We start from the raw sequence: 570,902 nt of genomic DNA, 5'->3' as shown, positions 1-570,902 counted from the left end.
TTAAATGGGGAACTTGGTTATGGGCTGGCCTAGAAAGATTCCTTCTGCTTCTACTTATTGTCTTCCTTTTTACCATAATAAAATATTTTCTAGAAAGATAAAGGCAACTGATGCCCTACTCTCTGGAATCTCTTTTACTATTTGGGCCCCTCAAACAACTAAATAGTTAAGCTCAAAACTGATGTCAGGACACCAAGGAGTCAATTCAAATACTGGTTTATTTTGTTTTGTTTTTGAGAACTTGGCTAGGGACCAGGTCAGTTTTTCCTCTTAAGCATCCCTGAACCTTCAAATATTGGGCTTATAATTTCAATCTACTTGTGCACCCACCCTAATTGCCCAGGACTTGAGTGTCAGGTAGCTATGTACAGAACCTACTCCCCACAGCTTGTGAAATTATTCAAATTATGGGAGTCCACAGATCAGAAGTTAACTCACACGTTAGTAAAGAAAATCAAATATGGCATCGAAATTGTTCTTGTTTACAAGTTAAACAAAATAGTTAACAAAAATACTATATCTGTATGTATAGTATATAGTTCCATATGAGAAATAGTAGAATGCACAAGAGAGGGCAGCCCTAGTGGCTCAACGGTCTAGTGCTGCCTTCGGCCTAGGGTGTGATCCTGGGGTCCTGGGATCAAGTCCCACATTGGGATTCCTCCATGGAGTCTGCTTCTCCCTCTGCCTGTGTCTCTGCCTCTCTCTCTCTCTCTCTCTCTCTCTCTCTGTGTGTCTCTCATGAATAAATAAATAAAATCTTTAAAAAAAGAATGCGCAAGAGAGGAAGAAAGAATATATAAAACTAAAAAATATGAAACTACAGAATTATATCATCATTCTTTTCACTGTCTTAAAAAAGTAAATTGAACTTTTAACATTCATTTTTTAAGTTGACACTTAAAATAGGGTTTGCTTCCACTTTTAGAGAGACAGAGAGATGAGAGAAAACAGCTTAAATGCAGAGAGAAAGTCTCACCCTGTAAATACACACCACAAAATTGCTGCAAAGCCCTGAGAATTCTAGAGCTTTGGAGGGGCCCAGTATTCTGTGTAGTGGGTTTTAATAGACACCAATGAGACATTCCAGCAGAATGACAATTCCATCAGAATAGTGGCTAAAAAGCCTTCCACTTCCAGTAATATTTTATTTGTAAACTCCTGTCTTTCAGAGTTAAACAGATGCTGTTTTGTTTAAATTTGAGAATAATAAGCCAAAATTGAAATACAGAGATGTAGATTTTAACATGTACTATGTTACTTTCTTACAAGGAAACTAAAAAATATATCTGATCATTGCAGCATATGTTAAAAGTAAAGTTGGGTACTTTAGAAGGAAATTTTAAAAGAAGTAAACAGAAAGAAAGCATCAACTATTGCATCTGTATGCTGATTTAGTGTTCTGTTATGTCCAAAACAGTTTCCTTCATGCCAGTTGCAATGTGTTCTGTTACATCAGTGTCTTATTAATTTTTCTCTTGAAATATCTCTTTTCCTTCATTTGCTACACATGCCAGATATTTTTCAGTAACATGTACCTTTAAGTAAATGAATCTTATTTATATAAAAGTGATCTAAACCAGAAGAAGTAAGCAAACTACAGCTCTCATGCCAAATCTAGCCTGCTGCCGGGTTTTGTAAATAAAGTTTTATTGGAATACAGTCTTCCCCACTCATTTGTGAAATGTCTATAGCTGCTTTTGCACTCTAACCACAGAGCTGTATAGTTGCAACAGAGACTGGCTAGAAAAGACTAAATAAAATATTTACTCTGGTCCACTACAGAAAAAGTTTGCCAATCCCTAACCTAGACCAAGTTTGTTCAATAGAATGTTCTGTAATAATAGAAATTTTGTGTCTGTGCTGATCAAAAAAGTAGCTACTAGCTACTTGTAGTTATTTATATATATATATATATATATATATATATATATATATATAATAGATATTATTTATTTATTCACAGAAGCCACACAGAGAGAGGCAGAGACACAGGCAGAGGGAGAACCAGGCTCCATGCAGGGAGCCCGATGCGGGACTCAGTCTCGGGACTCTGGGATCATGCCCTGAGCCAAAGGTGGATACTCAACTGCTGAGCCACCCAGGAGTTCCAACTATGTGTAGTTATTGACCAAATATGGCCATCGTGATTTAGGAGCTTAACGGTTTTCATACATTTTTAATGCCCACATTTTATTTTGGTGAGTCAACCCTAGTGACTTTGAGATGTTTCTACCAGTGTAAACCTGTGCATAAATAACTTTCAGCAGTATTACTGAAAGGATTACTGGTGCTTTGATGGAAAGCATGTAATAATTGTATCTCTGCTTGTTAGTATTAGATTTCTCTAGTGAATTTTCTTTATTTCCCTTTCTGAAGACTAACTTACACCTTTCTCTTTCCTCAAACCTGCAAATTGCTGTTCCTTCCATCACCATATCTCAACTTCTGGCTCTCCTTTTAATTCATTGAGAAAATAAAAGGATGGAAGCATCACCATCTTCCACGATCAAATGTGCAAAACAAGTCATCTTTCTGCACTCAAATTTTTATATTCCTTCCTATTACGCTCTGTATCAGTTCATATAATTGTTCATTTATTTTAATCTCTCCAGGACACTCCTATAACAATACCACAATTTGTCCATTTTACTACTAGTATGCATTTGAATTTTTGTTGTACTAAGCTGTATACATTGAGTTAAGCTGACAAGAATTTCTCTAAGATACATTTCTAGAAGCAAGGTTTCTGTATTTAGACCCTTTTAATAAGGTTTAAATTTAGACCCTTTTAAGTTTACTTCATATTGCCAAAGTGGTCTCCAAAATGACTTCCTGTTTACATTTCTATCAGTAAACGAGAATTTTTCCCAAACCCTTGCAAAACTTGATATTGTGGCATTTTTAAATTTTTAACAAATTTCAAGGTATGAAATGCTACCTTAGTGTTGTCATTTGTTCCTATGTAGGAAACATCACTGCTGATATTGAAGACTAATTGCTCCACAGTTTTGCTAGATCTTGTCATTAAACTCCTCAGGGCTTTGTTTCCCGAAGTATCCATTTTTGTTTCTGCTTCATAATCAAACTTTCACTCTTCCCTGGATTACTTCCATCAGCATATAGGTACGTCTTGAAAAGCTTTCCTGGAACCCACATTCTCTAGTTACCACCCTCTATTGTACTTCTCTATAGCAACACTCTTAGAAGAAATTGTCAGTTCTCTTTGTCTTTCTCTCAGCTTTCATTCTTTTTTATCCTAATGACTGTACTATTAATCATTAAATTGCTAAGTTATCAGTCCTCATCTTAACTTCTCAGTAGCTATTAATTTCCTTGCATCTACCTTGAAATTCTTTCTCCAGTTGGTCCCTAAATTGCATTCCTACTTCATTAGTTATTTTTTTCGTGATATTTGTAGCTAACTTCTCTCTCCTATTTCTAGATCATCAAGTTCCTTAGAGCTCATCCTTGGCCTTTTCTTCTCTAATTTCACACAGTGCCTGCAACACCTTATCCAGTCTCATGATTTTAGATACCATCTCTCTATTTTTGACTTCTAAATATATATCCCCAGGCCTAGCTACTTTCTTGATTATGATGGCCACTAAATAACATATGGAATTATTGAATTATTATATTGTGTACCTGAAACTAATATAACACATAACTAACATAACATGTTAGTTATACTTGAATTAAAAAAATTAAGTAGAACTTCCTTCCCCACATATTACCCCAATTTGCTTTTTCTCCCCATCTCAGTGAAAGGCATCACCATTCTCTTATTGTGTTAGATCAAAGGCCTAGGAAATCATAATTAATTTCTCTTTTATTCAAATCCTATATGCCAGCAACAATTTTTAAAACTATTTAGTATGTAAAATGAGGTAGAAACTTTGGTCTATTTGCAAAAGCGAGAACAGTGGTTCATACACTATAGGTGCTCATCAGATATCTGTTGAATGATGAATGAATGCAGCAATAAAATTGTTTTTATATGAAATATGTAAATCTTTTTTTAAAACCATAGTTAGCTTTCAGAAAAAAAAAAAGGAATGCGATTTAGCATTGCTCTTATAGGCTTATGTAAAAAAATGCTCTAGGAGTAGTCAACTGAGATTGTGATTATTTATGTTTTAAATTGATAGTCCACTGGCCAAAGGTTACCTTCTCTACTTTTTCAGGTGTGTTGTTTTTGGCTTTCCTTCCTGGGTGGATTTCCTGATATTTTATGCTATTTCCACATCTTTCAATCTAAATATATAATTTAAGAAAAATTAGCCATTTGTGGAGAAAAGATAGTCCCTGGTGACATTCCCGGGTATCTAGCAAAAGAAAAAGGCAGATACAATTATCCAAGATGGATTTATAGTACTTCTGACAGCACAGGTTAAACAAATAGTTAACAAATTCAAAACAGAGCAATTCCAATTCTTCATTAGAACTCTTCAATTCTAATGATGAAACATTCAGTAGTAGTTCATTATTCGGATTTGGACTGTGAATTACTTTAAGCAATAGTAGAAATGAGAGGGAACTATCCTTTGTTATATGAAAAAAACTTGATGAGCCACAAGATCTTTCATATATTGAAGTTTGAACCTTTTAATTAATATACATTTGAGTAGTGTAGTGAATAACTATTATTTTTATATTGCTGGCATCCTTTTCTTTGCTTCTTTTCCTTTAAGAAGAGCAGCTCCTTCTTTCTCTGGGTGGAATCTGTACTCACCTGGCTTCACTTCCTCAATTTCATTGTACATATGAAAGAAAAAGATCCAATTTTCTTTTTAAATATTGATATAAATCTTGGGAAAGGGATGCTATGCACTTTCCTCTGGCATTGCTAAGTTTAAGTATAATCCAAACTATATCTGATGATGGCAGGGAGACAAACTACTTGAGCATGAAACCATCATAGAATAAAATTGAGCATAGAGAAGGACACAAAAAAGAGGCATATTTTACAATATTTGATTATATTATTATATTATTTGTATTCCTGGATCTAGCTATGCCTAAATGATCCCTGAATTTTTATGTTTCTGAGCCAATATATTCTAGTATTTATTGATTTTTTGGTCATTTTTAACCAAAAGTGTCCTTACAAGCACAAGATAGGGTTTCTATGTAAATATTTACATAATTATTTTTAATAATTTGTAATTAAAATGCATTAACGTTGTTTTCAAAGTACTCAGTATCACTAGAGACAGAAAAATATAAGCATTTAGATCATTTGAGTTTTACCTGAAATGGCAACATACCAGATTGTTTCCAAAAATTAAACAATAATGCACAACCTAACTGTAATTCTGACGTCGCTGATATGCTAAGTGCAGAATTGTATTAAATGATTGGATTATTGAATGCATGTGATTTTCTTTATTCTGCAGTCACTGTTACTTCTTAGCCTTCTTTCTGTATCCCTTTCTCTCAATTGCTTTTATTACTCTTTAAACTGTGTGTTACTTCATCCACCTATGGTTTCACCTCTGGCAAATATGCTGACTTCCAAATTTGTATCTTCCTGATTTTCACATTTCTGTATTCAACTGTTGCTGGATATCATTTTTTACAAAAAACAAGGGGGATAATTTATTTCTGTTATTTCTTCATCTCGTGCGAAATCATTATTAGTATTACTGGGTAAATATCAAGAAAGAGGAAATATGAGGAAGTAACAGCTTTAAAACTCATTAGTGTATAAAAAGATAGAGCTAAATAGCAAGTCAGAAGAGGCTGGGCACGTACCTTAACTCCTCCCCTGGGTCCCTTGCTGATCTACTTATGCTCAATAATTAAATCTAACACTAATGGAATGGGCCTTGGGTGGCAAGCCCAACTCATTTCCCACCTTCTCTTTTGAATGTTTTTCTAGACCTGTAGGGGCCACCTAAATTAACAACCACCATACTCAAATTCTGAGAATGGTTATTGAGAACTACCCAGACAGTTTCCCACTCCAGTGTTTCTCCAGTCATTTCTCTCATCTAAGGCCTGGATTCTACTATCCTCTTCATACTCTGTCTAACAGCTGTGGTAACCTCACATTGATTAAATAAGACTTTTTCCCAATACTTTCACTGAACTCTCCTTGGAGTAGGTTAGGAACCCCTACTATGTACTTTTCTAAATACCTGTATGTTTGGTATCATTACATTTAGCACGTATCACTGTACTTCTACTTTATGTGTTTGTCTGTTCCTCTAGATGAGGAGCAATTTCCCTTATTATTATTATCCAACATGGAAGAGTTCAGGGATCTTGAGTCCTTTCAAAGAATGGCAATAGCATTTACCAGATTTTATTTCAATTCTTATTTAAAGGTACAATTGCCTGGCAACTGACCAGTGAAAAGTCTAGGGAATTTATTTAAATGGTTAAAATTTTAGTGCATTTTCAGTGTTATGGCTAGGGTTAATAATTTGCTTCATGATCCTCAGCCTTTTATACATATTTGTCAACTGATGGCTACGTGTGATGATATTACTCAGATTTCTGTGACTTTGTAACATGCTTAAATGAAATTCCTTTTTAGCCTTATATAATTTCAGATTTTAGAACCTGAGTACAAGTTGAGATGTTCCCTTTGATGGAAATTCCTTTCCAATGTCTCCTTTTCCTCATTTCACTCTTTGCTCAAGCACATCTTCAGAAAGGCCTCCCTAGACCAGAATTGCAAAATAGCTGTCAGGAGGCTGGATGCCTCAGTCTGTTAGGCATCTGACTCTTGATTTTGGCTCAGGTCATGATCTCAGGGTCCTGGGATCAGCCACAGGATGGGTTCTATACTCAGTGCAGAGTCGGCTTGTCCTTTTCCTTCCCACTCTACACCTCCTCCTGCTCACACGTGTTTTTTCTCTCTCTCTCAAATAAATAAATAATCAAAAACAGTAGTTGCCGATGTTCTTTGCACTGAAAATCTGCAAATTGCTCTGTCTTCTTACCTTATTGTGTGTTCCTCAAAATACTAATTGTTAACTGATGTAATATGATTTTCTATTTGTTTATTTGCTTATTGCCTTTCTTACTAGCTCTTGTGATCACAAACTTCATTGAATTCTCCATTTTGTTTCTGGGGTCTAGAACACAATGTGGAATATAGTAGGGCTACCATAGCTATCTTTTTTAAAATGAAAAACTGGAGCATAAAATTATATTAGTTTCATTTCCCCCTCTATATTGTTCTTTAAGATACTGCATTTTTTTGTTTGCATTATTAATCATTAAAGCTATTTCTCCTTCCCAATTTCATCGGTATTATTGACATTACCATTTCTCTATTTAATAAAAGCTTGATATAAATATAATCATTTTGCCTTTTGCCCTACCATTTTGTTCCTCTTGCTTTTATCTTGACATCTTTGGTGATATCCTTCTCTACCAGTACATTAGTTAAGTATTCTTCCTTTACTTATTCATCTTTTTTGGGGATGCATTTAATTTTTATATATCTTTATTAAATTATCTCGTTTCTTATTTTATTTCTTGGCTAAACTGCAGAGGATATGAAAAAAACTATTTCCTAATTAGTTGTAAGAGTACCTTTGTATTTGGAAAAACTGTTCTCTGTTGGTTTCATCTCCTCAATTTAGTCCTATGGGGCAAAAAGGAAAAAGATGAACCATCAGTTTCACATCTTAAATTACACTAAGAATGACAAGTAAAAAAATACAGCAAAAGATTTGTATAATGGCTGTGGAAGGATGCTCACAGTTCATTCATTCCCAAACAAAAGCAAACTCTGTCTAGTGACTAAAATTGAACAGGGTACTTTCAAATTATTGGTTAACCACATTAAAGGTGATGAACTGTACAAAGGCAATCATCAGTATACCACAGTTTACATTGCGTGGACATTGCACTCATCAGTCACTCTTTATGACCCTTGTCATGCTTCCATTTTCTAAATCTCAGGGGACCTTGAGGCATAGGTGTTGGAAAAACAAGTAAACTCAGGAAACGTTTTCTGCTCAGCTTCTTGGTACTTGTCACACTGGGGTACTTTGATTCATGTCAAGATTCTAAAGTAAATCTTAAAATCTGCCAGCTATTTAATCTTTCTTGAACTATGATTTTTATCTTTGGGTTCATCTATTTCTTAACTGGTAGAAAAATACATATGCCCATTTTAGTATTTGGGAAGGAAAACATGAAGGTGCTTTGGTATTTGGAATGGATATTTTCCAAATTGGAATTTGACTCAAATTTGACTTGGTTTAATTCTCCCCCTCTGTCTGAATTTGTAATGAAGCTCTCTTGTAAATTAAGTATTTTTGAATATATAGTTATTCGAGGGCATGGATTCTAGAAATATATTGCCTGTGTAAAAGTCCTTTCTTTTGTACTACCTACTGGCTGCATGACCTTCAGCAAGCTATGTTGCCTCATTCTTTTTAACTATAAAATGATTCTAATATTGATATTAAATAATAATGTTGTTGAAGGATTTAAATACATTACGAGGTGAGAGTAGGGAATGACGTATGAGGTGCAATGCAAGTATTTGGTGTTATAATTACTTTTTAGATTGAAATTAGAAACTATTAGGTGTTATTTAGAACAAAATAAAAGCAAACCAAAGTATAGGTGTTATTTAGGAAAAAAATAAAAGCAAATCAAAATGTGCATAAAAGAAAATTAAATTACCCATTTAATATGGTCAATAATTGCATGGGTAAGGAAGTTTTTAAATTTATACCAGTTGAGGGGCACCTGGGTGGCTCAGTGTTTGAGAGTCTCAGGTCGTGATCCCTCCACCTATGTCTCTGCCTCTCTCTCTGTGTCTCTCATGAATGAATACATAAAATCTTTAAAAAAAAAAACACTTTATACCAATTGGAAGCCAAAATGAACTATAGGATATTAGACCTACTTATGGAATATGAATTTTATGTAATTTGTAGCATTTCAAATATTCCATACAGATTAAAATATTTATTCTACAGAAAACAGCATAATTAACATCTACATATTCTTGTATTCCTATTTCTCTGCAATTTGGAAGTTTGTCTAAAGTAGAGGTGAATGGCCAATTTTTAAAAATCTAATCAAGTAGGCCAAAGGGATACCAGCTAAGTTCAACTGTTTAAAGATTAGTGGCTTCCTATTTTGTAAATAAACTCAAAGTAATATTTGGTTTTGATAGTGGAGAAAATTTCTTGCCTTAATGTTAATTACTTAAATCAAATATTGATAATAATACTCAGGAACTGAAATTAAATTTTTTGAATCGTTTTTATTTAAAGTACTGAAATCAGTTAGTAGAAAGATTTCTGCTATCTAATATCTCAGGGTACTCTCCAATTCCTTTCTCAAATATATATCTTTAACCTAGTGTCTAATGATTTAATCGGGTAAATCTACAAAAAAATATATGTAGTTAGTGTTAGAGAATAAATTTGGGTCTCAAGAGAGGTTTATCCTAGGGACACAATGGAAGATATCTTGACTCTAGAAGTGCCTGGCAAATCTGGGGAGATTTTAAATATTTCCTTCAATAGTATTACTTTGAACAAAGGAAGGGATCCAAGTTCTGTGGAGCCTGAAGCCTAAATAACCTTGGGGGGTGGGGGGAAGCAAACAAGGACAAAATTTATAAATACAGCATTGAGTGGTAAGGGATATCTATTGGAGAGAAAAAATACAAAAAATATAAATATTTAAGTGCTTTAAGTCTATAAAGATCACATTCATTGTCACTAGAATTCATCAGTCAGTTATAATTTTTTTGCCATTAAAATAGAGATGTTTGTTTCAGCTCATTTTATTCAATGATGAGATGGTCTTCATGAGATTGTTTAGAGGTGAATGTAATAGTATCTTCATCAATATATTTTATATCTAATTGCTAATAAAATATTCTAAAGATATTTTTATGCATTTCACTCTTCATCATTAGATTATCAATAATCAAATAGCCAATAATCACTTTCTTTTTAAATGAATATCTTCTTAATGAATTGCTGCATCCAGTGTTATCTTTAAAAAGATACTTTTATCATTCATCTTTAGACCTTTACTTCATATCTCATTAATATTTCATCTACATTTTTCTCACTTCTTCAATGAATAAATTTCAAAATGACAAAAGAAGACAAACTACAAGAAAGAAAATGTGACACAAGTGACTAAAGTCTTATAGTTAAACTGGATCTTGTAAGTTTTCACAAAAACACTAATAATATGTGAACTATAAAACCAGTAATATAGGCTCCAACTGACCTCCATTTTTTAGAATCTAAATTTAAATGTTACTCATTCGTGAAGGTTTAGAATTAAGAACTGTTCATTTTAGAGTAATTGTATATTTATATGGGTTTGATGATACAATATTCAATATACTCAACTGTTTCATCCAAAAATTCCTTTTTTTCCTAAATGTTACTGAAATAAAAATATAATAAAACTCAGATAAAAAAGTAATGATGCAATGAAATAAATATTTAACCAGTGAGTAAACTTTGTGCAAAAATTCCAGGAAAACATAACAAAGTGGTTGCCTTGAAAAAAAAGGATTATCCTTATTAAATCTTAAAATGTACCTTAATTTGCAAGTTGAATAGTAAAGAACATTAGCATAGCACTGTGTCCTGTTTAGTTTAGTTTAACCTACATTATAACCTACATTAAAAGATTGGTTCTAATCTGAATAGGGAAGTGTTATTTTGAGATGAAGTTGAACATGTTGATAATCCCATTAAACTCAAATGATATAATTAACTTAAATTCAGAAAATTAAAAAGGTTTGTTGGCTTAGGGGAGTTGGTTTTTAAAAATCAGACCTTTCACCTCTAGGTTACCATTTTGAATCCAAACCAGATAAAAAGAGACTGAAAATTGTTAGCATATGATGTTATGCGGTGGCATATAGGAAATGGGTTGGTGGTCTCAACTTAATCCCATGGACAGGTATTCACATTCATTAGAAAGACCATCAGAGTTTGTAGTAATTTATCTCTTTACATCCAGGCTTAAAAGAAACAAAGGAATTAACTTGGAAAAAAAAATCTCTCAAGGACAAAAAGCAATTGGTTAAAATAGGTTCAGGAAAAAAACGGTTTCAAATTAAACTTTTTTTACAAAAGATATCTGAATCATAGATACTCTGAGATTAATAATTCAATTATTCTGATAAATAATCTGCACAGTTCAAAGCAGAAAATGATCCTTTAGATTTGTCAGTACTGGGGAACAATGAGGAAAAACAGAGCAAAAGATAATTTAACCAGAATTAGGACAAAAATCTGGTGTACGTGTGTGTGTCTGAGAATGAATAGATTTTCATAAAATGTTTTTAAATTTTCTCAAAATACCCAAAATAGAGTTAAACATAGTCATATATCTCTTAAATATAATAATTTTAAGTTCAAGAGAACTGTTTTATAATGTACATCTGTGTGATGAAAAGTTTCACATTCAGTAAACTGAACTTTGTTTCTATAAATTAAAATAGTCCTGAAATCCAATATAAAATGCACTTGAACTAGGATTTACTTTGAGTCAATTCAATTAAACTCAAACCACAGAAGTTGAAAATCTCGAACTAGAAACATCCTTCACTATTTCCTCATGCAACTTTCCTTTTTTCCCACTTAACATTTGAATTTTGTTCTTTAATTTCCCCTCTTTGATACATTTAGGGATGGATAAATTATTTTTCATAAAACATTCAGTTTCAGTCAGGGGTTGCTTGATTGAGATATTCTTAAATGTGTTGCATTGAAAATGTATATCCCAATCATATCCATCAGTAGGTTCTAATTTTGCCTTCTGTGGTGACATCTAAAAAGTATTTTGTTGGGACTCCTGGGTGGCTCAGCGGTTGAGCATCTGCCTTTGGCTCAAGGAGTGATTGCAGTCTGGGGATCGAGTCCCACATCAGGCTCCCTGCATGGAGCCTGCTTCTCCCTCTGCCTGTGTCTCTGCCTCTCTCTCTCTCTCTCTCTCTCTCTCTGTGTCTCTCACAAATAGATAAATAAAATCTTCAAAAAATATATTTTGTCTTTTCCCAGAAATGGTACTTCAAGTTGATCCTACCTTTCAGGCCTACTCAGTTATTGCCCAAGACTACAGAGCTAACAACAGTTAAAGTAGCAATAGACACTTTGGCTTGCCACCTTCACCAAGTCCTGCTTTTAACCATGATGATATACTGCTTTCACACTGCTGATGAGGAGGGGAGCAATGGTTTCATGAATGAGAAAGAAATAATTAAACTCATGTTGCATAAATACCACTCTGAAGACATTTGATAAAGTTTTAAGGGGACAGGCTTGGAAAAATGGCTGATTACAAAACTGCAGAATATTGGGCAGGACCAGGGATGAGTAATTTACAAGTTACATGACAGGTTGGACATCTCAGGGTCCAGGAGGGAGAGGAAGTTAAACAAACTCCAAAATTCTGCCTTTTTTATATTAGGAGCTGTGGCACAATCAGCCAAATTAGGTTCCCAAGAGGAAGTACAGATTGCCCATCTCGATGGAGTTAAGTTTTGCCTTCAGACTTCCATTACTTAAGATGGGGAGAGGGATGACTTTTTTTTTTTTTGCCAGCTTTATTGAGGTGTAACTAACCAACAAAGCTGTAAAATATTTAGAGAGTACAGAGTGATAATTGATATACACATATGCTGGGAAAAAATTCCCCTGACTGAGTACATTATCACATCCATCAACTTATATATTTACCCTCTGCTTTTTTTTTCTTCTTTTTTTTTTTTTGTGAGAACATTTATGTTCTACTCTCTTTGCAAATCTCAATAATATAACACAGTGTTATGTATTAGATCCTCAGACCTTATTCATCTTATAATTTACTGTTTGTACTCTTTTACCAGCCTCTCCTTATTTTCTCCCAGCCCTAGGCAGCCACTTTTCTACTCTGTTTCTGTGTTTGACTTTTCTGTTTTTCAGATTCACATATCGGTGAGGTATTAGACAGTGAGGTTGCATTTTAATAAATTAAAAATTTTAGATAATTGGAATAAGGATACTAAGATGAAATTCCAAGGGAAATTGAACATATTCTGGTGAACATGTATTTTTTAAAAAAGTAATTTAATATTCCACCTGGGAAACAACAGTGGATTCAACAGTTTTCAATTCTTTCACAATATTATTCTATTGTAAATATTTGAGTTGTAGCCAGGAATTGCTAATGTATTCATTATGGAGACTCAAGTTTTTAAAAGACATTAGTGGATCTTTAGAGATCAATTATGGAACTTTAAGATAATGTAAAAATTTAAGAAACTGAGGACCAAAGAGACTGATTTATCCACACACAATAGCTAATAAATGGAAACTCTAGAAATTAAATTCAAGAAAGATAAAATGGGTCAAATCTGAAACATTTTATACCAGTGGTTTTATGCCAGTAAGTCAGAGACCGCAGACGCTTGAGGTTTTCATATAAAACCTCATGTCTGTCAGAGGACTCTCACCCTGCTTTCCTTTGTAATAAATACCCTTAAAAAGATCAAAGCATTTTTGGTACCAAACAACATAATGTAATTGATGGTTTTCTTTATTGAACAAAAAGCCTATATCCATAGGGTCAAAGTTCTGCACTTTAGGAAAGCCTACAACCTGAGACATGTGTAACTACTGAGCAGGTCAGTTCATGTGGAAGTTATACTTGACAATAAACAGGATTCTACTATTGACGAATTTTTTTTTCAGTAGGATATAGGATTTAGAGCATAAAACCATTTGCATGACACATCAAAATATCATGCTTATTACAGATTATTTAAATGCATACCAGGAGCCAGCAGCTATCTCGGATGAGTGAAATGAGCTTGGTAGGTAATAGGGAGTGGTGAGGATTGTGGCAAACTAAAGGATTTACATCAGAACTCCATTTCAGCCATGTGGGAATAAAAACATAATGTTGCCAGATCTTTGGTTTTCTTTCAAGATCATTTGGAAATTCATGGTTTTTGGTTTGGGTTTTATTTTAGGTGCAGGGAGGTGAGATAGAAAACATACTGGCTTTGCATGTTAACATCAAATACACTTCAAAAAACATTTTATCAACCCAACAAAATACAACTCTAAATTGCATTTAACTTAGAGTTGTTTAATTCTCTTTCTCCATCTTAGCTCTATCAGGTATTTTTGAGATTATGGGAAATAATGACAATGAAAGAAAAATATGCAGATTTTTTCTCAGTAGCTTAAATTCTATGGAGAATTATGAAAAAACACTAAGAAACTACAAAAAAGTTTCTATATAAAGAAGGCATATTCAGATCTACCATATGAATATACCCAGTATATGTTATAAACTAATGAGATTGAGAAATATTGTGTTTAAAAATGCTTTATTTCCATCTATTTCATCGATATACAAGAACCTGTCAATAGTGGTTCATGTCACTAGCACAGCTGCCTGGGGCAAACTATCTTCTTGGATGAAATGTGGAGTCTGGGCACAGAGATCAGGAATGTGTGCTTCCAAACTGCTGGTGAACTGCTATGTCTTGGATAACTGGAGGTAGGTTAAGATCTGGAGACAGAAAAATAAAACTGAATTATCTGTCAGGAACAGGAGACAAGATGCCAGGCTGTGCTTGGAAACACAGAAATGAGGGCTATGTTGTGAAACAGATGCAGCAAAATGAAAGTGAGACTGAGGCCTAGTAGCTTGTGTCAGATTGCACAAGGCAGATGAGATATTGGGGAGGTCAGAGGGAGGAGGAAGGGCAGAAGAAACTTGGGCTGATGCTCAGAGACTGGAAGAATTTATAGGCAGATCATCAAAAGACAGCGGAGTATCTGGAAGGCTTGAATACCTGGCAGGACGTAGTGGTGAATCCCCCACCATGTCTGGTTCACATTAAGATGTGGGTTTCAACTTATGCACTTCCATCCTTGGCCAGGCAGGACAACCTGGACCAAGAATAGAGGTGAACACATGGCAGTATTTTTATACCTTCTCTTAATACTAGGTTCTGAAAAACAGACAACAAATCTACAAATAGCAGTTGAGGTCAGAGGCCAGGGACTGTTTTCTGTCTTTTCACTTTTAACTGTTCAGTCCACTTTATCGTCAGTATATTTGATCTCTAAGGATCCTTTTAAACGGACAACACATATCTTGGTTTTCGTTATGGCATTGACAAAAGATATGGTTGGAGTCCACTTGAACTGTTTCATGTGTCTTGGTTAAGGACCAATAACTATTTTGAAGGAAAACTTTTATTTAACAGAATGATCTGGTTAACATTCTACAATATTGTGGCAAATCTAGTTTTATCATTTTTTGAAGACATTTTATGAACATGTATTATGAGTTACGTATCATTTATCGTATGCTGAAGTGAAGAAGCTATCATGGTCCTAGCCCTCTGAGATTTCAGGTTCAAAGAGAAACATATGTGCAGACAAAATGATCATAATAGCATGATAAGACACTATTAACATAGATATTAACAAATGCTCTAGGGATACTGAAGAGTAAGCTGATATTTACCTAAGAAATCTTAGGGAAATACTTCACTGTAAAAAAATAATATTCCTTTGAAATATTTCTATGAATTTCTCTTTTTCTCTGCCCACCTGATTATTCAATATTGATGAATTAATTATCGATTGATACTGAATTTTCTTGCATTAATTTGTTGGGAAGTTCATAATATGGTATTACCAACTGAGTGGCTTCAACTCTGGAAATTTATTTTCATTGTCTCACAGTTCTAGAGGCTAGAAATCTGAGATCAGGGTTCCAGAGAGCCATGTTCCCTCTGAAGGTACTAGGGAAAGATCTGTTCTAGCCCTTTTTGCTAGATTTTGGTAGTTTCTTGGCTTGTGATAACATAACTCCAGTCTTTGCATGATGATCTTCTTGTATCTGTCACTCTCTGTCAATATTTCTCCTTTTTATGGAATACCAGTCATGTTGGATTAGGGGCCCACCATATTCTCTCTACGTGACCTCATCTTAACTAATTGCATCTGCAACAATCCTATATCCTTACAAAGTTACATTATGAAGTACTAGGCATTACAATTTCTGAATTTGAAGGGGTCAGTTCTACCCATAACATTTATCTAAAGCTTGTTTATTTGATAAGAGGCCTGAGTTCCCAAGGAAGGGATACTCTGAATCTGAACTTAGATACTAACATTATCAGAAGCATGCAGACTCAGGTGTGCTTTTTGTACACAGTGGGCACTTGGGAAATACTGATAAGGTCTGCAAGTGACCTGGCTATTTGAAGGATTAGTGTAAGAGAAATAGATGATTACAAAGTGTTCTAAGATCTAAGTTTAGAAAAAAATTTCAGTAGTAACAGCAAAGTATGTATTGGATTTATATATATATATATATATATATATATATATATATATATTATTTTTTTTTACAAAGTCACTTTCAGGTTTTTCTGGAAGATGTGTATGTTTTTCAGTTATAGCAGGAATTCAAGAGTTCTTCCATGGGTTTTTGCAAAAGAGAACCTGTGATAATACAAAACTATCTGGTTAGATGTATTCAGTCTGGAAGGAGCAAGAATAGGTTCACCACGCCTCGATTTGGCTTGTCTGCCACTAGGCGTTATATTGAAATGGTTAGAAAAGTGAGGGAGACAGATTGTTTTATTTATATAAAGAAGGATAAACTATAGTTACTATACATAAGTGTTGGTAGATTACCAAAGAGTGATTGGCATATGTTAATAAGAAACCTATGTTTCATTGTGATTGATTTACCATATTGAAATATAGGACATAAGCTTTGCATTACAGCAGGGGCCTGTTAGACAGAGGCTGGGAGGGGTCAGGGTTGATAGACAGGAAACTTGTAATTCTCACCACTTTGACACGAGTGACACATTTTAAGAGGTGGCATAACCAATACTGAGATTAGTATGTTGTTAAAAATTTAAGTCGTGAAGCTTGTTTCACTGTTGGATAATGAAGTTTGTTGTTGTTGTTTTATAAAAACAGTACTTGGGTTCAGGGTTGGTAAAGCTTCTGCCATTTCTGACTTGTTGGTCTGAGAGTAAAAGATGAGACACCTAAAATCAGCAGTAGCGATGACATAATCAAGTTTGACATTTTCATAGAGAACATTACATCAAAGGGACACCTGTGGATACTCAAATCTTTAAAAGAAAAATGTAAGAAAAAAAAAGGAGAGAGAGAGATTAGTCACAAGAGAAAAGGTGTAGATTAAAAAATCCAGAGAAACAGCATAGATCCTGCTTAAGGATACACTATTAGGAATTCATGAACACTTTAGGAAAGTAAACTAAAATGAAAGTAAGATGTTCGGGTTTGGGAAGGATGAAAGACAAGTGATAAAAGTCTGTAATGTTTGAAACCCCCCGAAAAAAATTCAAAGTGATTCCCAAATGCATAATAGAAGAATCCCCCTTGAGATCAGCATATCAGAATGCAAAATCCATTGGAGGTTGATTTGATCTATTAGACCACTTTGTTGAGAATGAAGCCATCCAAAGAAACTGCAAAGAATGCAAAGGAATTGAATGGGTGCTTTGTGCCTGGCCTTCCCTCCGGGATGATAAAGAAGTGTCTACCCTGGAGTTACTTTGTACAGAGGAGGAAGGTGAAGAACTGTCAGACAAATCAAAACAAAGACCTGATTGAAAAAATATGAGAAATTAAGTGGCCATAAATCACTAAGTTCAAATGGTCTTCATCTAAAACTTCTGAAGAAGTTAAAGAACAATGTAGCTAAGCTACCACCAAAAATGTATCAACACCTTCCATCAAAGAGGAGGGTGATGAATGCCCATCCATCCCTGAGAATAGTCCAGTGTTACTTGTAAGGTTAGGTTTTAATAAAAAACATGGTGTTGTCTAGAATTATTCATGCCTTAAAAAAAGAGTTTACTTCCCCCTGTGGAAAAAATATATTTTCACAATTAGTTTAGTGTTTTTGGAGGATATTTCCCCACACATAGGCTTTCTTCCGTTTTTGTTTGTGTGTGTGTGTGTGTGTGTGTGTGTGTGTGTTAGTGGTGGTGGTTTATTTCTGAGTGTGTTTCTGCACAAGTTTCCGACCTTGATCATTATTGAACATTACTTACTAAACACACATTGATGGGTTTCCAAAGAGAGGATTGTAACCCAGCCTGAAATAACTCATGGCAACATTTGTCGGTTGTCAGCTTGGTCTGGTTGATAAGCAATAACTTTATTGTTACAACATGTGGTGGGGTTTTAGATACTAAGCACCATGCTGAGAAGAGTACAATAAAACCTGCTTGGCAAACTTGATTACCCAAAGCAATGCATGCATCTGTTTTGCTTGAGATTTTTCTCACATATTGGGAGAATTGTTATGGTTAAGTTAGAGTAATTCCATAATGCCCAAACTAACTCTAATTAATAAATGGCTTATGGGCATGTCAGAGTTTTTCTGGTGACAAATTCGGGGCTTCCCTTGAAAGACCAGGAATTGATTGCACAAGAGACTGCAACTCTCTGTTTAATTCTTAGCAGGTGGGCACCAGCCAGGCCTTCCCATCTTGCATTGCCAGTGAACCTCGAACATGACCTCTCTAAGGGAGGGAGGGGAAGTCATTCGCCATGTTTACTTTATACTGAAACTCTTTTCAGATAAAGGCTCCTAACTGTGCAGAATTGTTCTTAGTTAAGAGTGTGAGATGTGTGGTATGACTGTGTTTTTGACAGTCTCAGGAACAATTCCAAAGCCTGATCACCATACCTAAAGAATAGGTTCAGGTGATAGACCTATGAAATCAAATGAGCTTCTTAATGGGTTTTCATAAAGGATGTGATATTTAGAAGCCAATGCATTTTGTTTTGTCAAAGGCTAAGAAGGGAAGAGATTCAAAGCACGCTCTCTTTACTGCCCCATTCTCGGAATTGCCAATATAAGCTTGGGTTATCTCTGTTTCAAAATTATGGCATAGTTCCTTAAAATATACATCTGTCCTCCAAAAGAAAAAAATTTACCAAGGATAGAATATTATATTAGGTGGTGGAAAGGAGCACTGGTTCAGAGGATAGTCAGGTATTTGAAGACAACATTGGATCTCAATCCTTTTTAGATTTGAGAGTCTAACAACAACAACAACAACAAAAATATGGACACAATCACCAGGAAAATGTACATGTAAACATCTAGTGATGCAGCTTCCAGTGGCTCATAGACCTCTAAAGCTATGTTCAGATTGAGGCCCTGGATGGCTGATACATTGAGTACAATGAACTACTACTTACGACCCTCATTCCGTACAGTGCCCTGCAGTCCTGCTCTTTGCTTCAGGGATGTTACAGGGATGTTACCTGGCCACACTGGACGTGTTGCCTTTTTCATCAAATGAAAGTAGAAGATGGTCTTCAGGAATGAAATGTAGTGGAACCATCATTATAGTGATCATTAGGAAAACCGAATCTAACTCCCGTTCTAATTATAATTGCCAGAAGGTACAGTTTTCTTAATTCTCTGAGCAATACTTTCTTTATCAATAAATTAAAGAGACTGGGTTAGGTTTTCTCTAAGGCCCATTCTCACTTGGAAATTATGTGACTACCTATAATTTGCAGGAAAAATTTCCTACACTATTGACTGCTTACTCAATAATAACAAGTCTTCTGTCAGTTGAGAAAAAAATCAGAAATGGTAGAATTATATGAAATTGAACATCTGGATGATTAAAAGGAAAATTTTTAAGCTGTTTTTAATTTATATTTTCACAAGTTTCTGGATACTTCTGTTTATGTTTGCCATTGGATTTTGACCCTTCATTTCACATATGTAATCACTACAACATATATATAGAAGGTTATTTTTGCATGCATTAATTCCTGAAATGTTCTGTATTACATGTATTACATGCTTAGTAGCGAACATAGAAAATGTATCTTGGAGACTGAGTAAATTCGTAAAATTTTATAATTGGATCTTTATGATTTTTAGGCAAAAATGAATGTCCTTCTTTTAAACTTATATTTAGTTAACAAAGCAGAACATCTGGACAGGAAGAGCCAAGCGTTGATTTAAACTTCCTAGTTCAAATCCCAACTCTGTCCTCACAAACTCCTATGGCCTCGAGCCTTCTGCCCTGTAAATTGGCACGGGTAATAATAGTGCCTACTTTATAGGGTGTTGGAAGAATTAGATGAGATATATACATCTTGGTAAAATCTTGGCTCACCAAATGTGGTCTATAAATGGTAACAAACAAACAAAAAGTTACAAAAAATAGAGAAAAAAATTGTTAACTGTTACCCGATTTTTTTGTTGTCTATTTACAAAAGATATTTTTAAATGGGGGTTGTAATTCTAAAACTGTATGCACTTTAAGTTTTTGGTTCCAAGCAATAGAAACACTCCAATATACACATTTACTTATCTATCCCAATACAGAAAATCCAAAATAGCTAATTCAGAGGTAGTATGACCTTCTGTGGGGTCAGGAATCTGGGCTTCTCTCTATGTTGCTCCCTAGCATTTCCAGCTTGCAGTTTTTACTGCATTGTCCAAGGAGATTACTCGAGCTCTGACCATGGTGTCTGTATTTCTGCCCCATGAAAGGAGGAAAGAATGGAGAAGGATACCTCGCTGTTCTTCAGGGACATTTCTCCTGCTTGTATCCTGTGGGCCACAACCTAATCACAGGCCAGTCTGAGCTGCAATTTTTATGCTAGGTGTTGCATGCCTATGTAAAAATTAGAGTTCCAGGGCGCCTGGGGGGCTCAGTCAGTTAAGTGCCCAACCCTTGGTTTCAGCGGAAGTCATGATCTCGAGGTCATGAGATTGAGCCTCATGTCAGGCACCCCACTTGGCCAGAGTCTGCTTGGGCTTCTTTCCCTCTTCCTCTCCCTCCTGCTTTGTCCCTCCTCCCTCCCTCCCTCCCTCTGCTCACAGGCATCTCTCCTAAATACATACATACATACATACATACATACATACATACATACTGGGTTTCCATTAATAAGGAAAAAGCCTGTATATTTGGAAATAATTTTTTTTTGCCACAAAAAACTAAAGTATTTTAAATAGCCAAGACTGAACTAAATCCATATAAAATAAAATGTAGTTACCTCAAGTTTTGGTGATACGTAAGAGCAGTCCTTAGTTTCCTCAACAGTCATTAATCCCTCTAATTATTTAATAACTTTGTACACTTTTTTATTACTCCTTCCCCATTATTCCCTGTATTTTTTGTATATAACTGAAATATTTCATGTCTTCAGGAAAATTTTCTTAAATCTCTTATTTAGATACTTCTCTGTAATTCAATACCTTCCACATCATGCTCTCATCTTAGCACTTATGACACTATAATCATTAGTTACATGCCTATATCCCTTATTAGAATATTCCTTGAGGGCAAACACTACATCTGACATGTTTTTGTAACCTCAGCCCCCAGCACATTCCTGAAACATAGTACATTCAATCACTGCTTGTTGAAAAAAATGAGTTGACTTCGTCAAGTAATTTATGTGCAGCCTCGTGGAGAACAGTAGTAATTGCTTGATGCACACAAACTAGAAATCAGCTATTAAGTATGCCTCATATATTTGCTTAAGCCACACTAGTAATGTAACTGGCCTTTGAATTATTTCTCTAAACTAATGTAACCAAAAAGATAAGCAGATTAATAATATCCCCTTTCCTTCTCTCCTCCTCTGCCTATCAGCCAGAAGAAAAGAAAATGAGAATCCAGAACCATGATTTCAGTTTACCTTGTGTGAAGAGTAATGTCAAAATTCTAGCCCCATCTTTTGAAGTTGAAACAGTGGACAAGAAAACCTCTCAGTTTTCAGCTTCTTTTTTATTCTGGACAGACCTGAGAAGTTCACTCTGAAATCATTGGCAAAGAGGTACTGCCACTCTTTTGACCTGACTTCCAAAGTGAAGCTCTGTCCCAGAGAAAGGAGCAGTTAAAAAATATTTGTTACTTTTCTGGGTTCAAATTGTACTATCTCTGAGAATAAATGTTTGTTTTTCGGAAGGCTGTGTGTGTGTGTGTGTGTGTGTGTGTGTGTGTGTGTGTGTTGGTTCTACCATTACTCCCTAGGCAAGTCTTTCCCTGGGTGCATGACATGAATTACCCATAGTGGACAAGAGAACTGAGTTGTGACATGGACTGAATATCAAGGTCAACTCACTAAACACTGAACACTTGACATTGACTGTTCAGTCTCAGGAAACAAATCACAGAAGGGTGGAAACTCATGCCGTGAAAACACCTTTCTCTACCCATTTACCCCATTCTTTCTGCTCTTTTGGAGACCTTGGGCTCACATTACAAGATTGTCCCTCTAACCTATCCCCAGTTCCCAGCTCTGGGTTAGCTCTTAGCAATCATCACTTGACCCTTCCTTCAATCTCCCCTAGATGTCAATACTCACCTTACACTACCTTTGTACTCCTTCCCTACACTACTGTGGTGTCAGGAAAGCCCCAGTTCTGTCACTGCCCTGGCTGCCACACTCTTTTTATTTTTCTTTTAGAAAAATACTTCCTCTTGAGGTCATGCTCCTTTCCTGTGTTGCAGCCCTACCTTACCCAAATTCCCTCATCTTCAAATTCCTAGTTCAGTTTTTGATGGCCTAACTATGGTCCAAGTTCTTGTCAATGATGTAGTCTCTCCTTTCAGGCAGGGTTACAGACATCCCAGGTCCCTCCACCATTCTTGTTGTCAGATTCCTGCAACCTGAGGTACCAGGCCCAGACCTACTATGGAGTTTCCAGTCTTCACCAGCTCATAATGGCCCTGATGCTTTTATAGCGAGATCTTCCATTTTCTTTTGTTTGTCTCCCTCCACCATCAAATTTATTTTAAAAGCAAACCTCTACAGCAATCTATACATTTTATGCAATCCCTATCAAAATACTGTCATTTTTTTTAAGGAGCTGGAACAAATAATCCTAAAATTTGTATGAAACCAGAAAAGACCCCAAATAACCAAAGGGATGCTGAAAAAGAAAACTAAAGCTGGTGGCATCACAATTCCAGATTTTAAGCTCTATTACAAAGCTGTACTCAAAACAGTATAGTAAAGGCACAAAAAAACAGACATAACAATCAATGGAACAGAACAGAGAACCCAGAAATGGACCCCAACTCTATGGTCAAGTAATCTTTGACAAAGTAGGAAAGAATATCCAATGGAAAAAGACAGTCTCTTCAACAAATGGTGTTGGGAACATTGGACAGCCACATGCAGAAGAATGAAACTGGACATTTTCTTACACCATATACAAAAACAGACTCAAAATGGATGCAAGGCCTAAATGTGAAACAGGAATCCATCAAAATCCTAGAGGAGAACATAAGCAGCAGCCTCTGTGACCTCAGCCACATCAACTTCTTAATAGACACATCTCCAAAGGCAAGGGAAACAAAGGCAAAAGTAAACTCTTGGGACCTCATCAAGATAAAACCTTTTGCACAGCAAAGGAAGTAGTCGACAAAACCAAAGGCAACTGACAGAATGGGAGAAGATATTTGCAAACCTCTTATCAGATAAAGGGCTAATATCCAAAATCTATAAAGAACTTATCAAAGTCAACAGCCAGAGAATAAATAATCCAGTCAAGAAATGGGCAGAAGGCATGAACAGACATTTCTCCAAAGAAGACATACATAGGCCAAGAGACACATGAAAAAATGTTCAACATCACTGGTCATCAGGGAAATTCAAATCAAAACCTCAACGAGATACCACCTCACACCAGTTAGAATGGGTATCATTATCTATTTTTTCCATGTAGAAATATGGAGCCCGGGTTTCTAGCTATTTTAATTTATTAGAAGACAGTAATCTAACTTTTTATATAAAATCTCCAAAATTTAATGATTTAGCAATAAATTTAAAAAAAAAATTTCTAACCATTCTGTTTGCCCCCAAAGTGCAGTTTGCAGGTCCTTTCCATAGATTGACATTTTCTGACCCCTCATCTGGACTTAATAATTAAAATATGGAGAAACACACCATTGGAGGAAGGGGAAAGGTCCTTAGTCAAAGTCAGTTTCTATGAAAAGGGATTAAATAATTCAATGGTGGGTAGAGATTTAAAACATGGAAATATGGAGAAGGGCATCCTTTGCAGTGGGGTACACAGACTTGAGACTAGAGAAGCTAAATTAGAAAATGCGGTATAATCATAAGAGACCAGATTCCTCTTTGACTTTAATTACTAGGCTATTCCCACCTGAACTATAGGAACAGACATTTTACATCAGCTGGACATTTTGCATTCTAAGTTATTATTCCTTTGTGTTACCTAAAGTCTGATCAACTCCTGTGGACCTGAGAGGTTGTGTGGAGAATAATTGAGCAGGGCAGCAGTAAGGAGAAATGTGGCCTGACCCATCATGATACCAGACTCTCACTGTGTGAGTCAAAAAAACATGGGAAGGGGTTCAGTAGAGACCAGCTCATGGCAAGCTGTGAGGGGTCCCTGCCAGAAGCTGAGCAACAGGGGCTTCCTGTGGGTCAAATAGGAAGGACATGAAATCAACCACTCCCAACAGTACCCTTGAAGAAATTGAACCCTGAAGGGCGTAGAAGGAGGGGGTTAAGACACCTGATACCAAATTAGTCAATTTTAAATTTTAGATGCCTCTAAAAATGATGAATTTTTATTAGTATGATCACACTATGCTTATTTCAACATAGTTTTGATTAACGTCCCAGAAAAATAATGTATTTCCTTCATCATGGTTTTCAACATACTGAAAGAGGTAATATTAGCCAATCTAGTTTGGAAAAATTAATAAATATATGCTAGTTTGAATGAAGGCTATATATTTTAGGTAAAATAAAAAAATTAGAGCCTATTGAGATAAATTCTAAAACTCTACTTTGTTTACACTGTCTTATGTTAAAGATAATTGATGTGAAGCAACAAATTATTCTTAATTATTAATAAGCTATTCTCATAATTACTGGATTGCTTTTCTCCATATCTGTATGAGGTAAAATACTGTATCTCTCTGGTCACTCTGATTCCAGCATCCAATACAACATATGACACAGAGCAGAAAAGAAGTCAACAAATATCTGTTGAATGAAGAAACAATTATTTGAATTATGAGAACATTGTCTTGATGTTTTTATATGAGGAAAATTTGTAATACAAAGAATTTCACATTTCAGAGTTTTCACTTCTGGTATGTAAAGCATGATTTTTAAAGACAAATGTAGATTCAAATACAGTTCAGGACTAGAGTTGTGTAAGTGTGGATGGATCACTCAAACTCTCAGAATTTAACTTTAGTCATCTAAGTTACGTTACTTTCCTTATTTAGTTTGCTAAAGCTTCACTAGGCATTACATTATCATTGTCAATTTTTTCCTAGGTAACCTGGTAACGAATTAAATCATGCACAGTATTGTGCATATTTATTAAAGACCAACTGTAAATGTAAGTTATCATGACCAAAACAGCTAAGGCCACTGCCTTCACTGAGTTTATAATTTAGTCAAAGTGAACTATGTTCAAAACAAAAATAAAATGCTGGTCTGGGAAAATGGTATTGCAAATACATGCTTTGAAGCTCACCCCATCCCACTTCAAAAGTAGAACTATGACAGGGCAGCCCAGGTGGCTCAGTGGTTGAGTGTCTGCGTTCAGCCCAGGGCCTGATCCTGGAGTCCCGGGATTGAGTCCCACGTTGGGCTCCCTGCAGGGAGCCTGCTTCTCCCTCTGTCTGTGTCTTTGTCTGTCTCTGTGTCTCTCATGAGTAAACAAATAAAATCTTAAAAAAAAAAAGATTAAGAGCTAATCAAGCACATGGATGTTTATTTAAAAAAAAAAGTATAACCATGACAGAGGAAATATAAATAGCAAATATTAAAAATCATCAAAAAATGATGAAAAAAGATAAATATCTCCAAGTTCAAGAAGTTGAAAAGAATTGAATAAAATAATCAGAACTGAAGCTGATGGCCATTTGGGATTCTAGATCTGGAAGCAGTCAGAAGCTGCTAGGAGTCTAACTTCTGTGGAGCAGAAAAGACTGAATGTATTGGGGGTAAATACTGGGAAAAGAGCCAAACTCAGCTGGAAACCAGTTGCCAGGGTGGGGCTTTCCATCTTGCACATAAAGGCGGTAAAAAATTCTGGTGCTGGGGCTCTGCGTAGCATGAAGCAATTTGCATGGGGAGGTAGGAGGATACAGAGCCAACCTCCAAACCAGAAACTGAGACTAACTCTTCATGCTTGGATTCCTGGATCTTGGAACTATTCCCATGGTGTAAATTCCTCAAACTTCTAAAATAAGACCTGATTATAGACCAGAGTCCCAGGGACCAGGTAGAAGCAATCCCAGTACCACTAAAAAATGAGAGGCAGGGAAACAGAGAAATAGACACAGAGTGTGTGTGAGAGTGCACCTGGAGCTTAAAGTATTGAAACACATGAACAAATATAATTCTACCAAAAATAAAATCTAAGAACAGCATAATCACAAGATTTCAGAGGAAATTAAAATGAAGCAAAATAAAACAAATGTAGGTGAATATAAACAATTTAGAAAGCTTGGTGAATAAAAAGAAATAGTAATATATAGAGTCGATAATGACCAGAGGTGTATAGCAAACTGTACATAGATTGTGCTGAGGAATTAATACAAAATGAAGTATAAAACAGGTAAAATATTAAAGAGTCATAAAAACAGATTAAGATGACTCAACATAAATTTAAAAGCAATTTAATAAAAGCAAATATGGGAAATGATTGAGAACAAATATATTTTATTTTATTTTTTTATATTTTTAAAAAGATTTTATTTATTTATTCATGAGAGACACAGAGAGAGAGAGGCAGAGACACAGGCAGAGGGAGAAGCAGGCCCCATGCAGGGAGCCCGATGTGGGACTTGATCCCGGGTCTCCAGGATCACGACCTGGGCCAAGGCAGACGCTCAACCGCTAAGCTACCCAGGGATCCCTGAGAACAAATATTTTAATAAGAAAACAGCTGAAAACTTTCCAAAACCAAACCGAACATAAACCCATTAGATTAAAAATGAACACCAAATATTGCTCAGAATAAATAAAAACAAATCCAAACTTAGAAAAACAAAATAACATCAAGGATAAAGGATAAATGTGGAATCTTCAGTTGTACCCTAAATAAAAGACAGTTTTTCCTCAGTGGTCTTAAAGCAGACTTCTTATCCATAGTAATGGCCAGACACAATGGAGTAATATACTAAAAATCCTAAGAGAAAGATAACTGCCAAAAAAAAAAGTTAAAAACAAAAACAAAGGAAAGATAACTGCCAATGAAAATTTTTTATATCCTGCTGAACAATTATCCAAATACAAACAAACAAATAAAAGCATTTCTAGACAATTAAGGAATAGGAGATTGTATCATCTTCAAATTATAATAGATGATAGAAGGAAAGTAAAATGAGAAGAAGTAAATGGGATGCAAAAGTAGTGGTAAAGCCCAAAATATTTTAACATGTATTGGCCTATTTCATTAACTACTTCTGCATATAAAATAATACAAAATTTTATTTTTTAGAATCTAGAACTCAATTCTAGAGAATTATGTCAAAGAAGATGGAAAAAATTTAGTGTGCTAATAAAGATGTAACCAAGCCTTATTTCGTATGGAGGAGTTGATAGAGATATTGAATGGTCTAAGACACTGCAAGAAAGACTCCTAGTCAGAGATTGAATAGATCAACAGACAGTAACCAGGACGTACTTTTCTGCAGCACCCAGCTGAGAATCAATTCACAACCTTTGCAAGCAGTTGGCCCAGAATTGTCATGACTTAATCAATGACTATGAGTTTCCTCTATTTTGCCCACCGAGTCAGGGATCCACCCACAAAAGCCAAATATGCCTTTCAAACCATTCCAATAACTCATTTCTAGTCAGACTTTCTTCTACCCCATGTCAGCAATCCCCAATCAGAGCATACCTGAAACCTTCCCAGTTTTCATTATAAAGCTTTTCCTCTCCAGTGCTTGGCTTTAAATCTTGGCCAAAAACAAATGATGGTGGCAATTCTCTTGATTAAACATGCTCTGAATGAGTAGCCTCTCTTTGTTATCATTTGTATTATTTTGTTCATCTTCCTGAAAGATAAATACGCATGCCTAAAATCATTAAGGATAGCTATTAAAATAATAGACATACAAATTATAGATGGTAAATAGTTAAAAAAAAAAAGAAAGAAAAAGAAGGAGAACATAGACATCTTTGTCAAGTTAACAAATGTTTAGAAAGGCTAAGTTGGTCCAAAAGAAAAAAAACAAATTTGAAAAGAGCACCAAATAAAATCTAACAAGTCAATCTAAATATATCAATAATGGGAGGATTAAATTCATCAATTAAAAGAAAACTAGATTGTATTAAATTGTATCCATGCAAAAGGCTATACCCAATATAAAAAGACATACATCTAATAAAGCTATCTAGAAAATTTGAAATGAATTTTCATGTAAAAGGTATATCAAACAAATGCTAAATATATGAAAACAGATAATATTTGTCTTATTCACAGAAAAATTTAAAATTAATCAAAAGCATTAATTGGAGTAGAAATAGGAATTTCCCAATAACAAAAGTAAAAATCTGCCAACATAACATAAAACTTATGACTGTCCATGCTTTAAATAAAATAACCTTGAAATATACAATGAAAAATTGATAGAAATCTAAAGAGAAATTAATAAAGAGACCATCATCATTAGATATTTGAATTATGGGTTGGTAATGGATTAGAGAAATAGAAATTGATGTATAAGACCAAAAAAAAAAAAAAAAAGTTTGGGTAAGTAAAGGAAATGGAATATTTGAACAAAACATCTAAAAGACTTGATGTAAAAGATACAGAACAATTAAATTATAATATAAATATTATATATAAATTATGATGTAACAACATAAAATAGAATTAACAAATTCAATACATTTAGAAATTTGAATCAAAAAGACAATGTTTTAAATTACATATTACTACTAAAATTGTCTCATGGTGAAAAATAAAACTTGCATAAGCCAGGGAGCTTTTTAAAAGTACAATAACTAGATAAATGTCTACCCTTCAAAACATATCTCAGGCACAGATGCTTTTAAAGAGTAATTTTTATTTTTTATTTATTTATTTATTTTTAAGATTTTATTTATTTATTCATGAGAGACACAGAGAGAGAGAGAGACAGAGAGAGAGAGGCAGAGACAAAGGCAGAGGAAGAAGCAGGCCCCATGCAGGGAGCCTGACTTGGGACTCGATCCCAAGACCCCAGGATCAGGCCCTGTGCTGAAGGTGGCGCTAACCCGCTGAGCCACCTGGGCTGCACAAGAGTAATTTTAAATGAAGAAATAAATAATGGCTAACCTCAAGAGACTATTTCAGATAATAGAAAAATAAGGAAATCTATTCTGAAAATTTCATTTAAATTGAATCCTACACTATTTGCTTTTTCGTGTCTGGCTTCCTTCATACAGCATAATGTTTTGAAGAATCATCCGTTATAGCGTGTAGCAGAACTTCATTTGTTTTCATGTCTGAGTAATATTTAATTGTATGAATATACTGCATTTTGTTTATCCGTTCATCAGTTGATGGATGTTTAGGTTGTTTCCTCATTTGGACAGCACAAGATGTTTATTAAGGCATTTACAAAGGTTATATAAGGAAATAATGTTATACACCTATCTTATTTACTATAAATAAAAAATTTTAATAAAAGAGTTTCAAATGAAATTCAGTAAGGCAATAAAAATATATCTTGATCATGTAGAACTTAATTGTAAAAATACACGCGTATACATCTACATTCCCCCCCCCTCATTAATATATACTGCATTAGAGAGAAAAGATGGTAATCTTCCGCAGCTCGCGTGGCTCAGCGGTTTAGCGCTGCCTTCAGCCCAGGGTGTGATCCCGGAGACCCTGGATCGAGTCCCGCGTCGGGCTCCCTGCATGGAGCCTGCTTCTCTCTGCCTGTGTCTCTGCCTCTCTCTCTCTCTCTCTCCGTGTCTCTCATGAATAAATGAATTAAAAAAAAAATCTTAAAAAAAAAAGATGGTAATCTCAACAATGCAAAGCCTATTCAATTCAGTCTTTTTGGCAAAGAAATAAGTGAAACAATGCTTTAGACTTGATAAAGGGTGCCTGCTAATAACATACAACAAACTTGATACTTAATATGAAGTATATAAATATCTCTATTAAATCATGCTTACTATTTGATCTTATCCTGGAGGTCTTACACAGTGCAGTATAATGAGGAAATAAGAAGTATGAAAATTGGAAAGAATAAAATACATTTGGTGTTTCTGTGCACATATTATTTTCTACCAAAAAATACTAAAATAATTTCACTATTTATAGCAAAATTACTAAGATTGATGAGAGAATTCAGTATGGCTTTAAAATATAAGGTTTGCAAACAAAATTCTGTATACCCCAAAATGTAATAAGTTAGTATACAATAGAGTATATACATATACATGCACATTGTACATATATGTAATGTATATTAGAGAATATACCATGACAATAGCAAAAAACAAAAATGAAACCAAAAAACTATAAAGACTAAAGCCATCTAAAGTTGTAAAAGGCTTTTATTAAATGCACTACATTATAAAACTTTATTGCTGTACATATAAACACTTTCTAAAATGGAGAAATATGTTTTTTTTAATGGAAAACCTTGATATTACCAGTAATCTTAATTTTTCTACAAATCTAGTATAGTTTTTGTCATAATCTTTTCTGGGGTTTGTATAGACCTTGGAATGACAGAATTTTTTTTTAAGATTTTATTTATTTATTCATAAGAGACACAGAGAGGCAGAGACATAGGCAGAAGGAGAAGCAGGATCCCTGTGGGACTCGATCCCAGGACCCCGGGATCACAACCCGAGCCCAGGCAGATGCTCAACCACTGAGCCATCTAAGTGCGTCAGAAACAACAGAATTTATATGGAAGACTAAATAATTAGGATATCAAATATAGGTTTAGACATAAGATCTAAAATGACAATAGATAAAAAAAGATTATTTTTAAAGACACTAAAACAATTTATAAATTTTTCAAAACTGATGATCTCATTTCACTAACATTGATCGTTTCTGTGAAACAAAAGACACTATAAAGCAAACTAAAAGTAAAGTGACTTTAAAACCACACAAAACCAGGAGAAATCATTTTCAAAACATATCACAAAGAATTAATATCCTGAACTTATAAAAACACTTCCCAGAAGTCAATAACAAAAAAAAAAAAAATGACCAAAAGCAACTCAAAAATAAAATTGATAAATGTCATGAAAGCAAGTCACAAAGGAAGAATAAGGACATCTTTGTGGGCAGTAAAAATGGGAAAACAGTTGCCTACGAAAGTAACAGTGGGTGGGAACAGGTTGCAGGAAAGAGACTCCCTACTGCCTGGTGCTCAGGAGCACCGGGAGAATGAAAGCGCCTCATGCCCTGTTAGATGGGTGAGAACAGGCCCGCTTCTCGGAGGGCAGACGTGGCAATATCCCTCTCCTCTCACAACATATTCAGGAAAATTGGGCAGAGTATTCTTGTTGACAGCAAGTGCTAATCAACTGTTGTGTCCTTTCTTATCTCTTGTATTTTTTTGGAGTTTGTTTGTTTTGACCAGTATCATTGTAAAAAAAATAATAAGAACAACAAAGCAACAAGTGCTAAAAAGAAAATGTCTCTATGAGACAGAGTTACAGAAAATATGTCATTCACCTTGTTTGGTTGGGACAGTCCTCTTGCAGGCCCTAGCATGTAAACTGAGGTTTAGAATTTAGTGATTTCCTGAGGCATGCTTAGGAGAAGAGCCGGCCAGATACAGAAAAGGGCAGATATTAAAGGTCTGAGAAAGGAGGGAGTTAAGATGTTTCTAGGGATACAAAGAACACCAGGTTGGCTTGAGTGAAGTAGGTGATGAAATGGACCCGTCTGAAGGTGATCCTGCAAGACTGTGTTCTTTAGGAGCAGGAGGGAGTCAATGGGAGGTCATTAAGCAGGGGCATCTTGCTATCAGTTCTGTTGTATGATTTGGCTCTATTATGGGAAGACTAGATTAGCAGGGTCCAAAAGAGACTAGGAAACACTAAACTGAAGATTGTTGCTATTGTCCAGGCAGGAAAGGATGGTGCTGTAGTCAGAGGGAATGGAACAATCCAAGAAATAGTCTGACCTGGAATCGGGGGGGACTTCAGGATAGACAGCGTGGGGTGGTGGTGGATTTTTTGAAGTATGCCTTTCAGATTTGCTCAGACCCGTACTGTGTGAACTACAAAAAAAGCAAAGGATTAGAGAAGGAACAGGTCAGAGCAAAGGGGAGGAAGAATAAAGAGCGATCAGGAATTTAGACACCGAAGTGGAGAGATTTTTAAATGCCCACAAGATACAAAACCAGGTGAGGATCAACCTGTATCTACCTGTTAGTCCAATAGAATATGCTGCTGACTTCCTTTTTTAGTACTCTTTACATTCGGTGTGTTTACTTCTTACTTTTCAAAATTGCTTCTTCCTTTTCAAAACCATCCTCTGAAAATATTTGAGTATTTTGTGTATGGAGTTTCAAATCATTTTGATTCTTTTTTAGTTGTAATTTTTTAGACATTCACCTATAGAAATTCTAATAATATGTATGTTACTGATTGGATTCCTGTAAGCTATTGTGAATTTGATCTTTTGGACGCATTAATAATTTGTTATTTATGATAATATACATCTTCATAGGGCTTTGAAAATTTTAAGATGTTTTTGTATAGAGAAAAGAAAAAGATTTACAATTAGATACATGGCAGCCAAGGGGATAAATATAATATTTAAAGACATTTAATCATATGTTTTTCATAACATTTCTACTTTACAATTGATTGATTTAAAATTCAATAATTTGCTCATGTAATGTTATGGCAAGGATTCTGAGCCCTAAAAAAAAAAATGGGTAAAAACAGTAACAACCTTAAAATTAGCTAACATTTCTTGAGGACTTACTAATGGGCCAGCCGTTTTACGAAGCAATTTATAACCCTCCCAATAATCCATATGCTAAGTATTATTTTCCCTTCTAGCAAATGAGAAAATAGAAGCAAAGTAGAAAAAATAACATACTTGGGGAATAAAAACTAAATATCTCTATTAGAATGAAATGATCTGTTTGTAGTTCTATAGGCCACACAGCCAGGTCTTTAATGAACCTCCAATTTGGAGGAAGAGTGTCAACTGAGGACATCTTCCAGACCTGAATTAGGAACTGATTATTATCTGGTTCCACATTATCATAAAGGAAATTTCATTTTATTGCCTATGGTTATTGAACAGTGCTTTTTGATTCAGGGGAAACAGTCTATATTTTAGGTGTCATCATGTCAGTTTAAGATAATCATATTTTTATTTCCAAAACCCAGACTATTGGTCTTAACTGAAGAGGGTGTTAACCATATTACAACAGATAAATGTTATTTCAGAATTTTTGCAAAAGAAAATGTGAGGGGAAATATTTAACAAGCCTCTTTTTCTAAAAGAAGGCTGGTTTGTATCTCTAGAAGATGCCACACCTTTCAGAGCAGTGTGTGTATAATTGCTGTACATTTTTAGCTAATACACTAAAATCAAACTAGGTATGTCCTTTTGTACAAGTCTGCTTCTATTCTATTCATATTAGATAGATACTGACAAAAATATCCAGAGGGGGGAAAATGGCAATTCTAGAATGAATAGTTAAAAACAAAAGAAAAATTAAATGGTGTATTAGTACTTTGGTCAATTACCAAATCTATTTCCATGGACTTTGTAATAAAAGAATACTGCACTACTTTATCATAGTAAAAGATTACAAGGTTTCATTTTCCATGGGATTTCACAACCTTTTTATTTCAAAGTTTATCCCATAGATTAGTGATTATTTATTTCCACTGCACAAAAATCTCCGTACACAGAGCACTGCACACAGCGAAGTCAGCATTTTTATCTTTTTTTTTTGTGTAAGATTCACTTCAGAATTTAAGTACATTTTTTTTCTGTCAGAGAAAGGTGTGCTCATAACTCCAGGATCCATCGAGTCCTGAATTCACCATAGTTGTTGCCTTTTTGTTTTTAGTCTAAGCTGTATTTTTACTTAAGAAACTACTGATTTAAAAAAAAAAAAAAAAAAAGAAACTACTGATTTACCTTATGTTCAGCAATGCTCAAATAATAAAAATGCTTCTTGTTATCTCGTTGTTTGACAACATTCACAAGCTTGATCAGTTTAAATGTGTTGTTGCATCACTATGTATATAAGATCCAACTGGTGTCCTAAGATGACAGTGCTAGGAGCAAAATCAGGTATTTCCATATGTAGAAATTATTTTTAAACCTCTCTCACCAATAGCATGAATTGAAAAGTTTGGTCATCATGAAACAGAGCCTCTGAGTTCCTTTTTAGTGGTAGGAACTTTCTACTGTTTTTCTTCCGTGTTTTTTTTCAGTCTTCCTTTTTACCTTGTTGGAATCCTGAGTAGTTTGGGATTTTTTTCCCTCTTTTGTTTTCTTTTGTTAGTTTTTACATCTAAATAATTTTTCATTTACACAAGAAGGGTCTAGAGACCACACAGAGCTAGCATATTTTTCTGCACTGGTATTCCTTTTCATCTTTACCTTGTAGCTCATATCAAAGCTGTAATTGTTTGCTAGCCAGCAAAATCTAATGGCTCCCTCTGGTCAAAAGCTGTCAACAGCAATCTATCCAGCAGTGGGGCATTGCCTGAAATAGAAAAGCATCGCATATGGTCGTATTCCTTAGTGAGCTACAAACAAGGCAGGGCTTAACATTTTCAAATACAAAACCATTACTGACTCTATGTAGTAAGACAAGGGTCCTAACATCATTAATAGAGTCTAGCATATCATTACTAGAGAATATCATTTCTTGATTCATTAATGCCCTATAGGTGAAAGATAAACTAGACATTTATTCTGCTTTTTTTCCACTTTGATTTAGCAATGTGGCAATAAGTCTGTTTCTTAGATGTTAGATCATGATTTATTAGGTGTCTAAAAGTAAACCCGTACTCCACAATGGATAAAGAAAACAGGCCTCAAATGATCAGTCCAGATTTCCTGCTAAGTATAAAGACTGCTAAATTCATTAGGGAATCCAACAAAGAAAAAAACACTACAATATTTAAAAAGCAAGCAAACAAAACAAAAACAAAAAAACCCACAACTCTCTAAAAGCTGAAAAGCACTGTTTAGGAAATTCTGAGATGGGTGATTTGTTTAACATTTGTGTTATCACAATGGCGTTGTGTAATCCTACCAACACAGTCCAGTATAATGACTCTAAACATCAAACCAACTATTTAGCCTCATGCTGGGTTTCCCATTCAGGCTAATTAGAATTCTTGTCTTCTTAAAACATTTGCACTCATGGCTTACCAATGGTTTTTCCACTTGTGGCCCAGGCTTTTGGATATTTCTAAATCAAAATGCGCTGCATGCTGCTAGCTTTTACTTGCCTCTTTATTCCTTCTGTCCTCTCACTGGATTGCCTGAATTCTGTTAGTAATTCCTCTGAAGAACCCCAAGAAAGAGTTTCTATTATCTCAGTTTAGAGGCATCCAAATTTAAGCAGACTAAAAGCAAAATATTCGTCAAGTAATTTTCAGATGTTCTGGAGTCCCCCCTCTCCCAACTAGCCTTATATGATGCATAATGTATGATGCAGTGTGTGGATTGTTCTCAAGTTAAAAGTAAAATTCCTCCTATACACATAAGCTATATAGGGCTTGATGTAGTGTTTGAAATATATGTCTAATCTTAATTCATCTGAAAGAATGACTATCTAGGTATAGGCTTTAGGTAACAAATTGACAGAGAAAATAGACTCTGGTCAGATAGAAGAGGAATTATTACTCATGTGTTCACATTTAGTATCATGAACAGCAGGGTGCTATGTAGGAGAGTAGCACAGCCCTATGGTCCATTATAAAGAATGTAATGATAAGGTTCTGAGATATCTATACCTATATCTCTCTGTCTCTCTGTCTCTCTGTCTCTCTATCTATCTAGTGTTTTTACTGAATTCTTTCTAATTAAAAAAAAAAAAACTTCCATGAATCACTGATAGGAAGTTCAACCTCCACTGTAAATTTTAGACAACTCATTAAGTGCCTGTCATTTTATGGAAATCTTCAAAAAAATTCATGCACATTTCTACTTCAGAGATCATTATAAGCAACTGATGGTAAGTCCTCCTGGAACCTGTCAGTGATTTAATGGCACTAATACATCCCACAGCTGAGCTAAAAAAAATGGAAGAAGTCTTCAGTCTAAATTCAAACACATGAGAATGGCTTTGGTTTAGTGAAAGCATGACAATATTTGGTATTTTGTCTACTTTCCTGACACATAACTCCAAGGTTCAGTGAACTGGTAGTATGTTTTGTTCATTATAACATCTTCAAGCATTTCTAAGATGTCTGGGGTTTGGCAAGCTCCAAAATTAACTTGCCAAGAACATTTTCCATTAGTATTTACACCCATACGTATTTTCAAGGAAACGGTCCGAGTGTTTCTGATTTAATAAGGGCTATTAAGTGTACAAATAGCCCCTTGAATACACTGTTATAAATAAAACTTATTTTTAAGGGAAAAATGAAAAATTAAAAAGAGTTCATAATTGCTAATGAGCCTCAATTTTAAAAGATTTGAATTTTGTCTAAAATTTAAATCAAAATATTCTTAAATCCTAGAATTGAATCAAAAAACCCTTGCTATCCATAACATCTATGCAATTTTCTATTCATTTTTCCATTTATGTTTAATTTATCATACCTCACCTAACACCAAGACATTTTAAATACTTTGACAAATATATGTCAGTTTATTCCCAGTGCTTTCCGGATTGCCTTTTATTTTAAGTAATCTAAGTCAGTAGTAATAGTAGTTGTTCATAGAGAAGAGCATAATTCAGCTTACTAAAACAAATAACAAAAATTAACTGGAACTGTGTACAGTCTTTTGCTAAGCACTAATGTATAACATGTTAAATAACATTAAATACAGTGCATAAAAATGTATAAATATGCATAAACATACTATTGTATTTTGAACACCATAATAAGGCACTAGTATCTAGTATATTAAGGCACTAATACCTACTATATTAATACTGAGGACAATATTACTGAACTTTATGTCATCTATCTCATGCTTCATCTATCTCATGCTTATCACTGTTGCGATAAGCTAAATGCCGGATCTCTGAAGTTTCTAACCTTTTAAACTTGAGAATCTTTTCATGTGGAAGGGCTGCTATTTGGATCGAACTATGTTCATCTGAGGAACAGCAGATTCCAGCTGACTCAATTTAGAGCTTTTCAACAAAGAGAACACACGGGCTTCCAGAAGATCAAGGAGAGAAATAAAGATAGACAATGTTGATATGTTACCAGCTTAATTAGTTTCTTGAAACTTTTTAGCATCTCTTCTATCAACTTATTCTTTATTTTATTTTATTTTATTTTATTTTATTTTATTTGCTTTGAGAAGCGCTGTGCATGATTTTTAAAATAACCTATGACAGTGCTCTTCATACTAAGAGGTATTTTCCCCTGGAGAACATACTTTTTGAGGGAGAAGCAAGTATGAACTCTATTAAGGAAGTCACTTTCCTGCTCCAATTCGCAACTTTCACAAATACTCTTTGCTAAAATGTATGTCTCTAAGAACACCCTTGCGGTCAAGATACTATGCTGTTTCCCTCCTTCTATTTTAATTGAAGTATAGTGGATATACAATATTATATTAGTGTCAGATGTACAGCATAGTGGTTCAATAATTGTATACATTATAAAATGCTCATGTGATAGACATAGCTAGCATCTGTCACCAAAGTTATTACACTATTCTTGACTATGTATTCCCTATGTGGTATACATCACCATGACTAACTTATTATATAACTGGAAGTTGGTACTTCTTAATCTTCTTCCCTCATTTTGCCTGTTCCCCACATTCTCCCTTCGAGCAACTACCAGTTTGTTTTCTATGATTCTGTTTCTGTTTGTTTGTTCATTTGTTTTATTTTTTAGACTCCACATATAAGTGAAATCATGTGGTATTTGTCTTTTTCTGACTAATTCCAATTGGCTTAATACCCTCTAGGTCCATCCATGTTGTTGAAAAAGGTAAGATCCCATTATTTTTTATGGCTGAGTAATATAAAATATTCTATGTGTTGTTATAGGCTTTATGTCTTGTGTGTGTATATGTTTGTTACATGTGTGGTATGTGTGGTTACATGTTGTGAGTGCTCTTATGTGTGTGATGTATGGATGATGTGTGTAGCATATATGTTTTGTGTGAGCTGTGTATGTGTAGTGTGTGTTTGGTGTATATGTGGTGTGTGTGTGTATGTGTGTGGTATAAGCTTGGTGTGTGTACTGTGTGGTGTGTGCATTTTGGTGAATGTGATTTATTTATGCTGTGTATGTATGTGATGTGTGTGGTCTGTGTGTGGTGTATGTCTGGTGTATGTGTATTATGTATGGTGTGTTTGCGTTGTTTAGAGGTATAGGTATGTTATGTGTGTGGCTTATATATGGTGTGGGGGTCAAGAAATATCTTCCTTTCATTAAGTTATAAGTGATTTTTAGTACATGTATTAATTTAATTAATTTAATACATGTACTTGGGAAAAGCCATATGCTTTCATCCATGAAAATATACTATGCTTAAAACATCCCTCAAATAACATCTTCCTTTCATCATAATAAAATTATTTTTATATTTATGTGTGTAAGCACTAGGGAAAATGATATGCTTAACTCCTTGCAATTATACTGTCCTTAAATTACACTGTTTTCTTTTCCCATTCATCTACTGATAGATACTTATATTGCTTCCATATCTTGGCTATTGTAAACAATGCTGCAATAAACATAGAGTTGTGTATGTCTTTCAATACGTGTATCCATATTCCTTGGGTAAATACCCACTAGTGGTATTATTAGATCATTTGGTATTTCTACTACTTTTCATAGTGGCAGCACCAATTTACACTCCCACCAATAGTGCATGAAGGTTCTCTTTTCTCTACATTTGCACCAACCCTTGTTATTTTTTATCATTTTAATACTAGCTACTTCGACTGGTGTGAATTGATATTTCACTGTAGTTTTGATTTGCATTTCCCTGATAATTAGTGATGTTGATCATCTTTTCATGTTCATCCATAAATTTCTTTGGAACTAGAAAAGACTCCAAATACTAAAAGAGTCCTGAGAAAGAACAAAGCTGGAAATATCCCAATCCCAGATTTCAAAATATATTACAAAGCCATAGTAATCCAAACAGTATGGTACTGGCACAAAAATAAATACATAGGTCAGTGGAATAGAATAGGGAGCCTAGAGATTAACCCATGCTTGTATGATCAATTAATCTATTTCAAATAAGGTAATAATACACAATGGAGAATAAACTGTCTCTTTAATAAACGGTGCTAAAAAAACTAGATTACATTAAAAAAAGAGATTGGATCACTTTGACACCACGCACAAAAGTAAACTCAAAACGGATTAAAGACCTAAATGTAGGACCTGAAGCCATAAAACTCCTAAAAGAAGATTCTTGGACATCAACTTCAGCAACATTTTTCTGGATCTGTCTCAGGCAAATAAAACAAAAGTAAAAATAAACAACTGAGAATGCTACTAGTTTGATAACTGAAAAGCTTATGCACAGTGAAGGAAACCATAAACAAAACAAAAGGCAACCTACTGAATAGGAGAATATATTTGCAAATAACCTGATAAGGAGTTAATATCGAAAATATATAAAGAACTCATAGAACTCAACACCAAAAAGTAAATAATCTAATTTTAAAATTGACAGAAGACTGGAATAGACATTGCCCAGTTGATTCTCTTTTTCTGACCCCATCTCCCCTTCCACTTATCCTCACACAACTTGGATCTGGCCATGGTGCATTTGACATTTTATGTTAAAATCCCCAGTATGCCAAACAAAGAAACAATTAAAAAACAAACAAACAAAAAAACGTTGCCTAAGAAACCTCCTTTAACTTCAAACACTCGTTTGAAAACTAAGAAACTTGAAAGGTCTTAGTATAGCCTGTTTTTAAACTTCTCAAAAGTTGAAGATGTATATGACTTTGATGACTGGGTAACAAATGTTTTTATAATTCAAGTGGTTACCAGTGTCTGCTTTCAACAAAATTAAAGGAGGACCTAATTGAGTTGTCAGCTAATAAATCATTAAACGTAATTTGCTTAAAAGATCACAATATAATTTTGGCATACAACACAAAAAGAGTTTAAATAATTAAGTGATATATCTCTGATAGAATAATTTTCATTTCCATTTACTTATTTTTTAAAATATGAAATATGTTGTTTACTACTAGCATTTATAACCATGAAAGGGAGTTGTAAATTTGAGGCTGAATCCTATATGGTTCTAGAAATAAGTTATATTAATCCATGTCTGCATAAAATAGAGTAAAAGCCCATTCATCTCATTAAAAATGAATAAAATTTGCTTAATAATTACCTGTCAAATATTGGCTATGTTTATTAATTGTATATTAGTAATAATTCTATAAAACTGAAAGCAAATAGTGCTTGCTTTGGTAGCATGTATACTAAAATTTGAACGATACAGAGAAAATTAGCATGGACTCAGCCAGGAAGGCATGCAAATTTATGAAGCATTTCATAAAAATAAACAAATAAAAAGAATTGTAAATAAATAATACATTTTTTAAAATCATAATTTTTCCCCAAATTGTTGTTGAATATGGATCTATTCTTTCACTTCCTTTCCTTGGAACTAGGTAATAAGTAAAAAGAGAAAATGTTTGAATGCCACATATGTCATTAAAACATCTACTGGTGAGGGGTGTGTGGGTGCTTCAGTCAGTTGAGCCACTGAGTCTTAATTTTGGCTCAGATCATGATCTCTCAGGGTCGTGAGATCTAGTCATGCATGGGGCTCTGCACTGGGCATGGAGACTGCTTAAGGTTCTCTCTTTCTTTCTCCCTCTGCCCCTCCCCCAGCTCCTTGCCTGCTCTCTCTCTCTAAAAACACAAACAAAACAGCAAAACAATAACAACAACAACAACAAAAAACAATTAAAATATCTACTGATGATACGATTTGGGTGAGATAGTTTAGACTCTTGTTTTAATAATGATGTAAGTAAGTCTTTAAAAGTAGAAATAAATGAAAATACGTTAAGGATAATTTTGCAAAGAAAATAACTATAACTCTAGCAACCTTAACAAACACATTTTCTTTTTTATTTTATTTTATTTATTTATTCATGATAGTCACACAGAGAGAGACAGAGAGGCAGAGACACAGGCAGAGGGAGAAGCAAGCTCCATGCTGGGAGCCCGACGAGGGATTGGATCCTGGGTCTCCAAGATCGCGCCCCGGGCCAAAGGCAGGCGCCAAACCGCTGCGCCACCCAGGGATCCCAACAAACACATTTTCAATTATTTTTTACCTCGAGTCTGTGTATTATCGTTTATAAAATATATCAAACTACTTTAAAGAAAATTAATCCTAATTTTTGCTATTAGAAATATCTCAAGGGAAAGTGTACAACAGAGAGATCATTTATGTTAACAAATGTGGTGAATAATTTTGGTATCATTGAGGGTAGGTCAACCAGATATTATGCAATTTCTGTTGTGATATAATATGACATATATAATTTCATGAATGATTATTCTAGTCAAAAGTGTCTCTTCTGAATCCATCAAGCTCTCACATTTAACCTACAATTTACTGAAAATATGGCAGAAATAGCAATAGCTAAAGGACATCAAAGCAAGCAGACAAAATCAGAAGGCAGGATGTTCTTTTGGACAACTGTCCCATTCACGTCAACAAATCAGTGTTAATTAAAAATATATCTCATTAATGAAAATCTGGAAATATCCCAAATTGAAAATGCAGAGTTGGTAAAAATGAAATCTCAAATCAGGGAGGAAAAGATACAACTTTGTAATAAGTAAGATTGACAGCTATGTAAAGAAAATAAATCATTGGGGTCCAGTCCTCCCATTATGTGCTGGATAGCTTCTAAGTGGGTTAGAGATTTTTTTTTTTAAATCTTATAAATACTAGAATAAAACATAGGTGTAAGTTTTAGTATAAATCTAGAATAGAAAAAATTGTCCATATTAGGACAAAATTTATAAACAAAATAATGGAAAAGAAATAATGGAAAATATCAGTGAACTGATAAATTCACCACTGAAACATGGATAATGACAAAGTAAAAAAAAAAAAAGTAATTTGTATAATAGCTAAGAATAATACATTAAATTAAATTAAAATTTTTTTCACATCTAAAAACAAAGAAAAGTCCCAGTGCTATAGAAAAATGAAAAAAATAATCAAGTAGCTAAAAGAGCATAGAAATCTACATGCTCTGAAAAATATGGAAAGATGTTCTGCTTTGCTCATAATAAGAAATTGCAAATTAAAAGCACCCTGAGATCCCATTTCTCACATATTGTATTGGCCAACATCCAAAAGTTTGGCAATACCCTCTGTGGATGAAAATGAATAAAACATTCTCCTATATTGGTAATGGAAATGCAAAATGTTAAAAACCACTTTGGAAGGAAATTTAGTAATTACTAGCCACATTTTTTGCATTTGTTTTGTGACCCAGTAATACTACTTTTAAGAACATATCCCAAAGATATACTGAGAAAAATATGAAAAATAAAATTATGTGTAAAAGGCTATTTATGGAAGCAATACCTGAAAAATAAAGCTTGGGGGGAAAAACCAAATGTACATCAATAAGGGACATGGGTTGGTTGAGTTCACACAGCAAAGTAAACCAATGGAGTTCTAGGCAGTACTAGTACTAACACCACAAGAGGAATATGTCCATAACCTGCTAAGGAGTTTTCTCTAGTATATATCGTTAAATAAAGAAAGCTAGATGGAGAAAGTGAGTATGAAATGCTATTGTGTACCTAGAAGGACACAGTATACACAACATGTTAAGTATAAATAGGAATAAATTAAATATAAGCAAACAGGGGTGTCTTGATGGCACATTGGTCAAGCCTATGAATTTGGCTTAGCTTGTGATTTCAGAGTTGTGAGATTGAACCCCGTGTAGGGCTCGGCTCAACACATAGTCTCCCTCTGCCCCTGCCTTTCTGTCTCTCTTCCCCTTTCTCTCTCAAATCAATCAATCAATCAATCTTTAAGCAAAACATATAACCCAACATATTAACTATTAATATGTACATATGCATATAGCTTACTGTAAGAGCTGAAAAAGTAATTTTGAAATTAGAAAACATAGATACTTTGGGAAATAAGAGAGAAGAGGATGAAGAGGACAAAAATAACAGGTAGGCTTCTTCAAATATAGTGTTTTGTAGGTTTATTTCCTAGAACCATGTAAGTACTCTGCATAATTATAAAATAAACTGTATTTACAAAGGGGAAAATAGCATTTCTAGAAACTGAAAGCAAATTGAAACAAATGAAACTATGTAATGAATTGATGATACAAACACCCAAAGTAAAATTAGACCAAGTGCCTTTAAAATACATTAATTTAACTGGACATCTCTATGCATATAGAGCAAGGACCAAACAACTTTAAAAATAGAACTGTTTCAGTATATATTTTGTTAGTAATTAATGATGCTATTAGTTTTAAACATAAATACATACAGTCATCATATTTTCCTATTTCATAAATGTTAGATGCTTTTGGTCATAAAAAGTTTTGAAACAGGTAGAGACATAGGCAAATGTGATAGATTAAGAAGTTTCAAGAACATCAGATAAAAATGAAAATAAATTTTAGGGACATCAAAGCCAAAAGCAATGCTTTATTGGAATTAGATACTGATTGGAACAACTATGGGTTTAATGAAGATAATTGAACTATAATCTGTGTGTTAAGGAGTCAAAAGTGCAATGGAAATAGAAGAAATGGAGACAAAGGTACAATACAGAAATGGGGAAATGAAGACAAATGCTGAAAACCAGATCACAAAAAAAAAAAAAAAAAGAAAAGAAAACCAGATCACAAAAAGAGCGTGTATTGCAAGATCACATCGCAGAACAAAAGGTATTTATAGTTAGAAAAAGATCGGAAGTCATTAGTTTAGTATATTTGGGGTTGAAAGAATGTTTATATTGTTCTTAGTCTTTTTATTTCCTAATTTTATACACCAGATATTTACTGCCTCAGTCAGAATAAGTTATTTCTACCCTTGAGCCAGTGATATATCTCTTTTAAATCTGAATGCAAAACACAATTATAATTCATTAAATTATTCCCCCTTTCTTTTGTTATATTTGAGAATGTTAATGCACTGTATGTTTTAAAAGAATCATTTAAATGGAACAATGTAAATCTCACTGAATTAACACTAAAGTCTTTATCATTTATTCCTTTACAAACTTAAAGATTTAACATTTTTCGAACCACTCCTTATGCAAAGGCTGTTTTTCCTGAGGTTTAGTTTTTCTTCTACCTCTTGCCACTTAAAAGCTATACTTGAGTTTAGTCATGTAAAGGTGTATACCTAGTGATTAAAATGGGATTTTATTTCTGCCTGTACTTTACCAAATAGAAAATGCATTTTTAATTTTTATGTCATTACTGAAAAGACCTCCATCATTGCTAATTGATTTCTTTTAAGTATTTTTATGCAACTCTTACTATAAAGACATATTCAGTGATCTAGACCGTTGTGCTATCTTACTAGCCCAGCCCCATCTGCAACCATAGTCTATACTGTATATTGTAAGCTAAATGACAAAGTGTGGGAATAATTGGTGGGAATAATACATGGTCCAGTGATGTATCAAAAAAATGTATGCTTCCTCTGCAGAGAGAGAGGGAGGGTATGCTTTTCTTTCCTGCAGTTCCTTCTTTCAGTATTTTTAAATTAACATTATTTACTAATTTGCATAATGCCTATAATTTTTAATGCTCTCTTTAATAGCCTGCTCCTTGAATCTTCCCTTCAAATTATAGCCAAAACTGAAAAAAAATAGATGTATTTATTATAGGTGATAGTTGCTTATATCCCCAGAAGTATAATTTTTAGAAGAATTTTAACTGCCATTCCTTTGGCAGACTGACAATACATCTTCAGTCAAAAAGAGAAATAATTCTTTTTTATCCCATGTCTCACTCTGGTAAACAACAGCTCTTGTTTTTTTTTTTTTTTTTTTTTTTTTTTTTAGGACTGGCAGGATTCATGGTCAGCAGTTGTAACTTCAGCATGTTACTGGAATGTCATTCTGCTTAGGGCTTCTGCATGTTTGGGAAACCATTAGGTTTGGGCATTGTGATTAAGATGAAGGTCAGTTTGGCCATAACTTTTTTTATGGAGACTTTGAGAGTCCAGGTTTACTACTTACTAAACTGTTCTAAAATGAAGTGTGTATCCTTTATAAGAATCATGTCTTAGAAAAAAGTGTGAGCCTTATAAAAAAAATGCAAGTGATTTTAAGAAAGGGTATACAAAAAAAGGGAAGCTATAACCTGCTCCCCCTTTTCACTCTGGCCCCATCTGTTGTAAATGAATAAAGGCACAAATTGGGTTTTATGCTGAACACTTTAAAGTCAGTAGTGGCTTAAGGTTATAAGCAAATGAAAACCAGAAGGAGACTTGGAAGTTCCATGAACCTATGTGCTTGAAGACACAAGTTTCTACCAGGTGACTATAGTGAGAAAAATGGTGAAGATAAAGCTGGCAAGTTTGAGAAAGGATACTCCCATATTCCCAATCACTTTGTACTCTGGAGTCAGTCTGTGAAAAAAATCTTTGTGTGTTTGGGCCAGATTAAAACTAAACGATGATAGGGGAAAATGTATAAAGCTAAATTATTTCACTCGGTGGCTTCATTCTTTTGTGAAATGATTATAGTTAGAGGTCATATTGCTGTTGTTTTTCTTTTTCTTTTTTATTTAATTATCCAAAATATATGTTCATAACTCTACAGATTAATAAAGACTTTTGAAATTGTACTGACAAGTGAAATAGAAAGGTAGGAGAACCACAGAATTGGTTCAACTTACATAAAATGCTTTATGCAACATGGCATCATCGTGTTCTGGCCTCTTTAACATACCCGGCTGAGGAAATAGACTAAGATATGAAATGTAAGGCATGAAAGAGTGGGTAGCTTAGCATTGAGAAACTCAAGAACAGTAAAGGAAATGTATGGTTCCTTCAGCCTGGAAGTTTCTACTTTATAAATCCCCACACTTTTGAAAGACCTTACTCATTCGATAATTTGTATCCTTTGTTAAGGCTGTTGGGCCACCCCCTTTTAGGCTCAGATCTACCTCTCTGTTTCACCAGAATATCTCCATAGGGAGCACATGCTCTTTAAAAACTGCTTGGCTCAAAATGGACATTTATCAACTCAAATCTTAGCTAAGCTGGACTGAGTTTATCTTATTTCTTTTCTTATTTGGCTTTTGATCACAATTACCATAGGTTTTTCCATTTGGGAAGAAGAAGCTGGTGCCATGTAGTCATTCTGGGCTTTCTTTGTTTGGCTTTTCTGCCAAGAGAGAAGCAAGGCCTCCAAGTTCAGAAGGTGAACTAGGATTGGGTTACTAAATTCTGACCTAATGCTTTTTTCCTACTGACTTGGGATAATGAAAAAAAATGCACTCACTCTGTATTATGAAGACTCATGCAGCATCCCAGCTCTTAAGGAAGCTCCTATCAAATACATTAAATGATTTTAACAACTAGATGGGGTGGTTCCGTGGTTGAGCGTCTGCCTTTGACTCAGGGCATGATCGCGGGTCCCTGCAGGGAGCCTGCTTCTCCCTCTGCCTATGTCTCTGCCTCTCTCTGTGGGTCTCTCATGAATAAATAAATAAATAAATCATTAAAAAATGATTTTAATAACTCTAGAGAGAGAAAGAGCGAGCGCACTGCAGGACAGAAAAAAGTATCACTTTAAGAACTGAATGGTGGATTCTTATGAGAATATGTTCTCACTGTTTAGCAAATTGCCCCAAGGTGTGGTGATAGAAGGGACATCTACAGAAATACTTCCATTTATGCAGAATTTGCATCCCAATAAAATAATTTTTGCCAAAACCTTTATTACTTGTAGTTCAAATAACACAGTGGTTAAGCTCTAAATAAGGTCCTTTTGGATTCTTGATATCTTCTTCCTCTCTAGCTCCAGGCCCTCAACCATGTTTGGTGGCCCTGCAACCTTGCTTGGATGCTTCCTCTTATCTGTGTCTAAGTCCAAGCAATACCTCTTGGAAGGTACAGAGGTTGAAGGTGCAACATGGTGGTTTCCTCATTTTTTTTAAGAAGATGCTCTTAGCTATGATTATCCAGCTCTGATAGGGTAAGACCTTATATTTTACTAATTACTAGAGAGACTTAGTAAAGGAATTTTATAAGCACATGAATTAATCAAGGAATTACCTGAATATATAGAATAATTTATCAAGTGGAATGAGAATCTATGTGGTATATTAGGGAAAACTTTCTGATTGAGATCAATTTTGGATTAGCACCAGAGTAATGTTGATACAGACTGGGAAAGTCTAGAACTTTGAGGGGTCAGAGCAACACTGGGGCAAGTCATCTGCACCAGGAATAGAGTAGGTATTTATGAAGAGCAAAGTGGGAACATAGTAGAGTCCATGCAGTGCTTCTCAGCATTCTCTAAATATAATGGCACATAGAAAATGATGTCTGTTGTTTGTACTACAACTGGGGCAAACAGAAGAGGATTGTCATGATGGTAAACACCCTCCTTAGACATCTAAGGTCTCCATTCAACAGCTCCAGACCTAAATGATGAATATTTGGATAATCTACAACCCACTTTTGGTATACGTCAGAAAAAAAGGGAATAAATTCCTTTGAGCAGTTTTAACAGACTTTCCAGGTTGACACATCTAGGGTTTCATTTCCTGGAGAAACCATATATCTACGTGCAGCATAGCCTAGAATTCCTTTTTTGGTCCTTAAGAAATGCCTTTCCCCAACAGCACAGACACACACTAATGAGTTGGTATTTAAAATCAGGACAGGAAGAATGCTCTTCTTAAAAAAAAGTTATTGCTTTTAGGTTAAATTTTTATGCTAAATTATTAACTTATTAATATAAGTTAAATTATCTCAACCCTATGAATACAGAAGCACCTGTTTTTGTGGTGCTGACAAACTATACATAAAATGATTTCTTAAGATGACCAATCCTTGGAAAAAAAGAAAGCAGAGCAAGGCATTTAGGTGTGCCTGGGTTGGGAGGTTGCTTCCTGTCGGAACATCGTGACAAGCCCACCGCAAGGTCAGCTCCCTCTCTGGGGAGGTAGTTACGTTCCAGCTCGGGACACGGCAAGCTCTGAAAGTGAGGATAAGCTCAGAATACTTGATGAACAGAAAGATCATATGACTGCAATTAGTGAGATGAGGAATGAAAGGCCTTTAAAAGACAAGGTGAGAAACATAGCTGGAAGCATATCACCTACAGTCATAGTAAAATCTTGAGTTTTATCCCCACGTTTGCAGGTTTGACATTGGTAAATCAGCATAATATGATTTACATTTTTTGTTTGCTTATTTGGTTTTTTTTTTAAGCTTTCATTTAAATTCTAGTTAGTTAACATACAGTGTAGTATTAGTTTCAGGGGCACAATGTAATGATTCAGCCCTTCCTTTCACCCAGGGGGTCATCACAATAGGTGTATACTTAATCCTCATCACATATTTAACTCATCCCCCCACCCGCCTCCTCTCTGGTAACTCTCTGTATGTTCTCTATAGTTAGGAGGGTTTCTTGGTTTCTCTTTTTACCCCCTTTGCTCATTTGTTTTGTTTCTTAAGTTTCAAGTATGAGGGAAATCATATGGTATTTGTCTTTCTCTGACTGACTTGTTTTGCTTAGCATAATACTTTCTGTTATGCACATTGCACATGATAAGATTTTATTCTTTTCTATGGCTGAATAATATTCCATTATATATATATATAAATGTATATACACAAACACATTTCTTTACCACTTCTTATCCATACATCAGTTGATGGACATTGGGGTTCTTTCCATGATTTAGCTATTGTAGATAGTGCTGTTATAGACATTGTGGTGCATATATCCCTTTGAATTGTTGTTTTTTATTCTTTAGCTAAATACCTAGTAGTGCACATGTTTGATTGTAGGATCATTCTTTTAACTTTTTGAAGAACCTCCACCTGTTTTCCAGAGTGGCTGCACCAGTTTACATTCCCACCAACAGTGCATGAGGGTTCCTTTTTCTTCACATCCTCCCTAAGACTTGCTGTTTCTTGCACTTAATTTGTTTAATATTTATTTATTTATTTATTTATTTATTTATTTATTTATTTATTTATTTTAGAGAGATAGCATGAGCGGGAGAGGAAGAGGGAGAAAGAGAGTGAATCTCAAGAGACTTTGTGCAGAGTGCAGAGCCCAACATGGGACTCAATCTCATGACCCTGAGATCAGCTGAGCCAGAACTAAGAGTCAAAGGCTTAATGGACTGTACCACCCAGGTGCCCCTCTTCAGTTGTTTCAAATTCAGTGGGCAGGGGGATCCCTGGGTGGCTCAGCAGTTAGGCGCCTGCCTTCGGCCAGGGCCTGATCCTAAAGACCGGGGATCGAGTTGGGCTCCCTGCGTGGAGCCTGCTTCTCCCTCTGCCTGTGTCCTGCCTCTGCCTCTCTCTCTCTCTCTCTCTCTGTGTCTCTCATGAATAAATGAATGGAATCTTAAAAAAAAAAATCAGTGGGCAGAACTCAGAATCTCTTGTCGGTGTCTTAAAGATGACTCTACATGTCAGTAGAGGAAATGTTGCTGGAACCAAGAGTGGTCATGTTAATGGAATAGAAATCAACAATTTGTAAATAACTATATTAGTTGCTTAGAGGTCAGGAAGTAATGTTTCAGGTATTGTATATCCTAACATGGTCGTATGCTTCTTAGACAAATGCTTTATTGTGTTGAAATTAAAAGGTATTGAATGAGAATTTTAGTTTTATCATGTATTTCATTAGAGTTTTCCAATTAAATAATAGAAAATGGATCCTGTAATAAGCAGAATAATATCCTCCAAATATATAAGGTTCTAATAGCTGGAACCTGTAAGTGCTACCTTACTTGTAAAAAAAAAAAAAAAAATATATATATATATATATATATATATATATATATATATATATTTTGCAAATGTATTAAGTCACAGATTTTGAGATGAGGAGATTATCCTGGATTATCTTGGTGGATCCTAATGAAATCACATTTATCCCTATAAAAAGGATACAGAAGGAAGTTAGACACACAAGAAAGAAAAATGTTATGAATGCTGACAAGCCCGAGAAGCCAGAAGAGGGAAGAAACAGATTCTCCCTAGAGTCTCTGGAGAGATTCAGACTCTGCCAACACCTTGTTTTGGGCCCCAAAATACTGATTTTAGGCTTCTGGCCTCCAGAAATGTGAGATAACAAATTCCATTGTTCCAAGCTACCCAGTTGGTGGTAATTTGTTATAGCAGCCACAGGAAACTAATACAGATCCCCAGTCAGTATTTTATAAAGAAACTGAATTTTCAGAAATGTATTTTTGATGTTAAGTAAATGATGTGATGTGTGCATTTCCCAGTTTCTTGGATGAAAGCCTACTTTTGAAACATATATACCTTCTATGTATCCCCTATCATGACGAACTTTAACCTCTTGCTTGCTCCACATCCAAACATGAACTGACACTATGCTCTCTCCTATTGTGACCATTTACTTAAACTTTGGATTCAATGTTTCTCCAAGTTTCTGTTTCTGCTCCTATCCCATTATCATCTATTACCTAAAACTATCTGGCTGGGGGTAGAGGATGTTGTATATGGAATGTCAGAGTTTTGAGATGCCAGGGTGGCTCAGGGTTTGAGCATCTGCTTTCGGCTCGAGTCATGATCCCGGGTTGGGGGATCAAGTCCCGCATCAGGCTCCTTGCGGGGAGCTTGCTTCTCCCTCTTTCTTTGTCTGAATAAATAAAATCTAAAAAAAAAAAAAAAAAAAAAAAAAGAGTTTTAAGCTATTTGAAAGAGAAATCTAGTCACAAATCACCTGTGCCTTAATACCAAAGCATTGGTGACAGAGAATGGTCCCATTTTGCTGAAATGTAGACGAAAAGTATAATTTTTAAAAAGTTAAAATTATGATTCTCATACAAATACAGAATGGACACATATCAAAATATTTTATTTGAGGAGCGCCTGGGTGGCTCAGTCGGTTAAGCATCCAGCTGTTGATTTCAGCTCAGATCATGATCTTAGGCTCATGGGATCAAGCACCACATCAGTGTCTGTGCTCAGCCTGGCATCTGCTTCTCTTTCTCTCTCCCTCTGTACCACCCCCACCTCCCACTCTGCATATGTGTCTGTCTCTGTCTCTCAAATAAATAAATAAGTTTTTAAAAAATTGTTATTTGAGTCTCATATTTCCTCATCAGCTCATGGCTGACTTGGGCCCTTGGCTTTTACTGGTTTGGAATAGTTCTGACACCCAGCTGTCTCCCATCTGGTTTGGGCCTGTCCACATGTAACCTCTGCTCCTCTCACTCTGTCGAAAACTGACGGAAATCTTGCTACATTCGGAGCTTTCTTTTCTACCTGGTAAAGATCAGCTGTAGCTCAAGTAAATAAATTCAGTTTGTGTTGCTATGGATAGGACTCATTTGCATTGCTTTCAGGTAAGAATCCTTTACAGCGCTATCAGTGTCCTGCCGTTAATCTCACCCTACAGAGCTGTTCAGTCAATACAAAGGCACACCCCTGGAAGGCCAACTAGACAACACTCAGCACTTGATGGAAAGGATCCTCGGTAATCTGTTTGGTAAATAGTCTCAAGCAGGATTGATTTATTGTGTTGATTTTGGTTATTACCACTCATTCCTATCACCACTCCTGGTCTATTTGTTTCTGGCTACTTATGCTGGTTACCCTCATTTTTGGAAGAGATCCAGGACTTGCTTACCTCAAAGTGTGAGCCCATCTAGAGTATAGCTGGATCCAGACAGAGTTTAACTCTCCTTAGCCCAAATCAGAGATCTATGGCTTTCCTGTATATACTGAACCTCTTCCCAAGATAATCGACAGCAGGCAAATCCCAGCCCCTGACATGATGATGTGGGCTTTCCCCGGGGAGTGGACAAGGCGGTCACCATTAGCGTGGTATTCTAGGTAGCATCAGCAGAGCAGCCCGGAGGTGTGTACAAGGCAGCTCCCTCTGCACTGTTGGCATGTGATGCAGTGACTAAAGAGCACTCCATTATCAAGGGAGCCCTTCTGAGTTCCATCTCCATTAGGAAGTGGCAGAAGGAGCTAAGGTTGATATTTTGGATGACAGGAGAGCAGCAGTAGACTCTCCTCAGGTCAGGGAGAAGGCTACATTGAAAGAGTATGGGTTAAAGGGAAAAAAGGTGATTTTGTTTCATGGTCGGGGTCTAATGAGGAGCAGGGTATATGCATGGGATATTCCCCTAATTCACAGAATAAAAAAAATAGTTGATATATCTTAATGAGTAACAATGTTAATATACAAATTGACATTGACCATTTACTTGCAAGGTGATATTAGGAAAGTTTTATATAATCTTTCTAAGCTCCAGTTGCTTAATCTTTAAAATGGGTGTGGAGTCATAGGACTAAATGGTACACATGAAGTGAATAGAACAAACCCCGGAATATTGCAAACGGTGTTAGTCACTGCTGCTGTTACTCCTGCTTCTCCTCCTACAACCACTATAACACATATTATATTATTTTATATTCCCATGGTGTTTAAGAGAGTCACACTTTCTGAAGTAATGGAATTAGTTGAAGAATGAAACTTACTTAAGCCAAGCCAAGCAATTAAAGCATATTTATCTTATCAAAAATAAGATATCAGATGGGATGCCTGTGTGGTGCTATTAGTTACGCATCTGATTCTTGGTTTGGTTCGGGTCAGGATCTCAGGGTCAAAAGATTGAGCCCCACATCGGACTCCCTGCTCAGCGCGGAGTCTGCTTAAGACTTTCTCTCCTTGTCCATCTGCCTCTCCCTGCCACTCACTCTCTTTCTCTAAAATAAATAAATAGGCCACTGAAAAAAAAATAATAAAGGGTCAGAGCTATTAAAAAATGGTAAGACTTCATTATACCATTAACAATTAAATGACAAAATTCTTAACATAAAATTTAGATTATAATAATGGAGTTGCTAAATAATTGATACTTTGGAGTATCTACTAGTATATCAACAAATAATTTATACTTTGGAGTATCTACTAGTATATCAACAAACAGCAATGTTAAGAAGTCTGGCGAAAACCATACTTGATCTTCTTCTACCATAAACACTTATAAGAAAGCACTTTTTCTTGCCTGAGGCACAATACGTAATAGATAGCTATAAACATAGTTATCTAATTTTTTAGAATGCCACAGAAAGAATGATTATTAATGAAAGAAAAATTATTTCATTTGTTTTTGATTTTTTAAAAATATCTTTGATGTATGTTCCAGTACTATTATGCGAGGCAGAAAAAAATGTGTCAAGGGAGAAAATAGATGTAAAAATTATTAAAGTAATTAGACCATTTAATAGTTTCAATTAATAATTATGTAGTATTTGAGATAATTCATCATCTGATTTCTAACCCATTAGTAATGACCTAGTTTTGTTACTCCCTCTTGCCCTTTTGTTTCATTCACGTTTTTTTCTCACACAGGCTTATGCTTACAACACTGACATAGTATCCTCCTTTCATAATTTTCATGCTACCTACATAAAAAAATTATCTGAATTTGAACACTGGTATTTGCCATATTTTGATGGTAAGTACGAAGTTACACCATTTAATTTTTTAAAGATTTCTTTCTTTTTCCTTTTTATTTTGCTCTTTCTTTCTTTCTTTCTTTCTTTCTTTCTTTCTTTCTTTCTTTCTTTCTTTCTTCTTTCTTTCCCTTTCTCTTTTTTCTTTCTTGTTTACCCTTTTGAAACTTTTCTGAGCTCCCACAACTGCCTCTGACTTGCATATGTGTCACTGATTTCATCATAGTAGTTTCACAATTTTGATTTTTACTCAAACACTGGAATAGGTAAAAACCAAGAATGAATACACAAATGTAATATGATTTCTTATGTTGATACAACTTTTAAGATTCAGTTTGAATTTGAATTCCAGTTGTGCTAACTACTTGCCATTTAAAATGATAGACTTGCTTTTTTTCTTTTACCAAGTTTCTAGCAATAAGTAGTAAGTGTGTACCATAACCCAATTGTACCATTCAGAACTTGACTAGAACAGATAATAATTGCTTTCTGTAAGAGATTTTATGATGACCTCCCCAGTAAGGGGGTCTAATTTGTAGTATTCATATAGCTAGGGACTATATATATAATTTTCATTTTTGAAGTAATTCTCTAAATTATATAACTCTGCTTATGTTAGAAATAAGTTATTTCATCGCTATGGCTAAATCTGAATTTAGAATCTGTGTTGGTTTCACTCCACCAAGATATTCCCTATCACGGAGTAAGGAATAAGGAAGTGCAAGTAGACCAAATAGGATATCTGTTGAAAGGGGGGAAAAAAAAGGAATATGTGGATACAGCAAAATACCTACTAGATGATAACTAGTATTATGATTATTATGATCCAGAAATCTGAATAAAATAAATTAATAAATAAATAAAATTTAAATAGAATGCCAAATCCCATCAATAATTCCCACCACATCTAACTAAAGCAGGACCAAGGACAAATATGTTACTTAAATCAAATGATACAGGAAGAGTTATATGTTTTATTTATTTATTTATTTATTTATTTATTTATTTATTTATTTATGTTTTCAATCTGTATAAAAACATCACATTATAAGCCTTAAAAAAACAGATAAATGGGAAGATCCAAATTTTCTTGAAAATCTCAAAAGGATTCGAAACATTCACATGGACCCATAATTGGTTATCGTTGATACTCAGATTTTCCCTGGGTATTTGAAACCTCATCTTTTTTCATATGCTATTGATATCCCCATTCCTGAGAAAAATTCAGAGCATCCATCCATTGAAGTTTCAGCTTCAGCATTATTGAATGAGTCGTACTTGCATGCTTTGGGTTACTATGAGTCAATAGTACTACTTGGTGACCTGCAAACTGTGTTTCCAAACTGCTATATTGAGAAGCAGGAATTTCATTTTGCTTTTGAACACTGTGCTCTTTTCAACTATTTTTCTACATTGTTTGGAGCTTTTCATTCGTTCATTAGATATATATGTTTATAATGACTTTATGACACACAAGGTCATTTATTGTTCTAATGTTTTAGATGCTGGCAAAGTGTTAAATACAAATTCTATTTCTCTTATTTACACAAGGAGTATATTTCTTAGATGTTTTAGTCCATATGCAAAATCACCTCAATCAAACTGAAGAAGAGGCTTGGGTGTGCATCTCATATGCAGTCACATGGGAAGGAAGTTACCAGACAACAGGCTTTGTATTGTACCATTGGACAATGTTGAATTGTACAGTGATGAGTATAATAAAATATACAGTAGAAATTGCATATTCAAGCAGGCATCATTGTAAGATAGAAATATGACAGACAATAGGAAAAGGCATAAGGGCAATAGCAACATAAAAGCATTTATCAGTTCACATTTAGAGGTGGAAATGTTTATACGCAGTTGTTTTGTTTTTTAATTTGTATATCATCCTGAGGGAAATCTGTAAAGCAATTTAATGGGAAAGACTTCCTCAATGATGTTCATGAGGGTATCCTCTAAATTTTCAAAGAATGTGATTTAAATAATTCGATCATACTGCAAGAAGGTTACAGCATCTGGTTTAAACTCATCTACCCTGCATAGTAACATGAATAAATGGAGACATTCATCACTATGCACACAACAGAAATTGTGTTCTCCTATTGATATAATTAAATACTCATAGAAGCCTAAATGCATAATAGCTTCCAGACCCTTTGTTTAATGCCAAAAATCAATGGCTCCGCTTCCAATGAACTCGATAGGCATATGTTCCTAGTCAGAACCATTGTGAACCCTCTCCAGTTTCTAAACATTTATTGCTGGTACTGTAATAATAAACATCTTGCATTTATAAATGTAATGTTGCCTAGAATTTTTCATTTTTCAAGAATGCCGAGCACACTATCTAATGGCTCTCATATGTCCAGTGTGCCCACGAACAATTTGTCTTCTGAATTCAGTGTTAATCTGACACCTCAAGGACAGACCTGTTTTCAGAGGGACTCAAAGAAAAGCTAGAAACATTCATAGGCTTAATAACTACTGAAAATCCTAGTGAACTATGGCTGGGATTACTCAGATTTCTGGATCGTATTACTTCCTCATGCCATATTTTGCTTAAATAAGAGTTATTAAAAATGCTAGGAGATTATTTTTTGACTTATTGCCAAATGTGTACACTAAACACACATTTAATATATGAGCATATATATAAAATCAAGCTAATGATGACATTTATGGTTCAATTGTTTTGTTTCTCATCTGGCTCAGAGATGGGTGTGTAACAGTAATGTGCTTTCCATTTGTTTAACCCAGTTGCATGTGATAACCCCACAGCAGTGATGAAGGAAGCAGATATATTCTTTGCTCATAAACACTGTGGGGCAGAGAAAAATCCCTCCTTTAAAGACACATCCAAGATTTTGATCTCAGGTCAAGGGTAGCACATTAAACATGAAGCTTTTCTCTGATTTTTTTTTTGTTTTTAATCTATTTCTCAAAAAAATGACAACATAAAAGATGGGGATTTATTAATAGTGCTATTCTGCTTGGAGGCAAAAATTAGGAACTCACATCACCATAAAATAATGGAATAAAACATTGCTTCCTGTTTAGAAAAACTGACAGAGAAGAAAAATACTGAACTAAAGCTAGAAACAAGGCTAAGATATTCACACCTGGATCCATAATGTTTGTTTCTCTTATTTGACGTGCATTATTAATCTTAACATTCCCTGGTGGCTTGACTGAGACTTGAATATTCACACCACTACCTTGAATTCAAACAATGTTTTTATACAGGTGTGAGGGTGAAATCAAATGGAAATGAGATCCATCAGGTCTATGTACAAATTTTGCTCATTTCTTTGTCATGCTTTGTATTTAAGAATAAGGTATTTCCCCACCAAAATTATCAACTTTGTGCCTTCACAGTAATTTTTAATGTACTCTCCATATTTCTTGTTCCAGGAAACACTTAACTTAAAGCTCTGAAAGTACAACTGCTCAAGTAAAATAAGCAACCATGCCCTTCATATATGTTGGTCACAACTGTTTCCATTACTGATCTCCTAGGTTGTTTTCCTTTTTCTGCCCACAACCATATAGGGAACAATTACAGCCTATATTTGATATTCAAAAGGCCAAAAGAATGCTTCAGGTAGAAAACATTTTTCATTTGAGCTCTGTATTTTAGACCGTTTTACTTTTTTACTTAGATTTTAGCTACTAATATTTCCACTTCGGTAAAATGATTCACCCAACTTCCCAAGTTCACCTCTCTGTTCAGACTCTAATATTGAGAGTTCAGTGTCCCTACTCTGTACGCTGGGAGTATCTCTAGAACAGAAATTTGGAGTTTGGCACAAGTTCAGTGGTCCCATGATGAGAACAACAATGCTGTCTCCTGACTCCTTTTTGAAAATTTTTATTGTAAGGAATTTTATTGAGATGTAATTGACATATAACATGGTACTAGTTTCAGGTGTACGGCATAATGATCAGTATTTCTGTATATTGTGAAATGATCACAGCAGTAAGTCTGGTTAACACCCATCACCACAAATAGATACAAATATTTTTTCTTGTCATAAGAACTTTTAAAACTTATTCTCTTAGTAACTCTCACATATACAGTATTATTAACTATGCTGTAGTTAATGACTTACTTGTTTTACAATTGGAAGTAGGTATCTTTTGATCATCTTCACCCATTGCACACTGCCACCACCCACCTTTCCTTTGACAATCACCAGTCTGTTCTCTGTGTCTGACTTCAGTTTTTGCTCATTTGTTTTTTAGATTCCACATATAAGTGAGATCATACAGTATTTGTTTTTCTCTAACTTATTTCACTTAGCAAAATGCCCTCTAGGTCCATCCATGTTGTCGCAAAACACATTTTTTCATAGTTTGCATGTTTAATCGCTTTAAAACCACTAACATTATCTCGCGTCTATTAAATAGAACCAACGATGTTGGGCCTGTTTAAAATACAAGGGGAGAAAAAGCACTGTGTGCGCCAACCCAGTGTCATACATCCACTACCAGCCGGCTGGCTGGCCACAGGGTGGAGGGGTGGGAGAGGAAGGGGCAGTCCTGGACAGGTGGCGAGGGGCTGGGGAGAAAGAAAAGAGGACAGGAGATGGGACCCCTGGGTGGTACAGCAGTTGAGCGCCTGCCTTTGGCCCAGGCCGTGATCCTGGAGACCCGGGATCGAGTCCCGCATCAGGTTCCCTGCGTGGAGCCTGCTTCTCCCTCTGCCTGTGTCTCTGCTTCTCTCTCTTTCTCTGTGTCTCTCGTGAATAAGTAAATAAAGACTTAAAAAAAAAAAGAAAAGAAAAGAGGATAGGAGGAAATGATTGTCCTAATGGAGGGGTACAAAAGGCACGTTAAGGGAAGGGGTTTAAGGATCAGGGCAGATCACTGCTCTCCTGACCAGGGCATAGTATTGGAGGGGCTGGGCACCCCTGAGTTTCCCAGGACCTGTCTTGTCTGCCTCCCTCTTCAGGACTTGGGGTTTAGATATTTCTCACAGTATACAGGAGAGGGGAATCTTCAACGGTTCATTTCCAGTTTTCTAAATCTTTCAAAAACATTTTCCCCCCAAACTAAATTTGATTGGCATTACAAAATTGAAGGCAACTCCAAACACAACTTCCTATGTTTAAAAAGGAAACCATGGTTAATGGAGCAAAACTGAGAAAGAGGTATTCTTTGAGCTAAATATAGCTTCAGCATTCTTCGCATAGTTTTTTTTTTTTTTTTTTTTTTTTTTTTTTAGGTCTTGGCAAAGAGTTTCCTAATCAAATGAACAAATCCAGAGTGAAGTAAATGAGCCCGTAAGAATAGATGTTTATTCTGAAGAAGTTTTCAGTGCTGTGTATGACCTCTCTGCTCAGTTTCTGATTTTATTTATTGCTCTTTACATGCCAAGAACTGCTTACTTAAAGCTACATTTATCTGCAATCTTTCTACTGGCGTCATGCAATCTTTTCCGTTAGTGAAGTGATAAAGGCTGTGGCTCGTGAACACGTATAAATGTTTTGTTAATTCAACCTTAACACTCAATAGAAGTTAAAACATTTCGCATTTAACTACCAGCATTCCTCCTCCAAAAAAAGAATTTAGGAAAGAGGTGAAACCCTTACACAATACCCTATACTTACGTCTTATGACTGAGGTGTTACCTCTAGTATAGATAGCTGACCATTACTTCTTTAAGTAACAGGTTTTATATCTTTCTAGAAATTCTTATATTCGTGTATATTTTATAAAATGTACAGTTGTACCCCACGTACTATTTTATAATGTTTTGTTTGATATCACAAGAACCTCTTTGCATGTAAATAAATACATACAACATCATTTAACATTAACAGTATTCCTGAGGCAGTGGAGTCTTCAAACTTCTAGATCCACTATTGAAACGTTGGTTTTTGTGGCCAAGATGGTAAACTTACAAGTTGTGAGAGAATCGAACAACCCAGGCTTAAATGAGAAATTAGAATCAAAGAACAAAACAAATTATAAGTTTGTTTCTTATAAACATGAAATGAATTCACTTCCTCTATGTGGTTTAATTTTCTTTCATTTGAACTGACTCCATTTTAATGGTGTTCAAATTAGCTAAACATTAGTCGTTATGTATCCTAACGTAGATTTAACCCTTTTCAGAAAGCTCTGTTTATTTTGCCCATAAAAGGTCTGCACGTAATTTAAAGGAAGGTGGAGAAGGCACATATCTCCATCATTTGTTCATGGCCTATGCTGATTATAATGCACAAAATATTATCTCTCCATGCAGAAGTATCCTAAATTATGTATCTAAAGTTTATCTTATTCAAAGACAGCTGTAAAAAGAGCTTTCTGAGCATTATATTCATTCTCGGGTGTGAAAATTCTGAGTCAAAGGGGAATACATACTTGGCCAATGTCCCTGGTAAATAGCATGCCAAGCTATGTACATATAAGTAGTGCGATGCAATTTTTTTTGGGAAAAAGGTTGTTCATAGTGTTGGAAAGTTAAGAGGAGTATATAAAATTTTATTATGATAAGGGCACCTGGGTGGCTCAGTTTATTAGGTGTTTGCCTTCAGCTCAGGTCATGGTTCCAGGGTCTTGGGATCAAGCCCCACATCAGGCTCCTGGTTCAGCAAGGGGTCTCCTTGTCCCTCTGCCCCTTCCTTCCACCCGTGCTCTTTCTTGCTCTCTCTCTCTCTCTCAAATAAATAAATAAAATATTTTAAAAATATATTATATTAAGTCATATTTGCTAGTATTGAGTTAAGTCTACAGTTACTTTTTTCCATATTAAATAACATTTAAATATTTATTTTTGTCTCGGTGTTCTTTCTCAATCTTCAGACTCTAGTTATAAACTTTATATTTAGGAGAGGATGAAAGAACTTCAGGGAATTGAAGCACATAAAACAAGTAGAGATACAAGAGGTTGGGTGCCCTTTAGTCAGCCACCTGCATGAAAGGGACACCTGAGCGGCTCTAACCACGCAGACTGAATTTCCACATCTTACCCTCAACAACGACGGGAAAGCTTACCCTAATTATGGATCCTTCAAAAGACTATGATACTTCTTTTCCAGAGCTAATACATAACATGTAAGATTAACTCCTAAAAATTTAATAATTCTGATGTAAGGCAATACCTCAAAAGTAATGCGAAGGAATCCTAATCTGTTTTTATAGCGGACTACTTTATGGAAGTCAATCTATGTTTTCCCTTTGCAGCCATTGTGTGTAAAAGAAACATTTTAAAAAGTGAGTATATTTAAAGTGGAAATGTGTCTCTCACCCCCCCAAAAATCATTCTTGCGGGACGCCTGCGGGGCTCAGCGGTTGAGCGCCCGCCTTCAGCTCAGGGCGTGACCCCGGGTCCTGGGGTGCAGCCCACCCTGGGCCCCCGCAGGGAGCCTGCCCCACCCCCACCCCCACCCCCACCCCCCGCCTGGGTCTCCGCCTTTCTGTCTGGTCTCTCATGAATAAGCAAAATCTTTAAAGAAAATCATTCTTGCAAGTTGTGTTGGAGTAAATGCCAGGGTCTGTGCCCTGCTGAATACACTTCCCTGTGCCCCCCGAGGAGCCTGGTAACCCCTCACTGCAGCCCGACGTCACCTATTCCGCTCCGGTGTCTTCCTATGGCTGGAGAAATGAAATAGTAACAGAACATACATAGTAGTGAAGCACCCTGAGGGCAGCAGGAAGTAAGGATGTCGGAGAAGCTGAGTCAAGGACAAGAAGCCGGGGCTCCTGACCTCGGGTCGCACAGGCGATGCTCCGCGTCGCCCACGTGTAGATAAGGAAGTTCCAGCTCCGCTTCCACACAGGCTGCCCCAAAGAGCATCCTGTCCCCTACGGTGCACTTACTAACTGTAGCTAAACATCATGAGGCCACGGTTCAAGGACACAATGTCTCAGATTGGGAAGGTGCTGGGAAGACTTTCCGTTCACTTCAGCAAGAATCGCCGGCGTAGCTCCAGGTCTCATGTCCCTCCTCCTAGATTTTTTTTTTTTTTTTTTCTTGCTAGTAAAGGAAGGAGATGGATTGCTGGAAAGAATTCTTGGCCTACGAATGTTTGGCAAACTCTCTAGTTCTTTCCCGTCTGTTTCTTTTCTGATTTTGTTGATTTGTTTTTAAGACCTCACTATCTATGTTCTGGCATTTGATTCAACAGGATGCCAAAACAGATATTGAAAATGACTCAGCAAAAAAAAAATTTAAAAAGAAAATGACTCAGCAAAATAGCAAATTTTCTCTAAATTACAATGTTCATGTAAGTCATTAATATTATCAACAGCCCAAATGAAGTGCATAGGTGACATAGCTAAGGAATTATTATTCATTTATTCATGGTTACACACATTAAGCTATGCGGTGTTTGACTATACAAGCATGTTTCTAATTGTGGCCTTAAAATAAGTTAAAAAAAGAAAGAGGTAAAGTCACTAATAAAGTCAGTATTTTGGGAACAAATACACATTATTCAGGGTTTTTTTCAAGATGTATTCACTTAATTAGTGGCTTAACCACATAAAAAGTCGCAACAAATATGATCCTGTTCTATCCAGGTAGTAACTACTAATACGAATGAAGAACTACTTTATAAAAAAATAAACAAAGAAGCTAAGAACAATATTGGACTTTTTTTACTGCATGTTCAATGCTTCATGAAATGTCATTATTTTTAATGATGTTGTTAAGCTGGTTTATTTATAAATATACTTTTCATTCCATTACATGTGCATTCAAAGCCTGTGCTTACCTATTAGACCGTTTATGTTGCCTAAATAGCAATTGTTCGATGCTTATTCATTTGGAACTATGATATTCTTCAAATAACTTACTTTTTAAAATATTGTGTTGAGAAAATAAGACTTTGAAAATTTATTGTACTGATATAATATGATTCACAATTAATTTTGTTTCAGTTCTATGATGATAAGCCATTATAAAGTAATTTAAAATAATACAATATGTGGTGATTATTAGGACTCACACTTAGTACTTTTATACCTTTTGCTTTAACTAGTAAGGGAAAAAAATCTTAAATACCGTAAAGTGACTCCAGGATAAATTAGTTTCATGATGAGTTCTTAAAGTCATTTGTATCTTCCTTATCAAGATAGAAAAAAAGGGAAAACATTAAAATTACGCATTTTCATTTTATGCCTGAGATGAATGTGATTATATTTTTCCCTATGATAACTTTATGGACAAAAAACTGTAACTGTGTTAGCAGGGAATCATGGCAGAAAAATAAAAGTTCGCAATTCCATCTAATAGTCACCTGTTATGAACCGGCCGTGCACCTACATGATGTCAGGCGGAATGGACCATTATAAAACATACATGATATGGCCCAGTTTTTAGTTTTATGGTTTCTGTGTGAGGGAAGAACTTCACACAAAACAAGGATAAAATAAAATAAAAAGTAATGACAGAAAGTTTAGCTACCATACCATATGTTTAATATTCTCAGGGAAGTATCCAAAATAAAAATGATAACATTTAGCATATGTGGAGGTTATGCACAAATTAAATTTTTTACATTCCTAATTCTTTAAAAGATTGTTTAATTCTTGCTTTCTCAATGAAAAATCAAAACATTTACAAGCTGAAATTTTGCACAAATATTCCAATGTATTGACTCGCTTCTGTAATAATAGGTTTTACTGCAGTTACAACCAGTTTCTCAAATGATTAATGACACCAACACACTAGTTTATTTTTTTGTTCCCATAATGATCTGAAATAGACATTCCTGGTTGGGTGGCTGTCTTTCATGTGGTGATGCAGTGACTTAGGCTCTGCCTTCCCCAGGACCTTGTCACCAGCCACCTTCCAAAGGTGGAAAATCAGACTGAAGGAGGCACATCTGCCCTTATTAGAAACCTAGACTTCTGTGCTTTGGGGAGAACTTAGTATAGTGGCCCCATCTACCCTGAATGAGACTGGGAAAGGTAGTCTATTCATACGTCTGGCTCTCATTCTTTGAGGAACGAAGGTAACAAATGGAATTTTTGTGGACAACTAATGGTATTTTTAGCTCTCATTAAAATGTTTGATGAAAACAAGAAGAGTACTGATTTTCTTGACTTTCAGTCTCTGATATTACTGGCATAGTTTTGTATATTCTTTTCATTCTATCTATAATGAATCCTACCACTCTTTTCAAGATCTGAGTGTAGCAAGGACTATGTGTTTAATAAAGTGAATAAAGGGGACGCCTGTGTGGCTCAGCGGTTTAGCATCTGCCTTTGGCTCAGGGCGTGACCGTGGGGTCCTGAGATTGAATCCCCCATCGGGGTCCCCTCTGCCTGTGTCTCTGCTTCTCTCTCTCATAAATAAATAAATAAAATCTTTAAAAATATAAGTGAATAAAGGATGTTATATATATTCCATAAATTAGTATTTGAATTATTTTTTCATAAATGCCTTGTTAATGAAAATTACACATAGGCATATAATATAAATCCTCTCTCCGGTTAACACTTTTCTGATAGAACACTACCTAGTTTTTAATATCAAAGGTTTTTAGAATATAACTATATCTCAATGATATACTTCTCTATTCTCTACTGATATTTATTGGGAAATTATATGTATATACTTTATGCACATTATGTATATAATGTTATATATTATATATATTATATATATAATATATACATCTCCAAAGTTAAAGATTTTTATAAAATTATACAGAAGGAAGATTTCATGTTACACTCCAAATACAACTGTAGCTTAGCAAAATCACAGAGATGTTTGTAAAGTATTTGAATGCTAATACAGGAGATATGACCATCAGATGTGGCCAGCATCGAGAGGATCATCCCAGGATCATACTTCATGTCCTTATTGCCTCTCCTTGTATAGATCTCCTAAACTTGCTTCCTTAATGTTGATTTTATACTTAGTCTTTGTTTTTGTCCTCATGTTATAAATTGTCTTCAAAAGTCTAAGAAAGCTTTAAAGAAAAGTGTGGTGAAGTAAATAAAACATATGAGAAGAGTATGTACAAGAGCAGAGAAAACAAAAATAATATTGTTTGATAACACAGAACCACCAAAGACTTCAAGTGCATACTGTGCATGTCGGTGAGCACTTGGTGTACCATAATAACAAGTAATGACAAAAATAAACAAAACATCATGAAGCATTTTGGTAGTAATATGTATAATGGGACAAAATATACAGCATCTTATTTTGGAAAAGCTTTGGATAAGCCTGGAAAAACGGATATTAAGCCAGAGTGATCAAGACACTCCATTCTGGATTATGTAGATTTAGGAGAAAGTGACAGTGAAGGCTATAATGGAGAATGGCAAGCTATTAAAGGGACAAACCCTGAATTTACATATATATATATAAATTTATAAATATAAATATATAAAATATATTTCATATATATATGAAAAAAAGATGATCCCACTGTTCAGTGTAAAAAAAAATTTTATTTTGGAGTGCATGCCTTCCTCAGCATTTATCTTGCTTTTGGTAAAAGAAGAAAGCATGTGATCATGAAGCCTTTGGAGGAGCCTGACTTAACTGCTGAGGTTCAAATTTAAACCCATTTTATTTTTTATTCTATCAACCTCTCTGCCCTCAAGAAATGCTAAGAACACCAGCTGTCTAATTTCCACATCCACTTTGACTAAGGAGAAGGTCTTTGTAAATTATATATGATTCTAATTGATGTGCTTTACAAAGGTGAATATGGCCAAATAAAATTTCCCTAAGAAGCCTTTACGTAGTACTGACAATGCTTGTGCACATCCACACAGTGTTCTAACATGGTGAGAACACTCAAGGGGTTTTCCTCCTTCTAAAGTTCACTGTTTCAACCCTTGGCATAGGTATTATTGCTTCTCGCATGGCTTGTTCTATTCATTTGCGTATGCAACATGCAGTCCAGGGTATGAATGCCAACCGAGCTTCACCAAAAGATCCTAGGAAAAACTTTTACATAAAATGGCTTTTAGAATTTATTGGCAAGTCACGGCAAAAAGCTTCTCTATAAATGGTGAACAGTATGTGGAAGAGATAAATTCTGCAACCTGCAGCCAACTTCAAAAGCAGAACACACAGTTGATGGGAAGGATGGAATTGCATTTGCAATAGCAACTGGCTTTAAGGTCAACGAAAAAGATATCAAGAGCTGTCAGATTTCACTCAGGGAAGTGAGTAGCAGTAGTAGTCTGAAGAAAACCACAATGATAAAAACTTGAAAGAGCAGTCAGTGAAACAAAAACATGGGACATCAACTTTAAAAAGTCCGGGTTGTACAAAAGTAGACATCGTGCTTAAATGTATGATGAGCAGCTTTTCTTAAAAAATGGTCTGGTGTATCTCAACCCACCATTCAAATGTCTTCTAACAAGGAAACAAAACAAATAAAACTAAGAGTGTGAGCAAAGTTCCATTTTGCATTGATTTTAAAAATCAAAAGCCTCTGCTAAATCCCCCCCCTCCCCAATTTTCAAAACTGGTAATGCCGACAGCAGCACAAAATTAATGAAAAATCTCTGATACCCTCTAATTGTTCACTTAAAATTGTCCCTCTATCAGTCCACTCATCCACACCATCATCTTCGATCCGCAGTGAAAATTACTCTTTTACCCCTCTTTCCCAACTAGAATAATAGGTTTTGTTTCCAGGAAATTGCTGTGGAAGAAATTTTGTCTGATAGCAAATACCTTAGAAAGTAAATATGTTCTCTGTTGCAATTACCTAATCCTGCCTGAGGCAGGGAAGCATTCCTGACAGTATGTAAATTAATGATTGAGGCCATGTTAAAATAAAGCTTTAACTTAAAAACTCTGGGAACAAGATGGGTTTTATCAAAAAGCTATACATTTGCCAGATTCTGTGATAGACAATATCCAAATATGATCCATATTAATTACTTCACTTCCTGTATGTGTATACGGCATCTGATACCAGGAAGTGGATTCTCCTTTAATTGGAGCTGGTTTTAGTAATTCACTTGTAGGTAAGAGAATACAACAGAAATAATGTTTTGGGATATCTGAGGCTGAATTATAACAGGCCCCACAGCTTCTTCCTGGGCCTTTTAGAATTCTTGCTCTTGTCATGTTTCATATCTGAAGTGAGCCACTCCGCCATGAGAAGTCCAAGGCTAGATCACAAGGAGGTGTTCCAGTAAACAGCTTCATTATGCCCTCCCCAGCAGTAGCATTAACTGCCTGCTATGTGCGTAAGTAATCTGGAAATCCGGGCCAGCTCAGCTTTTGATAACTCTAATGATAGCTGTCATTTAACTGCCATCATATGAGAAACCCTAAGCTAAAACTACCCAGCTGAACCCAATCAACTAACAGTATCATGATTGATAATAACATTATTGTTTTAAGCCATTTGTTAGGCTATAAGAAATAACCACAATAGTCATGTAGTTTCTTTCTTTAAATTGAAGTATTGTTGACACACCATATTACTTCAGTTTCAGATGTATAACATAGTGATTCCACGACCTTATATTTCATGTTATGTTATGCTCATCACAAGTGTAGTTATCATCTGTCACCATATGGTGCTGTTACAGTACCATGGACTATATTCTCTATGCTGTACCTTTCATCTCCATGATGTATTCATTTTGTAACTGGAAGCCTGTATACCCCACCCCTTTCACTCATTTCACCCATCCTCCTAAACCCTGCCCAATTTGTACCAATTACCACCAATTTGTACTCTGAATTTAAGCTCTGTTTCTTTATTTTTCTGTTTGTTCTTTTGTTTTTCAGATTCCACATATAAGTGAAATCATATAATATGTGACCCTCTCCATCTGACTTATTTCACATAGCATAATATAGTCTAGGTCCAGCCATATTGTCACAAATGGGAAGATCTCATTTTTTTATGCCTGAGTAATATTATATATAACATATATATATATCCATCCCAAAATGTTTCAAACCTTTTTGTTCAGTAATGCCAAGAGAAGCACAAAAATCATGAAAAATCTGTTATATCCTCTGAGTCTAATAGTTTTTTATCTATTCTCTTCTTTCAATATCTGGTAGAATTCACCTGTGAAGACGTTTGGGCCTGGACTTTTATTTGTTGGGAATATTTTTTTTTTAATTTTTACTTTTAAAGAGGGTTTTATTTATTCATGAGAGACACACAGAGAGAGGGGGAATATTTTTGATTACTGATTCAATTGCTGGTAATCAGCCTGTTCAAATATTCTATCATCCTGATTCAGTTTTGCAAGGTTATGTTTCTAGGAATTTATTCAATTTTCTAGGTTGTCCAATTTGTTGGCATATAATTTTTCATATTCCCTAATAATCCCTTGTATTTCTGTGGTGTATGTGGTTGTTTCTCCTCTTTAATATCTGATTTTATTTGATTCCTCTCTCTCTCTCTCTCTCTGTCTGTCTCATGAGTCTGCCTAAAGATTTTTTCTCTTTTTAAGTAGGCTCCATAGCCAGCATGGAGCTCAACATGGGACTTGAACTCAGAATACTGAGATCAAGACCTGAGCTGAGATCAAGAGTTGGAGGCTTGACTGACTGAACCACCCAGGTGCCCTAAAGGTTTGTCAATTTTGTTGATCTTTTCAAAGAACCAGATCCTGGTTTCATTGATTTGTTCTATTGTTTCTTTTTTGTATCTATTTTATTTCTTCTCGGATCATTGGTATTTCCTTCCTTCTACTGGTTTTGGGTTTTGTCTGTTCTTTTTCTAGCTCCCTTAGGTGTAAGATTAGCTTGTTTATTTGAGCTTTTTCTTGTGTCCTTAGGTAGGCCTCTATTAGTACAGTAGAGCTTTTTTGCATCTCAATAGTTTGGGACCATGGCATTTCATTTTCATTTGTCTCCACGAACTTTTTTTTAAAATTTCCTCCTCATTTTGTTGGTTGACCCATTCACTGTTTACTAGCATGTGATTTAAGCTCCATGTATTTGTGTTCCTTCTAGATTTTTTTCTTGTGCACTGATTTCTAGTTTCATAGTGTTGTAGTCAGAAAAAATCATGGTATGTCTTTGGTCTTTTTGAATCTGTTGAGACTTGTTTTGTAGCCTAATATGAGATCTATTCGGACAATGTTCCATTTGCACTTGAAACAATGTGTTTTCACCTGTTTTAGGGTGGAATGTTCTGAATATATCTATTAAATCCATCTGTTCTAGTGTGTCACTCAAAGCCACTGTTTCCTTGTTGATTTTCTTTTTTTTTTTTAAAGATTTTATTTATTTATTCATAGATACAGAGAGAGAGAGAGAGGCAGAGACACAGGCAGAGGGAGAAGCAGGCATCATACAGAGAGCCCGACGTGGGACTCGATCCAGGGTCTCCAGGATCACGCCCTGGGCTGCAGGCGGCGCTAAACCGCTGCGCCACCGGGGCTGCCCCTTGTTGATTTTCTATTTGTATGTTCAGTCCATTGATGTAAGTGGGGTGTTAAAGTCCCCTATAGTTATTGTATTATTAACTATTACTTCCTTTGTTTGTTAGTAGTTGCTTCATGTATTTGATTCATGTGTTACCATGTTGGGTGCATAAATGTTTACAATTGTTATATATTCCTGTTGGATCCCTCCCTTTATGATAATGTAATGTCCTCCTTTGTTCCTTATACAGTCTTTGTTTTATTTTTATTTTTTTTATTTTTTATTTTTTTAAAGATTATTTATTTATTCATGAGACAGAGAGAGAGAGGCAGAGACATAGGAGAAGCAGGCTCCATGCAGGGAGCCCGATGTGGGACTCGATCCTGGGTCTCCAGGATCAGGCCCTGGGCTGAAGGCGGCGCTAAACCGCTGAGCCACCCGGGCTGCCCCCAGTCTTTGTTTTAAAGTCTATTTTGTCCAATGTAAGTATTGCTACCTGGCTTTTTTTTCACTTCTATTTGTATGATAAATGCTTTTCCATCCCTTTTTCTTTCTCTTTCTTTCTTTCTTTCTTTCTTTCTTTCTTTCTTTCTTTCTTTCTTTCTTTCTTTCTTTCTTTCTTCTTTCTTTCTTTCTTTCTTTCTTTCTTTCTTTCTTTCTTTCTTTTTCTTTTTTTGTTATAGATTTTATTTATTTATTCATGAGAGAAACAGGGAGAGAGGAAGAGACATAGGCAGAGGGAGAAGCAGGCTCCATGCAGGGAGCCCAATGTGGGACTTAATCCCGGGACTCTGGGATCACACCCTGGGCCCAAGGCATATGCTCAACCTCTGAGCCACCCAGGTGTCCCCATCCCTTCGCTTTCAATCGGCATGTGTTTTAATTCTGTAATGAGTCCCTTCTAGGCAATATATAAATGAATCTAGCTTTTTTATTCATTCTGTCACCCTTTGTCTTTTGATTGGAGTGTTTAGACCATTTACATTAAAAGTAATTACTGATAGGTATGTATTTATTGTGATTTTTGTTACTTGCTTTGTGTTTGTTTTGTAGTTGGCTGTTCCTTTCACTCTTGCTTTCCTCTCTCATGGTTTTCTGTCTTTCTTTAGTGATAAACTTGGATTTTTTTCCTCTTTATTCTTTGCATATCTATGACCAATTTTTGTTTTCCAGTTACCATTAGGTTTATATATAACATCTTATGCATACAGAAGTCTATATTAAATTGATGATTGTTTAAGTTTGAACCCATTCTTTACTCTTCTCTCCCCAATGTTTTAAATCTACAATGTCATATTTTATATCTTTTCACTTTATGAATTCCTTGACTGATTTTTATAAATATCTTTAATTTTACTGCTTTTGTGCTTCTTTCTTTTCTTACTCCTACTTCTGATCTTTCCTGTCCAATCAAAGAGTTCCCTTTAACATTTCTTGTAGGGCTGGTTTAGTGGTGATGAATTTCTTGAACTTTTGTTTGTCTGGGAAATTCTTTCTCTTTCCTTCTATTCTGAATGATAGCTTTGCTGTTTAGAGTATTCTTGGAAGGAGGGGTTTTTTGTTTGTTTTTCTGTCAGCACTTAGAATATATCATGCCACTCCTTTCTGGCCTGCAAAGTTCCTGCTGAAAAATCAGCTGGTAGCTTTATGGAGTTTCCCTTGTAAGTAACTGTTTTGTTTTCTCTTGTGGCTTTTAAAATTCTCTCTTTATCACCACTTTTTGCTATTTTAATTACTGTGTGTCTTAGCAGTGATATCCTTGGATTGATTTTTGTTGGGGCCTCCCTGTGCCTCCTGGATCTGGATTTCTGTCTTCTTTCTCAGATTTGGGAAGTTTTCAGCTATTATGTATTCAAATACATTTTATCCCCCTTTTCTACCTTTTCTCCTTCCAGGATCCTTATAATGTGAATGGTATTATGCCTGATGGTGCCACTGAGTTCCCTAAGTCTAATTTCATTTATTATTATTATTATTTTCTCTCTCCTGTTCAGCTTGATTGCTTTCCATCACACTGTCCTCCAGGTCACTGATCTATCCTTTTACTTTCTCTAGTCTACTATTTATTTCACTTAGTGCTTTTTAATTTCAGTAGTTGATTAGTTCTTTTTAAAATGTTTTCCATCTCTTTGTTGAGAGTCTTACTGAGGTTCTCCTCCCTTTTCTCAAGCCCAGTGAGTACTGTGTGCCCCTATTTCAAATTCTATATTAAGCATATTACTTATCTCCATTTTGTTTAGCTCTCTTCCTGTGATTTTGTCCTGTTCTTTCGTTTGGGACATATATATGTGTCTCTTCATTTTGTCTAACTCTCTGTGTCTGTTTCTGTGCATTAGGAAAGTCAGCTACATCTCCTGCTCTTGAAAGTAGTGGCCTTTTGAAGAAGAGGTCCTATAGTGCTCTGCAGTGCAATGTCCTCTGTACATCAGAACTTGGTGCTTCAGGGATGTCTCCTATGAGTGTTGTGTGCAGCTGCTGTTGTGGCTGAGCAACATTTACTTTCAGTCTAATCATTTGCAATGATTGTCTTTGTTGTGTGCAGGATTTGGTCTCTGTGTTGTTAGTAGGCCAGTCTGGGACCACTGTAAGCTTGAGTTGAGTCAAGACAGGCATTTTCCAGAGCTTATATAGCACTGAACTTCTGGGTGCTCTCCCTGTTGTCCAGAAGTTTTTGTTGATTGGCAAATCCTGCAATCAAATCAGATGTCTGCTTCTGCCCACTGAAGCTGTGTGTGTGTGGTTATCTTCCTCTCTCTAGGGCAGGAGTCACTTTGGAGTGGTGCTGGCCCCTACTGAGGTTGCTTTCATGCTGCCAGACTTGTGGTAATCCTTTGGATGGACTCCTGCCAAAGACATGTTGGAGCATGGAGGTTTGAAGGAGAATGCAGGGGCGGGGCAAGTATGCCTGCACTGGGCTATGCTTGTCTGCTGGGGGAGGGGACATGCAGCTGCCAGGGAAAACTCCTGTTGAGAGTGTCTTGAAAGGGACAAGTCCAAGGAAAGGGGCAGGATATGCTGTTAGCCACCTAGGTGGAGAGTGTTGTTTCCCTCAGATGTCCTTGTATTTAGTCTGTAGGGTAGGATAGGGAAATGGTGCCTGCCAGTTCTTTCATTCTTGGAGAAGCCTCCCAAAGATCCCTGCTTCTCTAGCTCATGCTCTGAGATTAGTAAATAAATTCCTTCCTGTATACCTGAGGCATCTTTCAAACAACCACTTCTATGTTGTATTTTAGGATGTTTGTTGTGCTTTGAGGGCAGGGACTCAGTTTCTTATTGCTCTCTGACTTTCTGGGGGGTGAGCCCACTAATTTTTAAAGTTTCAGGTGTTAAGCCCCACTGATTATAAGAACTCACAGTTAGGCTAAGTGTCATGGGGATTCATCTTCCCTGTGAGGTTCTTCCATCCCTGGGGTGCTTGGCATGGGGTCTGCTCCACTTCCCTCCCCTTTCTATGCCAAGGCATCCCTTCCTCCTGGGAATAGTATCATAAGTCGCATTGGCTCCTGACCATATCTCCTCCTTCCTACCCTCTTGGATGTGGCCTCTTTTCTCTACATTGAGGTGTGGAGAGCCTGTTCTGCCAGTCTTTGGGTCATTTTCTGTGTTATTTATTCTGATGTAGGTGTGTTCATGGGACAAGGTGAGCATGGGACACATCTCTTGTCATGGGACAAGGATCCTCCTATTCCTTCATTTTCCTTGGCCATCTATCTCCTGACTTTTTGATACTAGCTACTTTAAAAGGTATGAAGTGATATCTCATTGTGCTTCTGATTTGAATTTCCCTGACGATGAGTGATGTTGAGCATCTTTTCATGTGTCTGTTAACCATCTCTTTGTCTTCTTTGGAAAGATGTGTATTCAGATCCTCTTCCCATTAGCACTTTATCAGATATATAAGTTACAAATATCTTCTCCTAATCAATAGGTTGTTTTTCAGTTTGTTGATGTTTCCCTTCACTGTGTCAAAGTTTTTTATTTTGATGTAGTTTCAATAGTTTATTTTTGCTTTTGTTACCCTTGCCTGAGGAGATATAGCTAGAAAAATGTTAAGTTTATTGTCAAAGAATTGCTACCTACATTTTCTTTTAGGATTGCTATGGTATCTGGTTTCACATGTAGGTCTTTAATCCATTTCTAGTTTATTTTATGTATGAAGTAAAGTAGTCCAGTTTCTTTCTTTTTCATATAGATGTCCAGTTTACCCAGCACCATTTATTGAGAAGATTGTTTTTCCCTATTGAATATTCTTACCTCCTTTTTCATGCAGTTTCTTTTTGTGTATTAACATCTACATTTTTTTCTAAATATATTTGGTACATTTGATAGGCCACATTTGATAGACTGAGTCATAACTGAATGCTTATTACAAGGAATGCAAGCAATATAGCATACTGCATTTACTGCTTAATTTTTAAACAACCCATGTCATTCTTTTGTTTTTCAGAAACTAATGTTTTAAAACATATCACATTCCTAACATGGTGTTCTCTTACTTAATATATAGTCATTTTAGAAAATCTGTTGAAGCTTTGAGGTCACTGTGTAAAACATCATAATTTATCCCATTGAAATAATAGGAAATGAGCTTCCAGTAATCATTGCACACAGAACTTTTGATTTGCCAAAATAAATTGGTGACTTTAATAGTGAGTGCCTAGATAGCATATTTAAGGATGTAACGTTGAGTGAGGCAAAGAATATTGAATTTGCTATTATTCGGTCTACTATAGATATGGCTTTGTTTAAATAGCCTACCATTTGATCTACGTGAATAGCTGTGTGAATGACTTCTGGTATGCTTCTGATGAAATTACATACAATATATTTGATTAAAAGTGTTTCTATTAGATTTGGGGTAAGAAGCTGTATATATTATGAATATGAGAAAAATCTTTATATCTAGTTTCTTTAGGCTTTTCATAATAAGTGACAAATTTAGGAAATATAATTTCCTGAAGTGGTTATTTACCTGTGTTAGGCTAAGGACATTATCTATCTATAATAGATAAAAAGCAATCTATAGTAGCTTTCTCTAAAAAGCTATCTACAGTTTTCTTCCTGTCAGTTCCTTTTGATCCCATAGCAGTGAAAAGAGAAATAAAACAAACAAGCAAAATCTTGTACATCACTTGGCTTTTAATGGGGGTTACATTGACCTAGGTTGCTCCCATGTTCATAGTTATTCAGATATAAAGATAAAGGCAAACATGTGGTTTACTAATAGTAATAATTAACACCCTGATCAAGAATAACACAAAATAAAATCTTGATATAGAGTCTAGAGTATCAGGTATAATACAGATTTAGTGAACACACTTGCTCTTCCCCTGAGCATTTCTTTGACTTAAATATGAACAACTTTCCTTACTCCATTCTAGAGTTATGAAAAAAAACATATGTCAAGGCTTGGCTTGTAAAATCAGTGGACACCTCTCTATGCTTGGTCCAAAAATCCCTGAAACAGATCCAGAGAAAGCAACAGTTCTGATGGGAGATTACAATATGTTTGACATTTTATATTTCACTGTATATAAAAAATCATTCAATTTACAAAAAAAAAAAAAAAAAAAGTGTACCTGGCTTGAAAAAGTTCAAACACCTAACAGAACAGATGTCATGTGTATTTGATACACTATAAACAAAAGAAAATACCCTAATATAGTAAAGACATAATTTAACATTATCACTAAAAAGTAAACAGACATTTACTATCACATGAGCTATCAAGCTTAATCATCAAGTAAAGTGACAAATACTATAACATATATTTAGATTGGCATATGTATAAAATATGGAGTAAAATTAAGCCACCTATCAGTTGAAAATATTGGAAGTGTTCTATCCTCAGACTCTATTATCACTGAACTTCACAGAGTGTATTTTGGCAGCATTATTGGATTGATGTCCCAAGGGTTGAATTAAAACAAGACTTGCACCATATGTAGACATACAAAATCTTGCTTGTTGGATATTGCCATAAACAATATGCTACAGGCCATCTCAATCTCTTGCTTCTTTCTCTGGGACTCCCAATGGTAGAACAAGTATTTTTCATAAAATAGATTTTTTTCCTAAGTGGCAAGACATAGGGAAGAAATAAATAGAACTGTGACAGAAGCAGATACCAAATCCCAGAAGCTATAAGAATGCTGGTGTGCCCAGAGCACTGAGGCAAAATTTAATTGGGGGAAACTTTAGGGGCAACGGGGAAAGGCCCTTTAAGACTACATCTATGTCTTATGGAATTTCCCTGAACAATATGATTCTAGGTGAATTCTTACTTCATACTTCATTGGTTCCATTTTTTGACAGAGAAAAGAGATAGACTGCAAAATTCTAAAATGACCATTTGATAAACTTTAAAAAATAAACTCAGACATCTGTTCACAGAAAAATATAAATTTAAGATGTAATTAGCTATCTGTATGTATTGTCATATAATGAAAAACATCTGGATTAGTTTAATTGTTGGTACAGTTGATGATTGAATTGTCAGAATTAATTAGCTAGTATACTATAGAGATTCATTGTGTTGTAAGGAATGAGGTTTGCTAGAGAGGAATTTATCTGGGTCTTATTGGTCTTATTTACAACGTCAAATATGTTCTTAAGCAGGAAACAGAAAGAAGACATTAAAAACACTCCTTCAACACTGAATATTATCCCCCTGAAACTTGTGTTTGACCACTAACTGATATGTTCTAAGTGAGAGGAAGGGCACAATAAAACTGTTTTGTTGCTCACAAAACAGATTATAGCACAAAAGCTAATTTCTTCATTTGAGGTCAGCTGGTATTTGTGATGGTATTTTCAAGATTCTGAATAAGTGATCTTTAACATTACTAGAAAGCATTTTCTCCCATTTCTGTTAGTTAATTTTCTCCCTATAGCACATGTATCAGATACAGACACATGAACATTCTGGATCAGATTATATATTTTTTATAAATTCTAGAGTATATTGACTAGAATTCTTGATATCCTATCTCCTCCCCATTTTTCCATTTTAAAACTGCTTACTTGATGTTTTATTTATTTTATACAGGTAAACATATTATTGAAAGATGCTCTATTTTAAAATAACAAAACATTCTTAGTTAATTTAGCTCAATTTGCAATAATTTTTCATTTTTGAAATAGAAAAAATAAAATCTAGATTAGAATTTTGAGGTCACATTGGTAAATACATTTTTTTTCTTTAAATGGGAAAGATGTACTAATTGATGTATCATTATCAGTTGAAGTTCACTTTTGAGGACTTTCAAACAGCTTGTATACACTTACATGTGGGAAGCTATAGCAACAGGGTAGTAAAATGTTACTGCAGATCACTTGAGATTTAGCAAGAGCCTTTTATAATATTAGGTAACCTCCTGGAAATGTGATTCTATCCTACCTTCACTGAGTCTAAGATATACTGCAAAGATTCAAGTCCCTGGAGATCTACGTGCTGCCATAAACAAAAACCACAATTGTTTTTTGAAACTTGTTCCACTATTCTTACAGAAAGAGGAAAGATTGTTTTTCCCCTGTATATATATTACTCTGTGTGTGCATATATATATGTATATTTTTCATGTAATGGAGTAACGTTTTTTGAATAATATTGGGAAATGTAGTGTTAAGGTACTACATGCAATATGAGTCTTTGTATATCACGTGAAAAATCAAAAGGATTTGCTTCAATTAAATGTGTTCTATGATAATTTATAACTCAAGTATTGATTCATGTTTTCAGAGAAAAGTACATAAAATATTTACAGAAAATTGCATTGATTAAAAAAAGCATTTGACTTTGGAATCAAACAAAAAAAATTCAATTTCTATCCTATTTTACTGGGGCAAGTTATTTAACTTCCCAGAGACTCGGTTATACTTATTTTTATTATGGAGATGATATATCATAGTGTTGTTTAACCTTTCAACAGGTTTTTTACTTAGTACCTACTATGGGTTCTGGCACTCAGCTAAGCTCAACACCACTTGACTGAAAAACAAGCAAATAAAAACATCGTCAGCAATGACACCCACAGACAAAGGAAATGCTGTCCTTAAGGACTCACAGAACATTATTCTTATCCAGAGAATAAGAGGGAAAATACTAAATAAATTAATATAAAATTGAATATATAATAATGCATTTTCATAAATATTTTTGAAACAGAAACAAGAGGATTCTCTGAAAGAAAAGACTGGCAAAAGAATGGAATGGGAGTCAAAGGCACCCCATTAGATACCACCCTGTTCCCCTCCATTACAGTCCTTGCTCAGTTGCCACGGTGGTATGGTTTAAATGTAAGTCAGAGCATTGGACTCAGAGCCAAGGCCGCGGTCTGCTCCCCAGTCACCTGTCTGACCATCCTAGTGATTGACCTTGCACAGCACGCTTCAGCCATTTGAACTTCCCTGCTGTTTCTTCCTCGAGGGCTTTGGAATACCCCCTCAGCCCGTTGTACTCTAAATTTTCACATGGCTCATTCTTTCACATTCTTTAGGTCTTCACTCAGATACTATTTCCCACAGGCTTTCCCTAAAACATTTTTAAATTTGCAACCTCCCCAAGTCCAAACTCACCTGTCCTTCTTACCTTCCTTCCCTTTCTGATTTTTCCCTACAGCTCTGGTCCTCTCAGATAACATGAGCTTCCTTCTTACTTTACTGTCTGTCTTCCCACCTATTTGCAAACTCCATGAGGGCAAAGGTTTTTGTCCATTTCTCTCACTGCCATAGTCCCATTGCCTAAGACGAGGTCTGTAGTATAGTAAGTAATCCATAAATATTTCTTGATCATGGTCTAGTCAAGGAAGATCTGTCTAAAGAAGTGATATTTAAGTGGAGAAATAAATAATGACTAGAAGTAACAAACTCTAGAAGATATTCAAAGAGGAGGGCATTGGGAAAGGATAACTCTTGGAGCCAAGAGAATCTGGGTCTAGAGAGGAACTGAAAGAAGGCTCTAGTGGCTGCAGATTAAGGGAGAGTGACCTTAGATGCAGCAGGAGAGGCAGAAGAGAGCTAGCCCACACATTAGGCTCTCTTCCACTTAGTAAGAGGAAAGGAAGGAAAAGAGGAAAAGAAGGAAAGGAAAAGAAGGAAGGGAAGGGCAAGGAATGAAAAGGGAAGGGAGGAAGAGGGGAAGGGAAGGGAGTGGGAAAGGAGGGAAGTAGTGGGACTGGAGGGTGGGGGGGAGGGAGGGGGGAGGGAGGCGGGCGGGAGGGAGGAGGGAGGTAGGGAGGATCTGACCAGCTTAGGTGAGGGACGGCCGGATGGCGTGCTTTTTCTTTTTCTTTTGGCGGGATTGTCGTTTTTTTTCTTCTTCTTTTCTTCTTTCTTATTTCTTCTGCTTTCTCTCTATCTTCTCTTTCTTCTTTCTTTCTTTCTTTCTTTCTTTCTTTCTTTCTTTTTCTTCCTTTTCTTCCTTCCTTTCCTCTTTCTTTCTTTCCTTTTTTTTTAAAGAAACAACTAACTTAAAATTTGGAAGAAAAGAAAAAGAAACGTAAAAATATTTTATTTTAGCCAAATGAAACAAAGAGAGAGCAAGTAGGGCAGCAGAAGGTTGGAGGAGAGGAAGAAAGAAGATGGGAATAAACACTTGTGAGCTCACATTTTTGAAAGCAACATTTCTACAATAGTGGATTTCATGAAGGAAAAGCAGGAGATAAAGAACAAGAAATAAGGAGAAATAAAGGAAAAGCAGGAAATAAAGAGAAAGAAATGGACAAAGAATGAAACCCACATTCTGTGCTTACATTTTCTTATTCCCCCTTTTTTTTTAAAAAAAAAAAGATTTTATTTATTTATTCATGAGAGACACAGAGAGGAGGCAGAGACTAGGCAGAAGGAAGCCTGATGCAGGACTCCATCCCAGGACCCCAGGATCACAACCTGAGCCACAGGCGGATGCTCAACTACTGAGCCACCCAGACATCCCTCCTTATTCCCTTCTGTTTCCATTCTATTGCCATGACATTTCTTTTAAATTTCTTTTTACATGTTGCAATTTGCTTGCTTTCTCTAATACTGACTTGACATAGCCTTTCATTTCCTTTCCCTCATGGTACCATCATGAACCTAGGCCCCTGCTCTGTTACTCCAAACACCTCTCTCTGACAGTTCCAACAACTTCTAGCTCTCCCCAACTTTTAGCTCCAATGTCTGTCTTTGACCCTAATGTCATCTATATGGCTCATTCTTCGGATACACTAACCTAGAACACTCCCCAGTCCCTCATCCCTTCACCCAACTCTGATTCTAAAACTAAGCGGCAGCTGCTTCACCACTAAATTCATGTTTTATATTTTTATTTGCAAAATATCTCTTGGTAGCATGAGCACATAATTTATTATACTATCCAAAGGCCAACAACAGAATGGGACACTGACTGGAACAACAGGCATGGGCAGAGAATGTCCTGTGTCACACTTACCTTTAGGGAACATATCCTGGTTAACTGCTTGCTATTGCTATCTCTGTTCCATGGGAGTATCATCTCAGGGTTGAAATAGGGATTTCTAAACAGAGTCCTTGGAGCAGCACCAGCAACAGCAGCAGCAGAGGCTAACACTTATTGGAGCAAGGATTACTTGTCACACACTGTGCTAAGCACTTGGCTTTAGTCTCATACATGTGCGTAATTGTATTTGTTGATTTCAAGGCCATGGTAGAGAAAGCCAACTGAAACTTCACTTTACATTTATGTAATGACAGAAAAAATAAACCAACTGCTATCTATAATCTAAGTTTCTCAATTACTGGTTGAAATGTGTGTGTGTGTGTGTGTGTGTGTGTATACACACACACACATTCATATATACACACACACATACATATACATATATACATATATATATAATTTGAAAAAGAAATTACTTTTTTCCCCTAAAGAAGCTCTGCCAATGTTTTATACAACTATAGGAAAAGCTTCCTTATAGTAAACAAAACTGTCTCATGATGTAATTTAGCGCAGCCTGCCTGAGACATACGATCAATTCTCGTTATCCATGGTAGTTACACAGTCACTGCAAATACTCAATTAATGAATACTGAACCTAGAGGAAATACAGGGTTAGGTGCCTATTAACTTCTGGTCACAAAATTGTCATCAACTGATCAATACATAATCTTGTTTTAGGTGCATTTCTGTTAAAGACACCTTATATATTTTGTCAATTCATTACCATTGAACTCACAGCAAACAGCGCTCTAACTTCTTGAACAGAGCTTAACTAACACACATAGCTTCTTAGCCCTGAGCCACAAATTCATTTATCCAAGTCAGGACTGGAAATCTTGATTCAGCTTCCTAAGGAGACACTTAACCTAACAGACCCACAGCAGAACCCATGACACTGCCTCCCAGTTCTACTCCTCCTTCACCACCAGTCATGAGAGGCTCTGGACCCCTCAGCCATGCACCTCAACCATCCTTCTGGCGCTTATTTGTGCCAGCCTTATTTCGACCTCTGAGACCTGGCATTGTTTTGTCCTCAGGTAAGAACTCTCCCAGCCTTCTCAAGGCTGTCTCCCTCTTTACATTGGATCAAATGCCACATATTCACTGACCCTTTCCATGACTACCCTTCCCTCCAGATCATTCCATCATATCAACTTGGTTATTTTCTTGGTAGCACTCGTCACTCTCTGGAATGTATATATATATATATATATATATATATATATATATATATATATATTTAATATGTATATTAAATATATATATATATATTTAAACTGCCTCATTGCAATGGAATCTATTACCCTATGGGTTAGTGCATTTTTATCCTTTACCATCTCATTTCTCTTATTTAATTTTCTTTTTTTTAAAGATTTTATTCATTAGAGACGGGAGAGAGAGAGAGAGAGGCAGAGACACAGGCAGAGGGAGAAGCAGGCTCCCCACAGTGAGCCTGACGTCGGACTTGATCCTGGGTCTCCTGGATCACGCACTGGGTCACAGGCAGCACTAAACTGCTGAGCCACCGAGGCTGCCCTCATTTCTCTTCATTCAGAACAGGCCAGGTACACAGTAGGCTGTCTGGTGTGTGTTGCTGCCAGGTCGTCTTCAAGGGGATTACCTGCGTGAACACTCCGTTGCCCCAGAGACATTGCTGGCACTTCCTAGGTATGGACAGGCCAACCATGAATCACTCCTCAGATCTCATCTGAAAATTTCACTCTCTCCATGAAACCTTCCCAAACAATCCATTCTAAAGAGTCTTCTTGGAGAAGGAGGGAAAAAAGAGGGAGGTATGCAAAACATAAGAGATTCTTATATATAAAGAACAAACAGAGTTGCTGGAAGGGAGGTGGGTGGGGATGGGGCAAATGGGTGATGAGTATTAAGGAGCACATGTGATGAGCACTGGGTGGTATATGCAAGTGATGAATCACTAAATTCTCCTCCTGAAACCAATTTTATACTATATGTTAACTAGAATTTAAATTAAAACATGAAACCAAAAAATAATAAATAATACATTTAAAAATAAAGTAGTCCTCCTGCTTACCTCTGGGTGTTGTGTTGCTTGGCATCTTATTTGTATTTGTATCATATTTTTACTTTTTAGCATCTGTTTTATCCACTAGCATGGGGGTTGGCAAATTATGGCCCATGGTTCAACTCACTGCTTGTTTTTGTACATAAACCTTTATGGGAACGTAGCTACCCTTGCTTGTTTATGTGTTAGCTATGGCTGCTCTTGTGCTACCGTGGCAGAGTTAAGGCATTGCACCAGAGACCACAGGATATTTAAAGCCTGTGCTATTTAGTATCTGGGTCTTCCCAGAAAATTTGCTGACTTCTGCCTTATATTACAGGCTTCTTAAGGCCAATCAATGATTCTCTTTTAGACGCCACTGCATTCCAGATACCTAACATATACCATGCATAGCTGGTACTTAGCTTTTATTTCTTGAATGAATGTTGAATGCTTTAGTGTTGGAAATAATGTGATTCAAAACTTTTTTCATATTAAAAAATAAACAAAGTCTTTCTTTTTCAAGATTGATTTATTTGAGAGAGAGAGAACACACGTGTGCTTCCATGCATGCACATAAGGTTGGAAGAGGGGCAGAGGGAGAGGGAGGCAAGCAAACTCCCTGGTAAGTGCAGAGGGCCCTGAGGGGCTCATCCCAGGACCCTGAGATCATGATCTGAGCTGAATTCAAGAGTCACCTGTTCAACACACTGAGCCAGCCAGGTGCCCCTAAACAGTCTTTGTTTGTAAGTATAGTTGTTTTTCTTCTACTCTAAATTGTTTGATTTTATTATTTGAATTAAACTAATTTTCCATTACTTCCATTTGTTAGACAACATTGAAACAACACAGAGAATTCTATCTAGTAAATCTATATTGCTGAAGTAATAAAAAAAATTGTGTATATTAAGTTCACAGAAAAATCTTAGGATGTGTTGAGTTTGGTTCTCCTGTGTCCTGATGGCATACAAGATCGTTTCTATCTTTTTTTTTTGGCATGGCGCTACTTTAGAGAGTATTTCCAATATGATTCCAAATCACCTTTCCTCCCATTGTTATAGATACAGTTTTGTCTGTCCTCTGAGGTTGGATTTTCGTTTTCCATTGTACTACCTTGAATGTGACCCACTTGAACTCTGTTCAGTTCATTTCTCACTGCTTCTCTAATTTGCCAAGTTCATTTTGAATACTGAATCTATCTTCCATGAGTAGCCCTGTCTTTATTCTCTTCAGAAGATTGAACTCATCTACAAATTTGATGAGCCTATTCTCGATTCCATTTTCCAGGTCATTGAAAAAACACTTAAGCATCTCTGGAACCAAAGGTGACCCCTTCAAAACATCACTTGTTATGTCTCCCCAAGCTCACACTTATTCATCAGTAATCTTTCTCTGGGTATGGACAGGCATTCGGTCTACTGACTGCTGTTGGCGCAAAGTAACGTAGCAGCAAAAAGTGTTCAGGAAAAGTATTTTGCTATTGACTTCACTAAAATCATGCAGAAAAGTGGATGATGTTGTTTAGAAGTTGAAATTCTTTTACACATGGGGAATTCTTTTTCTCATTTGTATAGTCAACTTTGCAATGTGGCCTTTCATAAACACTGTGATTAGACAGTTGTTTTGTACAGAAGTCATTTTTTTTCAAGTCTCCTTTATATGTGTATTCTTTGTCCTCTGTGTTTGAGTAATTACCAAGTTCCATTTATCACACTCTTTCTTGCAATTTTTCTTTGCTCTGTTGTTTCGATTAGAGCCTCAGCTGAAGCCATCACTACCTCTAACCAACTTACTGGGAAAAAATTCTTAACTGATGATAATCTTACTTCTTAACTCTTGTTATAGTCTCAGAGGGAAATATTTTATCAAAGATTATGTCTTTTCATGATTCCCATTCTGAGGAATTAAAAGTGGTTTCTAATTGTCCCCCCGAATAAAATAAACCTCCTAATAGGACATTCAGAACCCTTTTTCTCCTTGTTAGCTTTGACTTTCCAGCACTTTAATAAAAACTCATGCTTAGTGTCCTGCTAAGCAAGCAATAAAATTACCAACATTATTTTATAATCACATTTGCTGGTAACAGAATATGCTTTTATTAGCGGCATTTTTATTTTACAAATCTGTTCATCTTTACCAATGTAATATTCTCATTTACTGCCTTTTAAAAGTATTTCTATGAAGAGCAATCTTATTGGCAATTGCAACTGGCTATATATGTTCTTCTTAATATTATAATCATCTCTTGATATTTACTACTGATGAATTGTGCTTTTGTCTCTGATTTCTTATTAACCTTTTTGGATCCTTTGGAACAACCCATTAAGCCAAAAACAGAGCCTTGAATACAACATATAATTATAATTATATATTGGCTTTACTAACTAAAAATTTAAAAAGAAGTCTTACAATTAGCATCATTAATAATCAACCACTAAAAGAAAAGGAAAGGATACTTAAAGATATTACCTAATATACTTACAAATTCAGAAAATCAATTAGCTAAAGAACAATTTTTTTAAACTACTAAATGCTTAAGTGCAACTTACTTGTCTTTTAAGAATAGCATTAATAATGTTCAACTAAGGGACACCTGGGTGGCTCAGCGGTAAGCACCCGCCTTTGGCTCAGAGCATGTTCCTGGAGTCCCGGGATCCTGTCCCACATCAGGCTCCCTGTATGGGGCCTGCCTCTCCCTCTGCCTATGTCTCTGTCTCTCTCTGTGTGTCTCTCATGAATAAATAAATAATACTTAAAATAATGTTCAACTGATATTTATCTTACTGCATGTAGTAGACTTGAATATACTAGATACTCAATAAAAATCTGTTAACTAGAGAACTATTTGTCAGCATAAGTGTATAAAGATATGCATTTCTGACTCTACTTTGCAAAATTATGTGTGTGTGCAGGGAACTGAGTGAGGAGAGAGAACAAGGGATACTTAAAACAATGCCGTATTTACAAAGCACCCATTAAATTACCGAACTTTGGCAACAAAGCGGTGGTTTTTAATTTTAGTTCATGATAATACTTGTTAGTGCCAAGATTTATTAATGAGGGAAAGTAGGATACAGAAAAGTATGTGTAGTGATTTTTAAGGTTGAAAAACCCATTTTGTTGGAAAAAGTTACTTTTATTTCCTAACCAACAACAGAATACAAGGTAAAATTTACATGGACGTTGATGCTAAAATAGTTAGCATATACTCAATATGCTGTCAGTGTTTAAAAGTGCTGAAAATGATAAGAAATGGAATTATGAGTAAAGACTTTGCAAAAGAAAATGAAAAAGATAAAAAAGAAGAAACTCATATTATAGGTAATCTAAGGTGTTGACAAACAATTGATTTTTTAATAACCATGTTATTGGTAAAATAAAGACATGAGGAAATGGATGAGTTTCCTAAAAGTCTTACTAGAAAGAGTTAACTAATTTATGATTGGATCAAAATACACATTATAATAGAGGTTCGTTCTTGATTATTGCTCCACAAAAATCTGGATTTACTAAATAGGTTGTACTGCCTGTACTTTTCCATCACATAAATAAAACGACATATGTAACATGCCACTGTGAAATGTTAAAGTATTGTAGAATGATTATTTGAACAATGAAAACCAGCTTTCACTCTTCTGATACTTCCTGCCTAAAGGATTTTTAGCATTTGCTTTAGTTGTTTTTTTTTTTTCAGATTCCTTCAGTGTTCTTTAAAAAGCAATGTCTAAATATGTATAATCAAAATGTGCTGTAGTAAACTTCCACTCAATTATGTGACAAGTTTTAAATCTTGGTGAGAGAAAAATAGTTTCTTTTATATAAGCTTGTGGAAACATTTCTGAAGTCTGGCAGTATAGTTAGCCATCTTTTTCTAATATGAATAAGGTAAAAAAAAAAGTAAAGAGTTAGCAATCATTCTTGGTAGTCATTTCTGGCAAGTCAAGCTAGGATGCATCTTAATGTGTATAATTACTAAATTAGCCCAGATAAGGAGGCAATGTAACATGTTTCTAATGACTTGGAATGTTACCATGTATGTCTAACCCTACCAATTCTGGGACTTTTGGTAAATTATTTAATGTCTTGTAGCCTCAGTTTCCTTATTTATAAGATTGAGTAAGAGTAGTAACTAATCCATAGAGTTGTTATAAAGAATAAATGAGTAAATACTTGTGAAGTAATGCATTCGTTTCCTAGGGCTGCTATAACAAGTTATGATAATCTTGGTGGCTAAAAAAATTAAAAAACAATGTTCCCACAGTTGTGAGATATTGTGTATATTCTCACAATTTGTTAGCCAGAAGCCTGAAAGTAAGGTGTCAGGAGGACTGTTTCCTTTTGGAAGCTCTGAAGGAGAATCTGTTCCATACCTATCTCCTAGGTTCTGGTGGTTTCAGTTTAATTTACAATAGCATCAAAATAATAAAATACTTGAGAATACGATTAAGCAAGAAGGCAAAAGATTTGTACACTGAAAACTATAATACATTGCCGAAAAAAATTAGACACCAATAAATGTAAGGATATCCCATGTTTGTAGATTGGAAGATTTAGTATTGTTAATATCTAAATACTACTCAATGACATCTACAGATCTAATGTGATCTCTATCAAAATTCTAATGATGTCTTTTGCAGAACTAGAAAAATCAATCCCATGCCTCATATGGACTCTCAAGGGGTTCCAGATAACCAAAACAATCTTGCAAAAGAACAAAGTTGGTGATTTCACACTTCCTGCCTTGAAAACTTACTACAAAGCCCCAGTAAACAAAACAGTGTCTAAGAGTGTAACAACAGACATATAGACCAGTAGCCCAGAAATAATCCCTTACATATATCAAATGATTTCAACAAGGGTGCCAAAATCCTTATTCAATGGGAAAAGTGTAGTGTTTTAGTAAATGGCACTGGGAAAACTATTTATTGTAAAGGAATGAAGTTGTATCTTTACCTAACGCAATATCCAAAAATTAACCCAAAATGGATCAAAAACCTACCGTAAAAGCTAAATCTATAAAACTCCTACAAGAAAACATAGGAGAAAAGCTTTTTGACATTGGATTTGGCATTGATTTGTTGGCTATGGCACCAAAAGCACAGGCAAGAAGAGGAAAACAGTAGATAATTGAACTAAATTAAAATGCAAAACTTGTATGCGTCAAGGACACAATCATTAGAATAAAAAGATGACCCACAGAATAGAAGAAAGTATTTGCAAGTCATATAAATACAACCATTCAGCTCTCTCCTATGTGACAAAAATACTTGAGTGAAGCATCTTAACAAAGTAATTTGGTAAATATTATATTCTTCAAAAATAGATGTCAGGTTGTCTAATATAATTTTTTTAACTTTGCTTTGATAGACTTGATCAATACAGTCAAATGAGTATCATCATATAGATGACTTTTGACAGAATCCTAAATTTTAAAAAATTTAGTCTGATCTAGCTTTGTTTTAATGACAGGCAAATACATACATGTATCTATAAGTACATGTCTACATGTGTTTCTATATATTAAGACATATCTGATTATTTGAAAGATTTCATTTAATTTCTGGATAGTATTATTGAAAAAAATAGGTCTAAATTGACTTTGGAAGTTTAATAAATTGACTGAAATACTTTTATTGATTAAATGCTCCTAATTTGCTTTATTACTTGCTCACTGCATAGATCAGCATCACTTATTTCTTTCAGCCACGTCATGGACATAACATCCTAATCTTTTTAAAGATTTTATTTATTTATTCATGAGAGACACAGAGATAGAGAGGCAAAGACACAGGCAGAGGGAGAAGCAGGCTCCTTGCAGGGAGCCAGATGCAGTACCCGAACCCCAGACCCGGGATGACGACCTAAGCCAAAGGCAGACGCTCAACCACTGAGCCACCCAGGAGCCCCTAGCATCCTAACTTTAATTCATCATTCATTTATTCATTCATCTTTAAAGTTAATACTTTATAGCATCCACCTTAATTTTTTTTAACTTAAGTATTTCTATTTCTTCAAAATATCATTATTTAATTAAGTTAGTAAGGAAGAGACTTTTAGTTTCCTATCCAAAGCATTCACCTGTCTTTTCAGTAATAAACTCTTGATTTATATTCTACATAGTTCAAATGACTTCATTAACCTTCCTCACAGTTGTGAAGCCAGTGTATAAGCAAGATTGCCATATAAACCCTTTTGGATTTACCCTTTAAGACGGGCTGAACAACTGGTATCAGATCCTTTTACCATTCCAATCTTTCTTCTGGTCATTGCAAAAACAATGACCAGAATTCCACCAACAATTTTGAAACTTAAAGATGACATCTATTATTAGCCGAAAATGGCGCAGCAGAAAGAAAAAAGCTAGATCTCTCTTTGAAAAATGATTCCATATCACACTTGGAAAGCTGTTTCTGGATTTCTCTTAGTTGGACAAAGAGGAAACATTGAATCTATATTGATCTGACTTTTAACCTATTAGTGGAGTTTTTTTTTTTTCCTGTTACTTGTAGAGTTGATTTTCATTCAACCTTCTCATTCATCTCTAATTACTATGAAGTCTTGTTGCTTCTAACTTTGATATTTCTTTTGAATCCAAAGTTTTGTTTGTTTGTTTAGTACTATTATCATTAACAATCCATCTGGCCATCCGAAAGAATTAAATCCAGTAAGTTTTCTGTGTTTTTGATAAATATTTCAAGAAATATTAAGATATACAAACATTTTTAAATGTTTATGACATCTGAACTAGAATATAATCATGAAGTTGGGTATTAGGGATACAGAGAAGGACGTTGATTATCCAACCACAAGCTTATTATGTTCATCCCATTGTATGAGATTCCAGTTCAGTGATCTCATCACACATAAACTTCACAAATACAGATTGGAATCCTATTTTTAAAAATTGAGATTTGCAGAAGTTTAATTACTATTAAGTGATGGAATAAGGATTTAAATCAAAGGCTTTTAAAATCTCACACTTTCCACTGAACCACAAGCACATGGCATGAACATGGGGTTAGAAATGGGAATGGAATTTAAGGAAGACTTAGGGTATGTACATCTAGGGGGATAGTCATAAGCAGAGCAAAAACTGATGAACAAATGAGAAATGCAAGGCAGTGCCTGAGTTATTGCAGCGACTCAAAGGCTGTCTTGCCTTTTTCTAATCCCTTCCAATTAATCTTTCCAAAATATATTTATCATGCCTGACACTTACCAGAAAACTTCCAACAATGTTTCTTTGTTCTACATAATCTTTCCCCTCCCAGACTTTCTCCATGATTTCCCTATTCAGACCCTATATTTGATATAGTCTGTTTTTGTCATCATTCCTGAACCACACGATGTCCTTGCGTACCTCTGAATTCATGCAACCCACATTGATCTCTCATTTCTCCTACCTCTTATTAAATTTATTGTCCATATCATTCTTTCTGATCATAAAATATCATTTAATTTATTATATGTGTGTATTTTCATCTCAAATAGTTTGTAAAATGTCTTGGGGTCAGACATTAGGTCTTGCTTTGCTTCTTTATGAAGTCTACATCAGTGATAGCTTATAAGTAGCTATTATTAGTTGAGCTGAATTAAAAATTGCCTGACATATTTTGAAGGATGGTGAAAATAATATATTTTTTATTTATTATTTTTAGCATTTGGATTAATTGGCTCACAAATATTAATTTGCATATTTTCTAGGATTGGCCTAAGTAAAATTCTAAAGTTGGTAGAAATAATTTTTAGATCTCCTCCTTTCATTCAAATCATTCTGTATTCCCTACCTCTAACCTTTGCCTAATTTTTCCCTCACACAAATCTATCTTTTTCCAGGGCATATCCTTCCCTGGCTTCACCTCTCATGGGGATTCATGCTATTAAGACTCTCTCATCCAACCTGGAGCCTTTTTGATGGTGCACGTTCCATTTTTGACACGCCTGTTTATATTCCCCAAGAAAACTCTTCTGTAATACAGCTGGTCCTTTGAAAAGCATAGTACATTAGCCTTCCAGTGACCACTAGCTAATGTTTTAAACTAATCCAGAGGATAAAGAACAATTTAACAAGATATTCTAGGTAGCATCTTTTGTCCTCCTAGATCATTAACACTTTTGCCACAGCAAAAATTTTGGTAAGGATGTTCTTGACCTTGGACAGAAGGGCATTTTAAAGAAAATATTTAAGGCCTAATAAGAGTAAGAAGTTGACTAGGACTGGAAATATTTTGTGTCATAGAACTCTATCATGCCTGGTTTCATGAAAAATATTGTTCCTAAGTATTTGTTAAATTCTTGATTATTCACACTCAATTGACAAACCTCTGTATACAATTTTTTCAGACCTACTCATAGAAATATTTCCTCTGCTCTAATTCTATGCATCCCTTCTTATTGATATTTTATCCTGTACTATTAAAGCAATATGATCAAGTTAATGAAATGCTAATGGTTTGGGGTGCACACTTTTTTCTTCTGCCAGTGCAAGGTGCGTTTTAGAACTGATGAGCCAACAACCAAAGAATAACACTTTTCCCATCTTCTAGGAATAGGTGAATTAGCAGAAACACAACTTTCTGTTTCATCTTCACCTTACGTATAATTGCACCCACCTAAACCACACTAGATAAAAACACTTCTGTGTAGAAGATACAGTTGATCCTATGCTTTAATAAGCTCGGTGTGTTTTATTTATTACATTAACAAGGTCCAGTATTGAAATCATGGGGCAGAAAAATGGAAAGATATGGAGTATTTTTTAAGATAGCCATATAAAGCGTATTTATAGTTAAAAGGTTTTTTGTTTTGTTTTGTTTTTCTGTTTTTTCAGAAACGCTGACTTGCCACCAGGGATCAGCACAGGTGTTTGTTTGTTTTGAGATTTTATTTATTTATTTGAGAGAGACAGAGAGGGAGGAGGGGACGGAGCAGGAGGAGAAGAGGGAGAGGAGAAGCAGACTTCCCACTGACCAGGGAGCCTGACATGGGGCTTGATCCCAGGATTCCAGAATCATGACCCTGAGCAAAGGCAGCTGCTTAACCGACTGAGCCACCAGGTGCCCCAGCACAAGGTTTTGTTTTTTTTTTTTTTTTATTGCCTTAAACTCAAAAGTAAGCAGTTTGAAACTCAAATTATTCAACACTTGAGCTTTAAAATCTTGGCCCAAGTGAAACACATGTTTTAAAAAAAGAATCAAATCTTGAACCAGATAATTTAAAAACATCATGAATTTTGGTTTCAATTACATAATATCTTAAATATTTGAGCAAATACATAAGACAAATATTTGTAAATTGTTTTTTAACAAAATATTTTGATGATGAATTGAAAATAGCGTATCACATTTGGAATTTATTGAAACAATTTGATTAATAACATATCACATCCACATATCATAGCCACAGTGACCGTAGTCACTATCAGTAAAACTAATGGGGATGTTGTGTGTATATATGATGGTGATAAACCCAGTGGAAAGCAGTAGAAATCAGCAACAGCGTGGTTTGTTGTTGGGAAAATTCTGATTTTTACCTTCCTAAAGAAAAAAGAAAATAGCAAGCCTTAGGCCATTAGTTCATAAATTAGATAACATTTGGTTTTAAAGACTCTCTTGAGGATAGGCTTATATGATTGGTTGTGAATAAATCTACAAATAAATCATAGTAAAGTTTGTATGGTTCTCCAAATCTTACCCAAACTTTGGTATATAAGTTAGACTGGAAACTCTCCAGGACATTGTTTCTTGGGATGTTTCCAATATGTCCCATTTTTAGCCAACATAAAAAAAAAATCAACAATGGAAGTATTCATGGCATTTTATGTAAAACCATGAAAATGTAGAAGTTTTGGGTTTTTTCCCAATGAAAATTTTTGAAATCTGAAAATGCCAATGCTTGGCTGAAGTTCTTAATAAAAGATTTCAGATAAGTCACAGATAAGCTTTAACCTAATGTACTTAAATCCAATTAAAGAAGGTGAAGATTAATTACTCTCCTGTACAGTATCTCTACAGGTACTTCTGTAATTCTCTCAGTAGCATATTTTCTATAACTTGGATAGCAGTGTGTGCTTACAACGTCTTTAGGATATCCAAACCCTCACACATACAAACACGCATTCTAAAATAACCAGACATTATTTCAAAGGCCCTCTCCTTAATGTACAAACAGTAGTTGTTAACCATTTAGGTCTCTTCAAGTCACATTGGCCCCTTGGGTTACATTTAAATCACAACCTGCTTTTTCTCTACTCCTTGTTCCTGTCTTTTTCTTGGTACTCTCTCCCCATTCTTGATACCTTATATTTATTTTTCTTCATCATCTTTTAAAACTGTCCTTAGGGTTTTTTTGCATGTTAAAGCATATTTATTCTCATTCTCTTATTTTGAGTAGAAATATAGAAAGGACATTTTTGCTAAAGCATTATTATTATCAACTCCCAAAGTCAGAAGACTATAAATGTGTATGTTAGTGCTCTGGCGTATAGCATAAGACCATGCTGCTATTCAAGACCAGAGTTTTATTTTTGTTTATCTTAGGCAAAAAGTTTAAATATATGTGAGATTCTTATTATTTAAATAAAATTTTCATGGAAGCATAACTTACTTCATTTTCAGATTTATTTTCTCTTTTTGTCTCTAGAATTAAATAACAGTTTCTTTTACCCTTTTTGTCATACATTAATATGATTTTACTGCTGAGTAAAAACAAACTATTAGAGGAAGTAAAACATTTATTCACAGGAAAATGATAAAATATAAAAGGGAGAATGATAAATTACTACTCAAACAATAGATTTGGACTGACTTAGGTAAAGCTGTTAAATGAATTAAAAATTAAGAATTTATTTATTTATCCTTAGTTTTCAATTCTATTCTTCCTTCTTCCATTGATTTGCTGCAAACCAGTTAGAGATACAAAGAAACATTTGCTGAAATGATTTAATTATAAGAAATTGTGCCAATGAATTATTTTAAAATTTATGGCCTTAGGCATTTTTACCCACATTGATTCTTAGAGCCCTTAATGGGACTTTTATCAGTGGGATGGACAATATTTCTATTACCTGTTTGGATGCATAAAGCTAGAGTATTTGACTACTTAGAACTACTCAAAGAAATAAAAGAGGAAATCATTCCCAATTTTTCTAGAAATCAATGATAATCATTTTTTAAAGATTTTATTTATTTATTCATGAGAGACACACAGAGACAGGTGCAGAAACATAGGCAGAGGGAATAGAAGGGTCCCTGCAGGGAGCCTGTTGCAGGACTTGATCCCAGGACCCCGGTATCACACCCTGACCCAAAGGCAGATGCTCAACCACTGAGCCAACCAGGTGCCCCATCAATATTAATCATTTTATCTTGTGCAGGATAAAAATTATTTTGCATGGAGACTGTTGACATGATTCTAGAAGAGTGAAGATTCTAGAGTCAGGTCCAATGGAACTGTGCTACCAAATCATAACAAATATGTGAGCAACTCCAGCTTTCCCTCAGATGGAAACAAAAAGTGACAACTATAATAACATTGACCTTACAGCGTCCTTGTAAGACTCAAAAGAGATAACACACTTAGAGCTCTTTGCTCTGGCATGTAGCAACTGTTCAGTTATCATCATTTTTTTTAAAGATTTTATTTATTTATTCATGAGAATACACAGAGAGGAGAGAGAGAGAGAGGCAGAGACACAGGCAGAAGGAGAAGCAGGTTCCACGCAGGGAGCCCGACGTGGGACTCGATCCCGGGTCCCCAGGATCACGACCTTGGCTGAAGGCGGCGCTAAACCGCTGAGCCACCCGGGCTGCCCTGTTATCATCATTATTAATTATGGTAGTTACACATTATTTAACAAAGGAAAGTAGCTCTCAACAACATAGAAACATAGACTGAACAGTTCCGATCTGTCAAAGTTACTTATATTCATTGTGATTACTTATATATTTTTGATTGTCAGAGTGGTAACATAGAAAGCGGTAAAATTTCTGTGTGTTAAGGTGCTTGAGATCACGTGTGGTACGCAGAAATAACTACAAGAAGATTCTTTTTCAATCACATCTTTTAAAAAAAATGTCCAATTGCAGAATGTCAATCTCCCTGACAGTGTAAATCTCCTTAAAGCAATTTAATTCAGATTAAAAAGATAAGCATGGCTTCTATAGCAGAATGGGAGATCTGTTTCAAATCCATCACATTAACACTATCAGTAACCCACGATGACCCATGATTGAGTAGTTTTAATTAAGTTCAATTGGAGTACTGGGGGAAAGGTGCTTCATTTAATCCTTCATTAATAGTTAAAGTGAATATTATAAATATCTCTATAACTTTTGTAGCTTGAACATCTTTCTTTTTTATTGAATTTATTGGGTTTTTTTTTCCTGTAGAGTAGTACCATTTGGGGAACTCCGATTCCCAGGAGCTTTAATGCTACCCCACTTCTGGCACTATAAAACAGAGGCCTGCTGTTTTAATCACGCCTCTCTCTCTCTCAATGTTGTTTGCGCCCTGGTACAACCCATCTGCCTCGAATCTAGGGCTCCGCTGGGGCTGCGCACATCTGCCAGCCAGACTACCTTCGTACACAATTACTCAATCCACCGTAAGGCTCTTTAATAGGAAACAAGTGTGACAACGGCAAGCCTCTTTTTTTTTTTTTTTTTTTTTTCCCTCCTCCCTCTTAAACCACAGAGTCAAATAGCTCTAATAGAGATGAAGCCTGATAGATCCGCCCAGGTGTAGGTGAAGCGGCGGAGCCCGGGGACAGATGCTGCGCTCCCCGCCGCAAGTCCGGGCAGCCCCGCCGCGGGCCGCTCCTCGCGCGGTCACAGGCAGCAGCTCGGGCCGCTCGCGCTGGCGCCGGGTCCCAGGGCGACCTGGAGCTAGGTGAGAGCAGCGGGCAGCCTTCAGGCCAGCGGGGACGAAGGACAGCAAACGCAGTAAGTGGAAAATTCATTCTCCCTTCTTTTACTTGGGAATTAATTAAGGATGTTTACTCTCGGGGAATCCTCCAAAGGCTGCAAAAGTGAACCAGCGAAAAGCCTGTGTTCAGAACCCTGTGGGTTTCCTCCGGTTTCGCTTTGCACGGGGCCCTGGCGCTGTCACTGAAGCTGACACACTCTGCGAGGGACTTCCTCACTCACAAGGTCTCAGAACTAAAATGTGCTGCTAATAACATTGCTAATTCAGTCCTGCAGCCTGGCAGATTACTCACTATTTCTGAGCGAAACCTCCTTTATTGCTGTCAGAAATGGTGGTAGCAAGTGTTTTGTCACAGTTCTGAGGATAAAAAAAAATATGTGCAAAGTACATACTTGGCTTGAAAATAGAATTCAACTTTTACGCATAACTGGATTGTTCCATCACCGTTCATTAGTGTGCAGAATTTGCTTGCGATTTTTGCGTACCAAATCCATTCTACAGCTCAGTCTCTTACCAAAGAAAGGATGCTGAAAACTAAAAGCGGTATTAAGTTGTAGCAGTAATGACAATGATAATGAATTTTTAAACAAACAAGACAAAACAAAAGGTCATTTGTCTAATAGCATAGGAAAAGATATTAAAGCCAGATGTAGGAAATCTCAACTTTGACTTTTTGGTCTTTCATGCTTGGTTTAAAGCAGCCTTCACTTTACGTTTACTTTGCATTTACAACTTCAGATTCACCATTAAACTGCATTTGAGCTCCAAGTTCAGATTTGATCTAAATACAGCCCTGTTCCTTGAGCCCCCTACTCTGATTTTTACTTGGCTATGGGGAGTCTTTTTACTACTTATACCATATATCCTGAATTGTGTTAACAAGCTAACTGTGGTGGACTTTTTCAGGTGGAATGTCAGCCAATGTGAAAGAATGTGTTTGCTGTTCAAATGTATGATGTTCTTTGTAAGAAATAAACACATGAGACATATGCCCTGACAAAGATTCCAGTTATGATTGCTAAATACAATCCATCAAATATTGCCCAGAGATAATCGTATTAAAAAGGATGTGGTTAAAGACTGTCAGCATGTCATAATATCTATTTACAGTCCTTTGAGTTTTTTTTTTTTTAATTTTGGTTTTTTTTTTTTAATTAGTCTAGAAAGTTTTGTTGTCTCAAAAGACAATGCACATATATAGGGTACATAGACAGGTGAAATAAGATAAAACACTGTTGCATTGTTTAAATAATTCCCTACCGGCCAGTGTTTTGTTTTTGTTTGCTAACTACTATAGATGGACATCATTGAAATTGATGGGTTAAAAGCCATGACGGTGGAATCCTGATGACTCCTTTGTGTATATTCAGAAATGATTTAGCTTGGATAAAGTTGCTGCTATGAAAGGTTTAATTAATTACTTCTAGTTAAATATATTTCTTTAAGAATTGCATTTGACATTACTGATGGTGGAGTACATACAGTTTAAAAGTCATTCTTCATGATATACTTTAACCGACAATTGTTGGCATTGAATAGCGGTCAATGTCTACCCCCTACAGGGAGAGAATCTAATTTCACTACGCCTTCCCCAGTACATGAATACCACGAGTACAGTTCACACATATGAATGCTGTAACCGTGTCAATGACTCCAACAAGTGCCCCTTAATGAAAAGGTCAGGGCTGTGATTAATAGGAAGCCTTTTTCAAAGGCTGGACTTCACTTCAGCACTGCCATTAGATTTGTTTCGTCTTGATTTACTTCGTTTGCCTTTCAAAGTATAATAAAAATCAAGTGGTCCTATGCTGCACTTTTTAAATAGTTTGTGGTTAGTTTTATGTGATGATAGCACAGTGGTTAGTATATTTGGTTCGGTTAAAAAAAAAGTAAAAAAAAAATCATTCAAGCCAATTATTGAGGGCATAGGCTGATGGATGAGAATTTTATACTTTATCCAAATAGTTAGAATATATAGCCTTTGACTAAGTTTGAACTAATTAATAAACTTTAAGAGGTGTTGTGGGGATAAAGATGGAGTGACAGAGGAAGGGTTTGGTATTTTACATAAGATTTATTATGTTTAAATGGTAGCTATTTGTCAGCAAGTAAATATACACAACTCATGCAAATAATGATTTTTCACTAATGGAGAAATTCATTTAAGGCTATATAGCTAAGTGGAGATAAAGACAGTAATTATATCTAGTGATATCCTTAAAGAAGCAATTTAGGCATCTATAATATAATGGTGGTTTTGTTACAATCATCCCAGTTAAAACTTATGCTGGAAGCATTAAGTCCAATTTAAAAATTAAAAAAAAACTTTTTAACTGGAATTATATTCTGCTAATAAATATATTAAAATTTAAGCAATTTACAAATTACATGGTCCTTAAATAAATTCCTTTGTTCTTTCATTCATGCAAGTGTCCTGTGTCTCTCTGGCTTTATCTGTACATGTTTTCAAATAAGATTGCAATAAAAGCAATTAAGTAATACAAATAATATAAGTACATGTAAAATATATGTGCTACATTTATTCATGCAAATTCTCATATGCTTGGAGGAAATTTTTTTAGAAATCACAGGATATATTGACTTATTTCGAGAGATATTCTCTCTTAAATAATTTATAATTTTTAACACTAAGTCAACCCTAAAAGTATTTAATAACTCCATTTTCACTTATAACAAAGAAACTACGTTATATATCAAGATAGTAAGTATAGGTAAAAATATAGTTGAATTTCAATGGCCGCTCAAGGAGGAGACAACGTAGTCTACTGTACGATGGGCATAGTGCATTCCAGATGTGCTCCCTCCTTATCAGTGTCCAACAGCTGTGTTTTCCAGGTACTCTTCTATTCACAGTTCCATTTTTGCTCTAAATTGGAAGCCGGCTACTTCCGGGTAGGGTGCTAATGTACTACATTAGTTGGGCACTTGCAAGGAACCAAACACTGCCCTGAGCATTTTTTGTATCCATGATTTATTTAGTCCTTAGGGCCCAGTGAAGTAGGTACTGCTTCTATTCCCATTTATAAAGGTAAAAACAGAGTAGTTGAGAACTTGACCAGTGTTGCAGAGGTAATGAGTAGTGGAACTTGGACTCAAAATAACTTTACTTGAAAGTAGATAAATCTTCCAAACACTGGAAGCACAGTTTCCTTAACAGGTGACTTTATTATCAATCAAAGTTGACTTTATTTCTGATCACTTTATCATAACTACCTGAATTCTGAAAGAGATTCATAAATAGAAATAGAATGCCCAATCAAAGCAGTTTGTTTGAGAATGATTTAGTTAAATGCGAAGGATTATGACCACACTTCAAGTTATATCATCATTTAGCATTTATAGATTCTACTACTTTCAGAAGTTTTAGTACAGGTACAGGAGGAGTTACAGTTATATGGCAGATATTTGGAGAAGAACTGGTCCTTCTACCCTCACTCGATTGCTAAATTTCCATTCCTATTAAGTCTCTGAGAAGAGTTTGTCATCTGAGGGTATTTCCAATCAAGCTGCTGGTGAAGTTAACGGGGGTGACGCTAATCACGATGGCTTCTCAATGAGTGTCCCCTCAACACATTCCCACCACTAATCAGTGAAGAAAATTAGCTGTCAGTCATTTACTCTTAAAGATTTTCAGGCCTCAATTATACAGTAGGATCATCTGGATTTTTTTTTTAATAGAATACTAATTGAATTTTCCATTTCTCTGTGGATATTTTTGTCATGTAGGCATGGCCTGGAAAACACCCACTTGAATCATTTCATTTCAAATACAGACTTTCCTAGGAACTGTATCTCTGTATCTGTGGTATATTTATCTGCTGGAACACTTTCACCCCAAGACATTTATCCATATAATTGAGAATGTTCTTTGTGGAGAAGTCAAAAACAAAATATTTATGATAAAAAAACCCTTTGATTTCATGATACAACTTTTATCATTGTGGGCTTGTGTATCTTCTCCAAGATAGAGACAGAATATTCAGTTTAAAGGGAGGTGTTTCTTTTTCAATTTCTAAAAGTGCATATTACCATAATTGTTAAGTCAAGACATCCAGTTACTTTTATACAAACAGGCAGATTTATGGATGGCAAGTGTAATGAGCACATGGAAATTACTTCAAATTTTTAGCAACCGCAACTCACTTTTTTTCAAGTGGATAAATGTAAATGTTACTTTAATTCTCATATATCCTTTTGTGTTGACAAAAGCTATCTGATGAAGGTACCTAAGTGTGGTTGGCATTCATAAAACCAGAAACTATTTTATGCAAAAGAAGACAGAGAAGAAAACAATTTTTTCAAACTAATCTGGAAGAATTAATCTATAGTGACAGGATCTGAAAGCTCTAAATACCTTGAGGATTGATGATTAGTTAAAAAACTTTGGTGAAAGACTTCCTCTATCACCATCATTACTCAAAGAGATCAACAGTCTAGCTTCTTGAAGTTAATCTTATCCTCGTAAATCCTTTTTGAATTATCCAGAAAATGCTTTATTTTCATTTGCAGGTGCATCTTCAGTGGGAGAGTCCCCTCCCTCCCCCCCTTTTTTTTACCTGACTCATCCCAAGCCTTCCACCGGGGCCCCAGTCTACAATTCGTTCTGATGTTGGCTCTTGCTGGCTGGCTTACTACTGGCTCAAGTTCCAGGGAAACATTGAGAACACTGTAAGCTTAGCTGTTGTGCTGATGGACAGCTAGTTCCATTCATGTCTGGTGGTCAGAACTTCCACGGTCGCATACACCCTGAAGTCCAAACCAGCAGTCAACCGCAACTCAACTCCTGGTCCTTCCTTTGTATGGAACACTCTTGGTCCCACTTTCCCTACACAAATCAGACTTCTAACTACTTTGGGTATATTTCTGCAACCAATATCCAAAAGTTATTTTCTTATACCCCTGCTTAATATTAAATATTATCTTCATTTCAGGCTTATTGACACCAATAGCCTGCTTTGAGCATGATATGAATTTTTAATTTTCTTGTGAAGTACACTTTATCATTGCTGTGTGTTCAGAGTTAAAGTTGGCAGGTGTGACAAACTCAAGGTTTCAAAGAGGCATCTAATTAGCAGTCAACTTCATTTTGTTTTATTCCTTAATATTGCACATTCAAATTTAGATGAATAGCAGAGAAGGATGATTAGTGTTCTATTTGTACTTTCATTAAGTTTGAGGTTTTGACCTTGTTTCTGGCCAGATGTGCTGGTAAGTATGAATTCCACATGCTACATAATTATTTTCCTGATAAACTGCATTTTCAGTACTCAAATTTATTTTCCCTAGATAAACCATATACTATTAATTATGTACATACCTGTTTAGCATTTTTGCTTGTAGTTGACTGAATTACAAATCTAAAATTCTCCATACCAGGACATAAAACACCAGGGGCCAGGTCCTCTCTTTTGACAATTATTAGTTCATTTTCAAAATCTACAGAATATCCACCATGCAACATTTTTGTGATTTATTTGCACATGAAAGAATTATGCAAAGCTCTTTCTAAAGTTACCAAGGAAAAATTGTGAGAAATTATCATAAGATGTAAAAGGACATGAAAGTGCATAAGCACTGAATGATATTTTATTCAGAATTTTCCAGACTTTTAAAGGGTTCTTTCTGTATGTAGTATGGGACAATATGTTTGATATAATTTATGTTATATAAAGCATAACACCTGCTTTCTCCCCTATATTAAAATATGGTTCAAATGATCCTTTATCAAAAAACTGTTGCCTAAGCCTGAGTTTCACTTAACAAAATAATGAGTTCAAGTAAAAAATTCTTTCTTGGACTGAACAAACACTTCTCAAACCTTTTCCTGATTTAGGGAAACTTAATGAAGGATTCATATTTGATTTTTCCATTTCTTGGTGGGTCTCTTTCTGCCCTGTTTTGAACAATTTAAGAAATGAAACAAAGTTAACAATGGAAGCCAAAAACCTTTACCATTTGAAAGGGAGTGACCAATACTGAATGCTTGAATTAAGCTTGGTCTCCCTACAATCACAGCTGACAATTGCTGGACATACGGTAAAGAGGAATATTGTTTTTGTTTTTTTTTTTAAGATTTTTAAAATTCATTTATTCATGAGAGACACAGAGAGAGGCAGAGACACAGGCAGAGGAAGAAGCAGGCTCCATGCAGGGAGCTTGATGTGGGATCACGCCCTGGGCCGAAGGCAGGCGCTCAACCACTGAGCCACCCAGGCATCCCAAGAAGAGGAATATTGTTAGGACTAGCAAAAATGTCTTAATATTCACATAGAACATTGATGTATATTGTCATATTTGCTTCAGCTACCCTATAACACCATTTTTTCACTTCTTAAATAATGTTAGAAGTATGTTTTAAAATGACCAATTTCGTGAGCAAGTATTTAACTTATGTGACATGAAAATTTGAGTAAGAGTGGTTTATGTGCAAGCACTTTCATTCCCTTTAAGATAGAAAAGCAAATATATGTGGGTGAATATGGAGAAGCATAAAGTAACTACTATATCGCTTGTGGTTTACGTTCTCTCTTTTAATCTTCATATTGGTAGGCAAAAGATATTTGTCATTTCCATTTGACAGGTGAGCAATGTGTTTTACTTCCTCAAGTTTATGAATAACATTAAACTAATAAAAAATATTTTCACGTGACTGATACGATATTTGAAAGCAGTAAATGTGCACAAACATGCCAAGATGCCCAATATGCAGGTTAAGTTGGGACAGAAACTGTTTTTATTATAGTTTGACTGGAATTTAGAGACTCAAACTACTTCAGTACATAATGAATCTCAAGGATGCACAATACACTGTATAGACGGTAAGAGTCATGTCTGACAAAAGCCATAGTATTGCCATTACATTTTGATTTGAGAAAATACAAGAAATGAGTATGATATCAATGCCACGTCTTTCAAGAAGATGTTTTACGTTGGTACCTTTAGGAGAATACAAATGTTGTAGATGATTTTATCATGTAAAAAATGATGTCTATTTTATATCAGACCTTGTCTTTACATCATATTTTAGGCATATTCATTAATTTGTGTTACAGTAATGTGATAAATAACTTGCTCTCTGTGTGTATGTAGTTTATGTGTGAAAGCAAATATAGGCATGTATGAATACACCCTCTATTAGCATGATTTCTATTATAAATTCCACGGTAATAACTTGATTAAATAAAAATGATTATTTTGTTTAAAGAATTATAGTCCCTAGTTTAAAAACCAAATTTCATCACAAACTCCTGTGTATACCAACAGGAAAAAAAAATCTATCATTTAAAATATTTGTTTCCTAGCTCACCAAGCTGTTTTAGAGTTTTGAATATTTACAGTAATCATTTGCTACTCTAAACTGCTATGTAAACCCTGTATTTTTAAATTTAATGTATTACTTTAAACAATGACTGTGGCTACCAACAGCATTACACAGAGGTCTTGTAAATGGACTCTAAGTTTTTAAAGTATTATTAACTTCTTTTTATTCATTTTGGAAATTGTCAACTTTGCTTTTTTATTATGACAAGACCCAAAAGTTTATTTTATTAATATTACTTGTCATGTATTTCCCATTTGGAGTCTTTTTAGACTCTCCCAAACAACTAGATCCACAAACCTAACATTGGCTAAAGCTGACACTTTAGCTCCTTCTAAGGAGACAGGAGAAGAAGACACAAAAGACTGCTGGCAGGGCAGCTTCAGGGGCTCCACTTGGCTGAGGCACAGCAGAGAAGCTCAAAATGATGCAGGTGGAGAAGACACCAGCTTAAAGCCTTCCCTGTGGAACCAGTATCTCTGTTACAGGAGGGGCACGGCTTCTGAGGTTCCTGCAGGTGGTCTGCCCAGTGGATGTAGTTGCCATACTCAGGGAAACCTGACATTAGGCTTCCCGTCAGGTATTTACGTTTCTCTCAGTCCCAGTTCAGGATAGCAGTCAAGGTCATTTTTGCCACAGGTAAATTTTCCTAGGCATGCCATTGGCATTCTAATTTTTATCGTATTTCCAGGGAAAGAGAGTTAACCAGTTAATAAAAGATCAAATTGTCATGACAAAAGGGCAAGTATGTTGTAGTTCTCCACCCACAGGCAGTTAACATGAAGTTTCAGAAGATTCCTTTGAAGGGCTGGCATAGCATGTTTCCATTCTGTCCTCAAAAGCAGACTGCACCTACATTTACAGTTACGCTATTGCACAGAGACCTGCTGTCATTTGTTGTTTTGATGTGGCTTCCACAATAGTTTTAAGGATTTCTGCCCCTCTGTAAACTTTAAAAACTATACATACCTACACACTGACATTACGAAGGGCTGAAAGAGATGTAGATCCGTGAATTAAAATCCCCAAGAGAATTTTGTCCCCTTTATTTGAGGCTAGCCTAAGGTATATGAGATTTTTCTAAGACTAAAGCTCAGAATCATTTATGTAACTGCTTAAATGAATAAGACTTCACATAAGATAAGCCTGGAATTGCTTCCAAAGCTCAGGATGCTATTTCCGGAAGACCCCCTTTGGCATGGAACAGGCTAATAGGACCCATCCATTGAGTATCAGGTGTGGCCACAGCAATAATGTTACACATCAGCATGTTTTAGGGGAAGAAAGTGAATGTGGCAGGAACTCTGGCTTTTCTGGAGGGAAATAGTGTCATGGGCAGATGATACTTGTGGGCTCCTACAACTGTGACCACCCAAGTTTAAGGATTGACTTAAAGTATTTTTTTCAGAAAGGACTAAGGGCTGGGCAGGTTAAAAGCATTTTGAGTGCATTTATTATTGTGGTTGCCAGTCCTAACGACTAGATTTGAAAAGCACTGCTAAGAAGTTATAATAGTGGTATTTCAATAGGTGCCCCCTGAGAAACTATATGCAGCTCAGGTGGACTCTACTGGTTTCCTCTCTACGATTAGGTATTAGCTATACAATAATTATAAAATGTATGTGCCCTTATGCACATAGTCTTATAATGAGTAGGGAATTTACCAAAGGTTCAAAGATTATACTTGCATAAGGTCAAAATCAGCAGTATGACTATGGACAGGTCATTTAATAACACTACCTCAGTATTTTTACCTGAGAAGTTTTAAATAGATAGTGCATATAGTTTCTTTTATTTTTAATTTAAAATATATGTATGCATATTATTTCATTTGTGATAGTATTAGTGAATAGCAGTATATAAAACAATTTAAAAATAAACTTTGGGGATAATAAAGATGTCTTACTCTTTTAAAAATGTGTGCTGATATTTTTAAAAAAATTTTAATGATACATTTAAATGACTTAGAGTAATCTTGACTGATTAATAAACTCTTGAGTAATTAAATATCTTCAAGTTATTTGAATATTGAAAAATGAGGACATTGATTCTTTTAGTTAATTTTGCTGGCTTCTGTTAAGTGCTTATCATGAATTACGGAATTAAAAAGCATTTCTTAAAAAAAATAAAAAAATAAAAAATAAAAAGCATTTCTTATACTTTAAATAGATAATAATTTACCATTTTTCTACTCTAGATAATTTTTTATTCTGTCAAACTATAGATACCATAATGAAATGGAAGTGGTGCAATGTAATTAGCTGAAAATAGTGAATTTAATTTATCTTAAATTATGTGTAATAAAAGAAAAAATACGAAAGCATATGAAGAATGATATTACTTAAATAGAAAAACCTATTGCAATTATTTCATATTCCATCCTGAAATTAGAGCTATAAATCTTTGGAAAAATTGTCAGAGTTCTATGAAGTTTCTATTAGATCTTTCTGTTGTTGTTGTCACACACTGCATTTAATATATATATCATCAGCTGTGGCTGGCTCTCTTGCTTTGGATGAACAATATACTTAAAGCATCTTTAAAATTTATTTCTTTTAGGGATCCCTGGGTGGCGCAGCGGTTTGGCGCCTGCCTTTGGCCCAGGGCGCGATCCTGGAGACCCGGGATCAAATCCCACGTCGGGCTCCCGGTGCATGGAGCCCGCTTCTCCCTCTGCCTGTGTCTCTGCCTCTCTCTCTCTCTCTCTCTCTCTGTGACTATCATGAATGAATAAATTAAAAAAAAATCTTTAAAAAAAAATAAAATTTATTTCTTTTAACAGAGATTTGTCGAAGTTACAAGAGCTTTGAAATACTGTATGTTTTAGATTTAATCCCAACCTGTGCAGTACAAGCCATTAATAATTAAGACGTGCAAAAGAATATGGAGGTATGAGTATTTGAAAGACTGGGTCACTGTGGACTTAGGCCAGCCCTCGGAGGTTTCCACTGGGCAACCCTGCAGTTAAAGTGCACCTTTCTCTACTAAGCATAGAGAACTAGGAAATAGAACAGGACTGACCTTTAGCAAATTCTGAGTGTTAAGAGCTTGAGCTCAGATGCTCTTCCATTCTTTTCATAACTTTTTCAATTCAGGGAGTAATTTCTCTTGTGTTCTCTCAGCGATGGAGTCGCCCTCATCGACTCCTCATGCTCATGGACTTCATACCGACTTCTGATTACCCCCAAACCTGAACTTGGGCCGACAGCTGCAGTGTTCTCAGTTTCGAAAGCTCCATGCCCTGAAATGGTCTTTATTCTTCGGCATCGTCACTCTCTTCCCCACTGATTCCTAAATCAACACATTCATTCTATGGGTGTAGGAACTACTGCTCGGTCCTGGATGGGAAGCCAGTTCAGCCAAGAGACAGCATGTGGAAAAACACAGTTTGCTCTTACAGTATCTTTTAATTACTACAATTTTTTTAACCCCTTGGGGAGTGTTTATATTTTAGGAAGGACAGTCTTTTGATTCAAAAGGAGTTTCTAATGTTACAAGCTTCAGAAAAATGTAATAGAGATGAGTTTCAGGCCAAGGGCTGAGCTCGCTTCCTGTCCACCCCTGGGCTGTGATCCACCTGTGGCCAGCTCTGGCCCAGGAAGTGCTCCCTGGCCCACACTCTGTCAGGAGATGAGGATCTATTTCAACTCAGGGTCAATTTCTGCTGTCCAGTCACTTTTGCCAACCAGCCCATGGAAGAACCTTGCTGAAAATAATCTTTAAGAAAAGTTTGAAATTTACTTTTAACGATGATGTGTTCTGAGCCTATTTTTCACCTTCTCAACCATTCTAGGTGTTCCTCTTTTGCCCCTAACCCCCCATGGCCTCCATCCCTAGCAAACCTTCCTTCTGAAATCAGTTGGAAATTCAGAGGGAATGACAAAAGGAAAAGAGAGAGAGAGGAAAAAAAAAAGTTGCCTGAATGTTACTAATTGAGGGAAAGTGAGGCTGCTGCATGTCTTAAGTCGTGTTCCCAGTGGTTGCTGCTGAGGTGAACATTAATCTTGTTTTAGTAAACTTCATTTATATAATTAATCATGTTGTCATTGGAGGGTTAGTGATGCAGTTGGCTTTGGATAACCGCAGGATACCTAAGACCTTTGCGCTAGCCTAAACTTATCTGACTTGCCTAATCGAAGTCAGTTTACACTGGATTCAGAGCTGGTGGGCTAATGTCATTTTGCTCTAGCTGTTTTTGTTGTTATCATTGCCCCTGTTTTAAATCAATCTTGAGATTTTACCTGTGAAAAAGAAGAGTGATTGAATGTTCCTGACCATTGAACTTCTTAGTGATATTATTGATAAGCCGTGGATGCAGTCTGAATGGGTAAACCATGGCAGAGCAATATGGATAGCACCTGGTGTCACTGGCTTAGGTTCACATTGTTTGAGGTTGTACACTTTTTCAAAGAATGAAGTATAGCTCTTTGAAAACCATTAATTTTAGGGCATAATTTAAACAACCTTTCTTCTTCTATGAAATCTTGAGCTAGGTAGTATCTTTCCTGCTCTGAATTGTATAACGTGTATTACCTGTGTCATTTATTTGCTGGCTGCCTCTTTTGAGGCATTTCCATCACCTGCTAGATGCTAAGCTTCTTGGAAAACAGAGACCAGGGCTTCCACTTCTTTGTGTGCAACATTGGCACGACAGACTAGGTGTTCAATAAATACCTCTTGATGGAGAATTGACAATCCTACTCAGTATATGCAGATGGAGGGGTCTTTACCTTCTATCTCTATACCCCATTTGCTATTTAATTGGCTATTAGCTGGAGCTGATTGATAGACATGAACACTTTTTTTTTTAAGAGAATTGGCAGCTATGTAAATACAGCACTTAACCTTAAGCACTCAGCCATTAACCTTAATCACTGTCCATTAACCTTAAAACACCCCAGGTTTCTCCCCTTACAATCCCCCAAAGCGGACCCCACGGAATGCATTCTCCAGCCTGAAAAAAGAATCTTAGTAGAATGTTTTTATTGTTCTGTGAGTGGCTATAAAAATGTAATTTGAAAGGGAACATTTGAATTCTATTCTTTATGTAGATACTAATTAATTTTCCAGGTGTTCAAAGCAAGATACAGAATTGGAACAATTATTTTGAAGAGCAGGTTAGGATATATTTGGTAAGGAAAATACTGAACAATGCTTTTTCAAACTGCCATTTATAACGTTGATAATCACGAGTGTATCACTTATCTTTCTAATTAACTGCATAAATATATGAAAAATAAATAACCTTTTCCTCTACCTGCTGCTAGTCATATTTAATATTAAATCCAGATTTGCAGGAACAACTGCTTACTTTAAGAATAGTGACTTCCTGAAATATTTTCTAATGTCAGAAAATCACAAAGAGAAGAATAAAAGAAGTGTCGTTTTTTTAAAACACAACACTTTAGATTTACTCTGAGTATTCTCCCCATGGGTATAACCCATTTCATTGAAATAAGAGCACTTATTTTCATAATCCTTTGTAGTCTACAAAATCTATAATTTCTATATTCGGTGTTTCATAAAACCTATATAATGAAAGATACAAAATGTCAGATATTAGTTAATGCCTTCCAATTAATCGTGTATGTTTTATATCATAGTTTTGTTTTTACCAAGGTCTACATTCACAATCTATAGTTACAGTAAAATAATGTTACAAAGTTGCAAAAAGCTTTGTGTGTAATTTTTACATGCAATTATGATTTACAACCTCAGTCTTTGGGGGAAGAGCAGTAAGTCAATGAAGTTCCCATTGTATTTTGAACATAATACATCTTCGGGTGAGGTGGAAAAGAATGTGGAGGATGGCTGGGTTTGGGGGAGGCAGAAGGAGCACCTTGCTGTATTCAAGAAAGCAATTTGATCCTAATGGACTGATTATTTTTAGATTTGCCACAGTGCTCAGTTTTGCTCCAAATCCCAGAAGGAACTGACACTAGAAGGTGTGAGCAACTGAGGGCAGGGGAAGGTCCCCCTTACAACTGCATTTCATGCTATATTTTAACAAATGTGAACTCTCACTGGAAAAACAAACCAGTGTAAGGCGATGACTTCAACTCCAGAAAGATGTTACCTCAGCGTTGGCTGGTTAGCTGTTCCCTTGAAGGTTTCATTTACCTAAGAAGGAAGGAGATCATGAGAGAGGGACTCGACAAAAGAAGAGTTCAGGCCGAAGGAGCTCCACAAAGGCGTCAGGTCCAATACTGACCTTTTGTTTGGACAATGAATTACTAACTTTCAGGGCAGTTGCTCTCCATGAGCTAGCTGAGTCCCTAAGCACTTCTGTCGTTCCTTCATTCATGGCCCAGGTTGCTCTTGAAGGTACAAAGATACTAAGACCAAACTGATTACCTGTTTCACTTTTTATTTATACATTCCATGCCCTCACGCCACTATATATACAGATAAATAGCTCAGATCTAACCATATACACTGACATTCCTCACACAAGGTGAGGGAAAACAAATGCAACCTTAACTCAGGATTTGAACAAATAAATGGACGTAAGTTTCTACCTTTCATCTTTGTAAAATGTCTTCTGCAATATATACATTTATGCATATGAGTAATGCTTAAGGAACCATGTCACTCCAAGAGTACTTTACATCATTGCTGCTGTTGAAATGGTGATGTAAACATAGAAAAGCTGTATTTTTGAATTATTATTTTCTTTTAAAAACACATGGCAGGTACTCTTCTATCATACTTTTTTTCTTGCAAAGGAACAACTAGGAATAGGACAAGTTTTTTTCCCTAAATATGACTGTTAAGTGCTCTTATAGAGATCGGGTAATGGAAAGATGATTAAAATGTTATCTTGATTTTTTTGTTTGTTTGTTTACAGATTTGACTAAGAATAATTAGTAATTGAAGCTATATTGCCAAGTTACAAGAGATGATTAATTTAATGATAACACAATCAAGAGCAAATTAAACCATATTGATAGTATACAAGTTAGTGGCTTACATAAGATTCTTAAAGCAATTTCATGAGTTTGGACAACATAAAATTATTTTTTGAGTCCGTTTTTTCCATTTTTACGCCATCAGTTTTTTGTTATTTGCCAGTTTGAATGTTTATGTATGAAAAACACAAGATCCTAATAACTTACTTTATTAAATACTTACATAGCAAAATATACTCAGTACTAGTAAAAGTGGACTTTTATATTTTTTTCAGTATTTTCCTTTTTCTTTTCACTTGGTCACCTGAATACCTAGCATATATTAGACATTCATGTTATTTATTGAATGAAATTATTTAATTCACCAAATTAAGCACTGTCAGTCTAATTTAATAAAACTAACTTCAAATTCTACCACTCTACTGCATTATTTTGCAGACTCCCACCTGGTTGTTGGCTTTATATTTGGATGGCTGAGATATCTTTAAAAGATTTTTAAACTAACTTTCTTCCCCTTATTCGTAGATTCTAAAGAAAAAAAAAACTCATGGGAATCAAAAAATTGCTACCATGAATATTGTTTCAAGTGAGAGCAAGAATGGGTTAAGTAGGAGTTTAGATTAAGTAGGAGTTTTATAAGTAAATCCCATGCACATTCCCTATCTGTTAACAAAATATTTGCTTAGCACTAATTACTTTAAAAAGATTGGGGAAAACGTAAAGAAGAAGCCTCCTACTTCCCCCCAAAAAGCATTTTATGAGAACTTCTTTCTTAAAGACTGTTCTTGAAATTCATTTCGATCTTGTTTCATCTGTAAAAGAGAGTTAGGTTAGAGTGTCCAACCCAACCCAATAAAAGCTCCAACATCTGTATGACTGCATTTTCTCACTTGATCTTTTTTTTAAACATTAAGTAGAAAGGAATTTAAGAAAATGATATCTGTTTCAAATGTGTTTTTCAACCTTAAAACAGCAAGTCAGCATGCCACAAGTACCCCAAAACCAGCACAAGAAACAGCTAACCACTCATCACATTCACACACGCTGTCACACCATATGAACAAACAAACACATAAGCAGACATAAAAAACAAACCAACTACAAAACCAGAGTCGGCCTCTTAACATTTCATCATTGCAAGGACATTTCAGACTGAATGTGTAGAGTAAAATACACTTTCACCAGGGAATGTGAGGGGGGCTGTTCCTGCCTCTTCCAGCCCCAGCCGCAGGCCTCCTGGGACCCAGCACCCTGGGGGCGGGGGTGAGAACTCTGGCGCCTGTAGCCCATCTGAGGCCTTCTGGAAGGAAAATGATGTCACAGATGTTTCACTGTTTCTTCCTCATCCTCTATTTCCTTTTCTTTTCTTGTACCTTTAAAGATTTTCTCCTCTTTCCAATCTCTCTTCCCTTTGTAAAACTTCTGTCGTTTGTCCAGTGCTCTCATGCCCCTTAACTACAGGGACAATTTTTCTGACCAAATATAAATATTCATTCCCACTGGCCCTTTGTATATTATCTCTCAATTTTTACTCTGGATGGAGCTTCTTTTTTCCCAGGGTAGAAGTGAGGGTGTGAGGATCCTCACCTGCATTTGCCCTCTCTAGGGATGCATTGAAGAATACTGGCTATTAATTAACGTTTTATGATGTGCTTCATACCCTTCAGAGGAAATACACTAAATAAATGACAAAGAGTAATAGTTCAGTTCTCCCCTCCTTTGGGTTCTGGAGGCACCAGCTCTCAGCCTCCTAAGTGGGGGAAAAGAGTCCTATTCCTTACTATGTCTACCTAAAGGATGAAGTGTCAGAAGAATGTACAAGGGGAAACAGTTGTACTCCTCTCAAAATGTTTCTCTGAAAGAGAGAGAGAGAGAGGAGTCCTCAGCATCACTATTGGATGAGAAAACCCACTCCTGTGGAATCCCACACAGTATAAACCGGGGGCAGAGTTTCCCCCCTGTGATTCCTGTAGTCCTTTCACTGGGGAACAACCTGCCTTTTTGAGAGGAACAAGGTTTGGGTTCACTTGTCTCAAAGACCACCTTCACTACCCAGGAAGGTCCTATTTGGGATGAGGTTTCTGTGTGCTGCTATTTTTGGCTTACACACAATTGTGTCTCTCATGCATTTTTTTTTCTTTTCTTTTCACTTAAAGTATGGGAAGACCATTTCCTCTAGCAAGGAAATTTCAGGGTTAGTTCATTTATATTCTCTAATGATACCATTTGTAATATTATATTAGAGTCACAGAAATCAGAACGAAACTGCCTTTTTTCCCAAGGCCAGGAGATAGGAAAGTGAAAGGGTAAGGAGTCTTGCACCCTTAGCAGCTAGGACAGAGCCCTGGGTGTCGCCGTGCAGAGCGCACACAGCCATGGCCCGTGGGCATCTCAGGTGTCTGGGTTCTCCCATGCTGAAGGTGTGGAAACTGTGATCCACTCCTGCCTCAGTTTCGTGGTATTAATTATATTTGTCTTTGTATTTTTTCCTTTTAATGTATAGGTTTCCACTTTGAGCCAATGTTTAAAACAATTCTTACAGTTTGGGGATTCTTATTAATGATTAGAAATTCTCTTCTTGGTTTCTGATCTGTCTGAATGATCAGATATTTTTATTCAACTATTCTCCTAGTAATTAAAACATGTATTACATTTGACTTAAATACGGAATCCTAAGATGTATCCATGGATAGCATTTTAATCTTTTTCACTTCTTATATCCTTATAATCATATTCATTTTTAAGTTAAAATTATAGAAGATAATAAAGTGATTAAACACAAAGATTAATGTGAAAACTTCAAAGGGAATAAGAGGAAGGAAACTAGTATTTAATAAGTACTTAGGTTTCAGCTGCTTTGCCTAACTATGTATATCTGTGTGCGTGTGTGTGTGCACGCACGCATGTGGTTTCTTTTTTTCCCATTAAACCCAAATATACCTCTATGAAGAAAGCATAAATGTGGCTCAAAGAGATCAAGTTGTTGAGGATCATATCTAGAGTTGGGGAAGAGCTGTGATTCAGACTGAGAGCAGCCTAAATCCAGTTTGTAACCCCAAATACCCTTGTTACTGCCTCTCACCATTATTGGAAGTGTTACCAATGGTCACTACGTCACTCTAGACTCATGGTAATATTAAAAGCTATTGTTAATTAATTACATCATTTGCCATTTTGCAGAGAGAGTGTTTTACTTCTTGAATGTCAATATGTCATTATGTTTGAGATTTTCCTTTTTTCCGTTGGTAAAACCTACTGATACGGCTTGATCTGTACGTAGCCTTGGTTTAGTGGGCCTGTGTTCCTCTGAAATAATATCACAAAGTGTGTCATGGTAAAAGTTTAAGACCAGAAAATTGATTTCTGACTGAGTTTACCTCTTACTATACTATATGATTTGTCTGTCATATGAATTTTTTTAAAAGAAGATTTTACTTAGCTCTAAAATACGTAAAAGCATTTTGTAATTTGAACGTCTGAATATCTTATCTGCTACAAGTAGGGGGGGAATGTTTTATCTGAAAAAGTCTGAAGAGTTTGATGGGAAAGAAGATATGAATTAAAAGAAAAAATAGAATTAAAAGCTTCATGACTAGTAAAACTGCAAAGCACTAATAAGTTTTAAACTATTCTTTGAATAATTAAGGTGTTGAGTAAGCTCTCCTTGCCTTTAAAGGTCTAAATATTTACTTTACCCTCCTCTTTATCCCAAATCCATATTCCTTCAAAGTCCAAAGCCTTCTTCAGCATGTCTGTAATTCCTCAAACATGTGTTGGAGTGGGGAAATGGGACAATGCAACTCATGTCTTTCTTTGTAGGCTGTGACTTTAACCCAACTCTCTTGCAATTCTGAAAAAAAAATGCCATTTCTCTTGAATTTACTTATATGGACATATAAGCATGCATATATATTCATATATGCTTTCCTTTCTATTACAGCCATATATATTAATATTTTATTAGACTGGGCACTCAATTTGAGGTTAAGTAATCCCCAGAGCTATCTACTACTGTTCATTGAGCTAGTCTCTTAAAACTCTATTAAATTTAGTTAGCAATCAGTGTCAAGTCGTGCAGTTAATAATAATCCTGAGCATTCACCTAAGCTACTAAGGGAGAAAAAAATCTGAGAGTCAGGTGATTTGGAGGGCCACTATTCCTAGTGTGTTGTGCACAATTTTTATTGGAGTCTAAAAAAGGATTTCCCAAGTCAGCCTTAGGTATAAAAGCATGTTTCCCTAGAAACCAGGGGAAAAAAACATGCATAGAAGTATGGATGGTTGAGACGGTCTTTTTGCGGCTGGGGGAATTGGGGGTTTCGTTGCACTCTGGCAATTCCAGGTCTAGATTTCATAACGCGTTGGTTCCTTCTCCCTCCCATGAGGATAGAAAGCCATTGGGATAGGTTGCTAACACAGTTTCTATTTTTATCCCTCAAAAGACTGGAGTTATTGTCCTACAAATCTAAGCTTTGCTTTTTTAACATCGCTGTGGATTTCAAGGTCTTTTGATTCTTCCTACATATGTTTTTTCCTTTGTGCCATGGAAAAATGAGATATGTTGACATTAAGCAAATTTCCAACATTTATTAAAAACATCATACTGAAAAAAATACCTAAACTTCCTCCTTGAGGGATTTTCTTGTATCTCTTTAAAGCTTTTGATATCTGTTTAATAAGGGAGGTATAAAGGCGATGAGTCTGAAAAATGTTAGCTTCTTAGAATGCTATTGTGTTGAGCAGTGCCTCTGATCGCTAAAAAGAAATACTGTTGGGCAAAAAAAGCACAGTTTAATATCAGTTCCTCTACAAGGCCACGCATAAGCATTAATAGTTTATGGCTCAGGACAAAAAGGAAACCTCCCAAAAGATAAGGAAAATGATTGAATCCCAGTGTTCATCTGGCTTAAAAAAATGCTTCTTTCACATGTATTGCTGGCTATGAAATTCATAGTTTTTGCTGGAATACAGGATTAAAATATCATAATTCCCCAATTCATTCCTCCTATTTGCTCATTGGAAGGCTTGTTACAGGTCTGTCTTTCTTTCTTTCTTTCTCTCTCTCTCTCTTTCTCTCTCTTTCTTTCTTTCTTTCTCTTTCTTTCTTTCTCTCTCTCTCTCTTTCTCTCTTTCTTTCTCTCTTTCTTTCTTTCTTCTTTCTTTCTTTCTTTCTTTCTCTTTCTTTCTTTCTTTCTTTCTTTCTTTCTTTCTTTCTTTCTTTCTTTCTTTCTTTCTTTCTTTCTTTCTCTTTCTCACCTCTCAACGTTTTCATCTTCACTGTTTGCTAGCCAGTAGAGAATCATAATCCATTTTTTTCCTCTGACCCCAGTAATTTTATATGTAAAATCCAATTAGGACAAAAGGTGTCAAGTGCAGTCTTGAAGGAGAAAGAATTCAAACCTCAGGCAGCCAAATGGGTGAATGGGAACAAGATTGAGCCTACTTTTATTCTATGGCACTCTTTTTAGAGTTCACACTGAGGACTATTGCTAAATAAGAAATGTTAAAAAATTGAAAGATAATTGGAAAAGGAGTTCTGGGATTTCTGTGTATAAACCTTGCTATATAACATCTATAAGTCATAGCTGTTACCTAATATGTAAGTCTCAGGCTTTTGGCATCAACTGATAAGAATCTTCATCTCAAATACATCGTATACTTTGCCCTTAAGTCGCTGGATCTCAGCATGGTGAGACTCACCCACTAAGGCCCAGACTATATATTCTCATGTTCTCACCTTCCAAAGTATTTTTTAAAATTTTAAAAATAATCTATTTATTTATTTTAGCTTAAACAATAGAAATTTATTTGTCATAGTTGTAGCACCTGGAAAGTCCAAGATCAAAGTCCAGCAGGATTTTGTTTCTAGCCAGTACTCACTTTCTGGTTTGTAGATGCCCACAGTGTCCTCACCTGGACTTTCCCTTTTTTTAAAAAATTTAAATTCAATTAGCCAACATATAGTACATCATTAATTTCAGCTGGGGTTTTCAATAATTCATTAGTTGGGTATAATACCCAGTGCTCATCACATCCCGTGTTTTCCTTAATGCCCGTCACCCTGCTACCCCATTCCCCCACGAACCTCCCCCTTTTTTTTTTTTTTAATTTTTATTTATTTATGATAGTCTCACAGAGAGAGAGAGAGGCAGAGACACAGGCAGAGGGAGAAGCAGGCTCCATGCACCGGGAGCCCGACGTGGGATTCCATCCCGGGTCTTCCAGGATCGCGCCCTGGGCCAAAGGCAGGCGCCAAAGCGCTGCGCCACCCAGGGATCCCAACCTCCCCTTAATCAACCCTCAGTTTGTTTCCTAGAGTTAAGAGTCTCTTATGGTTTGTCTTCCTCTCTGATTTTTTTCCCATTCGGTTTTCCCTCCTTTCCCTTATGGTCTTCTACACTATTTCTTATATTCTGCATATGACTTTTAATAATATTTCACAGCTGAAAACAAACAGTATTTCACAACTGTAACTCTCTTCCACTCTGCACAGGATAATCTATCTGTGTCTCCTACACAGCCTACTTCTAATCTAAAATAAAGTGTATTTTTTATTATGAAAATACATTTGACCAAATTAGGAAAAATAAAAATGAGGTTTTTTAAGGACATTATTTGCAAGGAAAACACTTTTCCTTATTTAACTTTAAAACTTCTGATGATAGAAACAATAGAGGATTTATGAACTCTTTATGAAGTATAACAAGTACTTATGGAATCCTGTAATGATTTTTTTTTCTCTCCTTCCCATTCTTCATGAGATTTTCTAGTGGTAAATTTAGTAAGAAAAGCTTTTCTACTTTAATTTTTGGTTAGCATATCAAATATGTTAACTTATACTCCTTTTTTCATTAATAATTTTTAAAGAAACTAATAGCACAGGTAACCATTACTTCAGATTACACTTAAGCCCATATTTTTCTAAAGTCTGTATTCTTCCTGAATAGAACAAATGATCAGCATGGCTGGGAAACAAAATTAATTACTGTGATTATGAGAAAGAACTCCCTACCTCTTGGTGGTAACAACAGATTTATCACTAAGACACCTCATTTTACGTAAGTAATTTCACCATTTTGTAGGAGGAATCAACTATATGTAAGAAGCTAGTCAAATTGACCCGAGTTACAGTCCTATTTATTAGAAGAATGCTTTCACTTTTTTTTATTTTTTCAAAAGCACTTTTCACATATACCCCAGTTAGCACATATGGGCAATTATTTAGGGTATCCAAAAATATAGAAGAAAAAGAAAAAGAAAAAAAAAAGGAATTCTTAATGATCATCAGTTACCATGTAAAAGCACAAAGACTTTCCTTATGTTTTGGAACACAAAAGAAGGAAGTAACACAACCTGTACTTTATTATTTTGTATCAGATGCAAAGCTTTTTCTAAACTTGAAATCCAACTGAAAGCAGCTGCTGGAAAAATATCATTACACTGTACCTTAAGCTACAAAACCCAATTTAATGGTGACATTTTATTTTGTTCAGATGGTCTGCTCTTTTCTTCTGTTTAAACCAGTAAAGCCTATGGAAACTGTATCTGGATGAAATCACTCGGAGGTGAGGGCCCATGACCAAAAACATTCTTTAAAGATTACAGGGTTATAGTCAAACAGGATAGCAGCACTAACAAGATCGAAGGTCTCCCAAAGACAGGAAGTAATATTACATCACTCATATACATAACCACACTTTCCCTTTTTGAGAGAAGGATAGAAAGTTTATTACTCAAAAATATCAATACATAAAACATGGGTTATTCTTAAAACACATGTGGTATGCCTTTCAGGTCTGCCTATTTCTGTTGTTGTTGTTGTTGTTGTTTTAAGATATAATCTCTTCTGTGACCTTGCTGGGTTAGAAATTTTTCATAAAAATTATTCCTTGAATGCTGACATTTTATTTATTTGTCCTGCAGTGAACTGTAAAAAAGAGTGAATGACCTCTGTTTTTGTTACATATCAGTATTATCACAAACAAAACCTGAAAAGTATGCAAAACTTGACTAAGACTGGCCTAGCTTTTTCAAAAATAGAAGCTTTTACTGCAGAGAGATAGATTTTAAAACAAGAAAACAAAAACTACTCTTGATATGAATCCAGTCCTCATAAATCTTTATTAGAAAAACCTTGGAACCAGATTGTTTAATCTAGCGCCAACCTCTGCTGAACGTGAAGGTAAGAAATCTCTCTGGCTCTCTCACTAATTTTTACCTTTAAATTATTCTTAACCAATAACATGCTTTTTGTCCATTCATTCACTCATTCATAATTTATACCTTATCTCTGAAAAGGACTTAAAATAAAAGCTACAGATAGCAGAAAACCATTGACTTAAATAGTTGATAAAAACAAAGAGAGGGAGCCATATAAGCTAACAGTGTTACTGTGACATGAGCTTCATGGCATCTAAGAACCTAGCAAAGTGCCTTTGTAAATGACCTTAAATGCTATAAACTAAAGCACCTGCTGTAGATTGTAGTTATAACCTTTACATAAGTGAAGCAAGTCTTGCCACTTAGGAATGACTCCCAGGTGGTCCTGGCACAGCCTGGTCACATCTGCTAGGTCTTAGAGAGATGGGAATGGAGGATCTGCATGTTGGCATTGTGCCACATGACCTTGCTGAAAGTTCTGTACAAATAAGGACTGCAAAAACTCCCAAGATGTGGAGAAAGAGAATTCCAAATTAAAGTACAATATTGGGTACCTCTGATAAGTTACTTTCCCTCTGCTGCTCTAAATTTCCCTCTCAAATGAGTTCATTGGACCACATTATTTCCGAGGATTTGCTCTTCTCTCCAGAATTCAAAACAACTATTTCATCTCACCAGTGGTAGCCTACACAGAGTCTGTCATTTATTCTTTCAGCAAACATTTGCCTTCGGTTTTGATGAATAGAATATAGTCTCAATATGCCTTAGGCTCAGTTTCAACAGGAGACACAGAAATGTAAACAGATCATTAGAATAAGAAATAAGAAAAAATGTTATAATTACACTGTTATTTCTAGGCGTGTTGAAGGAAATGCCTTCTGGTGAGGTCAAGAAAGCTGTCTTGAATAAGAGTTCAGTAGATAATCACTGTCAAAGAAAGAAAACAGGAGGCTTTTTCTGTTAAAGAAAATGGTCTGCATAAAGGTGGAAGGTGAAAAAAAGTGGGTAAAGGAAAAGAAGGTCAGTGATGTTGGAATGCACTGAAAATGGAAAAGTGACTTTAAAAAGTAGATAGAGGCCAGATCATAGTAAGTCAGTGTCTAAGGTCATGGACCCAGAGTCCAGTGACTGAAATGGATTTCTGACTTAGTCATTTATGTAGTCTACAACTTAAATATTTTTTTCCAAAGGTTTTTAATTTATTTATTCATGAGAGGTACACAGAGAGAGGCAGAGACACAGGCAGAGGGAGAAGCAGGCTCCATGCAGGGAGCCCAGTGCAGGACTAGATCCCATGACCCTGGGATAGCGATCTGAGCCAAAGGCAGATACTCACCACTGAGCCACCCAGCTGCCACTTTAACAAGTCTTATTTAACTCCCCTTAACCTCAGTGTCCACAAAGGCCATTAGATTCCTCCTTTATAGAATTATGCTAAGAAGTAAATTAAATAATGCAAACGATAATTGAAACTTCAACAAGACACCAAAACCTTGAAAATGCAAAATTGAACATAGAGGTGCTGGATCACCACATGCAGAGTTTTGAAGGATATTTCTGAAAACTGGTAATCCTCTGAAACAGTTTATAAGCTGAGAGCGAAGAGAGGGGGAAGGGGCTTTGAAGACATTGTATGAAGGAGAGTAGTTGTCAACTAGTGGACATCCATTCTCCTAGGAGAAAGGGGTAAAGTGGTGCCACTTCCATCACCTCAAGTGTAGAGAGGAGAACGTCAGGGGAGAGGGTCCCAGCTGAGGACATCTGGGTCACTCATCAAAGCGCTCCAGTGAAAACAGCTTCTAGCATCTTTCAGATCCAAAGGGCCAACTAGCCCTCCAGTCTGAGGCTGACCTGAGCGGACAGTGGAAGATTTGTTGCTAAGTCGAGTTCATCTTAATTCTAAGCTGAGACTATGTTTTATGGCTTAAGTGGTCAAAGAGCTATCTTTTACCTACACAAGGATAGAAAATTCATAGGATGGTCAGAATTCTCTTCCATAAGTAGAGAAATGTAAACTGCAGGAAAAATGTTTTTGAAAGATGGTGGGAGGCAACAATGAAGTTTTAGTTGGATTGTGTCACAGACTAACTTGCTCCATGTACCATTTTAACATTAAAGCACCAAAAAGAGTGATTGGTTCTTAGTGACTAATTTTCATAGTGTTAGAAGCTATGTCAAGCTATGAAGTATGTCCTGCTTAAATCGAAACCCATCATACAGGGAGAAAAATGATCAGGTTTACATAGCAGAAGATAGTTTTGAAAGCTGAGACTTGGACAAGTGTGTTGGGTAAGAGGAGGAAATTAGAGGAGGCTATTTAGGAAGCTACTTAATATCCTCCAAAAGGAATGGCAGTGCTTGTAATGAGAGTGGGTGGAGTAGATTTGATAGACATTTAGGAGGTAGGATGTAGAGACCAAGGGATGTGTACTGTGATGAAAAATATAGGATGTGTTTTTCTGATATTCTTGTTTGGTCAATAAGAAATAAATGGAGAAGAATCAAGTATTTTACTTGCAGTATGTTGAATTTGAGATCTTTCTGAGTGTTCCAACGAAATGTGTGCAGTTGGAAATAATCGTCCCTGCTCAAGAGTCAAGGTCATATTAGAAATTTCTAAAAATTGATAATTATATTTACTTATGTAGGAATGGAATGAATAGGAAGCCCTGTAAATATTACCTATGAAAAGGAGAGAGAAAATCAATGATCTCATGATAAACCTGAGTGGCCTCATAGGTTAGTAATGATTTTCAATAATTTTTAGCTTAAATAAATGTAATATTATGAATCTGACATGTAAAATGGAAAAAAAATTGAGGCATTTAGTTGGGGAAAGAGACATTAGAAGGTCCTTACCTGTATAGTCAACTTTCATCTGTTTTGAAGATGCCTACATTCCTACAGAACACAGAAGACTCCTAGGAATAATTTGAAAATTGCAGACCTCGGATTAATCTTCCTGTATTTTATTTGTTTTATTGAAGCATAATTGATACACAAAAATTGGACATATTTAATTTGATTAGTTACAATTTGATTAGTTTGTAGTATGCATACACCCATGAAACTATCATTATAATCAAGGTAACAAGCATATTCATCATCTCCAAAAGTTTCCTCCTGCCTCCTCTTGTTGGTTTTGTGGTAAGAGCACTTAACATGAGATCTACCCTTTTAACAAATTGTTAAATGTATAGTACTGAGTTGTTAACTGTTGGCACTATGTTTTAGCAGCAGATATCTAGAACTTATAAATCTTGCATAACTTAACCCTTACATCCTTTAAATAATAACCCCCACCCCATTTCTCATTCTCTCACCCCATATTCTTCCCATTTAATATACAAGGAAATAGTAATAGGAAAATGTAGGCAATTAGTTTAAATGTGTACACAATCTTGATACATTTATTTATGATTATAGAAATCAACAATAGTAGTATCAAAACTTAGAGCCATGTAGTAAATATTTTTTACATGAGACAAGCTCAGCTCTCTATGCTTACTCCTAACATAACTCAGGTCCCTGGTAAGACGTAAGAAAAAAACTATTATCAGATAGACTTGAAACAACTCCTACTGCTTCAATCCTCTTTTTCTTTATCTTGCTAAGAATACATGCTCTTGCTTCAAAAAGGAAAAAAAGATGATTACATTATAAAAAGTCTTACTCATACCTCTATGCTCCAAAAGCAACTAAATATGCCTTTCTCGTGTATCGTTTTTGTGTAACATTCGCTGTCTCTGATATCTGTTGTCTCTAGTTTAATCTCCATGCATCAAATGCAATGAACTTTATAAAATGAACAGATTGTATCACTGCTCCACTGACAACCTTTTTATGTATTACTGTGACAATTAGGGGGAAAATGCAAATTTTTTATTGTATATTTTAAGATGCAAATAACCTATGCCTCGCCTACCACTCTAACTTTATCACACTCCATGAGACCCTTTGCTCACTACCTTTGTTCTTAAACCAATCAGACATGTCAATGAGTTCAGCCATTGTACTGGTCCTCCTTTCTTTCTAGAATGTTCTTTCCCTGTCTTCTCATGGCAGGCTCTTCATCCTTCAGCCATCAGCAGAAACATCAACTCTTTAGAGCAACCTTCTTTTCTATCTTTCCTCCACTATAGCTTCAGTACACAACTTACAAAGATTGATGTTCTCTTCTGTACTTTGCCCCTCACTTGCTGTGTGACCTCAGGTCCATGACTTTTACAGATTTTTTTTTTTAAGTTGACAAATAGGGATAGCATTGCTTTATTGTCAGGCTTGTTGTGAGAACTTGATAAGTAGAAACTGTTATGTGTGTTCACTTCTGTCTCCTCTTAGCTCAAAAAATAGTAAGTTGGATTTCTTTTTAAAATTAGTTTTTTAAAAGATTTTTATTTATTCATGAGAGACAGAGAGAGAGAGAGGCGGAGACACAGGCAGAGGGAGAAGCAGGCTCCCTGCAGAGAACTCTGGCTAAGGTAGACACTCAACCACTAAGCCACCCAAGTGCCCCCTTTAATTTCTTTTTATTTAAATTCAATTTCCCAACATACAGTATAACACCCAGTGCTCATCCCATCAAGTGCCCTCCTCAGTGCCCATTACCCAGTTATCCCAACCCTCCCACCCTGTCAACCTCCCCTTCCACTACCCCTTGTTCATTTCCCAGAGTTAGGAGTCTCTCATGATTTGTGTCCCTCTCTGATATTTCCCACCCAGTTCCCCTCCTTTCCCCTATAATCCCTTTCACTATTTCTTATATTCCCCGTATGAGTGAAACTATGATGATTGTCTTTCTCCAATTGACTTACTTCACTCAGCATAATACCCTCCAGGTCCCTCCACGTCAAAGCAAATACTAGGTATTTGTCGTTTCTGATGGCTGAGGAATATCTCATTGTATACATAGACCACATCTTCTCTATCCATTCATCTGTCGATGGACACCAAGGCTCCTCCCACAGTTTGGCTGTTGTGGACGTTGCTGCTGTGAACATCGGGGTGCAGGTGTCTCTGCGTTTCACTGTATCTGTATCTTTGGGATGAATCCCCAGCAGTGCAATTGCTGGGTCGTAGGGCAGATCTATTTTTAACTCTTTGAGGAACCTCCACACAGTTTTCCAGAGTGGCTGCACCAGGTCACGTTCCCACCAACAGTGCAGACGGTTCCCCTTTCTCCACATCCTCTCCAACATTTGTGGTTTCCTGTCTTGTTAATTTTCACCATTCTCACTGGGGTGAGGTGGGATCTCATTGTGGTTTTGATATGTATGTCCCTGATGGCCAGTGATGCAGAGCATTTTCTCATGTGCTTGTTGGCCATGTCTGTGTCTTCCTCTGAGATTTCTGTTCATGTCTTCTGCCCATTTCATGATTGGATTGTTTGTTTCTTGGGGGTTGAGTTTGATTAGTTCTTTATAGATCTTGGATCCTAGCCCTTTATCTGATAGGTCATTTGCAAATATCTTCTTCCATTCTGTAGGTTGTCTCTTAGTTTTGTTGACTGTTACTTTTGCTGTGCGGAAGCTTCTTATCTTGAAGAAGTCCCAATAATTCATTTTTGCTTTTGTTTCCCTTGCCTTCCTAGATGTATCTCGCAAGAAGTTGCTGTAGCCAAATTCAAACAGGGTGTTGCCTGTGTTCTCCTCTAGGATTTTCATGGATTCTGGTCTCACATTTAGATCTTTTATCCAAGTTTGAGTTTATCTTTGTGTCTGGTGTAAGAGAATGGTCTAGTTTCATTCTTCTGCATGTGGATGTCCAATTTTCCCAGCACCATTTATTGAAGATACTGTTCTTTTCCAGTGGATAGTCTTTACTTATCAAACTTATCTTTGTCAAAGATGAGTTGACCACAGAACTGAGGGTCCATTTCTGGGTTCTAAGTTAAATATCTTTTATTAGAATTTAAAACCAGGATCGAGTCCTGCATCAGGCTCCCTGTATGGAGCCTGCTCCTCCCTCTGCCTGTGTCTCTGCCTCTCTCTGTGTCTCTCTCAGGAATAAACAAATAAAATCTTCAAAAAAATAGATTAAAAAAAAAAGAAAACTAGCAGTGTACCTGAATAGAAAAGGATATTGAAAGAGGATGAAAGTTTCTTGATCACCAGCCACACGGAGGACTTACTATTAATTATTAATTAATATTAATAATTGCTCACTATTAGTCATTTAATTCCTTAACTATTTATTCATTAATACTTACTATATATTGAGTATTGATCTTAGTTCCTGGCAGAATAATAGGGATATATACAATCTTTGGAGGAGATAGGAGTATAATTATATTGTACTGCATGTTATTAAAATAGTCAGTGCAATGGGCCATGGGTCTATGCCCAAAGTGTGGGCACCATGTTTTACAACAATTCATGGGAACATGAAAGAAGAGTTGGCTTGATATAGTCAGTTTGATTTGATTCTCAGTTGAACAGATAGTTAACAAACAGTAAAGGAGAGTTCATCCTAAGCAGCATGATGGATGGAACTTCAATAAATTCTAACGCTGAGGAGAAGGTAAAAAGAAGATTCAGCAGGTAATGTTTTAAGTAACAAAGGTCAATGGAGTCTAATGTCTAATGCTTCTGAGGTGGAATAGCATGGAATTTTTAAAGTGATTATAAGATTTGAGCATGAAATGTCACTGGTAAGTTTCTCAAAAAACATTGCCTTAGAGTGGTGCAGGCAGGATGTACATTGGGTGTGTTGAGGAATGAATGGAGTTAGAACGTGGAAACTATAGAGCTAGACTGCGGTTTCAAAAAGGTTGCTGGCTGTTTAAAGGAGAGCTACTGAATGAAATTGTAAAGACTAAAATATTGAGGGAAAATTATTAAAATGGAGGAACCTTCAATCTGTAAGAGGAGAGGAAAAAAGTAGCATAGAGGGGACATTTGAAAATACAGGCAAGCAAAGTAAATAACCTAGCTGGAGGGGCCCCCAAACACTTCTCTTCTGTCTGGAGAGAGGTAAAGATGTCAGTTCACGATATTAGAGGTTGTGGGAACATATGCTGTACAGACCATGAGGCAGACCCTCTCAACCATTCTTTTTCACTAGAACCCTCAAGTCCATCCTGATCGTGAGCTATAGGGTGGAGTAGGCATCCATATGTGGTAATTTGTTTCTGCTTTTAAAGGATCTTTATTATTACAGACCCACTCAAAGGCTTGAGGAACATGACTAATTAAAAATGCCAGACTGTGAAGAAGAAGAAATGTGACTTAAAGGAAACAAGCCAGGCAAAAGAACAGACCACAGCTATTCTAATTTCAAAATTAAGAGTCTTTAATGATTTTGTTGAGCTAATGTCAGTATCAGTGATCATGGAAAATTAGTTTCTCACATTCTTTCAGGGCTACTTTGGCTTCTTTACATAAAATTCCTTGGGACGAATCCAGAAGTCACAGTTGCTATATGTAAAATTTTGTCATTTTGTTCTTGCTTGATTAATATGAACCCCTGAATTATATGCTGCACTATAAAATATTGCAGCAGCAGTATCCTAAAAAATGTAATATAAACTGAAAATCAGGCCATACATCTTTTGTTAATTCCTCAGGCTTCTTTGGTAATAAGGCATATTTTTGTGAGGGGAAAAACATATTCAGTATGTAACATGTCAATGCATAATACCACATGGGAAAATGCTTTATAAATTGTAAGGTGCTAGTTGTATATGAGGCATTATATATTCATGAAGGGAGAGGAATGATTAAGATATATTAGCTATCACCAGTACTTGAAAAAAATAAAAGGTGACTTAAAAGATAACTCAGCATCAGAAAAAAAATCCAAAAGCAGAATATCACAAAATTTTAAGAGTATTCCTGAGGCAGTGGAGTCTTCAAACTTCTAGATCCACTATTGAAACATTGATTTTTCTGGCCAAGATGGTAAACTTACAAGTTGTGAGAGAATCAATCCAGGATTAAATGAGAAATTAGAATCAAAGAATAAAATAAATTATAAGTTTGTTTCTTATAAACATGAAATGAATTCGCTTTCTCTATGTGGTTTAATTTTCTTTCATTTGAACTGACTCCATCTTAATGGTATTCAAATTAGCTCAACATTAGTTGTCCTATATCCTAAAGTAGATTAACCCTTCTCAGAAAGCTCTATTTATTTTGCCCATAAAAGGTCTGTACGTAATTTAAAGGAAGGTGGAGAAGGCACATATCTCCATCATTTGTTCATGGCCTATGCTGATTATAATGCACAAAATATTATCTCTCTATGCATAAGTATCCTAAATTATGCATCTAAAGTTTGTCTTATTCAAAAGAAGAGAAGACAGCTGTAAAAAAGATCTTTCCAAGTATTTGTACATCAAAAATACATATTCATAATGGAAAATTACCCACCAAAACTGTGCTCTTTGCAAGGGGCAACATTATAATTTTGCAAAAGTTAAATCTTGACTTCTTCTTACACTGTGATTGTGTTACTCCTTGTGGGACACAACAGGATATTCAGTGGAGAGCCTTGAAATTTTCCCTATTTGAATGTTTAAACATATTGAGTGTAAGAACCAAATTTTAAGGATATAAGTGACTGAAACATAAGGCAGCTCCAGACTGCTCACCAAGAACATTTATCAACATATTTAATCTGCAATTCATCACATCCCATGTATAGAGTGTCATGTGTATTAGATGGCATTTTGAATGAAGTATACTTGAAGCACATTATATCTTCTCAAATAGGGAAAATGACATATACTCTATGAATTTTGAGGTTATATTTAGGATCTTAAAATAATTTTATAAAAAGAAAAGTATTTTAAAAGTATATGAATAAATAAACCCACTTTCCAACTGCATATCTTGGGGGTTCTTTTGATTTGAAATTTAAGTCCATCTTTGCATATGAATGTAGGCATTTCAATGAAGCTTATGTGATTCAAATTTATATTTTGGTACCCTGTGGTGGCAGTTCAAGTAGCCAGAAATCCTTGAAGCCACAATGCTGAAGCCGGGCTCTTCTATTTCCTATACGGACTTTCTTTTAGAGCCTTGACTTCCTTATTCTTGAAGGAGGAAAAATCCTGTCTGTCCTCAGAGCTTTGTGTATCTTAAATTAGATAGCATATAATAAAGCGTCAAATACTGAAGGTATTTGTCAAATACTGATCAAATGGGACACCATGTTATAATTCAAACTGCTGGTATCCAAGTCAACAGGTGTACTGGGAATTTTATAAAGTCCATGAGAATTAAGTTGTGAATAGTTATTTACCTCAGTTTTACCAAATGATGAGATTTGAGAGGGTAAATTAGTTTATATTCTTTGCTACATGGCTAGATGGAAGAAAAACAGATGCAGGATAGCCTGCAAATCAAATGACATTCCCCTAAATTATTATTTTTATTATCATTACTTCTCATTTTTATTTTTTCTCAGGATTAATTAGCAAATTATAGCTCCCCATACTTTGTAATATTTTTGGAAAAATTTCTGAAAACATAATTTATGACACAAAGATAGTACTGTATTACTAGGTCTTGAATCTGTTGAGTCAAGGGAATAAAGACAAACTTCTGTCCCATTGCTTTATTTGCCTTTCAATCTGCAGGATTAGAAAGTCTAGTGGAAGGACACATCTGCGATTATAACACATGCCTTTAAATTAGCTTTAAAAATTCTCAGTCAAGAATTCTTAACATTTTGAAAATTAGAATCAAATTTTTTTTTTTTTTATGATAGGCACGCAGTGAGAAAGAGAGAGAGAGAGGCAGAGACACAGGCAGAGGGAGAAGCAGGCTCCATGCACCGGAAGCCCGACGTGGGATTCGATCCCAGGTCTCCAGGATCGTGCCCTGGGCCAAAGGCAGGCGCCAAACTGCTGTGCCACCCAGGGATCCCTGAAAATTAGAATTAATAGTATTGTTGAATTGCATTGACGAAACCTCTCTAAAGCCTCTGAAAGCTTATATGTTACAAGTATTTACATTTATTAAGTAAAGCATAATTAATTTGAAGAAAATTATATTTCCTTAAAATCATTTAAGTGTTCTAAAGAAGTTATAAAACCTGTATTGGATGTAAAAATTGTTGAGTGTCAAGGAAATCTTCAAGAAATCCATAATTCAGATCCTCTTTTATTTTTAATTGATTTATTTCACACCATTGATTTGAATCCTATCTACTTTCTTTCATCGCTACTAGCATTGATGATATTCATTGTTCACCTGCTAAGAGGTTACTGAAATTATTTTTTTTAAAAACAACTGGAATTCTTTAGAATGTTAAAACTTTGCAACTCACTATTACTATTTCTCTTTTATTGGAAAGAAATAAAGCATAAATAAAATGTACTGATCACCATCCTATGGAGAATTTGGCTTGTATCAGCAGATCTAGTGTGAATCTTTCTTGTTCTTAATAGTTCAATACTTTTAATAGTTCAAGTACTTTTTCAGTACTTGAAACTGAGTTTTAGAAATATATGTGTTTTTAAGCACAATTTAGTTCACATCTTACATAATCTTTTCTTACTGATAGCACAACAACTTTATGCAAAAATGACAATGAGTCACATGTTGGAATGTAATGAGTCCTTGGAGGATTTTTAGATAGATCAAGAACAAAATTATATATGTATAGATAAAATTTAAGGGGATCCCTGGGTGGCTCAGCGGTTTAGCGCCTGCCTTCAGCCCAGGGCATGATCCTGGAGTCCTGGGATCGAGTCCCGCATCAGGCTCCCTCTATAAAGCCTACTTCTCCCTGTGCCTGTGTCTCTGTGTGTGTGTGTGTGTCTCTCTCTCTTTCTCTCTCTCTCTCTCTGTCTCTCTCATGAATAAATAAATAAAATCTTTAAAATAAAATAAAATCTAAGGGCAGATACTGGGATGGTGAAGGTATTAGATATAAACTCAATTTAGTAAGAGTGGAGCTATCCAGTCAATATGTGAAATCAAGAGGATGAATGACCAGGTGAGGAGGCAAGAGCACTCCTGTAACCACAAAGCTGACACCCTAGAAGTTCTTTCCTCAAGGAAAAGCAAGGGAAAAAGCAAGAATTCTAATCGTCTTGTGGGCAATCATAGTATGTAAGTTGAAAAACAATTGCTAGGATATTTTAGAAAAAGCAGTCAAAATTAAAAAATAAAATTTCAATCTCATTTATCTGTTTCTATCATTTTACATGGCAGCCAAGAGCTACCCTGACTAGTCACTTTTTTCCCTCTGAATTAATGACATCAATATGATAGATAATAAAGTTAAGTAAATTTTTTAAAATATCTATTGCTTCTCTTAAAAAGGGACATGAATAAAATCTGATGCACATGCTAAATGAGCAGTTAAGATATGTTCTTTTTACCAAAAGGCTGCAGAAGAACAATCACTCCCTTGGTATAAATGTGAGGGATTTCTTTCTCATTTCAAACTTAATAGCTTCCTATGCTTATCATGCTTCTGTGTTGAGGAGATGAAAAATGATTCATGTAACTTACCATCTTTCAACATAGAATTTGATGTAACGTCCTCACAATTGCAAAAATAGGTAGTGAACACAAAGTCTTTCCTAAGGCTACATTTCCAGTCAATGGAAGTGCCAGGACTAAATGCCAAGATGGTACCCCTCATTTCATTTATATACACTAGTGTCCCTTAACTCTGGTGTCACTTTCCCTGGTTTCACTACCCCTAGACATCTTTGGTGACCATTTGACAAATGGTCATACTAGCAACATAGATGTGGAATTCATTTGTATGTAGTTAAACAAGAATGTATTCTGTACTTGAGGAATAACTGACTCAGGAGATGCTGGAAATTTGCCACTTTTCTATTCTCTACCATTCCCAACACTCCATTCCACACGAGAAATAGCATTATCATCAGATTTGTTCAATGTACTAGGTGTTCAGTAGTGAATCTCGGATTGAGGCTTATTTATCTTTGATGCCAAAACCCATGCATATTTAGATAAGACACACAAATTGGTGTATGTTGTATTTTGAGGTCTGAGTTTGAGTGTCTTGGCTTTATCACTAAATAGCTGACATGAGTCAAGTCACTTTGCCACTAGCCTCAGTTTTTTAAATCATTATAATGGGTGTAAGATTTAAATTGCAAAATTTTGCAATTGCTCAGGGATTAAATGAGTCTTTTTAACATACAAATGGGGATCTATTTGTTTGTGCACCCCCACAGAGCACTGAAGTGATGTTACAGCTATTAAATATAAGTAAAGCCAAATAGACTGTGATTATTTAAGTTGTATGAAAACAAAATTCAGAAGTGTTTTTTAATTGAAAACTTTATTTAATGCAATGATTTTTAAAAGGCTAGTCAATATATAAATGTTCACTAAACATCAACTATTCATAAAATTTAAATCTTTCCACTTGGTTGATATTAGATTCTTAGTTTTATGGAGTAGAATTTTCATCAATTGATATATAGGCTGTTCAAAGGTAAATGGTTAAGAGATGATGGTGTCTCCCTAGCCATTGGCTTCATCTGACCCGTAAGTGCTCATACATTTTGATGAAGGACTCCTGTATTAATTTAGAATCCTAAGAGTCCTAAAACCTAGAGTTTTCTCTGGGTGTTTCAGTGGAATAATAGATTGTACCGTATTAAGACTTCATTCATCTTCCAGCCCCCAAATTGACTTGATTCAAAAAGCCTAGATGTCTGAGTATCTAATTTATTTTTATAGGCATATCTCTCTAAGCACAGGGGATCAGAAATAAGAAAGGGAGCTATTTTTTTGCTTTTTTAAATATTTTCTTTTCCCATAGGAGAATTTAACAAGTTGTGAAGTGCATAAAATAATTTTAGAATATCATCCAAAACATCCTTATATTTAGGTATCTCGTTCACAAGTGTTAAATCTACTTTAAGGCCTGAATTGTCAGGGATCACATAAATTGGGTAGCTGCCAAATTTCCATTTCAGTTTATGCTGTGTAGACAGAACATGTATCCATATGACCTGCATGAATCAGCCATTCAGCTGTCTCACAAGCTATTTTAGCTATTGCCTACTGACAATTCATTAGCATGAAAGGTAAGGTAATTTTTGATTATTACATTGACTAAATCTTTTTCTAGCTCTTCCCTCTCCTGTATACAAAACAGAACAGGATTTTACTGTTAAAATTTAGAAAAATACAACTCATAACTTTTAAATGTTGTTTACAATTATTAATTTGAGGAAATTTTTAAATTGAGTTATAAATTTTACATAATAAACTTAAGACCATTCTCTTCAATTATAGGCACATTTACTGATAAGAGACTTCAAACCTATTGTAAGGAGAAATTGCTCATACTGCAATGTCAGAGATTATCTCTCTAGGGGAAAAAAGTTCTTGAGAGAATGAAGTTTACTGTTGCTGTCACGGATTCAAAATTGTTTGACTGAATTTAACATGTAATATATGACAATATCTCTTACACCTTTCAAATTATTGTAGAGGTTACAAAAATATTTTCTTAAGCATTTATTGGATATTTAGCAGTAGTGTTGAACATTTAGGAATATTGAACTGTCATACATTCTCTCAAATATTTTTCTCCAATATATTCGACAAAATATTTTTTGTAAAGCATTTTTAAAAGTAATGCTATTAAAGTAAAGAAAATAATGCTGTAACATAAATTTTATATTCTTATTGAATGAAATGTATTCAAATTACTTAACATACAGTATTTAAGACAAAAATAAATATAATTTTATATAAACTTCCTGTTTGAATATTAAATCTCTTCAGGAAGGGGTATTCATCCCTTGCCATCAAATTTATTTTAAAAATTAAGAATGAAAGTTCTCATATTTCTAGCATACTTGTGCTGAAAAACTATCTTCCATATTTTAATCAAATTCAACTTTCTGTTAAGAGGAATTAATATGGCAGCACATTGTCCACTAAATTTATAATAAATATTTAATGTGATAAAATGAGAAGTACTACTGACAAATGTGATATCAGCTAAATTGTTAATTTTTATTTGAGAAGATCTTATTTTTAGAGCACTATAGTATCTATATTATAGCTTTAAAATTCATGCTAATCTTCAAAGTGCTACTTGTTAGTATATTTAAAATAACTTTTTATTTGGGTCACATGTGTAATAACCAGATTTATTAATTTCCTCTACTGGAATCATAGTAAATTAATTTGAGTGTACTTTGTTTGATAGCAGTGGTAAAAAGATTTAAAATTAGAGTGCATTGTTTATATGGTTGAATATATTTTTTCTGAGTTTTGATCTTGCCACCAGATGGCAGGAAAAATCAGAGTCAAATAGTTCTGTTAAGCAGCATGAATAAGGATTTTTTTTTTTCATTTTGGATGTTTTCCTACTGTTGATGCTTTGTGCAAAACCCAAATCATCATGAATATAATACGGATAGGCAATACCTGCTAATTATTGGTAAAAGTTCTTTTTTTAATTTTTTTCAGCATAATCGTGCTAGAAATAACTTTTAATATATGCATGCTATCACTGATAACATGAATTTGAAAATTATCATTAAACTTACTGTTTTAGGACCATTCAACTTGCTGTAATAATTAGAATGGTCAATCCCTGAACTTCTCTGGGTAAAACAACTGGTCACTTTTCTTTTAATGCAATAGGTGTTTACTTAAAAGAATATGGTCAGTGAATACTTAAAAAACAACAAACTCTCACTTTAAAGTTAGTTCCTTTTTTGTCAAGGCCAAGCAGGGGCTTATTTGTACCTGATAAATACTTTACTAATTCACAGTATAAATGTTTTAAATTCTTAGTGTAGTGCCACCTGACATCTTCTGTAAATAAAACCCAACTTAATTATAACACAGAATAAAGGCAGAGAGAAAATATTCCCAAAACTGCAGTAAAATTCTACAATTTTTATATTTTTTACATGTCTGCTTTTTTCCTTTACTGTTTTCAGGAAAAGTTCAGAACCATTAGTGCTTTGAATATACACAAGAGAGAATTAAGGCAAGCTTAAAAAAAATAAGTCAAATAATTGGTGCATGCATCTTGTGGATGCATTTTTCATTGCTGTAATGATTGCTTCAATGCATCTATTTCTTTTTTTTTATACAACAGTTTTTTTTTCTTTTGATTTAAATTATACTATAATGTCAACAGGCATTGTTTTCTTCCTCTTCTAAAAGAAAAAGTATAACTAGAATTAAATCATCTAATCAGGTCAAGTTTGATTCATTGATGTGATCTTTTTACAACTTTCTTTGGCTTATTCGCAAATGTTCTTTCATGCAATTTTATTTTTAAAGAAAGGCAAACAGCTATTCTTGATTACAGATTATTCCATACTGAGATCATGTAAATACTGAAGGACTATTTATTTTAAAAAAAAGATTTTATTTATTTACTCATAAGAGACACACAGGGATCCTCTGAAAGACTATTTAATACCAGGAGTGTTTCTTTCAGGTGGCTCCATTATATGACATTTCCTGACTCTGCACAGAGGAATGTATCATTGCACTGTGTGAATTAGGATGAGGTCTACTTGTCATTCAAACTGTGAAATAAAGTCTTATCAACCATAATTTTCTCTGAAAGTAGGTTCAGAGGATCTCTTCATGCTTCTTACTGTTTAATTTGCATAACAACAGGTATTCAGTGTGTGTAAAGGAGCCACTTTTATTTTCTTTCTAAATTCCTTTGTCTTTGATAAAGGTGAATCAAAAACTTTGGGAGTTATGGACTAGGTTAACATATACAATTTTAAGGTATCACTGGTAAAATGACCTGCTACAAGTCTGTGAGGATGTTAACCTGTGAACTTCCAATATTAACAAGAGGAAAGACTCCCAACAGGTTACAAAGATTTACTTCCGAAAAACAAAACCCCCGTTTACTTGCACAAATGGTCACAGAGAGTGAGTGACAAGTGACCCAATGCACCAAGTTCAGACAAGTTGTGAATGAAAAAGAAAAATGACACAGCTGGTCAGTGACAGATGAACTTTGAATCCATCATGTTGCTGCAGGGAAAACAGGTAGGTTAATTGTTACTGCTGTCTGCACAGCTTTTATCAGCAGCACCCCATGGAGCAGGGCTGGTGGCAAAATACATAGTTGTCTGGGAGTGTCCTACTGCAGATTTTGGCTTTTAAAGACTTTTTAGGGGACGCCTAAGTGGCTCAGCGGTTGAGCAGCTGCCTTCGGCTCAGGGCGTGACCCTGGGGTCATGGGATCGAATCCCGCATAGGGCTCCTGCATGGAGCCTGCTTCTCCCTCTGCTGTGTCTCTGCCTCTCTCTGTGTCCCTCATGAATAAATAAATAAAAATCTTAAAAAATATTAAAGACTTCTTAAACTAATTCTTAAACTTAACTAATTCTTCTTACTAAATAGTAGCATGACATTATATTTCATGCTGAGGGTTAATTAAAAAGGAATCACTAGGTTTAGAAAAGAAGTAATGAGGTTGAAGTCATCATGAACTTACCTGGGCCACAAAAACACCATATTTGTATTATCACTTGTGCCACTACAGTACTCCATGAATGTTTCTGCGAATAATGTACAAATGCTTTCAAATGGCCACATCGTACTAACAAGGTGTATGATACTTATCTGGATTGTTGGCTTTATCAATGTTTGAATAATAGGATTCAATTCTCCCTTATGGTTCCATGACCTTATTTTGTTCATAAAACAAATCTTACTCAGGGACACCTGGGTGGCTCAGTGGTTGAGTGCCTGCCTTTGGCCCAGGCTGTGATGCTGGGGTCCTGGGATCGAGCCCCATATCGGGATCCCCACAGGGAGCCTGCTTCTCCCTCTGCCTGTGTCTCTACCTCTCTCTCTGTCTCTCATGAATAAATAAATAAAATGTTAAAAAAACAAAACAAAACAAGTCTTAGATAATTCATCTAGAGTAAAATGGAAGTGGTTTGTATGAGAAACTCAATTATTTTAAGTACTGTCTATTATCTTTGTATCTTGCCTTAAAATAACAACATTGAGTCTGCTTTGTAAGTGCTTGTTGTCTTGTCAAACGTTGAACTTTTAAGCTTTGTAGAATGAAAGAACAAAAGTGTAATCCTTGTGATCAATCTCTTTATTTCTACTCAAGTCTGAATCATAAAGTTATAGATTTAAATAAGTAAAGAAGAAGATTAAAAAAAATTTTTTAAAGGATAGGAAAATGATAAGTTAAAAACTATTAAACTAATTTGAGATTATGAGTATGAGAAGGGGAACAGAGATTACAAATTTCATTTATTTGGAGAAACTATGGTGATAACTGAATAAGGTCAAAAAGAAGACTTTCAGCTTCTTCATCAACCTAACTTGGAAGAAGGAAAATTAGAGGGATAATGCATTAAAAATTAAAACTTCATTTCTATTTTCAGTAAGGTGGTCAGTGAACATGAACTTAGCATATAACTGGGTCGCCAGTGATTTTGAAGCAAAGGTTTAGCCAAGGCAAATTTACTGTGAAAAATTTGTTTTAAATTTTCACCCCATCCAACTTCATAAAGCAGTACTAGATTTCAGGGATTGTTAAGACTTTGTATACAAGAAGATTTTAGCTGCTTCTTCATGAAATACTCATCCACGTATAAAGCCAATTTCTATCTATTGTCATGCTCTATAAAAATCACTACTATCATCCTAAGAGTAATCTGAATCTTAGGTTAATGATTTAGTTTCATTTATTCAACAATAGTTTAGGGCTATAAACATCTGTAATCAATTTAAGAGTTATTTGTGATAGCTGGGCAAATTTGTTCCAGAATGATTCAAAATTGACAACAGGGGATTTCTCCTGTAACTTTCATTACCCATGGACCTAACTTTAAATATCACCCAAAGGGGACATTTTGCTTCCCGAGGGAAGAAAAAAGGTTTCTGCATAGATCTAGGAGAAATGTTACATGTGTTGCACATGTATTTTTTAACCCAGCAATTTTCCCTTTGAGTATTTATCTTAAGTATATATGCTAATCAATCAGCAAAAAAGATACGTATCAGGGTATTCCTGAAAATATTATTTGGAATATTGAAAAACTACAAACAAAACAATACTTATCAAGACAAAACTGTTAGAAAAATTAGAGTAGTCTCACATAATGGAATTCTTTCAACTTGTTAAGAAGGAATATGATTGGATTTACAAAATAAAGCTCTCCAAAATAGGTTGTTAGTTAGAAGAGAATCCATTTTGAGGAAGGCATGCAAATGTGACCACATCAGTGTAAATGTAAAGAAAAAAAAGTTACACAAGAATCCCTTCAAAGTGCTCACCTCACAGAAGTGAGAAAATATTTGCAGAGGGCACTGTTTTATACCCAATTGTATATGTATATGTATATATACATCCATACACACATATATATATATACACAAATATATATTATTAGAAATTATACATTAGAAATTATAGGCTGTATACATGTGTGTATGTATATATAGATTTACTATAAAGATAAGTATTGCATTTTTATAACTGAACAAGTGCTGATATAACTAAAACTTATTACTAAAAAGTTTATTTGGGGATTATTTATGAGCATGTTTATAAATAATTTATGTCTAAACATGAACATTTATAAATAACTAGGCATAAAGTATTATAAAATTATAACTACTATTTATAAAGTGGCAACAAGCTAGAAACAATGTAAGCTTTTCATATACCATCATTTTTTTTTTAAAGATCTATTTATTTATTTGAGAAAGCGAGAGAACATAAGTGGGAGGGGCAGAGGGAGAGGGAGAGAGACTCTGAAGCAGGCTCAGCACTGAGCATGGAGCCCAATGATGGGCTTGATCTCTGACCCTGAGGTCATGACCTGAGCCATCATCAAGAATCAAATGCTTAACCAACTGCACTACCCAGGTGCCCCTTTACTACATCATATTAAACAACATAAAACTTTGAGGTAAATTTTGTCATATCCATTTTACAAAAGAGGAAATTGCAGCTTAGTTGAATAGTCTAAGGTCTCCTGGCAACTAAGTGGCTGAAAAGAGATTTGAACCCTTGTCTGGCTCCAAAGCCAGAGTTCTGATTTATCATTGGTCTTAGTAACTCTTCAATACAGTCATTAATAATGAATATCAGGATATCCTCTAAGATTGAATATTAACAATGTGAACAATCAGCTGAAAGGCATTCCATTCCTTCTCCCTCTCCATTATAACGAAATAATTGTAGTCACAATTAGAAATGATAAGCTAAATGATGAAGAGCAAGGCCCTTAAGTCATTGTGAATAGGTAGGTAGGTAGATACTCAGCTTTCTCACTTATAAAGTGGGTGTTGCATCTGTTTCACAGTTTCTTGAAAAAAGATGAGCAGGAGCACCTGGGTGGCTCAGTCAGGTAAGCATCTGACTCTTGACTTCAGCTCAGGTCATGGTCTCAGGGTGGTAAGATCAGCCCCCAGTTGGGCTCCATGTTCAGTGGACAGTCTACTTAAGATTAGCTCTCCCTCTGCTCCTCCCCCTGCTTGGGTTCTCTTTCTTTCTCAAATAAATTAAAATCTTCTAAAAGAGCTAACATTTATGAAACTGTGAGAAAATATCAAGTGCTATATAAAGTTTTACCTGATTCAGGACATATAACATTAAGACTTCTTTTTTTCCTGATGATTCCTAGTATACGATTCACTGATTCAAAATATATTTGTTCCATTTTTAGAATTGTTGAATTGGAAATAGCAACCTAGATATATTCTTTTAAATATAATGGAAGCCAGAATGGTTGAAAAATTAATCACTGCTGTTCTCTCTTGACATGTAAGACCAATCCCACAATGCATTAAAGTTATGTTCCAGATTAAATTTCATGGTCAGTCATTAAATCCCTATCTTCTAAAAACTCTAGACTTCCTTGCCACTCTTTCACTTTTAAGTGCTTGTGACTATAATTAAAATGAATTCTCCACCTACTGCAACCCTGAACCCACACAGCTGAACAGTAGAGAAAAACACACCTATGCTCACTGGTGTCTCTTTAAACTGGTGATGAACATCAAGTAAGTCCAGCAAATCACATTAAGTTACACGCGTCATTCACTCTCCTCCTCTCCCAGAACACAGTTTTATCCTTTTTCTAAATTAAACTGTTGATAATTCCTCCCTCATCTTTACTGGCAGCTGATGACCTTGTGTTTATTCACTAAGAAAATAGAAGCAATGGAAAGATGATTTCCACACACTATCTACCCACCCACCTGTGTTTACCTCTTCCAGCTTCTCGGCTGTAGCCAGAGATAAAATTGTCATTTCTGTCAGCAAAGACCCAAGTCTCCAGTTAGGTCTGATCACATCCTCTCAAAGGAATCTTATTCTCTCCTCCCTCTACTCTTGTTTTTTGTGTTTTGTGTTTTGTTTGTTTTGTTTTGTTTTTTTCTGGTTGTTGTTTTGGTTTTGGGTTTTTTGTTTTTTTGACGTTCTCTCTTTGTTGGATTTTGTCTGTCAGAATATATCGCACATTATGCTCTTATTTCTTGGTCTTTATTTTTTTTGTTTCTCTGTCTTTAAAGAAAAAGAACACTCATGACATACTTTCTTCTTGCAGCTACTGCTCTATTTTTCTATTCCTGTACAGCAAAATGCTTTACAGAGTGGTCAACACTTGTTTTCTCCATTTCCTTACTCTGCCCTGGGTTTGTTTTAACTGCTGGGTTGCCCGCCGGCTTCCCTGCAGCCTGCCCGAGCCTCTCTGGGCTCCCCTCCGGCAGGGGGCAGGGGCAGGGGCAGGGCGAGGGCCTGGCCACCCTGCCAGGCTGCAGGATGAGCGAGGCTTTCCCTTCCAGCCTGAGTTTTACCTGGTTTACTAGACAATTTTATCGTCGCCCTTGTCCAGCTGGGCACTATGGGCCTCAGAATTCACTTCTCTGCGTAGTTTCGGCTCGTGTATGGCCCTCCAGGTCTCTTTTCTAATTGTTTTCTTCCAGTATAATTGACACAAAATATACTTTAGTCTCAGATGTACAATGTAGTGATTGGGCCTGTCTGTCCACGATCCCATGGCCCACCCGATGCCGCTACCACTTGTCACCCTAGGGTGCTAGCACAGTGCCATTGACTCGTGGGTTGCCTGTGCTGTACTTTTTCTTCCCTGACTTACTCATTCCATAACTGGAAGCTTCTCTCCCCTCCTCTGCACCCATTTTGTCCATCCCCCCACTTCCCTCCCCTCTGGCACCCATCAGCTGTTGTCTGCATTTAAAGGACTAATTCTGCTTTTTGCTTGCTTACTCATTTGTTTTTTAGATTCCATATACGAGTGAAATCATGTGGTATTTGCCTTCCTCAATCTGACTTCCTTCACGTAGCATGAGAGCCTGTAGGTTCACCCACGTTGTCCCAAGTGGCACAATTGCCCCCTTTCTTGTGGCTAATACCCTGGGGGGTGTCCATGTGTAGACTATGTCTTCTTTATCCGTTCACCTACTGATGGAAACTTAAATTGCTTCTATACCTTGGCTGTTGTAAATAATGTTTCAATAAAAATTGGGATGCATATATCCTTCCAAATTAGTATTTTTGGTTTCTAAATACTCAGTGGTAGGATTATTGGATCATACGGTATTCAGTTGTTAATTTTTTGAGGAAGCTTTATGCTGTTTTTCACAACATGTGTACCAATTTACATTCCTACCAATGGAGCCAGTGGATCCCTTTCTCTCCATGTCCTCACTAAAATTTGTTCTTTCTTGTCTATATTTCTGTCCTAATGATTTTGTCTTTTCCAGAATTTCCTAGAATCATAAAGGTTAACAGAATATTAATAGAATCAGTAGAAGCATAAAGCATGTATCATTTTGATTCTGGTAACACATTTGAGATTCATCCATGTCATTGCAAATATCAAGAGTTTGTTCCTATTGTGTTATTAAGTATTTTTCCAATTTATGGGCCTAGTTCTGCTAGTTTTTCTTAACATATTTTGAAATGTTATTATTAGGTACATATACATTTAGGACTGTTAAGTCTTCTCATTAGTTTTAAATAAAATATTTCTCTTTGGTAATACCGTTTTTCTTGACATTTTTGCCCAATATTGGTCTATCCATTCTATCCCCCTTATGCTTAATGTTTGTGTGGTGTATATTTTCCAATCTTCTGCTTTTTTAAAAGATTTTATTTATGAGAGACACAGAGGCAGAGATACAGGCAGAGGGAGAAGCAGGCTCCCCGCGGGCAGCCCGATGTGGGACTTGATCCCAGGACCCCTGGGACATGACCTGAGCCAAAGGCAGACGCTCAACCACTGAGCCACCCAGGTGCTCCTCCACTTCTCTGCTTTAATCTTTCTTTTATATCAAAATTTATATTTTTAAAACCCCAGAGAGCATAGATGTTAAGCATTCAGTTCAGTGAATTTTGACAGTTTGGGCACTTGTGTATGCATATTTAATAATTGTTCTTAAAAATATATTGCACATTTCCATCACCCTAGGAAATCTAGAAGGTCTGTTCAGCCCTCCATCCTGTTAATTTTCCCCAACTCATCACTCTGACAGAGACATCCACTTTCTGATTTTTAATTACTGTAGAGTAGTTTTATCCAGTCTTTGGCATTACATAAATGGAATCATACAATATATATTCTTCTATATCTGGTCTTTTCCACTCTATGATTTTAAGATTTTTACAGGATGCATTTATTCTGCATTTATTTACTCATTCATTCATTCATTCATTCATGCAGTTCATCCTTTATTTTTTCTTTAGTGACATTCTATTTTAGAAACGCATTACAGTTACTTCTGTATTCATTCTCCTGTTGAGAGAAATGGATTATTTCCAGTATAGGGCAATCATGAATAAGGCTACCAAGAACATTCTTATGCAAACCTTTTGGTAGACATATGCTTTCCTTCCTTTTGCATAAATATCCAGGAATGAAATTGCTGAGTCATAGGATAAATGTATGTTTTTCTTCATAAGAAATACCCAAACACTTTTCTGAAGTGTATGTGCCATTATGTACATTAGTATCATGTTATTTTTGTTTGTTCCATATCCCTTTCACAAGTTGATATTGTCTTTTAAATTTTAAACTTTTTAGTGGATGTATAGTAGTATCTCATTGTGCTTTTAATTTGCATTTCCCTGTGACTTACAATGTTAAATGCTACTTCAAATGTCCATTTCTTTTATGAAGTAATTCTTCACATCATTGTCTTGAGTTTATCCTTTGGAGTTTATATACATATAAAATACATATAATGTATATATAATAGATACATAGGATAAAAGCATATCATATGTGATATATATGAAATAAGGATATTTTGTCAGGTATTTGTATTTTAGTATTTTCCTCCTATTGTGTGGTTTGCCTTTTCTCTTATTTTTATATGATATTTTTGATGAACAGAAATTTCAAATTTTAATCCAGGTTATGAATGTTCTCTATTTTATGGTTAATGTATTTTGTGTTTTATCTAAAAATATTTGCCTACTTCAAATTTGTAACTCTATCTCCCTGTATTTTCATATTTAATTTTATGTTTGTAGCTATACTTAGTCTTATATTAGGTCTTGAATTGGTTGTTTTTTGTACTGGGAGTTAAGGTCATGTATATATTTTGTCTTTATTTTCATATAAATACCTACTTGTTCTAGATGATTCATTAAATAGATTTTTCCCACTGAACTTTCCTGGTGCCTTAGTTGACAATCAAGTGAACATGTGAACATATGCTAGAGCTCTCTTTTCTAGTCCATTGATATGAACATAAATCTTTGTACCATTATCATGCTGTCTTGATAAATACAAATTTAAGTAAGACTTTAAATAAGATAGTTTAAGTATTTAAAAAGGTTCCTCTTTTTTGAGATTCCATTTATCTCTGCATTTCTATATAAATTTTACAATGAGCTTGCTGATTTCTTCAAAAAATTTTGCTGAGATTTTGATTCAGTTTGCATTGAATCTGTAGCTCAATTTGATAAGAATATTTTAACAATATTGAACCTCCCAGTTTGTTTAGATTTTCTTCAATCTTTTCAGCAGTAGTTGGTATTTCAGTGAAGAAACCTTGACAACTTGAGTTAATTGCTGAATATTTTTTTTATTTTATTTTTTTAATTTTTATTTATTTATAATAGTCACACAGAGAGAGAGAGAGAGAGAGAGGCAGAGACACAGGCAGAGGGAGAAGCAGGCTCCATGCACCTGGAGCCCGACGTGGGATTCGATCCCGGGTCTTCAGGATCACACCCTGGGCCAAAGGCAGGCGCCAAACCGCTGCGCCACCCAGGGATCCCAATTGCTGAATATTTTTATGTCATTGATGTTATTGTGATAATTTAATTTTTTAAAAAAATAAAAACAATTAGAGTTGTTAGCTGTATAAGGAACTGAGCCTATAACTATGCTCACTTTATGTGGAAGTCTGCTACCTCTTTTTGGTAGCTTCCATAGAGTTTTCTGCTTATACACCATGTTTTCTATAAATGTTGTTTTACCTCTTATTTTCAATTTTTTATGCTTTTATTATTTCTTTTTTGCCTTTTTCTTTGCTAAAAGTTCAAATGTAGGGCATTTGACATTGATGGTGAATGGTTGGAATGACAATAGTTGATGATGGTGATACTCAATAGATATAGAATAAACACCTTTTTCTTGTTCCTAATAATAGAGGATAAATGTTTAATGCTTCACCATTATTTTGATATTAAATTATAGGATTTTCATAGATGGTCTTTTTAAAATTAGGAGACATTGCTTCTCAGCATAGTATTGTTGAAAGTTTTAATAGTAAGAATTGTATTTTATCAAGTTCTTCAGTCTCTATTGAGATCATAAAATTTTCTTTTACTTTTTTGGTAAATTGCATCGATTTTTTTTTTTTTTTACATTGAACAGTTTTGCATAAGACAGTTGGTCAGGCTGAACAAACCTTTCTTATATGTTGCTACATTAGATTTGCTAATGGCTTTTAAAGGTTGTTTTCTAGACTCACAAGATCTGTCTAGTGGCAATATTATTTCATTCTATCTTTATGAGGTTTTATTATCAGGTATGCTGGTCTCTTGAAATGAATTTGACTATGGACCATCCTTTATTTTATGAAAGAGTTTGTGTAAGATAGTTACTATTTCTTCCTTCAGTGTTTGAAAAATACACTGGTATATCCATGTGGGCTTTGAATTTTCTTTGTGGTAGGAATTTTATAATGGATTCAATTACTTCATTTAGATAAGGCTATTCAGATTTTTCCATTTCTTCTTTTGTCAGTTTTGTTGTTATGCTTTCTAAGAAATTCACCTATGTCATCTAAATTATCAAATATCTTAGCATAATGATCTTCAGTAAATCCCCTTATAAACCTTTTAATGTCTGTATGATGTATAATGATGCCTTTTCTTTCATTGTTATTTATAATTTGCTATTTTTCTCCCTTTTTCTTGACCAGTCTAGCCAGAAGGTTAACAGTTTTATTAACTTTATTTTATTAGTTTTATTAACTTTAGATTTTGTTGATTTGTCATTTTCACTTCGCTGATTTTTGCTCTTAGTTTTGCTGTTTTCTCTCTTCTAATTAATTTGGTTATAACTTACTCTGCTTTTTCTACCTTCCTAAGATGACACTTAGGAAAAGTGATTTCACTTAGGAAAGTGATTTCTCACCTTTCTTTTTATATATAAATGTCATTCAAAGCTCTACTTTAATTGTATTCCACATGTCTTGATATTTTGATATCTTGACTATCTAAATCAGGAGTCTGGGAAGCATTTTGGGGGGAACATTCTGTGTTGTGTCTTTCATGCAGCCAGGTGATGTCTGAAGTGAACACAGTGGAGTGCTGAAGCTACTGGAAGTTAGTCAGACTCTTCCTCCTTTCTGTTCTTTTTATAGTCTCAGAGCCTCAGGAACTTTGTATGGTTTCTCCACCTGAGTTAGTTTAGAATTGCTTGTAGTATGATGCCCTCAAGACATTCAGTCTGCTTACTGGTAGCTCAGAACTCCAAAGGCAAGTGTCCCAAGAACACCACATGGAAGCTATACCACTCTTAATCACCTAGCCTTAAATGACACATAATATTCCTCCAGCATCCCCACAGGCCTGCCAAGGTTCAAGGATAGGAGAATAGATGTCACCTTAGGTTACAGAAGGGGTGGCAATTTGCATCTCTTCTTACATTTTAAGAAGAGAAGGCCAGATGGGAAAAATACAACCTTCTGTATCATCTTTGATCCATAGGTGTGTATTACTTTTTAACAAAATACATTTTTACTTGTTTCCCTCTATTCCAAAGGTAATTGTTAAGAATATTTTTTCATTTCTTTATCTCTACCAAGTAGTGTCTAGCACATGGTGGGTACTCATAAATATTTGATTACGTAAATAATTACATTTATTCTGTCTCCTATATCATAAATTTACTTATTGCATTTTTTCTAACCTGGAAACACTTTCTATTTTTTATTTTTATTTTTATGTTTTTAAAAGATTTTATGTATCTATTCATGAAAGACACAGAAAGAGAGGCAGAGACACAGGCAGAGGGAGAAGTAGGCTCCTCGCAGGGAGCTCGATGTGGGACTTGATCCCAGATCCTGGGATCACGACCTGAGCTGAAGACAACCTCTCAACCACTGAGCCACCCAGGCATCCCTGGAAATAATTATTTTTAAATTTTCCATGTTTAAAGGTAAATATACTCTTGGCTCAGTAATCCAGTATGAATTCCATTTGCTTTTTGTTGTTGTTGTTGTTATCTTATGATACTGAGAGCATTGTTAGCGTTGTCAGAACTTTTCACATGCAATTGCCATCTTAACTCTGTTTTTTTGGTGTTTATAGATTTAATTCCTTTTCCACTTTCCAACAGTTAGTAAGTCCACAAGCAAGCTTTTTATAGCTTTAATCTAAATCTTCTTTGTGGGTGGCTAACCTTTGGCAGTCACTGTTTGAAAAGTCTCATCCGAAGTATCTATTTTCATGGCTCTGTTTTAATATCAGACATGATCCAGAAATTTTCATAGCACACATATTTGTTCTGTCAAAATAAAATAATCAGGACTGCCGCCTTGCTTATGCTCAGTAGAAACGCTGTAAATAAAACCAGGACTGTAGTCAGTGATCTAAAATAACAAAATAGTTTTACTTCTTAAAATATACTCAAGAGTTAAGGCAAGCATGAAAGCAAGGTAAAAAATTATTCAAATGGGCACAAGAACTGTCCCTTGTTCTAGGCCTTCCATGCCTCCCAGTTCTTTCTATGTCCTCTTCACTAAGATTATTCCCTGGGTTTAGAACAAAAGAGATGGGAGGGAGCAGGAGAAGTTATGCGTGCCTTCTCCTTCTCTAATTTCTAACCTGCGTCCTAAGGGTTACAAACAAGAAAGAGAAAAGTGATTTGTTATTGTCTTACAATATTTGTTAGGTCTTTAAATCACAATGAAACAGGTACAGGTGGTTCATATTCCTTATTCTAAGTTCATGCTAGATCTAGCAATCATTGAATGGAGAAATTATTTAACTCTGGCTCTAAAGAGTTTTCTCACCTCTATGAAAAATAAGCATTTTTGGAATGCGGGGTAGCTCAGTTGGTTACATGTGTGCCTTAGGCTCAAGTCATGATTCCAGGACTCTGCAATGGAGCCCCATTGAGCTCCCTCTTCAGTGAGGAGCCTTCTTTTCCCTCTGCCTCTGCAACTTCCTCCCCTCCCCTCCCCTGTACCTCCCCCATGCTCTTTCTCTCTCTCTCTCAAATAAATAAATAAAATCTTTTTTAAAAATAAGAATTTTAGGAAGGGCAAGGTGGCAGAAGAGTAGAGTCTTTAACTCACCTGGTCCTACCAACTTACCTAGTGTTACATCCTGAACACCTAAAAATTTGACCTGAGATGCAAAGAAAAAACAGCTGGAACACTACAGAGAAAAATTTTCACTTCTAACAAGGTAGGAAGGGAAAACAAAACAAAACAAACAAAAACAAAAACAAAAGGAAGAAGAGAGAAAGAAAAGAGAATCCAGTGGGGGTGGAACAGTGAGGCGAGGTGCCAGGCTAAGGGGAGGAGAGCCTCCCTGGGAAAGCCCAGCCCCAGAGATGGGGGAACTTGAAACACCCAGTGTATTCTTCCCAGAGGGAGCAGTGCTCAGCAGGGAACCGGGCAGGACAGGAAGGGGCAGGGACACCCCCAGATCCCCAGGGTCACTGTGAGAGAAGGGGCGGGGAGAGCACAGCGTACCCGTGGGCCCATCTTGGTAAAGGGCTGGCACACAGCCCCCAGGGCCTTGGGACGAAGCCAGTGGGTCAGGTGGGCTCTTGGCTGGGGGGAGGAGGGCTGTACTGAGACCCAATCCCCATGGGAGAGGCAGCCCGGGAATGGGTCCAGACCACGGGTCCCGGACCCCAGGGTGCCAGGGGACACCCCCCGATCCTGCGCTCCTCCCCAGACAGGCAAGGGCAGGGAGGGCCTAGGACAGTGAGGCCCCTCCTTCCATGGGGTGTCTCAAGCTGTGCAAGTCAGCACCCCCACCTTGGGAGCACCTAGGCCTGTGCAGACTGGGAGATGTGAGGGGTCCCCGGGGAGCTGACCCCAGGGTGGGAAGCTGGCCACCGCCAGTGCTGCTATTCCTGCTGGTGTCACCTTGTGCCTGGGGGGACAGGGGAGTCATGGGGTCCACAGCTCCCCCTGAGCCCAGCACCCAGCGGGGGCAGGAACAGGGGCCTCACGGGGTACACAACTCCCACTGAGCCAGGCACCTGGTAGGGGAGGGGCATCTCCCCACCTGAGAATCAGCACGCAGTCCCCGCCCCCAGAAGACCAGCTGGAAGGAAAAGGGAAGAGCAAGTTCTGGACAAGCAGTGGTGGGAAGCTCCAGGACTGAGGGAAAATAGTGGGAAAATAGTATATAGAACTAAAGGATCCTTTTATATATTCCTTTTTAATTATGATTCATTTTTATATCACACTAAAAATTTCCAATATTTTTTCTCTTTTCCCACCTTAAGTACAATATTTTAACAGCTCTTTATTTTTAAGTTTTTTTTCTCCTTTTTGACTTTCATATTTATACAATTACATGTATCAGATATATTTTTCACTTCTGGATTCTCTTCAACATACTCAGTTTAATTTTGGTAGATATACGAGATATGGGTTTTTGTTTTGTGTTTTTTGTTTTCTCTGTTTCATTTTGTCCTACAATGGTGGAAGTTAACACCTTCTAAAACACGACCAGCACGCACCCAGAACCAAGTGGAACACTGTGCTGATTCATTCTGTGAGATTATATTCTCCCTTCCTTCCCATTCTGTCCCTCTCTTTTATCTCCTTTTGTTGTGGTAGTCAGTGTGGGACTTTCTACAAGTATTGCTGATTTATATTATTTTGGGATTGAGCATCCTCTAACATACAGAACAAAAACACTCAGAACCAAGAGGATCACCCTCTAGGACCCCTCAGGTAGACTACATTCTCCCTCAAGTAACACTTCTTCACTACCACCATCCCCCAGCCCCCCTTTTTTCTTTTTTCTCTTTTTCCTCTTTACAGTTTTTCTTTTTTTTCTTCTTTTTTTTCTTTTCTCCTTCTTTGGGGATTTTGAAGTTTTATTTTTTACTACTTTTTTTTTAATTTGTTTTTCACATTAATAGTCCCTTTGTTTTATTTTGTTCTGATCTTCTTTTCCATTTTCTGGTCTCTGACCTCTTCAGAAGCATCTATGGTGTATTTTACTTAGGTTATGGTTGATCTTTTTGACTCATCCGCTGATACAGCCACTCTGCACTAGACAAAATGATTAGAAGGAAGAATTCACCACAAAAGGAAGATCAGAAACAATACTCTCTGCCTAGAGTTACAGAATCTGAATTTCAATTCGATGTCAGAAATTCAAGTCAGAAGCACAATTATAAAGGTACTGGTGGCTCTGGAAAAAAAGCATAAAGGACACTAGAGACTTCATTACTAAGAATTGAGATCTAATCAGGTCAAATATAAAAATAGATTAATTGAGATGCAATACACACTGGAGGTCCTAACGACGAGGGTTAATGAGGTGGAAGACAGAGTTAGTGACATTGAAGAGAAGATGATGGCAAGGAAGGAAGCTGAGGAAAAAAGATAAAAACAATTAAGAACCCACGAGGAAAGGCTCTGGGAAATAAACGATATCTTGAGAAGGAAAAATATATGTATAATTGGGGTTCCAGAAGAGGCTGAGCGAGAGAGAGGACCACGAAGTATATGGCAACAAATCATAGCTGAGAACTTCCCTAATCTGGGGAGGGAAACAGGCATTTAGATCGGAAGACAGAGAGGACCCTCCCCACAAAATCAATAAAAACCGTTCAACACCCCAACATTTAATAGTGAAACTTGCAAATTCCAAAGATAAAAAGAAAATCCTTGAAGCAGCAAGAGACAAGAGATCTCTAACTTATAGGGGGAGATATCAGAATATCAGTAGACCTCTCTACAGAGACCCGGCAGGCCAGAAAGGGCTGGCAGAATATATTCAGGGTCCTAAATGAGAAGAACATGCAGCCAAGAATACTCTATCCAGCAAGGCTCTCATTCAGAATAGAAGGAGAGAGAAAGAGCTTCCAGGACAGGCAGAAACTGAAAGAATATGTGACCACCAAACCGGCTCTGCAAGAAATATTAAGGAGGACCCTGTAAGAGAAACAGGAAGCCCAAAGAAATAATCCACAAAAACAGGGACTGAATAGGTATTACAATGACAATAAATTCATATCTTTCAACAGTTACTCTGAATGTGAATGGGCTAAATGATCCCATCAAAAGACGCAGGGTATCGGCCTGAATAAAAAAGCAAGACCCATCTATATGCTGTCTACAAGAGACTCATTTGAGACCTAAGGACACCTCCTGCCTGAAAATGAAGGGGTGAAGAGCCATTTACCATTCAAATGTTCCTCAAAAGAAAGCTGGAGTAGCAATCCTCATATCAGATAAATTAGAGTTTAACCCAAAGACTGTAGTAAGAGATGAAGAGGGACACTATATCATACTTAAAGGGTCTATCTAACAAAAAGACCTAACAATAATGAATATTTATGCCCCTAATGTGGGAGCTGCCAAGTATATCAATCAATTAATAACCAAATTAAAGACATACTTAGATAATAATACAGTAGTACTGGGAGATTTCAACACGCATTTCCTGCAAGTGACACATCTTCTAAGCACAACATCACCAAAGAAACAAAGGCCTTAAATGATACACTGGACCAGGTGGATTTCACAGATATTTACAGAACTTTGCATCTGAACACAAATGAATACACATTCTTCTCAAGTGCACATGGAGCTTTCTCCAGAATAGACCACATCCTGGGTCACAAATCAGGTCTCAAGCAATACCAGAATATTGGGATTGTCCCCTGCATATTTTCAGACCACAATGCTTTGAAACTAGAACTCAGTCACAAGGAGACATTTGGAAGAAACTCAAACACGTGGGGGTTAAAGAGCATCCTGCTAAAAGAGGAAAGGATCAACCAGGAAATTAGAGAAGAATTAAAAAGATTCATGGAAACTAATGAGAATGAAGATACAACCATTCAAAATCTTTGGGATATAGCAAGAGCAGTCCTAAGAGGGAAATACATCGCAATACAAGCCTCCCTCAAAAAATTGGGAAAAAAACAAATACACAAGCCAACCTCGCACCCAAAGGAATTGGAGAAAGAACAGCAAATAAAACCCACACCAAGGGATCCCTGGGTGGCGCAGTGGTTTGGCGCCTGCCTTTGGCCCAGGGCGCGATCCTGGAGACCCGGGATCGAATCCCACATCGGGCTCCCGGTGCATGGAGCCTGCTTCTCCCTCTGCCTCTCTCTCTCTCTCTCTCTCTCTCTCTGTGTGACTATCATAAATAAATAAAAAAAAAAAAATTAAAAAAAAAAAAAAAGCACACCAAGCAGAAGAGAATTAATAATGATTTAAGTAGAATTCAATGAAACAGAGACCAGAAGAACTGTAGAGCAGATCAACAAACCAGGAGTCAGTTCTTTGAAAGAATTAATAAGATAGATAAACCCCTAGCTAGCCTTATTAAAAAGAAAAGTGAAAAAAAGTCATATTAATAAAACCACAACTGAAAGAGATCACAACCAATACCAAGGAAATACAAATGATTTTAAAAACATATTATGAGCAGCTATATGTCAACAAATTAGACAATCTAGAAGAAATGAACGCATTTTTAGAAAACCACAAGTTACCACAACTGGAACAAGAAGAAATAGAAAACCTGAACAGGCCAATAACCAGGGAGGAAATTGAAGCGGGTGAGGGACTCACTCTGGGAAATGAATAAGAGGTAGTATAAGGGGAGGCAGGTGGGTGGTTGGGGTAACTGGATGATGGGCACTGAGGAGGGCACTGGATGAGATGAGCACTGGGTGTTTTCCTATATGTTGGCAAATCGAACTTCAATAAAAAAATAAAAATAAAATAAGAATAAGCAGTTCTCATCCTTTTCTCTAAAGCTTTTTAATGGGGATTATAGAAGGAAAATCACCAACGATCAAGTGGGTTCTCTCTTTCTGCCTCTTATTAGTCACCCTCTCACTGAAGTTCTTGTGTATTGTCACCTCTGTGTGGTCCTCCTCAGGTTCCTCTTATACAGCAGGTTCTGGTGAACATCCCCTTTCGTTTTGTTTCTTCTGTGGTGCTCACACATACATTGATAATTTCAGAATGCTGCTTTATTACATTTTCAGAAAGAATAAACTGTAATAATGAAGAAACTCAACACAATCTTTTATAAGCTGAAACAAAAAGGAAACTTTAACAAATCTTCTGTTACAAGTATTGGTCATTTCCTTGCTATGATGTCTCAAACTAATGATCATTTCTACGTGGTAGATGCCATCTTATTACCTACTACACAAAAGCAGTATTACCAGATGGGGGTAGAGGGTGGGTGGGAAATGTTCTTGCTGTACAATTATTGGTTTGAAAGGCATGACCTCCCAGTGGTTTGCTGGCCATCTGTGATGATACACATAATGAAGTAGCTCACACTTCAAGTTAGTCCCAATGTCTTGCTTAGGGAAAAGTTACTTGACCCATTACAGCTCCCTGATCAATGCAATTTTCACTACATGACAACGTAATTACTGTGACACACCCAGTATAATTACAGGACTTGTTTTCTATGGATGCCATCATAACAGATTATTATTTTGATGCCTTGAAGCTGTGCAAAAAGCCAATTGAATTGTTTGAAGCTAACATACAATGTTGAAGGGCCATCTTATTGTGACTGTTTTTGTTTTATATACACAGACACATACATAAAGTTATATCTAACACACTATAAACTTCTTGAATACAGTATTTTGTAGCCACTTCATTTTGGACTTCCTGTTTTAGGTCCACAATATGGTCAATACATATTTGTTTACTGCTGGAAGAATAGCACCTAACCTCCTTTTGATTAACAAAGAATGCTCCATAGTCTGTGGTTTTTGGAAGTCTCTGAAAATATATAAGCTTACATAGTTCATCCAGTTCTTTCCAAGATGGATTGTTTGATTCACAAAGACTTTCTTCATTATTCATCTGTGTAGGCATCAACTATATTTTCTTTCATTTCTTCAAATTAACTTTTAAAAAAATAAGCTATGGTTAGTAGGGGAGCAGTTAATGTCATATTAGCCTGAGGAAACACCAATAGGAGACTGAAATATAATTATAGAGAAATTAATTTTGAAAAGTAGCATCTGAGAGCTACTGATTGTGGTAAATATTTTGGTAGATTCACATATTACCTTTGCCTTTATTTCTATTTGCCTTTGTATTGCCTTTTATGTTCTATTTGCCTTAATTCTATCAATCTGATTACTGCACATTTCAAGATACTTTTGTATTGGCATTCTCTCTTTGAAAATATTGTCTATCTGGAAAACTCTGTTCTCATGTATCATAATATAACATCCAGTGTAAAGAAAAAAAAAACTTTTCTTTAATGATTTTATTTAGAGCTGAAATCAGAGTTAGAAATAGAAAACAAATACTATAAAAGCATAAGATTAATTTTGAAATTAAATTTATAAAGTATTTAAGTGAAATATGTTCTAAAATCAAAAGGAAAAATATATCTGATTTTAGGAGCATATTATACAAGACTATCTTAATTACAATATCAGTTTAAGTAATAGACTGCTAAATCAAAAGGAACATGCAAAGGAGAATGGCCAAAGTAGGGAATTACTTTGAATATTAGCAATAAAATGTAATTACTAGCTCAAATGACACCAAATCCCACCCACCACTTCTGTCTACTTCAGTTCATCCTGTTTTTCTTTTTTTATTGCAGCTGGTCTTCCAGGAAAGATTAGCCACTAAAGCCTACTTTCCTTTGATTTACCATATATCACTCTTTGTTTGGCTCCTTTGGGAATCACCTTAACCATCCAGAGAGCCTATTGTAAAACCTCTTGTGATCCTTTGTTCTGAAGGATGATAAATAAAAGCTCATAGAAATGAGAGGCTGTTTTAGACGAGAGTCCCTGGGAATCTGCTTTGTCTGTGTTTCTGTCATGGAATTGAATTACTGGTACTTAAGCCAATATGAATGACAGTTTAAAACTGTTTGAGGAAGCCAAATGAAGAACTTTTGGATAAATAATTTCTCTTTCAGAGACAAGTAAGTTTTCTGTTGTTTCCACATACAAACTAATATTTAGCCCAAGAGAACATAGGATAAGTAGGTAAAGGAAGCTATGACTTAAGCTCAGACACAATATGAATGTAATAATTTTCACTCAATTTGCATAATAGAAGTATTCTAAAAACAATTTACACTCTTACTCCTAAAATACATATCACTTCTCTGTTAAAATGTTGAATGGCTCCCATCATTATTAAGCTTTGTCCAACTTACTTGCATGGTATTTAGGGATCTGGATCCTTTGTCTACTTGGGAAAACTATTCACTGGTCAGTGTGCAATTACAACTATACCTCATCTTGTATAATCTGTTCTGACTCCTCCAGAGAGAGGCCTTCCCTTCTATGTCATTCACCTTCCCTTCTATGTCATTCTGACAGTTTACTTATTATGATGGATTAAAAGTGTTTGCTTATGTATCTTTCTCTCCTGCTCAACTGGAAGCCCTTTGAAGGCAAGGTACTAAAGTCTTTGAATCTTTATACCAATGAATGCTTTTTTTTTTTTTTTAATTTATGATAGTCACAGAGAGAGAGAGAGAGAGAGAGAGAGAGAGGCAGAGAGAGAAGCAGGCTCCATGCACCGGGAGCCCGACGTGGGATTCGATCCCGGGTCTCCAGGATCGCGCCCTGGGCCAAAGGCAGGCGCCAAACCGCTGCGCCACCCAGGGATCCCCAATGAATGCTTTTTAAATTGAATTTTACTGCATTCCTTTCTGTTACTAATTAGTAAAGCTGGCTGTATCTATTATTCTATAGTGTAGATTAAATTTTTATGTTGGCTATATTATTTTTCTATCATCAAATTTAGGTCGCCTTGCTGTTCAAGCTCTGCTTTTTAATTTTTTGGTAAACTTCTTTGGAGCATACTCCATTTTTCTTCTACCTGTTGGCCTGAGTAAATAAGAACAAAATGCTTTTTTCATTGAATTCCACACAAAATCAGTGATTTCTGATTCTAAAATGAGTGGAAGCTCTGTGAAAATTAGTTAGATTTTTAATTTGGCAAAATAGGACTTCTTAGTTCAAAGAAGAAAACCTTTAAAAGACAGATTTGTAAGACTCCATGAACATCAAACAGGATGTAAAATATAATTTGATGACTCAGGTGCCAGTGAATCATAATTATGGAAACTACATTTCCCCTCAAAATCCATGGTCATGGACAGAAAAGGCAAGTTTAAATACACTTAGTTTTCCTCCACACACAACTTGAAATCATTAAAAAACATGTATTTTTCCCAAAGTGTCCCCTAATTAAGGGCTGCCCTTTGCGTAAAATATTTAGGACGGCTAGATCGTTGAGAGAAATTATTTCTCTAAATAGCTGTGCCTAGTGCTATTAATGTTAAATTCCATTATATCATTTGACCTTGGGAAAATGATAGTGGATCATATTTGAAATATTTAACGCTTATAAAACTTTACACAGCATAAAGATCTTGAAAATATTATACAACTTAGTTGTTTATTTCTTTGCCAAAACTAAATGCTAACCTAAACACAATAAAGCAAACATGCATAAACACACACACTCACCCTCTTCTCTGTATGTGTGGATATGGAAGAAAATGAAAGTTTTTGAGACCAATGATTTCTACCTTGAACCTGCACCATCTTCCAACACCTGGCCCTCCCAGCCAATTTGTTTTCTCATGTATCTATCCACGAACCTTATTTGTTCAATAAATTATCAAATACAGGGCCAGATTATTTGTTTCATAGGGAAGGTTAGAATTCCTTATTCTGTACATCAGTCTGATTGAATAATCATAATCTACCTAATTTGAAAAGCATATGACTAAATTGATCACTTTTATATCTTTATAAGGACAAATCATTTAAAATTTTGTCTATTCCATGAAATTTTAGCTATCTTTATTCTTAAACAATTATGTTTGACTAGAAAAATTTACTATCTGTTCTTTTAGCATTATGTAGGAATTTCATAGTTCTTACACAAACTGTCTCCTTGCTTGGAAAATATGTTATTTAGTTAACTATGTTGTTTGGATAAAATATATGTCAGAATTTCCTTTTAATTATTTTAAAGTATTTAGAAATATTCAGAAGTATTTATCTGAAAAGGTAGATTCATTCTAGAAGGTATTAAGTTTAAATATCAAAAGCTAATACAAAAAGTATAATGTTTTAAGTTTCTCTCTATGAATAGTCAAGAAGGGAAGTAATGTTAGAATGCATGCAGAGGGATCCCTGGGTGGCGCAACGGTTTGGCGCCTGCCTTTGGCCCAGGGCCCGATCCCGGAGACCCGGGATCGAATCCCACATCGGGCTCCCGGTGCATGGAGCCTGCTTCTCCCTCCGCCTGTGTGTGTCTCTCTCTCTGTGACTATCATAAATAAATAAAAATTAAAAAAAAAAAAAGGAATGCATGCAGAGCTATTTAATTCGATTTGTAAGAATTCTGATTTTATGAGTTACATTCAGAGAGGAGACCAGTATTGCAAAATTTTTCTTCTTTTAAATTGTAAAAAGGACACACACAAAAACAAACAAAAATGGCTTTATCTAAAGGCAGAATAGTTGATTGAATACTTAAGTCTGTCTTAATCTTAAAACTACATAATGAGTGCAGTGTTAGGTTTATTTGCTTACTTCTTAGATGTAATAAAAATTATATAATATTGTTTGTGGTCCATTGACCAGATCAATCAAAAAATACTTAGTGGAGGCCAATCATGAACCTAGAAACTAAATATACAGTAGTAAACCAAACAAATAAAATGTTTCCTCTCAAAGAGCTTATATTTATTTGTGGAAACAAAGACTTTGAACATAGATGGATGATGGATGGACGGATGAATAGATAGACATACAAATATTTAAACTGCTATGACAATAAGTAAAGGTATAAGAAATTGAAGTAGGAAATCTCTGGGGAGGAATGTAATTCTTTTTTATGGTGTGGCTAAAGAACCACTTTTGGCAAAGTGACATCCATGAGGTAGAGACTCAACGTTCCTTTCAAGGATTGTATTTGTGCTGAAAGAATAGCAAATACAAAGGCCTCAAGGTAGACGTGCTTGGAGTTTTCAAGAAACAGCAAAGAAATCAACGTGGCTGTGCAGGAAGATGGTTAGGAAGCATGGTTAAGGACATGTCAGAGACCACCTAGTGACAAATTCACCTTCAAGTCCAATATCTTTAGATCTTTCCACAGTACTCTTATGGCAGTGAGACCACAGATATGGCTCCTTTCATACTGGACTTATTGGAAAGAATTTTGCTTTTTACAAATTTGTGTGTTATGTTATAATGAATTGAAATGTCACAATGATTACTGTAATCTACTGGAAGGCAGGTTTAATATTCTATTCAGCACTGTAATACCAGAACCTATTAAAATAGTTTTCATTAGATGGTCAGTACACAACTTTTCTCAATGAATGAGTGAATAATTCAAACCCTTTCTTATAAGGAAACATGGTAAGAACACAGCCTGGGATTTAGACTGACAAGGTTCAAATACAATCTCTTTAGAGTTGTATTTTTCTGCATAACACAGAGATTACAATTAATATACTAAGTCTATAATAGCATAGTTTTCATTGATACCAAATTAGCATGCAGAACTCTACTCCTATCCAGTTCTGATCTTCATTTTTATGTTGGCAGCACAAACTATAATTTTATATATTGCATGCCCAATAATAGATTTATAATTATTTTAATGCACTTGTCTTTTAAATCATAGAAAATAAAAAGTGGAATTACAAATCAAAATTTCAATAACTACTGCACTTTTTTACCTATAAACTAATTTGAGCTAAGTTATATTCCTCACATGTAAGTTGATGCCTGGGAATAACTGTTAATATAGAATGAAAATTGAAGAACTATGATTTTTTTTTAAAAAAAGATTTTATTTATTCATGAGAGACACACAGAGAGAGGCAAGAGACACAGGCAGAGGGATAAGCAGGCCCCATGTAGGGAGCCCGACGTGGGACTCGATCCTGGGACCCTATGATCATGACCTGAGCCAAAGGCAGACGCTCAACCACTGAGCCACCAGGCATCCTATATGCTATTTTTTAAATTAGTAACTTGTTATTATAATTGACAGTGTTTAAGTATGAGCAATAAAAACGTTTTCCAGGCTATTATACAATTAAAATTTTTGAACAGAAGTTTTTATGAGATTAAGTTTATAGTTGAAATAAAACAAAATTTTGTAATGGAAACAAACTAGTCATAGGATTTTTGATGGAAAGAAATACATCGATAACCCACGTGTATCTATTTTTTAGGAACTTTCAAGTGAATATTTCTGTCTTCTGTCATGTAAGTAAACCTTTTATCCAATAATGTTCATCAATTTAAAAATCCAAAAGGTTTTCATCACCTTATGAATTCTAGACCAAACAGCATTATGGTTATCTATATTTATAATAAATTTATATTTTGTAATGAATCTTGTGATGAGTACAGAGCATCTGAAATAGGTATGAATTGTTTATTTGCAATAAAGCAGAGCACTACTAAATCACAATGTAAGTAAAATACTTTTTATTCATGGTGAGAGTGGAGTTTCTCTGAGCCAGAATTAAATATCTCTTTATAATATATCCAAATTTAAAAGACATTTAGCACAGAGCTTAAATTTGAAAATACTTCAGCCAGTTACAGTAATCAAGCAAATTAGGGTTTTTCAAAGGATTGTGCCTTAGAAATTGCAGGTACCATGGGATCTTAGTGAACAAGTCAGGAACTGAATTCTATTTCTCCTTGGAACAGAATCTTTCTTCTAATCAGTCTGCTATATTAGAGCTGTGGCTCCATGTGGATTAAAAATAGATGAACAGCCTCTGCATCATGTTCCCTCGGAAGGTTTGTCTTTACTCTGAAGCCATTTTTCCAAATATCGTTTTAAATTATACCTGTCCATTTTCAAAGAAAAGGAATAAAAAACCTTGAGCACATTGCATTTTTCTGAATCTTGAGTTCCTATCATTTTTCCAATCTGGTATCTAACTGAATGTTACTAGTCTGAGATTGCTCCTGTCTTATTTTAAACCCAAAGTTCTATGTTTGCAAGATTTTTTTTCAGCTTCAAATTTTCACATTTACAGAGTGAATGCATGTGACCATAACTCCCTTTTAGAAATGCTGATTGGCAAAGGGTTACCAACAACAAAAGAGCTCATAAATATCCTGCCAATTATAAAAGATAGCAAAAATTTTCCTAAGTCAGTACAAGGAAGTCTAGATCAATGGATGTATTTTTGAGGGCTTGTGGAATTAGTACCACATTATGCTTTAAAGAAATCCTAGGAGCTTAGTTAACCAAATGGAGACTACTGGTATTATTACTGAAGATATAAGACATAAAATATGAAATTAAATTAGACACATTTGTTGAATATTAAATATACGTTAGGTAATTTGGATGCTACCTCCCTATCATAGAGGTGAGAAAAGCAAGCACAGTATATATTTACATTGTGTAATAATACCCAGCTTGTAAGTAGCAATTTTGATGTTTAAAATCTGCTTAAAACAAAACAAAACAAAACAAAAAAACCTCTCACTTGAGGATTTGAGAGCCTCTGCTCCAAATTATACTGCCTTCAAAGGCTAGAAAACCAGGACGCGTATACAAGCAATGTAATCTCATCTAAAAATTTAAATAAGAAAAATGCCAAAATAAGCCAAATATTTCATTATATCTGCAAACATTTGTTTTTAAAAATTCCAACCTACAGAGAAGTTGGAAGATAATCAAAATTAGCACCTATATAGCATATCAACTAGATTTATCGGGTATTAACCATTTTGCCACAATAGCTTTCTGCTACTTCCAAGCAGTATTTTGCTCAGAATCATTTCAAAGTAATTGTAGACATTATGAAACACAATCTCAAAATATCTCAGCATGTATATTCTCAAAGGTAGGATATTTTTCTACTTAAATAATAGTTTTTTTCATCACACAGAACTTTATTTTTGATTTCACAATGTCAAAAGAATTCTGAGACTTGGCAATAGCCAAAAGAGATTACTGAGCTTCCTTTGGGACTGATTGGTGCACTCCAGTTGGTAGTACGAATCGGTAAATTTTCTATCAGCTGATCTATTTTATACCACCTATGTGTTATAATGTAGGCTAACTTACAGATTTTTGTCTGTCCAGATGCATGTGAGTTCTGTCGATTGAAAAAGATAACCGTGCGTGACACCTCTGGCTTACTGCCCTCGTTTTGTATCTAACCCAGCAATGTGATCTTAATAATCTTTCATTAATTTGCCTGTAGAAAAATAGCTCCTCATATATTCTGTGGTCTAACTTTAAGAGCTTACTAGTTCCTCATTAATTGACAAGTTAGATAAAATCTTTGACATATATATGTTTATTTTATATTTATCATATTTTTAACTTCTTAAAAATTATACTTTAATAATCTTATCTAACATAATTCTATAACTCAAATGTCCGCAAGTGCTTCAAGAGTGTTCTTTATAGTTCTTTGTTTCATCATTTTGGTTAAGTATCTCGCATTATAATTATATGTGTCCCTCTAGTTTTCTTTCATGTAGAAGGACAATCCCTTTTTTGTTTTTTTATGATATTGACCTTTTTTTCCCTTTTAAGTATGCAAGATAATTATGTTCTAAAATGTTCCACCAGAAAGATTTGTCTGAATGTTTAGTCATGATTAAATTCAGGTTAAGCAATTTTGGTAAGAATGCAATAAGTGATATTGTGCACCTCCTATTATATGAGACTCACATAATGAAATAGGCCTCTTTTTTTTTTTTTTTTTTTGAAAATGCCAAGTTTAATCATGTGCTTAAAATATACCCAGGATTTCACTGGATAACCATAGGTGATGGATAAGTAGTAACTTGGTTAATGGGATTTCTCCATTGTAAAGTCACATTTTGTTGCACATACCAAGCTGTCTGTGGGGTATTATTTTGGGACTATGTAAAGATCCTATTCCCCAACAGTATTTAAGCCAGTGACTTTGCATGTTCTGATGATTCTTGCTTGGAGCAATTATTACACTGCTAGTAAATTATTTTATTTTAAAACATCAGTGCTTATGGGCAATAGAAATGGTTAATGGTTAAGGGAGCTCAGAATTGAAGTCAAGAGATAAATGCACAGATGTTCATATACATGCACGTACCTTTCAAATTTCAAAGAATGGTGAACACTTGATTATAAACCTATTTTTAAAAATATAGATGGGTTAATAATGCGGGGGCTAATCCATAAATATAATTATAAGGCTTAATAAAGTTACATTTGATAAAGCTATCATCAGTTTCTAATGAAGCAGTGTGTGTGATCCTGAGTCTGATTTTCTCCATCTGCTATAACTGGAATAATACCTACTTCATCAGACTGTTTTGAGAATTGAGATACTACATGTAAAGCCTGGATCATATTTACTAACATGTAACAATGATTTTTAAATGTTATTTTTCTGCACTACAGTGTCCCACCTATCCTGTGATTTCATATATTTAATTTTTTTAAAATAACTAAGATAAAACAAAGGAATAGATGGAATAACATGTAGGCTGCTTTCAGTCTATCTTCCCTATGTACACTATTTCATTTGATGCATTTGCTTTCTATGGTGTATTCTGTTTCTTACCTTAAATCCTTTGTGCATTTTTTTAAAGGCCCACATAAAATCTTTTGATAACGTGACTTCCATTCTTAAAAAATTCATTTAGAGAAAATGTGGCAATGGCAACATTATCCATATGGTTACACATTCTGTGATGTCATAAATGTGGCCTATATAAACAGTAAATTCCTAACTGGAAGTCAGCAATAGGGAGAAAGAAATAGAAGAGTAGTGATTTCATGGGCACCTGGGTGCTCAGTCAGTTAAGTGTCCAAGTCTTAATTTTATCCCAGGACATGATCTCAGGGTCATGTGATTGAGCCCCATGTGGGGATCCATGCTCAGCAGGGAATCTGCTTAAGGTTTTCTCTCTCCCTCTGTCCCCCTTTATTTATTTATTTATAAATAAATAAATAAATAAATAAATAAATAAATAAATAAATAAATCTCTTTGAAAGGAGTAAAGATTTCAGGAGCAGGTATAGAAATTAAATAAATGAGAATTATTAAAATATTTCTTGTTTGTAAAAGGTGGTATTGGTATTTCCTTTGGAGGTTAGAAAAGCACTTTTTAAAAATTAATTCTTTATATTTGTTTTGAAAACAAAGTGCTCCATAATCAGAAATGGAAGTTTGCTCTGTGCACTGAAAATATAAGTGCAGTCACGTGTATGTGTGTGTGTGTGTGTTGAGAGAAAGCTGTATAACATCTTAATGAGGAATGCTGCTTTTAAATTTAAACAAGCTTCCTTAAACTTTTAATCATTCCTCTGTGGAGCACTATAGCCTGAGGAAGTGTCATTGCATAAAGTATCTCAACTATAGGTTTTGCTTCTGTTTATATTTTGAGTTAAAATGGAAGAAGTCATGGAAATACTTTAGGAACTTTAAAAATCCTTCATAGACAAATAAAAAGGCTTGCTTTTCAAATAACTCATCCAGCCTAATCTTTACACCACTTAGAGCACAACTACAAAGATTGCTCATCAGGAAAGGATAAAGGGAGTATGGTGATGTTTCTTTGTAAATGATCTAGCTCTTGTTTTATTTGCCTCTTACTTTGAACCATTTCTATATCAAAGTCATGTCTAGTAATGAAAGAGCTTTGGGGGGATTTCTGACTGACAGGTACCATTACTAATAAATTGCCTCAGAATGTAAAAATGTGACCCCTCAGGTGGTTCAACCACATTGTTTGCAAACTGTGACTAAGTATCAAATTCCAGCTTTTCTGCTAAGCACTCACCATGGAACAATACAGTTGTACTCTTTAGTGCTTTGGCACAGATTGTGTAGGTCATAATTAGGGATTCAGCTGGGGATGAATGGAGAAGAATGTGGTTGTGCAATTGGCTGTAACCAATCTGACCCTGCTTGATCCTTACTCCTTGAGAACCTGTGACCTCCCATAGTCTCTTGCATGATACATGTATGTGGTTAGCAATGCCTCCCCACCAACCTTTTCAACAGTAGGCTTTTCAAGCCATTACTTTGCTTTGTAGCCTTATCAGGGCATACATTTTGAGTGATCATGAATAGCATCTAGGAGTTCAAAGTTTACCCAGCACAATAAGAAAAGTCACAGTGGGTTTCTTAAGAAAGAAGCCAGAAAATGTTGTTGAACTTTATAGAAATTATGCATTTTAAAATAAGTACATATTTTAGTTAGGGAAGAACCACAAGAGAATGGCGAAATAGGGAGAGATATACAAGGTGCCTATTTTATAGAATCTATTAGAGTACTAGGATTCAAGTTAACAAATTTTCCCTTCCATCAAGATACCATTTACATGTGGTCCATGACCTTTTGTTGAATGAAAGAAAGAAGAAAAAGAACCTGAACCTAAAATACCGTCTTTCTTAATCCAGCTCTTTCTTATTTGCCTAAGAGAAAAAAAAATCAGAAAATTTCTCAATATCTATAGGAAAAAACTTACAATTTTTGAATGGAATTTTTACATATCCTTTAAAATATAAAAAGTTTAATGAATTTGAGCCCATTCACTTTTTCTACCTGTTTTAACAGTAGAATCAAGAATATATCATCATACACACATGTTGATATTTTAAGAAATACTGTTATGTTAGTAGCCTATTTTGTCAAGTGAGTTTAATACAAAAGACCAATTTGGCTGTACTTTGGAGGCACCATAATGGAAATAACAGAACATAGAGTCAATGATTCATAGTAATTAGGGAGCAAGGGAAAACTAACATTTGTATTCCTGCAAGATAAATTATTTCTGACAATAAAATGTCTGATTACATCCCACTCAAGTTTATGCTCCAGTAACAGTGCTTTCTGCTTTATCCCTTAAATATGTTTAGTCTTTAAAATAGAGGCGCATAACCACAGTCACCTTACATCATAAAGACAACAACAACAATAGCAGGCTGCTACCATTTTTTCACCTATCCCAGAGATCAAGTATCACATAGGGAAGAAGTCTGTCCCTACACCTCTATTGATGTTTCTGAGATACAGTTAGCTTTTTCTCTTAAGCACACACTTAACACACAGACACACAAATGCACATGCATTCAAACATTTTTTTCATACCCTGACTTACTGCAAATCCATAACCTTCTCTTAAATCTTAAGATTTGGGAGCAATGAAAAGTTATACCTCTTCAAGAAAATCTAGGAGAAATTCCATCTAATAGTTGCCACTGTGTCAACATAAAGCTATTTTTTTTAGGTGCAGATATCCTGGGAAAATAGTGAAATGGCTTTTAAGAGACCAAGTGTGAAGAAACAAATACTTTTGAATGCTTTAAAGGCATGGGGTTAAATGCTCCCCCAAGCAATTTGCCATTTCCGTGTTAATTCAGTTTGTAGAAACATATAATTAGAAACTCTAATACCTGCATTTTTCTTCCCTTTATGAGAAAAACATGTGGTAGTGCACAGAGCAATGGATACACTGGGAAGGGAACCCTTTGTAGAGCGGCTTTATATCTCCTGCTGAAAAGCCACAACTACTATATTTCCAGCAGAAAACAAAGCAAAATAACACTTTATTCCTTTATTGGAAACTAGCACCCCTCCTTAAAACTAAAATTGGTGCTTTCATGTAGCATTAGTTATTTTCTTCTTTACAGGTGTTGAACAAAGTAGCCTGGGGAGTGTGCAATCTGGGCTGGGAATTAAATCCAGGTTGCTTGCTTAACAGTATAATACATAACCATATAGGTCCTGCTTGACATTAAAAGAATGCCTTTTATCTTGAAAATTATAAAAGAAAAATGCCCCCCTGATGAATAATCACAATCACTGCTTGTAAAAGAAAAAATATGGTATGTATAGTCATACATGTATATATACATATATATCCACAGATATATATACACACACATATATATTGTATAATATGTATATATATTAGCATATAAATATATGATTCATGTGAATTTATGTTTTCCTTTAGCAAAAAATTGATCATATAATACAAAAAGGTAACATTAGTTTTATTGTTGATTCTCGTGAAAGGCTAAAGAAATATTTAACAGCCTTGGAGTATTCATTTATTTTGGCTTTCCCAGGGGGGAAATTGTCTTTAAAATCAATTTATTATATAATTAATGTTATTCCCTAATGCAATCTCTATTATTCTTTCCAAACATAAAAAAGTGAAAAATTTCTGAGAGAAAAGTATAACATTTATATTCCTTTAATAATATTAAAACTCCTGTATCCTATGCCTCACAACTAAAGGATCTTGAGACCCAGTGCATGATTCTCTGAGAAAGAAAATTCTCACATAATTATAGTAGATTCTATCTAAATTAATTCATATTAAGATATCTGTTTCCACAAATTATATTCCGCTGTATAGTTTTTCTCACCTAGCTTATTTGGTCCAAGCATGTCAATGATTCAGAAAACACATTTGCTTTCTTCTTCTTGTTTGGGAACAGTTAAATCAAACACACACAAAAATAGATTTTTTTTTCTTCTAATTCAAGAAGAATTTAAATAATAAGTATTTTCTGCCCATGGGTAAGTAAATGAATTTTGGGGAAGAGAATACTCTTCTGACCATGACTTTCAAGTAAATGCAAAATTGAATGTTAATAATGTCAAAGTTACTATTCCCTCAAGTTTTGATTTAAAACGTTTGGACATGGGGCCCCGGGTGGGGCAGTCGGTCAAGTGTCTGACTCTTGGTTTCATCTCAGGTCCTGATTTCAGGGTCGGGAGATTGATCCCTGCATCAAACTCTGGGCTCAGCATGAAGTGTGCTTGAGATTCTCTCTCCCTCTCCCTCTGCCTTCCCACCCACGTACACTCTCTTTCCCTAAAAATAAATAAATAATTAATGAAAATAAAACCATTTGGACAGTTGTAAATGCCAGGGAGGTAATGTAAAATGGTCTGATGTGAAAGGTGCCCCTGAGATTTGTGTAGTGTGGCAGAGCTAGTGTGACGGAATGGAGAGGGATGCAGAGGTAAACTAATTCAGGGGACAGTCCTGCAACTGTGATCCCAGAGGTTCCAGTGAGGAACTGAGAAAAGAGGGTGATATACTTCAAACGTGCAGTACCTCTGAAATGGAGAGAAAACACTTTTCCAAGGAGTGAATAGTCCAATGTCATAGGCCACAGTGATATTAATTAGGAACAAAAGTGAGAAAAAGGTACCAGATTTATTTATGTGGAATGAAACAGCATAAACCCTTGTTATAGGTTCTGGAACGTTGCAGGCACATAATAAATGGTAGCTATTATTACTTTCAATAAGGCGGGATGGGGTGAAAGCCTTAAAAGACCGGACAGATAGGAAAGTGAGGAAGTAGCTGGATTAACCATGCTTGAAAGTTGGGAGACAGAAACTGAAAATGAATTACCAGTTGACATGTCTTTTGGTTATTTTGTTAGTTTGCTCATTTTCACTTTCCAAATAACTGGACTAGTCATTTGAAAAAGTAAATTGAATAAGACATGAGTCACCTAGCACAGTGCACACGCCTGCACAAATGCAAAGAGGAAATAATCTTTTTGTTTACCATATGTCATGCCCAGTTTCATAAACTTTGCATGGTTTATCTCAATTATCATGGGCTAAGTGCCACTCTACCAGAAATAGCTTGTCATTCCAATATGTAGACTTAAATATAAGGAAACGAAACTCCATAAGGACTTTCTCAAAGTTCCTCCCCTAAAGGGTTTTGTCTGACTCCTCTCCATAGTGCCACATTATGTGTCAGAGGCACCTGTGACCATGGTACGTGTGAAATAAAAAGGAAAGAAATTGGGGATCCCTGGGTTGTGCAGCGGTTTGGCGCCTGCCTTTGGCCCAGGGCATGATCCTGGAGACCCGGGATCAAATCCCACGTCGGGCTCCCGGTGCATGGAGCCTGCTTCTCCCTCTGCCTGTGTCTCTGCCTCTCTCTCTCTCTCTCTCTCTCTCTGTGTGACTATCATAAATAAATAAAAAAATAAAAAAAAATTTAAAAAAAAGGAAAGAAATTCATGGAGAGTACTCTGGCAAAATTAGAGTAATTTCAGAAAAATGCTATAAGTTTCAATGCAAAATAAACTCTCAATAAATACTGAGCAGTTGACTAATACTTTTCACACACTTAATTTTTCTATATATTACACATTTAATTGGAACTAGACAATTGAAGTAACAAGGTAGATTATTATTGAAATTATAAGCATATAGGAGTGCTGTGGTTTTATATCATTTTTGGATATCTGATCTGATGTTTAATACGCCTTTATTACATTACAAAGTTGGCAGTGTAAATCAAGATTTTCAAATCTCAAACAATCACCATCATATTTTTGTGTTCTTTATTTCTTTTCTATTTTTGCAAAAGAATATATATGTCATATTGTCATTTATATAACTAACTGTATGCAGAAAAAGAGATCCCACACCTTTTAGTAACTTATGTTGGACAATGATACTGTCCATGACCAAAATATGCAACGGAGGCATGGTCAAAAAATTAACACATGCTGCTTGTTTATTAACTACTAGTGTCCTGCTAAGAATTTATCCTTACTTCACACCTGGTGAGGTAAAAAATGCCTTGCTAAGGAAACAGAGGATTAAAGTGTGGATCACAGATAATCTCTCTAAGGTGAGAAAATAAAGAATATAAAGATATAAAAGAGAGAAATAAAACTTTTATTATTGTTGTTATTTTTTTAATGATTTCTTCTTACATGTCAAACCTTCAACCAGGAATGCTTTCCAGCTACACATACTTTAGCCTTCAGAAGTTTGCTTAATGAGAGTCAATTGGCAGGTTTATCTTTTTATGTTTTGTTCATTCTCCTGAAAGTTTTTTTTTTTTTCCACCTGCTTCTTGAAGGAAAGTAGTTCTAGGTATTGAATTTTAAGTTAAACAGTTGTTTTCTTTCCATATTGAAAATATTACAGTGACTCAAACTTCCTTTGTTGCTATTGAGATGCCAATCGATTGCCATTCCTTTTCAAAGGGTGTATCTTTTCTCTCTTGCCGTTTCTAATTTGTTTTCTGTCCTGGAGGTTCTATTACTATTTTTATATGATTATAATTACTGTCCTAGGATTATTAGACATTATATTGCTGTATCTATCTCAATTTTTTCATTAACCTTGTTTGTAATTTTTTACTCTTCTAGAATAAAAAGTTGGATATCTTTCATTTATGGATTCATATTTATAACTTCATAATTATATCTAAAATGCCATGATCATATTAATTTTTCTTTTTCTTTTTTTAAATTTTTCTTTTGAAATATTGCCTCTTACCTATTTTCCTTTTTAGTCTGGAATTTCAATTAGATATATATCAGCTTTCTTCAATTCATCCCCTTGTATCTCATACTAGTAGTTGATATTTTAATTCCTCTCTGATTACTTCATGAATATTTTCTTCAGTTTTATTTTCCAGTTCTTCCTTCCACCTGGATACACTGAATTTTTCACTTGACTTTTTCATTTCTAAACTTTGATAAGATTCTTTTTAAAATCTCCAAGGACATTATAAAGTCTCTTGACCCTCAAATTTTCAAACTTACTTTTTTCCTTGAAATGTATAAAATATGTCTATTTAAATGTTTGTCTTATATACCTAATGTATGGCATCTCTGCACATATACTCGGGCTAGTTTTCACTTGTGGTACATTGATCCCCTTGGCTTTTATCTGTGAATACAAGTTCTAAATTGAAATTAAGATTCTTTGGTGATGGTTTTGCATTCACCTCTGTCCATTGCTGGGGGATCCTCCCCCCCTCCGCCCCCCCCCCCGCCCCCGCACCAAACAAATTGTATAAAGTTGAGAAAATCTACATGAAGACCAAAGTATGGTTATGAATTCTCCAAGGACGTTTTGCCCCTTCACACGGTGCCGGTGCATAGGGAAGTCTCTTCGCTGCCCCTGTGCTGTGAGCGGCTGGCAGGTGCCCCCCGGGGAGCTGGGCCCTGGGAGCAGTCTCCACCCCGTGCTCCGCGCCACCGTCCCAAGGCTTCGGCCGGGATCTTGGGCGCCCGGACGGACGCTTAGAATCCCCCTGCATTTGGTGCATCTTTGTAAGGTTGAAAACTGGCTTTTAACTGCACCTAATTCCTAGGGTTCCACTTCTATTCTTTTTTGAGCCTCTTTAGATTTTTACACTTATTTTCACCAACGAAAGGCCTTTAAAAAGATACTTGTTACATTTTATATAGTTTTCATCTGATTTCAGCGAGAGATCCATTTGCAGTTTTGTCTGCTAATTGCTGTCAATAAGAATTATACCTGTGCTGTTTTCAAAACTCTGATCTTATGTGCCTTCTTTTATTATATGTGGATGTTGCTCTTCTATATATTAAAGCTATAGTTTTTAGTTTTTAGATTTTTTTAAATAATCTGAATTTTTTATTTTATTTTTTATTTTTTATGATAGTCACACACAGAGAGAGATAGAGAGAGGCAGAGACACAGGCAGAGGGAGAACCAGGCTCCATGCACCGGGAGCCCGACGTGGGACTCGATTCCGGGTCCCCAGGGTCACGCCCTGGGCCAAAGGCAGGGGCTAAATTGCTGTGCCACCCAGGGATCCCAGTTTTTAGATTTTTTTTATTGGTTGTTTCGGCCACCTGTCAGCTTTGGTACTGATGCTGAGCCGTTTGTTAGAACTGATGCAAAAGACAAATTAATGTTGATGTAGCATATTCATGAAGTCAGCTTCTAGAATTCTATAGATGACTGGGATCCTACAAATTATACCACAGAAATAACAACCCAGTTTTACCAGAATTATTCGTTAAAGATTAGCAAGTAATGCACAGAGTGGATTCCACATGAAAATATTTCTTGACAATCTAGAAATTCCTAATTTCTCAAATTGCATAAAAAGGTAAGACTGAGTTAATAATCTCTCGGTACTTAATCAGTTAAAAATGTCTTAAACTGTAAGGAACAAATACTTGACCAACATTGGCTACACAATATAACGTCATTTGTTTATTTAAAAAGATGTCTTGAAGTAGATTTCATGTCTCACGGATCATCCAGCAAGTAAATAATACTATAAACAAAACTATTTTCTGATTCTTAGTATGTTTTAGTATTAGTATTTTTCCTAATCATTCTTGTATTGCAGCGACAAATGGTTTCCATAGCTCAAGGAACTACATTTGCATGGCAGAAACAAAGGGCAAGGAGTGATACCAGCCAGTTATTTTCTTCTTCCCATTTCTTTTCAGCAAATTGACTTTCAAACAAGACCCCAGTAAAATTATTTTTAGGTTGCTTTGGCCAGACATGGGTCACATGATTATTTCTGGCTTCAAGAAAGTGTAGAAGAATGAGAATCTTTTGAGAGTTGATGAGGGGGAGCAAGTAGGGGATGCAATGTGGAACACAAACTCATGGTACCTATAATAGTTCCACCAATGGCTATTCAACATCCTTACCCATTTTACACATGGAAGAGATTCTCCTCCCTCACAAAGGAAACCACCCCAGGCTCATCCATTTATTACATATGGCTCTTTTCCTACGATACCTAAGTGATGTGCTTTAATCTCTGGCAGGTTAGCTATGACTACTTATGATCTAGAGATTCCGAGTAAAAGCAGAAGGCACTTGCCTTTAACACACACAATAGGGACACCTGGATGGCTTAGCGGTCGGGCACCTGCCTTCAGCCCAGGTCATGATCCCGGGATCTGGGATCCAGTCCTGATAGGGCTCACTGAGAGGAGCCTGCTTCTCCCTCTGCCTGTCTCTCTCTCTCTCTCTCTCTCTCTGCGTCTCTCATGAATAAATAAATAAATCTTTAAAACACACAATAGACAATTGGGGAGAATAAATTCTATAACTTAATTTTTCATTTTAAATGTGAACAATTAGGGGGTGCCAGCCTGGCTCAGTTGGTAGAACATGTGACTCTCTTTTTTTTAAAGATTTTATTTATTTATTCATGAGACACACAGAGAGAGGCAGAGACACAGGCAGAGGGAGAAGGGGGTGACAGCCCCAATGTGGGACTCGACCCCAGGAACCTGGGATCACACCCTGAGCGGAAGGCAGATGCTCAACCACTGAGCCACCCAGGTGTCCCAAGCATGTGACTCCCGACCTTGGGGTCATGAGTTTGAGCCCAATGTTGGGCATAGAGATCCCTTAAAAAAATTATTAAATGTGAACAATTGGAAACACACATCAGTTGCTATTGAGATAATGTATCTTAGCCTGTTGGACCGTAAAGGCAGGAAATCCCATGGTGGCAGTGAGGTCAGCTTCCTGATTAGCCAATGGCTCGGTCCTCCTTTCTGTTTCAAAATCTTTAGTTCTATTACTGAGAGGAACTTTTCCTTTTGTTTTCCTTTCCATCCATATCTGAATTGTATGTTGGGGAAGACATGCCTCCTGGAGGAGCCACTGTGTAATCCTCATCTTCCTTCCCTTTGATGATAGTTTAGAGGCCCAGAGATTTCCACAGATGTTTCCAAGCCAGATTTATTATTTTATTAGTGGCACATTTCTCTCAGGTTTTAGTTCTAATCTATTTGCTTCTAATCAATTCCATACTCTGGAGCTACGGTCAGAATTAATTGTTGAAACATAATCTGGAAACTACGACACAGTTGGCATAGCCTGCAGTTGGGTTTCTACTAGAAGGTTTGTCTCCTTGACGAAAGGTACTGGGAAGAGTCTGAGGCACCTCCTTCCTGTCTCTCCCAATAAGAGATAGTTGTGCGTGCACGCTGGCACTTACACTGGCTTCATGTGGGCAAGCAGAACTTGGCTTTTCTAACCCTGCCACGCTCTAAATTATGAGGGTGAAACCTCAGGCCCGATTGTGCCTGGCTTCGAAGAGGAAGCACAGGCCAACCTTCTAAGTTTGAGCTTCTCATCCCACCAGCAGTTCAACCTCCGCTAGCACATTGTCTACATCCCAAAGTGGGCCAAACATCAATTTGAGAAAAAGTTGCACCAAGTCTTCACAAGAGTGTCTAAAAGTCAAGAGTATCTGAGAATCAGGTTTCAGGCTCTTCATCCCTCTACATGCACTACTACTTTTAGAGGCACAGACACCACTTTTGTGGCTCTATTTAAGATAAATATCGGCACCTTGATGGCTTAGAAACCTTAGATGATGCAATATCTCTGCATTAGAAGGTCTACTGAACTGTTCTCTTTGCTGCCAAGTGTGCTGAGTCAAGTAGCACCTCAGGGAGAAGAGGGAGAAAACAACCAGCAACCTGGATAACATTCCTACAAACGGTATTTGTGACCAGAAGGACTATTTTTTTATTTCCAGTAGTAAAGGAGTTCATACTCTAAACATCACTGAAACTGACCCAGGAATTGGTTCCCAGCTGTTACAATGATAATAATTCTTGAATACCACCAGCTTTTTTCAGTTAGCTCCATATATGAAAAATATCAAGGAAAAAATCTTGTACTGGGTACCTGGGTGGCTCAGTTGATTAAGCATTTGCCTTTGGCTCAGGGTGTGATTCCTGGGTCCTGGGATCAGAGTCCTACATCAGGCTTCCTGCTCAGTGGGGAGCCTGCCTCTCCATCTCCCTCTGCCTGCTGCTCACCTGCTTGTGCTCTCTCTCTCTCTCTGCCAAATAAATAAATATATTTTTAAAGAATGTATTTATTTATTCATGAGAGACACACAGAGAGGCAGAGACACAGGCTGAGGGAGAAGCAGGCTCCCCGTGGGGAGCCCGATGTGGGACTCAATCCCAGGACCCCAGGATCATGCTCTGAGCCAAAGGCAGATGCTCAACTACTAAGCCACTCAGGCATCCTAAGATTTTTTTTTTAATGTCTTGTACAGTCAGATGTATAGGAGGGTTCCCACCACAGTGGCACTGGAGCAGGAAAGATCTGTCCCAACTCTCAAGGTTACTTCAAGACAATCAGTGGCAGCACTTGCCTTATAAATGTGAAGTGTTGGGGCACCTGGGAGGCTCAGTGGTTGAGCATCTGTCTTGGGCCCAGGGCGTGATCCCAGGGGTCCTGGGATCGAGTCCTGCATCAGCCTCCCCACAGGGAACCTGCTTCTCCCTCTGCCTGTGTCTCTGCCTCTCTCTGTCTCTCATGAATAAATAAATAAAATCTTTAAAAAAAATAAATGTGAAGTGTCTCAGAAACACTATAATCTATTTAAGTATTATGTTTATTTATATTTTAGTTTATACAGATAATATTTGTGGCTGTTACTTTGGTGCAAAGTAATCCTGATAACCTGAGTTTAATATGTCAACATAGAGAATAGGATGAACAAAAGGGTTAGGAACTCACCTGTATCTTTTTAATCTTACCTTGCATAGGAAGTGTCCACTTACATAAATTATTGAGTGTCCTTGAATGTATTTCAAGTATTTTCTCTCTTTCTCTTTCCCTCTCTTTTGGCTTAAAAGTTTTTATAAGCCTACAGTTATACCAGTTCTGTTTAAAGCATCAACATTCCTTCATCCTGATCCCATACAAGTTTATTAATATTTTAAAAATATTGTTGTTGGCGTATGGCAACAGGAAAATAGGTGGAGTACAGTTTCATTCAAGCATGCATAATTTTTTTTCTTTACCATGATGATTTCTTTAAAGTTTCTAAGTAGAATTACTTACCTAAACAATGGATCTTATGTTATACACTAGAAGGGTATCTCCAATCTGAATTCAGCAGGTATGTTTAGGATCTCTGTACAGTTTTATTAAATTTGACATATTAATGTTGCCAAGACTTTGGAGATTTGTGAATTGTTTTCTTACCAGCCTGGGCTAGACTACTCAGAAGCCAGGTGTGCACCGTTGAGTTACACAATTGCATACTTGAAAATCAAAAGGGGGAAATGAAACCATAAAAGCTGCATAGACAGGAAAACCAAATGCACTCTCAGGGCGCATCATTACATACTTCAGACTAGCAAAATAGGCCTTGCTTCTGTAAACAGTGGATGGAGAAATCAGAGACTACATTACACGGGCACATGCGGAGAGACACAGAGATTAGATTCACTTTAGCAATTTTCTACCAGAGTGGAACACTTCCAACATAACTGGAAAGTCAAAGCCAAAATAAGCTTTGATCCTCTTTTATCTAATCAAGAAAACGTCTTCAATATGTTTTTTCTTCACTTGATTTGGTGTCTGACAGATAGAAAGTAGCTTTCTTTGCAGAGAACTTCACCACCCATCTATCTTATCCCCACAACATGAAACATAGAATTGGGGCCCTGAAACTTACATCTTTCTCCTCATAATATCCCCTTTTTTGCAAAGTGTTCCTTATAAAATTGCCAAGAATTCATTCTTTTTTTTTTTTTTTTTAAGGATTTTATTTATTCATGAGAGACACACAGAGAGAAGCAGAGACACAGGCAGAGGGAGAAGCAGGCTCCCTGTGGGGAACCCAATGCGGGATTTGATCTCAGATCCTGGGATCACAGCCTGAGCTGAAGGCAGACGCCCAACCACTGAGCCACCCAGGTGCCCTGAATTGCTAAGAATTCTATGGTTGGGTTATCTGGAAATACGGGTAGGTATGTAAAATTAAGATATTGAAAATTAAGCCAGGGACACCTGGGTGGCTCAATTGTTTGAGCATCTGCTTTTGGCTAAAGTCCTGGGGTCAAGCCCTACATGGGACTCCCTGCTCAGTGGGGAGCCTGCTTCTCCCTCTCCCTCTCCCATACCCTCTTTGTGCTCTCTCTCTCTCTCTCTCTCTCAAATAAATAAATAGAATCTTAAAATTAAACCAAAACATTTTCTGTTTAGTGATAGTTTTAAACATAATCAACAGTAAACTCAACCTTTGTCCTAAAAAACATAAAAGAAATGTTCTTAAAAACAGTACAGATTCAGAAGGAATTATCCTGTAATTCTTTTATTCTTCAAAAGGCATACAACAATTTCCACCCCTTTTTTAAAGGGAAGTATAGAAGCAGTAAGGTTATGGTTACTTAACTACCAACTTCCCTGAAAACATCTAAATCCAACAGCTTAAGAACCAGGTAAATGTTTTAGAAAAGCTTTTTAAGCTCAGGTTTCTTACAGGAGCTAAGAACCCACCTGTCAACTAAGAGGCTTTCCCAGAGACATTGAAATTCAAATGTTTTGAGATCAGGAAAAGTCTGTTCATTGTTTTTTTGGGGAGGGAGGGGTGGGGGGGAGGGGGGTTGTTGTCGTTGTTCTGGTTTAGAGGAAAGGTATATTGTACCACAAGAAAATCCCTTGTTTTTAAGTTCATATTTTAACATAGGAAATGAACTGCGTTCTATCTTCTATCTGTACTTACCATGATTCATTTAATGAGGTTGTTTCCATTGTGCACAGGTGGTAAACTGATCTCACATGGTTTTTATATTACATCCTAGAATAGCAAGCCCCGAAGAGCAACATCTAATGGCATCATTAAAATGATTGTAAACATGCCTGTTATGGCAGATGTGAGCTTTTTTCTGTTGTGATATACATTCAAATTGTTTGGTAAGATCAAACAAACGGAGAGTTTTAATATGTCAGGCGTGTCTACATTCTAGCAGGTTCTGTTTTTAAAGAGATCTGTTTCTTTAGAAGTCAAGACAGCTATAAAAGAGCCAGACTACAGATCAGATTCAAAGTCGAAGCTCATTTTCTCTGATTAGAGCAGAATTTGCTGTATCATTTGGTCAACAGTTTCCAATGAAAAGAGATCAAATAGAATAATATTGCAGGTATTGAAATGGTGGAGGCGAGTGTGTCTTAATTAACAGCATAGGCTTTGTCCAAGACAAATTAAAAACTTTTAGTCCTTAACTTTACTCTGTCCTTTTCCTGACCCTTGCACCTCTTCATCACCATCCTCTTCCTCCAGTTTATTAGTTTATTTAGAATAGTGTCACCTCACGTGTTCTCATTTTCAGGCCACTTAAAATTAATTCTAGGGAAGCTGGTTAGGTTTGAAGTTCTCAAGCAAAAACTTGGCTTTGTTTTTGTTTTTGTTTTTTTTCTAGCAGCAAAAGAATTAGACATCTCTGATAAGTTCCACTAATATGATTTCTTAATATTAGCAGAAACCTGTGGATTAAATGTCTATATTTATACATATACATATATCTATATATATATATTTGTATGGAAGTGGAAAAATCACAAATAGAGTGTTTCCCAATTAAAGCTAATAACCATCAAATTCTTCATAGATATATGAAGTACATCTCTTATTTTATAAAAATTGTCTCATTTTACCTCTCTTGGCCCAAAATCACACAGCTAATAAATCAGGAGTGTCTAAACAAAAAAAACTAAACTAAAACCCATACTCTTAACCATTAGAATACACTGCCTGTTTTTCTTTCTTTGTCCACTTGAGATAGTGTTAGCTACAGAAACCTCTATTTTATTATTTATTTTTTAAAAGGTTTTATTTACTTATTTATTTGAGAGAGAGAGAGAGAGAGAGAGAGAGAGAGAGAGAGTGGGCACACGCGCAGGGGGAAAGGTAGAGGGAGAGGAAGAGAGAGAATCGCAGGCAGGATCCATTGCCAGCAGTGCAGAGGCCTGTGGGAGGTTCTATCTCACAATCTTGAAATCATGACCTGAGCCAAAACCAAGAGTTGGACACTTAATCAACTGAGCCACGTAGGTGCCCCAGAAGCTTCAATTTTAAAGTAAGTAAATACAATGTTATTTCTCTAGAACAGGGTTAGAATGGTTTCCTCTCTTGTTGCACAGTCTGAAATTTCACCAATATTCCATTTTTTCTCAACATTTACTTGTACTCTTACATTTATTTGGAACCACAAGACTCTTTCAGAGAATAACATATGAGAAGATATATTATGCATCTCATTTCTGGGCTAAAATTGTGAAAATCTCAGGCATTATACTTCAGTATCTCTCTTCCTCTGTTGAGTCTTGTAGGCCTTGTATTGAGGACATAAAACATCGGAAGAGTTTCTGGTTTAGAGGAAAGGTATATTGTACCACAAGAAAATCCCTTGTTTTTAAGTTCATATTTTAACATAGGAAATGAACTGCATTCTATCTTCTATCTGTACTTACCATGATTCATTTAATGAGGTTGTTTCCATTGTGCACAGGTGGTAAACTGAGTGGTAAAAGAGTGTGGATTACTGACTTGCTTCAAGGAGAGCAGACCCAGAGAATCACTCCAATATGTATTGGATTCAGAAATAAGCGTTTGCTTTATTGAACACTGAGATGTAGGCATTGTTTGTTCCTATCTAATCTATCCTATGCATTGTGTCTGTCTCAGCTGGTGTTGGTTATTGTAGAAATTGGTACCAAAAGTAAGATGCTTCTAAAGAAACCTAGTTATCAACCCAGTGATTCAGTGATGGGTGAGCAGAGGGAGAACTGTTGAAAAATGGGGATTCCTTTCATGCAATAGCACAACAGTGGCATAATGTGAGCCGCAGCAAATTTGTGACTATGGCTTGAAAGCATGGTGTTAATAATTTGTATGATTTGTTATTAACCCTATTTGCGAAGGCATAGTGAGAAATCAATGGGTGCAGAATAGAATTGGCTACTTTGCGTGCAGAAGTGAAAGAGGTAGCGAGACTCTCATACAGAGCCTTTCAGTGATGGTAAACCAATTACTTCATGATCCTAATAAGTGATGAGTTCCAAAGTCTTTATAGATACATGTCTGGTAATACATGTCCAAGTGATTAAACTGCCTCAAACAAAGAACAAGTTAAGAATGTGTCACTCAATAATTTGGTAAAATGACTGAAGACCAAGAACAGACTAAGAATGTGACTTTGCTCAGAAATTCAAACAGCTTCTGTGTAACCCTGTTAGATACAGAGAATGAATAATGGAATGAAAGAGTAGAAATATACAAGATAGGAAAGAGCAGGGTATGTTCCAGGTACCTGGAGAAGATTGGAATTAAAATCTATTGGGTATTTATAAGATCTACTGGTAAAGAAATTATGAGGTCCCTACCCCTCCCACCGCCAAATAAAAAGAGTTTTATAGACTTGAAATGACTCTAAGTTCCCAAAATTTAACAGGAAGCTGGCGGGGAAAGCTCCTCAGACTCCAGGTAGAGGATATTCCCCCAAACCCACCTCTGATGGGAATAAGTATAATGAGAAAGGCAAAGCATCCTTAAAGGTGAAGCTGGGAGGTACAGAAAACAGGGGACTCTCTAGAGGCTCCCAGAAAGAATCTAAATCCCATGGAGGAACATTCCTCAATCCCCAGCCCCAGTTTAGGACCACCAACAATTCCTGTTCAAAGGGACCAAATATCTATGACTAGTGACTGCTGTGTAGCTTATGTTTCCTTAATGGTAACTATTCTGTTTCAGTTCTATCACTACATTACTATTATTATTTATTATCATTTATTATTGAGTGTCCATGTATGTGTATATATGTGTGCAAAGAGGCTCCCCTCACTTGTCGTTTTAGTTTGTAAGTTTCAATCACAAGTAGTGACGCCTGGACCTGATCCGGAGACTTGCATAGCAGCCAGTCTGGATTGGACCTGTGATTTATCTCGCTTGGCAAGCAGTTGAGTGCATTTCTTTCTAGATTAGTGGAAACAAATGATATTGGCTGACAAAGATGGCCCTTAAATAATATTCCCTACATATTTCAATATTCCTCTACATTTCCTTGCTCCAGAGGTTAGGCGGAGCCAAGAACTAGTCTTCATCAGTGAAAAGTGAATAGAAATGGCACATGTATTTTTCAAGGTAGGATACTTTGGCTTTGATTTTCTGATCTCTTTCTTTCCCTAACTTGGCAACAACAAAGTCTTGTGTCAAGATAATAGTCACTTGATTGAAGCAGCTGGATCTCTGAGTTGCTGCACGAAAGATAATGGCCTTGGGATGTTATGGGGATCCACAGGGCACTTGTGGGAATGAGAAATGAACTTTCGTTTGTTAGGCATCAGAGATTCTCTTTTTTTTTTTTTTCACACTGCCATGTACCCTCACCTTTCTTAACTAAACACAACTATTGTCACATTTAATATAAATTATGGAGAGACATATTGTTTTCTAGTTTCAGACTGAAAAAAGAGTTTAATATTTTTAACATATTTATATTTGTTCATTTTTATTTTTATATATCGTAATTATGAAATCAGTCTCTCTTCTCTTCTGTAGTCACGAAGCTAGAACTATTTTCTATGATTAGAATTCTGGAATATATAGACCTAAAATAAAATTTAACACTTAATAACAAATCAAAAATAGTATGAAACCTGCAGATGACAATTATCTTTCATTTCCCGATGTCACATAAAAGTGATCTCTGCCCTAACATCTTAGGAAAAATAAATGGAACGAGGAACCAATGAGTTATTTAAAGGACTCATTAACTTTCATATGACCCTATTTGTAATTGAGACAGTTGTGTCCTATAAGTACCCTCCAAGAAATGATTAATGAAGTTTCCAAACATTCTAAATTGACAGACAGAAGGGAATGAGCCTGTTCTTTGGCCAAACCTTTCTGAAGTCCAGGCAAAAAGATAATTTTAAATAATTCATGGTAGTGTCTAATACTAAGATTTTTAAAATGTTAGTGTTTCCTGAAGTTTAAAAAGTTGATAAACTAGGTAAATGAAGAGGTAAATTTATCAGAGTTTTCTCTCTAAATTGACCAAATTTAAAGCAGATTTAGGTATAAAATCTTTTACTCATAGTCGTAACTTTTCAATGAATGCACTGATAAGCACAGAAGAATTAACATACTAGGTACTTTCCCAGTGTTTTGCTCTATGTATTAGTTAAGACTTTAACCATAGTATAAAAGATTGAATGGCAATCTGTTGTGTTGATAACAGTGTAAGGCTCATTTGAATACATTATAATTAGGTCTCTTGTTAGATTAAGTAACAGGTCCTAAGAACTAGAATTATCTGCATCAGTGATTAAATTCTCCCTTTCAGTAGCTTAAGTTGGGTAGAGCTGTAATATTAGTGTTAAAAGCTAATTTAAAAAATATTAATATAGCAGTGTATATTTGGAAGTCAACTTTTTTTTTTTTCAAATGTACTGTACTTTGAAGGTTTTTGTGCAGGTAAAGATAACAGTTCTTATATTTTATCTTTATAACCAATAGTCCCCTTTTGAACTTTCCACCTAGTAAAGTATAAAAATTGGTTATACAGTGGAAATATTCAATTATATTTTATCCCACCTATTTAATATTTTCTAGCAGAGAAGTGCATTGACTTAACTAACATACTTGGGTTCATATTTTTTCAGTTTCTTAAGTATGTAATAATTTGAATTTTTCCAGTTCATTGTACAAATTAATAATTTTCTACATAAAACAAGGTTTTCCCTCCAGTTTTATTGAGAAATAATTAATATACATCGCTGTATAAGTTTAAGCTGTACTGAATGATGGCTTGATTTACATATATTGTAAAATGATTACCACAATGAGTTCAGTTAACATCCATCTTCTCATGTAGATACAAATTAAAGGAATAGATGAAATTAAAATTAGTACATTAAGTAGATAGTAGATAAAAGGATAGGTAGATTTAAAAAAAAGGAAAGAAAAGGGAAAGGAATCTCTCCTTATGATGAGAACTCTTAGGATTTAATCCATTAACAACTTTCCTGTGTACCATGCAACAGTGTTAGCTATAGCCATCATGTTGTACATTATAGCCCTAGAACTTATTTATTTTATAACTGAATGTTTGTAACTTTTGACCACTTTCCTCCAATTCCCTTTACTTCAACTCTCCTCCTCTGGTAACCATAAGTCTGATCTCTTTTTCTATGCACCTTTTTTTCTACATGTAAGCAAGATCATACAGTATATCTCTCTTTGACTTATTTGACTTAGCATAGTGCCTTCAGTGACCATTCATGTTGTTGCAAATGGTAGGATTTCCTATTGCTGAATAATATTTTTTTTGTGTGTATATATACCACAACTTTTTTGTACCCATTTATTTAAAGTGATGTAATCTTGATTATTCAAGTACTAGATAAACCTGGCCTGGGATGCCTGGGTGGCTCAGTGGCTGAACATCTGCCTTTGGCTCAGGATGTGATCCTAGGGTCCCGAGATCGAGTCCCACATTGGGCTCCCCACAGGGAGGCTGCTTCTTCCTCTGCCTATGTCTCTGTCTCTTTCTCTGCGTCTCTTATGAATAAATAAAATTTTTAAAATAAAACAAACCTGACCTTTTATCTGCATCTCCCCAATTCTTGTTTGTTTAGTAGATATACCTAAACAATTTCCTTAAAATATCAATTAAGTCTTGAACTTCTTATGAATTACCCAATTAGGGCAAAATTCCCTGACCAACATTTAAGACCTGACATTGAATAACCTGAAACTATCCAATCAACTGTATTTACAAATAAGATTCAAATTTTGACTTCTGCTTGTTAGGGATATCTTCTTATTCTTTTTTTTTTTTTAATTTTTATTTATTTATGATAGTCACACACACACACACAGAGAGAGAGAGAGGCAGAGACACAGGCAGAGGGAGAAGCAGGCTCCATGCACCGGGAGCCCGACGTGGGATTCAATCCCGGGTCTTCAGGATCACGCCCTGGGCCAAAGGCAGGCACCAAACCGCTGCGCCACCCAGGGATCCCCTATCTTCTTATTCTTTAAGAATTCAGGCTTGAACAAGAAAAAGAGGGGCCATCTTGGGCAGGGCTGGTTTTGCAGACCCCAAAATATAGGGCGATGAGCCCAAATGTAAGTTAGTAGAAGATCAAAGAGTAGAGTTGTGCCAAGCAGGTGTGACCAGAATAATAGGAAAGGATGGTAGATATGAAATTGAAAACTTTTAGTAATTTGTTGAACATGTAAGTTTTTGTGTGTTTTGAGGTCTAAATCAATGTGAGAGGGAGCTATCTGAATTAGATTGTTTTACTAAAGGTATTAATGCCCCTTCTTAAGGGGATCATGGATGACCAGAGTAACACAAGAGCTGTCTACCTATGCCCCTCCCCATAAATGGCTACCACAGAGATCACAGTGTATTATTACCTGGATGAAGTAGGGGGTTCCATGGTGGAATATTCTTAGGAAAATGGACTTAGGTTCTGTAGGTCATGACTGACTTGAAGAAAATCAGAAAATGATTAAAATTAAGATTTTTTTCTCTCCATCCTGAGCTTACAACTAATATCTACACTTAAATTAGAATCAGCCTCTGTTTATTGAGAAGTGCTTAGCCCAATGTAAAGTTTAAGGGGCAAAGCTTTAAGAAAACAAAATAAGAGCGATTATCCGATGTTATGCCCAGAATGTGGTAGGAAAATAGTGGCTCCTCAAAATGTCCACATCCTAATACTCAATACCTGTGAATATATTACCTTACTTGGCAAAAGAGATTTTGCTGATTTTATTAAGGTTATGAGTCCTGAGAGGGGAAGATCATCCTGGATCTAAGCCAATCTAATTACCTGAGTTCTTAAAAGCAGGGGACCCTTCCTGTAGGAAGAGATGTGGCCTTCCTGAGATGGCCACAGGAGAAGGATTCATTTCCCTGTTACTCATTCTGAAATGCCGGGCTCTATGCAAGAACCAGAGAGAAGCCTTTAGATTCCGGAAAAGTCAAGGTAATGGATTCTCCCCTAGGGTATCCAGCAAGAAACTTAGGCCTGCTGACCCAAGGTATCGGGCTTCTGACCTATAGAATGGTAAGATAATAAATTTGGGTTGTTTTCAGCTACTAAATTTTTAAAAAAATTCTTCATGGCAGCAGTAGAAAACTAATACCCGTGCCGAATCCATTCCATTTTGCTGAATTTGTTGATGATCTCCATCAGAATGGTCTCACCCTTCCCCTGCCCATCCAAAGTGCAGTCATAAATTCAGAGCTTGGGAAAGCCTTCACCTTCTCTGGAGAGCCCTCTCCTGCTACTCTCTCTACCTTCCACTCTTGAACCACAGTATCTGGAGCCCATACCGTACAGTACAACCCGGCATTGCCATCTGAAGATTTTGTCCCTTTCACTTTTGCCACCAGCCTAGATTGTAAACATACCACACATATGATTTAAGCTTATCCTTTTTGTGTGTGTTTTCCAAGTTCACCTGGAACAATGTTCTTTCTTTTTGTTGAAAGCTCAGGTGGAACAATAAAACTAAATTTCTCCAATCCCTTCATTTAAATTTACCGTGTCATTTTTATGGTATTTTGTGATAAAGCAAATAATTAAAATACACTGTAGAAGATCAGTTCCATTTCTTTGGAAAAGCATGTTGGACTCAGTGTTCTGAATTCACATAAAACTGGCCATGGGTTTTCTCATATTGCCTTATAGTTCATTAAAACAGTTTTTCCAAAGTCTAATATGCTAAACTCACTCTCACTCTGAAGCCATAAATTTCATTTACATTTTTAACATTTGAATCAAAATAACCACAAATTAGCTGCCAAACAAATCTAATTTATGTTGTTAGCAATGGTGTGTGAGTCATGGGGCCAGTGATTTTGCCTTACTTGTTACAAATTGTTTCTAATTGGAAAGTACTGTCAGCGGTAAAATATGAAGAGAAAAGCCACCAGTACTTTGAAGTTTATTGGTTACAAATATTGGATGGGTTTTCCCATATTAATTTTGATGAGCATGGCGCTTAGTTGTTTTTCTTTTTTCCCCCATGCTTCAGTTTTGTCACTTCATTCTAGTTATGGAATAAGCTGGTGATTGGGGGATATTTTTCAAAACCAGACCACTTCCTCAAGTAGAAGCTTTGTTCTTATAAATAGATACAATTATATTCATATGTTTGGTAGATGAATCCAGTGATGTGCGTGTTGAACAGAATCTCTCATGAGTAGTTTCCTCAATTCTGTGGAATTTCACTCTTGAATTTGATCAATGGAGACAATTCAATCTGAAAAATAATTTTTCATGATGACAATATTTTTCCCATAAACACACTTCATCTTGCGTGCATGTACTTAATTGTGTCAGACAGGCTTTGGAGATGTTCACCGTGGAGTTATAAATTAACTCCATGAGTTATAACTAATCTCTTAACTGTCATAAAACTTAAAGTTTCCTCCAACTTATTAACATAGTAAAAATGCATGAAAATATGGTCATGGATTTTAATTTTCAGAATTCATAACTATGAAGAAATTGAACAAATATAGGTCCATAGATAGTTTTTCCAATTGACATTTTGAGGTTTATGGGGTTTTTTAAGATTTTATTTTAAGAAAGAGTACAAGCTGCGGTGGGAGTGGGCAGAGGGAGAAAGAGAGAATCTCAAGTAGACTCCATGCTAAGCACAGAGCAGACTGGGAGGCTTGATCCCATGACCCTGATATCATGCCCTGAGCTGAAACCAAGTCAGATGCTCAACTGGCTGAGCCACGCAGGTGCCCCTACATTTTGAGTTTTTAAATAAGTATACTGTAAGTCATATAAAAATGTATTTATGTCTAAATTAACTGCATATGCATTTTTCAGTTTCTTTGTAAGATGAAGAAACTGAAGATTGCTTTTGATTATCAACAAAATTAGATTGTATATATCATAAACAACTCCATTTACCCAGAAATATTAGAAAAGTAGATTTTATTTGGCATTACCTGTGATGAAGTCTATCATCTGCTCTCATTACTGTGTCAGAAATTACCATCATTGGGGAGTTCCCAAGGAGGGAGACTCTCTTCTGGCTGTGGAGGAGGGCTTTGGGGTGGGTGGTCAGATGAGTGTAAGTTATATTCCCTAAGGAATCATTACCTATTATTGGTGACATGGCTATATTCAGGTAAATGCCTTTTGATCAATAGTAGCTGGAGGAGATTCCTCACTAAGAACACGAGACTCCTCCCAGTGGGACAAGAGCATTTGGCAAGTCACGGCTGTAGTTCAATTAGTTACCCACTTTGGATGGAAACTTTTCCTGCTGTCCTGAGATGTCTTCACATGTCAAGAAGGTCTGTCTCTGAGGATGAATAGCAGAGACCAGGGCTAAAAATACCACACTGGGTTGAGAGGTAGTGCCCCAAAGTGCTCTGTACTGCTCTGATAATGAGAAAGTTTCATTGAATGGAAGCTGTCATTGCATATGGTTCCTAGAAGGATGGACAAATTATCATAGTGAACAATAGAACAGTTGTCAAACCAAATGTCCTTAATAATGTTACTTTTCTCCTGAAATTGCCAATTTTAAAGTACCAGTCCGTGCTTCAAACATCGACATCTCTCCCCAAGGTCGCAGACAATGAGCTATAGTGTGCATGGTTCTGTCCTGTGCAAATGCTGTGAGAGTGGTCAGTCCAGCTACATCCACCTCACAAACAGCTCCCTGATTTCCCATATGCTGGCCATATGTACTCTCAAAACAATCCTACAAAATATACCAACTTGTCACATAACTAGATAAATACCTGTTACCAGCTCATAGGCCAATGATATTGTTGGGAGCTTGCATTTTTTATTCAATTTTTACATGTAAGTCTAGTACTTACAAATACATTTGAAATGGTTTATTGTGATTTTTTTTCTGATAATGACAGTTCTGAAGATTATTTTAGCCTAATTATAAAGAAATATAGATAAACAATAAAATAAGCTAAATGCCTATAAATCAGAGACAGTTCTAAACATTCTTATATGTGTATATACACGTGGACACACACACACACACATACACCATGTCCCACAGTCAGGACCATATTTAATGCTATTTTGTAATTTTCCTTTAACAACATATTAAAGGAAATACACATGTTGGCATTGGATATATATATGTATGTATATAAATATATAATATATACACACATACTACATATACATATACACACAGCATTCATAAATATATATGCATTAATGATGTATGTGGTTAATATGTACTCAATGGGTACATAGTGTTCATATTCTCTTTTTATTTGTTCATTTTTTAGAGAGGGAGAAAGAGCACATGCATGTGGTGGGGGGGAGGGGTGGAGAGAGAGGTAGAAAGAGAACCCTCAGCAGGCTCCATGCTTGGCACAGAGCCCCACACAGGACCAGTCTCACAACCCTGAGATCATGACTTGAGCCAAAATCAAGAGTTGGATGCTTGACCAACTGAGCCACCTAGGTGCCCCTATCATGATCATAGTCTATAATTTACTTAAATATTCATTTTTTGATAAATGTGTGCTTTCTATTTCCATGGTTAATAGCAGTGCTGCAGTGCATTTCTGGTGTAAATGTCTTTGTACACATATTTATTGCTGTTCTTTGAATTCCTTGAAATGGAATGATTGGGCAAAGGATGTACATATCAGGGATGCCTGGGGGGTTCAGCGGTTTAGCGCCTGCCTTCAGCTCTGGGCATGTCGAGGATCCCAGGATCCAGGATTGAGTCCATTGGAGATCCAATCTCATCTCATGTATATTTACAATAGTTACTATTTATTTATTTATTTATTTATCTATCTATTTATTTATTTTCCTTTAAGATTTTATTTATTTATTCATAGAGAGAGAGAGGCAGAGACACAGGCAGAGGGAGAAGCAGGCTCCCCATGGTGTTCCAATATTTACTTTTTAAAAGATAGTAAGGAAAATAAAAGGAAAATAAGGATCAACACCACAACATTCACAAAAGTAATCTAAACTTTCTTTATAAATAATAATGTCCATTTTTATTTGCTACATATTAGGCTAAGTATTGTATATGCATTACATGAGCTATTAAATACTATTATTAATATTTTTCTTTTGGGGCACCTGGGTGGCTCAGTGGTTGAACATCTACCTTTGGCTCAGGCCATGAGCTTGGGGTCCTGGGATTGAGTCCTGCACCGAGTTCCCGACAGGGAGCCTGCTTCTCCCTCTACCTGTGTCTCTGGCTCTCTCTCTGTGTCTCTCATGAATAAATAAATAATAAAAAAGTTTTCTTTGCAATAAAATAAGTGAAGCTTGGAAACTTACTTTCCAAGGATAAGTAGCAAATGAGTGGCACATTTCGGCTTATATCTACAATTGTATGATTATAATTCTACTCTTTCTCTCTCTCTCTCTCTCTCTCTCTCTTTTTATTGTGGCAAGAGAACTTAACATGATCTCTATCCTCCTAACAAATTTTAAGTGTATAAGTTATTGTTGACTATATGTGCAATGTTATAAAGCAGATCTGTAGAGCTTATTTATCTTACTTAATGGAAACTGTATGCCTATTGATTAATAACTCCCCATTTCTCCCTCCTATCAACCCCTGGTAACCATCATTCTAGCATTTGATTTTATGAGCAATTCTACTCTCTTAACCACCATGATATACTGTCTGCATTTGGAGATTCAGAAACAAATTTAGGTCCTGCCAGCACTTCAAAGGCATGATTCTGGAAATTAGTTTTACTGATAAATTACTTTGTAATGAAATATAAATTTAGGTCAGAGTAAATCTAGGTTGATCTTACATTATTTTTGAGCAAATAATCTGTTATTGAATTCCTTAATAAAAGGTTATTGGTCCTATTTGTTCCTTATAAAGATTGCAGACATTCTCTGAGAGATATCTAGTTTAAAATAATATTCACATAATTATGTTGAAATTGGAATTTAGGCAGGCTTGTGAGAAACTAATTTCTGTACTTATTTGACAGACAATTCAATATGCGTTGAATAACTGTTATGGCATAATAAAGCACTGCAGATTCAGTGTCTTAAAACAACCATCAACTTGGTCAGCTGAGGTTTATTTAAAGTAAGCTTCTCTAGCTTTTGCAGGTTGCCTGGGGGTTATTACCATGGTCTAGGCTCAGTTGGGGCAACTTATCCAGGGCACTTCTGTTCCACGTATAGAAATCCTTCCGAGACTCATGGATTAACCCAGGCATCATCGTAGGGCAATGTCCGAAGCACCAGAGAGAAGAGAAAAACACATACGGTTTCCTACGCTTGCAACTGGTACACTGTTGACTCTGCCTCATTGTATTGACCAAAGCAAACCTCATGACCAAACTCATAGCCAAAGGATGGAAATAAATCAGTCCACTTTTTGGGAAGAATTGCAAAGTCACATGGAAAACAAGCATGAGGATAAGAAGGGAGGGAGGAAGGGGGGCGACTCATGCAAACTATCACCAAAACAACTGCATTTCATTTGCAAATATATTCTACTTCCAAACTGAAATATTAGCCTGTATCCTTAACCACTGGGTCGTGGGTTAGAATGGCTTCTGATTTCCTGAGGGAGGGAGGAGATGCTGCAGACTTCTCGGTTTTGGTCAGGTGTTTTCTTCCCATGAAATGATATTGCTCATGCTCTTAAGAGAACCTCTTGTGCGTCTGTCTGGATTCAGTTTTCAGCACTGAAACCTCGCCGTGGGTGACTCATTCAGCCAGTCACCACTATATCCACCCACTCAACCTCATGCCTCAGCCTCCAAATCTGTGGCTGCGGTGTCACGTAAGCATGAAAACTGTAGAATCCAGAATTCTTATTCAGCTGGTGCCAAAAAAAAATCAAGTCTTCAAGTTGAAGAAGAACATTTGAGAGTAACCGTCTGTAAGAAAAATAGCTTGATTGCTGGGGAACCTAATCCTAAGGTGACTATGACTCCCTCACAGTGAGTTAAGCGGAAATTGGAGGAGGGAGTCACAGCCCAGAAGTCTGTCTGAAGATAGAAAGCCGGAAATGTCTAAAGCAGCTGAAGAGGTGAACATAGTTTGTCTAAAAAGATAAGGCAGCTGAACGGAGTAAGAAGACATGAGCCAAATTTACACTCATAAATAGTGGAAATAATCTCTGAGTATCCAATTTGGGAAGAAGTGAGGGAGTTAATAGGGCTGTGAGTGGCTTGTGATGAGAGAACAAAGTGATTCCTGAAAGAGATCAGTAATGCTTGCAAGGAAGAGTTCCCTGGCCTGAGGAGAGAGGTGTTCTTTTTGTTTTGTTTGTTTTAACACCAATTTTCTAAGAATCTTCTGGGTTTGGTCTTGGTCAGTTCAAATCTAAGAAAATTTTTTGCTTGCTTGTTTGCTTGCTTGTTTTGCATTTCAGACTATTCTAAAACACAATGGGGTGGGGGGTGGCAGGAGCGCCTGGGTGGCTCAGCCAGTTAAGCATCTGACCCTTGATTTCAGCTCAGGTCATGATCTCAGGGTCCTGGGATCCAGCCCCGTGTGGAGCTTCATACTCAGCGTGGAGGCTGCTTGTCCCTTTCTCTCTGCTCCTCCTCTTCACCTCTCTCTCTCTCTCTCTCAAATAAATAAATAAAATTGTTAAAACACAATTGGGGCACTTGGCTGGCTTAGCAGGTGGAGCGTGCAGCTCTTGATATTGGGTTCCTGAGTTCTAGCCATAGAGATTACCTAAATAAATGAATAAATAAAAAGTAAAAACAACTTAAGTTTAAAAATAAATAAACAAAACACAGTCAATGGGACAATAATTGAAGTAACAAAGGGAAGTGGGAAGTATTCCCAGAGAAGAGGCCCTTTAGCATGTAAATGGGAGGAAACACTGTTTTAAGAGGGCACAGGACTCCAGTCTAAGTAAAACCCAAATAACTCATCCAATTTCACATGAAAATGTAAACTTTTGTTTTACAGAATTACTTTTAAAAAACAATCAAAGTATTCTGCATCAGGGTAGAAACTAAAGATAATGACAAATTATGGATATTATTAATGCAACTTTAAATCCCATTTGTTCTAAATGTCTCATCTGTCTGCCTCTCCCATATTACCTACTGTCAATAAAAGTCTGAGATGTGTTACATATGGTCCAGTAGACACCTAGTAACATGCTGTCATACGGGTATATCTGATACTGTAAAAGGTGCTGAAGGAACAAGATAATAGAAGATGTATTACTGGAAAGAGGTTTTTACCAAAAAGTATTTATATGATCAGATGTGTGGTTCTCCTGTGAAAATGGCAGAAGTGGAATCCTTAAAATAGATGTTTCTGGGCACATATGCATCTCTGCATACATGTGTCTCTGTGCATATGCAGTGCATGTGTGCACATGTGCATATAACAAGACACAGCCACATGCACATACAACCTGTATGTACACATGTATACACACATATGGAGAGTGACATGTATGTCATCTATCCACACATCACTCCTGTACAGATGTGTGTATGTGTTATGCATGTATCATCTATACCCGTTCTCTATGTGGTAGGTAGTGCCATCCATTGCTGTTGTCATGGAGAAGCCCGAGGCCCTGGGGAACCCTACCTCAGCCTGGAAGTATTCTGTATTAGTTTGTGGTTTATGGAGTCAACTTCGTATGCCCCCTCATTTTTTGTTGCCAAAGAAATGTCATGTCTTACAATTTCATCTCTATGAATTTCAGTTTCCTCTTCTATAAAATGGAAATGCAAGTACATATTGTAAAAGTAATTTTCAGATATAAATAAAATCATATATATTAGAATGAGCCAATGTTTATAATTACAAATTGAAATGGAGAATTGACAAAATAAGGGAACTGGGGTTGACTCATTGCTAAAATAGTAGTTCAGCAGAGCAACCAAGTTGGTTGGTACATTTTACATGTTTTAAATTGTTTTTAAAGCCTAGCTGTTTGAAATTTGGTAGAGATTATAAGTCGTCTATAATTTCCATAGATATTTCATATTTTATTTAAGGAGGTATCTGTTAAACTGTGTAATGATGGAGGGAAACCTATGTGTTAGCACATGTATATGTTACATTCCTGGTTCTCCAATGAGACTCTGTAGCTACGAAGCATGCAGACCATGATGTGGAAATGAAGTAGATGAATTGTGGTGCTCATATAGACCACACTCAATCCTCATACTTTCTTAAACACAATTTTCACCATTTCAGGCTCATTCTCAAAACTTGCAATGTTTTCCTTTGCCTGCAGGGTAAATTACTAACTAGTTCTTTAGATTGCCCTTGCAGGTTCTCAAGAGTCTGGCCACAACTCACCTTTCTGATGTGATCTCCCACTTCTGTCCAATAAGATTCTGTGCTTCAGTCCAACTGGCCTATGTATGCCCCCCATGATTCTACAGTCAGCATCTCATCTTTACTTTTGCAGGTGTTTTCCTACCTGGAATGTAGACCAAAGATCATACATCCTAGTTCCTTAAATAACAGGTCTAGCCTCTAAAGGATGGCATTTAGGGATCATCCTGGCCCACGATTATCCAACTGTCATCTGAAAGAGTAATATCCATATTGCTAAATTTTGCTAGTAGAAAATTATTAATTTACTAATTAGTAACAAAACTTGATATCATTTTCTGTTAGTAAAGATAGAATTAATTGACTAAGATAATAACTGTTATAAAAAGGACTGTGAGATTGATGAGCTGTAAATTTCTCTAAAGTAGTATTTGCTGAGGTTGTTACTCTTTTACCACACATGTATGTATTCACAACTTTTTACCACATATGCATGTACTCACAACTTATGGAAAATGGAAAATAGTGTTAGAAGACTAGTAAAACATCATCACTTGAAGAATATAGTATTATAATTTCTTATAAACACAAGTGCCACATCTGAATAACAGGAGCTCGGCCAAAAAAAGAGGAAAAAAATTGCTTCTGAATGAGTTACAGTTGGTACTGACCTATAACTGGGTAGCTCTTCCATACAAATGTAACGTACCGTTTCTCAACACTCCAGCCTCTCATCCTCTGTCCAGTAGCCATCATCTCGTACCTTGCCTGGACTCACTGCTTTCACTTTTGTCTTTACACTGGAGTTTCCTCACAGCAACCAGAAGAAGTCTTTTAAATATCAATATGATAATTTAATTTCATTACCAAACACTCGAGTGGCACTCTTCCATAGCTTAAAATACAATCTCGACTCCTTACTTAACGACCTTCCTGTTGCCTCAGGATGCCTCTGACCACTCCGCCTGCCCTTCATTCCACCTGAATAAGGCCAGCTTCCTCCCTGCTCCTGGGACGTGAAGGGAATGTTCCATTACAGATATCAACACTTCTCATTCCTCCCTCTCATCTCACATCCCACATCCTTAGAGAAGCCTTCCCTGACCAGCCTAAAGGAAATTGTCCCCATCATTCAATATCTACTCACACTGCTTTGTCATTATGACACTTAGGACAACCTAAAACACTGTATTTATTTGGTCATTTGTTTATTGTCTGTTGCCACTTGAAACAATGATGTATTTGTGAGTGTAGAGTCTTTGTTTTGTTCGCCATTTTATTCACAGCATCTGGATTACTATCTGGCATATACTATAAATTCAATTAATCTATTTTGAAAAAAAGAATTAGTATTTCAAATACCTAGGTTAGAAATAGAAACATGTCTTCCCTAGTTTGCAGAATTAGGGTGCTAAATATGGTATTTCATAAAAAGACTGCCTGATATAAGCATCCAGAGACGAGGCTTTTCTTTTGTCCTACATCTGCAGCTTCTTTGTAAGTCTCATAAACACTGTGCATCTCAGTGTCTGCTCATGAAACAATGACAAATATTGCTTGCCTTTGTTCTTATCATTTGGTGTCATGAAGCTGATGAACAAAGTACTCTCAATATCAAAAGTTATTTTCAACAACACATTATTAATTTCTGGGCCTGACTAAAAATGATTCTTCTACTTTATTCCAAAGAAAGATAATAATGTACATTTGGTTTAAAAAATCCCCTAAAATAAGTCTATATGGAACACAGGATATTAAAATGCATTCTTCTTTAAAAAGTTCCCAGACATACTAAACTTGTAAAATGTCTGGCTCTGAGTTGGTTTGAGGTTTTTGCTTAGACTCCAAATATAGGTTTGTATATTTTATATGTCCATCTCTATAATTATTGATTTCCATTGGGATATAGTTTTGGCAAAGTGGGTTTATTGTTTTCAGTGAGCACAACAATACTATAATTCTAACTGTGATAAATTAACATTGTATTCTGATGATAACTTCAGTTTCAGGGCTGAATACATACTTGAAGGAAAATCTAAAGATACATTATTGAGATAAAATGCAGTCACTTTGCAGACACAAATACAGAGAGAAAAGGATGGAAAGAAGAAACACACACAAACACATATACACACATACACTATATAATAACTGAGGTAAGAGCAAGATAAAACAACAATAACAAAAAAGCAAACAAGCAAAACTGAACACTTTGCCTAAATATTTAACAGTTTCTAAAGAATACCCTAAGTAACACTTATTCATAGTAGCAAGTATTTCTTTTATAATCATTTGGCCACATCTCTGAGAAAAGATTGGATTCAAAGCTTTGAGAAAATAAAAAAAATCTCCCAATATAAAATCCATGGATTTTTATTTTGTAAAAAGATTGCGAAAGCATCATGTTACTTTGAGATGCTGCCAAAAACAAACAAAACCCATAAAATTAATAAATACACATACAAATTCTGACCTACTGATGTGATATTTTAAGTGTTCCACAAAATAACTGTCTTGGTTTTAAAACCATTTTTGTCTTCCTAACCCTCATCACAAAGATAAATAAGCATGATTTTAATCACAATTCATTTACAGAAGATAATGATTTAATTCCATAAGTAAGTTTAACATATAAGTCACCTTCTAATGAGTTGTAAATTTAAAAAAATAAAAAAGGTTGTATAAAAAAAAAAGGAAACATATTGGGTTCTGGTCAGAAACTCACAGTTTTGCTGAGCAAAATTCACTAAAAATGCCATGAATAAACTTTCATTTTTTCCCTGAAGTTGTAAAGAAAACTAGACTTTTTGAGGTTTATACTATATTTAAAAATATTTTGGATTGTTAGCTATAAGTAACCTTAAATATTTTACCATGTGTTTAATTTTTCACAGCACCTATAGCATTACATGGTGCCTACTTATTTACTGAACTAAACCATAATGTCCATAAGAGCATTAATCTGCTTTAGTTATGCTTTTATTTTCAGGACTTTCCATAGAATATGTGTAAAATTACCACATGTTTCTTGAACATGTTACTACGAAGGTACAGCATTTTACAAACCTGATTTCTTACAGATCCCTTGAAACAAACACAGATTGTTGATTTGACTAAAGAAAATTGAATGGCTCCCAAAGAATTAAGTCCCATCTCTTTAACCTCATCTCTTCTTTCATTCTTGGATTTCAACCTACATTTCCGACCTGACTTCTTTCTACCTTTTTATAGGTACATCTACTCATTTTCCAAGTATCTTTTGCTTTCCCAACTATGTGTTTCCATTACACTTTTCCTGTCTGGATGCTGTTTTTCTTCTATAGGTCTTATCAGAAAGCTTAGACTCTTGTGTAACCTTAATTCAAATCAAGTCTTCTCTCTCTGAAGTAACTGCAATAGCTGGAGATAGCTAGACTAGATCACCATCTTTTTGGAGCATCTATAGCAAATCTGCCTTTAGAATGTCCACAGAAATTTTTAGCAAAACTATTGTTTCACAGTTATATGAGAAGAAGGTGTGTTTGATTTATGCACATAACTTAGGTCTTTAAGTATATTTTAGAATTCTCAAAGATATAGACACACATTATATAGATTATTTTGGAGAGTTTAAAGGTTTAGTTTAAGAACATTTCTTTTTATTTTTTTCTTTTTATTTTTTTAAAGATTTATTTATTCATGAGAGACACAGAGAGAGAGAGAGAGAGAGGCAGAGACACAAGGCAGAGGGAGAAGCAGGCTGCATGCAGGGAGCCTGATGTGGGACTCGATCCCAGGTCTCCAGGATTATGACCTAAGCCAAAGGCGGACGCTCAACCACTGAGCTACCCAGGTGTCCCAAGAACACTTCTTTTTAAAACAATTCTACATAACCCAAAATAAAACAACTAGCATTTATTGGCCTTTTCCTTAGTTGGAAAATTAAAAAAAAAATAGGCTTAATTATGAATATACCACCATAACTGATCATTTTGCACCTGATCTATACATTGATGTATTATTAGAAAATATCTTTTACCTACAGTCCACCCCCAGTTCCTAGAAGCATTTTCCTGTCAATGGATTTATATATCCTGTGTAGACAAGGTCTGAAGAAGAAGAAAATGAGAGCAGGGTTAGTAGATTAATGGACGTATTTCATAGTTAGTGTCAAGACCTCTGACATACTACTTAAGCTCTCAGGATCTCAATTTCTCAAAAACTAAACTTGGAAGGAGATGCGCCTACTCTATATGTTTTGTGGGAGGTTTTGTTAGTTTTATTTTATTAATAAATGATTTATATGTAAATTGTTTAGAGTATCAGCCTGCTAAGAACTGTAAGTTTCTGCCATCATTAATTGAGTACACGATGAAAAATCCCACGTAACCAAATAAATGAACTTTTAACAATTTTTTATGGGTAGTTTTGGTTAATAGTTTACCTGCTGGTATGCCTTTTGTCTTAAAACCTAGAAAATGACACGTGGATTTGTATTGAACAGAAAGGCCTTTTCTCAGTTGTTGTTTATGGGTGAACTGAGTGAATCTCTTGAGGGAGCCTGAAGTAATTCTGCATTGGAGTGCTCATTTATTGAGGCAAAAAGAATATGTGCTCCCTGTTCTTGCTTCACTGGGCATGAAGCATGGTTGTAACCTACAGAGTCATACAAGGTGAAGTGAGAATTGGACATCAAGGAAGCATTTTTCAGTACGCTAATTTTTTCAGAAACGTAATTGATTAATAAAGAGAAATTTGCTGTATTAGTAAATAAATGTTGACCATGTCATCATAATTTACTATATTAATATCATACTTTTGTGCCACTTAATATCATCAATTAATATCATACAGTTGTTTAGCACCTGTGTTTCTCCACTCGATTGTCAGATTTATGAGGATGATATATTTTTACTTTACTCAAAACTATGTTCTATGGGCTTACTTCAGGTTTGTGGTGTCTATGACGTTCTTAATTCTATAATGAGGGAGATTTTCATTAGTAGAGCACAACAGTGTACTACTCTGGCTTCTTGTTAAATTTGATCATAGCATACAGTGAAATCAATAATTAAGGGATATGTAGGTCTTTGATACATAATAAGGGCAATAATCTTTGAATTTTTTTCAAATAAAGATTTGTCTGTGATGGCTTCAATGCAAGCTTTCAAAAGGGAGTGGAAAAGCCTTCATATTTTTTCCCCTAGTGGATATAATATTCAAATGAATTAGTTGAACAGTAATATCCCTAATTGCTAGTTTAAATTTTTATGACCATGTTCTGTAGCCATAATTATTCAGATGTTAATTTATATAAATATAATTTAAGTGCTGTAATTTTATTTTATCCAAGATAAAATATTTCAAATATGAGCTAAAATAATGATACTGACCATAGATTTAATATCTTAGAAATACTTATTATACCCTTACAGAAATTACCTTATGTTGTCTATATGGATCTCACTATCAGAGCAGTATCCGGTTCTGTTTATAAAAAATATATATATGTAAAATATTTAATTCATCTAGGAAAATTTTCAGAGTGATTCTGAAGTTATTTCCAAAGGGAAAAATATAGAAAATGTGAATATAATCAATAATAAGGGATAACTGGAAGTCACCTTTGAAGTATAGTCCATAATATGACTAGACTAAGCGTATCAGTGAACAAGTATCAGAGTATGAGGCATAGTCAGCTGTAGTTTGGAAAGAAAAGTCTTTGCAAAAGTGAGGGACTGTTTTTGGGAATACTTTTTGGAAATTAAAAGATAAAAGTTTGAAGCCCAGATTCACCACTTAAGTTCTGGGACTTGAACCAAATTACTTAAATTCTTTCCATCACTTTTTCAAGTAGAAAACTGGCATAATTGTAATAAATGCAGAGAATACAACCCCAGTGTTCTCAGACTTAGACTGTTCTGAACCATAAAGGCACCAAAGGAATAATCTTTTTCTGGTTCCAGACCTTAAATATGTATGGGATTCCTTTCCAAGCATGAGCGTTTCAAGAAACTGGGTAAAAGAGAAATCTCTCCAGCTTACGGGCTAAAGGGGCCCGGGGTTCCTAGTCGCCTTTCTTGTCATGTCTTTCATTTTCCTGTGGCACAAACTCTACCCAGACACTCCTCAGTTCTCACTGCAGAGTTGAGCTTACTCTCACCTCTATCTACTCCTAATTGTTATTATTTGCCTTTTTTTTTTTTTTTAATTTATTTTGTAGTGTCCTAACTAGGAGGTAATGGTAAGGCCAGATCTTACTGCTGGCCTATAGGAGTAGAGTTAGTGCATAGCACAGCTCTGATCAAGAATTGTCATTCTACTTGGTCAAGGCTTTCTGTGTTTTTAACATTTTAATTGCCCTCATTCTTGTGGTTAAAAGAATGCAAACAATTCCACAATTCTACCTCTTTTTTTTCCCCCTTGTTCTGTGTTGTTTTGTTTTTTATTCCTCCCTCCTCAATGTCTGTGTCCTCAGGGCCTGCCTGACCTGAAACTTTTATTCAGAATTTACCTCCTTCAGTTCCAGAAGTTACTCTTGATTATTTTTTTCCTTCTTTTCTATATCAAATTTTGCCTCTGATCCATAATTATTACTCAAAAACAAAGCAAAAAACAGCATAGTAATGATTAAAGGCAAATGATTAAAATACTAGAAACAAGAATAAATGTAGCTTAAATCTAAAATGGTGATGGATTGCTAAGCTTAAATGACAAGTAGATATTGTAAAGAAAGAGTTAATACTTGATAACACAAAATTAAAAGTTTTCATTTGAAAAATGTTTTAAATATTTGTATATTTCCTCTGTTTGGCCAATGTTGATGTGCAAACTAAAAATTACCAGTGTTTTTAGGGGAATATGGCAAAGGATTATGTTAACATATAAAACTTAATGATTTCAGAAACTTATTACATTTTTAAAAGATTACCGAGGACACTAAAAGGTTTTATTTATCTCTATCAATATAGACTGTAATAGAAATTAAAACAAAGACATTGAAAAATATGTGTCCATAAGTTTTTCCAAAATTATAATCATCTAACCACGCTAACACAAATACATATCTTAAAGAAAAATATTTCTAAAACAAATTAGTGAGAATATAGCATTGTTTTGTATTTTTGTACATTTCTTTAATATCTGACTTTTCAGCTGCGTTCTCCTATCTGCATCTTTATTCATCCTGTGGTGACAGCACCGGTCCGTAGTCTCTGGAGGACTACACTGCATGCTCAACAGAAAATCAGAGTGTAAGAGGCAGATTATACCTTCATGTTATTTTAAAAGTAGTGTTAACCTTGCAGAGCCCCGTGAAAGTTCTTGAGGGTCACATTCTGTAGGTCTGTACGTCTGTAGATGGCCCTCTAGGAACCATTGTCCTCAACCAATCAGGGCCATACCAGGAGTTGGGATCAGTGTCACAAGGGCAGCATGGTTCCTGTCTGATTATGCAGAACTGGAGTAGGTCTGAGAGCAGCAGTCAACAGTTCTCCCAACTATAAAGTTTATTGTTATATAGCCATTCAAATTAGGTTAATTACATTAAATGGAAACATTATAAAATTGAATATAAAAGGATACAAAATTATATGTTTAATGTGATCAAATACCTACAGACACTTTTTAAAAATTACTGGAAGTTAGTTCTAAATAAAGCTGTTAATTTAAAAAAAAATTTTTTTTTTTTTTTTTGAGCACTGGGGAAAAACTGAAAGAAAATGCTCCTCGGAATGCTCAGTGATTGCCTTTGGGATGTGGTTGCATATTTCCAAATGTCCAAGAGTGCAAAGAGTAAGAATCCAGTCTCCATCTCCTGGGCTATTGTGGAATCTGAGGCCCCTGAACTGTTTTCTCTCAGGGTTCCTGTTTCTCTCACTTAATGAATCAATTCTTTGTTGGTTAGAATTAGGTCCAGAGTAGTCATTTCCCAAATAATTCATTTCCTTTATCTTTGATGGATGGAATTTTCAATAAGGTGTGTCAGGAACTCGTCAGATGATGTGATTTTGCTGAAAGAGAATTTCAGCAGATGTCTGTAGATGGGCTCTTCCGCTGCTACTTTGGCTTCTGAGGCAGCTGGGTGATCTGGGGCAGGTCACGTCACCCATTGCTTCCCTCCAGCTGTTGCTCAGTGGGTCACTCCCACACTGCCGTTTGGTTTGTCATCCCGTTTTCTTGTCATCTCTTGGATGTGCAGCCTGTTTCCGCACCTTTCCCTTGCGTGGGGCAGGGCCTGCAAGGGCCCCCCCGCTCCGGGCCTGGGCTTCAGAGCCCTGCTCCCCTGGCCTCCACAGCATGCTCTGCACACAGGCTGCTGGCTTCTGGGCAGACACACAGGAAGCAGATCTGTGCACATATAGTAAGTTTGAATAACAGATTTAATTTGATTTTTCACAGAAGTCTCAGGATATTCTTAATTGTTATCGTCTTAACGCGTGTTTGAGTACTGCCGAGTTGGTTTGCTCATCTCAGCCAGCTTTCTTTTATGCTAGTTTCTTTCAGTTAATCCACTTTCTTGTACTTGGACAATCTATGTTTGCTGTTTGAACTGGATTTTTATCTCTCTTATCTCACATTTTTGTGTACATCCCTAACCTCAAAAAATGCATAAGTATATTAAATATAGTTGGCAGAAGTGTAAAGTCACCTGTGAAAATGCTATAGTTCAATGTCAGTATATAAGTACTAACCATTAACAGGATTCTATTACAAATATAAAAGAGGATTCCATATGTGCTGGGCCCATGAAACTTCAAAGGTGTAAATTTTTCTGAGAAGCTGTACCTGAAAGGTACAATAAGGAGTATGATAAGGATGATCTCACAGTTGTGGCGACTTGGCGGCTTAGTGGTGGAGCATCTACTTTTGGCCCAGGGCGTGATCCCAGGGTCCTGGGATCCAGTCCCACATCAGACTCCCCACGGGAAGCCTGCTTCTCCCTCTGCCTGTGTCTCTGCCTTTCTCTGTGCGTGTCATGAATAAAAAAATAAAATCTTAAAAAAAAAGGATGGTATCACAGCAGCATTTTTGCTCTTGGTCACCATCATGTTCATTGTTATGCAACTCTGTTAAATGGCATCCTTGATCTTTCTGATATTTTCATAACAAATGCTCAAATATGTCTACCAATATTGTTGATGGACCTATAAAAGCCTGGAATAATGATGAGAAGGTTAACATTTGATAAACGTTTATTACGTGGTTGGCATTGAGAATTCTCTAATTCTCTCTACGTCTAGGAGGTAGGCACTGTTATTATTGTTACTGCCCTTCCATGAATATGATAACTGAGTCTTAGAGAAACTAAATAACTTATTCAAGGCCATCTAGGTCTTTGGTGGTGAAGGAAGGACATTTATCTCAGAGATTCTCTTCAGACAGCCCATTCTTAGTCATTAAATATGTCATACAAAACTACACAAACATTACTGAAAAAAAAGAGAAAGAACAGAGCAAACTTTTTTCAAGAGTGTATAAAACAGGCATAGAAAGAGAAGAAGGAAAAAAAAAAGAGAAGAAGGGAAAGGTGCTTGGGTGGGACAGTTGGTAAGTCGCTGCCTTAGGCTTAGGCCAGGATCTCAGGGTGTTAGAATCAAGCCCCGCACCCAGATCCCTGCTCAGCGGGAGTTTGTTTCTTCCTCTCCCTCTGCTCCTCCCCTGGTCATTCTATCTCTCTTTTTCTCTCCCTCTCAAATAAATAATAAAATCTAAAAAAGAAAAAAAGAAATGGAAAAAGGGAGAGCCTAGAGCCAAGCTCACCTTCTAATTCTCTCCTGTGAAGTTTTGCATGGGAAGAATGAAGACCGAGCCTCTTCCCCTAAGTCCTTCAGTTCATGTCTCAGGCCTAACCCTAAAGAGGCTTCTTTGACTCTCTAATGATTTCATTTGTATCCACATGATTTAGAAACTGGTATTTTTCTTGGGCTTCCCCTTGCTCAGTGCACTTTTCCAGAAGGCTTAGCTTCCTACTCTATGCCATGACAGTCGTCATTATTGAGGCATTGTTAGTTAGTGACTCTCCTATTTTATATGAATCCTTCTCCCTAATGATGCCTATTTATTTCTTTCTTTGAATATAGACTATTGTTTCATAATTAAAAGACCTATGCTTAGGTCTAATTCCTATGCTTAGTAAAGGTAGGTGTATTTATTTGCATATATGCCTAGCTCCTTTGCTCTAGTGATAGAGTTTCCCCCACTGTGCTGTGGCTCTTCATATTTTAATTTTTTTCTGTTTTGTCAATATCAATATGTCAATTTGTCAATATCAATATCAATTATATATATCAATATAGATATTCTTTCCTCTAGAGAAGTTGTGAAAATTTCTCAAGTCCATTGACCTTATACTCCTGTGAGACACTCAGCACTTCACGAGAACAAGCTCCTGAGTAGTCATCTCTCCTCTGGATCATAATCTCCACTAAAACTCACAGCCCCTGTGGTTCTCCTTGGTGGCTACTTCAGGAATTGTGAAAAACAGCTGCTTTCTAAGATCTAGTCGTTCCAAACTCCAAGAGCCCCTGTTTATCTTTAGGGGTGTTATTTTTAACTAGTTTCTGATATCCACCAGGAACCAATTAACACTAATTAACACTAGCCTTTGAAAGTCAATTAGTTTCACACCACCCAAAAATCGGAAGACAAGATATCTCAGAATTGTAGAAAATTAATTAAGCCCATCTTCTATGGAAAAAAAAAATATATTGGCCAACTCTAGGAAGCTTTTTTTGTGGGAGATCTTACATTTTCTTCCTGCCTCTGTGGCCTGAGCACCCTGCCAAGAAAGGAAATTATATTTTTCTCTTTATCAAACTAACCCATGATCTCTGTGATGATTAAATACATTTACTTCTAATTAACTTCCTGGTTAATTTCTTACATTGGTTATGGAAAGTTTCCTAAAGTTACAAGTCTTTTCTACCTTTTTAGTTTCTGGCTAATAGCATATGCACTGAAATAGTATCACCAAAGTCTCTTTTGCCCTTCCTGACATTGCTATGTACAGTGATACCTCTTTTGTGCTGTTCACACTCCGTTTCATCCTTTTTTCCTTCAGTCCTTTGATGGATGGCACATTTGTTTACCTTATCATGTATCAAAATTTACTGTCAATTACATTTGATGTGGGAAAGAATGAAGACAATCCAGTTCTAATTTTGATTTGAACAACTTAATTTCATTCCATACTGCTGACTACATGACAACCAAACTAGCATACCCTTTGCCTCATTCCTATATTGTTTCCATTTTGCTTTATCATAGGTTTATAGCAAAAGTATACTTTTATAGCTTAATAAGGATGGTTGAAAAATCTCTCACAGTACACAAATTTGTACTAAGCCTATGAAGTTGCAGATCATTTTCAAGTATTCAAGTTAAAAGACAAAATCTAGAAAAAACATATATTAAACTTCTAATTCCTAATAATAAAAGTTTTAAAAATTTATCTATAGCTGTACATTTTTGGAATTCAGGGTCAGTTTTAGTCCTTGATCACAGAATCTTTAAAGGGTCATTTAAACTCGTAGATTGCTTTTTTTTTCCTTCAAGATTTATTTACTTTTAGAGAGAGAGTGCACATGCTTGAAGGGGTGGTGAGCAGAGGGAGACAAGCAGACTCCCTGCTGTTCAGGAAGTGCCTTGCAGGGCTCAGCTCCACCCCAGGACCCTGAGATCATGACCTGAACTGAAATCAGGAGTTGGTCTCTTAATTGACTGAGCCACCCAGGCGCCCCTCAAACTTGTAGATTGTTTAAAAAGTGCTATAGGTAAGGATAGTTGGCCAAAAAGTGTGGCTTACTTTATTCCCCTTTGAAGTTAAAAGGGAACCTGCATAATAAACTGTGTTCTAGACTCATCCTGATAAGCCCTAAATAAATGTGGGCAAGGATAAAATACATTAATACTTTTGCAATTACACTCTTTCATTGTAGCACCTTCCAAATCTAGGAGAACAAGGATTCTTAAGCCATTAGTCTATTTAGGAATTAATTTGTTGACATAAATTGAAAAAAGAAAAGGTGTCATATAATTTATCCTGTGAGGTTCTCAGATAGTCTTAATCAAAATTAAGCTGCTTTGTGTGATCGTTAAAGGTTGTATAGTGACTTTTTTTTTTCAAAAGATTTATTTATTAATTTCAGAGAGAGCACAAGAGCAGGAGTAGGGGGAGGGGCAGAGGGCAAGAATCTCAAGCAGACTTCCTGCTAAATGGAGAGCCCGCTGTGGTCCCCAGCTCACAACCCTGAGAGAATGACCTGAGCCCAAATCAAGAGTCTGATGGTTAACCTACTGAGCCATCCAGGTGCCCCGAATAGTGACTTTTTTTTTTTTAACTTTTAGAATAACATGCATACCTGGAATTTCAGAACCTATCACTTTTTCAACATCTTAAGAAACTCGAATATCATTGTACAGGCTTATCAGAAATAAATGGCTTATCATTCTAAAACTGTTTCATAATAAAATAGTTCTATTATTTGTATACACTTAAATTGAGGAATTTTCAAAATTCAAAATAAATAAAGCAATTAGACTAAATGACCTAAATGAAATCTTCTTTTTTTTTTTTAATTTTTTTTTTTTAATTTATTTATGATAGTCACAGAGAGAGAGAGAGAGAGAGGCAGAGACACAGGCAGAGGGAGAAGCAGGCTCCATGCACCGGGAGCCCGATGTGGGATTCGATCCCGGGTCTCCAGGATCGCGCCCTGGGCCAAAGGCAGGCGCCAAACCGCTGCGCCACCCAGGGATCCCCTAAATGAAATCTTCTTATAGTTAGACTTTTTAGCAGGTGCAAAACTTATTTTATATTTAAAAAAGCACAGACTTTTCAAACTGCATATTTTTCTCATTAAAATGCATGTTGTAAAGGCCTTGATTTCACAATGATTTAGTTTTACCTTATGGAATTCAATTTAGATTCACTTAATAGGCTTCTACTAAATCACTTATAATTAAAAAGCACATTTCAGAAACTTTTATGTTTAAAGATATATTTATGATTACCTTGTAGGGTCTAGGCCATTTTCTTATAATATAGACTAGGTTAAAAATTAGAGTTCTATTTATACTCTTGGAGTTAGGGTAAACTCAAACAATAAGATTTGTTGGAAGAAGTAGAATTAGTTGGCATTGAGGGACAATAAATAAACAGCTACTCACCTTTCAATTATCTTTTTAAATGGCAAGCTAAACTCATTATATTGCATAGACTCTAACATCACTGTGACCCAAATTCTTACCCAGTTTTAAAACTCTGAAATAAATTCAAAAGGAAAACATATTTTTAAGATTCAAAAATCTATGTCATTTATTGGGCACAAAGAAGATCTGTAAAACACAATGCATGGATGGGAAATGTTACAAAGAGTTTTTTAGCATTGCCATTTCATGTTAAAGTCATTTCTGGAGACTAAGCTATTTCCTTTCATTCCAAGATATTTTCATTTATTTCCATTTATAGCACTCATTATATAGGCCATGACTACTTCAGACCAACCAGGTTTTTCATTCACATTTTATTGACCAGGGAATATACATTAAGAAATTACATTCTTAAGCACTTACAAATTGGTCTTTTATTCCTGGTCTTTTGTTTAAAACACCTTAACTTGGACTTATATATTTTTTTAGGTTTCTTCAATTTCCTCCTTAGTTTCAGCTTGATCTAGCAGACAGAAATTTTCCCAAGTGGAAACAATATAATGTGAACCCTTGATCATATTTTTAAATATACAAAAAATACCAAAAAGATGACATGATGACACTGAGAAATTGTGGTAAGAATAATTTAAAAGTTAGTCATTGACTCAATAAATTAAGGCTTTTTACAAAACATTTATGTAGTTTCTGGTTATCTAAATATTACAGAATCAACCTATATAAATATGGTATATATCTATACCTGAGTATAAAGGTTAAATTTCTAGTTAATTGAATGAATGAAATCATTTTATCCTACAAAATGGTTCAGAAATTCAGCAGAACTAAGGACTTCGAAAGCACTTTGTTTTTGTTATTCTGAAGTTGGAAACACTGGAGATTTGTTTTCTGGTCAAAACAGTTGTTTCTGCTCTCATAGACATTCTAATTTAGGGAATTCCATTCTATGAACTTAATTTCCCTGAGAATCTTAACTGGAAATGATCTGCGTTGTCCTCATCCAGTCATGAAGGTCTGGTATGCAGATGCTATATTTTATTCCAAAGAAGTTACAGTGGTAGATAAATTGATTTCACGACTTGGTTGGAAGGATAAAATTTGCTATGATAAAAAGAACAGTAAAGCCATATTTTCATATCAGTTTTAGAGAAATGACCTGAATTTAGTGATTCTAAGTTATTTTTATTTCTTCCATTTCCCTACCAAAAATCAACCATGCATCTATTTGTTACTTGTGGTAGTGCATGCATAACGTACTGACTCAGAAAATATGGCATTTGTAAAGAATCATACCTAAAAGGACCAGCATTAAATTCTTTCTTGGACAAAACTGAAAAAAAAAAATCTAATTGAAAGAGATTTCCCCCTCCTGCCCCAAAGGCAGAAAAATGTCAGCAATATTATTTTGTCTCTATCAGTGTTGGCAGGATAAAACCTATTGTGCAGATAATTTAACATTTGTTTACTGTTGCTTAACTGTATGTTTTGTTGTTATTGTCTTAGAAAATTCTGTTAAAAGAAACTCTATCCAGAGTACTGGCAATTTAATGTGTGTGTGGTGGGGGTGGATATAGGGAAAGGAATAGAAAGGGGAGGAAAGTGGAAATCGAATGGGTAGGATACCGATACATATACACACCTTCGCATACTTAATAGTAAAATCTATTTTAAAAATCTATATCTCTCATATAAAAAGAGAAAATAAGATATTGTTTGTGTAATAATAGAGTAAACTCAGAGCCATCTTAGCATTTATGGAACTACCATGAATTGAACACAAATCTTTGCTCGAAGTTTTCTTAGCCGTGTAGATCAAGTAAAGAGTAAGCAATGACTTCATACAGAGGAAAATACATTACCAATGCTCTTTAGTGTATCCTTTTATGTCCAAGAACTCTCTGGATTTATTACGTCATTGTAAGTTTTGCTTTAAATTTTAAATGTTTATAATATCATTTTGATGAAATTTTATTTTCAGCTAGAACATGGTGACATTTTTATTTCTCTATTTTTTCAGAGCATTAAGCTTATAGCTTATGACTTGAGAGTAAGCATTAGTGTGTTGAGATAACATATGTTCTCAATAGGTAACTGACATATAAAAGAAGAAAAATGTGATTTAATGAAGCAATTTCAGAATTTGTAACTTAACATATGGTTTGAGAAGAGAATAAAATCAATAAACAATGTGGACCTGAAAGCTTACAGAAAGAACTACTTCTTAGGTTAGATTCCATGCTTTATGACATTTTAATGTTGTGATCATTGAAGCTTTCTTATTCTCTCCCAAAACTATGCTATGGAAAAAAGCAGCATTTCAGAATTTGATGTCCATTCTATAAATAGCATATCAGGTCAGTTTCTCTTCTAATAGGACAAAGAAAATGAAACACTTTCCCCCCATATTTTATATTAATTCACTCATCTATGTTGAACTATGCTTTACCCATCTGAATTTTTATATCCACTATATAATATATGTTATGTAAGATGATAGAAATATATTAGGTATCTGGAAAATACATGAAGAATAATTTATCTCATAGAGAAGAGTTTCTTATGTTAAAACTTGTTGTTTCCAGATCACTTTTCTTTTTTATTTCAGAATATTCTGAGAATTGGTACAATTGATGACCAAACTTCTAAAACACTTCTATTATATTACAAAAGAAAGGAGGGTGTGTGTGTGTGTGTGTGTGTATGTGTGTGTATGTGTGTGTAGTACATATTTGTTACAGATTAATTTGGTATTTGCCTTTACCAATCTAGACTTTCTTACCCATTAGATTCCCATAAGTAACATATCAGTCTCCCTTATTTGATCTCAATAAATATTTGTGGATATAATAAATACAAATGAATGATGTAGCAGTCTGACTCCAGCCTGTTTATTTTCTGTTAGTCTCAGATGTTTTTCGGTACACAAAAGCTTGCTGTTACAGAAATATATTATCCTTTCCCTCAAAAAAACTATAGTCATGTTATATAACCATGTCCTTTAGACATCCACATTTGTTTGGTATTGGATCTTAGAATGCTGTCAGTAGCTTCTTGCCTTATTATAGAAAAGGGTTCACTTTAAGAATGTAGTTGAATTTTTGAGGTTCTGTTTATATCTTCTGGAATAGGGAGACAAAAGGTATCCTACTGGGTCATGCAAAAGATCAGAAAACTCTCAATTTTAATGTAATATTTGAGAATATAAACTGAGAATTTGGGGAGCTCTTTTTCAGAGGCCTTTCCAAGTTGTGGTATGACTAGAGGAAGCCAAACGAGGCTCTCGGTCTGTGTATGAATGAAGAGATGGGCATTATGTGTGGGAAGGATGGGGGAGAGTTTTGAAGGTCATTTAAATCATTAGGAATGTTTATTTGTTTTTTATATTAAAAGCTGTGAATAGATGTTCACTTTATACATTCTTCTAATCCTATCTGAAAAAATACTTTCTAATATGTTATTTTAAAGTATGTCTGTGTGTGTGTGTGAGAGAGAGAGAGAGAGAGAGATTCTATGCACACATGCTTGCACACATCCTTCCTGAACTGATATAACTTTGCCTTTATACTACTAATCTTCTGTCTTGAAAATGAACTGGCTTCTAAGGAGAATCCAACATACACACAACCCATCTTCACTCTCTTTTCAATCACTAACAATTCTTCAAGGACACCAAGTATCATGATAGATCAAGTTGACTACACTTCAAAGGTTCTTGAATTTCTTTGGAAACAATAAATGAGAGATAAAGACAACTGAGTAACTCATGTTATAAAAATAAAAAAAACCATGGTAATTAAGGACTTCGATGCTTGATGGCACAGTTGTGCTCTGAATCATTCTTTGGTTACTAAGCAGCATTATTAATGATGCTTTCTAAGAATTCTAAATTTAGACTTTAATATGTTAGAGCAGACACTATTTTTAAACAAGATAAATGAAAAATAAAGGTGAATATCTCCCTTGTAACATGTTTAATATGGGAGAAATATAGAATGTAAAGACTCCAGTAATAATGCCTGCGCAAGTATAATTGGGGTCATTAGTTTACGATTTTCATGGTGTGCATGTCCAATCACAAAGAACATATTTTTCTCAGTTTAAAAATATGAAGTTACCAAACACGTAAAGCTTCTGTAGGATTAAAAGTATATTTTAAATGCACTGACTGCTTTCAGTGGAAGGTTACTGTTTTATGTATTTTTAAAAGGAAGCTACTATCTCACTCCCTACCCCCTGCAAAGTACTAGATCAGGCCCTATTATATATCTGTCACTAAAAGAAGTTCTTGGCAAGTACATTTGGCCATAGAGAGCGAGATGATGTGGTGTAAATAAGGACTGTGTGAACGAAAAGGGGAAATACAGGTTGATATGTGGAACATTTTTTTAAAGATTTTATTTATTTATTCATGAGAGACACAGAGAGAGGCAGAGACACAGGCAGAGGGAGAAGCAGGCTCCCTGCGGGGAGCCCGTTGTGGGACTCGATCCTAGGACCCCGGGGTCACACCCTGAGCCGAAGGCAGACACTCAACCACTGAGCCCCCCAGGCGTCCCGATATGAGGAACATTTTAGTGATCAATGCAGTAGGGGAAATTGGTAGATTAACAGAAAGCTCATAGAAATATATTGATGTGAAACATAAAGTATAAAAAATATCAAGGTTAATTCTAGGTTTCTGGCTTGTGTGACAGACTAGATGTAACATTGAAATAGCAAACACCAGAGTTGGTCAATTTGGACAGATTTAGGGCAACAAGAATGTTGTTTCCTATTAGGATATATTGATACACCCCAGAGATGTCGGGAAGGCAGACAGAGCTACAAATCCGGAACTCAGAGGAATTGCCTGGACAGTCAAGAAATCTCTGAACAGTTATATATTAAAGTCAGAGGTTCATATGAGAATGCCTGGAGATTACAGTGAGAAAAGGAAAGAGGACCTGGGACAAATTCTAGGAGAAAATATCAATAAAATCTAGTGCTTTATGATAGTAGGTAAAGTCAGATGTGGAAATACATCATTGGGATTATTAATATGGGAACCATGGGTAGACAAAGGAAATACTGCTCTGGTGGAGCCAGAAGAGGGACAGGAGGGCAATTTCCCCTCTAGCCACAGTGTCCGTCCAGATGATATATGCTCTGCAGCCAATGTCTTCCTCCCTCTTCATCTCCTGTGTTCACCTATTCAGGAAAACCTTTTCTGACCTTCCATATTATATGCATATAGAGCTATTTATCATTCTTCAATTTATTTGAGTGTTTTTTTTTAAACTAATATTGGTCATCTTGGGATCTGCAGCACCTAGCATATTTTGGGATATAGTAAGTGTTTAAAAACATTTGTTGAGAAAGAAAGGAGAGACAGGAAGGAAAGATGAAAGTGGCAGAGGAAGGGGAAAAAAAGAAGAGTAGAAGCTATAAGGGAATAAATGAGAAGAGGCCAAGGGGACTTCCAGAAAGATATTAGGCTTCCAGAAAGATATTAAAAAGATCTAATAACTCTGATATGGGAAAAAATACCTCAAAATTTAAGTACAAAACACATGGATTAGGGGAACAACTCTTAACTATATAACTTGGTGAATTATACAGGATTATACACATACACGCAGGGCCCCACCACTAAGATAAATGTATAGGATTCCTTCATTGCAGGTTTCCAGACAGCTGTCTCCCAGGTAAGACCACCATTCTTTTATCAGTATAGAAACTTTTTCCTCTTCTTTGAAATTCATATGGCATGGAAACATACAACATATACTTTTGGAATCCGGCTCTTACTCAGCATTAGAACTATGAGATTCATTTTGATGTTTTGACGGTTTGATGAGAGTAATCAAAATATACCTACAGATTTTTAAAATTATCATTTTTTAAGAAATTATTTCCTTAGCCAAGGAGGAAAACAGAAATCCCAGCTGCTGCTGAGTAAATTTACATTTTGTAATCTATATGGAAAAACTAATCTTAACTTTGAATACATGTTAACAAATATTTAGTATTTTCTCTCATATATGTATAATAGTCCCAGAAAACTAATCCTCTTAATTAAAAATTCTGCATATTTTATTTACTTCTTTCATAATACTAAAGTGTTAAGACTTTAGCAAAGCCATGTTCATGTTACTTTGTGGTGAAGTTTAACTTGAGCAATATTTTTTGTAGACTTTTTTAAAAAATAGGTTTTTTTTAGAGACATCTTAGGGTCATAGAGAAATTAGGTGTGAAATGCAGAGTTCCCATATTTGTCATACTCTACACACATTCAATCTCCCCTCCTGTCAGCCACCACATTAGTTTTTCAGTCAGCATTATTGAGGTCTAATATCAGTGCAAGTATAAATTTGATGAGTTTTTTTAAGTCAAGTCTAAAAGCCCAATGTGGGGCTCAAACTCAAAAACCTGAGATCAGGAGTCATGTGTTCCACCAGCTGCCAGCCAACCACCCCTAAACTTGATGAGTTTTGACAGATATATACCTACCACCACAGTCGTGCTATGGAACTTTTCCATCATTCTCAAAGTTCCCTTATGCTTATTTGCCATTTGTATTTATACTTTGGAAAAGTCTCCATGCACAAATTGCCCAAATTGCTTAGAGTTGTTTATCTTATTATTATTGAGTTGTAGTTCTTTATGTACTCTGTATGCAAGTTCTTTTTCAGATATATATTTTGAAAATATTTTCTCCTATTATGTTCTTTGCCATTTAGTTTTCTTAACTGTGTCTTTCAAAAAACAGAGGGTTTTAATTGTTGGTAAGTCTGAAGATCCTACTTGATGCTTCATGTCCTACAAGGTCTTTCTACTGTGCATGATGGAAACAAGAACCATATATGATTCCTTAGCTCCAGTTATTTATCTGCCTATTTATTACTTTTTAATGCGGTTCTTTCTCCTTCCTATGGTAGTCTGCTCTCACACATGAGTAGATCAATAATGAGCCAAAGACTTGGAGATGCTCTGCAGATATAATGAGGTTTCTCTCTTCCCCTTTGTAGATTTCCCCTCTCCAGGACTCTGGCCAACAAAATCTAACTGCCTTGGCCTTTCAGAGCTCTCTCTGTAACTGGAGTCTGTATACTGCTCCTAAGCAATATGTTGGTGTAACTGCGGGGCTTACTTTAATAATTTTCTTTCTCTGAGAGGCCACAGTCCTGCACCACCAGATGTCCAGTGTCTTCAAACCATTATTTATTTTTTTTGTTTGTGTGTGTGTATGCTTTCTAATTGCTTAAGGCAGAAGGGTAAATCTGTCCCCTATTATTCCACATTGGCTAAAAATGTTAATCTTTATCTTCCACAGTATTGGAAGTATTATAAAATAAAAAATCCATACTGACTGTCTGACAAATTTTCCATTTGAGAAAATGCAATGCCAAGAATATCCATATTTTAATATATTCTAAGGAGTCCTTTGCTATTAATGAGTTCATAGATTGCTTCCTTCTTTAAATAATTTCAATGGGAAGATCCTTAATTTTCTATTTATATCTCGAGTGACTCTTCCACTCATGATTCACTTTGTTAATTTTTTTATTGACATCGCCACTTGCCTGTTCCCATAAGCACATCAGCTACTTCTGAATGCCAAATTTTCCTCAGCAGACAAGTGTTTCCTTAGAGAATCCATTTCTGGCAGAGGATGAGGTGGTATTCAATAATCACTCTAGAGTATGTAGTTGAGCAAAGCTGAATTAAATTACTTTTAAGTATCCTAGTGGCCTACCCCACTTATACGCAATTTTATTCAGTCATAGACAATTTAATCAATCTAACTTCATTAATTTTCCATGTTGTCTGCCATAGAAGTCTTCCTAAAAATGAGAGTGGTTCTTATAATCCCCCTGCTTACAGACCTTGCAGTGTTTTTCATTACCTGGAGGAAGCTGAAAGTCTTACACATGGTATTAGACACCTCTCAGGATGTAACTAAAGTTTATGATTCCAGTTTTGTCTCACTCCACTTCTATTCCTCAACAATAGTATAATCTGGTGAATAAGGTTATGGGCTCTAGAGGTCAGATGTTTTAATTTTTTAGCTATACATTCATGCAAAATTTACTAAAATACCCTAATCCTCAGTTTGTGTACTTAGATAAATGAATTTAGGTAGTCGCATCACATCCTTATGATAATTAAATGAGAATGCACATTTCAGAGCATATAATACATGACGTTGGGCACTTAGAAAGTGTTCATTAAGTACTTCTTATTTTTATTATCTATTAACAATTAGCTACTTAGAATTTTACAAAACATACTAAACACAATCATGAGGCCATAATTTTGCTTATATAATCCCCACTGTGCATAGAGGTTTTTTTGTTATTCTGGTTTCTGCTAAAATTCTTGGCATCATTCAAGATCTGATGTCAAACCAAAAATTCTCTATAATTTCTTGCTCACTTTTGACAGGGAGAATTATTATTTTCTTCCTTTGCACCCTCATAACTGAATGCTTATTCTCCAGTTGTAAGAATTACATTAGTAACTAATTATTTATTACCATGTTTACCAACTCACTAGATTATGTGTTCATTTAAGAGATGTGGAAAATTTACAATTGAGATAAGTCTATCGAGAAATACTAAATTGTGTGTGTGTACACACACATAATTTATACACATGTGTCCAAGAGTTTCTTTATGCCTATATTTGAATGTATCTTATTTTCCCTGAAATGTTTATGTAGTTGAAAAATAGAATTTGAAGGCCTGTACTCTTTCTGAGTTTGTAAAATTTCTTAACTTTACATTTAATTTATTCAAACAGAAAAGGCCCTTGTGCTCTAGTATTCACAGTATAAATTTTAAATAACTTACATATTTCAAAGGAGAGAGAAAAAGTTTCTGCAGGAGCAAGGAATGAATGATTCTGATTTGAGAGTTGGGAAAGGCTTCCTTGAGATGGTGAATCATAAGATGACATATGAAGAAGGGTAGAAATTAATCTGGGGGTAGAAAGGCAGGAAATGTGTGATGAACAAAGATTCTAAAGTGTGAGGGGCACAAAATTCTGGAGTTATATTTCTTTTTTTTATTTTTTATTTATTTATGATAGTCACAGAGAGAGAGAGAAAGAGAGAGAGAGATAGGCAGAGGGAGAAGCAGGCTCCATGCAGCTGGAGCCCAACGTGGGATTCGATCCCGGGTCTCCAGGATCGCGCCCTGGGCCAAAGGTAGGCGCCAAACTGCTGTGCCACCCACGGATCCCTGGAGTTATATTTCTATGTTCAGATCCTTTAGGACAGAAAGGCTGGAGTATTTAGATAACATGATCAGAATTGTAATTTTAAAAATCACTTTAGTGGGAAGCATTATGCAGAGCAGGTTAATGGCAGATAGAGCTAACAGAAGAAGAAAGAAGATATTCTAGTCATCCAAGTTTGAGATGCTAGTTGAGTGGATGGATGCTGTTGGTAGAGAAGGAGAGGAGAAATAATAAGGAACTATCAGAATGAATTATCTGCAGGACCTGCTGATGTAATGAATGTGGAATGAGGAAGAGTCAAGAATAAATCCCAGATTTAAGGCAGCTAGATTCAAGAAATAGTGTACAAATCATGAGAATGTTGGCAACCTGACTTATACTTTTTGATTCAGAAAAATCAAAATCATCTCTAATGATTTGGAACTTAAGTGATATTTTCTAAGAAAGCAAAAGACATAATTTTGCCTTGAAGTAGTTTTTGAAGATTGACAAACAATTTGAAAACAATATTTAAATTTCTAATATTGCGTACTTAGGAATTGCTTAATAAATGGGCACTGAATGAGTATATTACAATTAGACAAGATCATATTAACCGCAGGGAGCATGGTATATCTGTATTTATCATATGGTTGATATTGTGGCAATTCGTGTCTACGTGAAGTGAAATGGAGACTTTACTTACAAGATTATTCCAATATTAGGTTCAAAGGCCTATTTTTTCAAGATCCTTTTATTCTTTTGAAATTGCTTCACTTCTCTCTTTTACTTTGTACATGGAGATCTAACCATCACCAAGGTTAAGAAATGTTGACTCTCACAAGAGTTCTGATTTGCCTTTTACATCACGAAATATTTTATAGAAGATATTTTAAAAACAAATTCAAATATTTAGTTTTTATACATCATTCAACTGTCAGTAAAAAATCAAAATCTTTACTCCATATATACATATATATATATACATACACTTCCATATATATATATATATATGCACTATGAATAGAGTGTGAATGATTCTGATACATTATCATCAGAAATACTGAGATAAGTGTTAATTTATTAATATTCCACTTGACCTAACACAAATATCCTAAAATATGTTATGTATATCCTTCTAAACCCATCTAGATGAATCCATATTGAATTTAAAATATTTGAATTTGGGCAGCCTGGGTGGCTTGGCAGTTTAGCACCACCTTCGGCCCAGGGCGTGATCCTGGAGTCCTGGGATCGAGTCCTGCATCAGGCTCCCTGCGTGGAGCCTGCTTCTCCTCTGCCTGTGTCTCTGCCTCTCTCTCTCTCTCTGTGTGTCTCTCTCTCTTTGTGTGTCTCATGAATAAATAAATAAAATCTAAAAAACAAATGAAAATAATAAATAAATAAAAATAAAGTATTTGAATTTAATTAATTTTATGGTTTGCAAACTGAATGTCCCAGCTAGCATATATCCTTGATAGAGTTAATACATATAAATATCCTTCAATAACAAATGTTATTCTCAGTCAAGGAATAGAGATCTCACTGGTATATTAATATATCTTAACATATTTTTTAAGTATTTATCTAGGAACATGTCACTTTCTCAAATTTTCTCTGAATTACACTATGAATTCATAGCTTATCATTATATTCATATAAATATAATATTAAATTAGTCAATTAATTAGTAACTTAAATGATTCATTTTAAAAATTTCATGACCAGAAATTATAGAAATATATTAAGAGAATATTTCTTTTTCTTTGTAAGTTTTAAGTAATCTGGAAATAAATATCATTATCACATTATGGTAATTTTTGAAAATATGTTTCCTGGACAAAATGAAAATCTGTTTAATCTTCTTTTTAAAAGGATTTTTTTGGAGGGCACCTGGCTGGCTCAATTGTGGAACATGCAACTCTTGACCTTGGGGTTGTAGATTCAAGTTCCACGTTGGGTGCAGAGGTCACTTAAAAATAAAATCTAAAATAAATAGATTAAATTATTTTTTAAATCCTTCCTGCTTTTTTTTTCTCCTCACAGAAATGACTTTAAATATGGTAAATGATTATTTGGGGTTTTAGAATTATTTCTTTCTCCAATTTAATGCATGTGGTAAAATGATTCTTCTATGGAGGTTGAAACTTTTCTCAGGAATACTAATGTTCATATGCTCTTTAAAGATGCTGTCAGTGAAGATAGTCATGTTAAGGGTTTGAAACTGCTGTTTAAATTGAGAAAATAAAATATTCTCCACACCTACTTCACAACATTCTTCCCTTTGTTGTACTTATCAAAGAAAGATCAAAATTTAAGCAAAGTCTCAGAATATTTTGCCGTGTTAGCTGTAAGAATGGACCCAAGTGCTCCAATCTAAATAACCACCCTTGTAATCTTCAATTCCATACCTCATGTGCTCAGAGCCACAGCTATGGGGAAAAGTTTTTGAAACATTCTTGAAGTCGCCATACCCTTTCCACAGTTCTTGCCAAAGTTCTACACAGTAGGAACTATGAAAACGCGTGCCAAACCCTCACGTTCCTCATATAGCCTCTAACAGCTGCAAACCCTTAAGCTTCAAGTGCAGCTGCCTTAAGTAGAACTATTGAAAGGACCCACAAAAGCAGAGACACAGATTACATATGTTCAATAACTTTAGAGCAATAATAAGAATATGTGGTTATATTAAGGCCGTTAGACAGGAGGGAAATTGCACCAGCACTCTCTAATTGACCTTGCAGGGAGAGTCTGATCTCCCTGATTGTGCCTCCATCAGTAGCCAAATCATCTACTTTCGTTAGGATTATATATTCTTTCAACACACAAATCCACACCAAATAGAGTGCAATGACATTGGTTCAGTTTGTGCCTGCCCTCTGATTTGTATTTTCCAAGGGAGAATCATTTGAACAGTTAATTCCTGCAAAGTCTAAAGCAATCCCTGGCACCAAATTGCTACTAGGGACCCTATATATGTGATATACATACCTATGTGGAAAATGGAACCTACCACAGATGTCTGAGCCATACCACGTAAAAACAAAGAGCAAATTCATCTGATAGAAATAACTTAAAATGTATTTTTCTTCTAATTTTTAAAAACTGGCTTCAACCCTGCAGTTTTCTTGTTCTTAAATATTAAATAAGTTCAGTTAATCCTTTATCTTTTGAAGAATGTTAGAAAACAGGACATTTCTTAATTGCTCTTATATGTGTTCAGCTTTTACCTAACTTTATTTAGTTGAATGAACATTGTCAGAAAGGTCCATGTGAAGATAGAAACTGGCATTTAATCTTTTATTGTGGATGTGGGCAAGCGAATTCCCATCTGTGCAATTTTAGTGCCATTTTACTCATTTATGCCCAGTCTCTGTGCAAAGACTTCCCACTTCTTCAAACATCCATCATTAGAGGCAAAGGAATAATTCTGGAGTTAGAAATAAATGAAGTCTAAAAGTAACTTAAATGCAAGTGAGGCTAAAATGTGTTTAAACTCTTGGGTATTAGAGTTTCCTTGTATAAGATAAAAAGAATATTACCATTTTAATGATCAGTTCTTATTACCTGTTCTAATGCAAAAAAGGCACAATGTTAAAATTTGGGAGGAGAACATAATTCTATGTCATTATTTAGTTTACGGTTTAACTTTCTCATCCACCTAAACTTTAATTATAGTAAAAATGCACAGATTGGTGTCACTACAGCTTTCTCAACGGATGTCTTTTACTCTGTCATGCACTAGTAAGCACTTAATTTTCATTTATATCATCTTTACTTAATCACTTGCCCACCATTGGGATACGTAGAGCATTTTCCACTCTTTCTATATGGATATAAAGCATCATGATGAACATCTTTGTAAATAAAGCTTTTGTTAGCTCTTTGGCAAGACTGAGTACTCCTCAGTAATAGTTTCACCACCGACTTCGTTTGAAATGTTCTCTCAAGGGATCGCACTCTGTCCTGAAATTCTTTGTTGGGAAATATCACTTGCTAGGCAGGTTCGTGTGCTTGCTTTGTTGTTGTTTTTCCCTTGAAAGTGCTTCAGGTGCTACACGTAGATGAAAATGTGCCAACCCTCCTTCCCTGCACTAAGTATAGTGAGAAGTGTGACCCCAATCCCAGCTGCACAGGTATTTAAGGATCCAGGGAAAGTCTTTATCAAGGTGATAAGAATGTCAGCTTGCTTCATTCACATCTCAACACAATGATCCCTCCCTCCGAAGCCTTTTTATGTTAAATTGAATTCAAATCCATTCCTCAGTGAACTTTAATCTTGAGTTAATTATGACTCAGTGTTCCTCAGCCTCACTCGCCTTCTGTAATTCAGGATATGGTTTTGAAACAACCAGCTGAGTGTGGCCTGGTGAGGCGCACGACGGAGTGCTGCCCAACTAGCATTTCGGGAGATAAGATGAAAGCTACCTGTCTTCTTGGAGTTTAATTTCTTAGTCTTCTCTTAAAATGCCTGTTTTAAGGGAAAATACAGATATGGGCATGGATCTGTATATTTGTGTGTATGTTTGTGTACACGTGTCAACAAAAATGTGTGAGGTACAATAAAATATAATTTCAATATTTTTCTTAATAGCCACTTTGGAATTAATCAGATTAGGTATAAAAATAGTGCATTGAACTAGATTACAATAAAAATAACTAAAATCTATCCATGCTAACTATGTGTCAGTTACCTTCAATTTCTTTAGGTTAACCCACATATCAGTGCTAGGAAGTGGCAGGATTTTAACTTGTTCTGTAAGTGGGTTAGCTGATTTAAGAAGTGTTAAGTTACTTGTCCTATATCAACTGGTGAGCCAGAATTAAAACCCAGAAAGTCTGCCTAACGTTCCTGGTTTCTAAACCCAACACTGATCCACCTCTATAGCAGAGATAGCTTTATGTCTAGAGAAAGTATTGGCATAATGTAGGTAACAAATGTGCTATTTTTAGAAAAAATGTATTTAGGTTAAGCTTTCCTAACTTAAGTTGTATTTAGAAGGTAAAGAAGAAAACTGTGATGGTAAATTATTTTTCATATTTTAATGTGGACAGACTATTTCACAAGACTGCAAGACACGCTACTTAGTAAATGTGTGTGTGTATGTATGTGTGTGTGTGTGTGTGTGTGTACATATATAATGGTAACATTTATCATCCTTTCCTAGGCCTACTTGGGGATGTTTCTATCTAATGCATTCCCCTAGTGGGAGCCCTGGTTTGTGTGCCTGTATAGAAGACAAGGCCTTCTTGGCATTCTGGTTCCTCCTCCTTAGGCACATTTCTCCCACAGGCTCATAGAACACTGTCCTACTGTATGTAGATAAAATGGAGGTTGTGAAATGCAGTTCATGTTTTCATTCTTGCTTTGACTGAACATCTGCTCACCCAAGACCAGCTTTTTTTAGTTCCATCCACTCATTACTATGGTTACCATGGTATATACTCTATTTTAGGCCTGTATCTATTGGCGTGTGGCCATTCTCTTGGGGAGGAGAAAAGAAAAAGTTTTCCAGAGCCAAACTGGCCTTCTATTCAGTAAATATGGTAATTTCTGCCTATGCTAAGTTTCTTTCCCTCCCCTTTCCTTTATGTTTGGTGTTCTTCTGTTTGGAAAGGATCTTTCCATCCAACTTTTTTGTGTGGATTTAACTACACATTTTCTACTTAATTACTCCCTCTGTTTTGAAAAGTTTCCCCTTAATTGCACTCATATAGGGTTTGTTTCTATAGTTATTGTGATATTTAAATGTGACAGTTGCTTGCTTATATTCTTTTAAATATGGTATCCAAGAAGAAAAAACTCTGATATTTCTTGAAGAAGATCATGCTGTTAGTAGATTTTAGTCACACTATGGACCTGTGTTGTCCAATAGGATAGATAGCCAATGGCCTTATGTGGCAATCGAGTTATTCAATTGCGTTACTCCAAGTTGAGTTTTGCAGATTTCGAAGACATAGAAGAAAAAAAGAATATAAAATATCTTAATAATGTTTTATTGACTATGTGTTGATTACATGAAATAATATTTTGTTATAAGCAAAATTAAATATATTATTAAATTAATTTCACTTTTTTATAACTTTTTAAAATGTGACTGCTAGAAAATTTAAATTAAATATGTGGTTCACAATGTATTTTAATTAGCTTTTGTTGCTTTAGAGCACTTTTGAAAGTTGAGATGTCAGTAAACAAAAATAAGAATTATTTGCATTTTTATTCATATTTGCATTTTTATTATCAGCTATAATAATTTCTATGCTTAAATGTATGTCTCCATAGTTCATAAATGCCTGTCATTTAAAGGTAATGTATTTGAATTACCTAAGAAATATGAATCACATCATCTTTACCTTCCAGGTATAAAATATGAAGATATTGTATATAATATATAAATAATCTGGTGGAATTATACATATACATATATGTAATTTTTCACTTGAGCTAATAAATTATTATACCTCACAACTATAACCCATATTTACCAATGTAAAAACTTTTTTTTAGCCGGGAGTAAATCTTCACAGTCAAAATATACATGCAAGAGACCTGAGAAATAAAGGCACAAAACTCATGCATTTTTTTTAAAGGCTTTACTTATTTTCTGAGAGAAAGAGAGACAGAGAGAGAGAGAGAGAGAGAGAGCATGAGCAGGGAGAAGGGCAGAGAGAAGGAGAAACAGGCTCCCTGCTGAGCAGGAAGCCCAACCTGGGGTTTGATCTGGGTACTCTGGGATCATGACCTGAGCCGAAGGCAGACACTTAACTAAGTCACCCAGGTGCCCCAAAACTTATGCATTTTTTATGAAAGGGGAGTGGTTCATCATTTTATTAAAACAATTTAAATTATGTACAAATGTAAGTATATCTATTTTATAAGCCTATTACTCTAGGTTCTATGCACACTCAAAATTAGTAACAGGTTTATAGCGGGGGCGGGGGGGGGGGGGGGAGAAAGAATTACTAGGGAATCCTAGGAATTTAAAGAATTTCTTCTCCACATCTTACATATCTATGGAATAGACCCCAAATATCCCAAACAATTGATGTTTCTAAGGGTGGGTTTGAATCAGTAAGGACATTAAAGTATTTATATGAGCAATTATATACCCCATATCAGAAATTAGAAACACAGCTTAAAAATTTTTCATCAAAAAAGTTAAAAATATATAATCTTTGCTCTTATAAACCATTAACTCTTTTTTTAAATTATTTATTTGAGAGAAAAAGAGAAAGCACAAGTAGGGGAGCGGCAGAAGGAGAAGCAGACTTCTCACTGAGCAGGGAAACCTGACATGAGCCTCAACCCCAGGACCCTGAGATCATGGCCTGAGCAGAAGACAGCCAATTAACCAACTGAGCCACCTAGGCACTCCATAAACCATTTATTCTAATTTAATTTTTTATCTTATTTATTTTAATTGAATGATTTTATTATAAATTATAGTTATAAATAAACTTTATTTTCTGGAAAATTTTCTTATCCACAAATCACTGCAGATGAAAAATATGTTAAATTGTCTCTTTATTAAAATACTTCCAGAACTAGAACAAACAATCCTAAAATTCGTATGGAAGCACAAAGACTTCAAATAGCTGAAGCAACCTTGAAAAAGAAAAACAGAACTGGAAACATCACAATTCCAGACTTCAAGTTAAATTATGTAGCAGTAGTAATTAAAACACTATGGTACAGGCATAAAAAGAGACACAGAGGTTAATAGAATAGAATAGAAAAGCCAGAAATAAACCACAATTATATGTCAGTTACTTAATCTTTGACCAAGGAGGAATGAATATACAATGGGAAAAAGACAGTCTCTTTAACAAATAGTGTTGGGAAAACTGGACAGCCACATGGAAAAGAATGAAACTGGTCCACTGTCTTTCACCATACAGAAAAACTAACTCAAAAGGGATAAAAAACCTAAATGTGAGACCTGAAATCATATAAATCCTTGAAGAAGGCAGAGGCAGTACTCTCTCTGACATTGGTCATATCAACATTTTTCTAGATATATCTTTTGAGGCAAGGGAAATAAAAGCAAAAATATACTATTGGGATTACATTAAAATTAAGAAGTTTCTGTATGGCGAAGGAAACAACCAACAAAACTAAAAGGTGATCAGGAAAAGATATTTGCAAGTGACATATCTGAGAAAGGGTTAGTATCCAAAATATGTAGAGAATTGATACAACTCAACACCCGAAAAAGAAATTATCCAAATAAAAATGGACAGAAAACATGAATAAACATTTCTCCAAAAAAGACTTAAGATGGTCAGGAGACACATGAAGAGATGCTTAACATCACTCATTGTCAGGGAATGCAGATCAAAACCACAATGTGTATCACCTCATACCTGTCAGAATGGATAAAATAAAAAACACAAGAAATAAGAAATGTTGATGAGGATGTGGAGAAAAAGAAATCCTCTTGCACTGTTGATGGGAAGGCAAATTGGTGCAGATGTTGTGGAAAACAGTGTGGAGGGATGTATGAACCCATATGTTTATTGCAGTATTATTTGTAATAACCAAACTATGGAGGCAGCCCCAGTGTCCAGTGATTTAGTTGAGTGGAGGTGTGGTATATATGTGTATGTGTGTGTGTGTGTGTGTGTGTGTGTGTGTGTGTGTAATCACGACCGAATATTATTTAGTCACAAAAAAGAATGTAGTCGTGCCATTTGCAATGACATGGGTGGAGCTAGGGAGTATAATGCTGATCAAAATAAGTCAGTCAGAACAGAAAAATACCATATGATTTCACTCATATGTGGAATTTAAGAAACAAAACAAGCAAAGGAAAAAAGAGAGAGAGGGAGACAAACCAAGAAAGATCCTTAACTATAGAGAACAGACCGATGTTTACCAGAGAGAAGGTGGGTGGAAGGATGGGGGAATAGGAGCAGGGATTAAAGAGTGAATTACCGTGATGAATAAAGAGAAAAGAAAAAAAAATAAAATAAAATGATTTCAAAAAATAAAATAAATAGAATACTTCTAATGTTAGCCTTAAATCTGTATCACATAATACATATTAATACATTTATAAAATAAAATTTAGAAAATAGTGAATGTATAAATAGCAAACAAATTTACATTTCCAAAATATTTACTCTTCAAGAAAAAAACTGATCCAGGCATTTGGAATCATTTAGAGAGGAATTAAAGTAGTAGTGATTTAAGTTTAGGCTTTGATTGCTGCCTTTTAGTTAATTAACTTTTAAGAAGAAACTATTGCTTTTGGCATTTAGTCAAATGTAAGTAAAGGCAGGCGTGGACGTTTACTGTTGTGTGTGTGTGTGTGTGTGTGTGTTTTTCCAGTACACTTGGTGGACGTTAGGTATGGACCCAAATCTGTTAAATAGAGATGACGCAGTCCAGAATCTGAAAATTACATATTTTCAGTACATTAAGTTTCAATTTCTGGAAATGGAACACAATGTAATATGGGAAATTTGAAAGTTATTTTGCTTTAAGGTTTAAAAATAACTTCCTTGATGCCCCAAGGCTTAGAGTTCACTTAAATTACAACAGATACTTAGTCTCTGTATATATAAGCATATGTTTTGGATAAAAGTCACAAACCAAAAACAAAAGAGAAAAGCGTCACTGCACATAGGCATTATGACTTTGAAAATTTCCTCTGCCTAAGACATTTCAAATTAGCTCACTGACCAAACTATCTTCTGACTTTCTGGCCTCGGAGCTATGATTTCTTCATCTGGATTTTTCTTCGGAAGATGGCTATATCATGGGGAAACCGGAAGAGTTTGAAATTTTGAAATAGTAATGAGCATTCTTTAATAACTTTCTATTAATTAGAGGCAGCCGACTTCATTGTTTTCTTTATTTTAAAAAATTCCTTCGGTGAGTGTTGAGGATTTTGATAAAGAGGCAAATGAGGAGTTATAGGGAGTATGGAGTCAGTGTTGTGGAAGATGTTAAACACATGATTTTAAGTCATTTAAGTCTGAGTGTGGAATATTGGCCATAGAGAGTTGTGTCCTTATGTTGCATTTTTACAATGTGATGCAAGAGTGAAAACCAAATTGGTGATAATCAAGGAATGTTGTAAACCTGTAGGTGATGAAGATCTTGATAATAACCTCCACTGAAAATCTTGGAGGATGGTAATTTTATAAGTTATTTCTTAAATTGGCACTCACATGCAGTAAGTAGGAACTATTGTTGGTTTTCTGATTTTATATGAGAAATGCTCCATCAAAACTAAATTTTTGTCTCAAAAATAGCATTATTGATAGTAACCAAAGGACAGATGAACTGACTCTCTAAATCAAGGTCCTAGTCAGTGTTCAAAGCAGCAGTCTTAGACTGAATCATGACTTTTCAAAAAAGTAATATTGTATTATTTCTTTCTTATCTTAATATAGTGATTCATAACCATATTATTAGGTCATTGCATTGATAACATGCCTGCAGTGAGGAGAAACATTCAAAAGTAACCTACTTGGGTGTACCAAACTTAAAAAGTTACTCAATCTTTAAATATACTCAAGAACTATAAATATTTATTCTGGAGTAAGAGCTAATATGTAGTGATAGTTTTATGTATTTTTTCCTCTACGTTTTTTTTTTTTCTATGAAGCATGGATTTTGCTCTGTGTGTATCTCAGAGCATATCTACACATACCTCATTAATAGAACATATGAAAATAGACATATATTTCAACTCATCAGTGTCTTAGATTGTTGCAGCCATGTGTTAAGGCTATGTTCTTTTCACTATACTGAATTGCTGATGTGAAACCAAACAGAGCCCTTATATTGACAGATTTAGTTGATATCTCTCTCTCTCTTTCAGTTGATCTCTTTCTAATTTTAGCTTTTAGTTTCAATGTTGCCCCCCCAGTTTGTCCCAGGATCTAATGTGTTTAATTTAGGAATCCATAAGACTTTAACTTGTCTAGACATTTACATATCTATGGACTAGTGTCTAGGACAACGTAGCCTAGAATTAAGCACATGTCTTGTCTAATATGGGTATTATGGGGGTGGGGGTGGGGGAAGGAGGTAGATTACATTGCCCTGAATAAGAATTCATGATTAATTAGAATCACATTGATTATAATTTAATGTGCAACAAATATAGTATCATTTTTTTCTGGAAATGAGTCATAAAGACTTAGAATTTGGGGTTTATTTGTAATATCCTGATAAGACATCTGTTGTGAACTGCTAGTAAAACTCATAAGGCCACACCAATACTCAAAGTAGCATATCACACAATTCAATGACCTATGTAGGCTTTGGATCCTTTGTTGGAACTCTTTCTGATAGAGTAAAGGAGGAGTGAGTAATGGTAAAAACAAGTTGCTCAATGAGAAAATAATACAACTAAATCCTGCTTCTGATAATTTTGTGACTAAACTGAAAGAATAATACTACAAGTCAGAGTTTCAATTTATTTACTTTTTTGCTTCTATTAAAAGTTCATTCATGCAAATTATATTGTTCCCAATGTGCCAGAACATTTCGTTAATAGCAGGGAAATACCTCATTGCCAATGGGGTTGAACAGGCTCTCATCCACATTCCTATTTTATTTCAGCAGATTGAACTTCCCTTCCTTCCATTTCTCCTTTTTCTGCCACTAAAGGAGCATGCCTGCATGCACACAGACTTCATTCTTTCTTATTACTTGCCAGCTGTAAGGCTAAAATGCCAAGCTCTAAAATGTGTGTGTGTGTGTTTTTCAAACAGCAGCAGCAGCAACATCTGGATCTGTGCAACTTTAATCTTGGCTGGTTTCCTTCTTTCCTTTTTGGCCTTCCAGGCACCTGTGGACGTCCTGTACATACACAATGACATCAAACCGTAGCTGGAAATCTGATTCTCTTGGTATAATGAACAATGATTAGTTAGAAGCATGTAAAACCACAAACTGTGAGTAATAAAGAACAAGTTCCATACATTGTAGATAAGGGACAATGAAAACTTAACTTAAAAATTAAGTGACTTAAAAAAAATTAAGTGACTTTAAAAACAGTTAATGAAAACTAGAGTCACCTGAATCTTTTTATTTTCAAACTTTATTATAAAATTGTGGGCTGAATTAAAAGCAGAAATGCCCCTTTTGTCTAAAGGGAAAGGTTCTTGTCATAAAATAGTAAGCCTTGATTTTAACCTAAGAGAAATTTGGAGGGAAGCCAAAAAGTTCTTCCAAATACCCCTGGCAAATTTCTTAATCATCTTAGATACTTCTGGATTTTTTTTGATACCCCAAGGTTCCTGATGTCTTTTTGAACTCCTAACTGAATGACTGCAAAGTGAGATTTGGAGACTACTCAGAAAAGCAATCAATAGTTACAAAAAGAAAACCCTGTCTGTCATAGGTATTGACTGCTTGAAACTCCATTCTACAAAGGTCATGGCATTCAAATATAAACCCTGAGATAGAGCCTTTGATCTGCAAAACCTAGCACTGTATGATTCTGGTCTTTCTTTTTATGGTATGGGCTCATCAGTTTGTTTTAAATGCCTTGGCTAACTACCTTCAGATATGAATATCAAAGAGATAGAGAACAAAATCCATCCCTATACTTTTGATTCTCTTTGATTTAATAAAATCCAAGCCATTCTTATGTCAGAGTATAAAGGAGGGGCCATTGTAATTGTTAGCAGGGAATTCATGGAAGATTTGGGTAGAAAACTGTGCTTGTCAAATTCTAAAATAAGCAGTCATTTAAGTGTGCAAAAAATAAATCTAATGCCACATATAACATGGGGAGAAAAAGTGGTTGAAAGTAAGTAGTATCATCAGTGGCAGATGATTATTTTGGGTAGTAAAGGAAAAATAAATTAGGTAATATTTTTTCAATGATAAAACACATGAAAGGATGCATGTATCTCTCCTTTCACCTGCTCACCAACTCCGCCATTGCCTTCATCATGTGCTCTTACGGGGTCTGCCTAAACTGATGGTCTTCCCTGGAAACAAGATGAGCAGATCTTATGACTTACATGCGTGCCATTTTTTGTTATATATCGGCTTCGTTTTCTTAATTGTTTCAAAGTTTTGATATTAGTTTCCCTAATTGCTCAGCAGGTACATTAAAAAGTCATCTATCTCACCCATATTCCTTGATTTTTGATGTATTTAAGAGTTAATTGTCATCCTCACTTGGTGAATTATGTCATAAACATACTTAAGAATATGACTTAATTCACATTAATATATTTTTAAGACTCATTTTGAATTGCCAGTTAAGTGTATTTTAACAACAAAAATGAGCAGTAGAATGTATATTCAGGGCATAAAATATTTATTCCTGCTTAATATTAGCCACTGATAGTATAAAATAAATTGAATATAATTGGTTTTCTATTACTTTTAATTGAGTTACTTCTTACAAGAATTTATGTTTTCTATGTCGTACCTTTATTCTTATCCATTAGCTAAGTATGTGAGGCATCTGATGCTAATCATTGTTTGGCCCCAAATCCTTGTAATTGAATAAATCATATATTAGGGTCCATCAATTCAACCAGCAAGTACAAGTCTTAAATTTGCCAGAAAAATAATATCATAAAATTCTTATAGGGTAGGACATAATTAATCTAAAGGCCACAAAGCTCCCATGTGAAGGCAGAAAGAGAAGAGCAAACACATCCCATAAAATAACACAACTTTGGGAATTAGTTACTGTATTCTCTCTCCTTTTTCACTAAAGCATGTCATATATTGTTGACTTTAATAAGTGCTGTTCAGAAAAATATAGGGGAACAGTATATTTTATAGGGGTTTGGTGGAAAAACCATGGCCCTCATCTTATTTCAGCTTCTCATTGTTGTTCACTTGGATTATTACAATAGTCACCTGATCTGATTTCAATCCCTCTTCCAGGTTTCTGGGAACATGTTCCTTCCAAACGCCTGTAATGTTCATGTTTCTCCTCTGATTAAAATCTTCCTAAAGTCTTTTGCCATGACAACCTCTCAATCCTCATCTTTTGCCTACTTGTTTCATTAAAATGTATGTTTTGAAACACAAAACTGCACATAATTCTTTGAGCATTGAATGTTTTACTGTCTCCGTGACTTTATGATACTGTTAATTCGGCCTGGAATGTCCTTATTATTTTATCTAACGTGGCTTTGCTACATTCCCACGTGCCGGGCACAAGCCCATTAAAAGTCCCAGGTTAAAATAATTTCCTTCAGGAAACCTCCTATGAATCTGAGTAGAGTTATTCACCCCATATTACCTCCGTATCTTCAGTTTAGTTACATCTTTGCACCCTTTTCCCTAATGAATTTACATTTGTCCCTCATTTGAGATTTTGTGATGCTTCAAAGCTGGAAGAGCATGTTATTCACACATGCATTTCCCGTGTCCAGCAGAGTGGGTACCTACATGCTTAGCAAATATTTATTGAGTGAACAAAGGAAAAAAGTGAATGGTCAAAATGAACAGAGGTCAGTACAACAAAGAATATTTTTAATCTCTATAAACTTGCCAAAGGTTGAAAAAGATGAGCTATAATCAATTCATTGCGGATGAGGGACTATCTCATTGGAAGAGAAACCTTCAGAAGTTACATGTAGCAAGTACTGTTGTGTTTATCACATGTAAAAGTTTCTTATCCTGACAATTACTATCGATTTCCTTTCTTTTTTTTTTTTTCGATTTCCTCTTTCTTTCTGCCTCTTTCCCCCCTTTGCTTTCTTTTTTTTCCCCTCTTTCTTCTAAGAACTAAGCGTGTATTATAAGCCAGAAACTTCTCTAGGACATGGTGTTAAAGGGGTCATTAATGTTTATTTATGGTTACCAAACTCTCTTGCGACAGTGCAAATGAGTTTTTGAAGTGTAAAGATGGGGACACTAAAACATTTTTTTTTCCACATAGACTGCCATAAAAAATAACTGGCCTCTCTTATTTCCAATGCTTGTTCGCTTGACTCATTTCTGGTTCTCTGAGTAATGTTCCTAAAGATTATACTGGCTCTTTTATTTCTTTATAATTTACAAAATTACTTATTTGTGAAAAGGGAATTAAGTGAAATCTAATAACAACAGACCATAGAAAAGAATGGAGCCACCCATACGTTAAAGATTTAATTCATAAAAATCAAAACTGTAATCTATCAACCATTATCCCAACAAATTAGAAAATGCTATAAATTAGCTTTGTGTTATATTTATTTTGTTGTAAATGTAAGCAAATATTATGTCGTTCCCATTAATCCAGTTTTGAATTTTATCACAGGCTAAAAGACCTTGCAAAAAAGAAATCAACCTTGAGGGTCATCCATTCAACAAATAGACCTTGTACTAAGCTGCTTTTCTATATTGAAGTTTGCTCCATTTGCATGCTTTTAGGCTTGAAATATGTGATTAAGTGCTACATTCTTTACATTAGCTAGTGATGGTGAAAGTGATGAAACAGGGTCTAGTTCAAAACAATGCTACTTTGAAAAAATAAACTCATTTATAAAATGGCAGTTATATAAATGGCAATTTTACAGATTTTAAAATCTCTTTTACATAGAATTATTTAATAGATCTTACAGGATTCAAGAATATTCTTACATACTCTCACGTTGTCTCTGTTAGCGATTGTGCATGTTCTTTGATACTACCTTGACTCTCTGTGAAGGAGTCTAGTATAATTCTTGGCATACATTGAAGACTCAGTATTGCCCCATTTCTTCTGCTTTTCTTTCTCCCTCAATCCCTTTCTCTTTCCTTCCCTCCCTCTATGCGTCAGGATACTACATTAAGTGATGTCTTGCCAAATTATTCCAGCCCAAACTGACCACTTGTTTCCTAACTGCCACTGAACACACCTAGTGGCTTAGAAGTGAATTATATTATGAATTTTCTTTTGAAAAATAGTGTGGGATTCTTTCATATATGAATGTTCACCTACCTGGAAATAATGCATATCTGTTGAGGGCAGAGATCATCTCCTAAGCAGATTTTGCACATTTCAGGCTGGCTCTTGCTTGTAAAATGGATCTATATAATACTGTGCCTATAACAGCCTCTAAAACTTTTTTTTAAAAACAAATATTAAAATCTTACACCATACACATTTTTTCAAAATACAATTAAAAAGAATCAAGTAATATATATGAAAACATTTAATACACATATACCACTCATATATCCCATTTTCACAAGAATTTTTACAAAATAGAAATGAGTTACTCTAGGGGCCCCTGGGTGGCTCAGTCAGTTAAGTGTCTGCCTTCAGCTCAGGTCATGACCACAGAGTGCTGGGATCGAGTCCCACGTCAGGCTTCCCGCTCAGCCTGCTTCTTCCTCTCCCCTGGCCACCCCTACCCCCCACTCGTTTTTTCTTGCTCATTCTCTCTCTCTCAAATAAATAAAATCTTTTTAAAAAAGAAATGAATTACTCTATAATTTTTAAACTATAGAGTGACTTTGGTTTGCCCATTAGTTTTACATACATATCCCAGGCTGAAATAAGTCAAAAGCAAATAATTCAAGAATATGTTCATTTGTGGTTCATAAAACACTTAAATTTAGTCTATAATATTTTTCCTTAAATTATAGAATTGGCCTATTGAGAATTTGACTGAAAACCTTGATCTGACCAATACCACTGAGCCAGCTAGCATAGACAACCACCACCTTTCCTCTGAACTGCTGTAAAAGCAACTGAATCATCTCCGTGCCTGCATAGGCGCCTTCCACAGTGCCTGCCCTGTCAAGTTGCAGAGTATCCTTTTAGAATACTCTGGACCATATCAGTCCTACGTGCCACACTTTCCAGTTACTTTCACGGCTCCCCACGGCCTGTCAAGTCCTTCGAAGCTCACAGGCTCTTCGTGCTGTTTCTCTCCTACCTTTTATTTCATCTCTTACCATGCCCCTCATTCGGGCCACGAGAGACATGTGTGCCTCCTTGGGGTTCCTGAAATATTTCCACCTGTATACTTTGCATCTCTGCTGCCTCAGACTCTTCTCAAGGATAATTTGTGGCTGCCTTTCTGCCTTAATTCAGGTCTCTGCAAGTGTGACCTTATGAGACAGGTTCTCTATGGCCTTCTATTCTAAAACAGTACCTCTCGCCACTCTGTCTCTCCTTTGCCACACTTTGATAGTGATTTTTTATATCATGTTATAATTTACTACTTCATTTATTTATTGTCTGTCACCTTTCCCTAGAATGTAAGCTTCATGAGCAAAAGGACTTTGCAAGGGGCCTGGGTGGCTCAGTGGGTTCAGTGTGGGACTCTTGATTTCAGCTTGGGTTGTGACCTCAAAGGTCAGGACATCAAGCCCCTGTATGGGCTCTGCATTCTGCAGGGAGTCTACTGGAGAGTCCCTCTCCCTTTCCCTTGGCCCCTCCCCCTGCTTGCATGCTCATTCTCTCTCTCTCTCTCTCTCTCTCTCTCAACAATAAATAAATCTTTTTAAAAAACGATTTTGCTTATCCATGATCTCAGCTCCAAAGTCTAAAACTGATGTATATATCATACGTATGTATAGACATAGATATGTATATATTAATGTGCATACACACCCATTCTCCTTAGTTACAGTCTATATGCTTATTATAAAAAATAAAGATAAATGTAAATTATTACATATAAAGCACTTATTGTATTAGCTATGCTCTTTCTTTTCATACTCTTTATTATGCAGTGACTGTCTTTTTTTTCCACTGAAATATAAGTTATTTGAAGGAGGAGGTTGATTACATCTGCTTAATTTTAGTCACTGTGACAATGCTGTGTACATGCCTTACATATTTTATCAAACCATAAAATTGTTGTATTGAATGTTGAAAGGACATTATTTTTGACATTGCCTTTGCTATTGATAATTATAATGTAGTCAGGGATATTGTGAATCTTCTTACCATTCTCATTGATATTGTAGTCTATCTAGCTAGACATTTGGTACTTCACTTTTCATTAAGAATAGATAATAATTTTAAGACCACACGTTTTATGACAGATTTCACTCTCTTTGAAAAAAGAAGTAACTAGGGGCTCCTGGCTGGTTTAATTGGCAGAGCATGTGCCTCCTGATCTCAGGGTTGTGAATTTGAGCCCCACATTGGTGTAAAGATAACTTTTTAAAAAAAATCTTAGAAGAAGAAGAGGAGGAGGAATGAAAGAAGTTCAGGAATAATTTTCGAAATTTCCCATTAGGTATTTTTAAAAATGACATAGTTTGTTTTCTGGAATTCTAACTTGGTTAAGTATGATTGCCAGTGTATAAGTAATCATCATTTTGCTATTTATCTATCAGCCAAAAACAACATTTGCTTTGTTTCAACCATATGTTCTTTTCTTTTTGCTCTATGACAATCTTGTTTTTGTTCATTCATTGGACCTGGCGGATGACTGTAAGGGTTTGAATTCCGAAGCCAATTCAGCATTAACTTTATATCCATGACCAATGTCAAATCTGAACTCTATCTAAGAACTGTTGAGTAATCCCACATTAATCTTCTCTGTGTCCCAGCTCTGACTAGCACTAATGAACAGTTTGATTGGAAACCCCAGCAGATTACTATCGTCCTATAGAGTTTGCTTTCGTCAGAAACCTCCCTATGGATTTATCCTACCCACCTAAGTCAGGCTGCTGTGGCTCAACAATATTTGAAAAGTTTTCATACATCCTGTAATTAAAGAAATCCTTGACTCATGGTGCCAGGAATGTAAGTGGGTCCCACTGTTATGCTAGTAAATACTAGTTCTCCAAATTGTTTTTATTTATTTACACATTTTGACGTTGTGTTGATTTACCATTTTTTGAAATGGGAAAGGTAATACATAATTAAAAACTTTTTAAAGATTTATTTCAAATCACATATAAAAGCTGAAATGCACCACTCTCTTGAAGAGAATAAACAGACACTCATGATTTTAAAGTATGTTTAAAATAAAAATATTTGGCATAAATATTTTTATTGTGCAGATGTTGTGCTATAACAAAGAAAAATTCATAGGATATTACTTTTTGAATGTTATAATACCAAAGAAATTAAATGTTGAATTAAAAAGTAAAATCTTTAGTCTGTGTTGTATAAACTGAATGATGGTAATCAGCCATGATGCGTGACTAAGGCGCACATCTGTCCACATGATTTATGAGAGAATATAATCAGAGAATAAGTTCTCAATTTTTTAAAAAAACTACAGTTCATTGTAAGAAGCAGTCATGTTTACGTAGAAGCATGGAAGTATTTTTCATTTATACTATTTCTGTGGGGCTCTTTCCCCTTTTCCCTCTGAACTTAGTCTTTTCCACACATTGCAGGCTCCAAGTACCCCCTTGTGAACTTCCACTCAGGAAATGACACGATTTCTTCTCATTGGAGAAATGTTTTCTTTTTAAGAAGTGAATAGTACATATATTCTGCTTTAGCTGGAGGTGGTCTGTGATACTTGGCATGCTTGATTACGTAATGGTTAATGTCAAAAGAACAGGTACCTTAAAAGTCTTGCTCAGGTGGATATTGGTAAACTTTAGCTCCCATGCCGCGGTGAATGGTATCTTCAGAGGAGGACTCAAGTTCTCCTGAGCATTTGGGGTCTTTGATTGGCCTACACGTTACGGTATAGAGAAAAACACACCGTTAGTTCAATGCCAATGGTAGCTAGTCTGCAGAGATCATTTAGAAAAGAATCTTACCCTTGTTACTCGGTAAGCACTTGTTATGCATTTACATTCATAATTGATGACATTCATTTAAAGATTTGTTTAATCTTTACTACAAGCTCACAGCGTATTATTATTTCCTTCACTTCACAAGTTAGGGAACAGGCTAGAGTTGTAATCATTTGCCTGCGGCTGCCCGGCAAGTGAAATGGGGGAGTCACGTTTCCAGTCTAGGACATGTGACTCTGTGGGCCATGCCCATACCTGCTGTGCTCCTCGCCTGTTAGGAATGGAACCCCTGGGAATCCCTGGGTGGCTCAGCGGCCTAGAGCCTGCCTGTGGCCCGGGGCACCATCCTGGAGACCCGGGATCGAGTCCCGCGTCGGGCTCCCTGCGTGGAGCCTGCTTCTCCCTCTGCCTGTGTCTCTGCCTCTCTCTCTCTCTCTCTCTCTCTATGTCTATCGTGAATAAATAAATAAAAATCTTTAAAAAAAAAAAAAGGAATGGAACCCCCTTTCTCAGATGCAGTCTTCTACAGGGAGCACCCCGAGAGTTTCAAGGTGATTGATGTGATATCTCATTGCTTTAAATCTTCAAAGACTTTGTTTTGTATCTTTCTTAAAATATGCATATTTTCCATGAATACAATTAAAATGATGATAATCATGATATGAGATAATAACAATCCTTCACTGAGGGTGTACTTTTGAGAAGTATTTGTTCTACAAACGATGACTCACTTCTTGTCACAACACCACTGTGAAGTAGGTACTATTACTATCCCCACTCTATATATGATTAAGTTCACACAACTAATTATTTACATAGTGATGATTTGAATGCAGTCTGATCCCAGATCATGTGTCTTAAAAGTTATTGTCTTATAATTATTGCTCGATTGTACAGCAGAGAAAGATGGTGCTTTCCTTAAGCTCTGGAGCACTTTTATAAAATAGTAGCCCAATATTTTAATTTTACTAATAATTATCCCCCATCTTGTGTCAGAAAACATGTAAATGTAATTTAGGGGAAAAAGTTAGGAAAAGCACATAAGAAAGAAATATTAATTAATAAATGTTTGTGAGATTAAATATGTAACCCTAATTTCACCAAAATATAACAGTAAGGATGAGCTAAGATTGGAATTATCAAATTATACCTGACTTTATAAACTTTCTGTTCTCCTCCATAGATTGCATCCAAACCTCTTGGTTTTATCTAGGTGGACTAAAATGTAGGAGAATGTAATTGTAATCAAATTGTTATTATCAAAAACTCTTGTCCTTGGGATGCCTGGGTGGCTCAGTGGTTGAGCGTCTGCCTTTTCGGCCAGGGCGTGATCCCAGGGTCCTGGGATCAAGTCCCACATCGGGCTCCCTGCATGGAGCCTGCTTCTCCCTCTGCCTATGTGTCTGCCCCTCTCTCTGTGTCTCTCATGAAATAAATAAATAAAATCTTAAAAAAAAAAAAAAACCCTCATGCCTGAACTCAACAGTGAAGAATAAAATGTAGCTAAATACATATTTGACTAATCTTAGGTAATTCACCAGGTTCATGGCCACTGTGTATTCGGTATATCTGTGGCAAGACCTTTTTGTATATCTTATCATTTAATCTTCACAATAATCCTAAATAGGAAATTGTAATCATACTGTTTATGCGGGGAAGAAAAAATGGAAGCACAGAGAGATTAAGTAACCTGCACTGGGGAACATAGCAAGTAAACTGGGAAAAGTACATGTGATTTCAAATCTCTGCTTTCTGACTCAGTCTTTCATCTTACATAACACAATTAAGTGAAGGCACATAGTTTATCTTTTTACTGTGAATTATAAATGTGTGTTGCTCAGCTCTTAATTTATACAAGTAACTGAGTTACAAAAGGAGAGGTCAGTTTAAATGAAAAAATTAATGTTACAGTTCTCCTAGAATGAGAGGCCCAGCACACCACACAATGCCATGTAAGGAACACCAAGTTTTGGTCAGGAGGTAGAAGCAGTAGCAGCTCGACAACCTTAGGACAGAGCTTTAATGGTGTAAGGCAGAGAAGCAATGTAGGCTCCCTGCCTACAGGGGAGCTCCCTAGAGGCCTCGTACCTCGCCCTGGGGTCATTTAGAGCAGAGGGATAGTGGCTTTATCTGTGAGTTAGATAAGGGGGAAGTGGAGATACAGCCTTGGAGCTACAGTTTTGCACATGAAAAGTATATCCCAGATAAATTCTCTACTACCCCCAAGAATTAGCTACCCTGGAAAGCTCAGTCTCTCTCCCCAGGTCTGTGAGGCCCCCAAGAGATGGCAAAACATGATAAGACGCAGACAATTCAATATATACATTTAATATAAACACATATTTATATTATATATAAATAAGTATATAATATATAAAAATAAGTATATATTTCACATATTATATATAAATATATAAAACAGTAAGTATGCCCATCACTAATGTACTTCTGAGTTGTGTAATAGCCTTCCCTGTCATGAAGAAAATTATTTAAGATTCCTATACTGTTCATTTTTGCAAAGGGAACTAACTATATTTCCCTTTCAATTTTTATAAATAATTGTGTATGACCCAGTGCATGGGTTTAATAATAGAAGAAGTTGATGCTAGCAATATGAAATTTACAATTCTGGTAGCAATAAGACACTTCTTTCATTTGTTTAACATACTTTTAGAAGTTCTCACAGGGCACCTGGGTGGCTCAGTTGGTTAAACATCTGCCTTTGGCTCGGGTCACGATCGCAGAGTCCTGGGATTAACCCCATGTGGGCCTCCCTGTGTAGAGGGGAGTCTTCTTCTCTCTCTCCTTCTGCCCCTCCCCCCTGCTTGTGTGCACTCGCTCTCTCTCAAATAAACAAATGAAATCTTAAAATTATAATAATAATAAAAAAATTTCCTTAGGATGGGCACCTGGGTGGCACAGTCAGTTAAATGTCTGACTCTTGGTTTTGGCTCAGGTTGTGATCTCAGGGTCCTGAGATCCAGCCCCACCGCAGGGCTCCATGCTCAGGGTGGAGTCTGCTTGGCTTTCTCCGTCTGCGCACCCCCCGCCCCCACCACTCTCTCTCTAAAATAAATGACAAAATCTAAAAAAAGAGAGAGAGAAAGAAATTCTTAGGAGGAGTTCCTGCTAAAACTTAGCAACTTTTTTAGTGTCCTAGAAAGGACGTATCATTTTTACTGTATACAGATAGAGTAAGCACAAAATCTATAGATGGGGGACAAAATAGGAATACATCATAACACCCAAAGACAACAAATCATTTTCTTATGGGAGCGAGAAGATTTAAATGTATATCCCTGTTAAGTGTCTTTAGGGTTAAAAGTAAAACACTCACTACCAAGTGCTCTTGATATGTGGTCTGGGCATAAGTGATTCCATAATCATAATAGTGTAGGCCCAGGAAACAAGGAGAACAGAGGTGGGCATGATATCAACACGGCAGCAGGGCAGTGATTGAACTGAAGTCCTTGCTGCTAACTGGTCTCTTGATTTCGGTTGACCTCCTGGGGAACTTTACCACTTTTGTGTCTTTAATAGTCTGGTGGAGTCTATGAACTGCTTCTTCAAATGATGTTTCTAAATGCAGAACAGAAAATTTATAGTATTTCAAGGAAAAACAATCATATTAAAATTAAAAGAATATGGAAAGAACAAATTTGTAATTCAGTAATGCATGACTTATAAAACTAAAGGATTAAATGAGAGGATCTACTGGAAGATTTCAATGTTATAACGAAGGAAATGAATAGTATAAATGGCATCCTAAGATTTCTGAAAGAAACCTATTGTGACATTAAAATGTTTGATTTCTGTTGTGATACAGTTATAGGTATTGCTATCACCATTGTGATTGCAATGGTTTGTTACTTATATTCAGTTGAAAGTTAGTAAAATATATATATTTTTTCTAATCCAAGTTCATTGATCACCTGAATTTTGCACTGTATTCTTGGTGTTCTGTGAGGCCTGGGTGAGAAGCTTTGGGATTCTTAGGACTCTGTTTCCATGAAATTAAGGAAGTGTTTATGTCATTGTCGGTATCTTTGACATCATCTGCTCCCTTTCAGCTAGTCGCCCTTCTAATTATTGTACCCCAGAAAAAAAACAATTACATTTGTATTTTTTTACAAAAATTGCCAAGCACTTCATCAGGGCTCGGCATGAGTAGGCCAAGCAGTCCCTGGCCTATCTACCCCTCCAACTTGCTTTCTCCAGGGTCAAAATGTCCCTGGTCAAAAAATTGGTGCTAAAAGGCCTAAGAACTATGTCTTAGTATCAGGATGAATAATCTCTTCAAATCAATTCTGTCACTGATTATCCATGTTCACGGAGTTTTCTCTCTTTCAACTTTTTTTCCTATAAAGTGAATTAAAAATACCCAACTCCCTGAAATGTTGTCAGAATTGACGTTATATAAAGTGCTTTAAACAAGTTTTGAATTATAATACATGCCCAATACTAGCAGTTACTGTTATCCTGAGCTCGGGATTTGGTGGCTGATGCATGGTAAACTGCTACACTAATCAGCATTTATGGGGTAGATAAGGAAACCTGAAATCCCTCGAAATGAGTGTTAATGTTTTATTCAACCTTGTTTATTTGCATTATCTGGTGAGTATGTAACATTCATGATAATCATTTACATAAGTTTAGTTTAACAATACATTCCCGAGACCATACCTACATGTATAGTGATGATCTCTAAGTGGTTAGATCTTAAGCGAGTTGGTTGCATTGAAATCCAGGTCTGGTGGAATGTAGGACTCTAACACAACTCACATACAGGTGTCCCAGAGGTGACTATATAAAGAATGTTATTGAGCAATGCGGTGGTCCATGAAAGTCATTTCATGCCACCTGGCCCATGTGTTCTATTCTACATATGTTATTGGGCACAAAAAGAATTCATTTATTCATACAAGAAATGAAAAAGAGAGCTTTTAATGATTTCTCTAAAGAAAAATTGTGATAACATTACTTAACAATTAGTTGATAATTATCAGTTTGGTATAAACATTTTTTTTAAAAGATTTTATTTATTTATTTATGAGAGACAGAGAGAGAGAGAGAGAGAGAGAGAGAGGCAGAGACAGAAGCGAAGGGAGAAGCAGGCCCCATACAGGGAGCCCAACGTGGGACTCGATCCCGGGTCCCCAGGATCACGCCCTGGGCCGAAGGCACCACTAACCGCTGAGCCACCCAGGCTGCCCAGTGTTCACATTTTAATAGCTAAAGAAAGCATGGGACTAAATGTGGAAAAGCCATATTTCTATTTTTTAAATGCTATCTATATACCAAAAACATACCAATTCCATACTAATTACCTAAGAATTGTGTATCAATGGGGATGCCTGGGTGCATGAATAAATAAATAAAATCCTTTTTTTAAAAAAATAGAATTACATATTACTAATTTTAAGGGATGAGGAGAAGGACATTCAGATCTGACCTAAAAGCTATTTGATGAACAATTTGTTTTGCTGATTTCATCATTCATATTTTGTTTCTTTTACCGCATAAAAATGTAGCCAATATCTCTAGACCAGTAGCTTTTTAGGAAACAAATCTATTTTTCAGATGATATTTATTTCAAAGCTTATTTAGAAAGGAGGCATTTAAGACAATTTTGCAGTTTCAGGACTCCTGAAGTAGTTGCATTTTCGTGGAGCTTCTCCTAAGAAATGCTGTCCACCAGAGAACAGTTATTTCAGTTAAATAATTTATTGGCAACTCAGCAACCATAGTACCTGATGAAATATGTTGAGACAAGGAGTAGTCAAGTATAGTGAATGTGAAATGTACTGCGAATTTTAGAATAGGAAGAGCATATGCCAGGAAAAATGAAGAGTAATGCCTGTAAAATAATGATTATATTTGTTATGAATATTTTTAAGCTGAAAAAATAGTGATATTTAAGAAAAGAACAGTTGTTATAAGATATAGAATTTAAATAGAAATTAAAAGTATAAGAGCGACGCTATGCTAGGGCAAAGTTCTATGCCAAATATTAAAAATTATTAGCCTATAACTTTTAACACCTAAACAAGAATGTCACCGAATACATAAAATCATGGGTAACTATCATATAGCCCATATTTAATTTTCTATACACAGCACACTTGTCTCTAGAAAATCAGACTAAAACTTAGGAAATCAACTGAAATAGAAGAAGCAAAAGTGCATTCTTAGCTTTATTGTTTTCAGAGTTACCGTCAGTGACCCAGTTTTGTTTTGTCTTTTTTCCCCCTCCAAGGAAAGAATCTATACATTATTTCCACAAGTTTTGTATAAAAGTCCCTCAAGGCTACATGCAACTACTGCTTCTTTGGGACAAATGTAGCCTGAGGGATAGAAAGAGTTTTCTAGGGTCCAAAAGCTGAATCTCACATTAATATGGAGAAGTGTCCTATTAGGATGATGGGTACCCGCTAATAGGAGAACTTCCTAATGTGTGAAAAAAAAAAATTTTTTTTTCTGGTATCATGAGCTTTGTGCTGGGCGTACTGGTTTATTTGGAGCCCGCTACTTGTGAAAGCTTCACCTTTTCCATTTTTAGAAAATGTGAGGCAGCAAAAAGGTTTTTGACAAATTGCAGATCCTGCAGAGTTTAATCAGCTTGATTGTGGGCACCCCACTGCTCTCCTTGTCTCTTATTTTATTTGACCACTAGCAGTTTGGGAACATTTTTCTGCTACTGGATTATAGTTTTAAAAGAAAGTAAAGGATATGATTTGGGAAGATTAAAAATCTGCTTTGTAAAAAATCATCAGCAAGTCATAGGAGAGAAGACTCCCGGGAGCTCTGAAATGGTAACTCACGCTCTCTCTCTCTGTTTCTCTTTATTTTCAAGCAGTGGACTTTCAGTAGGGACTTAGAGCACCTCTGATCGTTAGTGACCGGTGTGATGCAGTGGCCGTGTACTGTCTGATGCAAAAGCCAAGGAGGTCTTGGTATGTTAGCTGGTGGCATTTTAGTTTGTGCCCCTGCATTCTGTGTGTTGTGAAATAGATCCCAGGATTTTAAATGATAATTACTTGAGAATATTAGCTGACTTGCCTTCAAATAGTTCTTCGCATCAGTGCTTCTTGTGGTTTTAATTTGATTACAATGCTGCTGAAAGTTAAAAATGGTATATACACCTTACGGCAGTGGTGTTTGTAACTAAAACAATTTTATCTCAATTTCTCTCAAATGAAAGAAAGGCATGAGAAAATGGTAAAAAGCATGTTTAGTTTGAAAACAGCGAGCACTTAGTAAAATAAAAACAAAAGACCAAAGAAAATGAAGTTAGAGGGAAAGGACCCAAACTTAAAAAAACTCAAAAGAAAAAAAAATTTAGTGACACAAAAATATGAAGGGGAAGCAATCTCTATGATTTTAGCCAATGCATATATTAATTGTAATGCATATATTTAAGTTGGATAAATTTGTAATGAAAAGTAATAGCATCAAAACAATTAAGGTTTAGTATCCAAGTAGGGTATTTGAATGTAATTTTAAAAAAAATGGGTTTTTGTATAAAATTTTCTTAAGGAATTCTTAAACCTGAAACACTTGCTAAATTTAGTTACTTAAAAACGTGCAGTTGGTTGCTTTTATCAGTGTGGTCTGCTTGTTTCTTGTATCATTGTATCACATTAAAAATAAAATGGAGGGAAACTTTGTTGGCCAAAGGTGGCCTGCATAATTGTTTCGGAAGGCAATGAACTGCCACAAGGCTGGTTGTCACGGAGGCAATTTGGATAATTTGTCATTATTTGTTTATATCCTATGATTTTATGACTTAATGACTATAGCTGAGATCTTAAAAAAACGGACGTGAAACGTGTATGTCTTATTCCTGTGCCAATCATCAAAGAATAGAAAGTGTATCGACTTTCAAGTCTTCCCTCCGCGGGACTTGGGTCTCCAGTGGCGATGTTATCAGTAAGACCCAGGTTCCCAAAAGTGGAAAATCCCTGGAGGCGTAGGGCCCGTGCGCCCCGTGCTTCCCGTGCTTCCTGCGCTCCTCGTGCGCCCCGTGCTCTCCGTGCTCCTCGTGCGCCCCATGCGCCCCGTGCTTCCCGTGCGCCCCGTGCGCCCCGTGCTCCCCGTGCTCCTCGTGCGCCCCATGCGCCCCGTGCGCCCCGTGCGCCCCGTGCTCCCCGTGCTTCCCGTGCGCCCCGTGCTCCCCGTGCTCCCCGTGCTCCTCGTGCGCCCCATGCGCCCCGTGCTTCCCGTGCGCCCCGTGCTCCCCGTGCTTCCCGTGCGCCCCGTGCTTCCCGTGCGCCTCGTGCGCCCCGTGCTCCCCGTGCGCCCCGTGCTCCCCGTGCTCCCGGTGCCCGAGTACCGGCCCGGCGCCGCGGTGCGTCCCTGGCTTCGCCCTGGCGCGACCCGGGACCTCGGGCGGCGCCCCGGCCCCGGCTGCGCGGCCCGCGGGGCTCCCTCACAGCAGGGAACTTCTCCACGTTGTGCCCTCTTCAGTGACTTACTTATTCCTCGTGACTCTACGGTCCTGCGAAGGGAGTGTTACAAGAGTCCCACGCCCCAGCTGCTCCCCGTCGGGCTGTGCGCACGGCTCCTACGGACAGAGCACCGCGTGCGGCCCCGGAACCACGGCTCCCTAAGCGCCTGCTCCTGCTTGTCCCGGCACTGCAGCCCCCGCCGCACCTGGTCCCGGGCACCTGGTCCCGGGCTCCGCCTACCGGGCACGGGGCTCCCTGCGCTCAGCGCGCTCACAGGGCACGTGCGGGCCCTGCTGCGCCCCGACGCCGCCCGCGGGGAGAAGCCGGCCTCGCACCTGCGGAGCTCGCAGCACGTGGGCAGCTCGGGGGCCGCGAGCCGGGTCTCGAAGCTTCGGCCCCGATGCCGCTCGGCTGCTTGCGGTCACACGTCAATGCCCGAGCAAGTGCGACGACCACGCGGAGAGGAATGGGGCCGCGGGTGTGCCCCTCGGGCAGCGGCCAGCCCCACGGAGCCGCACCGCCCATCACACGACAGCGGCGTCCGCCCGCAGCCGGGTGGCGAGCCCGCACTCCCGCCTGTTGCGAACCGGCTCGGCAGCGCCACACTCGGGAGCCACCACCAGACGGAGACCTGCTCTGCGGGACTGGGAAACCGTACACGTGCTCTAGGCCTTTGCCCAAGCACACGCGCGCACGCACACACGTGCACGCGCACGCACACACGTGCACACACGCGCACGCACACATGCATATACACATGCACATGCGCACACACACGAGCGTGCTCACACACGCACAGAAACATGCACATGCACATTCGCACACGTGCACACAGACACGCATGCACATGCACAAACGCACACACGCTCACACATGCGCACACGCGCGCACATGCTCACACACATACGCACACATGTATACACACGCGCACACACATGCACACATGCACGCGCACACCCTTGTGATACACTGTGGTGGAGCAGCACGCCGTGGTCAGCACGGAGGAGAAGCGCGATGGAGGGCGCTGGCCAAGCAGAGCCCGGCGGAGCCAAGTGGCAGGGCCGACACCCTCTCCGGGTCCAGGAACCACTCCCCGCCCGCCCCGCCCGCCCCGCCAGCCCCGCCCCTGCGCCGGGCAGCCCCGCAGGCCGCGCAGGCCCCACAGCCGTCAGCCTGGCTCTGCCGCCCGGGGAAATGTGGGGATCCTACAGTTTAGTTGAAATCCCAAACACTCACTGTCTCTTACTCCCGGCTGCTAACTCACCGGCAGGACAACGTTCTCAACACATAGAAGCCTGTTTGTTATGCATCTTCTACTCCCTGCTACGCACCAGTAGCGTCGTCCGCGATTCTTTTCCTCGAAACTCAGGTGCCTCGAGCGCTCTGGGCTTCTAAAGGCTTAGACCCCTTTGTTTGGATTCTATTTTCTCGGAGTCACTTCATCCAAAGGCGAGTATCCGCTGGCTGTCGTGTTAATCGGCTACAAAGACACCCTTGATCTCCTCTTTGCGGAGATGCTGAGTTGCGATTGGCTTTTGTAGCTCCGCGGTTTTCCACAATTTTCTCTTTTACTAATCGGAGATAAGAAACAGGCTTATCTTTCAATGCTGCAAGGCCTACAATTTCCAGATTCTCTCCTTTCCTGTTGGTTCAGTTCACCAGCTGGCCAGCACCCGCTAAGGTGTGAGTAGGACGTTAGACCACCACTAACTTAGAGCATGGTTTGCTCCCCAAGCTGCAGAATCTGCAGCCTTACCGAATGTCTGTGCTTGCGGCTCCCTCCCTCCCACCGCCAATAAACGATCTCTTAGCGCCTGCTGCTTGACCTCAGGACGGACCTGTAACTTATCCTCACTGTACTACGTTACTTCTAAGCACCAAATTGCCTATCAATTAGCAAATAAGCTAAGTTTATGCTCAGGTAATTGATGGCCCTACAATAAGAATAAAGACTTTTCTATATCGCTCACATAATGATTATTCCACATGATGGTTTCAGTCCTGCTTTATTCTTTTGTACCCAGACTTTAGGATGAGCAGATATCCCCTGACGAAAGGTGATGACCGCACCATGTTGTGGCCTCTACAGATTGTGCTCAGACGTAGACCATGTCACTTGTACTCATACTCTATTTTCCAAAGCAAGTTACATTGCTCACTCTTAAGTCAAAGGAGTGGGAAGTCTATCTTTCGGATATGGAAGGACACAGTAGGGCAGGGACGGAACTATTTTGACAATGATGCAGTATCACACATTTGCCTTAGAAGAGACATAGCGGGAGAGTGCATGAATTTGGAGTTATAGGACTAAGTCCTGCTATGTATTGAGTATACTAACATGCCAGTTGCTTCACATTTTTGGGTGATTGTTCTTTTCTAATGGAGCTAATGATGCTGATGCTGCTTATAAATATTTGACTCATTGATATTACTAAGATTAGTATAATTTAGATATCTGTTTCACTCATATAATATTAGATACCCACTGGGTGGAAAATAGAGTGCCTTGTAACATACAATTTACAAGGTACCTAAATAGATATTTCTGATTTTTATTTTCCTAATGTTTCCAAGAACTTAAGCCATAGATTTATATCACTATCTGTCTTTTTCTTTTTTAAGATTTTATGTACTTATTCATGAGAGGCACAGGAGAGAGGCAGAGACACAGGCAGAGGGAGAAGCAGGCTCTCTGAGGGGAGCCTGATGCAAGACTGGATCCCAGGACCCTGGGATCGCACCCTGAGCCCAAGGCAGACTCTGAACTACTGAGTCACCCAGGCGTCCCCAATCTCTGTCTTATTTAGAATTTCACCTCTTTATCTAATTACAAAACTAGATATATTCACTGAGTGAAGCCTGAGGGGTCTCTATAGACAGGCGACTATCAAAATATCTTAGGCCATTGGTCAGGTCTAGAATGAACTTAGAAGCTATGGGACACACACTTGAAGGGTAGAAAAATTGGATGTGATACTTGTAAAAAAAATCTCTCTTCACTCATAAGCCTTCATCTATGAACATTGCATACACTTCTAGACCTTTGTATCTAAAGCCTACTCACAAGCACAGTTTTACCGATTAAGTGTAAAACTGAATATGCCATTAAACTTGAGAGGAAAGAAAAAAAACAACAGTTTCTTAATGGGTAATTTAAAGAGGAAAGCCTGTTGTTAAAATGTTTGAGACAACATAAAAGAACAATAAGGAATTATTTTTATTTATTCTCAAATAACTGTGAATTGCACAATAAATGGCTTGTGACTTGTAGACTTATAGTTTCATTACTCCTGTAATTACTGCTGTTTTACTCTCAAAATTCAATTCTTTTGACTTTGAGGGCAATAGAATTTCAGGAAAAAAAAAGCTTTAAAAGTATATCACAGCTGATATCCTCAAAAAAATGATAAATAACAGTACATGATTTAATTGAAGTCAAGTGGCTACTGTGATTAAGAAGATGTTATTTTATCTGCAATGTTTTGAAAAGTAAAATCTAAATCTCAATTGCAAATAACTTTAGAATAAAAGATGTTGCAACCATCAGGAAGCTTCAAAAAATATATGTACCAATAATGTTTATAATTATGATTAAGAAATAGTAGATTCGGGGATCCCTGGGTGGCACAGCGGTTTGGCGCCTGCCTTTGGCCCAGGGCGCGATCCTGGAGACCCGGGATCGGATCCCACGTCAGGTTCCCGGTGCATGGAGCCTGTTTCTCCCTATGCCTGTGTCTCTGCCTCTCTCTCTCTCTCTCTCTCTCTGTGTGACTATCATAAATTTAAAAAAAAAAAATTAAATTAAAAAAATAGTAGATTCAAAGTCTTCTAACAAATCATAGATATTCAGGATAAGAAATTCTACGTATTTAGATTTAGTGATCACATAGTGATCACCATGTGGAATTAGGCATTCCAAAAATTTGTTGGTACTAAGCTCTTGGGCGATTCAAGCTTATAATTAAAATGTAACAAAGTATATACAAATTAGTTATTTTCTAAGGTGTGTGTATGTGTGTGTGTGAAACACACACATGCATATGCATATGTACTGTGCATGTTATACATAACAGATATTTTATAAATTTCATATGAATGTAAATAATGTATGTATATTATGAGATATATATGAATGAACATTTACAAGATCCAATTATTAATATGTGTGTACATTCATACATTTAGCTATAGGTGATGTTTAGTTTTGAAGTGGAAAATTGTTTTCAATTTTTGTAATTGTAATTTTTACTGTAATTTTCGAAATTATAATTTTTAAAAGCCTTTAGAAATTATCTTTTACCTTTTGAGTTTTCTTCATGACCTTTTAATGACCTAAAACTGTCCTAAGAAATGTGTTCTGGTTGATTTAAAGTCTGCTAAAAAAGACACTGGAAGTTTATTTAAGGCAATAGTCGCCCTTAAGGGTATTAAACTAAGGACAACTGCATTAATTTTCTATTTGTGTATACTTTTTAATCTCACTGAAACATAAAAATGATGTTTTTAGTTCCATTTCTCTATTCTAAATTTGGGACAATCAATGACAATGTAGGGTTTAGAAATTGCTTGCTGAGAAGATAGATAGCAAGCAAATATTTTAATTAAATTATATTTATTTTTAGCCTATGTCAGAACCAGTCTAAGACTGGATGATACCAGCCTGTTTTAGGTCTTTTGAAAGACCCTAGATGTCATTTCTTTGTTTTGGTGACCTTGCCCCCTAGTTTTCAAATATATTAAATCTACCTCTGTCCTACATTAAACATTTTTGTTTGTTTATATTAAAAATTTGAAGAGACTTTATAAACTTGCCCTTTCGTTATTATCTTCTGGGATTTTTTCAATAATTATTATGCATCTTGAGGGAAAATTGCAGAGTAAGAGAACCTTAATTATAAGAAGTTTCAATTTAACAATTAATAAGGTTGAGAGGTTAAGTTTAATAGGCATTTAGTTACATATTCCTTAATATCTGATTTGCATATTTTTTCATATTCTAGAAGCCATTTAGTTTTTTACAACTTAAATATTTTTCTGGGACCTTGAGAAGTATATGTTTGATCCCCCAGCAATTTTCTCTAGAGCCTAATGAGGCTCAGCCCCAGATGTATGTACTTGAAATCTTGACTATGCATCTTTAATCCTGTTTCCAGACTTAGAGCCCTGAACACCCCTGTTGTCTGATTTGGATTCTTAACGCTGTGTTTCCTAAGATTTGATACTTAGTTCCATCGTCACATTCATCATGTTGTTCTTCAGTCATTAATTCAGTTGTCTGATTCCCAGTAACATAAAAGAAGGAGATGAGAACACATTCATTCATTTACTCAAATATATACAGTCATTCAAATATATACATCCACATAAAATATATATTCATTCTATATATTTAAATGCTACTCTCTGCCAGGCATCGTTCTATTCACTAAGGATATAATGGCAACTAGAAAGCAAGTCCCCACTCACCAGAGGTTATATTTTAGCTGTACACCTAATTTAATTTGGCACCTAAAACATTGCCTAACATAATAGATATAGCTAATAAGTATTTCAAGTGCATAAATAAATAAATATGGAAATTGTATAATTAGAAGAATGTTTGAAATTTAAATTTACACACTGTGGTACTTTTAAGTATTCAGGACAACACGTATCTTCAAGTTATTTGAAATATAATACATCTACTAATGCAAATCAAAATCAATTGGAATTCTGCATTGTAAATGAAATTAAACCTCAGTTGATTAGTTTTTAATTTATTCATATGTTTTTCCCAAATGACCTCATCTTCCCATCTTCTCACAAGAGACAAAGAGAAGGAGAGATGGAGGGAGGAAAGGAGGAGGATTGAGAAACAGAGAGCACGAGAGAGAATGAGATTAAATTTGTAATGAACTTTTCTAGAAATATTAATGACAATTTTAAGTCTTTCCAATAAATTTGCTATGCTATTTTTAAAGAAAATGACCAAGGTAGATTTCAATTCAGGTAACTCCTAGTAAATCATTGTTTAATGAAAACAAGTAGAGCAGAAAGTAGAATGTTGCATTTGTTCTTAGGACATCCCTGTAGGAACTAGCAGACATCAGATTTGTCAAAGTTACAACTCCTTTAGAGTTTCCGGGAGAACACCAGGATCAAAGAAAATAAAAAGATAAAGACTTACATTTTATTTGCAGTAGGAGTTTCTCATTTAAGAATCACTTGTTACTATCATTTTAAATAAGTTAAAAGTATGCTGGTTAGGAATCTTTACCTGACACTAATGGAACCTCCCTTGACAGATTTTTTGTTGAAGAATTATACGGTGTGAATTGAAAAAAAGAACTGTCAGGTTGGATCAGATATTTTCTATCTGCAAGTGCCTACTTGGCTCATATAATGTTCTCAACGATAGGTGGAAAAACTCATCTGTGCCAGAAGATTCTCTCTCTACGTTATCAAAGAAATGCATATTTTTATTCTGTCAAACAAGTATATTTTAATCATAGTTATAACTATTGAATTAACCAAAATTCCAAGTATTAATTTTTTTTCCAACATGATTGTTCCATTTGATCAATTTTATAGAGAGATAAATGAAGTAGTAAAACTTCCATTGTTAAGCAAGCTATTTTAATTACTTGTTATCCACAGCATTTTCCCCCTACTATTTTGACTCAACCAATGTTTCACTGTTAACTAGAGAACTGTTGTTCATGGCATTGATTTTATCAATATTTGTAGAAAATTTTCCAATCAGTTTAAATTCATTTGTAGTTGTAACTGTATTATATTTTGCTTCTACATCTTTTTCTTAGTTTTCTTTTCACACTCATTATTCATGATTTTATTGCTATTTCTGGAACAATCTATGTACAATCTTGCCTGAGGACCTTTGTATTTATTACTTCTTTGATCTTGAATATGCCTTCCTGAATTTTCCATGGGGTTTCTTCCTTTAAACTTCAGGTAAAATTTCACCAACTCAGAGAGGACTTATCTGACCATCCCAAGCAAATCAATATTCAACTACCTTCGATCCTTTTATTTTATAGCACCTACTATCACTGACATTATATTATTAATTTACATATTATTTGGCTTATGGTTTGTATAAAATTTAAGTGTCTCAAGGCCAGGCTCATGAATTAGTAGTTAATGATGCAAAAAATGGTGCCTGGCACATAATGAATAATAAATATTTAATGAATTAATAATAAATATTGACATGGGTTATGAACAATTAGACCAGTTAAAGTTTATGAAGCTATTCATGAAATAGTTAGAACCTGCATTTCAGGATAAAAGAAAATCCAAACATATAAAAAAATGGAAGCCCTTATATTTGGAATAAAACGTCCCTTTCTTTAGACTTACAACTGTAGAAGTCAGAGGAGATCAGGATGCTGAAGTAGTCTGATCTTCCCTCCACAGGCCTTTAGGTTTTCATGTGCTGAAGATTCAGCCCATGATAGGAGTGAAGCCATCACCAGAAGGGCGTAGGAGAGTTCCAGTGTGCTCAGAGTAAGCTGACCTCTTACTGGACATAAGATGCCTTCTGTGTAAATCATAAGGAGGCCCACACGTGGTGTATGTTCCTCCTCTACAGGCCACTGCTGTTTCGGGTCAAGGGAGAGAGTCTCTGTGCCAACCTAAAGATGTCCATCAGAAGTCGGGAGGAATTCACACAGCCTGTGCTGCCTAGAGAGCACTATCATCAAGAGTCAAATAGTAATGCTGAAGCCTCGAACACCCCTGATGAGACCTCACAACCATCACCCTGTCCCCATTGACACAGGCAGGCTACTCTGTCTTGGAAAAATCAGGATTTGATTGCTCATCCCTAAGATGTCTCACACTCTCTCATTTTATGTCAGTAGCTAAAAGGAACCCAGAACTTCCAAGATATTCCTGATTCTGAGATCTCTAATCCTCATGGCAATTCCTCTCTGTCTCCTGATACCCATTCACCATGCTCTCTTGAACTCACCAACAAAACCCCTTCATCTTCAGCCACTTTTATGTACTTTCCCTTTATCTTCTCTCTAAATGAAGCCTGGTTCTTTTTTAGTAATCCTGCTTCTCATGTCAGCTCCAAGGGATGGCTATTTCCCTACCACACCATTTAAATGGCTGAGATTGGAGGTGAGGTGATATTCTCTTACTCTTCAGGATCACTTCCAAAAGTCTCCTTTCCCCTCCCTAAAACTCTCTACCCATGATCTCATGGTATTAGCAGATACCAGCTGCTATTCTTCTTTATAGAAGTTTTTTTTACCAACCTCTCTGGTCACTTCCTCTCTTCTGTTAAGATTTTAGTCTTAGCTTACTGTCTCTCTAACACCTTTCTTGTCATACAGTATGGTAATTTCAGTACCCATGTAGACTTCAAAAACACTAGTCTTGCTTACTTGACTCCTCTCCCCCAAAGATCTTGTTTTCCATCCTATCACTGAAGTAATTTCACAATTATATGATACATGTGTCCATGGGATATTTAATGTGGTATTGACATTTGAGTTTCAGTGTTTGCATGTATACTTGGGTTAATAGATTATCTATTTACTTCTATACCTAGCATAAATTTTTTGCTTAAGTCAACTCTTGAAGTGTCCCTAATCTATCAGATTGTAAGGGATCCAACAAAAATATGTTGTATAAGTGCATATTGGATAATATAGTCTATGTTTCTCAAAAATATAGTAATCTAGATATATTCTATATTTCTCACAAAATGTACTGTAAAAAAACAGGATTGGATATAACTTTGAGAGAAATGCTACTTCAGAATAAAGTTTCTATTTACTTAAATAAGATTAAAATTTTTTAATAAGGTTAATACTTAGCCAATGAATCTTTATCGCATACTATTTTTGTTTTAACCAAATTGTGTATTTTCTCAGTTGAGATATTTTTAAGCCTCTGGTCCAGATTTGAGTTGTCTTTATTTGTTTACTAAATTATTTTCATTATTCAAATGTTAAATAGTGTATGATTACTGACAAAGCATCTGTTTTAGTAAAATAAAATTATTCAAAGGATGTTTTTATTTCATATTTTGAAAGATTCAATTATTTAAAATTTCTGTTTATTTTCACATATGGTATAATTTCTTTCTTTGGTGGGAAAGAAAACTTTTGTTAAAGCAAAATCCAGTTACTTGCTAACAGTGCCATGAAATTACTGCTTAGCTGGGTTGTCAGTGTGAGCCTCTCATCGTCAGTAGTGAAAAATGTTAATGACATCATAGCATTATGGACAAGTCAATAGAGTGTGTTAAAATTTCAACTGATTCTCAAATAAATCAGTTATTCTTTACCAGAGTCACACCCTAAATAATGAATAATTTCAAAGTACCTCAATTCCAATTAGTGATTAAAAATCATAATTTGGTTGAGGGAGACAGAGTGAAATGTTTATCAAATTCAATGTCCACCTCCCATAATGCCTTTTTCCTTCCTATGTTACATTTTCCTATGCAACATTTAAAAGGCAATTATACTGACTTTTAATTTAGTGGAGCACCTATTAATTAATTGCCTATTTTTTGAATTATATTGGAATTCTAAGAATGAATTTGTTTATCTTTATAGGATATCTGAAGTGTCCAGGTACTTAAAATCACCAATTGGACTGAACAGATGTACCTCAGGAATTAAAAATTTTTCCAGAAGGAGGTAAGAGATCTTAAAGTATGCATATATTTGCATGTTAATAAGTTTTGGTGAAAATTTAGATATGCTAGTACATTTCTTCAGTGTATAATTTAGAGGATAATTTTTAGAAATTAAGGGCACTTTCTGTTTTTACTTAAATATTCTTTATTCTTTGGAATGACTTAGATATATGAGACTGCTGTTAACATTAAAAAAAAATGGTTCATAGGGAAGCCACATTGCCACCTCAAAATGTCAAGATCTGAATGGCCACTGTTTTGCTTTTTTTTTTTTTTTTTTTTAATCTTTATATGTTGGACTAGACCAGGTTTACCAAGTTCCCCAAGAGCCACAGAGCAAAGATATCTGACATGGAGGCAGATTGCCATCTAGAAAGATCCTTTGGCCAGCCTGCCCCTTCTACATTTCCTGGACCACATATGGTTACTATCAGCTACAATCCATTCAAAGGCTTGAGTGCCAAGCACAGGGAGAGGAGCCAGTTTGTAGTGTGTTACACTATCTTAATTTTGACCTAAGATATGAGACTGAAATATTACCCTTAAAGTAAAATAGAAATCTGAATGTATTCATATTATTTTTTAAACCCTTTTTAACTATAAATGTTCCTCAAACTTCATTTCATTGTAAGTACAAAGAAAATTCAGCAGCATTAGGTTTATCATCCCACTATATTATATATATTGCTACCGGCAAGAATTGCTGTTAGAAGAAATGAATAAGGAATTAAAACATACACTTTAAGATCATAGCTAGTATATGAGAATGGCAAGAAAAAAAACCTGAATCTAAATAGTATTTCCCTTATAGTTGTTTGAGTAGAAAAAGAGTCATTTATTAATTTTATCTCACTAAAAATAAGGGGGTCCCAATTTTATTAGGTGCCTTGGAATTTAATTAGATGATTATTTCTATTTAATGTGAACAAATGCTTCTTCCTTGTTTTTTCATATTTAGTGTCAAGAAAAATAATATTTTTAGGAATTTTAAGGAAATTACAATTGCTAAATGGAAGCATCACTTCCAAATGCAAAACATTCATCACATAAGGTAAAAATGTAGTGATATGAGATTAACACTGAAGCAATTAAAGTGTCAAGTCATTATGGATTTTTAACTTTTTTATGCCACATCTCATACGTTAGTACTGATAGGTCAATAAAGACTCCAAAATATGACATTTGTATTGCCTGTTCTCTATACAAATATATACATTTACACATACGTATAAACATATCTATACATACATATATTCATTATTGGGCTACATTAATTTTTAGCCTCCGACAGTACCAGTTTCCTGGATGCTATTTTTCATTAGTGTATCCTGTGCACAAATACTAAACATTATTTTCTTTTTCTATTTTTCCAATTACAATTGCCTCATAGGGCACCCATAAAGGAGGAAAAATTCACAAAATGCATTCCTTGGATACTGATTAAAATCTGTTCCAAATTTATGAAGGCTGGAGGCATACATAGTGGTACTTAAAGATGTATACTTAAAGATCTAGCCAGTTTTTCAAAATTAATTTATAAACACATCAACAATCCAAATGGATGAGTCTTAAGTTATTGAATACAATTAACAATGTACACATGGGATTGAAGTGGGATAGTAATTAGTATGACTATTTATTAAAGTCAAAGTATCAAATTTGACTAAAATCTGATGAAATTTATTTCCACATATTGCATTTAATGGAATTATTTGCAGAATTGAACATTTGATTATAGGCTTTGAGTAGCACAAATGTAAACTGGCATCAATAAGTACTGGTCTATTAGAAAATGTGACCTGGTCATCCCAAATCAGACTTTTTTATTGACAAAGTTCCATATCGCTTAGTCTCCCCTTACTTCCTTTTTTTTTTTTTAATTTTTATTTACTTATGATAGTCACACAGAGAGAGAGAGAGAGAGAGAGAGAGAGAGGCAGAGACATAGGCAGAGGGAGAAGCAGGCTCCATGCACCCGGAGCCCGACGTGGGATTCGATCCCGGGTCTCCAGGATAGCGCCCTGGGCCAAAGGCAGGTGCTAAACCCCTGCGCCACCCAGAGATCCCCTACTTCCTTTTTTTTAAACAGAAGTAACCTAAATGAGAATTATTGACATTGCAAATGTATAGTGAAATATTTAATGTAAATAATTACTTAACAGTATATTTTGCTTGTCCTGCTAATTCTATTGTTTGATGGCTTACTCACTGAGAGAATGCCAATGTGGCAAGATCCAAGACATTTTTTTCTTTCCTGAATCTGAAAATTATTCTGTAATTACTGATTATTCCCTTGACATGGCTCCATATATGTTTGATTCTAAATAAATTCTAGATTGAAAAGTACAGATACCTTACTAGTAAGCCTGTGACAAAGATTTCAAGCATTTAAAAAAATAGAAGGCAACTAAAAGAAACTAGTTAAGAAAAAGATATACTAATTTGGAAGAGAGGAAAATTAGATAATATTCCATATTAACTAAAAAGGAAAATTGAAAATGTGTGGATGAAAAAGAAGAAAAAAATGTAAATCAGAATGTGAAAATATCAAGTATTATATACAATTTGATATTCCACTTGAGGTTCATTCTAAATGACTATTGAATAACTGTGATATGTTTTTAGGGAAATTGTCTCATACAGCAGAATAAAATGACACTCCAGATTCATATAGTTCTGGAATTTCAAGCTGGATCACTTTGTGACCTTGTGAAAATTACTTTGCCTTATTTAATTTTCTCATTCATACATTGGGACTAACAATATCCACTTTTACTTATAATTTTTACAAATTTTGAGATAGTTAACGGTTTTATTAAATTACATTTTAAAGTGTATGGTATAGTTTTCTCTTTCTTTGAATATTTTCAAACTATTTTTTATTCATTTTATTTTTCATAAGTGTTCAGCTTTTTTCTGTCTAAGTATACATCTTATTTTTTTTCTTCTGATTATAAAATTTTCAAGATTAAGTATACTTTTCTTGGGACGCCTGGGTGGCTCAGTGGTTGAGCATCTGCCTTCGGCTCAGGGCAAGATCCTGAGTCCCAGGATCGAGTCCCGCATTGGGCTCCCTGCATGGGGCCTGCTTTTCTCTTGGCCTGTGTCTCTGCCTCTCTCTGTGTCTCTCATGAATAAACAAATAAAATATTTAAAAATAAGTAAATAAAAATAGTTTTTCTTATTTATGTCTGCCCCTCACCCACCAGTTTAAGAGATAGGCATTATTTATTGAGTAACTGAAAGAAAGAATAAATTTAAAAGAAAAAATAAGGGTGCCTGGGTGGCTCAGCAGTGGAGCATCTGCCTTGGGCCCAGGGCGTGATCCTGAACACCCGGGATCGAGTCCCACATCGGGCTCCCTGTGGAGCTTACTTTTCCCTCTGCCTGTGTCTCTGCCTCTCTGTGCATCTCTCATGAATAAATAAAATCTTTAAAAAAATAAAAAATAAAAGAAAGAATAAATTTCTACCTTTCTATGTAGACATGTTGTTGCTGAATTAAGCTGACACTATTTAAAAAATGTAAATTCTCTCTAAAAAAAGTCACTATTTAAGAGAGAGACTTTTCAAATGAAAAATCCTTTTGACTCAATATATCCACCTATTAATTTAGCGTTGTTTGATTTTGAATCTAAATAGGGTCTCTTACCTTTAACTTTGTAATATTTTATTCTGTTTTAACCATGCCTAAGATTTTTCAAGAAATTAGAATATATTTTCCTTATCATAGAATTTCCTAGCCATCTTTAAAAGAAAGGTGGATTGCTCACACTCAAAGCATTACTTACTTTTGAAAACTTCATTGTCTGTATGTTTGTAGAAATTCTATCTCAGATTCAGACAGAATCATTTCTTTTTCTTTAGTATTTTATTTATTTGAGAGAGAGGAAGAGTGCGCACAAGCAGAGGGAAAAGGAGAAGCTCTCACCCACTTATTCTGGAGCCCCATGTGGGGCTCCATCCCAGGACCCTGGGATCATGACCTGAGCTGAAGGCAGGCACTTAACTGACTGAGCCACCCAGGTGCCCCTATTTATTTTTCTATAGAAGCTAATAATTCGTTTTTCATACTGTTCTTTTTTTCCTTCTTCTTCTTCTATCTTTATAGTTTATACTAAATGTCTTTAGGCCCACAGAATTTCTGAGCCAGAAGGGTTTTAAGAGATCATTTCATTGTTTACATAAGGAAACTTAGGCCAAGATAAATCTAATACAAGTTACAGACACCAGGACCCAAACTCCAAACTCTAATTTTGGAGTTCTTTCTTTTGTATCATAATATCTTGCTCCCAAGATACTCTATTTCTGGACTTTCTTCCTTATTCATTTTAGGATTATCTGTTGACAGTCTCCATTATTTATCAGCATTGTCTTCTACTGAAATTTATAACATACATACGAAATAAAGAGACGGCATCCTCTTCTTCCAAAAAGACAAGCCTGTCAGTGGGTAAAAAAAAAAATAATAATAATAATTGAGCAAGAAAGATTGGGTAATAAGAGAAACACACACATAGTACACTACCCCAGGGGACAGCCCTGTTTAGGGAACGACATTTTGTGGCTGGCTAAATATATGTTGATATATATACAAAAGGCAAAGCACTGCATAGAACTTTTGTTTTTTATTAAACTCAATGAGATGTGTAGCTTCTTCAGCTGAACCTGTATGTGTTTCTTTTTCCACACTAACTTTGAGGGGCAAATTAGGTAATATAAACTCCAACTGTTTTAAAGGGCTCACTTCTATGGTTTTTGACAGTGATATAATCTACCCATGAAACCACCACCAGAAGCAAGATACAGAATATTTCTATCACCCCGACAAGATTCTTTATGACCCTTTAGTTTCTTCATACTATGCATTAGTTTGCAGTTTTTATGAATAGAATCGTGTAGGTGTGTAGTTTTATGTATTTTTTCACTTAGCATAATGATGTAGAGGTTAATTTATGTACTTTTTTGTATCAACAGTTCATTTCTTTTTATTGCTGAATAGTATTTCATTGAGGATATACTAGATTTGTTTATTAATTCACTTATTGATGGATAGTTGTTTCTTTTGACTTTTGTGAATTGATTTTCTATGAGCATTTGTGTACAAGTCATTGTGTGGACATGTGTCTTCATTTCTCTTGGAAAACATGTGGAATTGGAATATCAGGGTCTTTGGTAGGTGTACGCCTAACTTTTTAAGAAATGACGGTTTCCCCAAGTGTTTGCACCATTTGGCATTCACCTGAGCCGTGTATGAGAAATCTCTGTTGCTCTGCATAAGAGGTCTTCAAACTATAGCTCTTGAGCCAAATGAGTTTTATTTGTAAATAAAGTTGTATTGGAACACAGCCACACTCACTTGTTATGAATGAGGTGCTTTCATGCTACAAAAGCAGAATTAAGTAATTATGACAGAAACCATATGGATCTCAAAGGTTAAAATATGTACTTTCTGGCCCTTTAAACAAGAACTTTGCTGATCCCTGCTCTGCATCCTTGCAACATCTCTTGCCAGTCTTTCTTAATTTTAGCCATTTTAATGTATATGTGATGGTATTTCAGTGGAATTTAATTTGCATTTCCCTGATGACTAATGATATAGAGTATCTTTTAATTTCTGTATCTGCCATCTGTATGTCTTCTCTGAATTATCCATTTGAAATATTTTGCTCTATTTTTTAAATGATTTTTTTTCTTATTTATCTATTGTAAGAGCACTTTATATAATCTGGATGCAAATCCTTTGGTAGATAGGTATGTTTTAAGAATATTTTCTCCCATTCAATGGCCTTCATTTTCATATTCTTAAGTTTCTTCTGAATAGCAAAAATTTTAATATTGATGAAGTCCAATATATTATTTTTTTTATCATTTGTACTGTCGAGGACTAAGAAACCTTTGCTTACCCCAGTTTAATTTTTTTCTCCAATATTTCTTCAATATTTTCTTCTAAGAGTTTTACTGTTTTAGTTCTTGAAGGAAGGACCAAGATCTATATGGAGGTACTTTTTGCACCTATTGTGAGATATGTTGAGTTTTTTTTTTTTTCATGACAGTGTCTAATTGTTCTAGCATTCTTGGTTGAAAGGTCATTTCTTTCCATTGTCTTACCTTAGGAACTTTGTCAAAGATTAATGACCTATTTCTGGGCTAATTGTTTCTATTGGACTGTGACTACTTGTGCCAATGACACACGATCTTTATTTTTGTAGATTTACACGGTCTTGAAATTGATGACTTGTATAAGATGATCAATTCAGCTGCATTTGAAAATTTCTTTGGTATTTCTAGGTTGTTTACTCTCACAAATGATTCCTCTACCCACTCCGTTACACATACAGAAAAGTTCTTAAAATATTATTGAAATTTTTTTGACTCTGTAAATCAATATTTCTTTAGATACTTTATTATTACTGATTTTTAATTCGATTCCACTGTGTTCAGAGAACATACTCTGATATTAATTATTTAAAATCTACTGAGAGTTACTTTAAGACCCACCATATGTGCTTCATTGTGTTCTTTAGATCCACTATGTGTTTACTGATTTATTTTTGTCTAGTTGTTCTAATAAAACCCCTTCCTATCATTGTGTAATTTTAGTTTTTTCCCTTTAATTCTGTCACTTATTATTTCTTATACATTGTGGTACTTTTGTAAATTCATATACACTTATGCTTTGTATGTCTTCCTACCTAATTGACTATCATTATGTACCATTTCTTTTTGTTTTTTATTATACTGTTGCTTTACTGTCTATTTTAGCTGATATTAAAATAGTCACTGCAGGATTTTTATGCTTAATATTTGTATCTGTTCATTTTCAAGTCATCTGTTAAAGCTGGAGTTGAGCATTGAATACATTCTGATTTCTGTTCCTTTGTCATATGTATCCCCCCCAACCCTACCAAGAAAAACAAAGTTTTTAGGATTCTACTTTTATCCCTGATATTCTGAAATAGTTTTACGTTATGCCTTTAGGATTTGTTTTATTTTGTCATCTTTGCAGTATGCACTAAGCATAACCTTTTAATCTGAAGACTTATGCCCTTTCAGTAATGGGAAATATTCTTGATATATTGATATCTCCCTTTCCCTCTGCATGCCACTCCCCCTGTTTGTGCGTGTGCGCTCGCTCTCTGCTGAATAAATAAATAAAACTTAAAAAGAAAAAGTTTAAAGATATATTTATCTATTTTAAAAAGGAAGAGAGAGTGTGCATGGAGGGCAGGGGCAGAGGGAGAGGGAGAGAGAAACCCAAGCAGACTCTACACTGAGCATAGAATGTAGGGCTCTATTTCACAACCCTGATATCAGAGCTGAGCTGAAACCAAGAACCAGACACTTAACTGATTGTACTACCTAGGTGCCCTGTCCCTGCCCATTTTTTTTAACTGAATTATTTGATTTTTGGTATTATGTTGTATAAGCTTTTAATATGTTTTAGATACTAACCCCTTATTGGATACATCACTTGAAGGTATGGATTGGTTGTCTTCAGTAGGTTGTCTTTTTGTTTTGTTGATGGTTTTATTCACTGTACAAAAACTTTTTTTTTTTGATGGCTCTCAATAGTTTAATTTTGCTTTTGTTTCCCTTGCCAAAGGAGAAATATCTAGAAAAATGTTTCTACAATTGATGTCAAAGAGATTACTGCTTGTTTTCCTCTAGGAATGGTTTGGTCTCACATTTAGGTCTTTAACCTATTTTGAGTTTATTCTTATGTATAATATGAGAAAATGTTCCACTCACATTCTTTTGCTTTGTAGCTCTGTAGTTTTCCAAATACCATCTGTCAAAGAGACTGTCTTTTGCCATTGTATATTCTTGTCTACTTTATTGTAGATTAATTGACCATAATAGTGTGAGTTTATTTCTGGAGTCTCTGTTCTGTTGATCTATGTATCTTTGATTTTGACTATTACAGCTTTGTAGTGTATTTTGAAATCTGGGATTATGATACCTCCAGCTTTGTTCTTTCTCAAGATTGCTTCATTATTCAGGGTCTTTTATGATTCCAAACAAATTTGGGAATGATTTGATCTAGTTTTGTGAAAAATGCTGTTAATATTTTGGTAGGGATTACGTTAAATCCGTAAATTGCTTTGGATGCTTCAGACATCTTAACAATATTGATTTTTCCACTCTATAAACACAGAGAATCTTTCCATTATTTGTGTTATCTTGTGGTTTTTGTAGTATACATCTCATCTCCTTGGTTAAGTTTATTCCTAGGTATTTTATTCTTTTTGGTACAATTATAAATGGGATTGTGTTCTTAATTTTGCTTCATTATTAGAGGATAGGAATACAACAGATTTCTGTTTATTTATTTGGCATCCTACAATTTCACTGAATTAATTAATCAGTTCTATTAATTTTTTGGTGGAGTGTTTAGAGTTTTCTGTATATAGTATTTTGTCATCTTCAAATAGTGAAAGTTTTACTTCACTAATTTGGATGTCTTGGTTTTTTGTTTTTGTTTTTATTTTTATTTTTTTATTTATTTATTTTTTTTGCCTGATTGCTGTGACTAGGACATCCAGTACTATATTGAATAGTAGTTGTGTTGTGAGTGGATATCCTTGTCTTGTTCCTGATCACAGAGGTAAAGCACTCAGGTTTACACTATTGAGGATGATATTAGCTATGGGTTTTTCTATATAGCTTTTATTATGTTATGGTATATTCCCTCTAAATCTTCTTTTTTAAACGTTTTTATCATGAATACATGCTGTATTTTCTCAAATGTTTTTTTCTGCATTTACTGAAGTGATTGTTTTTTGTCCTTTCTCTTGTTAGTGAGATGAATGATGTTGATTGATTTGCAAGTTTGGCATCATAGTATTCCTGGAATAAATCCCACTTGATCTCATGTCGAATGATTTTTTTAAAAGATATTGTTAGATTTGGTTTGCTAATATTTTGTTGAGAATTTTTGCATTTATGTTCATCATAGACATTGGCTCATAGTTTTCTTTTTCTATAGTATCTTTATCTGGTTTTCATATCAGAGTAATGGTGGCCTCATAAAATGAATTTAGAAGCTTTCCTTTCTTTTCTTTTCTACTTCTTGGAATAGTTTGAGAAAAGTAGATATTAAGTCTTCTTTATATGTTTTTTAGAATTCATTTGTGAGGCCATCTGGGTTGGGATTTTTGTTTGTTAGGAGTTTTTAAATTACTGATTCCATTTCATTGCTAGTATTCAGTCTGTTCAAATTTTCTGGGTTTTTTCCTCACTTATATTTGGAAGGTTATATCTTTAGGCATTTACTCATTTCTTCTAGGTTTTCCAACTTGTTGGCATAAATTTTTTATTATATTTTCTTATAATCTTTTGTAATTCTGTGGTGTCAATAGTTACTTTTCCTTTTTCATTTCTGATTTTTTTTTTTTTTTAGTTCTCTGTCTTTATGCATCTGGCTAAAGGCTTATCAATTTTGCTAACCTTTCCCAAAAACTATTTATTGGTTTCACTGATCTGTCCTATTGTTTTGTTTTTTTAAATCTCTATTTCACTTATTTCTGCTCTAATGTTCATTCTTTCCTTCATTCTGCTGGCTTTGGGTTTTGCTGCTCCTTTTCTTCTGGCTCCTTTAGATGTAAGATTACATTGTTTGTTTGAACTTTTTCTTTTTTCTTGAGGTAGGCCTGTATTGCTATAGTGTTTCCTCTTAGAACAGGTTTTGTGGCATCCCAAAGATTTTGAAATGTGTTTTCATTTTCGTTTGTCTCTATGTTGTTGTTGTTGTTGTTTTAATTTCCTCTTTGATTTCTTGGTTCACTCATTCATTGTTTAGTAGCATGTTATTTAACCTCCATGCATTTCTGTTCTTTCCAGATTTTTTCTTGTGACTCTAGTTTCATACCACTGTGGCCAGAAAAGACACATGATGATTTCAGTCTTTTTGAATTTGTTGAGACTTGTTTTGTGGCCTACTCTGGATAATCTTCCATGTGCACTTGAGAGAATGTATATTGGGATATACAACTTGGGATAAAATGTTGTGAATATATCTGTTAGATCCATCTGGTCCAATGTATCATTCAAAGGCACTGTTTCCTTGTTGATTTTCTATTTGCTTGTTTGTTTTTAAGAAAACAAACGTCTTTTCATATTTGTGAAGAATATTCATTATAGTTTTGACATGTTCTTCATTTCTTTCATTGTTTTCTCCAAGTTCTTTCATGGGTGATTTTAGGGTTTTGTTGTTGTTGTTTTGTTGCTCTTCTTCATTCATGTTGACAGCTTTCTTCATATGGCAGATAATTCTGGACTATACATTGGTATATGGGTGAGATATAAAGCCATTTTTGAAAGCACTTTATGAGCTAGGGTTGGGGTAGGAAGGACCATTAGACTACATTAGATTAATGTGGAACATTGTGGACCATTAGACTACACTTTATATTGACCATAAATCAGTCTTTTCACAATGGGCCATCAAATAACAACATATGGAACACATGTACTTTCTCAAGTTCAATGTAGTTTCTGCAATAGTTGACAGAGAGGAAGAGCCTCCTGATTGCTGATATTTGGGTGCAGAGTAGGAGAAAGTTGGCCTTCGAGTCTTTTCTAGTAAAGCATGCTATTAAGTGCTGATTGTCTCTCAGGTTCCTCAGGGCCAGTGGGTTTGCTTGTCCTGAGAAGCTCTCTGACTCCCTTCTGCCAAATTAAATAAGCCTATGTGAATTCCTTTCCCCCAAATTTCTTGAAGTCTTCTATTGCTGCAATCACTTTTATCATTCTTGTGATCATAGTGTATGAAGACTTTGTTTTTGGTTGTTACAATTCTTTTGTTATATATCTTTACTAAGGTTAAGGTAGAGAGACGAGGTGATACTATTGGTATCATACTAGCTATGTTTAATCTTTCTCATTTAATTGGAATTCACATTATATTCTTAACAAATAATCAGATATTTAAAAATAGATTTGCTTGACATAAATATTATTATGGATGATAGTCATGTGTGTTTGGAGGTTTAATAGTCAGGAAAAATAATCTTCTGAGTTTCTCAGGAACAGGTATGTAAACAGCAATTAATCAGTCTTTTCTCCTTTGTGGTTATATTTTATGGATCATATTATTACTTGTTGGTACTTGTACTATAGGAAGAGAAGAAACCTCACATCTGTCCATTTGAGTATATGCTAAGAATTTTTACTTAGCGGTTTGATAGAGGAAGAATTGGAAATTATTGGCTAAAATGATGCTTTGAAATTATATATGGATTTTATTACTCATTTTATTTTTGTACTCCTATTACCATAGATAATTGACTATAATTTAAGTGGGAGTATAGACTGAAATATAGTTGCAGCTCATCTGGGTTTCATCAAAATTATATCCCTATTGGGCCACAACTGGACTTTGAAACAACTTATGTCTGAAAGTGCTACCCATGGTCCTTGGAGATTTGCCTGACGTCTGAGACAGTTGCTAAGGAATCTATCATACTCTACTCTTCTTCAGTGAAACCATAAGCAACAGCAGTTAACCAGAACTTAAAATAACAAAAGGTGAAGAAATAAGCAAAAAGAAACAGAGTATATTAACTATTGGACTTACAGACTATTGTACATAGATCCATTTAGATTACTTATTATAAATGGAATTTCTGTAACAAGCTATTTTAATCAACACTACACAAATTGAGACTCAGGTCCTTAAGTTTTGGGGGCTTTTTATCCCATATCATTCCAAATATGTGGTCACAAGTTTGTTTGAGCTTTCTTTGTTAAGGACAATTTTCTTTTGTTTCTAAAATAGTGAAGTTAAAAAAAGTTCAGACCAAACTATAGAACTATTTTTTAATCAGAAGAACATGAGTTCAGATAAAATTTCTTAACAGTCTGTATTTTAAATAGTACTTTCTAAGATATTTTTAAAATCTCAAAAAAGAGTACCAAATGGTATTCAGAAAGCCATCTTACTGAATAGTGCATCAAAACTGACATGACTTGAAGTTGTGTTAAAGCTGTAAATACATTGTCATATTATGATGTTATCACTTATTTGGGGGAGAGGGAGACTTAGTGAAAGTATGTAAAAAAAAAGATGGCATTTAAACAATTTTTCACTTAACATCTTTTTGTTTGTTTGAGAGGGAGATAGAGGGGGAGGAAGGGCAGAGGAAGAGGGATAGAGATTCTTTTCTTTTTAAATATTTATTTATTTATTTATGATAGACAGAGAGAGAGAGAGAGAGAGAGAGAGGCAGAGACACAGGAGGAGGGAGAAGCAGGCTCCATGCTGGGAGCCCAATGTAGGACTCCATCTCGGGACCTCAGGATGGTGCCCTGGGCCAAAGGCAGGTGCCAAACTGCTGAGCAACCCAGGGATCCCCAGGGATAGAGATTCTTAAGCAGGTCTCATGCCCAGCATGGGACCTAATGTGTGGCTTGATCTCACAACCCTGAGATCATGGCCTGAGCCAAAATCAAGAGTCAAACATTTAACTCACTGAGCTACCCAGGCACCCCTCACTTAATATTTTATAGAGTGTTCTACTCACAATACTAAATTATCCTTGTATAGTGATTGAAAATCTATTGGGAGGTATGGTGATACAAAGATGAGTAAAATAAAAGCATGTATAATAATAAAGAATTCTAGAGATATGTTAAAATGTTCTTTCACATCAATAGAAAAATCTGTTGCAGTTCTGTAATCTTTTGAGACCACCCCAAATTTCCATCAAACAGTCAAGAGGTCTTTCTCCATAGTGACTACTCCAACTGGCTCTACTGACCACCAGTCTGAGACCAAATGCTCTGAAACATTTATGTTTGACTACTAGATAATATGCAAAACATATCCATACTTTATGATGAATTTCATCTAATTCCTAAACCAAGAGACAAGTGTATTGCTTGAATGCATAATTTTAAAAAGGGTACACATGTCAAGGTGGCCATTTTGAAGAAACCACATAAAATGGTTCTGTTAGTTGGTCTGCCAAAATGCCTAATTTCAATCTCATCACTCATGTATCTAACTTAGTATAAACTTTCATGTCTCAGCTCAATATTACTTCCACAAAAAAGCCTTCATATTTTATAGTACTTGTCACAGTTATAATTACTTGTTCAATCTCTGTCTTCTATAAGTTATACTTTTTATTGAGTTACGGATTGTGTTTCTATTTGCTCAACTAATATACAGATCATTTGATTAGTTGAGCTTACCTTTATTTATTTATTTATTTTAAGGGTTTTATTTATTTATTCATGAGGGACACAGAGCCAGAGACACAGGCAGAGGGAGAAGCAGGCCCCATGCAGGGAACCTGATGTGGAACTTGATCCCCGTACTCCAGGATCATGCCCTGAGCAGAAGGCAGACGCTCAACTGCTGAGCCACAAAGGCGTCCCTGATTAGTTGAACTTACCTTTAAATAGCATATATTTTGCTTAACTATTTTTATGCCTTCTTGCCACTTGTAATAATATATGAGAATATTAACTATGAAAGTAGCTTTGACTTGTTGACTTGTGCATTCATGTGTGTGTATATATATGTGTGTGTGTATATATAGTTTACAACTTTGGATTATCTATCAGACAACATAGTTACAAATTTACTTACTTTCTAGTTGTTTTGTTTCACCAAAGACAGCAAAGTTAAATCAGGAAGAGATTTTAAAAATCATTCTGCACAACTCATTTAGGTATAAGAATTAAGGAAATAAAAAAAGGCAAAACCATTTGTCCCAGAGTCAATAGAAAGCATAGGTATAGAAATCAAAGTTTTGAAAGCTTTAAAGACAATTTTTCTACTGCAAACATGTGGGCTTTGTTTCAGTTATTTCCCACCTTAAAATTTGTATTTTTTTAAAGTTTTGCCTTAAGCAAAAAATAAATTATAGCTTTCATGTTTTGTGAATGAAGTAAATGTTTACCTCTATAGCCTGGTGACTTAGTGCAAGAATATCCAACAAAAACAACAAACCTAATATCACTCATTTAACAACAAAATGATACTGTCAGCATTTTTATTAATGTCTATTTTGAATCAAGAGACCATTGTTTTATAGAAATATTCTAGACCAATTGCTAGTCTAGACTCTGAAACTAGATGGAGGTGCCTTGTAAATTAAATCCTTTCATATCCCACAGGCTGAGATCATGCACATCTGAGATGTGTTAGCTGAAATTCCATGCAATCCTCAATTGCCAAGTGTGGATAGAATGAACATAATACTAAAAGTCAGGAAACTAAGAAAAATTAACATTAAAAATGTATATTATACAAATGTCCAACAGACAGCAGTGAGAAGAGAAAGGTTTCTAGCATTCTTTATTCACAGATTTAAACCTGAAGATAAACTGTTCTTAGCTCCAGGAAGGAATTATGAAGGTAGGGAAAAGGATTATAAGTCTGAGCAACCAAAAGTGAAAAAATCGGAGAAAGATGAATACTGTATGATTTCATTTATATGTGGAATCTAAAAAAGCTGAAACAGAATAGAATGATGGTGGCCAGGACCTTGGGAGATTTTGGTTAAAGAGTACAAAATTCCAATTATAAGATAAATAAGCTCTGGGGATCTAATGTACAGCATGGTGACTAGAGTTAATGGTACTGTATCGTATACTTGAAGTTGCTAAGGAAATAGATCTCAAGTGTTCAAAGCGCACACACACAACTATTAATTATGTGAGGTGATGGACGTGTTAACTAACCTTATTGTGGTAATCATTTAGTAATACATACAAATCATCATGTTGTACACCTTCAACTTATACGATGTTGTATGTCAATTATATCTCAATAAAGCTAGAAAAAAGATTAAGCAACCAATTAATTTAGAAATATTTTTTGAAGAGCTCTGTGTTGAAAACACATGAATACAGATGTGATTCCTTCCCTCAAGTATCCACCAGTTTGATTGAAGTTGTATTTTTGCCACCATCTTACCAGTTTGACATTTATTTCCTGAATATTTAGAGTATTCCAGGTATTATGATAAATGATTGGAATATAGGAATAAAAATAAATGCCCTACAATCACAGGAATGTCATCATGGGAGCAATATAGTAAAGAGTTCAATAAAATATGGTAAGTGCTAAGATGGCAGAGTGCCCACTTCTCAGTCTTCACTTAGCCTTCATATAATACCCATGAGAAGACTATAGGAATTTAATTTATTTAATTATGGTGATAAATATAGACAAATAACCCAATGTAAAACTGACCAAAGCATATAAATAGGAAATTACAACAGACCAAGCTCTAATGTACAGTAAGCTTATAAAAGGATGCTAAGGCTTACTAGTAGGGAACTGACAACTACGCCAGTAATGAGATAAAAGTTTTCTTCCATCAGGTTGGTGAAAATTAAAAGGAGGAAATCTAGTCAGTGTTTCCTAGGGTGCCAAGAAGTGGGCACACTCATTGCTGGAGAATATCCAAATAGCCATGAATTTATGAAAACTAATCAAGAAATATCTACTAAAATAAAAACACATACACAGTTGACCTTGAGCATTAAAGAAAAATATTCACATATAACTTTTGACTCCCCTCAAAATATCTATTAATAGGCTACTGTTAAGCCAAATGCTATAATATAAACAATTAGCACATTTTTTATGTTTTATATATTATGTATATTTACAATGAAATAGGGAAAGGAAAATGTTAAGAAAACCATAAGGAAGAGAAAATACATTTGTGGTACTGTATGCATATTTGTTGAGAAATAGTCTGTGTATTAGTGCACCCATGTAGTTCAAATCCATGTTGTTCGCGGGTCAACTACATTTTAATAAAATAACAACTAACCAAAAAATAAGACAAATTAACCAGGACAAAAGTATGGGGACCTGGGTGGCTCAGTGGTTGAGCTTCTGCCTTTGGCTCAGGTCGTAATCCCCGGGTCCTGGGATCAAGTCCCCACTGGGAGCCTACTTCTCTCTACCTGTGTCTCTGCCTCTCTCTGTGCCTCTCATGAATAAATAAAATCTTTAAAACAAAAACAAAAACAAGGACAAGTGTGAAAACCCCTCCAATGTATCTAAATGTTCACCATTGGGGAAAAATAATGTGGTTTTTAATCTATGCTATTGAATATTACACATTTAACAGGTCAGATCTGTGCATTTGACTGATGGATATCCATGATGTTTGTTTCATGAAAAAAAAATGTTTTTGCTAGGCACTGTTTATTTTGTGATACTGTTTTTTTTTTTTTAACTTAACATAAAACTAGTCTGTATGGTATTTAGATATATATGTTTTCATCAATGTGAATGAAGATGTGGAAAGCGGTCCTGTTGGCTTCAGAAACGTGGAGATGAAGAAGAGAGTTATTACAAGGAATTTTATTTTAGAGGCACTTTGGTAGCACAGTGGGTTAAGCGTCCGTCTCTTGGTTTTGGCTCAAGTCCATGAAGTTGGGGTCGTGAAATGGAGCCTTGAGTCAGGCCCATTCTGAGCACAGAGTCTGCTTGAGATTCTCTCTCCCTCTCCCTCTGCCCCTCCCACTCGTGCTCTCTCTCCTTCTCTCTCTCTCTCAAATAAATCGTTTTTAATAAAGGAATTTAATTTTAATTTTTCCTCTTATGTAGCTTCTTATATTTCCACTTGTTGAGGTGAACACATGTCAATTTTGTTTTCCAAATATTAATTATAACAAAACATACAGATACTCTGGAAAATAATGAGATAAGTGCATTGCAGGAATTCTTTTTCTTTGGCGCCCATGGTTCTTGGTGACACTGCTTTGCAAACTAAAGAGGTAGACCAGACGAAGAGTGGTGGGCAGCAAAGCAAAGTTTATTGAGCATTAGTTATTGAGTGATAGTACAAAGCTCCTGAAGACAGATGGGACCTGAGAGAGTTGCCACTGGAGTTTCTAAGTCTTGGGTTTCTTGTGGGCTTGTTGGTGGGCTATTTTAATCTAATTAACCCTCCATGTGCCTGTCATCCAATCAGGTTTCTGTCATCTTTTATCACGTGGGAGAGGGTGGAAGGCTCCTTTTAAAGGTGGTTTCCTCTTAGGGCAGGGGCCGTTGCCCCTGCTTGCCTTTCTTCCAATCATCCTTTATCAAATGCACTTGAAATCTTTTTTAGATTATTAATTGTTTGTAAGTTGTAGGCCTGTGGCTTTTTCCCATACATTTGTATAGGTAATCAAGAGATTGATATTATTATTAAAATTAAGATATTTTAAGCCAAAATAGAATAATTTTTTACATTAATTTGTGAATTAGTTTGTTATCTCTTATCACACTTTCTAGAAGGTAGGTTGGAGTAGAAAGTATCGTCTTACTTTACAAATGACTTGCCTTAGTCTATACACCAAATATAAGAAACACCATTGATTGATGTTCAGAAGGGAGTCCTGACTTACTTACATAAATCAAAATTCAACTGTGAGAAAGCAGCCCCAACCCCTTTGAGAAGATATTCTTTCAAGAAATCAAAGTGCTGCTAACTTGCCTCTGAATCACATCAATCCATTGCACAGGGCACTATGGCTAAAACAGCTAGGATGTGGCGTCACAGCAATGACTGGTCCAGATGTTTGAATTCTGATTATGTTCGAGATGGAAACATTCAAAAATATGTGCTTTAATTATGGAGGTGGAAATAATTATTTCTCTGCCTCATCCATCACCCTGCCAAGGCTAAGATTTTTGTAACTACTGCTTTGTCCAATGCATTTGTAAACAGACAGTCCACAATTTTGCTAGAACTGTTTTCAAATTACTACTTGTATATAATTTGCTTCAAGAAATATGTAAATCAACATTCCCAAACATACATTAATATATTCACCAATTAGGGCTCTACCAGTGGGCCCATACGGAAAACTTCCAGAGAACCAGACAAGGTATTTTTCACAATATAAATAACACAAAATATACACTAAATGTTGACTTTTAAACTATAGCTAAAGAACTTTGAATGTCATGACTAATTCTAATTTTCTAATAGAAAAAGGTACAAGTCATTTTTGCTTCTGTACTTTTCTTCTTAATGCATTCTTGCAACAACCAAAGGTTACCTTCTGCAATAAAGTTTGAAGAAGAGAAATCAGGAATAGATTTTGGTTGATTCTGATTTGTAGGATTTTTTTTTTCCTTCTACATGTTTTTACATGATATTGCCTTCAATTAAGTAAACTGTTGAGCACTGCCTCCATTTTCAGAATAACAGGTCTTCTCTAAAATGTTTTAAATTTTATCTACTCAGTGATTAAACTGGACCCAGGGTTTTCAATAAGAAAGTGAAGGACTTAAAAAAAAAAATCAGCCTATCGGTATACCACAATCTGACTGAATTATTTAAAATAAATTCATGAAATTAGCCATAATTTATAGCATCAATTTTTAAATGAACCTTAAACGATGTATCATCCTAGCACGCATTTTCCTTTCCCATTTTACCTTCCAAATAAGTACTGACAATTAGGCAGCACTTGACATTTATCATGCTTATCTCCGCAGCTGCAGCGGCTCAAGGTGACCAAGAATGGCAAGAAGGGTTTTCTGTACAGAGTTTTAAATAGAGGGAAATAACGATTGATTTCCCTTTGCTTGTTGAGTGGTTGGCGGTAGAAAAGCGGATTTGTAGTGAGGTCATCAGTCACAATTGGATCGTAATTTGAAAACGGATTAGCTTAGAAGTAGCAATTTCTGCTCCATGGGTTTTCGTGAAAAAGTGTGCCTAACTCCGCAAGAGACCTCGCAAGCTGGCCCAGATCAGTCCCTCCCCAATGTGCCATTGTGCGTGGGCGCCGCGGTGAGGGCACAGCCGGGGTGCGGCCAGCTGTCCTTAGCGTCGCACCACAGGGGCCCAGGATCCCTGGGCCAGAGAAAGGAACTCTTTAGGGAGTTAACGGCTTTTCCTCCTAAGAAGCTCTTCACTTTTTTTTTTTTTTCTTGGAGTTCAATTTGCCAACATATAGCATAACACCCAGTGCTCATCTTATCAAGTGCCCCCCTCAGTGCCCGTCACCCAGTCACCCCCGTACCCCCGCCCACCCCCCCTTCCATCACCCCTTGCTCCTTTCCCAGAGTTAGGGGTCTCTCATGGTTTGTCTCCCTCACTGATATTCATTTTCTCTCCTTTCCCTTTATCCTCTTTCACTATTTTTTATATTCCCCGGATGAATGAGACCATATAATGTTTGTCCTTCTCCGATTGACTTATTTCACTCAGCATCACACCCTCCAGTTCCCTCCACGTCCAAGCAAATGGTGGGGATTGGTCCTTTCTGAGGGCTGAGGACACCCCGCTGTATACAGAGCCCACATCCTCTATCCATCACCTGTCGGTGGGCACCGCGGCTCCTCCCACAGTTGGGCCACAGTGGACATCGCTGCTGTGAAGCTTTTCACTTTTAAATGAAGGAATGACCAGTGTCACTGTCAGTAATGCCAGCCCAGGGACAAGCGAAGACAGGACAACTTAAGAGAAGGAAATTATCCTCTCTTCTATGTCCGGGTGGCACGTTCTTAGGGTCAAAAGTCCAAGGCAGCGGCCCACCTGCCTTTGTAACTGGAAAGAACGTTATACAGATTCCAAGTTGGAAATGCCCAGTGTTTGGGCCGCCGGGGGGCTCAGTGGTGAGCACCTGCCTTCAGCCCAGGGCCTGACCCCGGGTCCCGGGATCGAGTCCCACATCCAGCTCCCTGCGGAGCCCGCTTCTCTCTCTGCCTGTGTGTGTCTCTGCCTCTCTCTCTCTCTCTCATGAATAAATAAAATCTTTTTAAAAAAGGAAATGTCCAATGTTTAAAAGATTAAGAGTTTCATCTGAAAAGGTACAAGCTGACATTACCTAATTTTTAAAGTCTTTTACCTTTTCTCACAGGCCACGAAAATTCGTTGGCAATGAAGACAAAAGAAATTCAGTCAAATGAATTTACAACAAAATTTGCATATTAGACAATCTGTCAACAGTCCTTCAATTCTTATCCTCCCTGGATTTCTTAACTGCTTGTTTGCAAATATTACGCCTAAGACCAAGAAGTATATTATTAAGGGAGGGTAAAATAATTTGAATTGCAAATCTGTATAGTATAAACAAATGAATTCCACTTTATAGCTTAAACAACTAATATTTAACATCTGGATGATAATATATTTACCCGAAATTTTTTATTTTGTAGCTCTTTAAATTTGATATGTAATGAGGTGGTAGGAATAATATTTCAGGGTACCGCAACACAAGGAAAGGAATTTATCGAGGATAATTTATGATTAATGCCTTGGCACTAGTCCGAGCAGTATCTGGTATCTGGTCTAAAACCTTCGAAGTCTTTTGTTTTATGTAAAATGGATGATGTGTTTGTAGTTAATAACAAGTTTACCAGCAGCCTTACATTATGGTCTGCTGCCTCTATGGCCTCTTCTGGAGAAAGGAATACAAGGCAATGCTTGGCCAAACAATGCTGTTTAAGATTTTAGGGGCAAAGTAAAGGGTTTCTTGTCTCAAATTATTCCTCAATCTGCTCATGAAAAATCCTTTCAAGAAAGGACAACTTGTCTAATTGGCAGTTGAATGTTAATCTCCAAGTGAAATATTCCTAGTAGAGTTCGTCCAACAAGGGTGGTGATAGTCCCATTTCATACTTCCAAAGAATAATTATGTTCAGGCTTCATATGAATAATTAATTTTTTAAAAAGGGACTTAATTCAGAAGAGAACTATTGCCATGATGAGGGAACTTGACCATTTGGGAAACACACACGCACACGTAGACAAACTGGGAGAATTGGGGAAAAGAGGCAATTCAAAGGCTATCCCATGAAAGGAATGGGAAGTCAGCTGAGTGGATCCATCAGGGAGTACTCAGAACACTCTGTGGTCCTCAGAAACAATCTAGAGGAATATGAAGAATCACTTTTTAACTTCTAGAAACCCCTCAAAGTGGAATGAGGTATTTTGAGGTTATTACAAAGGATAACTCTTCTCTGAGGTTACTTGAGCTTATGTATTAACATATTATTATATTACATATAACTATTAATGTATAATAGTGTAGAGTAATATATAATGTGCCATATGTTATGTGTATACACACACACACACACACATATACACACAAATTTTTGATAGTTTTAAAAAGGATAAAGATGGAAACATCCATTGCCTAAAGCATAGGAAAACAAGACTCCCTTATTGAATTTAGCATGGAAGGGTTGATGATGCTTAAAGAAAGATACTGAATATAGAAGGTAAATTTTTCTTTCATTCCCCTTTTCTAAACCCAGCATTGATCATCATCATCATTTTCGTACATTGTCATGAGTTTGATAAAATTAATTGACATAGTCAAATTAAATTCTCCATCTCACTGTCCTATAAGAAACTTCTACTCACAATAAACCAAAAAAGGCACAAGCTGAAGCTGCAGATATTATGGCAAATCTGCTTCAAAAAGAGAACATTTGTAGTGTTTGGTCCAAGAGTTTATACACTGGCACACTGGACAGAGTAATAAAGGTACAAGTTTTTTTTAAACTTACCTCCATTTAATACATATAACCATAAATCTGAAAAATAAGGTGTTGGACCTCCTTTTCAAGGTATGTAAATATATAAATGAGGACTAAAACAAACAAATTGAAGAAATTCTTAAATTTAGTTAGGGCTAAGATTTGCCTTATTTGACAAGAGCTTCTGTTGGAAAGGTGACCGAGAGGACAGTTTCTCACAATCCATCTTCTAATTAGAAAAGCTTCTCAAGAACACACTCTTTTGAAATTATTGAAAAATGAAAAGGAAATATTTCACATTTGAATCAAATGGAATATACCATAAAAAATGACCTCAGTGATGCAGGCTGCTGGGTCCAAGGACCCAGAGGGAGATGTCCCACAGCACCTGGCTTTGAGCAGGAAAGAAATAAAACACTAGCCAGAGAATGTGAAAGCGGAGTTATTGAATAGCATGAGTGACAAATAGAGTATAGCAGAAGGAGTGTCTGGGAGGCTCCAAAAGGAAAGGAGAAGTGAATCTCTCTATTGCTTGGGGTTAGAGGTTTATATTTGGAAAGGGAAAAGGGTCCAGGATATGTGTTCCTACAGGAATCCAGGGTAGGGTCCAGCCATAGGCGAGTGACAGGTGAATAATAGGTTTTATTCAATACATCATGGAAGGTAGGGGATATTGATGCCAACGTTTGTTTGAAGCCAACATCCTAGAACCTATTTGAGAGCCAGCTTTTCTTAGATTTTATCAGGGATTGGAGGTCCTAGGACAAAACTCAGACAATGGTTAACTTTATTGCTTCCTCTTTGAAGTGGAAACATAGCTTCTTTGGTTTTAACTCAGATGCAAGGTAAAAAAAAAAAAAAAGACCATGAGTAAGTGGGGCCTCGCAAAAACAGCAGAAATGGAACCTTTCCAAAATGGCATCCCTTCAGCTTCCCTACATCATTAATAACAACAACACAGAGAGTAGGTCACGGATTTTCAGAAACCAAATAGGCTGGGAAAATGCAGTGAAGAAGGTAAAGGACTCAGGCCTGGTGGAAGAGGAGTGCTTCTGGAGTGATCTCTTTGAATAGAATGAATTTTAAAATGATAAGAGAAAAAAAAAAGAGAGAGCCAGAGAGAAAACAGCAACAACAACAAAAGTGATAACAGAAGAGTAACAGAAAACTGCGATAATGATACAGGGGGAAACCAAAATAGATGATATTTTCAGCTTTAAAGACACTATGATTTCAGGGCTTTAGAGGATTTGAAATGAAAAAGAGCCCAGGCGAGTTTAGTTATTTACACTAAGGTAGAGTAATAAAAACTTCATTGAGTTTTTATTTGCACTGAAAGATTGAAAAGTAATGACGCAAGAGAGTTTAGACGGAGCAGCGGCCTATGCCTTTACCCTCACTCTGCGCGGAGTCCGGCGCTGAGGGTTCTTTGCTCTGTGAATGACTGTGTTACAGAAAACGGATACATTTTCTGAAAACTATGTGTCATGCACTAAATTTGTTTAGATGTTGACTACAGATCATCGATGATAGGAATGGGATCGAATACTAAGATCCCCGGAAGCACGTTATGCGCACATTGTTAAGTGGTGCAAGTGCAGTGCCTCGCATGGAACAGGTGATGCACAAAGCACAGGGCCCTGAGCCAGGAGGGCACAGCAGCAAGAAATGTGGGCTCTGGGGCAAGGGAGCGTGGGGGAGGGCTTCAAAAGCAGCCTGTTTGGGAATGCTGGCAATTCCTTGAATTCTGCCTTTTTATCTTGATAAATTTGCTCAAATTCTCTAAGCCTTGTTTCTATAAAATGGGAAGAAACAATAGTTCCTGTATCACAGAGCTATTCTGTAGCCAAATGTAGTAAAGGTTTAACAGTTTTCTTTTTTCGAGAAATGTTAGCTATCATTACCTAATAAAATAAGGATTCTATCAAACTAAAGATCACTTTGAATACTTTCTTTTTTTTTCTTTCTTTCCTCAAGGCTCCTATTTGTTTATTCTTTAATCAGGGTCCATTATTTTAGATAAAACTCAGCAATTCTTGACTACTCTTTATAAACAGAAGGTATTTTATGTCAAAATGGAATTCTAAGCCTGCCTCATTCTTTACCTGCGTGGCCTCCTATCTGTTTTACATTCCTTCGCTCTCTTGCGCTGAATTCAATGAGTTTCAAGATGTGAATGAAAGAGTTTGCCTTGGATACATGTCAAACCAAAGCCACCAGTATTTATTTCCTCTTTCTCAGAGTAAAAAATCCACTGTTCGGCATCATTTTAGTTGAGGTGGTGGTGAGGGGGGGTGACTTAAGTGTTTTTAACTAAATTTAACATTCCAAGACTTCAACAGCATTTGAATCATTATAATATATGCATATTTAGAGGGCTATGCTTTTGCTAATATGAAGTTATTTTTTTCTTTCAAAAAGTTGTCTGTTACCAAACCAAAAAAAATTCTTTATATGCAGCTTCTGTTGTCAGAACCGTCTTGTCAGCTAAAAGCAAAGCAAAACACTCGATAAAATTCTCAGAAAAAAATTAAGATTTTTATGCTCAAATTTATATTAGTGACTTAATATTATTGGCATCACCAGCCTTTACATCTTAATATTTAGTTGAAAAGAAGTACAATAACTTTCCTGTTAAACGAATTGAGTTCATCACTTCTTCTTGCCATAATCACGTATTTTAGGAATTCACCTGTGTGTATGAATGTTCATGTGCGTGAATATGCACGTAGTTTTTCTTAGATACCTTTGTTATATCTGTATGGCTTTCATTTCCTGGAAAAGCCTTAGTAGAGCATAGAGTCCGAATTCTTTATGCCTTTGTTTAATAGTGTCTTCGCATAGGTTTTCAGGAACCTGCTATTTTGTCTTCTGTATTTGAACAGTAAAGGAAGTTGGATTTTCTTCTCTGAAAGCACCTGGGAACTGTAGATAAGCAGTAAGTAAAATGGAGGGAAAAATTAGAACACCACAACCACAACGCAAATAATAGTTTTGGTCACAAACTGTCAAAACTTAAGAGAGTACAGGAGAATGGAGAACGTGCCCCACCGAGCACACGTTGAGACCTGCTGTCTTCCCTGGTGGTGTCACATGGCTTTGATTTTCATCTAATTGCAAGAAAACACAAACACTGGCAAAAGCTTTACTGGATGTTGGTGACCCCACCGGGTTGAATAGGAATTGAATTTGAGCGCCTAAAGAAAACTTCTGTATGTGTTTGTTTGGCTTTTATTGCCACAAACTTAATAGGCCCATCAATCAGAGAAGAAACACCGTCTAGAAAATTGGAAAAAGTTTTGATAGTGAGATTAAAAAATAAGCACATTCTCCTACTTCATGACCTTGGTTATTTATAGCTCTGGAAAAGTCAGTCCCCGCGTCGGATACAGTGATTAAAGGGGATTAAACAGGGTCCTTTGAATCGCGCCATCCCCGGCACAGCAAAGGACCCTCAGCAGAAGGCCAAGGGATGCTCTCGCCTGCTGACCCCGCCAGGCCGTGCGAGCGCCCAGCGTCTCTGGCTGCGGGGTGCGGGGGCGCCGCACTCCCCTGCGCTCACCCCAAATACCACAGTAACCGCAAGGATTGAGTCGCCCCTGTTGTCGGCTGGGCTCGGCCGCGTCCCGGCCCCTCCGTCCCCGCTTCACACGGTGCCTGCATCGCTCTACCTGGTGGGAGAGGAGAAGGGCACGCGGGCCCGGGCGCTCAGGACAGCGGCTCCGGGGCTCTGGGCCCGCCCACAGGGGGGCAGGGGAGGGGCGTGCAGGGGAGAGGTCCGTAGGGGAGAGGCGCGCTGGGGAGAGACGGGCAGGGGAGGGGCGTACAGGGGAGAGGCGGGCAGGGGAGGGGCGTGCAGGGGAGAGGCGCGCAGGGGAGAGGCCTGCAGGGGAGAGGCCCGCAGGGGAGGGGCGTGCAGGGGAGAGGTGGGCAGAGGAGAGGTGGGCAGGGGAGGGGCGTGTAGGGAAAGGGCGTGTAGGGAAGGGGCGTGTAGGGAAGGGGCGTGCAGGGAAGAGGTCCGTAGGGGAGAGGCGGGCAGGGGAGGGGCGCGCAGGGGAGAGGCGGGCAGGGGAGAGGCGGGCAGGGGAGAGGTCCGTAGGGGAGAGGCTTGCAGGGGAGAGGCAGGCAGGGGAAGGGCGCGCAGGGGAGAAGCCCGCAGGGGAGGGGCGTGCAGGGGAGAGGCAGGCAGGGGAGGGGCGTGTAGGGAAGGGGCCTGTAGGGAAGGGGCGTGCAGGGAAGAGGTCCGTAGGGGAGAGGCGCGCAGGGGAGAGGCGCGCAGGAGAGAGGCGGGCAGAGGAGAGGCCCGCAGGGGAGGGGCGCGCAGGGGAGAGGCAGACAGGGGAGGGGCGTGCAGGGGAGAGGTCCATAGGGGAGAGGCCGGCAGAGGAGGGGCGCGCAGGGGAGAGGGCGGCAGGGGAGAGGCAGACAGGGGAGGGGCCCGCAGGGGAGGGGCGCGCAGGGGAGAGGCAGACAGGGGAGGGGCGTGCAGGGGAGAGGTCCATAGGGGAGAAGCCGGCAGAGGAGGGGCGCGCAGGGGAGAGGGCGGCAGGGGAGAGGCGGCAGGGCAGAGGCCGGGCTGCGGCTCGGGGGCCTGGCTGGAGGTCGGCCGGCTCCTGCCCCCACGCGGCCGGGCTCTCGGGCTGTGAGGGGCAAGTGCGAGCCCTTGGGTCGGTGAGAGGAATCGGGGCGTGTGGGGTCCGCGTGTCCTGCTGCTCCGCGAGTGTCGGTGCGAAGCAGTAGGCGGACGGGACGGCCCGTGAGCCCGTCGCCTGCCCACGGCGTCCGGGGCCGGGAAGCTGGAGCACGGGCGGCCGTGACGGTCCTTGCTGAGCACCTGCCGCGACCCTAGGCCTGGCAGGTGGCGATGACGCAGAAGCTAAGAGAGAAACCGCAAGACGGAGGGCGGCGCGCTTGCTCTCAGCGGGTGTGGCCCGATCGGCTCATTCGGAAGCGCCTACACTGGCGGCCCCGCGGCATCCACAGCTCGGCCTGCAGGCGCGGGGCGGGGGCGCGGTCACCTGGTGCGCTGGGAACAAGACGCAAGGGTCCAAGTGGGTGTGAGGGCAAACTGCCCAACCAACCCGGGACCTTGACACTCTCAGACACAGGTGCACGCTCACGCACATGTGCACTCATCCCTCAGTTTTGAGGAATAACAGTCCATATTAACCTTTTGCATGACTTGCATAAATTTGTTATTTTATGTAATCTTATTCACTTTTTTCCAAAATTTATTTTATTGTAATATTTTATTTTATTTTTTTCTATTTTTATTGTAATATTTTATTTTATTTTTAGGAAGAGAATGAGTACAATTGATACTATATAGAAGGAAAGATATTTTTCCTTTAAAAAACCCTGGTTCAAAATTATCTAATGAGTAGGGATCCCTGGGTGGCACAGCTGTTTGGCGCCTGCCTTTGGCCGGGGGCGCGATCCTGGAGACCTGGGATCGAGTCCCACGTCGGGCTCCCGGTGCATGAAGCCTGCTTCTCCCTCTGCCTGTGTCTCTGCCTCTCTCTCTCTGTGTGACTATCATAAATAAATAAAAATTAAAAACAAAAAACAAAAAAACAAAATTATCTAATGAGTAAAGAAGGCAGCACAAAAAAAAATGAGAAGAGAGGTTTCCGACTTTAAGGAGGGAAGTTTGACAGAGATGTTTTAGGATTGGAAAGACTTAATTGTGTTTGTTAATAGATAGAGGAATGGAAATAGAGATACCATGAAATTTCAAGAAATTGTGAAGATAAGGGAAAGATTACAAAGATGATTATAGGGACCTCTGGGTGGCTCAGCAATTAAGCGTCTGCCTTCAACCCAGGGTGTGATCCTGGAGACGTGGGATCAAGTCCGCATCCAGCTCCCTGCATGGAGCCTGCTTCTCCCTCTGCCTGTGTCTCTGCCTCCCTCTGTCTCTCTCATAAATAAATAAATAAATAAATAAATAAATAAATAAATAAATAATCGTTTTTAAAAAGGTGATTATAATAATATTAGTTTAATCACTAACATAAAAAAAACTTTGCTTAAAAAGCTTTTGGGTAGGTTTGAAAAATAATGTAGCAATTTTAAAGAGAACGGAAGTGCTTCATAACAGCCAAAAAAAGAAATGCAACAAGGAGTCTACTTGAAAATTATAGGTAAAAAAAAGATTTGTAAACTAGCTTTGAGAGCCCAGCAGTGGTTTTAAAAAGTGAATATGCTTTGAAAGATAATTGAAAAGGTGGCTTTATTTCAGGGGAAGATGGTGAGTAGGTGTGGATGGGGGTATTGATAAGTGTCACCTTTGGTAATGTAGGGTTGGGCAGTCAAGAGTCCGGACAATTCTGAATGTTATAGAAAAGATCATTTGAATGGATGGATGGTCAAGAAATTACACTTTAATATAGTTTGGGGGAGCAGTGTAATGGCAACTTCTGTATCCTTTAAATTATCCATGAAGATGTGAAAGAAAAAGAAAATATTGGAGAAGAAAAAAAGAGGGAGGCAAACCAAAGAGAGTCTTAACTATAGAGAACAAACAGGTTTCAGGAGGGGACAAGGAAGGGGATGGGGATTAAGGAGGACACTTGTGATGAGCACTGGGTGTTATATGTAAGGGATGAGCCACTAAATTCGACTCCTGAAACCGATATTACACTATATGTTAACTAACTAGATTTTAAATATAAATGTGAAACAAAAAAACAAAAACAAAAAAAAAGGACAATGTCACAACACTATCAAAAAGCATTGTAATAATGACAATGAACATGTATTGAGTTCTTATGATGTCAGCCAAACTTAGTCATATGTAGTGACTCAGTTTATCTTTGAAAATATTTTATTGTTATCCATAAATTATCCTCATTTTGCAGCTGAAGAAATTGAGGTCAGAAGTTAAGTAAAATCCTGAAGGTTTTATAGCTAGTCAACAAGAGTTGAAATTTGAACCTACTAAATGTGGCTACGAAGTCTGTTCTTTCAAACACCACATTATATTGTTTAAGAATAAAGCTTTTGAGAAATTGGTAATAATTTCAAGTTGGAACAGATTGAGAAAAATATGGTTTGAATGTGAGAAAACCAGCTTCTGTTGATGAACTAAACTGTTTCCCCCTGTTTTCCTTGGAGAGAGGAGTAGGATGTTCCTAACCAATCCTATCCAAGAATAGCTCATGGGTGATGCCCACTTAATTATTCACACACTACCCCTGGATCTTAACTGACTTCCACACAGCTGCCCTGACTCTCTGCGAGTAGCCATGGATTACGCCCAGCAGTCTCCCCAGACAGCACCTCTTTCCTTCGAGGGCCCACCCTGGAGTGAGCCTTCCCTTTTAGCACCACAGACTTCTGTGGGGGATCATTATACCAATCTCACCTTTCTCCATCAGCTCTTACCGTAATGGAGAAGAGAAAACAATATAATCCTTGTATCAAAATTGAGTTTTCCAAGAAATAAAACTTTAAATCATTAGAGACAATGCCAGTGGTTTTAAAAATGCCTTTGGGGGCACCTGAGTGGCTCAGTGGTTGAGCATCTGCCTTCAGCCCAGGGTGTGATCCTGGGGTCCTGGAATCGAGTCCCGCATCAGGCTCCCACACGGAGTCTGCTTCTCCCTCTGCCTGTGTCTCTGCCTCTGTGTCTGTCTCTCATGAATAAAAAAATAAAAATGCTTTTGAAAAACTTAGGAGCAATCACTGGCAAATTCTAAATAGAACACGAGTCTTACATAGCAGTGAATTTAAGATCAAACTGAACATAACCTGTAAAACAGGAGCAAAAGAGAGGCCAAGGATGCACAGGATTCAAGAAAAGAAGTGTGTGAGCTATAATCATAAAGTGGGAAAATTCCATCTTAAAAAATACATTCTAGGGGATCCCTGAGTGGCTCGGTGGTTTAGCACCTGGCTTCGACCCAGGGCGTGATCCCAGGGTCCTGGGATCGAGTCCCACATCAGGCTCCCTGCATGGAGCCTGCTTCTCCCTCTGCCTGGGTATCTGCCTCTCTCCCTCTCTCTCTCATGAATAAATAAAATCTTAAAAAAAAATACATTATATTATTTGAAGTAAAAAGAAAAAACAAATCAGCAGTTGCTATTTTGAAAGATGAAATGCCTTAAATTTGGCATTATGAAATTTTAAATTTTTAAAAAGATTTATTTTTTTTTTTGAGAGAGAGGAAGAGAGAGAGACAGAGTAGGGGAAGTGGCAAGGGGAGAGGGAGGGAATCTCAAGCAGACTCTGCTGCCGGGGAGCCAGCGGCAGGCTGGATGCAGTGACCCAGGAGAGCCGAGAGTCAGATGCTCAGCTGACTGTGCCACCCTGGCGCCCCTGGAAATTGGTAAATTGTAAGAGAAAAATTAAAAGCCAAATAATGGGTAAAATTCTATCTGATCATTAAAATGAGATGAAAAATGACAGTGCAATCTTTATATTTCTGTACAGACACTTCACTGAAAAAGGAAATTAAATAGGACAATATATTTTATCCTTTATTTATTTATTTTTTAAATATATTTCATCTTTGATATAAAGCAGGCAGCTCACAGCACAGCGGTGCTGCAGCTCTCCCACTGGGACCTCCCGCCAAGGCCGCACCTGAGCTCCGGGCGCACCTGAGCTCGGGCTGCACCTGAGCTGGGGGCCACACCTGAGGTCGGGGCCTGCACCTGAGCTTGGGGACACACCTGAGCTTGGGGCCACACCTGAGCTGGGGGCTGCACCTGAGCTCGGGGCCTGCACCTGAGCTGGGGACCGCACCTGAGCTGGGGGCCGCACCTGAGCTGGGGGCCGCACCTGAGCTGGGGCTGCACCTGAGCTCGGGCCGCACCTGACCTCGGAGGCTGCACAGGCCCCACACTCGAGCCCGCGTCCCCTCACCTCGTCCAACGAGAGCCGCTCCTCCGTCTTCCGTGACCTTCACAACCTTGTCATTTTCGTAAAGACACAGGCCTTCATTTTGCAGAGTCTGTCGAGGTGGGACTGGCTAGTGCTTCCCCAGGATCTTGCCGAAGCTGTGGATTTGGGGCGGGGGTGCCCCGCGTGCCGACTCGTCCTGGTTCTCGTCTCTCAATTTCCGTGTGGTGTTGGTGCGTCCCACTCTGGGTGCTGTTACCTTAACACGTAATTAAGGCGATCACTGCCGGGTCTCTCCACTAGAAAGGTAGGTACATTTCTTTTGTTCTTTGTAATCAGTATTTTGCAGAAAGATATTTTGAAACAATATTCTTTTCCTCATCCCACTTCTCTCATTAATTCTAGAAACTATTGATATATCTTGCCTGTAGTATTACTTTGGTCACTATTGATGATTATTGGCTAATTTCATTTATACCAATGCATTTATTAGTTGATACCCTACTAGGATACTAGGAAGATACTTATCTTCTCCTACTTCATTTATTCATTTATTTATATCAGTGTGAACTAATGGATTCCAATCCTTTATTTATTATTTATTCAGTGTGTTACAATCATTTTTATGATTATCCAGATTGGCCAGTGGGAGTTCTTTTAGCTAGATCCTTAATTGTTTTGATGTGTCCAAATAATTCTTTAAGTACCTCATTACTACCTGAGACAACATAGTGTTCTAGGACTTTCTCTGCTGCAACCCAGAAATTAGCCATTTCTTTAAGAAGCCCTGGTTCCTGGGCAGCCGGGGTGACTCAGTGGTTTAGCACCGCCTTGGGCCCAGGGCCTGAATCTGGAGACCCTGGATCGAGTCCCATGTTGGCTCCCTGCGTGGAGTCTGCTTCTCCCTCTGCCTGTGTCTCTGCTTCTCTCTCTCTCTCTCTCTCTCTGTGTCTCTCATGAATAAATAAGTAATATTTAAAAAAATAAAATAAAAAAGGAGAAGCAGCCCTGGTTCCTTTCAATGGAAAACAGTGTGTAGAAACGAAGATCCGAGTGCTACATATAAGTCTTGTTATTGGGGTTTGCTACTCACAGGCCTTCTTAGTGGACAGAAAGAACTAGGAAATATATATATTCACACATGTGCATGCACTACGCAGCATCACATCTATATCTATATTTATATCTATATTTTAAACCATGAGTTAATACTAATAGATTGAAATATTTTAAGACTATTTTTTCAGAAAAATTTTAGATTCACTGTAAAATTGAAGGGAAGGTATAGAGACCTCTCATGTATCTCCCACCCTCACACAAACATAGCCTCTCCCATTATCAGCATCAACAACAAATGTTACAAAGTTGGGTTTATAGCTGAGTCACTGAGGTCATGCCTTTGGTGTTTGGTCTAAAAAGTCATCATCATACTCAAGGTCATGTAGGTTTTCTCCTGTGTTATTTTTTACCTAATACATTGCATTTTACATTTAAGTCTCTGATCCATTTTCAGTTAATTTTTGTTAATAGGGTAAAATCTGGTCTGGATTCATCTTTCTGCATGTGGATGTCCAGTTGATACAGCTCCATTTATCGAAAAGATAATGTTTTCTTCATTGTATTGCTTTTACCCTCTTTGTCAAAAATTAGTTGACTATATCTAAGGAGGGAGGTCATTTCTGGGGTAATCTGTTCTGTTTCATCGATCTATTTGTCTTTTATTTTACTAATACCACACTGGTTTTTTTTTTTTGTTTGTTTGTTTTTTTAGATTTTATTTATTTATTCATGAGAGACACAGAGAGAGAAAGGCAGAGACACAGGCAGAGGGAGAAGCAGGCTCCATGCAGGGAGCCCAATGTGGGACTGGATCCCTGGACTCCAGGCTCACGCCCTGGGCCTAAGGCAGATGTTCAACCACTGAGCCACCGGGGTGTCCCAATACCGCACTGTCTTGATTATCCTGTAGCTTTATAGTAACAGTGAAGTCAGGTAATACCAGGCCTCCATCTCTGTTGTTCTCCTTCAGTTTCATACTAGCTTTTCTGGGTCTTTTGCCACCCCATATAAACTTTAGAATCAGTTTGTTAAGTTGTTAGGATTTTGATTGGGAATCCATTGAATCGATAGATCAACCAACATCCTGACATTATCAACTCTACTTACTTCTTTGAACATAAAATATTTCTCCATTTATTTATTCCTCTTTCATTCTGTTTATCAGTTTTGTAGTTTTCCTCTTATAGATCTAGTACATATTTCATTAGATTTACATCTAAGTATTTAATTTCATTTGGTGCTAGATGATAGTAGTTTAATTTCAAGTTCCACTTGTTCGTTGGTATAAAGGAAGAAGATTGTCTTTTGTTTCTTAACCTTGTATCCTGCAATCTTGCTACAATAACTTCTTAGTTCAGGAGTTTTTTTCATTGATTTTTTTTTTTCTACATAGAGCTTTGAGTTTCTCACTACTAAGTATGATAAAAAAAGTATGATGTTCAGTGTACGTTTTTTGTATATATTCTTTGTTGAGGAAGGTCCCCATTATTTCTAATTTGCAGAGAGTTTTTATCATGAATGGATGTTGGATTTTGGCAAATGCTTTTTCTACATTTATTGACACAATCATCCTGTTTTTCTTTGTTAGTCTGTTGATGTGCTGTATTACATTAATTGATTTTTGAATGTTGAATCAGTCTTGCATACCTGGGAAAAACGTCACTTGATCATGGTGTGTAATTCACTTCATGCCTGTTGGATTTGATTTGCTAATATTTTGTTGAAAATTTTTACACCCATGTTCATGGGAGATATTGATGTATAATGTTTTTTACTTGTAATTCTTTGTCTAGTTTGGTAATAAGGGAATGCTGAACTCATAGAATGAATTAGGAAGTGTTCTTTCTTCTTCTAGCCTGTGAAAGAGATTATAGAAAATTGGTGTAATTTCTTCTTTAAACATTTGGTTGAATTCATGCCTGAATCCACGTGGGCCTGGTGCTTTCTGTTTTGGAAGGTTCTTAATTATTGATTAAATTTCTTTAATATGGACCTATTCACATAGGACATTTCTTCTCATATGAGTTTTGGTAAATTATGTCTTTCAAGGAATTGGAACATTTCATCCTGGTTATAAAATTTGTAGGTGTAGAGTTGTTCATGGTCTTCCTTTATTATCCTTTTCATGTTCATAGGATCTGCAGAACAGATTCATTTTTAATCTATTATCAGTTGTGACTGTGCAATGACTTTTGTACTGAAATGAGAGAGAAGGAAGAAAAAAAGAAAGGAGAGAATTAAAAATTTTTGTGTTGCTAATTTTTTTTCAAGCATTTATCATCATCTCCAAATATTCATTGACTTTTAAAAATAGAAGGATGTCATTTTTCCAATCCCTTCATTTTACACCTGAAATCACTGAGGTGGAGGGAAATGATACTAGATAAAATAGCATACTTAGGTCAATATAAATCCTTAAGTTTTACCTACAAGACCAATATTCAAGAAGACTAAATTAATTGCTTAAAGTCTACTATAGTCATCAAATGTGGCTCAAATTTTGCTGAATTGATTTTAAATCTGCTGAGCTTGACAGTACCTTACTACATAAGATATTTATAATAACAGAAGGAAGGCTAGAGTGGACCATGCTAAATGGCAATCAAATTAAAATAATCATTGATTTTTAAAATTAAATTAGATTGTAGAAGTAGTAACTGATGTTTAAAATCTTTACAATAAAAAAAACAAATAAAATAAATCTTTACAATCTTATTTGTGAAATCATGAATCCACTCAAAAGTTGGTTTACTAAGTACCTATATGCTGGAAATTGTACTTTTCATGGAAGACATAGTGATTAAGTCATATTGTCAAAGACTTAATAATCTGTATTTGAAAAAACATACAGTTAATATAGTTTTAATACAGTATATATTCAACATAACATTAAGGAATGCTTTGGGACGCCTCGGTGGCTTGGCGATTGAGCCTCTGCCTTTGACTCAGGGCGTGATCCTGGGGTCCTGGAATCAAGTCCCACATCCAGGGGATCCTTGGAGGGGAGCCTGCTTCTCCTCTATGTCTCTGTCTCTGTCTCTGTCTCTCTCTCTCTCTGTCTCTCTGTGTGTCTCTCATGAATAAATAAATAAAATCTTTTAAAAATATGTTAAAAAAAACATTAGGGAATGCTTTTTGTGAAATACATGCAAGACAGTATAGGATTACAGATTTAGAAGCCAGCAAGTACCATCAAAAAAAATGGAGGGGGGAGAGAGATAAAAGGGATTTTCTTTTTTGAAATAAAAAATTAGTCAGAGATCATTTGTTCAGTGAAGCTGGGCCAGTGTCTATACTTTTCCCTGCTATACCCCCATTCCCTACTAGTGTTGCCTAGTTCACTGTAGATGCTCAATAAATATTTATAAAACGAATAAATGAAAGAATGGATTTTGAGTGAACACTAAGTAACTTCATGTAGTTGAAGCTTAGGGCATGGAATAGGGAGTAACAAAAGGCAAATCAGGAAATATTTATTGATGCATATAAAGAAAGTTTTTGTTACCACTTTATATAATCAGGACATTGTTCTGTGAAAAAAAATTATGATGATATAATCAGACTTACTAAGCAGCAGCATCCTAAGGAAATATAATGTGAAGCACACAAATAATTCTGAAGTTTCTAGTAGTTATATTAAAAATTACTAGTCCATACATACTCTACATTAAATACCATTTATATACCATTAGGGTCAAAATTATTATTTCATATCATCAATATTAAAATTATTAATGAAATATTTTTGTTGTACTGCCTTTGAAATCTGGTGTATATTTTACATTTATAGTCAATCTCAACTTAGATTAGCTACATTTTAAATGCTCAACAGTCACGCATGCCTAGACATAACTGTATTAAACAAAGTCTAAGTTTAGGGGTCTTACAACTTAAAGTGTGGTCCTTAGACTGACAACACTTGAGAATTTGGTAAAAATATAGAATCTTGGGCCATACTCCAGATCAACACAGTCAAAATCTGTATTTTCCCCAGAACTTCAGGTAGTTATATATACATGACAGTTGACAAAGCACTGGTCTGGGTAAGCAGCTGTGATGTTAGATATGTGCATCCTAAGTAGTACAGAAGATACACGCCGTTGGAATTCAGAATGATTAGAACTATTACTCATATTAGTTTTGTCTTAACACTACAAAGCAAATAAAGCTTTGCATGTATGTAATATTATATTCACACTGATGCTTTTATTTCATCCAAATGTTGGATTGTCTCATGTTATTAATACCTGGTAACCTGAGGTAAGAGTTTGAAGTTCCACAAAGGGGAACAAACATATAGTATCTGTCATCAATGCCTGGTGGGTAGATTTATGGGTTTTATTATTTATTATGTTTCCTAGCAATAATTAGAAATTAACAATTAGAATTAATAATTAGAATTAGTCTCTAGAATAGAAACTATAAAACATTTTTGCAAATGCATTTTGCAAATATAAGAAAACAAAACAAAACAAAGAGTGACAGAGCTAACCCTCCTAATTCTTACAGAAAGTCTTCTGCAGTCTCAATTATAAGAAAAAAAATAATGATGATATAATCAGGCTTACTAAGCAGTAAGGTGAAACCTCTAAAATCAAAGTATCTACTTGAAGTATAGATTAATATTCCTATAGTTAATGGTGAATTTCACCCCCAGTGTATATTGTACTTTGAGATATTACCTAATAATAGTATAAAGCCAGTATAATTAGTAAGACATTTGAAATATTTTTAATTTAATCTTCCTTGTTAGACATTTCCTCTATTCAACTTCGCCTCGGGGAGTTCCAATTTACAACAGTTGTCTCAATATAATTATTAATAGCACCCCCCTTTTGTTCTCAAAAGAGACCTTGTTTGGAAAATAAATCATTTGGTTACCCTGTTTATCACATGGACTTAAATTTGTCTTTTGGGTGTTTTATACTGTATGTAATGTATAAGTACAGTACATGTACACACTTTTAAAATATTGACCATATATTCTGGGGGAAAAAAAATTCTCAGTATGTTGGAGATCATATAGTGAAGACCTGACTTGTGAAAAACTGGAATGTTTCCCAGGTTCACTCTTAGCCTCGTGCTTAATTACTCCCGGCAGCCCCTTTCAGGCCAGGAATCTGTGTTCCCTCTCATGCTGATGCAAAGTGACAGTCCAAGCAGAACTGTGTATTTTTCTCTCCTCTCTCTCCTCTCTCTGCTCCCTAATTGTGGGAGGAGGGGGAAAATAATTGTTAGGAATTTCAGAGACCTTTCCTGCATAGCACATTGTTGACTGGCCTAAGCAAAGGTAGAAAAGGCCACTTAACCAAGCCCGAGTAAGAGAGGCCTGGAAAGCCTTGAAGGAGAATCTGCCAACTGCAAAGTGGATCAGCTACTTATGTTCACCTGGGATATTTAGAGATACTCTAGAAGTGGAAATACTTATGTGTAAGCAGAAAAATTGAAATATAAAATTGAAATGATTAAGAATGGGCTCTACTCTAAATTGATAGATGTGTATATAATCTCGGAAAAACTTTCTGAGCTCTCAGAGTCTCCAAAAAGGAAATAAAACAAATTTATTCTTTGCCATTTCATGTAAATATAGAATTATTTTTTATTTAAACTGAAGAGAATTAGGATTGACAAACTTTGGAGAATGAGTGATGAAATGCAAGGGACCCACAGAAGGAGACAGCTGAGACATTTGGGGAGGGAATCAATTGAACCAGCAATTGAATGCTCCTGCGGAAATCAGAGAAACGTAAGGTTATCTGTCAAACACGACTCTTCATAGAGGAGACAAAATATGAAGCAGGACACATAACCTCCCAAATATAGCAGACATTTGGCTGGGAATGCTGTCAAAAATTTAAACTGCAGGTGTATATGTTCTACTTAGAGATTGTCCAAATGTATGCAATTGCTCCCTCAGCATCCCAGCACTGCCTACAACAGATTTTGGTATTTTTCACATAATGATGGTTTAAATGGGGACTTTTCCTAAATATGGTCTTCAGAGCACTGACTTTCCCAATACGCCGTGGGGAAAAGATACCACTTTCAAGTAAATGTAGAACGATGTTCACACTCTATTTCTGTGGTAAGACTCACATTACATATTTCACGTACTTAATGGTCTTAGAATTTCTCACAGTAGCCAAATTAGTTGTTTGACTTTCTTTATTTCATCATTACTTAAGTATCTTAAATTTCAGAAATTTTACTGTGAGTACCTCTTAATATTCCGGGAAATGAATCTCCCTCAGAAAATATTTTGGAAATTGCCAGGATGGAGGTATACTGCTAGTATACTACTATTTCTAGTATGATGTTGGCCTTGAAATGAATACTTCAGTTTAAAGAAAAGCAAAGATAGTATTAAAAAGTTGGTTGGGTTTTTTTTTTTTTTTTTTGACATTTTAGTTGAATTTAGATTTCCCTTGCTCAGTTATTTGAGCCTTTCTCTGTGTCTGAAATAGCAGTATTCTTTTCACTCCTATATTAATGCACTGACAAAAGACCTGGTTAACAAAGAACCTGGCATTTAACATTCAGATATTCTCAATATGAAATCTGTGATTCTAGGATGGACATACAGATCTAGCTAGCTAGCTAGCTGGCTGTGACTTTTAACCATACTGCATATTTCTGAACTGAGATAGATACACCCTCAGAAGTACAATGTTGAAAATCATCACTGTTGTCATTTGGATGATATAATATAGTGTTGGAAAATAACTGCATTTACATTTCAGCTCATGATTATTTATTTCTAAAGGTGAAAAAAAAGCTGGGCTAGAAAAATAGGAAATTCCCTAAAGAGTTTCTTGTTGGTACCTAGGGACTAAATAGTATAAGTTTTCCAGATGCTCAGAGATAATGGTGTAATCTGACCTGCCTGTACTATGGTTAACTTGGTAGAAGTGTGGGAAAATATCTTTCAGCACTGGACTTTGTAATCTACACTCATTTACAATCAATATGAGTGATACAACTTGAAGAATAAAATAAAGCCAATAGGTAGTATTGGTGAAGGAAAATGATTTTTTAAAAAATGTCCCAAGATGTTATTACCAATATAATTTTATTCTGTTGCCTACTTCCTCAAACCAAGTTCTTTCAGCCAAAGTCACTTAACATATTTGAATTGAATAATAAATATATTTACTCTCTTACTGTTATTTCTCAGCTGCATTTAGTATTAATTACTGGCAACAATGGATATAAACATCCAATTGTATAATCATAGGTGATTACAAATAATTGGGTTGGGTTAACGAACTAGTAAAGTAACAAGCATCTAATATTATTAGGTCTTTAGTTATTGCAAAAAAAAAAAGATGTCAAATTCCATGAAATTAACAAGTGTATGTGAAATTATCTCTATGTCTGGCTTTCTTTTCACAAGTTCTAAATTTTCTTTGATTTTTGATTTTTGATGGGACCAATTTTAATGGCCCAATAGATAGATATAAGCTATGATATAATTTTAATATTTAGTTATTATATTCATAAATTCCATCAGTTATTTAAGTTGTGATAGCCAAAGTACTAGATATTCTGAGTTTATCTTTCAACAGGGCACACATGATACCTGCCTTTAAGAAGGTTATAAATTGGTGAGAAAGATAATGATGAGCAAAGAGACGAAGTGATGGCATTTAGTAACTGAAAGGAATGCTGATGTAGATTATTTCCTCACATCAAAGACAAAGGTTGTATTATGAGAAGCATGTTTTTATACTTGTAGTATCTGCATTTTTGGTAGTGTGTGTTCCTGAATTTCTGAGGACAATTTTTCTGGCTGGATTTCAGTGAGACCTAAATAACTTTTGAAGAATGTTGCCAGATTTGAGCCCGCTTCACCAGGCCCTCCTCCTATATCTTCCATGATCAAGGTTAAAGGTGAGGACCATGGTTGTAAAATAAAGGATAGTCAGTGGCTTGTGTCAATTTGTTTATGACTGTGTTGGTAGTATCTGCTGAAGTACCAGAATTACCTGGACATTTGGCAAAGTGAGTTTCTAACAATACTCAAAAATCAGATAACACTTTTTACGATGTCTGATGATCTGATTTTTCCCTTTTTTAACATTGATGTTTCTATTCAAGATTTAGTGAATGTGATTGTCCAGAAATTTTAATTCTAACTAGTGTTGAAAGAAGTGCTGAACCACTTTTGTTTTGTGGGTCCATATCTTAGTACTTCAAATGAGTATGTATTTGTGTCTTTGAAATTAGTTCATTTCAGAGGAGGCAACTAAAAAACAGAGAAAGAGGAGAGAAGACATCAGAATGAGATTAAGAAGAAAGATGATGTTGTCTACAATATGTAATTCCCATGCATATCTTGTGAAAGATAATGATTCTTCAGTTTGTTCCATTATAGCAAATTGCTTCAGAAGTAGGAATGAAAAGAAGCAGAAAAACTGGGTTCTAGTCATATGACAAATACCAACCTATTCACAGGTGAACCAGCTACCCCAGGGATTAATTTTTTTAAATTTTTATTTATTTATGATAGTCACACAGAGAGAAAGAGAGAGAGGCAGAGACATAGGCAGAGGGAGAAGCAGGCTCCATGCACCGGGAGCCCGATGTGGGATTCGATCCCGGGTCTCCAGGATCGCGCCCTGGGGCAAGGCAGGCACCAAACCGCTGCACCACCCAGGGATCCCTACCCCAGGGATTAAGAGAAGTAATCTACTTGAAAGTTCCATTTTTACAGAAATTTCTCTGTGGCTAAAACTTGCGAAACACCAGTTCTGTCTATAAATCATGCTTCTTTTAAATTATTTTTTGACTTTAATTAATAGACTATTGTAAAATCTAATATTTGCAGCCGTCTTTTATTCCTTTACTCCCCTAAGAAACAAACAAAACACAATCCTAATATATCCCTGAGATTTACCAATCAGGAAAGCAAAATGAATCAATAAAATATGGATGGATATAAGAACAGAAAAAAAGAAAGATGATGGCCCAAGCCAATGAATAGCAAACTAGATCCTAAGGAACAAAGGCCCTTAAACTTGCTGGGAGGAACTAGGGGAATGGGATTTAGCTCTCAGATTTGTCATCTTCCCTTGGTTCCCTCTTCCCTTACATTCACTCTCCTGGGCAGGTCAAACAAAGGTCTGGTATGTGGTATACGCTGCTGTAGAGAGGCTGTAAGGCACACAGCTGTTTGTATTTGGTACACAGGTGTTTCAGTCTTTATTTTCCATCATGCCAAGAGCAGATTTTTAATGGAGAATAATTCATAAAAATTTCTGTACCTGGTTCACAGAATTAAGCCCACCCAGGTTGAAAAGTAAAACAAAACTCAGTGCCACCTCCACTCTCATGACCAACCAGACAAGCAGGTAAATCATTTGAGAAGATTTCCAAGCTTAATCCTTTGAAAATTGATCTTACCTCAGGGGGATACCAAATCATATTCTTCATCTAAATATTCCTGCTTCAAGCCCTACTTGCTCAACAAGTTTTGTAGGAGTGAAAAACGTTTTTTGTCTTAAAACAATGTGAATTCGTTCTAAAGAAAATGCTTTATCCTTATTTTCAGCAGTTAAATGATGCTTCTTTTAAAAAGTTAGTCTTTATTATAAAAATAACTATTATAATCTGTTTATATATTCTTTGGAAGTAGAAAGACAAAAGCATGCATTTTTCTAAAGACACTCATGTCAGTATTTTAGATAAAAGTTATTTCTGCCACAGAGAGAAAACTCAATGCAATATCAAACAACCAACTTTTTTTAAAGAAGTAAAATGCTATATGGATAGTTGCCTTGTGCAAATTTAAATAATAATACACAATAACGGTAATGTAATGTTTATCTCATTAACTTTATTTTCGGCTGACATAGAACATGTTATAGAGGCGAGATGTTTGACTTGTGAGATGGGTGACCCCGATTTTAATCTGTGCTCTGCCATCAATTAGCTGGTTTTTTTAAATGTAATTCCCTTAACCTCTCTTGATTTAAATTCAATTATCCTTAAAATTGGAGAGTTTGACTATATTATCTCATAGGTCCCTGGAAGCTCTAAAATCTCTATGATGCTAAAAGGCCAACTCCACATAATTCCCATCTCCATCAGTTCATATGCGTCTATCTGGCCCAGTTTTGCTCAGGGTTTATATGAACTAATGACATGTATATAGTGTCCAAGGATAAACCACTCCAAAGCTATGTTTTGCTTCTTAGGTTTTCTTAACATATATTTTTATTTTATTTATTTTATTTTATTTTATTTTATTTTATTTTATTTCTAAACATATATTTTTATTTATTTTAATTTTTAACATATATTTTTAAAGTTATATATCAAATAATTCGCATTTAAATTCCAACAATTAAACCCAATCAGAAAAAAAAAATAAAATAAAATAAACCCAATCAGATACACCGGGAACACAGTGTTCTAGTTCTGTAGGATCATAAATATTGCTAAATAATCTGGTATACATATATATAAAATATATAAATATATATATAAATATATGTATATATGGCAGTTGACAATTTCAAGCTATTTATTGGAGAATTTCCAAAGAGAGAATGAGAAGGGAAGGAAGGGGACAGATGGGAAGGAGAGAGGGAGGGGAAGGAAAAAGAAAGGATAAGAAGAAAGGAAGGAAAGGACGGAGGGAGCAAAAAAGCAGTGAGAGTAAGAAAAGCCTTCTACTAATGGTACAGTAAGGCTCATTTTGTTCACAGGAGTCACTCTGAGGTTGCTCAATGATCAGTTGTATGTGGGAGCAGCAAATTAGAACCATTCGTTTTCCTCAAGGTGGCATAGCAATACTCAAGAGTGGTGTGGATACACTGATGGGTCATGATTAGTTGGAGGTGAATTTCAAGTAATTTGATATTTGTTAAAAGAGCAAACTTTGCAAATGATTTTCTTTCAAGTAAATCAGAACACATTTAGGTTAAGCCTATAATAATAACCCTTTTGCTTCTATTCTGACATTCTGTCTTGAGCGGAAAGAAAAAGTAGAGCAATAGAGGGCTGTAAATTGTTCACAACTCTCAGTAAGTGCCTGGCTAGTTGAGAAAGTCAGGGAAACCCTGTGGATGAAGATTGTGTAAACTGAACTCAACTTAGTCTAAGAAAAGAGGTAAAATACTGGAAAGGACAGGGATAGAGTTTTGCGTCAGACTTTATGGAAGCAGGTGCTCAACACCTATTCCACTGAACCTTCCCCCCTCATTTGCGCCTGATACCGTATGGACTTCATTCCCCTACTGCAGACCCTGTATTCCAAACTGGAGGTGGGAGGGCAGATGTCACCATGCGCACTCGTGCACACACACACACACACACACACACACACTATACCTATGTACACGTATGCCAAGCATTTTCTTTACGTATATTACATATAATACATACTATATACATTGTCTTTTATATGTACAAATGTTACTATATATTTTAACATTATATGATTATATTATTTTATAATTATACAGTGTGTGTGTGTATCTCCTGAGGAAGGACTCTGTTTCACTCAGGTAGTTCGGTAGTACTTCCACTACCTTCCACCTTACAGACAAATCATCATGGCCATAGGGATCTGGTACTGGAACCAGAGGACCAAACTGCAATGATGTGCAGCTTCACCACCAGAATAAATATGGAAAGAGTGTCCAACAGCAGTGATTCTCTGCTGAGTTGAATGCAAAAAGTTTTCATATCAAATTAATTTGATTATTCCCCGTAATAACATTTGGAGAACAGAAACAAAGTAATAAAGTTACCTCGCCACCATTTCCATTTTTAAAGCTGCACTAATACAGTTCAAATACACTTCTTTGCATACTTATTGCTATAAAAGGATCAGACGGGTTACAAGCAAAATATAAAAACTAATATACCAATCAGGCTGTTAACTGTGAGAAATATAAACAAGCACTTAATATGATTTAAAAATGGAGAAAGGATTCCCAGCCCTAAAATTACAACTTGGCATTTCATAGCTGTGCCTAAAAAACAATGCTAAATAATTTTGTTAATTAGTCCTTGTGAGTGTGTTTTAGTGTGTATGTGTGCCTGTGTGTGTGTTAAGGAATATTTGGTGATTTTACTAAACATTTTAGACATTTTAAGTGGCCACTGAATCACATATTTTAGCTTCAAATATCATTGTTTTGTACAGTCATTAAAGCTAAAGATCATCTTGCTAGTTTTGACATTATAATGTTTTTATTTTTATTAAGAGTTACAAGAAACGTATATGCATTTTCCACCAGAGGTCTACCTATTTGAGATTATTTAGAAGAAAAATTCTATTTTTAAAGACCCAGGAATTATTGCTAAAAAATAATACACACTTCGTTGTCTTAAGTACAAGATTTAGTTTATTACCGTTTTCTGAGAAATTTACTCAGTGTTAGGCAAAATCCTACCTTCTGGGAATTTAAAAAACCAAATATAATTCCTACCACTAAGAAGTTGATAATCGCACATTTGTGTGTGCATCTGCACATACGTAGGAAAGTTGAACAGAGATAAGAGAGTTTGAAAACATATTTTAAAATAATATACTTAGTAATGTATTTTAAAAGTTGCCATCATACCTTTCCTAAAATTGGTGAAATTCATCTGACAGGCATTTTTGACCAATTTATTGAAAATTAAATTAAGGAATATGAAATGACTTTCATAAATTTGACTATATTTCACTTACAATCTATGTCATTTCTAAGTATATGATAAATAGTCTGTAACTGTGATTTGATAGACACATCAATGATTAGGTAATGCTTATATTTAAGGTTGTAAATATTCTCAATAAGCTCTTGTATATAATATTCACATCATTTCTAAAACATTCTAGCAAGTCCTCTGGTGACCAAAACCTCAGCTAATTCATCATTCCTATTTTCTCACTCACCAGCTAAAGCAATTTCCTTCCATTTGGGTGCCAGTTGGCACTTCAAGTTTCTTTTCAATTATGTTTTTAATTTTTTTGAGTTGTATTTGGCCTTCCATTTCATTCTAATTTTAGGTAGTACCTCTTTCTCACTGGATACCCATAAGTCAGTCATTCTTGTTCTATTGTGCTTTTTTTCATTTCTTTTTTCTTAACTCAAAAATGTAAATTCTCCAAATTTGCCAAAGGATAATGATTTCAGATTCCATAGTAACAGGCTCACACCAAAGCTGTTTAATTCTGAAGTCACCATTTCATAGCCATCCTCACTCACGCTCTTAATGCCAAAATGGCCTCTTGCCTTCCCCACTACTGCAGCACCACCATGAAGTTCCCTAAGACAGCACCCTGACCTTCCAGAAATGGTCAGTGGAGCCTCATTTCTTACTAGATTGTGTTCTAATTGCTAGTCTTGCATCCAAGAAAAAGCATTCATGCCGAGATTCTAATAATTTTCTAGCAATGCTTTTATTATTGACTACATAGTTTGTGTATCAGTTATATCTCCTGTGCCTTAAAACATATCATGAGCTTCATCCAAGCATGATTGCTTCCTAACAAGGAAGCAAATTGGTCATTGTTTGGGACAGAGAGGAAATTAGGGAGGTGGCAGGGCTGAGAACGGCCGCTGTCATGGTGAACTAGGGTAAGTTTTCAAATAGGCAGGTATGGTGACAAGGTGGAACATAAATATTAATATTTAGTTCTGGTTCATTCAAAATATTTGTGAACAAAGTTGCCATAGCCCTCTGAAAATCCAAAGAAGAGAGCAGAACACACTTACAATTCTGAGATTTAGTTCGGAGATCTTTCTCTTGTATTCACAGAAAAAGAAGCATAAGCTAGGTCAAAAGCTTAGCTTTGTTGTTTACTGACCCTCAAAGCTGAAGTAGTTTTTTATTTTTTATTTTTTAGATTTTATGTATTTATTATATATAGAGAGAGATACCAAGAGAGAGCATGAGTGGAGTGGCAGGAAGAGGGAGAAGCAGGCTCCCTGCTGAGCAAGGAGTCCAATGTGGGGGCTTGAGCCCAGAATCCTGAAATCATGGCCTGAGCCGATGGCAGATGCTTAACTGACTGAACCACCCCACCCAGGTGCCTCGGTTCTCTAATTTTTTAAGCCTAGTTAAGGTTTTGAAAATTTCAGGGGCACCTGGCCGGCTCAGTGGTATACACGTGACTCTTGTTCTCAGGGTTTTGAGTTTGAGCCCATGTTGGGTGTGGAGCCTACTCTTAAAAAAATAAACAAATAAATAAAAATAAAGTTTTGAAAACTTGAAATCAAAACTCAAGTACAAATCTTGAGAGTTCTCTGGGCTTGAAAATAGGTTCAGGCAGCTGCAGAACCTTAGGTGTCTAGGAAAATGGACAAAGAGGCTGATGACTGGGTTAGGAACCCAAAATAGAGGCCACATGAGAACCCTAGTACAGAGAATTGGGAGAGATTTTTGGACAACTTCAATTCATAAGAATCTGGAAGCAAACTATCCAACATTAACATGGTATGACCCAGGACAACTTACCAGAGACCATGACTTGGTATCTAAATTTCCACGGAAGAGCAAAACAGTGATCCAGAAGCCTGGGTGTGCCCTGGCTCAAGTCAGCCTCAAGCAGTCTAAAGAAGAGCTCCCAAGCCCTCTCCCCTCCAAATTAAAAACTGGATTTTGTTTCTTTAGGCATGAATGTGGCTCATTCCCATGATGAATAGTGCTCTAGGGTTAGAGTCCTGTATGGTTATGACGAACATCTCAGATCTGTGTACATGAAGGCATTTTATTTGAACCACATGGATCCACAATTGGGTTAGAAATCTAATGAAAATACGTTATCTTAATATATCTGGTATCCCTGAATTTATTACTGTTACAGGAGCCAGAAAAAAAACCACAGGAGTAATTTTGCTCATAGAATTTTGGCTCTTCTACTGCCATCCTTAGCCAGAAGCACAATGCCTAAGTATTCAGGAAAATTAAGGAGAGCAGGCGAAAGAGTTATCTACATTGTTGTAGGCCCCCCAAGTAGTTTGCTTCAGGTTCCTATTTATTTTTCTCAAATATTTACATTCTCTTGTAACACATTCTGGAATCATCACGTTGACTTGTCTAAAGTATTCCATCTATGTGAAGAACTGAGAAGATGTTTGTGAACTTGTGTTAGCAGGAAGACGGACTAACAAAGATGTAAAATATTCATTATCTGGTTAAAAAATACAGATTGCATTAATATGAGAAAAAGAAAAAAATAGTATAATGTCATACATAGTAGTGGAGGATTAATCATCCATGTCTTTCTTTGGTATAATGATAATTATGGCGGGCTCATTTATAATTTGTTTACAGCTTTCTTTTAAAGGGAAACTACTTTATGCTGTTTTACGTCTAATAGTTACAGATACACCAGAATAGATTTGTATTTCCATTATTCAAATGTCAGTTTGTAACATCATAAAGAAAAATTGTTGGTAGCTTATATTGGGATGCATGGTTTCCTTTTATGGCCAAGAGTCATGATTATGATTATCATATGTATCTAATAAGTGCTCTTTTTTATTGAGCACTAGAGGGATGTAGGATAAATTTCTGGCTTTCAAATACTGTCAAAACTGATGCAGGAAATAATAAGTTTAAACATCATTTCTGAGATAACTATTAAAGTGTGTGTGTGTGTGTGTGTGTGTGTATGTAGACAGCAAATAATAACAGCAAGCACTTATGTGGCACTGATAGTGTGCCAGATATGTTGTAAATGCTTTATGTAAATAAGCTAATTTAATCCTCACAACAAATATGTGTTAGATACTTTTATTGAATACATTTCATAGATGCAGAGGGACATATAGTATAAAATATTCCAATAAGGGGAGTGAAATGTAATGCAAAGTCAAGCGGAGAAAAAGATACCACATGCCCTGTTGCCAACAATAAAATTATAGGCCCTACAAGATTGGGTTTTTCTAGTTCTCCTCACCTTGTGTTCTGGACTACCTACAATATTACCAATTGGGAGTGATTAGGACTTCCAGACTTTCCAGTTTGTCTGCCTCCATGTATCTGGTTGTGGTCCAGAAGGTTACATATGTGTACGGATTCCATCACATATCCATATAATGAAATATGTTTTAGAATTTGGAAATATCTTGTTTTTAAGATGTTATTTATTTATTCATGAGAGACGCAGAGACACAGGCAGAGACACAGGCAGAGGGAGAAGCAGGCTCCATGCAGGGAGCCCCATGCAGGACTCGATCCCAGGACTCAATCCTGGGACTCCAGGATCATGCCCTAAGCTGAAGGCAGTTGCTCAATCACAGAGCCACCCAGGCATCCCAAGAATTTGGAGATATCTTAAAGAAATTGAGTCAGTGGGAAAATATGTTGTCCAAGGGCTAATAAAGAGGGAAGTTACTGTAAGTAAGTGAAATAGTTCCATTTGATAAGTTCCATTTATTTTTAATTATGCCAAATCTGAAAAAACCTATAAATGCATAATTTATACCCAATGGTATAGCTTCTTAAAGACTACTCCTTCAGCTTTCCCCACAAATAAGCCATGTTTTCTTCTTTCCACTGATGATCCATGAGATTTCTATTCTGTCTGTAAGCTTGACTCTGAATAAGCCCTAATAGAGTCTCTACAAACTCTTAGTCTATAATTTTGCAATAGGTATCTAGCCTGTTAAAGCTGGTGTAGCATGAATTTTTAAAAAAATTGTTTAGATGTTTACCATACATTGGGCCAGTCTCTACCTAGGATTGGCGAATTAAAAATTGGTTTAAGTGTTTCTACTGGTTATATTTATAAAAAGAGTTGTTTTATCACCCAGATCTATGGGTAAATTTATAGATAGAGCTGTAGTTATGGATGTGGATGTAGATTTCCTCAGCTCTGCCTCTCAAGAAAAGTAATTTAATGCAAAAAAGCTATCATCTTCTTAAAGATGATATGAGTTTCATTGAATGTATACAGCAGCATGATTATATATTGAAAATATAGCGATCTTGAAATGTGTAATTATGTAAAAGGTATACTTGATATGGTTTCTCAATTGACAGAAAGCAATAATATGATCAAGTAGCATTAAATTTAGTAGCATTAAAATTACTTCAGTGAAAGCGTACAAAGTCCTCCGGGTAGGCTCAATCATATATAGCCTTGCTTTTATAGATGCTCTTGGTTCAAAGGATCCTGCATATCTGTTAAAAGAAGATCTCCTCTCTTAAAAGAAGACAACAATGTTCACTTTAATGAGTGACCGTGAGGATTATAAATAATATCAGTAGTACCCATTGGACTGTCTGATACAGATTACTTTTTAAACATATGTTTAAATATTATTATAACTTATGAAAGGAGTTATATTTATCTTGTCTCCCATGAAGCTCTTAATGGTATCCTAGGCTTAAATGTTTCAGGCATCATTTTATTCATTCATTTATTCATTTGTTCACCCTATATGTATTTATTGGCTACCAACTTACTGTCAGTCACCATTTTAATTGTTGTAAGTGCAACAAAGTACAGAAAAGAAACAAAAAAAAAATTTAGGCAAATGATCATACAGCGCATCAAGAACTCTTGCTACGCTTGTTGGTATCCTCAGCAAGCCTTGCTCTAGACCACTCCCTCACTCCAGAAACAGAGGGCGCCTTGCCCTCCTTTCATGCTTTGTTATACTTCCAAGTGCTCCACTTCCTTTTAATTGGGACTAATCTCCTACTTCTTCACTTATAGCTGTCTTTAATATCTTCTCCTGACTAAATATCCTCCTTTATGGCATCTGCATCTTCTCCTGAGCAACGTTTGACCTTAGTAAGGAAAGATATCTATTCTTTCCCAGCACCGTAAATATTCTTGTTTTCTTTTCTAAAATAAGTACTTAGGATTTATTGCAGAAAAATTAAATAATAATTGTTTATTTTTATGCTCATCTTATTTTCTCAGGAGCATATGTAGGTCACACTTTCCCCAAATCCCTCATCAGATCCTCTCCCACCCCTCCCCCCAACACATACATGTGCAAATATATATGTCTTACATACTTTTTATTGAGAGGTCAGTCCTGCACAGCTTTAGGGAACCAATTCTTATTTTTCAGAATGAGAGGGTAGAGTAGAAAATTAGGAAATTTTCTCATATTCTTGGTGGTAATTTATCCTAAAGGTGATATCCAAATCCAGGACATAAAAAACAAATTATACAAGTCCCACAGAATCAACAGAAAAATGTTATTCTCTATAACCCATCCTCCGTAATATAAAGTGAGTTAAGAAGTTGTCCTAATCATCATTGATTAGTTAAGAAGCCAGTGTGGTTTTTGAATGTTCAGAGGCTTTATTTTAATGTTCCTTGGAAAACTAATTTGTATGAACATAAATAAAATACAGATATCTCAATATTGAAGTTGTTCAAACATACTGGTCTCTAAAACATCAGATCATCCTAAGATATCCTATTTCTTTGCCAGAACTTTAGTTTCTTGGTCACAGAAACCAGTTTTGTGCAACAAGGGAAATAGAACAGATGGCAAAGCCACAGCTCAGAAAAGAAAAAAATAATCATCCCTCTGGTTTAGATAATCCCTAGAGTTTTGCTTTTAGAATAAGACTAGTTTCCTATAGCAATACCTTAAAAAGAAGAATGAGGTTTTGTGGTTGGAATTTATGACTAGAAGTGAGGAATACTAGAGTATAATTTTGGTTGCGCCATTTATTCATTGTCTCTGAGAGTGGTGAAGTAGCTCTGATTAATAAATAAATATTGACAGACTGTTTCTAGGACTTTGTGAAAAGCACACTAGGCAAATATTCATTGTCACCAGAAATATTTAAAATATGATTATTCAAATATCAGATGGCAAAATAAATGAAACATGGGAGAGATTTATTTTTACCAGTCAGAAAATATGTAAAACCATGCAGAAACCAAGAGTGATTGTCTCAGTTTTTTTTCTTTCACAAGGTTAAGAGAACAGTATTGAAAAGGGTAGCATTATCTCCTCAAAATACAGTATATAAATCTTTCTTTGGATTAGTGTGTCACATTTTCGCTTTCCCTTGAACTTTTACATGGTGGGAAGAATTCCTCAGGAGTTCAGCAGAAACATCACTTTACCAAACATCCATCTATGAATACCCATCGTGCGCGGGAAGTGAGGTGGTCAATAAAATAGTCACGACTAAGCAATGGCAGCATCTGACCTTTGGAAACAGAAGCTTTTTGGAAATCAGAACACTGGTTTGGGAACCAGCCTTCTCATCTGCCCACTCACCCCCCCCAAGAAGGGACAGCCTCGTAAATGAAGTGCTGGATGTGAATCTAGATGGTGAAAGAGAGCCATGCTCTGACCCTGTGCAAGACAGCGCTGTCAGAAAAAAGGTAGAGAAGGAGGCTTTGAACACAAAGACTTGACCTCAGAGCTGAAAGTGAGTGGCTGTTCTCTCTCGGGTCAGATAAATCATGAATATTCGTGATTGCTTTTGAGTTATCGCAGAAAAGGTGCAAACATGAGAAGTGAAACGCCATTCCATTTAATAAGTCTAAAATAGGACAAGAAATCTTTATCATATTTTATCTGATTTTTATCCAGATATTTTTCTTTTATCGGTTTATTAAGTTACTTGGGCCATGACTTCATTCCATCTAAACCATTTTCTTCACATTTATGAATATAAATACACCAATTGTTGCTACATTTAAGCATGAGCAAGAATTAGCATCTTCATAAAAGTTTGTTTTGGGGTCTTTGTAGCTTTTCTGTGCCATGTACGGAGAGCCAATGCACACACACTGTTGATGAATCAGATTAGGGCAAATCACAGCAAGCATTATTTAGTTTCCCTTTGAGGATTATTGTTACAGGGGAGGTATGCATTCTTGTCCCAAAACAAATGATTTGAGTATTATGCCACTGCCTATATGTTTATGCATCTTTATACTTTAAATGTTACCTGATTACATTGTATGAAATTCTAATTATATACCAAGGAAAATTAAAGGTAATAGAGGTCTAAGTTTCAGAGTCTGTTACGGCCCCAGATCCCCAATGTCCTGGGGGAAAGACGTAAGTTTTAAAACAGGTAGTCTGGTAAACTAGCTTTACAGTAGATTTGAACTGCATATGGGTTACTTGTTATAAGTTCAAAGAACTCCAGTAGAGACTAAAATTAAAAAAAAAAAATTAAAGTACCCAGTCTGTTTTTGATGAGTGTTTGACATTTATTACTTCCTTTGGCTTTTTTTTTTTTTTTTTTTGCCTTAAAAAAAAAAAATGTGTGATTTAGAAGGACCAAACCACTGGCTGTGATAAAGTCAGAAATTAAGTTAGTCAGAAAATGATATTCCCTTGTCACCATTTGATTCATGGAAAATCAGGGAGACACTGTCTTTCCCCAAATGATTTTTGACAGTTTTCTAAATTCCCCTTTCAATTATATTAGCCATCTGGGTCTGGAATACCTATGCCATGGGAAAACTCAGAGGGGAGAAAAAAGAAAAGCAAAAATATAATATATTACCCTTTTAGATTTTGTTTTTTCCAACATCCATTCCTGCTTCACCAGCAAAGAGAAAAGTTGTCAAATAGTCACACTGGAAGAGGTACCGTCTGGCCCAGCACAACTGAGTTTCTATCCAGGGAGAAAAGTCATTATAGGATTCAGAACACTTTTTATTTCGGTCTTATAAACAAGTTTAAAAATAACACCAAAAAAGGATGTTAACCATATGCCATCTCGCAGTTTGTGACTAAAGGGGATAAAGTTACCCAAGTTCCCTCAAGCCCTTTGAACTAGAGAGCCAGTGTTCATTTTCTGTTCCATTGTACGACTGATAAACAGTAACCCCTTCATTGCTATTCTAGAGTGTGTGGAAGGTTCCCTTTGTTCAGCAAACACAGTACAGCGCATCATTTTTATTACTGTACTTAACCAGAATACTTCAAACAGATGCTTATATTCACCAGGCTTTTGTTTTCCTTATTTGCCCCTTAAAAAGTTCTTTTAGATAGAATCATCATTGACAAGTCATAGGCTAAAGAATGTGCAAAGGATCCTTATGTGTCCCAGTCCCAGAGCAGGATCAATCAATTATAAAGGCTTTTACCAGGGTTTTTTTTTTTTTTCTTTTTTAAGATTTAATTTATTTATTCCTGAGAGGCACACAGAGAGAGGCAGAGGCACAGAGAGAGGGAGAAGCAGGCTCCCTGCAGGGAGCCCCACGCGGAACTCGATCCAGGGACCCCGGGTCGCCCTGGGCCGAAGGCAGATGCTCAACCGCTGAGCCATGCGGGTGTCCCTTTACCAGGGTTTTAAGAATGTATTCCATCGTTCAAAAATAAGCAAGCTGAAGATAAATCATTACTTTCAGGCAACAATATAATTCTTAGTATTACAAGACATGTAATATAGCTCCATTTACCACCTTCACTCCACAAATTCACATACCATTTATAGAGACCTAAATATGGTCGAACTACATTCTTCAAGCTACCTGCACATGTAATTTCTTGTAAAAAAGGGAGTCACATTCATAGATTTTTCTTTACATGGTGCATGTATTTAAGCAAATAAAAGGACCACAAACGTGCAAAACCAACCATACAGAGACTTGGGTTGGGACGTGACGTTGCATCACCACATGATCATTGTCCCCTGTCACCCACACTGGGTTCTCAAAGTTCCAACTGCTAATTGCAGGTTGTATTTTATTCTTGTGCTTTGGGAAAGGATTTTAAATCTCTAGATTTGTTATTGAATAATAAAACTGAATAAAAAGTGATAGAAGCAGGATTGTTTCATCTGCCATCATAGTAAAAAGGGCATTACAGGGTTTTTAAAAAGATTTTATTTATTTATTCATGAGAGACACACAGAGAGAGAGAGGCAGAGACACAAGCAGAGGGAGAAGCAGGCTCCATGCAGGGAGCCCGACGTGGGACTCGATCCCAGGACCCCAGGATCATGTCCTGGGCCGAAGGCAGATGGTCAACAACTGAGCCCCCAGGTGCCCCAAAAGGACATTACAGTTTTAAAAGTCTTGCCTATTTTATCTGTTGGCAATTGTTTAAATCTCAGAAAACATGTTGCAGAATGTTTCTCTTTTTATTTTTGGAAGTGACTTTGGTGTGACTACCAATCTCTAGGCATTCTTCCTCTTTCTCATTAGCAATATCGGATCTCATAATGAGAATGATGATGACTGTGACCTAAGAATAATATTATAGGAGCTTTGTGATCAATGGAAATGATACAACAAGGGCACAGGAGAGATGAGGCTCTGAAGTTTTCTAGGTTACACCAGAGCGAAGGGACGATGTAGACTCCAGAGATAATCACCAAAGACTGTAAATTTGAATACTCCTTTGGGTTTCAAGTTTCAACAGAGTTCTTGTGGTGTAGCAGATGTATTTCTGTGCATTTCTAGTTCAAATTCCACAATCTGTGAGAGGGTCAAGGTTCAGTGTTGGGGAGGAGCCTGGCCATGTGGGAGTATTGCCTTCGAATGAAGATAGCCATGGAAACCCTAGGTGGAGACAGGAGTAAGCTTTCCAAAATCTCAATTCTTTTTGCCTCAGTTTAGTCAGATATAACGTGGGGTAAAAGAATAGCAGCCTTAGAGAGTGGTTGTGAAGGTAGTGGAAATAATACATATGCAGGTATTAAAGGAACATCTGGATGGTGATAAATGTTCAAAAATATTGTTATTTCTTCTTGCTATGTTATTATTGTTATTTCTTCTTGCTATGTTATTATTAACCAGTGGTTCAAGGCCTGCCCATGCCATGTCCTCAATGTTCCTGGGCGCTTCACTCAATGATGATCTACTTTCAAGTTATAGCTTTGGGGCCTCATCTTAATTCAACCTACCTTTTCACTTTGACCTGGTCTCCAGCAGTCAAAAATAGAACTCAACAAGACACACATGCTTCCTAGAGGAAGTGTTTGTCAAATTTCACTTCATTAGAATGTGAAGAAGGCCATTAGAGATAATGCTGTCATGGGCCTCCTGTAAATGCCTTTTGGTACATATGCATAGGCCAAAAGACATGGTCATGGTGGCATGCAAAACCAGACAACACTAATCCATGATGATAAAAGCCAGATTAGGAATTACATCTCTAGATGAGTAGCTAATGACTGGGAGGCGGTAGAGTCAAGCTGCTGGGATACTGGAAATCTTTTACATCTTGGTTGGGTGCTGGGTACATGTTACATCCATGTTATAATGATTTGTCATCTGGCACTTAAAAGATGTACACTTCACAATTGTCCAACTAAAACAGAAGTGCTCTAAAGATGTTTGAAGGTGCGGTCTCTAGAACTGAGCAAGGATTTTCATGAAATGTGTATTATTGAAAATTCACATTGGATTTTTATGGGTCATTGCCCTCTGGTTTCAGTTCACAGGCAAGTCCTTAAGCCAGTACCCCTCAACTCTTAGAACAAGTCCTTGTCATTTTTGATCATATGTGCTCAGCTCTGTCTCCCTTCATTCTTTGTCCTAGTTTCACTGACTTTTAAATCATTTCCTGTTATTTACTGAAATTTTAGCACACAACTTAAGTCGTTTTTTCTCATCCAAATCCTATTGCTATCTTCTGTGAATTCAATGTTTTTGTTCAGCTGACAACCTGCCCTCTCAGGTCCTTGGGCTCATCTCCATTTGTCTCAACCTCAGTGACTAAGTTCCATACTCACATGTGGGCCTTGTCATCACCATGAGGAGTTTGAAGTAAAAGACTGAGACAACTAAATCTATCACAGCCTCCTTCATTTGGGCCCTCTCCCTCAGCGATCCCCAGGAAAGCAGTTCAGTTCTCTAATTCACACATCCAAATAGCCCGATGGTTCTGTTTTCCCAGTGGGTACTATTTTTTCACTTCTTTACAATCTTCCTCATTTAATTTTTCATTCACTATCAGGATAACACCTCATTCCTCCAGACCAGTTCAACTCCCTTGCATCTTTCTGCCAAACCCCAGTCTTGGATCATCTGAATCACCTGTCATCTCCACGCTTCCACCGGAAACTGCTAGAGACAATCACAAAACAACGTAGGTTGGCCACGGCACACACCCCTGATGACCGGCACCGAATAGGCTCAGATTCTGTCCAGTGATTCTTAGTTTTCTTCATCAACTGGTTCTGAGCTTTTCCTCAGCATTCTTTTCAAAACGTACTTAGCTTTCTTACCTGCTGACTTTCCCTCCCCCTCAGAGATTATTAGCCACTTACTGCAATGGAGAAAATTATAAGCATCAAATGAGAACCATCCCAACTTTTTGCCACTCGATGGATTTATCACTTGTCATTTTCTTATTCCCTCTTGACACAGCAGCAAATGTTTTCTTCCTCCTTTTCAACTTGTGTCCTGGACGATATTCTCTCTTTTTTGCAGCTCTCACTCTACCTTCTATCTCTTCACTCCCGTAGCCTCAACTCTTACTTCTATACCAGACAATTCTATCATGATTTTACAATTATCTTCTATCTGAAACTTCCCTCTATCCCACATCTCCCACCAGCTACCACTCCCCTTTTCCTTTTCTTCCTTTCACAGCTAACTATGCTGCTATGTGTAGATATCTACATGCATGTATTTATACATAAACACGACACATACATACTCAATACGTGCATTACACATCTATATCTAATTATAGTGTGTAATATACTTACGTATATAATACATAGGCTGTATACTTACTTTGCATACTTTTTTGTGCAAAAATGAGCTCATCAAAGTTGCAAATAACTAGGTGGTAATTAGGTCACTTAATCTAAAAGACACTTTGTAACCATTATCATAGATTTTTTGGACTTTCTCTCTGCTGAACTAGAAACTCTATGAGGGCTGGGGCTGGATGTCTCTTGTATCTCCAAACCTTGCATAGTAGATCCTTGGTAAATATTTACTGTGTAATTTAATTAATGCTATAAAAAGTGTTATAATACTCTTTACTAGGACTTGCATTTAGAAAAACATTAGCCTTTGTAGAAAGCATCTGTTACTTAAGCACAAAGGAAATGTTTACTAATATTTTAGAACCAAGCTCTTATTCAACTTTAAGTTCACAGCTTTGGCATTTTAAAATAAATTGATGAAATTATATGATGCAATTTCTCTAAGCGGATAGGAGAGCAAAATAGTGTATTTTATATTATACCATCCAATATATCTTGATTCTTCATTGTATAACAGAGTCTTTTAATGTTTCTATGTCATCCAGAATCACTATAGGTAAGAACTTGTTTTTCTAACTTATATGTATGGGAAAATTTGGTTCTCATAAAAGATAAATATTCTTTAAGAACGAAGGAAGTATCTTAGGTAAGCAGTACTTTTCTGACAGGTTCATAACTTATGATTAGACTTCACTTCCAACAATGGATCTTTAATGTGTACCCCATCTTGTTGTGTACACTATAGCAGACTCAATACAATATCTGGGAAAAAATAAAACAGCCTCATTCCTCCTGTGTTATTCTGTGGTTTGCCTTTATATGGAGACCAGTATTCTTCTATTTGTGTTTGAATGGTTTTTCTACATTTTATCCCTCATAACTGATTATCAATCCTATCTCCTATGGCTGTCTGTTAAATTATGTGATACATATCTTAGCAGCACCAAAGAATCACTGTCTACCAGGTAACGGTCCAGTGACCTAATGACCACACTCCTGCTCAGTACCTACCAAAATCTCTCCAGAGAGCAATGACATGCAGGGATGGAGCATTTGCTCTCCTTCCACTCTAGCAGGTACTCAAGAAGGGTCTGTTCTTGGATTGATCTGAATATTCAACAGCTGCATATCATTTTGACCTCTAATAGAATTACTTTTCTCAAATTATAGAATATTATTTTTAAAAGCCACATTATTTTTATAGTTTTATTTATTGTAAGAATATGTGACATGAAATTTCTCAGGACTCTACAAAGGATTTTCTCCAGTCTCAGTACCAGGAATAAGCATATGATATGTTCTCTGCAATTGGTTTATTATAGTCTGTGGACCTTGAATCACATTCTTGACTATATTAACCTTCATTGTCTAACTAGTAGCTCAGAGAGAGACAAGATCTGAGGTCTCTAGTTCTAGGTTAATCAGAGGAGACTCCTAATCCTTGTGAGAACTCGGTAGATTCGGTGACACAAGGATTCAGACTAGTTGCTCTCAGGATCAAACAAACTGCTTAAGCTGCTCAGGGGAAGCTCAGTATGTGGTGAGGCTAGATGAGTCATGTAATAACAAGTTTTGTGTAAAGAGTACTAGGGCGGTCACTAGATGTGTAGCATGGTTTCTGTGGGACCTCTGCTCCATGGATAGCCTTTCAAGCTATGAAGAAATATAGTTTTCTTGAGTCAGCCTTCTGGCTCGAAAGCAGTCTCCCTGTCTTCACTTAAGCATAGATGTCCTCACTTAAGGATAAATGAGAACACACTGCTTATCCTGGAGTTAGTTCTTCTGACCATGTGGATCGGCGTCAAGTCCTCCTGTCCACTTGGAAGCAGACTCTTGGCTCCTGATCATGTAAATCAGTCCTCCTGGCTTCTAACCTGCTGTTTCTCAGTCAGAAATTCCAACCCAGCTGCTCTCCTGATGACTAACAAAACATAGCACGTTGGATCGGGAAATAATACTTTTCATTTTAACCAATGCTCCTGTAAACCCAATGTACCATGACATTGATAGAATAAAAGGTTGCATAGAATAAGGAAAATAATAGTCTTATTAAAGCTTTAGTATGTTGCAATTTGACAGACATTTCCCTTGTTGCATAAATGGCTTAAAAGGCATGCGTTATATTTGAACTTACTTATATTGTGAAATTCTTATGATAAGAAAAACCCTACAGAAAGCATAAGCTCTATGAATTTTATAACTACTATCTCGTCTACAGTTAATAAGAAATATTTAACTCTTCAGGAGATTGTCTCCATTCCTGATATGGGCATTTTTTGTTTTGCCAAATTGACAGAAAACAAAAGTATGAGTCAAATATTCCATAATTGAGTTGATTCCTGATAGATTTTGTATGAAGTGATGAAATTGGGATAAAATAATTTAACTCTGGAATTTTTCCTTTTTATAACCTATTGTTGTAGGTAGCCATTTGGAAAAATCTTCCATTACTTAGAAAGCGTGAACTGTCAACTTACATTGAATTGTAGAAACAGATTAAAATGAAAATGTAAAGTGCCAAGCTTGTTTTACAGTCAAAAAAAAAAAAAAAAAAAAAAAAAACCTATTGGCCTATGGCCAAAATATTTGCCTCCCAAACGTCATCTTTAGAACAATGTTTTAAACCCTCGGTGATTGCCTATCCGTCCTCTCAACTCCCAGCAGGCTAAAGCAGACTCACATAGTCCCACACAGATGTAGACAGAGAAACTGCTCATTATCAATCAATGAACACAAACAAGTTAAAGACTGCTCAGTTCCCCCTGTTAAAGGTAAAGAGGCTTAAAGCCCCTGAAGAGTTTATTATTCTGGGCCTGAGATCATCAAAGGCATTTGATTTTGACCTGCACAGTAGCCACAGAGGTTAAATCGAGGTTAAGTTTCCCAAACAAAATGGAAGCAATTAAGCAGTTCAATAATGTTGCTTTATTTTTGTTTGTTTGTTTTTAACCCAGAGGCCAATAAAAGTATTAATGTAATCAGAATGTAAGTTTTGTATACTTCTAAGAATGCAAGGGACACATAAGAAATTGCCCTTTATGCTTAAGTGTATGTTTTTACATACTACTTTTTTTTTTCACTAAAAGTAACATTGGAAGAATATCCATATATCCAGCCAGTGAGTAAGATTTCAGTCTTTGCAGTAGGAAGTCTAAGGACTTTTGAGGTCTATCATTTGCAGTTAGGCAGGAAACAAAAATCAGCTTTGTTGAAATGGAATATTAACATTACGTATGTGTTTATTGGAATATGGTCAGTTGGAAAGAACACTATTCATGGAAGCAAAGGATCTGGATGTAGCTATTATCCTTCTCTTGGAATGTAATGCAAGTATCACCTACTTTATTTTTATTTTATACAAATAATTTTCACATTCATTATCTCACCTGACTCCTAAAATATCTTTATAAGGTAGAGGGACATTTGGCAAATAAAACAACAAAAAACATTACACGGCATGGGCAAAACCGCAGTAAGAGTTGGAGCCAGACTCTAGTTCACTGCTGATTTCCTACATCACAACACATCAGACCTGGAGTCAAGTCTCTTTAAGTAACATGGAGTATTTGGTTTTATCTCTAATAAAAATATTTTTAATGATATTCTGAAAGAATAACTTTTTAGCACTACAAGCAATAGTTGACATACTATTTACTGAATCTTGTGTGTCTGCAAAACTATGTGAACTCACTATCACGAAGAAGGGGAGGCCCAGGTGTGTTGACTGTAGCTGCATATACCAGCAAAAGGAAGTTTAGAAAATTTGAACTGTGATTAATGAAAGTCTTCTTACTGAAGTCCTCTTCCAAGCAAATACCCTCTACCTTAAGTGAATCTAAGAGTTTTAGGTAGAGGGGTTAATAAGGGGGGGGGGGGTTGAGGAATGGGCCACTCGGAGACCGTCGAGGTGCAGGAGGAGGCTCCGTGGAGGAAGCAGCGGCGGCGGCCAGCAGGACGGACGGGAGCACTTTATTCCTCTGCAGCTGGGAAGGGCCGCACTGGGTGGCACAGAATGTCGCCCGTCACTTGCCAAGTATGGACACACCCAGGTTTCCTGTTCCACATGGGTTAGAGCTCGGGTCACAGATGTCCGGCCAAGGGTGGCCTCGCTCCGACCCAGATCATGTCACGAGGGAAGGAGCAGTCACTCTGGGGAGCACTTCTTTTTTTGTCCCTTGAAGCCTTTCGGTCCCTTTTAGTGGGGACGTTGGGCTGTTAAAGGCTAAGGAGCCTTTTGTGGTGTCTCCCAGGTAGAGGTTGTCCCCACGTACACTGGTAATTAAAACAAAATAAAACAAAAGATATCAAAGAGCGGGATGTTTCAGGTGGTGTGCTTCAAAAAACCTTTTAGCACCGTGAGCTTCATTGGCGTGCTGTTTGCTGAAACCCGCGTCCGAAGAAATCATGCTCTTACAGGTAGCTGGGGGGGGGGGGGGGGGGTGTCTTTGCGCAGAGTAAGGAGAGGCGGCTGGGGCGCGGCCTCCCTGGGACCTGCGGGCCCTCGGGAGAGGACACCGGAGCCCCCAGCGCGCGGCGGGCGGCGGGGAGGCCAAGGCCCAATGTGGGTCTCAACCCCTGGACTTCAGGATCACGCCCTGAGCCAAAGGCAGACGCTCAACCACTGAGCTGCTCAGGCGTTCCAGAACCTTTTCTTATTTTTAATCAAAATTGTCTTTATCTACACTCATAATGATAGAAGTAGTGATTATATATAAATCTCTATTATGCATGGAAGCAACTTTATCAAAAGATGGCCTCCAAAGATGATTAAAGTCAGTAATGTGGTTCTGTACTTAATTTTAACTCCTCAGATTTAGTGCCTCAGCTCTCATTATATTCCCCAAAATATGTAAAAAATATTCTAACCACAGTTGTTTTCTTTTATGATCCAGTTCTTAAACTATAAAAAGAAATTGCTACCTATAAAATATAATTGGTATTGCTTTTTTAGTCAGAAAGATAACCAGATGCTTAAAAAAAATGAATTCTTCATACAAGATTCTCAAAACTTATTTCCTCAATAACAGCTCTCATATTTTAAAAATATCATTTATTACTCATGTCCTTTTTTTCTTTGATATTTCAGTGTAAAATGAGTATGCAAGATGGCTACATAGGATGGATTACTTACAAGGCGTTTAGTGGATGCCATTTTCTATAGGCAAAAAGATTTATTTACAAAGAATTTTTGCTCTATTTTTTAAGAAAAATGTCTAATATTTCATAAACTGAAAAAGATTTTTCTGAGAATTAAATTTTTGATTAAGTAGATACCGAATAAACTACTAATATTTGTTGTTGTTTTACCTAAAGAAAATATGCATAGTTGCATAATCATGAAATCTTCCAGATGATCCTGAAATTTAAACTACCTCTAAGTTGGAAAAATAGTTTTATTTTAGTATTACTATTGTAATGTATTTTTCTTGGTCTACATTCTTAAAGTTATTGTGTTTGAAACATGGCTTTAAATCATTATGGTTTCCACAGGCACAGTTAATGAAAGATGCTCATATATGCACTTATCCAAATAAGTTTGTATATAGGGTAAAATATCTTAAATTCTTTTTATTTTTTAAAGATTTTATTTATTTATTCATGAGAGACACACAGAGAGAGAGAGGCAGAGACACAGGCAGAGGGAGAGGCAGGCTCCATGCAGGGAGCCTGACGTGGGACTCCATCCCGGGTCTCCAGCATCAGGCCCTGGGCTGAAGGCAGCGCTAAACTACTGAGCCACCCGGGCTGCCCCAACATCTTAAATTCTTTCAGGAAATAGAGCCAGCAAAGAAAAAATTCACATTTCCATTTTTACTTATAAAAAATTAAGTAAATTATTTAATATTGTGCATGAATGATTACCAGTAATCTATTCATAAGCTACAATTCTCACTTTTTCTTTAGGCCAGGGGATTTGAGGTAGCTGATTGAAACATATAAACACAAATTAAATGGAGAGAGGGATAAAAATGTGTAAGTTTGAAGTTAAGTTTTATTCCACAGCTATTTGCTTTGAATCGGATGCTTAGTGTGACAATTTAACAAATGTGTGCAACCAATCGAAAACTTATAAGACATTAAGATTAACTGTTATATTAATAAGTACTGATATACATATATAGACTGGCAAATAGATAAATGATATGTAGAAAGAGATAGATACAGATATCTAGAAATTAATACACTGATATATAGCAATAATACTGATATAAAAACCAAAATGGGAAGTATACTTATGCTGTTGTCCAATCCAATAGAGTATTTTAGCCAAGCACAATTTGTCCTATATTTGGTAATTTTCCCCACTGTAATATCACTAGTTAAAGAGGAAAATGATGCTTGCTTATCCTTTCCCAGAATTGAGTTATTCAGCTTATACCTGTTAAACTGATGAGAAAACCAAGATGCAATGATGATAATTGACTTGTCTTTTGTCATACAGCCAATTATGGGTGAAAGAAAGCTGGAACCCTAATTTCTCGCCTTTTAGGTCACACAGTTAGTAAGTAGTAGCCCAGTTTTAAAACCTGTAATTAGTTGGCCTAAAAACAAACCAGATCATTAGTCTCTGATACACTCTTTATATATGAATTTGTTGAAATTCAGAAAAATCTCCTGAACCTAGAGGAATATTTTTTAAGTTAATTGAAGCACATTTGTATATGCAAGTTTTAACATAAGACCCCAACTTGGCCTGTGTTTATTTTTAGTTACCTTTTCATTTTCTTTAATCACACCGTAGACATATAAATAGCATATAAATCAATAACAATAATTATGCATATGTATACTTTTTATTTGGATAATGTAGTTGTCTGTAAACTGTTATTCCTTTTTTTCAAAATTCAGCTTTCAGAGAAACAGTGACCACTGATTTCTGATGAGTCATTTCCTTCTCATTCCTTCAAAAGGTCTAGTTCACACTGTCCTCAATGGCTTAGATCTTTACTGTGGTCACTATAGATTTCCCGCTCTCCTGTGTCAAGTTCAGTTGAAAATGCTATCAACATCCCTCTGAGGGCTTCTCATCTACTATACCCAAAAAATAACCTATGCTCCACAAAATCTGGCTTCCTCATTACTTCCTATAAAACGTTGCTACGTGTCCATCTAGTAACCTGTGACTATTGTCTTCTTTTTATGGATGAGTTTTCTGATAATATTTCAGTCAGCAATGATTCCCACTCTCATATGCATTGCCATAAAACTTTTTTTAAAAAAGCATTCCTGAAATATATTTCTATGAATTGATTGTGTATGGGTCTCAGTGCAATTGAACTGTAACACACCATAGTGATCAAAGGCATAGACTTTGGAGCATGACAATCAAGGGAATAGCAAAAAATTAGTAACTACTTGTGTCCCAGGTGAATGCCAAACTCCTTGTCTTGGTCAAATTAATGTCAGAAATTTTTAAAATCTATGCATTTTAGAACAATGTGGCTATTCATTTGTGGCTAATAGAATATTGGGAAGATGAGTGTAACTGTGAATGAGAAATGGTCTTAAGAGAAGGTTGAAATGACATCCTGGAGGAAGGGCCTGGAATGTCAAACTAATATATTGGTATATATAGTCTCTCTTGGAAATGGAGAACATCTTAATCAGAATTTTAGCAATTTAACACTGATGTCTGTATGACTAAAGAAAAAGAGAGTTAGAAATCTCTCGTAAGAGGCTATTTTGGATGTGTAGGAGAGAAGTGATTAATATCCAAAATAGGCCAGTATAACTGGGAGTGAGAAGGAAATAGTACTTCATCTAGAACCTTACTTCTTTCACCTGCTACCAAATATGTGACAGGCCCATGATCAGTGCAAGTATGGTGACTAGCTGTGAGGCAGCAGGAAGTTCAAGTCTGGAGTTGTAAATTCAAGCGAAGGAGAGGGTAGTGATGCATTTAAAATCAAAGGCATGGGAGAATGAAAATTTGGAAGGGAAATTAGTGAATTCTCATCTACCCCTGCAGAGTTTGAGGTAACTTCAGGCTTATTTTATGGAGTAAACAATAGGCTGCTAAGTGTATAGCTTTGATATTTAGATAATAATTTGAGAATCACCCAGTAAGGATGATATTTGAAGATGTGGGAGGGAAGTAGATTAGTGAAGAATATGTAGGCTGAAAGAAATGCACTGTGATCATGGCACCTAGAAAATATCTGTACTAAAAAAAAAAAAAAAAAAAAAAAAAAAAAAAAGAAAATATCTGTACTTAGGGGACGGGGAATGAGCTGGCGAAAGAACTTAAGATGCAGTGACATGCAACATGGCTTAAAGCAGCCATGCAGTTGGGGTGACCAGCTGACTCAGTCAGAAGAGCATGTGACATGAGATCTCGGAATTGTGAGTTCAAGCCCCATGTTGAGTGTAGAGATTATTTAAAAATAAAATATTTAGGGATGCCAAAGTGGCTCAGTTGGTTAAGCATTTGACTCTTGATTTCAGCTCAGGTCATGATCTCAGGGTTGTGAGATCAAGCCCAGCATCAGCCTCCACTCTGGGTGTGGAGCCTGCTTAAGATTCTCTCTCTCCCTTTCCCTCTGTCTCTCCCTAATCCCTCCTCACTCTCTACAAAATAAATTAAGTCAATAAATTCTTCTTAAAAAAGAGAAAAAAATTACTAAAGTAGCCATGCTGTTAATAAAGGCAGCATACTCAGCCTTGTCATACCCCTTTGAGAGCTGTCCAAGAATAAAGCATCAGTGGGTTTGATGGTTAAGTTAATTGGTAATCGAGCTTTATAAGAATGCTCTTAGTAGAATAGTTGGAGTCAAAATTAAATTCCATTTTGTTTAGAAATAAAAGGGAAATGAATTAAAACAGTTATATCTAACTAGTTTCCTCAAAATCAATATAGTTTGTATTGTTTTTCTTACTACAGTAATTCACACAGGAATTTTAATTATGTTGAGAATTATAAAGAAGTAAATTCCTGAAGAAGAAAGTATCAGAAAAAAGAATCAACATCACACAAAATTTCAACAAACGAATCATAATTATTTAGCAAATATTTTCCCAAACTTGTATATAGTTACTCATATTCAACACAAGAAATACATATGTATAATTACATGTAATGTTAGCTATATACACATATATATAGTTGTATGTAATATTTCAGTTCATAATATTTCATTTCACTCAGTAATATCATAAAGATCTTGCCATATTAATTAATATAAAATGTATTTCATGGCTGCATGCTATTCCACTATAGCTCTACAAAATAATTTAATAAATTATTTATATGCAAATAAAAACATGTATTTGTGCACTTGTCTGATAATTGTCTTTGGATAAATAATAATTTTTTTTAAGATTTTATTTATTTATTCATGAGACACAGAGAGAAAGAGAGAAGCAGAAACACAGGCAGAGGGAGACGCAGGCTCCATGCAGGGAGCCCAACGTGGGGCTCGATCCCAGGTCTCCAGGATCACACCCTGGGCTGAAGGCGGCGCTAACCTGCTGAGCCACCTGGGCTGCCCTAATAATGTTTTAATGAATATACATTTTTAAATCATTTTCATACATAATACCAAATGCCCATCCAAAACATTTCCATCATGTTGCACTCTAGGGACGTTGAAATAAAGGCTTCCCACATGCCAAAGATAGACTAACAAGACAGCAAAACAGTGTTAGGATACTCACTGATATTAATTAGCATTTGTTTATAATAGATACAATTACCCCAGTTACTTGACCCTCTTCAGCAATGCTTAGCACTTAGGAACAAAAATGCAAAAGATTATTCTAGATTTGAAAGTTGAAATGACACATATGGCAGGCAGAAGGTCAGAGTGAGTAAGAAACACATCTACAGGTATGTGAAATTAATGGTGAAACTGCCAGCTATCTAATCTAAAAGGGGAAAGATCTCAGTGAGAGCTGAGGGTGAGCTGGAGGGGACACTGCTCCTAAGAACAGGAGATGTTTGTATAAAAAAAATGTGGAGGTCTTTGGAATTGAAGAGGTCTAGGTCGTATGAGGAGATGGTTAAAGGCATATTACCTTGAGTGTTAAGAACCAGACTGGAGAAGGGTAATCAAAGAATGTTGTGATCTAAGTAGGCACAATCAATGGAGAAGAAAGCCAATGAAGTTGGAGATAGAAAGACAAATAAATGGGGAGAAGACATAACGATTGAATGGCATGAGCATCAAAAGTGGAGCAGATATTGATAAATAACAGGGCAATGGTTTCAATACAGAAAAATGTGAGGAAAATACTGGCACCTCTTTATTCATTCATGGCTATGAGTGTGGGGAGGGTTTCAGGGTAGGTAGCATTATCAAGTTTAGGTCAGGTTTGAAGTGAGGAAATGGAAACAGTATTCTAGAAAAAATTTAGATAATAGGATTTTTTAAAGTTTCTAAATGATCTAGAATGTAGCCAGAAGCAAATCCAGTTGAGAAGGGCCCTGAAAATGAAAACACTGTGGCTTGATTGCCACCACAGCTGCCCCACCCCCCCATCAATGTATTTACTTTTTGTCTGTCTTTTTATTGATTTTTTATGCTGCATTATGGCTATGAGGTCACCATTAAAAGAAACAAATGAAAAAAAAAAAAAGAAACAAATGAATAAGCAAGACCCATAACTTTTGTTCTATAATACTTTATAAAAATGGGACAATTTTTTTAGTACTGAGCATATAACAGATTCTCATGATACTCATAATATTTTAATATTATAATCAATTAAATATATCTTATGCATTTGAACAGACACTAAATGCTAAGTTTCCACCAAGGCCCTGAGCTTCACTAAATGTGCTGTTGTGTTTTTGCAATAGCAGAATTAGCCAGACCAAATATCAGGTCACTTAGAAAATACAGCAAAGGTATTATTCCTAATATATTTAACTTCTTCACTCAGTATAATGTAAGTAATTATGAAAGAAAATAGAAAGAAAAATCTACTTTGCTTACGACAGGTATTTAGAGAATGAGACAGCATTATGGTGTTACGGAACATACCATTGTGGGCTTGAAGTCTTCTCAAGGCTTAAGATGTTTTAGGCTGGTTGTTTTCTTATCGTCTAAATACAAATATCCCCATTAACTTAAATCATATGTGTTGACAAAGAAGGCAATTTTCCTTTTTTTGTCATGTGCCGGGATGGCATACTTGTGAATTTGTCTAGAGTTTTGCTGCACAGAATAACATGTAGTAGCTAGTCTAGACACATTTAATCCTTACGACAACCTTATGAAATAAATACTGTCTTCCTTGGGTTTTGTTTTGTTTTGTTTTTGATGAGGAAAAATAAAGATAAAGAAGTTGCAAAAAAAGTAGCAAAAGTGCCACACCCATTATGGATGTAGGTTTGAAGTTTAAAACATGGTTAAAAGCATTTTGGCTTGGCTAGGGTTTTCACCAGAAGCATAATTTTTACCCAAGAGAATAAATGTATGCAAGAAAAGTTTTGTTCTTCACTAAAAAATGTATTAACACTAAAGAGAATGATCAAACTGAAGAAAATATTATATGTTTGAGAAATTCCATGTTAGCCTGATTTTTATCTTTGGTCAGGCCAAGTCTTCAGGTCAGCGAATGGGAAAGTCCACAAGTTATTGAAATAACTTGAAAAAAAAAAAAAAAGTAGAACAACTCCAGGAGCAATTCTACCTTAGTCACTTGTCATTCTCCTGCCTAAAACAATATTCTTCATTTAATTAATTCTTGGTTACTCAGTACATACTGAGAAGGGACTTGATAATATCAAAAGCCACAGGAGCTGTTCTAAGGAAAGAGTTGACCCTTGGCTCGGACTCCTGGAAATAATCTGAGGTGGTGCTGAAATGGGAAAGCACCTAGAACAGCAAAGATGATTAAATGTCTGTGTTTGTTTAAAGCATTCTTTTGCATTTAAACAGAACTTGGAGGCATTTCAAGAAAATGAATGAAAATACAAACAAGTGCATTTTGTAAGAAAATTAGAAGAAAGAAACTGGAAGGAAACTTGTCTCAGACAAGTTCTGTGAGGTTGAATACAGTGTTACCTGATGCTGGGGTTAAAATGGAGAAAAGAACACATCAAAGAAGCACAATTAAGAAAGGGCTGCATTGCACTTCTTTAAAAGGAATGGTTGTTGGGTGCAAGCGTGCCACTTTCGGAGTCCACATCTTCTGTATCTTTACTGATTGGTGTGTGTACGTGCCTCTGGATGATCACTGAGAGATGTGTTCAGATCTGTTACTCTGGACATGGACTTGTACATTTCTCATTGGAAAAGCGAATATTTCCACTTTCTGTATTTTGAAACTGCCTTGCAGGCGAATTTTAAAATATTCCATCTAAAAAAAATATTCCATCTATTGAACTGAATATTTTGTTGTATTTGGTGAACCTCTTCATTTAGGTGGTGCTTCAGATTTTTTTTGTCAGATATTAATCAAGACATATTAATTTTCTTTTAATTTAGTATTTAATGATCATTTTATTTATATATATATATATATCCATTCGAATGTTTGCTACACCATTCTTATTATCCCTTAATTGTGTTAATTTAACCTTTCTAATAGGTTCATAAGGAGGATATATATATCCTTTTATAGCTTTTCTATAGGTATCTGGTGTGTCATGTTAATTAGTATTTAAATAGTATAATAAAGCTCTCCTTAAAAATTAAATGGTGAAAATACAATCTTGTCCTATTTTAGTTTTAGGATGCTGTTACCACCTTGTTTATTATTTCTACTCCCAGAAAAGTTCTCATCTAAGAGTTTTTCTTCCTTCTGCTTATCCTCCATTTGATCGTGATTCTCTGTCTCTCTCTGTCTATCAAACCTCATGGTTTCTTATTCCTAGCCTCTATTATATACTATTAGGAGATTGCCATCTATTTCCTTCTCTTTTCTATAGTTATACTCTGTAGGTAGATGCATAAGTTATTGGCTGTTTACTATGTTTCAGGCACTGTGCTTGGAACTAAGGCATTAAGGTAACTAACATACATTTCCTGTAGTCAAGGCCAAAGTATATTTTGGGAAATAATATGTGAAAATGAACTGTTTCAATAAAGTGAAATACATGCAAATAAATATATGTGAATTCACGAAGGTTAGTGTGATTCACTGTTTGTGAGACTCAGAAAGGCCTAAGGGAAGAAGTATCAGGTGAAGAGATTTTTAAAGCATGATCAGAGCTTCCCAGTCAGAAATAGAGCAGGGAAGCAATCTGGTCTCAACGATTAGGTTATGCATATATACTTCATTAAGATATGCTGATTTTGGATAAACTTTGCAATAACTGGGATAGGTGGCTAACAGAGAGATGTTAGAAGATAAAATTAGAAATACCGACAAGAGCCAGATTATTAAAAGCCTTTTTTTTAGAACAGCAAGGAAAGAGAGAACATTGAAAGATTTTATGTAAGATAATAATATTAATAATTTTCTTTTAAATTAGATAACTGTGTAATCAAGATGACAAGTTTTGAGTTTGTTGTATAAGTAGTAATCAAGAGAAGTTGAGGGGCACCTGGGTGGTGCATTCAGTTAAGTGTCCGACTCTTGGTTTTAGCTCAGGTAATGATCTCATGGTTGTGAGATTTTGCCCTGCGTTGGGTTCTGCACTCCGTGTGGCATCTGCTTGAGATTTTTTCTCTCTCTCCCTTTGCCTCTCCCACTCATGCTCACTCTCTCTCAAATAAATAAATAAATAAATCATTAAAAATTTTAAAAAGAGAGAGAAAGAGAAGTTGGAACACCAAACCAAGGCAATGACAGCATGGATAGGAGCAGAACCAGATAAGACATAGTAAAATCGGAAGAACATAGTGATTGATTAGGTAGAAATTCTGGGAGAGACAAGAGCTAAGTGAAAGGACATGATTGACTTTGGCACTTCAAGATTATTATGTGTATTGGAGAAAAGTATAAATGAAAGAGAAGGGCTTTATTTGGATAATAATGAATTTAAATTCGCCCCTGTTGAAGCTGAGCTCCATAGGGGATGTGGATGTGGATGTGGATGTGTCTCCAAAGCAGATAGAAATATGAGTTTTGCAGTTTGGAAGAGCATTATTAGTCAGAGATACTGATTTGGAAAATATCAGAATATCCATAATAGTTAAAGCTATGATAATGAGGTGAAATGTCATTTTCAAATGGTTAGAATGAAAAGAAAAGTGCCCAGGGGTAAACTTTGATAAAGAGTGAGGATGCAAAGAGGTCATTTAGTCAATAAAGCTGACAGAGGAAGAGAGGGCAGAGACCTCATAGACCTCATAGACCTGTGTAATAGGAGTTCAGTGAGAGTTCTGTGATGGAAAACAAAGGAAGAGAAATTTCAAGTAGGAATTTCAATTGATCAAGAGTGTCAGGGATAAAGAAATGTGGTACATATATACAACGGAGTATTGCTCAGCCATGAAAAGGAATCAAATATTGCCTTTTGTGACAACATGGATGAACCTAGAAGTTACGCTAAGTGAAGTGAGAGAAAGACAAATGTCATATGATTTCACTTATATGCAGAATCTAAAAAACTAAAATAAAACAAAATTAACTCTTAAATACAGAGAACAAACTGTTGGGGAGGGGGTAGGTGGCTGGGTGAAAGAGGTAAAGCGGAGTAAGAGGTACAAATATCCAGCTATAAAATAAATAAGTCACAGAGATGAAAAGTGCAGCATAGGGAATATAGTCAATAATATTGTAATAACATTGTATGGTGACAGATGGTGACCACACTTACCATGGTGAGCAATGAATAATGTACAGATGTGTGGAATCACTATGTTGTACGCCTGAAACTAACATAACATCGTATGTTAACTATACTTTATATATTTCTTTAAAAAGGATGTCAAATGCCAGAGATTTGAAATAAGATAATAATTGGATAATTAGGAGATCTTAATGTCCTACCTAAGTAAGCTAGTAAGGCTTTCTGTCCCCTGTAGAGAACTGAGTAATGAGTGAGGGTAGGATTGGAGATAGTCCCAGTTGACTCCTCTTCTGAGAAAGTTGGCCGTAAGGAGAAATGGAGATTGATTCATAGCAAGAGGGGAATGTGGAGAATGAGGAAGTTGTTCATTACTGCCTTTCCTTTTCTTTTCATAAGGTCAGGAAATTGAGCATGTTTGTTGACGGAAAAGAAAAGAACCAAAGAAAGGTGAAAAAGAGGAGGTATCACAGAGAAAGGAATTGATGTGAGTTCATTTTGTGGGTACACTTTAGAGACTCAGAGACCAAGAGTTGCATATTGAAAAACTCAAGGTAAAACTTTATTAGTTTGTCTCAATGCTATAGGAAACCTTTAATGAAGTACTATCATTGATATAATCCTAGAAATATAGGTCTTGAAAATATTAAAAAATTAAAAGAGGCCACAAGTTTCCATTGTAATAGTCAGCAGAAAGCAAGAAAGATTTTAAAGAGAATCCATCTGAGAAATCAAATTCTGCTGATTGACATAGTACTTACTCAGCAACCTAAGATTAAATTGGATTGATAAGGAAAACTGGAAGAAAAAAATAGTAAGTTTATGAGATTCTAGCAACTGCTATTTCACTAACTCTATATACAAAAGGAAAACTACTCCTAGGGAGCACTTTGATGAGTTCTGTTTGTGATTTTAATGATATGAAACTTTAAAAAAAAATGCTTTACGGTTGTCCAGAGCCAAGAAGTATCTGAATTTTTTGGCTCTATTATGGAGTAAAAATGCTATTGTTCAAAAGGAAATTTTGAAAGAAACATAAAGCTTTTTTTTTTATGCCCAATTTAATACGGAATTTTAAAGCAACTTTGTAATGATCTCCATATCTGACCAGCTACTTTTTAGTATGAGTCCCTGTGCTTCTGGATAAAAACAACCCCAAGAAAAGTGATGTGAAAGATAATCCCAAGTAAGTACAAAAGTAAGTTACATACAACTCATGTACTATATATTAAGAGTCAGAGTCCTGGAAGAAACAGCTGGCACACTCAAAATAGGTAATTTGAGAAAAGTTTAATAAAGGGACAATTTACAAAGGTGTGGACAGGATGTGGGGAAATCACAAAGGGTAGCACTGTGTTCTAGGCCTTTAAGAGAAGATGCTATTACCAACCAAAGGACTGATGGAGAGAGGGAGGGAGGGGGAAGGAGGAAGTGTTTACAGAACAGGGAAAAAAAGAGTAAGCATGCAGCCAGCTCATGAAGTCCTTGAAGGAGAAGGGAAGGGAAACAAACACGGGACCTTCCTCTCTATCCCTTTCTTCACTCATTCTCAGGTTGGTAATCTCCGCTGGCAACTGCCAAATAAGAGCTGAAAGATACAAAAGCCAATGGGTTGAGTTTATACCTATACTATTAAACTCCCAAGGCACAAAAACAAGAAGATGAGCTGGAGGATCCAGAGGGGCAAACAGAAGATGTCTAGCACATATATAGTTTATTCTTAACATGAACAATGATATAGCATTTTATTAAAAGAAAGTTTCTTACTAATTCTAATAGGTGCTAAATAAATAATTAAAGGATATCAGGTCAATGGGCTATCCTTGCAGCCTTTTGAACGTCCCCAGATTTTGGCTCACATTGGTTAAAATCATTTCTATTTTCTCTCTAGTGAGATATTCACTCTGCACCACAGTTCCCAGTGCACACGACTCAGGCTTAAGCAGCTCTGGCTGGCGCCTTATACTCTGGCCTCTTCATCACCCTATTTTAGAGCACAGCTGTGCTGCCATATTTCTGCCTCCCACCAATGCCGGTTGTATCTTGCTTTCCATACAGGTAGAGGAGAGCTAATCAAAGCATCACAGGTGCATTTTTACATTTTGAGTCTTTCTCTGTCTCATTATCTGTTCACTTTTCTTACCAATCTCATGTAAGCTTTCGCCTACTGCCCGCTCCACCCCCGACCTCCCCCCCCCCCCCCCCCCCCCCCCCCCCCGCAAACACATCACCTGCTAGCACCCAGTAGCTAAGAAAGAGAAAGTTACTCAGTGACTTGAATTTCAAGCTGGGCAGAAGGGCCAGTTTCTACAGTATGGTAGTGGAATTACTTTGCCTGAGCAGGGTTTTTTGACTCCATGCAATTCGTATCACACAGGTGGTCCTAGTCAGGAAAGAAATAATCCACTCCCCTAGGCATCAGGACTAATAGTTTTAAATTTTTTTTTTTTAATGATAGTCACACACAGAGAGAGAGGCAGAGACACAGGCAGAGGGAGAAGCAGGCTCCATGCACCGGGAGCCCGACGTGGGACTCGATCCCCGGTCTCCAGAATGCGCCCTGGGCCAAAGGCAGGCGCCAAACCGCTGCGCCACCCAGGGATCCCCAGGACTAATACTTTTAAATAGAGTGCATATGAGGATGCCTACGCAGAGTTATTGGAAAAACATTTATAACTACAGGAGTCCTGTTTTCAAGAGTAAGATTAATCTAATAATAAAGGGCTTTGATTTACCAGAGTTCAATCAAATAATTTGATAGAATGATTTTCCCAGTCAACTGTTTCATTTAAACGCATTTTGTTTTTTCAGCGGGCACACAAGACACATTTATTTAAATATACATATATTTTTTAGTTTTGCTGTTGTTTCAGGAAAGAAGATGCTAAGAAATGTTTGTTGTATCCAAGTTAGGATCACATATGTTGCCTGCCTTGAGACTGAAAATATTCTAATGAACATTTTCATCTCTCTTGAGAAAGACATCGTACAGTAACCACTTGTATATTTTTCTGTTCTGTTGAAACTTCTTTAAAAAAAATATATATATATATATAATCAACTGAACAGAGAAAACTGGTTTTCTGCCAAAACCTGTCTAAATTGTAACCTATGCAGTTCATTTTAAAGCACTCATTTATCATTCACAAATTAACCTTGTACAGGAGAGCTGCTCTCATTTCTATTGCCTTTCTGTCCTGCAAAGAATAAAACTCAAGCATTAAACAAATAATAAGAGTTGAATCTGGGAGGCATATTTAATGCAAAGAGGATTTTTAATGGCATCTCTATAATTACCAGCATTAATAACTGACTATAAATCTTCATTTCCCAAATGCCATAGTTATTAGGAAGAGAATGATAATTTGTACTAGATATTTTTAAGAACCTTGTGCCAAAATCATGTTGCTTCCTTTTAGCTTAAACTATTGGTTTTCAGGGAGTGGGGATCAGATGTTTATTATAGAGCATAGTTCTGAAATACTATGCAGAATGATTTTAAATGTTTGGCTCTTTACTCTTTAGTTGGAACATGATATTACCACCATGATATTGGCTATAAATCTTTGCCCAACTCTGGGGTGGCACTTTAAAAATCACACTTATCTTAAATAATAATAATAATTCAAAAAATCTGGCTTACTGTAGTCGGCAACAAGCTACACTGAAAAAGTTATAGAGGAGACTTTTACTGCATGAACACTGACTCTTGTAAGATATGGCTTGTAACTTTATTGCAGACAAATTTTTGAAGCGCTTCAAAAATTCTATGGAACATTTGCAAGTCTGGGTTCTCTTAGCCCGTGTTTTTTTGTAAAGCTTTATGGGCTCGGCTTGTACATTTAAAGACGTTTTCTTTAAAGACTTTCTTATAGGGAAGTCCATGGCAAAATGTGTGATTTCTGACACCTTTCCTGTTCCCAACAGCATCATTCAGAATTTATGTTCCCTGTCCTGAATCCTGCTCCCCAGGGATAGAGACAACAGAATGTCTCATTTAACGGTGAACTTCTGATTCGGCACCCCTTGCATACTGAACACTCTGACATATTTGGAGAGATATCATTTCATCCTTAGACTCCCTTCCAGGTGACTCACTGTCTTTCTAAATGCTCCTGCACGATGAAAGTCTACCTCCTTACAGTATGTATACTGAAATCGAGTACAGGTATACGTTTCTATAGGGCGTCCGGTCATGCTCTCAGGGGAAATTTACCACCCAGCCAACTAATAAATAATAACGTTTAAACTTGGCATCCCAGACTGTCTAAGTGCTTCTCAGAAATTAGCTCATTAATCTTCAAGGGGCTGCTTGTGAAGAAGACAGCGACTTCTCTTCCTCCCGCGCCCTCCTGCGGCACCACCGAGGACCTCGGCTCCGCTGCGTGCTGCGTCCTGGCCCTCGGGCTCCTCGGGTGTGCAGCGCCCGTGTCCGCGTCCGTGTCCCTGTCCCGGGCCCGGGAGCCCGAGCGGCCCTCGATGTCTGCTTCGGCGGAGCGTCCGGTGGGTGCGGGCAAGGGCGCGAGTCCGTGGCGGGAGCGGAGTCGCTGAAACTCCTCCCTGCGCTGCACACGAGGCTTCACTTCCCCTACGGGGAGCCCCGGCACCTCTTTGCGTTCAGGCTCTGCTCGTTGTAAAAGGCACATCCCCCTGCTGAGAGCAACAGACCTTCAGAACCTGCCGCCTTGCGGTCCTCCGGGGCTCAAAGGGCATGAGCTTGCATCTCCAGATAGAGAAGTTTGTTTAAGGATTTTTAACTTCTTCCCTCAACTCTGGATGTGTTATCCTCGTTTCCCAGAAGAAAGGCCTGTGGCATTTCGAGACCAAGCACTAAGGGTGAAAGAGGCTGAGATGTTTAATTACGTGCTGTCCCTGTTGTGCGGAGCGAGGACCTCCGGATCGAGGCTCGCCTCTCTTCGCAGTATGCACGCTATCTCTTCTAGATGCTTTTCTAGAATTATACTTCAATCTGAAACTATGAGAATGGCACTATAGAGGTTTCTGACTGACTATAAATCAAACAAATAAATTAGGATATTTCAAGCACAATAAATACTATTTTAAAATAGTTCCTATTTGTCCTACAAGAATTCTGTTCTCATTTTGTACTTCCTGATTCTTCTCTTCCCCAATTTTCTTCCTTCTACTGACTTAGATTTCCAGTCTATATACCTGAGTAGAATATAAAGTAGGCTCAACTTATTTTCATAATAGGAATTGGACTATTACTTTATTACATGCAGTATATTGATGGCTCGCAATCCCCGAACATTCACAGATTCAAGGGGAAACCAATGACTCAATTAACTTCTACTTGAGTAGTTACCAGCTGTTGGGAAAAGGTCTGTGTACTAAGGGAGGCATCATTCAATTGGAGAGTGACAAATGAATAAGCATGAAGTCACATCCACCTCCCAGTGAGTGATGTGACAACAAATATTATTTATTTCATTAGTGGTACTTGAAAGAGTGCTGAAGGTGTCCTAAATCTCTCTCTCTCTCTCTCTCTCTCTCTCTCTCCTCAAACAGGCTAAGAAAAAACTAGACTGGAATGGCCTCTGTCTTGTTTAATGGATTGTATATAGTTCATAACATATATTTTCATGGGAATGTTTTAGCTTTGTGTCAATGCTCATTCATCATGGTGTTGTTTGTTTTGTTAAACCTAAATAGAGCAAAAGATTAAGTGACCTTTTACTCTTTGGTATATTTACCATACAATTTCTTATAAATAATTAAATCTGGAGAATTTGAGGGGTTGTAAAAAGCACCTAAAATTCCTTTGTGTCATACAGAAAACACAATTAGTATGGCAATATTTGAAATATTTTCTTGATTTTTCTATGATTTCTATAAAAGTAGCAATCTTTGTTTGTAGATCTCATATCTTTTGACTTAAGTCGTCAGCTAGAAAAAAAAACATGAACAATTATTTAGGAGAATCACCTATCATATAGGTCGCTTTTATGTTTTCTATCCTTCAGTATAAATTAGTCACCTTTAAATTAATGTTGAATAGAACATGAAGAACATAAAGTAAATATTCCCTTCAAATGAATGAGTTAAAGATGGGAGGAAATGCAAGAGAGAATTATAATCCATTTTGTTTATGCTTAACATTTGAAAAATGTAGTTATGGTAAACTATTATTCCTCTTTTAAAGTTTTACATATTTCTATAGAAGCCTTTTGAGATATTTGTTGGCCGTGTACTTTTATTCACATATTGGTTCTCATTTTTGGCAAGATTTCATTCTGTAATTAACCTTATAGATACCTGTCTATGTATTTCAATAGAAGCATGTAACACAAGTCTCAGGTTTTTTTACTGGTGAACCCTGCAACTGGGTTCAGTTAAGATAAGATTTCTATTTTAATTCTAAACTATGATATCATCTTATCTTTCCTAAAGTTCATAATATCTGAAATTCTCTAGATGTCATGTTAATTTTATTATCTTTATTCCCCATATTGGTTTCATATGTTGAAGCCTTAGCTTTTCACATAGATATAAAGTATTCCCCTTCAGAGCCTGTGTCATGTGCTTTTTAAAATCCCCTTTCTACTGGCAAATAGAAACACACTGGATGTTGAGTTGAATTTGGAAACCTAAGAAACTTAAATTGTATGTGTGGGTGATGCAGTTTTCTGTAATCCCATCAAATAAGCTTACTTTCCTCTAAAATATGGAAGGATCCTGATATTTGGAAACATTATTAGTAAGATTTGAGCTCTGTCAGGGTTAACCTCTGTATTAATTGCCAAGGACGGTTTACAGACCAACAGACCACATTGGGCACGTATACTCACATAGATGCACACATCCCTAAACATAGAAAAGTAACAAACCAGTTTTAATACTCTAATGGTTTTTCTTCCTATCCCATTTCCAAAAGCATTTAGTGAAGCTTGCTGTGAACGTTGCAGTTTCTGTAGGATTCCTTCCCCTCTCCCCTGTCTTCAGGTCTCAACCTTTTGATGAACATACAAATCTCTTCTCGGTCTACACCTGCAAGAAAATATTTGTTGCATGATGTGTCAAGATTCCGTTAGGAAAGAAGATGTGCTATACAGAACCATTTTCAACTAATATAATGTGCATCTGCAGCATAAGAGCCATCTGAGAAACTTATTGAAAAAACAGATGACTATGCCTCCTACTTTTGGGCCCTGAATCAGAAAGTTCAGAGTGATTTCTATATATTTGTATGTTGAACAAGCTTCACCCATCATACCAATGCACATCCAATTGTGAGAGCCATTGCCCTAGTGCAGGTGTCACACATGGTAGGTATTATGTGCCTAAAGAATGATTTAATGGACAAATGAATAAAGCCAAAAAATATTAATTTAGAACCAATAAACCTTTCTGTACTGAAACTAAATACAATGCATTTTTGAAATATAACTGATGACTGTGTGAAATTTGTACATATATTCTTGGGAAAACTCTATCCTATGCTCACAGCTAATAGTAAGTTTTGAAACAAAAATAAAACTAATTCCTTGTAGGTTCCTTTGTCAGCAACTGTCATTTGCAAGCCTCTCAGTTGTGCCAAGTTGCTAAAGGCAATATGAGATTTTAATTGTTTTGGGGTTTTTTTCTGCTAGCCTATCTTTATCTGCTCATTATATTCAACTGACGGATTATCCTGCTTGGATCTATTCTTATGTGTCCAGTACTCCATATTTCATTTTGCTCTGTAGAAGAAAGGTCTTGGTGGCCTGGTTTGCACATAGTATTTGTTATTGGTGACGTATGCCCTTCTACTTTATCTGTAAATACAAGAAGATGGAAATACAATGTGATATTCATAGTTTAGAAGCTATGGTTAGTGTCTCAGGTATGAAACTTGAAATCAAACTCCCTTTATACACCTCAGTTTAATTTTTGTTTGATTGTATTATCACTGAAGAGAGTGGAACCTAAATATCATAATCAATGTTCGCTTAGTTTTTTTAAAAAAATATAAACCTTGTTATCTTGTATTTTGACAGGAATGACTAGATTGTATAGTAAATAATACTCTAGAGAATCATATCATCATAGCAGAGCTTAATGGTATTGGTATATATGATAAAGCCAAGCTTTCAGAGGAAGTGCTATGGCTAGTTCCACAAGTTCTGTTTGGGGAACTATGGTTGTCCTGCTTAGAATTTTCATAGCATCTCTATACATTTCAACATTTATTCAGAAAAGTTCATGCTCCTCATACTAATCCAAGGACTAGTTTTAGGGACCTTCTGTCAGACGTCTTTACTTCCTATTCCTTGTCAGGCTCTGCATAATTAATTCATTTTATTAGGGAGGTAGATGAGAATATGGAATTCTTAGAGGCAACAAAAAAATTATTTTAACATCTTTGCCAAAAGTTCTTTTACTTTTCACTAAGATAATGGTAATCAGATATCACCCTCACTGGTGTATCAGTCTTCTGCTAGTAATGTGGATCCATTATTAGAACCCAAAGGAAAAGAATTATATACATTCAGAGTCTTTTGAGTGAAGCATTGAGTACTATCTGTGTCCTCCAAACCAACATTTTTATAAATAGTTCCTTGGTAAGTAAGCCCTACTCAAAAAACTTATTTCGCATGCATCATTAATTTTGTGTTGGAATCCTTAATCACATAAACATAATTGAAGATAAGTGAGCACAGAGTGATCTGACAGGAAACTTAACACTAAAATATACTTTTACTTTACTACTTACAGTCGATTCCTCTAAGTTATGAAAAATTAAAGGAATAAGTCATAGGAAAGTAAGATCATACCAAGTATCACAATTATATTACTATATACTGTTTAAATCTCTAAATATAAAAAAATCTAAATATCACCAATGCCTCAGTTATTTTTCTTTTTGCCTTATTTCTTTTCTAAGAAATTACATTAAATTAAGAAATGCATTTCCATTATTTAATGATGGCCAGCTAAACAGTGTAAACTCGAATTCAATGACTTCATGAAGACCACAAAATAATTAACAGTTTTGGAGTTTCCAGTACTCAAGTTGATACTTCTAAAAATATCTGGAGGTTAAAAAGTATTGTCTCAAATTTATAAAATATTGAATGACTCTCTCCTTAAAGTCAAGCAATTTTTCCTGGACTATTTTATCTCTGGTATACATCATTTTGTATGTGAAAACAAGAGAACTAGTGTCTACTTTGCCAATGATCCTTAACCTATCTGAATGCAGAAGGCTTGATCATATGTCGACATATGGATTTTGCCTGGTCTAAGAATTCTAATTGTCTTCATTTAGCTCTCTAGAATGATACAACTTAGTTGTTAGGACACAACTCTTTTTTTATGATAAAACATCTTTAATTTTTCTTCTCATTTCTTCAAATGCACATCTAGGAATTATGCCATAAGTGTTCCAAGCCATGGGGATTTTGAATGGAGAAATTTTAAAAATAAGCTTTATTTAAGAACTATAAAACAATCCTCATGTAGGCTAAGATGGGCCAATATCAGTATATTAGTCATTTTAGGCTTAATAATGATTCTGTAGGGACGCCTGGGTGGTTCCGTGGTTGAGCGTCTGCCTCTGGCTCAGGTCATGACCCCAAAGTCCCGGGATCGAGTCCCACATGGGGCTCCCTGCAAGGAGTCTGCTTCTCCCTCTGCCTGTGTCTCTGCCTCTCTCTGTGTCTCTCATGAATAAATAAATAAAAGTCTTTTTAAAAATGCTGTAATAAAAAACCTGATATCTCAAAAGGCTTATTATCTTGTTCATTCTATACCTTTTTGTGACCTGCCTCGATCTCTGTTCTGCGTCTTCTTCACTTGGATTATGAATCGAAGGAACAGCCTCATCTGAGACATGGTTGAGGGAGTCGTGATGAAACTAGAGAATGGTTCTCATAACTTCTAATCAAATGCTGCAGCAGGATTGCTCATTTTGCATTGGCCCAAACAAATCAAATGACTAAGCCGAATTTCACTGGAGTAGGAAAATTACAATCTTACCATAGGGAGAGGCAGCACATGATTAGAAACTGTACCTCAGTTAACTTTTTGAAAATACTTTTCCATAAAGGTATCCTGAAATATAGTTTATCTAAAAGTCTGTAATAAAACCCAACATGTTTTTTAAAGATTTTATTTATTTATTCATGAGAGACACAGACAGAGAGGCTGAGACTCAGGCAAAGGGAGCTCCTCCCTGTGGGGAGCCTGATGTGGGACTCGATCCCAGGACCCTGAGATCACGCCCTGGGCCAAAGGCAGAAGCTCAACCACTGAACCACCCAGGTGCCCCAATTAAACCCAACATTTAAGAAAAAGTTTTTCCAAATAAAAATTATATTAAATTACATATAAACTGACACCTAGGGATCCCTGGGTGGCGCAGCGGTTTGGCGCCTGCCTTTGGCCCAGGGCGTGATCCTGGAGACCCGGGATCGATTCCCACGTCGGGCTCCCGGTGCATGGAGCCTGCTTCTCCCTCTGCCTGTGTCTCTGCCTCGATCTCTCTCTCTGTGTGACTATCATAAATAAATAAAAATTTATAAAAAAAAATAAAAATAAAAATAAAATGACACCTAGACTTTTTAATATAAATATAAAAGTCACTTAATTAACATTGTATAAGAAAAATGTTTTCTTCCTACCAACTTCCTACCAACTATCTGACCTTATTTTAATGGTGAATTACCTTTATCACAATATATTAATACTCTCAGATAAAAGCAAAAATCAGACCTATTGCTCTTCTAAAATGCACAACTATTATTATAGCATGGCACAAGTATTCTTAACAACAAAAAAAAACATGCATAGATGGTGGCATAACTTCAATGAAAAATATATAAGTACTTCAGATTTGGGATTAGCATAAATTTGCCTATAAACAACATTTTCCTGTTTTAGGGATAAAACCAAAATTGTATCATATAAGCTTATAAAAAGGCTTCATATTTTTCATCATTCACACTTCTCTAAGATTAAATTTCTTTTTGAGATCTTTCCATCAAGAAAATTTACTACATAAAAAAAAAGGAAATTTACTACATAAAAATCATATTTTCTTCATTTTTCATCATTAAATACATATTCATCATCATTTAAATATTCCTTTATTATTAACCACTACAGGGTTTTCTATAAAATTCTCAGCAAATCTTGAAAGTCCTTTATAAAAATAACTTTAAAAATATTTTTAGTATTTTTAATTTTAGGCTATTTGTGTAGCGCATATGCATGGGAAATATTGAAGTCATTGAAGTCATTTGAAGTCATTTCTATAGTAGTAACTGACTATCAGTAGATATTAAAGTTAGAAGTTCCATTCAAAATTGTAAAATTAGTGTGAATGTATTCGTATCTCTCTTCTTCCTTGCAAGAGGAATGAGTGCCTAAAAGGATAAAGGACAGATCTAAGCTCCCAGGGGAAGATATTTTTAAAAAGAGATTTTAAGTCTAGAGTTGCTTGACTTCTTCCTTATTCCCTCCACCCTTCCTGTCTCTGCCTCTCTTCTTATCTGCTCCTCCCTCTCTCCCTCTTCTTTTTAAAATGTAACCCATTTAAATACCATAGCACATGGTACAGCTAGCAAACAACATTATAACATAAAATTTAGAATGGGAGCTGAATTTTTTACACACTTGAATTTTTACGAGTATGTTCATTACCATAAAAATAGACAGGCCTGTAATTTAGAAATAATAACTTTGTTCCCTTTTAATGATAGGAGATAAAGCACATCTCAACGCATCAACAACATACATTTGAGAGTGCATACATTTTTATTGCTGATTTCTCCTAATCTGGAAATATTTTGGTATTTTTAGATTATTAGAAAGAAGGAAATTATAGTACAAATGAGTTAATTAATTTTTGCTTGAAATACTCATGAATGAAATCTGAATTCTTGTCTATCAAATAGAGGCTTTCGTTTCATTGAATTGAATATTGGTTTCAGGAGAATATGGAATACACACTGAAAACACATTACAGCTGTGCCAATCTTTTTGCAATTATTTTGAATAGTTGGCTATTTGCCCCGTTTGACAGTTTGTGAACATGGTGAATAATTTAGCATTCATGCTGCTGCTGTTTTGGCACAATTAACATGAGTCTCATATCCACTGCTATTCAAATTGATTGCAATATGGGGGGAAAGAGAATCACTGCCTTAATGTTCATTTCTTTGTACTCTATTTTTCTAAACACGGCTGGCAAGACAATGCTAAATAAAACACAATGAAGACCACTTGTGTGATGACCTAAAAGCCAGTGAGAACATCCCTTTTTATTAAATTCCTGTTACCAATTTAGATCTGGTGTCTAATTTTAGAATTTTCTTGGAGAGCCTATCAACTGGACATCCATGTATTCCAAGCATGTGCAAAATATTTATGGACCTCTGTACAAAGCCAAAGACTGCCGTGTCATTATGTATATTATCATCCATTTGTCATTCTGCCTAACATGACTCAGAGGCAATGACTGTTACACAATTTCTTTTTTATTCTCGATGGCTTAACTTGAATTTAGTCTCCTGTTGTGCTGTTCTAATCTGACCAAAAAAGTCAGTATGATTTAAGATTGTTTGGAAAAATTAGTTTAAAAATATATTTATCATAGATTCTTAATATCTTCATACAAACAGCTACTTTTCCAATTGCTCTTCTATCTTAGAAGAAAGTCTGAAAGGTATTGTGTTTCTTAGTGCCAAGAGAATCTCTTTTAAGTAAGGGATGAAAAGGATCACCATCCCAGTTTGTTCAGTGAATGTTTGGTAGTTCATCTACAAGTTCAAGGTAATAATGATAATATCCTTTAACTGACACCACAGTCTTCTCTTAGCCCTGTTGTAAAAGATTGCGAGCTTCCTATATGGTATAAAAAACATACTTGTTTCAGAACAAATGAAAAATAAATCCTTTAGTTTGCCACAGTTGTACTTCTGGATGTGTTCATTCATTCATTGAGGGAGAGCCTGAGTGACTCAGTCATTTAAGTTTGGGACTCTTGATTTCAGCTCAGGTCATGATCTCAGGGTCATGAGATGGAGCCCCAAGTCAGGCTCTGTTCTGGGTGGGGAGCCTACCTAGGATTCTCTCTCTCCCTCTCCCTCTCCCTCTGCCTCCCCCCTCCCACCTCTGCTCATGCTCATTCATGCTCTTTCTCTCAAAAAAAATTTTTTTTTAATTAAAAGAAAACATTCGTTCAGTAAATATTTAGTTACACCTACCATGCCGGTACCATCTCAGGTGCTGGGGATATAGAAGAAAACAGATTGGTCATGGAGAATACTTTCTAAAGGTGGAAGAGAAACAGAATCCATACAGGGAAAATACATAATTTGTCAGATGGAAATTAGGGCTCTAAGTTAAAAGAGACCAGAGTTAGGGGACAGGAACAAGGGCTACAGTTTTAAACTGGGTGCTCAGGGCAAATGCAGCCTCCCTGAGAATGTAACCTGGGAGTAGATTCCCTGAGGAAGCTGAGAGAAAAAAAAAAACATTGAACTCTGGGGGGGAGAGCATGCCAGGCACCGGCAAGAGCAACTCGTGGCTTTTGATTATTGGCTTTTAAGAATGCAGAGGGTAGAGGAACTCTTAGAAGATGAGAAGCTGTATTTTATAAAATTCAGCAATTCTCTTATGCGCATAAGGTTGGAGTTCTCTCATTATCATTCCAGTTTGTGAATGCAAGATTCTATCATTTTAATAAATGTGTTTGGAAAAATGTCAGTGCTGGTAGCACATTTGTCCACTTTTGCAATGTAACTGAATTCTTTTAAAAGTCCTTGCTATATCTGATATCACTATTGTGGTATGAGACTCGATATACCAACCTAAGTCCAAATGAATTGCAACTACATAAAGGGCAACATGAGCTTTTTGTCAATGTCAAATTATTTAATTTGCCCAGGGCTCAGTTTTATCATCAGTGAAATGGGAAAAACTTTTGTCTGGTGGAGTATTAAAGATATCATAGGCGAGTCTGTCTAGTTTGGTGTCTGGCTTACTGTGGGAAATCGAAAATTGATGCATGCTTTACAGTGGAATCAGACTATTTATTATTAAAGTACAGTAGGAAACTTAAGTGTCACAAAACATGCATTGTTCATAATTTCATGACCATCACATTCCTTTCAAACAGAATCCTTGGAGCCAAAAAAGAGCCAGCGGCTACACACTGCAGTGTTGAAGGGCATCAGGTCGAGGGCATCGCCCAAGGCAACCACTGCCATGGTTTCCATGTGTTGGGACCACCTCTTCTTTTCAAAAGATGAGTCTGGGAGAGAAATAAATGCCGTGCACTGCCACGAGTTGGCCACGGGTCTCTCTTCCAGGTGACCACACAAGTGTCCTAGCTCCTAGTGATTTGCACGTTTCTGTGCAATCTGGTTGGGTCCTGGGCGTCATGCAATGTGGTAGATGTGATTTTACACCAGGGCTCCAGAGCACGTGAGGGCTTCATGTTGGCTTCACGGGACTCTGGTTCATTTCCCAACTTCTCAGGTTCTGCCTGGAGCCCTTACTCTTGCCACCTCATGCCATCCGTAAAAATGTTACCCCCAATTCTTCAATTACCGTGAATAGGTGAAATATTTAAAATCCAAAGTGATTCCTCATTCTCCCCGTTATTCTGCAGTTTTCACTAAAAATGTCTGCCTCCTTCCATCCTTTATCCATACATTTCAGCTTTCAAAAAAAGCCTTTGTTGAGTACCTAGTGTATGCTTACTGCTTAGTTTACAAGGCAAAGAAGGTGTAATTTTTCCCTGTGAAGAAAGGAAGGAAAGTGATCCTTACACAAATCATTATAATATATTTTGACATTCCATTATAGTCACTAAGAGCAGAGAGTGTCAGGAATCCAGAAATGGGCATAGACAACTGTGCAGAGTTTTAGGGGAGGGTTCAAAAACAGGATGACATTTGAGATGAGTCATGAAGGATGGGAAAGGATTTGATCACTAGAGTATCTTGGGATTTATTTTTGTAAAAAAAGCAGGTTTTTGCTAGTTGTTGTAGCAAACACCCCTCTATATTCTCATGCCAATACTCAAACTGTAAACTTTCCATGCTTTTGGTATAATTTGTATTCCTTTATCTGCACCTGCCACCCTTAACACAGTTCTTAGGAAATCCTGTTTAGGGAAAAGGAGGCATAAGGGCAGCACTCACAATAGCTTACTTTTGTGTAAGTAAGCTATTATACTATTAGAAGACAATGCCATAAAATCAGTTCAATTAGGTTACAATCTCAAGTGGTTGTCAGTACACCTAAATGTGCCGTAAGAATACCACTCCTGATATTTGTATTCATTGCATCAGACTTCAGGATTACATAACAAAACCATAAAGATAAGCATAATAAATTAGCAATGCTTTTTAAACCAGAATTAAATTCTATTATGTCTCTTTCCTCAGAATTAAATGTATGAGGGAAAAGGAAAATAACTTATAAAAGGAAAAACTCATAGAAAACATGTCTTTAAAATAATGCCATCTCAAAATTATATTTTTCTTCAAATAATACATGCATGAGTTTGTATGGGAGGGAAAAGGGACCTTCCAAAAGAATGAATAAAATGCTGACCAAATACTTTATTACAAATATAATTGTTAATTGCCCTTCTTATTTTAATAGCACTTAAAGGGGATTCTGTCAAATAGTCATACACATGGACATACCTGCATACTTACAACAGTACAGAATGAGAATACGCAAAAAAGAAAAGTGAAGGTTCTCTCCAGAAACTAGAAACTAGAGAAAGCAGGTTCCTTCATGTGAGCATTAATTGTCATTTTAAACTTCTCAACAGCAAAGGCTAAAAGGAAATGTGTTTCTATCAAATGATGAAAAAGAGGATATCGGTTATTTATTGGAGAAAAACTTCTTTTGGCACTAAATACTGGGAGGAATTTATCATGTGTATTATTATTTGAGATGTTGACTAGTATAATGAATAGTGGCTTTGCAGACATTGGAAGAATATAGTTTGTGAGATCATTTGTTTTATCAGCAGCCTACAATAAAAGTTAAAGGCATAATATTACAGTGTGGATCAGTGAGTCAGTTTCTATGAAAAACTTACTCTTGAAACCTGTCTTTACACTTGGGAGAAGAATGCAGAAATAAATGAAATCATTTGGAAGAAAGGAGATTTAATTTCCTCAAAGTGGGTATGGTAAAGGAAAATTGTGTATTCTCAGTAGTTTCCCTTTTCAGAGTAGATATTTCAGTATTTCTTGTGAATTCAAAATTCCAGAAAGGTAAATATTTCTAAATATTTCATATTTGAGAAAGGGAGAGAGCTAGTTATCCAATATCAGCTAATGACTAGCTAATTGCTTCTCTTATAGTTGGTCTTCCCAAAACCCACTTCAATTCAGATTCCGTTCCTATCCACCAACTCTCTTCTTGCACAGGATAGGGCTGATTTTCATCCTCTCACTTCAAATAGGACTTCCATTACCCACGTTCCACATCCCTCTCCCACATTTAGCTGACCTTCTTAAAAGTTTTTACCTGAATGTCCTTCCCTGGTTATTTATATGTCTCATTTCCCTATTTGGGGTTCTCCTCTTTTGCCTGTTCCCACCTGCCATTCAAGTTCTGTCCTTTAGCCCTATTTTTTCTCTCTACCTTGATCCTGACTTCCATGTATCCCCATCTTGGTGTCTGGTATTTGAGCTGTACACTAACCTACCAAGCTGCGTATGTGTACACAAAACAATCTTCTTAAAACCAACAAGTTCAGGGACATCTGGGTGGCTTAGCAGTTGAGCATCAGTCTTCGGCTCAGGGTGTGATCCCAGAGTCCCAGGATTGAGTCCCATGTCGGGCTCCCCGCAGGGAGCCTGCTTCTCCCTCTGCCCCGCGTCTCTGCCTCTCTCTGTCTGTCTCATGAATAAATAAATAAGATCTTTTTTTAAAAGTTCACAATTGAACCCCTTTGTCTTTCCTCAGGCATATCTGCTCCTCTTGTCTTACTTGAATCAGTTAATGGCTCTATCCATCTGTCCCATGGTCATGGCAACCGCTATAAATAATTGTATTATTTATAATATTGTAAGAACAGCATAGGAAACGTGAAATCCCACTTCTCCATTCTTTTCTTCATTGAAACTTCCCCCAGGACTAGCATGCCTCCTTTCTATTTACCTGATTGACTTCTCTCTCCTATCCATAATCCACTACCATGACTGGGTGGCTTGTCGCCCCGGTTTAGACAGTTACAGTAGAAACCTACCTGGCCTTTCTACCCTCCTGCTTGCTGCTGGTAATGATCTCCTCATACTGCAACCAGGCTCATTTATGTAAAAAGCAAATCTGTCTGTGGCTTTCTCCTCTTTAAAGTCCTTTTGTGTCTTGTCATCACCTATATTAGAATCGCTAGCATGACTGTATAGACCCTTTTTGATTTGCCCCCTGCTGATTTCTCCTCCCCCTCCTCCTTGCAATTCACACCCTGTTACTGGCAAAATTGCTCCCATTTCCTGCACTCACACATGCTGTCTCCTGTTATGTGACTTTGTACTCTGGCCGGAGCCTTGGCAGGACCTCCTCATCTTTCTTCACCTGCTCTCACTCATCATTTAAGACCCAGCTCAGGCACCGTCTCCCACAGAAAGCCTCTGTAAAATCCTAGTTGGGCTAAATACCTATCCTTTGTGCTATAGGAACAATTAGCCTGATTTTCTTTTCACATCACTTTCCTTTACTAGAATGGAACCTCTTCAGGGGCAGAAATCACAATTTTTGTCTTTCCCATAGCAACCAGTTCAGTGCCTGGAAATGATTGATAAAGATCCATTGTAATAAGTTAAATAAAAATTATCATCAATAGTGTGGCTGCCCCTTTATATCAAATGCATATCTCAATTTAATCAAAATGAGAGGAAGGTAAATTGAACATGTGTATTTTGGTCTCTATTAAACCTTTCTGAGGAAGAAATTTGACTTTTCTTCCCAAAATGGTAGGAATAAGAAACACTCTCTAGAAACACCTTGAACCAAAGTTTTCGGCATCATGCCAAACTACATTTAACATCAGAACCATGGACTTGAGCTTCATCCCAAATTTCTACTTTAGAGACAAGAATAGAAGGTATATATATATTATAGATAAGTTTTATTTAATAAATTAATATCTTGACAATGGGGCTATTATAAATATTTTAACAAAGTAATAAATAATAGTTTTTATATTCTAATCCCCAAATGAAATTACAGTTTTAAGTGGAGCAATATGAATCATTAAATTCTTACTTCTAAGTAAAATAATTAAATATTGTTAATATCTTAAGTGATAAATGTCACACTATGGTTTGGAAATACACTTTAGAATATGGTATTTTAGGCAGTGGAAGGAACCAAAGGTGAAGTATATCTAGTCCAGCTAACTCACTTATAGAGAAGGATATTGATACCCCTAGTAACACATAACTGGTTAGTACCCATGCTGGAAATAGGACTCATGCTGGGTTTCTCCCATCAGTTGTACTGCCTGCCTCCTCACTTATTATTTAGAAATATAATACATGTATTATATACATGAAATATATCCCAAGTATTTGGATCAAATATGAGCCTGTAGCCACCCCATGCTTCCAACATACACACCCCACTACATGGAAAGGTTAAATATTGGAATCTTTTTATTGTTGTCATTCTTTCTTGGACCACTGAGAAACATGAAAGGCTCATCCCTGAAATTAATAGAACCAATGAATTGTACAGAACATCCACTTCTGCTTTACAATTTTGTTACAAATTTTTTTCCAAGTATATGTAATAAAATGGAGGTCTGAAAGTGACATTTTGTTTCCAGGAAACATGAAATGAAACACTCCGAAGAAAAACAAATTTAAAGTGCAAATATTAGTAACAAAGAAAATAATTTTCTCAATATTTAAAGTTTAATCAATGTATGTAGGTCACTAGCCCATCACTTGTAAAACAACTTACTATTTAGATGTTGAACATTATTTTTAGAGAATTGAATATACACAGTATCCATTTCTTGTAATGAGACTCAGGTGATAGTATTTACCTTTAGACCCATTCACAATGTACTAATCAGAAACCTGCAGTTTTCTATATCCTAAGAGTCTGATTTCTGAAAATAGCCTTTATCACCTTTTCCAAGAGTGAAATCTGAGAGTAATTCTTCAGAATAAGGAAGTAGGTCAAAGTCAACTGTTCCACTTGTTTTAAGATGCCAGAAATCACACAAGTTTGTATTATTCAAGAAAGAAGAAAAATATTACATATAACTGAACACTATGTCAGCCTAGCTCAATACTTTAAAATGACAAGAGTGATTTTTTTTTGTCTATATTTTAGGGTTTATAATTAAACAGCATTAGGAGATAGTTGGTGTATATTTCTATAAAGCTAGAGTTAACATTGCCACTTCAATTTCATTGCAGAACTTTGTGGTAGGAAATGTGTTTGTTTGTTTTTAAATTCTTAGAATCTTAGCACAGTGGAACGGAAGAGCAATAAATGTTTGTTGAATTACATTTAATGTGTACATGTATGTATAAATGTACAAATATATGCATTCATATAAAAATACGTAAGGCTATAGGTTTTATAATCTATGGAGAAAAGATGTTCACTTGATTCAAACCCCCTAATCTCACTGTTTTAAGGTCCTTGTTCCTTAGACAGTCTTATTCTCTCATGGCAGCATTATTTCCATGCCGAGCATTTGAAGGGAAACCTGCCTCCCTCACCAACAGCCCCACCAACCTCCAGGGGAAAGGGTGACACATTTTTCCCACACCTACTTATACAGGAAGAAGATTTACCCCTTAAATGTTATAACACCTGATATTTAGCTTACAGGTCAGAGAACTGGGCAAAACGAAAGAGATTTCTGTCAAACCTATACCTAATGAAATTCTATTATTTAAGGATATTTCATCACCCTACCAACAAAATACTTTTCTACATATCCCAAATGAGAACACAGTAATTTCTTCAGTTAGAGTTTTTAAAACATAGTAATTTTTGCTCTTTCTTTTTCTTTTTTTAAATAAGCAAATACCAGTTTTTTTTTCTTAATTCTGAGATTTGTTTTTCACACCAATTTTCATGGGCTCAGGAATACATGTAATTCTTTGAATCTGTTTTTTGACACAATGGGCAGAGTTCTGAAGACCTTCAGATTTCTTTCAATGCCTGTTTTTGCTGTTCATCTGAAAATAACAGTTTTGACAGCCAGCTTTGTCTCTGCTACCAACCCCATCCTGCATCTCCATGACAATAGTCAGGAAGTCATTCACTTACATTTATGGGGGAACCATTGTGTGAAAGGAATTGCACCAGGAACTTAACAGGAAACAGTCCATATGAGCCTCACCATTGAAATGTCCTGTAATTAAAGTGGTATTAGAAACAAATATATTCATGATATGTACACTTTACTGACAGAATGAATACATATAAATATGCCCCAAACACAACACATACATATAAAGATTTAGTTCATAATGTAGCACAAAGGGTGTTGTGATGACTATAGTTAAGATAAATTATTTTGCAAATTTTATAGCGAATTTACTATAGAGAGGGGACTAATCAAACAACCAGGGAAGGGAATATTTATTGTAATACTATGTTTACTATAGTAAAATAAGAATATTTATTGTAATACTATGTTTACTATAGTAAAAGAAGAATCTGTAGAAAAAGATCTCTCACCCATTTTTTACAGTATCCAGTCACTCGTTTTCACATTTGAGAGAACTGACTATAGAAAGTATCACAAAGCCCATTGAATGAAAATACACACACACACATAAATAGACAAACAATAGCAATCAAGGAAAACTTTTAGAGTAAATAAAAGGTCATCTTAGTTTCTACAGTAAACTAAGTTTTTAAAATTCACCATGTAAAATAGCTGGCTGATTTCTTTTTTCTAATACTTCTAAAGCATAAATGTATTGTGGAGATATGAACATTTTAAGAAATCAGAATGGAAAGAGAGCTATAGTGTCAATCATGTAATTTTTATGAAATTGTTCTGAAATGGTATGAGGCAAAGGAAACATGATCCGGCTGTTGGGGTGGCAAACAGCCCACCACTGTTAGATAGCTCAAGTGCCACATCCTGCATCTTGTTAACTGTAACTCAATCCAGTCTATTTCAGCAGAAGGGTCTTTATTTTCATCCTGGCACTCCAGTCTTAAAGTAGACTAAAGCTTAAGTTTGTTTAAAGCTACAACATGATTATTCCTATAAAATAATTAGTGACATTTGAACCACTTTCTGATAGACTCAATTTAGTGGGAGACTAAGCGGCCTTCCACATTTATTCAATTCACATTTTAAAATGCTGCTAAATGCATTTGAAACACAGCATTTTTGAGGAAGTCCAACAGGATGGATAGACTTAAAATTCAGCATAGGAAAAAAAAATTCAGCATAGGTTTATAAAACATGATTCTTTCTTTAAAATCTTCTTCACTTATCTCAATGCTTATGGCTAATACATTTAGAAAGTTTTGCCATGGACTGATACTTATGCAGAAATAGAAATTGTAGCTCTATTCAGATTGTGGTGATTGTATTTTTATACTTTGTTATATTTTAACTTCTGGCAATTTGGAAAAAATAAATATGAGAATGTACTGATTTTATAAATTAAGATATTCATAATTTATTTCTGAATCTAAATGATATTTGGTGAGTATCCATCTTGAACAAGTAGACTTGTTCAAAGATGTGTGGTATTAGTCATTGCCACGTCTTTGCCAATGTATTTTAACAGTGATAATGAAGGCAGAAGGAAATGTCCTGTTGAAACTATTAGAGTAAAACATTCCATTAGGATGGAAAATTAACTTATTTACCAGCCAATCAAGATTCCCTAGTGTTCTGAAAACAGCATGAAAGAAAACTCTTGAACAGTTAAAATACTAAAGAGTGCTATTGACCTATGAGATGTAATGACTTAAAATATAAATAAGAACAGGAGATATTCCCATAATAGTTATACAGGTGTTTCACCTGATGACCTAAACTTCTCTGCTTCCCAAAGTTAAGCATGACACTTATCTGGGAAAATAATTTGTTCTGAAACATAAATACTAACGTATGAAGCTTGCAACTTAGGTTATTAAAAGTCACTTCCATGTTCAGGATTTAGTGCTAGTAATGGGTCCTCTTCTATGTTAAGACTTGATTTACCATGAAAGATACAATTCTTTCTGTGCTGTGCAAACTGTGAAAGGTGGAGGATCTCAAATAAACATCTGGCCAAGTGAGTCACCAGCAATTGGTGAAGAGGTGAAATGCTGTTCCCCTCAATCTGCAGCTGCCTAGTTGGAGGGCTGATTAGGCAAAGGCAACCTCATGCTTGTTAGTCTAAATTATGGTTTCTTACTACTGCTGTCTCTACTTTTTGTATTTTAATTTAGATATCTTATTCTCCTTGGTCAAACCTGCTACACTTGAAATGTAGATTTGATGCATTTAAAATCTAACATGCAGTACTTACAGGACAACTTTTCAATCCATAAAATTAATAGCAGCCTCACTCCTCTCTTCTTTCTCATCTAACATTTGTAGTGTCTACTGCACAAAATTCTTAAGGGGTCGTCTTTTCTTTCTCCAAGAGGGCATTTTAGAATCACTGTTTTTTTGTTTGTTTGTTTGTTTGTTTGTTTTGTTTTGTTTTCTCAACAGTAGGGACATGATGCCATGGCTTATCCTCATTTCCAATTCTGATGCCCAGAGGTTCAGTCAAACTCTGACTGCAGAGGCTGACTCCCTCAGGTGTGGACACAGAAAGTTGGCCTGGGAACCCTGGCTTTCTGGATGTGCTTGTATTGGGCAATGCCAAGTATGATATCTGATTTGGTCTTAACAGGCATTGGGAAGAGGGGGATGATCAACTTCATTTCTAGACAAAGAAACTAAAATTTCATTTGTATTACTACAAATTGTGGTCTGCGCTTTAAACCTATGTATCCTGTCTCATATAATACATGCATTTTCACAATTGTGATGGCTTTCTTTCTGAGAGTTTTATAACCACCATTCTTAATTTTTAAAATGAAAAAAAGAAGTTATTGACTGCCATTTGGAAACACTATACACTCAGAAACCATGTTAGATTGCTCATTTCTATTAGTATTGATATTAGCAATATACTGTAATCATTTGCAGCTAAGGAAATCCAAAGAAAGGTCTTTAATCTGAAAAGAAATATGTAACTGTATAAAAATAATAATAATACTAAAACAGTGACATTTCCCATGCTTTGAGGGAGAAGCCAAAGATATTCTCTTTTATGAGCTATAATATCATTACATTAGCAGCATTTTAAATGAGCAAATTATAACTCTGTAATGCTACTGTCTACACTCCAATGCATCCTAATATCAGAGCATGGAAAACTAGTGCAATTATATCTGCAAATAAATAATTTCTACCAAATTATTTATTAAGGTTCTGAGATTTCTGGGCCACAATATTTTAAGTATCTAGGATATATTTCCTTGTACACTTTAATTAATTAATTGATTAATTAATTAATCCATTAGTTAATATATAAACTTTAGTCTGTGCTGAATGCTATGCCGAGCACTGAAAATATAATTTTAAAAGTTTCTGTTCTTTTGTGAGATTAGAGTGTACTGAAAGAACTTATAAGGAAGTTAAAAAGCGATCTTAATCCTGAGTCCTTAATGCAAAATCCTGATAGAGGCAGATTAACTTTAGGGGCATACAATAGCCTATAATCATAAGTAATCCAACAAAATAGGTAGACAATCTGTCATCAGCAAGGGTATTCAACAATAACAGAGAAGAGAGTGTATGAGGAATGAAAACAGATATAGGATTTGACGAAAAGAAAATAGCAGTAGAACTATATTTTAAATAAATAAATCAAGCAAGCAAGCAAGCAAGCAAGCACTCTTGGCCAAAATAGGTACAGAAAGCTTTGTAGACAGTTTTTATGCTTTGTGCTAGAAAGTTACCAAAAAATAAAGATAAATTGGCACTGGTTACTGGGAATACATATATCACTGTTCTCGAAAAACTTGGGATTTGTTTTGTAAATCACGGTGATTGAGATCTATGTGATTCTCAAAATTTTGTCGAATGGATGGGTAAATACAAAAGAAATGATGCAAGAAATATGGTAAGTAAAATGTTTTCACAGGTCCTGGATTTGAAAGTAAAGTATAAGGAGTCCATTTAAAATCGCATCTCTGGAACTATCTTAGGTTTACCGAGTTACACACAGTGGCAAGTGCCTAGGAACTCATGTTGACAGCCCAAGAAATAGATTAGCAGGTTTAGCTTGATTCATTCATATTTAGTTTTCTTATTTCTCTAAACATTTTTATTTTGGCCTAACAGAATTGAAATAGGTTTCACAGCATCATTAAATCTGTAGTAATTATTTAATGTGTCAAATGAGATTGCTAAACACCAAACTATCTGATTCTATCAACACAAAAAAAAATCAAATGGCATTTCTACAAAGTTACACAATGAGAAATAAACTCACTTGTTATTAAAAACTGTGAGTTCAAAAAAAATTAGGGTTACTATTTTTATGCCTCAAAAGGAGTTTTATAATATTCACCCTGTTAGATATTTGGGGGTATTTGAAGTGCTCTAAATTACCAAAGCCATGTATCAACTTTGATAAAAACCAATCATGGGAATAATCACATTATCATTTAAGTCCTCAAGTCAAACCATTTTCAACTTGGATTTGTAATTTAAGAAGAGTCAAGGCTGGGCTTGGATGCTATTTCTCTTCTCATCGATATAGCAGGCATGAGAAAATGAATTTATGTTGATTGATTTTCAAAGAGATTTATTGTATGGGCATGCCCTGAGGAAAAATGGGGATGATTTGAATTTTCTTCATAAATCTTTTATTAATAATCATAATAAATTGTTAGTTAATAAACAAGACATTTCCTAATCTCTCCCATAAGGTGACAGCTGCTCCTGTAGCCAACACAGTGAAATGAAACCTGGCATATGATTCTAACCCCACCCCCATGCCACAAAAGAGAAAAAGGGGGTGCAGAGACTGGACCAAATGACATTTAACACTTAAGACAATACAGAAAAGAGAAGAAAATAATTGGAGTCTTTTACTCCTAACTCTTGCAATTTGGAGAAATCTGTGCCCTTGAAAACCAGAATGCACTGTAGATCTTGAGTCACCATCCGCCAGACAGTTGGTTTTGCCATTTTAATAAACCCTTTTAAAGAACTTTAATTCTAGGTTTCAGTATTTCTATTCTCTGTCATTATCAGCAGCAAACTCTTTAAAAACATTAAAAAAAAAAAAAAAGGAAAAGCAAAAGGCCTCTGCCTAGAACATAGAGATTTTAGGAAACTTAACATCTGAGGTGAAACAGTCTTTTCAGTGGGTAACAAAAGGAAACTATATGCATCTGCTTTGCCTGAGTCAGATGTAAAGTAATCCTCAAAACACTCCTACATACTTTCTTCATCTTGTTTATATAGTACAGATCTGCTTATTTATTTATTCAGTGGGAAGGTGTGTGATATGCCTTTACAGAAAGCAAATAATTGATAACTTCATATTCTGAAACACTCAACAGCCAACCTGCTCGTTTCATTTGTATTCTACGGACGCCTCATTTTTTCCTCCTCACTGCCTGGCCTGTACTGATCAGTATTAACAATGGGATTTTTGTCTCACTTGAAAACTTTCTTGTTCCATTTGAGTTGAGGTGGAGACACTCTCACTTAAGAAAGAAAGAAAGAAAGAAAGAAAGAAAGAAAGAAAGAAAGAAAGAAAGAAAGAAAGAAAGACAGGTATTTTGATATTTTCATTGTTTTGTTATTTCAATATGCTAATATCCAGGGCCACTGCATTCACTTATCAGATAATCTGATAAAGAAGCTGTAAGAGATGACAGGCTCCTTAAGTTGATGGAAAAGAAAACCTATGTTTAAAACATTTTAAAATATTGATGGATTTAAGAAATCAAAAGAAAAGAGACTGAAAAAAATTATCATTTATGTTCCTAATTACTGGATTTTGGCTTCTCTGCAACTGTGATACTAACCATAAACGAAATGTCACGTATCTCTTTTTGTCACTCTTTTCCATCCCCCATGCAAACTTGGTAACCCAACAAAACTCACCTACCAGCCCTGGAAATCAGATTCTTAAAGCAAGGGCAGTTACCACCTCACCTTACCATTCAAGAACTTCCTCGATCATTTCTGAAACTCTTAATTGTCTAAACTTTTCTCGAAATCTGCAGCCACAAATACTGTGACTGGCCAGTTTCTGGTCTCCTGAATTGATCTAACATTTATTACTTCAATTCATTTGAAAAACAAGGAGTCATTTGAGTCACCATTTCCCTTAGAGTATCATGAACATTGCTGCCGCAAGAGAAAACACAGAACTATCTTCTCTGCCCCAAACTGTTAGAAAATCACTCCAGAGGAGGGATGAGCTTATTCTCCCGAAATCTCCATTTATGGGCATAGGGAGGGGGGCAGGAGAGGTGTGTAGAGTACTAGGGAAGAGGTAATGCTTCCCTAGAGTGAATTCCCATTGCCTTTTACCAATTCCTCCTCTCAACTCACACTTTCACATGTTGCTTATACTAAAATCATTCACAAGGGTCAGATTCTGAAAATTTTAACTTAATTTCTTAAATACTGCTTTTAACCTGCCACCCCCGGCTCCCAGCGACTACTGCAGGAGTTCTTAAATCTATCATTTTTGGCTAGAACAAATAATGCATCAACTATTTAGTTTGCCCAATTAATAAGATGTCTTCTGATCTTTAAAAGAATGTTTTCACCCACACAGTTCTTTTTTAGAAAAAGAAAAGGTTTCAAATTCCCTCTACCAGAAAAACCCTCATTAAAAATGAATTTCCAACATGAGATGTCAGAGCAAGGACAAATGTTCGGCTAGGACATTTGCTATAATTCTGTTGATCATAGGCCTTTCTCATATAGTGATGAAGCATCCCTGGAAGAAAAAAAAAAAAGAAATAGAAGATGTTAGATGGAAACTAATATCACGGGGGGGTTTGTTTTTGTTTTTGTTTTATGTGACTCAGTTCAGTAACACCTTGAGAAGGGTACCAAAAACTTGTCAGTTTTTAGTATTGGTTTCCTTCTTAGGGGAACTGGTTAGCCAAGTCATTCTAAAATTCTTGACTCAGTTATTTATCTTAAGAAGTCATCTACTTCTCTACCTCTGTCAGAGACCTACACTTTGGGAGCAGTACTCCAGCCAACCACAATAAAACAGGGCTAGAGTGGGATTACAGAGAGGCCGGTGTGTTTACCAAAGTGTAAATTTTTAAATACATCTACATTATATTTCTCCTTATATTCTTTTAAGGCACAAATATAGGAAGAGTTTTCACCTACCACTCAGAAAGATCCAGGGTATCCCTAACCTGAGGAAATACGTGGAATACCATCTCACAAATTAGAACAGTAATTTCTGCTCTTAAATTACAGTGTTGATTGCCATCCCAATTTGTTTCATAATAAATAAAATATAGAGAACAGACATCTAAAAAATATCACATTGGTTTTATCCAATACATGCAAAGATCAAAAATATATTTTCAATAGAGCAAAGCTTTAGTATGTATCTTTTATGACTACACAGGTGTTTGGGGAAAAAACAAAACTTAACCAACCTGTTGGGAAGTTGAAAGTGTTGTTTCTCTAGAAAATCAAGTACACCACCCAGAAAACTGTCGTTCTCACTCCAAAGTCTTTGTAATCCATCTCAATATGGAATGGGGTGAGGTTAAAAACTGCTGATTTATTTGACAGAAATGTATACAGCAGCATGATCATCATAGTAAGCACCTGCTCAAATTTGACTCTTTAGTACTAGTTGCTCATGTCTGAAAAGTTGAAATTTAAAAAGCTATTAGAGATTCACTTGCAAGTAAAGTTAATAAGAGCACATGATATATAACCTAGACTTTGAGAAAAAAGCAAAATAAGATTTTTCATTAATGCCTTAAATAAAATTTAATGCGAAAAGTTCAGTATAATACTTCTGGCTTTTAAAGAGCAGCAAATGATGCACTAACATTAGTGGCTAAGGTGACAAATACAGCAGGCTTGATGGTGCCAGGGCTGAGGCCACACGTTGTCAGAGCAGGAAGTGATGTTCCTCGGGGGGTTAATCAAAACCCCTGCTTCACATACGCAGCAAGATTTTGAAAAGTTCTGATGAACACCCACCCAGGTCCACCCCACCTCGTATCTACCTCAGCAGAGAAATATGTTTAACCTTCATTGTCCTTTCCATATTTATGGCTATAGAAAAAAGTTGAAAACAACTTGAACCCTGACAAAAGTCAAAGACTTTGGAAGAGGTAGAAATATAGATTCTAAACACTCCCATATTTTCCAGAAGTTTCCTTTCCTTTCCTTTCCTTTCCTTTCCTTTCCTTTCCTTTCTTTTTTTTTTCTTCTTCTTTTTTTTTTTTTAAATCACAGTTGCACTATCTATGGTGTGGTTACACTTTTCTATTAATTTATAATTTAATCAGTCTAGCACAGTTATGCTTACCCAAAGAATTTACTGTTTCATACTTTTTAAATAAAAAAGGTCCACAGATAAGCAAATGTGAAGGTGAATTGATTAACTTTAAAACATTTGAAAAGACACAGAGATTATAAAAAAAAATAGAGGGTAAGAAAAATATCAAATATAAATAAATATATGAAAGTGGGGGGTTTTTTAGTTATGTGCACGTATCTAAACATGGGGTGTCTGTGCTACCAAATTCCAGACTTCAACGTTAATTTAAATGACTTGTTTTACAAAATTAAATAACTCTGTCCTGATTTTGTGGTTCAAAATCCAGATTGAATGTCTTTCTTCCCCATGGAGTCAATTCTGATCCTCTTTTATCTGAATTTTACCTACAACCTTTCATTTTTCCTGGAACACATCAAAATGTTTCAGAATTAGACATTACGCAAGTGAAATGGATACATTTCTAAATTTGCTTATCCTGTTTAGTTTTGACAAATATAAACTTGTTCCCCTACCCTAGGTAATAAGAGCTGGAGAAAAAATAAATATTTAAAGACATTTAAAATATATATTAATGAAAATGGTGCAACTCTTTAAAGTACTTAAACTAATTACATGTGATATTTCAAAAGGATAATTCATTAGTCCAATCCTCTAAATAATCCCAAAGTAACACGAATTCTTCTGTAGAATAAATGTCTATAGAGAGTAATCCATGGAAGACAGACAAGCCTCTTGTTTGTAGCCTTAATCCATTGCCTAGAGCGTGAAAAGTGGTCAGGATAACAAGTGTTGGAATCAGTAAAATCAACATTATTTTTGGATTTTATTTTCTTAACAATACCGACTGATCAATAGGCTTGCGGAAACTGACAAATACAATACGGTCCGTTTGATGAATCAATCTAGTGAAGTAGAGAGACTCCCTCCACCCCTTCCCGCCTTCTCCCTTTAAATCCTCTTCATCCTCTTCCTCCTCCTCCACCCACACAGGCACACACAGAGAGACAGAGATAGTGACAGAGAGACAGAGACAGTGAGAGACACAGGAAGAGGAAGGAGGGAGAGGAAGCTGCTTCCTCCCTATTGGTCTGTAGACTTCAGTCATGAAAGCTGTAGTGGCACTGCTAGATCTTTCTTCCTAAGAATGCTAAGCCACTTCAGTAAGTGTTTATGTTTGTAATTGGAAGACTCACCCTCTTCTTTCAGTGGAGTAATTTCCATACTCTGGGAGTAGAGTTCGCTCTTCTGTATTTCAATTGTGCTGAGGGGAGGAGGGGAGTTAGAACAGAGATTGTTTGTGGAGGAGTAAAGAAGGGAAAGTTGTGTCCTATTAACTTTTATATAACACCCCCCTGATAGGGTTATCAGCATATCAGCTTTGGGGAAAATCGAAAGAAAAATAGAGGAGGAAATTGAAACACCTCAGACAAAATGCCTATTTAGGAACAAACTAATGGTGTCTGTATGACTGCCTGAGTCCAAGCATTTGTGTGCACAGAAAATTTAGTAACCCTTCACCAGCTCAGGAAGACCCAGAGATACTCTCTTTATGTTGGTCCTTGACACTCAGCAGGGACTTTTGTGAACTTTGTCATCCTCCTCTGCCCTTTAACCAAAACTAGGGAAGTGGCTTTAATTAATGAGATGTGATGCATTACAAATGTTAGCCAGAGCATTCCAGAAGCTGGAAATCCGTAGATGTTTTTAAATTCTGAGTATCCCTTTGAGTTGTAATTTGTAATTCTCAGCGGACCTATATTTGTCTTGAGCTGATTGTTGAAATGGGCTTTACCAGGAATTTCTTCACTGAAATTGCAGTGGGGCGGGGAAGGGGGTTTGTTGGGAAGAGGGAATGATCTCTCACAAGGCTTTAAGACCTTCAGTGGTTAAAGTTCTAATGGTGAATAAGATATACAGACATTCACACATATGCATACGTGTACGTATCTATAGGTGTATATACGCACACGCACACACACGATGCACAAGTTCAAAGGAATTCTATCATGAGTGTCCGTTGTAAATTATGTAGGTAGCAGAATTCAGATTTTTTTAATCAAAATTGCACCTAAAAATGGCTATAAAACAACGCGTGCCTTGGGAAGTAAATTTATAGCTACATGCCTTTCACAGGCACGCTGGAGGGCTCTGCTCCCGGCTCTAATCTCCAGGAGATGTTTTTTGCATGTGTTGTGTGACAGGAGGGAAGGGGAGTGGGTTGAGCTCGACTGCTCTCCCATTGTCAGCCAGTCTAGTGAGTGTTGGGAAAACCTGTCTGTGGGATCTTGTGTCATCTCTCCCTACATGTGTACAGGAAAAGTCCGCGCTGCTCACGGTGCCTGCCTCTCTCTCTCTCTCTCTCTCTTTCCCTTTCATTCTGCTTCCCCGGAGCCGAATGAAGCAGAGAGCAGGATTAGAGTCCGCCACCGGCTATCAGAAGAGCCTAGATAAAAGGAACTGCTTCTTAAGCACCACTGCAGCAGCCCTTGTTAATTTTTTTTTTCTTTCCACACAACAGTTGTGCCTCATTATCCGGTGCCTGGCTCGATTTTTTTTTCTTTTTTTTTTTTTTTTTTTGGAGGGTTTGAAGTTTCTGTGCTTCAGTGACTGTTACAGAAGAAGAGGTGTTAGTGTTGCCGTGAGGTCTTGATTGTCTGCATTTATGAATGAAACTGACCTAAATCACCTGTTACCTCCAGTTCCCAGATTGTTTGAACTTCTCTGGCCGCACAATACAGGAGGGAAGGCTGAAGCAGCAGAGGGACCCACAGCGTCTGCAGCATGGGCTGGCTCGCTAGGATTGCCTGTCTTTTCTGGGGAGTATTACTTACAGCGACAGCAAACTATCAAAATGGGAAGAACAATGTGCCAAGGCTGAAATTATCCTACAAAGGTAAATCTTTATTTTTCTTTTATTTTGGCTAGCTTTGTCATGCCCCCCCGCCCCCCCCCCCACACCCCGCCTTTTCATTCCTTGAACTCCCTCCCAACCCAAGCCATAAAACCTTTAGTTTAACCTGGGAAACCTACGTGATTGTGTGTGTCTTTCTGAGATGATTTAAACACTTTTTTATAAAAGCGTGTCTCCTTTTTGATATATGACAATTTAAATGCAAACAAAGAACATTTAATCACATTTGCAGAGAGGAGCTGAATGCCTGGTAAATGCTGATCTGTATATGTGATCATATGTTCTGTTAATTTTTCTGACTCTACTTCTATGAAAATAGCTTTAAAAAAAACATGATTGCAGAAACAGTCCCTTTGTAGATGTTAATGCTTCACCTAGAGTAATTGTTATAATAAATTGTATTTTCTTAGTTTTAGGCACTAAATGGTTAATCATCATCATGAATATTCAGTTTGTTCAAATCTGACAATCAGATGCTTAACATAAGCAGTAGATCATGGTTTGCCAAGAGAATATAAACTGGAGGGAACAGACTAGTTTTTCCACAGTGTTATGATTGTACAAAAGACTGTATTTGGCTAATTGGTGTAAAGCTAAAGCCTTTGAAATATAATGTTATTTAATTCCATATGTACTTCAGTGAGAATTGAGGAGGTATTACTTTTTGGTTGTACAGCTAGTTGTCTGAACTTCTTTTCAAAGAGTATAAATTTAAGAAAGGCAAAAAGCTTTATCACATGGTTGCTCTACTTTATTTGGTTACAATTTAATGCATATGCTTTGTTCTTAATGAGGACTTTAAAGAAAATATTTGTTCTACATTTGTTTAGATACATTTTATAGATAGAGGTATCAAATAATGGTAACACAGATTGAAAATTATATATACATAAAACTTTTAATGAAAGAGAATGTTTACATAACTGGGATATTAGTAAGATGGAGTTGGAGATTAAAATGTTTTAACTCAAGTACTTTTATTCCCTAAGGTGTTGCTTTCTTATGATTCTCAGATTTCGGGAATTGGGGGTGGGGCAGCGGGAAGCTTCAATTATATTCTGTTTTTAGCCTATAATGTAAAAGAAAATCATTGACTCTATCTGTAGAGATGTCTGTCTACTGCACACTGCTCTTATGCCAGAAACATATTCTTTAATTCTCACATGATGGGGCACATCTCTTTCTGAATGCTCTAGTGTGAATGAGGACCGCAAATAGGAAAGAGAGATGTAATTTTCACACTTTGGGTTAGAAAATTCAACACCTATTAAATGTGCTTATTTGGAATTAATACTTGCTAGATAAAATACATTAGATATATTTATTGTTGGTATAATAGTTTCCTAGTTATTAAAGTGGGAATGGATTTAAAACATAAACAACTGCAATTGTGCTTATCATGCAAGATTTTAAAAAATTACATAGCCCCTATTAAATATTTAACCTAATCGCTATTATATCTCTAGTTATTGCCTTTAAGTTATTTTTATAGTATATGATATTGTGGCATCTGTATTTTCTTCATTTTTTTGCTTTCCATTTTAATTCTTTGATGAGAGGATGGCCATCAAATAATATTAGGGTGATGGTTGATTTTATTCAAGTTTATATGCCTTATGAGTATGTTTCACATGCAACTTTACTTCTCAAAGATGCAGATGGGTATATGCTATAATCTTAGAGTAACAAATTTGAAACATGAAAAACAATTTAAAGATCTACTAGATTTGGAGATACTTGTTTATTAGATGCTAAATAAATTGTAAAATAAGTAAGATTTGAGAAATATGTTTATTTCACAAGAATTTTATTTCCATGGCAATATAGATTGATTTACTCTCCATTATAGAAGAGGTACCAGTCCTTTTTATATACTAAACAGTATTTATTTAGAATAGTCCTTTGATACCTTTGATATGTGTACAGGCTATAAATTTGTCTTGTGTATATTGACAAAATGTATATATTGGACAGTCTTTTTTAAATTTTTTTTAATATTGGACAGTCTTTATAAACTCCTTGTAGCTATGGTATCCAATAGAATTATTCTGAGTTCTTTTTTTTTTTTTTTTTTTAATCTGAACAGCCCCACACCTACATAACAATTCTATTGAAATACCTAGTGCTTGGCAATTTGGTAAAATAAACTGTGAAATGAACAACAACATGAAGAATAAAAGGAATGGCCCAAGCAATTTTTCTTCTGTCATTTTATTGGTCTGTCATTACCTTTTTCTCTCTACATGTACACTTGTTTTGCCAAAGCAAATGCCTGGTAGCCAATTGTCAGTACTTTGTTTCTAAACTATAATAGAAAATTTTTTTTTTTTAGCTACTCCTTTTTTCTCCTTAATTAGATGTCAAACACGGTTAAAACATCCACTGCTTTGCCCTTAAAAATATTCCAGCGTGATTCATGAAGAGTTAAATCCCTGCCAACCCTAATTTCCCATGGTCACTTGTTTTCAAAGATCCACCATTAACTCTCTCATTGCTCAGGTTGCTAAGACAAAGTTTCGTGCAATCACTGTGCTGACTTTCCACTTGTCATCTTGCCTAGTAGGAAACGAAAGAGATTTGATATGTTAAATTAGAAAGAAAAAAAGAAAAACAAGAAGGCAGCCTTTGTAGTGGATGTACATATATATCTAATAAGGTACCTCTTTACTTTCTAGGAAAAGGCATTGAATAGATGTGTTCAGGACCATCTGGAGAAGTGATAATATTAGAAAAATGGGGGTATGCTGGCTTTTCCTCTGAACCAATCTGATTTAGAATCCTTGTGGGGGAAGCAAATGTGAGAACTCTGTAAATCTCAGCAGTCACATACAAATTATCCTCAAGGAACATTCACTCAGAGATACTTTTGCCTTCCTTAAATATATGTAATGTAGCTAAACTGTAAAATGCTTCTTTTTAAAATTGATGCATAACTGTTTATTTCTCCTTCAAATCTAGTCAAATTTCACTTTTCTCATGAAAAACCAGACTATCATATAATCTTCCTTTTGGAATGTGTGGCACCATGAAGACTGCAGAAAAACCTATGGAAATCACAAGGAAATAAATTAGGTTTGGGGTTTTAAACAAATGACAAATGTTCCATCACTCAGTGTAATGAGCTTTTCCAGGACATTGTGTGCTTCAGTTTTAGGATAAATCAAAGACACATGCAAGTCTGAATGGTGATCATGTGAATCCAAAGGTTAAATCAATGCCTTTAACTTTACTTGCAGAGGGAGGACTCAGTAAATAGCACTTAAATAAATGTTTTAAAGGCTTTCTTTTTATACTTTGTAAAGCTCCCCCCTCAAGAGTCATTTAATTATCACAACAATGAAATTATCAGTCAAATCAAAATTCTCACATGTATCTTTCTGATAACAGAAGATAACATTTAATTAAAAATTATGAAATAAAATTTACAAGTTTTTTTCCCCATTGCTCAGTACGTTATGATCACTCTAGAGTTAAAAAATGCGAGTAATGATTTACTAATTAAACTTGTTGACTTTTTAGAGATTTTTCTTTACTTCTACTAGAGCACACAGATACACGCATACCTACATATATATGTGTGTGTATATATGAATATATGAGTATATTTTAATGACAAAACTTTATATTAATGTTTTATAGCTGAGAAAACTAATCTTGACAACCTACACATTCTGAACTATACGAATGCTGTACAAACAAAATTGTTACTGGTTTACAATGATTTTCATATTTGAAATTATGTATTTATATATTTATTTTAGAGTGGGCAAGATGTTTTGGGTCCCCTGAAAAGTCCTCATGACTATCTCAAGACTCATATGACTGTATAGGATGGAATATGTCTTATACTAATAATCTCCTCAGAGCTAAAAAGAAAAGTTTCTATGAAAGGTAGAGAATAGCTCTACCACACACACTCAGAACAAAGAAGTTATAAAATCATTGCAATATTTTTTCTCCCATAGTCACTGCATGTTTGACATAAGGTTTCTGACTTACTGATTCTTATTTAATATGGCCTTTTCTTCTCAAATTGTTAACTTTAAAAATCATGTTTTGAATCTGAAATCTTCAATTTAAACACACTAAAAACTAGAAATGTATATTCACCTACTCAACAAATATCTTCTGGCAAAATAATGAGAAATAAAACAAGATGCTCCGTCACACACCTTGTGATCCAATGCTGGTCAGATCAAATGAGGGCTAGTGAAAGTCTCCTGTTTGTGGCTTCTCTGAATAAAGCTGCCATCCTGATTGGGCTTTGAAATAATAATTTATACAGTGCAGACTTTTAGCAAGCAGGAAAATAACTGACACCACAAAACTCTAACCCACCAAATTTTGATAATGGTATTCAGTTATTACTAGCTTAAATAAACCTGAATACTGAAGAGATAATTTTTCCAGTTCTAACTTTTTTATGTTGTTAAATTATTTCCAAGACTCCACTACTGACGTGAATAAATTACTTCCGTGACTCTATTACTAAAACATGAATATTTAGGCAAGTAAATAGATGTATAGAGAGATCTGTGATAACTAATTTCTCTTTGTTTTCTTACTTGCAATTATCACATATAAATCAAACAACATAATTAACAAAAATGTTACAATTTTTGTTTAATTACATTTAAATTCTATATTCAAACATTCATGCAGATGAAAGATCTTTCCAGAATAAATTTAATTAAAATTAATTAATATGATCTTTATGTTCCTAGTAAGGAAATAAATGTAAACTTTTGATTATAGATTATAATCTATTTATGCTTAGTGTGAATGTATCATTGTATTTCAGATATGTACTTTAGCTTATAAAGTTATCATGAACTTAAGTCGGCAATAAGAAATTTTGTGGCTTAACTTCTTAACCCAGTTTTTCTCATTTAAACTTCAGTGATACCCCTACACGTCACAGTTCAAAGGCCAAAATATTACACCTTTACATATTTTGGAGAATTTTGTATCTGAAGTCAGGACTATGATGAATAGAACTTATTCTTCAATTGTACTAAAAGCTTCCAGAGAAACCAGTAGCGAAGTAAATTTTTAATCAATCACTAACAGCATTTGTTTTCAAAGTTGTGATATTTTATCATAGAGAGTTACATATGAATTCACGTATCAAACCTGTATGAAAAAAAATCTATATAAATTGATCCATTAGTGCAAAGTTGTAGGTAAAAGCTCCAAAACTCATGACAGCATCTAAGTTTAGTGCATGCAGTGAAAGCTTATTTTAAAAAGACCAGCAGCTGTAAACATAAATTACAACAAGTGTGAGTCTTGGGATAGGTTTTACCCTTCAGGACTTCTAAGGTGCTATTTAAAGGAATCATCATGATTTGCAGTTCTATGCTTCCACTAATAGGTGGCACTAGCAATTTGTGACAGCTCTTTCATTAGTTTGGAATGGGCAGGCTGCTAGGATAAATATACACAGGGCAACGTGTGGAGGCCAAGTGTGGAAAAACTGGCGTAAGAGTCAGGAGATGTAACATGCAGAAAGCAGAAGCATTAGTTAAAATGCAATTTGCTCAAGATTTCGGTAGGTTCTTTGCATACATTTACTGGTACAGCTGGATCCTAGAAAAGTAAATGGTTGTTGGAAGCAAATACAGAGTATTTTTTAACTCAGATAGGGACCAGTAGTCCCGAACAATCAGAATGGTGGAAAGGCAGTTTCATGTGTCTGTATGTATAATAAGTATTCTATATACATTCATATATATTTCTTAAGTCTGAATCAAAGAATGTTCGTAGCAGAAACGATGCAGCCTGCCGCGGCACTGCTGCCAGCCGTCCCCATGGCAGACTAGCTAACCCGGACCGTAAAATGTTTAGTAAATCACATTCCGTGTATTTTTAAGAGTGACTCCTTCTGATTTGTGGGTTGTTTTAAATTATTATCATAATTAAACATAAGGAAGAATCAATAAATTGTATCTGACATGAAGAAGTCCGAAGGCTCCGTTACTATCTCCTTCTGTTGCCAAGACATAAACATCGGTATAAATAGGGAATTCACACACTATTGCCCAACAGCAGCAAAGCTGGGCTCCGTCCAACGCAGGGCGAGGAGGCCTGCCGCGCGCAGACCCGCCGGCTAGGGGCGGACGGGAAGCAGCAACGCGATTCTGTCGTCTTAGTCTTTTCTCCAAGCTTCGGGTGAGACTTGGAGAGCGCAGCCTCGGGGCATCCTTGCACCTGCCAGGTTTGCCCGGGGCGCTGACCGCGGCACAGGGACGCCCTGGATCCGCCGCAGCCGCGCCCCCGGGGGCCCCGTCCGGGAACCGCGGGAGCCGTGCTGCCCACCGGTCGGGGCCTCTGCAGGGCCTGCGGCTGGAGCCGGTCCCGCGGCGCCGCACTGGCGGCCCCAAGGCCGGTCGGCTCGGGCGCAGCGTCGGCGCTCAGCGGCGAGGCGCGAAGGCCGACTCCGGGCCCCTCTGACGCGCGTGGCTTCTGAAGCGCGAAACGCCTCTTTAGTAAGCAAGAGCGGACAGGACGCGCCTGCGCCGTACGTCGGCTCGGCCCGGGCCCGCCTGCCAGTGTGCGGGGGCCCCCGGAAGTGTGCGGAGGGTGTGAGGCGGGGCCCCCGGAAGTGTGCGGACGGGGTGAGTTGGTGTGCCCAGAAGTGTGTGGATGGGCTGAGGCGGGGCCCCTCGGAAGTGTGCGGAGGGTGTGAGGGCCGCGCGGCGCCACAGGCCGGATCCACTGTGAACGCAGCGTGCCCCCGACGAGGCGCCTGGCATCCGGTCACGTGGGTAAGACGCGGGGAGGATCGCGCGGCCCTAAGGCTGGCAGGTCCGCAGCCCGGCGAGGACCTGGGTCGTGTCGTGGGCGACCACCGGAGGGCTTGCGGTTCTTCGGTCGTGGAGCCGGGAGGCGCACGGCCGGGAAGGAGCGCGGGCAGCTCGCCTCAACGCCAGGGCCTGGGTCCAAGCCTCGTGGGGAACACTCGCCAACGCAGCGAGAGTGCGAGCGCGGGGAGCGAGGGGCCGGGGTGCGGGGGCGGGACGGCGGTTCGGGGCCGGCGGGGTCCGCGGGGAGGAGGAGAGCCCGCGGGAGGGACGGCCGGGTGCGGAGCTGCGCGCACGAGCCGCTGTGCCGGCGCTGGGGCTAGGGCGTCCGGGCCGCCCGGGAGGGAGGATTTGGGGGAAGCCGGGACAGTCGTTCGGACCTGAGGTCAAAGCAAAAGTAGGCGGGCGCTTGGGGATCCTAGCACGTGCGTTAGCAATCGTAAGGTTTTTATCTTCAGACTTGAAGTTTCAAGTGAATAAACTGGGCGTGTTGTGCTCATCCCGCAAGAGTCCGTCCCCGTGCGCCTAGGCTTTCGTCAGCTGGCGTTTCGTGTTTCACTTACAAATTCCGTTACCGTAATACTTTTGCTTGTATTCTGAGTGTAAAGCGCACACGGCCCCACAGAACACTACGGCGCGTGACGGCTTCTCGAAGTAAGTAGTAAGTAAGTAGGCGCCTGGGTGCAGCGGCTCCGCGGGAGCCCGAGCCTCCCTGCAGGCGGCCGTGGACCTTGTGGCTGACGGGTGCGCGGAGCGGACCTCGGGCGACGCGAACACTGACCGGGCAGAAGCGCGGTCGGGAGCCCCGCCCCCCGCGCCTGGCTCTTGGGACTCGGCTCTCCTTCCGGTAGACCGCGGATCTTCCCGAAGCTTCTGGCGCGGCGCACGGCGACGACCCTTGTGCCCCGGGTGTGACGCCGAGCAGATCGGCCCCTCGTCAGGCTGGGAGCGCGGCCCGGTCTGCGCCGCTCTGCGCCTGACCAGAAACGAGGTCGGCCCGAGCGATCCCCACTTGTCAGAGCTTTTCCATGGACCCCAGGGCCCGGTCTGCCCTTGGGATTTGTCTGCAAAGCACGTTGACCGGGCACCAGGCGGCTTTCTAACCCATGGAAGAAAGAAGGGGAAGTTGAGTTCAGTTCCCCAGTGTGGAAACGCTGTGAGCGTAATTCCCCGAGATCAGAAAATCTGCTGGATTAGAATGCAGTTTTCTTCTTGTTTTCCTATTTCCTATTTTTTTCTGCTTTATTATTTTGTTAACCATTCTTCCAATAATTTGTGAAAAAATCGGTTACTTGGGCAGCCTAGATAGCTCAGTCGTTAAGCACCTGCCTTTGGCGCAGGGTGTGATCCTGGAGACCCGGAATCGAGTCGCCTGCTCCTTCCTCTGCCTGTGTCTCTGCCCCCCCCCACCCGCCCCCACGTCTCTCTTTAATAAATAAATAAATTCTTTTAAAAAAGCAGTTACTAGTTTTATAAATCATGTTTGTTTTTAATATGAAGACACCAACATCACCCGTATGATGAGTATCAGTATTAAAATGTCCCTTTCATGGTGTATTCCTGTTATGCACCATCTTTAATCGCAGAGTTATATACTGCATATATTTTAATCTGCTTAGTACTTTGTTATTCTGGATGTTTCTCTGGTTCGCTTAGGAAAACATTGGTTTTAACAAACAGCCTTGGAAAATCTTGGGTCACTTCATAATTTATTAGGCAAAGTTGTTGGTTTGTGGTCACTTCTGGAAATTTGGTCATAGTGTGATTATAGTTGCAAAATTATATATAGATGAACTCCATAAATCACTGTGTTTATATGTAGTATGTGTGTGTGTAAATTCACAACAAATACAGGCTAAGTTACATTCAAGTCCTTATTTTTCTAAATCACATATATTCGTGTTTTGTGGGAAGTGGAATGCTGAGAAACAGCGGATCTCTCCCTCTGCTTGATGTCAGGTCCTGGGTACTGCAGGATTGGCTATGCTCCCCTGAGCTTTGGTGTGTGACCTTCCCAGAGCACCTTCTGCCCAACAGCGTCGCGGGCTAGTGGGCTGCTCCGTTCTCTCCCAGGCATCCCTACTCAAGGAGGGTCCCAACGTGTCCCTTTCAGTGGCCCTTCCACCGAGCATCCCAGCATGGTGGCGCTAGGCCATAGTGGCATAAATGTCTTGCTTCCACCAGAATGCACAGTGTTTCTGCTCTCAGGTTGTTCCACCTCGAGAGTGCACGGCATGAGCAGGACACAGATTCTCCCAATACAGTAGTCCTCCCTCTTTCCAGATTTCAAAGATACCATCTTTTTTCAACTGATTCGGGCCACTGTCCTCCCTGATCCTCCCCTATCCTCCATCCCCATCTTTGCCCGAGAAAAAGTCTTCATCCAGTATCTTCTTGTCTTCTCCAAATAAGTCTTGTTCAAGCCTCTCCTTTTGAAAGAAAATCCTATTAACCCCCCGCCCCCCTGGGAACTATGGAAAAATTTCTAGGCCTCAAAAATTAAAAGCCATTACGTTTCTCTCAGGAAGAGGTTTAGAACTTTTCATTTTTATCAGATGGGTCTCCTGAAGAGCAAACAGAATGATAATTTCTTAATTAGGTAATCATGCCACTTAAAATTTTCAGCAAATTGCCCCCTTCTCCATGCATGTACCTAATGATCTAAACTAGACATTGTGTGAGTACAGAGGTTGTGGTTCCCATAATTTTAGTCCATTTGCCTCAGCTGTACACCTACAAAATATGCTGATTAAAGGACAAAATAGCCTCCTTGGTCCTTGAGATGTAGAATGTTGCCCAAGTGATGACCCAGAAGCAGAAAGCTCACACAACCAGAATTTCGGTACCAGTGTCTCCCCAGGGAGCTCTTCCCCATCTGCCCCCCGCCCCTGCCTGTTTCCCCAGATGCTACAAACTCTGGGGTGTTGTCACTTACACTTCAAAGGCTACAGAATGTCTACACTTGGATCTCTCTCGCAGGGAACGCCAACTCAACTTGTTCAAAGCTGTAAGCATTGACCTTTCTACAAATGTATTTGTCCTCCTTATCCCCAGTTTCAGAGAACATTGTCATTTTGTCCCAGTTGTCCAGACCAGTAGCATCTTTGCTCATTCCCTCGCTGCCCCCTCCCCCGCATCTAACTAGATGTCCTATGGGTTCTATTTCTTGAGTCATTTAAATCTGCATTGTTCTCCCTTCCAGGTTAAGTCAGATCCTTATCATTGCTTGCCCTACTATGGCAATGGCCACCTTTAATTACCATCTCTTCTTTCCATCATTACTGGTGACAATTCTTTCTGAAATTCAAATCTAATTATGCCTTTCCTTTATTTTAAAATGTTACTGATGAAAGTCCAAACTCCTTAGCTTGACCTAAAAGTATGATTAACTTAAAGGAGTCTAGGGCATAGAGGGAACTAATTGGAGGTCTTGGAGTTGTTCAGATATGAGGAAATTAATCCCTGCATAAGGACCATGATAATGGAAATGAGAGAAGAAGGCTGAAGATGAGACATATTAAAGAAACATTAGATTTAGTAAATGATTGTGCGTGGGGAGGATCTGGAGAATTCAAGAACAATAAGTTTTTAAATTTCTGCAACTAGGCGTGTGATGTAACACCTGGGAGTAACTGGAGAGTGAAACTCTCTGCTCCTTGCAGCCCCAACCATGCCCCCACCCGGTACCGACTTTCCCACATCACACCTGTGAACTTTCCTTCCTGGGTGCACCTTTACCAGCTTCACTGTTTACTGATGCCATTCCCACCAGTAAACATTGACTTGAGTATCTCCTTTCATAAGGTTTTTGAAGAGGCAAAATATGAAATAGTATATGGTAACTCTCCTGGAGAAACTTAATCGCTCGGAGGGGGAAAAGACCCAGATTGTCAGTTTTTTAACATCATACTCCTCATTATCCATTTTCTTTTTTAAGATTTTATTTTTTTTAACTAATCTTTACCTCCAACGTGGTGCTCTGACTTACAAATCCGAGATCCAGAGTCACATGCTCTATCAACTGAGCCAACTGGGTGTCCCTATCCATTTTCTATTCTCAGTCAAATATAGAGTCTGGCACACAATAGCCCCTCATTAAATTCATGAAGTGGTTGAAGGAATAAGTGAGGAGATGGCAGATAATCATTCCAGGTGGGATTGCTAAGGAGCAGAGATGAGACCATACATACAATAGATTGGAGTGTGAGACAGAGCCCCTTACAGAAAGTGAACTACGTGATCGGAGGCAAGGTCATTTATGGCTGCAGAGGCAGTTAAAATATCGAATGATAGAAAATTTTGAAACACACAAAATATCGAATGATAGAAAATTTTGAAACAGGTTATAAAATGCAAATCTCAGGTTTGAACAGTAGATGATGAAACCTTTTAAAGTTTGTAAATGAGTGGTGTGTGCAAACCAGTGCTTTAGGAATCCAGAAACCTGGTAGCTGGCCTTCAGTTCCGAGTTAATGAGGCATCATCTGAGATGCTGAAGCAAGATTCTGAAACAAATGGCTACAGTTCAAATTGGGCCTCTTATAATGACCTTGTTCTCCTGGGGCACAGAGACTGCGTATGTAGGCATGTAGCTCTGACTTATCTACACAGAGCAATACATTTTTCACATGTCCAGAAAAATGCAAGTTGTATTTAAAGAAAATGGCAGGTATTTGTGTTTTCATATAATATTTTAAAATCCAACAATCTAGCATCATTTAGGATACAGCCATCCACCTAAAATACTCTATTACATATTAATTCCTTGAAATTGCCTTAGATTTATGGCGGAGCACACATTTAGGACTTCTGATGAGATGTTGTGCGTATATCTTACTCTGCCACAATGTTACTATTTGGGCAGAGCAAAGATATCAAGAGTGACATCTTTGTTCTCAGGTTACTATATTATGCGGGCTCATCCTTCTTTAATAGATTTTTTTCTTCTCCTGGGCTAGTGTACAGGGATTCACTGCTATGCACTTGGTTCTAACTGGACAGATTTGGAAGCTGTGCTCAGACAAAGCAGCTACTCCTAAAACTCCAATTCCCCATTAGGCTCTTACACACTGGCCCAGAGCCATGGAGTTTCTTGCTTTCACTGCATGTTCTTCATGTTCAATAGAGTCTCGGCCTTCTTTTGCTTCCCGAGGTGGCTATTCAGAACAGAATTAAGGTTCCCTTGGCACATTCTAACAGAGCACACATCCTCTCTCTATCATTCAACCTCCTAATCCAGACAGCTTCTTGAGAAAGATTTCTAGCATAACAGCAAAATGGGACCAAGTGACTAGAAAAAAGTTTTTCTTGCATGCCTGAGATCACTTAGCAAGGCAGGGCAGAGTCAGTGTCTGTTTAGTTCAATGTTGTGTCATCAGAAATAAGATGAATACTTGTCTCACTGGCATTGCTCCTTAGCTGTCAAATTAGAGAAAACTGTCTAGCCTCTAACAGTATTTCTGTCCACAGCTTTATAAATATTAGCACATTTGTTTTGAAAGAATCTGTTTAGATTATTTTAGGCAGATGCCATGTACAGAAGTGAAATTAGTGATGCTACAGTAATTTGTTTCTTTGGTACAGAGCTCAGTCTCTACCACCGAGGTGTACCACATGTAACACACATTGTGGGCCTCATTCTCCCGAATGGATTCTCCAGTGTACATATTATACCATCTTTTTCAAGCAATTTAGTTTTCATAGGGAACCAAAAGATAGAGGTAATAGCTGAATGTCTCTCATGTGCCCTACCTGAACAGCCAGATTTACTGCCTTTTCATGTTTCCAAAAGAATAAAATTTCACATTCTTGGAATGTGTAAAATGAATTCCAACATTCCATTCTTGGAATGTGCAAAATAAATATATTTAATAATACATATGATCTTTATTTAGTGTTTTTAAATTGGAAGTCATGCTGTGTTTATAGTGTTCAAACCCTGGCTTGTTGGCTAAATGAAAATCTGTGGCTTTTTCTAATTTAGCTACTAGAACAGAGATTTCACAAGGACAAGAGGAATCTCAGCATAGTGAAGAAAACATTGAATTGACTCTGGCATTTTTTAGGTGTTAGGATGTGGCATGTTGTCGGCTTTATGAACCTCAGGTTGCCCTTCTCTAATGTGGGAGAATAGCTACTTTATGGAGGCTGGTATCGGGATAATAACAATACGCTGTAAGATGCCCAATCACTGACTTGGTACATAGAAGGTTCTAGATCACTGGGTTTTGCTCCTTGGTGTTAGTATGCATGCACGTATTGTCTGTTACTTATTTTGTGAGTTTGATTAATAATAATAAAAATACAAAGAAAATCTCAATTGTGTTATTTGTAGTGCACTTACTTCAAAGACTTGTAAATGACAGTGTTAATGTTAAAAAAACATGAAGTTTGTCAATGTCAGCCAGTCAGAGAACATTTAAGGAGACTTTGTCATAGGCTGGTGTTGAAAGTAAACAATCAAAAAAAAATGGCCAAGTCTAACATTGAGCCTTTCCGTCCTGCATTGGTGAAGCTAAATGACTCGATGTTGACCTATTGCTGGACCAAGCTTCAAGTGTAACTTCAGTGGAATCTGTAAATGTACATAGAAAGCTCGTGGTGAGGATGAAGGCAGGTCTCTGGCTCTGAATATTTACTGAGCCAGCTGAGCAAGGAAGCACCTGTTTCTTAAGGAAAGGGTTGCCTGCATCTTACAGACTGTAAGTTCCAATTCATGTTTCAACATGAACCAAAGTCAGTCATTTTAATATTCAGTAAAAATAACCAGGAAATGACGAGTTTTATTTGCTCCTGTACTTGCAGCATATCCTCTTAAATGGTGTAATGGTTGCCTTGAATATTATTTTGTTATGACTTAGTCCGTGAAGACACAACATCCTTCATGACAACTTAAAGAGTACTGAATTCACATAGGAATTAACACAATATTTCTATTTAATGTGTCCCTGAGTCTGAATGAAACACTGTAGATGTAAAGTCTGGGGCTTTCTGACCAATTCCATTACCACCTGTGATTGCAAATCACCCATTTGCAGGAAAGGGGATATTCAGTCATCAAGAAAATAAACTTGCAGTCTGAAGCCAGTAAATAGAATGAAGAACATGTTGAGAGAAACTTAAAGGGGCTTTTGTCTAACAGAAGACACTTGGAAGCCAGACTCGGAAAGCTAGACGTCCTTAAGAAGGGAGGTGACACTTACCACACTCAGCTTTTAAAGGATTTTTCTGGAAGGCAGAATTCCTTTGGAAAACACTTTATGCACCAGCATGAATAAATTTCTGTGGTACTCTAGACAAAGATGAATTTTATTTCATTGTGGCTTTCGCCATATTACAATGCTCATAAACTATTTTACCTTATGCCAGACATGTGGAAGCAATCAGTATATGTAAATGATATGTGAAGGTGAGGTATAGCCTTAGCTTAAAAACTTAGACTGTCTGTGGTTATAAATTATAACCACATCACAAAGAGCAACTTGCTTTTTAATGGTAACTTAAATGTAAAAATAGTCAGTGATGAATTTTAAGTGTTCTTCTAGTAAAGTACAATAAATGTGAAATACAGTGCTACTTTGTGCTGTTACATTATTTCTAGGACACAATATTCAACGGCAAATATTGTTTTACCTGATGTAATTGTTAATATGTGAGTGGCTGTAGTAAGACATAATTATGTCAGTCTGTCTCAGAGAAACTTTTGCTTAGGGTTGTATTTTATTTATTTTTTACTTTTTCATTGGGATATAATTGACGTACAATATTGTGTTAGTTTCAGGTGTATATATAATGATTCAGTATTTGTATATATTGCAAATGATCACCACGATAAGTCTAGTTAACATCGTCCACCATATATAGGTTACAGAATTTTTTTTCTTGTAAGGAGAACTTTTAAGATGTACTCTCAGCAACTTTCAGAACTTTCAATTTTATTAACTGGGGTTGCCATATGTAGATTACAGTTGGCTACAGTTATTCTTTATTAAAATAAATGCATTCCCTCTTTTTTCTATGAGCATGATATCAATTTGTCTTTTGCCTATTCTTTCTACTTATATACAATATGTGTGCATGTTGATACGTGTACATGTACTTCATAACATTTCATAAATTTTGGACATAAAAAATTGAATCAAATTTCCTTGACAAAGAAATAGATATAATAAAAATAAGCATTAGTTTTCTTTCTTTAAATGCAAAATAACAAAAATCTGTATCGATCACTGTAATGATTACTAGGAATAGAAAAATACATAAGATTACTCTGTTTTCTTAAAAACATCACAACACAGTGTTTGATAAATTACAGTACTCGATGATGAGGAAGTTTGGTCCATCATTTATATGTAAAACAAATGCTGTGATGTTTAGAGGTAACAGTGGTTTGTTAATTATTTTATGGTATGCTATTGAGAATGAGGAAAACATGTTTTACAGGGAGTAAGAATTACACTGGATTACAAGAGTATGGAAAATTTTGCAAGGAACAATAGGGAAGGCCTTTCTGGTAGAAGAACAGACTGGACACATGGGACATTAGTTTGTACAACTTATTTAAAATAGCAACATTAATTTAATCTTTTATGGAAAGGTATGGCACGTACTGAGGCAGTAAAAGCCAATTCAGAAAATCTAAAAATGTCAGTAATTGATGATTCTCTGTAATATTTTATCATTTCTATATCTACTAATATAATATGAAATGAAGTATATTGTAATTTATGGGCTTTGTGCGATAAAGATGCATGCATTCTGCTCCCACGGAGCTCATATTTAGTGGAGAAGGTAAGTATGTCAAAACACACATTCTGGGGCAAATGTGTGAAGAGTAATGTATTCCAACAAAGAACTGTGAGTCTAGAAAAGTAAAATATTACAGAGAAGCGAGGGATCAGGGAAGTCTTTGAGAAGAAGTACTTGAGGTGGGCATCAGAAAGCCTGTTGGCTTACATGTAAGACAGAAGAAGAATGGAGAGCATTCTGGTAATGGGAATAAATTTACAACAAAAGGAGAGACATTCCAGGACATTTCATTAAATATTTAACCATTTGAGTTTGCATAGTCATATTTAAGAAAAACATATGAGATAAGTTCAGGTACTAATTGAAAACCTCCCTAAAACTCAATGATTATTTGTAAGATGGGGATACTAAAAGATCTACCATTTCAGATGATTGTGTAGATTACATGAGGCCTGGAAGGTATCTTTCTAAAATGTATCATGGGGGAGAGACACCTGGGTGCCTCAGTGTGTTAAGCTTAGGACTTTTGGTTTGGGCTCAGGTCATGATCGCAGGGTCCTGAGATCGAGCCACACATCAGACACTCTGTGGTCAGCTGAGTCTCCTTGAGAATCTATCCCTCTCACCTCTCCTCCCTCTGCTCATGAGCTCTCTAAAATAAATATAAATCTAAATAAGTAAGTAAATAAATAACAAGGGATACACATGGAACATGAAGCAAAGGGTTGGCATAGCGAATGTCTAGTTAAGTATTAGACATTAATAGAAAATATAAGGATGGCTCACACTATGAGTATCAGGTCAAGTGGTTGAAAGTCCAAAATAGATAATAAGTGTAATGGAAAAGCACAAGAGGTATTCTTCACAAGGAGAGAGATAAGAGGAGGATTGAGGGAAGGGTATAAGTGAGATAAGTGAGGAGTTGAGATAAAATGGGAGCAATTAAGTAAATACATAAGCTATATTTGGAGGGGAAAAAGACAGTTTGTTTGCCTTTTCCCTCTGTTTTGTTAATCACAGGGTTGAATAATTTCAGTCAAAGTGGCTCCATTTGATGATGTAGATATACTAATTATTGTGCTTGACTTTCTATTCTTCTTCTCTTCTGAGAAGATTGATAAGCAGTGACTAGGCCAATGTATAAAACAAGAAAGAGTTGAAAGAGCAGGGTGACTGATACTCCAGTAGTTCTAGCTAATAATAGGGTTGTCCACGTGATCTACCCAGAAGACAAACTTAAGGGAATAGGAGTGAATCAGATCAGAAAAATGGGATCTATGAGAGGTAATAAAAGCTATGAGTCAGGACCGGGAAAGAGGAAACTTTACTTAAAAATATAAAAATATACTGGTTCAAATGTGTGTGTATGTGTGCATATATATATATATATATATATATGTACTGGTTCACACTTCAGTTTTTCTTCTATCATTCAGTTGAGACAGAAAACTCTTAACTTACAAAAATATTTAAATTTATAAATGATATTGAGTTATATAACAATAGTAACTAAGTGAGGGTGTTTTCAGAATATACTTTATGAGAAGTGAATATAATAGGTATCATGCATGAAATGCATAAAAATTGTTATTACCAAATGCTCCAATAATCTCATTATATTTCACTTATTGTTGAAATTGTGCCTAACAATATGTAGTTTGTTTTAGCTCAGGACAAGAACAGAAAGAGATTTTTACCTTATGTGACACTTAATGGCAGATGCTATAGGTAAAAGACTAAGATATGATATCATAGTCATTTACGAGAATAAAATACATGGACTTACCAAGGATATGCAAACACAGGTAACCTATATGTGGGTTGTTTATTACAATGTGCCTTCTGATACGTCATGGATTGAAACATGCTTTATGAAGCATAACAGCCACATACAGTAAAGCCTCTGTTGGATCCCTACAGTTCTCTCATCCAATATTACAATTGTAAAGTCATTCTGCTGGATTACAGCTCTATTCTTTTAAGTATTTTCACTTGAATGACTCATACAGAAGAGTGAGCTTTATTTCAATGAACTTGCTTCATTATGTCCTTTTAACTGTTTGAAGTAGCATTTTCCTGACTTTCCTTCCTGGGTATTCCTAATCATAGGAGCTTATTCCAAAATTTTTTTCAAGAAACTTGATAGCACCACTCAAGTGTCCAGTCTTATGGCCCAAGTTTTATGTCCATTATTATGTAACAATGAAAGAAGGCTTAAATGGTGCCATTTTTTTAAATTTCCAGAGCCAGTTATCTTCACTACTGAAATTGACCATTGCATCCTCTAAAATGAACACATTCTATTGGAAAGATGGCTCCAGACTGAATTATCTAAATTATTCACTAAATTTAATCAGTCATTGCTTCCAGTTCACAAATTGACATTCTCAGAGTAGCTAGGAAATGTGAGTGAATATGGAATGTTGCTCTGTTAGACTTGAGAATTCTGTGAAACACTTAAATACTTAGACATTTTGCAACACTACTCTTGAGTCTTAGATGTTAAGCATATGAAGATCAGCTGCTCAGTTGGTTTACAAATACTGATTTTTCTACTATTGTCTTTGGGGAAACATGCTCTTTTTTAAGCCACTGTTCCAGACTCTGATGGGCATGAATCTGGCACCCTGGTGGTTTGTCCTGCCATCTTTCATAAGTAAATATCCTCATACATCTTAGAAGATAATGGATGTGGGGCTTTTTACTTTTTGATAGGTATACATCAAACTCATGGCATGTTTTCCATTAAATACAGGAAGAGAGAACCATTTGTGGTAGAAATCCCAATAGAAAACATATTTACACCCCTCTGATCTCTATTCCAGTCTGGATAGTAATTTTTTGACTTGGCTGCTCCTTTTTTCAAAGTTCTTACCAGTCACGCTAATTGGGACCTTTATTTAAATTGCTTCAGCAATTTACAACATACCACAGAATAACCTCTTAATCTGCACTTTGTACCAAGATTTGTATCTACTGAAATTTAAGAACTGCATTCTAAATAATTTATAAATTCAAAGAAATAAGATATTGCATATATTAAAAAGGGAGCCACTGATAGAATTATTCTTAGAAAAAATATTGAGAGTTTTAATCAGAATTCCATATTTAGGCTGTCACAGATTTACCATTTCCCATGCCAAATAAAGTGATGGGAGTGCTGTGAAAATTTAATGCTTGTTAGTGTTGGTGAATCACTGTGACCATAAATAAAAACTGCTATAAAACTTCAGAGCATTCTTTAGTGGGGCAGGCAAGGTTCACGTAGAGTCTGTTCCTTTGCCTACTTCCAGACATGTAAGATTCATATATCGAGCTTTCAATAGTACATGCATCCACCTGATAAAATGTTTATCCTATTGCTCTATTCAAAGCAATGGATGTACTAATATTGAGGGGGAAAAAGTCAAAGGACTGTTCTAGGTTTCCAGTCAAACCATTCACTGGCTATCATTTAAATAACCAAAACTACTTATCTGTTTATTTCATGCTCTGCCATTAAGTCATCCAGATGACTCCAAAGAAGGGAACAGAATTTGCTCTCAAGAAAATTCCAGTGTTCAACCCTAGAATCAGGGTCCCAAGTAACACCGAATGCTGATTACTAAACTTCCCCATGTACTGCGGATGAACCCTCGTGACTCAAAAGCAAGGGAAAGCAGACATTCAAAATAATCATCTGACATAAGTGAAGCACTGACATGCTGGCTTCCTATTCCTTTCTACTGAGGATGATGGATATTCTCCACTGTTGATGTATACTGATATTTGAATAAGGTTAGAAATAAAACAATTTTTTAAAAGTTACATTTAAAAAACTTTGGTGTTTCTGTTACAGTGAGTAATGGAGATGGTAAAAAAAAATCAACAATCACATTTAATGAATATTTATTATTAGCCAGAAATAGTGCTAAGATTTTTGTGTAAACTGCCTCATGTAATCATGACAACCACTCTAGGTGGTAGACATTTCCCATCCTTTTATGGATAAAGAAGCCAAAGCCCAAAGTAGAACAAGTCCGACAAGTTGGAAGAAAAAAGAAGTTTTAGAATTATTTTTAATTGTTATGAAGAATACTTAACATGAAATCTATCATCAATAAACTTTTAAAAGTACAATACACCACTATTGACTATAGATATAATGTTGTACACTAGATGTCTACAGCTTACTCATCTTGCTTAACTGAAACTATATACTTGATGATTACTAACCTCCCAATCCTCACCCCACCCCTAGTAACTTCCATTCCACTCTCTGATTCTAAAAATTTGTCTATTTTAGATCCTTCACGTAAGTGAAGTCATCACTTTTAATCACTGCTCTCCTTTGAAAAAGATTGGAGTCCAAGAAATTGGAAGAAATCACTGTTTAAAAGCCACAACTGTGCAATTGTATATACTCATTACAGAGAAAAATTGACTTAAAAAATTAATTACAAAATCAAAGAGTTCTTGGGACAGCTGGGTGGCTTAGCGGTTGATCATCTGCCTTTGGCTCATGGCGTGATCCCGGGATCCGGGATTGAGTCTTTAGGATTTTTTTTTTTTCTAAGCATATGGCTACATTAAAAAGAAGAAGAAGAAAGAAGAAAGAAGAAAGAAGAAGAAGAAAGAAGAAGAAGAAGGAGGAGGAGGAGGAGGAGGAGGAGGAGGAGGAGGAGGAGGAGGAGGAGGAGGAGGAGGAGGAGGAGGAGGAGGAAGAAGAAGAAGAAGAAGAAGAAGAAGAAGAAGAAGAAGAAGAAGAAGAAGAAGAAGAAGAAGAAGAAGAAGAACAACAACAACAAAAACAACAACAACAACAACAACAACAATTAGGACTATAAGATTCTAATTTTAGATCTTTATTTATTCTATATCTTTACTTAGACAATGACATGATTTTCCATAAAATCTTTCACTGGTTTTTGAATTGAGTCATTATATGTAGTTTTCCAGGAATGTATAGCTAATCATATGCTATTACATAATTAAGTTTACTGAAATAAAAAAACGTTATATATAAAAAGTAATTTTTACAAAAGCAAACTGTTTTAGACTTTTAATACTTAAGATGTTTTAGCATACAAACCATTATTATAGACTTTAAGAAAATTTTATGCAACACTCAAGTGAAACTTCTGTAATATGGATGGTTGAGGCTGAAATAATGCAAAACCTCTGTGTTCCACAGGATTTACTCTCTAAACCATAAATCCCTTCCTAACATCCAAATACTGCCCCAACATCGCTGGCAAATTGGACCTGGTTCACATAAATGTTCCCAAGTTCTGGCAAACTTTTTGACAAATGAATGAAATCAGAGACTAGAGTGGATTGTCATATTCTATGGCAGATGCTTTATTGGAGGCATTACTTCTCAGCATAAATGAAATGAGCAGTCTTTAGGAAATGTTAAGAGGCTCATCAGTCTTTCAAGAAGAAAGAGAAAAACTATGTTTAGATAATGTAGCTTCTCTAGTTTTACAGTAAGTGATGAGTTCTTTTGTTTAGGGATAAGAACAATTTGGCAACTATGAACGTCACAGGTTATATTTTACTTTTTAATTCAGCTCTTTTACTTAAAAAATGTTTTGAGAGGTGCCCAGAAGAACAATTGGAATACTTAATTATACGTGCCTTGACTGTCGCAAACTTATAAATAATCAGTAAAGGAACCAGTTATGCACTATATCATATTTCTGACCTTAGGATTTGAGTTATGTTTCATATTCTACTTGTGGATCTTAAATACATGTACTGCTTTGCAGGCTGGGTCTCTCCCATTGGGTGTATCAACTTCAGTTGATATGTAGCTTGAATTCCTGTCAACTTGAGTTCATCATGTCCTCCTCTCAGACTCTTTCTCTTGTCCTCTACCATTCGGTATATGGCACCATCATTTACACAGCTTAGTAGAGAATCTGTCATGCTGGGTTTCTCCATTACATTAGATATATTTATCCTAGCTTTCTTTCTTGCCTTCTTCCTTTTTTTAAAGATTATTTATTTATTTATTTATTTATTTATTCATGAGCCCGATGTGGGACTCAATCCCAGGACCCCGGGGTCATGACCTGAGTCAAAGGCAGACACTGAACCGTTGAGCCACCCAGGCATCCCTGATCCAATCTTTCAAATAAATTAAAAAAATAAACACATAGCATTTTTTATAAATGTCCTTAAATAGTTGGTTTAAAGGAAGTCACTGTTTTTACTGTTGTTGTTGTTTTGTAATTAGTAATGGTATCTTAAAAGATGATAGGACAGTCCAAATACCTTAAACAGAGAAACTCAGGGTGTGGATAATAACTAAGATGTTAACTAATAACTGTACTTCTGCTTCGAAGAATAATTGCTTGTCACTATATTTTGCCTGAGCTATGGCCATAAAGTGTTGGAAAAAAACAAAAACCTATCCTTTACTTTGTGATAGGGTCCAAAAGAATTCAGAATCTAGTCATTAGAGGCACCTGGGTGGCTCAGCAGTTGAGTGTCTAGGGCATGATCCTGGAGTCCTGGGATCGAGTCCACATCAGGCTCCTTTCATGGAACCTGCTTCTCCCTCTGCCTGTGTCTCTGCCTCTCTCTCTGTGTCTCTCATGAATAAATAAATTAGCTCTTCTTAAAAAAAAGAATCTACTCATTAAATTAATGTTCTTCTCAAAGTCTTTCAAGTATATACATCAGAAATGCATATCACAGGTTAAGAGACTTACACTTTCTCAGGTACATCAACTTATATTTCTACCTATAAATTGGATACTTCCTAAAACAAAAATAGTACAATAGATTGAATCAGAGGTTAGGAAATTATGGCCTGTGGGATAAACAGCCTGCTGCCTGTCTTTATAGCTTGCAAGCGAGGAAGCATTTTGTATATTTAAAAGATTGAAAACAAAATCAAAACAAGAATAATATTTGTAATGTAAAAACTATATGAGGTTCAAACTTCAATTCCATAAATCAAGTTTTGAGTTTTGTCAGTAAAAAAAAAAAAAAAAAAGTGTAAATTTGTTGTTCTCTCTTGCTCTAGAAGTACCCACACAAAACCTTCAATGTTGCCTCTTGGTCTACAGTGCCAAAGATATTTACTCTATGACCCTTGACAGAAAAAGGTTGATCAGTGAACTCAATGAGACTTGGAAATGACCAAGTAATTTCTTTTTGGCATTTTAGAGGTCAAAAATCAAATCGACCCCAATGATTGTAGAGATACACAAAATGAATATATTGATTGGTTGACTCACAAAATATAGACAAATTCTGATACAAACTTAAAAAGAGTGTATTTGAGATTTGAGAAAGTATAGTGAAATCTTGCTTTTGATCACTTAGCTTTCTTCCATTTTGACTCAACTTAGAAGTTAACAGCTGCTCTTTCTCTTTTTGACTGTAGCAACTTAATACGGCTTACATTGTTATCCTCATGGTACAGCAAATGCAGAAAAGTCAAAATAATTATGTTCCATGTAAGCAGAATAAATATAATGTTTAGTAAAAAAAAATTAAGGTATTTAGCATTAAGATAATTTGGTCATCTCTTAATAGGACACTTTTTTCTTATATTGTTCATTTAAAGTGTAAGACTTCTCTTTTCTTAATGATTTTATTTTTTGTTCCATTTTATTTTTTTTTTTACAAATCTTACATATAACTACTACATAGCTGGTCACTATGCTATTTATGTAGATTTACATTATAAAGCAATAAAAATAAGTTGAAAGGGATGCCGATATCAACATGAAATTAATTTGCCAAGCAGCCCAGGTGGCTCAGTGGTTTGGCGCTGCCTTCAGCCCAGGGCATGATCCTGGAGAACCGGGATCGAGTCCCATGTCAGGCTCCCTGCATGGGGCCTGCTTTTCCCTCTGTCTGTGTCTCTGCCTCTCTCTCTCCCTGTGTCTCTCACGAATAAATAAATAAAATTAAAAAAAATTAATTTGCCATATTATGATAAATTGATAATTTACTGTTATTATTCTGAAAAGAATGAATTGTTCTACTGATTTTGTCTCTTTGAATGTCGAACACTCTCTAATCTTTGTCAGCAAAGGTGTTAATTTACATGTTTACATTCTGTTTACATATATTTTTAAAAACTTCTCTTATTTTCAGGTAGTATAAATCCCTTAGATCTGAACACTGAAACTGTCCTTGAGGAAGTGTAAGTCTCTTTCCATTTTCCAACCCAAATGAGGAAATACAATTTATGTTTCATTAAGCTAACAACAGAGAGCAACCTTTCCCCTTCATGTGACGTCAAATTTTAACACTGGATGGTCACAACTTGAAACTGAACTTTATGCTCATTTTTGTTGAAAAATTTGTGTTGTTTCAGAATAAGTGATATGTGTTGATTTTGTACCCTGATTGAAATAACTATTCAGGAGACTGGAGCACCATTCTTTATAATTCAGTGTGATAGTGTATTCCATCACCCAGCAGCTCAATTTCTTTCTTCTACCATCTGTTCTTTCTTTCTTTCCTCTCTGCCAAAAATCGATAGAACTCAATGAGTAAAATTGAGCTGTTCTGTAACCCAACCATATTGGGATTATTTTGTTCACAATACATTGACCTAGTTCTTACACTGGTCCAGTTTAATTAGGTAAGCCCTCTGTTTATAAAAATGCACATTTACTAAACTGTAAACATTAAATGAGTGTTATAAAAGCAGCCAAAATGTTATTGTTTCAACAGTCAAGATTTTAAGATGGCAACACTTGGCAAACATTAAGCCACACACTGTCTGTTTTCAGCTTGGAAATCTCTTTATGCAGCAAGAGCTTTTCATGAGAATCAATTGTACGCATCCAAGGAGATTTGATAAATAATTTTTAAATGCAAGGAAGTCTGAAAATATTATCAGAGATTTTACATATATATGTATTTCTCTAAAGGCAAGTCTATCACAATATTCACAAAATCCTAGAATAATTTTCAGTTTCTCTATTCCATTTGAAAACTCTATATAAAGTTTTTGCATGCATATCAAATCTATCTCATGATTGTCACAAATATAAATACAGCAAATGGAATAAACTGTAATGGCATTTTTTTAACAAACCATAATTGTCACAATGTTTGCTGTTGTACGGCCTTATTAGCATGAAAAACATCATAGCAAAACTCTATTTAAAAATTTAAAAATTCACAGCAATGTTTAGCACCTGAAGAAACTGCAGTAGTTGCACTGTGTCTAGCCTTTGATTTTGTGTACTTCTTTAAATAACAAAAAGTCACTTACATTTTTAAAATGAAATAAGATTTTATAATTAGGAATATGGGCAAGATGTAAAGCAATACATATATAAAAATGCTTTATCACAAGCGAGTGAGTTGTTGTAACTTGGAGTACCAAGATGTGTTCGCCTTCCATAACTTATGTCAAGGCTGTGCTAACAAAGCTGTTTGCCCCTGATGTCTCATTTATCTTTTCAACTTGAAGACTGAAATTGCAGTGTGGTTGGTGACACTTACATTTGTCATTCTCCTTCTTTTCATTTTTCTTTTTAAAACATTTTTTTTCATTTCTTGCTAGAACTCTCTTAGTGGAAGGCACTTCATTTTTAAATAAAAGGAGCCTGGAAGATAAACAGCTTTAGGTCTTAGTATCTGTTAAATATGAAGTCATTTAATAGTACAAGTGATATCTTCTCTACTAAAAAACCTTAAAGATTCATACAAAGGAATTGTTATCAGTTGTGGTCAGTTTTAACAAATAGCATCTCATTTTTAAAATTGATTTCATCTTTATTATGTGCATTAATAAGAACATTGCACTCTGTGATCACATTATTTAATGTTACTTCCCAAGAAAGTGTCATTTTTTTCTGTGATTGATTGATTGTAGGCTATTCATTGTGACCTAACAGCAAAAAGATGGAATTTTGGTTTTTAGAGGAAAGAAGAAAATTCCGAAAAAAAATATTTAATCTCTTTTTGAATCTTTTTACGAGTATGAGTTCCGATATCTAAAGACTAAAATTATAATGATTCCTATTTAAAAAGCAGTAAACTCATTAAAATTAATTTAAAAATCACATTTTGTTCAGTAAACAAGGTTTATAGTAAAGAACATTTATATAGATACATAAATTATAATGATTATGTATAATGCCCAAATTTTAGCATGGTAAGCCAGTGATACTACATATCCGGTAAGCCAACTTATTGATTTTATTAATTATAAAATTGAATCCTTAGATAATTCATTGTTTTCACTCTTGAAGACTTGTGGCAGAGACAGGGCTTGCATCCACAGTTTTTTGACCATTTTACATTGCTCCATTGTTTTCACAGGTAATGTAAGTAACGGAGAAACTTAATGCTCCTAATTTCTTCTCTATACTGAGAAGTGTTTTTATATAATAGCCAATGTTAGTTACAATTTGCAATAATATTATTTTCATCACAATATTTAATGTTTTGGGGGATAATGTAGAATTTTCACCACTGAGTATACATTAAAATCATCTGCTGAGACTGAGAAACAATGAAATAGGGACACCTGACTTTAATGTAGCATCAATTATATTAGCTTCAACATTTTTGAAAGCTTGTCAAGTTTGAGATCATTGCTGTAGTGGTATATAGTTCAATACAAGCTTGAACCCTCAAGAAAACAGTTAATATATTACAGCCAAGTAGCAAATAAGTTTAAGTCATTCTCTGATAAATTTAGATAATGAAGATAATTGTAAAACTATACGTTAAAAGATAACTCAAATGGCGGAAAAGACTCTTACATGTTGTGAAATAGTAGGTATTATGACAGTATCCCAACTGGTTCCCATCGAATTCTGAAATAAGATCCTATTCTACTAATCTTCTAAGTTATTTATGAAATGGTATAAATTGACTTAATAAAGTACATAATTTCCATAATTAGCCATTATTCACTTCTCTCTAGGTTTAGAAAAATGTGATACCCTTATTGGAAGCATACATTTATTTTTTCTACCAGATAAATTTGTAGAAAGTCTCTTCGTTCTTCTTCATACTTCTTTGTGTATTTGTAATATTGTTGGTTATCTTATTAACGAAAGCAACCAACGTCACGGAAGCTTTACTGTTTCAAACATTAGAAGTTAAAGCATAGATCTCTGTGCACATGAGCTGCAAACAGAACAAGTGAGTTTGTAAAAACACCACACGCTAAATTAGTAAAAAAAGAGAGGAGCTATGCACGTTAATTTAGTTTGAATTTTTGCAAAAATTTTTTGACTATAAGGAAAAACAATCCAGGAGACACATAATTTTGGCTTACTACCTCTTTATTTTTCATTCTCTTTTTTCAGAAGCAGTGGTTTCTAATTAAATATCAGCCTGGAACACGGAATTCCAGAACTTTTTTTCCAGTTATGTATGAATTATCCTTGATTTTTAACCATGGAGCCTTTATTTGTATTAGGTAATACCTCATTTACTGAGTGAGATATGGTTGTTATCATCTATGGGAATTAAAATAGTAAATATCTCAAACAAAAACAACTGGACCTGTCACCTATTTTTTCTAATAATTTATAGCAATTATTGTTTTAGCCTATGGCCCACTTCTCTATTTCATTTCTGGCTTTAAAACATTGTAGTCATTACTGAAATGGTTGGTTTTTGAGTTTTTTTCTGATTTTTTTTTTTTTTAAGATTTTATGTTTTTATTCATGAGAGACATAAAGAGGGAGAGAGAGAGAGGCAGAGACACAGGCAGAGGGAGAAGCAGCCTCCATGCAGGGAGCCCGACGTGGGACTCAATCCTGGGACTCCAGGGCCATGCCCTGGGCCAAAGGCAGGCACTAAACTGCTGAGCCACGCAGGCTGCCCCACACACAGGTCTTTAAATAAATTTTCTCACCGTAAATTAGGAATAATAGATTCTACCTCATAGGGTTATTACTAGGACTGTGCTAATATAAGAGTATGTGGTCAAATATTTAAAAATGACATTATGTGAAGTGGTTGTAGTTATCAGGTATTGTCATTAGCAAATAAGCAAGAGTACCCTTTCTTAGGTATAGCTAGAAGCCCAAACATAAGAGAGAAATGTTTATTTAGCCACAGAGTATTATTGAAATACAATCATAATTTTCATCAGTGCATAAGAGGTTTTGGAGATAAAAATATCAGATTTATTCTAGGAAATTCATTGCAAAAACCTATTTTAGTAGCAATTCAGAATAAATTGTGGCAATGAATTTATCAATGAATTAGGATATAAGCAAGATTACAAGAAATGGTTCCCAAACTTCATTCAAGTATCTTTTTACAAGTGTTTACCTTTGGTTTTATCCTTTAATATCCCTATTAAAATAGTATAGTATATGAAATTAATTGCCATTTTCCTATATAAATGTTATTTCCTTAAAATCATAAATATGGGCCATTGGAAAAGATGATTCATTTGGAAAGTGTTTGATAATTTATAAGTAAGATATCTCCCAAACATTGGCCAACATGAATTCATAAAATTTAGGGTGTAGAAAAATATCTCTTTATATTACTAATTTAATTAATTGCTTTACTTATTTAAAATTACATCTAAAATAATATATTAATTGAGGGATGATGCTTTCTGATCTCATTTTATGAAAATATTTTGTTCAAAGTATTTCTATGCATCTTTGATAGTAGAATATTCAATATTATTTAAACTGAATTTCATGTCACCACTGTTCAACACTTTAACTTTACTGTTTCTGAAAATCAAAGGCAAAACCAAAACCAAAAATATTCACTTTTATAGAATAAAAGCAGTTACATTTTTTGACTTTGGTATATATTTGTTCTCACTACTCACTGTATTGCTTCTTTAATTGAGCTTTAAGATATGTATATATGTGTGTATATATATCATAAATACATATATTAAATATAAATAACATAGAAAACACACATATATATAACTTCAAATTTTAAGTTTGTTCCTCGAAGTATAATGTATAGGATAAAGATAATTTATAATTTATAGGATAAACATAATTTTGTACAAAGCATCTGATTCATGGAAAAAGTTCAATTTTAGGATTAATAATTTAGAATTAAAATGCCACTCCAACATTGTGGTTTTTGACAAGTTACATTATCACTAATATTCATTCTTGATTATCTGGAAAATAGATTTTAATGGTCTTTGCATTTGAACTTGAGTTTCAGAAGGACTCACCAGCAACTGTATTAATTAATCACTTGTATTTTCTTGACTTTGCTGTACAACTCCTCACCCAAGATCCCAGCCTCCATGTAGCAGCTCTCTTCCCAAGTATTTATGGGGGTTCCCAGAGACCGTCTCATTGCATTTTCAGTAACAAATCTAATTCAAGGACGCCTGGGTGGCTCAGTGGTTGAGCGCCTGCCTTTGGCTCAGGGTGTGACCCTGGAATCCCAGGACCGAGTCCCACTTCAGGATCCCTGCATGGAGCCTGCTTCTCCGTCTGCCTGTGTCTGCCTCTGTGTCTCTTATGAATCAATCAATCAATCAATCAATCAATCTTTTAAAAAAATCTAATTCAGCTAGCATCAGGATCAACCAAATAATGCTATTAGCTGTGAACCTCCATTCTCTCTATTCCCCTGGGGCCTTGCAGTGCTAGGTGACACAGACACAGCTTCACTAAGCCACCAAGAAGTGAAGCCTTTTCTGGAATTCTTCAGCAAGGAATTACCTCTAAGATCTTGAAGTGCGTCTTGGTTGTTTGTAAGTTGAAAGTAATGATCCTCTCCCACTTCTGCTATGAAAGGAGTAAAGCTTCTATCTGTAATTTGAAAAGTGCTTTAAATGAAATACAGTTCTCAGTGTTTCCTTAAACTTCTCTTTAAAACACAACAAAGCCAGTCCAGAGGCATAGGGGCCAAAAGGCAAATTGAATGACATCTTGCTATACTTTAGAAGCATCTCCCAAGTTTTATCCCTGAAATTTGTTATGAAATTTCTCTCCTGTCTCCCTTTTCCCAGGTTCCAAAACAAATGAGGTCCCCAGTTCCTGAAACTGAGCCACGTCTGGATCTCATGTTTGGCTCTAGCTGGGCTCTCTGCTTTATTTCCCTCTCCACATTGACCCTTGTAAAATCCTACTGGCCTGTACATATGGGATTGACTCTACTAGTTACCGATAATAACAGCATGTAACTTTTTCTATAGTGACTCTTTTTATTAGAGAAAAATGGACTAAATAAATGACATTTCAGAGCAAACTTTATGCACACAGGTGCTTCTGCCTCATACTTAGAAATATCATTAAAATATTACAGTATTTTTGGTAGGAATGACATGAAGATGAATAATCTTGCACTTTCAGTAACATGAAACTCAAAATATAAACATTTTATTCCAAGTAAATCCAATAAAATCTTATATTAAATACTGTATACTTAAGCTGGCTAGACTCTCAGGATGGGAATTAGGGTCAGGATTAAAATTAGTATAGAGCCAAGCAGTTTTTGAATGTATTGTTGCTATTTTTAATGATATGCTGTATCAGTGTGCTGGCAAATTTACAGCATCAAGTGAATTTAAATATTAATTCTTCCAGGATATTTAAGAAAGTGAATATATTCATATTTTCTCCGCTGACATTGGTTTGTCAACACTTTAAATATCTCTTTGCTTTTGATTTGAAGTAAAGTCAATATGCAAAAGTATTTCACTTATGAATGAGCACACTTGTCCTGCACTTGCTCTGTACCAGTTCTAAAGTCAGACCATAGAGCTCCAGCAGTTCTCTCCATAAACTAAGGTGTTTCTACGATCTCCAAAGCAGAAAAAAAAAATACAGTATAGAAAGAAATCATTTCATACAGACTTCAAACCACCGATTTCATGGACTTGCCAACGATTTTTATAGTTTAGCAGAGTAAAAACCTTCTAACGTTGGTTTTCCTAAGGTAGCGGAGCCAAAACTCCTGGTGTCCCGTGGGTGTACTCGGGGTGATTTGTGGTATAGGTGGCATTTGTAGTGTAAAGATTGTGCACTCCCATTTTAACCTCTGAATTGATCAAAAAGTATTTCAATAAAAAGCATTCTCTTCTGCTCATGCCAAAGAACAACTTTTGTCTTAATTCTGGTGAATAATTTTGTTGGAGCAAGGAGAACAGGGCCTGTGGTAACTTCAAGTTCAGATAGCTTTGACACTCAGCTAGCTCTGAGGACTTAACCTGTGTTTCTTAACCTCTTTGAACAGCAGTCTTCTCACCTGTAAATTGAAATACCTCCACTGGGACACCTAGTGGCTCAGTGGTTGAGCATCTGCCTTCGGCTCAGGTCATGACCCAGGGGTCTCGGGATCGAGTCCCACATCAGGCTCTCCACAGAGAGCCTGCTTCTCCCTCTGCCTGTGTTTCTCATGAATAAATAAATTAAAACCTAAAAAAGAGAGAGAGAGAGAGAAGAGAGAGAGAAAGAGAAAGGGTTAGTTGTCTGAGTCACAAAGAGAAGTGTTTTCTTGGACAAAAACTCCTTGAGTATCATAGAATGAAGAGACTACATTCTCTGGATGGAACACATCTGTTTATGTCTTAATTAGCACTGCTTTTATTAGGAAACCTTTTTAGGGGCACGTGGGTGGCTCAGTGGTTGAGCATCTGCCCTAAGCTCAGGTCATGACCCTGGGGTCCCAGGAGCGAGTCCCACATCGGGCTCTCCACAGGGAGCCTGCTTCTCCCTCTGCCTGTGTCTCTACCTCCTCTCTCTGTGTCTCTTAGGACTGAATAAATAAAATCTTGAAAAAAAAAATAAATTACTTACTTCATAAAGTTATTATAAGGATAATGTATATAAAAGATGTGAAGGGGGTAGCTTGGATGGCTCAGTGGTTTAGCACCGCCTTCAGCCGAGGGTGTGATCTTGGAGACCCGAGATCGAGACCCACGTCGGGCTCCCTGCAATGGAGTCTGCTTCTCCCTCTGCCTGTGTCTCTGCCTCTCTCTCTCTCTGTGTCTCTCATGAATAAATAAATAAAATCTTAAAAAAAATGTGAAGGGCACCTGGCTTAGGACAGAACTAAATAAATATTCAGTTTTTCTTTTACTCCACAAAATGGTCTATAGTATTCAATACCAATATTTGGTGCAATTTTGTTAGTGATCATAAACATGGAATCGCTTTACTCCTCAAGAGTCTACTTTTACTAAAAGGGGACAATATCTTAAATTTTATTAAGATCTCATGACTATCTTTTATGGTTTAAAAAACCACAAATTATTTCAGAAATAAATATGGATCATAAATCATCATATTTTGAGAATCAACTTATGATCCTTATGCCTGTGTTTATTCCTTCTAGTGTGAAAATTTATGCTTCCTATTGTGGGACTTTTGTATTCTTGGTTTCAGTGTTTCTTTTCTGGCTTTCTAACAGCAAAATGTCCAAAATATGAAACTCACATTAAGCCCATTAGAACACAATTGCCCATACCCAGCTTGTCCTCACCAATTGTCCACACCACTGAAGCTAGTGGCTAATAAATTAGGGTATTTTCAATCCTCAAATTACTAGAACCATTAATGCTTAGATTGCATCAAAGCTAAAAAAGCCTAGCCATATTTTTTGACAGTTTATTCTGTGGCTGAATTATAGTATCACTAAGTAACACACTCCTAAAACTGCAAATTGCCTTAATGTTGAATGCTTTTCTCTAACTGGTGCGAAGAGGTGGTATTCTAATTTTATTTCTCCTACAATTACTATGTCAGCGCTCTTGGAAATACAGCAAGGTTAGACTGATAGAGCTTTATGTAGGAGTTGTTCATATAAAATGTTTTACTATTTAGTAGGATTTTTCCTAAGGAAAATACATTTATAAAGATGAGTGCTTCCAAAAAAAAAGAGGGATCCCTGGGTGGCGCAGCGGTTTGGTGCCTGCCTTTGGCCCAGGGTGTGATCCTGGAGACCCGGGATCGAATCCCACGTCGGGCTCCCGGTGCATGGAGCCTGCTTCTCCCTCTGCCTGTGTCTCTGCCTCTCTCTCTCTCTCTCTCTGACTATCATAAATAAATAAATTAAAAAAAAATAAAAAAGAAAGAAAGAAAACCACTTTATTTCTTTTAAATTATTGTAAAATAAAAAAAGGTAGTGTGAAAGAGGTGTTTATTTTAATTTGCTGCTTTTGGAAGGTTTAGCAATCTTAGATACACTGGGTATTTCTGTGGGTGTAGAAACAAACCTTCAATGTCACCGTAACTGTATAAAGCACTAAAATATCAATTAGAATTTTGTGAATATTGTACCTTTAAGACCTTGGTAAACAATTTGAAGTGGCTATTCACTATGCTCAGTGGCAGATTTTTCTAAAGAGTTTTTGTAAAGAGGAGAAATTGGGCAAAATATACAGTCTGGTTTTGTTTTGGGGGGCAGGGGGACTGAAAAAAAGTCAAAAATATTTTGAGTTAATGATGATGCAAAAAGTCATTGCTAACCAGATCCAGCAAGTCAAATGAGGCTTGTTTATGAAATTACAAACTCTTACAGAGGCCAGCTTTAAAAATTAGTCCGTAAAATTTTCTTCAATTTAGGACTGAACTGTGACCTATTTTACAAGTTTTGGAATTGTCATCTACAAAAACCAACATGCACAGTTTCCTTCTTTGCTGTCATCTTGTAGAATAATTACATTCTATAGAAAACATGGTGTTAAAAATTCTAAAGAAACAAACATAATTCAGGGCATCATAGTAATATGCAATGATCAATGAAAGAACAGTTAGCAAAAGAATTTTACCAAATACTTTTTCTTAAAGATTTTATTTATGTGAGAGAGAGAGAATGGTTGGAGACAAAGGGAGAGGGAATAGCAGACTCCCTGCTGAGCGGGAAGCCCCATGTAAGGCTCAATCCCAGGACCCTGAGATTATGATCTGAGCTGAAGGTTAAGTGTTTACACTTAACCAACTGAGCCACGCAGGCGCCCCCTCAATCATTTTTTATTCGCAATTTATTCAATCAATATTTTTTGAATACCTATAGTGTACTAGGCACTGTTATGCAGAGGATGTACAAGAAGACACAGAGACATGTGGTATTACCCAATTGACATTTATGATCTGGTTGTGGAGAGGGATTGTAAAAAAAAAAAAATTATGGCAAAAGTGAATATATAGAGTTTAACTCCATATATTCAAACAAATAGGATATCATGAGAAAATTTAGCAGTGGGATCTGTTATAGCTTGTCATATCAGGGAAGCTATCACTGAAGTAGTGCTATTTAAGTTGAAATACAAGATTCAAGTTAATCAAGTGGAGAGGAGTGGGAGAGGATTGCAAAAGTCCAGACCAAAGTCATAGCATCTGCTAAAGACCCAAGACAGAAAAGAACTATAGATCTAAGTGTGCTGAAGATGAAAAGAATTGATGAGATACTGGCTCTTTCAGGTAGGGACTCAAGCAGAAGAGATGCATAATGTGATGATACTTTAAGAGGATCCCTCTGATTATTCTGTGCCCAATGTATTGAATAGTGTAGTTGAATTTATTGAGAATAACGTTGCATTAGTCCAGGTAAGAGGATGGTGTCTCAAACTGATGTTAGTGGTGGCAAGTGAAAGATGACTGTAAGTTTAAGAGGTATTTTAAGGGTAGGATTAACTGTGACTTAAGAAATTTAGTTAATTGCAATAACTGTGCACTTTTCTATAGTTAAAATATCAAAGGTATCTTAGTCAGAATATTACAATTGCTGGGAAAATTTGTGTGCTCTGGTTCTTCCAAAAAGACAACTAGTGCTACTTTCATACACACATATACTCCATTAAAGTAAGCAAACTTGCAAAATCCACCCTCTGACTTTTTCTGAGCAGATCTGCTCTGGAGTCCCCTTAACCCTGTTAGTTAGTCAGTGTGTGGTCAGCAACAAACTTTGTACATGAATTCTCAGATTAGCATTCAGCAGGTTCAGAAATCCAGGCTTTTGAGATCCCTGCAGATGTTACTTCATTTTTCAAGGATGAAGTGTGGTATTTCAAGGGATGTAGACATTTTTCAGTAAGGAAAACTGTCAATAGCTAGCAATTATACCTGCATTTTTGCAGGTAAACAAACACATTGTAAAACATTGTTATAAGGAATTTGGAGAAGTAGAGATACCAGTGTGAGGAAAAATAGATTCTAGTACTCAAAGGAAGTTAATGATTACATCCTTTCTCATGCCACTGAAAATAGTACATTTTTTGCCTATGGAAATATTCCGGATAATCTTAAAATTGCATTCAGTATTCAATCACTTGCTCAGTATATACTCAGTTTGAAAATTACAATGCCAATTGCTAATTTGGTGGGGGGGTGATATAAAGAAAAACCGAAACAAAAGATTCTATACATGTATTTTAAATCAGTGCAGGCATACAGATTGAACATTTCAAGTCTGGTTATCCACCTTTAGGTGAAAAGGTTAGTTATAAGTAAGGATTAGGTCTTGATATTGTTATACAGAGTCCCTTTAACAAAAGAAATTGAGACGTTCTTGAAGGGATTAACATTTTATGGGTCAGGATGAAGGACTATGACTTTCATTCAAATAAATATATAAGGAAAAAATCCTATGGCTAGAACACACAGCTGGTGAAAAACATAATATTCCCACATACATTTCATGTCTTTTTGACATGTGTATCTTCACTGTATACAGACTTATATGCGTACAAACTTTCCCACAGAAACATGCCACATACGTAGAATTGGAATGTGTATTTTACAAATAATCCCTTCACAGACAATTCAGGCAATAAATACTAAGCAAAGTAATGAAACTATCTTTTCCTGTGGCTCACTCAATTATGCAACATTAATCTAAATAATTTTTTTCTAATAAATTATTTTGTAAATACTTTCAAGTATAGAATGACCCATGAATGCTATCATAACTCTAACAATAGCATTTTAAGGGTCACACTTTAAGAGGTTTGTGATTACCTGTCAGGAGGGAAAGTTTGGAAAGAGTACTTTTCTGCTATAAAGCTCACAGATGGAGACTTTAATCTTGAGTCGAATCCAAATAACTGAGTAGTCATAATACTTCGGTCACCTTAGGAATATAAACCCGATTATTTCTTTTTTCCCCTGATGCCTCATGTAAATGCTGGTAACCACTGATTCTAGAGGATGAAACAAAACAAAACAAAATAAACCATTCCACAATAAAAGGTCTCGTTATAATTCACAAAATTCCAATTGGAAAGAATTGTCTAGACACCCTAAGAAGTTGGAATCATTATAACGTCTTCAGGAAGAAAAAACTTTAAAGATATTTAGACATTACATCATTCTTTTTGTTTCTAAGTTAGCCTGAGAAATATTTAGGAATCAGGTATTTTACATGTAGTGTTACAGAGGCAAAGAAATTCATAGACTCTTGCCAGTAGCTCCATCATAAATCAGATGTAGACTAATATGGTATTCAGAACAAAGACTGAGCTTTCTGAATCTTCCTTAATCATACAGTTAAACTGGATATATTTGAAAGTAATTATGTTATGTTGCCCAAATGTCAGAATAATATAACTTTAACAAAATCTCAGATCACATCAGCAAATAGAATACACACTTTAAATACTTTTCTTGGACAAATTAGAGTAGAAATGTATTTGAAACATTTTGACTTCAATCTTTTTCATCTTCCCCTATATAATTAAAATAAGCTAGTGAACATAGAGAAGCAGCAAGTGTTAAAGCAGAGAAGACTGCATTTGGTAACTTCTTAAGGGCATATTTGATACAAGTTGACACATTTCTAATCTTATACCCAAGAGAAATTCCCAAAATTGAAAAGATGGCCTGTTTGAGGTCAAGTGCTTTTGTCGAGTTATTTGGGAAGAACAAGGCACACCTGCCCAAAATGCATCAACCTCTGGAAATGTAGAAGCTGTGGACTGGGAAGGCATAGAGTTGATGAAAGCTAAAATACATTCAAGTTCTCCCAGAAACTTTGGAGTAACTTAAAAAAAAAAAAAAAAAAAAAAGAAAGAAAGAAAAAGAAATCTATGAAAATCTAATGGGACTTGAGCCCATTTGAGTCTAATTAAAAGAGACACTATTTTCTGTAGTCCTGGATACACTGATCCAACCATAGGCGGAATCCTGCATAATGGAAATCTTACATGGGAAAACGTGTTGATAGATAGGTCTTGAGTTGGAAGTATGAGGTCGCTGGTTTATATCCTGAGGAGAAAACCTGGACATATTCCATGAAAAACAGCTGCTTTCGTAAAATGTAATGTCTTGCACACAAATGGAATTGAACTAGCTACTGTCATTTTAAGGATTCCACGAGTCTCCAAGCAAGATGGACATTCGGACTCAGTGCCCCTTCAGCATGAAAATATAATTTTCTCTGACATAAATCAATAGCGGAAGAAAATACACAGCAGTCGGAGTGCATACCTTACGACCTGGCTCACCCACGTCTACTGAGACGTGCTCTGCAGCCTGGAACGTTTGTGCGCCGGCGGCAGCGTCCGCGTTCGCGTCCCAGTCGGCCGGCGGGGGCCCCGGAGGCTGCGCACCTGTGCCCTTTCGGCGGCCACAGTGTGAACACGAACATGGAGGGCCGTCCAGGCCTCTCACCGTAAAAGTCGGTCTGCCTATTGCTCCGCGTAGTTCCGTCAATGTTTCCTCCAAGTATTTTGAGGTCTTGAAGCCTTTTTTTATCTGGTGAAGAAACGTTTCCAACTATTGGGCCGCTTAAAAAAGAAACAGGTGCAGGTTGCGCTCCCCCGCCCTCCCGGTCAACCCTCGTAGAACTCCGGGAACTCAGAGATCTCGCGAGGCCTGGCGCCTTGGGCCGCGTGCTCTCGGTTGGCCGCCGGGTGGGGGGGGGGGGCAGAGATCTCGCGAGGCCTGGCGCCGTGGGCTGTGTGCTCCCGGTGGGCCGCGGGTCGGCCTGGGTCCCTCTCCTTGGAGACTTCTCCGAGGCCCTTTGCGTCCCACCAGACTCACCCTGTCCCTCTCCTTCTCGTCTTTTTTTTTTTCTCTCCAACGCTAACCTGTCTTACTATTTTTAGTATTTCCAAGGCTGTGTGTTACCTTATCATTCTAACAGACGGTAAGCCGTCGAGCCTGCAGCACCGCCCGCCCCTTACGTCATGCGATGCGGCCGCGGCAGGTGCAGCTGAGCGGGCGCGACGCTGGAGGGGCAGGCCGCCCGAGTGAGCAGGCTTCGCGGCGGCTCCGGGCAGCGCCCTGTGCCGCCCGCCGGCTCCGGGAGACATGGTGCCGCTCGGCTCGGGCGCCCCGCGGCCGTCGGGGTCTGAGCCGGGAGGACGATCAGGGCGCCGGGCCTCAGCCCCCCGAGGCCGCCCAGGCGCTCGTTCCCCCAGGACACACGGCCCCAGCCCCGCGTGGTGTGCAGCAGAGCGGGGCGGGGGGAGGGGGGGGGGCGGCCGTGTGCTGCGCCTGAGCCTGCGCCTGCGCCGTGCGCCCCACGCCCCGCCTTTCGGGAGGCCCGGCCGGCGGCGCGCACGCGCAGACCCCTTCGGACCGGGAGAAAGAGCTTGAGAGACTCAGAAAACGTGAAGTGACACGTTGTATTTTTCAGTTCTAGGCAAGAATTGCCGTTCTAGGAAGGTGTTCAGTTTTTTTATTCAGTGCTTCTTAATCAGTTTTAGCTGAAGTAGACATTAAATATTCATTGCACCGATTTTATAACCTTTCTCAGATTCCGTTTACTGAAAATATATATTTTTTACTTTGGAAATTTATATTAAAAATAAGTTAGAATCCTCCTAGGGAACCAGCAGAAACAGGCCGCCTCGGAATCACCGCACGTTTACCTGCCTAAAATATAAGGGAATTAAAGACAACAGCACAACGCGGGGAATTGGTCTGAGTTTGTTTTTCAGAATATTTAGCCTAGAAAACGTCTGTCATTTAAAAATAATTCCCATCAAACTATTTTCTTCATTTAATATCCCAGTGTTTATTAAGAAGCTGGATTTTCGTACTTAGAGTGGGCCGTGAATAATGATAGTATCTCCCTGAATATTTCTTCAAAATAAGAGTGCTTTTATATAAAAAGAGTCTGTATCCTACAAGATTGAGAAATGTCAGGGTTTTGTTTAAAGGATTTATTTATTTATTTATTTATTTATTTATTTATTTATTTATTTATTTATTTATTTTTATTTATTTATGAGACACAGAGTGAGAGCACAGACCGAGGCTGAGGCCGAGGGAGACGCAGGCCCGACGCGGGGAGCCCGACGCGGACTCGATCGGGCCGGGGTCGAGCACTGGGCCGAGGGCGGCGCCAACCCGCTGAGCCCCCGGCCGCCCAAAGTCGGGTTTAATAAAGTTTCCTTATACAAAATTCCTCGCAGCTCGCCCTCCAAAGGTCTTTAAGGTCTTAACCTGAAGTGGAATATGGTGACGTGCGTCGCGTTCTCTCCGACTGCCCTTGGGGCTCGTGGGGCTCCCCGGCCTGGGATCGCCCGTTGGTTAACATGCCTATTTGCTTTCAGTACGTAAAGAAATAGCTTCCGCAGTTTTTAATATATCGATAATGGCATCTAAGTGTCCCAGACCTATTTTCTAACGTGTGTTTGGGATGTTCAAGGTTTTATACGCATGTGCTTGTCCTGTTTTCTGTTTACCAACTATGAGAAATCCTGTAGAAGGTGGGGAGAAAATAAGCTGTATAATTAAAATTAAATTTCACTAATGTCATGTTTTGAACCTCAAACAGTATATGTACATTAAAGAGGGTGTTCATGGTAGTATTGTTTAATTAACAAAACAAATATACATTTAGTAAAAGATTGGCCACAAGAATCCTGTAGGACCAAGTATAAGAATTCATCTAAACATTAAGATTAAAAAGTGCATCTTTTTATCTTTTCTGCACTTAGCCTTTGGGAAGAAAATACTTATTTTTATCCTGAGTTTGTTGCTCTCACATGATTATAAGGTAGGCGTTCCAAGGTCAGTAATAACTCTGCTGCAGTGTATATTAAATCAGTGTGTGTATTTTTCCTGAATGTTACAAATCAACTACTGATAGTTCAAAAGCTCTCTCTTTCTTTGATGTCTACAAAAATGATAACCAACTGTATGTATGTGGATGATGTGCCTTTCCTGATAGACTGTCTTTTGGCTTTGCTTCTGCTGATAATTGGTACTTTTGCAATAAGAGCATTTTCAACTACCTGAATCAAGACTTTCATAGCAATATCACTTACTGGTTCTTGACAGCTAATGAAGTGGCAAAGCAGGGCTGATAAACTCCAGAGCCTATCAAGAGGGTTGAGTGTAACATTTTTTAGATTCTGATTTACTAAATGAGGTGGAAGTCATTAAGTTCATCAAACAAACTCAGCTATGAACTTTTAAACTAATTTCTTGAGTTTTTAAAGTAGAAGTAATTTCTTTCCTTCAAGTGCTTAGAAGTGATAAAAGAACAGTTATAATTGGGAGCGCTGGAAATATTTTTCTTGATTTTGTAATTCTAGTTTCTACCACTTTTTGAATCTTATCAGTAGTGTCATTTAGCCTAACAAGAAACAAATGCCTGTTTTAGATAATTGCCTTGAAAGAAAGTATAAAATTAAAATAAATATTTAAGGTATCAGAAAGCTTATTAAAAATATATTGCCACTTCGGGACTTAGTGTAATACAAAGTCTGAGCTTTCAAAGCAAGTTCATGAGGCTGGAGTACATAGGTTGCTGTTTTCATAACAATTTATTAATTTGAAGAGAAACTTTAAAAATACCTACTTTTGAAGAAATATTACAATTTTAAAGATATAAAATCATTTTAGTTATTTAATCCAAAGCATAGTAATAATAGTAATATTATAAATAAATGATTGGCAGAGATAATCTTCAACCATTTACATGCCAAATAAAAAGAATCCGGAAAATGAAAGAATTCAGGAATTGGTGACCTTAGATAATGTTATAAGAATGATTTCTTCATGCTGACATTGAACTGCTCTTAGGGTTTCATTAGAACCTAGTAACACGAACACTTTGCTTCACCCGTGCAGAGGCAAGTTTTACCCCTGTTGTTCTCTGTATTCAAACTAATGGGACAGTCTCATTTTGAATGTGTTAAGTCAAAGATTAAAAGGAGGTCATATTTCATTCTAAACAATGTTTGTTACTTACCATTCATTCTGATACTTTTTTTTTTTTAATTTATTCATGAGAGACACACAGAGAGAGGCAGAGACACAGGCAGAGGGAGAAGCAGGCTCCATGCAGGGAGCCTGATGTGGGACTCGATCCCGGGATCACGCCCTGGGCCAAAGGCAGGCACTAATGAGCCACCCAGGGATCCCCTCTAATACTTTTATTAGTGTTTTGGGCTAGGGTTTTTTGTTGTTTTATAAGAGGGAAACAACATTTTTGATGAGGTATAGACGGAAGTTTAATAAGAGGTAGACTTATGCTACTTCCTTTGCCCATTCTAGAAGACATAAATCTGGTTCTGAGTTAGATTTTTGCTCTTGTGTAGATAAATGTCTGTGTGTCCTGCACTGGTCTAGAGAATGTTTAGTGTCTGCTGTCCTGTTCAGCCCAGAGATGTCCTTGACTTTATGGGCCCTGGGAAAGCAAGGATTTTCAACAAACATTCTGGATTCTTAGCTTCATCCTAGAGAATCACTGAGTTGTCTTTAGGGCTCTTCAACTAAACCTGGCTCACATTATCTTTAAATTCAATCCCAGAACATTTGTGAACATGACCCAATCTTAGAATACACTTAGAGCAAGCAGAATGTGTTTGGAAAAGAAAATTGAACAATTTCAACTTGTCTCATTTTCTATGTAAGATCAAATGCTTAACTTATTTTTTTGGTACTAAGTAAATTTTAGAACTAATACCATGAGATAATTTTTGTGAAAAAGAAAATATTTGGGCAGAGTAGAAGATAGGAAAACTTAATTTGTCCAAATTATCTATATAATAATCTCATCTCCCTCTTTCATTTGTATATGTAGAAATATTACAAAATGTCAATGAAATCTTATGAACCTACTTCATTAGAGCATCTGACTTCCTTTGCTTAAAAATTCTGAAATGTGACCACTCCAAATTTAAATACATTAGAGGAAACATATTTATAATGTGTCATCATAAATAGGATATTATTGTCATTAAGATTAGAATGAACTCAGAACACATTGTATGGTTTCATCTAGAGATATTTTAAGTTCATTGATTTTCAACACCCTCCTCTCCCATCTCTCTTCCATCCTCTACAGGAAAATCTGATTGAAACAAAATCCTTTAATGGGCAAGCCAGAAGTCTTCATGATCAAAATGTATCTATTCTAGTTAAATGAGGGGGGACATGCTTAGGTATGTCATATGAATGCCCTCCCTATTTAACCTCACCCTCCAATAAAGACAGTAAAATAAGCTCTCAGGTGAACAATTTCTACTTCTTTAACTGACAAACTCAAATTGTGTTTGTGACACCCAGATACCATGCAATTTAGAGAATGAAGAAACTAGAAGTAGTAAGGGGAATAGGATAAATTATGGGTAATCTAACCCACATGCACTGTTACATGCTCATAAACATGTTCATTTTATCTACCTAATCAGAAATCCATCTACTCATTCATTTGATAAACATATAGTAAATATTCTTTGTCAACCAAATCTAGGGTTTAGGTAAATTTGTACCCCAGCTACACACACCTGCTCCTCTGGTTTGATTACCAATTGATCCGTGAGAATGTCCATATGATCTCCTAGACTTTCTTTTGACCTTCTCTCTCTTCCAACTCTAAGAAATAGATTCTCACCTCAATCAAAAAGGGACACCCAAAAACACTGAGATAAATATATTCTCCAGGATGTTCATACTTGCATGTATCCGTTTTCATCCACAAAGAAGACATATTTTTTCCCATAAATATATCTTGGGGTGGAAATGATGGAAAAATACTAATGAAATACTCCGTTTCTTAAGAAGCGCGTTTACTCAGCATTAGAAAAATTCAAGTAAATCATACTTAAGCAGTTTTTAAAAATTCTTATAGTGACTATGTAGAGCAGATAACATGTAACAAGTGGTATGTATTTCTCCATATATGAATATTTTTTCACAATTTTGGTACTGGAAAAAAAGGAAGTATACAATTTTTAAATATCAGAAAACATTTGCTTCCTTATAGCATGTGAAATATGATAGTTATTTGAAGAACACACTGAATATATGCTATGGTATATGTAAATAATTGACCAAGACTGCCTGAAAAATCAGACTTTAAATTGTTTTAGTTAGGCCTCCTATTTTGTTTTCTTAAAGTTTGCTAATGATAATATAATCCTTGCTTCTCATAGGCATTTAATGAACAGATGCTGGTAATAAAAACCTTACAAGTAATTAAGACACAAAGACAGAATCAAAAACAAAGTTTCAGTCTCTGGACTCCTAGCCTATCACTCAATGCAGTAAATTAAACCAGTGTGAATTATAAAAGAAGGATCCATGCTTTAATTGGAAATTTTTAATGACTAATCACCTGGCATAGAAATGAGTGATCATTTGCAATGTATAGTTATATTAATCACTTTTAATTCACATCAAAACATATGTTTTGCATAATAATCACATTTAAATTCATTTTTATTTTTCCTAGGCGAAGTAAAAATTAGTATCATGCATTAGTTTTTTGTAAATTATTAGCAACTCTTATATTTTGAGTATTATTTGCACAAAAACTTACCAAGGATCAGGCAGCAAAAGTTACGTGAAAAATTAAAGTCATAATTTTTCTAGAAATTTATTAAGAAAGAACATTAAACTGAGAGCCAGAAGAATTTAATATAAATCTGACCTCTGCAACTGTTCATTGTAAAGTCATTTATGCTTTTTTGTAAATTGAAGTAATCAGACTTCATAGTCTGAAGATTTTTTTAGATCTCATGTTTAATAAATAGGTATATGGTTAACCATTTCTTCTACAGATAATTAGACTCATGTGGCACTGTGCTAACTTTATATCTAAGAGGCCTAAAGCACATATGAATGCAAATGAGTGGCATGCAATTAAAACATTAGGGTGTGTGGTGATCACAGTGGGTGGGACATCAGAAGAGGGAGTAATACCTGCTAATTCTCAAGGCTTTCATGGGTGAGGTGGCTTCTAACTGTACCTTGGAACATGAGAATAGGGGAAAATAAACTAGAAGCAGGAGAGGGCCAGCCAGGTTTAGAGAAGACTAAAGTTGTAGAATTGTAGGAACGTATAGAGACAGGCATAGGATGAGGTAGGAAAGGAAAACTAGGGACCTGTGCCTTTATTAGGGACCCCGGGGTAAGATAACAATGATGAGTGCAGGTACTTTAAAAGCATTGCGTTTTTAAAATGCACTGTGGTCCATTTATATGGTGATACCTTGAGGAATATATTGAAGTTGAAAGAAATTGAAGCTAGGGAACCAGTTAAGCTATTGCAATTGCAGTGGTTTTATGTTTAATGTTACTAGTTAAACAAAACATTGAAAACTTGATTAATGTGATTATTGTGTATAAAATGACCATAATAGTACTTAACATACAGGATTTTAAAAATTAACCATTTTATTATAATTTTATAGACAGGTTGTAGATAATTTAGGGTTTAGATAGCATAATCCTATCAGTCATTTGAATGGAATATAAAACTAATTAGAAAAGCTAGAATATAATCTGACATACAAGATATATTGCTACATTTGTGGGGGGGGGTTGTAGATGCTTGTTATTAACTTACTTTAGCTGACTTTTTGTCACACTTAAAAAATAAAAGCTGTGTTAAGTAATATTTATTGAGACACTCGTTTCTGTGCCAGCAATAAAAGCCAGGAAAAAGTTCTAGATCTAGAATTACAGCACATTTTAACTCTAGAAAGGAAGCTGAAGAGATAAAGTGTGATTAATCTACATTTGTACATGGCACTCACTGTGTTTTGCAGAGGAAAGCAAAAAAGTTCTTAGAAGGCTGGGAGAGGCTTGATTTGGATTCTGAAAAGTGAGTAGATTCCCCTATGCACATGAGGATGAAAGTTGGAGAACACTGCGAGAATAGAGAATATCTAAGCTGTGGTAACTATAGATAGAATGTCATGTAGTTAATTGAAAATCATCCTCTGGAAAAAAAAAAAAAAGAAAATCATCCTCTGTATGTATGTGGTTAGAACAGTACCTTTAATACAAGTGTTGTGATGATGATGATGATAATGATGATGATGGTGGTGGTGGTAGTGGTGCCACCTTTGTACTTTAGTTGTACTTTGTGGACTCTTTGTGGACATTTTCTAATAACTTAATAGCCATATAGATTCCTAGAATTTGTTTCTGTAATAAAGCATTTGAGGATGCAAATTTTATGATTTGTTAACCTTTGATTACTGATTCTGTATTACCTAAATATATGAAGATATGTACCAGATTTCAGCATTCTAGCTGAATGAATGATACCTGCAACCAATTTTAAAATATACAGAAAGGTGATGATATCAGTAATGAAGAAAAGGGAGTGAGTTCTGTTCAAGTCCTGCAAACTCTGAGATGTCCATGCACTATCTAAATGGAGGTTTCTGAGAAACCTTTGTGTGGCCTTCAGAGGGAAATCTGTCTTGGAAGATACACACTTAACACATGTCAAAATACTGCTAGTGACAAAGGAAACACTTGGAGAAAAGATTACCCATGGAGTTATTACTGTGCAATAAAGTTCAAGTATAGAGAAAATAATATAAATATTTAAGACATAGAATAGGGTAAGACCAAAAGAACCTGGCCCCTGATGTCAGATGGAAGTGGATATTTTGGCTTTATACCACACTACCTCTGTGACCTAGGATATTCCTAATATCTATCTGAGTACATTTCCTCATGAGAAAAAAAAATGGGGATGAAAACTATCACCTTACAGCGTTGTTGTAGGAGACTAATGAGGATACCTAGATGGCATTTAGCAGTTTTTGGCATAGCAATGCTCTTCTACACCTCATTCTGCTGGTCAAATTCTTACACATTTTTTAAGGCCAGGTTTAATTGCCAAGTTCTTTCTCCAAGGATTGTCCAGTTCTCCTTCAGGTGTTAATTTCTCCCTCCTGTTAACTTTCTAGCTCTTATTATTGTCACTGTTGTTCATTTAGCTTTTGCTTCTCTGAGGGCATTTGTCTAACTTCCATGAAGGTTTTATTAATCTTTATAATCCACGTACTTCTTAGCCAATGCCTATGTGTTACACATACATAAGGACTGGATATATGTTTGTTGAACTAGCTTAGACTTTGAGGAAGTAACTTTCCACACATATTTTTCACATTATAAAAAATGAAAAACAGATTAATATCACAAATATGCCTGGTCTTGATATTTTACAAGCATATTTGAGGAAAAATATACTATCATTCCATGACAGTGTGGTTAGCTCTGTGACATCTAGCAGCATGGGAGCTGGGCTTGAGCTGGTAATAGATCTTCACTTGTCTAAAACTCAAATGTGGGCACCTTGTACCTTGATCAGGGAGTTTGTCCAAGTCAAGAAGCTGATTATTCCTATCATCCACAAATAGAAGTGTCTGGCAGAGAAGAGTCCTGGCATAAATTCAGTGCTTTGGGAGACATTAGAGATCAGACTTAGCAAACATAAAGAAATGAGTTGGAAAAACTTGGAGAAATATTTTAGTCAAAGGTGGTGGGATTGTGTTTTATAGAGTGTGTTGACCTCTGGCATAGGGAGAGAAAATAGGTAAGGTGAAACTTACCTTCAGACCAGGATGTATAATTTTGGTACCTATTTTGATATATTAAAATTAGCAGATAGATTTTTCTAAATATAGTTGAACAATACATATCAAACTTTGTAAATTGAGAGAATATACTCAGCATCACCAAATAAATCAAAGCATGTAGACATCCACTAATATTAACTCTATTTGTGTCATAGCAAGATGCACTGACTAGAAATGCTAGGAATAGAGTTCATTGACAATTTATCTTAGAGAAGTAATTGCCAAATATAAATCTGTGGAAAGTTACTTCTCTGTAATAGTTTTAAAAACAAGTCCTTGGATGGGTGCCCGTGTGGCTCAGTAAGTTGAGTATCTGACTCTTCAGCTCAGGTCATGATCTCAACAGTCCTGGGATTGAGCCCAGCCTCTGGCTCCCTCAGCAGGGAGATTGTTTCTCTCTCTCTGCTCTTCTCCCTGGTCATGCCCTCTTTCTCTCTGTCAAATAAAAAATAAATATTAAAAAAAATAAAAACAAGTCTTTGCTGAAATAAAAATAAAGTAGTAAAAATAAGGTAACATTTTCTACAATATAATCTATTCATGTCTAAGGGGTTATTATCCTTAGTGTGTATTTTTTCTCCTCTTTTTGTTAATTTAATAAAATGCCTCCTTTGTTTCTATGAAATGATATGATAGTCAATAGTACTTGTTTTTGTTGTTTTTATAATGCAACAGAAAGTGGCCAACTTTTATTTTAGCTCCTATTTTGCTTTGGAAACATTTGGTTTATGAAATTTAAAAAGTAATCTTGGAAGCACAAAATATAGTACTAAAACTTTGGACCTTAATGAACTGTCCAATATTTATAAATGTCTTGATGTAATCATCATTTATTCAAAATATTTGTCTTCATATAGATCCAGCTTTGATTTCTTTAAATGGGATCTTTGTTCTGTGAAAAGACAAAGTTCAGAACATCTGGGTGGCTCAGGGGTTGAGCATCTGCCTTCGGCTCCGATCGTGATCCCGGGGTCCTGGGATCGAGTCCCACATTGGGCTCCCCATAGGGATCCTGCTTCTCCCTCTCTCTGTGTCTCTCATGAATAAATAAATGAAATCTTAAAAAAAAAAAAATGGACAAAGCTCAAGTCATGGAAAAGACCATAAGTCTAAACCATGAATGAATCAGGCAATTAATTTGAGTCCAGCAACTGGAAGGGTCCTATTACCTTTCATGCTATAAAATTTAGAGGACAGGTAAGCAAAAAAAGGAAAAGAGAAAGAGCTAGAGAAAATGAGAAATGTAATGGAGGTCAGATTTATGAAGAACAGGGTGGCTATTGTTTGGATTTGAAGGTCAAGCAGTTCTTCATCCTACTATAAAAACGTCTAACTCTGGGCGGTCTTGCATTCTAGAAATTTGTATTCATTTCATTGCCTTTTGAGAATCTGACCCGGTTACTGTAATATAATCATCTGTAGAAATCTATTTTTATCCTAAAGATAAGCAGAATACCACAGGAACATTCCAGCTTTATAGTGTAGAGATAAGTAGTCATGTATGATTTTGATATAAATTCTTCCATCTTTTTTCTTCTCGTGTTAAAATAATCATATAGGAAGAGCATCAGTTCATAAAATAATTTTTCATTATTTTAAATAATGTACTGATAGTGATCACTAACAATGTCTTTTTTATTCAAATAAAGCTACATTAGAGATTATGATGAATTCAGGGAAAAAGGCAGATCTGAAAATTTATAAATAAGTAGAATGAAAATTAGAATTGACTCACTAGGAAAGATCATGGTTCATCTCTAATAATTAGTTGGTAGGATACTCTGATTAAAGAACATCAATTATGGGCAGCACGGGTGCCTCCGCGGTTAAGCGTCGACTTTGGCTCAGGTCATGATGCTGGAGTCCCGGGATTGAGTCCCACATCGGACTTCCTGCAGGGAGCCTGCTTCTCCCTCTGCCTATGTCTCTACCTCTCTCTGTGTCTTTCATGAATAAATAAAATAAAATCTTTAAAAAAATTAATTATAATTTCATTTCTTCTTCTGCTTGTGTTATTAAATTAAAAATAAATATATCAAATGAGGTTATATATAATTGTCTTGAATTTCATAAGACCATATTTTGGAACTGTATCACAAGAGAGTGTAATGTATTTATAAGTGATCACTCTGCTGCTTGAAATTATATGAAATGATTTTCCCATTCAGAACATTTATACACTTAATGCTTACTGTCAACGTTGTCTTATAATATAATGGTGATAATAACACTTATCAAGCCCAAACTATGTGCTTCACTCTATGATCAGTTTATCTTCTATTTAGTCACTAAATTGTTTGGTGATCTGGAATAAGCAATGCTTATTTAATCACCTTTCAAATTTAGGATAAAAAGTTCATTAAAGAATGCTAGTCTGAAATGGCATTTTTTATTATGGTCATACATTTACTTCTCTTTATGGTTGACACAGCATGTAGAGGTTAAAGTAATGTCTCAACAAGAAAAAAAAGCTGAATTACACCCAAAAAGAATTAATAAGCTGTAGTCTGGTAGGATTCATCATAGTCAAATTGATGTAGATTGTTCCTTATTTGTTGTTATTTGTCTGAATATGAACATAGGATGTGAAAAGGTAGGGAAATATTAAATATCTCACATTTCTGAGTATTTATTTTAGTTCCAGTTCCAATTTATATCATGTAAAAATTCTAAAACAGAAACTAAAAAGAACTCCTAAAATCTGGAGGAGTGGAGTCAAGGTTGAAGTTATTTATTATCAATTATAGCTGACTGTGTCTACATATAGGAAAAACAATAAATTTAAATAAGTAAACTATATTAAAGAATATGAGATCTATCTAGATTTAGAAAATGGGTCTCTAATTTTAAGTATTTTTGTTCTGGAAAGTGGTGAGATAACCTGTAGCCATCCAGAATTTGCTGTGGCTCAGTACCAGGAGGGCCTCAAAAAGACTCTTTCCTCAGCTACAAAGAAATATGAAGTCTCTGGTAGGAAGGAACATCTAAAGAAATTGGAGCAAAAAAGAATGATTAGGCAATATCAGTATATTTCAAAGTGATGGAAAACACAGCTGCTATCCCATACTCCAGGAAAATAATGTCTTTGTGTTTAATAAAATGATCCAGCAGTAACATTTTTTAAAAGTTAGTTTCCATAATGATGTCATATATAAACCACCAAAGACTTTTCTCTAAGTTGTCTGTACTGAGGAATCAGCGATTTCTCCCTGAACGAATTATAAAATATAACTTGTTTTTCAATTAGGTGAGTATTTTCAATGTTTGGAATTATAACATAGATAGGCATTGCATTTGTTATTTAAAATTCAGGTTACAGATATTGGCAAGCAAAGAATATTTCACTATTCTTAAAATGACCTTTATATTTAATATTAATGTAAATCAAAGAGCATATTGCTCTTATTTATCCCTTTACCATGCAAAATTATTGTGTTAACAAGTTAAAATATTTGGTAGTAAAGTAATTTTTCAGTGTCCTCCATCTGGACCTTAATTTCTTACTTTTGGTCAAGAAGATTGAACATATTAATATTTTACTTCTACTTATATACACAGGTGATTGTGTGCTTAACTTTGCAAATGTTGTAGTAGGTATTATATGAATTACCTAACTTCACCTTCATAATAGCTCTAGAATATATAATATTAACCCCATCTTCTAAAAACTGAGGCCCAGGTAGCATAAGGAATTCATCCTCGCTGCCATAGCTAGTAAATACTGTGGTGATGCCATAACTGGGTGATTCCATGTTCTTGCAGATATAGTAGTTGTCTTCCTATAACTTCTTCCACTTGATGCTTAAAGTTTCCTTATGTAGTTTCTATGTGTTTCCAATTAGAATCCACCTTTGTGTCTTTTAAGGGATCCTCCTATCAATACTTACAAAATTGTCTTGATTTAGAGTCAGCTGACTTTTTTTTCAATTTGCCTAGCTCCCCATGGTTTGATTTATATTGTATTAGGGTAGAATTATTATAGATTTTAGACCTGGAAGGAATATTGAAGGGTATCTTCTCTATTTGATAATTATCATCTCCTTGAACAGCCATTCAGTCATTGAACACATCCAGTAATGTAGTCCCTACCTCTCAGAGTAGCCCTTTCCATCCTCACACAGTCATGCTGAAATTTCAGTCTTTTTTTTTTTTTAAGATTTTATTTATTTATTCATGAGAGACACAGAAAGAGAGGCAGAGACACAGACAGAGGGAGAAGCAGGCTCCATGCAGGGAGCCCGATGTGGGACTCGATCCCGGGACCCCAGGATCACACCCTGAGCCGAATGCAGACGCTTAACCGCTGAGCCACTCAGGCGTCCCTGAAATTTCAGTCTTATACTGAATCTCTGTAGCACTGAGTATCTGCAGTTATTTGGACAGTGACAAGAGGATGGCATTTAAATTCAGATATCATGTAGCAAATTCTATTTTTTCTCTCTGGACACTAGTAGCACTCATTTATTTCAGATATTACCCATATGACTGAAATTCTCACTCTGTCTATTCCTTCCTTTCTTCCTGCCCGCTTGCCTTCCTTCCTTCTTCCTTCCTTCCTTCCTTCCTTCCTCCTTCCTTCCTTCCTTCCTACCTTCCTTTTTTTTTCTTTTGGTGGGGGTGGAGGGTGGAATAAGGCTAGCCCAGTATTTTACTGTTTTTCATGAATAAATTAGAAAATCATTTTTTAATAATTTGTTATCATATTTTTGTGTATTAGATGGATGGATAGGTAAATCAATAGATAGACATTCAGTTTATTATTTACTCACTGGTCGTAAGGAAAAGAAACCAGGTGAGTTGTGGGTAGTGAGCTATTAATTACATATTTCCTGACATGAGGGAATGTTAATTCTGGTAGATAAGTTATTTATATGAATGATTAACAGTGTGATACATTCTATAAGGGAAATTTAAGCAAAATATTATAAAGAAATTATTTCTATGAAAATCTCTTGGAGCTTGCATTTGAACTAGCTCCCAAGAATGGCTACTTCTTTGTCAAGGTAATATATAGTTGTAGATGTCAGGAGCAATGGCAGCAAGGGCTGAAGAGTGGACAACTGCAGAGCATGTTTCCCTGTAGGTTACAGGACATGAGGCGGGAATACTGGGTTAGGGTCTAAACTCAAATGGTAGCGACCTGCCCTTTAGTGCTAAGTTAAGGAGATGGAACTTTATCCTCCACTGAAATAATATCTTTAGTAATATGGAGAAGTCAGTAGGAGAAATGGAGAAAGCAAGGAAATTTGTCAAATGGCTAATGACTTAGACTCAAGGCTGGAAAGCAGGAAGGGTCTGCATTGCTCATTCCTGTCCTTGGAAAACACATTCTACATTTTGTGGACGTGTATGGTTCTACTATATGTGCATTGGAAAAATTTGAATTATTGATTCAGGACACAGTTTTGGAGAATCCTCAGCATTTCCATCCCATGGAAGGGTATTTGTGGTGGCATATACATATAATTTTTATTAAAGCAGATATTTAAACAAAACCTCTTTTATGATAATTAACAACTGCCTTTCTAATGCAAAAGTGGACTTACAATTAATGTGGGTTTTTAAGAATATTTTTCTCACTTAGGTATAGGTTTAAAGGTTCAGTATTTGCCCCTTTACAGGAAAAACAAATAGAAGAATGCTAACAAACTGAAAAATTGGAGTCATATTATAAAATTCATAGAACTTATGTTTTCATAAAAACCTAACTTGGCTTCTCTGTATATGTCCGTTACACAAATAGTATAAAAAATTTAGATGGTAGAGTAATGATTTAATGGTCAAAAAGATAAGTAAAAATTCCTCATTGAAAAGAAACCCCAAGCAACCTAGTAGTGAAGACAGTGTTTCCCCCATACTACCTTGCTCTGTTGTCCCCTATGTTTATACTTGTAGGTTATGACTTGGAACAAATGAAACCCTTTAAAAAAGTCTTTGTAAAATTAAAGACATTTTATATACAATACTGAGCATTTCATTCTATCATTACATGCAAAAAAATTCCATCAGATCAGTTGTGTGAATGAGGTATTTTTGTCCCTTTCTTCTGAAGGAGTGTGTGGTCTTGAGTATGAAATCAGCAAACTAATGAGTATGACTTCCATTTCAATGAAATGTTTAAAAAAAAAAGTTTCCTATATATTTCTTAGTATCCTCATTTAGAACAGCCACTGACTGGTAACTACAGCAGGCGGTATTACCTTGTACCAAGAGCCCATGCTCATGTAGGACCTCACAATAACACCAAATTGTCTTGCTTTGTTACCTTGCAGAAATGTTGGAATCCAACAGTGTAATCACTTTCAATGGCTTGGCCAACAGCTCCAGTTATCATACCTTCCTTTTGGATGAGGAACGGAGTAGGCTGTATGTTGGAGCAAAGGATCACATATTTTCATTCAACCTGGTTAATATCAAGGATTTTCAAAAGGTATCTTTATTCTAATATATACACTATAGTTCTTTTAAAGCATCTCAAGCTATTTAACAGTGTGGCAACTGGAAAAAATTGTTAAAATTAATATTTTATCTTTTCAGATGCAAGTAAAAATAATGCATTGATCTGATTATAACAAATCAATGGATGCAGTAAACCACAAAAATCATCAAGGAAGAAACCATAGTATTTTTGATGATCATTATAATTTCAGCTTGTCCTTCCATAGTTATATCATTTTTGCTGCATAAAACTAAATACCTGAACCAATATAAACATATATTACAATGTCATGTGTGAAATGATGTGTGTGTATATATGTATGTATAAATTTTTACATGTCTATATTGCCAGCAAATGCAGAGTTCATCAATCATCATACACATGCCTAATCTGGTGTGTCACCTGTTTTTGTACAAAATGTTTATTGGAACACAGACACTCTCATTCATTTACATATTGTCTATGTTTGCTTTCATTCAACAATAGCAGAACTGAATGGTTGTGATAGAGATCATCTGGCTCGCAGAGCCTAAAATATTTACTATCTGGCCTTTTAAACACAAATTTTGCCAAACCCTCATCTAGAAGATCAGTTTTCTGTGTCAGGTTTTTTACAAGTGTGGTCATTTAGACATGAGCAGTTTAATCTTTATTCTTTAGAGTGTTTCTGGCTTATTTAATTAATAAACTATTTTAGAAAATAAACATGGATTGAAAAATTAGTTGAAGAATTAGAAATTATGTTACTGAGTCCATATACTATACTCAAAGCCAATCATTTTTTCACAGTCAGTATTTTCCAGTCATAATTCTCTGAGGAACAAAGATCTTTTATGCAGTAACTTCTGTGAGTGTGCTAGTATAACATTTTTTGATACACATCAGTTTTAATGTATGTTACTTTTGCTTAATATTTAGTGTTTTAGAGTCATGTTCCTCTGATAAACTTGAACAAATTGGACAATAATTTTTAAAAAGTAACTGAATTGTATAAAAAGCTTTTGTTCTGGTTGGAGAATATTGCTTTGAGGATCAAATGAAGATGAAATTCAAAGCTGATTCATATCTCTAATAGAGTATGCCACTGAACCTGAGACTTACATTCTTATTAATCAAATGCTAAAATTCTGACTGTGCATAAACACTAGATTCATTATGTGTATCATATAAAACAGCAATGCCTTTACTGATATAATTTGGGATTACTATATGGCATTTAAAAATCACCTTTGATATTCATTTTCTGATTTTTCAATCTATTTGATTGAAAAATTTGGGATTACTATATGGCATTTAAAAATCACCTTTGATATTCATTTTCTGATTTTTCAATCTATTTGATCTCTGAATCTTCTCAGATGATATCTAAGTATCCCTAAGATTATTTATTGCCTGAGAAAACTGATTATCCGTTTGTTTTACGGATAATATTTACCTTAGAGTAAATATTACCTTAGAAATATTTACCTTAGAGTCTTTTGTAAAGGTAAGAAGTAAAGTAAAGTAAGAAGGTTTTGTTGTTTAGTGAAGTCATCCTTTTTATATAATAAATGAAAAACCTCAGAAGATTAAGAAAAATCTGATGTTTTAATAATTATATCAATTCGAATTTTCAGTGTTTATAATACTTTTATCATTTTATAAAATTGATATATATGAATATAAATATATATGCATATATCTGTGTCTCTAGATAATATGTGAGCACCTAATACCTCAGAATATATATTTAATGTTTAGCATTCTTCTCTGAATAATAAAGTAATAAATATTCTTAATTTAAATAGTTCATTCCAAAATTGAAAAGACATAATTATCATATGAGACAACCTACCGTTTTATAGATGAGGAAAATCCCAGAGCCATTTGTATGCCCAGGGTATAATCACAGTATCTTCTGCCAACGATACTTGTAATAAATATATACTGAAAGAGTGAATGAATTAAAGTTAGGTGACTTGCCCAATGTCATAGTGCTGTTAAAAGCCTCTGCTTTTGAGTTTAAAATCATTATTCTAATGGAAGGCATATTTCTAATTAGAAAGCATCTCATTCCAAACATATTATTTAATTATACCACACTGTCTATAGGAGCAAATGCAGTTTACTTAATTATTCACATATATTTGTCTATTAATAATTTTTTTAACCTATGTATGATGTTATTCAGCGTTTTCTGAATCATCTACCCTTGTGATAAACTTTATAGGGGTCACTGTAGGATATCATAAATAATTCTTGAAGGCCTTATAAGATAATATTAAAGATAGGCCAATCCTTGTTAGAGACAGCACATTCTCAGATTTGAAAGGACCATGAAAAGATTCTAGGCCTTGATAAAAGGGTGCCATTTCTTTAAGGTATAAGTGCTTACTTAGTAAATAATGAGCAAGAGGGGCTGCCATGAATAGAAGCATAGAGTCATGAAGAAAGGAAAGTGTAATATAGATCATGAAGCCCTTTCAATATGAGAATAAGAAATTTAGACATTTTTTGTCAGATAATTGAGAAATTTGTGAGCAAAGAAGACAAAATATCAATTGGTTAAGAAATGTAACTGAAAAGTTAGGAATTATTCTTCATGGAAATGAGTACCATTGGAAATGACAAATACATGTATTTTAAATAAATATATATATTTATTCTACTGACTTATAGTTATCCTCATTAGATTGCTTTATAAAAAAAATAAATAAATTGCTTTCCAAAATAGCACTTTATACCCCAAATTTATTTTTTTGGCCAGATTTTTAAGCTTTATTTATACATTTTTACTCTGAAACTCTAGAAAGTTGAGAGTTTACACTCCTCTAAGTTATCAAAATTAATTTTATCAACATTTGACATAAGACAAAAATGACAAAATGAGGCTCATGCTATCTCAACACCAATGGTCAAGAGTTAAGAAACTATGAGAAAACAACTCTCGCCTTTCTGAATTAAAAATTGTATGTTTAAATAATCTATGTTTTGTGTAATGTAGCTGGCAGGCTTAATATGAAAGTCAATAAATCTTAGCCCTACTATGTATTATTATTGCTGTATCTTAAATAAAACTTATATTTTAGCCTCTCATTGTAAACATTAAATAAGAATAGATCATTGGGCTTTCTATAGCCAACATCGATAGGGCTGTGGAACCTGTGTAATGGACTACCCAGCATTCGGCTCTGGTAATTCAGAAATCAGGGAAATGTGAATTTTAAGGACATGAATTTACCATTTTTACAATTTTTTTATTTTGTGATTACTTTATAACAACTTTATATAACAACCTATAACAACCTATAACCTATAACCTATAACAACAGGTCAAATATTTTTAATTTATATACATGAAAAGCACATGAAAAAGAAAAGAATACATAAGTTTTTTTTTTTTAGATTTATTTATTTATTTATTTATTTATTTATTTATTTATTTATTTATGAGAGAGAGAGAGAGAGAGAGAGGCAGAGACACAAGAGGAGGGAGAAGCAGGTTCCATGCCGGGAGCCCGATGTGGGACTTGATCCCAGGACTCCAGAATCACGCCCTGGGCCAAAGGCAGGCGCTAAACTGCTGAGCCACCCAGAGATCCCCAAGAATACATAAGTTAAAAAGCTTCAAAGGGTAAAAATAAATGTGTATCCAAAAATTTCTAGGGCTTTTATAATTGTGACATGGACCTGAAATGCATTTGTTATGCCATCATAGGTTATTTCAATATATCCTATCTTTTTGCTTCTGAATGTGTTGTATTTTGTTTTTTGATTCCCTAGATTGAATATCATAGCCTTTGCACAAGTTCATGACCATTTATATTGAATTATCAAGAGGTTCCCAAATAAATGATCAGTCATTTTGAGACTAAAAGCTATCTAGCAGACATGAATGATTGACTGCCACCATGTCTGGATTTTTCTTTTTTTTTTTTTACATATGACCTTTTTTTTTTTTCTGAAATTAACTGTTACCAGAAGAGAAAGATGAATTAAAAAAAAAAACAAACAAACCATAAAATTGTCCGCCCCAGTGCAGATGGGAGTCATTTGATTTGCCCTAGGGAACTGAAGATTTTTATATTAAAATTTAGATGAGGATATTTGCATTAATATTATAAGGGAAAATACATCTGCAGTCCTCTAAACCAATAAAGTCTTGGCTTGTCTACTGCTGTCACTGTAGTCATACAATATAGAAACCTTTCGAATTTAGCATAAATGTTATCAGAGGATGAAGGTGAAATATTAGGGAGGAAAGCAGAATTGTTTTTCAGTTAAGTCTAAGGTTTTCCCACAGTGGCAAAGCTTTTAAAGCTATTTTGTTTTTCACTTCCTTCTTTATCTCCAGAAAGCATGCAATGGTATTCTTACCTACTGTCCTGTGGAAAAACAAAACAAACAAAAAGATTCCTTTCTAAAATGTGGTTTTCTAAGCCCTATCAGTAGCTCATTCTAGTGTGTCATGCTGAGATTTGAATTAGGGAATGGGATCCAGAGTACCTAGCATTTAAGCTGTATGATCACTATTCAATGATAAGGATGGATTCATTTAGGAGAATGTAAGCCGCATTTTATGTTTATTTCTACCTCTCTTCACCAGATTTTCACATTCTCCTAACCTGCCAGGCAGTTCTTTTCTCTGCACACTACTTAGATCTGTTGACTACATAAATTCTGTATTGTTCAACTTTCATATACAGCGAAGTCTAATGGGTAGACAGAGATTGAGTTCAGTTCATACTAGTTAACTGATGCCACTGCAAAGTCTAAGCTAGAAGTCCCTGCCACATAATGCTTTGTGGAACTTAACTTTGCTTAAGTTGCCCCATGTTGGTGTAACAGTCTGCAATGCTGAATCACTTGGAGAACTTAATTGGCATAAAATTATGTTTTTCTCTGCCCTTAGATTGTGTGGCCAGTGTCTTATACCAGAAGGGATGAATGCAAGTGGGCTGGAAAAGATATCCAGGTAAGAATCAATCTACTAAATCATCTCTGTAAATGCATAAGTAATTTATTACTCTGTCATCATTTTTTCTACAGTATTGTATTATATAAACACCATGATTTACCTGTATACTTAATCACTTTTTAAAAACAAAATAATATTTAATTTTGGATATTGACATTTTCATATAAAGAAAGTAGGTAAAAGTAACATATGCTTAAATAAAGCAAAAATATGTTCCCTTTGAGGATTTGTATATGTGTAAAAGATAATTAACAAAATGCAATTTTGCCACATTTTGTACTTGTATTTAGCATGTCAACCTTATTTGTACAAATTGATTTTCCTATATTAATTCCTCTTGAATCCCTTTTGAATGATACGAAGTTTTTCTACTTCTGAGTCACGATTAAATTATCCCTCCCTCCTTCTTGCCATTCCATTCTTTTTCTTTCTTTTCCTTTCCTCTTCCTTCTTTCCTTCCTTTCATGCTCTGGTTTCTTAAACAAATATGGATTGAGCAATGACTATATAACAGACATAGTCCTGGGTACTATGGAACACAAGAGGACGGGTAAGCAATCCTTACAATGGTTTTACCACTGTCAAGATACAGGTCATTTTTCTTGAAGTAAACTTTGTCAGTAAAAATAAGTGGATCACTGTTTTGAGGTATAGCCGAGTATTTGCACAGATCATGAAAAGCAGTTAAAATAATTTAAATCAAAAAAGCAAAATGAATTACAGGTTTGAAAACGTACATAATTTGTATTATCTTATGTCTTAGATATTTTTGCATGTCTAAAACATAAGAAACTTCTAAATGTTTTGTGTATGTATTGGTATTTAGAAGAAATATATCTTAGGTGCTTAAAAAGATACATTAACCTGTATGTACATATATAAATAAGTAGATATTTTCAAGGGACAGTTTGACTGATTGGTAGCAGCTGCCCAAGATGATGTATATGTTTCGAACAATTTAGAGGTGGAATCTGAGTTCATGGGGAAAGAATGCCTCAGTCTGGTAGCAGTGCTGGCAACAGGTAAAGGAAGATAAATTAAAGGAGCACGAAGCACTGATATTCCCCATCATTGATTATTTACATATGAACAAATGTGAGAAATTTAATCCTTAGAAATTTCATTTTAAATATAATGTTAAGTTACGTTACACCTTTATAGCACAATAAACATTTTTCTGATTATGTGAAAGTGGACTCCCAAAAGTACGCTCTGTCAAATATTAAACTATCTCAAGCTGATTACATATGTTAGGACTATTGGAAAGGAGTAAATAGAACAATGAAGTAGTTCAGAGAAGTCAAGAATTTTATGTTGATACTCCTACTGACTCATTAACTCTACTTCTACAAGTACATTAAATTTGGAGTGCTTTGTTACTTTATCCATTACATAAGACATGACATATTTTACAACCATGATAAACAAGAATAATAGTTTTTGTGAAAATTATTTAAAAGAAGAAAAACTTGGGGAGCCTGGGTGGCTCAACGGTTGAGCGTCTGCCTTTGGCTCAGGGTGTGATCCTGGGGTCCAGGATCGAGTCCTGCATCGGGCTCCTTGCAGGGAGCCTGCTTCTCCCTCTGCCTATGTCTCTGTGTCTCTCATGAATAAATAAACAAAATCTTAAAAAAAAAAAAAAAAAAAACAAGAAAAACTTCACATGTATAAGGCAAAAAGTCAATTGAAGACAAAAAACAAAAAATTTTTTAAAATATTAACATCAGAATGCCATGTTTACCATTAACAGATTATGTTGAAAGATTTCAATGTGATAATAACCAAGGATGGATAGAAATCGAGAGTTTACTGGTATACCGATTTTTGAACACATACTCTTTCCCTTTCTGTCAAAATTTAACAAGTGAAGACATGGAAACGTGCAATTATGAGGATTTTTCCTGTGTCAAGTACTATGATAATTTAAGTGCTAGTTTGTAAGTGTAATTTTAATAATAACTTTATGAGGTGGGTATCACTACCCCCATTTTGTTGGTCAGGAAATAGAATGATTCAGAATATTAATTCAAAACCTTTTCATTCAAAGTTGTAGTACATTTTGAGTACTATGTTAGAAGTTGAGATCAGAATTTCTGTGCCTCTGATGACGTTTTTGGAGTCTTGTGGCATATATGGATTTGAACTTGCCTGTTAACACTCAAAAGATAATGGAGATTCTAATAAATACTTCACCTATTCTGTTCTCATCAAGGATGTGTGCATAATAACAAACAGCTCACAGCATTCCTGTAAGACTCAAACAATCACATGTGAAATTATCACATAGACTGTTATGCAGGAGACAAATATTACTGGTATATATAAGAGAGTTTATTATGCAATTTCTAATGAAAACATCGTTGATGAAATTAATTTGGTCCTCTTTAAAGATTATGACCACTGTAGTGTTGCATTATTCTGAATTCAATTCACTTTGAAAATTGAAGATTTGACGAAAATGTCTGGATTTTATAATATGCACTGTAGCCAAGTGCATATTTGATGCAATGGTTGAATCAGCTCATTCGGTCACTAGGATAGCAGAGTCTTTTATATTTCTGGTTTCCAAAATTCACCTCCATGCATTTCTCTCATCTTTTATGGCTCTTCTGGGCCCTTCCCTCCTCTCCTTTCCTTCCTGTCTTTCCCCTCTCATTCTGGTATCAGTACTAAACACGGAGGGATTCTGGTGTTAGCTCAGATGCAAGGAATTCAGCAGCTGCAGTCAAGTCATGATTTGCTGGATACCCTATGAGTAACCCTGATTGTGGCCTCAGAGGTTTCCTCTCTAAGAAGGGCAACTTTAGTTTATTTGCCAAGATTATTTAAAATGCTTATGGGCTTCAAAGAACTAAATTAAAAGGAAGTAAGACATGTAGAGTTTGTTAAATCTGATACAAGGTATTAATGGCACCTAAGCATTTCCTACTGCCTTATAATAAACATTCTGAAAACTTACAAATCATGTCAAATACATTCTGGCAGAGATAGGTGATTATGTGTGTGTTGAGAGGTGTAAGTTTCTGAATGGGAATATTAACCATACTAATCTTTTCAAAAGTGGCCCAATTAATGTAACATGATAAAATGTTTGTTATTTGATTATTACTTTATGTTCTATTGAATTAAATCAATTCAATGGCTATATATTTTCTTTCTTTCCATTTCTTTCTTAATATATGATTTTAGAAAATAGTAATTAGTTGACTTTCAGGATTTATAACATTTCTCCCATGATTAAAAAAAATAGCATTAGGGGCAGCCCGGGTGGCTCAGTGGTTTAGCGCCGCCTTCAGCCCAGGGCGTGATCCTGGAGACCCAGGATCGAGTCCCACATCAGGCTCCCTGCATGAGCCTGCCTCTCCCTCTGCCTGTGTCTCTGCCTCTCTCTCTCTCTCTCTCTCATGAATAAATAAATAAAATCTTTAAAAATAAATAAAATTAAAAAATATATCATTAATATTCTTACCAATAATTTCTTAACCACTTAGAAAGAAGGGTAAGGAGTTGGTAAGAATTTTCATTCAATACCTGATTTTTAAAGTGACACACGGATGGTTTGATAGAAATTCTGCACTGTATCTTCAGTAAACAACAGTCAGCTGTGACATGTGGACAGTAATTCCTTTCAAAGAGTCCTTGTGATGCTGAAAAGCCACAAGAATGAGGCTTGAGTAGTTTTTGCAGCCATCACGACTCCAAGATAGAATTGTAACCAAAATAGGAACCGACCTGAACATTTATAGGAAAGTAAACTAGTGACCTCCTTGAGTGCACTCCATGGTTTCTAGAATCTGACTTACAGTTTCCCTCTGCTTTTAGTGTTTTCTTAAGAAGTCCTCTAGAAATTAGGCTCCTTTAAACAAACCTCCCTGGAGGAAGGGTTGTCTTCTCAGTATTAGATTCAGATGCAAGAGAAAAGTAAGGCAAAGACACTGACTAATTTTATATATTTTCAAAGTGGATCAGTCTGAAGTCTGGTTAAGATGGTTAAGATGGGCACAGCCACCTGGGAAGTCAGGATACACCCCTCGATTGAACCGACGTAGTACCTGTACGTCTATAGTTCCTCAACTTACACAGTTCACCGAATATAGCATCTTACAGAAAGTTGAACCCCTTCCCATTCTCCTAGGCAGCTGGAAAGATACACACCATTTCTCATGGCTCAGTTTTGCATCAAACACATATGTTAAATCAGCAGCTGGAATCAAGCAGCTATTCCACGAAGATGGACTTTGTGGTAAAGCAGGAATCTGCAACCTGGGAGACATTTGTATTTCCTTTTTTTTTTTTACATATATGTGTAGATGGAGGGAGAGAGAGAATATAAATGGGTCTTAGGCTGCTGATAATGACATTTCTGACAACATCATTAATCTAAATTCATCTTTTTCCTTTTGTGGAAGTGAATATACCGGATATATACTAATATGCTTTCTTGGTGTAGCAGCGTCTACACTTTTACATTGTTGTGGCGTTTCTGCATTAGGGGAGTGAAATGCTCGTGAACCTTTCCATTGTTGTAACTTGAGAGTTGTAATTTGAAAAAAAAATGATATAATATATAATATTATTGGACAGAGTCCCTAAATAAAGAGATAAATGCAATCCAGATATCTCTATTCTGACTATTATTCACCTTTACTTTCATTTTTTTTAATTTATTTTTTTGGTCCTTAAAATCCACTTTGTTATTCACAATAACATTTTTATTGAGGGATTAACTTCCTTGACCCTGTTTTGCAAATGAAAACTGAATACATGCTAAGCTGGTAAAAGAATCTGTTTCGAATCAATAGCTCTCAGTATCTTCTTTGTTTATCCTACTAAACCATCTCTCTTTGCACTAAGTTTCAATAAAACCAAATGGCAACCGTATGACTGTTAGAAATATTTTGAACATCATTGAAAATCAAAATTTCAACCATCTGAGATGAACAAAAAAAGCAGATTCTCATAACATTGCTATTGTTGGATACATTTCAAAGCGTATTGTCATGCACCTGAATTTTGGGACATTTTTGCGATTCTTGAGGGATTTATTTTTATATTTTTGTCCTTAGTTGTTATTCATTTTTAAAGCTATGATGTATTATAACATGTCTATCAAATTTATCATGGCTCAAATTGCAGGGCCTTAGCAACACTGTTTTTTGCTAAGTGAATGCAATGGAGAATTTGAAGGCACACATGCATCTTAAGTTTCAATACAGTCCAAAATGCACATTAATCCTTGAATGTCATTTACTTTTTCAAAGGTCAAAGTTAATATCAATTTTATATTATTTTAATTTTTATTTTGTTTTAGGGACTTCAAGTCATGTAATTTTTTTTTTCATGGTAATTGAATTCTACAAACATCTGAAGGCTTCATTAGACCTCAAAACCTTGATGTGTAATTGTTGGGAGATAATTTTTCATGAGTCTTTCACACAATTCTGCACATCTGATGAATAGAAGCACTGACTGTCTATTTTGCAGAAAATTTTAGAGGGTATTCACAGTGAAGAGTATTCCACTACCTTGGAAGGTGGTGTCTCCCTCTTAAAAGGCTGGTTTGCAAGCCTTGAGAAATAGTTTCCCTTGGGGCAAAGGGCAGGTATGCTTACTGTCCAGTATAATAAACTAACATCTTCCTCAAAATGTAATGGCCAGCATGCTTGTGACTATTTTAAATATTCAGTTTCCCTTATCTCAGGGCTCCTCTGCTGTAATGTAACTCACTGCATATGCAAATTGCCAACCTGGCCATCTTCATACTGTCACCAGGAATTAGAGCTTGGGGAACTAGATTAAGAAACGCTAACTCTAAGACTACTGTTATTTTTGTGGGCAAAATTGTCCTTTACTCTGATTCAGGAGCCACATATCTTGTGCCAGCATCCATGAAACCATTTGAACTTGTTATGAGTTAGACAAAATCACAGACCTTTTACAATTCTTGACAACATTGGGTTATAATTTTTTGTGGACATTTTAGATGATGAAAGACTATGGTCACTATGTTAATTTTTGAATATGATTCCCATGATGAAATCTGCTGACAAGTCAGGTGTATAGACCACGATTTTTGATGAAAGTGAGTAAAAATCTTACCTACTTAAAGCCACAGGAATGAGCATAAACTTTCATGCACATGCATATATGTATTTTTACTTCTGCTTGGGGTTCAATATCCAGTAAGCTGAGCAAAATCATTACAGTTTAAATTCAGCATTCAGAGGTAATATTAATAATAATAATTATAATGGTCACTTATGGTGCTTACTATATATATATAGGAGTTTACTATATATATATATATATACACACACACATATATATATGTACATATATATATATATGTATACACACATACCACCTATTGTTCTAAATGCATCATTTGCATTAACTGATTTATGTAACTCATATTTGGTTGTAGGATACATATTTCCATTCAAAGCAACTGAAGAATCAGTTTTATATTTTAGGTAGAAAATACATGGAAAATGAAGCTTTGCCATTAAAGTATTTTTAGTTATTAGACTTTACTCATATTTTGAATTAATGTATTTTCTAATATGGCAAAACAAGATGGTAATTATTGTGTTGAATTGCCATAAACCAAGTCTCATATGTATATAAATTTAGATGGGTTTTTTGAAATCTTTTAGATTTAAGATTTAAATTTAAATGCACTTGCAAAGTAAGGCCAACGCTTAAAATAGAGACAGTATATAAAAACTTTCAGAGAGTTTGGGGATTTTAGAGTGTGTGTATGTGTGTGTGTGTGTGTGTGTGTGTGTGTGTGTTTTAACTGGAATTTTAATTATATCCTTCAGTGGTTGAAGTGAAATTCAAATATTTGACATTGGTTTACAAATTATTGTAGATTTGGTTAGACATTGTCACCCATGTATCAGTGTACATACTTTTAGAGTATAGTAAGCATTTTATACTTTGGAAGGTTTATTAGAATGATTTGGACAGTTCCTCTGGGGTTTTGGCCAATGACTTCTAACTACGTAGTTAGCAGGTGTTCCAGGTCAAACTGACATGTAGTTTCTACATGTCATCCTTGGTATTCTGCTTCTTTATGCACTTAAAAAACTTCAGGAATGGATTTCTACTCATTTCTAAGGGTATGTTAACCATCATATCATAGATTTAGTGTGAACTCTGGGAATATTTTTCTTGGATATGTTCTGTATCAAGGCAAAAAGCTTTGGCCAATGTTTGACTCTTTTTCTTTGATTTGGTCATATAGCAATAAAAATCACCCTTATGGGGGATCCCTGGGTGGCGCAGTGGTTTGGCACCTGCCTTTGGCCCAGGGCGCGATCCTGGAGACCCGGGATCGAATCCCACATCGGGCTCCCGGTGCATGGAGCCTGCTTCTCCCTCTGCCTATGTCTCTGCCTCTCTCTCTTTCTCTCTCTGTGAATATCATAAATAAATAAAAATTAAAAAAAAATCACCCTTATGTCCATAGGACATTACAAAACTTTCCTAAAATTCTATATATATCACTTAATTTTTATATATTTCTCTTTACCACATTTTTAAGAGTGGTAAGTAAAACAGGATGCAAAATTATAGTATCTAAAATTTGACACAATTTCAGGAGACTCAGAATCTTAAACTTTGCTTTTAGCTTTTATGCATTCACAAGCAGAACATTCTTGGAGATTGTCATAATTACATTCAAATTGAGTGCTAAACATACTAACTATATTGTATTCTCTGTACTATATGCTATATAGATATGTGTATGTGTGTGCATGTGTGTGAATCAAAACATCTTTCTTGTTTTGTGTTTGAAGTGATACCAAAATTAATATAACTTATTGGTTCTAAATCTTAATATGCATTTAAAAAAGAGGAACCATTCACATTTAGAAACAGATAAAATAATCAACCAATAACTTGTGTTTTTCTTTTTAAATGGATCAAATCCGTGTTCCCCTTATATGACATATTGCAGTGAGCTGTTTTATGGTAGTAAGATACCTCCTTTTATAAGTTAGAATTTGATCAGAGACCAGAACTTGTATGAGAGATTTAAAAAAATGGATTTTATTACAGGGATTTAACCTTATATACAGTTGTAGAAGATGGTGACAAAAATCTATGGAATTCTGGAATCTATTACCTTTGAGTCAAGTAGTGGACCTGAAATTGTTGTAAGTCACCAGGATTCGCATTAGGGAATAAAAAGCTCATGTGAAATGGGAAGAGCAAGGGCACACTGAAACCCACAAGGATACACTGGGACTCACAAGAACAAGCTAGAATCAGTATCTCTTTCACTACCCCCAACTTTGATGATTTGGCTGATCTACAAAAGAAGCTGGTGCTTTTTGCTGTGGAGCTGCACAAATACCAGAACCAGATTCTACAGAAGCTAACAGGAAAGATCTTGTAGAAGGCCAGTGGCTGCCCCCCACACACAAGGTAGCCAGCAGATTACAACAACTTTGAGAATTTTATGGTTGCAGTTCAACTTCTACCTTCCACATCTCATGCAGATTTCTTTTAGGGTCAATTTTAACCACTTTATGGGAAGGAGAATTCTAGGAAATGTAGTTCCAGCTTATATAAGTTGACGCAGTACAATTCTGCTATAATTATTAAACAATTGCTGTATTTGCTGTTTGGCTGATAGTGATTTCTGTTATCTACCACTTTGATAAAGAGTCATTATAATTTATATGCCTCCACACTTGGAAGACTGGAATTTCATGAACATTCTAATGAACAAAATACAATTTTTCTTTGTACAGATTAATATTCAGTCCACCACTTCTTGCATTAAGTATGGGATTAAACTCCATTATCTGTCCTTAAGAAGAAGGAACAATTCATGATAGAGTTCTCACCCAAATCATCTTACAATATGCGGAGTGGTGCAAGAGTTAAACAGATATGGAAATATTCAAATCAAATAAGCAGATGATTTCTTATTTTAAGAATAAAATAACATGGCCTACTGATTGATTAATACGTACTAAGGCATTATGCTAAGTACTTTACACTACTATAAAATTGATGTCATTTTTAGTTGAGGAAACTGAGACTCAGAGATCCTAGGTAACTTTCTGATAACCATACAGCAAATGAAAAATGTTATCTGAATAATTCTAACCCATGTCTGACTAAACTTTTAAAGCATCAGATTAATACCTCCATATTATTTCTATTTTGTTATTATTTAATTACTCTTGCTCTATCGTTTTTTTAAAGTTTAAGTGTTCTCTATACCCAACATGGGGCTTAAGCTCATGACCCTGAGATCAAGAATCACATGCTCTTCTGACTGAGTCAACCAGGTGCCCCTGTATGTTTTTCTTAAATTCTCTGAGAATATCTTTTCAAATGTAAATAAATATCTCAGAAAAACTAACATCTTTATAAAATATTAATAAATAAACAGATTTTAAAATTCTAAAGTTCCAAATTTTCATTGTGTTCAGAAATTATTTTCAAAATTAATATATGTAATACCTATGCACACATATATGTGCATATGTGTGTATATATACATATAATATACATTATACATTATATATGTATTATCGTAAATGGCCAAGGAGTCTCACTTATTAGGAGATATGTTAAGAGAATATTTTATATTGTTAACTAAATAACACCATTTAGTACTTTGGACATTAAGCAATACAACCAAAAACTTTTTCACTTTTCATATGAGACAAGACAGAGGGTAGAGGAGAGGTATATGTCATTGAAATCAAGCATGCTTCTACAATCTGGATTTCATTTTTATTTCTCCTTCCTCATAGCCATATCTCTTATGTGATTAAAGATGCAGTTTATTTCCCTTATTTGAGTATTAAATTCTATTACAATAAAGAAGATATGCTAAAATTAAATATGCCAACTAATTCTCTCCACAATAATCTCTTTAGATTATAACTCTATCTACTTGCTGTAAATCATAGACTTAGATGCTTTAAGGCGTAAGTAAGCACTAAGTATTCGACACGTTGCATAAAATTGGAAAACACATACTATCGTTGAAATCAGAATAGGGATTTTTGACTACTAATAGTTCTCCTGGTTTGGCAGGAAAATATTTAGGCTGGTTTCACATAATATTTTACAGTTGTATGCATTCATTTGAATATAAGATGAAGAAAGGTTATACGAGGCACATATTATGGACCACTCACAATCAAGTAACTCCAGTGAATGGTACAAATGTGAGAATTAATTATATTGATGGCACAATATAAAAGAAAATACAAGATAAAACGTAGATATTATTGGTTCCTCTGGTCTGCATGGAAGCTCAAAGTGAAATTGCTGAAAACTTCTTTAAATAGTAGAATAGAATTGCACTGAGCAACTTTTGCTACTATAATGTTGTACAAACAGTGCCTCTATGCATAGTCCTTTTGACAGAATTTGAAGGTCTCAAGTAATTTGAAAGGAAAATGTTTATAGAATCTTAATCAGTATTTTTAGAACTTCAGACAAATGGCCAATCCTGAGGTGAAAAGTAAAATGATTTGATAGCCTTGTGTAGGAGTCTTCATTTAGTCTATCATTCAAGCTACTTTAAAAAATATTTTTCTGTTATAGTTGTATAGATGTTATAGCTTGATTGATAAATTAACATGAATAGGCTCTAAAACTTAAATAGCAATGAAATAAGGCCAATTTTGTTGTCCTAATTGAATCATTTTTAAAAATTCTCCAGGGGCTCCTGGGTGGCAAAGTCGTTTAAGTGTCAGACTTTGGATTTCATCTCAATTCATGATCTCAGGGTCATGAGATGAAGCCTGTGACTTGGCTCTGTGCTGAGCATGGACCCTGCTTTAGATTCTCTCTCTCCCCCTCTTCCACAGACCCTCCCCCCTTGCTTGTGCACACACTTTCTTTATTAAAAAAAAAAAAATTCCTGAAATCGAAACGAAACAAAGCCTTAAGGTGAGAAAGTCCCTTCTTTTTATTATTCTGTCATTCTTCTTAAAAATGAAGGTGAAACCAGGGGTGCATGGCTGGCTCAGTTGGTTGGGTGTCGGACTCTTGATTTCAGATTGGGTCATGATTTCAGGGCCATGCTGTTGAGTTCTGGGTCATGCTCCAGCTCAGCACAGAGTCAGCTTGAGATCCTCTCCCTACCCAATTGCTCCCCTCCCATTTGCATGTGCACGTGCTCTCTCTCAAATAAATAAAATAAATCTTAAAAAAAAATAGTGAAGGTGAAAACATCTCCCAAAATGGACGGAACAGCCTACAAAAGGGGAATGAAATTCCAGGTCACAAATTCAACATTAGATGGCTAATATTATAATTAGAACACAGTCAAATCTTAGTTTTTTTTACATATGCCTCTTTGAAGAAGAGATATATTATAACATCTTTTCATGATTGCTCAGGTATTAGGAAGACATGATTATGGATGATCTGGTCACAGCTGTAATAGCACAGTGTTAAAAGAATAAAAGACCAAACATTATTGCTAGATAAGTATGGGACAGCTTAAATAGAGAGAGGGATGGAGTGAGTGACAGGAACAATCTCACGGATTACTGCTTTGGCACGAAGATTCTAGTATTTGGCCAGCTTGCCAAATAAATTGACCAGAGAAAAAGAAAGTCAACAGATTAACTTCAGGAATTAAGCTTATTAATGGATTTTCATGCAGAAATATATCCACCCATCATGATAGGAAAGGATTCCTTTGCTTTCCCAGATGATAGATTATACATTAAAATATTTCTAAATAAACTACTGAAGGGATAGAGACTTTTTTCTTTTACATGAATGTTCACTGACCTGAGGCAATGCTATACTACACCCATTCATTTCAGGTAGATTTTTTTTTTTTTTTTGAACCAGAACAAGTTGTTTGATTTAATCATGAAGTGAATATATTTGAATAGAAATTGTTCATCTTCATAGCCTTCTCTCCTCTTTTCTCTTATTTAGAGTAACATTTCAATGCTCCATCCATAATTTAAGAACATTCAAGGAGGTAATTGGAATTGGAGGTAAATTACATTCTTTTGTAGAAAGTATAATTATCGGAAGTTAGTTAAAAACACCTCAATTCTGTTTTAATTTTCATGCATGGAGCAGTTGTTTTGACAGATGGATGGACTTTATTTTTGTAACCGTCCGGGAAAAGTCTGTGTAACATAGTCTAATCAGTGTTACATATTTGTAATGTTTGTTTTTGAATCACGGTGCATTTGGCTCCTACATCTTCTTTCTGGGGGTAGACATTTTCTTTCTAATTTATTTTTCCAGGCTAATATCTCTTTTGTGTATTTCCTCTATCAATTTGATCTGAAAGCCCCAGAAACCTTTAAAAAGTAAGTGCGAATGGTTTGTCACTAGGGATGATGAATCATTGCTCCTCAGGTGTGGCCTTGGGGTTTACTGGTTTATTACTGCCTTTGCTTTTACTCGTAGGCAAAGTTAACAATTTGTAATGCTGTTGATCTGGAGTACATTTCAGTAAAATAAGAGGTCGGTATGGTTGCCTGACTCTCGGGAAGCCAACTTGTTGCTAAACTTGTCTGTGCAGATCAACTTAAGTTCCAAAAAAGATCAAGATTTGAAAAATGAATTCATTTTGAACTGATTACATTTTCTTTATTACGTTGTAAATCCGCTGGTGCTGAGCAAAGCAGTGCAGTAGTTTAATGCCAAAAAGTACATTACATTCTAAGTTTTAAGAATTGTCACGGTTCAAGAAAAGGTCAGAATCACTCTTCTTCTGCCTCCCTAGAACAGAAATGTGTGAAGTGTGTTTCCTTTTTCTGCCACGCTTCTTTCTTTTTAGAGGAATGTCCAGGCTGCTTCCAAATAAAATGAATATCCTGTTTTGGAACATTAAAAAAAAAAAAAAAAAAGCAAACACCACACACACACACCCCAAAAACCCCTTGGCAGCAACAAGCTAGAGAATGAAAGCAAATGAATGAAGAATTGATACTCTTTTATGTGGGTTTTCTGTTTTAAGGAACAATGTCCCTTTCAAGTTTTTGGTTCTTCTCTGTCCAGTACTTTTAATTCATTATGTCTTTGGAGCAATTTTTTTTTAACCAATTTGAAAGTATTTCATTCAAAATGAATGAAATGAAAGAAAATATTTCTTTGTTTCATTTCAAATGTCTTAACCTACTCTATAAACCTAAGAAATTTCTCTCCATTCTATTTGCATCAATCTTTACTTCAAAATAATATTGAGCTAGCCCCTGGGCATGGCAACAATACAACCTGCTTGCCAACGAGGAGAGTCATTGGGGAAATGAACAGGATCATTCCAGGCCTTAGGCCAATAGGGCGGGTCCCCTGCCTTTGTAGCACACATAGACTCTGTTATCAGTATTCTCAGAGGAACCGTTTGCCAGGTTTCACAGCTATAGTCCTGTGACTGTTTTTCCCCCAGCAGCTCTGTGGAGGGATAGCTGTCACATTTTAGTGATGCTTCTCTGACAGTTAATAGAAAACAAATTAAAATTACACTATTCATTGTAGCTTAATTCCATAGTTTTCAAGAATCCTGAGATTTTAATTATTCATTATTGCTAATCAATTGCCTAGTCTGTAAGAATATGAACTCACAAATTCTATGATTTTAGGACTCCTAACTGTTGCAGAGATGACACGAATCTTCATTTGTGTTCACAAGAATCCATGCTCATAAAATATTTCCTCTTTTTTTTTCATTGTGGAAAAACTAGGGTCTAGTCTCAGATTTCTAGGAAGCTCTTAGGTATTACTAATTAGATTACAGAGTTTGGATTTGTATTCAAAATTGCATGCATATCTTTAAAGGCATGGCAGGCAAACTGAAACCCTGTGCTTTTCTAAAAAGAACAAGACATCCATCTGGTTCTGCCACTATTATTTATTAGAATATTCGTTTGCTTACCAATATATATACACAGCCAGTTTCTTGGTTTCAACATATGGTGCCGGAACTGATTATTTATAATCATGAATGCTATAATATTGAGTCCACAATTAGGGATGGCTGTCTTTATGTAAAAGCAGAGTATGTGGCCACCTACATGTTTCAAAAAAAGGAGTGCCATGAAACGTTTCCCTGAAAATGACTTCTTTGCAAATGACTGGATATTCTTTAAAGTACAAATAAGTCCTTTGGGTAAGACTCATGAATGCCTGATTTGTAAATGAGTTTATCAGATGTTTCCCTCTCCACAACCTCTTCCCTCTGCATAGACATTCATGCCCTAGCCTCTTGGGATGAGAGAAACTGTTACAGAATGAGGAGTTTGTTGTTGAGAGTCTTGGAAGTTAGATTTTATCTGTTTCATCTGAGATGTATCTTTATGTATGGGTAAGATCTCAGAGTCAGGAAATTTATCTTCATAGCAACTTGCTAAATTAATTGATTTCAGAGCTTAATTTTATATGTTATAATGCTTTACCAGACAAACAAGTCAAGATTAAAATGGCAAAACAGTGGTAGAAATTAGACATTTATTTTAGTTGCTCCTCTAAACTACTCAGCCTACGTTAAGAAAGTATCGGGAGTCATAACTAGGAAGTTACATATTTTACCTTACATAGGTTTACTTCACCTTTGGAAAAAAATTTTTTTTTTTAAACTTTTATTTATTTATGATAGGCACACAGTGAGAGAGAGAGGCAGAGACACAGGCAGAGGGAGAAGCAGGCTCCATGCACCGGGAGCCCGACGTGGGATTCGATCCCGGGTCTCCAGGACCGCGCCCTGGGCCAAAGGCAGGCGCCAAACCGCTGCGCCACGCAGGGATGGTACAATGTATTTATAGACATCCTTAGGTTTCATCCCAGAAAAGTCAGTGACGATGGAAAGCAATTATTTGAATTTAAATAATAATTATCCGCTCAAGCTTGGTTGTGTGCTCCTTACTTTGGAGGCATAGAGTTAAAACCAAAATTATCAGCAGCAAACACAGAGGATAAGCATCATGCGGAGACATACTTAAGTCATTGTAACACCTCAGTTATAAACTCTGGCTACCAAAGTCCAAATGCATTCTGAGCTTTCACTTAAAAAGTCGCATGTCACAGGGAGTGAATTTGGGAGTGTTACCTACTTAGAGCTGCTGGGATCGACTCAATCTTCTGTTATGTTTGCCAACGCTGCTTGCAATATAGTCTGCATTTCATCTTTATCTGCATTTCTGGTTACATATTTGGTTCTTATTCCCAAATGTTTATAGGCAGAAACACAAAATTAGTTAGGCCAGTCTATCACCAATAACAAAATCATTTTCAATGATGTTTTTATTATTCATCATATGAATATTCATTTGACTATTTTCAAAATAGATATTATGTATTCCATGATGAACTCATGTTTTCTACTCATATGTATTCAATTTTTAAGATGTGTTATGTGGTTAACAGACCACAACATTTTATTTGAGGCTATTTTGACAGTTTGGATTTTTCTTTTCATTTTTTTCTTTTTATAATATTGATATAGGTTTGTATATTTAAAAATATTTTGCAAAAATTGAGTCTTCCCAGCCCTGGAATTTTTTGGCAATAAAACTATCAGTTTATATTCTGATTATCCAATTTTTCCTCAGATCTTTTATCAACAGGGACAAAAAGCTAAGATTCCTGTCCACAGAAAAATAATTTCTTTCACTGGAACTACAGATAGAACAAATAGAGAATATAAATATCTCTGTCCATTTTCTTTTTTCTTTCCAAATGTTTACTTAAATTATACTTAGTTAACTGTCCATTCTGTTTTTTAAGTGATCTTTTATTCAGAAAATAAAAGCTTCTATAAATAATGTCTAAGCTTCTATAAATAAGATTGACTAGAATATCATCAATCTGATTGACTAGAATAACTAACTGCTCTTTATCTGAGGGGATTCATGGTTCATTGGGCAAGTGATCCATGTATGGGTTCAGGATGTCTATGAATCTACAGAAAATATTTGATAATTACATTCACTCTACAAAAGATCTTTCTGCCTACAGATATTCTATACTCGAAATCTTCTCTATCTTGTACAAATATATCCACACTGTCTTTGAGGTTGAAGTGACATTTTCACTTTACCTTCTTACGCTCTATAGAGCTTACCAGCGAGCAGAACTGCAGTTCAAAGTCAACTGTCCATCAGTATTGGTTATTAATAATGTTTACAATTCATGTTTAATAGAAGGTTGTATTATCTTTTATTTTTGTTTTGTTTTTCTAAAATTAAACTTACAGCTGATTTTTGCAAAGAAATTTCACCAGTGTATTCTTTAAGTATCATTAATTAACTGCATAATTTCCTGTTCCCCTCATCTCTAGAAAAATCACCTGTGGTTACTGATTATCTATACCTTTATTCCACTTTTGTATAAATAGATTGCAAAGAGTTTTAGTGGACAATTATGGAAGAGAATGTTTGGCTCCTGAAGAATAAGAATATCTATATTTTAATTCATTTAATAATATGAACAAACAATAGAAAAATAAGCCCTAAAAATGTTGTGAAAAGGACACAAAAGGAAAGAAATCTGTTCAAGCATGCCTAGGACCCTCGAGGATCCTTCAGACCTGCTGACTGCTAGAACTCACTGGTCTTCCTTTTGTTTTACAGAAAGAATGTGCTAATTTCATCAAGGTGCTTAAGGCTTATAATCAGACTCACTTGTACGCCTGTGGAACGGGGGCTTTTCATCCAATTTGCACCTACATTGAAATTGGACATCATCCTGAGGTAAAGCTGGCGTTTAAAAAATGGTATTTGCCCATGACCCCTTCCTATTCAAATGCTTCATTACTAATTTCTTCAGCTCATTTAGCTTCTGGTTCACTATTCAGTGGGACGTACTTCAAATTCAAATGCTGTTATTAATTTTAATCTGTGAGTGCAAAAAGAATGTGACCATCACTCAGCAATAACTATGGAACAGGAGGGAGGAAGGAAGAAAGCATTTGCTTTCGCCCCAGATTACAGAGTCCCATCCATTTTGCATGTGCAGCAGATGTCAGCAGGCTGAATGTGTGCTGTTTTCTCCTTCATTCGTATATTGCTAGCTTCCCCCTCCTTTCCATCCCCAGCCACAAGTGCCTGCCACCACGGTTGTTTCCTTCTGTCTGGGGGTCGAGGAAAGATGCCATACATGTGCACAATGATCTGATCTCATGTTTGACCTAAATCATTCACATTTGTGTTCTTGCCCATCTAAGCTCGGTCTCTGGATTTTGAGCTATAATTTTGGCAGTATGGGAAAGAAAAAAACATGTTTCTTTAATTTGTTGTACAAAAAAGATGTTTCAGCGAGGAAATGAAAGTTAGGTAAATTTCAGTAAAACTAGAGATTAGGGAAATACTTTAAGGTTAGGGAAATACTTTAAGGAAAAGTTACAAGCATTGGAAGCAAGTCCACGAATTCGGTCACACCAGCAGCCTTCAGTTATAAGCTCTTTTATATTTTTTTGGCACAAAGTGCCAGAAAAACAAAAGCATTCATGGGAGAAAATAATTTGTGGCAGAATTTTGTTTCAAGTTGGAATTCAGAAATAGTCAACGAATAAAGGATTCATTCCCCAAATAATTCTGAAATCCTAAAGATAAAATCTAATTTACATGTTAGCCACTTCTTTATAAGATTCTCTCCCTAAATTTTCTTAAGGTACCCAAAGTAATACAAAAATATGTTTTCAACCCAAAGGTTTAGAAATCAAAACAGTTTGTGCCCTAACTTCTTTTGTGTGTGTGTGTGTGTGTGTGTGTGCCCTAACTTCTTTGTATAAGGAGACACCTTGGAGACTATGTGGCTTCTAGACTAAACACAATTGTTATTACTGGATCGATGATCCTGGAAAGACTAAGGTGTCACTGGTGCCCATTTGCCCCTCATGAGCCTCTCCCTGCTGCACCCTCCTCCTCCTCTCCCACACAAGCCTGCGTAGCACACTTGCTTCAGAACCCAAGAGTTTTAAGTAAAAGCTCACTTTGAGGAAGGGCAATTCCACCTAAATTCCTTGTTTCATACTGATAAAGTTAGAAAAAATTTCCTGCACATGGTCCAGGAGACTCTGTGAGCTTAACGTTTTAGCACCTCCTGGATAAAGCTCTCCCTGTGTGCTTTGGCCTCAGCGACTCCTATAGTCAGGCACCCCCCAGATTCGGGTGAGGCCAACTGCTCCACTGTCCTGTATTCTGAAGAAGCCTCTAGAGAACCTCTTTCCCATCAGTCAGGGACTGCGCTGTCAAGGGCAGTGGGATCAGGAGAGCTGAGCGCCTGGTGCTGGTTAATAGAAAAGACATGGGCCGCGGAGTCGCATCTGGCTTCTGATCTTGTCCTATGACTCACTAGCTCCAAAGCACTGGAGAAATTCCTTAACCTCTCTGAGACTTTGTCTCATAGTATATAAAACAAAACTGAAAAAATAACCCAGTGATCTCCAGTGTCCCTATATTGTGAGATGTGGACTCCAACTGCCTTCCAATCCTCCTAGTAAGGGCATGACCCGCTGACATTTTTTGTTATAGAAACTCAAGGAGTTCTAATCCCATCATTGTTAAACACGTGTCCTCTGTCGCAGAGTGCAGGGCTTTCGTCTGACCTCAGTTGAGACCAGATGCTTGATCCGGAACAAGCCACTTACTTTCTTTGTGTCTCCATTTATATATGGTTGTTGAGAGAGTTTCACATTGTCTAATACGTAGTAGGTACTGAAAAAATGTCAGTTATCATTTTTAAAATGTAAATCTGCATCTCAGACTGTTGCTGTCTTTCATGTTAGTGTTACCTTGCCACCTTTCATCAGATGTTATAAATTATTGCACTGGGCTCTTATTTTTTTTAACAGATGATTCTGCAGTTATCTTAGTTTCCTTCATTTTAAAATTCAAAGCTTCGATGATCTTGATGGCCATTTAAATTAAAATACCATGCTTTGTTCCTGTATTTTTATCATTTCCCCCAAAATATTGGTTTCTTAAAAATCTTTTTGAATTTCCTATTTAGTAGAGTTCACAGCATATTCCTTTTATAACTCATCAACTATTCATTGCTCCCTCGTGGGTGGGCAAGGGAAAGGAGAGGTACAGGTTCTAGAGCCAGGCCATTTACCCAGGAAATTGGAGGAAGCCATTTTTTCCACTGAAATAAATAAATGAAGCTTCCCTTCTAATTTCCTTTGAGGTAAGATTATTGGGATACAAATATTTTCCTGAAATTCTGAATTCAGAGCTTTTGAGAGAGGTCCTCCTTCAGAAGCTCAATGGCCTTAATTTGCATGGCAGCTATATATCGGGAAATACTGTTCCAGACTCTTTAGGGGGTCGGATGGAAGATGATTATGCAATCATCTGGGGGAATTTGGGGCAGTCTAGACAGTCAATCTAGGAAATTCTGGAAAAGATATTATCAAGATAGCTTGTCTAGACAACATAAAATTTAATTTTCAAATGCTTAACGTGTCTTAGAGAATCTGTTTTAAGTTAATCTATACTGGTACTTAAAATCCTACCCTTGGATTTAGACAGTTATGCATGTAGGAAAAGAATGACAGTCATGGAAAGACTGGAAGAGGAACATATAACAACGTATAACAATGAAGAGTACTTGAGGCAATGATTTTCGGATTCATTCTCATGAAGTTTGAATTTACAAACTTTTATGTACAGGGATGACTTTTCATATAGAACAAGGGCATCACTCTGTCTTATGTTCTAGTTTATAAGTAGCACTAATACATTGCTGTTACCTGCCTCACACTACATAAAATAATGAAATAGTATCCTTTTTAAACTGTGTTCTGCCTTTACGTATTACAGATGATTTTATTACACGCAAAATTCTGCTTTTCACCTTTACCATGGCCTTTGAAGACATTTTAACCTTCAGTTTTCTCTTTGCAGTGTTATTTCTTTAAAATAACTCAGTGTCTTACATTGAGTTCACCAAATTGTTGAAACTCATTGCTAGAAAATGATATTATGGCCTTACCATTTCAGATGACTGAAAGCCACAGAAATAAAGACATCACGTTAGAAGCAATTCAAGACTCCCATTATCATTTAGTAGCCACAGATCTTGTAGGAGGAAATTAACAGCTCCTTTAAATAATGATAAACAGGGCAGCCCAGGTAGCTCAGTGGATTAGCACTGCCTCCGGCCCAGGGTATGATCCTGGAGATCCGGGATCAAGTCCCACATCAGGCTCCCTGCATGGAGCCTGCTTCTCCCTCTGCCTTTGCCTCTGTCTCTCTCTCTCTCTCCCTTCTTTCATGATTAAATAAATAAAATCTTTAAATAAATAAATAAATAAATAAATAAATAAATAAATAAATAAAAACAGTTTGCCAAAAAAAGAGAAAACTCTTGCCTAGTCTTCCTGTTACGACAATAGACCTTAATTTCACCTCCTAGTATTTTAATAGCAGTATTTATGCTTCTGAATACTCTATTTCAAAATCTACTTTTGCCACATAGTGAATGTCTTCTGACCACACACAGTATGTCATTGATTACTGTATTAAACAGATTTTCTGTTTCCTGTAGTACAATTGGGAATTGGTAGACCTATTAATTAACTCCAGTTCTATAAGATATGTGTCAATCAATTCTTGGGTATTTGCCAATGGTACTTGACACTCCAGATAACTGACAGTGGGGTCACATACTTTATACACATGTGTGTGTTTATCATAAAAATGCATGCAGAGTTCACGGAAGGAATGATTCAGAGCTAGAGTACAGATGAGTTTTGAATTTAAGCTCTCTGCATCCATGCCATTCAAATGAAAAGCGTAAGTCATCCTTACGAGACAGAATATTCCCAAATGGCTTATAGTATATGGTATTTCCCCTTCAAATTTACATCTGTTAATAAAAAAATGTATGAATTTAGGAGGAGTATAGCTTTTCAAAAAAGTCTCTGGATGTTTTCTCAAATTCCAAATGGGCCTTTTCTATATACTGGGCAGGAAATCTAAAGAAAGATGGACTAGGATGAGAGCTGGAAAATATTAACTCTATAAATACTCTCATAATGTCATGATCTCAATTTATGATAGAACCAAAGGGACATTAAGAAATGCAATGAAGCTTAATGGCTATCTCCAAGGTCATTTCCACAATGACAACCAATATATCTAGGTACAAAAGAAAATGTTTTGTCTGGTTCTTCCCTTCCACTAAGAATAAGGCTTTGCTTTTATGCAAAATTTTGAATCAAATGCTCTTAGTTACCATCTCCAAGGCCAAGGTAGTGCTCTGTTGACTAATTTATACATCTAATCTAACCTTTTCTAATTGAGTCATCTCTCTCAATGCATTAGGCTATTTACCCCAACAGAATCCAAGTTGGTTTCTAAGAGGAAATACTAAAGCTGAGAAATTTAGAGATCTTGGTAAAACAATGAGCAGGTAACATCTTTCCATCTTTCTTAGATCATACATTGGAGTCTGAATTTACTTTGTACTAGGCTAACCGAAGTGGGAAAAGTCAGGATTCCTTGGAGATTTCTTCTTGACCACTCATTACTTCTACCAGAGGCAGTGTGCTCCTCATTTGCACTATTGGCTGAGCAAAATGTGGTTAGAGCAAGTCCATAATGGTTTCTAGGTTTTTCTTTCTTAATCTTTCAATGCTTCAATCACTTTGGAAGGTGGACTTGTGTAAGTTACCATCCTGAATAAATGACACCACCAGTTATATTGCAAATTAAATTTTAAAATACTCTGATGTTTGTATTTGAGGAAAAGCATCATAATTCATAAATTCTGAGTGAACTGAACAGCTCAGCAATGTATTTTTCATGAGCTATTAACATTCTAAACTCTAAATATTGGCAGTAAGACAGTTTTTCAAAAGTAATAGAACTAGCAGCTAAGTGAGGTAGCAGGCAGACCTAAGTTATGATTAGAAACAAGACTAGAAAAGAAAAAAAAAGTTCACAAATGGTACAAAAAAGAAAGAGTGAGAGAGTGCCAGAAATTCCCCACACCCTATTTAAAATGTTTCAAATCCCCATTTTATTTTTGACTTGTTTGCTCTAAATATTTGCTATGAAAACACCATAATTATGATATTAATATTCTTTTATCCTCTACCACTTATTTGGTTCCATTGTAAAAAGTTTTTTTCCTCACAATATTTCACTACATTTTAGTCCTAAGAACAATGACAGATAAAAATGGAAATGTTAGTATTCAGTTTTTAACTTGTAGGATTTTTTTGTTTTATCAGATCTGGTTCACCTATTGCCAGAAATATAATTTGGACACAATTAAGTAGTTTTCTAAAGGCCATCCATATTGGGGCAATATCATTATCAGTTACTTACTAAAAGTCTTTATCATATATGGTACTCAGTTTCTGAATGGCATCTTCTTCATTCACAATCACTATAGATATAAGAACTGACTCTATATGGCATATTAATCAAAATATCTTTTTTCTCATGAACTCTCAATAGGTAGTTTGGATCTAAGACCTTACATTTACTGGATCTAGCTTATCACTGGAGGTGTATACTACACAAGTTACTCTTTCTCCTCATGCCTTTTTTTTTTATTGATCCCACTCATTCCTCAGATAATCTATTTTAAGGGGAAATTTCTATCCATAAAAACTATAATTTATTCATTACCAATATTACATTTTATAAGAAACATAGAGAGTAGTACTAAACCCCATTGCTTGTTTACCTCCCTGGCCCATTTTCATCTTCTGTTCCATTCTCCTTCCTCCATTATGACCCTTTCTTTGTCCTTGAACTCTGGGCTTGTGTTTTTCTTCTTTTATCTCTTTGTCTCCTCATCTAAATTATTTTCTTTGTAACCAAACTTTAAGATAGTTGGAATACAGGTTGGATATACAGGTGAGAAAATATGTTAGTTTGATGTATTTGAAACTTAAGAAAAAGAATAGACTTGGGTGAATTTCCACAGATCAGAATATATTTGCCTTCTCTTGCAATATGTTTCAAAAGGGCATCAGTAGATTTGTTGCAGATGGCTCGATCTGAGAAAAATAATATAAGTACATTATTATAAGTAAATTATTTGGATAACTACTTCATAATCATATAAAACCTTAAGGTTTTAGTTTCTTTGCTTGCTTGAGTATTATGATGATGTGAGTGCCAAGAGCAATCCTTTAATTTTCTTGGGCTAATGAGAAAGAAACAAAACTTGACTTGATACGCAAGTATCAAGAATAGGCCAAAGTAAGGTCATAGGTTATATGGAGGAAGATTTTGCTGTAGCTGATATAGAGAAAAGGGGGTTAGAAAATTAAAGCATTCCAGAGCACAGAGGAAGGTTGAACTACTAGGCCCAAAATTCATAACTTCTAGACACTAGAACCATGTTCATATTGCAAGAAGGTACTTTTTAGAATACACAATATCATTATCATTGCTGTGTTTAGAATACACAATATCATTGCATTACTATTGCTAATTTTTAAAAAATATTTTATTTATTTATTCATGAGAGACACACAGAGAGAGAGGCAGAGACACAGGCAGAGGGGGAAGCAGGCTCCCTGTAGGGAGCCTGATGTGGGACTGCATCTGGGGACTCCAGGATCACGCCCTGGGCCCAAAACAGTTGCTAAACCGCTGAGCCACCCAGGCATCCCACTATTGCTAATTTTAACTTTTTTGTGTGTGTGGTTTTGTTAGTACTTAATTTCGATCATGAATAACATGTAATTTCACAAATTTACTTACTTTTATTATTATTTTTTTAATTTCATAAATTTACTTACTTTTAGAGAATATATGATGGAAGGAAACCCTGACAGGACACTAAGAGGTTACCTTGTGGTAGTTTTTAAGCAGATAGCATTCCCTGTTCCCTATGTTCACATCTGAGGACACTCTGCTTGCCCTAGTGTAATGTCCCCTGCTCTAGGGCTCCTCATGGATCTCAGCTGCTCCAGACATAACACATGTGGTCAATTTGGACAGGATGAGAGCTGGGGAAGTAGAAATAACAAAGGCTGGTGATGAGAATCAGCATGAGGTGATGAGAATAGCACTGAGGTGAAAAGGAAAGACATAATGAGAAAACCAGGACTTCTGGAATAAAAGTTTTACTTATTAAATAAATTTGATGGTATACTAGAAAATAATGGAGGCTTAACATTTATATCTTAGGTTTTTTAGAATTGTAGCTACAGTTCTGCTCGCTTGCTACAATCAATGCCCACATGATCTTAGATGAAATCTGTATTCAGACTGATTCAATAGAGATAAAACTGACTTTAATAAAATATAGGAAACATTTTTCCTAAGCAAGGTTTTCAAAGTAATGGTGAGGAATATAAATACAAATGTCTACCTCCAAAGAGTTAACATACATACATACATATATATATATCATATATATATATATGATATATATATCAAATACCTAACTTCGACATAGTGAAAACATCAGTAATAACAGCAGTTATACTCCCAACAGCAGTTATTGAGCAATAAACATGTGGCCTGCGATGGCTGCTTCACATGTGTTACCTCTTTCAGTTTTCACAAAATCTGATAAGCTAGATACTTTTAGAGTCTCATTGTACTATTGAGAAAATTAAGGTTTTCATGAATATCTTGTATTGTACCTGAGGCAAGCATCCTATTCAGTGGTTTGTGTCTGAATCTACAACCTGTTCCTTTAAAAGGAAGTACCAGCAACATACAGTGGGAAAGAAAGGATGAAATCATTAATTCTACTTTTTAAGGGATTAAATTAGAGATTTTTGTGTTGTATTATGTTTCAAAAATACTTGATGTAAGCCTTGTTTCAACAAGGTGATGACTGTAAATAAGAGAAATTCATGAAGTGAACAAAGGCATTCACATTTTAGCTGGATTTAGACAAGTGGATGAAGTATTGATGGATGTGGGAGATAGTGAAGACTAGAAAGATGAATAAAAGGACATAGTCATAAAGAGGAAAATGGCAAATATCCTAGTGTGCATAGAGTATAGTGGTTTCAGAAAAGGAGGCTGGAAAATTAGGATCAACTTGAGTTTGGGGAAGTTAGTCAAGAGCAATACAAATTTTAAGAAAAGGCCACTATTATTGCCATGATTGGTTTTTAAACATATTTTTGTGTAAACATATTTTTGATATAAATGTAAATGGGTGGGGGGTACTGGGACATGAATGGACATGTAGATATGTCCATTTTGAGACTGTGGCAAACATTGAGTAGTGTGATATAATGAGAACCTGAACTAATATTGAGTGAAAGATACTGAATAATATTTAAAATTCTCATGGGAAAACAAGAATAAAAATAATATCTAAATCTCATAAGCCACTAGGTGAACTGCAGCTGAAAAGAGAACAATGTTTAAATTCTAATGAAAAAATGGTTTCCCAATTCTTTTGTGATAATTAGGCAGACATGTGTTATAGCATATTGTGGTCCATGCACACTCAATTTTCACTTCTAAGTCTACAAATAAGCTGAATTTATGTTGTGCATAAAACATTAAGCTATCATATGCAAACTTATGTGAATTTCTCACCCGCAGTGTATCACAAAAGCATGATTTCTCCAAGCTTGTAAATCCAGAGAATGCTATTTTGTGTAATGCATATGCAAAAGCAATTCAAACACACTTTGTTTAAAAAATAAAAATGAAAAACAAACAAAAACAACTAACAAAGAAATAAGATAAAATATATAGTATTTAGAAACAGTGATTTTAATGAAAAATCTGGGCTTATTTTTAATCTCATTATTACATTATAGTTTATACCAATTCTCTGAAATTGTTATGAAAATATCATTGATTTATCCTTCGTTATTCTGTTCAGGATCTTTCCTGCTATAACTACTCCCCATGATTTTCTCATTATTTTTATTACTATTAATGGCTGTCATTATTGAGATGCTTGATGGCCTTGTCAATATTATGGCATTTGATTTTCACAACTCTGTGATGGAAGTATTGTCTCCATTGTTCAATTTAGAAAATGAAGTTTCAGAGTGGTTCACCCATATACGTATATCATCACACAACTAGTAAATCTGTTGTCATAACCATCATAACACGTGGCCTTTCTGGTGACATAAATCTTGATGTTAGATATTGTATCACATCTTATAGGAATGATGCTGCATCTTTTTGGTTTGTTTTAGTTTTTTTATTGTCATAAGAATAGTTAACACAAGATCTACTCTCTTGGTACCTTTTTAAGTGCATGATTCAGTATTGTTAACCATAGGCACAATGTTGTAGAGGTCATCTATGGAATTTTGTCATCTTGCATAACTGAAATTATTGAGCTACTGCTCAATTCCCCATTTTCCCCACCCACAGCCCTTGGCAACCACCATTCTTTCTGTGACTTTGACTATTTTAGATTCCTGATTTAAGTGGAATCATCGAGCATTTGTCATTCTGTGATGGCTATTTTACTTAGCATAATATCCTTCAGATTAATTCCGGCATTCTTCTCAATAGTTAAGATATAGAAACAACCTAAATATCCATCTACAGATGAATGTATAAAGAAAATGTGCTAGATACATACAACAGGATATTCTTAAGCCTTATAACAGAAAGAAAATCTGCTCTATTCAGCAACATGTACTATGTGTTCATTAACACTCAGCTGTAAACACTCTCAAAACATTGAATTTCAAGTAAAATGAATTACAAGTTGTATTATTAGGAACATTCTTCAAAGAAACATTAAGTTCTTTGTATTAAAAATGTGACAGTGGCTGTCAGCTGGGTAAAATTGGATGGCATTGGCAAATTCAGAGTCCTTTAAAGGATATGGTAATAGTGTAATCAGGTGGTCATGTTTCAGCAAAAGAAGTGCTAGGGTAGCTCACAGAAACACTTTCTGTTTCTACCAATTCTCTATATAATCTAGACAGATATTGAGCAAAGATAAGCAAAAAGTACCTACTCGTGCTTCCACTCGGACACACAGGAGAGTGGGAATGTTTTATAATCCAGGAGAGTTGTAACTCTCTTTTTACCCAAAAGGGAAACTCAGAATCTGTAGCAGTAATAGCAATATATTTTAAATAGAACGCTTAAGATAGAAAAAAATAAAATGAGTTATGCAACTCTCATTTAAAGTTAGCAGTGAAACATGTCCCTTTACTTTTTCTTTTTATTTTGATTATGTACTATTTCAAGAACATTGAAGTCTGGATGCTGATATATTTAGAATTCTAGATTCTCTAATAAACAGAAAGTATGTAGTTTTATATGGCATACAGATTATCAGAGGACAGAAAACTGTCAGTCCTTATTCCATGTTTCCTAATATAAATGGACCTTATCAAGCTATTTCTGCTTATGAAGATATTGAAATATTAATATATTTGAAAAAAGCTACATTTTTTTACTCAAATTTAATTTTGTATTTAAGAGTATTTAGAAATTCCAGCTAGAACAAATGCATTTAGAAAAATGTGTATCTATATGAAGAGGCATCCTTTAATTATTGCCTAAAAAATTGAATGGCATAGGCCTTGAAATTTTAATTAACACAATTATTTGTATCTTTGCATATTTTGTTCTTTGCTGTAGTAATTTAAATCTATTCCTATATAAGAAATAGAGAATGTGGTATCAGTGACTAAGTACAGCTTTGAAATTTGTACATTTACATGCAAGAAATATATTGTTTCAAATTGTCAGAAATCAAACTGTATAGAATGACTACTTTCCATTTTTATTTTATTTTTATTTTCCAGTCTGACATTTTAATTCAATTTTGCATCTTTGGTCACTGAAAGCAATCTCAGGAATTGCTGAGTGGTTAAAAAGAGAGTCTAATGGGATCTAAAATCAATTCACAGGTCTGTCACTGATTCATTGTGTGACTTTTGCTGCCACTGAAATGGCATTAAATTGGTGTCCTCAAAATTTTCACACTTCAAGATTTCTTGTGTGATAAAAAAATACTTACCTAATATGCATTATGCATATTCACTTAAGAAAATAGGTTAGTGATTAAGTACAGAGCTAGCTTCTATTTTAGCAAGTTACCTCACTTGAGATGATCACAAAGCTTTCTGCAGAGGCTAACCGTCTGAATCTCTCTAATGTTGCAAATGGGGTTTTGTATACATGCCAGGGTTCAAGCTCCTTTTAAGTGCTTTCATCCTGGCAAACTTTTCTTTTGATTTACATTTATTTGGCATTTAATAGCTGTCTTACCTCATATTTAAATTACTTAACCTGGAAAAGATGGATGTTTAGTGTCCCACATTTCCTTGCCCTTTGCTGGCCTAAATCTTGGAGGCAAATGTTAGGTTTTCAGTAAGGAATACCTTTTCTTTGTCTTATGTCATATTAGATAGCAATTCTAGGTAGTGCCTTTGACACTATATCAAATTTTTGCTAATAGGAATATGGAATTTGTTAAAAATTCCAGCTAAAATTACACAGTCTCTTAAACATATGTAAAAATCCCCCCCCCCCCCCAGGATAGGGTATATAACTTACCTGACAGATTTCTAGGAAAAGATTGTGTAAATGGTAAGAAAAATATAACCATTTTTACAACGCAAATGTCCCGAAAACTAGAAGTGAATTGACATAACTTTGTTTAGAAAATACGTCAGAGGCAATCAGTAGTTTCCAATATTTTGATTAAAATCAACTTCAGGTAAAATGAAAGAGCAAAAAGAAATGATGTGTTTGCTGTATGAACGACAAAAAAAAAAAAATCATATTTACTTTTCTATCTTGCACTTACCAAAGTCTGAAAACTTTTCTAATCTCTCAAGACAGAAATTAAAAGTATTTTTCACCTATGCTGCTTAGAAAAATATTTTGATCCGGAAGATTTCAGTAGAAAAAATTAAGTTAGAAAACTTGATGTGTACCTAACCGCATCAGGCCAGTACCGTACTCAACAGAAAGCTCAGCAATATCTAATATCTCACTTTAAAAAATTTACAAAGAAAAATGTATGTCCAGAACTAAACTGTGACCACAATTTCCATATAATTTGTGCTCAAAAATGCATATTTACAAAATATTGCTTAAGTAGTATTCTAAAATCTTGTAGCCATTTAGTGGTAAAAGCTGAACTTAAATTCAGTTCTCCTAACAGCTGATTCAGAGTCCTTTCATTTCACGGCATTGTCTTCACTCTCACTGCCAACCATGCAGAAAAACATGAAAGACAGCTTTTTCCATGTATGTCAAACTGTTTATGAAAGGTTTTTTCCTCCAAAGTTAAGTGAATAAATAATCTCAGATAATTATTTTTAAAAATATAGTTATTTTTTACTTTCTCTAGGAGTTTGTGGTCTGATTATAAGCAACATCATGTAATTTCAGAGAAAAATCAAATCATTTCTTTTACAAAGTAATATTTACTTATGGAAAATGAGTCAATTACCTCTTCAGACTAAGTAAAATTTGAACGTAGTTTCAGTACTTTACACTATTTGCCTTTATTCTTAAAAAGTAGCCGGATTTGAGATGATTTCTATTAGTTGAAGCAGTCAACACATATCAAATATTATCAAAGAAAATAATTGAAAACATTAGGAAAGCAACCAGAACACAGCATCATGCAAAATTTCACCCACACACCTCTGCATACAATGGACAAGAATGGCTAAACGCTTTGATCTTTCCTGGATAACATGAAAGGGTAAGAGGGGAAAAAAAACCAACATCTGTTGGAAAAAAAAAGTTTAATGAACAGGGTGGAGACTAGTTGAGTGTTGACATAAACAGGAGAAAAGTAAAAGATAAAATGCAGAAACAAAGTTATTTATAGTCACAGACCTCGATAGGTCCAAAGACATAAGGTCAGATCTAGAAAAAAGATACTACAATAAATGTAGTTTGATTTATATTTAAAGTATGCATAATTCCTATAGTGAGTTCTCCACAAATGTTATCAATGGGAAAAATGTATGTAATGGTGCATATCTCTATATATGACTTTTAAATATAAAGCTACATAAAATATAAATTGTATGTATCTGTGTGTTTCTATCCATAGGGATGGCAATATCTTAGACAAAGTTGTAAAGGTGTAAATATAAGGAACACAGGTCAATTTAGACTGCCTGAACATGTATCTAAAAATACAGTCTTTAGTTTATTTTTTGTTTAAAATAAGGAAATAACTGCCTGTTATGGGAAAAGTGATTGTTTTAAAACAGATCCATTCTGTTTACAGGTGTAATCTGCCTGGACATTGTCCATCATTCAACTATTATTGAAGCAAAGACATTTATCAGAAAGTTCTTGAGATTTTGTATCCCAAAGAGTGTTTGTTCCTGGCAGGTTTTCTTTTTAGACTTGCTATCGTATTATGCTGTTATAGGTATAGATTCCACTATCCTGTAACTTGGTATTTTTAACAATTCTGGATGATACAACAGCTGTTCCCAAACTTGCATCTAGTGGATGACATGCATGTATATGACATTCTCTCATGTCCACATAACACTAGTCTGGAACACAAGTGGACTAAATAATGACATTGGAACCTTACCATAAATTCTTAAGAAATAGTAATGAAGGAACTCTTGAAAGTGAATCGTGGGCAAAAAATGGCAAGAAGCCACAATCTTAGTTGTAATGAGAAAGTATTTAGGAAATGCACAAAGCTCTTTGCCTCTCACAGGTCATGCCTGTACATAATAGACTAAGTCGACTTTACTGCTGGACACCAGACCAGAGATGGAAATGACATCTGGTTTCCCTTGATGAGATGACACTCCAACCTTACTTCTTCCTCTCTTCTACCACGTGGCCTGTCCAATCAGGTTTCCACACTGAAGCAGAGAGCAAGCTTCTTACAAAGCGAATGGTAGCTTTCTAAGACATTTTTCTTGCTTTCTTGTAACCCCAGCACTTAGGGAAATCTACTTTTTTGGTCTTGGTCCTTCCCAGCTCTGTTTCCTGGTTTGGGCCACTCTCTCCTTACCCTGTCCTGACACTCTGGAGTTTTTTGTTTTTTTTTTTTTTTTCTTCAGTTCTTTTATATTCCCTGTTTCTCTTCTTCTAGGTCTTTGTGCTTATGGTTTCTATTTTCTAGATGGATCTTTCCCCTGATACTAACTTTAATAAATCCATCTCATCCTTCTGATCTCAACTCATGCATTACTTCCTTAGTCTACCTCACTTCTCTTATACTGTAGATATTGCTGCTATTTTATATACTCTCATAGCAGCACAAATGAGGCAGACACATGGAATACATATATTTTGATAAATTCTGATAGTGATTAGAGAATTTGTCTGAAATGGATTATATATTTGCAGGTAGGATTCACATCATATACTCTAAACTGTTATGGATTGTTTCTTTATCTCTCAAGAGTTAATTATTCTTTTTTTTTTTTTTTTCCTGGGCAAAAGCCACAGACTATAAATTAGAATGAGAAATAAAAATCCTCAGCTAGTTTCAACTCTTGAATAACACCAAATAGTCTCTTTAAAAAAAATTCATGGCTACTCTGTATTTTAGTATGAGTCATTTTATACTTTTGACATAGATCACCACCTTTGTGTCAGGAATTATCCATACTCATTAACATACAATTATGCTGAAATTTTACACTTTTGATTTTTTTGGTTGGTATAATTGTTTTATCCCTCATATTCATAAGGCCTTAGCAGAGAACAGTTTTAATTAAAATTTTCACAGTAACTGGGGTGCTTGGGTGGCACAGTAGGTTAAGCAACCAACTCTTGGTTTCAGCTCATGTCTTATTCTCTGAGATTAAGCTCCCATCAGGCATCCTGCTCATCATGAGGGAGTCTGCTGAAGATCCTCTCTCCTTTTGCCCCTCCCGCTCATGCATTCTCTCTCTCTCTCTCTTTCTCTGTCTCCCTAAAATAAATAAATATTTTTTAAAAAATTTCGTAACAACATTTCCACAGATCTGCAATTGGAAGTTATTCTGCTGCTAGAGCCTTTTTTGTAGCAATTAGGGAAAGAAGTAGTTGGACAATAAATATGGCCAAACTTAATGAAAGGTTGAAAAGAAGGAAGGAAGGGAGGCCCAGAAGGGAAGGAAGGAAGGAAGGAACGAGTGAAGAAATCCACTTTGATAACACAGGTAGGGCTAAGATGGGATTTATTGCACAATAACAGCAGCAACAACAACAATGATAATGTATTTATTAATTTCTATTTTGGGCTCTTTGTTCAAAATAGAGTAAACATCCTTTGTACTTCAGTGCTCTGAGTATTGACACTCAGGGATTCTTTGAGTGCTCTCACTTGTAATATAACATCTATGTTAAGCTCTGCATTGTGCTCCTGGAGAGTAATACACAGGAAGCAATAAATATAATAAGCAATGTGATCTTCAGCAGCAGCATTTTTCCTGACAGTGTAGGGAAGTGGGAGTTTTAAGGTGAGAGGGCAAGGAGACAAGTAGCAGGCAGACAGAAGTATGTACACACTACAAAAAATAATAACTGAAGGTAGCATTACGAGAAAACTATGTGCCATTGTTTGAGTTTCGAATTAAAGCTCTCTGAGGATAAAGGCAAATTTTATTTTGGTAAAAGAATTACCTTTCATCTACCCCGGTCAGGATTTAATTGGCAGGAGATGACACAACCTGCTTAACAATCAGGTATTTCAGGGGTTGAGCAGTTTGACAAGGAGCAGGTTTCCCTCCACCCTCCTCAAATGCCTTTCCTCCCCTCTCTGTGAACAGCATGTATTTGGCCTTCATGAAACATCAGTTCACTAATACTCTCAGAGAGTAGACCATGGATTAGCTAGAAATCAGACTTTAAATTTAGTGGAATGTTCAGTGTTATATAAAAATGCCACCTTGGAGTCCATGATTAGAAAGAAAGAGGACATGGTAATATTATGGCATTTAATTCTGTTTATAACGTACTGATTTATATTCTAGATAAAGCATCTCAGAATTTTGTCATGCATGGCAGGTTAAAAAAAGAGCATCATAATTAAAATCACTGCATGTTTTTGACTAAAAAACGACTGAAGTAAGCTCTTTACTTATGAGTTATTAAGAAGTGGATAAACTTCTGGATATTCACTGTGAGACAGATATGAGGATCCTGCCTGAAACATGAGGTCAGAGGAAAGCCGTTTTCACTAAGCCTGACAGAGTTTTTAGAAACTCTGTTTGGGTTAACCACAATGTTAGCTCGAAAAATCATTTAACTGTATCATTTCACTTCAGAGCTTCTGTGATCAAATGTGTTCAACTTAGTAAAACGCTCTGCTGAATAGATTCTGAATTGTGATGCTAAATACTCCTCATTCTGATTCTTCCCCTCCTCTTCCCTCTGGATGATAAAGTGCATGATTTTAGTTTGGAGTTTTTCTCTTCTTATTACATGTGAAATACAAAATATTTTGTGTAAGAGCATATTGGTTTTATCATTCCACACACTTTTCTACAGCAAGCCATCTGACACCTGTTAGACACTTGATAATATTTATTAATTTGAGTAAAGTGAATGACCTCCAGTGTCAGCATAGTTATTATGACTTTAAAAGCACCAATTTTAAATGTTCTTGTTTTTAATAGAAAAAAGCCCTTAGTTAATTGATTTTGTCCCACGTTGATTTATTTTCTTTGCTTCTAGGTTTAAGCTTAAATGCCATTTTACATTTGTTTGTTTGACTCTGTGTCCTGTGTTTCCTTTTCCTTGCATTTGGGTTTAATCTTTTCTCCTTGCAGAGAAAACGTGCTTTTGCCATGTGGCAGGCTCTTCCTGCACATATTTAGGCAAATTATCTGCAAACATTGTGTTATTTGCCTATTGTTTAAGGAGCTAACATTAAATAGTAAGTATTCAGAAATGAAAAGGAAGGCATCTCAGGATTGAGCAGCCATTAACACTCTGTCAAATTCCTAGAGTTTTATTAAACATACATGTTGATTTTTTTTTTCATAACAAATACCCTGACTTTGCACCTGGACTTCCATGGTTTTACTTACAAAATTCTCAGCAAGAATTATAGGCATTTACACCTATAAAGTAAAAAGGATCTTTTGCAATGTTTGTATTATTTTGTTACTCAGAGAATATATGAAATCAAACTTCAAATCTTTCAAATATTCACAAGCACAATTTCTTTAGTATAATTTCTGTAACAGGACAGACCTAACTTCAAATCTTTCATAATATAATAATAATGAGATTTTCAAATATATTGTCCTAAGAATGTTTTTTAAGTGTCTTACTTATTTAGTGTCTATATATCTATTAGAGAATTCAAATTAAAAATCAGTTTTGCCTCATCTGGGTATTTTATAACCTTTAATACTGAGCTTCAAAGCACAAAAGATTTCCTTTCTAATTAATAAATTTAGATGTTTAAAGTAATATATAGTATACTTAAATTATAGGTGTTTGTATATATAAATATATATACTTATATATAAAATAATTTTATATATATAAGATATATATATACAACCTATATTAACATATGTATATACACCATTCTTTAGAGCTACATGATTATAAAAGAAGCATTCAATTTGTAAAACGAGCCTTGTAGATAATTTACCATAAGAAATGCTAATAACTACTTTGAAGCAATGACTGTATTTTTATTAGATGTTCTGATAATTTGAAATAATAGTATAACTTTATGTGATTTAGCACACCTGGGTGGCTTAGCGGTTGAGCATCTGCCTTTGGCCCAGGGCGTGATCCTGGAGTCCCTGGATCGAGTCCTGCATAGGGCTCCCTGCATGGAGCCTGTTTCTCCCTCTGCCTGTGTCTCTGCCTCTCTCTCTCTCTCTCTCTTTCTCTCTCTCTCTCTCTCATGAATAAATTTTTAAAAATATTTAAAAAATAACTTTATGTGATTTAAATATGTATCATTTCAGTCAAGTATCTGAAGGTTACAGACTTTTTACATGTCCATCTTCAAAACTACAATTGCACTTAGATTGGTAATTTTTTAAACTTTTTCTATTTTATCTCTGAAACAATATTTACAGCATGGTACTTGTTAAAATATTAATAGTTGACAATTTTTTGTAGATTTTATCTACAAAGTTAAAAGTACTCTTGTTGAAGAATTAACTATCAGTAAGGATTCAATTTATTTTTTAAAATGGCAAAATTTGTAATGGTTCTACTAATGGCAATACATGTAACACAGACTCTTCTGCAAGTGGAGTTAAGATGAGTGTTTACATATAATTTTTCACCAAATGGCATTTTTTTCCAAAGAGCTCTAAATTGACTCATCATTGAGTCTTAGGAGAAGTATTACTTCATTGCCAATTTTACTCTTAGTATAAGCTCAAAAAAGTTAAGCAAATAACTTTAAAACCCCTTTTCCACTGTTTCAATTTCTAAAAAAAAAAAATAGTAGCATAAAAGAACAAAGGCCTTCTCACTAACAAAGGGATAATTATGTCTTATTTTTGAATTCTCAAACTAATATTTATATTATAGTGATTTTCATTTTGTTGGACAGTAGGTTGAGAAAAATAAATAGGACCATGCATTTCTTATCATTTTTTAAAATATGTCAAATTTTATGGTCAAAGAATAAGAAAATATTATGTTATCTTTAAAATGTGAAATGTCTTTATAATCGATCAACATATAATACAAACAGTACCATTTGCACCATATTATGGTAGTTGTAAATAAAATTGTACTTGAAATTGAAATCTTGCCTTAAGTAACTTAGAATTTTACTTAGAGACATAAATCTAAGTCAACAAACATTTTCAACAAGTACTTTTTGTGCTCGTTTTACGATGATAACAACATTACGGATTTGTAGTTGAAAGATAAGTTTGACATATTCTCTGCTCCATGGGCATTTGGGGAAGAAATCATATATAACATAAAACAATGGCCAATTATAATACAGCTATGTAGAAAGAACCACAGAAGCCGCAGTTTGGGAATATCTCGTTTTGCCTAAAAGTATTTAAGCTCGTTCCAGAGCAGTTAAGACAAGAATGGCATCATTTCCACAAATGGGAGGGACCCTGTAAGGTACAGATGAATAAATGTAAAATGCGATGCAGTAACAGAGAAGTCCAGCAATGGCCAAAGAATGTAATAATGCAATAGGTTTCAGAGAACAGAAGTGAATGGGAATAAAGTATTTGGGAAAGATTTCAAGAGGATAGTAATAACCTTAGTAACAATAAAATAACACCAATAAGCTACAATTTTTCAGTTATTTCTGAATACTTTTTTTGTATAACTTCAATTTTTGCCTCAGTTCTCCACTTAGATGTCTGCTCTGGGAAGCCACGGTTGGCTTTCTCATTCTCAGTCTCCACCTACATTAAATTACCATCATGTTTCACATATAATATTGTTGCTCAGAAATAGATGTGGAAATTGCAGGAACATTGCATATGTATTTGTTTAATATCTGTCTTCCCTACAAACTCTAAGTGACAGAGGACTGTTAGTGAATATGTTTATTCAGCTTCACAACTACAACCCCAAGCATGAGTTAGGATCATTAAGAATATGGTAAAAATTAATGATTATATGTCCAAACACTATGCCAACTAGTTATCTTATTTCATTGCTACAGTAGTCTAAATAGGCAGATGGGATTATTATTATTTTTTTTTTTTTTTTTTGCATCCTGTGGAAGAGAAAACTAAGAAGTAGAGCAGTTATACAAGCAATGCAAAATCATACACGTAGGGAATCCTAGAGTCATGATTTGAATGCAGGTCTTTAGAATTACCTCCTAATCCAGTAACTATATGAAGTTACTTGAAAGTAAATTCTGATGATGATCTGAAAGGACTTGGATACATGCATAGAGCAAAGGAAATATTTTCACTAAGAGTAAAACAAAAACCTGAAATGAATGCCAAATGTACTACTTTCATTGGGTAGTGAAGACAACATGCTCAATAAATCATTTTGCATATTAGGAAATAGAAAAAAAAATAAGTTGGGCACTAGAATGAGGCCAAATTATGAGGAATCTTGAAAGAAAGTTATATATATGAAAAAGAAAGAGCTACTCAATATAGTTGAGTAGGAAGTTAATATGATGAAAGCAGATTTTATAGAATATTCAAGTGCTAGTGCATTATGTGATAAAAGTGATTGGTAAAACAGGATAGAGCATCAAAGAAGCCCTCTAGGAAGCTAAGCAGAAGTCTGGTATTGACATAATTACAGCCATATTTGAGTGGTGAAGGTAGAAGAAAAAAATATAAGGACTTTGGTAGAAGGATAAAAAAAGGGATTTGATAATTGGTAAATAATAAAGAATAAATGAAACTGATAAGCCAATGTTCTGGGTTTTGACAAATAATGATGATTTCAGTGATAAGATTTGGAGCATAATTAGGAGAATTAACTTGATTATAGGACGCTACTCCTTTTTTTTTTTTTTTTTAGATTTTATTTATTTGACACAGAAAGAGCACAAGTAGGCAGAGTGTCAGGTAGAGGGAGAGGGAGAAACCAACTCCCCACTGAGGAGGGATCCCGGTATAGGGCTCGACCTCAGAACTCTGGGATCATGACCTGAGCCGAAGGCAGACAGATGCTCAACTGACTGAGCCACCCAGGTACCCCTATAGGGACACTTTTTAAGGAAAAAAGTGAAGTGCTTTGTTTCCACCGTGTCAAAGTTATGGATTAGAAGAGATATCCAAGCAGTGTGTCACTTAGGCAAGTACTGAGCTGAAGGAGAAAAGAAGTATACTTTGAAGTTCTGAGGAATAGTTAAGAAAAAAGAAAATACAGGAAAGCCCAAGACGCCGAGCAAAAGCACTTTTGGTGAAGCTGGAGAAGTGATGAAGAAACAGGAAATACAGATAGGGATGGAACACACACAGGATCAAGTCAAAACAGAAAAATCATACCTTGAATTAGTTACTCAGAATGTCATGTTCAATGAAAATATCAAGGAACAACAGAAATGACCCACCCCCCCCAAAAAAAATAAAGCCTTGGCAAAACCCCAAGAGAGTTAGAACAAGAAAGTTGTTGGTGTTTTATAATATGACCTTTCAAACGAAAGAGTGAGTTTTAACGTGGAAGGAATAAGAGTAAAAGTGGTGAGTATAGAATGAATTATATGTGAAATTTGGCTCTGAAAGGAATCCAATTCAAGGGAGTGTAGGTGAGCAGGAAAAGCAAATTGTGCAGCTGGCCAAATTTATCTTTAGGTGTTTAAAATGTATTTCCCAATTAATCCTATAAAAAAAGCACAAGACTTATCGTTGTTTCTCAGGTCTCTCATTTGCTCCACAGGCCCCGGTTATCGTTCTGAACATAGGAAGAAACAAGTTAAGACAGCTTGTGGCAGAGCAGGATTAGAAGTAATGGCCCTTGTTCCCAGACTGTGTTCTCTGTACACAGACCACATTTCTTTTGCTGTGGATTTTTAAAATCATAACATTTGATGTTGCAACAACCCAAACAGTTGAACCTACTATCTTCGGTTACAGTACCTGGGCCATGCGAGTAATTATCGTAAATCCCAGCTCTGTTCATGGTTAGTCGTACCCCCTGGAGCGTGAGCAGGGGCCTTAACTTTCAAATGAATAAAATAGAATCGACCGCAGGGCGGCAGTTTGTGAGGAATATAAATATAATATGCAAAGGACAGTGAAAGAGCAGAGCTTCCGTTAGTGGCCCACGGAGACCGCAGCCCCGGGGAGGGGAGGGGAGGGGGGCCCGGCCCACCGCTGCAGGGCCGCAGAGCCTTGAACGCCAGCCCAGGTGCGCTCACCGCCCAGGGCGCGCCCGGCGTCCTCTCCGCTCCAACCTGTGCTGCTGTCGCTGAGCCTGGTGCCCGAGAGGGCTGGCTCGAGCAGGTGGCAGGGGCCGCAGTGCAGGCTCGGAGGTTCGCCCTCTGGTTCTGGAAATGATCGCAGGATCACCTCCGCAGAAGCCTCAGTAGCGATAGGGGCGGGAAAACGGGAAGAACAGCCCTGCTCCGTCCTCTTCCCTGCCCCGCGTGGCCCCTATCTTCGGGGACTGCAGCAATTACAATGTGCCAAACAAGGGCAAGGACAAGGACCAGAGTCACGGGGAAGGCAAGCATCTAGGCTGACCCGCACGGGAGGGGCGCCTTGCTTCCCCGCTCCTGAGCACAGGATGCGTCAAAGCCTCTGACCAAGGAACTTGTCTTCCTGGTTCCTCATTCATATGCATCTTCCCATTTTGCCTCCTTTATTTTCAAAAGTGCCAGGGGGATACAAAATAGTGAAGGAGAAGGATAGAAGGATGATTTCATTTATTTTCAAAAAGGCAAAAAGATACAAAAAATACCCCTAGTCATATAACAGGGTGCTTAAGATGACATTAATTTTATCATATGAATAGTTCAGCAGATGTATCCCATGTTTTGTAAGTATTTGTCCTCTGTTAAATAAATATTACTTGACTTTTATCTACAAGAGGATTTCAGAATTACACAGCATCCAGTTGTTTTATGGTTCATAACCTTAGCACATGATTCAGAATATTCCTTAGTCTCTATCTTATTTTCTCCTTTCTTGATTTTGTGGCCGTTTTGGATTCCCATCTGTTTACTCACGTCCTCATCCCAGCCCACCAGTTACTTTTTCTCCCCAGAGCAGTGTCTAAGGTTTTATGGTCAGGTTCAAAGCTCTGTGTAATATGATCTCCTCCTACATCTATGTTCTCATTTCCTACAACACCCCCTCTCATCCTCCCTTTGCTCCTCCTAAACTTCAAATACAGTCCATTGATGCAGTTTGCCAAAAAATAGCTCATTCCAAATGTAGCATCCTCCTTTACAAATATAGGCATATCCTAATCCTTTATTCTTAATATCCCTGGAGAATCCCACATCGTCAGGCATCACATTACGTAGGCATTTTCAGGTTTCAGCATTCTGTAACTTTACTTTTCCTAATGGCAGGATCTTGACAGTGTATAATGACTCTGAATAACAGCTTCCAAGTAGTAGATTTTCAGAATATTGGATGGTATATATCTATAAAGACAAAAATAATTCACTTACTTGTATGTAAGTGATGAATCACTAAATTCTATACCTGAAATTAATATTACACTGTGTGTTAAGTAACTGCAATTTAAATACAAACTTGAAACTATAAAAAAATAAAAATTCACTGGCTGATGGAAACAGAACCCTACCTTATTTTGCTCATGTTCAGAAATGTTGACTTAAGCATTAGGATATTTGAGGTGAATGGATGTTGTGGCTTTTTATTAATCAACTGGAGAGCTGCCTGATTTTTAATTTTTCCTTATGTGTATACACTACATTGGCTTTAGCAAAATTTGAGTGTCTTCAAGTAGAGGGAGCTAGATTTCTAATACATACCATATCTGGGAGCATAAATTTAAATGGCAGGAGAATAAGCTTGAATTTATTATTATTATTATTATTATTATTATTATTATTATTATTATTTTAATTTTTAAGGACCACATTAAGTAGCTCCCTGAAGAAAGTGTTTTGTCTCTTTTGGGAGGACTTTTTATTAGTACCGCATAGAGCAACAACACTTCCATTGCTAACCATTTAATAATCTAAATGAATTTTCCCCCATCCAATCCTTATTATTTCAAATCAGTTATGAAACATCTAAACAAAATAGGTGTCTGGAATTATTTTATGATTTATAGAAAATTAGAATAATCAGATCATAGCATAAGTGGTTTTGCCTACATTTTTATACATTTACTCTCAATTCTCTAGATCCAACTGCTCAGAGAGCTGATTGATCTTGTTTTCAAATATTTCTGACTGAAAACTTACAAAGAAGCAAGTACAAAATTACAATTCATTAATTACACCTGATTTTCCTGCTGTGTTATTTTATTATCCTAATTTTAAAATTATCAAATAAAGTTTTAGTTGTTAACCACTTAGTCATTTATTCAAAAAATGAAAAACGATTTCAAAGACTATCTGGAAAAAAACAGCCAGGTAATCATTTTTCTGGCTTTTACAATCAATTTTTTTAAAGCATTTATTATGAAAGTAAATAATAAATAAATAACCATTAGAGATTTGAAAGAGATAAAGAAATAAAGAACCATAGCAAAACCATCAGTGATTTTACAAAATTAAACCAGACTCAAAGATCACGATAATGAATGTACAACAGCCAAAATTTCATTGAAATCATTTGTGCTTCTAAGCCTACCACACACCCACCACTTGTATGATCACTGATGCTCAGCCAAGCAGAAACTTGAAGCAGGTCAACAAAACTAAACATAATTATAATGGCACTTGAGATGTAGCCTGTATTGTATATAGAATAATGCCTTCACAGAATTAGCTGTGGATTTAGGAATAAATGTTGCAACAGTAATCCACAAAGGTTACTATGGAAAGAGGCAGGATTATTTGCTGGAAAAGATTCTAAAGCTGAAATACTGAATAATTATTCTCTGAACTTCAGTGCTTTTAATCGCTTTTGATGGACTATGTAAAATAGTAATATTAATAAATCTAAACTATGTAGAAGTCATGGTTATCCTTTATTTTTACAGTCATCATTTTGGTTGTATTAACATTTGTTATATGCAAATTTTAAAAGATATTGACATTTTTAAAAGATATATGGTCTCAAATTACTATTCAGTTAATTGTATTTGTATTTAATTATGTTAATCAATATAAGTAAATGTATATTGCAAATCATCTCGTAATTTGCTCATAATTTAATGCCCTTTAATATAAATTTAAAGATAGAAAATAGTATTTATCAGAAATTGGTTTATTTGCCAAAATAATTTAGGTGATCAGTTTTCTTTTTGTTTTGTTTTTTTTTTTTTTTTTAGGTGATCAGTTTTCAATCAAATTTGGACCTCCTTTGCATTTTGACAATCCATGCTTTAAAAATGTTTTTTGTATTCTGTGAAGAGAAGTGTCCAACTGTTCAATTCTAATATCAGATTTTGAGGCTGAAACACATTTTTTAAATTATAACTGTAATGACACAGTAATGAATAGCACTGGCAATTGGCATTATATGGTATTTAAATGATCCTGTAAAATTCGGACAAGATTTGACTATGTACTATTGTAGGTACTGCTGTGAGAGCATGATACCTGCAATATTTTAGTAATGCCACAAACTCAAAATTTACTTTTTCTATCCATGAGCAGACTTTAGATGGCTTAAATTTTTTGAGAGTTGGAATTAATAACAGATTCATACAGGTATTCCTTGAGCTCAAGATTAAGAGCGTTTTACACTTCACCTAGATTTTCTATATCCAAGTTGCTTTTAGATTTTCTTGGTCATCCTTTGAAAAGGACCTCAGAACTAAATTTTTCCAAGGTAATGTAATGGTACCTTTTCTTTTTAAATTGAAGAATAACATTTCTACACAAGATCATAAATAAAGATGACTACAAGAAAGTCGATTTCTTTTGCAAATGCAATTGCTTTAGCATTACAGTATTCTTCAGTAATGATAATAATATTAGAAATTACCTGAATTCCTCAGGATTTACTACTCCACAGTATGCTCACCGCCTTTTCATTATCTTCCCTGTTCTTTTATTATCATTTTGAGCTTCTTCCACTTCCCACTTCCTTTTGCTTATCCTTGTTATTTAGCTTTGCAGCTAGAATGCAGCTCAAATAAATAATTCACCATTTGAAAATGAATGAAACATATATAATATATTCTACTCTTTCAAAGACATTACTTCTTACCTCTGAGTGTGCTAGCACACAACGGTAGCGTGGAGAATGAACATACTGGTCAAGGGAGCAGAATTAAAGCAAAACTACAAAGCAAACCAAAATGCGACCCCAAAGGTACAATTGATATTTTTAAGTGTTTATCTTCTGCCACCACAAAGCAAGCCATCCTCAATCTTGCTCACCATAGTGTTAGAGAGAAACAAATAAAAAAGGAAGAGAGCAGAATAAAATAGGGAATCTATCTTTAGTCGATATTATAATTTCAAAAAATTGTTTTCTTAGCCTTTAACATACACACTGTAGTGTATGTATCTATATCTTAAAATACTTGTAAACCCACTATCATACTTAAGATTTTAAGATATGTAATATTAAGTTGTACCTATCTTTGTATGTGTTATATATATGAGGTCAAATATGTAGTATACATGCATGTGTGTGTATATACATAGGTGTAGGCATACTTAGAACTATAATGCATATATAGACATAATCAGTTTTCCAACACAACTTCTTTATATTTGCATATTTTTTCCAAGTTTCCCATTAGCATACATAGTTATTTAGGGGCTTTCTGATTGTAATTATATGTATTACCCATCAACATTGATCAAACATAGACTTGGGTAAATATGACAGTTTTGTTTTTTAATTCAGCAGTGCCTAGACTTAGCACAATTTTGCTAAATTTTTATTTTCTTCTATTCTCACATCTGTTCAAACTGAGCCATTCTACTAAGTATGCCACAAATATATCACATGCATTCTTTTTTCGACTTATTTAAACTCTCTCTTCATTTTGAATTTGCATGACACAAATTATGTAGGAATATATGTCATAGCTTAAAGTAATTAATTTTTACTACTCTCAATTTTTATGTGTTAATATTCTCCCCACCCCTAAGACTTTATTTCTTAATGACAGGGATTAAAGTATATTTTTTACTATATGTGCTGCCGAAGCGAGCACATAAAGTATATTTTTTAAGAAGAGTAAATGGCTATGAATAAGCTGAGCAAGATATTAATTGAGCTTTCAACTACTCTTAAAATAATTTATAATAAAGATTCATTGTTTTCTCTAATTGAAAATGTCATTTAGAATGTTATAAATTTCCAGTCCATGTGAATGGTAATTTTGGATGTACACAGTTTAATTTTCGACATCAAACATTCTATTTAATAAACCAAATAAAAATCCTTGATTTATTCCAGTATATAAATATAATTATTTGATAACAAAGAAATCTGACTTAGCCAGAAACTGACTTCTACCAGTTAGATTCATTTGTAAATAATTCAGATTTGTACTGTAATAGATTAGAAATAATGACCCAAAAGTCAACTCAACATATGATATAGAATGTCTCTATGGTTACTAATATGAAAGCACAAGAAGTCACCTAATATCGGAGCATTTCTGTAAAGACTTCTGTGCTTGTATTTTTCAGTAGTTCACTATACACTCTTAAAACTCAACTCTGAAGGATTCTGGATAATTAATTTAGATATAAATATTTGGAACAGTCCATTTTTTAAAATAAAAGAGACATTGTTAAGAGCAGTATGTATATAGATCAACTTAATTATATGAAAAGAATGAGCAAAAAACTCTAGAAATTTATGATGCTATGACAGTTGAGTTTCAAATCACTTTGAAGTCCCCATTAAGTTCTATGTTTAACCATGATTAATTGCTAAACCTTGTAGTACTTTTATCATGAGATATGTGAGCATGACCACATTCCTTCTGAGGACTTTGTCGTATGAAGTAAATCTGAAAAATGGGGACTAGTAGATATAAATGCAGTACATTGATCCAGTTGATGATTCAGTTAAGTTATTATACTTTGTAGGGGTTGCAAACTCAAATGCCTGAGATAACTATAGAGGTGACATAAAATTTTAGATGGGGCATCCCTGGTGGCTCAGCGGTTTAGTGCCATCCAGTCCAGGGCGTGATCCCAGGGTCCTGGGATCGAGTTCCACATCGGGCTCCCTGCATGGAGCCTGCTTCTCGCTCTAGCTATGTCTCTGTCTCTCTCTCTGTCTCTCTGTGTTTCTCATGGATAAATAAATAAAATTTTTTAAAAAAATTTTAGATGAAGAAGGAAATACAAAACCCTAGGGAACAGTGGGAACGAATGGTCCAATGAAAATTCCTAAGTCTCGTGAAAAGGCATTCAACCTGAAAATTTCAAAACCTTGTGCCAACAAATAAAGCATGTCTCAGGCCACACTCAGCCCATGTTCTGTCATTTTGAAGATTTGCTTAGAGAATAAGATACAGAGACCCTGTTTTCTATGAGCCACATGATTATTGCATAAAATACTAAGAGAAAAACAATATAAATAGAAAAATATTCAAATAACATAAGCTAGAGACAATACTGTAATGAATTCCCTTCAGTTTTTTTTCCATGCATCTTACATAATTATTGCATTATTGCTTCAGCAGTGTTTTAATAGGTATTAATTTTAGGTATTATAACATAATTAATAGATGCATTTATTATAAGGCCTATATTATAATCAATTGTGTAGCTATGACATAATTTACTCCCCTTCCTTTTTGGTATTTAATTTTTTTTTCGGTATTCTAAATTTCATGATGAACTTTATCTTGTTTTAATCTTTTCCTTTTTTTTTAATTTATTTTTTATTGGTGTTCAATTTACTAACATACAGAATAACCCCCAGTGCCCGTCACCCATTCACTCCCACCCCCCGCCCTCCTCCCCTTCTACCACCCCTAGTTCGTTTCCCAGAGTTAGCAGTCTTTACGTTCTGTCTCCCTTTCTGATATTTCCCACACATTTCTTCTCCCTTCCCTTATATTCCCTTTCACTATTATTTATATTCCCCACATGAATGAGAACATATAATGTTTGTCCTTCTCCGACTGACTTACTTCACTCAGCATAATACCCTCCAGTTCCATCCACGTTGAAGCAAATGGTGGGTATTTGTCATTTCTAATAGCTGAGTAATATTCCATTGTATACATAAACCACATCTTCTTTATCCATTCATCTTTCGTTGGACACCGAGGCTCCTTCCACAGTTTGGCTATCGTGGCCATTGCTGCTATAAACATCGGGGTGCAGGTGTCCCGGCGTTTCATTGCATTTGTATCTTTGGGGTAAATCCCCAACAGTGCAATTGCTGGGTCGTAGGGCAGGTATATTTTTAACTGTTTGAGGAACCTCCACACAGTTTTCCAGAGTGGCTGCACCAGTTCACATTCCCACCAACAGTGTAAGAGGGTTCCCTTTTCACCGCATCCTCTCCAACATTTGTTGTTTCCTGCCTTGTTAATTTGCCCCATTCTCACTGGTGTGAGGTGGTATCTCATTGTGGTTTTGATTTGTATTTCCCTGATGGCAAGTGATGCAGAGCATTTTCTCATATGCATGTTGGCCATGTCTATGTCTTCCTCTGTGAGATTTCTCTTCATGTCTTTTGCCCATTTCATGATTGGATTGTTTGTTTCTTTGGTGTTGAGTTTAATAAGTTCTTTATAAATCTTGGAAACTAGCCCTTTATCTGATACGTCATTTGCAAATATCTTCTCCCATTCTGTAGGTTGTCTTTTAGTTTTGTTGACTGTATCCTTTGCTGTGCAAAAGCTTCTTATCTTGATGAAGTCCCAATACTTCATTTTTGCTTTTGTTTCTTTTGCCTTCGTGGATGTATCTTGCAAGAAGTTACTGTGGCCGAGTTCAAAAAGGGTGTTGCCTGTGTTCTCCTCTAGGATTTTGATGGAATCTTGTCTCACATTTAGATCTTTCATCCATTTTGAGTTTATCTTTGTGTATGGTGAAAGAGAGTGGTCTAGTTTCATTCTTCTGCATGTGGATGTCCAATTTTCCCAGCACCATTTATTGAAGAGACTGTCTTTCTTCCAATGGATAGTCTTTCCTCCTTTATTGAATATTAGTTGACCATAAAGTTCAGGGTCCACTTCTGGGTTCTCTATTCTGTTCCACTGATCTATGTGTCTGTTTTTGTGCCAGTACCACACTGTCTTGATGACCACAGCTTTGTAGTACAACCTGAAATCTGGCATTGTGATGCCCCCAGATATGGTTTTCTTTTTTAAAATTCCCCTGGCTATTCGGGGTCTTTTCTGATTCCACACAAATCTTAAAATAATTTGTTCTAAGATACTCTACATAGAAAACCCAAAAGTCTCCACCCCAAGATTGCTAGAACTCATACAGCAATTCGGTAGCATGGCAGGATACAAAATCAATGCCCAGAAGTCAGTGGCATTTCTATACACTAACAATGAGACTGAAGAAAGAAATTAAGGAGTCAATCCCATTTACAATTGCACCCAAAAGCATAAGATACCTAGGAATAAACCTAACCAAAGATGTAAAGGATCTATACCCTCAAAACTATAGAACACTTCTGAAAGAAATTGAGGAAGACACAAAGAGATGGAAAAATATTCCATGCTCATGGATTGGCAGAATTAATACTGTGAAAATGTCAATGTTATCCAGGGCAATATACACGTTTAATGCAATCCTTTTTTTTTTTTTGCATTTTTATGTATTTCCAGATGTAAAATAATCAAATTAAAGTATGTGGATATTTTTCAGGTTCTTTCTAATCCCCAAATGATCCTCTAAAATTTATATTCTCACAAAGAAGTCATAGGATTCTCCCCTATATTATCTCTGGCCAAAATAATAAATGTTTAAATATTTCCTAATTTGCTAACAGAAAATCATATTTACATCATGTGACTATGACAATATTTGGATGACCAGGCTTCACTTAAACATACCTTGGTAGAAATAAAATGTTAATTCTATTGACCTCATCATTTCCCAGATAGTATCTAGAAACAACCTTGATAAGTAAAGAATCCATATGAACAAATATCAATACTTCTTCCAGTACAAATGCTTCTTTATATTGACATATTTACATTTAAGTTGATAAAAATTCCTAGTGATGTCTAATCATGGATGTAACAAATTCATTTATAAAAAGAACTGGTAAAAAAATAATAGCTGTACTTTTGCAATTTAGGATAAAAAAACTCTGGTGCTTTATGAAATGTTAAGATGGCAAATGAAGTAACTATGCTTTGAACATAGAAGACTTAAAATGCACATGGAAAGAAAGATTAAGTGAATTCTTCCACTGTTTTATTTTTGGGGGGCCATTGATCTGCTCTTAGGTTGCACTTACTTCATCAGGTCTCAGTGGGGTAAAACACTAGAGACTAAATTGTTCATGTTCTGGAATTTCTCATTCTAGCTGAGACAGAATTTTTCCTTTCATTGTTATACACCTTGGGAGTTAACAAGCATTCATAACTGAATAATTATACTATGACAGGTATGTGATATCTGCATAAACTCAAATTAAGCTCCTATTAAAAACATAATCTGCATGAAGTATGAACACATATGCTTTCTGTTTTCCTTGGTTTATATCATTAATTTTAATGATGACAAAAAGCAGATGAATTATGTCACTGTTTGTTTGAGGAACCCAGATAAATTCAGGTTCCTTAAATTTAGAGGGCAAATCCTATTTAATCCAGCTGCAAGGACTGTATATTGTTACTAAGATAAAGTGATACTAATTTTTCACAAACTTGGGAACAAAGTAATTTCATATGTTTTTTCTGCAAATAAGGTTAGAAATATGTTAATTCCTTCTACTTGTCTTTACTATATTAATAGTATAATGCAAGGACTATTTTAAATACAGTTTTTTCTGTCATAATCGATTCAATTAAGATTAATTCAAGGTGCCTAACATATGAACAACAGGGAATACAAAGTTGAGTTAAGAGATAGTATTATGACAACATTTTATGTATGATGTGTATTCATGAAGTAACATGGCCGTTCAAATCAAGTATAAAAATATGTATATATATTTTAATTTCTCCAGCTATTCCTGATTTTAGAAATTGCTTACTTGGAGATATATATATATATATATATATATATATATATATATATAGCAATGTGACCTTAGGCAAGTCATTTTTTCTCTTTGTTACTTCATATACAAAATTAGAATAATCCCACTATGTATTTAAGGGGTATTATGAGGGTAAAAAAGTAATTCCTACAAAGCACTTAGGAGACTGTGCTTGGCTAATAGTTGCTTAATAGATATTAACTATTATTATTATTGAAAATCAGTTATCAGCGTGCTATTATAGCAAAGTTATACCACTTATAGTATATTTATGATGATTAAAATTATATCTAACTAGATTTCTGTGTGGTTTAAATATACTTCTCTATGTTAAAACACAATATATTTTATTTAATCCTTGAGGCAAATTTATGGATTATTTCCATTTCATTGATAAGGATATTGGCACTTCAAAAAAGATTAATAATTAGCATAATGAGTCGTAGCATCTAGATTTCATAATCCATAAATAATAGTTTATCACATCTACCTTAAAGTACAGATGGCAGGAATATTCTGGATCACAGTAAAGCCATATGGTCTCTGGAGACCAATTTCAGAGGTACAATTCCTGCTAGGGAACTCTTGAAAAGACTGCAGACACTGAAATCAGTGGGGCCAGGAGCCAACTATCCCTACTTAGGCTTAACCTGTAGATGAACTTCTTGGAAATGTCTGCTTTAATGATGTTATCCTTCCTTCTGTTTTGGATCCTAAGAATTTCTCAGGAACAGAAATTATATTCAATAAAAAGTCTGTGTAAATGTATCTAGAGAATGATCATAGATCATGAATATTAAAGTGGAACATATTTTATATAACTGGCATATTTTTATTATTTAATTTAATAGATAAAGTTTATTTCTGTTAAAAAAGTTATATAGTTGGTTTTGTAGCTTTCCTTGCTAAGGAAAATTCCCTTTCCAACATGCATGTATATAAAAAAGTAGTGGTAATTATTGAATAAGTATAATACTTATTATTTATTATTGACTAAATATTTTATCTTCCCAATGACTACCTTTTGGATTTAAAGCCATTTAATTCATTTATTTATGAGAGACATAGAGAGAGGCAGAGACAAAGGCAGAGGGAGAAGCAGGCTTTCCATGGGGAGAAGCAGGCTTTCCATGGGGAGCCGGATGCAGGACTTGATCCTAGGACCCCAGGATCATGCCCTGAGCCAAAGACAGATGCTCAACCACTGAGCCACCCAGGTGTCCCATTATAGTTCTTATACATCTAAATCTACTCAAAACAAGAGGCACCTGGCTGACTCAGTCAAAGTCTGACTCTTGATTTTAGCTCAGGTCATGATCTCAAGGTTGTGAAATGGAGCCCCAGGTCAGGCTCCATGCTGGGCATGGAATCTGCTTTAAGATTCTTTCCCTCTTCCTCTGCCCCCATCTCCCACATATGCACTTGCTCTCACAAACAAACAAACAAAAACAAAAAAACCCTACTCAAAGAGTTCATTAATATGAAAAGAAGGCATTGTCAATATACTCAAACTTAAAAGTCCTTATAGATGTAAATCCTTTTTTGAACTTATCTTTCAGTCTTTCACTGAGGTTTCTCTTTGATTATTTGATTTTGTTTTACTTTCCAATTAATAGTCATTTACTTGCAGTGATATTTTGTTTCTTTTATTGCAGACAAAGAAAATTCTAGTATGATATAATATGGCTGAAATAATAGTTAAATCTAAGGCAGGACTAATACATTATAATCAGTGCAGCAAATTATATTTGCTTTATTCATAGAACATTCAGTAACGGAGACCAGGTTTACATTTCTTTTGTATCTTCCTACAATGTACAATGTTAAAAATGCTTTCTGATATACTAGTTTTTATGATGTTTATTATATGTAATTAGTACTATATTCTCTTGAAGAGCCAAGGACTTTAAGTGATTCTCAACTTTGAAATAACTATGGAAAATAAGGAGATTCAAACAGGCCAGGAAACTAAGTTTGAATGATTACAATGGCAGAAGAATTGGGACTGAAGTTCAGAGGCTGAATTTATAAAAATAAATGAATTCCAAGTAACAGTATATAGAGAATGAAAAGGAAAATGACTTTTAAAAATCTGGATAATCCCCTGCATTATGCTCAACAAGGGAAAACAAAGAAACTGGAGCAAGTATCCATGTTCACAGTGATAGGATAATAGAATCATACCATGTTAGGAATAGAAAGGTCCTTATAGAATAACTAATTTGGAACCTCTTAACGTGACTATGACATAATGTCAGTGATCCCTAAAGATTGCTTATAAAACATGCATATGCTTAGCTTAGTTTTCTTGAGGAAAGAATCTATAGCTTTGCTGGAAAATGAAAGAGGATTCTGTTGTAAAAGAAGTTTAAAAATGTGAGCTACAAAGAAGGTTGACCAAACAACCTGACCAAGCAAGACACAACATACAGAATACAAAAATCTTTTAAATTGCTGTAGTGTGTAAAAAGGCCTGTTTCTCCCCTCCCCTGACTATAGCAGTGGTTCTTTTCCTGCCACCAGGCATGTATGTCTCCAAATCATCCTGCACATTGCTGTCAGATTCATCATAATATTGCACCTCTTTGATGCTATTGTTCTCCAGCTAAAATTATCACTGTATCACTGACACCTTCTGAATACACATTAAAATGCTTATTTTGGCAGAGAAAACTTTCCACAGCTTGGTTCCAAATGTATTTTTTAGCCTTATCTCTTAATGTATGTATATATTCTTCATTGTCTAAATTCAGCTTTGTTATTTATCAACTATGAATCTATTTTTAAGGGGATTTTATTAATGCTGTTTCTCCTAGATAGAATAATCTGCCTCCCTGCTTTCTCTGCCCTCTCCCTATAGTGTCCTCTGACCCTCTGCCACCCACAACCAGAGCACACAAATATACACACATGCATACTCACAGATATACTCATCTTGCACCAAAATACATTTTTTAGGTATGAAATCAAATAAAGCTTTTCTTCCTATGCTGAAACAGAAAATTAACCCCATTTTGAAACTCCTATGGCTTCCAGTTTCTAATATTTCAGGGTATATCTCACATACTACGTATGCTAAACCCATTTTTTAACATGTAGTAGTTAAAAACATGGATTTGGGAAAGAGTTCTGTTATAAAATCTTATTCGATTACTAATCAGCTTTATGACTTTAAGTATTGTGTGTAAATATCTCAGTTTCTCATCTGTAAAGCTGGCATAATAATAGTTAGGGTTAATTGAAGATTAAAATGAAATAATATACTTCAAGTACTAGGACATCATTAATATTTAGTATACGTTCATTGTTAAGTGAAGTAACCTCCAGATAGCTTTATAAGCATTTAATGTTGTATGTATATAGTGTATTATTGTTAAACATAATTTTTGTCATAATTTCTTTTATGCTCCTTGAGTTAGACATTTTACCTTCACATTTCAAACATACTTCTTGGTCAAGTTCAATATGTATTTATCACATTAATTAATATTTATATTAGTGTTTCATAAAAGTTTTCATAAAATTTACATAAATTAGAAGGTATCTAAAATAGATATAAATATGAAATGCCAGTAAGAAATTATGTATTTTTATAAGTAGAAAATTATATCTGGCAAGTCAAAACAGTTCTTCTAGTTTGCCTGTATCCAGCAATTACCTAAAGTAATTTCTGTTGAGTACAAAATGGTGAAGTGGAACATTTACACTGGAATGACAGGAAACACAGGAGAGAGATTACATTGGTCAGAAAGATTTTTGTCTGCAAAAGGAACATTCTGGTAATTTTACTCTCTTCATTGATGTCTCTATTAAGAGGGGTAAGATTTACTAATAAGGCCCAAAGAAAATTATTAAAGTGGAAAAGGGATATAAAAACAAAACGACAAAACTATTTGTCATTAGGTTTTATTTTTTATCATTTATAGTAAGATTAAACCCATATTTGAAATATATAACAAGTATTAGTAATAAATAGTATGACAAAACATGAAAAAGTTAAAGGGTATATTTCCTAAAACTCACTTTAAAACTTGCTTTAGGGGCACCCGGGGGCTCAGTGGTTGAGCATCTGCCTTCAGCCCAGGGTGTGATCCTGGGGACCCGGGATCAAGTCCCACGTCGGGCTCCCTGCATGGAGCCTGCTCCTCCCTCTGCCTGTGTCTCTGCCTCTCTCTCTATGTCTCTCATGAATAAATAAATAAAACCTTAAAAAAATTTTTAAAACTTCCTTTAATATTTGAATTTTATAGTCTGCTTCTACCACAAAATTGTGTTCATTTGGGTCGTATCCTTAAATTCAGCCCGTAGAGTCCAGGGTTTATGTCCTTTCTATTCCTGAGATACAGTTTTTCTATAAAGCTTTTTTAACTCAGTCACACATTCACTCATTTATTCACTCATTCTTTCACTGAGCTGTAACTCAATTCTAGTATTTAGTATTTGAAAAAAAATACATAGTGAATAAGATTTTTCCCTCAACTCAAAATAATTTAATAGGGAAAAAGAATATATGAAACATGGAATATCAAAGTTGAAGGTGACAAATGACACTAAGAGGGTAGGAATAGATTGCTATGCAAGTTCCAGGGAGAAATTATCTTTTTCTGCTGGGGAAAATCAATGAACATTAAATGGATTGTGTATCATGACCTAAACTTTAAATAATGAGTCAAATGTGTACCTGTGTAGATTAAAGTGAGTCAAATGGGAGAAAAATGACACATAGGAATATTCGGGACATGTATTTATTCATCTGCACTGCCACTAAATGGTACTTAGTATAACCCTGATTTATAAAAATAAAAAAACCTAAACTATTGTTTTTAGTGTAATCCCCTCTTGTAGATTTCATGGACTTTTTTTTTTTTTTTTTTTTTTTTTTTTTACTATGACTGAGGTGTGATGACAAGTCTTCTTTCCTTGGAGACCTTTCTGATTTCCAATTTTATTCTTTGCTGTTAAGGGAATGGGATTCAGGATCTAGAGCTGCACCTATGAAGTCCTATATTCACAAGCCTCATGGGATTGTTGAGCACCTGAAATGTAGCTAGTGTAACTGAGGAGTGGGATTTTTAGTTTTAATTAATTGAATAGCCGCATGTGGCTCATGACTATAATATTACACAACATAGATCTAGTCACCTTTTTAGGGAAAGTAAATTCCGGATGAATTTGATCCACTAAAGCATCTCCTTTGGGCAAAATACAGTATGCCACAATATTTCCTGTGAGATCCTATTACATCCCGTCTTTGCTGAAGCCAATACAGTCATTGCCTGTGTAGTATTGTTAATTAGGATATGCGCAAAGGAAGCTAATAAATTATATCTGCAGGAATCTCTTAAGACTTCTCCTAGGAAGAGACTTTTAATTTACTCTTCAAGGAAAGGAAGTTCAATCTGGGGTTGAGGGAGGAGGATAGGTGAGGGGAAAAGAAAGAAGTTTCAGGCAGAGATGAGGAAAACTGTAGTGTGACCAGGGAATCCTTGATAATTCAACATAACTGGCAAACAAGGGGTCTCTTGGGAAGAACAAGAGAGGAGAAAGAGCAATTAGGAAAAAAATAGAATGATATACGTTTTTAATTACTGTCCAAGTATTGGTTTGGCCTAATTTTATTTGATTTCCCACCCAAAATGGCAATCCTGTCATATATGGGTAGGATTTTCTTTTCTTTTCTTTTTTCTTTCTTTTTTACAAACATCATTTATGTTTTAATCATTAAATAAAACAACTACAATTACAACTTTGTTACCTAAATTTATTACTTGGGGAAGATTGAGATTTAGGAAATTTATTGCCATGATGTCACCAATGGTTTATAATTCATAAGACTTTGGATTAGACATTAGCACAGTTATTATTTCCTCTAATGCCTTACCTCACCACAGTCTAATAACATTCAGGAAATCCAAAAGACAAAGGGGAAAGAGTGGTCTTGAAAGCTAAAAATAGTTGCTGAAAACTGATGCAATCATGTAATAAAATATGGCCCAATAACTTATATGATATGCTCACAGTATCTGCTAAAGCAATTAGAATCCATACAGATAGATTTTTTTTTTGTTCACGGATTTCTAAAAATGAAAATTACTTCAGCCCACGTAGTCTTTGAAAGCTATGAAGTTTAATTGTGTACGTTGGTCTTAGGATTTCTGTGGTCTTATTACTTGCACATGTGATATATTCAACACTCTTAAAACAGAACATCATTGAGTAGCAGTCAGATTTCGAAAGGCCTCTTAGCCCAGCCAGAAGGTTGTCTACGTGATATGTTACATATGACAACATTGAATAGTAACATTCGGTTCTATTAACAGAGTTGTTTTTTTTTACAATGGGCTAATATCTTCACACATCTGATAGGTCTCACTCACAAGATAACAAAAACAGCAATGTAGGTGTTTCTTCATATCAATCACATTGAATTTATCAGACATATTAAAAGGATAGTCTGTTTTATTTGAGAAATTTTACACATACTGTAATTAGTGATATTTTTCAAGAAAACTTTTGAACTAGACTGTGGTCTGGCTAATAGGTAAGAAAAATTTTCAGTGCATCTTGGGAGTCTATGGCATTTAGATATATTTTAAACACCCATTCTAATTTCCACTGATGAAAATACAGGCAAGCATTTCCACTGTGGCACAGGAGATACTGATCAGTGTAGGAAAGGATGATTTTACTGTACAACTTTAAACAACAGAAAAATTAAATTAATAAATTTTGTTAGAGCATACCTTTCAGAAAGTTTTAGGAATTGTCTGAGGCTCAGAATTAATAAAAAACAGAGCCAGGGACACTCATTTCTGTCTGATAGCAACACGTTTGCACCCCATTACTGTATGTAGTGGGTATAAACTTTGCGCTATAAACATTTGTGTGTAAGAAATGTCTTTTGTCTCCCTATTCAAAAATAAAATTATGTTTATTCCAGGCTCCCTTGTCAGTAGGCTGGGAAAGAAATCCAATGTTTTACCTTTTAATAGGGTTACAGAAGAAAACAGAATTACACAATAGATACCCAGAAATCTGGGTAATAGTTACATTTAAAGGAAAAAAGGGAAAGTGAAAGGCCAGCTTTGAACACATTATCTGACACCATGGCAAAGGGTAGATTTTCATCTCCTTTTAAACCATAACTAACATGCTTAACCTCTCTGCTATGAAGTTTAATCCTTGACCTTGTAAATCAAATATTAAACATGAGGTTAGGAGAACTTCTTATCTACCTTGGCGTTGTCTCATTAACTTGGACACATGATCCCACACATCACATGTCTCATACTTTGTCGGGTACCTCCTCTATCTTTTGCCAGTTTTGTAGAATGTGTTATAAGGACAAGAAATTTATAATAATACCTAGAAAAATATTTTCGACTACACCATCACTTCTCCCTGCTTCTTCTTTATTATGAGAAATAATCACATATACAAATTTTAATAGCATTTTCTGTGATTTGTAGCAATAGAGTGTATATCTTTTACTGAGTGTATTTCTTTTGGATTACTACCTAATTTTTGTCAAAATATATCTAAATAATACTGAAGCGATTTTTCTGTGCTTCTTCCTGGCATATGTCAAGCTTCATATTATAATTTTAATACCCAAGTGCCTATGATAAATTTATATTTGTAAACAAGTTTATAATTTGGGTACTTACAAAACTAACTTAAAGTAATAGTTCTTTCAGATTATGCTAGGGAAGTTTATGATAATGATAGCAATATGTGTTAAACTTTCTTTTTTTAAAAGATTTATTTATTTACTTATGAGAGACACAGAGAGAGGCAGAGACAAGGCAGAGGGGGAAGCAGGCTCCCTGCCGGGAGCCGGATGCGGGACTCAATCCTGGGACCGGGATCATGCCCTGGGCCAAAGGCAGATGCTCAACCACTGAGCCACCCAGGTGTCCCTGTGTTGAACTTTCATATTCTTTTGTTATAGTGATTATGCGAGTGATATAAAGTAAAAATAAATTGTGTTCATTTTTTATTTTGCAGCTTAAAAATGCTTTATTCCAATTCTTTAATCCTTATAATAAATCCTTATAATAAACATGTGAGGTTAAATATCCTATTGGCATTGACTTTCAGAGGCCTAGGGCTCAGAGAGATTAATTGGTGACCCAAGAAGCAGAGCTGATCATTGGCCCAAATGGGCCTGACTTTTGACTCACTGCCCTTCCCACTACAACTTAGCACAATTCTGAGAAACTTCATAAATTTCTGTGCTCTGTGAATTTCAGAACTCAGCTAAAGGGCCATCATTGCTAGGGGAAGGCTAATTACCAATACAGAATCACTGCAAGGAAAGGATAAAATCAGGAATTCACACTCTCAGTAATAAAGAGAGAAAATGTTTTTGGTTTGCTTCCTTTTGCGCTCTTCTTCCTTAACTCAAATGAAATTTAAGATTCATAATTTGAAACTCTGCCATTAGCTCCATCAGAAATATTAAATGTCAAATAAAGTGATCCTTACTGGCCATAAAATGAACAACCTTTATTATTCTAAGGAGATAGAAAATACTTTATGTGAGTAGTAGAGAAATTGCCAAAAAAGCTATTTTATTTCAGTCTGTGGACAAGTTAATGTGCTACTGAAAAAAGCATATATATTCTGACCTAATTAATTCCCAGAGAATATGGTTCTAAAAAGAGTGCTCAGAAATTACCCTTCTCTCGGTTTACTCCACTGTCATTTGGACAGTAGCTTGGTGCGTTCTGAGAACAGGATCTCAGTCATGAGTTAGTTACTTCTTTATTAAGGCTTCTGTTGCAGTGCTTTCTGGAATACTTTCTACCTTGGTACGTAGGCATCTTTCTGCGTGTAGTTGGATGTTCACTCCAGTTCCTGGGTCCTTGAGCCTCAACTGAGCAGATTTCCTCTGATAAAATTGTGTCACCTCTGTGCTGTTGTTCTGATGACACTACCTCTAGGCGCACCCCTGCTAACATACAGTTTGTTATCTCACACCTACAGAAATTGAGAAAGATAGTTTCAGGACTCTTCCACCTTCTAATGTGAGTGATTTATATGCTTGAGAAGCATATAAACAGAAAAATGTACAAATGAAGGAATGGGGAAGTGACTGCTATGACTATTTAGCATTTCCTTCTGGGAAGTACATACAGAAAAGTATGATATAGTACATTTTGTTCTAGATCTAATATAGCAGATTGCTATTTTTTCCTCTATGTGAAGGAAGAAGGAGTCATTAAAATTAAAATTCTCTCCTTTCAAGAGCCATTAGGGGCGTGCTTGGCATACCTATGTGATAAGATGATCACTCTATTCTTATCATGACATGTCTTATTCCTTAGAGCTCATTTATACATTGTTACTTAAAACATGCTCAATGTTACCAAAAATCACTGAGCTAAGTAGATACTTGGCTGGTAAGAGTTGGTTTTAATCCATCTAAGTTATTTTGCTATCTCTAAAGTTCACACAAATAATTCCTCTTGATAGTGGATGCATGTACTCAACCTCTCTTTGATTAACAGGTATGTTAACATAGCTCTTATTGTAAATAAATTCAGTCCTTCTTTTTCTTTTCTACAGGATAACATTTTTAAGCTGGAGGACTCACATTTTGAAAATGGCCGTGGGAAGAGTCCATATGACCCTAAACTGCTGACGGCATCTCTTTTAATAGGTATGTGGTCAACGATCAGTTAAACAGTGAATTTTCTAAGGATAACAACCAGACTACGTGTACCTTTTTTATATACCAAGATTTTCCACTATTAATCACAAACTATTTCAGGAGGATGTCAGTTGAAATATTTTCAAATATTTTTAAAATAAAGAAAAACACTAAATGCTGCTTTGATTTTTACAGTGTCTAGTCTGTGATTCTTTTTAATCAAGGTGGTTTAAAAAGTGTCTTTAAAGTTGTCTACTCAATAACTACACATCCCCACTAGAACTTTAAAATTTATATTCTGAGAGAAAATGGTTTTGGTTTTCATTTTATGAAAGAGGTGTTTCCAGGGGGCATTTCAACAAGTTGGAAGGAAAGAATGAGATTCAGTCTATCTTGTTCATTATAGTTCCAAGATTTGTCACACTCTCAGCGTTTGGACAACTTAATCAGCACGATCAGTTTTAATGGTCATACAATTGGCAGAGACCCTATCGTGTTACCTTGAATTAATGAAGGACCTCTGTATTTATCTTTTATTTTTTTTAACTTTAGGTCTCTTTTTTTTAATGTAACAAAACATTTAATGTATTTCCTCTACACTTTCCTCTAACCACCTTCTTTTCGGTTCATCTTCTTTTCCTTCAACAATGTGGCTGGGTAGGGAAATGCTTAGTTATCATTCAAAGGGATGGAAATAGGAAGACCGAAGTAAGCAGAAGAAGAAAACTTTAGTCTCTGTTGAAAGATAAAGAATTGTTTCCACATGCTTTTTTTTGAAGGTTTTGTTTATTTATTCATGAGAGACAGAGAGAAAGAGAGAGAGAGAGAGAGAGAGGCAGAGACACAGGCAGAGGGAGAAGCAGGCTCCATGCAGGGAGCCCGATGGGGGACTCAATCCCGGGACCCCGGGATCACGCCCTGAGCTGGAAGGCAGATGCTTAACCGCTGAGCCATCTAGGTGTCCCATTTCCACATACTTTTAATCACCTTTAGACTATATTAAATAAACACACAAACAAAAAGTGATACATCATTAAACAATTTTTCTTTTTTTCTTTTACTTTTGGGCATACCAGTAGCCAGAAACAAAAGATTCTGGGCCATTACCCTATTCCCGAATATGTTTTTCTATGTGATCATGTAGAAATTATATAACTTTTGTTTCCTTTGCTTTTTCTTTGTTTCCCTTTCTAGAAAATACAGAAAGTCATTATTTGATAATAAAAATAGTAGTGAAGCTTATCAAGTGTAAAATTTCTAATTGAATTTTGAATGAGAAATCTAGATTTTTGAAAAGGAAATGCAGGTTATTATCTGATGTGTTTTAAGTTCATTTTTACCAGTCTTTTGTTACAGAACGACTCTTTCTACTTAACAGAATAAACTCTAGTCATAGTGACTACAGCATTAAGTTTGAAGATACATTCTTTCCAGGATTCTTTAGTGTTTACTTTACCAGTGTGTCTCACCGATGTCTTTTCTATTAAGAATAAGAACATTATAACATGAATTATCTCCTGTATAGCTTTTCAGATGTAGACAATTTCAGTCCATTTGATCCATTTATAGAGCATTTTAACAAAAGTTTTAAAACCTGAAGGGATGCAGCAAATGTAGCACACTTATAATTTTCCTATTCACAGATGGCCTAGTGATTACATGTGGATGACTTTCTTAAGTGCACACACAGAAATGTGAAGGTTGTCTTAAACCAAGGGGAGGAGCTCTACCTTGCTCAAACTTGCAGCCTTATTTAAATTGCATATTTTAAAAAAATAGATATTCCTCCAAAAGCAGTATGTTAAATTCTACCTAAAGCAGCTTTTAATTTGTGGTATGTTTCTCAGTGGGGATTTGCTTGATTATTTATTTTAATATTCCATTGAGAAAGGATGATGACAAGTAAGTATTACATAGTTCATATGGTATGCAACCACACAAAGTCCACAAAGACTATGAAACTCCATCGTTTTGGTTTTATTTAGAACTTCTTTGAAAAAGCTGTATAGGTTTGTGAAAAGGAAAATGAATGAAGGAAGTTTCATGAGTCAAGAAGAATATGTGTGGCTAAAAAGACAAGCACCTTTTACATGGAAGTCCACACTTTACTTACCCGATACAGTAAAATAATCAAGTAACTTTTAGAGGTATTTGGTGCTTCTGGACAAGGAAAATTATTCAAGTCAACATAAATTAATTCCTGAATCCTCTGAAGAGCAAGCTACAGAAAAGTGAAAAAGCCATGCTAGACCTTGTAAAATCCCTCAAAATATCTATAAATTCTTCCCCTCATAGGACACTTAGTTCCCCTTGTTGGGTATTTCTTGGCATTTTTCTCTTGTGTCACTTTAAAAAGAACTGAAATTTTTTTTAACACAATTATTTTCTATACCACTTCCAAAACTTTTACATAGAAGGGTAGCACCTGTCTCTAAAATACACAGGTTGTACATTGCATATTAGAGAATGGTTATTGGAAAAGCCTGTCTGCCCAAGAGATTTTGCGTGTATTCTCCTCATTTCAGCACATAAGAGAAATTGTCAAGTTATTTCTGGGCTGTTTTCTTCCCCAATACTGGTAAATAAAATTTCATGTTTGACTCAAACCACCTATCAACCGGTTAGATGAATCTTGACAACAGATACTTTTTATATCATCAGTCTTTCTATTACGTAGTTTCAACCAGTAATAAACTTTAAAACCCAGATGACAGCTTAAAAATTAGTTTATGAAATTTTTCAGGGCTTGCTATAACTTCTTTTCAAAATGCCATGGTTTTTTATCATTAGTATCTTTAATAGACTGCTTTTTAGAGCAGTTTTAGGTTTACAGTAAAATTAATGAGAAGGCATCAGAGATATCACATATCCTCCACACACACCCACTCATATAGACTCCTCCATTATCCACTTCCTCCACCAGAATGGTACATTTTTACAAGTGATGAACCAACACTGACACATCATTATAACTCACTGGTATAAGGAGGGCACTTGGAGGGCACTCGTTGTGACGAATACTGGGGATTATATGTTAGTGATGAATCACTAAACTCTATTCCTGAAACCAATATTACACTATATGTTAACTAACTGGAATTTAAACAAAGTGCCACGTGTTGTTAAGCTGATGACCACAGGAAATATGGATTCTTCCCTGAGCAATGCATAGCTACAAATTAAGTCTCCAAATCCTATAACCTGTCCTAAGTTTGTAAATCGTCTTAGTAAAGTAAATTTTTCAAATCTCCTTTAATAAAAATCATTGTCAATGTTAAATTATTACAGTATTTATTTTTAAGTATGTCTTATTTCATCCACCTATAAATATTTTAATTTTAGTGACTTTGTTTAAAAATTCTTTATTAAAAATAGCAGTTTCTCCCCTACTCAGAACAAATGCCAGATGTGGACATAAGAATAAAATCTTATATTTTCCACACCAATTAAGTGTCATCTCACATTTTCATGATCTGTAAAGAGTAGTCAACTTGAAAGTACTTTTATTTCCTCGTTGCAGTCTTCCCTAGGCATTGTAGTGCTAATAATTTAGAAATAACCCATCACTAAGTAATACTGAAATCCATTCCAGGGGTCTAGGACTCTTAGCGATGGTCTGTTTCCCCAAGCTAGAACTCTGCCTTGCCTCAGGAAAAAAATATAATTTGACATTAGAATATGCTCTCACTTGGTATTAGATGAAATGAGGTACTCCCTAAATTAATTAACTATAATTGAAAATATTATTTGAGCCTCCCAGAGCCTCAGTTTCTTTATATGTAAAATGACATGGCCATGCTAATTCCACTAGTTTGTTGTGAGAGTTAAATAAGAATTTAATAATGTAGCACATTTGGGTACTTACATATTTCTAGAATGTATGAAGAAGTAGAAACCAAGAAGAGAAAGTAATAATAGTGGTTGCTATAAAGGAATCTGAGAGACAGATTTAGATTTGGTACCTTATAAATTTCATATTTTAAATCTTGTACCATGTGCACATATAAGCTACTAAAAGAAGTTAGTTTTAAAAGGACAAAATAAGTAACAAAGCCAGCACATTACATTTATTGGTACAGAGAAGATGCTCAATAGATGTGAAAATCCAAAATTATCCCTACACCCGCCCACTCTCAAAAAAATGGATTTCATCCATGCCCTGCATATGTGTGTTTGTGTGTATCTGTGTGCAAGAGAAAGAGAGACAAGAATTTATTTTTCCTCTGTTTCTAATTACTCTCTACTCTGTGAGTGGAATTTACTTAAGGTGTTAACAACATAATGACTTGTCCTTAGGTTTGTTTGATTTTTGCTCAACATCCATGTCACACGTTACACCTGTGTTAGTAATGCTGTGATTTCATCAGGAAATGTTTTTTTTTCACCTTCTACTTCTTCTCACCACACCCTTCTTAGGAATTGTAATCCAACACATTAACTGATCTAAGCCACATTTTTACTTCATTTTGAGCTGTGAACATAAAGTCCAGAAGTACATATGACCTTTTGTTTTTAGCACAGGCTTCTCGGATCATTCTGCCGTGGTGGAAATGCGGCTCACTAGACTCTTTGTTCACCTCAGCAAGGAATGGTTTCCTCAGAGATGAACCAACACTGGGTATTATATGTTAGTGATGAATCACAGTTAAGAAAGAATGGCAGGATGCTCAAACAGCCACTTTCATATTTGACAATTTTTTAGATTGTTAGTTTCATCTGTCAGCACTAATTTTTCTTAGTCTGATGTATTATTTTTGAGACATCAAACTTGACATATTGTGTCTTTTGTGGAGAGACTAAAACCTTTGTTGGACAGAGTATCCCCAACCACTTTTTGATACATATAACAATTCCTTGAGTATATTATTGTACCATCAATTTAATAAAATTGGACAAATGTCATATTTTCTTTCACTAGTAGCTTAGTACATTTGGAAAACCTCAAAAGTATGCATTTTAACCAAAATGCATCTGAATCATTGTAGGATAACATTTACCTAATACACTGCTTCAGGTTTCAAGAAGACATATATTAAGGGTCAGAAAACTGGAAAATTAACACTATGCCCAAGAATCAACATATAATTTGATAACTTCATAAATGACCTAGAAACTACAAAAGAAGTTTGGCAAGTAGACTTTTTTGTTAAACATATTTGTTCTCCAAAATAAGCCAACTGAGATAGAGTAAATTTCTTATACTCAGTTATCATTAGATTAATTTATATAGCCACAGAATATACTAAATCTTTAATCTATAGTGGAAATGCACAAGTATATTAAATAAAATATATTCTAAGTTGACTATTATTTATTTGCTTATGAGAATGCAAAAGTAGGATATCCTATCACCTATATACATTTGAGTGAAATAATAAATATGTCCTACAATTTCTGTGGAACAATCATCCCTGGTAAGAATCCTACAGACATCTCAGCAGAGGATCTGATTTAAGGCCTAGTATAAAAAACGGTTACTGATAGTGAGCACTGACAATATGAGAATGTACCCTTCCTGGTCATTTAATCGTCTGGTGCCCTACAGCTCACAGAAATCACATTGACTCTTGCTAAAAATAATATGCAGGTGGGAGGGAATTTCTTACGACTGGAGGCAACTGGTGCCTAAACTACGAACTTCCTTCGGTGTCTAAGTCAGTTCTTTAATTCCATTTTCAGTAATAAATTGATCAGTAGTTCTCCAACTCAAGAACTCTCTGCTTTCTCTAATGACCTCTCTGCACTTCTCTAAATGACCTACTTATCTCTTCTTGAAAGAAAAACAAAATCAATCTTTCTGCCTTTCCTTCATGTATATTGATTTTTGCCTTGCTTATGTGGGAGTGAATTAAAAAAAAAGTATAAGTTGTGAAACAAGTATATAAATTAATAAGAGAAACAAATACCTATTTATATCCAAATAACAGTTTCTTTTGGTGTTGTTTTATTATTTCAGCTCTCCCCTGAATAGAGTTTACATGTAATAGCAACCATAATTAGGGATTTTAGTCAAACTAAAGCAAGCCAAATTAAAAAAAAGATTGAGTGAAATAGGGGAAAGGGACTAAATCTGCTAATTTCCAGTTATATAGTAAAATAAGTCACAGAGATATTAAAAAAAAAAAAGGATTGATTACGTTCTTTACTCTTCCATTTCTGATTATACCTCTTGTTGGGCGTGTTCTGTCTCACTGCACCCTGATATGAAATTGCTCAGTTTTCTCCTTTTCGTGGTTCTCTTTCTACTGTTCCTGATTTTCATTACCTAACATGTGATTGAGAGGGCAATGAGGTTCAACTAATAATTTAACACTTTTGATTTTTCGAGGTAAAGAGGACACAAGGCATCCTATGTCAGGTGTTGCAACATGAAAATACTTGAACATGAAAATTTTAGGCTGCCTTTACAACACATTCTTAACTAATGCGCTCTTGTTCACACAGATCAAGAAAACTAATTCACTTGAAGTTTAAAGTTCCATTACATCTATTTATCAATTGTTAAAAGGTAAAATACCAACCTTAATAAAAGTGTTACAGTGATTGAAAACAAGTTAAAATTACGGAGACAATAGCCATTTACATATTCCAAGGTGCCTTTGAAATTTGTAGATAGCTTATTCACAGCATTTTGGTGCTTTTAGAAAAGGTTTATTTTTACCTTATGGGCAGATAAAATGTTATTATAGCATACTATGGTGAGAGCAGGTCAGATTTGAACTTGATATTTAATTAAGTGAAGGGAACACAGGATGATTTTGAATCCCAAAGATACCATAGTATGATAGTTTAGAATGTAATAGAGTGCCATTCATTAACCTACTAATTTGTGCTGAAAATATTGTCAAACCATCATTTTTATTTGTCTTGATTCACAACAATCCAAAAATGTCACAATCTTAAAACTCATCTGTAAGAAAAGATGTCTTTTTATTAATATTTCAAGCTAAACCTTGAAGTTGCACAGTGATTCTTTCTGCTTAGCTCTTCTCCACTGCCTTGGACATTCTCTAAAGGTTGGTGCATCCAGACACATCAGAGAACCAACCACCAAAGGAATTGACTGAGTTGGACCACTGAGCATGTCTATTTTCATTATGAAACATTTATTTGCAATTGAGAACTGAGTGTGATCAAAGAGTATCGTTTGAAAAATCAGCTAAATGAGACTTTCCCAATGGCATTTATAATTAAAGATGCACAGAGAATTTTTCCAGTTTATCTAATAAATATGAAAATCATTTGGAAATGATAGTGCTATACAAATGTTTAAGTTATAATTTATCACCTCATTTTACTTTCTAATCATTTTTCAAGTCAGTGAATGCAAAAAGATTAACTTATCCAAATGACCAACAAGATAATACTAAGTTTATTGTCATTGTGGTAGATTATGTAGAGAAAATTCTATATTTTTTGTTGTTTCATTTTGCTAGTAATTCACTATAAGTAAGCAGGCAATAATGTGTTTTCTGGATTAAATAATAGGAGGTACTTTCTGTTTAAAGAAAAGAAAGTATAATTTTTTCAACCTTCAGTTAAGTAAAAGCTCATTTGGGTTAGTGTAAAAAGACTGGGATTAAACAGGCCTGAGTTTGAACTTTCACCCTTACTTTCCTAGTCATTAGCTGAGCAACCTTAGGTTTCATGAACTATAAAATAGGGACAACATTTACATCATGGGGTTGTTGACAGACTAAATGAGATAATTTGAAAAGTGTCAAGCCACTGCCTAGCTGCCCAGCAAACACAGAATGGTATTCAGTAAATATTAACTTCTCCTTCTCCTCCCTTTTTCCTTTTCCTTTTTATTTTAAGCTTGTCACTGTGATTCCTCTGTTATTAAACTCTAACCTAGAGTTAATTCAATTTAAGTAGAAATGAGTCAAAAAACACAATAGAGTCTTGATCTGTGGTGATTATGACCTGTATTTGTCAAAATTTCCTTCTCCTCAGACTTTTTAAAAATGTTTTTAAGTCTTATTTATTTAAGTAATCTCTATACCCAACATGAGGCTCAAACTCATGACCCTGAAATCAGAAGTCATATGCTCTTCTGACTGAGCCAGCCAGGCGCCAGACACATTTCTTTTGTATCTGAGACTATGTATGTGATAGACTTGTTTTAAGACTACATGATAACTTAGAGCACTTCTCCCACTTGATATATTCAAAACTAAAAAGCAAGAAACAAATTTGGCAAGGAAAATATTAGTCCTTTCTAAAGTTTTGCAAAATCTTATTCATTCAGATACCACTAAAAAGGAAATATATTGAAATTTTAATTTCCATTAAAATAAAAAAAAAAACTATAAGCAGTATTTTACAGTGGTATCTTACCCTAGTAAATTAGGATTTTAGAGCTGCAGGGGCTATACGCATATAAAAATGTGATGAATGCAGTATGCATCTTGCCTTTTGTCTCACGTCATAATAGAAAGGAATAGTGTGGGGGCATCTGAGTGGCTCAGTGGTTGAGCCTCTACCTTCGGCTCAGGGTGTGATCCCAGGGTCCTGGGATCGAGTTCCGCATCAAGTTCCCCTTGGGGAGCCTGCTTCTCCCTCTGCCTGTGTCTCTGCCTCTCTCTCTGGGTCTCTCATGAATAAATAAATAAAATCTTAAGAAAAAAGAAAGGAATAAGTGTTAGGTTTTAGTGATGTCCACTGAACCATATTTTACTTCATTTTTTGAAGTTACTACTCACTGAGTAGAGTGAACATTTACTGAATATTTCTTTCAACAAAGACATAGGATAAAAATAAGTAACTGCCTAATGATGCAGACAGTATTCCTGTTTTCTTTCCAGCAGGGTCTCTACATGAAACTTTTATTTTGTCTTGTTTTTCTTTCCTTAATTGAATTAAAGTACCTGTATGTGGTTTTATTTTGTCACAACACAGATGGGGAATTATACTCCGGGACGGCAGCTGATTTTATGGGGCGAGATTTTGCGATCTTCAGAACGCTGGGGCACCACCACCCTATTAGGACGGAGCAGCATGATTCCAGGTGGCTCAATGGTAGGTGGCATGTGCCAGGCGCAGGCGTGTTACCTAACAGGTGTAACTGTAGTAGCCCAAGGAGAGCTTTCCCTGTACGCCTTGAGATCTAGTGTGCCATTAAACTGGTGGTGACTTCATGACTGTGGGTGTGAGAAAACAGGGGAAGAAGAAAAAAGTGAGATTAAAAAAATCAGGAAAATATTTACTTTGTGCCAAAATTGAAGTTTCTCAGTAGTTAACTGTGGAAAGAAAGAGATCTGGGCTGGAGCTCCGGAAGGGAGGCAATGGAAAGAGATAAGATGACTTACCAGGGTTGTCTTACTCAGACACCACAACAAGTCTCACGATGTAGTATTTGTTTCCACCGCACCTCTCTTCTTGCCCTGAGAGCATCGTGCACGTTCCTGAGTGTTTAAACAAATTGTAGTGCTGGTAACATTATACTGAAAGTGCTTTCAAAATTTCATAAGACTTTTGTATTTTTTCATTTGATTTCTCGTTTCTTCTTCCTAAAATCCTCTCTCAGTTTTTATAGGTGAGAAAATTAAGACTAATATTTTATCTAAGATTTTCTCTAACCTGGTAGTGGAAGATGTGGACCAAGAACCCAGTTTCCTTAACTTCAGGTCCTGGCTTCACCTTGATCAAGTAGATACTTTCTGTTAAACATTCTTTCTCTTCTTAGTCTATAAATAAATTCAGTGAAAGAGAAAATGTTCAAAATTTGTATGCCTAAAATAAATAACATTTTCAGTCAGATTTTGAACCAAATAATCTTTATATATTCTATGTCGAGTTTGATTTTTTTATTATTCACTGACACATTTATCACAGATTTTTTTATAATGGCCCCCACAGTATTATCATGTTTTTTATTATTAAATGACTATCTCCAGGTATATCTGTCTTTAGTCTTATAAAATAAAGCTATCCAGACCCTAACCTTCCATCCATGAACTTGTCCCTGGTTTCACCTACCTCATTAATAAGGATGGAGCTCATGGGGAATAGTCCATCTGTGTTCTCAGTAAGATCCTTGAATATCTCATTCTTTGAACTTCTACCACACTTGTTTTTCTTTCCCTTCTGGGGTAGCCAAAATTCCTTTTATCACTTCTCTCTTTCATTAGTTTGTTAGAGAAAAATCACATTTCTACTGTGAATCTCACTGAAACTTCAGGAGACCATGAGTCTGTGATAATTTTTGTTCTGATATATCTCATACTTTAAAGTGACTATTCAAACATAAAACATACCTCAAATTACCTCAGTCAGCACCTCTGGTCTCCTGCAACAACATTACTGATCATCCTATTATTTTTTATGAATTAATGTGAATGGTGTGTCTTTGCTCTTAATTGTATGGATTGTTTTTCATGAATTTACCCACTGTACGTTTCTTTTGCTGTCTTTATCTCTCCTTCCCTTATTTCTTCCTCTGACCTGAAAACTTGCTCTTGTGTTCTATCCAAATTCTTCCTTTAATCCTGGTCTGACGAAAAGTCCCTCTGTGTCTAAGTCCATAGCCTGGTTGGATCTTGTTTCTCCAACATTCTCTATTTTTTAATCAGTCTCTCAATTTGGACACTATCTCTTGCCATATTTCTCATTGTTAAAAAGCCCTTTCCCATTAAAGTGCTGCTTCTCTTAGCTGCCCTCCTTTCTTGCTCTGCCAAGTTTCCAGTGAGCTTGACATCACTTCCCATTGTTTGTATCTTAAATGCAGATGATGCCTAAGATCATTCATAATTGAGTACAAACACCACGGTAATCAAAAGGGTCTGGACATACAGTCAAATATCCATGCCGGAGGGGAGGGGTATGTGAGGAATAGTGGGTGACCACAAGAAAAATCAGAAGTCTCACCAAGAAAAAGAAAAGATACTGAGATCACCGTAAGACTATGTGTGTAAGACTACAGAAGAACCAAGTTCCAAAATCCCAAGGAACAATCTTGGAATATCCATTGTCAGTTATTAAACTTTGTATGGAGTCAAAATTAGTGGGAAAAACCTCTTTCAATATTGTTATCTGGTCTGTTCTCAAACTGAAATATTTACGTAGGAGGGAAAAATGTTTGTTTTTTTATTCAACAAGAAGGAGACTTTGATCTACTAAGAACTCTAAAGGGCATACAGGCTTTCACTGTCCATGTGAAAGAAAATCCAAGAAGATGGAATAACATAAAGGAGAGCATAGTATCCATTTCATTTTTATGGCCTTGGAGGAAAAAAGTCATCAAGTTAAAGCTGCTTTTGTGTTGCACACTTCCATGTTGACAGCTGAGTTTGAAGAATTTACACTGTGGGAAAGCAGTCATTGTCCACAGCTCTGTACTTCATCTTGCAAATGTGTAGTTCATTTGAGAATTCAGTTATCAGTCTCTCAGCACTAAACGTGAGAACTGATTTTACCAAATTAGCACAAAGGTTACATTTGACAGGGTGCAGAAACCACAACTGCTGCAAGATGGAGGATGCAGACACATTTGAGATAGAACCAAGGGACTGTGTGAATCACAAGCCTCCTGAAATTAAATGCCATTCCAGAATAAAATTGGAAACATAATGTTTACATATTCATGCATAAAATAAATGGGTTTGAGGCATCAGCATAGACTACACAATCATTTGTACTGCCAGAAGTAATAAATACTTGCAAGGTACTTTCTGAAAGGTCTTTGGGGCTATTAAAATTAATTTTGGCACAGGACTTACTTTACTTTTCTTAAATCAATTCAAACCTATTCAGTTACTTTGGACAAATCAGGTGGCCTATTTTAGGTGACTTAATTTTTTTTCTGCTAAAGAAATAAAATCAGTTGCCTAGAAGTAGACCTTAAAATATCTTGATATTTTTAATGGAATTTCACTATTTTCATAATCACTGAAATTTACCTCTTTTATAAGAGCATCAATCAGGGTTTAAATTTAGTTTCATTGTTACAGGAAAAATTAGGGATGAGTAACAATTTTAGATGAAAGAACAGAAGAGACATAGAATCTCTTGATTTTTACATAACTGCTTTTTAAAAAATATATTTTTAAAATTAGCCCCTGGTTTAGAGTTAGTAGATGTTAAAACAGCTTTTGATTTCGGAAAATATACTCCTATGTGTTTGACATGATGTGCCCAAATTCACTGTGCTTTTCTCGTGCCTTATAAATTCTTTCAATATTATATCATTTTAACTTCATTTAAACTTCAACTCCAGTTTCACCTCACTAACAGTGTGAAAATGAGGTACAGTTATTCTCTATGTGTTCATGGCAAGGAAGCAAGTTTATGCTGCTGTCATAGAAATGATTTCTTAACATTTAGCATGTAAATACTACTCATTTGTTCTTACACGTGTTAGCCATTCATTAGAGCAGGTGGATGGCTCACCCACCTTTATTTTTCTTTTTGATGAATACTATTTCCAGTATTGTTTGTGTCTTGGACTGATGCTGGGATGCAGTATGATATGGAGGAAAGACTGTGCTCTTTAGAGTAAGACAAAGCTTCACCTTGACTTTAGTTTTAATGGGATTGTGCTACTACACTACCTCTTACAGTTGTGAAAACTGGCATGCCCATGTTTAAAAAGTACTACTAAGTGAATGATTGGCATATAGTAAGCACTTAATAATTGTGAATTTTCTCTGTATCCTTTCTCCCACTTGGGTGGAGCATGCTTGGGAGGCTTTGTCAGACTCATTCTGTGAGTGATTATAGTTGAGTCAGGGTGAAAGGGCAGTGAGAGTCGGGTTTAATATAGGAAACCACATGGATCCTTGAAAGAGCCAAGGCCCAGTGAACACAAACAGACCTAATTACAGTGCCCAGAGTGTGAGGCCTTCCCACTCATTTCAGGAAGACCTGTTTTCTTTTAGTGGAATTTCCTAAAAGGATCGTGCCTGTGGATAGACCAACCCACTTGCTTTTTTCTGTAATTGAAATGGTATGCAAGTCATCATTCCACTTCCTCTCACTTGTAACACTCATACCGGGATGGCCTGCCCTCACTAGAATCAGCATAGCTTCCTCTGCGGTCATGTACTAGGATATTTCATGTTCTCTAAAGATTCAAGTTTCTCCACAAGACATTTTTATGAAAATAGAACCAAGAAATGTGACCGCAAATAATCTAAGAGAGCACAAATTAATATTACATAGTACATAATCTGAAATCACTTACACAACTCTTTCGATGCTTTATTTTAGTTCTACCATCTTCAAATGCATAAACTGTCATAAAGTATCCAGTTGGAAATTTTTATAAGTAAAATGAATTATCTAGCTTTGCATAATGTCAAACTTCTTAATGATGCCAGTCTGAATTACCTCTCTGGCTTAAGTATGTCAGTATTATTTTGCTGACCTTGGGAAAAAAAGCTCTCCGGATGCCTTATTTTATGGTTATATGAACAGATGAGTATCATAGAAGTTGAGTGATCACTTAGTTAAAACAATAACAGCAACTGTAAATGTCCTCTTGGTTTTCATAGATTATGAAAAAAGCAACAGAAATATTGTCTTTTTTTAACTTTTGGATTACATCACCTATGAATTATACTCTGTATTCATTAAACATCCTGAGGTATCAGTATAAGGAGTCACAAATAAAAATGATAATATTTTTGGTTATTTTCGCTGAAATTATCCTGAAACATAGATATATGATAATTTAAAACAGTCTGTTCCTAAACACAACCAAATAGTTTTCTGAGGTTTTTTTCTCATGAATCTATTTCCCAGAAAAATTTTCATACTGATAGATAATGCATACTCTCAAAAATATAATCTTTTTTAAAAAAAACTATACAGCATGAAATTACTCTACTCTCCAAATAATGATAAATTTAATAAACTCACTAAATACAACTTTTCTTTTTGTAAAGTCCAAAAAGCTACCAAAATGTAACTTTATTTGGTCTCTTTTAATGAGGACCTATTTTCTATCTCACATTTTGTCTAAAGAACATAATTACTTTCAACTGATTTTGTTTGAAATTATTCACACTAATGAAGAAAAATGAATAAAACTTTGGAATAAAAATTAACTCATTAGTGGCAATGCTTGGAAGGTGATTTTGTTTTTTCAGGCCCCTGAGACAACATACCTGGATAGAATTGTTAGGATGTACTATTTAACTTTATTCGATGATGGGCTAAAAAGTACAATTATCCAGTATGGCATATTAGCCACAAATTTTGAACCACTTATTTCAGAATTTCTCATTGAATGATGAGACTAGAGAAATAACATTTAAGGGTTTTATTACATTTATTTAAGGGAATCCACATTTTAAATTAAAATTGATGGAAATATAGAAAAGTAAGACAGTATCTTAGAAAATTCTTTAAATCAAAGCCAGCTCCCTATTTCTTCTTGGTTTTCACCATTTTTCTCTCTAGTCTTATCATCAGTTTAATGAATAGAGAGCCTGTCTACACCAATTTCCTCTTCTAGACTCACGACATTCAGAGCTCACTGGGCCTCAATAGGGATTTACTGATGACTGGGTAATCTGGGTTCGTGTGTGCAGTGACATCAAGCAAGAGATTTACCCAAAGAAGTGGATGCCATGACAATGTGTGTAACCATGGTGTGACTGGCCTCTCTGACATGGCTCTCAAAAGCTTTCCCTCTGTGAAAACAGAAGCCTGTTTGCAAATTAATTAGTTTCTGGCGGCAGCTTGATTGTTGACCCAGAGTTTGTAGAGTGGAAAAACAATCAGATTAGTGTGCTCGGGGTAAAAGACCAGTGTGCAGTTGCGTGTGGCTTGCTCAACTATTGAAACTATGAATGGACTGAAACAAATTCTTTTCTGAGAAGCCCAGGCAGAGGTTAAGTGTGATGAGCCTAGAGCTCCCCAACAGCAGGGGCTGGGGAATTAAAGGATTTTAGCCAGATAAAGCTGAATGAAGGCAAGCAATGCCATTGAATTTTAATAGCATGGATAGTTTAGGGAGGGAAAAAAAAAAAAACACTCCTTACCTCCTAATCACTCTGAGGGGAAAGAATAAGTTTGCAATGTTATAAATGTCCACTTGACACAAATACTTTCACAGTGGTAGATTTCAGAAGCTTTCAGACTGGAAGGTTTTAATTATAATGTCTTAAAAGCTATTATCATAATATCAAAATGGCAAAAAAAAAAAAAAAAGCGATACAGTAACCTGCCTTTTCAAGTAGATAAAATTTTCATTTATATACCCTATTTTATGAAGTGTAATCTTCACATGCCCACTAAAATTAATCCTGAATCAAGGAGAAATGTTGACTCCGGAGAATATTTATCAAGAATCAAATCAGATAATTATGCCAAGAAATGAAGTCTGCAAGCTTAGAACAAAAATAAGTTACGCATGCAGCTTTTGATGATTAAAATTTGTTTCAGTCAATAAATTATTGTTTATACTTTCTTTTGTAAGATTACCTAAAAAATAAGCCATGTATACTCTTTTTCTTTAGATACCACTGTCAGATGTCTCCTTAATAACAGCTCTGGTGGCTATCACAATACTTCCCCATTCAAAAATCACTTATGTCTTTCAATTTACAAGTGAATTGAATCCAGATTTTGTTGCCTGTCAAGTCCTTTATCATCTAATCCTAAATGACTTCTCCAGTATTAAACACTAACACACTCAAATCAAATAGAGTTGGTTGTCCTCAAATTACTATCTTTTTCATTTAAACCCATTCTCCTGATTGATTTTAATCTCAAGAGCACATAGGTGCTTGCTCTTACTTATAATTAGTAATAATAATTTATGAATTAATGTAAGTATAAATGTTTTATTTATTAGAAGTGTAGTTTTTAGGATTTTGCTTGATGATTTGCTAAATTATAACTGGTTTTGGATTTAACATAAGCTGACAATATAAAGAACCCGTCAAAAATGTGTCTTTTAAATATGTTTATAAATTTGTCTAAATTCACATAAATGCAAATAATCTTTTTTTTGCGCCTTTAATTGCTAATTTAAAAAAAGAATATCAGGGTTTTGCTTTCAAAGAGCACTATCCCATTTACACATTTATAAAATCCTAACCAGGATATAATGGGAAATAGATGACAGCGGAGGATAGTCTGCCCTTTGGGAGTCACACTGCCTTTTCTGTTTAGCATACAGTGGCAATTAAGTTACAGCCAATACAGAATAGTTTTTCAGTTTACACATTGTCTTATGACCCACGCAATTTAGTGAACTTTATTATCACTGATCCTGAAAGTTAAATAATGCCAAGGCTGATATCAAACTAATGACTGCCACTTAACAGCTTATGGAGTCAGTGTTTATCAAATATGTTTTCTAAACACATTTAAGAATAAATGAATAAATTGTACCAAGGTTTTGCAGGATGAAAGCTGTCATATAAGTCACATGAAAATAAATGAATTCTGAAGATAGGAAACAATAACACATAGATTATCATTAAGCATGACTCATTTTGGGGTAAATTAAAGGAAAATAAACCTAGTTATACTGGCAGTTCACATTATAGAATTTGTACTTACAGGGCTAGGCTGAACCAACAAGGTATAGGAAACCTTGCATCAATTACTCTCAGGTGTTTACAGTAATCATATTAAATATTTTGATAGCAGAGAAATTATTGAAGTAGTGGAATAATGCTGTTTGCCATAAGAAAGCTAAAGACTGCCCCTCCTATTATGTCATTGCTGTTGATTTCCTTTAAATAAAAGGAGAAAAATCACATTTTCTCATAGTTATGAAGGTAATATAACTCTGGTCAGCCAATCAGTGCCCAAATTAAGAAAATTATAGTGAAATTGCCTTTGAAAGACCTTGAGATAATTGTGTGTTAATGAATCTTAAAATGTGAACTAATTTTCTGTTTTGTCCAAGCTGAAACTATTTTTATTTCCTTCTTTCCTCATTAAACATTTTTTAAAAAAAACTAATCTGTCCACTGCGTAGAGTCTACAAAGAAAGCTAAAAGGGAAGGAGAAGTAAAGGGAGAAAAGAGTAATTCCTAATGGTAAATAATAACTTCCTGATTAGATTTTGTCTTCATCCTTTAACCAAAGTAAACATCTGTCATGCTAATAAAATTTATAATGCACAAACCAAAATAAAAATCCCCCTAAAACTACACCAGAAAGTCTTCTATTTAACCAAAGTCTGTCCCTAAAGTTTGTAGATTTAGTTTCCCTAAATCTAGTCCCTTTTCATCTCAGTCAGCAGTATCTCTATAGCTCGGTACATAATTTAAGTTTATCACTCACCCCAGTCTCTCCTTTTCCCCCTGGCAGTTCTATTCTAAGTCCTCCTAGATTACTGATAATAGCACAGTCAACAGCTAGCTACCAACATATTACTCTGGGCAACTTCCATTTTCTACCTACAATAAGCTCTAGGTACCAAGAGCTACTATAAGAAACAGAGCTGAGTAAGAGCAATCCCTGCCCTCCAAGATAATACAGAGCTTTTTATAAATGAAAAACCGTAGAAGTCTTGGCTTATCTACGAGATCATTTGCATATATTCCCAACATGCCTTAATATCTTAAAACCATTGTTTGAAGAGAGGAGGTACTATCCATTTTTTCTTTTCAGGAAACATGAAGTTTTTTGTTTTTGTTTTTGTTTTTTTTTATTCAGTTGATTTTCAGACTTTGATTCAGTATCAGGGCCACCAACTGTCTGAGGCTCTCACTATGAAATGATAACAAGATGTAACAACTTAAGTCTTTTATCCGTATGTATACAGTCTTCTGTTAGAGACTATGTGTATAAGTGCGTTCAAAGAAATATTAAGGAATTGCTGCTTAAGTTTTAAGGAAAAAGAATGCAAATCTGTTGGAATCAGAAAAACTGTAGATAATATGACATAGATTTTTATAACATGTTATTTTAATATCAGATATTCCTAATTATAAAAACATACAGATCGTTAACAGACACATGAAAAGATGTTCAACATCACTGATCATCAAGGAATTAAAAATCAAAACTATAATGAGATACCACCTCACACCTGTCAGATTGGCTAAAATCAACAACACAAGGAACAACACGTGTTGGAGAGGATGTGGAGAAAGGGGAAGCCTCTTGAACTGTTAGTGGGAATGCAAACTGGTGCAGCCACTCTGGAAAACTGTGTGGAGGTTCCTCCAAAGGCGAAAAATAGAACTACTCTACCATCCAGCAACTGCACTACTAGGTATTTACCCAAATAATATAAAAATACTAATTGAAAGAGATGCATGAAAAAAAATAATAATAAAAAATAAAAATAAAAATAAAAAAAAAGAAAGAGATGCATGAACCCCAACATTTACAGCAGCATTATCAACCACAGCCAAATTATGCAAACAGCCCATGTCCATCAACTGATGAATGGATAAGGAAGATGGAGATATAGATAGATAGATAGATAGATAGATAGATAGATAGATAGATAGACAGATAGTGGAATATAACAGCTATAAAAAATGAAATCTTGCCATTTATGATGACACAGAGCTAGAGAGTTTTATGCTAAACGAAATAAGTAAGTCGGAGAAAGACACATACCATAGGATTTCACATACGTGGAATTTGAGAAATTAAATAAATGAGCAAAGGAATAAAAGGGGGGGAGGCAATTCAAGAAACAGATTCTTAATTATAGAGAACAAACCAATAGTTACCAAAGGGGAGGTGGGGAGGTGGAAGGATGGATGAAATAGGTGATGGAGGCTAAGAAGTGCATTTGCTGTGATGAGCACCGGGTGTTATATGAAAAGTGTTGACTTACTATATTGTACTCCTGCAACTATTATTGCACTGTATGTTAGCCAGCTGGAATTTAAATAAAAACTTTTAAAACATGAAAAAAAATGAGAGGTTTGCAAATTCCAAAAAAGAAAAAAAGAATTAGCACAATAGTCACTCATTCATTCATTCATGCAAACAAATAGATAATAAACACTTCATATATTCAGTGTTCTGGACTGGTAAGGATACTAGCATTAATAGCAGTTGCTCACGTTTATTATGTGTTTACTATGTGCCATGTAAAAAAAAAAAAGGAAATTTTCAAGAAGGGTAAATCATCCCAAAATAATGAGATAAAAAAAGAGATTGGTGGTTAGAGAGAAATAGGGATTGGGCAGAAACCAGAAACATTATTATTTTTTTTATATTCAGGGATTTAGTAGAAATCCTAGTAAATAAGGCCTTTTCAGCCGATCCCTAAGCTTTAAAAAACATAAATGTGGGACACCTGAGTGGCTCAGTGGTTGAGCGTCTGCCTTTGGCTCAGGGCGTGATCCCGGGGTCCTGGGATCCAGTCCCACATTGGGTTCCCCACAGGGAGCCTGCCTCTCCCTCTGCCTGTGTCTCTCCCTCTCTCTGTGTGTCTCTCATGAATAAATAAATAAAATCTTTAAAAAATGTTTAAAGACATACATAAAAAATAATGAATTAATCATTAATAATAATCTTGTTTCTCGAAACAGATACTTTTCTGAGAGTAAAAGTGTTTCATTTTACTGTAGGATTTTAATTTCTAGTTTGATTATTTAAACCAAACCAATAAGAATTTAAGAAAGTCATGTTCTGAATAGTTTTAAGTAGCATTGTCTTAATTGCTTTAATATAGTATTTGCTATAGAATTTTTACATATCAGTGATTATAATGCCTTCCCTTTACATCATTTAACAAAAGTATAGTACTTTTCCAAATTTTTTGGGTTTTATCATACAAATCTGTAAGTTGCATTGCTGTCATGCTTTTTATCTGCCTATTTACAGATACTCTATGAGCATTGTCTTCTTCCATAACATCTTGAGAGATATTATTTAAAAAGATTGGACAATCTACTTTTCTGTAGTATTTTCAACTAATTAATATATGAATAACATTTCTTGTTATATGGTCTAAGAAATATATCCTAATAATATGTAATTATATAGAATCCAGAGTATTGTTCAGATAATAGTTCTATTTATATTTTAATAGTTATTTCATGTAGAAATAGTAGGCCCACTAGAAAGTAGAACTAACTTAAATATAATCCAGATTAAAGACATGAGAAACCATTTCTTACTGTTACTAAAATAAAATGACCAACCCTATATTTATTAAAAAATAGGTTGGGAGTATCAAATTGATTTAGAAAATACCTTTATTAGTTTTAATTAGGTATCTATAGAAACAATTTTATATTGGCACTCAAAATAATAATCATTCTTAAATAGCTGGAAAGAGTAGCAAAGAAACAAAAGGTAAGAAGAGTGTTAATGGAGTACCTGCATTGGACAAAAAGCAAAAATTTAGAAGCAGAAGCAGTTTTAAATTGGATCCACCACACTGTAAATGATGTGGCATTGTTATTACACTGAATATTTGAACGTTTTAATAATAATTAAAGCAATGATTTGAAAAAGTGATGTCCTTACCTAAGTAATTGACATAATCATGAACACCCGAAATCATATACTTGTATAGCATTTTATGCTTTTCACAGTGCTTCCTGTAAGATCACTTGATCCTCCCAGAAACACTGTAAAATAGAAAATTGTAAGTAATGAAATTTATGCTACTTATGAGAGGATAGTAGTAACCTGTCATTGAGTAAAACCTGAGATTAAACCCATGTCTTCTGAACCTCAGTTTTGTTCTCTAACATGTTCATTATGGTATTTACCATTTTTAAACTGTGTATTTTTGTTCTTTGCTAAAGATTTTACACACAGGAAATGTTCATCAGTCTAGAGCCAGGGAAAATACGGGTGCATCCGTTTTTAAAAAGCAAGATTTGCCAGGGTTAAAGGATCTTATCCTATAATGGTTCATAGAATGAATTGTGTTATTTGTGCATAGTTTTAATCACTGAAAACTTAGTTGATATACACCTGCTGCTGAGAGTTTGGCCCTTGGATGAACAGCATGTGCATCTCCGGGAACTTGTTAGAAAAGCAAAATCTCAGAATCTCCCCAGATCTAAACCCGAATCTGCACTCCATCAAGATCCTACACTAAAATTTGAGAAGAACTAGACTAAAACATATTGCAAAGTATAGTACATCTTTAATTATTAAAGAGAGCTAGAGACGTAATGGTTATATTCCAGTCTACCTGGGTGGACAGTCTTACACTGAAGCTTAAATTGACAGCACAAAAGAATGAGTGTGTGTGTGTACGCGTATGTGTATTCATTGGTTAGATTAAATTACTGCTCCTGATTTGCTGTCATCTAAACTCTCCAATTCCTCTCATCAGCCTTCTTAAATTAGTGGCTTTTGCTTCCATTTAAAGTGGGGCGATATAAGTACCAGCAATTTCAGGTTGGCTGAAATTTCAAGCACCAATCACTGATAAGACCTATACAGGTAAGGCTGGTAGGACCTGCCTTACCTGCTTGAATCCATTCTGCTGAGACAGTGTCAGATTAATACACCCACTAGCACGTTTGTGATAGACCATGAAATCTGCCACAACTACATGTCCTGCTAAATGTTAGGGATGAAAAAAAATTGTGGTAGACATAGTGACTTCTGGGGTTCAGAGAAGCCCCAAAAAGTTTTTAAAAATGGGTTTCAGAATTATAAATTAACTGACTACAGCTAGACTAGTCCTAATAATATTTTATTTTAAATAATAAAGCAGATGGGAAAAAAGCAATTTAGGATTTAAAATATCTGATAACTTATTTTCCTCTAAACATCTTTTCAAACCATCCAGTAAATAAAAACAAGGTAGATTTTTTAGTGCAAAGAAACAGAATAAAACCCAAATACAGGGGCCCCTGGGTGGCTCAGTGATTGAGCATCTGCCTTTGGCTCAGGTTGTGATCCCAGGGTCCTGGGATCGAGTCCCACATTGGGCTCCCCACAGGCAGGCTGCTTCTCTTTCTTCCTATATTTTTGCCTCTCTGTGTGTCTCATGAGTAGATAGATAAAATCTTTAAAAAAAATCTAACTACAAAACCAAAAACTATATATTAATGTTACAACTTTAAATTTTGTATCACAATCTAAACTTTTAAATTATAGGAGTGTGATAAGATTTTATATATATATATATATATGATTTTATCATAAAATATGATTTTATATATATATAATAGAACCCTTATGATTAAAAAAACAATTCTCCAAATTTCATGTAAATATAATGAACAACTTTTTCACATTTAGTTCACATAGATACAATCTTAAAAACAAAGCTAAAACTAAAAATAAGGGAAATTGTTTTGTTAAAATAACAATAGTTGTTTGTTTTCAATATAGTGTGATTAGGAAAGTACAAAGAAATACTAACTGATGTAAAATTTGAATTGTTATTTTTAAAGGATAAGATCTTGCAAATTAAACAGGGTATATAGCAAGAATTGTTTTCTGAAAATTCTAATTACTTTGAAATTATGCTATAAATTATCTTCTTTTCTGCCTTGAATGTCCCTTCCTATATAATTAGACATTTTCAAGAATCAAAACTATGATTGTCTCTTAAGAACAAAAGCCATAGAAACTGCTAATTATATCACACTTGAACATGTTTTTTCTTCTTCGAAGAGATCTTGAATTTCCAGCATTTGTGAGAACACTGTCTGACCAGAGGATGATAGAAATGCTGAAGGTCTGCTAGTGTTGCAATTAGGATAATTAGTTTCTATCTATAATAGCATTCATGTTATTAAAAAGTTGCTAAGGTCTGTGTCAAATAAAAACTGACCTAAATCTTCTCTGGTCCCCAAATCATTATTTTATTTTAAGAATCAGGCCACATTCTTAAAGAATTTTTCTTTTTTCCTAAACCCCAAGGGCCTAATCAGAGGCAACTCAAAGGACTGTTAATGTAGTTCTTGAATGAGGGCTTGAATTATTACCATGTCCCAGGAAATGGGCAGATATCCAAAAGGACATTTTCCATTTCACTTATAAAATTGACTTTTTATTTCAAAGAATAAAATTTTTTTGTGAAATCACATATTGAGAATTTTTTGACAAAGTAAATTTTATACTTATATGAAAATTGTGGCTTTTTTTTTCCTAAATTAAACTGGTACTGGAATTCACAAATTCCAGTTTTGCCGTCTGTAGATCCTCAAGTACTTTTCAGGGACAAAAGATAAGCAGAAATTGAATATATACACCTGTATTTTAAGATAAGTTAATAGAAAAAAATTAAATTAGTATTACATATTTTTTTTGTTTTTGTATTGCTTGGTGGTTTTGTTTGTTTTGGACCAAAATTTCAATCTGTCAGTTTAACTTTGAATCATGTATAAAATATGTGGGTGAAAAAATTATTTGGAACCTTTAAGAAATGCCTCAGAACATGGACAAGGAAAGATAAAAAGGTTTTCAAGGCATTCAAGTCATATGGTGCCTATGGTATTGCTAATAACAATATTGGGTAAAAAGGTAAACTAGAAACATATACATTTATGAGTATCCAAATATTCCAAATAAATGTATGAAATCAATTCTAGTATTACAAGGATGATTTAATACTAGGAAATCTCTTTATTCATTGTCTTTATATTTTAAAAATAACATATATGCTTTATCTTGTTTAATGTTGAAAAATAAGGTAAATCAAATGACTTTGATTAATTAAAATGTTAGCTAGGAGTAAAAGAAAATGTTCTTAATATAATAAATAAGAAAGAGTTGGACCCCTATTAAACTTCTTAATGCACAGAAACACTACTAATCTAAGTAATAATGTTGATAGAATTATTTTTTAATAATAAACTTTACTTTTTAGAGCAATTTTAGTTAGGTTTTCAGCAAAATTGTGTAAGTACTACGCACTAACCGATTGCGCCCCTAGAGTATCTGTTTGCAGCAAAATTGAGTGGGAGGTACAGAGATTCTTGTGTACCTCTACTCCCCCTACACACACATAACTTCCCTCAGATCTGCATCCCCCTACCAGAGTGGTACATCTGTTACAGTTGGTAAACCTACGTTGAGACATCATTATCACCCAAAGTCCATAGTTAACATGAGGTTCACTCTTGGTGTTTTACAGTCTGTGGATTTGGGAAAATGTACATAATGACATGCATCCACCATGATAGTGTGATGCAGAGAAATTCCACTAACTTAAAAATCCTCTTTGCCCAACCAGTTTGTTCTCCCTACACCCTAACTCCTTGCAGTGACTCATCTTACTGTCCCCATGGCTTTCTTCTTTCCAAAATGTCAAGTAGTTGGAATCATACAGTATGTAGCATTTTCAGATTTGCTTCTTTTGCTTACTAATATTCATTTAAGTTTTCTCCATGGTTTTTAATGGCTTTATAGCTTATTCCTTTGTAATTGAAAAATACTACATTGTTTGGATGCAACACAGTTTATCTACTCACCTACTGAGGCATATCTTGATGGCTACCAAGTTTTGGCAATTTTGAATAAAAGTGCTAAACATCTATGTGAAGGCTTTTGTGTGGATATAACTTTTCAGCCTCTGTGGGTCAACCAGGGAGTGTGATTGCTAGGCCATATGGTAACAGTGTGTTTAGTTTCATAAAAACAGCAACAAAAACAACAAAACATCCCAGTATCTTCCAAAGTGGCTGTACCATGTGGACTTCCCACCAGAATCAAATGAGAGAGTTCCTGTTGCTCCACAACTATATACACTATGTATATTTTAAATGTTACCAATGAGTGAGATATGATGGTGGATTAAAGAAAGAGTTGAAAGAAGAGGGACGCCTGGGTGGCTCAGCGGTTGAGTGTCTGCCTTTGGCTCAGGTCGTGATCCTGAGGTCCTGGGACCGAGTCCTGCATTGGGCTCTCTGGGGGGACCCTGCTTCTCCCTCTGCCTGTGTCTCTGCCTCTCTCTGTGTGTCTCTCATGAATAAATAAATAAAAATTTTAAAAAAAGAGTTGAAAGAAGATACTGTTACATTTTTCTTCTTTCTCGGAGAGATTTAAATCATCCCTCTATGATATCTCTTTGGTGTGGTCGTTGGTTTTTTTGTTTTGTTTTGTTTTGTTTATTTCTTGCTGAAGCACTGAAACTTTCAAAAAATAAATCACCCACACATAAATGGACTTGTTTCATCTCATTTAATAAAACAGAGTAAGCACACTGTCTAAAAAATTTGATGAACTTTCTGGCAAAGAGAAGAAAAACATACTTTAATTTAGAATGAGGTGAATCAAGAATACCATTTCTTGAACTGCTACCAATTTTCTCTTTAAGAGAAAGTTTTAGTGTGAAATCATTATTTGGTAAGATCATATTACTTGTTATGGAGCAATGACTTCTCTAAATAGAAAGTCCTGTTTCCTTTGGATGTAGAAAATGAAAGTTTGCTGCCTTGATTTTCTTCATCTAAATTTGAAATTTATTTTTAACTTGTATGCAAAATATTCTTATTATTTTATGATCATGGACTTCATTGATAACATGATTTTGTCTTTAGAGAGTAGAGTTTATATAATGTATGTTCTATTTAATTTCCTTTCACGTTGAAAGCTGCTATAATGAAAAAATACTAAAGGAAAATTGTCTTTTTTCCAAACCTTTTTGATTTTATAGAAATTTATTAGCAATAATATGGGAGAAATCTATATTTTAAGTCCTTGCTCTCTATAAATGTAATGAAATTAATTTCCAGGTTATTACCTGCACATACATGTATATTGTGTATGTGTGTAGCCGTTATGAAGTAATAAAAAAATACTGGAGATTATTTCCTCTGGGAAATTCCATCTGATCTTCTTAAATAACAAATGATCTAATCTAATCATACAGTAGTTTATAATTAACATAATTAAAAAACATAATAAATGTAAATGTTCAAAGGACAGTTTATGATGGTAGATGAGTGCATTCATGGTATGAATTTATTTATTTAGGATCTAATACAAGGAAGCATCTATAAATGTTGCAGCTTCCTGCAGTCAAGAGGGACTAAATAGTCCAAAATTATGGAAATGCCTAAAAACATTATAGTTGAGGGGACTAGATTAAATATTAAAGACACCAATATATTTCTAATGCATGTTTAACATGATAAAACACAGACCTCTAAACCACTGTATATAGGGTAGTAAATAACAAGACATCATACGCAACTCCCAAAATCTGCAGTAGAAAAGGTCACTATAATATATAGTGAATAAGGTGCATGATTATATCATTCCCACAATGAAATATTTAACAATTGCATCTTTTATAATCAACCAATATAAAGACCACATGCTTACAAGATAAGAGGGTGGAAACATAGACCATATTTTGATAGATAATTAAGTCATTAAATAAGAAGAAGAAAATAAGAGCATCTGGGTGGCTCAGTTAGTTGAGCATCTGACTCTTGGTTTTGGTTCAGGTCATGATCTCAGGGTCATGAGATCAGCCCTGAATCTGACTGTGCTTAGCAAGGAGGTTGCTTGAGATTCTCTCTCTCTCCCTTTGCCCCTCCCCCTGCTAGTGTGTGCACTCACGGGTGCTCTCTCTCTCTAAGATAAACAAATCTTTAGAAATAAATAAGAAGAAAATAGTCTATGAACTGATATAGCCATCTAGTAAAATTATATTAACATTTCAATCACTCCCTAAAAACAACTTTGTCCTAAGCATTATGTTCCTATTATTTGAGAAGTTCAGCAAAAAAGAGAATTAATTGTAAGACATACATGATAGATAAATCAATCAGCAAAGTAAAAAAAAACATAAAATGTATCTTCTTGAAAACACATACATATACACGGACACACACACACACAGAAAAAGTATTTATCATGAACTTACTTTCCAAACATAATTCTATAACATGTAGACAGTCATATTATGAAGATGCTCCTATTTGAATAGATGATGTTAAAGACCATAATATTTAAGTAAAAAGAACATATATGCTGTCCACATACAGAAAGCTAATAATGCATTGAAGATTTTACTATACCAAAATTGCACCGATGTAAATCTAAGTTTTGTGTGGCTATGAATATAGCTCTTTAAGTCCGGGCATTGAGAGTAAAACTTCATTTAGGATTTTTTTTTTCATTTAGGATTTTTTAAACCATATGTCTTTATCTAAGTCATGATAGAGAATAATGTCAATGCTGCTCTTTTTAGTTTCTGACTCGTGATCTTCTCTTTGATTTATAGCTATTCAATGTGAAAAAAAGCAGCTCTTGATTTGCTCTTTGTTTCTGCCTTGCAGCTTCCACTCCTATTTTTTTTAAAAAAGATACTTGTTCTTTGTTGACTTCAATGATACACTCTCTTTGCTCCTGCTGAACAGCACGTGGCTTAACAGTGAAGCAAAGGTAACCAACTACAGGATAACAAAAAGGACAGTCAGGTTTCACAACAGCATGTTGTTCTTTCTGCATGTGTCTTAACGCCATTAAGTCATTTGGTCTCTATAACATCTCTGTATTCTTACCTTAGGATGAGAACTTGAGACACAGTTATGTCAAATAATTTGCTCACAGTCACACTGTAAGTAGCAGAGCTAAGCTGAATGCTGTGACAGCCCTTAACTGCTGTACAGTTTCCTGCCATCAACCATGTGAAGGCGGTTTACAAACTGTAAGACAGTTATATAAATAGAATAGTGTTCAGCTGAGATCAAGTTAACAAGTATCTTAAAGTGTAAGACACTATCCTATAAGGGGATTTGAAGATGAATGACAAAATCCTGTCTAAAAAGAACTTACTGAAGAAACATGGTGTATCATTATGAGGGATAATCTAGAGCAGGTGGGGAAAGTGTAACTACTGTATTTGAAATTTAAACAAGATATTCTGGAAACCCAGAAGGCAAATGTCTGCCTGAAGAACTTGAAGAAAGTATTTTTGGAAGGTATTTGAAAAAGGTCTTGAAAAATTCTTCATGATTTCTCATAGAGAATTCACATCAGTGAAATCATTTAAGAATGAAAGTTCTGGAAATCCAGAGAAGTGAGATAGGGGAAAATGCAATGGGGGCTGATCCTAGAATTAAATACAGGGGATAGGTAGCAAAGACCTTAGTGTCTTTTCTTCCTCAAGAGAAAGAAAGTGAGTGCGAGAGCAGGGGAAAGGAGACGGAGAGAGAGAATCCCAAGCAGGCCACATGCCCAGGGCCGAGCCAGCTCAGGGCTCAGTGTCACAACCCTGAGATCATGACCTGAGCCGAAATCAAAAGTAAGACACTTAACCAACTGAGCCACACAGGCACCCCTACTTGAAAACCTTCTAAGGAAGTCTGAGTTGAATTGTTTAGCTAATGGAAAACCATAAAATTGAGCATATGAAGTGTTCATTGGCAAGAACGATTTGGAGCAGGAGGCTATTTTAAGAAGACAGAGCAATACTTTAGGAGAGATATGAGAGAGGTTGAATTAGGACAAACGTAAGGGGAAAAATGCAGTAAAAAATGTATTAGGGATAGAATTGATCAGAAAAGCCAACCTAGTAGATACAGGAGATGAAACTGAAAAGATGAAAATGGAAAAACATTCAATAAGAGAAATTGTAAGGTAATTAACTTGGTTTGACATACAGAGGTGGAGGCACATGCTCCACAGCGATGTCTATGATCACTTCATGGGTTTCTTCTTCTAGGTCCAGGATCCCAAAATCTTTCCACTTCCTCTTCAGCAATTTGGTTTCTGTTAAGAAATCCTGTGATGTTTGTTTGGTTATGACCATTTAGTTTAAATAGCCTGAGTTTGCAGTGGTGAACAGTTGCAAGCTTTTCCACTAATTTTTGTTGATGTTAAATGCTGATCTCTTTATTAAAATATTAAACAATAACCAAATAGTGTATAAGTATATGCAGCTTAGAGACAAAGGCAAAACACACAGCTGTCAATACTTGCAGCAACATGATGCAGTAGGAAGAACTCCTCTCTTGTTCAGACCCTGGCTTTCCCACTTACTAGTATGCATGTTGGGCATTTGCTGGGTCTTAACGTCAGGGCTCCTTTCTGGGATGGTTGTAGATCACAATAATGTATGAAAAGCATAAGGAAGGGCACAGTAAATGCTACTAATATTTTCCCTTACCATTTGTGCTCATCTTCCATTCTAATCAGCCCTTCTCTCCATCCTCGTGTGACTCATCTTGAACCATTCTTTGGGTTAAACTACCCCAAGGGCTATTCATAGTTTCCCAGCCAGCTAAGCATCAAAAGTTTTTCCAGGCCTATTCTCTGGCAGCTAGAAGTTTTTCTATTCCACAGCCAAAAATGATATATCCATTCTGCTTAGGTTGTTAGGGAAGAATGTGAGATGACCTTAGGCTGCATTCCCTGCATTCCCAATGCTCTGGAAGTTCCCATTCACGGTCTTTTCATTCTTTGGGGCTTTTTTCCCCCTTCTGTTGCAGCAAAGCTGAAAGGGGAAGAAACTATGACTGTCACCCGGGGTGTGTTGGCTGTCATCTGGTGATGAGTTTTCCCTATCACCCATTGCCTCTGCTAGGTAGCTTGTAAGTAGTGTGAAGCCTGAGGCTGTGACATTGGAAATATTTTTTTTTAATTGTAAAAATGTAGTTTTAAAATTTATATGAATTACAATTTGCCTTTCTTCTTCTCAGGGCACTTTAACAGGTTTATAGCTTTATCAGCTGGCTTCTGATTCAACTTGCTTTCATTAGCAATCTAAGTCTCTATTACCATTAACTTTTATTTTTATTATTTTTAAAGATTTTATTTATTTACTTATTCATGAGAGACACAGGGAGAGGCAGAGACACAGGCAGAGGGAGAAGCAGGCAGGTAGGTAGGTAGGTAGAAAGAAATAGAAGATCAATAGATAGACAAACATACAGGTGTATGTGTAGATGTATATGTATTCTCTAATATAATTCTCCCGGCACCCCTCAGAGATAGGTGCTTTTTGACATAAAAGGAAACTGAGGCTAATTGACATGAATTAATTTTTTGAGATTACAAATCCAGTGAATGTGAGAAGCCAGATTTCTACCCAGTTTTCTTTGAGTCCTATCACAGAATATTTTTTAAAGATCTTATTTATTTATTTATTTATTTATTTATTTATTTATTTATTTACGAGAGGATGTGTGCACATGGGCGGTGGCGGGAGGGGCAGAGAGAGACTCTTCAGCATCCCCGTGTTGAGGGCAGAGCACCACAAAGGGCTTGAGCTCATGACCCGGAGATCACAACCTGAGTGGAATTTAGGGATCCCATGCGTAACTGACTGAACCACCTGGACACCCCCAGAATCTGTTTCTTTTATTTTGGTAACTGAAGGTACGTATTTAGCAAGGATTTTCTTTTATGAGAGGTCAGAATATCAGTGGGGCTACCTTTCAAGTATGAAGAAGAGTATATGTATATTTTGTGAACTATATAGATTTTTAAGCCTTCTTTTCACAGTTGATTCAGAGAAAGGGGGGTGGGTAATTGAGGTTGTTTTCCTGCAGTGGGTTTATGCTACTGTTCTGCTCGGGAACTTTCTCTCAGGCTTTGTAAGAGGCCCCTTTCATGGTGTGAAACTAACTAGTCCTTGGGGCACCTGCGCAACCGAGTTTGTAGTCATTTATTCCATCCTCCATCCAAATGAACTATGTATAATTTATCCTAAAAAACCAGTATATGTTCTAACTTTTAAGTTTGTAGTCACCCCAAAATCTTAATTAATCATCCTATTAATTTAATTCATTTTCAAAAAACATATTTTGTACGATTTTAGTTGTGTGTTCTTATTCTTTGTGGGTATTTGGTGAAAAGGTTAGGTAGGTCCAGCCAAAGGCTAGTCAAAATGTTTCCGTACTGGAGATTTAGATTGATCCTAATGCTGAGAGCAGCAAATGTGTTCATTATTTAAATAAGCCCAAGCTGCCAAATGAATCATAAAGGCAGCCGGGTGTCCTGTGCCAAGGTGTCATTTTCATTAAGTGTGAGATTGCACCTGAAGGACAGTTTAATTTGCAGCTGCTAAAAATATTTCGACAGAGTGATACTGTTACAAGTGGCAGGTGGTGCCCAAACGTGAATTTTGCAAGAAATGCCATCTGTGGGATGAGGTGTGGAAGACTGTCAAGGGGGTGGTAAAGGAGATAAAGGGGGGAAGAAAAGAGAGGTATATTTACTCAGCGTTTATTGCTAAGATCATGACTAAAGATCCCATGCTTCACATGATAGTATTGCCTCAAGATCATTACATAGATTATTTGTTCAGCTTCTACTATGTGCTCCAGGCGTTGCAAAAGTACCACAGTACCTGTAAAGACACTGTTTCTTCCCCACAGGCGTGTCATTTAAACTATCCAGATGAGAGAATCCTTTCCAGCTCTATTTACCTTTCATAGTGTTTACATTGCAGTTTGATGCTGGCAAGAGTAATGCACTTTGATCTGCTTAAAATGGATTTTGCCACTTTCTTTTGATGTTCAGCTTTTAGTTCACATCCACATCGATTTCCTGCTTCATATTGTAAGAAAAATTTTCAATTGTACAAGCTCAAAGATTTTGTTAAATCATCGTCTCTTGGGATTTTGTGAACTTTGCAGAATAGAGAACATTGAAATGTGGAAAGGCATCTAGGGATATTATCGTTGTTCACGTTATTTAAAGATCTGTATATGTGTGTCTATTAGTTTTGTGGACTTGGCCACATTGAAATCAGGCACTTGTACCTGGAGTCTGGAACGAGACATTCTCTGCCCTAATGGCCTACAGAATACAGATTTAGAAAGCAAAAGTAACTAGTGAGTTTGAGTTCTTCATTTCTGCCTGCCATTTGACGGTAGTAACTGAAAGTAGAATAGCTTCCTTTGTGAATACGATGAACTTTCTTTGGTTCTCAAGGAGAGCTAATAAAGTAGGTCAGTATGAATGAATTTGGGTAAAAGTTTTCCATGGGGAGTTTTTGATGACAAGGCAAGTTATTGAATTGCTTGTAGTTTTTCAGGACAATGGTAATCTCTGACCTCCAGCATATGCATTGTTTTTAGCTTCATAAAATGGAGAGACATATTTTCTGTGATTTTAATCCTATTGATAGAATCTAATTTTGAAATATTGCAGAGTATTAATTTTACTATATTAATTAAGACAAAAGGATGGGATCAAAAACAGAAAAGTTTCTTCCATGTTAAAAGAACATTCATGAAAATTCAGGAGAACAGGGTCACTTGGGGGGCTCAGTGGTTGAGTGTCTGCCTTTGGCCCAGGGCGTGATCCTGGAGACCTGGGATCAAGTCCCACATTGGGCTCCCTGCATGGAGCCTGCTTCTCCCTCAGCCTGTCTGCCTCTCTCTCTGCGTCTCTCATGAATAAATAAATACAATCTTAAAAAAAGAAAAAGAAAGAAAGAAATTTCAGGAGAACATTTTGAAAACCTGCTGTTGTGTAATAACTCTTAGAAATAGTTGCAATTTAAAGAAACATGTCCAAGCAGTTCTTTAATTGGGAATCTAAACACTGTTGGGGGCTGTTCTGCTCTTCCCAATAGCTTTAAGGAACTGTCAAAAAGCAAGGAAATGTGACTCTTCTAAACACACACACACACACACACACACACACACACACACTCTTACATAGTTTAGGAAATTCATTTATTAATCTATTCACTCATTTAGGAACCATGTTCTGTTTCAGAAATTATGCTTCACCTGGAAGAAGTAATTGGGAAGAAATAGGGAGATCAGCTTACAAGAAGAGAGAGGAAAGAAAACAAATGATTAAAGAAGAGTTTTCTGGATTCTAATCAAGGAATATACGCCAGGTGCCAGGGAATGGTTGTGTGTTAAAAGGGGAAAGACAGTAGTACAAGAAGGTTTGGAAAAGGTGAGGCCAGAGGCAGAGAAAACAGTTTGAACGTGATGGCCAAGGGGAGAAGAGATAAGGGCCTACATTTGCGTAGCTGCAGTGAGAGATTCAAAATGCTTCAGGAAATACTTTGTTATATATAGAAACTGAAAGCGAGAGAGGGAGAGATATAGGACAAATGCCTGTCATAACAAGTACAAAAAGGAAGATAATAGAAAAAGAATTAAATGTTATAAAAGAGATAAAAGGCAAACTTTCTTTCATGTTACATGAACTAAATGCCTGTGAAGATAGTAGATTGGGTATTTTCTTGAATGATAAGCAGATTCACTGAGCTATTGAAGGGAAACAGTGGTCCATCCTGCTAGAAATAGAAGTCCGAGTTAGTTTGTGGCTACCACTGACTGCCCTCAGTTTGTTTTCTATTTTAGAGACCCTGTGAATAGTGTAAGATTTCCCATTTTCCCCTTACGCTGGGAAGCTTGGAGCCAAAACCGTGGTCCGTGTCACATGCACGTGTTGATGAATGGAGCATCTACTTTTAGAGTTGTTACTGGCTCACAGTGACCTTGGCCTTTGTGTCCTTTCTGCTTCCACATCTTAGTTCAGGCGACGTTGTCATACTCCGTCACACCTGAAATCTGTTCTGGAAGTTATATGGTTAAAGCCATTATTAGTACTTTCTCCTATAGCACTGTATGGATGGCTTAGAAGAAACAGTTGATACACGTAGAAGACCAGTTAGATGATTCCAAAAGTGTAACTGTAAAGTAAAAAAGAACACGAATTGTACAAACAACATTAAGAGTATAAAACAGGGAAAGAAGTGGCAATAATAGCAGCAATAAGTCTGATAATAAATTAAGAAGGCAAAACAGAAGTCCTGCAGGAAATGGAAGCAATTTAAGGTAAAATAACATTTTATATGTAGACGTTGATATTGACATTAGCCAAAACGGAAAGGTAGGAGCTGAAGCAGTTTTAAAAGAAGTGTAGGTAAGTTCCTTACTAGTCATGATGAATTAAAATTGCAATGAACTACTTAGGTAGAAAATTTAAGCCAGAGGTTTAAAATGCAGACTTGGATCTAGGAGGAAAATAAAGGCTGATACAGCACAGAGATACTTGAAGTTCTAAAAGTGAATCAATTCCCAATGAAAAAATTCTAAAAATATAACAAAATTAAGAATATTGAAGTAGTGGAAGAAACACCTGGCGAAGTCTTCATTTACAGGAGTGGAAGGCAAGGAAAAGTGTCCAAAAAGACAGGACTTTTGGAAGCATCTATATTTGGGCATTTAGGAGAGAGGAAAAGGAAATAAAGGAAATAGTGAAGGCTAGATAATGAGCAGTTGGGGTTCAGAGCCGCAGAAGCCACACACCAGAGAAACCGTGAAAACCTTCAGTAAAGATTTTATTGTGCCAATGGCTACAGACAACCAAGGAAGGATGAGCAGCCAATTCTGTTCGTCGATTTGATGGTTTCTATTGATTGTCAGTAGAACACTCTCAGGGGTGAAATGCCAAAAGCTAGACAGACGGTAAAGAGTTGAGGAGTCAACAGAGCAGGGAGTCTGAGTATGAGCACTCTGTCAAGGGGTCGTAGGGTTTAGTGGGTGCAAGAAGCACAGCAGATTCTATACCACAGTGTCGATGGAAGTTTCCTGTTTTCTTTTGTGGGGTAAAACTATTTTAAAAAGAAATATTTGGCACAGAATCATTTAAAAGGGAAAGATTGAGAAGCCAAAAAAAAAAAAGAACCAACTTCTTCCCTTCATTTTGCAACTTCCCATTTGCTAGATTTCTTCCTGTTTTCATCGCTTTTCTTGCTGCATTAGGTTTTGTCTTCTCTTCTCTTTGGACCCTACACCCCACTGTCGAGTTAAAATAACTTCAACTCTAGTTCCCATTTCTTTCCTGAACTTTTGCATTCCCTGGCCTGTGGGACAAGTTTACAAGCATCTCACTTTAAAAGCAGCACAAAACTGAGCTCATCTTCCTTCTCTAGTCCTTTATCTATCCTTTCTCGGGCGTTCCTATCTCAGTAAATGATTCCTATCCAACCAATTTTTAGATCAGACATTACTTTAATATTTCCAGGTTTCCCCCCTACTCCCTACATTCAACATCTCCTCAGTGAACACGATCTATTGATCGTGCTTCACATCATCCTCGCCTACGTCACCATCTCTGCTATTCCAGCCCAAATCACCAGCCTCCACAGTGGTCTTCCTGCCTTCATCCTTGCCTTGCTATATATTTTTTTCTATAGCAGTCACAGTGATCTTATTAAAATAGAAATCTGATAATGTCATTACTAGGGTTAAAATACTTCAGTGGTTTCCCTCAAAGCCACGAGGCCAATATGTTTCTGAACAACACTTCCTTCTTATTCTGGCTTCCACTTAACTTTCTGTCCTCCTCTCTGACCACCTGTCTCTTCATTGACTACTGTTCGTGTGCACAACCTTGCAGTTTCTCTGACCTTGCATGTGTTCCTTCTACCTGGGACATTCCTGGTTACTCTTCAGGTCTTGAATTACAGGTAATATCTTCTAAGAAAAACTTGTCCTAGTGACAAGTTTTAAGGCAAGATTAATTTTCCTTTCTATTTCCAACTGCATTCTTTCCCAAATTCTTATTTTTGTTCTTTTTGTGCAGTGTAATAATCGCTGTTTAATCGTTGGCATTCCCTCGCAGATAGAAAATATTTCATCATAGTATCCCCTAATCCTCCACAATCCAGAGCATACTGTAGGTGTCTATGAAAGATTTGATAAATGAAAATACAGATGGTGAGTGATTGTGCGAAGAATAGAGATTGTTAACGGAGCAATATTTTGTCGATTATTGGATTGAAAGCAAATAGAGGGAGGCTTTAGACTTAGAAATGAGGAGAGATCATTTTTCTACAGAGAGAAAGAAAAGGAAAACTGGAGATCAGGGTAAAGGAAGGAACAGGAAGAAGTTCACATTTAATGGTTTTGGTTGTATCAATATAGCAAGTAAGTCCATCTTTGGAGAGTTAAGAGAGAGAGATCGTACCTTAGTTGGCTTGAAGACAATCAGAATGATATTATTTTATTGATTTATTTTTAACAGATTTTATTTATTCATGAGAGACATGGAGAGAGAGGCAGGGACACAGGCAGAGGGAGAAGCAGGCTCCATGCGGGACCCCAGGACCACGCCCTGAGCCAAAGGCAGATGCTTAACTGCTAAGCCACCCCAGGCATCCCCAGAATGATTTTAAAGAGTTGCTGCTAATAAATCTATAGTACGCCACTAAAAGTCAATAAAGTAATTCCTTAGCAACACTAGGATTCTTGTTTTGGATAAATAGCCTGAGTTAATAAGTAGCACATCCATTTACTATGATGATATGATCATCCTTGCTTAGATACAGGGACACAGGGAAAAAAAGTTCTGGGGTTTTGTAAGGCAGGTGCAGTAGAGGTTCAGGAGCCCAAGGGGTTTGAGGATAATAGGGAAGGCAATTAGAATGATTGATTAGAAGGTTTGGATTGGATAAAGAGGGGAATTCATCAGGGAGAAGAGAGATGGACTAAGAGAATAGGAGGAAGGGTACAAGGACAAAATGTAGTAAGGAAGGGGAAGGTGAAATTTGAGGCATTGAAGACAAAGTTTTCAGAAGAGATTTTGATCATAGAGAAGATTTTGTAAATTTAAAATAGGAGAAGAATGAATCCTTTTAAATTTTCAGAAGAGATTAACTAGAGACCTATTTTATTTTGAAATAGGAGTGAATGCTTTTCCAAGTACAGAACATATCCTGAAGGTCTTAAAGACAAAATACATTAGATTGATATTGTTTTTCTTGATATTCTTATTTTCTTAAAATGGATTTGTCTTTTTTCCCACATACAATTTATTTTTTGCTGTTTCTGACACTATGTCAAACTTAATTTACCAACAAAGTCCTCCATGCCTATAGTATCAAATATTTAAGGAGAGACATCCTAGACCTTTTCAACAATGAATGCGGTTGATAATTTGCTTGAATTATTTCTCACTAGAGTCCATGCTTGTAAAATGATTATTTTCTTCAGATATTTTAGAGAGTGAAACATGATGTTTGGTAACATCTTCTGTGATGCCCAGATACCAAACTAAGTGACTATCTGTACATGTAAAATATTGTTTGCTTTGTTGTCACTTTTGTGCTTCTGACTTTTGCTAGAATATAACTTTCTTTTTTTCCTAAGATTTTATTTACTTATTTGAGAGAAAAAGAAAGAGGTAGAGAGAGATAGAGAACATGACTAGGGAGAGGGATAGAAGGAAAAGCAGACTCCCTGCCGAGCTGGGACCCACCTCCCACCCCAAGGTGTGGCTCCATCCCAGGACCCTGGATTATGACCTAAGTTAAAGGCAGACACTTAACCTATTGAGCTACCCAGGGGCCTCAAATTATAACTTTCTGAGAATAAGTGATATATATTATTCATTTTGTTTCCTACACAGTGTCTTAGACATATTTGTGAGCAAATAAAATAGCTGGATTTAATTACTTGAAATTCTCTTAAGTTATGCAATTATTTGTGTAAACAACTACACTAATTTGGGAGGTAATATTAGATGAACTTCTCCTTTTTTTTTAAAGATTTTATTTATTTATTCATGAGAGACACAGAGAGAGGCAGAGACACAGGCAGAGGGAGAAGCAGGGTACATTCAGGGAGCCCGATGCGGGACTCGATCCCAAGACCCCAGGATCACGCCCTGAGCTGAAGGCAGACGCTCAACCACTGAGCCTCCCAGGAGCCCCCAACCTTCTCTTTTAGTGCTCTAGTATTAAAGCAGAAGAATGTATGATTTTTTTAATTCTAATTTTGTTGCTGAATTATAATGAGATCTCCAAATTTAGCATGTGGGTGAGGCTTCCTTTCATTATTATCATCACATAATATATTTGTTAACATTTTATAAAGTGTTTCACATGCACCATTTAAGTTTAAAATATGTGTTTTTATACGAACTATTTGTGATAAAGTGAATAGAATCCAATTTGAAATAAATCAGTTTGGGGACACCTGGGTGGCTCAGAGGTTGAGCATCTGCCTTTGGCTCAGGGCGTGATCTCGGATCTTGAGATCCAGCCCCACGTAGGGCTCCCTGCAGGGAGCCTGCTTCTCCCTCTGCCTGTCTCTCTGCCTCTCTCTGTGTGTCTCTCATGAATAACTAAATAAATCTTTTTTTTTAAAAAGAAGAACTCAATTTGAAATAAACCCAATGTAAAAATTAGTCCTCTTAGATCTGAGAGCTAAGAGCCCTGCCAAAATGTTGCAAGTGTCAGAACTGAATTCTTTGATGTGGAGGTCTGTGCTCTCTATGCGCACACACAAACACACGCACACCGCTGCGTTTCTCGGAGCGTAACGTCATCAGTGTGGTAAGAATTCTTTGATCTGTAACATACCAGTTCCTACCATGTCCCATTAGTTATTCTGCTCATTATTCCTGATGAGACAAACATGTACATACAAACATATGTATGTATATGAATAAGTTTACGAAGAAAGCTTTGTGAAGAAAAGCAAGCTTTGCGATAATTATGAAGATTGAAGTAGTATATTATTTTACGTATCTTATAAAAGTTCTGGTGCTAAGTGAGTCCAACTTTTAAAAGTTGTTTCCCCACTCTTAGGCCACTGGGCACACTGAACTTTAAATGTGAATAGGTAATAATGGTATATTTCCCATTACGTACAGAGTCTGTATAAGTTCCCTGAGTGGGATAGTGGGGTGCGGCCCTACGTGCATGGTCCCAGAGCAAATGTTAAAAGAAAGTAGGAAGGTTACAAGCCCAGAACACATTATGGCGATGATTGTACCCAGGTGTAAAAGTTAGGACGAAATAACATGGGGAAAGCTAGTTTCAGGGTTCAGACCTCTTCGCTGGTATCTCAAGTACGGTACTGACCCATGTGCGCATATTTCATTTCTGACTCAGTAACATAATATAGCATGGGAGTAAAGATGGATTATTGTAAGAATGTAAATACCTGCAATGTCCTAAGTGCTTTCAGTGAAATGAACTCAGCTTCTTAACTATATTACATCTTAAAGCAATGAAGCTATTGTATACTTTTACATGTTTGTAAGCATCACAACCACATCAACCCAGGTATTTACAAAGTTTTATTTTGTTTTGTTTTTAAATGTGGCTCTAAACATTGCTAATATACCTTCTGCATAATATAGCCAGTCTTGTTTCTTTTTTATTTCTTTTTTCTCTCTGCTCCTCCTTGCACAGATACTCTCTGAATGGCCACTGTGTTTTAACCTTTAGGATCATAGCATCAAACAAAGCGTGCCATGTCCTTGTTCTCCTGGCATTTATATTCCATTGGGGTGGGGAGGGAGCTAGGCAATAAACACATAAGATTAGAGACAAAGAAAGATCAAGTGTTTAATAATGTTAGGAAGAGAAATAATGCATGAAAAAATAATAACCCAAAGTAAGGATTTTAGTGCTGTAAATAGAATAGTCAACAAAGATCTGTCTGATAATGCAATATTTGAAGAGAGACCTGAGTAAAAGTAGGAATCCAGTCATTCTGATTTGTGAGGTCAGAGTCACACAGGGAGGAAAATCTGAGGCAGTACTGAGAGTACTTGTTTGAAAAGCAGAAAGGAAGTGGTGTGGCTGGCTAGGACCAAGTAGGCAAGGAAGGGTAGGTAGAGAAAAAAGGCTAGCAGAGACCAAATCATAAATGAGGTCTGATCGCAGGAAGGATTTGTTTTATTGTTCGTGATTTGGGAAGATACAGGAGGGTTTAGAGAGGGAAGTGACATACTGGAGGTTCATTCTGACTGTTGTGTGGAGAAATAGAATGGGATTGGCAAGGTAGAAACCAGGAGGCTGCGAGGAGTCCAGCACTGGCCATGGTGGCCTGGGAAAGACTGGTCATAGACGGCATGGGGAGAAAGCTGATGGATGTGCCGATGCATAGAACGGGGTTGTGAGAGGCAGAGAACTCAAGGTGGCTCCAGAATACAGAGGTGGCTTGAGTACATGGTAAATAATGTTGCCATTTACTGAAATGGAGAGGGTTTGTTTTTTTATTTTATGTGGATCTCCCCTCTCATCTAGTCTTTGCTGAAAACTATAATAGACCGATCTGTACTTTGATTTAAACTATCTTATAGTTGGAAGGAAGAATAACAATGATGATGGCAGTAAGCAATATTTGATAGCACTTACATATTTTAATATCCAGGAATGCATTTGTACAATGTGGTCGCACTGAGAATTTCTGCACCTACTCCTAACTTTCCAAAAAAGAATTAAAGAAATTTTTTTGCAACATAAGGTGATTTCTAACATACTTTAAAATACATAATTATGAATAGTCTACATAATTATAAACTATGGAAAGATTAATTCTTGAAATATGTCAAAAAAGAAGTGAAGAGAAAGTGAAAATGGACTGTAATGAATGGTATTATTTATCTAACTGTGAATTAATATATATGCTGTAATTTTTCTATCAGATCCAAGGTTCATCAGTGCCCACCTCATCCCGGAAAGTGACAACCCTGAAGATGACAAAGTATATTTTTTCTTCCGTGAAAATGCGATAGATGGAGAACACACCGGAAAAGCCACTCATGCTAGAATAGGACAGATATGCAAGGTGAGGTAAAGAAAAAAAACAATTGAGGAGGATTTCACTGTCCAATTATGGTTTTATTTCTTTTTCTTTTCCACCTGTGTGCAGGTACAATGAAAAATGTGGCTGAAAATTTTGACTGATCACTGTAAATATTAAATGGTAAAAAATGACTGAAAACAGTTGCTTATGAGTGACTCTTCATAGGCAAACATGTAGGCAGAGTTGGTGATAAGTTATTTCAAACTTACATGAAACTATCTTTGAAATCTAAAGAAACATTTTTTCATGTTACCTAGGAAAACATACTTTTTATATTGTCAAACATAGCATAGTTTCCTACAATGTGTAACTTTTGAATGGATATTTGTTGTTGGAATAGTTTGATTTTATAAATTGATTATAGCATCCTAGACATGAACATACATATACGATTGTGAAGTTCTGAACTTGGAGGTAATTCATTTACTGTGTGACACAAAATTGAGTATGATATTACATTATACTGTTAGATATATAGAATAAAAATTGCTCAATAAATGTTTATGGATTAATTAGTATCAATGTGAAGATATGATAACAGTACTATCCTTTCCCTCTACACTGTATAGTACAGGATATATATGCAGTATGAACAAAACCAACTGTTAATATATATTCAAGCACTTTTCATCTCAAGAAAATCACAAAGCCAGATCCAATAATTGTCTTCAATGGAATTTTCTTTTTCTAAGAAAATAGGAAATTTTTGAAAATCTCTATTGGGGGAGTTAGTTAGCATCTTGCCTACCCTAATCATGATCTAATTATTTATCTCTAGTATATTAAGTAACTAGAAAACTAAAAGTTTTAACAATCTGGAAACATACAAAAATATGTGAAATTATATGAGAATCTATTATCCAAAAAATGTAAATCATATTTAAAAGCACTGCCTACAAGAGTTTAAAAAAATCATTATAGTATATAGAATTATATAAACAAAATATAAATCATTGTTATGTTTCTGAAGGAATACTTGTGTTCCTTCAAACATATGCACATAAATATTATTTTAAAAGACTTTAAGTTACCAGTAAACATATACTATAGCAATATAATTTATTGCTTCATTAAGTAAAAATTCAGTTTTGTTATCAGTTAGGAGATAAATGAATTTCTTATATTAAGTTTTATGCAAATACCTTTTCATTGTGCTATTTGTAAAGTCAAAATTATTTCAGCTGTTCAACTTACAAAATATCCAGTACTGATATACTTTTGTTTGAGGCCTATTTTCAGTATGGGCTATGAGGTGTGCGTTTAGTCTTCCATTCAATAAATACTCATTAAGTGTATCACGTCCCAGTGTGTTCACTGTATGTTCTAAGCCATTCCTTGAATAAAGTTTGAGTGAATAGATTTGACCAAAAGTATAATAAGAAAACATAGTTACTTGGATCTATAATAAAAATACTTATATTTTGAAGAAGAAATTGTATATGTTTCAAGATACGAAGATAAAGAGAAATATCTGAAATTATCATTCACATGCACATTTCTTAAAACCAGTGTTATCTCCTTTCAGAATGACTTTGGGGGGCACAGAAGTCTGGTGAATAAGTGGACAACATTCCTCAAAGCTCGTCTGATTTGCTCAGTGCCAGGTCCAAATGGCATTGACACTCATTTTGATGAATTGCGTAAGTTGCCGATGATGTGATACAGAGAGTATCTGTTCAGACATTGTCATAACCACCAAAATGCAACTTTTTCTAATTTTGTTTTCAGAGGATGTATTCCTAATGAATTCTAAAGATCCTAAGAATCCAATTGTATATGGAGTGTTTACAACTTCCAGGTAAACAATTTTTTACTACCTTATTAACATAGAAACTTCGTTTCCTTTAGGTGCTTTGCAAGTATCCATAATTTTTGAAGACACATTACTGAAAGAACAGTCTTGGCTTAAACTTTGAGTTTAAATAAGTTATGACCTACATAGTTGTTTAAAATAATAAATTTCAGCAAAGAATATCATCACCATAAATAGGATGAAAAATGTGTCATGTCCTATATATAGCTTTGACTTTAAAATCTGAGTGAAATGTAGACTATTCTGAAAAGCAGAAATCTGAGTTTTGATCAGAGTTTGTAGAGCTATAAACTGCAGGTAAAACACTTCCTCTTCTCCCTTCTTCCTCCACCCCTTTAGCCTAACCCTCTTCCTTTCCCCTTCACCCATCTTCCCAAGGCTCTTGCTGTCAATCAAGCAGTAATTATCTCCTGACTATCTCATTCAGTATAAAAGTGATATTACCTGGAGTTGTTAAACAGACATTAATTCATTTCTTCTGCTTCCTCATTACTTAGTGCAGTGGTTCTCAGACATCCCTTTGAGCATCCATCAGAGTTGCCCAGAAAGCATGCTAGGCCCTCCCCGCAGAGTTTCTGAATCAGCAGAAATAGGATGGGTGCTATTTATTCCTTTATGAAAATATCGTTATTCAATTCTATAAATATTTACGGAGATTTACTATGTGTCAGGTGCCATGCATCATGTAGTTGATGTTACAGAAAAGCAACCAGGCATCTTTCTTCCCTCATGCAGCTTGCCCTCTACCAGACATTGTATGGAAGAGTTTTCTAATAATCAACTTGAAAACACATGTTTTTCATTTGGTATGATTTATATGTAAGTTTCTGTGGTGAAATACTGGTTAAAAGATAATCATTCCATATCTTAAGTGTGCACAACTGTTTTATATCTCTCAAGCTGTATTTATATGAGTATAATAAAATGGAAAATTGTGGCAGCTCATGGCAAACTTCTAGTTGTTTCAGGTACCTGATTTTTGTCAACACAATGATGGTGATAATTGCTATAGTACTCCACTTTGATTAGGATGTAACAGCTACTAACTTAAAATAATTTTTTGAGTTAGGAAGAGATTGCTTTAAATGCCTTCACACAAATCAGACTTTGTTACTGGCTGTGATGCTTTTGGTGGTTTGGGAATTTAAAATAATGCAATGTGACACACCATTTGACATTAACTATTCATTTTCTGCACCAGTTTCAGGTTATTTTATAACTTCTTTTTTTATGACTTCTTAAACATTCTTGCCTGCTTAAAAGTTCTCTGGTTTCAGTAATCATGCTTGAGGCTTAACATATTACCATTGTTTATATTTTTATTTCTATTTGATATCAAAATTAAACATTACTTTTTAGAAGATCATCTCTATGTGTTTTCCCACCAAAGTTTATGTATATGAATATGTATCTTCATATCGTATATTGTCTACACATGATGTAAATATATGTACTGTGAGTACTAATGATGGTTTCGTCTATGCCTTCTATTTTTCAGTAATCAGAATTTGTTCCCTTGTATATTGCTAAAATATTTACACATGACTAAAAACAATCCCAAACATTTATTTGAGATTGAATTTACATTCAAGTTTTGATAATTGATATCTGATATTTAAGAACTTAGAACAACTTAAAAACAGTTGTCTTACCACTGTATATGGATGAAAATCTGTTTTATTTCTGTTTCTCTTTTTTAGTAACATCTTCAAGGGGTCAGCTGTGTGTATGTATAGCATGAGTGATGTGAGAAGGGTGTTCCTTGGTCCATATGCTCACAGGGATGGTCCCAACTATCAGTGGGTACCTTATCAAGGAAGAGTCCCCTACCCACGACCAGGAACTGTAAGTGGCCTAGGTGTTTAATTAATTACTTTAATTAATTAATTAATTAATTAATTATTTTTAGTACTCTCTATACCCAATGTGGGGCTTGAACTCACAACCCGGAGATTAAGAGCTGTATATTCCTCCAACTGAGCCAGCCAGGTGCCTTCCTTTTTTTTTTTTCCTTCCCTTTTTAATGTTTTTTTTAATTTACTTATGGTCTAGGTGTTTAAAATACCAAAGAATAAATTTTTGCTGAAGGTTATAAAAAGCAGCTACAAACAGGTATTAACTATAGATAATGTAAAACAAAGGTGCCAAGACTATAAACAATGGCAAAGCTAGGATTTTTTATGATACTGTGGAATTCTACATTTAAAAATATGTTTTGGGGTGCCTGGGTGGCTCAGGGGTTGAGCGTTGCCTTTGGCTCAGGTCCTGATCCTGGGGTCCCGGGATCGAGTCCCGCATCGGGCTCCCCGCGGGGAGCCTGCCTCTCCCTCTGCCTGTCTCTGCCTCTCTCTCTCTGTGGTTAAGTTCAGTGCTTACCAGTCATTAATACCCATAATTTTTGAGAAGTAGAAAGTGAATGGTTAGCCTTATTTATTTTCTTTTCTGAAAATGGCCTTCCTGGAGAGTTGAAACAATTAGGATCTGTTCTTCCTAGTTATAATGAAGGCTTCAAGGATTGCCTAGTAAATAGGAGGAAGAAAAGTCTTTAAATCAATATTATTGTCCCATGGGAATTTGGCGCATGCCCCAAGTAGGTAAAGAAGATATGCAAGAAAATCTCAGCGAGAGCAGGGCCTAGATGTTTTAACCAACACTCTCTGCTCTTGCGGACCTTTCCCTCTTCCCTCCAGCAGCCCCCGGGCACATTCAGGCTTAAAAAAAAAAAAAAAAAAAAAAAAAGAACTCAAAATAAAACCAGCTTTGACTCTGCAATTTAAAGTAGGAAGGAAAAAAAGGAGAAAAAAATAAACCAAAAACCAAAGACCTCAATATGGTAGAAAATAAGTGAAGTTATCAGTGATGATGAGGCCATAGTAAGCGGACTGCCCACCCGCTTCAGTGCAACATCTCTCATCCTAAGAAGCGTTAAGGCAATAATTCCCTGTGATGAAATAATTTACATTTGAAGTTTTAGCCTTTTCTTTAATTTTACTTCCGTTTTGTTTGTTCTGTTAAATTCCAGTAATTTATGTTTTATACATTTTATTGAATGTGAGGCTTTTAATCTTGTTTTTCTCTATAAACTCCTTTATGAGCAAATTGAAAATTCTGCATTTCATAAATATTACTTCTAGTCAATAGTTCTTGTAGATTAAAAATTTTGTAGATTATTGTCATTTCAGAAGAATGAACAAACAAGGCGAAATATTGATTATATGAAGTCAAATGAGTTTTACAAAAAGCACAAGATATTTATTCTATTTCTTAATGGCAAACTGCTTTTACTTTGTTGGTGGTGAGTTTTATATCCCTGTGGCTGTTTATATCTCTATGGCTCATTAATGCCAGGGTATTCCCAATATAACTGGACTCTTTCTGATTTCACCTCAACAAATATGGAATTCCTTCAGGGGACTAGATATTGTAGTGCTTGTTTGGGGGTACAAAGGTTTTGATCTTAATATACATAATGTATTTGCAGTTAATGATAGACGTTAGAAGTTACTATGTGTCAGATTCTATTCTAAGAGATTTATATACACCTATATTATTTATATGTATTATGTATCTTATATTCAAAAGCCTAACTCTTGTTCCCTTTTCACAGATGGGCCTCTGAGGCAAGGGGAGGAATGAGGATTCAGTTCAGGCAGTTTGATTCTAGACCTGTGTTCTCACTTATGACTCACAGAGAGTTGCTAAAACATGAGAGGTTAAGTCACAGTGTGCACCGAGTTGTTTCTTTTTTTTTTTTTTTTAAGATTTTATTTATTTATTAATAAGAGACACAGAGAGAGGCAGAGACACAGGCAGAGGGAGAAGCAGGCTTCCTGCTGGGAGCCCGATGCGGGACCTGATTCCAGGACCCCAGGGTCATGCCCTGGGCTGAAGGCGGTGCTAAACCGCTGAGCCACCGGGGCTGCCCTGCACTGAATTTTAAAGTCAGAAGCAGAAAGTAATGCCTAATTTAGGAATTAGGGAAGGGCCTCTAGGACAGAGCACCTAGCTCCATGAATAAAATTCACTTGAATGAGTTCATTAATTCAAAAAAGGAGCAGCTGAGACTAGTCGTTTTGTTAACACTAGTGGAGAGAAACATACTAAGTGAAAATATTGCATTCAATAAGTAATTTTATGATTTGCTTAAAAAGTAATTCCTTAAATCCTTCAACTATTGTAGGACATATACGACATGTATACAACATATACATACATATCCAGAGATATTCTTCCCATTTCAAAACAAGTTTATTTCATTTCCCATAAGTCATATGACCTGTATGAAGGATATGGCAGAGACAATTGATTTCTCCTTCTAAGCGTCTTGTAAGATCAAGAACTTCTCTTAATTACAGTTCATTTCCCAACCTCAGTCATTAAATGGAAAAAGTTACTTAGGTATGAGACAAAAAAACCCCAAGAAACTGGGGATGTTATACTTTGAATGCTTATACCACGTAATTAAATGCAGTGGAAAGAGACACAGTTAAATATGAATTTTCTCATTTTTGTTTTATTGCCATATGGGGAGTATTCATACCCCGAAGTGACATAATGCCAGTGTACCACAGTGCATCCTTTCTGCTTCTCTGTAGCCATCATCTATCTGTTCAGCTTCATCCACTCTGATTGGCCAGTGTTCAAGGCCATGCAGATTGTTAAACACTTTGAATAATACATTTCCTTATCCTTAAAATCAATTGTTAATAAGATAGTACTGTTGGTACTTTTTTGTGGTACTTTTTCAGTGTTAGGCTAGAAACAAAGTAACAATGAATAGTTTATATTGTCTTTTAGTTTGAAAAGAGTATTTGTATTTTAGCATGATGCCATAGGGGAAAAAATGTATCTAAGAAAATTATTCTGAGAGTCTCTAATCTGATTATTAATTTGATTTAGTTGTAACATATTCCATTTCTTATTTCAAATACTTTACTGTATCAGTAGAGTATATTGTGTTGCTACTAACAGAGGCATCTGACTCCTGTACACTGAATTCTTTAGATGTGTTTGTAGTTTTTGGTAAGAAATGGTAGCTAAATCCCATTGAGATTTAAGAGATGTTTATGAAATATATACTATATATTACATCTATTAATATCAATAACCTTATGTTTTAGTTTATCAATTACTTCACTTTAAAGAAATAATGACAGGTTTAGATTTAGTTCATGACCATTGAGGTCATAGATTATTGTATAATGTATAATTCTATTTACTATATTTTTTTTATCAAAAGATATTCTTCTCTTTATCTTAATAGTGTCCCAGTAAGACATTTGGTGGATTTGACTCTACAAAAGACCTTCCTGATGATGTTATAACATTTGCAAGAAGTCATCCAGCTATGTACAATCCAGTGTTTCCTATTAACAACCGCCCAATAATGATCAAAACAGATGTAAATTATCAATTTACACAAATCGTAGTGGATCGAGTGGATGCAGAAGATGGCCAATATGATGTCATGTTTATTGGAACAGGTAAATGTTTTAATTTTAGCTCTAAATTTCCTTCCAGAACGTTGTTTAATTGAGTGTGCTAAGAACTGAAGGAAGTTTTTATAGTCACTATCAAGATGTAGTTAACCTCTAATAAACGACTAAAACACATGAACATCCACCATGACAGTGTGTTACTAAAAAAGTTGATTTAAACCTAATCTCCTTTTCAATCAAAAGTTGACAAGTGCAGCCAGGTAAAGCTAATGATTAGGTAAACAATGCCTATGATTGAATCATAACTCTTTTCTAGCCATTGGCTTTTTTGAACAAAGATATATTGCTCAAACCATGCCTAAAATTCCCAAGACATTCAATAATGTATCTGGACAATATTGATGCAAAATTATCTGAACTTTAAAATTATCATAGGGTGCAAATCTTCTAGCAAATAAATTTTGGCAACAAAATTTGCTTAGTGTTTTTGCCATACAATCAGAAAAAAAAAAAAAAAAAAAAAACTTCATCAGAGGAGCAACAAAATGGACCTAAAGAATCATCAGATACATTTTAGTTACATTTCTAAAGAAATTTAACAACGCATTTTTACCAAATCCATGACTCAAGCAAGCTTTTTGCAGTTATATTTTCAGAATGAATCCCATTGCTTTTATGATATATTTTACCCCTACTCTGTTCATTAATACTATTTTGAAAGCACCAGTTACAAAACTGAAACTTGCTATTAGGGTCAGATTCCAAGGCAATAAATTCCTAGTCTCCATTAGCATTGTTAACTGACATAAATCAGTGAGAAGCAGAGTGACTGCACCACCGAAACTTGGTATAATAACATACATTTTCCCTTGGTGAAAAACAGAAAAAAAACTGAATTAACTACAGGGGAATGGCAAGTGTGTGGTAGGTGCTGTAAAGATGTAAAGTTTTATAATGAAATTGTGAAATACCTATATTATCAGGTGTAGCAGTGTCAGAGTCTGAGCAGTCCAGTGCAGTCTACTTTTATGAGTGAGAAAATTTATCAAAAGAGTCTCAATGAGACTCAAGAGTTCGATAAAAATCAATGAATTGTAGGTATCAACTTCTGGGTACATACATCTTTAGAAATTATAAGGTGATAGTATTTGTATTCAATGTCAAAATATGATCAGATCTATCTACAGAGTAAATTTTCTCAGTAATGTCACACTTACCTTTTTTTTCCACCTCTGGCCTAAACACCTTGAGGAGTCCCTCACTCATTGTCTGTGCAACAAAGGCTTGCTTCAGGCTATTTGACCAAAGAAATCCAATCATGAGTTTTTAATTCCTCTTGGACACAAGCTGTCTTTAAAGGAGCCAGTTTCAGGAGCATGTTGAATGTCTGAAGATACGGATGCCTATCGGTCAGTACAGACCAGGGTCATCTGTCAGCAAAGTGAATTGATTACAGTAATTTTATCTTTTAACTGGGTTGCACATCATAGTATATTGATCCTAGTTGAGTAATCTGATTCAATTTGTGTGAAATTGTTTGAAATACTACTCGGTAAAACTAGATCTGGAACACAGATAAAGTTATGTTTAGATACTGGAAACCCATCAGAGGCACTGAGTAGATTAACCTAATTTACCTTTAATCTTGGTGTCATGAGTAGTCCAAAGTCCTATAAACATAGAAGTAACCTCTTAACAGAGGGTTGTGTGTGTGTGTGTGTGTGTGTTTTCCCCACTTTACAAGGGACACCCTAGCAACTTTTTTTAATTTTTATTTTCAGTAGCAACTTCTCTTGATCTCACAAAGGACATCGTATTGATGCCCTGAAAATGGTTATCAGTGGCTATTCAATGAATACATTGTTATTTTTCTGATGTATGACTCTTTTTTTCAAATAATGAGTCAGTTGAACTTGGTTAAAATGAGCCAATTTAAGATAAAAATAATGGATCAGCTGATCAGACTTAGAATGTTAAAATATTGAAGAATCCACTTTAAAAAAAAATGTTAATAAGCTCCTGTTCTTCATTCTATCAAGGAATAGGAACATACCTGTGAATACTGGAAAAATAGTGTCCCCTTATTAACCCAATTTAGAGTAAAAGCAACACTTCTTTCCTTAAAATATTTTGTCTCTTTTCACAATGAGAATTAGGATAAACAGTGCTTTAAACTAGATACAGTAGTTTTTATGATTTATGGTCCTGAATTTTAAATTTCTTTAGTACTCTAAAATTGATTATTCAAGACATTAATCAACCAATTTTTTAACCAAACGTGCTTAACCATTATTGAAAAACTACCAGAACAAGAAATCCAAGGTGTTTATTTTGGGAAATCAAGTTATTGTCATTCATCACTTAATGGTCTTCGAGCTGTCTTTAGGGGCCTATAAGCACTAAAGGGTTCCAGGTGGCAGTGGAAGATGAGCAGCAGGGCTCTGAAGCTCTGACTACTGTTGCTTGACAACATTCTTTGCATTTTGCATCTGCATTAAGTCTTTACAGGTAGTTCCTGTTTTCACAACAAAAGTGGAAAAACCTGTCATATCAAATTGGTATTATCATTTTTTTTTCTTCTGAGACACCTGATGATGGAGATTAAAATTTTTTTAAACATAATTAATTCAACCTAGTGATTATTAAACATATTTTTTAATTTTACAAGTTCAAGATAAAGCCTCTTCCAAGCTTCACATATTTCTAAAACTTCGATTGTTTTTGTTCCACAGCCATGTATGCAATCTATCTAGTTGCATGAAATGCATTTGAATATATATATATTTTACTACTGCTATAACAAAAAGGAAGACTGAGGTCACAGTGTTCTTTCTGGGCAAATACTGATTTCATTAATTAACACGGGCTTTTGTTCAGATCTATTGAAATTGTGTTCTCCTCCTCCACTTTCTTTCCAAGATGTTGGGACTGTTCTTAAAGTCGTTTCAATTCCTAAGGAAACTTGGCATGATTTAGAAGAAGTTCTGCTGGAAGAAATGACAGTTTTTCGGGTGAGTGCTGCTTAATTTCAAGTGTCAACAAGTTCACGTGTGTCTCTCCCCTAGGACAGCTGCATACTGAGTTGGTATGGACGAGTAGTCTAGCATGCCCTTCCAATTAGCTTGTCAATTAGAAAGCCAGACACTAGTCAAAATAAACCTTGAAACTTTCAATGCTAGTTAAATCTAAAAATGTAAAGAAATATATTCTTGGCTCATATTGTGTTTTCTCAATAATAAAATATATGATTTATGTTTTATATTATTTATGTAAGTTACCACAGTGACTAGACTCATGTTGCTCCCCACCCCCAAATCTCCTCTTTCATGCTTTATGCTCTAACTGGGATGATAGGTAACTTCCATAATTGTATTAAAGGAAAAATACATTCGAATGATAGGGAAATGAAGACATGTCAGTCATTTTTTAGCTTATTCATGAATTGTTTTATCATATTTTCTGAAATCATTTGTTAGCAAAAAACGTTTGAGTTTTACATTTACATATACATTTGTTTATTGAGAGAGGGAGCGAGCACAAGCAGAGGGAGAGGGAGAAGCTGGCTACCCACTGAGCAAGGAGCCCAGCATGGGCTCCACCACCAGACCCTGGGATCATGACCTGAGTGGAAGGCAGGTGCTTAACCAGCTGAGCCACCCAGGCACCCCAGGTTTGAGGTTTTTATATCACTAGTGGCAAATATGTTATGAGTTCCCGGTCTACACACTTAAAGAAATATACAAATATTTGTTCCTTTTTCCAGAATCACAGATGGCCCAGGTAAATCTGTATAGTATTGGGGAGTAGAGACAAGCAGGATATGGGTTGAAGTGAGAGAGGAGAACCAAGATAATAGAACATATACTACATACAATGTCTGTTGTTTCTTTTAGATGACTAGCTAGTAGGAAGAGTTTGAATTGAAGCACACCTTGATATGAATTATTTATGATATGACAGGGAAATAGATGCCCATAGAAGGTGTTACTTCAATTTTTATTAAAAGAATAGTGCAAACATATGCAGCATTTATAACCGCAAAACAAACTGGAATTGGAAAAATAGTTTAGGCAGAAAATTAGAAAACACTGGATCTCATCTCACAACTCAAAATTATCTCATTTAGGCCCCAGGTGTTCCAGAAACCTTATCTATAAAACAAAGCTGCTGGATTGAATTTTTCAGTTGATTAAGTATTTTAATCAACTTCCTACGACTTTGTTTAGCCCCATATTTCTAGACCATTTTTTTAACCCAATTAGGTTCTTGCTCACTATTCAGGAATGTTTTGAAGAGAAAATGAAGTAGAATATGGCAAGCTCCTAATATACACTCACACAATTAAAATCATGATTAACACTGAAATAACTGATTAATCATGACATAGATATCTTGTAACAGCAACTAAACATTGTTCTAGTGGAAAGAGTTTTCACTTCAATCACATCGACATAGTATTTCTTTTTGGAATGCATATGTGTATGGTCTCTTTGAGCTTTTGCATCAAGAGAAGCTTAAGTGAAACAGCCAGTGGAATACTTACTTCACAAGGAAGCTAGAAAAAATAGAGACACACAAAACATCCAGGACAGTGCCAGGTCCAGGTGTACTGTGCTCAAAATTTTATTAATACAATTTTATTGTTTTAGCTTAGCTACTCTGAAAGTAAGAAGTAAGCCACATCTCGAGTCAAATTTTCTATTAAGCCTTCAAAATAATAAAAATCATCATTATTCTATTCTGGTTTTTAAAATCCTGTATTTTGGCCTTATGTCATGTCTAATATGGAGTAATAACTAATCACTATTGTTCACTAAGTCCCATTTCAGTACTTATACATTGATGCTTTAGCCTACAAATTCAAAAATACAATTATCCAAATGGACCACGTTCACGATATAGAAGTCCATCTAGATCTAGCAAAGAAATCATGGGTACTGAAGGGTGAATAAGTAAATTGTTGTCTTGTGTTCATTGTTGTGTCTCCAGAGCCTAAAACATGTTTTCAGCCAACATCTATTAAGTGAATGAAGGAATAGGTATTGATGAAAAAAATGAAATATGAGAAATTAAAGTGTTTATGGTCTTCCTCAGGGAGGCATACTTAAAGAGTGGGGCCAGTGGAAAACTGGAAACAGCAACAAGTTATCCTGCTGATTATATCCCATAGTAATCTCTAGTAGAAAGAAAAGAAAATTACCAACTCTCTATATTTAGAAATTTTCATTGTTACCACTGTTGCAAATGAAATTATAGGACACACTGAAATATTATGTTAACTTAAAAATGTCTTGCTTATTTCCATCACCTTCCCATCATGTATTTCCTTTCAGTTGTTTGTATATTTAATTCCCTGTGTCTCTAGGATTTTAAGTTTGTATTTCACACCTCAGTACATCTTAGTACATTAATAAAAATTCTAGTTTCAAAAGATACTAATTTAAGCTGATCTGTTAAATGACTTAACAAAATCTTTTTATTTATTTATTTATTTTTTTTTTGACTTAACAAAATCTTGAGAGGTTGAAAGCCAACAGTCTCACAAGCAAATGCTTAATATCCATGAGATTTTGTTAATATTTTGCAGTTTCCAGAGAAATACACAACTGAATTAAGACTATGATAATGATTGAATGACATTTTTATGGTTTTTAAGATATCATAAGAAAGGCCATTGATCATTATCAACAATTACCTATAAGTAGGTAATATTGTGCGGGTAAATAAATGATTTTTTTGTGTGACTTTATGCTTTTATAAAAAGATTGTTTGCATTCTGGGACACATCTCCTTCCACAGATAAATGTTCCAGTTCTCTCCCATATTCTCTGCTATACATTATTGTCATTATTATTTCTTTGGCACTCAAGTAGACAAAACATATTTGGGCAGAGTTTAGAGAAATATTTACTTTTAACATTCTATTCTATCAGGCAGAGTTCATACATATATTGTGGTCTAGCAATTGGAATATTTCACTGTCAAACTTTGTTTAATTTTGAACTAGGAGGGAAAAAACACAACACATTAAAGCAATTGCTATATTCAGTGAAACAAGCAGAGAAACGTTACAGTTTCTATACTTCTATTTGAGCCTTACATGTAATTCCATTTAACATAAAGCAAAATTAAAAAGTGTTAACCTAAAAAAAAAAAAAAGTGTTAACCTGAGCATAACAGTATTTTGACACAGTAAATAGACAAGGAACAGATTTCCAGTCATAGTAGTATCAGATACTCTTGGAGTTTAATGTCAACCAACAAGTTAATTTTATCAAAATATCATCTCCAGGAGACCATGTTCATTTGTTGTCCTTGCAAGGCTGAATTAAAGCCAGTAATATGTCCATTGCCATCCTGAGGTTGGTTTTAGGAAAACACCCTGGCTAATCACAGAACATTCCAATGGTTTCAATTACATCCAAGATACTTTTTTTAAAATTCTGAGTGAAATCAAATCCCAATCAGTATAGAAAGAAAAATATTATTCAGTAATAAAAATTTCCATTTTAGAATAAAATTTTAATAGGTAATAAGAGGTGAAATAAAACTGGCATTGGTATAGGACTCTAGAAATGATTTCAAATTGCCATTACATATTCAAAATTGTGAAGTTCTGAGAAATCTAATACCAAGTACTGCTTGTAATCATAAATCTATATTTGGATCATATTTACTAGTGATTCTGATCAACTTGGTTAAAGTCAGTTGAGCCTTAATTCCTTAATTCTTAAATTTTTAAAGTTTTTAAAAAATTAATTTCACCGGTAAATTAATATTACTAGTAAGGCATTAGTATCGTACTATGGGATCTTCTTTCCAGTCCAGGGAAGGTTTTACTTTGGAGACAGAGGAGTGTTAAATCAAGTTGCTGTGCATGTAGTACAATGGGTTTTATTTATAGTCCTATTGACTGCAAAGGATTGCAAGGCAGTTAGTTACATCGATAATGCATGCATTTTAAACTCAATTTATGCAATATTCCATGAACAGCTGAGCTAACAAATGAAAGAGTTTAATTTTCATTCAAATGTAAAACATAATTGATGCTTTCCAAAACCTAGTCTATTAACTCATTCTAAAGGAGCCTCCACGTGCTTAGCATCAAGGGAGTTATGTCAGATTCTCCTGGGATCAGCAGGTTGAAAAGCTCTACAAGCGCGAAAGTTTAATAAGGACTGGATTAAAATATCTGAAAAAAATATAGTAAATTAGAGTCATAGAAAATCTTGAAAAGATGCTAAGTTTTTAATTTCATTTTTACTTGAACACCAATTAACTTTGCAGTTGAAACCAGTTTCATTTAAAAATGCTTATGAAGCTACATCTGTTTTAAATGGAAGTTATATTCACCACCAGCTATTTCTCAGAAAAAATATAGCTTACTTAAATGGATGTCATCTTAATATATTGTCTATTAAAATTCAACTGCAGGCAGCAAATATCCTATCCCAAACTGTTATTGATTTCCTGGCCCAAAAAAATAAATGTGGTTCTTTTAATTAGGAGATTCTAGGGTCTTAATTTAAGAATGTTGAAATCATAATATGATACACTAAACTTTGGTGTGTATTGGGGTTTGCTTGTTTTACAATTTATGTATGAAATGATTTATTTTCATCTACCTTATAGATAGTTGATTTTTGGAATTTTCCATGAACATGAAGTGTATAAATATTAATCAGCTTCACTCTTACATTGTTTCACTTAGGTTTTTAAAATAAATTAGAGCTAACTTTCACTTCAATTATATTATCTGTTAATTCACTATCCAAGAAGCACTTTCCTTGCACCTTGGCTATAAAACTTATTTCATGAAAGTCTATGTGCAGTTAGCTGCTTACATAACCACATAAACCATTTCTCATGCAAAACTGCTGGAATGGAAGAAGTTGCTGTGGAAAATTTTCCTAACTCTTCCAAATTCTGTTTGTGTTCATTGATTCCAATATTATACGAACCTAAATACAATAGTCAGCTTTGTCTTTTAAAGCTGAAAATCTGTGATGAATTATCTCGATTTTTGTGATTTGATGCTACAAGTTTTAAAAATCATATCTCTGCAAAAAAAAATTAGTAGATAGTCTTTCATCATGGCTGTCTCTGATAATCCTATAGAAAGTTCTTATTTTTAATATTGATTTAAACTATGAAAATGGGAACCTATGGGAAATCTCTAAATTATCTTATTAAATTAATTTACATCCTAAATCATTTGTCTCATTGTGTCTCAGGCAAGTTGTCTTAAATTTGTTAAGACTATCCTGCGCTCAGCTTAGGCTGTCAGGATTTGAAGTGAAAAGTTGCAATTCTCTAGCATATAGGAGGTAATTAAAACCACAAGAGTGGATGAGCTCACCTGGAAAAGAGTGCAGCATCCACAGGAGAGTACAAAGGAGCAGGCAAGGAAGACAAACATAAGAGGAATGGCTGAAGGTTGAGAAGACTCTGAAAAAAGCTAAGAATAGCCAATAAAGAGTTCCGGGGCATAATGAAATTTAACAGAGGAAGCAGTCAAAAGAAATGAGTAGGTCAGTCATGTCATATAAAGCAAAGAAGTCCAGTAATAATAAGATGGACTAGAAGTGTTCATCACCAGTACAGTTCATTAGCGATTTCTTCTGCTGAGACTCCTGGGCCACCTCTCTAGGGGCAAGGCTGGCCTGCGTGGGTGAGGAACAAACGGCCTCGAATGAGACACGAGTAAGTAAGGACAGCGAGTATAGGATACTTAGATTATTTTCAGAGAAATTTCAGCTGAACTGGAAAGCTTGAGGAAAGACCTTTCTAAAGAGATGGCTGCCCTTATCTCAGACAATTAAGTGGAAGGAACAGAACGCAGTGAGGAGAGTGGAAGAGATAGGAGACAAGGGGGAAATTGGTAGAGCATTCATTCATTTATCATTCATTCAACTCATTAATTCATTCATTTAACAGATTTTACTGAGAACTTGTAAATACCAGAAACACTCCCAGGTGCTAGGAATCTAGCAATGAATGAAACAGCCAAACATCCCCGTCCTAAATTAGTGTGTAGGGGGTTGGGGAGGGCTTGAGGGGATGACTAGTGGGGACAAACAGGAAAGAAAAAATATGAGATGCCTCTGCTGCCCCTCCTTACATCCTGACAGCCTTATCCCACCCAGCACAGCCTCACTGTGTACCCCAGGGCTTCTCTGACGGCAGGCCACAGTGCAGGAGTGACAGCTGGAGGTGTGACTCACCCATGTGGGCATCTAATGAGTAATGGAATGAATAAATACTTTTCTTGGTACAAACCTCAGTGGCCAACTTTGAGAATCAGTGTCCACTGTCCTCAGATTTTCTATCGTGATGACTTCCATAACACATCTTTCTTTGACTTCTTCTCCTTCCTGTCAATCCCTAATTCCTCACTCCTGCTCTCTACCTACTGATAAGGCCTTTGCCTCTGATTCTGCTTCGGGGTATAAGAGGAAACTCACAAAACACAAGATAAATGTTATATTTATGTCATATATATGTTATATATATCACACATCTCCATAAATGCAACATGTATGTATATTCCAGATAGTGATAAGCACTAGAGAAAAAACTAAATCAAGTAAAGGATATGGGGGTTCTGTGTGTGTGTGTGTGTGTGTGTGTGTAAGAGAATGAGAAACAGATTTGAATAAACACTGCCAGGCACATTGGTAAAGTGCTTGCAATTTATGAACTCCTTCAATCTTTTCATCAGTCTTACAGGGAAGATAATATCACACTCATTTTTCAGATGAGAAAACTGAATTACAAAAAGGTCACCTACTTGGCCTACTATCATACTTGTGGCCAGGTTTGCAGTACTATTTGAATCTATGCAGTTTGGCTTCAGAATCCGACTCTTCATGCTTTGTTCCGGGCTCAGCTTTAGTCACCTACACAGCGAGGCCTTTTAAGGTGATTCTTCCCACCTAAGCCTCTTTCTCATCAGCCGCCTCTGAACCCCCAAGCAATGTCCTTCTTAGTGTTTAGTGTGTCACTGATGAAAGATACAACGGAGCCCAGTTCAATGAGAGTAAATCTGATGGAATATAAGCTAATATTTTCAGATGAGTAGCCTTGTGGTGGCCTAAGTTCATCAAAGAATGGTACTTATTTATTCAAACTATATGTGTTCACGAGAGGCATCAGAACACTCATCAAAATATACCGGTGGTTATTACTTCCCTAGTTCTTATTGCTCTAGATGGCCTGTTGATAGAAAGTGAAGAGATAATGTACTCTGACAAAAATGTGTAGTGTGGGGGCACCTGGGAGGCTCAGTGGTTGAGCGTCTGCCTTCGTCAGGTCATGTGGGGTCCGGGGATCGAGTCCCACATCAGGCTCCCTGCATGGAGCCGGCTTCTCCCTCTGCCTGTGTCTCTGCCTCTCTCTCTGTCTCTCATGAATAAATAAATATTTTTTTAAAGTGTGTAGTGTAGACCTTTGCACATTAAACAGTCATCTTGATAATAGTAAAGTAGTCTCATCCTACCTGAGTTCTTACAGTCCATGACAGCTGGAAACTGGCCTAATACTATTAGTTTGTCATTGGTTTTATTAGGAGCTCGCAGGCCAGTATTCTCCATGTTAGTGTACAAATCCCCACAGAACACAGCGTCAGGGCTACTCTGTGAGCATGACGAATCAGGAAAAAAGCAAGGCCATTTTGTAACCATAAACATTGTCCAAACCACCAAAAAATGACCAAATATCCTCCTATCCTGCCTATATGCTACTTCTTCACCAAATACTGCTTTAGCTTCATTCTGCTCTCCATTCCTCCTAAATAAGATAAATGGAGAGACCTAACCATAGAATTACTTCTCTTTTCAATATCTCATGCAGAGCAAACCCCACATCCTTGAACCCTCCCTCAAATCAACTAACACAAGCCCAAAACACATGTGCCCTTCGGATACTCTTTAGCCGGGCAATCCCACAGTCTCCCTTCCTGCAACGAGCAATAACCCAACTTGATCAGCTACAAGTATGTTCTTGATGGTCTTTGACTGGAGGACATTGATATCCTCATATTGTCTGTTCCATGCATTTAATACTCATCTATGTAGTTTCCTTCATGTATCTTGTTTCCCGATTATATTGCTTCTTCTAGGCACTGAAGTCCACTCTCTGAAAGCTTATGTTTGTGTGGTCTTTGTAAATTAATATGAATGACTGACTTTTTTGACTGACCAAATGGTTCACATTTTCTTTTTCTTCTTTAGGAGCCAACTCCTATTTCAGCAATGGAGCTTTCCACTAAACAGGTACTATCATTATGTATTACAATCAGTATTCTGTATTAATTTTGTGTTTCAAATAGATAAACATCTTTATGATTCATCAAATTTTACAGATTTAATAACAAGAGTTCCCAAAAAAAGAGAAAAGAAAGAACATTCTTACAATAAGCTAGTAGAATGAAAATTAAAGATCATCTTCATCGCCCCATGTTTTTGACACATCTTACATTCCTATAAACATATTTAAGTCATTGTTGTAAATTTTTATTTATAGCATTTCTTTTTTGGGTTACTGTAATATTTTGCTCAATTATGATTTTAATCTATCTTAAAATCAGCAGTGGTGGATATTTCAGATTATAAATAAGTTTATAATTTAATTTGCATGTATAAACAACCTATATTTTATAGGCTATTAAAATTATGCACAGGGCTGTATGTGTTTGGAGGGTCTTGACTCAAAAGTTAATTTTACTTTTTCAGTAGTATTGTGTACCAGAGAAAACATTTAGGTTGGCTGCATATAAAAGGAAAACAGTCACTGCCAAATGATAAGTTATTAAACTCATGAAATCAAAAGTTAAGGGCAGCATGTTAATAGTCTTTGCCTTCATTCACACTGAAAAAGAATGCTTTGGCAAGACACTTAAGAAACACAAATGACTTCTAATTGCTAAATTATATGTACAAAACAAATATAATTTTAACTTCTAATAAATTATCTTTTCCCCATAAATGTTACATATCCTTTCTATTCATGTATCAGTGGTAACTCAAAAAAAAAAAAATGAGGATACTGAGTTGTAATTAATTATTAAATAACCTAGCAGAAAAAAGCTAGAATGGGGTAGGAAGCACTTCACTCACTGTTCTGAAAATTTACATACAAAATTGTTAAATATGAAAATCACTTGGCTAATCTTATTCCTGAATTGTTGACGTTTTACCTCTGACCATGTATTAGCCCTTGTACAAGTCACTAAAATACTGTGCCAGTAAAACTCAGTGTATATCCTTTCCACACTTCCATATCAAAATAGATTGATAATCTCCAAGATATTTAGAGAAACTCAGAGTGCAGATATTATTGACCTGATACTGTTATCTTACACTTCATAAGTATGTGTTCACCTGTTCTTGTAATCTAAAAATTGTCAAATGTTGGCAAGGAAATCTGGGGATTTCCAGAATGGCAGCTAGACTGGGATATTCTTTCCCATAATGATTTTTTAAATTATTTATTCATTCTCTGCTTGGCTTCATTGCCAATCTTAATTATATTATGTATACTTTTATGAGATATTTCTTTTTGTTAAAATATTTTGAAGTACTGTAAGAATTGCCTATTAAATACACCACATTTCACATGTACAAAATAACACCCAAAAAAACAAAAACAGTTTATCAGTTTAAAATACCATGATATTACCATGAAGAAAATTATTCCTAGCCTTCGTTTTCATTTTTAAAACTGAGGCAGTAGTTTCTCCGACCAGCAGTGTTGCAACTAATTTTCTGGATAAATGGACTCATCGCCTGCTTATGACCCGAAACTTGTTAAGGAGGATAGTGAGGAAAGCCTGTGGTGATGTTAAATTGGGCAGAAAAAGCACATCAGGTTACTTGTTAGGGACTGGATTATGCTCGCTGGTGCCTGCAAGCCTCCCGTATATTTCAGTTAGATGGCATAATTGGTTTTGCAGTTCTTTAATAGTACTACAGAATAATTGTAAAATGAAAACTAGACGAGTTTATTTGATTTGGGGCTTTTTATCACACTTGTTCAAATGCTACAATGGCTAAGCTTTGTAAAAGGCACGTGTAAAACGATACTGAAATCCTAAATTAGTCGCTGCTACAAAGCTCCGCCCCCCTCCTACTTCCTGTGGAAATTGCAAATTCATTAACATAATGGCATTGCTGCATGTTTTATCTGGACTTTAAAGATCTAGGCTCATACTGTGAATAAGGAAGTGAAGCCTTAGAAAAATCAGGAGAATGCCTCGAGATGACACAGAGAATTAACACAGCACAGGATTTAGACTGCAGGGATCTCGATGCCTGACGTCGCAGTTTCCCCCCAACACCCAGGACTTGAGTTCAGGTCTACCGCAGCAGCCGGAGTGGGCCGGATTCCCCATCTGATGATCTTTCAAATTAAAAGTAATTTTGTAGTTTTTTTAAAAAAGTAATCTTCCTGGAGGTAGTACAAGGATAAGACAGTTGACGTTGAGCAAAATTATTAAGAAAGGCAAGCTCCGGAACTTTCCCCCTTTCTTCTGATAGGAGGGCAAGCTACGTGGCAGGCAGGTAGTACGGGGCGGGGCGCGCGAGGATCAGAAGCAGGGGACCCCTGCCCCGGACCTAGAGAATAAATGCTAATGTAGGTACTCTGGTGAAGCAAAATCACAAACAGAAGTAAAAAAAAAAAAAAAAAAAAAAAAAAAGAAGTCAAGCTTTCTAAGAACAAGTACATGAAGGTTTGAAAATTACTCCGTGTCTTCTATCTTTTATTTAAATGTTTATCTTTATTGGGATATAAGTGACAGAACCGTCGCGGTGTTCCAGTGGTTTCATGCTTGAAGATACGCTTCTTTGAGTCGGGGTCAGACTTGGATCACGGCCTTTCTAAAGGGCCGTACTACGTGGCGGGCGTTGGCCACAACTGCGCTTGGTCCGGGGTCTCTAAGGTCTCCGAGTCGCGCCCGCGCGGCGCTCTGGGGGGCGGGGCCGGGGCGGGGCCCTAACGCTCGTGTCTCCGCAGCACCAGCTGTACGCGGGCTCGCCCGCCGGCCTGGCCCAGCTGCCGCTGCAGCGCTGCGCCGCCTACGGGAGGGCCTGCGCCGAGTGCTGCCTCGCCCGCGACCCCTACTGCGCCTGGGACGGCGCCGCCTGCTCGCGCTACTTCCCCGCCGCCAAGAGGTACCGCCCGGGGCGCCGTCCGCCCGGTCCACACCCCCTGCCCGCCCTCCCTGCTCCCCTGCCCCCCTCTCCCCCCTACCCTCCCCCCCACGAAGCACAGGGGCCTTGCCCTCGGGCTCGGAGGGCTCCGATGGGCCCGGGGCCTTTCTGTCTCCGTCCTAAGGGGTCAGAACGATCAGAAAAACACGGTGATCACAGCTGGGCACCAAGCATAATGGGACAGATGGCTCTAGTAGATGACGGAGGGAATCGACACATGACAGGAAGGTCCTTGAAAGGCTACACTGGGAAGTTATAGAGTTTTGTGACCTCACGTTCCACGGGGGCACAGATGAGGGCCAAAGCCACAAAGTCAGAAACCATCTAGACTGGGCCCTGGGCCCTTGGACCAAAATGCTCATTCCGCCCAAAATGTTCTTCTTTTTCTAACCAGCAGCATTGCATCCTGGTTTTAAATTTTAATAAGGGAATTTATGTCCTTGGATGAATGGAATATCTGCAGAGAAAATACCTTTATTTACTTTTAGAGTCTTAGCATACAGGAAGTCATCTATAAAAAATCAAGAACTTTTTCTAGTTTTAGAGATAACCACACTTTTGTATAATGCTGACTAACTAGCATCAAATTCTATCTTTGTTTGACCCAAAATATATATTTATTTGGCCCCTGAAATTTAAAGGCCACTGTATCATCATAGTATGATCTTGCATTTGTACTGTTTGACCTTGAAATATAAAACCACATAATAAAAGATCTATCGATCATTGTATATGTGTTACACTAATGTGTTAAACATATTCTTAATACTTAACATTTTTTGGACATGCTTAAATAAAAATTGCTAAGATATTCCTAGAAGTTATCTAAAATAACATATTTGGATAAAACATAGCTGCAACTTGCTGTCTAGGACATTGAGGGCATCGAGCACAGGCATTTGATGATTTGATAGAATGCCACGTAGGCTACTGTTATCCTATAGGGAACTCTTAGGCACATCCTAAAAGTTGTATACACACCGGGTTTACTTTCACTTCAAAAAATAAAAGCACTTTCTTAATTTGACAAAATATTGATCTCAACACATTCTCTACAGCTCACATATGGCTACCTTTCTCTGTTGGTATTTACCATTTCAGAAACAAGCAATGAAAGATGAGAGTAGTAAACAATATCTTGCTAATACAAATCCAGAGATTAACAGCACGCACATCAACCTATTAAAACATAAAATAGAAATCAGAGTTATCAAGCTCCATTGCGTTTTAGGAGCAATAAAATTTGGTTTATTTTTTTACTATAGTTAATGTTTTACAAGAAGCCATGATGTGGACTCTTTTCATTGCTAGTAAGCTGTTTTCTACATGTGGATCATTTAAGACGTTTAGAAAAAAAATTTAGAGGAAAGGAATAACCTAATGTCTACTTAAATCTTTTGATTACATGCTTCAGATAACATTGGCTGTAGTGTTAAATCTCGTACAACTTAAATCTGTCATAGATAATCAGTCCATATACATTAGTATTACACATAAGTGTACTATTAGCTTATTCTATTTAATAAATACAATTTTCTTAGGCCTTCAACATTTAGAATTGAAATAACCGTCTGTATTATTCCATGTACCATCTAATTTTGCTGAAGTTTAAATCTGAAGCAAAAATTTAGTTTGGAGATAATGTGTTACTGAGTAAAGAAACCATGGATAGTTTAATAAATAGCAATATGCAGTTTTTATAGTAATAGAATTAAATTACTCAAAGTTGAACTTTTATGGTTCCTAATATCATTTAGGATCTAGGTTCTTTTAATATCAAAAAACAAAATTCATGTTTGAATTAAAAATGAGTACCATTTCCTTTCCACGTGAAAATATATAACATTACCTAACTTAGCAATGATTTGTTCAGATTTTAAGCTGTTTTTATAAGAAAGAAGATGAAAATAAGATCATAGCTACATCTATAATAAGTTAAAAAGTTATATATTATATATTTGAAATATGTTTGTTGCATACCTACAATTCCAGAATGAAGGAATCATCATTAACACATTTTTGTTGTGCCTTGAAGATTTTACTTAACCCAATTTCATGTGTCTTTGAGAAGGACATTTAGAGGCCTCACAGTTTATATATTCTTTGTGATGACTTTTTTCAAAAACTTAAATGGCAGTAAAAAATGCCTTCCCAAATGCTTTGTGGTTCGTGTTTCACAAGTTCCTTGTTGGCTCAATTTTGAAATGTGCAACATCTGTTTGATAGTCTTACCAATTCTACAAATAGAAATCTATAAATACTTTAGTCTTCTAAATTTATGAATACAGTAACAATTTCCATGTTTGCAAATCTCCATGGCCTTTGTGAGAACTCTTTTCAGGGATGGTAACTGACTTTGCAGCAAGACAATATTCATTGACATTGACACAGAAAACAGTTGGGCAAGTGTCCCCAATCTTTTTCATTCTGTTACATGTAGCCAATCTCCATTTTTAGCCTCTTTCTCAAACTACACATCCTCCTTACACCAAAAAGGCTAGAGACAACCTCATTCATCCCAGTGAACCGCTAACTGTGTGGAAAGAAGGCACCAGAATGTATTACAACTAACACGATCTGAGCAGCAGTATGTAAGAGAAATTTATTTAGATTTTTATAGCAAATTTGACTTTTCTCTTAGAAGTGAGTCCTTCTCTCTCACCTTCTGACAAAAGGCAGACTTCTCCACAATATTTGTTATTGCGCTTCTCCTTTTATTCATTTCACAGGTAAATTGGTTTGCAGTCATAGCCATGTGATCATGAAAGAAATGTTTTCTTTAAAAAAGTTGATATAGTAACCAAAAAGGAATATTAAAAAGTCACTTAAAAATAGATTTCATAGAATTAGTACCTTTAAGTTTAACAAGAGTCTATTTAAGGAATTACGTATAAGTATTAAGAGAAAGAAATCATGTAAATTTTAATTATCAAGCTTAGTCTCTCATTCGTGATCAGAAAGAAATTTAATTCAGGTTATTGAAGAAATGGGTTGCCATTCTATATTTTGTGCTTTTTCCTCAGAATTTAAGATGTTAAGAATTTTAGAGTTTCTAGATGTTAGATTCTTATTGATTGACATCCAGTTACACATAAATCATGAATCTTCTGTTACTACTTTGAAAGACTTTGACTGCATTGTTAGTACCTTTGTATACTCTTTTGCATTTTGATCCTCTGGAGACTGATCCTACAGGTGTAAAGAGCTTTAAAAAAATTCTGAAGTCACTTATAGATGCATCTCTTCCTATGAGCTCCTAGTGTCTTTGATTTTTGATTCTTCTCTATGCTTTGTGACACATTACCAAGAAGGAATAAGGATGCAATAATACCTTTTAAATGTAATTGTTTTAGACGCACAAGACGACAAGACATTAGAAATGGAGACCCGCTGACTCACTGTTCAGACTTACAACACCATGGTAAGTTGCAACGCTTTCATCTTTCAACCTGCTGGTACCAGGATAAATCATAAGCAATAGTGTGTACCCACACATGTGCATGCAGGGCACATACCTGTATATGTACCCATTCCTTAACAATATTTAAGGAAATGCAACTGAAGAGAAAGGAAATCTAGAAGAAGGAAAATTTTAAAGAATACTAAGTGGGGAATTATATTTTATTATTGCGGATATGAAAAATTCAAGTTTTAGTCCCTTACAAGACTTGAATTTCAATTTTCTCATATTAACAAAAAGAAGCCAGGTTTAATTGCGTGCTTTCATATATAGTAGCAACCTGAGAACAACAGGCATCAGAAATATTCATTTAAAAATATTAAAGAAGAAAATGCAGTCTTAAAATAAGCCATGCAAATTATTTATTGATATGCTGATGATACAGACCTATTGTATTGTTATTGGGTATCCTAGTCAAGTAGAAGATAATCCTGATATCTTCACATTGATTTACTGGTAGGATATTCCTTTGAATTGGGGATTTTGGATTGTTTCATTTTATGCTTCCTAAAAGATATCAAGTCCTATTTAATGTCCAGCATTAAATGCTGTAATATCAACCAAACTTCCTTTAAAATGCAGTAAAATTGTAGTATATCTCACTTCCCCCCACGTCAACCCTTTACAAAAACAATAATAAGGCTATGCCTCCCTCTGCTGGGAAAACTTATCAATGACATCACTGCTTATGAACAATTTGTAGTTAAAAATAGCTGAAATGTAAAATGTAAATATTTTACATGTAATTGAATGTAATCATCCTGTTAACTTTTTTGGTGCCTTTTACATTAATCTGAAAAGACAGTATAATGTTTTTTATCAGTCAACTTGGATTTGATCCACTAATTCTGTGTATACAATATTCCCATTTCATGAATGTTAAGACAACACTGCACAAAAAACACCTCCACATGCATTCCAAAACCTAGTTACCTTCTGAAGGTCAGATCCGCCTGTTGTGTATGCTATACTTGGCTGGTATGTGATTCGCAAATACTTACAGGGTTGTCTGGGGGAAGCCAATACCATGAGAGGTTGCCACAAATCGAGCCTATATTTGGGGTCCATTTTGCTTGCAAAATTTCTTGCCAAAGACTTTATTGTCTGTTATTACTCTTATTACAAAGAAAAAAGATATCACTAAATTTGAGCAAATGCTGTGATTTTTTTGTCTTTGTACAGATAGGGTACATAATTGACATATCCTCCTTAAATTTTTCAAACAGAGTATTTCAGTTGGACAACAAAACATTAACTAGTCTTGCATTAATCTATTTCACGTAAAAATATTGAATTATGATCAGCACCATTTGTTAATTTATCACATTAAAGAATCTTTTTGCTTAGATATGGAGAAGCTAATGATAATAACTGCAAGTACAAGAAACAAGACAATGTAACTAGAGCTCATTTCTGATCAGACCTCAGTCTCCATATCAATATAGAATTTATTATTTTAAATATTTTAACTCTTATATTTCTATAGTTATAACACATGCAATATCTTAATATTATAGATATTTAATAAACGTTTATTAAATGAATAATCTAAATATTTGAAGCTATAGCATCACTATTTACTTTGTGGGTTTTGGTTTTCAGTAGAGAATTGAACTAAATATCTATTATTTAATGTTAAAACGACTTAAGTCATATGTTGCTATTAACACCATCATATTTAAAAATAGATCTCTTTTAAGAAACATCTTTATTGACCAATCAACTAATAAAAAACGATTATGTACTACAACACATAGGATACTATGCTATGTTTTAAAGATTGCTGGAGAATTACTGAGAGGTACATCCATTTGTTGAATAATCTAGTTCCTTCATAGACCCATTTGGTATTTTTTTCAAAATGATATATGTGCTAGAATTATGGGCATATACGGGTGTGTGCGTGTGTATGTGTGTGTGTGCGTGTATGTGTATATATACACACACACATACATACATACACACAAAGAAAAGCTGACTGAAGGCATTCTTTTTAAGTGAGACTGTGTATAAATAAATGTTGACTGTTGAGTGAATGGCCTTTGGAAAGTACTTCAGAATTTAAAGTTCTATTTTGATGAAGTTAGAGTGAGGAAAGCTTGTAAAACCTGGGAATGTAGAATTGCTCAGCTATAGAAAGGTGAACATTAATCATTTTTTTCTCTTGATAGTCAAAATAGTATACTAAGGAAAAGGAATAGCTCTGGTTTAGTGTTAGTCGGTGTGTGTGTTTGTGCATGTGTATATTTGTGTGTAAGCATTGCTTCATAGATGGATGGGATAGAGGAAATGATAAAATAGTCCCAAGAAGTTCTGCAGAAATAAAACATTCCCTTTTTAAAGGCCTCTTTATTCCTTGTCTGCTTGTATTACTAATTCACCAAACATAAAAACTGTATACCATAGATTACAATAAATTTCAAATGTTTGGAAACTAAGTCAGGCATTCCCATATGGCCAAGCTGAATCTTACCGTTAGATCTTAGAATAGGTGATGTCTATTTTTGGAAGTAAAATGGGCAAAACCCCAGAGCCCAGCCCTGTTAAATCATGTATGTTGTCTTGCTAGTGTCACATCTCACATTGAATAAAATATTTGTGCTCATATGGAAACATACAAAGATATGAGATATTTTCCCAGAAAGCTGCTAAGCAACTTGAAGCCAAATTATACACTTCAGGACAATCAGTTCCAGCTGTAATGGTAAACATATTCTGTAACACTCTATATTTTACATATCCTGAGGTTTTAATAGAGAGACTATATAAAATAACTCAGCATTAAGGTGGAAGAAATTTCACTCTCGATGCAAACTTTAACACACACTCAGCTCTTTGCTCCCTCTTGTATAAAGGCAGCGCACTAATGGTGAGCTTGGGCCTAGGTGTAATTTAGAAATCCAGCTCTCCTTCCCCTTAATCTGGCATAGTCTCTTCCATTGCTGGTGGCTATTCACCTAGGGAAATTTAGTATAAAACCCTAAATATATATGTGTTGGCAGATCTTCTTGTCTTCTCGCTCACACCTCATACAGAATGCTAAAGAGAAACTTCAGGTTGTTTGCATTCTGTTCCCTTCCCTAAAATAACTTGTGCACCAAATTGGAGCTTGTCTGACTTTGCCTCCGAGAGCATGAGTGGCTGAGTCATTTTACCTTTTCCCCTTCTTTACTATGAGTTGCATTCTGATCTACATGTCCAGAAAGGAACAAATCATAAATGACAACATTTAAAAACATTAACATCATCTTAGATTTTTCAATCTTTGAAATATTTTACGCCCTAACTTTAGTTCAATACCATCATTGAATTTCATTTCATGGTGGTTCTCTTGGCTGTTCTACATACAAGCATTTCCCTTCTAGCATCCTACAGTAAAATATCCACAGAACTCAACCTTCTTAATTATCTCTGCAACTGGCTCATCTCAATTTATGTCTTGGTTGGCATCAGCATTGTTCCAGAATTTCATAAAATATCTTTGGCAGTGTCATCTCTGTGGTCTGCAGAGCTGTAAATTTAGTATTTTGTAGCAATGCTAATCTGGTCTGTGTTTTAGCTTATTTTATATACATAGAAATTCCAACTGAATCTGAGCATTTAGCCTCTAGAGAAGCCTCAAAGTTTGATGGATGAGCATGATGTCAGGTCCTAAAAAAACCCTGACTTTAATAAATTATCAAATAGTATCAAGTCTAAGACGTCACTGAATATAAGATGCACCATTTTTTAAGGACTGCTAAGAAAGAAAAACTGCCCAAGATGAATAATCTAATAGTGGTGCCAGCATCAAGCCAGCTTACAGTGTTTCAGAATTAGCACAAGAAGGAAGTAAACTCCCATGCCGAAGAGAGCAAGGACGTTTACCTGGTTCACCTATAATCATGGGTGGTGGAAAAGGAGGAAAACCACTTCTTGAATCACAGGGTGCTATTCACAAATGTTTACTTTCTGAATTCACACCAACAGTGTGGACCAAATACCTCAGACAAAACTTTAATTTAAAGAGGTGTCAGGTTAGGAGAGTCACATGTGTCTGGCAAAAGTAAAAACAAACTCTTTTTAGAAGAAAGAACTTGAACTCTGGTCAAGAACAACTGTAAGACATGCTGTTATCAGAGATGTTGAAATATACAAGTGCATATTCTAGGAAGAAATTATTACAGTATTGCCCTATTGCCCTCTGTAATTAGGCAAATCCAGTCATTGATGGCATAGGTACACAAGACATGCTCACACAGACACACCTGAATAGGAAGAGGCTTGACAGAGTTTGTGCTTTCATTGTTCCTTACTAAAGTTTTTAAATATGTCATAAGAGATCGCCCAATTGTTCATACCCATAATTTAACTGTTGTAAATGTAAAGTTTTTAAAGCATGCTGTATTTTTTTTTTTAAGATTTTATTTGTTCATGAAAGACACAGATACAGGCAGAGGGAGAAGCAGGCTCCAGGCAGGGAGCCCGATGTGGGACTCGATCCCGAGACCAAGGATCACACCCTGAGCCAGGGGCAGGTGCTCAACCGCTGAGCCACCCAGGCATCCCAAGCATGCTGTATTTTTTAAATTCCAAATATAAGGGAAATATATTAAAATACAAGATGGTATTTTCATTATTGTTTATGGAAGGTTTCTGCTTCAGTAAATGGGTGTTTTCCATCATCTACTATATCTCTTGGGAAGAAGTAAATTAAAGTCTATGTTTCCTGATGTTTAAATGTAAAAATTCCTATTTCACTCTGCCATATAGATTATATATGCTTTCTTGGTAAAACATATGCTATAAGATCATGAAAATAAAACATATCAGATATTCAATATAGACTAAATAAATACGTTAGTAGATATCTTCATATTGGTTGTGCTTTTTATGTAATTGAATTTCAGTCTGCCTTTTACCAAGAAGCACTGCAGCCTCCCCCACACAGGTATCAGGTGCAGAAGTAAATGCAACTATTTAAATGGCTTCATTGTTAACCTCATAACAATTTCATTTCCATATTTTAAATTAATAAATTTCTAAATATTAAGATACTAGTGACCACCTCTAATACAATAAATTACCAATGAAATTAAAATACCCTGGTCATATCTATCCACGTGTTTATCCATCTACCTATCTGTATGCTGACAAGAACATTTTAAGCAAGCGTACATAGGAATCTGTGGATTCGAGAAAGATAGGAAACTACTTGAATTGTAAAATTTTACATGCTACCTTCTGTTTGGTAATTATTTCCCAGCACCAGAGACAGATCTTAATTTAGGAAATAAAACAAGGTAGTTTAAAATCTATTTTAGCAAGTTGATAAATTAAAAGTTTAAAATTTTCTCTAAGGTTTCATAATCGAGTCTTTTTTTGTACTTGACAGATGCACTAAGCACATGGACTTTAATACATACATACATATGCATGCATGCACACTCACATTCAATTAGTTTGTAATAGTTGGTACAAGCGTCATATCAAAATTGGAGAAATAACATACTAAGATTATATTGATAAACAGAATTCCTGTTATATAGCTTGGTGTATTTATGCATATAAACAAATATAGTATATATATACATATATATAGATAAAGAATTTGTTTTCAGCATACTATAATGTATGAGATTATTAAATCAATTGTTAGTCTTCTTAATTATGTGGTCCAAAAATATACATGAACATTAGGGATGAGTGAAATTTTTTGTCTTCAATTTTATTTATTTTTAGGTATTTTATGTCTTCCCAAGACTTACTAATTCATAAAATGCCTTTTTAGCTACTACTGCTTAAAGAGGGATTGTTCCTTCATTTGAAATCAAATTAGATTCTTTGCTATTGACAAATCACTATTTATATTCCTGGAGAAAAATATCTGGAATCCAGTAAGGAAAAACTAAGTAATGATGTTTATATCAAGAAATGCATATTTGCAGTCTTCTGTGTCACCTAGAGCTTGTGGGCAACATTTCCTTTCTTCCTTTGAATGGCCTTTAACACTGGATGTTATTGAGAAAAAAATTTACAGTGTAAAATATTAAAATTGCAATTTGATGAAAACAACTGGAATTCGATTTCTCTTTATGTAGTTCAGTAACTATTTGTTAAGTATTTAAAATAATGTGCAACCATTTCCCCCTACTCCAAATTAACTTTTATTATTATATTCATTATTTATGAAATTCAAGTTTAAAATCACTTTCAGGGGGAGAACATCAAAAATGGTAACAGAAATCAAATAGTTGATTAAATACTTGGTTTACTACCGCACCCATCTCTATTATCTTTCTACATGACATCACATTCTTACATTATTAACATTTCAATCCTGGGAGACATTTATGGGGTTAAAATAGAGAGGGAAATAAATGGAAAGCTGAAATGTGATGCCTTCTGTTTCTGCCTTATTGGAAGAGAATCAAATACTAAATAAGGCCTTTAGCAACATGATATTTCTGGCCAAATGATGGATATCATGACTTTTTGTTGTTACAAAAGGAAGCAATTTATTTAACTTCTTTCTTTCCTCCCATTCTTTCTGGTTTATTAGCCTCATTTCATTTCCATAAATTATCCCACTAAAGGAGGAAATGATTAATTGAAGATTGCTTCCTTAAAAACATTATTTCTTGTCATTAACAACTGCGACATATTGTAACATTGTGTTATTCAAACACACTGTGGTGCTTTTAAAATAAATTTAATGTTTGTTGCTCTCAATTATTTTGCTCTAACTATTCAGTTCAACTCATGAGAATTCATTATGCCAATTTAACAACTAACTCTACCCTTCTTGTCTACTGGTAATTTTCATGACAAAAGTTTCTATTCAAAACAGTTGCTTTCTAAATGCGAAATGTATTTTAAAATAGATTAAAATGAGATTGCTTTCTTTCTGGAAATCTACAGATTACCCATTGGCATAGACATCCCCTAGACTCGTCTACTCGGTGTCCCTGGAGAGTGTATTCATATGATTAATCTCTTTCTCTTACTATCCCATATTTGGAATTCTTGATTTTGGCGTATACTTGATTAGTTACCATCTTCTCCCACCATATCTCAAATCAACTCTTGTAACATCACAAAACAACAAATTAAGAAGATTCGAAGTGTCTACATTTGCCAGTGTGGTTTTAATAGCACATTCAGTCATCATCAGGGTTACAAACCCTATGCCCTTTTTAACTGATTAAACTTTTAACCATTTCTTTTATGTAATTATGATAACTCCATGTCCTGAGGATGTTAGAGTTACATGAGATTTCAGCTTTTAAGTGCAGGGTAAATAGTTACCCTGGATTTTCCATTCAGCAAACATCAGCTAAGGATTTGTGGCTACCTAGTGCCAGGATCATAAAACATATGCCATGGAGGAAGACAACCAGGTGAATAAATGATCGTAACAAATAAGATATCATGTGCTCCGAAACTATATGTAAACAGATTATTAGGAAGCATAGAAAAGGAAATACTTTATTTGATGGTGGTCAGAGAGTAAGATTGATATTGGGAAGCAGTTTGTCTTATTGTGGATTGTCCTACTACGGATTCTCAGTAAAGGATTTTAAGTTTTGAATTAACAGTTGAAACTATTACAAGAACACCCCTAACAATAATAGCACCTCACATATTTATGATTTCCTGTGTCTAGGCATTATACTATTATTTTTATGTAGATACATTCTAATAAGAAAAAAGATACTAAAAAGGGTTATAACAATTTTATGTTGCCCAAAATCGTTAGGTGACCTGATAATAGATTTCAGATGATGTGTAATTGTTTGATTAAAAAAAGGATAAGATAAAGATAGCAATAATGTCACACAGACAAAGCAGGTCAACAGCAGGAACAACAGCAGGCACACAGGGAGAGCATATTCACCATGAAGGTTTAAGGATAGAATGTAAATTTATCTAACGAGTTTTTTCAGCCAGTGGTGTTGAGGGGGAAAAACTGATCCACAGATGAGGCACAAAGTTAATTCTTTTTTTAAAAAAATCAATTTTTCAGGGTACCTGAGCAGCTCAGTCAGTAGAGCATGTGACTCTTGATATCAGGGTTCTGAGTTCAAGCCCAACTTTGGATGAGGTCAATTTTTCAAGAGAATCACAATAATTCGTAAAATTAACACCACAGAAAAAAATCTCCCAAGATGAATATCGAGAAAATAGTGCAAGGCAGTGGACACCATGCTGGACAACATTTTGACATAAACACAGTGAGCAAGTCCATAGAGCTTTGCTTATGCGCTTCCTCAACACAGATCAGAAAGACTCCACCCAGCACAATTCACAAAAGTCAATTATGGGAATAACCCAATGTGTTCCATGGAAACTCTCAGAACAATTAGTTTATTTTTTTAAAGACTTTATTTATTTATTTGAGAGGAAGTGTGAGTGAGAGAGAAAGAGAACATGGGGGTGGGGGAGGGAAGGAGAAGCAGACTCCTTGCCAAACAGGGAGCCCAGAGTAGCGCTCGATACCAGGACCCTGGGATCTTGACCTGAGCTGAAGGCAGACACTTAACCGACTCAGCCACCCAGGTGCTCCTCGGATCAATTAGTTTATCCAGAGGGAGATTTTAGATTATACTTACCCTGAATATGCAAACTTTTCAGAAAATTTCTAATTGTCAGTGTTTTCTTAGTTGAGCTTTTGATTTACATTGGATAATTGTAAATCCAATAGTAGATTGTCTGAAAAATATTTAGAGGATAGCCATATTGTGCTACCATTTCAATGCAGAGCTATTTGCTTTAATAAAGTCAAAATGATAGTATGTTTGATATCCTAAGAAAATTTTTGAAAATCTGTTAAGAAAGTAATAATCAAAATATTGTTTCTGTTTTTAGTTTTTTTTTTAATAGAAACAGAGACAAAGATTAAGGGGCAAAGGGAATAAAAGAAGGAGAAAAAAAGAAAAACACAGTATTCTTGGAATTCTGATGGCAGTTGGGGTAGAAGGATTAGGAAAGGGAATGGATATTTATTGAGTGCCTTCTATCATTCTAAAATATTTATTGGGTATCTGTTTATAAGAGTTCAGGTATTGGGAAATCAACCAAAAAATGTTTATAGATTGTTATATCTGCGAGCCCAAATATATGAATGCTTGCCTGATGCAAATTTAAATGAAAATGCTGGCCCTACATTAAAAGTTGCTGGTGATAGAAACATTCTGCTGCAGAGGAATTAACAGAAACTACTGTATTCAGTGGAAATTTAGTTTTTGCAATTATTACTGATGGCAGCAGAATCTAACAAACATAAAATAAGAGAATTCCAAACCAAAGGAAGACAGTAGTACCTACGCATACGGACTATGATTTATAGTTACTATGGCATGACTTATAACTTCACTGCTTACTAACTAGAATACTTTCTTTTGCTTTTTTTATTTGGTCAAAAGAGAGAAAGAAAGGCCTACTGAAAGGGAGAAGGAGTTCTAAAGGTATTGCTGAGCATAGTTATCAAGGCAAAGTAAAGACACCTGGTCCACGAACTAAACTCACCAGTTGTGCTTCTTATCTCATGCAGGTGGAAAAGTAGCTTAATGTCATGTTTCTAGAAGAACTCAGTGAACTATTGCTATATTCAACTAAAAACAACTTGGTATAAATTCTTGATTAAATCAAATGCCATCTTATATTAGATTCTACTATAAGTAGCAGATGAAATGTTTTTTTAAACATAAGAAAATATTTATTATTAAGGGAACTTTTGGGCTCCTGGGTGGCTCAGTCAGTTAAGTGTCTGACTCCTGATTTTGGCTCAGGTCATGATTTCAGGGTCGCAGGATTGAGCACTGGGTGGGGACCCTGCCTAAGATCCTCTCTGTCTCCCTCTGCTCCTCTTCCCCACTTTCACGCGCTCTCTCTCTCTCTCTTAAAAAAAAAATGAGAGAGCTTTTATTTTAATTGTTACACACTGAGAAACAGTTGCTGTCACCAGGGGAGACCTTGAAAAACTAAAAGCTGAACAGATTTCTCAGGATTTTAAGAAAGGTTACCGAAAACTCTATGGAACAGTTAGAATGATTAAATTAATTGAGAAGGAGACAACTTTGTGAGTTTTTTTAAATGCACCTAATTGATATTACATTTATACTAAACTCTATTACACTTTCATATTATACAAGGTACATCGATCTTCCTTACTATGTGTCAACTAATGCACTGAAGGACTTAAGCAGAGCTCTGTGTTTGCAAGGAAGAATTTACTTCAGATAAAAATACCTTCAGATTTTTACAGACATCTGTAGTAACTTAGATTAAGTTACTTAGTAATTTAGACAAGCCAGCTATTATCACAAAGTTTTAGAGGAAGAATAGGCCTGGATAATCCAGAAAGATACTGGTGGATCAGCATGTTCTTTGCTTCTAAATCTAATGGATTTTTTGCTGTTGTCATGCTGTCATAGTCTATGATTCAGTAATAGGTAGAGAGTAAATGAAAAGTCTCTAAAAGTAAAATTAAATTTTATTTACTTTTTAAAATTTTATTGAAGAACACGTAACATGAGATCCACTCTCTTAGGTTTGTAAGTGCACAATGCACTATCATGCACTCTAGCACACTGCTGTACCGTGGGGCTGAAGATCTACTCATCTTGCAGAACGGAAACTTCATACCCGTTGAATCAGCACCTACCCATTTCCCTTTCTCTCTGGTCCCTGGCAACCGCTCTGCTACCATCTGCTTCTAGGAGTTCAGCTATTTTAGATGTTTTATGTAAGTGGGATCAGCATACACTTCTTGTTCTTCGGTGACTGGCCTATTTCACTTAGCATTTCCCAAGGTTCATCTGTGTTGCTACCTATTGAAGATTTCCTTCTTCTTCTTCTTTTTTTTTTTTTTAAAAGGCTGAATAATATTCCAAGTAAAAGGATTTGTAAATCAGAGTCCAAAGTATCACAATTAGGGGGGAAAAAAAGATGTATCCAGTGACCTCTGTGACAAGGTATCCTAAATATGGTATCATAGGAGATTTCCTAGCCTGCATTAGGCAGAGAGATTGAATTCACCTCTATCCGGGGAAACAGAAACCCTGCAAACTAACACAGCAACATGTGTCAGATCTATTCATTCAGTGATAGAATAATAATTTCAGAGGAAATATAAACACACTACCATATTCAGTGTAGATACTAACCGACAAAGATATAGCTCCATTATAAAAAAAAAAATGTGAATTGGAATCCATTAAATGCTGTTCCTTTACATTTCAGTCATTTCCTTTTTCCAGGGTATCAATCTGGTAAATAAGAAGGGACAGATACTTTCCAACTTTAGAAGAGTTTCATTTCACACTTTAGAGTGATAGGAAAGGAAGCACTGAAGTCGACCTCCCTGCAGATAGCAAAGGGAGGCAGAATGAGAGTAGGGGCGGGGGATGAAGCCGAATGCAGGGATTAGGTAAAAACAGGACTTTGGAAAGCTTTAAACCTAGTGACAGCAAATAATATTGTCTCTGACAGACAAAAGTCCTCGGTTGATTAGAAAGAGAGTAAAATTGTCAAAGTGATGCCAAAAAAGAGGGGGAACATTTTTTTTTAATTAAAAGTCTAGCTGAGTTTGAAGAAGAGAGCAAAAAACTTTCATCTGTCTACACTGTCAGCCCTCCATGCATGTGAAAATATATTTATTATTTTCTAAATTAATTTAATGAGTTCCAGATTGTACAGGATGTCATAATGGAAACAGGATTATGCAAGATAATAAGGGATTTTTTTTTCTCTCTCTAAATGAGTTTTACCTAGACTCCCTGTGTCCTACTTTTGATCTTAACTGTGTTTCATTTACCACATTGAAGGAGGTTACATAAAGGGTAAAATAATAGAAACTTAATCAGGAAACAGGTTTTCTCATTGCTACACTCTATTATATACTCTTGCCATATTCTTTAGTGTAATTCTTGAAAATAATAAAAGATGTATCATTTTAAAATAAGGACAATTGAAACCACATTGCTTTCTAATTGTGCATCTTTCTGCTGAGCCATCCCAAACATTTCACACCGATTGATCTTCAGAACAATCTTGTAGATTATTTAAGGGCTGTTGGTGGGGAGTATAAACTTCCTGAACTCTACCTTCTGTAAAATACTAGATAAATATTAATGGCTGGTGCATTTAATTTTACAGATGAAAAACAAACATAAAGTGGCAAAATAATTTCTCAGAAACAGATTCATGTTTCCAAAAGTTCAAATAACTTTCCTGCTAAGGAATAGTACAACATGAACTGGCCCCATTAGTCAGAGCATAGAGTTTTACGGCTAAAATAATGTCTTGGAAAGTATTACCGTGGCATATAAAGATGTATAGTCATACTGCACACATGACTGCTTCTGTTAATGTAATGCTATTTTCTGGTAGACAAATCTCTGCATATGCTTTATATAACTTATACCAAAGCAATTAGTCTATTAAGGCAGGCACTCGAGTTCTGAAACCCTACGTCTGTGACATTTCTGCCATCCTAAATCAATTTGGAAAAGACTCCCAACTTGGCAACAAATTTATCTTCTGAATTTCCACATAAATACTTTGGAAAGTTGAGTTTACTTCTCTAACGTTTCCTCATTTCATTTCCTCATCACCGGCCAGATAATCACCACAGCCACAGCCTTGAAGAAAGAATCATCTATGGAGTAGAAAATAGTAGCACGTTCCTGGAATGCAGTCCAAAATCACAGCGAGCTCTGGTCTATTGGCAATTCCAGAGGCGAAATGAAGAGCGAAAAGAAGAGGTATAGGAATGAAATAGACTGGACTATTTCTATCTAACATGTACTGTTAAGTGACCCCAACATGGTTGACTTGAGGGTGAAAAAATACCGTGAATCTTTATCTTTTTCTTAACCCATCAATAGCCCATTCATTAAACAAGCATTCACTGAAGGCTTATCATATGACAGGGTTTTGTGCTAGGAGCTGGAGAAGCAAAAGTGAACTGATAAGAATTTTGTTCCAGAAGCCATTTGGGATTTATTTGAGAGTCTTCTTTCTCCCCGTAGTTACCTACGAAACAATATATTATCTATATTTGTGCACACAAAATCAAATCCTCTGCTAATTTTAACTTTTGTTCACTTAATTCTGCTATCCAAACATGTTTTCTTTTCTCTGTTAACTTCCTCCTCAAAAGGGGAGGGAAGGTTTGGGAAGAGAAGTAGGATATACAGGATGAAGATTCTGGGCTGCCATTCTGATAGGAACTATGCATGTAGCATCAGACAGATCTTCCTCCTTAGTGTATTCATTTATTACTGTGTAAAATTAAAGAAATGTGCACAGAAAATCTCAATACTCTGAGACTTTAAAGCTTTTTAAAAGTATTAAATAACCAGATTATGGAGGTGATTTGTAAATGTATTCTGTGCAGATATTGCACAAACATAATCTGAATATAAATTTTAAAATCCTCCATTATCTCTTTTGACATTTGAAGCATCTTTAAATTTGTAATCACATTATACAAATGTCAAAGTTGATTTTATACAATTTTATACACTATCAACTTAGGCTTTCAGAGATGTCTGTTGTAAACTCTATTCAAAGTAAAAATGAGTTTAGATATATTCAAGAACATATCTTCATATTTATGCCACATCTGAGACTTACAAAGTGAATAATTATCAGTCATGTAGTCCTATGCTTTCTTCTACTTGCTCAACGCTGAGGAGTTTTTAGTTTTTTTCAGCTCTGAGTTCATTCTCATGCTGCATTGTTTTCTAATATCACGGTTCTGTATTTCTAAGAATTACTAACTTTCTCCTATGCTTACATACCTTCTTTCAAGATTCTAAAATAAATACATCTTTGTCCTTTCACCATCTTGAATATTTTATATTATTATAATGAAAAATTATTTGAAGACAATAGACAACCAGTATTTTGCAATGCATAATAAAAAATGATTTACAGAGATTTCTCTTTTTTTTTTCCAATGGAGAAATCCTATCATTTGTCTTAAGCAAGACATTTTATGAACCGTTAAAATGTGCCTCAACACAGAATCTAAAGTTTTACTTGAGCAGAGTTTCAGAACTTCTGTTTCTTTAAATGTGTATATTTTTTGCTACCGTTTCTCTTGTGCTAGATCAGAGTGGATGATCATATCATCAGGACAGAACAAGGCCTTCTACTGCGCAGCCTACAGCGGAAGGATTCAGGCAATTACCTCTGCCACGCTGTGGAGCATGGCTTCATGCAAACTCTCCTTAAAGTGACCCTGGAAGTCATTGACACAGAGCATTTGGAGGAACTTCTTCATAAAGATGATGATGGAGATGGCTCGAAGACCAAAGAAATATCCAACAGCATGACACCTAGCCAGAAGGTCTGGTACAGAGACTTCATGCAGCTCATCAACCACCCCAACCTGAACACAATGGATGAGTTCTGTGAACAAGTGTGGAAAAGGGACCGAAAACAACGTCGGCAAAGGCCGGGGCATACCCAAGGGAACAGTAACAAATGGAAGCACTTACAGGAAAATAAGAAAGGTAGGAACAGGCGGACCCACGAATTTGAGAGGGCACCCAGGAGTGTCTGAGCTGCATTACCTCTGGAAACCTCAAACAAGTAGAAACTTGCCTAGACAATAACTGGAAAAAATGCAATATACATGAACTTTTTTCATGGCATTATGTGGATGTTTACAATGGTGGGAAATGCATCTGAGTTCCCCCAATTATAAATTAAGTCCATGAGTAACTTTGCTAACAGGCTTTCCTCCTAATACCAACACCTAATAGAGGTCAGGTGAACGCAGATGTTCACTTTAGCAGACTTAATGTTTCCTATGAGATTTCATTGTACAGGTTTCACTTTCTTCTTTGCCTGAGAAATAAAAATGTCATTTGCCATGTTGCCATCTAAAGAAGAAAAACTGCATCAGCAAAGCCATTTTATTGAACTGAAAGTTTAAAATAAACTGCATGGATTTATGAAGCTGATGAATATTCCAAAATAGCGTTGGATTCAAGGATATTTTTTGTCTACCAGCACTCATGTTTATATGTACTGGAGGAGTAAAATGATACTGAATGAAATGGTCTGTGGAAATATAAAAAACATAAACCATCCATCATCCAGAAGAAAAATGGAATACACTGATCTACTACTGATGTCTTCTTTCAGCTTTGATCTAAAGATGTATTTTATTAAAACTATAATTTAAATGTACCATGACAAATATGCAGTAAAAATTAGCTCTTTTCTAAGCTAGAGTAGGTTTTTGTCTTACAATTATTGTGCTATATAGTTTTTGTTTTAAAAACTCCAACCGCGTGCTGCTTTTTTCTGACATTGTGTTTTTAGTTCTGCAAGAGGGATAGCCGATATTGTTCAAGAAACACATAAGCATCATTTACTATTAATTCCTAAACTCTGGATATAAATTATGCTTTATTTCTCTGAGGAATTCAGATAACACCTTCCCCTTCTTTAAGTATAATCAAAGATTAATTTTAACTTGCATAATGTTCCTAGAAAGAACAGAGCATTTAACCAGCAAAGTAAAAAGAAACAAATTGATTTGTTAAATGCCTTGTGTTGTACCTAATGGATCAATGAGGAGAAAGAGAACTGCATATTTATGAAAATAATGAGCATTGTTTTAATATAACATTAACAGAAAATCTCTTAATTCTATGCTTGAAAACCTGCATGATATTTGAGATATATAAAAACTCTCAGGATTCCTTTAGGAATTACATCTGTGTCACTTAAATTCAAAAAAGAGAGAGAGAAAGAGATTGGTAATATTCAGAGCATCCTAAAAGCAGATTTCCCAATTCTGTTTACACCTGTATCAGCTATCTTTTATCTCACCTTGTTTAAAACACATGGTTTGTTTCATGTTGATGGGAGTGACTTTTATACAAACTGTTTTCGAGGACACAACTCACACTTAAAACATGTAAAGCCCTTTGTTTCCTGCAACAACTTATAAAATAAGGTAAAAGATGATCAATAAAGGACTTGCCTTGTTCCTTGTCCTACCATGATTCCTTGAGAATCAACAACTTCAAGGTATATAAGACCTTCAGCATTATGGTATTTTCTCTTCCACGCACTCACCTTTCCAGGAATCCCTCCCGAGATCCTTCATCATGCACAAAAATGCAAAGGAAACATCTTGCTAATTAATAAAAGCGGCATTGGAATTCTAACTCTAGCTGTCTTGGGATTTTAATTAACTCAGCATTATTTTCTCACCTCAGACTACAGTGAATTTTTTTAAAAATTCTCAGCTGAAATATTTCACAGATGGAAGCTCATGTTTCAATTTTAGTGATTTGAATAAACAATTTGTTGATGCCTATTTCAAATGAAAGCCTAAAAATATTCTACATCCAATTTTAGGCTCCATTGATGAATACAGCGTTACTTTTAGAATTACATCTTTAAATGGTATTTGAATTTTAGGTTATCTGAAGGACATATTTCTGTAGAGAAAAAGAAATGTTCAAAATACTAATGAAAGAACAAAGACTACTCCAAAAATAGGTAATTTTTCTATTTTCACAGAGTATCTTCACTGTGCTGAAATTTGGTGTTGCATTTCCTTCTAAATTCGCAGCCATAACTGATTTATTTGCAGTAACAGAAGTATCTTATTATTATTATTATTAGTCCTCGAAAATAATGAATTTGAAGGGATAGAGGTTGTTCGATAACTTTAGGGATGCCTTCCAATATCTGGAGGCTTTTTGTGTAACATTATGAAAAGCCCAAAGAAAGGAAGCCTAGACTTCAATTAAAAGAAACAAACCAAACAAATCTACTGGCATGCCTCTATAAACCATCAGGTCTAAGTTTTCAAAGAAAATTATAGTTATAACTTACAGGTAGAAACTCTTCTTGCTGTCATACTCTGCCAATGTGTATTGAGGGGGACAGTTTGCATGAAAAATGATTAACGTCCCATTTAATTTAGTTTTAATAGACTTTGGTATATGCATGTAGCATCAGAGTTGCAACTTTGTTAAGAGACTCATGTGACCATAAGCAAGTTATGACCGCAATCTGAAGGTTGGAGAAAGGTACATTGCAGCAGAGAAATTATGGCCCAGTTGAAATCCAATGTAAAATGTAAATGCATGTCAATGCACACTCAATGCTACTTTTATGTACTATTTAGTGATCTTCAGTGGTATGTGTTTAATATTTTTGCTACCTACACATTAGGCAAAAGATGTAAATAATCCTGAGAAGAGGAAGGACAGTAAACTGCACCTTTTTATAGGTGCTCCATTAGTGTGTTCTACATCATCCTAAAATGCGAGATTTCCCCACACAGGTGACAAGGTGGTTTATGTGCTATTTAAGGGCAGAGAGTGTGTGCCCATTCAATAAGCATGTTTTTTTGCCAGGTAGTACATATGTTCCATATCTGTATTTATCCCTGCATTTCAGATGGGAACTAGAAAACTGGAGAGACAAATGTAATGAAACTGCTGCTGTAAATTATTCCTTTTAGCATGTATTAAGTTGCTAAATACACATTTCTTCAAAATATTTGAATTCAGATGTCTTTACTGTTCCCTGTAGCATATGGTGTCAAGGAATATGAAGTTTAGAAAATGTTGAGAACCAGAGTCAGGTTGCTACATAGCAGATTTCTTCATTCTAGTCAGTCTATATCTGTGGTGATGATGTGCATTTTGATACCCTTTAGGTTAAATATTATTTTTGTCATGCCTAAAAGAAGGAAATTTAGGGACAAAATTCGATAATGTGTCATTATCATGATTAGTTTGGTTTCCTTCAAGATCTACAAAGATGCCCAACAAGTGTTACTGAAATTGCCTGTCCTTAAAGTTATAAGGAACACTTTATTAAGTGATTCATATAACATTTTGAAATCTTTGCTTTATGAATTCATTTTAAAGGCACAGGTTGCATTCAAACTTTAATGGAAATTATCCAATTTAATGACTTCAAAGACAAACTTAACAAACAGGATTCAACATCATCTTATTGTGTTATAACAATGTGTTAGATAAAAACTGGCCTAATGCCGAAGGCATCCATGGTTTTTGTTTTAACTTTGTAATAATTCAAGTCATTGCTAGTGTTTGCAAAATACATGTTTCCATAAAAAAGAAAACATTGTTTTTCCCAAAGTTTGCAAAGTTTGCCTATTAGTTTATCTGATTTCTAACAATTTTCTTATGCTAGTTGAATAAAGAAACACTTTTTGAAAAGTTAGTGTACTAAGAGGGCCTACGAATGAAGAGGGAATGAAGCCACATAAATGGTACAGCCATTTTCACAGTCAACCTGACCAAACAAAACAGCTTGGTTTTTATTTCAAACATGCAAACACACACAGGCAAAGGCAGACGTACTAAATTGTGCCCAAGGAAAGAAAGTAATGATTTTCATATAAAGAGATAGGGCTCTAGATGCTTTGAGCTTTAGAACTAGACTCCTACCTGTTCAATTAAATTATATTGATAGGTCTTGTGTGTCTATTACGTGCTAGGCACTGGTGGTGCTGAGGACAGTAAAACAACTTGCCATCATCTTACCTGGCAGGTCTTCCCTGATTCTTCCATCTCCAGGTGAAACTAACCACCTTCTCTGCACTAAGTCTGTGCCCTGTGTATACTTCTTATTGCCACACTTATCAAAAAGGTGTAATTTCTTTGTTTACGCCCCCATCCCTTTCTAGACTGTAAGCTCCTTGAGGGCAGGGTTTGTATCTAATTTATCTCACCCCCCGCCCCAGTACCTGAAATGATGGCTGGCGCCGGGAGAAGTTCAGTAAGTCGTCGTTGGAGAGAACCAGGTCACCATGTGATGAGCGTCACATACAAACTCAAAAGTGTTAGGGGGTCAATGAGGAAGGAATTAATTTAAAGAGATCATGAAAAGCTTCAGAGCATAAGGGACATACAATTTAGGAATTGAAATATAAAATAAACTTGCTCAGATGAAGTAAAAAGAGCAATCTGGGCAGAAAAAAATAAGGCAGATGGAGGAGAGGTGTGGAAAAATGCTTTCATTGTGGGAACAGGTACTCCACATAGAGTATGGAGTTCATAAAGAAAAGTAAAATATCCCACTATTAGGAATCCAAATGGAGCATTTGTTTTATTTTTCCTAGGCTTTGGTTTATTTCCCTCTCTTTGTACCCCACATTCTCATCCCTGGCACATGGTATCATTAATTCTGCTTCTTCCTACCCCCTACCCCTTTTTGCTCTCCCTCCCTAAGTTTGCTCTTAAATGTTGATCTCATTTATCTTTACTTAGCTGGAGTCATAGCACTTGACATTTTCAAACTAATCTTCATGCCATAATCCCCTTTCTAGTTCAACCAACCTTACTTTTATGCAATTTGTAATTCCACAGATGAACACCTGGAAGCAGATAGCTTTGTCAGGCCACTCTAACACAGCTCAAATGAAAGGTTCCCTTATATGTCACCTCCTTCAGCATTGCCCCACTCATCTGGTATTAGACTGCTTGGACACAAGCCCAACATTGCCTTGCTAAGTAATAGGGTGGCCCACAAACAAGACTTCATCAAAGATGGTGTTAAGCTATGAAGCCTGTGTTTATTCGGTGAATACCCTAGATGGAGTATTTATGGCTAAACAATGATGCAGTTGAGGTTAGTACACGTAGTTGACTCCGTGTACTAGGCAAAGACTCCGAAGTTTAAGAACCAAAAGAAAAAGAAAAATATTAAGAAAATGAGGGGCTTAGCTGCATCTTGAAATTGTCACCTGAGCACCACCATTATATTAGACTGTCAAGTTTTTTCTCATATAACAAAAGATTGTATTTTCTCTTAATCTAAACACAATACTTGTAGACACACTGTTTATTTATATAGTTCCGAAGCAAAAGTTTTCATAAATGTGTTTAAGTCATCCCAATTTGGGTGATTATGAAGTCTCAACTTCATCCTCTCTTTGTAAATCTCACTGAAGCATTAGACCTCAAGTAAATACAGCTTTAAAAAAAAAATCCATCATTTGTGTAGCTCACTTCTTCAAGTTTTGATTGTTTTGTTGATGACTAATTCCAGAGAAACTTAAACTGTTTTAAACAAAGTTGTATGTCTAAAATCAAACACCTTTTCCACTTTAGGATTTTTTTTATTACACCTCAATTTTTAGGAGGTTTGCATCCTTGAATTTCAATAAAAGAGTGACACTTTCATTAGTCCTAAAATATTTTTGGTTTTTTGTTCACTGTTTTAAATTGCTGATAAATGTCAACAAATTAATATAGGTCTCATATAAACCATTTGATAAATTCTACTTGAATTTATGTACTGACTAAAAATGGTAAAATACGTTTCAAATTTGCATTGTTGGCATCTACCAACTACAAAAATAATGCTTATTTTCTTCTTTGCACTACTTTTGACCCTAATAGTAGTTTGTTGAAATTAGCTATGTTTAATTTGGTTGAGGAAGCAGGTTAAATTATTGCTTAGTGAATATTAATACAGCATCAGAAATACAAACTGGCATACATATGGAAAAATGTACTATCAAGGAGTACACTGATTTCTTAAAATTATAAAATATATTTACTCAGAAGAGTTTGAGTAAACATTCATCTAAGCTTATTATATTTTAACCAAAATAATAGTCTAGTTATTTAGAAACATGCCATCATTAAGATGTTTCCTTTAACTTATTCTTAACTTCTCTAGAACTTACAAAAAAAAAAAAAAAAACCAACAAATTCCCTAGGTTACAAAATCTCTAATCATTTAAAAAGCAACATATGCTGTTTCCCCCAGTGGAGATTGGAATATAATTTGTAATTGTTTCCATACTGGTTTCTTTCTAAGCTCCTGATGTCATTAGACGGTGTTTATTAAAATTATTCATATAAGGGAGCTCTATATTCATTACTGAGAAGTAACATTCTTGAACTTAAGGGAAATGTTTATACATTTTTATAATATCTGATTGATATCAGCACATATTAAATCTAAGTTCAAACTATAATATATTGAATCTATACTATAATTTAATACTTTAATACTTAATAAAATCAATATAAGCAGAAGCATAGGGCATTAGTAAGGCCTTACTAAAGCTACTGCTTGGTAATGGTAATGTTACATTTTTTATATCCCTTTATAATGTTCAAGGTATTTTTGTGATCTCATTCGATTCTCCTTATAGGAAGTAGGAAAAAAAAAAGTTTCCCAACTTCGTAGGAAAGAAAAAGTACGAGTGGCTTACTTAGATCTAACACTTAGCAAACTTTAAATCCCTGATTACAATCTTGTTTTTGATCCAATTAGAACAAAACATTTTATCACCACATTGAGTCATATAGTGAAAATAATCTATTAGACTTTTAATGAATTGCCAATGCAGTATGTGCATCATTTTGGTTTAGATCATCTAAAAACAAGGTACATCCAATGAAACAATTTATTGACTTGGGCTCTTGGTGACATAAGATATTAGTACAGAAAATGAATGAACCAATGAAAAGTTGGTCAAGTGTTCAGTTATGAAACACTAGAATTGCTGTCTGTAATTCACTTTCTCTAGCAAAAAGACTTCAAAGAAAAAATGTTGGTTTCTTCATGCATCTTTCTTAAATATTTGAAATGAAGCAATAAAAGGGAGACTATTCTAATTGATACAAGATATTGTCTTCACATATTTGACTACATAAACAAATAAGAAAAAAAAACTTTTTGGAATCATATATGCATTTACAAAGTCTGCTTTTACAGATGAAAAATATTTGTTAGAAAATACCTCGTTTTGAATAACAATTCAAAGTAAATAATTACCTTTACAATAATTTAGCATATCAAGAGTAATATCCCATAATTATTGGCATCTAAATAAAAATGTTAAAATTCTGGCATTTTAAAAAATATATAACTAGATCAACCTTATAAGTACTTTTCATTGACCTGTTGATTCTTGGTATATAGCAATTACCAATGCCTATGTCAACAGATGCCAAAAGAAATCCTATATAGATTCTCATTTTCACAGTAGTAATTATAATCATCTGATGTATATACATATTCAACTTAAGTATGTAACAATGTTTTAAATAAGTTATATTTTTACTTGGTGCATATATCTAGATTATTTAATTTAAAATTAATTACTGCTACTATCAGTGCATGTATCTGGATAATTTAAAATTACTGTTACCATTAAATTACTATGGCTTTTAGAATACTGATTTCCACAATTCTCTTCCATCTCCTACAGTATCTGGCACATCTCTCTTTCCAATTAACAGTCCTTCTTGCAAAATTCAGGGTCCTCCCAGCAACCCAGCTAACACCTTGATTCCACAGGTAATTGACCTATTTCTCCAATCCATCTTCAGTCATCAGCCAGAAATCAGGAAGGTTTTAACAGCATGTAGAAAATAAAAGTTCAAGAAGTGACATCAGCTCTGGGCAAATAGAGGAAAATAAAACAGTTTCAAAAATATAAGTCATTATTGTAAACATGATGTAAGTCTTAGAAGATGAAGGTGTGAATGGAATCAGGGAATACCTCTTTCATAAGGCAAAATAAACCACCAAGTGGTGACCTTAGAGGTGAACAGACCTGGTTTGAATGCAAGTTCCATCTACTTGGTGATCTCTTTTATGCCCCCCACCCCCAGGTTTCAGTCCTCCATCTGTAAAATAGATACTACTTCATCTGTGTAGGAGTGATGATGTAGTATCTCTTATCCCCATAGAAGTGGGATAATAATTAACATTGATATTCAACACTGCTGGTAGTGATATATATTCACTTTTACCCATGTCTGTCTTGATAATGGTGAGAAAAAAAAGATTTTCTTTCATGTTAAAAAAAAAAAAAACCTGGGGATCCCTGGGTGGCGCAGCGGTTTGGCGCCTGCCTTTGGCCCAGGGCGCGATCCTGGAGACCCGGGATCGAATCCCACATCGGGCTCCCGGAGCATGGAGCCTGCTTCTCCCTCTGCCTGTGTCTCTGCCTCTCTCTCTCTCTGTGACTATCATAAATAAATAAAAATTTAAAAAAAAACTGCTCTTGATTATATCTATTGCCACCCTGTCTAGACGTTGTATCCCTCTGCTTGTTGTCTTGGTTTCTTATATCTATAGTTTTGCCCTTTTTCCAGTTTAAAGTAATAATTGTAAAAATAACAGTAATTTTCCCTCCCTCCTATCATTCACCTAAACACTTTTCTACTTGACTTTTCCTATGAAACCTCTCACAGGAACTGCTAAGAGGTTCCCAGTTAAAGAACTTAATGTGCTTGAATTTTATCCTCTCATAAAACATCATTAAATTAAGATATCATCACATTTATCTCAATTTTTCAACTAGGTCAGCTTTTAGTTTCTAATTTTTAGAACTCCTATCTGCCGTTATCACCCCAAAGGATATATCCTAAAGGTGATTTAGCCAGTTGTTCTGTACTAAGTAATCACTGGTGTGTGTGTGTAGAACACACAATTTCCAAAGTTAGCATGTTCAAGCTTGAAAAGAAGACATTTCTGCATGCAATACTTCATAAACAATCTTCCAGAAAGCAAAATCATTCTTTTGATATAAGTATATTACATAAAGATCTTAAGATACTGTCTAAGCAATTGCAACTGCTGATGAAGAACTTTCAAAAATAGGATCAAATGTAGAAAATAGTATAGAAGAAATTATATTTCTCACGCTAAGATATAATTTAAAGGAAGAAACTCTGAGAACAGGCATTTATTCATAGTCTTTCAAGAACACATGAGAAAGAACACTACCATAATTCACACCTAGAAAGATAATAATTTATGCAAAATCACTTCCTTTAAAAAGTAGAGATGAAAAGAGACATGACACTTCAAAACCCTGCCAAGCTAAGGATAAACATCAGAAATAAACCATATGTGTTGTGGGAGGCAAATCCACAAAGAAACTGTTAGGCAAAAATAAGACCAAACTATGACATGATCCAGATGTTCACTAATACAAAGGTCTCAGCAAAATCTGACAGACTTCAAGGTCTGGTAGGAAAGAATAAAAGTTCCGAAAGTGTGAACACTGATTGGCTTCAATTATTTGGTAATTCTTTTTAAATAATTGCCTTTTGTTTGAAGTATTGTTGTCTTTCAGCTTTAACTATCTTGGAAATTGATAAAAAGCAGCATCAAGAGATGAAATAACAGTGCAGGCTTTGAAGTAGAATTATTCCATTCGTAGGAATTTTAAGAGACCATGTGGACTGGGTCCCCAGGAAAGGCTACTGTGTATGTTAGACAAACTGGAAGGAGGAAAAAAGAATAAGAGCTGTCCAAAAGTTTTATACTGTAACAGCCGAAAGAGCATTAAGGTCAAACTCAATGAAGCAGTATATATATTCATGATAGCACTGGAGAGAACTTTCAGAGAAAATCGAACTGGATTTCCTTTTATACATTAAATCTAGGTCTGCTTTCTGGGTATCTGGCAGGATCCGGGTTTCTCGGTGCTTCTGATCAGTCCTGCTATGCTTAAATATCTTGCACTGAATACAACACAACTCACCTTGTGCACAGCTTTTGCTTATTGGCTGCGCGACGACATAATTAACATTAAGGGATTAGAAGAGAGTGCTTAACGACTAGAAATATTAGGAACATAGGAGCAGAAAGATCTCAAATGCTATGAGAGTTGGAAGAAAGACTAGTGGCTGGGACAGACAAGGGAAGAAAGTACTTTGATCTTCAAAGGAAGGAAAAGCATAAAGGAACACAGGGATCATCTCTTTTATTAACAAAGCAAAAGCCTGTGTTCCTGTCTTCTTCCTCTTTTTATCCTTCTGGAGATCCCATCACTGTGTGCTACTGATCTCTGTTGGTCCTTGCTACTCCGAACATGTGGTGGAAGTGTAGACTACTGATAGCAACAGCACCTGGGAGCTTATCAGAACTACAGACACCTGAGGCCCCTCGTAGAACTATGGAATTGGAACTAGCATTTTAGCTCAGACCCCAAATGATTTGTGTCTACATTAATGTCTGAACAGCCGTTCTCTAAGTGACTCATTCCTGTAGATTTGGATCTCCTTTCCTTAAGGACACACATATAGACCGAACGGTCTACTATATACTATGGCTAATCTCTCAAGACTTCCCTGACCCACGTAGGCTTTCTCCTGTCTGAATCCTAAGAAGGCTCACCCTTCTCCAGGGTCTGTTGGCATGAGGGTGGATATCAGACACTAAAATATGTGGGTCCTGGAATATCAGATCAAAATTACTTAATTACCTTTGATAACGACAAAGTACAACATATTTCGAGAATATTGTGACAGAAATTGGTAAGTTGTTGCATTTTAAAACAATGACACAGGCTGGATTGGAGGTAGGAGAATTTCACTTAGGAGATATTTCTTTTATGGGACACCTGGGTGAGGCAATCAGATGAATGTCCAACACTTAGTTTTGGCTCAGGTCAAGATCTCAAGGTCATGAGATGGAGCCCCCATTCAGGCTTTGTGCTCAGAAAGGAATCTACTTGGAATTCTCTCTTTCTCTGCAGTTCCCCTGCTCATTCCTGGACTCTCTATATATGTATAAAATAAATAAACCTTTTTTTAAAAAGAAGATATTTCTATTATTTAAATTTTAAAAAAGTAATGCTTCTTCTGTTTCTTCTTGGATAAAAAAGAGTATGGAACACATCAACTGTGTAAATAGTTTTATCTAGTTTTTACATAACACCCTTATGAGAGGCAGGGCAATGTAATGAGAGGGTATACTTTGTAGATAATGTTCTCATCCCATCCCCTTTAAGTTCCCTAGGATAATGAAGGTACAGATTTTCCTGGACTAGGCTTGCAGTAGTAGGCTTCCTGAAGTTTGGCAGCAATATGAGAGTGACTGCTTGACCATTTGTTTCCCAGTAATTTTATAGTATTTCAATTCTATGAAGAGAATATAGTAACTTAAATATGTCCTATAAATAGAACAACTTAGATTACCAACAGAAAGGCTTTCTTAAATGGGCAATTTAGCAAAAACAGTAATCAAATGCTGTTTCCTTGGAATATTTTGGTGCCATTAAATCTAATAATGTGTAGAGCCAACACTTAAAAGCGCAACCAGCATTAACAGTGTATTCATGTGTACATGCCATATATTTCCAAGATTTATTTTTTGCTTCATCCTGGGTGGTCTACTACTGCTTTTTACACTACAACCAACTGATCCCTAAGTTCAGGGTTATTGAAAAGCATCATAAATAAAATCCATGTGTGCATTGTTGAAGAACCAGATTTTATTTACAAAGGTTTCAGCAGCTTTGCCAGTTCACTGCCAGCAAAAACTACCAATGTCTACCATTAGTTGTACAATACAAATGTTTTTATAATGTTAAATTCACCCCAATAATCTTTCCTGGCAAATTCAGGTATGTCTGTAAAGGAATAATATTATTTATGTTGTGCTCACTGTTGCATGTCAAAGCAGCAGATACCATCTGTTTAAAGTAGCCCGTGAACTTCTTGTTAGACTAGCCATTGTCCCAGATCTATATATTCTTATCAACCAGAGTATGTGTCCTTAAGAAAAAGTCTCTATGCCTTTGTTTCTATACAAATAGTTGATTGATTAGAAGCAGAATGTGAGCCTATTAAAAATCACTTCAAAAAAAAAAAAACATTTATAACTGAAGTACTGGATGTTTTCTGTCAATGAGATTTCAGGAAGCAAGGACTTTAAATTAAAGCTCAAGGGAGTTTCCAGCCATGGAATTTGAAAAGTGCAGTTTTCTCTTAAGCTCTCTGTAAATCATTTTAAAATACTGCTGATTTGCTAATGTGTAACACAGACTCCTAAATTTTTTGGGGGGAAGAAGGATAAATTGGGAGCACTGGGAATGGGAGTCTGGGGGCAATTTGAAGTACAAAAATGTTTCCAAAGCATACATAATACACTAATTGAGAAGCTGTAAGGACAAAGTCATTACCAACGAGGTGCTAGTTTACTGTCCCTGAGTCATAAAATAATTAATTTTGTACCATTGAGTATCAGCTTCTTGATTTGACTTAATAACACGTTAGATTTTTAACATGAAGGGGCAACCCCTGGATAAAAGCTCATATAGTATTAACAGCTATGTCATTAGCCAAAACCCAATGTTAAAGAACTTAAAAATCCGAATCTCTATTAATAATAATCCCCTGCATTCTCAGATCTTCACTGAAAAATGTGTTGTCTCCAGATATATTTGTGACGATTCCCTTGAGGACCAATGAGGCTTTGAGAGCTGTTTAGTTGGCCAGGTACAGTGGAGAATCCGTATTCCTTTCCCAGTCAATTCCTGTGCTAACACCCAGAGTAGTGGCCAGTGGCTTATGAGTTATAATTGTTGTGTAAAGTAGCCTAAGTTTTAGTTAGTCAGAAGTGTTGGAAAATTGTTCATCGTGGCCGAAGAATGACACTTGCCAGTGGGCTCTTCGTCCTTTCCACTCTGAGGCTGAAGAGAGGACCACCTAGGACAGAGGGCAGAGAACACAGACAGGAGGACTCTGGCCACTTTCAAAGAGGGAAGATATCTCCCCAGGGCAAAGCAAGAGTTGCATGTGGTTGAGAGGTTGAGAGGTCAAAAGAGATATCAGAAAGTGGAAACGGAGAAAAACGAGAAAGAAAGTGGAAGGGTAATTTGCTTCCTTTAGGAAAGCTGAATTTTCAAAGGGAGAGTTACAGTGATGCTAGAAGGAAGATGATTTTTGTTTGGGTTAATCTGAAAAAGGACATGATGAAGGGACTGGCTCAGGAAGTTCCTTATTTAGCTGAAATTGCAAATTCTCAAACCGTGGATAGTTTTATCTGTGTTCTTAAAGAGCTGCGTGCATGTGCTTGTATTTGTGTGATTGTGTGTATGTGTGTGTCTTTTAATTAATTCAAACTTGATAGCCCTCTCTCCATTTATTCCATTTTTTAAAGGAGCTAATGTGTATAAACCTTATTTTCAAAGCTAAAATTACTTGAGATTCCACATTCTTTATGTCTCAAGCCCCTATCCACCTTCCTCATCTTTGCATTCCATGCATCATTAGCTAATGAAATGGATTATAGTTCTTCTTCCACAGGAATGTACAGTTGCATGGAAAGAAACCCAATAACCATACCTTTCTCACCAACGGACAACTCATTTGGAGAAATAAACTGCAACATAGCACCTCATGGTTGTGGATTCCTCCTGTAAAGCCTTGCCCTTCGAGATTTGTCTAGAGACCCTGCTGCAACCCACTTTCAGTTCCTTCTGCTCTTCTACATCAAACCCAACTCCAACCCTCTGTGACTACACATCTGCACTCACCCCAGGCTGACTGTGACTCTGATACCTGGACTTTCTTGGGTCTATCTCTGCTGATACTCGCATATCCAACAGCAGACATGTGCTCTAGGAAACCACAACAATCCTTGGTGCTACTGTTGGTACCATTCTCATTCCTCTATTACCCCAGCCTTGTTATACCGGACATAGTATAGTTCCTGGTACGTTCCATATAATTGAACAATAGAAGCACTAAGTCTACACAGATTTTTTAGTTTTCCCTAATAATCCCTTTTAAGGGTTCATTTAAAATCCCCAACAGTCTTCAGGCAGGATGAAGATTTGGGTTAAAGACTTTTTTCTGTCTCATGTGAAAGTATTCAAATGCATTATTCTCATTTACTTCTTAGAATGCATTTTTTAAAGAAGATGAAAATAGGCCTCCCAGTCTTTCTTCAGATTCGCCCCATGGATTCTGAAGGAAAGAAGGTAAACCAAGTAAGTCCTTTAGGGTCTGCTATAAATATTATAAGGCTGTTCCAGAAGGATTGTAAAATATGACTCCAATGATCTCCCAGGTTGTGCATATTAACATAAAGAAAATAATTGCTATAAGTGAGAGAATTTAAGAAATCTAAGTGAAAATACCAAATATTAAAAGAGAAATGTCTAGGGAGGCTGACTGGGTCTGCCCCAAATTGTATCATCCAGGCTACTGACTTTTTTGCCTGCCTACGAAGTTCACTCACTCCCTCCTCCTTGAGAGAGCTTTTCATCTCTGCTTACAATTGTGGATACTCAGGCTCTTCCTATGGTCATAATCAGAGCCCACTTATAAAAGTAATCATCCCATCTCCTATAATACATTCATGCCATCCCCATACTCCATGTTAACTCAAGCTTTACCAACCAGAAACAAACGCATATGACAGACCATCGTCGTCTATCACATGCTCGGAATATGTAAAAATTAATAATGAAATGTATGTTATAAAAGAATTGACCGTACACTCAAGAAGACTAGCAGAGATTGATACAGCTCGTTGATTCACTCAGAAATTATTTATCAAGTCCTTACTTTGCTCTAGATACAAGAGATATATATCTGACTTCTAGAAGATTACAATCTTTAAGAAGAGATAGGAGTTGATACTGAAACATGTAATAGAAAGTGATGAACATATTAAGAGAATAAGAGGTGTAGATGCTACAGTAACTGGTAGATCACTTTGTCTAAAAAAGAATCTCAGAAATAATTCTTGAATAGCTCTCTTCTCTCAGGGAAATTCAGCATTTTTAGCCCCATTATGGAGAAAAATGGTCAAGTAGCAGAAGACATTGATGCTAGAGTTCATGTCTCATTATAGAGTTCTTTTCATGCTAATTATCACTGTCTCTATGATGTATAAAGTTAACATAAATATTTCTCCACGGTAATTGAAATATTTATACAAATTCACTCATATAAAACATTTTGAGTAAATATTTTTGAAATTTCAGGAATAAATATTTCAGCTTGGTAACTTTCTGCTTTTCAGTTTGCCTACTAGTAGCTTCTGTGACTTCATACTTATTAATCCCTCCTTAATAATTGTTTTGCTTTTATGTAGAAAGATCCTAGGAGTTTATATTACTCATCTCCTTCACATAACTGATGCTGTGCACAATTTATATTTAGCTACGTGTGTTCAGCTTTTAAAAATATATTTCAGGAAGAGCTCAATCTTGAGAATGGGTTTGTACTGGTGGAAAGCATCAACAAGCTGTCAACTTTGCAAGTAAAGACCTCTCAGGATATGAGTATCTGGGGATTTTGGAAAGGCTATTTTCACATCATAAAATGTCTCAGTCTGAATTTCTTGGCAACTTTTGTTTTTGACATTTTATTTTTCAATTCAAAGACATCTCAATGTGTCATTATCTTGAAGAATGTAACATTACATGAATCCAGATGAGTAACAAAAACTCCATGATTTTAGCTGACCTGCACCTGCCATCTTCCCTGGAGACCCACTCCTGTGTGATTTCTTTACACGAAATAAAAGCTTTTTACAGATCATCCTATAGTAATTCCCAACTGTTTTGGGGTTGTGCAACTCTTTCATTATTTGACTTTTGTCTTCCACCTCTAGCATTTTGGAAAAATTTGAAGAAATTTTAACTTAATCTAACACTAAAAAAAAAAAAAAAAAAAAAAAAAAAAAAAAAACCTCACCTGTGATGAAAGTAGATAATGAGTATGAAAAGGAGACTGTAATCATTAGCTCTTCTTTTTAGATTGGGCTTGCATTCCTGAACAAGGAAATGCTTCTATAGATGATATCTCTTTCCATTCCTCTGATCCATTATATCATTACTCCAAGAGACCATATTTCTTTCATTCATTCATTCAGTCAGTCAGTCAGTAAATGTTTGATGAGCAGTACTCATCAAACCAAGCATGGTTCTAGGTGCTGAATATTTAGTGGATAAAAAAGAAGACAAAATTCCTATAGTGAAGGCTTTTCATTTCAGTGTGTGAAACAAGCAATAAAACATTTAAAAAGTAGATAACTGGTATCTAGTTACCCACAATTTTCCTTAGCACCAGGCAGTGTTTTGTACACAGTAATATGTAACATATTTATGTTTAATAACTATTTGCTGAATAAAAATGTAACCTGGCTTTGCTATTTACTACCAAACTGGCAAATCATCTTTGCCAAATGGAAATGACAATAGCTATCTCCTGGGTTTCTGTGAAGATTTGCAAATATAATGTATTTAATATGTAAGTCACAGTGCCTTGTATATAGTGAATGGTGGAAAGTGTTCATTTACATCAGCATAAAATTATACATAATACGTTGGAAGTGTTATGGAAATCGAAGGCAAGGAGCTTAGTGATGTTCTGGTAGGTGGTTAGATACAGCTGAGTTGGACTTGGGTGGACCTCAATGCATCACAAAAAAAAAAAAAATAAAGACATGTTTTTCTTCCTCACCTTCAAGGACAGTACCTGACAATTTAGAACTTAAAACAAAAGATATATAAAGGAGTAAAAGATATTTCAGCTAACGATATGAGTCAGCCTCACAAGTGATGATGATAGTTTTGTAAAATAGAAAATAGGTCAGTATTAGCGGGAAGGCCATAATGGTTAACCAGGCAGTTCCACAGCTGTGGCTGGAAATTAGTCTCTTCCATGTGGCTTTAATATACAAACTGAAGTGGTGAAAGTACTGGGAATGGCAGATGTACCAAGTGGAGAATAAAATGCATTATAAATACTAAAGCTGGTAGTTATGTTATTTGATAGTTTCCCTATTTGCACTACATTCCCTCCCTTTTATTATTATTAATGATTAAGTTTTGATTGTAATATACAACTTAGTTCATTAATTCAACAACTTTTGAGTACCTCTGATGTTCATCTGCTTTACACTGAAATGTCACACAGAAATCCTTTAATGTGGGCCAAACTCCTCCATATGTTATCATAATATAAATTCCCAACTAACTGACCCTTCACATCCTTCCGTTTAAATTGATTCCTGTTGTCCAACCACGTAAGAGTTTTCACTTGCGAATTTTGCTCCATGGACACAGAATCAAGTGGAAACCATTTAATGGAGAACTGGCCCCATTCAATTGGAATCTTAACATCTGTCCTTCTCCAAATTAAAAACCTCTGGGGGGAAAAATGACGCATTGTAAATCTGTGATAGTTTCAATCAGTGTCGGTTAGTAGAACTTAACTAATGCTATTTGAGATTGTAATTACATGAATAGAGTCAAAGTGTTTGACATGTGTAGATTCCATACATGAAATTAGTTCATTTACTAAATTCACCTATTTTATTAAAAGATAGTAGGTGTCATAAATCACAAAATTATAACCCTTCACTCTTGGAGAACCAAAATAAACAAGTGAATAAGTATGCTTGCAAATACTCAATAATCCAGCCTGCACCCAAAGAGCATTTCCTTAGCCTCTTAGGTCTTACTTGTTAGAAACCATACTACGAGAAAGTATGCTTTGCTTTCTAAACTTTCTTATGAACTCTAGAGAATAAAACGCGGTTGGATAGGGGAAAAGGAAGTAATATAAAATCCACTGAATAAATGGGATAGCTTAATGTGGAGAAATGTGGACCATCTACTTATTTAGGAAAATTTTCTTAACAGCAGCTTTTTTCCACCACTGTCTCTTCACTCAAATCCCAGTGGGGCTGGATATTATATTTTCTTATTTGGATTCATTTCCCAAATTCTTTGATAATTGAGAAAGCTGATATTATATGAATTCTCCAAATGACTGTGGTTTCAAATGAGAGTACATTTATAAAAGAACTTTAATTCCTCTACATTTGAAATGAGAAGACTATTAATCTTAACTACATATTATTATAGCACCTAATATTTTAAAAGTAAAATCAAACTTAAAAAAAAAAAAAAAGACTTCTCCATTAGGATACAACAAAATTATGTTTTAAATATGGTGATTTTTCCCCTAAAGTTTTTAAAGCTTGTTTCCCTTAAAAGATACTGGGCTCCTTATTCGTTGCTAACTCAACTCTTAAAATTAGCCAGTTATACATCTTCAGTTAGCTATATAATAAAAATATCTAGTCTGACACACTAGGGGCAAAAGCTAGATATGAAATTAAACTATCTGGGTAAATATTTCAATTCACAACATCTCAATCACCTTTCAATCTTTATCAGTACTTTATAATTAATTAGATAGTCTAGATTAGACTAGATTACTCTAACCTAGATTAGATTAATTAGATAATTAATTACTATTACCTTGGTCACATTTATAGCACATTTTTTTTTAATTTTTATTTATTTATGATAGTCACAGAGAGAGAGAGAGAGAGAGGTAGAGACATAGGCAGAGGGAGAAGCAGGCTCCATGCACCGGGAGCCCGACGTGGGATTCGATCCCAGGTCTCCAGGATCACGCCCTGAGCCAAAGGCAGGCGCTAAACTGCTGCGCCACCCAGGGATCCCCATTTATAGCACATTAAATGCAAAAGTGAGATAACAGGAAAACAGAGGAATATTAAAATATTTTTGGAAAAATATGCAGAAAATAGTCACAGAAGTATCGTAGAATATGAAATACAATTTTTAGAAAGATATGTGAAATGTCACAAAAACATATCAACCTACAACAATGTTATATAGAATGATTTCCATTTTTCTGAGTTACCAGCTAGTTAATATTCCAAATTCTCTAAGAGATAAAAAATGTAACTTAATACTTTCGTCCAATTAAATTGTAACCATCTTTTCATATGTACTTTTCTTCTAAAAAAGATGGAAGCATAAAAGGTCTATGCCATGTATAAGAAAACACAAACATGATTCTCTAATAAGATCTGGCTAAGGAAAACCCATTGTATCTCTATGTAATTGAGATTCTTTATTCAAGCTATTTTGGGCCAAGCATATATGAAGAATAGCAGTAACAAGATGATTTTTAAAATCAAATATTGTGACCCCAGGCAGAAAACAATATAATAAAGTTGTTGAGGAAATGCACCTGCCACATAGATTACACTCCAGCAAAACAATGGCAACAAGTAGGTCAGTCTGACACTGAGTTAAGATACAGTGACATATTTTAAGCAAAGATTTCACACAGATCACAAGACAAAGAGGCAAAGTCAGTGTCAAATTGTATAAAGAATGAAAAACAACAGAAAGGCTTGTGTGCTCAGAAAACCATGACCATCAGAAGCCAAGTGACTCAAACTACGAAACCTTAACCAAAGCACCACTATCCTTCCAGTAAGAGAGGCCCTGATGTCCAGTGAAGAACACAGAGGAAAAACTGAAAATGAACACAAACAAAAAAAGCAATGACAAATATAAAGTCTTGATCCTTCAAAGTTATAAGCCACATTATTTATTTTTGTTTATCCTCAGAAAAACTTCCCAAATAGCTTTTATTCTAGCACTCACTATATATCTATTTATAGATATATTCTATACTTTTATCTGACTGGCATCTTAACCAGCTGGTAAGCTTTTTGAGAGGAAAAAAGCATGTCCTATTTACATTTATATCTGTAGCTTTTAACTTCGTTCTAGACATATAGTAGTAAATACCCAATAGATGTTTAATTGATTTGAAGTTAAAGTACTACTAGAAACATGTTGAATTTTCTTAAGTATATTACAATCAATAGTGTCATCTTTTGAGTATGAATGAGAAATGTGTGTGTATGTATGTGTATATATACATACAGTACATATGTATATGATCTACATATCACAGTATCGAGTGTGCATAACTTGATATTATACTATAGCATTGGACAAAAAGGCATAATGAGCATGCACTATATTTTTATTCCTTAATATTATACCCTAAAACTGCAAGAAAGTATATATATTTTTTGAAAAATTGCATAAATTAGAACGTGTTCAGAAATGGGAAGTAATACATTTTGATCTTTCAGAAGATCAAAATTGAGTTACTTCTGATAGACTGAAAAGAGACAAACTTTGCTCCAGTAGAAGAATGTCATCAGCCCAACAAACTTTTGGAGGAGAAGAATTTTTAAAATGTGATGGGCATAAAGCCACAGAAATCTCATGGGGGATTCTTGGAGTGGGAGGCAGCTAAAGTAGCCATGGTAGGATTACCTGAGGTACCACAACTGTGAGCTCAAGCCCGTTTCCTCCAGCCCTGCCCCATCCCATAGGACACATTCTTCTTCTCCAAGACAAGTTATAGTATGAGTGTTTGTCTCAAAGTAGACTTCCAGGGTTGGAGACAAAAGACAATGTTCTAGGCAGCTAGCTAGGCTAGAGGAAAAAAGGGGTGGGGGTGCTTGGAAAGTCCAGAATAAAAGAGCAGAAACATGTCTTTCTAAAGTTAACCTTGACCCTCTGCCAGAGCCACAGAAAACTGTAAGGAGTAAGAGGGCCAGTTGTAGTTTGAGCACTCTGCCCTCAGATAGATTTCAGAAGCTGAAAGAGTTGAACACCTGAAAGGAAAGCTGAGTTCCAGATAAGAACACGTTGGTAGATCACAGGACACCTCGGAGAATCGTCCCCATGAAAGAGAAACAACAGTCAGAGAAAACATGTCAAAGAGAGCAGTGATTCTCAACCACTGCTGCATTGGAATCTTTTCAAAGACTGTTGAAACCTCAGTATCAGACTGTCAGATGTTATCATGTGTTTGCTCCAGGGAGCTCCCTGGGGATCAGGATTTTTAAAAGCTCCCACATGATATTTATGTGCAGCCAAGGATGAAATCTTTTGTGGTAGGCTTTCTATCACGGGAATTTAAAGCACCTGTATGGCCTCATACAGTTAAAGGGCAAATTGCATCTTTGATGCCTATTTTGATAATCAGAGGTTTTCTTTTTAAGAATTCGTGACGTTATTATCTGTATCTTCTGCTCATTTTCCTCAGTCACCACTGACTTTTATCGGGAGAGAGATAGGTTTGAATAAAGAGAGGCTGTGTTGAGTTCGATCTCCCGGGATATCCGAAGATTAACCGAATGAAGGCCACATAAAACAGGCCACCCTTCTCGTATTCACCAAGGTCCAATGTCTGGTCCTTACAGGCTCAGAAATGTGCTCTGCCACATTTCAAGAACCCATGTGGTCGGGGATACTGACTCCAGACTACAAAATACAATATGGAAAGCAGATGGACAGCTTATGAATTACAATCAGAACCTGTGAATGAGACAGAAAAGTATCAGAGGGAGATTTTTATTCTGCATGAAAGCAGAACAAGAGGCATTAGTCATACGCCTCAAATGGCACATGTTTGAGGGCCTCAGCCATGATGACTGAAAGCATCATCTCTTCCTTCATTTATTAAAAATGTACCAAATTCCTACTAAGTGTCAGTATACACACACACGTATATTGACAATGCTTCTTGTCTCAGGGAGCTGACATCCTAGTGGTGGGTAGGATGAACAAGACAATAAAGAAATCAATACATAATCAAGAAAAATGTCAAGTAGTGAATAGAGCGGGTTTAATGGTGTCCCTCCGAATCCTTGCCTACCCAGGACCTCAGAATGAGAACCTGTTTGGATAGGATTTTTGCAGAGGTCATAGTGGATTGGGGTGGCCCTAAATCAAATGACTTCCAACCCTCTAAGAAGAGGAGACACACATAGACACAAAGTCAGGTCCAGGTGAAGATAGAGAGAGGCCAAGATTGAGTGATGAGTCCATAAGACAAAGAATGCGAGAAGCCACGAGACCCTAGAAGAGGAAAGGAAGCCAGCTTCTCCCAGAATCTCTGTAGAAAACTTAGCCCCTCTAGCAGCTTCAGAATTCTGGACTCCAGAACAGAATATCTAGTCTACAATCATTTGTTATGATGGCCCTAGGAAATTAATACAGCAGTGATCCATTGTAGATAAAGAATTAAAAGAAGAGTGGAATGATAGAAGGTCAATGAATGATGTTGATTCTGAGAATTGAATGAAAATAGAGAACTAGCTACAAAAAAAACAAAACAAAAAAAAGAGCCCTGAGAATGCTCAGGATAGAAGAAGTGGCTACAGAAAAGACACTAAGGCTCTTGCAAACCTGCATATTCCAGGAAACAAAATTAGGCCAGTGCACCCGGAGTTCAATGGGCTGAGAGTAGATGGGAAGGAGACCAGATTAAAGGGGAATTCAGAATGCATGTAACCTAAGGATTTATATGGATTTTCATTTTAAACGCAACTTGAAAATGTTGAAAGATCTTGAATGAAGCAGGATATGGACTCAACCTGATTGAGGATTTTGAAAGAGCTATCTGGTTGTTTTGGAGGAATGTATTTTGTCCGGTTATACCTTCAACAACTGGCATGTGGTCCTAGAGAGGAGCACGTGCGCGGAGGCGCACCAGGTCCTTCCTCGGCCCACCTCAGCTGGGTCACGGTGGCATGTCTGAGTAGCAGCAGAAAAGCTGACGGGTGTTAACGAGGAAACCATCAGTGCTAAATAATCGTCCTGAGTAGCAGGCCTCTTCTTCATTTTTGCTTTTTATTCATTCTCATTGCCAGCTACTGTTTTTCTAAACTGAGAGTGCAGGGCTAAGACTCCTAGCTTATCAGCTGATGTCATCGTAATTTTCTCAAGCTAAGAATAACTTAGAGTAGTCCCGTTTATTATTACCTATGCCTTCTCTCCCAGGAGCACATAGCTAAATAGAAGGTGTATTTCTTACTAACTACACCTGAGAACTTGAAATTTCTTTTAAAATGATCCCCAAAATGCTAGCTTGAAATGATAGTTACTGGTTATCGAGTCCAAAGGGCAAGTTATCTTGTGTTACATAAATAAACAAGCGAATTACCTGCACACACATAAATGTATGTATATGTATATATGTGTATGTACGCTACATGCTAGTGATCTTAATGTTCGTAATAATTCGGAAAATTTCCAACGTATAGCTTCGGGGTTTATAAATCACTAAAAGGAAAATGAATACAGGTAAGTACTTTGTTCTCCTAATAAGAAGCAGTGATAGAGATACGGGATAATATACAGTGCCCAGATGAATTTACTAGCACATAAAGTTGAGAGTAACAGCTAGTGAAGGCATGATTCTTTGGTCACCTACTTTTCGGAGGGGGGGAAATCTGGAGAACTTATGCTCGCCTGGGGAACTTGCTCTCATCAGCTAATTTTGAGAACAGGAAAAAGGAAATTGCGTCCCAGGCAGCTTGACATGAGACAATGGGGCGCGCAGTCTCCTTATTGCTTAAACATACAGCATTGTGCGAAGCCATTCTGCACTTTGCTTCTCACAAAAAGCAAAATCAGTCCCAAAGACTAGTGAAGATATTGCAAAAGGAGGATTTATTGAGCTTCATTACATCTTGAAAGGATTAGTTGCACCTGCACATAAAGAATCTCAATCGGTTCAGATAAACAGGGGGAAGGCGCCTTCTTTATTATATTTCTTTCGTGGAGAGATCTGTGACGGATGCTCCCGGCAGCTCCAAAGCCTCAAGATTTGCTGCTGAGGAGCAAGAGTGCCATCTTCTGGTAAACGACGTTGAGAACGTACAGAAGGCCTTCCTTCCCTTGTGAGGAAAGTTACTAAACAAAAATAGTCAGTTATTCAAAGCTGAATTACAGAATTGTTGAAAATATCGTTTCTTCCTCAGGATTTGATTCCACTCTCAACTGTATAAAATGAAGTTAAAAATGCACTCTTAAAACTACAGTGGGAATAAGGGGGAAAAGGGCAAAGGGATATCTTTTGACAGAGAAGTCCTAATTTCACAGATAAGAGAGTCCTAATTTATTTTTCTTTTCCTAGCTAGTTATTTATATTTTCTTGCATTTGCCTTCAGATGAGTGTGCTATGAAATAATCTGGAAATTCTTGAGAAGTAAAACATAATTTTCTCTACTGAAGGACATTAATATCCATATTTGGAATTAGATCAAGCGTTAGGGTTTTATTAATGTTGAATTTTTTCCATTAACTTCTTTGTTCCACTTAAAACATCACTCACTTGTGCAAAGGAACTTTACACTTTTCTCTCAATTTCTGACCTGTAATTTTAACAATATGCTCTAAACATCGATATGTTATTATTTTTTAATCACCACGTTGAAACAATTCTGCTTGGTCTACAAAATGCACTTTGTTCCTGACTACACTTATCAATTCTAGAGCCTCAGAATCAGTTCACACAAGTTCTCCCTAAATCTAAGCTGAGACGGCCACAGCCAAGCATTCCCCAGACCTCCCTTCACAGAAGGACTTGTCCCGTATTTGACCTCCAACCTTTTTA

At 35.8% G+C, this 570,902-nt stretch overlaps 1 protein-coding gene, 3 long non-coding RNA genes and 1 other non-coding gene across 23 annotated transcripts; 2 read left to right on the top strand and 3 right to left on the bottom strand.

Moving 5' to 3' along the window:
• The first annotated feature begins 40,600 nt into the window (after positions 1-40,600).
• LOC119864347 lies at positions 40,601-40,705 on the top strand. The gene has a single exon (XR_005373729.1). It is a non-coding gene; the product is annotated as a U6 spliceosomal RNA (small nuclear RNA).
• A 53,805-nt stretch (positions 40,706-94,510) lies between these two features.
• Positions 94,511-549,402, top strand: SEMA3A (semaphorin 3A). 14 transcript variants are annotated; one of them, XM_038562852.1, is made up of 19 exons: positions 94,511-94,612; positions 248,526-248,609; positions 350,501-350,694; positions 403,242-403,399; positions 408,300-408,362; positions 424,949-425,068; positions 466,480-466,573; positions 475,466-475,585; positions 506,792-506,934; positions 508,478-508,592; positions 508,681-508,750; positions 510,466-510,610; positions 514,029-514,248; positions 517,123-517,214; positions 525,435-525,476; positions 528,217-528,374; positions 531,767-531,834; positions 544,477-544,619; positions 545,972-549,402. In XM_038562852.1, exons 3-19 carry the CDS (start codon positions 350,583-350,585, stop codon positions 546,425-546,427), a joined length of 2,319 nt encoding a protein of 772 aa, XP_038418780.1. In that variant the 5' UTR covers positions 94,511-94,612; positions 248,526-248,609; positions 350,501-350,582; the 3' UTR covers positions 546,428-549,402. The 14 variants fall into 14 exon arrangements, with proteins under 14 accessions (XP_038418780.1, XP_038418778.1, XP_038418781.1 ...); XM_038562850.1 differs by lacking the exon at positions 94,511-94,612 and adding an exon at positions 237,131-237,315; XM_038562856.1 differs by lacking the exons at positions 94,511-94,612; positions 248,526-248,609; positions 350,501-350,694 and adding exons at positions 389,606-389,687; positions 390,076-390,134; positions 392,433-392,529.
• LOC111090918 lies at positions 229,796-268,085 on the bottom strand. Its single transcript, XR_005373261.1, has 3 exons — positions 267,898-268,085; positions 253,010-253,050; positions 229,796-230,439 (listed from the first exon to the last, which is right to left on the bottom strand). It is a non-coding gene; the product is annotated as an uncharacterized LOC111090918 (long non-coding RNA).
• Positions 358,981-360,639, bottom strand: LOC119877238. The gene is made up of 2 exons (XR_005373263.1): positions 360,451-360,639; positions 358,981-360,079 (listed from the first exon to the last, which is right to left on the bottom strand). It is a non-coding gene; the product is annotated as an uncharacterized LOC119877238 (long non-coding RNA).
• LOC111090916 lies at positions 371,073-387,607 on the bottom strand. 6 transcript variants are annotated; one of them, XR_005373253.1, is made up of 6 exons: positions 386,147-387,607; positions 381,435-381,604; positions 379,907-379,996; positions 377,194-377,363; positions 375,726-375,829; positions 371,073-374,734 (listed from the first exon to the last, which is right to left on the bottom strand). It is a non-coding gene; the product is annotated as an uncharacterized LOC111090916 (long non-coding RNA). The 6 variants fall into 6 exon arrangements; XR_005373249.1 differs by having other exon boundaries at positions 375,726-377,363; XR_005373250.1 differs by having other exon boundaries at positions 371,073-375,829.
• Positions 549,403-570,902: the final 21,500 nt, after the last annotated feature.

The sequence above is a fragment of the Canis lupus genome, chromosome 18, assembly GCF_011100685.1.
Source record: "Canis lupus familiaris isolate Mischka breed German Shepherd chromosome 18, alternate assembly UU_Cfam_GSD_1.0, whole genome shotgun sequence".
NCBI classification, from domain to species: Eukaryota; Metazoa; Chordata; class Mammalia; order Carnivora; family Canidae; genus Canis; species Canis lupus.
This window is presented reverse-complemented; position numbering and strand designations above follow the sequence as displayed.

What these genes read in the sequence shown, in the direction of transcription:
- SEMA3A (XM_038562852.1), top strand. Translation starts at nt 350,583, where the DNA reads ATGGGCTGGCTCGCTAGGATTGCCTGTCTTTTCTGGGGAGTATTACTT. An exon ending in GCTGAAATTATCCTACAAAG is followed by an intron (nt 350,695 to 403,241) that starts GTAAATCTTTAT and finishes GTTACCTTGCAG; the next exon opens with AAATGTTGGAATCCAACAGT. An exon ending in TGTCATGTTTATTGGAACAG is followed by an intron (nt 514,249 to 517,122) that starts GTAAATGTTTTA and finishes TTTCTTTCCAAG; the next exon opens with ATGTTGGGACTGTTCTTAAA.